Source organism: Balaenoptera musculus, chromosome 17 (assembly GCF_009873245.2).
Source record: "Balaenoptera musculus isolate JJ_BM4_2016_0621 chromosome 17, mBalMus1.pri.v3, whole genome shotgun sequence".
Taxonomy (NCBI): Eukaryota; Metazoa; Chordata; class Mammalia; order Artiodactyla; family Balaenopteridae; genus Balaenoptera; species Balaenoptera musculus.
In genome coordinates this window covers 68,249,553-68,826,268 of record NC_045801.1, presented here as the reverse complement: position 1 = coordinate 68,826,268, position 576,716 = coordinate 68,249,553, and the positions used below count along the sequence as shown (strand labels likewise).

At 39.7% G+C, this 576,716-nt stretch overlaps 9 protein-coding genes, 3 long non-coding RNA genes, 2 other non-coding genes and 1 pseudogene across 38 annotated transcripts; 8 read left to right on the top strand and 7 right to left on the bottom strand.

The window, feature by feature from the left end:
* Positions 1-29,925: 29,925 nt before the first annotated feature.
* LOC118883812 lies at positions 29,926-122,640 on the bottom strand. The gene is made up of 3 exons (XR_005017094.1): positions 122,556-122,640; positions 116,866-116,991; positions 29,926-30,146 (listed from the first exon to the last, which is right to left on the bottom strand). It is a non-coding gene; the product is annotated as an uncharacterized LOC118883812 (long non-coding RNA).
* A 139-nt stretch (positions 122,641-122,779) lies between these two features.
* On the top strand, positions 122,780-124,554 carry RRS1 (ribosome biogenesis regulator 1 homolog). Its single transcript, XM_036830952.1, has one exon. The coding sequence runs from the start codon at positions 122,890-122,892 to the stop codon at positions 124,018-124,020; it is 1,131 nt and encodes a 376-aa protein (XP_036686847.1). The 5' UTR covers positions 122,780-122,889; the 3' UTR covers positions 124,021-124,554.
* A 1,466-nt stretch (positions 124,555-126,020) lies between these two features.
* Positions 126,021-159,487, top strand: ADHFE1 (alcohol dehydrogenase iron containing 1). 6 transcript variants are annotated; one of them, XR_005017057.1, is made up of 15 exons: positions 126,021-126,088; positions 132,387-132,424; positions 134,235-134,281; positions 135,589-135,642; positions 136,033-136,187; positions 136,334-136,530; positions 138,254-138,331; positions 139,603-139,708; positions 143,004-143,156; positions 144,967-145,065; positions 147,691-147,769; positions 147,941-148,037; positions 151,033-151,190; positions 158,283-158,382; positions 158,954-159,029. XR_005017057.1 is itself a non-coding variant. In XM_036830637.1 (14 exons), exons 1-14 carry the CDS (start codon positions 126,033-126,035, stop codon positions 159,035-159,037), a joined length of 1,401 nt encoding a protein of 466 aa, XP_036686532.1. In that variant the 5' UTR covers positions 126,021-126,032; the 3' UTR covers positions 159,038-159,487. The 6 variants fall into 6 exon arrangements, 3 of the variants coding, with proteins under 3 accessions (XP_036686532.1, XP_036686535.1, XP_036686534.1); XR_005017059.1 differs by lacking the exon at positions 147,691-147,769; XM_036830637.1 differs by lacking the exon at positions 158,283-158,382 and having other exon boundaries at positions 158,954-159,487.
* A 25,731-nt stretch (positions 159,488-185,218) lies between these two features.
* VXN (vexin) lies at positions 185,219-210,664 on the top strand. Its single transcript, XM_036829792.1, has 6 exons — positions 185,219-185,669; positions 191,491-191,546; positions 199,367-199,517; positions 203,536-203,597; positions 206,314-206,405; positions 208,305-210,664. Exons 1-6 carry the CDS (start codon positions 185,600-185,602, stop codon positions 208,486-208,488), a joined length of 615 nt encoding a protein of 204 aa, XP_036685687.1. The 5' UTR covers positions 185,219-185,599; the 3' UTR covers positions 208,489-210,664.
* A 13,194-nt stretch (positions 210,665-223,858) lies between these two features.
* On the bottom strand, positions 223,859-248,352 carry LOC118883586. 3 transcript variants are annotated; one of them, XR_005017050.1, is made up of 3 exons: positions 248,265-248,352; positions 235,875-235,945; positions 223,859-224,009 (listed from the first exon to the last, which is right to left on the bottom strand). It is a non-coding gene; the product is annotated as an uncharacterized LOC118883586 (long non-coding RNA). The 3 variants fall into 3 exon arrangements; XR_005017051.1 differs by lacking the exon at positions 248,265-248,352 and adding an exon at positions 239,500-239,590; XR_005017049.1 differs by lacking the exon at positions 223,859-224,009 and adding an exon at positions 230,921-230,950.
* Positions 248,353-270,890: 22,538 nt separating this feature from the next.
* MYBL1 (MYB proto-oncogene like 1) lies at positions 270,891-306,958 on the bottom strand. Its single transcript, XM_036830931.1, is given in 21 exon segments — positions 270,891-273,506; positions 274,761-274,940; positions 275,382-275,432; positions 275,434-275,462; positions 275,465-275,486; positions 275,574-275,598; positions 275,600-275,663; positions 275,666-275,687; positions 279,200-279,309; position 279,688; positions 279,737-279,883; positions 284,337-284,705; positions 285,746-285,976; positions 289,143-289,247; positions 289,860-289,934; positions 292,118-292,292; positions 294,317-294,537; positions 295,922-296,014; positions 297,461-297,532; positions 297,850-297,955; positions 306,529-306,958. Coding segments are annotated over 21 exon segments (2,244 nt in total). The 5' UTR covers positions 306,549-306,958; the 3' UTR covers positions 270,891-273,380.
* On the top strand, positions 281,585-283,797 carry LOC118883786 (nucleolar and spindle-associated protein 1-like). The gene is given in 3 exon segments (XM_036830930.1): positions 281,585-282,292; positions 282,294-282,840; positions 282,843-283,797. Coding segments are annotated over 3 exon segments (1,332 nt in total). The 5' UTR covers positions 281,585-281,632; the 3' UTR covers positions 282,968-283,797.
* Positions 306,959-320,992: 14,034 nt separating the features above from the next.
* Positions 320,993-345,795, bottom strand: VCPIP1 (valosin containing protein interacting protein 1). The gene is made up of 3 exons (XM_036830222.1): positions 342,813-345,795; positions 332,864-332,950; positions 320,993-323,182 (listed from the first exon to the last, which is right to left on the bottom strand). The coding sequence occupies exons 1-3, from the start codon at positions 345,523-345,525 to the stop codon at positions 322,314-322,316; spliced, it is 3,669 nt and encodes a 1,222-aa protein (XP_036686117.1). The 5' UTR covers positions 345,526-345,795; the 3' UTR covers positions 320,993-322,313.
* A 460-nt stretch (positions 345,796-346,255) lies between these two features.
* On the top strand, positions 346,256-501,394 carry LOC118883373 (serine/threonine-protein kinase Sgk3). Of its 18 annotated transcripts, none has more exons than XM_036830100.1 (18): positions 385,889-386,665; positions 448,486-448,540; positions 450,003-450,101; positions 454,759-454,842; positions 457,786-457,858; positions 463,330-463,405; positions 470,350-470,437; positions 475,028-475,077; positions 477,430-477,487; positions 481,436-481,519; positions 481,628-481,759; positions 485,537-485,649; positions 485,743-485,779; positions 487,543-487,629; positions 489,509-489,604; positions 491,528-491,683; positions 494,662-494,751; positions 499,549-501,394. In XM_036830100.1, exons 3-18 carry the CDS (start codon positions 450,024-450,026, stop codon positions 499,717-499,719), a joined length of 1,473 nt encoding a protein of 490 aa, XP_036685995.1. In that variant the 5' UTR covers positions 385,889-386,665; positions 448,486-448,540; positions 450,003-450,023; the 3' UTR covers positions 499,720-501,394. The 18 variants fall into 18 exon arrangements, with proteins under 18 accessions (XP_036685993.1, XP_036685995.1, XP_036685994.1 ...); XM_036830099.1 differs by having other exon boundaries at positions 449,999-450,101; XM_036830092.1 differs by having other exon boundaries at positions 449,885-450,101.
* Positions 501,395-506,422: 5,028 nt separating this feature from the next.
* On the top strand, positions 506,423-506,495 carry TRNAG-CCC. Its single transcript has one exon. It is a non-coding gene; the product is annotated as a tRNA-Gly (tRNA).
* Positions 506,496-512,282: 5,787 nt separating this feature from the next.
* On the top strand, positions 512,283-546,062 carry MCMDC2 (minichromosome maintenance domain containing 2). The gene is made up of 14 exons (XM_036830737.1): positions 512,283-512,397; positions 512,485-512,615; positions 512,693-512,752; positions 514,597-514,792; positions 515,404-515,526; positions 515,646-515,750; positions 517,530-517,655; positions 519,414-519,651; positions 525,600-525,805; positions 532,050-532,216; positions 532,711-532,890; positions 536,148-536,290; positions 539,888-539,997; positions 545,717-546,062. The coding sequence occupies exons 1-14, from the start codon at positions 512,304-512,306 to the stop codon at positions 545,881-545,883; spliced, it is 2,046 nt and encodes a 681-aa protein (XP_036686632.1). The 5' UTR covers positions 512,283-512,303; the 3' UTR covers positions 545,884-546,062.
* Positions 546,063-547,188: 1,126 nt separating this feature from the next.
* On the top strand, positions 547,189-547,586 carry LOC118883789 (annotated as a pseudogene).
* A 1,615-nt stretch (positions 547,587-549,201) lies between these two features.
* On the bottom strand, positions 549,202-551,947 carry LOC118883790. The gene is made up of 5 exons (XR_005017093.1): positions 551,932-551,947; positions 551,422-551,645; positions 549,814-549,908; positions 549,510-549,578; positions 549,202-549,333 (listed from the first exon to the last, which is right to left on the bottom strand). It is a non-coding gene; the product is annotated as an uncharacterized LOC118883790 (long non-coding RNA).
* On the bottom strand, positions 549,649-549,731 carry LOC118883908. The gene has a single exon (XR_005017137.1). It is a non-coding gene; the product is annotated as a small nucleolar RNA SNORD87 (small nucleolar RNA).
* A 15,962-nt stretch (positions 551,948-567,909) lies between the features above and the next one.
* TCF24 (transcription factor 24) lies at positions 567,910-576,120 on the bottom strand. Its single transcript, XM_036830845.1, has 3 exons — positions 575,846-576,120; positions 574,830-575,242; positions 567,910-568,128 (listed from the first exon to the last, which is right to left on the bottom strand). Exons 2-3 carry the CDS (start codon positions 575,217-575,219, stop codon positions 568,015-568,017), a joined length of 504 nt encoding a protein of 167 aa, XP_036686740.1. The 5' UTR covers positions 575,220-575,242; positions 575,846-576,120; the 3' UTR covers positions 567,910-568,014.
* Positions 576,121-576,716: the final 596 nt, after the last annotated feature.

The following is a 576,716-nucleotide window of genomic DNA, read 5'->3' as shown; positions in this document are numbered from 1 at the left end:
CATTTGGAAGTGAGGCCACAACTGTCCTTCAGCAACTGGCACACCTGTGTTGACCTTTTCATCCCCTACTTAAAGAACTGTGAAACGGGGCTGTCGTCTCTGTGCAGCTGCTCACCCAAAGGAGCCCAGTCAATGAATGTTGCGGTGGATTCACTCTTTTGTTCCCAGTTGTGCTCTGGTGCGTTTGTGGCAGCATAATCCCAATTTGCCTTATACACTTCCTTCCGATGCGCTAAGATCCTTCATGGTGAAAGCGAAGTACACAATCGGGTTGAGAGGAACAACACAGCACAGATGGAAAGGTGCCCATTGAGGAAGAATCCCACCACTTCCATTCAGCAGAGATTCTTTAACGTTCTTGAGGGTATGATTTCCCCATCCTTATAGCCTTTGCTTTCTACCACTGGTCATTTTGATAATAATGGTTAGCTTTTTATTATGTATCATTTCATTAATAATAATTGTGATCATTTATTGAGCACCTGCTAAATACCATGAAGCCTTCAGAGCAGTCCTAGCTGGAGCACTTAGGCAAGAAAAATAGAAAGAAAAGGCATTTACATAGGAAAAGAACTAAAGTTGTCTATGTCTGAAGATGATATAATTTTATATATAGGAAACCCAAAGATTCCACCAAAAATCTCTTAGAACTAATAAGCAAATTCAGTAACTCTCCAGGATATAATATTAACACACAAAAATCAGTGGCATGTCTATATATTAACACTGAAATATATAAAAGAGAAATAAACAATTCCATTTACAATAGCATCAAAAACAACAAAATACGTAGGAATAAATGTAACCTGGAGAATTAGAAATCTGTTCACTGAAAGCTATGACACTGATGAAAGAAACTGAAGAAGACACAAATAAATAGAAAGCTATCCCATGTTAGTGGGTCGGAAGAATATTGTTAAAATGTCCATACTACCCAAAGCCATCTAGAGATGCAATGCAATCCCTATGATAATGCCAATGGCATCTTTCACAGAAATAGAAAAAATAATCCTAAAATTCATATGGATACACAAAAGACCCAGAATAGCCAAAGCAATGTTGAGTAAGAATAACAAAGCTGGAGGCATTACACTTCCTGATTTCAAACTATATTACAAAGCTATAGTAATCAAAACAGTACATGACTGGCATTAAAAACATGTATGTAGACCAATGGAACAGAATTAAGAGCCCAGAAATAAACCCATGCATATACTGTCAACTGATATTTGAAATGGGAACCAAGAATACTCACTGGGGAAAAGACAATCTTTTCAATGAACAGTGCTGGGAAAACTGGACATTTGCAAAAGAATGAAACTAGACCTCTATCTTATACCACTCACAAAAATTCACTTGAAATGGATTAAAGATTTAAATAAAAGACCTGAAACTATAAAACTCCTAGAAGAAAATACAGGGGAAAAGTTCCTTTACATCAGTAGTGGCAACAATATTTTGGATATGATACCAAAAGCACAAGCAACAAAAGCAAAAATAAACAAGTGGGACTACATGAAACTAAAAAGCTTCTGCACAGCGAAAGAAACAATTGACAAAGTGAAGACACAACCTACAGAATGGGAGAAAATATCTGAAAACCATATATGATATAGGAGTTAATATTCAAAATATATAAGGAACTCACACAACCCAATAGCAAAAAAAAAACCCCAAATAATCTGATTAAGAAATGGGCAAAGAACCTGAATAGACATTTTTCCAAAGAAGACATACAAATGGCCAACAGGTACTTGAAAAGACGCTCAACATCACTAATCATCCGGGAAATAAAAATCAAAACCTCAATGAGATATCAACTCACATGTATTAGAATAGTTATTAGCAAAAAGACAAGTGATAACAAGTGTTGGTGAGGATGTGGAAGAAAGGGAACCCTTGTGCACTGTTGGTGGGAACATAAATTGGTGCAGCCACTATAGAAAATAATATGGAGGTTCCTCAAAAAATTAAAAACAGAGCCACCATATTACTCAGCAATCCCACTTCTGGGTATATATCCTAAGGAAATAAAATCATTATCTGTAAGGGATATCTGCTCCCCCCTTCCCATGTTCACTACAGCATCACTCAAAACGGTATTCAAAATAGCCAAGACATGGAAACAACCTAAGTGTCCACCAACAGGTGAATGGATAAAGAAGATATATATATACACATCTATGCACATACACACATACATACACAATGGAATATTATTCAGCCATGAAAAAGAAGGAAATCCTGCCATTTGTGACAAAATGGATGGACTTTGAAGGCATTATGCTAAGTGAAATAAGTCAGACAAAGAAAGACAAATACTGTACAATATCACTTATATGTGGGATCTAAAAAAAAGCCAAACTCACAGAAACAGAGATTAGAATAGGCATTGCCAGGGGCTAGGATGTGGGGGAATTGAGGAGATGTTGATCCAAGGGTATAAACTTCCAGTTATAAGATGAATAAGCTCTAGATATCTAATATATAGTATGGTGACTATAGTTAATAACACTGTATTACATACTTGAAAGTTGCTAAGAGAAGATCTTAAGTGTTCTCACCTCACATAAGCATATTGTAATTATGTGAGGTGATGGATATGTTAATCAATCTCATTGCGGTAATCATCAAATCATCACATTGTATATCTTTTTTAAAAATTAATTATTTATTTTTGGCTGCACTGTGTCTTCGCTGAGGCGTATGGGCTTTCTCTAGTTGCCACGAGCAGGGGCTACTGTTCATTGTGGTGCGTGGGCTTCTCATTGCAGTGGCTTCTCTTGTTGTGGAGCATGGGCTCTAGATGCGCGGGTTTCAGTAGGTGTGGCACGCAGGCTCAGTAGTTGCGGCACATGGGCCCTAGAGCTCAGGCTCAGTAGTTGTGGCACACGGGCTTAGTTGCTCCACAGCATGTGGGATCTTCCCGGACAAGGGATCAACCTCGTGTCCCCTGCATTGGCAGGCGGATTCTTAACCACTGCACCACCAGGGAAATCCAGAAATAAAACTTTGAATTGAATGGAACTTAACTTTGTCCTCTTGCACTTCCAGCATAGAGCTCATACACTTATGTCATATCTTACTGACATAACTGGAATCTTCCTCAATTGTCTCCCCCACCCCCTGCTGCCCTCCAGTTGACACAAACAGTGGGACGAGGCAAGAAGGCAACCTGAGTGGAAGCACAGAATGAAGCAGCACCAAAGAGATGAAAATAACCTCCCTGAACCCCAGTAAAGCTCCAGCCGACTGGGTCCCAGGGGCATCCTCGCGCAGCCTCACTGTAACAGCTGTGCCTTCGATTCCTGTCCCCACACTTTCTACAGACTGTGCAGAAATGATACAGGTTCCTGCATGCCTCACAGGGCAAGTAACTCAGCTTCCATCAGGCGAGCAGAGACAAACACGTGTCATGGGCTCCTACAGAGGCCATTCACTGTGCCAAGGCCAGAGGCCCTGCTGGACAGGAGTCCAGGGCTTGAGTCACAAGCGTTTGCAGGAACTGAGTAAAGGAAGAGACGAAGCTGAGAAAGGACCTTGGCTGACCCTGGAGACAGGACCAAACACATGAATTTTCTTCCTTTTAATTCACTTCTAATTCCTCCACATGGATAAAATGAGTATTCTTCTGGGAACATTTACAAAGGTGGACTTGTGATATTTAACTAGGGGCTTGAGTCACAAGCGTTTGCAGGAACTGAGTAAAGGAAGAGAGGAAGCTGAGAAAGGACCTTGGCTGACCCTGGAGACAGGACCAAATGTGTGAATTTTCTTCATTTTAATTCACTTCTAATTGAGTATCGTTAAAATGAGTGTTGTTCTGGGAATATTTACAAAGGTGGACTTGTGATATTTAACTAAAGCATTGTTGACCCTGCAGGAGGAGCTGGAGGTGCTAAGGCAGGAGAGGAGCCTTCATCCCCCTCCACTGCTTAAAGCCTTCCAGCAGCTCCCATTCCCCTTGGGAGGAAGTCCAGGCATCTTGGCCAGCACAGCATGGCTCCTGCTCCAGCCCCAGGCCACCCGCACTCCTGTGCTCCTGGCTTCCAGAGATCCTCTTAGACACCCTGCTCTCCCGTCCTCAAAGAAGCTGTGCCCTGTGCCTAGAACAATACCCCGACACCTGCTCATCTTCACATCACTGCTTACTCACCACCTCCTCCTGGAGACGTCTCACCTCCCCAGAGGTGCAGGTCAGTACGTTTCCTAAATTCTCTCCTAATGCCTCTACTCCCCATCGAAGTACTTGTGCCAATGGAAATTGCTCGTTACTCGATGGAAAGCTCCCTGAGGGTAGGGTTCAGTGGATCATTACTGTGCATCAAGAGGATGACATCATGTTGAAAACCTGAACTTATAAATGAATGAGTAAATAAATACAGGGTATTAAGCTTGATTTATTCCCTCTGCCCCTGGGAGCCCTTTTCCATCTTCTCTAAAAATAGACCCCTCTTGTTGACAGGGTCTGTCCAAGCAGGGAGCGTCACGCCAAGGACCCAAGGGTTCTTTGAGTTTTGACTGTATCCCATTAAAAATATAATCCATAAACCTCGGCCCAGGCTCCATTCATCAGACACCAAAGGCCACACCTGCCATCATCAATAACAGGGCTGATCTAGCTGTCAGCACCAGGAAATGAGGAGAGTGATGCAGGCCCAGTAAGTCAGGGACACCAGCAGCTGTACTAGCTCTGACGTTGCCTTTGGAGGACCAAAGAGCGTGTCTAAAGGCAAAGGGGACTCCTTTGCTGTAAGAAGAGAACTGTGCAGCTATGAAGCTTAGTTGCTGGAGGGAAATTAATAAAATGCTACTTTGTCATTTTAGGTGTAAATTTATTTTTCATCTGAATCAAAGATATACTGCATTTTCTTTATGAATACAAACATGCTGCCAATTAGTGTTGACCTGCTCAGGAGGAGGAAAACCAACGTAGATTCCTTTCAATACTAGAGCAGGGGTGTAAAGCTGTTTATTATTAAGGTTAACCCAATTAGGCTGAGGATATTTTGGCACTTTTCTGCCTTTGGAGTTGTCTGAAGGAGACTTCAGGGAGTAGCAGCAACGTACCAGGGAGACCAACGGCAGCATCTGCCCCCATACAAACTCCAGACTGAAGGACTCACACTCAACATCCTCCCCAACCCTCAGACCCCTGAAAAGTGCCCTGGGGAAGACACCCTGTAGGCTGTTCACCCAGTTCTCAACAAGCCCCCGTGCCAAGCTAGGCATGCCAGGCATATCTGTACTGTGACCCACCCTCCCAGCTATGGGTGGCCTAAGTTGGGCCAGAGTTGGAACTTTGGAGTCAGGGCTAAAAGCATCCAGTTTCAGTCTGGGCTGGCCCCTGAAACAGAGGAGATATAAAGACCCAGGGGCCTTGAATACAGCCATTTTCTGCCAAGTGGACCGAGCAATAGAGAAAGCCAGTGTAGAGAAAAGGAGCAGGAAGCAGCTGCAGAAGAAACAGAGACAAGAGAGGGGCTTCCTGGGTCTCTCACTTAGACCCTCTCTGCTCCCTCCCTCCAACCCTCTCCCCTCCAACCCTGGACCCCTGTCCATTGTAAGTGGATGACTGGACACCCTCAAACCCCACAGAGCTCTGCCTTTACCTGACTGACCCTCCTTGACTTGGTTGAAAGCTGGCTCAGAAGGGAGCTGATCTCAGTACAGCATCAGGCCTCTCTCCCCAGATCATGATGGCACCGTATGTGCACAACACGTATGCACTGAGTAAGTTGATATCACCTTCCCTTAAGGCCTCTCAGAGGAGGTTGCTCATTCACTCGTTTCTCACACACCAGGAAGACACATGGGTATTCTTCCTGCTCCCTACTGCTGCTTCTAGACATCACTCCTCCTCCCTTATAAACCCAAAAAGCACAAGTAAAAAACCAACAACAACTACTCCTCTGTGAGATTTGTGACATCACAGTCATCACCCATTTTCACCCCATTCCTCAAGGCAAGTTCTCCCATCCTAACGTGGGCCCTCATCAGCCCATAGTCTGACTCCATCCATCAATAATTTCTCCTTGAGACAGAAGACCTGTATGCAGAAAACTATAAGACACTGATGAAAGAAATCAAAGATGATACAAACAGATGGAGAGATATACCATGTTCTTGGACACAAAGAATCAACATTGTGAAAATGACTATACTACCAAAAGCAATCTACAGGTTCAATGCAATCCCTATCAAACGACCAAGGGCATTTTTCACAGAACTAGAACAAAAAATTTTACAATTTGTATGGAAACACAAAAGACCCTGAATAGCCAAAGCAATCTTGAGAAAGAAAAATGGAGCTGGAGGAATGAGGCTCCCTGACTTCAGAGTCTACTACAAAGCTACAGTAATCAAGACAGTATGGTACTGGCACAAAAACAGAAATATAGATCAATGGAACAGGCTAGAAAGCCCAGAGATAAACCCACGCACATATGGTCACCTTGTCTTTGAAAAAGGAAGCAAGAATATACAGTGGAGAAAAGACAGCCTCTTCAATAAGTGGTGCTGGGAAAACTGGACAGCTACATGTAAATGATGAAATTAGAACACTTCCTAACACCATACACAAAAATAGACTCAAAATGGATTAAAGACCTAAATATAAAGCCAGACACTATAAAACTCTTAGAGGAAAACATAGGCAGAACACTCTATGGCATGAATCACAGCAAGATCCTTTTTGACCCACCTCCTAGAGAAATGGAAATAAAAACAAAAATAAACAAATGGGACCTAATGAAACTTAAAAGCTTTTGCACAGCAAAGGAAACTACAAACGAGACAAAAAGACAGCCCTCAGAATGGGAGAAAATATTTGCAAACGAAGCAACTGACAAAGGATTAATCTCCATAATATACAAGCAGCTCATGCAGTTCAATATCAAAAAACACAAACAACCCAATCCAAAAATGGGCAGAAGACCTAAACAGACATTTCTCCAAAGAAGATATACAGATTGCCAACAAACACATGAAAGGATGCTCAACATCACTAGTCATTAGAGAAAGGCAAATCAAAACCACAATGAGATATCACCTCACACCAGTCAGAATGGCCATCATCAAAAAAATCTACAAACAATAAATGCTGGAGAGGGTGTGGAGAAAAGGGAACCCTCTTGCACTGTTGGTGGGAATGTAAACTGACACAGCCACTATGTAGAACAGTATGGAGGTTCCTTAAAAAACTCAAAATAGAACTACCATATGACCCAGCAATCCCACTACTGGGCATATACCCTGAGAAAACCATAATTCAAAAAGAGTCATGTACCACAATGTTCATTGCAGCACTATTTACAATAGCCAGGACATGGAAGCAACCTAAGTGTCCACTGACAGATGAATGGATAAAGAAGATGTGGCACATATATACAATGGAATATTACTCAGCCATAAAAAGAAACAAAATTGAGTTATTTGTAGTGAGGTGAATGGACCTACAGTCTGTCATACAGAGTGAAGTAAGTCAGAAAGAGAAAAACAAATACCATATCCTAATACATATATATGGAATCTAAAAAAAAAAAATGGTTCTGATGAACCTAAGGGCAGGACAGGAATAAAGACGCAGATGTAGAGAATGGACTTGAGGACATGGTGGGGAGGGGAAGCTGGGACAAGGTGAGAGAGTAGCATGGACCAATATACACTACCAAACGTAAAATAGATAGCTAGTGGGAAGCAGCTGCATAGCACAGGGAGATCAGCTCGGTGCTTTGTGACCACCTAGAGGGGTGGGATAGGAGGGGTGCGAGGGAGACGCAAGAGGGAGGGGATATGGGGATAGATGTGTATGTATAGCTGATTCACTTTTTTATACAGCAGTAACTAACACAACATTGTAAAGCAACTATACTCCAATAAAGATGTAAAAAACCAACCAAACAAACAAAAAATTTCTCCTCAGGGTTTCACAGAATGCATTTCAGGGTAAATTTGGGAATGGCCTGGTGAGAACTAAAATGTCAGGTCGAGCCTAACTATATGGTTTAGATATGCTAAATAAAGAGGGGAATTGAGTCAATCCTGGTGTGTTTGGCTCATGTAAGCAGCTAAACTAGAAAAGTCAGCTTGGAGAAAAGGCTCTTCTCCCTTTGACCTGGTAGAGTGCCTCAGTTCCCCACTAAAATTGAACTGAGTGGACATTACAGCTTTGGGCACTTCTCTAAGACAAGAACTTACTTGGCACCGTGAATAATACCCCAGATTCTTTATATTCCTTCAGCACCAGGCCAGAACAACGTCGTCCATTTACCCCACTGTACAGAGCCAGGATGGGAAGACGCCTCGGGAATGCAGTGGGTGTGCTGCTGGGGGTTATCTAGTCTTCTCTTGTAAGGCTCTCAAGACCTCTCTATGGTTTAATTATCTGTGAGCAATTAAAGCCTTATGGGGAGAAGTACTGCAAAAAAAATTTCAATTATACACACGTGTAGCTGCCTGCACCTCTCTTCAAACCCCTTTTATTTCTTGGTCCCTCTGAGGCATGACAGCTGTGCATGTGGAAAACGATTAGGACTGGGAGAGCTTCCTCCCACAGGATCAGAGAGCAAGTGAGTGGTGTGACCCCCCTGCCTGCAGCAGAGGCTGCCGGGGGGAGCCCAGCCTGGCTGGCACGGTGTAATTCCACATCCCTTCCCAGGGCCCTAGCACCATCCCCAAAAAATCAGAGAGTTGAAATGGGCTGGCATTTGAGAATCAGCTACTCTGGTGCCCAACTGCTGCTCACTGCACACTGCCCACTGCTTCCTGGGTGAGAGGAATCATGCAGATGGCAAGAGAAGACATTTCCCCTAGGAGGCCCTGACTGGTAATATCATGGTTTACAGAGGGCCAAGCAATACTCCCTCACCCTTGACCAAATCCAGATACCTCCAGGGCAGCTCCAGTGACAGGTGTGCACAGGTCTGCAGAGTCACACCCATCGGCATGTTGGGCCCATAGAGCAGTAGCAATGACTCGTTCTAGGAATTTGTCAGGAGGGCCCGCCGCTGGGTGTTCATCCCAGAGTAGCACACGCCACCACACACACACACACACACACACACACGCGCGCACACACTGTTCTTTGCCTCCCCGACCTGGAGCAGCCCCTGCGTGTGGCGCCGCGGTACAAAGCAGCCCTGGATGCTCGCAGGCGGGTGGCATGGCAGCGACGTTTCACGTCCTCTTGCTCAATGGTCTTGGGTGTTGCCTAAACTCTCAAGCTCAAAACTTACAATATCGTAATCAAATGGCAAAATTATCTAAAGCAATCACGTATATCTTACTTTCCATGTCATATATCATATGAAGTATGTGGCATTATAGAGCTCAAAAGCATGTAACTGGCCCGCAAAATTCTTAACGTTCCAACTGTCCATCTTAGGAAATACCAACCAAAATAGAAATAATAACGCTGCATGAGACTGCCTTTCCAATTCACACGCTCATGCAGACATTCGACCAAGCGCAGGGGCGTGTCTAAATCCATCACTGGTGGCCACGCCGCGAGCTGACTTCACATGAGCCGTTCGTTACTGGCCATCCCTCACTGGTCTTCTCCTGGACTCTGTGACCCCGCTTCCAAGCCACATCTCTGGAGCTTCCACGCCCACCCTCCTGACAGTCGGCCCACTCCACTCCTCCATACGTCTGCTAAGGAGAGGGCCTGGCCCCTCCCCCTGAAAAACACACCCAGTTATCGGCAAGGTGCAACATCCCTGACTCCAACCAAACTACATCATTCAGACCTAAATTGTTTCTAGGAAGCTCGAGGCAAATTTATCAGACAGTTGCCAAAGTCTGCGCTTTACTTAGACGCAGCAACGCAAGGGCCGATTGAACCATTTCCAGAAAGACGCTCTAGTCATTCGTAAACCTGACTGATGAAGGTTCCATTCAAGCAAGGCTGGATGGGGGAAGTGACATGATTGACAGGAGAAAGGGGAAACCAACAGGAGCAGCAGGACTCCCCTCCTCACACAGGAGAGTGGGGGACCAGAGAGGGGCTTACCGTGGGTGTCTGGAAAGTTTAGAGTTCTGTTTCAAAGCCCCATGTCTTACGCAAGAGATTCTGATGAGTTAATTTTGATATAAACTGGTATCTTCCCAGTTTTAGATGAGAATAATCTGCACAGCAATTCATCTTAGCATTGTTTGTAACTGTGAAAAACTAGAAGTCTATGTAGGAGACAACATAGTTAAATAAAATAAGATGACTCCACTCTGTGGAATATCAGGACATAATTACACAAGGATTCTGAAGGAATGTTATACTATGGAAAATGCTTAGGATATAATGCTAAGTCAAAAGTCTAAGGGAACAAAGTGTGCATATGTTATGATTTCACATTTTCAAATAGCAGTTATACAAAGAAAAAATACAGCCTGGGAGACAGTTCACCAAAATATAAATGGTGAATATGTTTAGGTGGTGGGATTATAGACTTTTTCTTTCTACGTACCTATGTTTTCCAAATTTAATGAACGTGTACAATTTTTAATGAACCTATTTGATTATAAATACTTATTTGAAAATATAAGTAAACTGTCTCAGACGCCGCACTATAAAAATCACAGGGAATCAGAAGACGTAGGTAAGAGAATTAGTATATGAAACTAACCTGTGCATCTGAAGGAAGATGAGGGGAAACTGAAGCAGGTTAGAAGCTGTTCATCTGATGGAAGATGAGAGAAAGCTGAAGCGACTGAGAAGCTCCTGGAATCCCTCTGGGAAAAAAATCATGGGACTTAGGCTGTGGACATGACCCCGCATTTCTCCTTTCTCCCTTCTGCTTTACCACAGGGAAACAAAGGATCAAACGACACTTTTCTTCTGAGAACTAGAAGCAGTACATTGAAAGCCTGCCTTCACCTGGTGCATTTTTAATTTTGACATTTCCTGCTCTGAAACTCTCAGGAACTAGAGCCAGACACCAGACACCTTCTATATCCTGAAAGAACTGCAATTCCAGGAGAGGTTTTTAATCCATTAGAAGACTGTATTCCTGCAGACTATCATCTCTGTGGAAAGGAATCAACTTTGTCTTATTTATTATTGCAAATCCGATGCCTAGCACAGTACTTGGTATTAAAGGGTGTCTCAAAGCGTGTTTGTTGAATGAACGCTTTTAAAATATTTTCTTAGAATCAGGGTTAGCCTAAGAAGAAATTGAAGTGAGTTCGAGGTTACTTAAAATTACATTTTATCATATTGTGGTATTTGGCTTTTAATTTGCTATGACTCTATGTTATTTAGACAAATAACTTGACTGTTTTAATTAGTTTAGCCAAATTCACATGTGGTGTTACCTTTAACACAGTGGTTCACACACATAAGGGAAAGAAGCTGAAGCCAAACAGCACCATCCACCTAGTGCAACTTACGTGGATCACGGATGGGCTGCAAAGGAGGAAACGGCCTCTGGAACACCACCCTTGTACACCCAAGTCAGCGGAATGAAGGCACTGGGCCCTGACCACTCCCAGGAAGTGTACCTGTGGGTCAGCCATTTGGTGCCAGGGCTGGAAGGAAAACAGGAGCAGCGCCTTGAAACCTCCCAGCCGACGACTAGACAATCACGGCACCCACGAGTCTCCCGTGATGCCTTGCTCTGAGGCCCTTCTGCCAGGCGCCACCTGGAAGCTCAATTCAATCAAAGTTGCTTTACAACATCATTGGCTTCCATCATTAGTTTACAACGTGTCACCAGTTCGTGGGCTACACAGACAGTTCAAAGATTTCAGTGGCTCTCTCCTTTCCTGTCAGCCCGTCAGCTCTCTGCTATCTCCTCAGTGAAGGGCTCTGTAGATTCTTCAGAGTGAATATAAAATAATAATAGTTAAAATGCTTTAAATAAGTGAAGTTCTGGCAGGTTTCGAGGGCTCTCCCATTTAGCAGCAGACCCTCTAACCGTCAGAGAATCAGAATTGGGAAATAAAACTTAGAAAAAGTTTTAAGGAAATAGGATTATTGAGTTTAGCAAAAAGAGCTGTGTAACACTGTCTTTCAAGTGCGGGAATGGCTTTCACACAGTGAAGAGGTACTTTTCATTTCCTCTACAGGAAGAACAAGAAGAGCCCACTTTTAGTTGAAACTTGAGGTTTCTAACTTAGATATGTTACCTTTGGTTCTCTGATATTCCTCCCCCGGAATTTTTTTTTAAAGTAGGGTAGCTTCTCAACTTTCTGAGATGCTTTTAAACAATTCAACCTGAATGCAGAAGACGGAGCAGGTGGTCTCTCAAGCATTCTCCCTCTTCAAGATGCTGGACACTCAAGAGTCTCAGGGGGAAATTGTACCTTGTCATTTGATGGCCAGTTCAATTCTAACAACATTCCTAAAACACCAGACACGTATTTTCATACAGATGATGACCTGATAGCTTTCTCATCCACTTAAACCTACTGGCTGATTTGATCTCCTAGTTATTGGGTACTGTCCACCCTTCCTCCAGCTGTTCTGACCTGTTTCCTCTGACCCTTTCATCCTATCCAAGTCCCTGTGAACTCACACTGTGTCTTCTGCAATGAAGAGGGTTCTTTTCCCCTTAAGTCATATAGTCCTTTAAAAAAGGATTATTAACCACTATGTCTTGGTCAGATTCCAACATGGGAAATTACATTTTGCCTCCCTACAATTTCCCCTGTCATTTTAATTAGAAGTACTGTTTAATATCCCACTCAAAATAAAACCTGTTGCAGAGAGGGCTGCCTCCGAGGGAACTGCCTTTTCTAGCACAGAGGAGATGTTTCAGAGATGTGTGACTAATACTCCTGGGGCAGGAGCTGAGTACATTGGGATCCTTTGGGAGTACAGGTACCTCCAAAGGATCAAATTGATTTTTATTTTATGCCTGCGGCAGACAATCCCATAAGACAGATTTTTCCCTCCAGCATTTTGCAGTATCTTCTGAGGTTCAGAATCAAGGCAAGAGCTGCTTGGTGATCTTGTGTGGATGACGCATTACACGGAGCTGACTATGACATCATGTCATCTTGTTCTCAGTCAGAGCAACCCGATGTGCCCGCCCTGCACACCCCAGCTCTGTGAGTCACTGTGTGATAGATTGTCCAGGAAATGCAAAACGACGCTCTTCTAAAAACTCACCATTGAAAAATTGAGGCTTCCGGCCAGGGAATGTAGAGAGAAAAAAAGTAAGCTCTCGGGAGGGGCAAGTTCTCATTTCTGTTTTTCTTTTCATTATTGTTCAAATATAAAATCCTACAAGGGATTGTGGCATTGCTAGTGATTTTGTCATTGATGTTTTATTGACTCAAAAACGAAGTTTATTTTCCACCAATTTAAACTTTCTGTTATGAACAGCTATGCCAGTCCACATCCTAAGGAGCTTTTATCATCAAAAATGATGGACTGTCTATGTGTGCATTGTGAACGCTGAATACAATTGGCTACATAAGCTCCACTTGTGCCTGAAGAATCCTGTAATACAAAACAGTCTTGATACATACAAACTTATAGCGGATTTGAATAATGATAAAATAAAATATCAAGGATAATCTACTAAAGAAAAAATTAAAATTTAGTCTTATCCAAATACTTCCAATCTGAAGGGGGAAAAAAATCATGTGCTGGACCCCAAACAGTGGGAATTCAAAGTTTAAAATCTTTTCTTCTGTTTCTACCTTCCAAATGTCAGTAAACAAAAGAATTACTGAACCAAAGATCCAGTGAACAAAAATTGCAGAGAAAGAGAAACAGCAGAGATTAAGGAAACCAAGATGTTAACAAGGATAGAACCTCATTCTGGCAAGGCTGACCTTTCCAACCCAGCACATACTACTTCTCACTCCTCTGGCTTAAGACATGAGGACAGTCAGACAAATTAGCAAGAGCCCAGACCGCCACGGCTGAAAAGCAGTCAGGCAGTGAGCACATACTAAATACCTTCCCTTGCCTCAAAACCACTATCCTCCTGCTAGAAATGCACTGTTAATGGGCAGGGCAGCCTCATTTTGGGCTTTGGATGCTATAGGCTTGGTTTGGATCAACATCTGGTTAAATCCCAAGGAAGTTTGCCCCATGAAGGTGACACTATGGGTTCCATGAAGAAGTCACTCCGTAGTCACTTCAATGGACAAAGAAACCCCAGGAACCACTACTGGATTTGGAGTCTGCCGACCAGGCAAAACCTGAAGGACCCTCTGGACCCAGACACTCTAATACACCCAGAGGAACTTTAGTTCTCTCTGTGCCACACTCCACTTGTCTAATCACATGGAGCAAGTTCTCTTCACTGGGTGTGAGGCTGAGAACACAGTGGGGTTTCCAGAAATACTTCACATTACAGGTGCATTCTTGCCCAACAATGCATTCCCTTTGGCTTCACAGCTGGAGCACAGGATGCAGAGGTGAGAAACTGAGAATCAACTCTGGCTTTTTCCCAATATTACTCAGGGAAAGTCATGGGAAACCTCAATAGGAGTCCTAAATGGGTTCAAAGTCAATGTCCTGGAGAAAAACAGTAACAGTGACAGCTATTTTTTAAAGTTGTCAAAATTTCAAAGTTGTAATGATGTTCATCCGAGAACTTAGAAATCATGGGCAATAGCATGGCTTAAAATCAATGCACAAGAGTACAAGATACCCAAATGCATCGGAGACAAGATGGCTCCCAGGCTTGTGGATTTGACCATAGCTTCATTGAAAGTAACTGCTATTTTTAAAAAGAACAAGTCAATCAAAAGAAGGATGAGTCAGCTGTGGAAGCTCTTATAGGCACTAGCTATTGATGTTATAAAAAATAACTTAATAATTGCATAGACAGAAACTGCCAAACTGTTTACCAGAGAGGCTGTGCCATTTTCCATTCTTATCAGCAATGTATCAGTGATCCAGTTTCTTGCATCCTCATCAGCATTTGGTATTATCATATGTATTTTTTCAGCCATTCTTAAAGGTGTGTTATGATATCTCATTCTGCTTTTAATTTGCATTTCCATAATGGGTAATGATGTTGAACATCTTTTCATGTGTTCATTTGCATACGTACATCCTCTTTGGTTTTAAAATATCTCTTTATGTCTTTTGACTAAATAATTGGATTATTTGTTCCTTTACTGTTGAGTTTTGAGAGTTCTTAATATATTCTAGGTACTAGTTCTTTGTCAGATATGTGGTTTGCAAGTATGTTCTCCTAATCTGTAGCTTTTCTTTTATCCTCTTAACAAGGTCTTCCACAAAGCAAAAGTTTAAAATTTTTATCGTCTGATTTATCAAGTTTCCTTTTATGAATTGTGCCTTTGGTGTCCCCCTGAAGAACTCTTTGCCTAGTCCTAGATCCCAAATTGAGTTTTCTCCTATGTTTTTCCTAAGAGGTTTATAATTTTGCATTTTACATTTAAGTCCATGATCAATTTTGAGTTAAATTTTGTATAAGTTATGAGGTTTAGGCAAGATTTATTTTGTTGTTTCTGGATGTCCAATTGCTCCAGGACCATTTTTTATAAAGCCTATCCTTCCTGTATTGAATTGCTTTTGTACTTGAGTCAAAATCAGTTGCAAGTATTTGTATAGATCTCTTATTGAGTTCTCTATTCTATTCCATTGATCTATGTGTCTAACTCTCCATGAATACCAAACAATCTTGATTACTATTGTTTTATAATTAGTCTTGATACTGGGTAATGATTCCTCCCACTTTATTCCTCTCTTTCAAAATAGTTCCCTTGCCTTTCCATATAAATTTTAGGATAATTGTATCTATAAAAATTTTGCTAGAATTTTAATAGGAATGGCATTAAATATTTCATTCAAAGAGAACTGACATCTTTACTATGCTGAGTCTTCCAAACCATGAACATGATATGTATCTTTATTTATTTAGATCTCTGACTTTTTTATTCAGTATTTTGTAGTCTGTGGAATACAAGTCTTATTTATGTTTTGTTAGATTTCTACCTATTTTTTATTTGAGCAATTGTAAATGATATTGTACTTTTAATTTCAGTGTCCACATGTTCATTACTCATATACAGAAAAATAATTCAATTTTATGCTGGATTCACTTAATTGTTCTAGGAGTTGAGATTTGTTCATTTGTTTTGGGGAGGGATTCCTTTTTGTTGATTCCTTGGGGTTTTCTACAGAGACAATTATGTCATCTGCATATAAGGACAGATAAATTTCTTCATTTCCGATCTGTATGCCTTTTATTTCCTTCTCTTGCTTTGTTACACTGACTAGAATTTACAGAACTATACTAAATAAGAGTGGTGAGAGCTGACATCCTTGCCTTGTTACCAGCTTTAGGGGGAAAGCGTACAGTCTTTCACCATTAAGTTTGATGTTAGGTTTAGGATTTTTATAGATTCACTTTATCAAGTTGAGGAAATTCCCCACTAGTCCTGTTTTTCGGAGAGGTTTTTTTTTCATCAAAAATGTAAAAATTTTCGAAAAAGTTTTGCATCTATTGATATGTGATTGCATCTATGATCATATGATTTTTCTTCTTTAGCCTGTTAATATGGTGAATTACATTATATGATTTTCAAATGTTGAACCAGTCTTGCATCTCTGGAGAAAACCCCATTTGGTCGTGGTGTATAATTCTTTTTATAGAATGCCAAATTCTATTTGCCAATATTTTGCAAAAACTTTTGTGTCTATATTCACGTGGATATTGGTCTATAGTTTTCTTGTTCTTTTTTGTACTGTCTTTATCTGGTTTTTAGTATCAAGAAATACTGGCTTCATAAAATGAATTGGAAATGCTTCCTTTTCTTCTATTTTGAAGAAATTGTGTAGAATCGGCATTAGTTCTTCTTTAAACATTTGTTAGTATTCTCCAGTGAAAACTTCTGGGCCTGGAGATTTATTTTGGGAGGGTTTAAATTATTATTTTTTTATTACTTATTTATTATTTATTTTAATTTTTTTGTCTGTGTCGGGTCTTAGTGGTGGCACACGGGATCTTCACTGAGGCGTGCGGTCTTTTCAAAGAATCAATATTCTTTAATAACCTAAATGGGAAGAATTTGAAAAAGAATAGACACTTGTATATGTATAACTGAATCACTTTGCTGTACACCTGAAACTAACACAACATTGTAATCGATGATACTCCAATATAAAATAAAATTTTTAAAACATTTAAAAATTTTAGAAAAACCCAACTTTTTGTTCCACTGATTTCCTCTACTTTTGTTTTTAATTTCATTGATCTCTGTTCTTTTCTTTATTATTTCCTTCCCTATGCTTGCTTTTCACTTATTTTGCTCTTCTTTTTCTAGATTCTTGAAGTAAGAACTTAGATTACTTTTCCTCTTTTCTAATGAAAGCATTTTAATGGTATAAATTTTCTTTTCAGTAGTGCTTTAGCTGAGTCCCACAAATTTTGATATGCTGTATATTCATTTTCATTCAGTTCAATTTATTTTTACTTCAATATAATCAAAACCCATGGATTACCTAGAAATGTATTGTTTAGTTTCCAAGTACATGGAGATTTTGCTGTGATCCTTCTGTTAGTGATTTCTAGATTAATTCTACTGTGTCCAGAAAGTACATACCATGTGACTTCTATTCTCTTAAAGTTTTATGGCCCAAGATATGTCCTATTTTGGTATATGTTCCATGGGCACTTGAAAAGAATACGTACTCTGCTGTGGTTGGGTGAATCTTTCTATAAATGTCAATTAAAGCTTGTTGGCTGATAATGTTGTTGCGTTCTTCTATGTCCTTGCTGATTGTCTGTTTAGTTGTTCTATCAGTGTTATTAGAGGAGTATGGAAATCTCCAACTATAATGAGGAATTTGTCCATTTCTACTTTCAGTTCTATCAGTTTTTGCTTCACATATTTTGCAGTTCTATTGTTTGATGCATGCACATTTAGGATTACTAGCTCTTCTTGGTATACTGACCTTTTGTCATTAAATAATGTCCCTTTCTGACTAATTTTCTTTGCTCTAAAGTTTACTTTATATGATATTAATATAGCCACTTCTGATTTATTTTGATTAATGGTTGCATAATATATCTTTTTCATCTTTTTACTTTCAACCTTTCTACATTGTTATATTTGAAGTGAGTTTCTTATAGATCGCATACAGTTATGTTTTTAAAATAAACTCTGCCAATGACAGTCTTATAGTTGATATATGTAAACCATTCACATTTAATGCAATTATTAATATGTTGTGAATTAAGCCTGCCATTTTATATTTTGTTTTCTGTTTGTTCTCTCAGTTTTTCATTTGCTTCCTTTTTCCTATCTTCCTATGGGTTATAATAAATCTATGTTATTTTTAAATGTATCTCTTTGTACAGTATTTTTAGTGATTTCTCTGGGTATTGCATTATACATAGATAATTTGTACTTCTACTGACACCATGGGGGCCAGGGAGGTGGTCTCATCACCACTGGGCAGTGGTGAAAATCTTAACGCTCCATGCGGTCTCCTCTGACACCACTCCAGGTGAGGGGTTTCCTTCTTCCAGTGTGGAGAGGGTAGGAGTCTTTTCTCGTGTTGGTGGAGGTGGGGCCTTGGTTCTTCTGTGGTGTTTGGCTAGAGTGGAGCAGTTATTGTCTAAACGTTTTCTGTCTTCCTAAGCTGCCCCTTTCATGGTCCTTTGGCTAGAGAGAGCAGGCTTGTGTTGGGGCTTTTTCTGTCTGCACTTGGTGTTTCCAGGTTACAGGTTTATTAAGCTCCAAGTCTGGGATTTATGAGACAAAAAGAAAACCCAGGAAATTTACCATTATGTTGTTCCTTGTGTCCTGAGGTTCCTAGCTGGTCTGCTTTCCTCTTTTCATCTTTCAGAATCTTCTTATGTTTGTTTTATATATATTGTCCAGGGTTTTGGGTTGTACTTAGCACATGAAATGGGGAAAAGTACGTCTACTCCATCTTCCCAGAAGTGAAAGTGCTTCTTCCATAGCTATTTAATGAAGAATATTTAAAACGATAGAAAGACTACCAGCACAGATGTTTTGAGAAGACAAATCATCAACTAGCCATTATATTGTCAGATAAATATATTTATTATCAGATAAATATATTTATTGTCAGATAAATACATGTAGTTATCATAAAATTTAAATTGAACCTGTATTTATTCTGATTCCTTTCATCACAAAATTGGGTTTCAATTTAAGGCAAAGAAGAGTTTTTTTGTAATGTGGAATGGTTCCTTTTAATAATTCAAAAGGTTTTCAATTGTAATCTTGATATTATAAATGTTCTTATATGAAAGTACATTTGTATCAGATTATTAATAAATGCTTGAATTTTGTGGTAGGTTATAGATAAAGCAGTTCTCAGATTAAATTCTGCCACTAATATAAGCACTTATTGGCAGGTAGCACAAAGGCAACCTGTTTTCTTAGCTAGATGAAATCCCAGGCTCTGTCTTTTTTTTTGGCCAGATAATGGGGCATGCAGGATCGTAGTTCCCTGGTCAGGGATTGAACCTATGCCCCCTGCAGTGGAAGCACAGATTCTTAACCACTGGACTGCCAGTCCCTTTTTTCTTCTTCTTTTTTCCCCCCCCAGGCTCATCTTCTTAAATGCTCTAACCACACTTTGCATTAAAAAAATATTCAAGAAAATCATGAATTCTAGAGGCAAATTCAGTTAACCTCTCAGTCAGCCTCAAATGACCAGAATCTTCTAAATTCTGGGAACACAAGAACATATTGTATTCAAGTCTCAGGCACCAACCTCACATGTGAGGGAGGCAGGCTTCCTAGCTTCTTATACCCTATCATGCAAAATGGGAGAGTTTCTCTAAAATATTTTGATCAATCCATATATCTTAAAGACCAATAATTTCAGCAAAAAAATTCTGAAAGCCATTGTACAAAATAGCAAACTATTAATTTCACCAAGGAGAACCCATTAGTAACGTTTAACAAAATGTCTAGTCCCATTTTAATCCAAGATAAAGATGGCTGGAAGGGTTGAGGGGCTGTTTGCAAAGTATGTCATTTGGTTAAATATCAACAAACTATTCCTAGAAACATGCATGCAGCCTAGGTTAACTGACCGCCCAAATGTGAATGAATTCCAAACAATTCACACACATATACTTACATGTCTATACTGAATTATTTAAAACATAAAGTTGTTGACCACATAATGCACACACTGTTTGAAATAACTTACCCTCCTATTCTCAACAACCCACTTAGAAGGAACAGCATATTCATATATATGTCAGTGTAGGATGAGCCCTCCACACCAAAAATTGTGCAGCACATTACTTTTATATTTTTATGCTCTTGTAAAAGCTAAGTAACTATTTATGCCCCATTTCTCATTTTTCCTGAAAACACCCACCAGCGTCATGCTGTACATCATAGAGAATGCCGATTTAATCGCTGAGAAGTCAGGGCAGGAGGAAGGACAGAAGGAAGGCAGAAGTAGTGGACAGAGCATCTTACAGTTTTTCCAGAAGTGAAGCAGCTGGTAACCACCCTTTGTTGCAGAGTCACCTCTTGTAAGCTTCTGAAAGTCATTGCTTTTCTGACACTCATACTAGGGTGGATTAAGCACAGCATTCTTTAGAAAAGCTGTTTTCAGACTTTTTAAAAAAACTTCTATTGTAGTAGAACAGAGGGAAGGGTTGATAAAGCTACCGCTATCCAGCCCCCTCCCAGGAGGGTGGTTCTCAAAATGTGGACCCCATCCCAGACTTGCTGAGTCAGAATCTCCAGAATTAAGGTCCAGAACCAGCATATTTAACAACCTCCCAGGTAACTTGGGAGATCTCTGCCTTCCTGCCTTGTGGAACACAGTTTGAAAATCACTCACTGTTACAACTAGTTTAATAGTCAACATAACACAGAGAGGAAATTAGATCTCTGTGGGCAACACTGTGTGGAAACAGAACGACCAAAAGCTCCAGTCACAGCGAACAATTAAAGGGCAGCCAGCACAGGTGGTCCTGGGGTCCAGAGCAGGAGTGTCCCTGCCCACCCAAGACCAAACCCAGGCCAGACTGACTTCTGGTCGCTTTTGCTTTGTTGTGCTATGAGGTGAATGGTCACATAGGAAAAAATAGGGGCTTTTTACTTTCAAATTCCTTTCTTTATGAAATAAACTTCTTTAAAAATTGTAACTTATTTAAACACTTTAGTTCTTACTGAAACCTCTTACCATGGAAACGTGACATTTAGAGAGAAATATATTAGTCAAAGAATGTAATTAATAAAAGGCGTTCTTTCTGAAGTTGACACCAGGGATTTAATTGATCAGCACCATAGGCTAACATCAGTCACCAAAGGGATGCGGGTAGCATTCCAATCAGAGGACAGAAAGGAGGAGTTTGGAGGAAGTGTGTGGTATAAAGTCAAATATATGTAGAATAAACAAATACCTGTGCTCTCAAAAAACAAAACAAAACAAAATTAGCCCTCATAAGCCAAACCACTGCAAGCAGGCAATATTGTTGTTAAAATTGCTTTTACATGAACTGTTTATGTTTTCAATGTTTTCTGACTTCTTGTATTGCTTTTCCTGTATGTAGGGATTTCACAATTTTGGATATAAAAACAAAGCAATGTTTGACTACACTTTTAATACCCTAAAAAACCTCAGAATGTCCAAGAAAGGAATAAATAGATTTAAAAATATGTATTTCCAAAGAATATATAGTGGCATATGGAAAAGTTCTTTATTAATTTAATTTTTTTAAAGAAAAGCAGAGATATGAAACTATATTTCAGTATAATGAGCTTGATCCCAATTTTGTAAACATATGAACATCTGTGTTTGAGATATATTGAAAAAAAAAAAAAACTGGAGTGAAATATACCTAAAATTTTAACAGTTAACTTTACTCTGGGTATTAAGAGTATATTATTTTCTACTTTATACATTTTTGTTTCAAAATTGTCTACAATAAACGTGTATTCATTTTATAATTAACATATTTTTTAAGTGACCAAGTTTCCATTCTCTCAAAATAATTCTAGGATCTTTTTCTATTTATTCATGCGTGATTCATGTCCCTTTTAGCACTACCACCCCCAACGCATTTGAAAATATCCTTCAAGCACAAAGACATTGACCTCAAACTTCAACAAAGATCACTGAAGCTTTAAAATTCTATGATTCTAGACATCTCTAGGTGCCATATATTGGCGCATTTATTTCATATATAAACAAGTTATAGGGTAATAAGAAATTTTATTATTTTTATCATATCAGGCAGAACCTGATGTGTCTGCCATTTTGCAATTCACATTCTGTTGTACTAATTGTAGGCTTTATAGAGGATATTTCAAATACCAACAACTGAGACTTCACCTGTTGGAGAGTTATAGCTTGCGGATAAAAATCATGCATACATCCTGTTCCTAATTAAGGAGGAAGATTGTCATATGTCATTGGAGACAACATAACAGACAGCTGCTTCTACCATGCCAGCCCTTGCATCTGTCAAAATATTGCCTAGAAATACTTGTGAGGATAAGACAAGGATAAATACACTCATGAGGCTGAGGATGATCACCAAACACACATGCACAAGACAAAAAATTCGCTACATAAAATCTTTATTCTCGGGGCTTCCCTGGTGGCGCAGTGGTTGAGAATCTGCCTGCCAATGCAGGGGACACGGGTTCGAGCCCTGGTCTGGGAAGATCCCACATGCCACGGAGCAACTAGGCCCGTGAGCCACAACTACTGAGCCTGCGCGTCTGGAGCCTGTGCTCCGCAACAAGAGAGGCCGCGATAGTGAGAGGCCCGCACACCGCGATGAAGCGTGGCCCCCACTTGCCACAACTACAGAAAGCCCTCGCACAGAAACAAAGACCCAACACAGCCATAAATAAATAAATAAATAAATAAATAAATAAAGACTAATATTTAAAAAAAAAAATCTTTATTCTCAAGTTATTCCAGTGGCATATATAGCAAAGAGAGGGTTTGGGATTCACAAGGGAAAAGGGAAAGGGAATTCAAGCTCCAGAGTTGTTATATACAGGAGAGAGCTGGGGGCAGTAATCTCACTGATACAGAAGAAAGGTACCTGGTCCTGAAGCTGCGGTCAAACAGTCTTTGGTTCAAGTGCCAATTATCCCACTTATTACCTTTGTGACCACTGATGAATCACACAACTTCTTTGATCTCATTTGCTTCATTTGTGAAAGGAGAATTAAAATATCAAATGGATAGGATGACTATGAGAATTACATGAAGAAATATATGCAAATTATTTACGTCATAAGTCTTTGGGTTCCCCAGTAAATGCCCATTCATTTCTGGTCCATCTCTGAGGAAGAAATTAAAGCATTTGGTTGTTGTCCAGAATTGGGTTCCATTGGCTCAGGTAGGGCAGGCTTGCTCCCAAGGTAGCACAAGGCCCTCACAGCAAAAGAGCAAAAGTCAAGCCTGAATCCTCTAACACTAATTTTTCCAACTATGGGTCATGATACATTAGTGGGATATAAAACAATTTAGTGTGGTGTGATTAACATTTTTTAAGTGAAATGGAATGGACCACATTAGAGCTCATCAAACGTGGTAAGGGTGAATTTCATGGAACTCTTATTTTGGTTTCATATATGTGTGCATGTTCACGTATACATACTTCATTTTTATGTGAAAGTATTTCTTACCGTGGATCAAGGTCAAAAATTTTTGAAAACTACTTCTTTAGAGAAAGCCAGGTTTCAAAGTCCCAGCCCAAAGGCTCATGTCACACTGATTCAGAGTTTGAAAGAAGCGAGATAGGAGCTAATTAGGAAGAGTGTGAGGGCAGGAACCTCAGTGATTGCTGGAACAAGCTTGAAGTATCCACAATTCCTATACTTGTCAATGGTTATGTAGTGAGCCAGGCTTAACATGGGCACAGCAGACCCTAGATACTAGACAGATTTGGTTCCCAGGATGCTGGGGGTTAGCAGCTTCCTTCACATTCCCCAGCAAAACCACTGATCCCCTCTACTGGGGCACCTGGGTTTTGTTCACCTCCTGCTCTGTGGTACGCCTCACCTAGGACCAGTTTTCTTACCTCCCTCCTGCCACGCACAAGTCTTGGGGCTGAGCCCTGTTCTCATCCTTCCCCGCTTCACCTCACTCGGTGCTCTGTAGACTCAAGTGCCCCTCGCTACATTCTACGGCCAGTCCCCACACTCTCCCTCCCCCTCCCATCCCAGCATCTGGCCCCAAGTGGAACTGATGGCCCACAGCTCAACTCAGAAAATCAGAACAGATGAAACCCTTCTCCAACATGAAGACCTTCAAATATTTGTCACCTCTTTAAATGTGATTAAATTACCTTGTACGTCTTCACCTAGTCGCCAGAACAGTCACCAGAGAGATGGAGTATCACCAGGAGCCTCCTCCTAGGGCCCTGGTCCCAGAATGTTGCCACCACCAGCGGGTAGGAGTCCTTCTGTTTGTCGTACCTCCCAGCTTATATTTGCCCACAAGGATCTCATGTATCGTTATCAGGGGTCTTGCTGAGGTCCCAACAGCCTAGGTCTACCACTGTCCTGTGGGGCATTATCTTGATGCCATTGCAGGCTACCAGAATGCCGAAAATACTACCAGGAGGTCATGGGATGTTTTGTTAAAAATCCATTTGGAACACACAGTGAGAAAGAAGGGAAAAGAGACCAGGATGAGTTAACACACTTAAGATAGGGTGCAGCCAGGGTGGAAGGACCTCACTGCTTGAATCCTGGGTTAGCAGTGTTCATTTGTCTTCTCTCTCTCTCTCTCACTCACACACACACACACACACACACACATGTCTTTCCTACTGATGCCATAGTTACAAAGATCAAAATTGAGATTTGAGCAAGGGGGCCCAAGGATGGAAGTTGCCCTGGGCCCATCACACATTGGCTCCATTGGAGAAACAAAGGGACAAGTACCTCTGGCCATAGCTATAGCTCACCAGTTAGCTGATGACCAGCCCTGGGTTTATGTGTGTTTCTTGGGCAGAGGATACATGGGGCTAGAATGGCTACGTGAATTAGGACCTCATTAATATTATGTGCTCATTTAGTAACCTGAATACCATATGCCTTTTTTTATATTTAGTATCTCATATATCCCATATACATTTATATGACTGAATATTTAGTACCCAGGACCTCATGAATATCAGATATCTTTTGGTCACTTTATGCCTTCACATCTATGTTTAACACATATGTCCTACTTACTAACTGCTTGTCTATATCTAACACACCTTAAAATGTTTCACCTATATTTTACAAATTTATTCATCTTCTATAATAGAATTGACTTATTTCAAAAGCAAGCGCACATTACACCACTTTTCTCTGATTGCCAGTTTAGTAGGCAATTCATTTAAGGAAAGTTAAACTTCCTTCCATTTAGAAGGAAATTCATTTAAGCCAACCTAATTGACCTATATCGACATGGGGACTCAGCCTGGCCTCCAGAGCAGGCTGGCTGGGTTTAAACCACTACGAGCCACGTGAGTTTAGTCAAGTCACTTATTCCCTTGTTCTTCAGTTTCCTCAGATGTAAAACAGGGATGATAAAAGTATCTACTGCACACAGCTACTGTGAAGATTAAATGAAACCATCTAAGCAAAGTAATTAGAGCAGTGCCTGGCACATAATAAATGCGATGTAAGTGATACTGTTCTAATTTTCCATAGACTCCTCAGGCAGGCGCCTGGGAACATCTCTTTTTCATCTAAGCCATCATCTAGACTGAATGCCATCTCTAGGTCTGGAATCTACTTCTATCCCCTTTGGGAAAATTAGGATGGTGCTTATCGTATTCCAGATTATGTTGACAAGGCAAAGCAAATGTAAATGTGACATGACTGCAACACAACGAGGTCAGCCCAATGCCTAGAGTACTACAATCTCCAGTTCACTTCCCCAATTGTCTCAAAGTCACAACAATTTCCCACATTTTTATCCTTCTTTTAACTCACAATTCCTATTCTCTGTAGAACCAATTTCAGCGATTTATCTGGCTATGGTTTTCTCTCTTCTCTGGCCCTGCTCAGTGTAAAGCTCTACATCTGTTAGCTACCCTCTGAACAAATGCAATCTGCCCCTCCGTCCATTCTTCACACTTAGCCAGGAATGCATCATCCTGGTGTCTTAAACCACAGCTCGCACATCCAAATTCCATTTGTCAATACCATCTGCATAGCCAGCCACCTCCCTCCAACACCTTCCCCTATCATGCAAAGGCAGAAATGATGAATAATGATCATAGCGACCATTTGCCAAATATCTGCTATGTGCCAGGGAGTGTGTTTAGGGCTTTCCACTGATCTCTAATCCTGGTACCATAGGCACTATTGTTAGCACCCACCGGCTTTCGTGTGAAGTGCCTCCCAGAAACCCAGAGACAGGAGAGACCAATACATAATAGATCAGAAATATGCTGTCACCTCAAATACCCAGAAAGTGAAGAGTCTTGCATTAATTGATCAAAACCAGATGGAATGTGTCAAATTATCTAAAGAAAGACTGTGTCACAAAAACTCTAGAAAAAAGAAGTCAGTCATTAGTTGGTGGACCTAAGAATCATTCTCAACTCCTGCTCCCTTATCACTTTCCACTACACAGGATGGAAAAGCCAAACACTTGCCTTCCCAGCCTGCTTTGCAACTGGAGGGGTGGGGAGCAGGCATGTAAGGGGGCCATGCAGTGGGGTCATACAACACAATTCTGGCCAGTAAGAAATAAGTGGGAGTCTTCTGGGGATGACACAGCAGTTTTTGCTCTCATAATAAAAGCGACAGGTAAGGATGACGCCGCCCCTGCCTTCACCTCTTACTGCCTTGAATGAGAGACGTAATGGTTGCAGCCAGAAAAGACATGACATTTAGATTCAGACAGATCTGCACTCAAATCTGTTTCCCCACTTACTGGAGGTGTGGCATTGGGTAAATTCCTTAATATGCCTCATTTGTAAAATGGGTTTAATAATACCTGTAGATGTTCCAGTGATAAGGGAATGATGCACCACAATGGTCAGATGTTCAGTCCTCAGCTGGTACATACAGTTTCCAAGTGGCAGCTCCATGGGATTGCCAATTATCATCAGAAGGCACTCTCCACTGTTGCTGTTCTCTGGGTGCTTCATCCTTTGCTGATTTCCTTGGCCCTGTCCAAGTCTCTGAAAAAATCCATTCATTAAACTCTCTCTAAGTGACCATTTCAGTGTGCCATCTATTTCCTGCTACAGTCCCAACTGACGCAATCACTGATCGAGTATGCTTGTTGTGGAGACTTCACTCCAACAAAGAGTAGCCAGCCCAACCAGGTCTCAGAGGCCCCTTTGATCTAAAGGCCCCCGAGCCAAGCCTTCCTTCCCTTCAAGTCTGCTGTTGACCCCTAAGTTACCAAGAAAGGATCCTGGCCCTGGCCTCCCTGCTGGAACATCATGTACCTGCCTCAGGGACACACACACACACACACACACACACACACACACACAAACATACACACACAGACATCCCACCCCAACCAAAGAAGAAGAAATAGCATCTAGGCAGGGTCAATAGCTGGATTAAATTTTCAGAGGAATAAAGAAAAAGCAGGAAGGACTAAAACACTTTAAATTCCATCTAGTTTCATGCTATATCCCTAAAGCCTACTACAATGCAGTGGGTGAGCTCAAGAAATGAATGTGCCTCTTCCCACATCCCCACCCCAGGCCCAGGAGAAGGAAAAGCAGGGGTGACAGGGCAAAGCCTCCCTTATAACTCTGCTGGAGAGAGAAGAAGGCCAGCAATTATTAGGTAATCTCAGTAGTCTGGAACTACTTTCCTGTTACATATCATGCACACACCCTCCATTAATTTTGATCACGTTATCAAAATCTTCAGTTCCCTTGTTTCCATTTGGCATTACTTCTCTTATTTTATCCTGGATTCCTTCAAGAATCCTGACACACTGAGGTGTTGAGAAGCAACTTCCCTTAAGCTTGGTGGCCAACTTCCATTCATCATTGAATATAAAAATTAACACAGCAAAGTCCCAGTTCCTGCTGAATCGTGCCCTCTGTCTCCACACTTTCGGTACCCTTGGGCTCCCAAGAGAGCTTTTGCTTCTGGCTCCCCTTGCTAAGTGGCTTGTTGGGCTGCCTGGGCATTCTGGGCTTCTGGGTGTAGGCACCCCAGCACCACCTACACCATTCTATCCCTACTCCTGTTATCTTGGGACAAGCCTTTGCTGCTGCCAGGACAGTCACTTGCTATTGCCAGCAATTCATCAGCAATCAGCAGCAATTAGCAGCAGCCTGAGTTAACACACATTAGAAACCACTCAGCAAACTCAGAAAGGAAAACCTCTGAGAATTTTAGAGAATGGCTGACCTCTTCCCATCCTCCAGCTGCAGTGAGAAGCCTTACACCCATCTCTCCAGAACTCTAAAGAGGCTGCCAATGTACACTAGATCTTGTAAACCTAGGAGAGGCTATACCTTCTTTGGGGTCTGCAACATATCTTTCCGGAGCTCCCACCTTGAAATATGGTTTGGCTAGATGGCAAGCAACTAGCTTCATGCTGTCCTGTGATGAAGGCTCAGAAGTCATTCACCTTGAGCTCCTTCCATCAGCAAAGTGGCACCAAGGGATGAATCTTAACATCTTCATTATTCCATCTAAGCCACCAGTTGGCGGTGCACACCAGCCAATGCCCAGATGTCAAAGTCTTAAAAGACAAGACACAGCCATCAGTATGGAACTGCTGGTCTCTCTTGGAGAAAACCACTCAGCAATCTATCTACATATCATTAAACAAACATTTACTGAGCCTCTCCTATGTTCCAGGCACAGTGCAGGCACTGGTATTCAGAGCTGAGGAGTTCACAGCCTGGAAAGATAGAGAGAGATCTAGGTAGACAGTTACCATACAGTGTGATAAACTGTGGTAGCAAGAGGCATCGGGTGCTGGGGAAGCCTATAAGAGGACACAAGAAAGCCTTCCTGAGAAGTTGGTGCTCGAACAGAGCCTTAAAGAACAAATAGGACTTAGCAGGGCAAAGACAGCAGAGGGCACATCACACACAGATGCTCTGATCCTGGGGCATCTGGGGAGCTGCACTGGTAGGTCAGGGGATGGGATGGGCACAACGTGGCAAGAGATGAGACTGAAGGAGGAGGGTCAGTGGAGGCAAAACTTAAGAGTTTCTTGATGAATTCCAAGGTTCTTTCAACCACTATCTCTATTTTCTAAAAATAGAGCCATGAAGGAATGGAATTTTAGAAACAGAAGAGAACTTGGACATAACTAATGTCACCAAGTAAGCTAAGGCCCAGGAAGGTCAAATTAGGATTGGAGGCAGCACATGGAGATGATGGGATGCCAGTAGATCACATAAGACTTTACAGTCCACCAAGCTCTTTCATCATCACATATCGAGAACAGAGGGAAACGCAAACAAGTCAAAAGACCTAATCTATAAGCATGCCTCAACCACTGCCTGGCCTTGGGTCTTCAGTGAATCCTTTTATGGCTCTGGATCTGACGTTCACATCTACAGGAGGAAGAGGCGGGATCACTAGTGCTCTTTCCAGTTCTGACATTCCTCGTTTCTAGAATCTGATACTATAGAGCCTCTACTGTCAAGTTGGGAAAAGGTAACTTCTCCTATGAAGACCTACGGTTGTAATTTTCTGAAGGTTTTCAGGGTGGCTCTAACTCATATTTCTAATCATAATCCATTTCCCATTTAAATCAACTGGTCATGATTAATCTAGCATCACCCTTATTGAAACTGTCTGCAATTAAACCTCCACACGAGGTGCCTCTGTAATCTCTAGAAAGCCCTCTGACCCCAAAGAAGTCATTGTCTCACTCCAAACTGACACTCTTTCATGATATGCACGAAAGGCCCCAAAGGATAGCTTGCTTTCTTTTTTAGTTTAAATTTGGGCACTGAAAATCTACAGGGACATTTCATAATAAAGAAATGAATGTATCACACCTTCTGCCTTCCTTGTCATTTATTATTAAAGACATTTGCAGGACAGCAGGCTCACATTACTTTGGATCCATCCAGGCCTGCTGGTAATTCTCATTATGAGGTGAGGAGCACAGCCCGAGAGGCCCTTCATTTATCACGAGCGGAACAACGTGGATGTCACCGCAAGGACTGAAGACGCGGGAGGGACCGACTCAGCCCAAGCCAAAGGATTCCTCAGCAGCGGTGACCATGCTTCATGCAAACAACCTGAGAAACAAGAGAAAAGAAAAAACACAAAATGTAAACTTGCTAACTTTTCAACAGTGGAGGTTTTTTTTTGTTTTTTTTTTAAATCAGGGTTATGTGCTTCTAGGCACTGTGCTCTAGTGTAGGATCCGAACATGAAAAAACTCAGCCCTGCCCTCAAGGAGCTTACAATCAAACAGGGGAGATGGAAAAGTGAAAATAGAAGTTGCAAGAGACAGGTACCACGAAACCGGAAGTTGAGTTCAGAGAGGAGAGAAATCCCAGCACCCTGGGTGGGCAGTGACACCTGCAACAAACAGGGCAGGGGCAGGACTTAGGCAGGAAGTGGGTGTGCAGCATCCGCTTCCCAGGTCGCCGGGGGCCACCTCCCTCTCACCCTGCACTCTCCTTCACTCAATTATTTCCCTCATAGTTCTCATACACCCTGAATTTTCTTCCTTCCTTCTTCCCTTCATTCTCTTGTTGACAGTGTGTCTCCCCCACTAGAAGGCAAGCATCATGAGAGCAGGACTTTGCCTTGTTCTCTTCAGTGCCCAGAACAGTGCCTGGCATGGAATTGGTGCTCAGTCAATGTGTGAAGGCAGGAAGGCAAGGCAGGCATGCAGGAAATGAGGGAAGAAGGGAGGGAGAGAGGGGGGCAGGGAGGGAAGAAACCATCCACAGAAATGGATTCATGTCCCTACTCATCTTTGCCTTGCATCCTATTGAGATTTTAAAGACTGCTGTGGATTACTTCCACCGAGAGATCTGCCCTGATGCCCTCAGCTCACCTAATTCTTAACCTGGTCCTAAATTCTTCTACAGTCTGGCTACTCCCCACCACACATCCCACAAAACTGCATGATCACTTGCACATGCTGTTCCCTGCGCCAGGAAGATCATCCCTTTGTTACACCTTCATGTGCCAGATAAACACCCGCTCATTCTTCACAACTAAAGGTGGCAATTTAGTGATATATAACAAAATGTTAAATACGCACCCCTTTTGACCCATCAATCCACTTTTGTAAATGGACCCTTGGGTTTTCTCACACAGGGCAAATGTCACCTCTTCTGCGAACTTCTCTCTGAACTCTGAAGCAGGCCCCTGGCTCCCCTGTGACCCAGTAGCACACAGAGCACCCCTTTCATATACCACGTATCCTGCACTGTATAACTGTCATTTCCAAGTTGTTCTCCTGATACTGAACCTGAGCTCTTTACGAAACTTAACATTCTTGTGAGTAGACAGACAAAAATGTAAGTAAGAGAGCAAATAAATGCATAAACACATACTTTCAGATAAGGGCTGAAAATAAAAAGGATAATTCAATCTCCAAGGAAAGAATGAGAATCTCCTTTTTCTAACTTATTGTGCACTTACTGTGTGTGTATTATGATTGTCATGTTTTAAAATGCAAATTCTCCTCTAAGGGTCTGTACTGTGTATGCATTTTGATATTCTATGGGATGTTGCAGGCATCTGGGTCCTGTCTGCCCAAGTATGCTGTAAGATTATAACAGCAGAAACCATATCCTGTACATCTTTTGCCTGCCCCATGTCACCTAACATAGCAGGATTTCATTACCCCCTGGTTGATTAGTCATAAAAGTAACTTAAAGCACAGGTGCTACTGATGAGTCTGAAGCATCACCTTTGAATTAAATGTTCAAACACATGGAGACAGATGAACCCCAAAGTGGAATGTTCACCTAACAGAGATCTGTGCCTGGCCCCTGACCAGTTCAGATTAAAAAAAACAAAAACAAAAAAACCCTCTAAGCCTATAGATCAGTATAATTCTAACAGGTAACCTGAATTTATTGTCTTTAAAGTGAATTTGTGACTTATGAGAATCTTTATTTTGAAAGAGTATAGAAACTCATAGGAAGCGAATCATGCGCAGCCTCTAATTTCTATACCCTCTACTTTCTGTTTTATAGCAGCCTCATAAGAGAATAATTGCTATCATTAGAAGTATGCTTGTAAAAGAAAACAATAATGCTTATTTAGAAATTCCTTCAGAATGCCAGGGAATGTTGCAGGAAATCGATATTACTAAATGAGTAAGATTTGGGGTATCTTTTGCAGTAACAAATCTAAAATACCTATTTAAGAGAAAAATTACTTTCTCAGTCTTAACCTATAATATTCATACAAAAACATGCAGTAATTGTTCTTATAATTATTTTCCTGTTTGGCTTTTCTCTTTTGGTTTTCTAATGGGCAAACAATGTAGTCAATGAAGAAAAAGGAAATTCTTTTTAGAACAAATAGGAGGGTAAAGAGAGGCTCTATATTGTTTGTACATTTAAGATGGGAACATTTCCTACATGAGGAAGAGAGTAGATGTGAGCTAGTTTTCAATGGAAAAACATCACAGTGACTGAAATGTTTACTTTTTATTGTTGTTACGCACACCAAACTCCACAGGGTTCTTTTGTTGTTTAAAAATGAGGTTATCAAAATTGTTACGATGATAATTTTCTCCAAATTGAACTATAGATTCAACACAATGACAATTATGATCCCATAAGAATTTTTAGTGAAAATTGACAAGCTTATTCTAAAACATATATGAAAATGCCAAGGACTTAGGAGATCCAAGACCTTCTTGAAGAAGGAGGAGGAGTGGGAGGAGAAGGAGGGGAAGGGGGAGGGGGAGGAGGAAGAGAAAGAGAATCATACATGTAGTTAATAAAAATGAATAGGCATTAGGAGTTTGGGATTAACATACACACACTACTGTATAGCACAGGGAACTATACTCAATATTTTGTAATAACCTCTAAGGGAAAATAATCTGAAAAAGAATATATATATATCTCTGAATCACTTTGCTGTACACCTGAAACTAACACAACATTGTAAATCAACTATACTTCAATTTTAAAAAAATGAATAGGCAAGTCACAGATTGGGAAAAATCATCACCATATATATTATTATCATATCACCATATATATATTATTACTACCAGATGGGCAAAATTTTTTAATCTGTTTAAAAAACATTTAAAAATTAATAAATATTTTCAAGAATGTGGCTCATTGGAAACTCTTATACATTGCTGACAGAAGTATAAATTTCCAACGACAGTTGAGTCTCATTTGTTGCTGTAGTTATATTCTATAAACTTGCCACAAACATTGAATTAGCAAATATTGAACCACTGCTCCTAGGAAAAATAAAGGGTTAGTTCCCTGCTAGTAGTCTCTAGTTACAATATTTTTGTCAACCAATCAACACATAACCTGGTTTTATGTGTATTTCTATTCAAAGACACCTTATTTAACATATACTGTTGATTCATTAGTATTGAACTCACAGCCAACAGTACTGTAACTCATACCTAAAGGAAACATCCAACACACATCTCTGTAAGGCACATCCTGCAGACAGTTCCTACTATGTGACTCTGCCCTTTTGGTCATAGCTGATTGGATCATTTGTGGACACCTGACTGAAGCTGGGCCAATCAGAATCTACCCTTCAAGAATTTAAACTGAGAGCCATAGTGCAGAAGCATTGGCAGCTGTAATATTAATGGACAATTCTCAAGTGAAGGTTGAGCTGTAGAGGTTCCCAGAACTGCCCTGCTTAGCCCCCCTTCCTGAATACTAGTTTTTCAGGTTTTCCTAGAATTCCATGAGGTTTCTTCTCCAGAATCTATGTTCCACAAGTTGTAACTAAGACACAGTCATTTATTCATTCAACAAAATTTTCAAGCATTTACTACACACCAGGCACATAGTTGGAAACTTAGAGGGTGGACCCAGATGTCAAAACAACTAACTACACAAATAAGTATATAGTTACTGGCTGTGAAAAGTGCCACAGCTTAAAAGCATGGGTGCTCTTAGGGAATTACTTTTGTCACAAATGAGATAATGTATGTAAAGCACTTAGCACAAGGCTTGGCTCCTAATAGGCTCTCGGTATACTATATTCTTTGGCCAAATTCTCTCTAAATAATTGTTCTGGCATAATGTCTTCCTGGGTGAGGCTGGCCCATATCCTGCCAAACTGTTCTAATTGGCTGCTAGTTTACTCCTTGCCTTTACTTTCTGATGCCAAAGTATAAGTCCCAAAATATCACTTTGATTATACTGCCTGGTTGTATCCCATGCCAAAGAGTTTGGACTCTTTCCTGTAAGCCAGCTGTGAGGTCTCAGATGGGAGAAATGTAGGTAAGCAGGATTCTTGGTCACCTGTCTCCCTACTCCAAAGAAAATAAAAATGCTGCTACTACAGAGGGAAAAAGGGAAGGACTGGGTGTCAAGCAGGCCACTGCTGTGCTCGTTATTTCTACTGAGTTGATTAAGTTATCCAGTTGTCCAAATAAGTATTGACCAAGAGGGAGGTGAGGAGGGAAGGAGAGAGCAGCTCTGAGGTAGGCCCTTCCTCCTTCGGCACTGGAGAGAGGGCTTTGACTGCTCAGAACAAACTGCTACAGGGATGGTCAGTTCAATAGAAAAAGTTCAGCCACCTGCTCTGCCTTCCGCCCCAGAGCCCCAGTGGATATCTGGGTGCCAGAGACATTCTCTTTGAGGGGTCCCACCAGGTGCTACTCTGCCATCTCTTCTCTCCTCCTCCTTCTCCTTCTTTGCTTTATTCTCCCATTCTAAAGCATTTTGTGGCATTTAATATGGCTACACAAGATAACAGTCAAATGTAGGAGGACATAGCTTGTTTACAATAGGACTTACAGCTTCAGGAAATAGGGTTTATTCCTGGAAAGGATAATTAAGACATAAGAGCTTTATTTTATGAATCATACCATCCTGTGTGGAAACAAAGTGTACCTTATGAAAAAATCATTACTGTTCATAAAACCAAAGCCAAATCTGCTCCTAAAGGAGTAGTGAGTTTGATGGAATGCACTCCTCTCTCCAGGGAAATGCTATGATACCCATTAAATGGCAACTTTGAAATGACCTGAGACTTAGAAAAATTGCTTATAAACTAGCACTTAAATGTAAACTCCTTGACTGTCAGGTTTTCTTCTCCCTTCAATTCTTAAATATAAGTTAAAAGAGATCCTCAGAGAAAGTTCAGCAGATAGGGCAGAATGAAAGCAACGTTTTCTACCTCCACAGTGGCTTCTGTCAACGCAATCACTTCAATAGGAGTTGGGCTCCTCTCGCCCTGAGTCCAGGAATTTCTGCTTTCCTCCTTACCACGAAGCGGGATTCTGGCAGGGACAGAGGCCACCTGTCCATGGGATTAGTGGGTTTGGATCCCAGCTACCTGGCCTGCCTCCCTCCCATCATTGACCCTTAAATTCTAGCATCGCTTTCTCAGGAGGACAAATGGAAAGGAACTAATTTAGAGATTCTCAAAGATGTTTTCTGGGGATGATAGTTTCAAAAGCCATTGTACAAAAGCTCTGGGGGCCTGAGAGAATAAAGTAGAAGCACTTTAGAAAGGATGAATGCTATTCAGAACAGGCTTTAGAATAAACCCATATCTTTAAAACTGAGGGCAAGAACCACTCACTTAACAAACACTTACTGAGCCAGGAACTTCACTTGGAGCTAAGTATTCAAAGATTAATATCAGGTAGTATTTGCCCTTAAGGAACTCAGAGTCTAATAGAAAGACAACCACTTTAAATACTTTCAGGAACAATACACATTTATGCAATATTGAAAAGTATATTTGCTGTTTTGATGCCCAGCATCCATTCCCCCTTCTGATATCAGCACCCAATTTTGCCTCCCTCATTGGATGCAATCTGGGTGGAATAACTCAGTCATCGTATTCTGCCCAAGACCCAAACTAAGTCAACTGGACACCAACCACTGAGAATTATATAAAGGTGCCATAGAAATACAGGGAAGGATTCATAACTCTGCCAGGAAAGATCAGGGAGGACCTCTTGAAGTAAGTGATGGTAGGTTTGAGTCATGATAGCCAATTAAGAGTTAGAGGAACAGGGTCAAAAATAAAGACATTCTAGGAGCATTATATGTAAAAGAAAAGAGACATAGCAAACAAAAAACACACAAAAAAGAACAGCACATTTGGAGACCAGACAGGAGCCAGGTATGACTGGAGTAGAGGTGGAACAGGCATGTAAATATTATTCTGATAAAAAGTTTGAAAACAATATTGGTGTTCAGGCCTCACCCCACACCTACTGAGTCAGAATCTTTGGGACTGGGACCAGGCATTGGCCTTATATAAAAGTTCCCCAGATAATTCTCATTGTAGTTGGAAAACCAACACTCCAGGAAATAGAAGGCAAACACCTTGCCTGCATAGCAAACCCTTCACGGTCAGGTCCCAGACTTCACTTTCTATTTATTTTTCCATTTCTTGTCCCTCTGACTTTTTTGTGCCAAAAATACTAAACTTCTTGCAGATCTTCAAACATACCATGCCTCCTTGACCATTTTACATGGGCTCATCCTTCCAGCAGGGTTACCTTCTTCCTGGCTGGACATCTGAAAAGTTGTCATTCTTCATGGCCCAGCTGGAGGTCTACCTTCCCCAGAGAGCATCCTCTGACTCCATGGCAGGTAGAGGACTTTGTTGCCCCACATTTCCCAGCACCTTCTCCCTCTGGTCCAGTGGAGTGACCATCTTACTGTTTTACAACAGTTTTCTTTTTTTTTTCTAACATCTTTATTGGAGTATAATTGCTTTACAATGGTGTGTTAGTTTCTGCTTTATAACAAAGTGAATCAGCTATACATATACATATATCCCCATATCTCCTCCCTGTTGCATCTCTCTCCCACCCTCCCTATCCCATCCCTCTAGGTGGACACAAAGCACTGAGCTGATCTCCCTGTGCTATGCAGCTGCTTCCCACTAGCTATCTATTTTACATTTGGTAGTGTATATATGTCCATGCTACTCTCTCAGTTCGTCCCAGCTTACCCTTCCCCTTCCCCATGTCCTCAAGTCCATTCTCTACGTCTGCGTCTTTATTCCTGTCCTGCCCCTAGGTTCTTCAGAACCATTTTTTTGTTTTGTTTTTTTTAATATTCCATATGTATGTGTTAGCATACGGTATTTGTTTTTCTCTTTCTGACTTACTTCACCCTATATGACAGACTCTAGGTCCATCCACCTCACTACAAATAACTCAATTTCATTTCTTCTTACAGCTGAGTAATATTCCATTGTATATATATGGCACATCTTCTTTATCCATTCATCTGTCAATGGACATTTAGGTTGCTTCCATGTCCGGGCTATTGTAAACAGAGCTGCAATGAACATTGTGGTACATGACTATTTTTGAATTATGGTTTTCTCAGGGTATATGCCCAGTAGTGGGATTGCTGGGTCATATGGTAGTTCTATTTTTCATTTTTTAAGGAACCTCCATACTGTTCTCCATAGTGGCTGTATCAATTTACATTGTCACCAGCAGTGCAAGAGAGTTCCCTTTTCTCCACACCCTCTCCAGCATTTATTGTTTCTAGATTTTCTGATGATGGCCATTCTGACAGGTGTGAGGTGATACCTCATTGTAGTTTTGATTTGGATTTCTCTAATGATTACTGACGTTGAGCATCCTTTCATGAGTTTGTTGGCAATCTGTATATCTTCTTTGGAGAAATGTCTATTTAGGTCCTCTGCCCATTTTTGGATTGGGTTGGTTGTTTTTTGATATTGAGCTGCATGAGCTGCTTGTAAATTTTGGAGATTAATCCTTTGTCAGTTGCTTCATTTGCAAATATTTTCTCCCATTCTGAGGGTTGGCTTTTCGTCTTATTTATGGTTTCCTTTTCTGTGCAAAAGATTTTAAATTTTATTAGGTCCCGTTTGTTTATTTTTGTTTTTATTTCCATTTCTCTAGGAGGTGGGTCAAAAAGGATCTTGCTGTGATGTATGTCATAGAGTGTATTGCCTAAGTTTTCCTCTAAGAGTTTTATAGTGTCTGGCCTTACATTTAGGTCTTTCATCCATTTTAAGTTCCTTTTTGTGTATGGTGTTAGGGAGTGTTCTAATTTCATCTTTTACATGTAGCTGTCCAGTTTTCCAAGCACCACTTATTGAAGAGGCTGTCTTTTCTCCACTGTATATGCTTGCCTCCTTTATCAAAGATAAGGTGACCATATGTGTGTGGGGTTATCTCTGGGCTTTCCATCCTGTTCCATTGATTCCATTGATCTCTATTTCTGTTTTTGTGCCAGTACCATACTGTCTTGATTACTGTAGCTTTGTAGTATAGTCTGAAGTCAGGGAGCATGATTCCTCCAGCTCCATTTTTCTTTCTCAAGATTGCTTTGGCTATTCAGGGTCTTTTGTGTTTCCATACAAATTAGGAAATTTTTTGTACTAGTTCTGTGAAAAAATGCCAGTGGTAGTTTGATAGGGATTGCACTGAATCTGTAGATTGCTTTGGGTAGTATAGTCATTTTCACAATGTTGATTCTTCCAATTCAAGAACATGGTACATCTCTCCATCTGTGTGTATCATCTTTAATTTCTTCATCAGTGTCTTAGCATTTTCTGCATACAGGTCTTTTGTCTCCTTAGATAGGTTTATTCCTAGGTATTTTATTCTTTTTGTTGCAGTGGTAAATGGGAGTGTTTCCTTAATTTCTCTTTCAGATTTTTCATCATTAGTGTATAGGAATGCAAGAGATTTCTGTGCATTAATTTTATATCCTGCTACTTTACCAGATTCACTGATTAGCTCTAGTAGTTTTCTGGTAGCATCTTTGGGATTCTCTATGTATAGTATCATGTCGTCTGCAAACAGTGATGGTTTTAAGTCTTCTTTTCCAATTTGGATTCCTTTTATTTCTTTTTCTTCTCTGATTGCTGTGGCTAAAACTTCCAAAACTATGTTGGATAATAGTGGTGAGAGTGGGCAACCTTGTCTTGTTCCTGATCTTAGAGGAAATTATTTCAGTTTTTCACCATTGAGAACAATGTTGGCTGTGGGTTTGTCATATATGGCCTTTATTATGTTGAGGTAAGTTCCCTCTATGCCTACTTTCTGGAGAGTTTTTATCATAAATGGGTGTTGAATTTTGTCAAAAGCTTTTTCTGCATCTATTGAGATGATCATATGGTTTTTATCCTTCAATTTATTAATATGGTCTATCACATTGATTAATTTGTGTATATTGAAGAATCCTTGCATTCCTGGGAAACCTCACTTGATCATGGTGTATGATGCTTTTAATGTGCTGTTGGATTCTGTTTGCTAGTATTTTGCTGAGGATTTTTGCATCTGTGTTCATCAGTGATATTGGTCTGTAGTTTTCTTTTTTTGTAACATCTTTGTCTGGTTTTGGTATCAGGGTGATGGTGGCCTTGTAGAATGAGTTTGGGAGTGTTCCTATTTTGGAAGAGTTTGAGAAGGATAGGTGTTAGCTCTTCTCTAAGTGTTTGATAGAATTCGCCTGGGAATCCATCTGGTCCTGGGCTTTTGTTTGTTGGAAGATTTTTAATCACAGTCTCAATTTCAGTGCTTGTGATTCATCTGTTTATATTTTCTATTTCTTCCTGGTTCAGTCTCAGGAGGTTGTGTTTTTCTAAGAATTTGTCCATTTCTTCCAGGTTGTCCATTTTATTAGCATATAGTTGCTTGTAGTAATCTCTTATGATCCTTTGTATTTCTGCAGTGTCAGTTGCTACTTCTCCTTTTTCATTTCTAATTCTATTGATTTGAGTCTTCTCCCTTTTTTTCTTCATGAGTCTGGCTAGTGGTTTATCAATTTTGTTTATCTTCTCAAAGAAACAGCTTTTAGTTTTATTGATCTTAGCTATTGTTTCCTTCATTTCTTTTTCATTTATTTCTGATCTGATCTTTATGAGTTCTTTCCTCTGCTCACTTTGGGGGTTTTCTGTTCTTCTTTCTCTAATTGCTTTACATGTAAGGTTAGGTTGTTTATTTGAGATGTTTCTTGTTTCTTGAGGTAGGATTGTATTGCTGTAAACTTCCCTCTTAGAACTGCTTTTGCTGCATCCCATAGGTTTTGGGTCATCGTGTTTTCATTGTCATTTGTTTCTAGGTATTTTTTGATTTCCTCTTTGATTTCTTCAGGGATCTCTTGGTTATTAAGTAGTGTATAGTTTAGCCTCCATGTGTTTGTATTTTTTACAGATCTTTTCCTGTAATTGATATCTAGTCTCAAAGCATTGTAGTCGGAAAAGATACTTGATACAATTTGAATTTTCTTAAATTTACCAAGGCTTGATTTGTGACCCAAGATATGATCTATCCTGGAGAATGTTCCATGAGCACTTGAGAAGAAAGTGTATTCTGTTGTTTTGGGATGGAATGTCCTATAAATATCAATTAAGTCCATCTTGTTTAATGTATCATTTAAAGCTTATGTTTCCTCATTTATTTTCATTTTGGATGATCTGTCCATTGGTGAAAGTGAGGTGTTAAAGTCCCCTACTATGATTGTCTTACTGTTGATTTCCCCTTTTATGGCTGTTAGCATTTGCCTTATGTATTGAGGTGCTCCTATGTTGGGTGCATAAATATTTACAATTGTTATATCTTCTTCTTGGATTGATCCCCTGATCATTATGTAGTGTCCTTCTTTGTCTCTCGTAATACTCTTTATTTTAAAGTTTATTTTGTCTGATATGATACTTGCTACTCCAGCTTTCTTTTGATTTCCATTTGCATGGAATATCTTTTTCCATCCCCTCACTTTCAGTCTGTATGTGTCCCTAGGTCTGAAGTGGGTCTCTTGTAGACAGCATATATACGGGTCTTGTTTTTGTATCCATTCAGCCAGTCTATGTCTTTTCGTTGGAGCATTTAATCCATTTACATTTAAGGTAATTATCAATATGTATGTTCCTATTACCATTTTCTTAATTGTTTTGGGTTTGTTATTGCAGGTCTTTTCCTTCTCTTGTGTTTCCTGCCTAGAGAAGTTCCTTTAGCATTTGTTGTAAAGCTGGTTTCGTGGTGCTGAATTCTCTTAACTTTTGCTTGTCTGTAAAGGTTTTAGTTTCTCTGTCGAATCTGAATGAGATCCTTGCTGGGTAGAGTAATATTGGTTGTAGGTTTTTCCCTTTCATCACTTTAAATATGTCCTGCCACTCCCTTCTGGCTTGAAGAGTTTCTGCTGAAAGATCAGCTGTTAACCTTATGGGGATTCCCTTGTATGTTATTTGTTTCTTTTCCCTTGCTGCTTTTAATATTTTTTCTTTGTATTTAATTGTTGATAGTTTGATTAATATGTGTCTTGGCGATTAATATGTGTCTTGGCATGTTTCTCCTTGGATTTTCCTGTATGGGACTCTCTGTGCTTCCTGGATTTGATTGACTATTTCCTTTCCCATATTAGGGAAGTTTTCAACTATAATCTCTTCAAATATTTTCTCAGTCCCTTTCTTTTTCTCTTCTTCTTCTAGGACCCCTATAATTCAAATGTTGGTGCATTTAATGTTGTCCCAGAGGTCTCTGAGACTGTCCTGAATTCTTTTCATTCTTTTTTCTTTATTCTGCTCTGTGGTAGTTATTTCCATTATTTTATCTTCCAGGTCACTTATCCGTTCTTCTGCCTCAGTTATTCTGCTATTGATTCCTTCTTGAGAATTTTTAATTTCATTTATTGTGTTGTTCATCATTGCTTGTTTGCTCTTTGGTTCTTCTAGGTCCTTGTTAAACGTTTCTTGTATTTTCTCCATTCTGTTTCCAAGATTTTGGATCATCTTTACTTTAATTACTCTGAATTCTTTTTCAGGTAGACTGCCTATTTCCTCTTCATTTGTTTGGTCTGGTGGGTTTTTACCTTGCTCCTTCATCTGTTGTGTGTTTCTCTGTCTTCTCATTTTGCTTAACTTACTGTGTTTGGGTTCTCCTTTTCTCATGCTGCAGGTTCATAGTTCCCGTTGTTTTTGGTGTCTGCCCCCACTGGCTAAGGTTGGTTCAGTGGGTTGTGTAGGCTTCCTGGTGGAGGGGACTGGTGCCTGTGTTCTGGTGGATTATGCTGGATCTTGTCTTTCTGGTGGGCAGGGCCGTGTCCGGTGGTGTGTTTTGGGGTGTCTGTGACCTTATTATGATTTTAGGCAGCCTCTCTGCTAATGGGTGGGGTTGTGTTCCTGTCTTGCTAGTTGTTTGGCATGGGGTGTCCAGCACTGGAAGTTGCTGGTCGTCGAGTGGAGCTGGGTCTTCGTGTTGAGACAGAGATCTCTGGGAGAGCTCTCGCCAATTGATATTACGTGGGGCCAGGAGGTCTCTGGTGGTCCAGTGTCCTGAACTCAGCTCTCCCACCTCAGAGGCTCAGGCCTGACACCCAGCCAAGCACCAAGACCCTGTCAGCCACATGCCTCAGAAGGAAAGGGAGAAAAGAAAGAAATAAATAAAATAAAGTAAAATAAAATAAAATAAAGTTATTAACGTAAAAAAATTTAAAAATATTATTAAAATTAAAAAATATAAAAAGTAATTTAAAAAAAGAAGAGAGCAACCAAACCAATAAACAAATCCACCAATGATAACAAGCACTAAAAACTAAACTAAGATAAATATATAAATCAGAAACTAGTCAGTCGCATACAGCAAACCCCAAGTCTACAGTTGCTCCCAAAGTCCACCTCCTCAATTTTGGGATGATTCGTTGTCTATTCAGGTATTCCACAGATGCAGGGTACATCAAGTTGATTGTGGGGATTTAATCTGCTGCTCCTGAGGCTGCTGGGAGAGATTTCCCTTTCTCTTCTTTGTTCACACAGCTCCTGGAGTTCAGCTTTGGATTTGGCCCTGCCTCTGCATGTCGGTCGCCTTCTGGCATCTGCTCTTCTTGCAGACAGGATGGGGTTAAAGGAGTGGCTGATTAGGGGTCTCTGGCTCACTCAGGCCGGTGGGAGGGAGGGTACAGAATGCGGGGTGAGCCTGTGGCAGCAGAGGCCAGCGTGATGTTGCAACAGCCTGAGGTGCGCCGTGTGTTCTCCCAGGGAAGTTGTCTCTGGATCACAGGACCCTGGCAGTGTTGGGCTGCACAACCTCCTGCAAGGGGAGCTGTGGATAGTGACCTGTGCTTGCACACAGGATTCTTAGTGGCTGCAGTAGCTGCGTTAGCGTTTCATGCCCGTCTCCTGTGCCCACGCTGATAGCCGCAGCTCGCGCCTGTCTCTGAAGCTCATTTAGGCAGTGCTCTGAATCCCCTCTCCTTGCGCACCCCAAAACAGTGGTCTCTTGCCTCTTAGGCAGGTCCAGACTTTTTCCCGGATTCCCTCCGGGTTAGCTGTGGCTCACTAGCCCCCTTCAGGCTGTGTTCATGCAGCCAACCCCAGTTCTCTCCCTGGGGTCTGACCTCCGACGTCCAAGCCTCAGCTCCCAGCCCCTACCCGCCCCGGCGGGTGAGCAGACAAGGCTCTCGGGCTGGTGAGTGCTGGTTGGCACCGATCCTCTGTGCGGGAATCCCTCCGCTTTGCCCTCCGCACCCCTGTTGCTGCTCTCTCCTCTGTGGCTCCGAAGCTTTCCCCCCACCTACCCCACCCCACCCCCCATCTCCGCCAGTGAAGGGGCTTCCTAGTGTGTGAAAAGTTTTCCTCCTTCACAGCTCCCTCCCAGAGGTGCAGGTCCCGTCCCTATTCTTTTGTCTCTGTTGTTTCTTTTTTCTTTTGCCCTACACAGGTACGTGGGGAGTTTCTTGCCTTTTGGGAAGTCTGAGGTCTTCTGCCAGCGTTCAGTGGGTGTGCTGTAGGAGTTGTTCCACATGTAGATGTATTTTTGATGTGTTTGTGGGGAGGAAGGTGATCTCCACATCTTACTCCTCCGCCATCTTGAAGGTCCTCTAGACAATATATTTTAAGAATTCAGTCTGCTCTCATGTCCTCCTTACAGCTGTCATTATCTCTTCTATCCCTGGAGATTTCTTCTTTCCTTCAACAAATATTTATTAAGAACCTACTTTGTCTAGGTGCTGGGATACAGCAGTAAATTTTAAAACAAAAACAAAAAACCCCAATTATCTCTGCCCTCACAAAGTTATATTCAGTGTGAGAGACAGATAACAGAAAAGCAAAACAATAAATAACTATAATTCTAGACAACAAGTGTTATGAAGGAAATAATCAGGGTGTTAGGTTATAGAACTTTTCGATTAAGCAAGCTCAGTAGAACCAGAAAGAAGAAACTCTCTGGAGCCCTGCTGACATTAAGTGGCCAGGAGAAGGGCTTTCCTTCCCTCCCCTGGGGCTGACAACCCTCTCTAAAAGATACCAAACTGTTGGGAAGCAAGGGATTCTGATAGAAGTGCTCAATCCAGGATGTACCCAGCAGACCTCTATGCAGGCCTAGGGAAACTCCTTCTACTCTCTCAGACAGCACTGGCAGGATTCTGTGAAAGCTACAGGCACCAGATAAACCAAGCAGATCAAAATAGTACCACAAAGGCTCTGAAATTAAAATGACATTGAAACCACAGTTTCCAAAGTAGGCCAGGACTTACATACTAAACCTAAACAGGGTGACTGTCTTTTAAAATTAAATATTAAATAAGATCCAGAGTCTTCTGACATTCATGATATTCAGGATACAACCAAACTCACCTATCATATTAAGAAATAAGAAAATCAAAATTTGACTGAGAAAGAAAATCAACAGATACCAACACCTAGATGAATCAGATGTTGGAATTATCTGGCAAGGATTTTGAAGCAGCCATCATAAGAATGCTTCAACAAGCAATTAAAAATGCTCTTGAAATAAATAAAAAATATAAAATCTCAGCAAAGAAACAGAAGGTTATAAGAAAGAATCAAATGTCAATTATAGAACTGACAAATACAATAACCAAAATGAAAAAGCTCACTGGATGGATTCAATAGTAGAGCGGAGATTTCAGGATAGAATCAGTTTGCATGAGGACAGATCAGTAGAGTTAACCTAATATGAACAACAGAGAGAAAATAGGCTGAAAAAAAATGAAGAGACTCAGGGACTCGTGGGACAGCAACAAAAGATCCAACATTAGTATCACTGGAGTCCTATAAGAGAAGAAATAGAGTGGCTAAAAGAGTATTCCAAGAAATAATGGCTAAAACCTTCCCAAATTTGGTAAAAAGTAAAAATAAAAAATAAACCCACAGATACAAGAAACTGAGTGAATTTTAAATAGGCTAAACCAAAGAAACCTATACCAAACACATCATAATTAAACTTCTGAAAACTGAAAACAAAGAAAAAATCTTGAAAGCAGCCAGAGAGAAATGACATTACCTATAGTATGAACACCAATTTGAATGATAGCAAATTTCTCAGATTTCTCACCTGAAACTATGGTGGCAAGAAGCAAGTAGAACATTTTTCAAGAGCTGGGGGGGAAAAAACACTGTCAACCATGAAATTATATCTGGCAAAACTACCCTTCAGGAATGAGGGGCAAATAAACACATTCCCAGATGAAAGAAAACTAAAATGATTTGTTGCTGGCAGATCTACCCTTAAAAACAGCTACAGAAAATTTTTCAAAAGAAAGAAAATGGTAAAAAGAAGGAAACTTGTAGCATCAGGAAGGAAGAAAGAACAACAGAAAGAGTAGAAATAATGAGCAAATACAATAGGCCACCCTTCTCCTTGTGAGTTTTCTGAATTATATCTGATGTTTGAAACAAAAATGATAACACTATCTGATACTCAAGACAATGATATTTAAAACTTGAAAAAGTAAAGAGACCTAAATGAAAGTACGTTTTCCTCACTTCACTCAAAGTGGTAAAATGCTGATGCCATTAGACTGTGATAAGTCATATGTGTATATTGAAATACCCATAGCAACTACTGTGAAAATGATATAAAATGATACGCACAAAAACACTATTAGCTGACAAGTTAGTCATTTGTACAAATTCACTGAGCCTGGTTCTAAAAAACACAATGTTTTATGTTTAATACTTGACAATTTAAGAAAAATGGGTGTTTGACTCAACCAGAAATTGTTATTATAGCCTATCAACAATATATAAATTACTAGATGGCCTGCTTGATATTTTTCTCCTGAGATGGGTTTAAGAGGATTTTCTTTATCTCATACTGAACTTTATGATACTCATTTTCTTGGTAACATGGATGAAATTACCATATATTCAACAGACAAGATAAGATTAGCAGGAAAGTATATTTTTAAAAATCCCCCCAAAAAAGTTGGTCCCTTTATTAGGACAAAATTAACCACTGAGGTTAAAAAAAAAAATTTCTGGCTCAGAGAGGATTATTTTAGAGAGAGACGTCAGGAAAGGTCTCTCCTTAAAGACAATGTTTGAGAAGATCCTAGGATAATGAATTCCAGGTAGAATGAGTACCTTCCTTACGCAAGGATTCTCAAGCAGAAAATAGCTTGGGTTTGTTCAAGTATTCTACTAAGTCTAGCTCATTCATGTGTGCACCTTCTCTTATAGTTTTTATTCCCTATAACACATGGGTTCTTTTTTCCATAAAAGTTTTATTAACACTTGTTAGATGCAGAAATAACCAAGCAATAACAAAATCAGCAAAAATGGGGAAGTTACTAAGATCCCAGTAAAGTCAGAGTAAATGAGGCCTGAAGTTGTCTTGCACCCATCCTCTGCATCTCTTTGCAAGTGACTCCACGGAGGTATCTATCCTTCTACCTTACCCCTCCCTAAGACACACACACACACACACACACACACACACACACACACACAGTTTAATCTTCTGGATCACTTTTCTAGCTTGGTACTTTTAATATGGAAAATGAGTGTCAACTTGTGAACATTTAAAGTGACCTTAGATTACTGGTTCTCAACCAGGAGCAATTTTGCTCCCCAAGAAACATTTGGCAGTGCCTGGACACATTTACACATTTAGATTATCACGAGTGGTAGTTATGTGCTACTTAAGTGGGCAGAGGTCAGGGATGCTGCCAAATAGCCTACAATGCACAGGACAGCCCCAGATAGAATGATCTGGTCTAAAATGTTACCTGACTTAGATTATGATTATAATTTCCATCCCAAGGGAATTTCAAGACCTCTGTCTCCCAATCCAGTGTCTAATCCAGACTTCTCCTTGAAAAGTTACCTTTTCAAGTCATTTCCAGAAGATCAAAACACGTGGGCAGTAATTCCCAAAGGATGTTCCATGTTCCAACAATTATATGACAAAATTGTTTTATGGTTAAATAAATTTTATAAATGTTTGGTCATCATAGGTTCCTTTTGTATAGGACTTCTTTGACCCAGCTAGGTCAATAGCATGGCTAAGGCCACAGGTCAGAATGGAAGTGAACACCAAGCATTATAGCAAGAGCTCTTCAATGACTACCAAAAAGGTAGACAAAGAGACTAGAGTCTAGCAATTCTGCTGATGGAGACTAGAACCAAATAGCACTGTTGTTACGCACACGCATTGATTATCTTCACCCAGACACCCAGCTGGGGAAAGCTAGGGAGATACATGTAACACCAGGAACAATAAATATCTAGGTAGGAATTTAGATCCAGTATTAGTTTCCTAGGGCTGTCATAATGAAGTACCACAAACTGGGTAACTTGCACAACAGAAATACTTTGTCTCAGAGATCTGGAAGCTAAAAGTTCAAGATCAAGGTTTTTGCAGGTTTGGTTCCTTCTGAGGACCACGAGGAAGGAGCTGATCCAGGCCTCTCCACCTGACTTATGTACAGTCTCCTTACATGGTATTCCCTCTATGTATGTCTATCTCTGCGTCCAAATTTCCCTTTTATAAGGACTTCAGTCATTCTGGATGAGAGCCTACTCTAATAACCTCATTTTAATTTGATTACCTCTATAATGATCCTATCTCCAAATAAAATCACATTCTGAAGTACTGAGGGTTAGGACTCCAAAACATCTTTTTGGGGGAAACACAGTTCAATCCATAACACAAGCTAGTTCAATCTCTTTGTTTGGGCCAGTGATTGTAGTCAAAAGCCGGAGTAGGGAGGAGAACAGAAGAGAAGCCACATGTTGAATAATCGGGACTAATTATGGACATTTGTGCTTTCCAAGGTAAATAAACTGAGCTATCATAAATGCGTCAGCATTTACTTTCAGACTTAGTGTGACAAGAGTTTAGGCAAAGGGCAGTTGTTCTTCTCACTGTCAGAAGCAATCCCAAAGTCTGTCAGACACTGGACACAAAGCTCACATCTGCAGAGGGTCCCCCTGTGGTGGCCCCTTCAAACCTATCCTGTCTTCTGCACCTGCTGCCATTTATTCATGTTAAATGGCATTGCAAACTGCAGCAATTACGTGGATGCTGACCCAAAAGTCACCAGTGCTCATGAACCCCTTCCCAGACATTGTCCTCCCCTAGAGCACATGCTGCTTTCCATTAGGAAGTCTGGGTCTCTTGGAAACTAGTCTGTGGCTAGTGTGGACAGCAATAAGTGAACTGCTGAAGCTGGCGTGCTTTGAAGTTTGACTGGGAGCCATAACCCAGGGAGATGTCCTTCCATATCAACTGTCACTGGTAATCACATGGCGCCAAATGTCTGCACGCTCTCACCCCTCCTCTCTATATTTTTAATTTTATTTACAATGTCATTTACAATGTCCTTACTATGTGGCAAGGGCACAAGAAGCCTGTGAGGTAGATACAACTTCTATTCCCATTTTATACATAGATGGGTAAACCAGAAGGCATTAAACAGTTAAATAACTGGCGCAAGGCACACAGCCAGTGAGTGGAAGAACTCACATTTGAATCAGGCAACCTGGCTCCAGAATCCAAGTTTTAATCACTGGGCTCTGACTTTCTATTGGCTTTGAGGGCCAAAGTGGGAGGTTTCCAAAGTGACATGACAGTATTTGTTTAGACATGATTATTGAGGCAACCTCTGAATGTTCCACTGTAGGTTCTAAATATATGGACACTGCTCAGAGTAACCCCATGAGACAGGTACTATTTCAATTCCCATTTGACAGTCTGGTAAACAGAAAGACACAAGGAGGTTAAATAACTTGCCCAAGGTCACTTAGAATATATCTCCAAAATAGTGCTAGATGCTGGAGATAGATCCGTGAACGAGGTAACCACGGTTTCTGTCCTAACTGAGCTTACACCACACACAGAGGCTCCGACAAGTAAACAAGTAATTGGAACACTGTGGTAAACGCCACGGTGAAGTTCCACGTGCTATCGGAGCACATGGAAGCAGTATTTAGCCCTCCCTGGTGATGTTAAAAAGACTTCTTGAGGACTGATATTTTGGCTTAAACCTCACAATTGAGTTAGATAGGCACAGAGGTAGAGAAAAGGAGAAAATTGTCCCAAGAGAGGAAACTGTACTTGTAAAATCAGGAAGCAAGACAAAGAGCATGGTTTGTTCTAGGAGACAAAAGAAATGTAGTATGGCTTAGTGTGTAGAATGCAAGCAAAGGGAGCGACAAGAGGTGAAATGGGAAAATAACACTATGCTCGAAGAGCAATGAGGACTGGCTGAGCTTTAGGAGGTAAAGTAGCATCATCAGGTCTACGTTTCAGAAAGACAAGGATGGGTTGGTGGGGGGAGACTAGAGGCAGAGTGACACATCCCTCCATCCTGGGAGTCACTGCAATAAGCCCAGCTTAATATTATAGTGGCCAGACCTAAACTTGGTGATTGATTGTCTATGAGGGGTGTGTGGTATAAAGATATATGTTTGGTCTTGCCCCCAGTTCCTGGCACAGAGCTCCTAAAACCCTTGGAATTTCCTGAGTGATAGGAGTGTCTTTTGTTATTCATAGGGAGCCCTTTTAGAGCACACCTGACTTATGTTATGTGACTTAGAGTCACAGAAAAACCAAGAGATTAGAGGGTTGGAACTTTCAGCCCCACCCACTGACCTCTGGGAAGGGGGAGGGAGTTGCTGGAGATCAAGTTCTATAAAATCTCTCAAACAGAATTTGATGAGCTTCTGGGAGAGAAAACATATGGAGATGCTGGGAGGGTGGCACAGCCAGAGAGAGCACGGAACCTACATGTTGCCTCCCCCATACCTGCCCATGCATCTCTTCCAGCTGCCTGTTCCTGAGTTGTATCCTTTTATAAATAAACCAATAAATCTAGTAAGCAAATTTTTTTCTCAGTTCTGTGAGCCATTCTAGCAAATTATCAGACCTGAAAAGGGGCTCATGGAAGTCCCGATTTACAGGTCAGAAGTACAGGTGAGAACCTGGACTTGAGACTGGGGTCTAAAGTGGGGGCAGTCTTGTGGGACTGAGCTCTTACCCTGTGGGATCTGACTCTATCTGCAAATAGTGTCAGAACTGAGTTAAACGTGTGGGACACCCAGTCATTACCCACTGAGAGTTGGAGAATTGCTTGGTAACTGAGAGTTGGAGAATTGCTTGGTAACTGAGAGTTGGAGAATTGCTTGGTATGGGAAAAACCCCACATATCTAGGATCAGAAGTACTGAGAGTAGAGGAGAAAAACAGAGTTTTCCTTTGCAGGGTAAAAGAGAGAGATGTCCAGTGTAACTCCTAAGTCTCTGATTTATACAATTAGATAAGCAGCGTTGCCATTTGCTGGGTGGAGAACACAGAGGAGAAATAAGTTGGAGCACAGCAGTAAAAATGCGTTCCATCTTGGACATTTTGAATGAGTTCCATTTTGAAACCAAATGGTTTCAAAAGCTGTAGGACTTCCAAAAGCAAATGGATAGATGGATCCAAAGCTAGAGAGAAATCTGGACCTGAGACAGAGCTTTTAGAGTCATCAGCAAATAGGTGGATATAGAAGCCAAGAGAGTGGGTGCATTGACTCAGGAGAGTGAAAAAAGAGAAGAGGGTCTCATGTGACATCATCATTTAAGGGTCAGCCAGGAAGAGGAGCCTACAGAACAGACTGAGAAGGATCCTTCAGAGAGGTAGGAAGGAGTGCAAGCAAGTTGGTATCATGGAACCCACAGGAAGCTAAAGGAAGACTTTTCACACAATTTCGTGCTCTAGACAGGTCACTTAGGACAGTGACCGGGGTGTGTCCATCTGATTATGCCATATTAGGAAAGCAAAATGCTTGTTTCTGAAGGTTGTTTAGGAAGACAACAGCGAGCCCTATGAAAAGAGATGAAAAACTAACAAGCAATCATTTCTTGTCCTTTACCATTCTGGGCTTGGCTGGTAATTAGATGGATAAATCACTCATGATCTTTGGATGTCACTTGCAGCAAAAGGATAGCATCTTCAACTCTGTTTAACAGGCAGTCACATAATAGTATCTAATGTTGAACTAATTTTCCATCTTTGGGTTCTTTTTCTGTCAGAGATTTCTGAAGAAATCCGATTATAGTCAGAGATGGAGTTGGATAAAATTGTGAAGGAGAGAAAATTTGACTTAAGGATCCTTAACTTCTACCCCCTGCCAACGATCTAGTGTCCTACATTTTCCCATTCCATCTCCCCAGACACTATTATCCCTCAAGGCAATACTTCCTACAGCTGTGTGGGCGGCAGACATGGTTTAAACTTTTCCCTATATTCTTTCCGCTTTCCACCCTCAAATCAGAAACATCTTTCCTAATTCCCTCTTCTTTACAGCCCCATGGGCATGAGATAAACCACCCAGAGACATTGCAATGTAAGGAAAAAACCTATTGAATTTAGAATCAGAAAACCTGGTCCGGATTCCCAGTTTTACCTCTTATCAGAACTGTGTGACATTTGGTAAGACATTTTTCCCACTAATCTCTCTCAGCCTCAGAATTCCTACCTCTCAAAAGTATACAGGTTAGATTTAAACAAATGTATGTAAAAATTTTTTTAATGTAGTACAGAGTCATACACAGTTTTCCTAACTGTATCTTACAGAATTCTTAAAACCACAGTTTTTCTGGCATGGAGTGAGATTTCTTTGGTATCTGGTGAAATAACAGACTTTTTTCATGTAAGTTTCTGGGAGACTGTTATTTCTGAAACTCTGTATGAAGGAACAAACACCTCATTTCTGGGTGGGCTGAGTTCTGGTGTGTTTAAGTCAAAGAGGTGTGATGCGCCTCAGAGGAGGAATTTCCTGTTACTTCCTGTTTTAGCATCTCTGTATAGAAACAGCTAACTCCTAGCATTTTTATGGTGCTTTGTCATTTCTAAAGCATTATTGCACATATGATTTGAAATTACCCCAGAGTAGCCCTTCCAAAGTGTGATATCACAACAGATTGAAGGCAGAAGCAGATATGAAAAACTCAACTGTCTTCTATTAAGCCAAACATAAAAGCAATCAGCAAAAATGTAAAACAAGGTAACTTATCACAAATATTTTTTTGATTTGTAAAGTATACTAGGTTTTCACAAAAATGTGTTACTTATATTAAAATGTAATGAGTTTTAAAAAATGAATTAATGCATAATTGTTTTAATTTCTAATATGGAAAATATCAATAGATACAACCCATGTCAACCAAGCTGGGAGACTTAATAATTTTTAAGAGTTTAGCAGGGTCCCAAGACAAAAAGAGCTTGAAGATTGTTGCCCTAGTGTGATGCCCAGCAAAATGGAACTTTATTTTTTGTTAAAAGAACTGCCATTTGGAAATTGCTAATTGTTGTTTGGTTTCTAATGGTAGCAACATGCAGCTGCCTTAAAGTCTTCGCTTTTCCCAGACAAGTCAACCAATTGCCCTTGAATCACTCAACAGTCATTGTGCCGGCATCAGGGCCCAACTCCCTCACCCCGACCCATACCCCACTGACACAAGCTTAAAGATGGGCCAACAGGGTTGCTTAAGAGGCCCAGGGGCTTCTGGTGGGGACCAAGAGGAAGGAACTGAGAACCCCACCTCCTTTTCTGCCTGCTTCAAAGTTACTTTAACTGTCACCTGACCTGTGTTGAGGGGCAGGTAAACTCAACAGTACTCCTCAGGGTCACCCTGAGGTCAGGGGTCAGGCAGTCAAAAGGGATCTCACCAGGCCATGGAGGCAGAGAGGCCCAGAGAAGTGCCTGCTGTTCCAAGAACAGACTGGAAACGCCATTTCAGCACAGAAAGTTATCACTGAGAACCTGGGGCTCTGTGCGTGGGGCACCCCCAGGTGAGAGAAGAATTCCCCCTCCCCATCCTGCCCCAAGTCAGTTGCGCCAGAGCAGCAGTGGCAGCGGCAGCGAGCCTTGTATTTGTCAGTCTTTGTACCACCGCACTTTCTGCAGCCCAGCCCTTGAGTGGGCCTGAAGGATGCCCAGGTTGGGGCAGGGCGACAGCAGCATCGGGCTGGAACCGTGCTCTTACAGCCCTGACCACTTTCCTCCCTGAAAGGCAATACTGACCAAGGCTGACCCCTGGGATTAAGTCCCTGGGGCTCATGGACTCATCATAAGAGGGCCCCTTCCCACCCTCACCTCAGATATAGGACATCCTGCTAGAAAGGCAGGTGGGTGCTTGGGTGTAGCATTTTGAAAAAACACCATGGGGTGGCATTGTTTGCACTCTAAACTGATGGGACTAGACACCCAGTTTCAGTTTCATTCCTGTGGTAGGCAGAATAATGTCCTCCCAAAGATGTCCACGTCCTAATCCCTGGAACCCATGAATATGGTACCTTACGTGGCAGAGGGGCTTTGCAGATGTCATTAAAGTGAAGAACCTTAAGCTCAGGAAATTCTCCTAGATTGTCCAGGCAGGCCCAGTCTAATCACAAGAATCCTTAAAGCAGAAAACCTTTCCCGTTATGGTCAGAGACAGACGAGCACAGAAGAAGGTGCACAGAGAGGCCATCTGAGGAAGGCTCTCCAGGCCCTTGCTGGCTTTGAAGACAGAGAAAGGGGGCCATGGGCCAAGGATGCTGGAAAAGGTAAGGAAGCAGACTCCCTCCTAGAGCCTTCAGAACTGAACTCCACTCTACCGACAACTTGACTGTTGTGCAGGGGAGACCCATGCTGGAACTTCTAAGCTCCAGAATTATAAGGTAATAAATTTGTGTTGGTTAAGTTTGTGGTAATCTGTCACAGCAGCACTAACAAACGAATGCCATTACTAATCAGTGCCTTGCTCAGAGGGGATTCGTAAACTCTCTCAAAGACACTAGCTTGAGAATCATGTGTGGAAAGAGCTGGAAGGGCCAGCTGAGCACAGAGTGAAAGAACACCTCTGGAGAAGCTGAAGCGGGGGATCCCAAGTAGCAGGGACATTGCAGGAGACTCGAGGAGTCCTGTGGTCACCCACCCCCAGGCCCAGGAGCCCGTGACCTTGAGGACTACCTGAAGAGCTGGGATTATTGCTCTGTTGCCGATCACCTCAGGTCTTCATGAACTTTTGAAATTACCTTAGGACCCATCTAGTCCTTGCATCTGCCCAATATATGATTCTCCTCCATCAAATGGCAAAAGTTCTTTCTGTGACATTGTGAGCATTTTGTTTGCAAGTAGGGACCTTGCTGTTGGCTTCCCAGAGGGCCAAGGGGAGGCCATTCTCTCATACTTCTGGGCAAGGGCTTGTGTCAGAAGAGGTCGAGGCAGTACAGCACCATGGTTAAGAGCACAGGCTCCGGAGTCAGACTCACCACTAACCAGCTGTTTGACCTTTGGCACTTTCTCCGTTAACCTCGCTGTGCCCCAGCTGCCTCAGCTGTAAAGTGGGGAATAATCACAGAACTTCCTCATGGAAGATTTAATGAAATGGGGCATATAAAGTACCTGACACATAATAAGTGTTTTTATTAACATGTAGCCAAGGGTTACATTACTTTATTACAAACCAAACAAATGGTCCTTAAGGAAAGATTCATCCATGTGTTCACGCCTCTCCCATCAGTGCAGCTGACAGAAGCAAGTCACAGCTGCCAGCCAAATTAAAGTTGGATCATGTCTGTTCCCAAGAGCAGTACAATTATTCTAAAAAACTCAAATAATAATATTTAACCCTTATTGGGGATTGGCCATGTGCCAGGTACTATTCTAAGCCCTCATTTAATCTTTGTTTGATCTCCTATACCATAGTACTATGACTACCCCCATCTTACAGATGAGTAAAGCAAGGAACAGAGAGGTTAAGTAATTTTCCCAAGATCACACAGCTGGGAAATAGTGGAGCCAGACTTGCACCCAGTCTGCTCTGAGGTCCATGCTCTTAATCACTACAACATAGTGTCTTGGGCTTCCCTGGTGGCGCAGTGGTTCAGAATCCGCCTGCCAATGCAGGGGACACGGGTTCGAGCCCTGGTCTGGGAAGATCCCACATGCTGCGGAGCAACTGGGCCCATGAGCCACAATTACTGAGCCTGCGCGTCTGGAGCCTGTGCTCCGCAACCGGAGTGGCCGCGATAATGAGAGGCCCGCGCACCGCGATGAAGAGTGGCCCCGGCTCGCCGCCACTAGAGAAAGCCCTCGCACAGAAACAAAGACCCAACACAGCCATAAATAAATAAATTAATTAAATAAAGAAACACAAAGTTTAAAAAAAAAAAGAGCACTTCTAGCTCTTTAATTCTGTGATCACAAAATTAAAAAAAAAACATACTGTCTTTAAATCAAGCCATAATATGAAACATAAGCCATGAATAAACCCGCATCTCAAGTACTGGCCCCTCACCAAGAAAGAGGCAAGTATTGATTGGTTGTTAATGATTTAAAGGAGCTAATCTTCCTAAAGGGTCAAAGGTTTCTTGGTAAGTTTTCAATAGCACAGTGTGGAACAGGCTTAACTGATCTTACTTAAACACTTTGGTTGGGTGCTGTGAGGTGTTTGAAAATTTTCAACAAAACTAATATAGCTTATAATATTACTTTAGGAGGAACATGAGAAGTACTTTCAGGTGATTTATTCTGCCTGGCCCTATGCAATCAGGGCATTGTGCAAAGAAGGAAGTGGTTTGGGACACTATGGAAACGAAATACTAACCCAGGCACAGGCCTAAGATGTGACAATATCCATTTATCCCTTTGCCCCTCGAGTTTCTCCCTATAGGCATTCTTCTAGCACTTTTCCTTGCTGGGTTATTCTGGTTTTCAGTGGCTGCCCAGTGACCCCAACTGAGTTGCTGGTTGATCTCATCTCTAAACCATTACATTCTACTTCGCGCTTTCCCTAGGTAGATCTCAAGAGGCTATTTAAAAACTAATTACTTCTCCTCTGAAGGAGGCCCCCTCTGAGACCAGAGAAGAGTCGTTCTGGGTGTAAATGAAAGAAAATGTCATGGGAAAGGGGAAATTTGAGCCTCCTCTTCCCTGCCTGACGCTGTCCTTGCCATTCCAGTGAACGTTTCGTTTGATCCTGCCTGGGTCTCCCTTCTTGTCCTTGCGTTTCCTCCTGCCCAGCTGCTTTCAGGGTATTTGGGTTGAGGCTGTAAAGTTAAAGTTCTTTATACTTAGTTTTCTTCCTTGCTCTCCACGCCCCATTCCACCATCTCAGCCAAAGCAATTCCCCAAAACAATGTAAAAAGACCCTAATTAAAATGTTCTCACGTGGCTAAACTTGCTGCTAAAGCTCCTACCCGGGGCGCAGCAGCCTATCTGTCTCTTCGGGAAGTTACTGAATTATCTCAAATGATACAAAAATCAGGTTCTAAATCGAAGTCACATTCACTGTCCATCATCACCTCTCGCCTCCCCGGCGCTTCGCCGCTTGGCTAGATTCCATCACAGGCCCTGCGGCGTCGGGACACCATCCCTATCCTCTTAGCTCCTACTGAACACTTGCCATTGATTCACTGCTCAGGAAAAAGCCATGGCTCTCCGTGACCGAAAGGAGGCATTTTGAGTCCCTGAGCCCTTGCATCAACTAATTAGCAGCAAAGGTTGTGAGCAAGGAAACCCTGTTCATTGCCTCATTAACTCGCATACCCTATACCTGTGTGGCAGAGGCGGAAGCCTCGAGCAAAGCCTGGGGCTCTAGGAAGGCTTCCCTGTCAGTCAGGAAGGAGCTAGAACAGCGATCACAACGTTACCCGCGATGGCTCAGTGCGCCTGCGCAGAGCCGCTTTCCTTAACAAGGGAGAGGCTCCGAAGCCTCCCACGCCGTAGGAAGGAAGCAGAGCCCTACAGCGCTACATCCCGCTTCCTTTCTGTCCTTAAAACTCGGTTCAGCGTTTCTTTGTGATGTACATCACTTCTCCTACCAGCTGCGAGGGCAGCAGGAAAAGCAATTAAGGGCATTATTAATCACCAAGTTCCCGCTGAGAAGGGTCGAACTGCAGCAGGATTTGACAAAGCAACAATTCTATCACCAGTGGAGGTATAAAAGTAGATAGCTCAACATCTTAGAGCTATATTTGGGCTTATTCTTTCTTGGCCCTAAAAATCCTTATTGAAGGTGAACATCCCAGAGGTGATTAAAAACTTGTCTTCCTTTGAGTTTTGGAATTGTTTGAGTTCTAACAATATTTGAGTTTGGCAAGCTTTGAGTCTCCACTGGGAAGTTGCAGCAAAAATGAATTGGAAAATGTATCTGTGCTTTTACAGAAAAGCAGAGAGAGGGTCTAATTGCCTTTTATTATGTCTATACTAGAATTTCTTCACTAAAATCCATGGAAAATCAGGAAAACATTTTACAGAATTAGCTATGTAAATGCATTAAAAATATCTATTGAAACTCTGTTCATTTTATAGGATTAGTTCTATTCAAAAATTCTGAAGTGGGCAGTGTTTCTTTCGGTGACTACAAACTTTTACCCCAACCAACACTCATGTAGGGGCCCACTGGTTACTGCCCCTGAGTGATTTGACTGCTCTTCATGCTGCACTTTTATCTGTGTGGTTCCTACATATTAATTTACTCAATCAGTCAAGAAATATTATTGAGCATCTATTATGGGTCAGGGATACAGTAGAGAATAAAACAGGCGTTCTCCTCCCTTGTGAAGCTTATAATCTAGCAGGGAAGACAAATAGTGATTAACCAGAATTATTAAACATAAATTATAGATATCACACTGTAGATCCAAACTAAAATGAAGTCACATGCCAGGGACACAACGGAGAAGGTTAACGCAGGTGCATAAAGGAAACTTAACCTAACCTTACAGGAATTTACAACTCTTCTCAGAAATCAGCAGAGGACATCAGCCAATACCCAAATGCCAATTCTGTTCATGCCATCTCTGGACTTCCTTGTTCCCCTGATTCAGGTACCCTTAGCAAATAAGAAAGAAGACCACTAGGCAACCAATCAGTGGAAAAAGGCAAATAACTTCCATATTTGTTCACATAAAAATCCCTCGGCCTATGAGCAACTAAGACCTCATTGCTCCCACAGTCTTTAGTTTCCTGGCTTGCAGGTCGAAAGCCTTGCAGTAGACTCATCCTTCTGTTTTGTTTCATTCAGTGTGCAGAGTTTAGTTTTATACAACATCATTTTACCTTTAAATCCATGAGTATGTACATCTAAAAGATAATCTCAGGTTTTCTTACCTATGCTGCTAACTATATTAAGGGAGTAGTTTCTCTCCAGCCCTCAGGGTCTCTGTTGCCTTTAGTTCAAAATAATCCATATGCCAAAGTGACACATCTTGGGGAGGCCTGTTCTGTTGGGAGGGTAGACAGCCTCAAGCAGCAGATCATCTTGAACTTAAAAAAGGCAAGGATCTAAAACCTCAAGGAACTCTAGCCAAGAGAACATCTGCAAGCTACACAGAGACTGATTGTAAAATGTATTGAAGGGGATCACCCCAAAATATGCCACTTTGGCATAAGGATTATTTTGAGCTGAAGGCAACTTAGAAATAGCAGACACAGGAGAAGCTTTATGCCCTCCTCTATCTGACTAAAAGCAGGACATAAACTTCCCTTTCATAAAGGAAATTTCCATTTATAAAGGTACCCCCCCTGTCCTATACCAGGAAGAGAACACCAAGATGAATCTGCATAAACAACCCTTATCTACTATTAGTTTCCCCCATACATTTCTTAGTGACCTTCCCACAATCTAACCCCTAAAAACTCCCTTTTCCTTTGTCTAATTACTTCTCTGTAATTTTTATCACCCTTTGTTAGAATGATATATAAGTCCCCAGGTCTAACCACCTCTTTGGGTTTTTCCATTCTTTTCTGTGAAGCCCCTGTGCACGTAAAAATATTAATATCAATCAAGTTTGTATGCCTTTTCTCCTGTTAATCTGTCTTTTGTCAGTTTAATTCACAGGCCCTCAGTCACTGAACCTAAGAAAGCAGAGGAAAAGTTTTTCCTCCCCTACAGTTTCAATGATGAAATAAATGTCACTAGTCCTCTTTGGCTCTTATGTTCTCTTCAGTGTAGATTTTACTTAAGATTTCATAGGAGAAACTGACAAAGGAGGTTACATTATATACCTTATGGGATTCAATGTAAAAATACTCCATTTGATATTTCAGTTCTCCCAAAGTTCCTCTTTAAAGCCAACTATCTCTGAGGCATCTTATTTCCTCTGATCCTAGGGTCTTCCTCCACAATTACAAAAACATTTCAGCAGAACTCCAGCTTCTACCACTGAATCTGCATACCTCAATCCATTTTAGGTTCTGCTGAACAAAGAGTACCCTAGTTCATAGACTCCCCATCCTTGGAAAGTAATTGCTCACCATTTTTACTACTTGCACAAGTCCTTCAGGTTAAAATAAGAGAAGCCATCTGGATGCAGCCAAGTTTCTGCTATGTGTGGCTGGTGAGGAGAGGTGAGAAGCAAATGTAGAGATGGGAAGGAGGTCCTTCCCAAAAGACGGGTCCAATAATCTAAATCTTGTACTTATTTCTGAGTTCTCTCAGGATGTTCAGTTTTAAACTTTCCAAAACCCATCTCTAGGAAAATTGAGGAAATAAAATACACTATTTCTATAACAACAGAGAAATGTCTAAATCTATATGTTGACTTCACTGAGAATATCTTTCTGTAATGGTCCAAAATCTCATTTTACTAATTGAATAGTAATCTGAATGTATAAAAATGAAAGTAACCTTTTCAAGATGTTGAATTTCCATGGGCTACTGGCTCCCTACCCCAAAATCAACCCTGAAAAAAACACATAGATTTATAGAAAAGTGACTAGTCTTTTCTTGCATTCTTAGAATATTAACAAAAATTGAATATGTGAGAGGCCATAAAAAGAACAATAAACTTCAAATAATCAGTATCATACAAACTCAGCTCTCTAACCATAGTCCAAAAAAATTTTAATCAATAACAAAAAGATAACCTTTTCAAAAAAAATCTCATATGCTTAGAGACTAAAATATTACTAAATAACTCTTTAGTTAAGACAGAAATAAAGAACTATTTAAAACTGAATGATAATGAAGACATTGCAAGTCAAAACTTTGTGGAAGGCAGCTAAACCATACTTGAGGAAAATGTATAGCTTTAAATATATTTACCAGGAAACAAATATCAAAAATAGATGACTTAAGGATTCAGCTGAAAATGATGAGCATTACAGAGCAAAACCAAAGAGACAATAAGGAAACAAATAATAAAGATAACAGAAAAAAAGAATCATTTTCGAAAAAATAGAAGATTAACAAACCAAGAATTAATTTTCCTAAGATTAATAAATAATAAATAGAGTTTTGGTAACACTGATCAAAGAGAAAAACAGATAAAATGGAATAAATAAAATACAGAAAAAAAGAAAATACCTAAAGATACAACAGGCACATTGACAAAGTTTAAACTGACAGTAAGTATTAAAGAAACTAAATCTAAAATATCACAGCCTCGGATGGTTTTACAGGTAAGTTATTCCAAACTGTCTTATAAAATCTAACTTATACAAGTTGATCCAAAATAGGAAAAGAGTAAAAGATTCCCAGCTCATTTTACACCACTAGTATAATCTTTTACTCAAAACCAGGTAAGAATATAAAAGAGGGAAATTTAAGCCTGTTTCAGTTTTACACATAGTTGCTAATAAACTAAATAAAATATTAAATAATTGAATCCAACAGTGTATTTTTTTAGGTATAAAACTGTATTCTATAAGAATTAGAGAAATCCTAGCCTTTATGAGAACATAACTTTTAACAATGAAATTTAACAGAATATAATAGGTTTATAAGAGAAAAGTCACCTTATCATAGCCATATAAAATGAACACACAGGATAAGAAAAATACCTTTACATATTTAAAAAGAAGCAGAAAAGGGCTTCCCTGGTGGCGCAGTGGTTGAGAATCTGCCTGCCAATGCAGGGGACACGGGTTCGAGCCCTGGTCTGGGAAGATCCCACATGCCGCGGAGCAACTAAGCCCGTGAGCCACAACTACTGAGCCTGCGCGTCTGGAGCCTGTGCTCCGCAACAACAGAGGCCACGATGGTGAGAGGCCCACGCACCGCGATGAAGAGTGGCCCCCGCTCGCCGCAACTAGAGAAAGCCCTCGCACAGAAGCGAAGACCCAACACAGCCAAAAAATAAATAAATAAATTTATAAGTGATGTTTAAAAAAAAAAAAAAAGCAGAAAAAAATAGTAATTATGCAACCACAGTATATATTTTTTAACATCTTTATTGGAGTATAATTGCTTTACAATGGTGTGTTAGTTTCTTAATTTTTTTTTTTAATTAATCAATCAATTTATTTTTGGCTGTGTTGGGTCTTCGTTTCTGTGCGAGGGCTTTCTCTAGTTGCGGCGAGCGGGGGCCACTCTTCAACGCGGTGCGTGGGCCTCTCACTGTCGCGGCCTCTCTTGTTGCGGAGCACAGGCTCCAGACGCGCAGGCTCAGTAGTTGTGGCTCACGGGCCCAGTTGCTCCGCGGCATGTGGTATCTTCCCAGACCAGGGCTCGAACCCTTGTCCCCTGCATCGGCAGGCAGAATCTCAACCACTGCGCCACCAGGGAAGCCCTTAAGTGTATTTTTTAATACATCATAATCAAGTAAGTTGTATCCCAGGAATGCAAAGAAATCTAACCACGTAATTCATCATATTACAGATTAAGGAGGAAAAAAGCATATGATTAAATCATTTTTAAAAAAATTCATTTGAGGATATATATCTAAAAGAATTGAAAACAGAGTCTTGAAAAGATATTTGTACACCCATGTTCATAGCAGCATTATTCACAATAGCCAAGAGGTGGAAGTAATCCAAGTGTCTATCATGGGTGAATAGATATTGGGTGTGCCAAAGGGTTCATTTGTTTTTTTCCGTAAGATGGCTCTAGTAGCACTTAGGTGTCTTTAACTTCATTCGAAACAACTTTTTTAGATTGTATGTGACAGCTGGCATATCAGTGTGCATTTTAAAAAAGACATCAAAATTGGTGAATTTTTGTGTAGCCATTTTAATATTGAAGATGGAAGAAATAAAGCAACTTTTTGGCATATTATGCTTTATTATTTCAAGAAAGGTAAAAACACAACTGAAACTCAAAAAAAGATTTGTGCAATGTACGGAAAAGGTACTGTGACTGATCGAATGTGTCAAAAGTGGTTTGCAAAGTTTCGTGCTGGAGAATGCTCCACGGTCGGGTAGACCAGTTGAAGTTGATAGTGATCAAATCGAAACAATAACTGAGAACAATCAACGTTATACCATGCGGGAGATAGCCAACATACTCAAAATATCCAAATCAAGCTGTGAAAATCATCTGCACCAGTTTGGTTATGTCAATCGTTTTGATGTTTGGGTTCCACATAATTTAAGCGAGAAAAACCTTCTTGACCATATTTTCGCATGCAATTCTCTACTGAAACGTAACAAAAATGTTCCGTTTTTAAAAAAAATTGTGGTGGGCGATGAAAAGTGGATACTGTACAACAATGTGGAATGGAAGAGATCGTGGGACAAGCGAAATAAACCACCAACAACCACACCAAAGGCCGGTCTTCATCCAAAGAAGGTGATGTTGTGTATATGGTGGGATTGGAAGGGAGTCCTCTATTATGAGCTCCTTCCAGAAAATGAAACGATTAATTCCAACAAGTACTGCTCCCAATTAGACCAACTGAAAGCGGCACTCAATGAAAAGCGTCCAGAATTAACAGAAAACGCGTAATCTTCCATCAGGATAACGCAAGACCGCACGTTTCTTTGATGACCAGACAAAAACTGTTACAGTTGGGCTGGGAAGTTCTGATTCATCTGCCGTATTCATCAGACATTGCAACTTTGGATTTCCATTTATTTTGGTCTTTGTTTCCATTCTCGTAATGGAAAAAATTTCAATTCCCTGGAAGACTGTAAAAGGCACCTGGAACAGTTCTTTGCTCAAAAAGATGAAAAGTTTGGGGAAGATGGAATTATGAAGCTGCCTGAAAAATGGCAGAAGGTAGTGGAACAAAAGGGTGAATACATTTTTCAATATAGTTCTTGGTGAAAATGAAAAATGTGTCTTTTATTTTTACTTAAAAAACTGAAGGCACTTTTTGGCGCACCCAATAAAATGTGGTGTATACACACAATGGAATATTATTTGGCCTTTAAAAAAAGGAAGGAAATTTTGATACATGCTACATGGATGAACCTTGAACATATTATGCTAAGTGAAATAAGCCAGTCACAAAAAGACAAGCACTGAATCACTTTGCTGTACACCTGAATCATTGTAAATCAACTATACTTCTATTTTTAAAAAGTGGATTTACAATGATTCAGGTGTTCAGCCAAGTGATTCAGTTATACATATATGTATTCTTTTTCAGCTTCTTTCCATTATAGGTTACTACAAAATATTGAATATAGTTCCCTGTGCTATACAGTAGGTCCTTATTATCTATTTTATATTTAGTACTGTGTATCTGTTAACCCCTAACTCCTAATTTATTCTCCCCCCCTTCCCCCTTTGGTAACCATAAGTTTGTTTTCTATGTCTGTGAGTCTATTTCTGTTCTGTAAATAAGTTTATTTGTATCATTTTTTCAGATTCCACATATAAGTGATATCATATGATATTTGTCTTTCTCTGTCTGATTTACTTCACTTAGTGTGATAATCTCTAGGTCCATCCATGTTGTTGCAAATGGCAATATTTCATTCTTTTTATGGCTGAGTAATATTCCATTGTATATATGTATCACATCTTCTTTATCCATTCCTTGGTCGATGGACATTTAGGTTGCTTCCATGTTTTCGCTGTTGTAAATGGTGCTCCTATGAACACTGGGGTGCATGTATCTTTTTAAATTAAGTTTTCATTTTTTCCAGATATATGCCCAAGAGTGGGATTGCTGGATCATATGATAACTCTATTTTCAGTTTTTTAAGGAGCCTTGTATAATTCCACTTAGAATCCACTAGAGTAGTCAAATGCATAGAAACAGAAAGAAGAATAGTAAGAATTAGCATTATAAGAGTCACAACGTTACCATGTTTAACCTTATCCTGGAGTGGGGAAGAAAATTCATACAACATAACATACGAAAGAAAGAGAGAAAGAGGAAGGAAGGAAGGAAGGAAGGAAGGAAGGGGAAAGAAAGAGGGAGAGAGGGAGGGGAGGGAGAGCAAGAGGGAGATTGAAAAGGAGAGAAGGAGGGAGAAAGCAGGGAAAGGAGGGAGGGAGGTAGAGGAAAGGAAGAAAGAAAAGAAGAAAGGAAGAAGGAAGGAAGGGGGGAGAGAGAGAGAGAAAAGAAAGAGGGAAAGTATCAATAGAATGTGGTTGCCAGGCGATGAGGGGAAGGGGGAAAGGACAGCTGTTGTTTAATGGGTAGAGATTTTCAGATTTGCCAGATGAAAAAGTTCTGAAGATTGGCTGCACAACCAACATACTTAATGCTACTGAACTGTACACTTAAAAATGGTTAAGACAGCTTCCCTGGTGGTGAGGGGATAAGAATCCACCTGCCAGTGCAGGGGACATAGGTTCGATCCCTGATCCTGGAAGATCCCAAGTGCTTCGGAGCAACTAACCCCATGTGCCACAACTACTGAGCCCACGTGCCACAACTACTGAAGCCTGCACACCTAGAGACCGTGCTCCGCAACAAGAGAAGCCACCACAGGAGAAATGTGTGCACTGCAACCAAGAGTAGTCCCCGCTCGCTACATCTAGAGAAAGCCCACACGCAGCAATGAAGACCCAACACAGCCAGAAATAAATAAAATTAAATCTTTAAAAATGGTTAAGACAATAAATTTTGTGTTATGTGCATTTTACCACAATTAAATATCCCTCTCCTACCCTTCCAAAAAATTACATACGACAGAAATGACATTGCAGGTTCTTGTGGGGAAAAGACAGATTTTTAAATGAATAATGATAGAATGATTGATTATAAGGAAATAATAAAATTGGATCCCTATCTTACACAAAACCAAAAACATCAATTCAATATAAATTCATGTGTAAAAGACAAAACTCAAAACATTTTCAAAGAAAACATAGGGTAACATACCTATGACCTCAGAGTAGAAAAGATTTACTGTTGGGATGGATGATCATTATGGTTGCCCAACAATGTGACTGTTAGTTAATGCCACTGAACTGTACACTAAAAACTGGTTACATGGTAAATTTTATGTTATGTGTACTTTATCACAATTTTTTTTAGAAATTAAGATGAACAAGTTTATCACTTTTGATTATTTAAAATTCTTAGTAACACTAGAAATCAAATAGAAATTTCTTAACTTGGTAGAGGTTATACCAAAACTCCAGAGCAAGCATATACATTTTTTAAAATTTATTTATTTATTTATTTATTTATTTATTTATTTATTTTGGCTGCGCCGGGTCTTAGTTGCAGCACGTGGGATCTTCATTGCAGCATGTTTAGCTGTGGCATGTGGACTTCTTAGTTGCAGCATGAGAACTCTTAGTTGCAGCATGCATGTGGGATCTAGTTCCCTGACCAGGGCCCCTGCATTGGGAGCGTGCAGTCTTACCCACTGTATCACCAGGGAAGTTCCCCAAGTATATACTTAATGGGACAAAAGTACACACATTCCTCTGAAGATAAGGAATAAAAGCAAAGTTCCAATATGATTTTAGAGGTTATGGTTAACTCTAAAACAAAAGAAAAAGAAATAATAGGTATAAGGATAGGATGGGAAGAAATAAAAATATTATTTGCAGATGATAAGATCATCAATCTAGAAAATATAAATGTATTAACAGACAGTGAGCATTTGAGAACTAAAAGAGTAGAGCAAAATTAACAAACACAAAATCATCAGTAAAAATCAACAGTAATTGGGACTTGCCTGGTGGTGCAGTGGTTAAGAATCTGCCTGCCAATGCAAGGGACATGGGTTTGAGCCCTGGTCCAGGAAGATCCCACATGCCATGGAGCAACTAATCCCATGTGCCACAACTACTGAGCTTCCGCTCTAGAGCCCACGAGCCACAACTAGTGAGCCCATGCACTGCCAACTACTGAGCCTGCGCTCTAGAGCCCACGAGCCACAACTACTGAGCCCGCACACCTAGAGCCCATGCTCCGCAACAAGAGAAGCCACTGCAATGAGAAGCCCGTGCACCACAACGAAGAGTAGCCCCCGCTCACCGCAACTAGAGAAAGTCCGTGTGCAGCAACGGAGACCCAACGCAGTCAAAAATAAATTAATTAATTAATTAATTTAAAAAAAATCAACAGTATTTCTCACACCAGCAATAGCCAACTAGAAAAAATAATAAAAAATAAGATACCATTGAGCAGAGCAACAAAACTCTAAAATATCTGGCATTTCATTTAACAAGGATACACAAGAACACTGTGGAGAAAACCTTAAAACTCTAATTTGAAAAAATAGAAGATTCACTGTATAAATGGAAAGTCACTTCACTATACTTGAAAATGACAACTTAATATTATAAAGATATCATTAATAGCCAAGTGAATATACAAATTTAATGCAATCCCAATGAATATTCCACTTGGATTTTTTTTGAGGAACTTGTTAAACTTATTCCAAGTTTATATGTATATTTAAAAGTCCAAAATTGCTAAGTCAGCCTAAAATTGGAGGGATAAATAAGGGAGCTTACCAAATAGTAACACATACAACAAAGCCACAGTAATAAAAACATTCTTGTTCTGGTACAAGAAAAACATATAAAATCAATGGAATGAAATAGGAAGCTCAGAGTCAGGAACCTAATATACAATAAAAGTAGTACTACAAATCATTGAGAAAGGACGTATTACTTAGTTCCTCATTTAAGAAAATAGCAGACTCCCCTGGTAGCTCAGTGGCTGACAATCCACCTGCCAACGCAGGGGACACCAGTTCGAGCCCTGGTCCGGGAAGATCCCACGTGCCACTGAGCAACTAAGCCCGTGTGCCACAACTACTGAGCCTGTGCTCTAGAGCCCACGAGCCACAACTACTGAGCCTGCGTGCCACAACTACTGAAGCCTGCATGCCTAGAGCCTGTACTCCGCAACAAAGAGAAGCCACCGCAGTGAGAAGCCCACGCACTGCAAAGAAGAGTAGCCCCCGCTCACCGCAACTAGAGAAAGCCCGCATGCAGCAACAAAGACCCAACACGGCCAAAAATAAATAAATAAATAATAAATTTATTTATTTAAAAAAAAAAGAAAATAGCTAATCATGTGGAGAAAAATCAAAGTGGATTTCTACCTAATACCCTAATCAAAGATAGACTCCAAATGGATTACAGACCTAAATATGAAAGATAAAATATAAAGTTAATAGAATGAAACACAAGAAAATATCTTTTTGATCTAACAAAACAAGTGATAGCTTTTTTTTTTTTTTTTTTGGCTGTGTTGGGTCTTCGTTTCTGTGCGAGGGCTTTCTCTGGTTGCGGCGAGCGAGGGCCACTCTTCATCGCGGTGCGCGGGCCTCTAACTATCGCGGCCTCTCTTGCTGCGGAGCACAGGCTCCAGACGCGCAGGCTCAGTAGTTGTGGCTCACGGGCCCAGTTGCTCCGCGGCATGTGGGATCTTCCCAGACCAGGGCTCGAACCCGTGTCCCCTGCATTGGCAGGCGGATTCTCAACCGCTGCGCCACCAGGAAAGCCCAAGTGATAGCTTTTATTACCTCAAAATTAACTATCATTTTTCAACAGAGGACAACATGGATAAAGTTGAAAAATTAAAAATAAGATATTTTCAGTTTCTTAAGCTGACAAGTGATTAATATACAAAATATATGATAACTCCTGCAAATCAATAAGATAAAGGAAATCAGCTCAATAGGCAAAATGGGCAGACAATATGAATAAGCAATTTATAAAAGAGAAAACTGAAAAGGCTAACATGCATAGAAGAGATTTCCAACTCACTGGAAATCAGAGAAATGAAAAATAAAACATGGATTCTTACTCTACCCTTGTAGATTGGTAACAAGTTGAAAACTGAATAATGCAAAATGTTTATAGGAACATGCACTCCTCATAGGAGTATAGACTACTGCCATTCTAGAGAGCAATCTGTAATTACTTAGTCAAATACACATACCTAGAATCTAGAATTCTCAGAGAATAATAAAAATGCTGGGAGAAAACAGTTACTATACATATAATATATAAATATATTTATATTAATAAATATTTTAATATTAATATTAAATATTATAGAAATATAAATATATTTATCCAACAAAGAACTAATATATAAAAACTCATAAATTCATAACAAAAAGACAAAAAATTATAAAAAAGCAAAGAACTTAAATGGACACTTCACAAAGAAATATACACAAATGGCCAATAAGCAATGAAAATGTTCTCAATCTCTTTAGTCATTAGGGAAATGCAAATTAAAACTACAGTGGGTTACCATTTCATATCCACTAGAATGGCTAAAATTTCAGTGACAGTGGAAAATGTTGACAAGAACATGAACATTGAAATATCATGTATTACTGGTAGAATTATAAAATGATACAAACACTTTGGAAACTTATTTGTCAGTTTCTTATAGAGTTAAACATACACCTACCCTATGACTCAGTAATTTCACCCCTAGGTATTCACTCAAAAGAACTGAAACATACATCTACAAAAAGACTAGTACAAGAATGTTTATAGCAATGTTATTCATATTAGGCAATAAACTGGAAATAATACAAATGCCTATCCACAGAAAAGTGGATACTACTCAGAAGATAGAATACTACTTAGCAATATAAAAGAATGAACTATTGAAACTGAGTCCTCCTAAAATCAAGCTCCCCTGTCAAGTTTATGATTAACCTCTCTATCTAAAACTTTAATTCCCTTTCTTGTGCCTCCCCTATTCCCCTCAGGATTGAGGAGTATCAAAGAAGAGAGGGGACTGAAATCAAGGGACACTGCAGGACCCTCCAGGGTACAAAAGCCCCTCTGCATCCCCTGTTTCTTATTTGTAGGAAAAGGCTTTGGTCTCCTAGACCTTCCATGAGTTCCAAAGAGCAGACTCAAGCAGTTACTAATTAGGGAAGTGAGGGAGTGCAGAAACAAAGGAAAACCAGTCAAGAAACAATAGTTCAGCAATAAAATAGAGTCCTAGTTCCTCCTCAAGGAATATACATAACAATCTGATGCATATCTTTGAGTTTTATGTAGAAACTAAGACTCCTGCCCAGGTAGAGGATGGTGATTACATGCTGACCACAAGCATGCAGACCCCAGATTGGTAAGAACTGGAAGGTTGATGATTAAGATTCCTGAAATATCACCCTGTTACCTCAGCACCAACCAATCCGAAGAAAATTATACACCTTACAGCCCTCACCCCAAATGTTGCCTTGAAAAACCCTTCCCTGAAAGCCATTGGGGAGTTTGGGTCTCTTGAGCCCAAGCTGCCCACTCTCCATGCTTGGTATCTGGCAATAAACGCTGTACCTTCCACCACAACCTGGTGTCAGCAGATGGGCTTTGCTGCAAGGCTGGCAAGCAGACCCAGGTTCAGTTCGATAACACAATTGATACACACAGCAACTAAATGAATCTCAAAAACATGTTGAGCAAAAGAAGCCAGATACTGTGAACTAAGTACTGAATGATTCCATGTATACGATGTTCAAACACAGGCAGAATAATCAATGGTGGTGGAAATCATAACACTGTACATGTAAAACTGTACCCTGTAACTTACAAGGTCCATAATGTAGAAACAAAATGATACACCAAGAACATCAAGCCAGTTTTGCAGAACACCAGGGAAACCGCAGATATGGAAACAACTTGCTGACAGCACCCTGACTAAACATTACACAGGTGCTTTAAGGGACTAGGATGACTCATAGTGAACTTGAGACCTCACGGGCCAAAAATCCACTGTGTGTTGCATACGGAACACACCCCCTCTCCATTTGCACACGCGGCCCATGAAGAGGCATGATGAACAGACCCGCCTGCCCTGAGCAGAGGACTCTTGAAACTTACATTGAAGCCTACACTGACTTTCCACCAATCATTCCCAAGCCCCTCCCCATCTTGCTCTCTACTTCCAAGATAAATACCCTACTCAATAGCCAATCAATGGGGGAGACAGATCTGAGCATCGCCTCCTGTCTCCATGCCTGGTCACCCAGCAATAAAGACTTTTCTCTCTGCAAAAGACTATTGCCTCAGCATTTGGCCTTTCTATTGTGAGGCAGGCAACCAGACCACTCGCTTGGTTACACATGTGGGTTGAGAGTTGACTTGCTGGGTGAATAAAGGAACTTTCTGAGGTGATGGAACTGTTCTTTATCTTGATTGGGATGGCAATTATACAAGTATGCATTTGTCAAAACTCAGTGAATTGTGCACTTAAGATCTGTACATTTGACTTTTTTTTTTTTTTTAAGGTAGAGGAATGGGGACATTTTAAATTTATTTATTTATTTATTTATTTATTTTTGGCTGTGTTGGGTCTTCGTTTCTGTGCAAGGGCTTTCTCTAGTTGTGGCGCGTGGGGGCCACTCTTCATCGCGGTGCGCGGGCCTCTCACTGTCGTGGCCTCTCTTGTTGCGGAGCACAGGCTCCAGACGCGCAGGCTCAGTAGTTGTGGTTCACGGGCCCAGCTGCTCTGCAGCATGTGGGATCTTCCCAGACCAGGGCTCGAACCCATGTCCCCTGCATTGGCAGGTAGATTCTCAACCACTGCGCCACCAGGGAAGCCCTGTACATTTGATTTTTGTCCAAAAAAAAAAAAATCACCTAATAAAAAATATTGGGGTGATATCACCAAGAGAAGGAAGAAGAGATATGGACAAGTAAAAGCTGTGAAAGTTAACTTTGGGGGAAAAAATGCAATGGTGAAAAGAATGAAAGTAGACACAAAAATCACAAATCTCACTGATTAAAGCAATGTTCCTTGAGATTAACCGAAATCAAACTTTTCTATCTCATTTGGCTCCAGAAAATATTTTCTGAATCCTATAGGATAAATCTTGACCACAGTTAATTTTTTTTTTGAAACAAGCAAGTTTTCAGTGATTTTTCTTTTTTTGTGTATGTGACTCAAAATTTTCTTAAATATTCAGAACGAAAAATGAAACTTGCAAATCGCTTTATGTTATTCTGGTTGTTGTTTGTGAAGAATTAACATGATACTTTTAAATAAATTTTGAATTAAAATTCATCCAGCAGGCTTGTTACAACCTCCTACACGTACCCTGATATAGCTGCAACATTGCCTTGGGAAAGCTACAAAGTCCTGTTCGTTTTATTTTATGATCATCCTTCATTCAGGTAATTGCAAGAAAAATTCAGCAAGCATGAGGCAAAGTACTGTAATAAGGCTGTGAATTCCAGAGTCCCTTTTAAGCTAGCCTGTTTTGTTTTTATTTTGCATTCTGATATTTTGTCTTTTTTTTTCTATTCTCTCTTTATTAAATTCTGCATTGACCTTTTAAAAACTCATCACATATATTATGTTGAGATTTGCCAATGCAATAAGACAAACGCTGTAAGGCTTTTTATCAAAGTCTCTCCCAACCCTGTCTTCAGTCACTGGTAAATCTAACAAATACTTTAGCTGAAATGGTTCATATTTAGTCTTGGACAAAGGAGTAAAACATTATTTTCCAGCACAAGGAAAACTCCTAACTCGTATCTCCTTTAAAAAAGTTTTCTAATTTTACTTGCTAGTATTAAAAAATGAATAGCATAAATTCCCCACATTTTATAAAATTAGTGGCAAGTTTTTAAAATAAAAAATCTCTATAGAGAATATAACATATCAAAAATCTCAAAGTTGAAGATTCTCTGAATATAACAACAGAAAAGAAAAGACTTACAGATATAAAGAACAAACTAGTGGTTACCAGTGGGAGAGAGAAGGGGGAGGGGCAAGATAGGGGTAGGGAATTAAGAGATACAAACTACTATGCATAAAATAAATAAGCTACAAGGAAATATTGTACAGCACAGGGAATATAGCCAATATTTTATAATAACTTTAAATGGAGTATAATCCATAAAAATCTTGAATCACTATGCTATACACTTAGAACTAATAAAATATTGTAAATCAACTATAGTTCAAAAAAATTAATTCTTTTTAAAAGTTGAAGATTCTCTTCAAATCACTATTGTGTTGGGTAGGAAAAAAACCATTACTTCCCAGTTTGGGTCAATGGAATATGAGTTGCAGAAGGACAGGGGTGGTATCTTTTCAGTTCAGCATTGGTACTCCTGCCTGGCATCATGCCTAGCACATAGTAGGTGCCTATTAATATGTATTGAATGAACAAAAGGAACAGTTGTTCTCAACCAAACAAGGTATCGTGAGATGTTGGAGTGCCATCATCTATTACAAGATATGTTCAAAGCAATTAGTCCTGATAATAAACCTTTCTTCTGATAACCAAATTGTTTTAAAACTTTTTATTCTTGACATACTTTTAGATTTACAGAAGAGTTACAAAGATAGTACAAGGGGCTTCCCTGGTGGCGCAGTGGTTGAGAGTCTGCCTGCCAATGCAGGGGACACGGGTTCGAGCCCTGGTCTGGGAAGATCCCACATGCCGCGGAGCGACTGGGCCCGTGAGCCACAATTGCTGAGCCTGCGCGTCTGGAGCCTGTGCTCCGCAACGGGAGAGGCCCGCGCAACGCGATGAAGAGTGGCCCCCACTTGCCGCAACTAGAGAAAGCCCTCACACAGAAACGAAGACCCAACACAGCCATAAATAAATAAATAAATAAATAAATAAAATTTAAAAAAAAAAAAAAAAGATAGTACAAGGAGTTCCTGCATACCATCACTCAGTTTCCCCTAATGTTAATATCCTGCATAATCAAGTTACATTTACAAAACTAAGACATTAACATTGGTACAGTCCTATTAACTGAACTATAGACTTTATTTGGATTTCACTGATTTTTCCATTAATGTTCTTTTGTAGGTTGTTTTTTTTTTTTTTTTCAGGATCGAATCCAGGATACCATCTTGCCTAACCTTGATTATTTGGGAAAGATAGTAACTTTCAGGTTTCTTCACTGTAATGTTACTATTTTTCCCTTTCCATACCCTATTCCTTAAAAGCAAGCTGCTACAGGGAGATCAGCTCCGTGCTTTGTGACCACCTAGAGGGGTGGGATAGGGAGGGTGGGAGGGAGGCTCAAGAGGGAGGGGATATGGGGATATATGTATACATATAGCTGATTCACTTTGTTATACAGCAGAAACTAACACAACATTGTAAAGCAATTATACTCCAATAAAGATGTAAAATAAATAAATAAAAATAAAACAATTTAAAAAAAAAGCAAGCTACTAAGTCAAACTCACAATCAAAAGGAGAATTAAGCTCCACTTCCTGACAGAATTTGTGAATATATGTCAAAAACACCACAGTAATTAATACATGTAATTAAATATCTTTGGGAAAATACTTTCAAGCTATGCAAATATCCTGTTTTTCTTTAAAGTTTCACTCACTAATTTTAGCACTAAGTGCTAACAGAACACTTTTCTCATATGGTTATATAAATGTTATAGCCAATTGAAAATTACTCCTATAATGTCATTTTCACTTTAATAGACACTGTTGGTTGCCTGTCCCTTCCTGACTGCTAACAGAACTCTAGTTTCAGAGAAGGTGAGCCTCTCTGCCATTTCCCTTGCAAGAAATGTTTGGTTCAGAAATTGACCCATGGGGACTTCCCTGGTGGCACAGTGGTTAAGAATCTGCCTGCCAATGCAGGAGACACGGGTTTGAGCTCTGGTCCGGGAAGATCTCCCATGCCGCGGAGCAACTAAGCCCTGCGCGCCACAACTATTGAGCCGGCGCTCTAGAGCCCGTGAGCCACAACTACTGAACCCACGTGCCACAACTACTGAAGTCCATGCACCTAAAGCCCATGCTCTGCAACAAGAGAAGCCACCACAATGAGAAGCCCACGCACCGCAATGAAGAGTGGCCTCTGTTCACTGCAACTAGAGAAAGCTCGCGTGCAGCAACGAAGACCCAACACAGCCAAAAATAAATAAATAAAATAAATAAACCTAAAAAAAAAAGAGATTGACCCATGACAGAATTTAGGCCAAGGAGACATGAGAAGAAGTCTTGTCAGGGAGGTTCCAGTAGAGTCTTCTTCACTCTCAAAAAGAGACACAAGAAAGGGATGTCCTGTTTTCTATCCTTTAGGCATAGCTATGGGAAAATATAAAGCTTGGAGCTGCCATAGCTATCTTGTGGCCATGAAAGGATAAACCTGAAGACAAAAGCAAACACACTGAAGACGGTGGAGTGGAAAGATGGAAAGAGCCTGGTCTTGATGTTGTTGACTTGCTGAACTAACCAATTCTGGATCCTCTCTAACTCTGGATTTAGTTTTGTGAAAGAATAAATCCCCCTATTATATGAACGATGTTGAGTGTTACTTGCAGCTGAAAGCACCCTGATGCACTTCATTTCGAGAGGCTTTCTTGAGAAGTGGAGAAAAGGGTAGATTTACAGCTCCCAGTTAGAAATTGTACACAACCCTGGATATGCACATGCATATAAACTTCAGTGGGGGAGTGTGTCACAACAGAGGAAGAAAAGGGATTGAGAAAAGTGGCTGTGTGAAAACATACCTGGTTACAGTGTTAACTTCTAAGAGTCAGCCTCAGCACTAAAGATAGGTTCAAAATCATTCTAGGGAATTTTAGCAAGTAGAAACTTTTATTATCCTCTGTTTCTCATTCTTTTTGGTTCTCATTATTTTTTCTTTCAAAATATTCAGAATCCAAAAAACTAGTATATAAGGTTCAAAGTAGAACTAGAATTATTTTAACAGGAGGTCAGTAATTAAAAACACAAGATGTAATATTGACCATCATTTTCTTACCTATTCATGTATTTAACAACTTTTGTGAATCTGTTATAGTACACGTAAACTAAGTCCCTCATGTTATCTTAACTCACTGAGTGATCCCATCTACCCCTTGATTAAATAATTATAAGCACTACCTAATTCCTTTTTGAAAGTCAACAATTGCTACTTTGATTTCACTTCAAAAGGACTACTTTTTTTTTTTAACATCTTTATTGGAGTATAATTGCTTTACAATGGTGTGTTAGTTTCTGCTTTATAACAAAGTGAATCAGATATACATATACATATATCCCCATATCTCTTCCCTCTTGCATCTCCCTCCCTCTCACCCTCCCTGTCCTACCCCTCTAGGTGGTCACAAAGCACCGAGCTGATCTCCCTGTGCTATGCAGCTGCTTCCCACTAGCTATCTATTTTACATTTGGTAGTGTATATATGTCCATGCCACTCTCTCACTTTGTGCCAGCTTACCCTTCCCCTTTCCCGTATTCTCAAGTCCATTCTCTAGTAGGTCTGCATCTTTATTCCTGTCTTGCCCCTATGTTCTTCATGACCGTTTTTTTGTTTGTTTTAGATTCCATATATATGTGTTAGCATACGGTACTTGTTTTTCTCTTTCTGACTTACTTCACTCTGCATGACAGACTTTAGGTCCAACCACCTCACTACAAGTAACTCAATTTCGTTTCTTTTTATGGCTGAGTAATATTCCATTGTATATATGTGCCACATCTTCTTTATCCATTCATCTGTTAATGGACACTTAGGTTGCTTCCATGTCCTGGCTATTGTAAATAGAGCTACAATGAACATTGTGGTACATGACTCTTTTTGAATTAGGGTTTTCTCAGGGTATATGCCCAGTAGTGGGATTGCTGGGTCGTATGGTAGTTCTATTTTAGTTTTTTAAGGAACCTCCATACTGTTCTCCATAGTGGCTGTATCAATTTACATTCCCACCAACAGTGCAAGAGGGTTCCCTTTTCTCCACACCTTCTCCAGTATTTATTGTTTCTAGATTTTTTGATGATGGCCATTCTGACCGGTGTGAGATGATATCTCATAGTTTTGATTTGCATTTCTCTAATGATTAGTGATGTTGAGCATCCTTTCATGTGTTTGTTTGCAATCTGTATATCTTCTTTGGAGAAATGTCTATTTAGGTCTTCTGCCCATTTTTGGATTGGGTTGTTTGTTTGATATTGAGCTGCATGAGCTGCTTGTAAACTTTGGAGATTAATCCTTTGTCAGTTGCTTCATTTGAAAATATTTTCTCCCATTCTGAGGGTTACCTTTTTGTCTTGTTTATGGTTTCCTTCACTGTGCAAAAGCTTTTACGTTTCATTAGGTCCCATTTGTTTATTTTTGTTTTTATTTCCATTTCTCTAGGAGGCGGGTCAAAAAGGATCTTGCTGTGATTTATGTCATAAAGCCTATGTTTTCCTCTAAGAGTTTAATAGTGTCTGGCCTTACATTTAGGCCTTTAATCCATTTTGAGTTTATTTTATTTTATTTATTTATTTTTTAAATTTATTTATTTATTTATTTATTTATTTATTCATTTTTAGCTGTTGGGTCTTCGTTTCTGTGCGAGGGCTTTCTCTAGTTGTGGCAAGCGGGGGCCACTCTTCATCGCGGTGCGCGGGCCTCTATCGCGGCCTCTCTTGTTGCGGAGCACAGGCTCCAGACGCGCAGGCTCAGTAATTGCGGCTCACGGGCCCAGCCGCTCCGCGGCATGTGGGATCCTCCCAGACCAGGGCTCGAACCCGTGTCCCCTGCATTGGCAGGCAGATTCTCAACCACTGCGCCACCAGGGAAGCCCCTATTTTGAGTTTATTTTTGTGTATGGTGTTAGGGAGTGTTCTAATTTCATTCTTTTACATGTAGCTGTCCAGTTTTCCAAGCACCACTTATTGAAGAGGCTGTCTTTTCTCCACTGTATATTCTTGCCTCCTTGATCAAAGATAAGGTGACCATATGTGCGTGGGTTTATCTCTGGGCTTTCTATCCTGTTCCATTGATCTATATTTCTGTTTTTGTGCCAGTACCATGCTGTCTTGATTACTGTAGCTTTGTAGTATAGTCTGAAGTCAGGGAGCCTGATTCCTCCAGCTCCATTTTTCTTTCTCAAGATTGCTTTGGCTATTCGGGGTCTTTTGTGTTTCCATGCAAATTGTGAAATTTTTTGTTCTAGTTCTGTGAAAAATGCCAGTGGTAGTTTGATAGAGATTGCACTGAATCTGTAGATTGCTTTGGGTAGTATAGTCATTTTCACAATGTTGATTCTTCGTGTCCAAGAACATGGTATATCTCTCCATCTGTTTGTATCATCTTTAATTTCTTTCATCAGTGTCTTATAATTTTCTGCATACAAAAGGACTACTTTTTAAAGCCTTAGTAGGTTATTTAAATACATTAAATGCTTACCACTAGTCAGTACATACCATGGCTTTCCTGTTCCTAATTCTTTATAATTGTGATGTATCATTTAGTTGTCCATATTTCATCATCAAAATTTTTTTCCAAGCAGAGCTCATTAATACCCTGAGACTATGCATATTGGAAATGTCTTTCTGTTATACTTATTTGTAAAATAACTTGGCTAGGTATAAAATTGGAACTCTTCGTAGAAATTACTGCACTTTTTTCTGGCATTTAATATTGTCATGGACAAGTCTGAAGCCAGCCTCATATTTTCTCCCTGTAGGTGATGTTTTCCTTTGCTTGGTTGGCAAACCAAAATAGGGTCAATGCACTTTAGTCTGAATTTCCTGATTTCTACTTTTTGCATTCATTGCAATAAGGAAACTAGTTAGTTCTTTAGGAAATTATTAGTTCTTTAGGAACCTGTCAGTGAAAGAGAATGCCAGAACAAGTATTGCTCAACATACATATGGATTCTTTAAAGCATGGTTACCATCATTCTCATCCTTTAAATTCACACTACTTGGTTCCAAGCTTTAAAGTTGAATAGTTTTTAATTCCTCTTTGAAGCAGTCACAGAAGAGGTTAAGGTTGAACTGCTCTCCTGGCCTCTTCCCCTTAATGGTTGAGAGAGTGATTAATACCTCTTTGGCACAGGGATGATTTCATCCTGGGATACAGCAGAAGTTCCATTTGCTTCCTCATCCTTAATCTCCAGTTCTCTCTCACTGCTATGCCAAACTTTTTCAGTGTAGTTAATGGGAAATGAGTCATGGAGCCACTGAATTAATTGTTCTTGTTCCAAGCACACTGGGAAGTCTAGCAGCGGACAGAATCACATGACTCCAGAAGAGATAATTCAGACATCAGACCATTGTGGTATCTGTCCAAAGTGAAAATGTCTAGGAAAGGCCACAATCTCAATTTATTCCTGGTCTTTCTTGCCTTATAACACACTTGACAATACACTTTTGTTCTCTTTGTGCCAAATAACATAACTACATAGCCCAGAGTGCTAATTATTTCAATTCACATGAGCTAAGTGATTGGAAGTTTTTTCCTAAGACCTTCAGACAATCGTACAGATTGCATCTCAGTTCTAAACCCATCCATTCACTACTTCTACACCTTCCTTTTACCTGCAAAAAGTAAAGCAAACCTTGCCCTCTTTTTTTCATCTGGCTATCCGCCTCCACAACACCCAGGTGACCTCAGTCCTGCCCTGAATTGGAGAGGCAAGTAGGTTATCTAACTGGTAAGGATCAGGGGACCTGAAGACTCATTCGCTCACTCACTCATTCATTCAATATATATTAAATGACTACAAAGCATTGTGCTAAGTATTGTGAAAAAATAAAGATGATTCAGATCCAGGGCTTATCCTGAAGGAGTTTACTGTCTACCAGTAGAGATAAAATATGCATATAAATAAATAACTATTATAATGCCGGGAGAGAGTATGATGTAATCCAAGGAGAAAGGGAGCCATAAGGAAAAGCTATTGGGTACTAACTGATAGAATCTGAGAAAGGTTCATAAAGAAGGTGGCATGTAAGGATAAGTAGGGTTTGAACCTTGGAAAGGTAAAGAAGGACATTTAACCTCAGCTGCAAGCCTGAGCAAAGGCATAATGGTGGGACACAGCACCAGAGCATACAGCATCTCCCAACAGTTAAGTACAGTGCAAAGAATCCTAGACTTGAATCAAAAACATGGGGCAAGCCCCAGTTTTCTAGCTTTTAGTCCTGTAACCTTAGTCATTTAACTTTTCTGAGCTTCAGTTTCCTTATATAAAGTGGGAAAGATAACTATTGCTCAAACTTGCATAATATTGTGCAAATAAAATAGGGTAATGAAGAAGTGAAAGTGCATGATTATAATTAAACTCACATCCCCTTTTCTTAAGACTCTTCTCCCCATTTGCCCTGAATTTCTACCACCTGATTTCTTCCCACATTTTCCCTCACCTTGCCTTCATAACCCCATCCTCTCCCATCAGAAAAATAATACAAATCTCATAAAACAGTCATCCCTGCTTCTTCCGAGGCTGAGTGTAGGTGGTATCGTTTCCCTTCTGAGGATGGCTCCAGATTGACACCCTTATTAAACCTGTCCACAGAATTTACACCCTTTGATGAGCCCCACTGAGAAACAGAAGGCTTCCAAATTCCAGCACATTGGAGTTGGTATTTTTGGCTCCTCTTTCATTGCCATTTCACTGCATTAGAGATATAGATGAGATTATCTAATCATGGGTCAAAGTCAAACACACATACAGATCCTCAAACTATTTCTTCTGATAATCACGTCAGGATTTCCTTGAACCTTAGGTTATAGATTATAAGCAATTATGTTTGTATGATGAAACTCCTTCTAATTCAAACCTATAATCATAGCAGAACTAAAGAATATAAATATTAATTCCCATTATAAGTTATATTGTTGATCTTGATCATTTAAATCTATATATCAATCGAGGAAAGTCTTCCTCTTGGTCCTGGGTCAAAAAGCTGGATATAGCAAAAGGAAACTCATGGGGACAGAGTTTATGCTTTTCATCTTTGTATTCCCAGTGACTGATACAGTGCCCGGCATATACTAGATGCTTAATAAATATTCACTGGACAAATTAATGAATGAGTGAAAACTACATCTCAAATCCTGCCTCTAGCCCCAAATTCCAACACAAAGCATGTTCCATTGGCACCTTAAACTCAACAGGTTACAAACCAAATTCATCATCTTCCTCCTCAAAAAAAAAAATCCTCTTTTCATGATTTTCTATTTCTATTAATGGTACAACAATTCTCTGAGTCACCCAAGCTCAAATCTGCATTGCTTCCTCATCTATACTCAGCCCCTTCCTAACAGTTATCAATTCCTATTGATGATTTTTTAAGGATAATCTTGACAGCTGTTCCTTCTTTTTTCATTCATCTCCACTGTGGACCACCTAAGATCATGGACCAATTTATCTTTCTATGGCTATGATCATTTTGATCCCCAGAGGGTAGGGGGATGTTTCCTTTGTCAGATGAACTGTCTAAGCACTTCAACCTGGCACTATGGATCCCCCATGATCACATCCAGAATTACCTTTCCAGCCTTCACTTGTACAAGTCCATTACATACACCTTATGTCCCGATTCAACAGGATTACTATTTGCCATTCTCTTCAGACCCTACACCTTTTCTCTAGCCCGAAGGGTCTTATGTATCCTTGATGTCCAGCTCAAACATTTCTTCATCCGTAAGTCCTCACTGACCTCCTCAGCCAGAATAAGTATCCCATCTATGACCTCCCAGACAACTTAGTTCAAATCTCTCTTATGAAACTTACCACATTTGGCTTTACATTTTAGAAGTTGGTGCCCTTGTTTTTATCATCCTCACTAGTTCATAAATTCATCTACTTGTTCAAAAATTTGTATGGAGTTCCTGCCATGCTCAAGGAGCTGGAATGGACACTTAGGAGTCAGTAATAAAGAAGACAGTCATGGTCTCTGCCCTGGTGAATCTTCCTTTGCAGCGAAAGAAATAGGAGTGCTCAAGGAACAGGAAAAAGCCAGAGTGGCTAAAGGGGGAACACAGATGGAGCAAGCTCAGGGATGTGGACAGGGTCAGCCTAGAAGGGGCCTTTTGGGTCATGATAAGGAATGGAGTAATCTTCTAAATGTGAAGAAGCCCTTGGTGGGCTTTATAAAAAGGAAAGAGATATTGGATTTGGATTTGTCAGAGGTCTCACTGGCTGCTCAGAATGGGTTGTAGGAAGACCAGTTTAGGAGGCTATTCCCATTTCTAGGCCAATAATCACAATGCTTTGCTCTAGAGTGGTAACAGTGAAGATGGAGAAAAGTAGATGAACCAGGGGTACATTTTGGAGATAAAGTCCACAGGACTTGTTGATGGATTGAATGTAGAAGGAGAAAGAAAGAGGAAGTAAGGATAACTTCTAGCTCTTTGACATGAGCAACTGTGTGGACATCATTTACTGAAATGGAAAATGTAGGCACAGCAGGTTTAGGAAGGTGGTGGGTAGATGAAAGAACCTTGAACATGTCTGAATGCTGATGGAAATAATCCAGTGGAAAGGAAATGACTGAAGATACATGACAAAGAAGGAATAAGTCCGAAGGGGCCCCAGGGTCACAAGGTCTGGTGACAGTCTAGGTGTTGGAGGGCTCAGTGTCACTAAGTAAATGAGATCTCAAACAATGGACCCCGGTTAGTTAGGATGGAGGAACACTGGGTTACACATGTATGCGTGAATGAATGAATGAATGAATGAGTCCGTTCAATGACCACAACTCTCTACCCTGATCTTTATATCTTTCAGAAGCAACATTAAAAAAAGAAATATTAGAACATTTTTATAATTGGATTACGAATAATTTTTTCCATTGTCTGCATTTTATACGTTTTCTACAATGAACATGTACTACTTTGTATTAAAAAAGAAAATGAATAAATTTTTTAGATAAATATCTTGGGCTTACAGAGATAACCAATTTCTGTGCGATTTTTCAGGGAGAAGGAGGAGAATAGCACGGTCAGCATCATAGTGTTACTCAAGGCACTTGCTCTGTTTGCCTGGTCTCTTCACCTCATCCACACTGAGCACGTACATCCTCCCTAAGTCAGCTGCTCAGGTCCCAGGCACCATCTTCCACCTGCAGGAGCCACCACTCATCTGAGAAATCTCCTTTACCCACATCGAGAGTCTAGTCAAGGTGCCCACCACCATTTCTCAAGCCACCATTTATAGTTTTTTAATTTTTATTATTTTTTTCAATAGGTATTATATTCATATATTTTAAAATTCAAAAGTCCAAAACACCATACAATATCACTTATATGTGGAATCTAAAATATGGCACAAATGAACCTATGTACAAAACAGAAATAGACTCACAGACATAGAGATCAGATTTGTGGTTGCCAAGGGGGAGGTGGGGGAAGGAGAGGGATGGACTGGGAGTTTGGGGTTGGTAGATGCAAACTATTACATTAGAATGGATTAACAACAAGGTCCTACTGTACAGCACAGGGAACTATATCCAATCTCCTGGGATAAACCATAATGGAAAATAATATTAATAAAAAGAATGTCTTTATGTGCATAACTGAATCAGTTTGCTGCACAGAGAGATTGGCACAGCATCGTAAATTGTCTATACTTCAATAAAAATTAAAAATTAAAAATAAATAAATAAAATTCAAAAGTCCAGACAGTATATAGTGAAAACTTATACTATACCCCTGTTCCCCAGATATCCAGCTCTCCTCCCTAGGGGAAACAAATGTTAGCAGTTTCTTGTGTAACCTTCTAGAGATAAATTTTGAAACAATAATTTTTTTAAAAACATCTTTATTGGAGTATAACTGCTTTACAATGGTGTGTTAGTTTCTGCTGTATAACAAAGTGAATCAGCTATACGTATACATATATCCCCATATCCCCTCCCTCTTGTGTCTCCCTGCCACCCCCCCATCCCACCCCTCTAGGTGGTCACAAAGCACCAAGCTGATCTCCCTGTGCTATGCAGCTGCTTCCCACTAGCTACCTATTTTACATTTGGTAGTGTATATATGTCCATGCCACTCTTTCACTTCGTCCCAGCTTACCCTTCCCCCTCCCTGTGTCCTCAAGTCCATTCTCTACGTGTGCATCTTTATTCCTGTCCTGCCCCTAGGTTCTTTAGAACTTTTTTTTTTTTAGATTCCATATATATGTGTTAGCATACAGTATTTGTTTTTCTCTTTCTGACTTACTTCACTCTGTATGACAGTCTCTAGGTCCATCCACCTCACTACAAATAACTCAATTTCGTTTCTTTTTATGGCTGAGTAATATTCCATTGTATATATGTGTCACATCTTCTTTATCCATTCATCTGTCGATGGACACTTAGTTTGCTTCCATGTCCTGGCTATTGAAACAATAATTTTTAAAATGTATTACATAATGGAAAAAAATTTAGTTTAGAAAAATTAGAAAATACAAATAACCACTAAGAAGACAATAAAACCATCCCTCTGATGCTGTTATATATTTGGGTGTATATCACTCCAGATTTCTAGGTGCTTAAATTACTTATGTATATCTAAAAAATTAGAATAGAACAAAATAATTAAAATAATTTTTAAAAATTATTTTATATCTCTTTGTACCAATTATTTCTCAATATCCTCTTTCAAAATTTAGATTATACTGTAAACTTTTTCTAATATATTGTGAATATATTTCCATGTCAACAAAGATACTGGTACATAATAGCTTTTTTTTTCTTTGAATTTTTGAATTTTATGTTATTTATTTTTTTATACAGCAGGTTCTTTTTAGTTAATCCATTTTATATATATTAGTGTATATATGTCAATCCCAATCTCCCAGTTCATCCCACCACCACCCTCCCCGCCACTTTCCCCCCTTGGTGTCCATACGTTTGTTCTGTACATCTGTGTCTCTATTTCTGCCCTGCAAACTGGTTTGGTACATAATATATTTAATGGCCAAACAGAATTCCACCATTTGAACATATTATTTAAACAACCCTTTCTTCCAGGACATTTAGATTGGTTTACATTTTTTAATGTTGTGATGAATATTCATGAGTATGTGTGTGTGTATCTTTCTATGTATCACTGATGATACCTAGAGCATATATTCCTATGAGAAAACTGCTAGGTCACTTTAAGCCTTCCAGAAGGGGCATCTCCAACAGCTGCCCATGAAAACTGGCACTTCAGTTTTGAAAGGCTGCTGGTTCCTGATTGGCCGTGAGAGGAAGCCATTCTCATCTTCCTTTCTAGTTACTTCCACGCCCAACACAATGTTAAGAACATAATTAAGAATTCACTAAATACTTTTTGGAAGCAGGAGCTGAATTCATTTAAAAATGGCTACCGTTTCCTAACACCCAATGCCTCTTCAAGCCTCTCCCTGTACCTCTTTTCCTCACCCCTCACCCAAGGATGAAGTCAAATTTTTAAAAATCGATGAGCTCAAACACAGAGTTGGAGAGAACATAAGTATTATAAGTGCTTTCTTCACAAAATACTTTAGCTAAAATGACTGACAATCACTCACACATAATCCAGTTATCATTTTTTGAGGGCCTACTGTGTGCTGTGCCAGGTACACCATTCATATGATCTTTTATTCTATTCTATGGGGTAGGTGTTTTATTATCCTCAATTTATAGATAGTAGCTAATGATTTTTCAAAGGGACTCACATTTATGGGGTGCTTACCATGTTTTGGGCACTGTTCTATGCATTCCATATTCATTCATTCAACAAAATATGCCTTTAATATCTGCTATGTGCTAGGCAATAGAACAGTGAGCAAAACAGACAAAATTTCTGGCTTCACAGAGCTTATATTGGGGAAGGTGAACACTTATGAAGCTAAACAAGGAAACTAAAGTGAGATTGTGAAAGGTACCTAAATGGAAAAATGGTGATATGAAGTTCTCATTCATCCTTGCAGCAACTATATGCAGTAGAGACTGTTAACTTCTTTTTACAAGTAAAATAATTTGAGAGAGAGGTTAAGTAACTTGCCCAAGCTTTATGGTGCTTAAGTAGATGAGCAATGGATGCACCAAGGGGGGCTGTGGCGGGTACACAGGCCCCACCCCAAGCTTTGAAATGAGTAACTTGTGTTTCCTCTGTCTTCGCTATAGAGCCCTGGAAAGCAGCCTCGAAGCCCCAAGGCCTACCAAACTTGCACAACACTACCATATGATCACCACAGCCACTGCTCTGTGGAAATTCTGCAGCTGCTGCAACAGATAAAGGACAGAGCTGGTGCGTGATTTACCAATGACAGACAGAGCGAATTAGCACTCATCCTGAAGACAATCGTGGGAGACAGGCATTATTATCTCAGTAGGGACACCAAGGCTTTTCAGATGAGCAAAAATGAGAAAAGTTAAGTCTCTTGCCCAGTGTCATACAGGTAACAAAGGCTGAGGCAGGATTCCAACCCACATCACTCCAGTTCCTAAAGCTAAGGGAGACGATGGCCCCAGTGTGGACATGGCTCCAGACTTCGAGATGCCTTCCCAGAGTCACCTCTTCTGAGGGCAGGCACATCAGATGACCTAGAGCACAGCTGTCTGACTCCACCAAGGTCTTTGAGAGAAAGCGATAGGTGTATGGTGAAAGAAAGTACTTATGAAATCATTTCTGAGGAAAGAAACAGAAAGACTCTTCACAAGAAACCAGCCTCAAAGCAGCAGTGTGAAGAGGTTGGCTGAAAGGAGAGGTGGTCTTGAGTCTTAAGTACTTTTCCACCCCCTGAACAATTTATTGGGCTCCCCACCTCTCCCACCCTTATGATTAATAGAGCTTCAAGAGTTGTTCAGTCTCCAGGCAATTTTGCTTTAGGAAGCTTTGATTTGAAAAATGAGACAAGTAGTTTCAGTGCTGTCATCAATAGGAAATTAGGGGATAAAAAGAAATCTATTTAAATGGCTTTTAAATATTCACAGGGAGAGCCGTAGGGTCTCAGCCACATTCCTCTCCTCTGTCCCTCTTGCCCAGACAACCTGTCACATCAGAATAATGAACACAATCTGTGCCACTGTCAGCGGATGCTGAAGACAGTGCGGCCAACATGGCCTGAGCACTTGCCCCTCAGGAACTTGTGTCTTCAGGGATGTGCTTCCATAAAGGGTCTTTGACATGGTTTCTCTCAAGCAGGATGCAAGACAAGATGGCCGGAGAGTTACAGGCACAGGAAAATGACAATCTGATTCAAAAGAAGCCTTTAAGATTAGTTCTATACAACTATTTCCCTTTCTTTCAAGCATCCAAGAGGATCAGAACCAAATCTGAGGATCAAGCACAACACTTGAGGCCCCTGCAGTCGACAAATTTGTGGTCTTCTGTTCCTCGGAGAGGCAGGACAGGACAGTGCTTAAGGGTACAAATTCCAGTATCAAACTGGTTTCAAATACTGGCTCTACAGCTTACTACCTATGTGACTTTGAGTATCATATTTAATCTCTCTGAGCCTCAGTTCCCTATCCCTCAACATGAAGATGATAATAGCACTTGCCTCAGAGGACTCTTTTAAGGATTAAATGAAATAATGTACACAAATTCCTTTGCATGCAGGAAGAACTCAATAAACATCAGCTGCAATTATTGAAAAAAAAAAAAAGCCTTTAAGGGGGTAAAAATTGGTGCAACCTCTTTGAATGCAACTTGTCAAATGTATCAAAGTTTAAAATGCGGATTCCCTTTGACCTAGTGGTGCCACTTCTAGGACACTTATTAGAACAAGTGTATAGATACATGGAAGGATGTTTGCGTGCACACTTTGTAACCTGAAAAACAGCAAAGTAAACATGCATCCATGGAGGAATGGTTAAGTGAACTACAATTCATCTATGCAAAGCTGTGTATTATTCAGTGAGTAAAAAGGATAAGATGCTTCAACAAAGAGAAAGGTTCACAAGATGTTATTCTGTGCACAGAAGTAGGATGCAAGGCACTGTATTTGGTATGAACTCATTTATATAAAATACCCACATACATATTTATATTTGCATTTAAAAGACCAGAACGATCCACACCAAACACTAGCAGGTCATCAGCTCTCGGGAGCAGGATAGGCTGGGGCTTCGGGGGAGCAGGCTTTCACTCTTTACTGCATGTGGTTCTCTCTTAGTTGAGTTTTGACAAGCAAGAGATATTTTATAATTTTTAAAAAATATTTTTAAAGATATACATTTTAAGAGACCTCATACTTTTCTGAGCTTAGCCGCTCATAGAAAGAGAAAAATTAAGCAAATCAGGTACACTAGCAAATGAAGCTTTAAGCATAAGATTATGTGGTTCGTTTTAGCCCTTCCAGTTCGATAAAATTCAAGGCAAAAAATAATACAATTATGAAAGTTTTACTTTGGGACACACAGTGCACATTTGATCTCAAACTGTTTAACTGAATATATACTTTGTTTTCATCTTTATCATTGCAACCTTAGTTTTATTTTCTTTTCTGATCTATGAATTCCCTTACAGACCTGCATACCTGCCTGACAGGTGCTTCCATGTGGATGTTTCAATGTACTTCAAACAAACACGTCTGAAAACAAATCTATCATCATCCCAAAATATCCTATTTTTTCTAAGGATAGTCCCATTCTCCCCACCACCCAGGCTCAAAACTCTAACTCTAGTCGACGAGCGCTCTGTCTTACTCCCTCAGCAGACTGATGGGCAAGTACTTCTTGTTCTTCAACTGCAGTATCTCTGACATCACTTCCTTCTTTGCCATTCCCAAGGCTAACCCCTAACTGCAGGCCTCCCACCTCAGGGTCACCTTGTGTCTTTAAGACAGTACCTGTAATATTGTGTCGATCAACCCACCACGCCTACACCCCAAACACAACCCCTAACAGACCATAAACTTCTCAAAAGAAGGTTCATGTTCTGTTCATCCCAGCGCCCAGCATCCTGCTTAGGGCCCAGTGGGTGCTAGATTAATACTTTTTCAGTGAACAAATAGATGGAAAGAAGTAATTGGTCTTTATTTCTAGCAGGTTCTCCTCTTCCCGTCTCCTCATCCCCCAGCCATTTTCTTCAACAGTTCCCCCCAGCTGATAACTCAATAGCAGCAGCAGCGGTAATTTGCCACTTCTCAGATGAGAGCACAATCCTTTCAAGTTCAGCCATGGATAGGATTTAAAGGGCTTTATTTGATATATTCAGTGGTTTTCAAAGAAAACTTGAAAGATTCAAAGCTACAGAAACTGAAAAACTCCAATTGGCCTTAAACTTCCATTGAGACTCTTACAAAACAGTAGAAATGAGCATTTATGAATCATCAGAGGGTTAAAGACCAAGTTCCTTAATTATCAATCTTTAAATATTATTTTATGATGGGAATGCACATGCATTAGGAACAAATCACGCAATTTAGAAATCACTTCTAAATAGCTCTCTGACTATGATGTCCAGCTTATTAGGAGTTGTTAATATTCTATTACTCGGAGGTAATTAGCACACTCTAGCTAGCAGTGTAGATCATATAATGTCAAGTGACAAGGGGAGAACATGAAGTATCCCAATTACGATCTCTTTTTAAAAGGTCTGTCGTGACCTTCTCCCCAGAGTGTGAACTATATCTTGCAAAGTCTGAAAATACTACAACTTTTCTCCATTCAGTGGGCTACTGGGCGGGGAGGGGAAGATTGCCTAAAGAGAAAAATAGCTGACATTTCTTACCTGCTTTCTACATGCCAGGCACAGTTCTAAACGTTCACAAAGACTTTATGAGGTAGGTACTGTTATTATCCCCGTTTACAAATAAAGAGACAGAGTCCCCAGTTGACGTTAAGTAACATGTCCAAGGTTACATAGCTTCTAAAAGGGAGCCAGGTGTGGTAGACACAGAGATGTACTACCCAGACCCACCTTCAAGGAAGGACTTGTCTCAGCTTCTGGGAGTGTTACCAGCGACAGCCTCAAGCTGTCAGCTCCTTCAGGGTCCTCCTCAGCTGTGTACAGAGCACCTCGCCAAGAGCACACCCTCCCCAGGGCAGCCCAAACCCAATGGCTGATCACTGCCAGGGTAGAAAGGTCTGACCAATGGGGCTCTCTGAGGGACAGCTGAAATGGGTCATGCACACTCCAGGGCCCCCCATCGAGTGGGCTGATGCTTTGCTGGACCTGCAGTCAGGTTCCACTCCTCCCCCTGCCCACACCTTCCTCCCTCTCCTGTCCACAGGGGTCCATCCCTCTAACTACCACGCATACCAAACTCTGTCCAAAGACCCCAGCCCAGGACACCAGGATTGGAGCCAAGTAGCCTGCCTCCACAGCCCTCACTCTGAACTCTCCACTGTCTTCTCAGGTAGAAAGGCAGACAGAAAGAAACCTGCAAAGCATTCTATAGCCTCATCTTAGCTATTTATTTCTGCCCCTGCTTATACCAAACATTTCTTAGAACTGTTAAGCATAAGCAATACTATGCCATGCTTTGGCTCAAATTCTAGAAGGAGAAAAAAAAAAACTGAGGTCTTGATACCAATATCAGGCCCCAAATTACAGTTTTCTATTCTTTGAATATCCTGAGATATACATATGCATTATGTTTAATTCTGTAATCACCTCACCAATCCATAGGCTTTCTCTCCTTCTGTTCGTCTTACACTACTCACTGCTTAAACTGTGAACTACATGTAGGCATGCTGACAAATTTGAAGGTTTCCGTTAACTCCAAGTAGCTGATTGCACACTCAGTGTCCTGACTCAAGTAACTTTAAACTTTATATTTTCTGCAGGGAAATGCTAGCACACAAAGGAAAGAACAGTTAATTTTTCTCTCTCTCTCACTCTCTCATTCCTTCCCTCCCTCTCTCCCTCTCTCTTCTCTCTTGCAAGATATCAACAGGCCAACTTAGAAACGAAAGCTAAAAGGACAAGTGCAGACCCAGAGGTTCCCAGAAAGTTTTCCCAATATCACAAACTCCTAGGTGGAACACCAACCAAATGCTAATGGAACTGTCAGCTGGGCACTGATTCATGCTTAAGGTGCAGCGAATTTATGAGAGCCTCAGAAATACTTATCCTTTAATACCAGATTACCTTTAAAGTACCTTCCAACCAGAAGAATCTGTACTTCCAAGTACATAATGCTGTGGTAATTTCAAATAGAATCAAGAAAGAAAAATCGGGGCTTCCCTGGTGGCGCAGTGGTTGAGAGTCTGCCTGCCAATGCAGGGGACACGGGTTCGGGCCCTGGTCTGGGAGGATCCCACATGCCGCGGAGCGACTGGGCCCGTGAGCCACAATTGCTGGGCCTGCGCGTCTGGAGCCTGTGCTCCGCAGCGGGAGAGGCCGCGATAGTGAGAGGCCCGCGCACTGCGATGAAGAGTGGCCCCCGCTTGCCGCAACTGGAGAGAGCCCTCGCACAGTAAACGAAAACCCAACACAGCCATAAATAAATAAATAAATAATTCCCATTAAAAAAAAAAGAAAGAAAAATCACCTGGGTGTATAAATGAATGAATCCAGGTTGAAATAACACACACCTGCACTTGCTATAAACACTTTAATTTTAAAAATAAAACAAAAACTTCCATTTCATATAGCTTTGTTGCTCTTTTCTTCACCAAATGTTAGTGTGTTTTAGCGATAAATGCTTGTAGTACATTACAAAGAAACAAAGAGTTTTCTAAGAAGACACTCATAAATGATAAACAGAAAACCTAGTCTATAAAACTTGAAGTGAAATCCCACAGTGGCAATTACATAACATCCTCTGAAAATGTGTAACAAGGCTTGACCTTGGTTCCTGCTAGTACTTTTAGATCATAAAAAAAAATCACCCAGGAGGGTATGAAATTCAGTGCATAGAACATAGGTGAACACAAAAATGCATGTAGAAAAGAAGCCACCACCAGATCATCTCAAAGCTGTTCCTATAGTTAAAACGCTGCCTTTCTGACTTGCTTGCAAGGAGCAATGGTGTCCCATTGAAAAATTTCATCCTCTTAATGTCATCAGGCACTTATATGAAGATGAACGTGCAGGCTTTTAACACACTTCCTTCATGTTGCTAAGAGTACACACCTCCTCTGGAGAATGTTCATTCTCTTCCTTAACAAAGAGCATGATCGTCTCAACCCCTGGCATTTCTTCTTTAATAAACAGGGAACTTGTACATAGGCTGAAAAACGTCATTAGACACACTTCCTTTAGTCATGCAGTAATTTAGTTGTCATGGTAATCTTTGGTAAACTTGAAAAGTACTTTGGAGGGGTCATTTCTAATGCTTGTTTTTAAAATTCTAGAACTTTTAAGTCATAGAGGTTAAAGAGGCTGAAAATGCTTTTTTCTTCAATGCCTCACCATGGACTCACCGAATTGAGCATAGCTCTTCACAATATGACATCCATTACATCTCTGACAATACTCACTTCATCATTTCCCACCTCAAGATCATTGTTATAGACTGCCCATATCTTCCCAACTGAGTGAAAGCATTAACCCAGGTCTCTGTGTCAGTGAAGGGAATTAATTCATGAAATAAGCACTTTCCCTAATAGTCCCCAAAGCTCACAATTGAGCACTGTCACTTTGGCCTTCCATCAATAATAGGGTGACAAAGTACACTCCGAAGCAGTTTAACAAAGGAACATCAGATAACTCGGGACTTGAACATATCCAGGCTGCTACCCTAGGAGAGATGGTCAGACAGGAGGCTCTGATGATTCACGGCTCTAACCCACTTTGTTCGTCAACCATGTCCAGGCTCAAAAGGCTTCAGGAGGGGCTTCCCTGGTGGCGCAGTGGTTGAGAGTCTGCCTGCCAATGCAGGGGACACAGGTTCGAGCCCTGGTCTGGGAGGATCCCACATGCTGCGGAGCAGCTGGGCCCGTGAGCCACAATTACTGAGCCTGCGCGTCTGGAGCCTGTGCTCCGCAACAAGAGAGGCCGCGATAGTGAGAGGCCCCCGCACCGCGATGAAGAGTGGCCCCCCGCTTGCCACAACTAGAGAAAGCCCTCGCACAGAAACGAAGACCCAACACAGCCATAAACAAATAAATAAAAATTAAAAAAAAAGGCTTCAGGAAACACTATCTGAAAGACTTTTTGACTAATAGCCACATTTAACAACTGACCTTTAATCTTTATTTCACATTATCCGTCTATCATTAGCCAAAGATAATACACGAGCATTTTTCAAATGTAATTTCATGGACTGAAGATGTTCTAAAGACTTTTTAACCAAAGAAAGACACTATTATTAGCTTTACCAGATTTTTTTGAAAGAACTTAATAAAATTAATGGTTTCACTAGAGTTGAATAAGCAGTCACACACTGTTTCCTTCTTTTCTGCAGGGCTCTCTTGGTCACATTACAATAGGATAACACACATGAACTAAAGTGGTTCAGGCTGCATGGTAGAAGGAGCGCTGACCTGGAAGACAAGAGTCTGCTTTGACCTTAAGCAAACCATTTAATATCCCTTAGTCTGTTGCCTCATCTGTATATATGAGGATTGAACAAAATAGGAGAGCATGTGACTCCAGTCAGTGTAGCTGAAACACAGAGGAAGAAGTAAAACAAGGCAGGATGAGGTTTGGACAGGTAGGCAGGGGTCAGGCCATGTCTTGTAGGTCTCCTCAAAGATTCTGATATTTACTTTAAGAGCAGTAGGATAAAATTCACTGAAGTATTTAAGCAAGGGGGTAATGTTGTTACCAGCCAGGGTTCTTGGCCTTCCCCAATCCATAGAAATTGACTACAGACCAGACAAGAAGTTCAGGTGAGGCTTTATTGGGGCCCCTGCTGCAGCAGTGAGGCGTGAGAACAAACAACAGGTTCCCCTGCTTGCTCACTCCTGGAGGTGGGGCAAGCTTGTTCCTTACCTGGGGTGAGGGTAAGGGTGTGTCCAGGGCTCAGGCCAGAGGGGTGGCTTAGGTGTTTTGCCCACCCCTCCGGTGGTGGTGTGTGCCGGGGGCAGGCTCACTACCTGTGCTTTTGCTCCCGACACCCTCTTTTTGCTCCAGGCTCTTCAAAAGTGGCAGTTGGGTTTTTTGGTCTCTTTGTATCTTTTGGGTCCAGAATTTGCCCCAACTGTGCATACACGCAGTTATTTTTAGTCCCATACAGTTTCTTTGTATTTTGTTGCTCGAGGAGAGGTGTGTCCAGGTGCAAGCACTGCAGCACTGCAGCAAAGGGTCCCAGGTCCCAACCTGTCTCAGTGTGATCAGAGATGTATTTTGGAAAGCTCCTTGTGGAGTTTAGACTGGAGATCGCAGCACAGACATGGAAACCAGTCAGTAAACAGCTTTAGCAGCCCAGGTGATAGATGCTAAGTATTTAGACTAGAAAGATGGCAATGAAGATGGAAGTAGGGTAATGGATTTAAGAGATACTCAGGAGGTAAAATCAACAGGATTTTGTGGTGGAGGATAGAGAGAAGCACTTGTCAAGAATGGCTCCAAAGTTGACAACTCATGCAGCAAGCTAATTGGTGAGGCCATGGACTGGAATAGAAAACACTGGACAAGAACCAGTCTAAGAGAAACTGTTCAATGTTTACAAGTTCAATTTGAACAACTTGAGTTAGAGGTGCTTTGAAATATCCAAATGGGGGGTCAAGGCAGTAGAGGGGTCTGGAGTTTAGAGAAGGGATCTGAGCTGGAGATATAAATTGGAAAGTCATGGGTGTACAGAAGGCAATTGAAACCATGGTAGGGAGCAAGTATAGAGTTAGGAAAGAAGTCCTAGAGCCAAGATCTCAGAATCTCCAACAATTTAACCTCAGAGTGTGGAAGCAGGAGCTGTGAAAGAGACTGGGAAGGGAGAAGCCACATAACTGAGGGGGAAACCAGAATGCAGTGTTAGAGAAGCCAAGGAGGAAAGTATTTTCTTGGAGGGAGAGCTCAACATTGAATTTAGTGACTGGAGGTCACTGATGATCTTGTGAAAGTGTGTGAGCTCAGAAGCAAGATTAGAATGAGGGGGTTAAGTCTTTAAAACTTTATTTACATGTAACAATTTATCCCAAAAGAATGTTAGATAAAGGGGAGTCACAAAAAGAATACTTCAATGAATCACGTTTAAAAAGAAAAAAAAAAAAGATTGTCTTCTGAGCAGAGTTCTGTTAAAGACCCAGGCTACTCTGTAAATATAGCTACAGTGCATGTCTGCTCTCTCCCTCCCCAGCACAGTGCCCTTAGGTGGAGAATTTATACTGCATTCGAGTACAGGGCAAGCCTTCATGATTCACAATCCCAACAATCCCCAGAGCCCTATTAGTTCTCAGGGTCTGGTCAAGGAAAACACTAACTACATGAAACTGCCTTACTGCAAGCACTTTTGGCACTTAGTCACCATCACAGACACTTGCAGAGCATATTCTATGTCCAAGGGACCATGCTACGTGCTGGAGGACAAAGAAAAAGTCTGTAGGTCAGTTTAAACCTACGGAGGGACTACCCTGGGGGTCTTTCCTACATATGACTGCATGATTCTCCCTCCCAATATGAGCCAAATGGGAAACCATTACATTTTTCGGAGGCATCGAAGTTTGGTTCAATCAGCTCTTTGAATACGATGAAATGATCCTGGGGATAACACCACCTTCCTCTCCCCAGTCTTCTTCGGCAACTGTGCTCATTCAGTCAGTCAGTCGTCATCACTCTCCAGTCATTCAACTATGTACCAGGCTCTGGGAGCGGCACTGGGAATTCAGTGGTGAGCAAGATGGGCATGGTCCTTGCCCTTGTGAAACTTACTGGGTAGGGGAGGCTTCTGTTAAGGACGTAATGGCCTGCACAAAGCTGAGAGGTCAGTGGCCATGACTGATGGGGTGGGGCTATCAGCCTTTTACAGACGGCTGTGTTTAGGATCAGGGTCCATCTGCAGCCATTATGGGAACAGTTTGGGGGAAGAGTGAGAGAGCCTCCCAGGAACCATGGAGTGGCTGGCGGTGGGGAGAGGTTTGGGAAGGCACCTGTAGGCGCCCAATAAACACACTGATAAAGAAAGACCTTACCAGCAGCACTTTATTTATAAAATGATAGGTGCTACAATTTGGAAGGGACCTTCAATGTCATGTAACCTCCTGCTATTCTCCAACACAGGGTTCTCCTCTACTGCAGAACCAGCATCCAGCCTGTTTTACAAGGCGGCTGATTTCATTGCTGGATGTGGTGGTATGGCATTTAGCCCCTACCTCTGCCCCCTTCCTTGGTCCTAGGATGATCTGCTTATGTCCCTGCCCCTGTGGCTGAGGCCACTTCACTACTATCCGTAGTAGATCCAGCCCTGCCCCAATGTTGAACCAATCCTTTTAAATGAAGATATATCCCACCTTCAATGGATTGTTACAAAGTGCCCAGCACAGTGCTTTATCAAGCTGACTGCTGTCTTACTCCCCGTTCTCCCTGCCTCGGCCCCAAGATCTTCTGGTTATGGGATCTTGGGATGCTTACAGCTACCAGGGCTCCTTCTAGAGACTCAAGACCTATCACCAAATCCTAGTTCCATAGCTGGGCCTCTGCTTCCTGCTGCAAGAGCCTCTCCCTCCCCCGAAAGCAGGACAATGTTCTGCGCACCCATTAGAGTGTCCACCTGTTTGGTCCTGGACTCAGGATTTCTGAGTCTCAGTCCCTATTTTGATACTTCCTGGCTATGTGAGCTCAGGCAGGTTGCTTACTGTTTGCAGCCTTGGGGTCCTCCTCTGCAAAAAGTAGGGTAACAACACCTATCTCATGGTGGGATCAAGATGATCAAATGAGGTCACCTACATCAGTCATACTGCAGGCCCTGGACCTTCAAGCCGTTCCACTGAGGATCGTCCCCTTCCTCAAATACATGAAACCATCATATCATCACATCAGGTGATGGCCCCACCCGAAGGTCCTCCTTTGTCCTCAGTACTATGTGGTAACACCCCCTCTGGGATACTCCTTTTTTCCCATAATGTCACTTTCTCTCACTATCATCCTCAGTTTTCATCATACTGCTCCCTCCCATCCTCCTCTATAATTTTCCAGTTAATGACGCCAGTCTAGACTCTTCTTCTAAGAGAAGTGAGGGTAGGAAGGCGAGAGGAGGCTGGGAGTCCCACGAAAGTTCCCGAAACATGTGTGCATGAGGAGGGTGGCTACTGCTTTTGAACAAACCTCATTAGTTTTCCACCTGCCTCCATGCGTGGATCTCTCTATTGACTGTGATTAGGCAAACTTGGTATTTGTTTTAATGAGCATGTCAGGTGTGCTGTGCTGTAACATTATATATGATTGACTGTGGTATTAAAGTAACAACTTGATGACAAGCATAAGAATACATGGAGCCGGGAAAACACAGGTCTGGCAAACTTCTCTCCTCTAACAGTGGCATAACGTCTGCTGGACAGTAGGAACCTCAATATTCTCTAAAGCAATTCCCACAATGTGAAGAAAATTCAGATAGTGAGGATCCATACCTAGTCATTATTTCTGCCAAACTCCTTTGGAGGCACAAGAGTGGCCTGGGGCCCCAGCCGCCCAGTTGACTACTACTCGTGAGCTGGTCTTCAGACCACATGTGGACTTTTTGTGGAGCTGTTTGGACTTGGGGGAGGGGCATACTTTATTTTGGGGATGCAGAATGCCAGAGTGGTTTTAGAGTCACATCACACCTGAGTTTGAAATCTGATTTCCGTTGCATAATCTTAGAAAACTTACTTTCTCTGTGGATCTTGGTTTTCTTATCTGTAAAGTGGAGATAAAGGATAATGCCTACTTCGTGGGGTGTTGTAGGAATTTAATAATGTTCTAGCTGCCAAGCACGTAGCATAGTACATGGGCCCTCAATACGCTGTTTATTAGTGGCTAGAACTGCCAAGGCATTAACTTTCTGTTCACTGTCACAGGTGTTGGGGAGAATATTCAACCCTAGATCTGTCCTCCCTTATTTTCCTCCTCCCTCCAGCCTCGGTTCTCCCTATGCTGACTGCCTTTCTCCACCTGTATTGCAAAATGTCAAACTCTCTTCTGAAGGATGCACGTAAGTGACCGAAAGGATGGGAACTGCTGACCTCTCCTCTCTCTGGCTCAGACAGTCGTCTGGCAGGATCAGGAGAGGAGCTCATTGACAGGGAGGCGCTCCCCCTTCAGCGCCTGCTCTTGCGTTACATGTGTTGGGTAGGGAGAGAGGGCGACCTGCTGGAGGAAGAGCCCCAGCATTCTCTGGGGTGCGCACACGGCAGCACCAAGGAAACCAGCACATCACAACTGAGTCAGTCGCCGAGACAACCACTTTGGACAAAAATCCATTTTCATTTCTTCGATTTCACCATATGGCCTCTAGTTATGGCTCTGACCCTTCCTTTCACAACACACACTTGTACATATTTCACCCAAATCACATAAAGTTGGTAGTGAAGGACCAAACATCATGGGCCACCACTTGGCCATTTTATCTTCCTTTCCTGACTCAAGAAAAGTGTGCTATGGGAAATGCACAAATGACGAAGAGGACGACAAAATTGATGGAATAGCTGCATTCTTATGACAATTATGGTAAGCCTGAAGCCTTCTGAGCATTTCCTGTTGTCACAAAGGCAAAAAACATATTTCATGATCTAGAAAGTCTGAGCATCAACAGGGCAATAACGCTGACCTTTAGGCTTATTCTTTTTCCAACAGTATACACGTCCTCCTTAACTTGGGGCCAGCACCGTAGCATTCTGTTCTCTTCAAGTTGTTCAATTCACTGTTCTTAAAATGTCAAACTCTCTATATGTGCACACACAAAATGGTTTGCCTTGTGGGTTAAGGCCATCTACTCCTTGTGCCATCAGTGGACCAATGATAGTTTCAGGGTGTCATCAGCTGAGGCTGGGTGTGAATATAATCTATGCTCTCCTTGGGTTTCCAATCTATGCTCTTCTTAGGTTTTATTGGAAAATGAATTTACACATTTCAAATATTGGAGGCGTTTTTGAAACTGAAATATCTAAAATTTTTTAAATAGCTTGGCTTTAAGATCCACAAATAATCCAAAAACTTCTTAATAATTAAAGGCCTCAAACTTCTCCCTCATGAAAAATTTAGCCAGAATTCCTAATGAAATAAAGTGATTTGAACTTTAACTCATATAACATAGGATGAAATGTTTCCAAACCAGTTTGCTCAAAAAGATCCGAAAAGCCTAAATAATTCATTGACAGTCAAGAATTGGATATCGTTTCTAAACCCCAAGACTGGAGTTGAGCTGAATGAGCGGACAAGTAACACATAAAGCTAGACACAGCTTGGTGAGGCCTTCCCAAGCGGGCAGCACAACACCTCAGCCCTCACAGCAGAAATAGCAATTCATCACCATATGCTACTATCTTTTTTATTTAAGAATAGCATTTAACAAGCTCATTTTAGAATCTGATTCATTATCATTTTTAGGAAATTTATAGACCTTAAACCTTCTCCATACTGTGTGTGATTACACTTAATTAAAGTTCACATCTTTCGCAGAAAGGTGGAACATCAGTTCTAATTTTATACACTAGTGTGATCGAGAGCATAACTCATGAGACCCAGGTTCTATTTCTGACTTGGTCACTACTTTTCTGGCTTTTCTTAAATGCCTCAGTTTTTCCATCTATAATACATGGGCACAGTTCATTACAACTTGTCAGAGTTCATGACAACAAATTATCTCATCAGCATTCATGAAACTATCAAGCCCATACTGTGTGGTAGACACCATCCTGTTTGCTAAAAATACAATAGTGAACAAGAAAGGCATGTTCCTAATCTCACAGAGCTTACATTTGTTCCAAATATTTTTACTGCCATCCAATCACTGATATGACACTCTCAGGAACCACTAAGGACACACAAAGTCACTAAGGCAACCAAGTCAACAAATATTAGTTGACTACAGACAATGTGCAAGGTATTGCTCTAGATGCAATGAGAGAAAAAAACGTCCCTCACTAGACCTATGCTGCGAGAGGATAGAGGTCATGTCATTGCGTTCTGTGTTCTCAAAGTCTAGCAGAGTACCCGGTACTCAGCAGGTGCTCAATATATAATTGTTGAATGACCAAGTGAGTGAGTTTGTGAGTGAAAAAAGAACCATGAGTCCTGCTCTCAAGAATCTAATGGGGACTTTAAAGCATCTGTGCATCTATGCATCAACTACAATAAATCACAGTATGTTATAAAACGATGTGAAGGATACAAAAGAATTAAAAGCATGTACTCAAACAGATAGTTGTACACCAATGTTCATAGCAGCATTATTCACAATGGCCAAAAGGCAGAAACAATCCAAATGTTCATCAACAGATGAATGGATAAACAAAATGTGGTATATTCATACAATGGAATTTTATTCAGCCTTAAAAAGGAAGGAAGTTCTGACACATGATGCAACATAGACGAATCTTGAAGACATTATGGTAAGTGAAATAAGCCAGAAACAAAAGGACAAATATTGTATGATTCCACTGACATGAGGTACCTAGAATAGGCAAATTCATAGAGACAGAAAGTAGAGTGATGGTTACCAGGGACTGGGAAGAGAAGGAATGGAGTTAGTGTTTAGTGGGTACAGAGTTTCTGTTTGGGATGAAGAGAAAGTTCTGGAAATGGATAGTGCTGATGGCTTTACAACAATGTGAATGTACTTAATGCCACTGAGCTATACACTTAAAAATATTTAAAATGGCAAATTTTATGTTATGTTATATTTTGCCTTGTGGGTTAAGGCCATCTACTCCTTGTGCCATCAGTGGACCAATGATAGTTTCAGGGTGTCATCAGCTGAGGCTGGTAATGATAGTTACCAGTGGGACTGGTAACTAAACCAGCAAGTTACAGAATAGACAAGGTTAAGAAGCCAGTTCCTCAGGGATGATTACAGGATGCTCCATCAGGGCGAGAGTAATTCCTGTTATCTCCTCACTTGGGGGTGGAGGGTGGGAATATGTGAAATTTAGGTGCAGGGTGGTCAGGTAGGGCCTGACCTACTGGGATGGGCTGGCTGTACAACAGGCCTTGAATAGGCTTTTGGGAGGCAGTGACAACATCTGCCTGGCTTAATCAAGAAGAGGGTTCCTAGACGCAGTATCATTTGAGCTTGCTCTTCCTTTTAATGCCTACAAATCAAAGTTTTCATTGATAACAATAAGACGCAAGCATTTGTTTTCATATGGATCACCAGCTTTCTTATGGCTCCTTCTTATACAAGAAACTGGTAAGAGCGGTTGCTCCCAGGGAGAGGCACTCGAAGTCTGGAGGGTAAGGGATCTAATAGCCTGGGGTAGGAAATGACTTACTTTTCACTGTACATTTATTCTTTTTTTATCTTGTACATTTATTCCTTTGTTGTTTAAAATACTAATATTAAAATTTTAAAACAAATGACTCCTGATCCACTTTACAAAGATTTCCTAAACGTGGTCTGAAAGATACACCAGTTGTCTTAATTTCCTATACTTCTTTTATTCAAAGGACATTAAAACAGTTAATGTTCCATGTCAGAAGCATTAATCAGATAACTACCGAAGCACCTTTTCAATTTGAAACTCTAACCATCTGAGGACGTAAGTTCTGTGATTTTGAAATCTCCCTCCCTGTTAGTCACCCCTCAACACACAAACATAAAGAACTAATGATATCAAATTATGCAGACAGTACAGTTTTAACTACCAACACTTCCTTCCAGCCATGATTAAATCAAGGTCTTGGTCTGGCTCTTTTATGCTCTGTGTTTTAATTTTGGATCCTTTTCTAATAAACTGTAGTTTATCCATTTATTCCTGTGGCATAGATGTTTGTGATGGCAATGCCCAGGTTAAAACACCAGTTTCGTTAGACTCTTTTATAGCTAGCTAGATATGGCTAGGTAACTAAGCTCTAGCCTGTGAGAAGTATTGTGTCATTTTCTAGAAGATTCCTCAGCCAGGAGATGCACGCTTTTGCCCTTTCCTTTGCCTCCTTCCAGGAAGCGATTTTGAGGATAGAAGGCATGCGCTCAGGATGGAGACCAGATGCTGGGTCACTGATGGGATCCTGAAGCTTCCACACAAACCTGGCTCCCTCCTATGGATTTCTTTTATGTGGTGGAATAAACCACTGTGAGGTAAGCCATTGTTATTTGGAGATTCTGTTAGGTGCTGTTTACATAAGCTTTCTGTCTCTTCCCCGCCCCCCTTGCCCTGCATATTCTTTCTTCTTCACGCCTACTTTTCTTTTCTGTAATTCCTGTACTTTTGCACACTGCGATACACTCTCTATTTTCTGGAAGCTTTAGCTCTCCTGCACACCACACCTTTTGGATCCCCTCTGTCTTTTGCTTAGGGCTGTTACTAGGTGCTCTCCACCACCTCTGACTGCTGTAGCCGCTTTATCAGCCCCATCACGCTGTCCTCCACACAAAATGCTGCACACTCTGCAGTTCTGCTTTTTTGCTCCTAGTTTCCTAAGGAACGTCAGCTCCAAGAAGGCAGAGCTGTCCTATGTATTCACAGCCATATTCCTAGAACTTAGAACAGTGCCTGACTTTGAGTAACTACTCCATAAATATTCCATTGAGTTCACTAAGCAAATATTTATTGAGCACCTAGTATGTGGCAAGCACCTTTCTAAGCACCTGGGACACCTCAGTGAACAAAACAGATAAAAATCACTTCCCTGGGGCACTTACATTCTAGTGTGGGAGAAAGAAAAGTAAACAACTAACATTAAATCAATCAATCAATCAATATAAAAAATGAAAACTAATCCAGTTTGTTACCAGGGTAGAGGTGCTATGGAAAACCAGAGCAGAGCAAAGGGGGTTGGGGTCTCATGGTGAGAAGATGGGCAGGAGGGAAAGTGGGTCAAAGTTTTAAATAAATAAAGGGGTAAGAGTTGGCCCTCAGAGAAGGCAACATTTGAGCAAAGACTTAAAGGTGGTGAGGAAGAAAGCCATTCAGATATGCTGGAGAAGAGCATTCCAGGCAACTAGTACAATGAGGGAACAACTAGTGCGAAGGCCAAGTGGCTTCAAGGAACAGCATGCAGGATGAGCCCAGAAGAGAGTGAGCAGGTGGAAGGGAGGTGTAAGAAAAGGTCAGGGAGATCTCGAGCCCTGCAGGTCAAACTCAGTTTTCTGGCTCTTATTCTGAGTGACATGGGGCTCAGGAAAGAAGAAGGACAGGACATGGTTTTTATTTTAGAAGAGCACTCTGAGTGCTGTGTTGAGAACAGATTATAAGGGAACAAGAATGAAAGCAAGGAGACCAGTAAGGAGATCTGCAGTAATTCAGGGAAGAAATGGTTAAACCCTTGGACCAGGATCTAGCAAGGGGTAGGGAAAATGACCAGATTCTTCATATACTTTGAAGGTAGGGGGCGGGATTTGTGAGCCAATTGGATATGGGATATGGAAAAAAGAAAATGACTTCTTGGATGACTCCAAGTTTTTGGCCTGGGTAACTGGAAGAATGGTGTTGCCATTAACTGAAATAGGAAAAGCTGTAGGTGAACGAGGCTCAGAGGGAGGATTTTAGTTGCTGTGTGAGGTGGGAGAAGTATACTATACATTCAAGTACAGGTGTCCAGCAGACAGCTGGATATACACACTTGGAGTTCAAAAAAGTTCTGGGTTAGGAGGATAAACTTGGGAGTCATCATAAATATATGAAAAAACGGCTCTGGACAATGATAAAACATGTTTTCTTTTCTTCAAGGAGTTCTAACATTTTGTAGCTGAAGGAATGGCTTCCAAAGAGTGTGAACAAGACCAGTTATCAAGAAAACAAGTCAAAACCTCTGTAATGCTTTTCATTCCTTCCTTTTTAAACCATCGTGTCTCAAAATATGGTCTGCAGATCCCCTGAATCAGAATAAAGCTGATGTTTGTAATTAGCACACTTAGTGATTCACATGCACACTCAAATCTGAAAACCACTCACTCTGTGTGTAACTCTGTAGCATGGAGTGTCATTTGGAAATTTCCGCTTTCATATGTGGGTTATACATGATGGGCATAGCCTAAGGACAGTCACTAGGAATCCCTGATATCCAATTCATTGTATAATAGCCTGACACATGTCGCATGGGATTTATCAATATTCAATAAAATAAATTTCTGGGCAATATTCTGAATCATTTCCTGCATCTTCTCCATAGCAACCTTCATCATCCACCTTTGCCATGTATCTCTCTTGCTATGAGTTATAACAACTTTGGTCCAAATAAGCATGATGCTTCAGGACAGATGTTGCTGTTTCTCAGCCATGCCTGATTCTCTGGTGTCAACATTTAGAATCCTGTATTCCCATCATAGTTTTTCAGTTGTCTGTAATCTCAATTTTTTTCCTTTACTATTTTTCGCTTGCTGTTGAAGTTTAAGAGCATATGTGACTATGCTATAGTCTGATAAACTGGAAAGTCCTTACAAAGTAATGGTTACTCAGAGAAACAAACACAGCAGACACTTGAAAGGATTAGCCAGGTACCTTTCAGGTTAATGCAAGTTCCAGGAGATTGTGCAAACACACTTAACAGGTTTCTTGAGTAATTATTTTAGGCCCAGATTAACCTATAGTAATTAAGTAAGATATTAGAAATGTCTGGACCAGGGAAGCCATAAATCCAAAGATCTCTTCAGATAGTTTGTCAGAATGTGTGGCAGCTATGGGCTTCACTCATGTACATTTCCTGCCTGACCCTTTTGGGTACTGGAGTTACCATTCCTACCTAGATCAATTGTTCTTATAGGTTCGAGATCCTGGAGCTACACTTTCAATCTCCTATATCAAAAAAGAAAAAGAAAAAGCCACTTGACTCATTATGCTACGGTGAATCTGATATTAGAGAATCTTTAGAAAGTACTTAGGTCATTTTTAAATCATAAAACCCAAATTTGTGGTTTCTCTAGGTTTTATTTTCCAAAATTCTATGCATTTCTGACTTCGGCTCTGCTTGACAAAAGGTTTGCTTTAAATTATAGTTGTCACTTTCATTTGTCTCAATTCTAAAATGGTATCATATTATATTTTTATAATTTTTTGGTACAAAACACCATTAAGTTGGATTGACAGGTGCACCTGAATTCAGCAGTAGTGCACAGAGACTGAGAATCCAGAACAGGAATTAGAGATCATAAGGAACCACAGTTATGTGCTTATGAGAGAGCCTGAGACTGAGGTCGCTGGCCTATAACATCTCTGAAACAGGCTCAGACCTGACAGTTGTAACCCAAAGAGGACAGGACCCAGCAGTGGGAAAGGCAAATGATGCAGAGTCAGAAAGTGCCAACTCTGATGACTCATTGGCACCGTCCTAAGCACCCGCTCTGGCCTGGACTCTGGTGCTGGTGGGAGGAGAGCACAGGGGAGGGCCCAGTCAAAGACAGCAGTTGGAGGACAGGTTCCCTGGGGAAGTCACTCCTCTTCTCTGAATGTAAACAGGAAGGAGCGGTAGCATCAAATAAGGAAACATTCACTTTTCCTAATTAAACTCATGAGCTGACGACTCTTGGCAGGCAGCAAGTTTGTAAGTTATATCATTTTTTTATTTTCCACTGGTTACTACTAAACCAGTCAACAAGGACTACATAAATATGAAGCTACCCTTTCAAACTTTTATCTTCCACTTTATTTAGATGGTACTTCATTCAGATCTTGTTTCCTCCTGGGAGGCATTGGATCTTATTCCCAAAATTGTGAGGTAGATGATTTCCATTCTTTTTCTACACGTAAGTAGGAAGCAGGTGGTCATGAAAAATATTGGGACCAGTATGGAGTATGATGGGAAGGGAGCAAATACATGTGCCAGGGGTACATTACAGTGTCTGGGAAACCCTGCCACACTTTTTATATGCCTTCCCATGGTGGCATTTTGTCCTTTCAATTAGAGTAACAGTCCCTATAATGCAGGCAACCTGTTGTCTTTTTGTTCTGTTGCATTAGGCAGTCACCAAGTGTCTGTTGATTCATAATCGATGCAAACCAGAAAAGGAGAAAAATAAAGTATCCTATCATATGTCCATTTCCAAGCCTGCTGCGCACACGAGAAGCTGTCCTGGAGGCTTGGTAGAAGAGCTGCAGTGTGCAGTTTATGTATATGGCTAACCTGGGAGTCGTAAACAGGGAGAAAAATATAATGTAACAAAATGTTCTCAACACTTATTTGCTTAGAAGAAATTACGATTTGCAAGGTATCGATAGTGTCTGCTAAATCGTGTTATTAAATATGTTGCCAAGGGAATAAATCCTTTTGTTGCATATTATGAGAAAACAGATTTCAACAAGATGCCAAGAGGAGGGAAAGAAAAGGGAAAGGATATTTGGTAAAACATCCTTTGTTAAAATGGCAATTGCCATGTCCCCTTTATTTTATAGCTATTAAAAGATGATGAAGACAACAAAAACTAATAGTCCCTAAATATTTCAAACTATATATATTTATACATAGAATTATACAATATTTCCTCATTTAGCAATTCTTTTTATAACAATTATATAAGATAATTCACAATTGCTAAATTGCCTCATTTAGCAATTCTTTTTATAACAGTTATATAAGATAAGTCACATATCTGTAAGATAATTCACAGAATTTCCTCAAAGGGATCTCCAACTGCTCTAGTAAAAACTAAGAAAATAACTGAATTCCTCCACAGGAGCATTTCCAGTAAGTCAATTATGATGAACTAGTGGACTGTGAACTCGAACCTGGCTAACAACATCCTGTGTTTACTGGAAATACAGACGCAATGCTTCAAGCCATGGGGAGCAAGATGGGCGGTTAGACTCTCTCTCGCCAAGAACCCATAAGAGGCAGAAATAAGAGCCGAGACGTAGAAACATCATCAGCATTTTTAGACCAGACAAGGATGGATGCAGCTAGAGGCTATTGGCATTCTTCCCTCTCCAGGTCCTGCCTCCTTGACCTTTTCCCTGGCCCGTGCATGCCTCTCTATTACCTCTGCTCTACCAGCTGCCATCACTCTCCAAAGTCCAGGCTTGCATCATTTCTCCCTTGAACTAAGGCAGTTTCCTACTTATCCGGAATCCTTGTTTCCAGTCCCTTTGCCCTTGACTGCCACTAGACTGAACTTTCCATCAATCTACAGGCTTAAATCACTCCATTCCATCAGCTCCTTAATGCCTGTAGCTCCTGGAGAGCAGGAACACTGTCTCTCTCACTCATCTATCCCCAGTGCTGGCACGGCTCCTGGCACATAGGAGGTCTTCAGTAAATGTTGGTTGAATACAGAACAAAGTGTGATATGCAAACCCCTCCACAATCTGGCCCACCTGATCGCCACAGCCTCATTTCCTGCTAGCCCTCCAAATGTCTCAGCAACTCTGAACTGTTCTGTTTTCCCAAACACATCATGCACTTTCACATTTCTGATCTTTGATGAAGCTGCTCTCTATTTAAAATGTTCCTCACCCATTTCTATTTTGTTACCTCCTAATTCATCTGGTGAAGTTCAGACTGAGATGCGCTAAATGAACAAATGAACACACAACTCTCAGAAGAACCTGGCCTCTCCTCCTGTATGTCGCTGGCAGGGCTTCCCTGTCAACACTCTTCTCTCCGTCTCACTGCTTCCTGTCAAGCGTCATACCCCACCATATCCTAATATTGACTAAAACAAGCTATATGACCCTGAACCAGATTCAGTTTCCTTATTCATTTTAAAAATGCGGTGTTGGCAGACAGATTCTGGAGTGATGTCAGCCTGGGTCTATGTTTCTAATACACTGATTCTTATTTCTCCCACTTTCTGCTAGAAGATCTGGAAATGAGAAAGTATATCATGTGTTCAGGAAACAGAAGAATAATTCAGCACTTACGAAGCACTTTGTGTGTGGAGAAGCAGCAGGCAAGGGGACCAGGAAGGTAGATTTGGGCTGGATTATGAATATGTCCATGAGTCATACTTCATTCCATATCATTTAATAAGCAAAATAAACAGCTAATGGAGAAAGAGGTGTGTGGATGTGTGTGTGTGTGTGTGTGTGTGTGTGTGTGTGTGTGTGTCTGTGTGTGTGTGTGTATGGTGGGTGGCCCACTGTTACAGACAGAGGCAATCCCACACCCATCTGAGACATCTGGTTCCCAAGAAAATTGAGCCAAGCAGCCAGTGGAGGATGCATACCTCTGGAATGTTGTTTACAACTCCAGGCGGACTCAGCCACTGCAGAGAAAACTGGCTTCTCCAGCCAAGCCTGGTACAGTGCTAAGATTGCCTGAAGGGGAACCAGAGCTAGAGACCCTGAACCTCCCCAGAATTGAGAATCATGCTGCTCAAAGAGACCCCAAATCCTGCTCCATATGGGATCCAACCCCACCAACTGACATGAGCAGGCAAAGCGTTTACAGACCATATCTGAACGGGTGGCTCCTATTGAGGCAGATTTAACGGGGGAGAAAACCTAAGGAGAACTTTAATTAAAATGTAACGACAGGGGCTTCCCTGGTGGCGCAGTGGTTGAGAATCTGCCTGCTAATGCAGGGGACACGGGTTCGAGCCCTGGTCTGGGAAGATCCCACATGCCGCGGAGCAACTAGGCCTGTGAGCCACAATTGCTGAGCCTGCGCGTCTGGAGCCTGTGCTCCGCAACAAGAGAGGCCGCGACAGTGAGAGGCCCGCGCACCACGATGAAGAGTGACCCCTGCTTGCCACAGCTAGAGGAAGCCCTCGCACAGAAACGAAGACCCAGCACAGCCCAAAAAATAAATAATTAAATAAGTAAAAATTAAAAAAAAAAAAAAAGGGCTGTTATAAAAAAAAAATGTAATGACAACTCTTGGGTAGATTTATTTAAAGGGAAGAAATATGTTTCATCATGAGTTACTATTTAGTGATTTTGAAAGAAAAGAATTGTGCTCCAAGAATTCTATGCCTGTCCAGAACATCATCTATATGGAAGCTGTAGAGTCCTCTCATTGGTGAGTCCCCTCCCTCTGAGACTTCCCTCACTTTGCCTACACCTGAGTGAGTAACAAACCTGTGAATTACTTGCTATCATGGCTCTGGCGTAGTATGTCTTGACATGAATATTTTTAAAGGAGCGGAGAGTGGGCCCAGCAGTGAACAAACCACAAAAGAGGTCAAAGAAGAGCATTTTCAAACATAAAAGAACTCGGAAGTTATAGGGTTGGCCAAAAGTTCATTCCGACTACCAGTATACCACCATACCATATGGAATACCATAGGTGGTATTCCAGTATACCACCTATGCACTTTTTCTGAGGAAATTATGATAAAATATAAGAAACAGTAGTGTTCCATAAATCTAGTAAAATATATAGTTATATCAAAATATATGGAGGTATTATGTTTATGTAATACGAAAGACAGCCCACTTCTACAAGAGCAGGAATGGAAACCAAAAGGGTGAATAATATCTTCAAAGTACTGAGAGTAGGTGACTATCAATCTAGACCTGCATATTCAACTAAACTATCTTTCATTAATTAGGACATTTTCAGATAAACAAAAACTGTAAGAGTTTGCTATCAGGAAAACTTAATGAACGAATCTTACAAGAATATACTGCAGGAAGACAGAAAATGACCCTAAAAGAATTTTAAGAGACAAGAAGGAAAAATGAGCAGAGATATTTATAAACATCTAAACAAATTGGTAAATTTAAACATATTATCTATAACTAAAATAATGTCTAATTTAGGAGTTTTAAAAAGATGCAACCAAAATACTGGCCAAGAATAGTAAATAATTTGATGGAGGATGATCAAAGTTCACAACCTTCTATTATTTGGCAGGGAGTGTTAAGATACTGATTAACCTCAGACTTCATGAAGTTAAATATAAATGGAAAAAATCCAGATTCAACCTTGAAAAGAAAAAAAATAGTGTCTAACTTCTAAACAATTAGAAAAAAAAGAATTAAAGAATAAAAACAAACTATTCAGAGAAAGAGAGAGGAAAAAAAAAAGGACCAGAAAACCCCAAAAACCTGAAGACAGTTAAAACAAACCCAAATATGTTCTAAATTCCATTGAATGTTAATGAATTAAGCATGCCAGATAAAAGAGACTTTTTTTAAAGTCCAGCTATAGGGCTTCCCTGGTGGCGCAGTGGTTAAGAATCTGCCTGCCAATGCAGGGGACATGGGTTCTAGCCCTGGTCTGGGAAGATCCCACATGCTGCAGAGCAACTAAGCCCGCGAGCCACAACTACTGAGCCTGTGAGCCACAACTACTGAGACTGCGAGCCACAACTACCAAAGCCTGCACGCCTAGAGCCCATGCTCCGCAACAAGAAAAGCCACTGCAATGAGAAGCCTGCGCACCGCAATGAAGAGTAGCCCCCGCTCGCCGCAACTAGAGAAAGCTCGTGCACAGCAACGAAGACCCAACACAGCCAAAAATAAATAAAATAAAATAATTTAATTTTTTAAAAAAAGCTTTAAAAAATATTTATTCCAGGAAAATACAGAGAACTGAGTGAAAATCAAAGTACCATAAGTTTTGTGAGAAGTGGTGAAAGTATTACTTGAAGGGAAAGGTACAGCTTTAAATACTTACATATAAAAAACAAAGTCTGAAAATTAGGAACTTAAGTTGAACTACAGAAGTTTTTTTTAAAGAATAACAATATCTAAGTTGAAGGAAGATGAATAAAAAAGCAGAAATTAATAAGATGGAAAATAAAGATACAATGGAGAGTATCAAGTTAAAAACTAGATCTCTGCAAAAACTAATTAAATAGAAAATCCTCTGGTAAGATTGATCAAGAAAAAAAAGAGAATAGACAAAATAATATTAGGAGTGAAGTGATAGGCATAACTTCAGATAAAGAGGAGAATTTTCTGAGAGACTATTATGAAAATTTTACGCCAATAAATCTGAAAAATTAGAAGAAATAGACAAATTTCTAGAAATATGTATCTTACCAAAACTGTTTTGAGAAGTCAAATGACTCCATCTCATAAAATGAAATCAGAACTTTAAAATCTACTCACAAAGAAAATACTAAACCTACATGATTTTATAGGTGAATTCTACAAAACTTTCAAGTAATCAGGTGTTCCAATCTTATACAAACACTACCAGAGATGAGCAAAAGAGGAATACTCCCCAATTTAGCCAGTAATGTTACTGTAGCATTGATATCTAAACCAGACAAGGATAGTACAAAGAGGAAAAGTAACAGGCCCACCTCACCCGTGAACAGAGGCAAAAATGTAAACAAAATGTTAGCAAACCAAATCTAGCAGTACAGAAAAAGATAACACATCGTGATCAAGCAGGTTTATCCCAGAATGTGAAATTTGTGAAATATATAAACATAATTTACCATATTAACATATTAAAAGGAAAAAAACCTTTATGATAATTTTAATTGATACAGAAAAGTTTTGATAATATTCAACACTAACTCATTAGAAAAGATATCTGCAAATTAGGAGTTGAGTATAGAGTTAATTACTCTATACAAGGCATCATTCTTATTATAAAATGTTATAGAAGGATTCCTCTGAAAACTAGGAATAAGATATCTACAGTCCTCAGGGAAATGCAAATCACAACCACAATGAGATATCACTTCACACCTGCTAGAATATCTATTATCAAAAAGACAAAAAATAACAAGTGTCAGTGAGGATGTGGAGAAAAGGGAACACTTGTGCACTATTCGTGGGAATGTAAATTGTCACGGCCACTATGGAAGACAGTATGAAGTTTCCTCAAAAAACTAAAAATAGAACTACCGTATGACCCAGCAATTCCACTTCCGGGTATTTATCCAAAGGAAACGAAACCCTAACTTGAAAAGATTATTTGTACCCTCATGTTCACTGCAGCATTATTTACATTAGCCACGATAAGAAAACAACCTAGTGTCCATCAATGGATAAATTGATTTTTAAAATGTGGTGTATATATATATACAATGGAATATTATTCAGCCACAAAAAGAATGAAATTTTGCCATATCGAACAACATGGATGGAGCTTGAGGGCACTGCTAAGTAAAATAAGTCAGACATAGGAAGACAAATACCATATGACCTCACTTATATGTGGAATCTTAAAAAAAAAAAAAAATTAACAAAAAACCCCAAAACTCACAGACACAGAGAACAGACTGGTAGCTGCCACAGGTGGGGAGTGGGGAGGGTGGGTAAAATGGGTGAGGGTGGTCAAAAGTATAAACTGCTAGTTATAAAATAAACAAGTCCAACAGGTGTAATGTACAGCATGGTGACTATAGTTAATACCGTATTGTATATTTGAAAGTTGCTAAGAGAGGGTATCTTGAAAGTTCTTATCAGAAGGAAAAAAACTGTATGTGTGGTGACAAATGTTAACTAGATTTATTGTGGTGATCATTTCATGATATATACAACTACTGGATCATTATGTTATACACCTAAAACTAATATAACATGTTAACTATGTCTTAATTATTAAAAAAAGGAAAGAAAACTAAATCAAGCTAATCAATCAATACAGGAGCAGAGAAAAATAGGTATAGAAAATACCATGTAAATAGAAAGCATAAAATAAGATAATAAATACAATATAGCAGTACTCACAATATATTAATTAGTCTAAATGTACTGATGAAAAGTCACAGACTGTCAGATTTGATGTAAAAAAACAAACCACCAACAAAATCCAGCTATATACTGTTTACAAGGAACATATCTAAGGCAAAAGGACATATGGAGTTTGGAAATAAAAAATGGAAAAAGATAAATCAGACAAATACTAACCAAAAATGGTAATAGAGCTATAGTACTGTTGAAAGCATTATTCAGGATAACGATGGTCACTATGTTGTGATAAAAGGATAAAAAAAATTCATCAGGAGAATTTAGTAATGCTAAATGTCCATGCTCTTTTATAACATAACATCAAAACATAGAATGGAAATTTGGTAGAATTACACATTGATAAATCTATAATCAAGATAGAAGATTTCAACACACATCTCACTAACTGATAGGTCAAGAAGACAGAATATCAGTAAGAACATGGAAGATTTAAAAATATAATTAAGAAATTCTATTTTGGTTATGTCTTCACTGGTCTAAAATCCTCCATGGCTCCGTATTACCTCTGGCATCAAATCCAAATTCTTCCTATAATCAAAAAAGTATGGTACTGGCACAAAAACAGACACAAAGATCAATGGAACAGAAGAGAGAGCCCCAAAATAAACCCACACACTTATGGTCAATTAATCTATGACAAAGGAGGCAAGAATATACAATGGAGAAAAGGCAGTCTCTTCAATAAGTGGTGCTGGGAAAACTGGACAGTTACATGCAAAAGAATGAAATTAGAACAGTTTCTTACACCACATACAAAAATAAACTCAAAATGGATTAAAGACCTAAATGTAAGACTGGAAACCATGAAACTCACAGAAGAAAACATAGGCAGAACACTCTTTGACATAAATTGTAGCAATATTTTTTTGGATCTGTCTCCTAAAGCAAAGGAAATGAAATGAAAAATAAACAAATGGAACCTAATTAGACTTAAAAGCTTTTGCACTGAAAAGGAAATCATTGACAAAACAAATAGACAACCCACTGAATGGGAGAAAATATTTGCTAATGATATGACTGAATAAGGGGTTAATATCCAAAAATATATAAACATGGGAGAAAATATTTGCAAACGAAGCAACTGACAAAGGATTAATCTCCAAAATTTACAAGCAGCTCATGCAGCTCAATACTAAAAAAACAAACAGCCCAGTCCAAAAATGGGCAGAAGACCTAAATGGACATTTCTCCAAAGAGGATATACAGATTGCCAACAAACACATGAAAGGATGCTCAACATCACTAATCATTAGAGAAATGCAAATCAAAACTACAATGAGGTATCACTTCACACCTGTCAGAATGGCCATCATCAAAAAATCTACAGACAATAAATGCTGGAGAGGGTGTGGAGAAAAGGGAACTCTCTTGCACTGTTGATTGGAATGTAAACTGACACAGCCACTATGGAGAACAGTATGGAGGTTTCTTAAAAAACTAAAAATAGAACTACCATATGACCCAGCAATCCCACTACTGGGCATATACCCTGAGAAAACCATAATTCAAAAAGAGTCATATACCACAATGTTCATTGCAGCTCTATTTTCAATAGCCAGGACATGGAAGCAACCTAAGTGTCCACTGACAGATGAATGGATAAAGAAGATGTGGCGCATATATACTATGGAATATTACTCAGCCATAAAAAGAAATGGAATTGAGTTATTTGTAGTGAGGTGGATAGACCTAGAGTCTGTCATACAGAGTAAAGTAAGTCAGAAAGAGAAAAACAAATACCGTATGCTAACACATATATATGGAATCTAAAAAAAAAAAAAAAAAATGGGTCTGAAGAACCTAGGGGCAGGACAGGAATAAAGACGCACACGTAGAGAATGGACTTGAGGACACGGGGAGGGGGAAAGGAGGTAAGCTGGGACGAAGTGAGAGAGTGGCATGGACATATATACACTACCAAATGTAAAATAGATAGCTACTGGGAAGCAGCCGCATAGCACAGGGAGATCAGCTCGGTGCATTGTGACCACCTAGAGGGGTGGGATAGGGAGGGTGGGAGGGAGACGCAAGAGGGAGGAGATATGGGGATATATGTATACATACAGCTGATTCACTTTGTTATAAAGCAGAAACTAACACACCATTGTAAAGCAATTATACTCCAATAAAGATGTTAAAACAATTATATATATACATATATATATATATATATATATATATAAACAGCTCATACAACCCAACATCAGAGAAAAGAAAAAAAAAAACCCAACCCAATTAAAAAATGGGCAGAAGACCTGAATAGACATTTTTCCAAGGAAAACATACAGATGGCCAACAGGCACATGAAAAGATACTCAACACTGTTAATCATCAAAGAAATGCAAATTAAAACCTCAGTGAGATGTCACATCACACCTGTCAGAATGGCTATCATCAAAAAGACCACAAATAACAATGTTGGTGAGGATGTGGAGAAAAGGGAACTCTTGTACACTGTTCGTGGGAATGTAAATTGATGCAGTCACTGTGGAAAACAATATGGTGGTTTCTCAAAAAACTAAAATAGAACTACCATATGACCCAGCAATTCCACTCCTGATAAAATCTCCGAAAAAAATGAAAACACTAATTTGAAAAAATACATGCACTCCAATGTTCAGAGCAGCATTATTTACCATTGTCAAGATATGGAAGCAAGCTAAGTGTCCATCAACAGATGAATGTACAAAGAAGATGTAATATATACACACACACACAATGGAATATTACTTAGCCACAAAAAGAATGAAATGTTGCTATTTGCAACAACATGGATAGACTTGGAGGGTATTATGCTTAGTGAAAAAAGTCAGACAAAGACAAATAATGTGTGATATCACTCACACGTGGAATCTAAAAAATAAAACAAACTAGTGGATATAACAAAAAGGAAACAGACTCACACACATAGAGAACAAACTAGTAGGGAGAGGGACCAGAGGAGGGACAAGATAGGGGTATGGAATTTAGAGGTGCAAACTATTATGTATAAAATAAATAAGCTACAAGGATATATGGTACAACACAGGGAAGATGGCCAATATTTTAGAATAACCATAACTGGAGTATAACCTTTACAAATTGTGAATCACTATGCTGTATACTTGTAACTTATATAATATTGTACATTAACTATATCTCAATTTTTAAAAAACTGAAAAATAATCCAAATTCTTCCTCTTGATCCTAAAAGTGCTCCACATTTGGTACTGCTCTACTTATCTACCCAAGCTTATTAGCTTACTTCTTACCTAGCTTATTTCTTACAACACAAATCATCTATCCTAGACAAGCAAACTGCTAATGGACCAGAGAGAGGAAGCTCTATGGGGTAGTGCTTACGTAGCTGGGTTGGAATTAGACTGCAAAGATGCAGATCCTGGTTCTACCATGTACTAACTGCATGACTTTGGGCAATTCACTTAACCCTTATGATCTTCAGTCTTCTCATCTGTAAAATGAGGATACTGGTAATGTCTACCTCCTAGGCCCACTGTGAAGATTTATAAAAATAATCATTTCCTGATACATTGTACTTGCTCCATAAATACTGGCTACATGTCTTTATTCATATCGCTACCATCTACTGGAATGACCCTCTTCCTCCTCCCATCTATTCAAATTCTATGCAGGCTCAAAGGCCAAGTTATTCTTCCATAAAATCTTCACCAGTTACTCCCTTCATTATCTCCCTCTTCTACAGTACACTAGTTCTCAACCTGGTAGGGGAGAGGTAGAGTCACAGAGGTCTTAGAGAATCTGATGGGGAAAAAAGAAGATCTTCTTAAGAGTTCTTTACAAACGCGTGTTTGAATAACTTATCTCCCACTCATAGAACTCTAAAACTGAGAAATAATGTTAGCCCATTTTTCAGATGAGATGATGATCCCTTGGGGAATCTGTCCCCAGGTAATCAGGCCAGAAATCACCAAGACTCATTCTCAGAATGATAATTACTAAACATGCCAGCAATGTTATTATATTTTATTCTATAGGAATACCTTGTTTTATTGTGCTTTGCTCTATCGTGCTTTGCAGATTCTGTTTTTTACCAATTGAAAAGTTTGTGGCAAACCTGAGTTATCAGATGATGGCTAGCATTTTTTAGCAAGAAAGTGTTTTTAATTAAGGTATGCACACTGTTTTCTTAGACATAATGCTATTGCACACTTAATAGACTAAAGTATTGTCTAAACATAACTTTTATATGCATTGGGAAGCCAAAAAATTCATGTGACTTGATTTATTGCAGTATTCACTTTATTGCAGTGGTCTAGAACCAAACCCACAGTCTCTCCGAGGTATGCCTGTACTTTACCTTCCTTGTACTGAAATTCTCTGACTAGCTTTCTCTGAAGCAACACCAAACTATGAAACACAAAATTGCCCCAATTTTATTATTTGAGGGAGTTAACTTTGAAGCTTTCTTTAAAACTTTTCTATAATTATAATAATCAAAGAACATCATCAGTTCTAGGTCTCAGGCCAGAAAAGATACAAATAAAGCCAATCCACCATCATCTTTCATTCCCAGACATGACTTTATAAATATAAATATTTTATAAACATTTTAAAATATAGCTTCTGTCTTCTTACCTACAAGAAATTTTTCCAGAACAACTAACAAATAGTAAAATAATCTACACTCTGCTCATTCTCTACCCTTTCTTCCAATTCTCAAAGAAGTTTAACGGTAAGCAAGAAAAAAAGAAAAAGGAAAAGCATCATGAATAACCTACAAAGCACAATAATCAACCTCCACGTTATTAAAAACTGATTAGCACATCTGTAGTCACAGTCTCCTTGTGCACACAGGAAGCTGTTTCACTATGTGGAGTCATACAACCAGCCTAGGAAATGAGATAAATGACTCAGGAAGAGGGGGAGGTTTGTAAATGGATACATCAGTCAAAAACTTTAATCAAAAACCAGGAGAGAAAGCACTTTATAAGAAAGTAGTATTGGAGTATCTGAAGAGCATAATTTTTTAACAAAAGAAAAGGATCATAGAGATGAATCGTAAAGGCCACCTAGTCAAAATCCTTCATTTTCCAGATGAATAAACTGAAGGCTGAGACCTAAACCATGGATTCCTTTGAAATCCACTGGCTTTCCAGAGAAGGGAATCTAGGAACCACCATAAGAAAGCAGCTTCCTCCCCAGCTGAAATTCACACTATCTTGTATAATGAGGCAACTGAAATAAATACTGGAAAATGCCAGGAACATTATTTATACATTCTAAATAATAACTCCTACTTAGGCCTCAGGGGAGAGTACACACACCACAAGCAACTGGGTCTTCTGGATTACCAAATGCCCAGCGAGCTGGCTTAGACTGCAGTGCACTCCTGGGGTGCTGACAAGGATGCAGTCACACACCTACTTGCCACTCAGAGATCGTTTCCTTCGTCGTCTTCCTTTGGCAAGTAAAAAGACCTAGAAAAAAGAAAAGTGTACGCTACAGAATTTACCACATATAGGGTCATACTTTTTAGGTTTTCCACCTGTTGTTTTCATTTTTCACAGACATGTTCTAAAAAATAATGGGTTAATAATGTTTAGAAACAATTTTTGGTTAAGAGGGCCAAGAATTAATGTTTATTTGGCATAGGGATAACTTCCCTGCGCATTCTTTTTTAAAAAAATAAATTTATTTATTTATTTATTTATTTATTTATTTATTTATTTATGGCTGTGTTGGGTCTTCGTTTATGTGCGCGGCTTTCTCTTGTTGGGGCGAGCGGGGGCTACCATACATTACGGTGCACGGGCTTCTCGTTGGCATGGCTTCTCTTGTTACAGAGTACGGACTCTAGGCGTGCGGGCTTCAGTAGCGCGCAGGCTCAGTAGTTGTGGCGCACAGGCTTAACTGCTCCGCGGCATGTGGGATCTTCCTGGACCACGGCTCAAACCTGTGTCCCCTGCCTTGGCAGGCAGATTCTCAACCACTGCACCACAAGGGAAGCCCCCTACTCATTCCTGATATTGCTCATGTGGGAAATTTAGAAGAACATTTTGATTGGCGGATCGGTGTATGTTCACACATGGTCTATAACTGCGAAGACAAATCGAAGGCCGTGTGGTGATGCAGCTGCTTTCTTTAGGGGAAAGGCATTCAGGACTCGGTTGCCTAATTGGGAGTAAATCTGCTTTCAAGTCATTTAGAAAAACTGTTCAGATTTTATCGACTTAAGAAAAACACAGAAAAGATTTCTTACTCATTGCCATTTTACTTTTGTAAGTTAAAACAGAATAGAAAATGATCGTTTAATAAATGGATCTAAATTTTTCTGTTACTGGACTCTAAGTACAAATATCCGTAAAATTCTGGACCTTCGGCTTTCCTTTGTATATCACTCTTTCATTTTTATATTGAACTCTAAATCTAAAGCCAATTTCATTCCCTTGGGATTTGGTGATGAAGTCTTATGAATGAAAACCATCAGCCAGCGGCGCTTGCTCAACTCACAGGTGATCAAGATTTTGGCAAACGCCGATTTCTGAAGTGCAACCGTTGTGTATTTTACAGAGAACAAAACAACGTCAGTTCTAAAATGCTACCATCATTTTTTTTGCCCTAAAGTCCAAAGTTCCTTCTAGGCAAATGTACAATGTTCAAACTGCTTCTCCACTAACGGCACAAAACCTTAACACTGTATCTTTTTCCTTTTTAAAACGAAATAATAGATTTTGTGTATGGGTTTCTGACTAAAACTGAAGTACATGAATACACAGATTTTTATCTACGATTAAGAAATTTTCAAAATTAAATTTTCACTTCAAGTACTTCCAAGTTAAATTATAAATCAGTTAAAAATGAACCATGTGGAAATAATATAAGTGTTTTAAGGGTCCTTTTCTGTTATTTTATCAAATTACTGGAACATTGGATTTCCTAGACAAAAATACTCAAATTAACTATGTTCACAGCAGGATTAAAGAATGGTTGAATCATCCCTAATGATTTCCTTTACCAAAAGGGGCAACTGAGAAATGTTTAGAAAGTAAATCTAAGTTAATCAAAAGAATGAAGAAAGAAATTGCTTACAAAAATGTTTTACTGACTAAACTAGTTGTGTTTTGAGGGAACCTGAAAGGTAGTACTTTCACGTGTTTAACCTTCTTGCCCACGGTTGGGGGGAGGGGAATCTCCCTATAGGTTACATTGCTACAAAAACATAATTGTTGCTTTTTCTGTCCTGTCCCTCATTTTTGCCTTTCTTGAGAAAAGTTCTTAAGGCTCTAGAAAATAGCTAAGATGGAAAATAGGAGTGGGTAAGAAATATCTGGAAAACAAGCTAAGGAGCAGTATCATCCCATGTGAGTAAAAAGAGTAGTTTGGGGCCAGATCACAGACATCCAAGACCAAGAACAAGGTACAGAAGGGAGTTTTTGAGAAGAGTGATTTGGCCAGATCTGTGGAAGATAAATCCTCTAGACTAGCTCAAAGAGAGAACGAAGTAAGGAAACTCTTAGGATGCTCCAGGGATAGGTCCCCAGGTATCAGTCAAGGTCCTGGCAGGAAACAGGTAGCAGTCAAGCTGGGTAATTTAAGATCAACAAGGGCAATACTACAAGAATGTAGACATGGCTTAAGGAAATTCACAAAGGATAGGACTACAATGGCAAAAGCCATAACCACTCCGAGGCCTGCAGGAACCAGGGGAATAATTAGAGTAGCTGGGAGAGGGTGCCTGCATGGAGAGAGCTGCCTGACTGGAGCTATGGCCTTTTAGAGGAACCAGCCAACCCACAGTAATAACCACAGAGGGCTAGGGACAAACATGCCCTCACCTCTCCCTCGTCACATCCTCTGATCTTCTGTCACTGTCTCCTCTGGCTGCATGCAGCTGAAAGCCAGGGGCAGGAGCACAGTGGAGAGAGTACCGGGAGAAGTAGATAGAAGAGTCCCAGTCTAGGGGTTAGGTCACGGTAGTGGGAATGAGAAAGCAGCAATACAGAGACAAATTTAATAGGACTTTTAGACCGATTGAATTTAGAGATGGGAAGAGAAAAGCCAAGGATGACATCACAGGTTCAAGCCTTGCTAGACTAGAATGGATGATTACATCAACTGAGCCTGTTTTTACTAACCGTTGTGTTCCCAACGCCCAGCACAATGCCTTGGTCATGAAAAACCTTCTATAAACATTTGTTGGAGGGGAAAAAAGGTGGATGGATGATGGAAGAAGCAAATTTTCAGGAAGATGATGTGTTATGTAGTCTTAGACACACTGAGTTTAGAGTATGGTAGAAGAGCCCAGCAGGTGGTTCGAGATTTGAGTCCAGAGCTCTGAAAAGGAAAGGGAGAAAGATGTACCTCTAAGAATCATCTGCACGGAAGTGGCAGCTGACACAATGAGAGTGGATGAAATGGCATAGAGAGCAGGTATAAAGAGAAAAGAAGTGGGGTCTGATGACCAAACTGGGGATCTATCTGCAATATGGGACAAAGGAAGAAAGACATGGAAAAACCAACAAAAGGAAAAGACAGTATTTACAACCTCTTGCCGTACTGTTATATTATATTCACATATATCTGCACATCCCTGGTAAGCTCTCTTTTTCTTAACACTGCACAATCTTGCCCAACATAAAGATGATACAAATGCAAGCTGGAGACCAGCACATACCTATCTGCCTCAATAAGATATGTTTTAAAGCCCCAAATCCCGGTCTTACTAGTTTTGCTCACCTTGAATCTAACAGCCAACATTAATCCCTTTTTAATTTAGAAATTAGGCTTATTCTTTCAAGCAACCATGTACTGAATACCTATTATGTATCCAGCACTATGCTCAGCAAAGTGGAAGTAAAAATCAGTCTCCAGTCATCAGGGAAATTAAAATCGACTTGGATTATAAAGAAACACTTGAGCACAAAACAATTAAAGTTCGGTTAAGAGCTGACCTATATGATTCGAACCAAATAGCATTTCATCCAGTGAGAATACCATCCAACGCCTATCGACATCTGCTCTTTTTTTCCCCTAACTCAGAAGATTGACAAAGGAGCTAAATTCTACACAGCTGTACTTCCTATTTAAGGCCCAACCATGCCATATTGTAAATTTCTCTTAACCTTTCTTTCTTCCCCACTGTTCCATAAGGTCTCGATAATCTTTGTATCTAGTGTCTCAAACATGGTAGTCATTCAAATGTTTGTTAAATGAATGAATGAATCAGAAGCTAAGCCAAGCCCAGAACAGCCGTATCAGTGTCCTTAACACTCTCCTATGGCAAATCCCAAAAGCTTTAAGGGTCAAGGAAGTTACCTAATATGACCTTTGACCTGGCCTTGGCCCCATGGGATGACTGGTATTAAAGACTTGGTGTTGAGTGTTAAGACAAAGGCTCAGAAAAACCCAAGCAAATCTTAAAATGCTTTTAGAAAAGAGGAAGAAAGAATATTAGAGCCCAATTCCTGAGGTATAAAATGTGCTCACTAAATGTTTGATGAGTGAATGAACAAAGGAGAGCTGAGGAAGGCCAATGAGCTCAAGAAGAGACCAAACTCAGGGGGGCAGGTGTGATAGGTGGGGCTGTATCTAAAGCCCTCTCTAGCTGACACTCAGCTGAATCTATTTCCTAACTAACGGCTATTATGTCCATTTCTATGGATTAATTCTCCAGCTAACCCCTTCTTCACTAATCCCAACTTCCCATTAAAGGAAAACAAGTCCTGTAAACCACACAATCATCAGTGCCTCCTACACTGGACTGCACATATTCATCACCTAGATATTTTGTTAAAATGAAGGTTTTGAATCATTACATCTGGGGTGAGGCCAGAGATTCTGCATCTCTAACGAGTTCCCAGGTGATGCTATACTGCTGGTCGACAGACCACACTTTTCCAGCATCAAGAGCCTATAAGAAATTGCAGAGAATATGTATGTAATCTTAAAGTCACAGTTAAGATACCTCCTGCTCCCACACTTCCTAGTTGTAAAATCTTAGACAAGTCATTTTACTGAGCCTGCCTTTGGAATATGGTGCTTACTATGTACCAGGAACTAATGCCCCAAATTTATCAACTTATGAATAGGACTTAAGTTAAACAACCTGTCCAATGTGGATACAATAAACTCAGATGTTATTCTAGGAGTTTGATTCAAGAACCTCGTGCTCAGGGCTTCCCTGGTGGCGCAGTGGTTAACAATCTGCCTGCCAATGCAGGGGATTGCCAGTGGGTTCGAGCCCTGGTCTGGGAAGATCCCACATGCCGCGGAGTGACTAGGCACGTGAGCCACAATTGCTAAGCCTGTGCATCTGGAGCCTGTGCTCCGCAACAACAGAGTCCGCGACATCGCGCACTGCGATGAAGAGTGGCCCCCGCTCGCCACAGCTGGAGAAAGCCCTCGCACAGAAACGAAGACCCAACACAGCCAAAAATAAATATAAATAAATAAATTTAAAAAAAAAAGAACCTGGTGCTTAATCACTGTATAAGATTGCCTTTTCAGCATAGCTCCCAGAGCCATTATGAAGATTAAATAATAATTGGTACTTAGCTCACATTTATTGAGCACTCATAGGCTCCAGACCTCTGTGTAAGCTCCCTTGGGAGCATATTAACTCATTTATCTTCATGGCAGCCCTAAGAGGCAGGTACTATTAGTATCCCCATCGTACAGGTTTTAAAATAGGCCCAAAGAAGTTAAACAGCTGAAGGTCAAACACTAGTGCAGTCAAGGTCGGAATCCAGGCAGTCTCATGGCAGAGCCCGGCGCTCTTCTGCCACAAGCCAGCAGAGGATGCGGCCCAGGGCTCCGGGGACCAGATGTCAGCTCGCCCACTCAGGGCGGTCTAACTGCCAGGTCCGCTCACTCCCAGAGCAAACCAAGCCCTCGTCTACACGTAGCTTTACGTACACCTGTGGGAAGTGTCTTTCTCGGCCCACACGCCGGACCCCCATGAACAGGTCAGGGTTCTGGCGAAAAATAATTTGTCAAGTCCTAAGAAGAGCTGATTGGCTAAACACCTTGAGAACTGACTTACACTTAAACTGTAACACAGTCGCTCCGGGACCCCCTTAATCTGCGGTCCCCAAAACGTGCACCGCAGTCTGGGCTCCGCGCGCCTACTCCGCCTACATCCGGGCTCGAGCCCAAGGGCCGCCTCTAATCCCATTTGCTCTCCAACACCGCCCTCTGCCGGCCTTTCCTTGGGTTGCCGGCATTGTGAGTCCCTTCCGGGTGTCCCGGAAGCGGAGCTTTCTCTTCCGGGACGAGCGTCTGGGCGACCGCACGTGGTTGTAGTGCCGGGGCTTGAACCTAGCTGGCAGAGAAGTGATTGCAACTGTCTCCCAGAGAGAGGGAGCCGAGCCGGAGCCATGGAGGGCCAGAGCGTGGAGGAGCTGCTGGCAAAGGCGGAGCGGGACGAGGCAGAGAAGCTGCAGCGCATCACGGTGCACAAGGAACTGGAGCTGGAGTTCGACCTGGGTAACCTGCTGGCCTCGGACCGGAACCCTCCGACCGGGCTGCGGCACGCGGGACCCACGCAGGAGGCCGAGCTGCGGGCCCTGGCGCGGGACAACACGCAGCTGCTCATCAACCAGCTGTGGCAGCTGCCCACCGATCGTGTGGAGGAGGCGCTGGTGGCGCGGCTACCGGAGCCCACCACTCGTCTGCCGCGCGAGAAGCCGGTGCCCCGGCCGCGGCCGCTTACACGCTGGCAGCAGTTTGCGCGCCTCAAGGGCATCCGTCCCAAGAAGAAGACCAACCTGGTGTGGGACGAGGGGAGCGGCCAGTGGCGCCGCCGCTGGGGCTACCAGCGCGCCCGCGACGACACCAAGGAATGGTTGATCGAGGTGCCCGGGAATGCCGACCCCATGGAGGACCAGTTCGCCAAGCGCATTCAGGCTAAGAAGGAACGGGTGGCCAAGAACGAGCTGAACCGGCTGCGTAACCTGGCCCGCGCGCACAAGAGGCAGCTGCCCAGCGCGGCCGGCCTGCACCCTACCGGACACCAGAGTAAGGAGGAGCTGGGCCGCGCCGTGCAGGTGGCCAAGGTCTCCACCGCCTCTGTGGGGCGCTTCCAGGAGCGCCTGCCCAAGGAGAAGGCGCCCCGGGTCTCTGGAAAGAAGAGGAAGTTTCAGCCTCTTTTCGGGGACTTTGCAGCCGAGAAAAAGAGCCAGTTGGAGATGCTGCGAATAATGAACAGCAAGAAGCCTCAGTTGGACGTTACGAGGGCCACCAATAAGCAGATGAGGGAGGAGGACCAGGAAGAGGCGGCTAAGAGGAGGAAAATGAGTCAGAAGGGCAAGAGAAAGGGGGGCCGACAGGGTCCTGGGGGTAAGAGGAAAGGGGGCCCGCCCAGCCAAGGAGGGACGAGGAAAGGGGGCCCACCCAGCCAAGGAGGGAAGAGGAAAGGGGGCTTGGGAGGCAAGATGAATTCCGGGCGGCCTGGCTTGAGTGGCAAGAGAAAAGGAGGGCAACACCAAGGAGGAAAGAGGAGGAAGTAAATTTCACCCTCGGACCTGCTTGTAAACCAAGAACTGTACTTGATGTTAAGTTCTAGGTACAGTAGAGGGATGCAGAAGATGGGGCCGCTGCCTGCATCGAGCTTCAGGTTAAAGGGCTAGGCTTGCCTTCCTCTGAAGATGGTTGTAAATGTTTGATTCGACAAATTAATGCATTTCCCACAACTAAAACTTTTGCTGGAGATTAAAGGATGTATTTAAGGACATACGAATTAGGGAAAGAATGTGGAAACTAGGAGTGAGTTCTGTTTTTAAACAGCCATTTTTTTTTTTTTTCTCTTTAAACTTTGGATGGGGTGTAAGGGAGAGAGCTGGTCATATTTCAGAGACTTTTAATAGATTGGTTTCTGTATTATTTTGATAACAAGCTTGTGTATTTATCAAAGGAGGGAGACAGGTTACATTTTCAGAACTGTTGTAAAGGTTATTTAATAGAACTGTCTGTGTGTAATGTTGCCTTTAACTTTTTGGCTACTGGTACAAATCTTAAGTAAAGCTTATGACCTGGATACCTGGCACAGATTATTTTCATTTACTTTCTAGAAAGCATAGCAGCTAAATTATGATTTCAGCGAGACCACTTTTATTAGAAAAGCTCATACTTCTTTTGGTATCAGATATAATATTGAAAGTGTAGGACAACTGGTGCCTCTTTCAACACTGAAAACATTAATTTGCTGTAAATGATAAACTGGGGCTTCACTAAATAATAGTAATAATCCTCATTAATCCTAATTTTATACTTAAATCTTTATCAACATCTACGTCCCCAGTTTTTTTAAAGCTTCAGGTAGGTCTGTTTGGGGAAGAGAGAAAGAAACAAAGTCCTTACTTGGAACATTACCTTTTGATTCATTTGTCAAATTGACCTGAGCTGGTTTGATTAGGAGGTGAAATGTTTACAGCTATTCTGGGTCTCTTTCCCTAATTGATATCAGTAACTCATCTTCGTAAAAATAAATATCTCCTGAAAAGGATTCATAGTACATCTAGAATGGGGGGCGGTAGTGCTTTTTTGCTGCTGTTATAGGTCTGGGGAGCCACTCTACTCTTGCTTTTTGGTCTGACAATTGATAGGAAATTAAAATTGAGAGATCGTTTGTCTCATTTTTTCAGTGTTGTCTCTTTATAAGTTACTTTTAGAAATTGCTAGGAAAGAAAAGATTAATTCAGATTTCATAATAGGTTACTAAAACACAGATGTTCAATTGTTACTGTCTTAAAATACTTTGTGATAAAGTTAACTTTGCCATCATTGATCATTGTTTCCACTGGGACCTGGAAACTTGGAGCTGCTAATCCCTGGCTCTCCCCACATAACCGTGGAAACTTTTTAACTACTGATAAAACCATTTAATGGGTATCCTGAACAACTTCATCAAAAGCCAAACCATTCATAGACCATTTAACACCTTTTAAATTCTTCTCAACTGTCCGGGATTTTTTGTTGTTGTTACTGTTTTGTTTGGGAATTTTTCTGGCTTTCGTTTTGTGACTTGATCTAGCAGTTGGACGCAATACTGGCCTTGTAAAAAAAAAAAAAAAAAAGACCCTCGGGCTTTTTGCAAAGTTCTTGTTTACCGTTAAAACAAATTTAAATGCAATGTCTTAATTTATTCCGAAAATACTCTGAGAAGCCAAAATAGCATTTTAAAGGAGTCAGAGTGGAAAAAGAATGCCCTTGTTTCTCCCTTTCCCCACGTCCCCGACTTGTGAAATGGAGCGTTTTATATAGAGACTTAGGAAAGTACCCCAAATCCCTACGGAGCAGTTACCTGTGTGGCAATTTCAAAGGTGGATGGTGAGACTTTGCAGCTGGGGCACTCGTAGTTCCGACTGGTGGGAAAACGGTCCTCCGCCAAGGGCTGTCGCTGGCGCCGGAGACCGCGGCGCGGGTGGGCGGGCGCGGCGGGGGTGGGCGGAGGAGAGGCGGCGGCCGGGATTGGCCGGCGGCGGAGGGGGCGGGGCCGCGGAGAGGAGCACTCCGCGCAGCCATGGCCGCTCCTCGCGACAGAGTAGCGCACTTGCTGAGGCAACTGCAACGCGCAGCGTGAGTGCGGGCGGCGCGGGCTGGCGGGCAGGGGATCGGAGGGTGCGGCCGAGCCCACGCAGCCCCCGGGGAGCAACCCGCCCGGGCCGGCACGTTCTTCCTCGTGTCACTTTTGAGAATTTGGGGACCGCGTACCGCAGTGCGCGGCGGCCTGGACGGCGCTGTGTGCCAAGCAGCCAAGCAGCCAAACCGCCAAGCGCGGCGCGGTGAGGCTGCTATTCCTCTGCCTGATCTGCGGTTTAGGAAAGTAAGGCCCAGAGAGGAGAGCGCCTGGTCCCAGATCTACGCAGGCAGCGGAGAGCTTGGAACAGTGACCCAGAGAAATGCATGTATCCAATCAACACATATGTATCGGGGGTATGTAATGTGCCCAAAACTATTCTAGGTGCCGGGGATACAAAGACGAAAGACTCTGCAGCAAAGTCTAGCAGGGAATTGCATGAGGGGACAGGAGTGAAACGGGCCTCTGCAGAATGCAGCGGACAGAGGGTGTAGGAGAAAGAGAGGGATGAGAGAAATCACCAGGAGCTTGACTCCCTGCCATGTACAGGGCAGTCAGGGTATTAAACGTTATGACACGTCTGACTCGCCCTCCAGAAATGCCGGGTACATAGTAGCTGCCTGATAAATACTAGTTGAATGTGCAGGTGTACAAGTCCGCCTGGGAACACATGGGGTAAAACATGAGCTAACAGGTGGAGATAAATAGGGGGAAAGGAGGGGACTAGAGAGGAATTTCAGGCAAAGGGAAGAGCAACACCAGAGGCAAAAGCCGTAGTTCCAGGATCTAAAAGTAGCTAAAGATTGGACCTACCTTTATAGGAGGACGTGAGGAAAGAAAAAACAGATGGCAAAAGACCACGAATTAGAAAATAGCCAAATTTACTGGGCACTTACCAAGCACAGGGCGCTGTCCTACACACTTTACATGTACTACTACTAATAACTGTGATCCTTATGACAACGCTATGCCAAGCTGTATTATTATCCTATTACAGATAAAGAAATAAAGGCATGGAGAAAAATAATTTGCCCAGTGTCATACACTAAGCAAGTGGCACACCCATAATCTGGACCCAAGTGTTCTGGCTTCACTGTCCTTGTTCTCAGTCCTATGCTAAGGAATTTTAATTGTGTCCTGTAGATAATAGAAAGCTGTTGAAGCAATAGTCCTCACTGTGAAACATACTCTTTGAGATGCCCCATGAAAAAAAGAATCCCATGGCCAAATAAGTTTGGGAAACTAACCAACTGCTGCATCACCCTATGGAGAGTCAGGATATACGTCAGCACACGAAGGGCCCTGAGAACTCCTGCAGGGAAGAAAAAAAAAAAAGTTTAGCTGTATTTAAACTCTTTGTTCCAAACCTGTGTCATCACAGAACTCTTTATCAAGCAACCCCATTCATATCCCTTGGAACCAATGTCACGTAGAACATGTTTTTGGAATAGCTGCATGCAAAGGAGTGTGGCATGATTAGAATTAAGTTGAAGCTTTCTGGTGGCAGTGGAGAGGAAAGACGAGGTAATTGTCAGGCTCCAGCTAAAAGGCACCAAGGAGCGGCAGTGGGTACAAGAAGGTAGATGTAAGAGATACTGAGATGCAAGAAAAATCGGTTAGAATCAGCAGGATTTTGTATCTGATTAGTGAGACAGGAGAAGTGGAGGTTTCTGGCTGGGGCATCGGTAAACAGTGGGGCCATTTACCAATGTAGGGACTGTAAACTTTAGGAGGAAGATGATAATCATTTTGAGTTGGACATGCCTCAGGTACATCCAGGTGAAGACCCCGAGCAGGTAACTGAATACATTGTTCTGGAGCTCAGGAGCGAGTTGGAAGCACACCCATATATAGAGGGCAGTTGACACCACGGATGTAGAAGCAAAGGCCTTGACAAACTGTATTCCTAGAAGAAAAGGGCTGAGGATGAAGTCCTGGGGAGCATTACTGTATGGTGCTTTGTTCTGTGCATTTTTTTTTTTTTTAATCCCATGTAGAAAGAGAGAGATTGCAGGTAAAAATCTTGGAAAATTGGGAAATGGTACCACTGGGCCCACGTTTTGCCTGGGGAAAGTCTGCCGGAGCTGAGGTGAAGCTGTGCCCACCTGCTTTGGACGGGGCAGCACTCCAGCTTCCTGAGAGACAACTCCCTCCACCCCAGGGCAGCCCACCACTCAGTCCACACACACGGCAGCTGTGCTGACAGCCAGCTGCTCTGGCCTCATTTCCATTACCTGCTGGCCTCTTTAGGCACTTGGATTTGCACTCTGACTGCCGGAAAAGGAACCAGCATTAAAGGATAGGAGGTGTGACCAAAGAGGTGAGAGGAAGGAAGGGAAGGAGGGAAGGACAGTTTGCAGTGCTCTCATCCCCGGGGTACCACAGGGAACCAAACAGCCTAACATCCATGGGGCTTAAGTGTGTGCGTGTGTTGTTGGGGAGGGGGGGGGCGGGGGGGTCAGGCAGGGCAGATAATAAACAATAAACTAGTAAGTAAAACTTAGAGTATATTTGATGCAGATAGGTACTAAAGAGAAAGCGAAAGCAAGGGGGGATGGGGTGTTGGGGGAGAGGATGCAATTGTAAAGAAGACAGAGAAAACCTCAACTACTAGTTTCCTGAGGCTGCTGTAACCAATTACCACTAACTCAGTGGCTTAAAACAACACACATTTATTATCTTACAGTTCTGGAGTTCAGAAGTCCAAAATCAGTTTTCCTGGGCCCAAATCAAGGTGTCGGCAGGGCCACATTCCCTTCAGAGGCTCTAGGGCAGAGTCCATTATCTTGCTTTTAACAACTTCTAGAGCTGCAGCGCCTGCATTCCTTTGCTGGTGGCCCCTTCCTCCATCTTCACAGCCAGCAACGTAGCACCTCACTTCAGCGGTCACATTGCCTTCTTCTGTGTCAAATCTCCCTCTGCCTCTTTCTTAGAAGGACACTGTGATTACCTTCAGGGCCCACTCAGATAATCTAGGGTAATCTCTCCATCTCAAGATCCTTAACACATCTGCAGAGTCCCTCTTGCCACACAAAGTAATGTTGACAGGGTCCAGGGATTAGGACCAGAACAGCTTTTGGGCTCAGCTCAGCACACTCACTGGAGAAGTAACTGTTGCAGAAGGACCAGTGAAAGGAGGGCGCAAACCACGTGGCTCTCTGGGGAGGCATCTGGAGGTGCAGCATGCCTGGCATGGTTTCAGAACAAGGTGTCTGGATCAGACTGAGCGAGAAGGAGACGAGGCCAGAGACACGGTGGGCATGTCGGGGTGGCCAAGGATGACCCTAAGGTTTTTTGGCCTAAACAACCAAAGTTGAAGTTGTCATTAAGCTGGGATAAGGAAGAGGCTTTGAGGGGAAGACCAGGAGCTGAGTCTCAGGGAAAATGTGAGATGCTTAATAGACATTCAAGTGATGATGTCGAGTAGGAAGTTGATTCTGGAGTTCAGGAGAGAGGTCTAAACAGAAAGATTAAAGTGGGAGTCATCAACATAGAAGGTGATCAAGGCCATGGGACCAGGTGAGGTCACTCAGGGAGTGAGTGTGGAAAGAGAAGAGAAGGATCTACGGGCTGAACGCTGGGACCCTCCAGCATTTAGAGTCAAGAGCGTGAAAAGAAACTAGGCCAGGAGCAGCCAGTGCAGTAAGAAGAAAACCAGGGAACTGTGTCCTGGAAACCAAGGGAAGAAAGTATTTCCAGGGAGGAGGGAGGGAACGGGAGGATGCAAATGACAGGTCTGAACTGAGAACTGAGTGGTGTATTAGCACCGAGGGGCGGGCCTTCGTGACCTGGTAAGTTTGTCAGTGGAGTCATGGGGCAAAGGCTCATTGGAAGATGTTCCAGAGAGAATGGGAGAAGAGAAATTGGAGACAGCAGGTGTAGTCGGCTGAAGGGAAGGGGGGAGGCGGGGGCAACAGTGGGAAAGGGAAGGGGGACAAGAGGAAGTTGTTGGATGATGGTTGATGTAATATGCGGAAGTCAACATTTTCCTACTGATGGATAAGATTTGGGGGGAGGGGGATTTTGATGACGCAGGAGAGGAAAGGAAGAACCGTTGGTAGTGATGTGTTCAGTCGCTGAGCAGGGCTGACGTTTAGTGCACAGGGAGAGGTTGGCCTTTGCTAAGAGCATGGCCAGTTTATTAATGATACCAGGAGGGAAGCCAGAATAATCGTGCCAGAGCCAGATGGTGGGTAGATAAGAGCCTTGCTCTAACCCTGCGGATTTCAGGGGGCCAAGGATGCGTGGGAGAAGAGAAAATGGAGTCAGTGGTTGTAGGCAAGGAGGAGAGAACCAGAGGTGAGCAAGCATCTGACATACAGAACAGATGGAGGTCCCAAGAAGGCAAGAGGGGTTGGGATTCAGACCACAACTAAGGAGTAGGAATGACGAATTGAGGTAGCCTGAAAACTTGAAAAATATATAATAAAAAGAAGGGATGGGTGGAAGGAAGCCTGTGCTCCCACGGTCCTTCGTGTTGGATAGCTTCAAGTTTGGATTTTTCCTTCCCTTTGAGTCTCTTTTCTTGTCCTGGAGGGGCGTAAAGCAGGGAAAGACCTCGAAAGTAGTGCCCTGTGAAGGACAACGCCAGGGCCTTGCCTAATGCCGGTTCCCCTGCGGGAGCCGGCCGATGGCTCAGACCCGCCTGGATGCTCTTGGGAAACAATTCCACGTGGCGTTCTCAGCCGTGCCCACCAGATGGCAGCCTCGGCTCATGGTGGCGCTCACACCCGCCCACGCCCGTTTTCACTTAATTCACAGTTTTTGAGATCTTGACCGTCATTGAGTTTAACCCTTTTCCTTCCTTCCCCCTTTCCCCTCTCAGATGTGTTCATTCTAAGTTTGCAGGCGGGGGGCAGGGGGGGTGGTATGTACGCACGTACCTACTGGACCCACCGGGACAGGGTCCCCTGGGCAATAGAGAGAAACATAAACCCTTTTGAGAGGCTCAATCGGACGGCGAACAGCAGGAAGAGAAGCCGGAGAAGGGACCGTCCAAGAAATCGGAGGCGACCAGGACAGGAAGGGATACGGAGGTCAAGGGAGGGAAAGTCTCGAAAGAGGAGGACGTGGGAAATCCGTAGAGGAGCGGACTGAGAGCTGAGCCGGGGTGAGGGATTCGGTGAGAAGAAGGTGACAGGTGTGACAGTAGGTGACAGTAATTTATGCGGACCCGGAGGGTGGAGCTGAGAAGGGACGGAGGCGCGAGGTGGTGGGTGACCAGGGTGGCCTGCAGGCCCACCGAGGGCTACGGAGGAAACGGCCCAAAGCCTGTTGGAAGAAAAACGAAACACCCTGAAGACAATGCTACAAAATAACACGGAAAGCTCCGGGGGCGAAGGATGGGGGGGATGAGGTGCGAGTAGTTAACACTGTGTCAATTTGGCCAAAGCTCCTAACCTAGGAAGAGCTGAGACCCCATCTTTTTGGGGGGGCTTAAACAACAGAAATTTATTTTTCCACAAATCAGGAAGCTAGAAGTCTGAGATCAAAGGTGTCAGCGGGGTTGGTTTCTTCTGAGGTCTCTCTCCTTGGCTTGTAGATGGCCGTCTTCTCTCTGTGCCTTCACACGATCTTCCTCTGTGTATGCCTTGCGTTATATGAGATTCCATCTTGCTAGCAGGTTCGCTCTGGAGACTCTCCTTGCTGACCTGATGAAGTAAGTGGCCTTGCTGGCCCATGAATCCCAGGTGCCATCTAGGAACGGAGGGCAGTCTCCAGTGGACAGCCAGCAAAAAGCCAAGGTCTCAGTCCTATCGCTCTCCGCGCCGGTTCCTCGGGTCCCCCGGAGTCGCCAGAATGGGTTTGCGAGTTGCTGCGTACATGTAGGTCCCGAGGCGGCAGCGGCCGCCGGGAATAAACCCGATGAAGCCGGGAAGCGGACACAAGTCTTTTGGGAGAGCGCGCAGCGAGGCCTCGGGTGCCCGGCCGGAGAGGCCCTCGGGCGATGCCGGGGGGAGTCCAGCGCCCGCCCCGGGGCCTCGCCTGGCCTGCCGGTGGGGACGGGGGCGGGGGATCCTTCCTTAATCCTTCTTGTAGCCCCAGAGCGCTCATCCCAGCTCCCCGCAGTCATTTAACTATAGCTTCAATAATTCGTGGAAGAACGATCCTACAATGCTGGAGACTCCGAGTCAACTTTTTTGTCCATGGTGATGTCTGGCTTTTTCTATCGTGGGGTGTTTGCTGTAGCTACTACTCTGATAGCCTCTTAAGACCAGAATGCAATGTGTGTTACTTTAAGGCTTCTTATATTCTGGTTTTCTGGTTTCACGCTACTCTTTCTTTTCGTTTCCCTAGATGCCAGTGCCCAAGTCATTCTCATACTTACTCCCAAGGTAATAGTACATTTTGTGTTTAGCCACAATTTCAGTTTCCACTGTTGGCAAGACGTTTGGGCAAAGTGTAAAGTAAGAGAATCAAGGCATGTGATAGGAAGACTGGTGAAAATTTTCACTTGAAATTGGTAGTATGTAGTTCTAATTATACTATCTCAGCTGAATGTATGCTACTGATTATGTTTTTGGCTCAAATATATATTTAATGCTATTTACAATGTCTTTCTCTTTTAAACAGAATTATTTGCCAAAGCTAAAAGTGGTGACACAAATAGGATTTTAGGGTTGTCTGAGTTCATCAAACAGAATTAATCAAGATGAAATCTTTGAAAGGTTCTAATACATCCCCAAAAAAGAGTCTGAAGAACAATGTGGTTCCCAGATGGAAAAAATTTGTGTGGATCAATTTTTTAAATAACACTCTATTTCTTAATAATTAAAAATGACAAAAGTTTTCAGTTCCTACAAACATCTTAATTCTTACCAGCTCCATTGTCCACAGAGCAGTGGGCAGCTCACTGTAGCTTCAACGTGTCCTCAGAATGTCACATGAATTATACTGACACAAAAACAGATTTCACCTCTTAGGAGAAAAGGTCAAATCTAAACAGTGGTACGGGATGGAAGGGAGGGGCCTGCCCACACAGGATCCTAAGCAGAAACTCACAAAGAAGCCTGTTGGGATTAGAACAGATAGAGTAACTAACTGAGGGCTTTTTCCTGCCTAGAGAGTGACTCATCCTTCAGGACCAGCCAAGGGACCCCACCCCACCCCAGTCATTAACAGCCATCCACTAAGCAGAAGCATGCCGTGCCTTCCAGGCCGTCATGGACACATGCAGAATTTTGTCTTCAGCTGATTTTCTGCAATTCTTAATTGGTTTCAACAAAGAATCAGTAATTTTCCTATTTGGGGCTATAAAATTAGTAATTTACAGAAAGATAATCTCAGTGTTTTCTAGGATCCAATTTATGTCTTTTCCTAAATTTTAGTAACAGGAGTAATAGATTATTTCTTTAAAGCCTGTTGAGATCAAAGAAATTTGGATTATGATTAAGGATACCCTTGCCAAAGGTAGATTTTGGTCCCGTTGTGGTCTCTTTGTCTTGTAAAAAAAAAAAAAAATGGTAGTAAAAATTGTTCTGTACACATTTTTCAATCTTACGACTGGTCAAGACTGATAAAAATAAGTAGATGAAAACAAAGATAAAACCCACTAAGTAGAGCCCTCTTATTGTTCCAATATAACAGAAAATCATTTTTGCCATAACCTGATATTTTGTAAAGAAATATCAGTTTATAAAAATTTTTAAATTTCCCGAAGAAAACTAAATAGTTTACATGTATAAGCTTGAGAAATATAAATATCTCACTGTGATAAGTACCCCCCATAGAGAAAATCTTAACTTAAATAAATTATCACAGTTGCTATAAGAAGTGTAAGCAGGACTCTAATTAATGAATTTACTAATAGTTGTTCTCTAATAATAATTGAATTGAGTCTAGAGGATTTTTTTCTAGTGGATTTTTACACATTATGTTTTCAAAAGTATATTTTAATTTCAACGGAGAAAAGATTTTAAGTAACTTTATTTTCACACGATCTGCATCAAGCTAGCATTACATTCTCTTAAAATGCAGGTTTTAATTTTAATCTAATAGGCAACAATGAAACCTGAAAAATGTATTTTAGGTAAGGCTTCAAGGGAAGTGTTTATATTCACTGCTGAAAACCCAATTCACTATCAAATGACAATATTTTTGCTCTGTTTTTGAGGCCTACTCTGATGCTAATTTTTACATTTCTAGCTCCTGGACTTTCACCTTCTGGGAAAACAACAGATTATGCCTTTGAGGTAGATTTAATCATTCATTCTTTCTTTTATGAATGACTTGAAAAAAGTACAATCAGAGTATTTTGCTAATGCATTATTATCTCATTTGAATTCTGTTATTAATAGATGTTCCCTAACCTTATTATTTGATCAGCACCTATTCAGCAAAGTACTTTGTCAGGATAATGGAATATAAATCTTCTGATAACACAAGTAATGTGTAGAATACTGTTTTCTGTACAGCCATTAAAATAGAGCAAATTCCCAGTTCTATGAACTCTCCAACTTATATGTTGTATGATAAATCTTCTTTAGTTTTGTAATTATAACAACCCCAAAAGAGGTTCAAATAATCGGTTGAAGCAAGAATAACGGAACAGTTAATTCCGATGAATTTTTATCATACTGTAATTACATAATTATTTGTATAAATCCCTGTCTCCTCCTAGTTCAGGGGTCATAAATTAAAATGTGACCAGAGGTCTGACAGTTAGTCATTCCAGCAGCAGGCTGGGGGAGGATGGTGCTGAGTTTGCTGAGAGCACAGGCCCATCTCAAGGGTGCAGCCTGCCCTCAGCCCCCTGTGATTGCAACCACACTGGAATGCAGCCCAGTGCTGCCCGATTATTCAAGAGAGATAGAAATCCAGATGGTCACATTGCTTTTTATTTCTAATTAGATAATAAGAGTTATTATCGAAACCAAGAAAAAAAAAAAAAAGAGAAGAAGAAATTTAAACATAACATCAATCAAACAAAACATGTCTTCAGGCCAAAAGCGACCCATCATGCATTGGTATAAAAGCTCTTCTCTCAGCTGTAAACGTTATGAGGCCATGTTTCTCTTGTTCATAGTTGTGTTACCAGAGCCTAGCACATGCCTGGGACATAGCAGATACTCAGTAGTGTTGGTTGGATGGGAGGATGGATGGATGGATGGATACACGCATGCAAGGGTGGTTGGATAGATGAATGGTTGGGGGAGTGAATGAAGGCACTAAAAATACACAAAGATAACAATATTTACATTGGAAAATAAGATATTTGTTCATTTACGTGTGGAGGCAAGAAGAGGCAAGCATTTCAAGCTGAGGGAAAAATTGAGAGATTATGATATATTTGGGGAAAAATACATAATTCCAGTGTGACTGGAGCCAACGTTTGCTTAAAGAAGTATGATGAGTGTGAGGCCAGATGCGATGACCTAGAAGGCCATGCTGGGGAATATATACTTTATTCTCTAGACAATGGGGAACCATTTCAGGGTTTTAGAAATGAAATGACCAACTCTCTAAACACCCATCACCTAAATCTTTTCTTTATTTTCAGATGGCTGTTTCAAATATTAGATATGGAGCAGGAGTTACAAAGGAAGTGGGCATGGCAAGTATTTAAGATTTCTACAGTCTTCTACTATAAATGTTACTTTTATTTTATTTTATTTAGGCTTTTTAAAAAACATATTTATTTATTTGGTTATGCCGGGTCTTAGTTGCAGCACACAGGCTCCTTAGTTGTGGCATGCAAACTCTTAGTTGCAGCATGCATGTGGGATCTAGTTCCCTAACCAGGGATCGAACCCAGGCCCCCTGCATTGGGAGTGCGGAGTCTTATCCACTGCGCCACCAGGTAAGTCCCTGTATATTTTAAAACAAGTACAAATTGACAGCAGTTGAGTCTTTTGTTTTGGACTCAATGTTAAGTTTGCCAGAAGTATCTATTACATTTCTAGTGTAATCAAACCTAACTTATACATTATTTTTGTTATTGTAGGACCTACAAAACATGGGTGCTAAAAATGTTTGTTTGATGACAGACAAGAACCTCTCCCAACTCCCTCCTGTACAGACAGTGATGGATTCCTTCGTGAAGAATGGCATAAACTTTAAGGTTTATGATAATGTGAGGGTGGAACCAACCGATAGAAGGTATTCTTTGATTGTCGTTAAATTTACTTTAAGCAGAAGCCAACACATACCAGTGTTGATTGAAACTTGCCCCAGGCCTTATTTAATGGCACGGCAATTTATTTCTGAAAAACCCGACATATGGCCTTTATTTTCCCTTCTCCAAGCTTCATGGAAGCTATTGAATTTGCCAGAAGGGGAGCTTTTGATGCCTACGTGGCCGTAGGTGGCGGCTCCACCATAGACACCTGCAAAGCCGCTAATCTGTATGCATCCAGCCCTGACTCTGATTTCCTGGACTACGTCAACGCCCCCATTGGGAAGGGAAAGCCTGTGACTGCGCCTCTTAAGCCTCTGATTGCAGGTAAAGACTGTTTGTCTCTTTTATTTTGCAACTGGCAAAAGGCCTCAGGAAAGACACAAGGCAGTAATTTTTGGGTGTATGTTTTTCCAAAGTTTCCTGATTTCTTCATTTCCATATAGTACCTTGTTTGGAGATCGAAACAGAGAGCAATTCATTCATGTTTAAAATTCTGATTTTCATTATTGCACAGACAGAGAAAATTTGGGTCAGTAGTAGGAAAGTTTGCAGAGTTAAGCTATGAAGTCACTATGTGGAAGAGAAGGGAAGGTCATCGTCTATAGATTATTAGATCCTCCTGTGGGCAGGTTTGTCTTCTGAGCCCCTCTCGGTTTTGTCCCACTTTGCCAGCCACTGTGGAGTTTAAGGGGAACGTTCCCTTTTATTTTTCTGATGTTGACTCAACCCTTTCTTCCACCTAATGGCTCCTCAGCTGACCTGGGGCTTTGTTTCTGCCCTGGGACATGTGGCCAGCGTGGCCTCGTCACTCTGGGCGACACCCGCTCTGTGGCTGCCCAGGGCACAGACACGCACATCCAAATTAGGATCGCTTGTCTGTTCCACACAGACCTTGGGATCTTTCTGTCTTGTCTTCCCTCCCAATTTATGGCTGTCAGCATACACTGTCTAAAGTCTTACAGCTAAAATGCACTAGCTGGAAAATATCAGTTTTTTAAAAAAATTTAATTAATTTATTTTTATACCGCAGGTTCTTATTAGTTATCTATTTTATACACATTAGTGTATACATGTCAATCCCAACCTCCCATTTCATCCCACCACCCCCAACCCCAGGAAAATACCAGTTTAAAGTCTTGTCCTCTCTCCTCCCGCTCTCCTACTCCCACTGTGAACAGGCCCTGTGATGGGGCAGGAGTGAGTCGACAGCAGATGAACTGCTTTGACGTGAATGAGTGATCAGCAGGGAGCAGCATAATTGATGTCTGGCAAATGGAACCCTCTGGTGAAACTGTGTCGGCATCACACAGAGGGGTGATTAGTAAAGTTTAGAAACTTGACAGAACTACAAAACCGCAGAGTCCGGCAAAGGCAGAGTGTTACTGTTCTTGCTGCCAAGAGGGAATAAAGATGTCTTTTAGAGACGGCAAATACGAGTTTTCTTCCCAGAGATGCCGAGAGGCCTGCTTTTGAATTCCCAACTGCAGCTGCTTAAGCTCTGACGCTAGAGGAGCCCGAGGCTCCCAGATCTCCTCCCTGTTAATACAGAAACAGACATCACACATACACATTCAGCACACGTGTGTGTAATACAGGCATGGACATCATGCATACATATTAGGCATACATACATGTTAGTGCCAATATGGACATCAAACATACATGCTAACACACATACAGGCATCATGCATACATATCAAGTGCACATACATGTTAGGTTTACATGCATGTTAATGCAGACAGACATCATACGTGCTAAACATGCATGCGTATTGATGCAGACACTGCCATCACACACATATGTTAAACACGGATGCCGGCATGTTAATGCCAACACAGGCATCAGACCTGTTACTCACATGTTAATGTAGACACAGTCATACACGTGAAGCATACATGTATGTTAATACAAATACAGACATCAGGTGAGCAAACAAGGGCAGCAAAGCTTTCTCCTCTAACCTTGCTCCTTATTTCCTAAGACTTAATTATCTCCACTGACCTTTATTTAGATGCTTTATTAAAATTGACATTTTTTTTGTTCAAGTCCCAACTACCTCAGGAACTGGGAGTGAAACTACTGGAGTTGCCATTTTTGACTACGAATACTTGAAAGTAAAAACTGGTAAGAACTTTGCCCATAAAAAATTTTTTTTAATTCTCTCTCTTACCCTTCAACTAACTCCACCCCCTTTTCTTTAACCCTAATATTTAAAATTCAAGGAGTTACAGAATTAAGGAAAGGGTATGTACATAGACACACTTTCTTTCTTTTCCCACATACATATAAAAAATATGAAGCAGTCTAATAAACTTGTTTTTGAGAATTACCTACAAAAGCTTATTGAAATGCCATGAATCTTGATTGGCCATTTTTCTGCCCAAGTTAGTGACTATATATCAGTGATAAATGGTTATTCCCTTTCTTAGACATCTTTTTTACATTCTAACTCAATTTCATTGAGGTGTAATTTTTATATAATAAAATGTATACATTTTAAGAGTCTAGTTTGATGAGTTTTGACAAATATATACCACATGTACCCACCACCCCAATCAAGATACAAAACATTCCCACTTCTCCAGAGAGTTCCCTCATGCTCCTTCCCAGTCAATCCCTCCAGCCCCATTCCCAAGTAACCACTATTCTGCTTTCTACCTTCTTTGTCATCTTTATCCTGTCTTCTTCTCTGACTCTCAGCTAATGTGGGGGAAATGTCCCTCTCCTTGAGTCTGGTTCAATATCCTTCTTCCAGGCCTTTGTAGTGGAATAAATTGGCATTGAACTGCACATTTATGGTAACTTCTCTTTTTAAACTACATTATCCTTTGACATTGTTAAAGATAATAATAATAGTAACCAACACTTAAATTCTACCTTAAATCTTTTTAAAGACTTTCCCGTCATATTATCTAATGTGATCCTTACAACAGCTCTGGGAGGGACGGAGGCCCTGTGTTATTAGAGTCTAATCTTACAGAGAACTCAGAAAGGCCCAGACACATACCAAAGACATGCAGCAAATCACAGAGCAAGGACCCAAACCAGTGGTTTGCTAGTAAACCAGCTCTCTAGAATTTAATGAGTAAATAAGCCCCGATTTGGAGTGTCTGCGTGGTGTAACTACTCTGCCATAGCAAATGACGTCACTCAATCTGGAGTTGGGAAGAGATGCATATAGTGGCTCTTATAAACTGCAAGGAGCTTCAGCTGCCCCAAAAAACCTGGTTTCTGACTCCAGATCTCTTTCTACTGCTCCTTGCTGCCTCCCTATATGAGAATGAAATCTTAGCTCATATTTTAATTTTTTTAGGATAATTTGTTACCCTAAAGTTATTTAATTTTTAAAAAATTGTGTCCGTACCTATAGCCTCTGTTGAAAATCCCTGCCTTAGGTATTGCTTCGCGAGCCATCAAACCCACACTGGGCCTGATTGATCCTCTGCACACCCTGCACATGCCTGAGCGGGTGATCGCCAACAGTGGCTTCGATGTGCTTTGGTAGGTACCCGTGCCACCTGCAGGGGCTCTTTCGGGACTCGGTTGACGGACAGTATTTTACTGCTGAAAGCACTTGTTAAGCACTCATTCACTGTGCTCCACAACAGCGCTGGCTTTGGCTGTCATTATCCCCCTTCCTGAGCGACAAAGCTAAAGCTGTAAAGATGAGGTGAGGTCCTAGGTGAGCCACAAACCTGCTGTTTGGGATGGACCGGCCCAGCCACAGCTGCAGCCACGGGGACACAGGGAGAGGAGCAGCGGCAGCTGGCAGGCAGCATCTCAGACCCACAGCACTGCCTCTGCTGCGCTAGCCAGGGGATGCCAGGGCTGCAGCCTCAGGCACACAGCAGGGGCGAGAGGGCCCACTGCCGGAGCTGGAAGGGCTCGCTTGTCGGCACTTCACACGCATCATCGCTTCACCACAGCTCTGTGCCACACAGAAAAGAAAACTGGGCTGGAGATGTTGAGCAGCTCGCCCAGAGTCACACCACGTGCTCCCCTGGCTTCATCTGCCATGTGCTGATGACTCCCTCATCAGTGTTTCTGCCACAGGCCTCGCTCCCGAGCTCTGGGCCCTGCATTCCAGCGGCATCACGGGGACCCACGGGTGCTTCACATTCACCTGGTCCAAAAGACCCTATTCCACCCCTTTGCACATGCACATTTCTTCTCATTTTAACATCTCTGAAATCAAGGCATATCTGTATATCTGTGGCATGGCAGTATGGTTTTCTTCCTCAGTGGTACATTTTTTTTTTAATGGTGCATCTTATAAAGCATGGCATCTTGAAGTTGATGAAATCTGACAGTTCTCTCAATCCCCCCACCCCTCACAGCTTCTCCTCCTGGGTCCCTCACCTTAGTGCGCAGCAGGACTCAGCATGGACTTCTCCCTCACCTTGTGCCCACACCCAGCCACAGGGCCCCTCTCTTGTCTGACCGAACCTCTCCCATCTGCTCCCGCCTCAGCTCAGGCCTGCCCCAGCTCTTGCCTGGACGGTAATCCAATCTCCCTATCAGTCTCCCTGCTTCCATCCCACAGTCCTTCTGTCTGTCCTCCATGCTGACCTCAACAAGCTTCCAGAAGGCAATATGACCACCGCGCAAACACACGGGCATTTATACACACACACACACACACACACACACACACACACACACACCTCTACCTTACAAGTCTGTCATTGCCTTTCCACACCTACTGTCTGAAAGCCAAAGCCCCTGGAATGTCCCCAGTGCTGAGCGCTTTATCTGCTTGGAGAACTCTTCTTTCACTTTCCACTGGAGCATTCTGTCATTGATGGAGCCTTTGCTGACCCTCCCCTCCCCTCCCCTCTCCTTAAGAACCACTCTGTCCTTTGCTCTTACCCACTGGGGGCCTGTGCATTGCTTCGGAGACACCGCTCTTCACACGCCAGTCTCCCTCACTGCACTGCGGGCTTGGCAAGGACAGGACCATCTTATGCGCTTCTCCATCCCTGCCCCTTGGCACAGGGACTGTCACATCATCGGTACTCAATTAACAACTGTCGAGTGAAGTTCACACAAGCAGGAGGCAGCAGAGTTAGGATTCATACCCAGGTCTACCCAAGTCCATGGTCTGCTTTTCTTACTGCATTACACTGCCCGCCAAGAGACTGGAGAAAACAGTGTCCAACTCCATCCTGGGCAATGTTGTCAGTACTCTGAAGAGTTGTCCTCGAATAACTTGGAAATAAGATTACCCTCCCTAGCTGTGAACTGCATAATAAACATATAACAGACTAAAGCAGTCATGTGTAAATGAATGACTCACAGACCCAAAGACTCTGCTGTCAATAAAAGCGGGGAGTGGGCTCAGAAGAAAGGAGAGTGATGGCAGTGGCCCTTCCAAGGACTGACCACGGGAGAGCGCACGTGGCCCGAGGACTCTGCCCCTGAGGCCCAGTAGCCTGTTCTGAAGGTGGACACACCCATGTATTCAACCTTAGAGGCAGTTCCCCTCGTTAGGGCTCCATGGGCTTTCTGACCATAATTGGGCATCCGTAGACTTGCCGACAGGGAGAATAGATGCCTAGAGGACTCAGGTGTCTGTCCCCCTCAGCAGTTATATTTCTTGTTAGAAATCGATAATCAGACTTCCAGGTTTTACACATAGTTTCTGTGAGCTCAGCTCAGTGAATCTGCCCCTTAAAGACAGATCTGATCTTGCACCCAGAATCAAGATGCACAGCAGGGCAGAGGTTTAACACTGCACCTTGGTGGACTCATCACCACCCCGTCCACCCCACATGGACACCTCCTTCTTGCCTTGCCCAGATTGCCTGTTTAGCACCACAAACCCATAGCTTTTGTCCACCAACTAATTCTTTTTGAAGTTCTAATACTTTGTTCAAAAGATGTTATCTGCTTCACACATGCAGAAGAGAGTAAATTCTCCATTCTAAGACTGAAAACTATACCTCATGCACAAAGCAGTTCATGTTATACTGTGTTCCCAACAAATCGTTGATCTAGATGATTGTGTTTATTCTCATCTTCTGCAGTCGATTAGCTAGAATTCGTGGCAGGCCAGTAGGTAAAGGAAGCTCTGATGCTTTATTCTTAAAACAGCCAACCCTGAATTTAGGCCATGTAAGAAGAAAGAATTAGATTTTTTGTTCAGGCCAAGAATTAATAATAATGGTGAATGGTAAGTTTTACAAAGTGCTGGTACTTTACATATGTGAACTTAATTTTCACAGCAGCACCATGAAGAAAGATTTATGATTTGTCCCCATCTTAGAATCACAGGGAGGATGGTGACTCCCCCCAGGCCCACAGTGGGAAAGCCTGGTGCCAGAATTTACATCTGGGGGGCCGACCCACTGCACTGTACTCTTATAGAAGGCTAGTGTAACTATGACCCTTCTTGGATGGGTAATATGGTGTTTGATCAATGCAAGGTATAAATGGTAAATATACTTTAGAAGGAAGTCAGTTTTCAGATTCAGTGCTTTTCTTCATGACTTAAATGTTTAAAATTTCAGCATCATAAAGATGTACTGGCACTAGAAAGGAACCATATGTAATCTTATACATACTGGTCAAAAACACTGTAGTGCTGTTAATGTCAACTTCACTGTGTTAATTTCTATAATAAGCAAAGACTGTCGTGGACAAGATGCTGATTATTGAGATGAGTTGTGATTATCAGCACTACGAAGCATATCCACAGGGGAGTGAGTACCGAGCGTTCTGAGACAGTTTGTGATCTGAATGGAGCAAAGGAGGAAAAGGATGCTTTCAACTGTGTATTTTAAATATTCCTTGTTAGTCATGCCCTGGAGTCCTACACTGCCCTCCCGTACCACATGCGGAGCCCCTGCCCTGCAAATCCCATCACTCGGCCAGCCTACCAGGGCAGCAACCCCATCAGTGACATTTGGGCAGTCCACGCACTGAGGATCGTTGCTAAGTATCTGAAGAGGTATGTCGCCCAGAGGGGACGGAAACAGAACAGAAAAAGCACTTTCCGCCTTCACGTGAAATGTGGCGCACCAGGTCCTGAAATATCCTGAGCAAGCCTGCTCACCACAAAAATCAGTCACTGTACATACAGAAGCACCAGCGACCAGCAGCCTCTGGAGGGAGCCCCGTGAGGACAGATGAAAACTGGGTCCTTTGATCTGAAAAGGCAAAGACCATGAGGGGACAACATAGGAGCCCCTGATTTATGAAGGATGCAGGTAGAAGGTTTATTCGTCAAAGCCTCAAAACCAAACCTGGGGGAGGGGAGATGTCCCTTGAGATCTGGCTACCAAGGGCAGAAATGAGAACCACGAGACAGATGTTGGCCCTGCCCCATCAGGCCCTGTCCAGAGGCACACGGGGTCGACCCACGAGCAAACGCACATGAACTCAATTTAAGAAATAGATGTGTAGAGATGTCTGTCCTGGGAGATATGAAAGCCTTCCTAAAAAGATTCCTAAAAGGTTTGGAAAGATCTATGCATGAAATAGCCATAATAGACTCTTGAGAGAGAGCAAAGATATACTTAGAGATGAAAACTGATCCCTGAGACGTTAAGACTTGTGCAAAGTCGAACTGCCCTTTGTATTTAGACACAACAGAGGGCAAGAACAGGGCAGGTTAGGACGAGATGTGAGCGCAGTGCCTCCTCCGGCCTGGAGGGAGAGGGGCCTAGGACAGCATTTTGTAGTAGAGGTATGGGAGGGACACAGACCTCTCTCCAGCTCGGAGCCCAGCAGGGAGGATTTGTCTGGGTAGAAGCAGATGCAGATGATGGCCAGCCAGCTGTCTGACGGGGACACAAGGCTTGGCATGGCAGCTGTGGGAGGTGAGGGGGCGAAATGGACAGAAGAGAGGCTGAAGCTCCATCACCTGCTGTCTCACCTTGTTACTTGGGAATAAGGAACGAACACTGGGTTTTGGAAAGAGACACAAGTGCCTAACTATTCCAGATGAAAGGAGGAAAAAGGCTGTGGCACTTTTATTTCATAGCAAGAACCCTTACTCCAGGCAGGATCACAAAAAACCACGTGGGAAGGGGTGCCCTTGGCTGTCTCAGGGTTCCTCCCTGGGACAGGGTTTCCAAGCCCAGGAGCAGGAAGGCTGAGCTGCATCTGAAAGGGGCCTTTGAGAATTTGCTTTTTCAAAGTGGCACTGAGGAGGGATGGAGCAAGTAAAGGCTTGTCCTACAATAACATCCCACTTCTTCCACAGTAATAAGTATTAAAATAACATGTGCAATTTCCACAGATACCAAAGGAGGTCTCCAGTGGGTCCGATTTTGGGTGGTATCACAGAGAGAAAGATGTCTGGGCGGCTCATTTGGCCAGTAAGTAGCCCCAGGCGACAGGAACTCACTTCAGCAAACCAGCCTGGGCCCTGTGCCTTCTGAGTATGTGTTTACTCTGAGTCCACTCACAGCCGCAGTCAAGGTCATTGACAAGTGAAGAAGAAGAATGAGTCTCAGGGCACTTTTCCTGAGCAGCTTTCATAGTCCAAGGGTCAGTGCTTTCTTCCCCTGGCACTTTTATCACATGAGCAGCCTGACAGCATATTTATTATGCCTTTGCTCAAACTGTTGACGAGAAAATATGTTTCCCTTTGGTTTTCATCTAGAAGACAAGGTGTCAATTGAATAACTTGCCTAATTTTTCTTCCTATCGAGTAGCATTTCTTTTTTTTCCAGATCTTTCCCTAAGGCGGCTCTTTATTCACTAGGAAATGCCAATGTAGATGTGTTATTGTTAGGTATTTATATCATCCACAGGGCTGTCAGAAATCCTGATGATCTTGAAGCAAGGTCTAATATGCACTTGGCAAGTGCTTTTGCTGGCATTGGCTTTGGAAATGCTGGTGTTCATCTGTGGTGAGCAAATTTGAGATTTTATTTCTTCACCTAAGCTATTGCCCTTAACTTTTTTAAATGTTTATAATTTAGGACATGTGGTAAGATTTTAAATATGCTATAGAAAGAAGATATTTAACTTAGTGTCCCATAATATTTTCTTAATTCAAATGCAGTTTATCGGGTCATAGATTTTTTTCTTTTTGGTAACAGCTTTTTTGAGCTATTATTCACATACTATATAATTCACCCATTTAAAACTTTCAGTGGTTTGTAGTATATTCACAAAGTTGTGCTACCATTACCACAATCAATTTAGAACATTTTATCACCTTGAAAAGAAATCCTGTCCCCCTTAGCTGTCGCCCACCAATCCTCCTATACCCCAGGTCTTAAACAACTACTAATCTACTTTCTGTCTCTATGGATTTGCAAATTCCAGACATTTCATATAAATGGAATCATATCATATGTGATCTTTTGTGTCTGGCTTCTTTCACTTAGCATCATGTTTCCATGGTTCATCCCATGCACATATTAGTACTTCTTTCCTTTTTATTGCCAAGCAATTTTCCATTGCACCGATATACCACATTTTATTTATTCATTCATCAGATGATGGACATTTGTGTTGTTTCCACTTTTTTGGCTACTATGAATATTGCTGCTTGAATAATCATGTACAAGTTTACCTGGTGGACATATGTTTTTATTTCTCTTGAGTATATACCTAGGAGTGGAATTGCTGGGTCATATGGTAACTCTGTTTAAATTCTGAGGCACTGCCAGGCTGTTTTCCACAGCGGCTGCACCATTTTACATTCCCACCAACAGTGGATGAGGGTTCTGATTTCTCCACATCTTCATCATGTGTCATGGGTTTTTAAAACGTCAAACGCAGGATTTTTTTTTCTCCTAATCTCTCTCAAAAAGAAGGGGATTAGAATATTTGTCAATAGCCAGAATTAGTCTTTTGATCAGAAGTTTATTGGTATGTTGCCTTAAACTTGAAAACCAGTGAACACGGAGAATTAAGAATTGGCCTTTGCTAGGGGAGCGCAATGAAATGTTCACCCTCAAATTCTGCTGCTGAGAGGAGCATAGATGGGTACCACCTTTCTAAGAAGCAACTGAACAAAATCTGCCCAGAGCTTGGAAAATGTTTATACCCTTTGCCCCACTGATGTTACTTCTAGAAATGTAGCCTAAAGAAATGATCATGATATGATCAAAGAATATCCTTATAAGAATATTCACCTAAAAGTTATTTATAACTGAAACATTTAGGAACAACCTAAATTCCCAACAGTTTGGGAATGGTTAACTGAAGTTTAGTACTCAAAGAATAAAATATCTATTAAAATAATATTTTGGAAGAATAGAAAATGATATGGGGAAATGTTTATAAAGAATATTAAGTAACAAAAGCAATGCCAAAAACAGTGCACAATACGATCATAAATTAAACATATGCGTAAGAAGACTAGAAGGAAATATTCTATAATGGTTATCTTGAGGAAATAGGATTATGGATCATTTTTCTTTTTTACAAAGAATATATATAACTGTTAAAAGAAATCAAACTAAAATATTGACTATTGTTAGAAAGGTACTTTGAAAGTTACATAAACCCTTTCACATCACGGAAGCATGCTAAGCAATATTTTTCTGAATACTATGAAGCCCGAAAACAGTAAAGCACGTCCCTAAGTATCCAACAACTCAGAGAACCGATAGCTTCTGATCTGCCTCGTGAGAGATGACAGGCATGGGGCACCTTTTTTTGGATAATCATACAGTTCACCAAAATACTTCATCTGTCTATGAAATGTAAATCTTTTAGCAAATAAAAACAAAGTCATCCAATAACCCACATTAATAGACTTACAGACCATTTTACTATTGTAAAACATTTCTTTTTCAATATATTAACTGTAAATATATTAACTTGTCACAATGTGTATCTTCTGGGTCATCTAGTAAATTATCCTATTGTCCTATTTGTTCACTAAGAATTCGAGAGGATAAAGAGTTTTCCCATTAAAACCAACCAAAAAATCCCCACAAATAAAAACGAAAATGCCTTTTCTGGATAGCCTTTCAGGCTGAAACAATCATGTATGATTCAACTCCCATTAGTACGTAGCATTTAAAAGAAGGCATCAATCATTGGCAAGACAGATCACTGGCGGAACAAGCTTGCATGTCTCGTGCAGTACATCTTGGCTCATAAAATTCCCACCGACATCTTCAGTTTGTGAAGGAACACACTGCCAAGGCAGTGCAGAGTAAGATAGAAAATGCATACCCTGAAGATTATTAAAGAAACTTCAAAGTGAATTCTTGATTTCTTCAAGATCATAAGCTTAACCAATGTGCTTGGCCAGCAACTTAAGCATCAATACTTTCTAATGGCATACAATTCTATGAGCATTTGAATTTTAACATTTCAGAAGTCTTGTGAATGAAAACACCAAATATCAACTGCATAATAATATATCCTCATAGGAATCAAAGAAAACAGAATGTCTAACTTTGTGGGTTAATAATATTGTCAAGAGACTGTGAGGGTCTCTCCCATAGAGTATTGTTAACTTGAATTTCTGATATCTGTATGTCAACATAAGGACTTTCTTTCTTTTCTAGCCATGGAATGTCTTACCCAATTTCAGGCTTAGTGAAGACATATAAAGCAAAGGATTATAATGTGGATCACCCACTGGTGGTAAAATCATAATAAATTCTTTAATTTAGTCTTAGATTCCTCTCAATTGCCATAAATGTATCTGTCAATTCTTGATTGCTTGGAGTACAAGGTAAAGTAATTTAATATCTAGAATACGCATGTTGAAGACTGACTTTGCCACGTTGGTCACCATGTTTCCTTTCTCCCCAGCCTCACGGCCTTTCTGTGGTACTCACCTCCCCAGCAGTGTTCACTTTCACGGCACAGATGTCTCCTGAGCACCACCTGGAGATGGCAGAAATATTGGGTATGAACCATTAATCATCAATCTGTGACCCACATATGTGGAGCATTTCCTAGGATGCTTCTGAAGATAAACCATAAAGAATAATACCAAAAAATATTGCTTGGGATAATTTAATAACAAAATGTCAGTGACCTGCCCAAATTCCTATCTAGCACTAAAATTCTGTAATTTTGTGTTTCTAAGAGTCTATTAGGAATGAAATGGAACCAAGTACTGCTTACATTAAGTTTACAGTAATAATATTTCCACTGTTTTCGTCCCCAAGGAAAGTGAAACTGTTTATATACTATTCATGTTATATATGGTTTTTGTTTTGTTTAATAGGAACTAAAAAGGAATCTAAATCAGGAAGTAACAGTAAATTCCCAGTTATAGAGAACCTAAACAACTAGAAACTTTATAAAAAGTTCCCCAAAGAAGAATTTGTTTGCTGTTCTGTAGGATAAATAATGTCTATAATAATATACCCACAGTGCCTTTTAAATCCTACAAGAAATACAGTTACATTTAGGATCGCTTTAGTGTTAAGTAAAATATTGGTATTTTTCTAATACAAGAATTCTTTTAGGTAAACTTAAGTATTCAATTAACTTTTAAAACATCTATTCCCCTACGTGTTTTAGAAAGGGAAAAGCTAAAAAGAAAACCGCATTATGCTCCTCTAGCTCGAGCCGCTGGAGAGATTAGTTGCAAGAAGGTAGGAACGACCCAGATATCCTTCCGAATGTGCTGCTTCACCTCCACCTCCCACTGCTAGACTTCCCGGCATGTGCTGCCAGAAGCATGGGGCCTACTTTTCCAAGGATCTTGTATCCCTTTTCCCTTTTGGACTGGGGATACTGTTCAGCTCTATGTTGGGACTCAGGTCCTTCGTAAATATGCAAACAGTGTAAACAGGCAGGAGCCCAAATAGTACGCTAGATGTATGGTAAACGGGAAAATTTTAGACAGCCTAAACCTAACATTCCAGGCCACCAACAAAACTACTGAGAAAGCAAGGCCTCTATTAGACAAAACCCAGGCCAGAGGAACTACCGATACCTTCCTCTTGCAAAGGAATTTTTGGTTAATATTATTCCATATTTAGCCATTAAATATTTTTGTTTTAATTTTTACTGGAGTATAGTTGATTTACAATGTTGTGTTAGTTTCAGGTGTACAGCAAAGTGAATCAGTTATACATACACATATATCCACTCTTTTTTAGATTCTTTTCTCATTTAGGTCATTACAGAGTACTGAGTAGAGTTCCCTGTGCTATACAGTAAGTAGGTCCTTATTAGTTATCCATTTTATATACAGTAGTGTGTATATGTCAGTCCCAATCTCCCAATTTATCCCTCCCCCACCTTATCCCCTGAAAACCGTAAGTTTGTTTTCTACATCTGTAACTCTATTTCTGTTTTGTAGATTAGTTCATTTGTACCCTTTTTTTATATTCCACATATAAGCGATATCATATGGTATCTGTCTTTCTCTGACTTACTTCACTCAGTATGACAATCTCTAGGTCCATCCAAGTTGCTGCAAATGGCATTAAATATTTTGATTCCCTATGTAATCTTAGATTGTCTTAGCTTTATACCAATGTATTCTCTTTCCTACCTTCTCTTTTTTTCTAAAACACTTCATAGGAAAACCTGGAGCTTTGGATGGCAGCAATCCCGGGAACATAAGAACCTCATAAACCCCGTATCATATGTTACCCTCCACTTAATCCATATTTGAGCTGCCGCTGTGTAATACAGACTGGTCTTGTTGGGCAAGTTTTACCTTCCATCCAGCTGCTCTCCCAACTAGCTCTGTATCTGGTTCTATTTATACCTTTTCCTGGATAACATAAACAGGTCTCTGTCGGAGAACAGAAAGGCTAAAACTGATTTAATAAAATACTTCAGTATGGAGTGAACCATACCTTCTAGTCTCTTTTTGACCTATACAGAGAAAGTGGACTTGGACCACAGCATGAGGCATTTTGGATAATAAATAAATAATGCTACCTTCTGTTTACAGATTGCAGCACGTCCCGGCGATGAATGTGTTCAACCAGAACAGATGGGGGCGTGGGGCATGGGTGCTGAGGGTTTGGGATTGATTCCCTTCATCTGGGAACTTTCACTGCCACCCTGCCTGAGGGCAGAACCCCCTGGCTCTTCCAGATTGACTTCTCTATGCTTTTGTGTATTAATTAGTAATTATGTCCAAATTCTGCCCTTACAAATCTCCAATCCCTGGCAAACTTCTTCCTCATTCATCGATATCATTATTATCTACATGTTAAATACTGCTTTCTAAGAGTCTCCTTATTCTTAATTCTGCCTGACAGGTTGTATAATATATATTTAGAGGGACCTGCCCTTTGGCAACAGAGTCCAAAAAAGTTTTCTAGCTAGAGAGAGGAAATATACTCCTTCCCCGGCCACACCTAATCCATTTTTGTCATTTTCCTCCTTTTTGGCAGTTAATGTTGGAGTTTTTTGAACTTCTGTAGATCCTTGTCTCACAAAGTGTTTGCAAAGGGGCTGTCTTCTTCTCCTAAGCTGTCGCCTTGAGAAAGGACACTGAATGTGTAGACCTCTAGATGTCAGCAAATTCCAAGCCTTGAAAGTTACATAAGCTGTGTTTTCTCCTACAGATGCTCATTCCTCCTCATCCAAATACCAGCCTTCTTTCTTGGTCTCCTTCCTGTGCCTCTTTTCTGGGCCGTTTCTCTTCTTCCCACCACACAGAGGGCGAGCAGCCCACTGGAAATGTGAGAGCCAAGAGAGCCCCCCTCCCCGCTCTCCGACTTCTCTATGGAGGCTCTGGGGGCTCCCAGGCTGGCCTGTCTTCTGCGGGGCTGACAGCTGAGCCGGCCTCCCGGCTGGGGGCACAGCGGTGCCCTTGTCCTCAGTGTGAGGGGCCGGCAGTAGGTTATGTATTCAGCTATCTTGTGACTGAATCACACCCAGGGCCAGCTTCCTCCTCTCTACAGTCAGTGCTTTGTGTCTTCCAGGAGCCGACACCCGCACTGCCAGGGTCCCAGATGCTGGGCCTATTTTGGCAGACACGCTGCGGAAATTCTTATTCGATCTGGATGTGGATGATGGCCTAGCTGCCATTGGCTACTCCAAGGCTGATATCCCCGCATTAGTGAAAGGAACACTGCCCCAGGTAAGAGACGCAGCCCATCCTCGCTGCCTTCTAAGAAGCACCAGGCTCCAGGAGAGACACGGTCCATTTGGGGCATCTTAGGGAAGGAGGTGACAACCCAGGTCTCCCCCCACCAGGCAGCAGCTCTCCCCTTCCCCAGGGGGAAGGGGCCAAGTCTCCCTCGCCTTTATATTCTTCCATTAAACTGTGGCTTACGTGAAGCTTTGATGATGTAATGAAAGGATCCTTTATAAAAATTTAAGGCAAAAACAACCAAGTTTATCTTGAGTATAGCAGAATTTCCCTTTTCTCCATTTCTGCTCTTTTAAGAGTCCCCTATAAAACTATGTGAAGCTCTTCCAAAAGGGCCACTAATATTATTTTCCATTATAAAGAGTTACAAATTCTACTATTTTGTGAAGAATAGACATGGCTTTTAAATTAAGATGATTACAAAATCACTTTTTAAACATATTTGGGAGATTATATATTTTATACATATATACTTATTTGTGTCACTTTGAGTCTTATTTCATTTATTTATATGCTCCTAAAGAATTTAAACTGAAAAAAAAAAAAGAATTTAAACTGAGCAGCTATCATTTATATGGTAGAATTATAGTAGATGTAAAGTTTCCCCTCTCAAGGTTCTCATGAAAAGAGTTTATGCCCCATTGGACCTCTCTTCCATTTAGGATGAGATACCCTTGTGTTATAGCACCAGAGCCTAATAGGCCAAGACCCTGTTTGTTGTAATTCACCATAAAACAGAGAGCTCAGAGCCAGGAGATGACACCATGCTCACCAGGCCCAGAGCGCTCACTAACTCCTCCTGTCCAAAATGCGAAAGGCAAGGGTCACTTAAACACTATGAGGATATATGGAAAAGACAAAAACTCTAATTTGAAAAGATACGTGCAATGCTCATAGCAGCGCTATTCACAATAGCCAAGACGTGGAAGCAAACCAAGTGCCCATCAACAGGTGACTGGCTTCAGAAGATGTGGTATATATACAATGGAATATTACTCAGCCATAAAAAAGAATGAAATATTGTCATTTGCAGCAATGTGGATGGACCTAGAGAATATCATACTAAGTGAAATAAGACAGAGGAAGACAGATATATGATATCACTTATATGTGGAATCTAGAAAACATTACAAATGAGTCTATATACAAAACAGAAATAGACTCACAGACATAGAAAACAAACTTATGGTTACCAAAGGGGAAAGGCAAGGGGGGAGGGATAAACTAGGAGTATGGGATTAACAGATACTAACTACTCTATATAAAACAGATAAGCAATAAGGATTTACTGTATAGCACAGGAAACTATATTCAATATCTTGTAATAACCTATAATGGAAAATTATCTGAAAAAAAAGTACATATATATAACTGAATCACTTTGCTATACACCTGAAACTAACACAATATTGTAAATCAACTATACTTTTCTTAAATTTTATTTATTTATTTATTTAGTTATTTATTTGGCTGTGTTGGGTCTTCGTTGCTGTGCGCGGGCTTTCTCTAGTTGTGGCGAGCAGGGGCTACTCTTCATTGCGGTGCGCGGGCTTCTCATTGTGGTGGCCTCTCTTGTTGCAGAGCACGGGCTCTAGAGCGCAGGCTCAGTAGTTGTGGCGCATGGGCTTAATTGCTCCACGGCATGTGGGATCTTCCCGGACCAGGGCTCGAACCCGTGTCCCCTGCACTGGCAGGCAGATTCTTCACCACTGTGCCACCAGGGAAGCCCTATACTTCTATTTAAAAAAAAAACCAACAAACAAACACTATGAGGATAAGGCAGTTCTCCCCAAAATTAAGGCATTCATGTATCTATCCCTGACATTGGAACAGAGTTAACAGCTAGAATATCCACTCACACAGCATCCTGCTTACCACAAGTGGCAGTGCTTTTCCCTCAGCCCACTTCAGTTAAGCAAAGGCCTCACACTGGCTTCTTCCCCACTCAGCAAGTACTTAGAATGTTGAAGACCTCACCACTCACATAAGATAATATTTGTGTGGATTGGGTTCACAGACTTATCTGTCCATAGGAGCAAGGTAAATAATAGCAATGAACAAAGCAATTTAAGGCACTAGGGACTGGTGGGGACTTTGGTGAACTGGAAAGCACGTGACCCATCTCACTGGGTGAGCAGCTTTTCAGCTACCATTTATTATCACCAAGCATAAATTCAGCTCCCAGTGTTGGTAGAACTTGCATTTTTAAGAAAAATCAGCAATTGGGATGTTTGTGTTGAATTCCCTGCTTTCCCAATGTACAAACAAAACATGGCCCATGGGCCACAAGTTTCCCTGATTTAGGGTCAGGCCCAGTGGGCTCAGTTGCATCCAAAAATATAAATGAATGAGAAAAAGAGGAGTCTCAAAGTACAGCAGAGACACTAGTTCTAACCCACAGTCCTAACCTGTAAGTCGAAGGGACTAAATAAAAAGTATGACCATCACAATCATTTTTTCCAAACCTATTAAAGTTCCATGAGGGTAGAAGCCTGCCTGGTTTGCTCATCTATCTTCTATAGCACCTAACCCAGGCTAGTGAACATTTAAAGGAGCACATTCCTGCAACCCTCTCCTCTTAAATCTTCTGTCCTTGTCTTTGAGCAATTTCCTTAGACTTAATAGGACTCAGCCAATGAAAAGGAGCCATGAAAGCCTGTCCAGGAATACCAGAGACCAAGTGGTCACCACGATTTTGATGTAGCCTCTGGCTCTTATAGCATGGTCCCAGCAAGAGTGTCCACTCTTCAGGGGGTCCTCTGAAAAGTTCTGCTTGTTTATCCCAGGAAAATGTTCAGGCATATGTATTTATCAACCTCCAAGAATGGTATTCATGAGTTTCAGATAAGACTGGATGATATTCTTGGCCATTTAATTGCTGTGGCAATGCATCTTCCAGCCATCAGCACACACAGGCAGGTGTGGACGGTTTTAATTCTACTGTACTCAGGCTTCCACTTTCAAAAGCTGTTCCAAACAGCAACAGATCCAGAGTAACACTTGAGACCATCCTCTAAAATAGCAAGTTAATTAGGTATCATTCTGAATGCCTCAGTGCACATGTCATACTGGGAAATCACAGATAGCAGAACCTTAATTAGACAAAACTAATTTCTTAGTTTCACAAAGGATGCAAGGTAAATTGAATCTTTCTAAACAAGTCATGTCTATAAAGTAGGAAACCAGGATTTCCTCAAGCTATGTTCATAAAGCAGCCCCAAGGTGGATGCTGCCTTTTTTTCCTTTGATCATGTTTTCACGATTAGGAGAAACACAGTTAATTTTAATTCACTGGCACTAGTTCAGTTTTGAAGTCAATATGACAGATTTATATGCATATATGGGGAAGGGGGGAATATTCATAGGACTTTAGAAGGAATATTGGAAATAAGCTTGCCTGTTTTGCAGTTGAACTACTGTTGGGTTTTTGTTTAGTTTTTTGTTGTTTTTTTTTTTAGTGAACATTTTACAGGAATGCTATGGCAACTTCAGAATTTTACACATGCAGCAGACAAATCTTCACTTATTAGTATTACAGGATTTAAGGTAGTGAGAGGGATATATTCTTCCTGCAAAGAACATCACCAGAAAGGATATTTCATGCAGTCAACATTTGATAAAGCTTCTTTTATGTTCAGCAAAGAGGGATCGGTTTTCTCTGGAACAACCAGGCCAGTATTCTTAACCAAACACCACAGCCCATACTGGTGGCAGCAAATAGCAGCCCTGTGTACAGAGGTTTCCAACTGCCATAGCCGCGCTGCTCGGGGAGCAGGCAAGAATAAATTAATCTTCCAAGCTGGATTTCTGAAATCTCTGGCAAGAAACATTTACATTTCCCATCAAAACATTTCATTACCGAGGAGAGCTGTCTACCAAAATGAGCACTTCCACTCCCTGGCAGACAGGCCCGCTGAAATGTTATTTTATGAATGTGCTAAAAGTAGTAGTCTGAATTTATTTCAGTGCCCATGTTAATCAGTTGTCCTTCGGTCTTACGTGTCTATAAATAATAGCACAGTGCGGAACACATCTGAATCCTGAGAGGTTGGCTTTTATATGGCACAAGTGATACGTGCAAGGATATGTCACAAACTTTACATCCTTGCCCCTGTTGAACCAATCGTTGTGGGTTAGAAATGTGAAAGAGAAACTCACCTCAGCTTGGCCTGAGCTGAGAGTCCTGAACTACTTCACGCAAGATGAACAGGGTTGTTTTAAGTGCGCTTGAGCTCATCAGATAAGACTCTCTGCCATTATAAACAGGATAATGTGGCAACTTCGGCCATAGCAAATACCAAACTTCCGTTCTGGACCCTGCCACAAATGTGTGCGTAAGTCACCGTGAACAAGTCTCTGCCTTGCTATGGATTTTCACAATTCTTTAGGGTCTCTACAAGATGTGCTGGGATATGAAGCTTTACCTTGGCTTCACCCATACTCTTCAGCATTGTCCCCCATCGTTCTCCCATCTGTCCATCCATTCTTTTTCTTTTAAGTTGTGGTAAAACATACCTGACATAAAATTTACTATTTTAATCATTTTTAAGTGTACAACTCAGTGCCATTAAGTACATTTTACAGGGTTGTGCAACCATCATCACTATTCATTTTCAGAACTTTTAAATCATCCCAAAAAGAAGCCCTGCTCTATTGCTAAATGATAAACAGTAACTCCCCACTCTCCTCTTCCCCCAGCCTCTGGTAACCTCTATTCTACTTTCTATCACTGTGAATTTGCCTATTCTAGGTACTTCATGTAAGTGGAATCATACGATATTTGTCCTTTTGTGTCTTCACTTAGCATAATGTCCTAAATGTGTCAGAATTTCATTCCTTATTATGGCTGAATAACATTTCATTGTATGGATAGGCCACATTTTGTTCATTCATTCATCTGCAGATGGACACCTGGATTGTTTCCACCCTTTGGCTATTGTGAATAGTGCTGCTGTGAACATCAATGTACAAGTATCTGTTTTAGTCCTTGCTTTCATTTCATTGGGGTATATACCTAAGGAATAGAATTGCTGGATCACAGGGTAGTTCTGTGATCACAGAACTTTAACATTAACTTTTTGACAAAACTGTCAAACTATTCTCCATAGTGGCTGCACCATTTTACATTCCCACCAACAATGCACGAGGGTTCCAATTTCTCCACATCTTCACCAACACTTGTTATTTTCCATTTTTTGGATAGCCATTCTAATAGGTGTGAAGTGGTAACTCGTGGTTTTAACTTGCACTTTCCTAATGACTAATGACATTGAGCATCTTTTCACATGCTTATTAGCTATTTATATATCTTTTTTGAAGAAATATCTATTCAAGACCTTTGCCTATTTCTGAGTTGAGTTGCTTGGGGTTTTTTGTTATTTAGTTGTAGCAATTATTTGTATATTTTGGATATTAATCCCTTATCAGATATATGATTTGCAAATATTTTCTCCCATTCTATGAGTTGGCTTTTCACTCTCTTAGTAGTGTTCCTTGATGCATAAAAGTTTTTAATTTTGATGTAGTCCAGTTTATCTATTTTTTCTTTTGTTGCCTGTGTTCTGGTGTCATATCCAAGAAATCACTGCCAAACCCAAAGTCATGAATATTTTCCCATTTTCTTCTAAGAGTTTTAAGGTTTTAGCTCTTACATTTAGGTCTTTACATTTAGGTGCGTTTAAAGTTAATTTTTGTATACATCCTTCCTTCTTTTTATTCTTCCTTTTACCTGACGAATACTTATTGATGTCTTACAATATACCATGAATTGTATGTGACACAGTTTAGAAAATAAAGTCCCTTCCCTCCCTCGTGCAGCTTAGGTTCTAGTAAGGAAGACAGACAATGGTCATCTAATCAAATCTACAAATAAGATACAAATAAAATCGTTTCAGGGGCTTCCCTGGTGGCGCAGTGGTTGAGAATCTGCCTGCTAATGCAGGGGACACGGGATTGAGCCCTGGTCTGGGAAGATCCCACATGCCGCGGAGCAACTAGGCCCGTGAGCCACAACTACTGAGCCTGCGCGTCTGGAGCCTGTGCTCCGCAACAACAGAGGCCGCGATAGTGAGAGGCCCGCACACCGCGATGAAGAGTGGCCCCCGCTTGCCACAACTAGAGAAAGCCCTCGCACAGAAACGAAGACCCAAAACACAGCCAAAAAAAAAAAAAAAAAACTCGTTTCAGATAATGATTAGTGGTCTGAAGGAAACCTGGGTGATGAGATAGTGATTTCACACGGGACAGTGTGGCGGGAACTCCAGCGAGTGTGGTCAGAGAAGGCCTCTGATTGGAGGTGGAGGCAGCCAGGTGAAGATCTGGGAGAAGCATTCCAGGCAGAGGGGAAAGGCCCTGAGATAGGGTGAAGATTCGCATTTTCATGGGACTGAAGGGGGACCATGGGTCTAAGTGAGATGAGCGGGTGGGAGAAGAGTCAGAGCTGGGGTTAGAGGACATGGTTTTGTTCTAATTGCAGTGGGACGTCATCAGAGGGTGTTAAGCAAGGGAATGGTGTGATCAAGCTTGCAATGCGGAAAAATCACTCTGGCTGCTGTGGGGAGAATGACCTCTAGGGGGTGAGAGTGGAGCGAAAGTGGAAACAACTCTAAGAGGCCTCTCAAGTAGGACAGGAGCATGAAGTCACTACAACAGGTTGTGATGGATCGGGAGGTGAGAAGTGGTCAGATTTGGGATTTAATTTGCAGGTGGATCCGACAGACTTGCGGATGGACTGAACTTGTAGGGAAGGGAAAGAGGAATCCAGGATGACTCCTAGGTTTTTCCCTGAGTGACTGGGTGACATTTCTGAGAGAAGGAAAAATGGAAGGTGGGGGAGTCGGAGTCCTATCTCGTATGTGTGAATCTTGAGATGCCAATATCCCCCCTCCCATCATCTTTATTAATCCAACCAGTAACTGCTGCGCACCTGTTTGCCATGTGGGGCGCTGGGCACAGCCCTGCCCCATGGAGCTTCGCTCTCCTACCAAGTGTTGTCCCACACAGGAGCTCATCACAGAAAACGGACCCAGAGACCCACAAACATGCAACCAAACCACGGGCACGTTTCTTAATTTCATTTAGGCCTGGAAATTTGGGGATTAAGGAGCCACTGACGGGAGTGTCAATAGCAGTAGGAGGTGCTGGTGTCTTTGCTGACTTGACTCAATAATCACTGGAGAAAGTAAGGAAATCACTGAATTCATTTGGGAAGGTAGAGATAAAACCTTAGTTAATTTTTTTTTTTTAAAAAAAGAGTCACTTGCTGCCCATAGCCTGAAAGTTAATGTCCTAGTGAAGTCCTTTGTAATATACATGAAGTCCAAGTTGCAAAATCTACGGTCTTTGAAGCCAAGGGTGACCCCGTTCTGTTTTCCCTGGCCGCACACGTTGTGCCTGGGACAGTGCCCTCCACACAGGGAGAGCCTGGCAGGGGCACCTGACTGGCGTGGTTTGGTCATTGTAGGAGGTGTTCTTCCTGAGGCTGGTTGGGTTCTGTACATTTGAGTAGAAGGCTATTCTCAGGACCTCAGGCAAGAGTAATGGCTTCTGAAAACTTCGCAGGAAAGAGGCATCACTTGATAAACTTCTGAGCTGGGAATCAGCTAGTAAGAAGCAAACAAGAAATATGATTTTTAACGCTATGACTATTATCAAGTCACTGTTTCTCATGACTGAGTTAATTCACATACCTAGTAGCTTTTACAAACTGTCTTTGCAAAGCCCTGAGTAATTCTTTTTGTTTACTGTTTCAGGAAAGGGTCACCAAGCTTGCACCACGCCCTCAGTCAGAAGAGGATCTGTCTGTTCTATTTGAAGCGTCAATGAAACTGTATTGATTTTCATTTTCACTGAAAGGATTACCATTGGCCATCGTAATTATGAAAGCAGAAGTTGATCTAGCAAGGGCTTTGTCTTTTCACCTCCACACATAACTTCCCTGTTACCAGCTTGAATGTGATATAATTTTATCCTGTAGAAGATTCCCTGATGCTCCAAGTCCAGCTACTTCCATAGAACACACTGAACAAATGCCCACCATGCTGGACCCTCAGCCGGACTTCAGAGGTCCCTGTTCCTGCCCCAAACCCTGCAGACTACCCCTGCTCCATGTATCAAAAGGGCAAACACTCAGTATCTACCAAAAATATTAATGTGTATATCCTATGCCCAGTAATCAACCCCACATCTAGAAATTTATCCTATAAAATACTAGCACAAGTGTGTAAAGAAATATGACAAGGATGTTTCTGGCAGCGCATGTTCTAATAATAAAAAATTTGAAAGAACTTAAGCATTCATTAATATATAGATAAATAAATCATAGTATATTAAATAATGGAATGCTTTTGTGCTACTAATAAGAATGAGAATAACTCTACTAGAAATACGTCCATGATAAACTGCTAAGTGGAAAAGAGAAAGTTGCAGGACAGTTATATATTAATATGGTCTGATATTTACTTTTAAAATTATATATAAATATATGTCTCTCTCTGTATATATATCTAGAAAGAACGTTACACATCAAACTTAAAAGGGATCACTGAAGAAATGGAATTTGGAGGACAGAGAATTAAGAGAAAATGTTTACTTTATGTTTTATACTTTCACTTCTTATTTTACAAACATCTGTATTGTTTGCATTTGTTACAATAAGCACACGTTTTCTAATTTTAAAAGAGGAAGAGAAAAGAAAGAAAAATATCACTTTGCTGTTTTAGGTCAGACTCATAAAAATACTAGTAACTATATTTAAAAGGTAAAAACAAATCCAAAGGGGTAAAATATTAGAGATGGATCCTCTGGTGGAGCAGTTGTTCTTTTGAGAAAAACACAAACAACCTACATGGTAATTCCCTCTTTGGAAAATGGTTCTGGTGCTCAGAATAAATTAATTCAAAAGCAAGCCGTTTTGCCGTTTACAGACTTCAGGATGCAAGTCGAATCCTGGTAGCTGGGTCATCTGCCTCCTGTTATTCCCAGCCTGCGGAAACGTCTATGGCTAGTTTTTCCTCACAGTGGTGAGTGCACTGCTCGAGCTTCGGCAGCCTGGATCTCAGTGTACTTGCAGATTTATCCATATTTTAAACTGGATTAAAGTTTTAATCAGAAAGTATATCAACTAGAGTATATAATTACATATATAATTATATGTAATTACTGGGCATAGGATATATGCATATATAGTATATAATTACATATTACAGTATATAATTATATAAAGTATATAATTACATCAGGATTTTAAAAAACATGAGAAGGGCATTACTGTGCCATTCAACCTGCCTGGCCCTACTTTATCTCTGTAAACATCTTTGTGTACTTGGGATTTTAAAAATAACATTAAAATATTGTTTATTGGGAGTCTTTCTAATTACACACATAAGATATGTTCAGTACCAAACACCGGTAGTACAAAGAGACACACAGAAGAAAATATTTGTTCACATTGCACCATCCAAAAGAGAGCCACTGTTAAAAAATAACAAAATTTAAAAATATATGTTCTCCCCATAATTTTATACACATATATAGATACATTATAGATAACTATGTGTGTATGTGTGTGTGTGTATATATATATATATATATATTTTTTTTTTTTTTTTTTTTACTTAGGAACGGTATCATTAAGGTATAGTTTTAGTTCCTACAGAGCATTCAAATTCTTTATGCCAAGTGCCCAAAAGGCGCTTAAGCACAAGAGAGTCCCGACAGAATTTCATCTCTGCCATCAGACTATATCTAGCTAAAATTCCCTCCAGCTTTTCAGGAGAATTATGGATTCTGAGAGCAGAAGCTTTGTGAATAAGGCAGAGAACAGTGAAGCTGCCAATCTGAAATCCTTCAGGAAACTTTAGTAAAAGTTGTTAATCAATGTCTCAAAATACATTTGGCGTAGCAAAAATATATATGTGCCCCACCCCCCCAAAGAAAGTCCAGGTAAATTCGAGACCTCTTGTAATATATTTTGCAAGGTGATGTGGCATCATTAGAACAGCATAAGACTAGGGAGTCCAGGGGTCCAGGGCCCTGGATTCCACTCCAGCCCCTGTCTGAGTCTTACTTTATTCAACCAATTCCTCTCCAAGCCTGAAAATACCATAACTAGATTTTATGTACTACCTTGTCCTTAATGTGAGATTTTGAATTTGGGAAATTTAATGTAAAATCATTTTAGATATGAAAATGCATTCTTTATCTCTCTGAAATGTTCGATGCCATTTCCACCAGTAACCAGATGTCTCACTGTGACTCACCAGGAGGAGTGTTTGGCATTCATACTGATGATGACTTTGTAGAGGAAGGATTTAAAGGTCAAGCATGAAGAAACAGATTTAGGAAGCCTTCGTGTTTTTTATCCTAATACCCGTCATTTTGGCCCTTACAATTTGAGAATATAGAAAAGATGTGTTTCTTGACTTTACCAGCTATTAAAAGAGCGTGAGAGATTATATCCATTTCTGTAAACCAAACAATTTCATGTTTCTGAGAAAACAATTAAGTACATTTTTCTAAGTCAAATCCTATTTATCTATTGATTTCCTTAGAAGCTCAAACAGTCCTTAGGGGTCACAGCTCCATTTATATGGATTAATGTACTTGCTAAGGAAAGGAAAATTAAAGGAATAGTATTCAGAAGTTTATATAATATTACTTTCATAAAATTATCATATATGGTGGCATTTTCACTTAAAATACATCATCCCTAATTTATTTCTTGACACAAAATTACTAATTTGTTTCAAGCAGGTCATGTTTCTCTGATTTTTGCCAAGTGCCATAATAAACAGCTGGCGTGTTGCACTCCTGTCCCTCCCCTGTGCATAGGGAGGGTTGTGCTGGGTTTGGCATTGTTAGTGTAGCTGTGGACACAGCTGTAGGGTATTTTCCAGTGGTCAGTGAGGTAAGTCTGCTCTTGTAAAATAGAGACAAAGTACAGTATCAAAATAGAGAGCAAAAATTGCTTTTCTGGCCTTTTAACCCTGAGAAAGATTAATGGTTGTTTGCATTAGAAACTACCCTAATCAGGGACTGTTGCCTCCGGGGAGTGGGTATGAGAAAGGGGGCTATTCACCTCCGGGTCAACATTGCACAGGTTGCTGGGTCTCTGATGACCAGCAACCCCGAGCCGAGACAGCTGCCCGGGCTCCTCCATTAAATGCCTCGTCCTCTGGGAGCTGTTGAGGAGGCCAGGCCACATCCCGCCATCACCATCACAACGGCCTGCGGGAGGCAGTCTCCAGGGACAAGTCACGCTTTGAATGGGCAGAAATTGGCTCTTGAAGCCCTAGGTTGAATTACTGGCAGCTGGGGGTGGGAGGGTCTAGTTTCTCATGCTATTATGCTTTCCAACCACCCCAACTCTCAGAATAAATGCATACCCTCCACAAATTGCAATAACTGTTTGCAATTTTGGCCCATGTGAAATCCCTCATGAAATTATGTGCAGGAGAGCTAACTTTGTGTGTGTGTGTGTGTGTGTGTGTTTCCCAGATCCCCACTCTTCTTCTTTTTTGAATTTTATTTTATTTTTTTATACCGCAGGTTCTTATTAGTCATCTATTTTATACATATCAGTGTATACATGTCAATCCCAATCTCCCAATTCATCACACCACCGCCGCCACCACCCCGGTTTCCCCCCTTGGTGCCCATACGTTTGTTCTCTACATCTAGGACAGCTAACTTTAAAGTAGCTCCATTTCATTCTTTCTGGCTTTAAAATTGGCTTTTTTATTTGAGTGCTTTTAATTGGTTTTCTAACTTTTAAAATTGGAAACTGATTAAAATAATCATGAGCAAAAAGGAAAAAAAAAAAACTACCATCATGCCATTACCCAAACACAGCTGTTATCATTTGCTATATTTCTACCTTTTTCATTTGGGTGGTGTCATCCCCTAAGGAATGACATTTTAAGTATTTTCTATGTTGCCACATAATCTTCATAACCATTACTTTAAAAGGCAGACAACAGTTCATTGAATAGGAATTTAATAATTTATTTATTCTTATTATAGGGCACCAAAATTGCTTTCAAATTTTTACTCCTACCAATGCCACAGCAATGAATAAATGAAAAGTTGTATGTGGCTTTTCTCATATTCTAAATTAACTTCTTAGGTTAATTAATCCCCGAATGGAATTTTTAAAGTATGGACATTTTTATGGCTCTTGACTCATATGATCAGATTATAAATACCTCACTATTGTTTTATGATGGTGTATCTTAACAGTGCACATGAGCAAATTCAAATTCTCAAAATTATGAAACTTACTTTAGTGTTATATTTTTGCATCTTAAGTGAAACTGTAAACCACCAAGTCTACTTTTTTGTGTCACTTATAATTTTTTCCCCTTCCAAGCCTATGGGCCTGTGTTATTACATTCACGGTCCTCAGTTTTGCTGGCCAAGGAAAAAAAACCAAGAGAGCAACATATAAATGTCCTTTTCTATACTGGTGTTCTAGAATCGTCTGGGGCTCTGAGTGAAAAGACTGCTACACGGGGAAGGAGGTAAGCAACGCCAAGGAATCACCCACCAATACCCCTTCCAAGGCTCTAAGTTGCTCCTCTAATCAGAAACCTCCCAGACCTCTGCAGGTGTGCGCATTGGTCCCACCTTGGCTTTGGCAACATTACTGGGGACCACGGTGAGCTTTATCACAAACAGGGCATAAGAGAAAAGAATGTGTGTAAAGCAACATATACATTAATGAGATGTCAAAATAGTACCAACAAGCTGAGTGGCCACCTGAGTAAGGACAGGCTAATTTTCTTTCATTTTTTTACATCTCGTTTAACCACTACATACTCAGCACATAACTCAGTACCTTGACGAAGCAAGTTCCCAAAGGAGAAGGAAGGGGAACATGGATTTGGGGGGAAGGAGGAGGCAGGGATGGGGTTTGTTTGGGGAGTGGGGGTGAGCTGGGGAATGATTACAAAAACATGACATTTAATTGTATTTTTTAACCAAACTATTGATAATTTATAAATAAAAATATCAACTCTTATGAAACACAGTGGCCTATTTGCTAGGGCATCTTCCACAGCTGGCAACAATAATAAACTAAAGACAATAATAAGTTTATTTATTGGGGATTTATTGAGCCCTTAGCCTGTGCCAGGCTCTTTGTCAAGGAGTTGCCTACTACGAGAAGCATTGCTATTATCATTTTTGTACAAATGAGGAAATTAAGACTCAGGTTAATAAAAACAAACTGCCCAACTTCACACAGCTGATAAGTGGCAGAGCCAGCTCTCAATCCCAAGGTTCTCCTGACCCTACATTCCCGCCACCAAGTTCACTGCCTGTCGAATGCCTTCTGTTGTCAGAGACTTCCCTGAATCCCATTTACACACTGCAGATGCTTGTGTACGACACAGTACCTTGAACACAGTAGGGACGCCATAAGTATCTGTGGAACAGAGGACTGTATTTCATTAAAAGAGGGAGAAGGAGAAGAGAAAAGGAGATTCTGCAAGCCTTTGACATGTCAGAGGGGAGTCAAGCTGGCCGAGCTGGTGGCCACACGGATGGGTGTTAGAGGTAACAGAGCCGCCTCGGGGTGAAGCCAGCCCTGATCGCCACTAACTGAGTAACTTGGGTGATTCACTCAGATTCTCTGAGCACAATCTTCACCTTACAGGGTTGTTGTAAATGTCTACAGGAAGTCACGTGTGGTAAATGCGTAGAACAGTGCTTGGCCTAGAGTCTTTGCCCAGCACTTGTGAGTTCTCTTCCCTTCCAGAACACTAAGCTGGCATCAGATCTCTACACGATGTCAGCTGGGCACCAAGGGCTTCTAAACTTCCCTCAGTACAAGAATGACCTGGGATGCTAGTTAAAGATAGAGATCACCAGGCTCTTCCCCCATCCCCCAGAAATTCAGATCCTGTCAACCCAGGTTGGAACCCAGGGATCTATTATTGGTTGGGTAAGTTTCACTTAGGAAAATTAAACTGCACTTGGACCAGTTTGGCAGCCTCTCAGCATAGGTGGTGACAGAAACAGAGCATCAGTCCCAACCTTCAGTGTGCACAGAAACTTCTGGAGGGCTTGTTAAAACATGGGTTGCTGGGCCTGGTCCCCAGAGTTTCTGATTCAATAGGTCTGGCTGGGGAGCAAGAATTTGCATTTTGAACTAGTTCCCAGGTGACGCTGCCACTCTGAGATCACACTTTAAGAACCACTGAACCCATGGATTGCAATTTTCTCATATTTCAAATTCAGGAAATTCCAGCTGGAATTTGTTCTACCCAGCATGTAGCAGGACCATGGGTCCATGGTGAGGGTCAGGACAGGACCGGGGCTCTGACCACAGGACACACCTCTCCACTAGACCAGGGCCCCCAGCCCCAGGCGCTGGGCCCCCTCTTCCCCGCCATGACTGCCTTGCCAAGAAGCCCCTGTCTCCCTTGTTTCCACTTTCTTTTCAGGCTGAGGCCTTTCCGGGGTGTGAGGAGGTTCTGCCTGTCAAAGCCCAAGCAGAAAGGAAACACTCACGAGTGACTGCAGCGTTGAGGAAGGCCACGGTATTGGCTGCAACCACAATGAGACTATTAAAAAATACACTAAGTACCAGAGCTCTGGGTTTCATTTCAGTATAATTGGTATAAAGAATATAAAACTCTCAGCTACGATGTTAACAGACTGCTAAGACCACTCTGTCTTATCTCTGTTGAAAAAAGAAAACAAAAACTCTCCTCGTTACGCTCCTGTTTAAAAAGTTATGCTGGGAAAAGTTTCCATTTTACCTGGAAAGTGGATATAGAAAGAGTAAATACATATAGAGTTGTGCATGTAATTATTGGTAAAGAATCGTAGGATACGAATTAGAATAAAATGAGCTGTGCTTCAAGGGACAAAGAGAAGGACGGCTACTCACATCCAGTTAGGAAAAGACAACCCAGGCGTCCTGAGCTCACTCAGAGGCACCCCAGGCTTCTCTGCTCTGGCTCTTCCTCCTGACCGCCTTGAACTATCACGTGCCCGCGAGCAAGGGTGTCGGATGCTCTCCCCGGAAATGAGCAGAGGCCAGGAGGGCTGGTCCCCTGTCATGCTACCGAACCACCAAAGTCTATGGATTTAAGAATTTCGACTTGAAAGTTGAAATTGAGTACAAAGAAAAGGATATTCCCTAAGTGTGTGGAGGGGTAGAGATGGAACAGCTCTCAGACTTTGCCTGAACGCCCACTATGCCCCTGCACTGGGATGGGAGCTGCTGCATAAACGAGACCCAGCCTCCCCACTCAAGGGACTGGAACACAGAAAGTTCCGTGGGGGCAGAAATACCGTGAGTGGGTGAGCACTCATACCCTCTACCCATTCTGGCCCCTACAAGGAATTTTGGCTTTGCTAGCTTAGGCCCCCAGCCTTCTCTGGGGCAAACTGGGATACCCAGCATGATGGACTGAATTGTTTTTCCCCCAAATCATGTGCTGAAGCCCCAACCCCAGTACTTCACATGTGACTGTATTGGAGACAGGGCCTGTAAAGAGGTGTGTGGTTAACGCAGTCCAGTGGGTGGACCCTAATCCAATCTGACTGGTGTGCTTTTACGAAGAGGAAATTTGGACACAAAAGGAGCACCAGATATGCACACAGAGGAAAGGCCATGTGAGGACACAGCAAGAAGGCACCATCTGCAGGTCAAGGAGAGAGGCCTCAGGAGAAACCAAAGCTGCCAACGCCTTGATCTTGGACTTCCAGCCTCCAGAGCTGTGAGAAAATAAATTCCTGTTGTTTAAACCCTGTGGTGTTTTGTTTGGGTAACCCTAACAACTAGGGTTTGCTAGCAAAAGAGGGGCAGCCTTGAAGATTTTACATCAGAAAGGGCTAAGAGCCACTGGCAGAAAAAAGATACTTGTAAATCAGAAGGCAAGAAAGAAAGGACTGGAGGCCCCAAGTTGTTTAGAGAGAGTCTTGGGGGAGTTTAGGAGAGAGGAAGAGATTAGGGGCAGCTGCAAGCCAGGCATTAGAAGATAAATAGGGAAGAGAGGTTTGGTTTGGTTTTAAAGGTTGTTCTGTGTTATGAATAGAACTCCCTTTGGAGCTTCTTAGGAGATGGTGATGATGATACAGATTGTTTTAAAATTATCTCTGCATGTCAGACTTTTGCGGTGATGGTTTTGCTAAATTGCAACACCAAACCAAGACCAGGTCCAAGTTAAGGGGTGTTACGTTATAATTTTAAAACAATGTAGTAAGCATAGTGATAAAAAAAAAAAAAAAAACACCAAGTCAGGGAAGGTTTCATGAAAGAGAGGACTCCTGGGTTGAACTCTGAAGGAAAGCAGAGTTAGATGGGAGATAGGAAGTTGGAAAGATGGTCCAGGTAGAACGAACAGCATAAACTATAGCACCGAGTAAAAACACGGGGTTGTGCAAAGAGTGTAACAGTTTGGTATTGCCGAGTGTCATGTGCAAGTCAAGAGGTGGTAAGTTGAGGCTGGAGAAGTCAACATGGTGCCCAGTGGAACTTGGAACGAATCCCGTAAGGTGCTAAAAAAACAAAAATCATTAGGGACCAACTGGAGTGCCAGAGACAGATGTGTGTTGGAGATCAGGCACTCAGACAAGAAGCTAGATTAAGAAGTGACTGATAATAATTACAGAATAACGAAAAAATCATGATAAATAAGCTAACATTTCTTTCATCTTTCTCTAGATCTTCTTTTAAATTTTCATTTTGAAATAACTGTAGATTCACATTCAGTTGAAAGCAATAACACATAGAGATCCCACATACCCTTTACCCAATTTCCCCCAATATAACATCTTGCACAACTGTAGTATAAGAGCACAACCAGGAAACTGACGGTGATACAATCCATCCACCTTATTCAGACTTCACCATTTTTACATGCACTCACTATGAAATGTTATCACATATGCAGATTATGTGACCACCATCACAGCCCGGATACAGAGCATTTCCATCACAAGGATGCCCTGAGCTACCCTTTTAGAGCCATAGCCACTTCCTTCCCTCCCCCATCCCTGACAACTGCTAATCTATTCCCTTTATCTATAATTTTGTATAATTTAAGCTAGGAATCTTTGAGATGGACTTCTTTCCCACTCAGCATAATTCTTTGGTGATTCATCCAGGTTGCTGTGTATACCAGTAGTTCCTTCCTTTTTATTACTGAGTAGTATCTCATTGTGTGGCTGGGCCACGGTTTGTTTAACCACTCCCGAAGGACATTTTGGTTGATTCCAGATTTTGGCTATTATGAATCAAGCTGTTCTGAACAATTGTGTACAGGTTTCTGCATGAACATAAGTCTTCATTTCTCTGGAATAAATGGCCAAGAGTGCCATGTGGTATGACTTGGTTAGTTATGTAAAAAAACTGACAAACTGTTTCAGGGAGCTACATCATTTTACATTCCCACCAGAAATGTTGGAGTTTCTCCACATTCTCATCATCATTTGGTGTTACCACTATTTTTTTATTTTAGCTGTCCTGGTGGGTATGTAGTGAGCTTTCATTGTGATTTTAATTTCCATTCCTCTAATGGCTAATGATGTTGAACATCTTTTCATGCACTGATTTGCCATCTGTATATCCTCTTTGGTGAAATGTCTGTTCATGTATTTTGCCTGTTTTCTAATTGGATTGTTCACTTTCTTACTGTTGAGTTTTGAAAATTCTTTATATATTCTAGATATAAGTCCTTTGTCAGATAGGTGGTTTGCAAATATTTTTTCCCAGTCGATTGCTTGTCTTTTCATCTTCTTACAGGGTCTTTCACAGAGCAAAAGTTTCAATATTTTTTCTTTTGTTATTGAAGTATAGTTGATGTACAATATTATATAAGTTATAGGTGTACAATACAGTGATCCACAATTTTTAAAGGTTATACTCCATTTGTAGTTATTATAAAATATTGCAGAAGTTCTTAATTTAATGAGATCCAATTTATCACATTTTCCTTCTATGCATCATGCTTTTTGTGTAAAGTCTAAGAACACTGACTAGCCATAGACCTCTAAGATTTTATCCTAAGATTTTTCCTAGAAGTTTTAGTTTTATATCTAAGTCTGTAATCCATTTTGAGTTAATTTTTGTATAAAGTATGAGACTTAGGTTGAGGTTCTTTTTTTCCCTATGCCTGTCCACGTGCTCCAGCACCATTTATTGAAAAATCAATCTCTCCTCCATTGAATTTTTTCACCTTTGTCAAAAATCAGTTGGGCGTATTCATGTGGGTCTACTTTTGGTTTCTCTGTTCCATTGATCTATACATCTATCTCTCCATCAATACCACACTGTTTTCATTACTGTAGCTATCTAGTAGGCCTTAACATTGGATAAAATGATTCCTCCTATTTTATCCTTCTTTTTCAAATGTGTTGTAGCTATTCTAGATTCTGCACCTTTCAGTATAAATTTTATAATAAACTTGCCTATGTCAACAAAAATATACTTCTGAGATTTGATAGGAATTGCATTAAACCTATTGATAATTTGGGGAGAATTGGCATCTTTAGTATGTTGAGTTTCCAATCCACAAACACAATTATGTCTCTCCATTTATCTAAATCTTTGAATTCTTTCATGAGCATTTGTAATTTTCAGGACACAGATCCTGAACATGTTTTGTCATATTTATACCTATATACTTCATTTTCTTTGAAGCAACTATAAATGGTATTGTGTTTTTAATTTCCATTTCCACGTGTTTATTGGTACTATGCAGAAATGTGATTGATTTTTGCATGTTTACCTTGTATCCTACAACCTTGCTGAGCTCACTTATTAATTCTATAAGTTTTTTTGTAGATTCCTTGAGATTTTCTATGTAGACAATTATGGCATCTGCAAATAGGGACAGTTTTATTTCTTCATTTCCAATGTGTATGCCTTTTATTTCATTTTCTTGCCTTATTGCATTGCTAGAACTTCCAGTACTATGTTAAATGAGGGTGGTGAGAGCAGACATCCTTCCCTTGTGCCTGATCCTAGGGAGAAAGCATTGAGTCTTTCATATTAACTATGATGTTGGCTGTAGAGCTTCTGTAGATACTTTTTATCAAGTTAAAGAATCTGTGTCATCTTTTTAAAATATTATAACATAGTAGCTTTTCTTACTTCCTGGTGTTTATGCTTAATTTATTGGAGTTAGGTTATTTTTGTAATCAAAGGACAAAGCGATCTTCTCCATTTCCATTATAATCCTGTTAAGGTACCCATGCAGGTATTATAATTTCCATTTATCACATAAACTTTTTAAAAATAGAGACTCCAAGAGGTAAACTGATTTGCCCAATTTACATGTAAATTAGTAGAGTCAGACTGGGTCCTAGGGCATTAGTTCAATAACATTTACTGTAAGCCTAATATTGATAATATGGTTGAACTCTTATGTGCCAGGCGCTATAAGTGCTTTACATGCATTATGCCATTTAATGCTCAAAACAGCCCGATGAGGCAGATATTACTATCATCCCCATTTTACAGATGATAATACAAAGCCTTAGAGAGGGTGGATAATTGAACAAGGTCACACCGCTAGCAAGGAGCAGCAAGTGATCTGGACGTAGACACAGCCCTTGGTCTTGAAAACCACCCAGTGCCAACTCCTGTGCCAGGTTTTAGGGATACAAAGCTGGATGAGAGACAGTCCCTCCCCTGAAGGAGCTCACAGTTGAGCAGGGGAAACAGATCAGCATATTTGCAGCTTGGCTCCTGAAGAAGCCATAGCCCCAGTTAGTGAGATATCTTTCCAATATTAGAGGAGCTCAATAATATTTGTTGATTGAATGGCCAAGCAGAAGGGAGGAAGGGAGGAAGGGAGGGAGGGAGGGAGGGAGGGAAGAAGGAAGGTATTATTCTGGTTTCTTGGACAGATCTAATGTTGGTCATATTTTATGTAGAAGGTAGTTCTTTCCAGTAGAAAGTACTTTATACTTTCTAGAAGTAGAAAGAATTCCTTAAACCTAAATATCTACCTGCCTCTAGCCAGCCTGGTCAGTTTGCATAATTGTGCTGGGTAACAATCACTGAAAACTATCAAATATAAAGAAAAGGACTGAAGCATCATGGAATATCAGAACCAAAAAGTAGCAGGATCTGGTCATCCAGAAAGAAGAGCAAATCCTTCACACACAGCTCCGTGGAATACCCAGGTTAAGCCACAACTGCTGCCCGGGACAGGCTTTACTTTCCAAGTAACTTTGACCTCAGTGTTCCCAAAACTCCCACCATCCCACAAGACCACCAAGACCAAGCTCACCTCTCCTTCTTCAGTCTCATCAGCAGGTAAGGTTTCCTACACGGCAGAGACTCGAGGAGACATGGTGGAGGATGCTCTCCCCTCCCCACTGTGTCCTTTCTCCCCTCCCATCCCCTAATTATCCCCCTCCTTTTACTCCTCTTCCTGTTTTTCCTCTGCGCTATTCTATGACCACTGGGAATTACTCATTCCCAAAGAGGAAAAAGAGAAACACCAGTTAACACTGATTGAGTGTAGATTGTGTAACAACTTCTAAGCACTTTACTTATTTTACAATGTTGACATTTCAACAACCTTATGAGTTATTACACCTTCCTCTTCACCCCAAACGCAGACACAGACACACACACACACACCTCGTTCAAGCCCACCATCTCTCACCTGGGTCACTCTAGTCGCCTTTTTTTTTTTTTTTAATTAATTTATTTATTTATTTATTTTTGGCTGCTTGGGTCTTCGCTGCTGCACACGGGCTTTCTCTAGTTGCGGTGAGCGGGGGCTACTCTTCATTTCGGTGCGCGGGCTTCTCATTGCGGTAGCTTCTCTTGTTGTGGAGCACAGGCTCTAGGCGTGCGGGCTTCAGTAGTTGTGGCTCACGGGCTCTAGAGTGCAGGCTCAGTAGTTGTGGTGAACGGGCTTAGTTGCTCCGTGGCATGTGGGATCTTCCAGGACCAGGGCTCGAACCCATGTCCCCTGCATTGGCAAGCAGATTCTCAACCACTGCGCCACGTGGGAAGCCCTCTAGTCGCCTTCTTAATGGTTTCCCAGCCTCCACTTCTTAACCCCCTGAAATCCATTCTCCATCTTGCCCTCACGATGGTTTTGATAAAACACAGATTGTCTGAAAGCCAATGGCTTTCCCTTAAAGTCTTTCAGTGGCTTCCCGTGGCCTTTACGAGGAGGCACACACCCCGCAGCAGACAGGCAGGACTGTCATGATCTTGCCGCTGCCTCCCCGCCCAGGCTCCTGTCTCCCCATGGACCCTTCACTGTGGTCACACCCTTCTCCCTGGGGGAGTCAAAGAACCCTCCTCTGAAGTCTCCTCTGAACTCCCATAACATCCTCTGCATCTTGTACTATGCTGCAAAAACGTCTTACTCTGTGCGCATTTATTTTCTTGTCCATCTCCCCCTCTAATCTGGTAACAGAGGATAAAATCATGTCTTAATTATCTCTAGAGCCTTACTGCCTAGCAGAATAGTGTACATGTACAGCAGTAAGTTTCCAGTAAGTATTTGCACAATAGAATGGAAAGGAGAGAACAAAATTCTCATTAGCCAAATTCTCCAACTTGTTTTTTTTTTTACTTTTCTTTTTTACTTTTTTTTTATTGGAGTATAATTGCTTTACAATGGTGTGTTAGTTTCTGCTGTACAATGAAGTGAATCAGCTATATGTATACATATTTCCCCTCCTTCTTGGACCTCCCTCCCACCACCCCCATCCCACCCATCTAGGTCATCACAGAGCACCGAGCTGAGCTTCCCGTGCTTTATAGCAGCTTCCCACTAGCTATCTATTTTACACATGGTAGTGTATGTATGTCAATCCTGATCTCCCTCCAACTTTTCAAGTGAATTAATACAAAGCCTGTGAGCCCCAGATCCTCAGCAATAACCAGTGAGTGCTGGAACTAACATCTTTTGCCCAATATATCCTGATATAAAAAAACCTGACAAAAAGCAAAAAGTGTTCTAGGACCCACTTTTTAAAGTCCTGGTCCATTGAGAATGTTGGGAGGGTGGCTTGGGGGCTCCACAGAACTTAGGAGCCTCCTCTTACAGATCAATGCAGAGAACCCCCCAGCTGAGCCAATAAGGAACAACTTTATAAAGAACAGTTATTTAGCCATACAAAAGAAAATCTTCCTACCGGTAGTAACGCCATTAACATCTTAGCAGCTTTTGCATTATGAATCTGACACTGCTTTCTTCTTCAAAGCCCAATCTGAGTGCTTTTGATTTTTTTTAATGAAGTAATAAAGCCATCAACACACAATAAAAGCTATGCAATATTTATAATCAGGTGTCTCTAGAGTATATTTTCTGTTGAAGAAGAGATTGAGTTACTAGGCCTTCCCTTTCAAATCCCTTAAAACCTCAGCTTTAGAATGAGAGACTCAAACTCTTCTCTCGGGTCTTAATTTTTATATGGCTTATTACTAATTTATCCCCTCTAAAACTCTAAATCTCCTCAACATAGCTTCAGCTCCTTCCACCGGCTGAACTGGCAGCCGGCTGATCTTTTTATTGGTGGGTAATGGATTTAGTTTGCTGACACGGGAACAATGAGAGGATAAACAATTCCATTTGCGGCCATGAAATTCCCCATCTGTTGGGTGCGTTCAGGCCTGGAGAGGGCTGGGCAGAGACAGAGGAGCAAGCCGCCACGCCTGATGTTAATGGCATCCGTCACACAGGTTGAACCTGTGGCTTCATAAATCAAGAGCTAACAGCATCTCTGGTTGCTCTTGTCATTAACTCGCCAGCCGTTGAAATACCCAAGAATTTACCGTAACGTTGAGCCTAAAGACCTGATTTGCGATTCTGATCTCACCTAGAGACCAGAGGTAGCAAGGGAAGCCAGAAATCATTTTCCTAAGTCAAAGAAAAAAAAAAGAAAAAACTTCCAGATGCACATTCAAATATTTGTGAATGAAATATATAATACTTGGAATGGGTTTCAAGATACAACACATTCGTTGGGGGAGTGGGAAGATGTATAGGTGCAAAAAGATTGGCCATGAGCTGATCATTGGTAAAGCTGAGTGATGGGAGCCCCGGGGGTTCATTATACTATATTCTTTACTTTTATGTTTGTTTAAAATTATTCATAATATTAAATGTTAAATTATTCAGAAGTTAAAGTTAAAAGAAATACTTGAAGATAACTGGAAAATGGAAGCTTCCATTGTTTAGCATAAGCACATTTGCCTAATTCTTCTTTTCTTAAAGAGAAAGAAAAGAATTGTGCTCACACAATAGCTGGAGCATTTAACAAGGCAAATCAGCCATGGCCACCAAGCAGGAAAGCGACACACCTCGGAGGGAGAAGATGGCCAAGCACCTACTGTGATTTTTAAGGAAGCCACACCTCCCACAGCCCAAGCGCTAAGGCCGGGAGCCCACGGTGCTTGGGAAGCCTTAGCAGTCCCCCCATCCCTCCCTCTCTCTTTTCATTTTCCTCTGCGGCGAGTCACCTACTATCACCATCACTTCTGCGTTTGGCAGCCTCTTTCCACGGATGTTCAGTCTTAGGTGCTTTAATTCAGCGGCAACTTTTTGTCAAAGAAATAGAAAATGAAAGAACAATGGGAAGGGAAACAACCAAAGGAAAGTGACGGCGCCTTGTGCAAAGGACCCATTCAGTTCATTTCTGTTAAGCAAGTCCCTCTTAATGCCACCCAGGGCACACTACCTCAAGTTCAGCTGGATTCCCCAGAGGAACCTCTAGGTGTGTCCCCATTAATCCGGAAATTGCTGGAAGGCTGGAAGGGGAGAAAGAGAAAAATGCACGTACCTATCAGCCTCCCCACCTCTAAATCCTATGCAAATAGAACGTTGCTCTAACTTACTCAAGCAAGATATAATCACTGAATACCTACTCTGTGCCCAGTACTACGCTGGGCACTGGGGTTACCATACTGAACATGGCACATGGCCTTCTAGGGGCAGGCAGACAAATTAACAAGCAACCACTACTCAGTACAGTGCTGCAGTGGAGTTCAGGCCCCTGACCTGCCTTGGGAATCTTCCAGTAGAAGTGATGCTGAAACTGAGCATGTCAAGGGCAGAGTCCAAGAGTCAGCAGAGGGATTTGGCTGGTGGAGAACCTCTAGAACCATGGCTACAGAGCCTTTGAAATGTGACTAGTCCAAATTGAAATGTGCTGTAATATAACTGTATAATACACATAGATTTGGAAGACTTAGCATTTTAAAAAGTCAATATGATTAGAATATAATATTTTTAGATCTATTAGGTAAATAAAATAATATTATTAAAGTTAATTTCCCTTATTTCTCTGAACTTTTTAAGTGTGACTACTACAACATTTTTAGTTAGATATGTGGCTAGCATTTTATTTCTATGGCACGGTGCTGCTGTAGTGGTTCAGCGTGAGCTGGGGAACAGTATGGGTGAGGGGCACCTTGAAGGAACTGAGAGAATGTACAGGCCCCTGGTGTCAGCAGAAAAGGGACAAGAGTCATTTAACGTGTCCCCTTGAATATTAAACTTCACAGGGCCAAAACTTAGCTCCCGATCCACAGTGAACGCTAGAGTCGCCGCCCTGATTCTCCAGGACCGAGACGCTCCTCTCCCCTTCTGAGTGTTGGTGACTGACAGCTCACCGCTGAGTCCCCCCAGAGATTGCCCTCCACCGGGGAGGACCGCCTTGCCCAAGGTCACACCCCTTCCCGAGGCGGCCTCCATCCAGGGCTAGTCGAGGAGGAGGTCACTTAGGAGGCCTGACCAACCACCATGCCCCAGTCTGGATAACTCTGGAGGTTCCTTCATGTGGCTGGCTGAGTCCCTTGTTGGGACCACAGAGCAGCTCAGCAACTCTCTCTGCTCCATCTCACTTCCTTCACTTCCACCCCAGGGGCTGATCCTGCGACCACTGGCTAGCAAACTTCCTGCACACACATCTCAGCTGAGTTGGCTTCCTGGGAACTTAACCTGCGATGTGACCCCCTCACCCCCCAAATCTCTTCCTCTTTCACTCTTCCCCTGGTGCCATCATTAACTCCTCTCTTTCTCTCGCACCCACAGCCTACTGGTCAGAAATCCTATCGGTTTTATCTTAAATTATATCCAGAATTTGACCAGTTCTCACCACCCCTTCCACCACTGCCTCGTCCAAGCCCCCATCATCTCTCACCACCCCTCCCACCACCGCCCTGGTCCAAGCCCCCATCATCTCTCACCAACCCTCCCAGCACTGCCCTCGTCCAAGACCCCATCAACTCTGGCCTCCCCTTCCACCACTGCCCTGGTCCAAGACCCCATCATCTCTCACCGCCCCTTCCACCACTGCCCTCGTCCAAGCCCCCATCAACTCTGGCCTCCCCTTCCACCACTGCCCTGGTCCAAGCCCCCATCATCTCTCACCACCCCTCCCACCACTGCCCTCATCCAAGCCCCCATCAACTCTGGCCTCCCCTTCCACCACTGCCCTGGTCCAAGCCCCCATCATCTCTCACCACCCCTTCCACCACCGCCTCGTCCAAGCCCCCATCATCTCTCACCACCCCTTCCACCACTGCCCTCGTCCAAGCCCCCATCAACTCTGGCCTCCCCTTCCACCACTGCCCTCGTCCAAGCCCCCATCAACTCTGGCCTCCCCTTCCACCACTGCCTTGGTCCAAGCCCCCATCATCTCTGACCGCCCCTTCCACCACTGCCCTGGTCCAAGCCCCCATCATCTCTCACCTGTGGTACTGCAGTGACCTCCCAACTCCTCTCCTGCTCCTGCCCTTGCCACCCTTCAGCACCTCTCAACAGAATGAAGCTCTCAAGTCAGGTTACGGAGCAGCTCTGCTCAAAGCCCACCGGTGACTTCCCACCCCACTCAGAGTAAAGGCTAAATCCTTGCTATGACCCAGCGTGGCTAGGACAATCTCAGTTTATACCTAATGTCCCAGCATAATTTTAATAGCAATTGCTCTCACTTTCAAAATTAGCCTAGTTTGGATCATCAATTATATGGTACCTACTATAAGGCCCTTCATGAAGTAGCCTCCTGCTACCTCTTGGACCTTATCTCCTACTATCCTCCCCTTGTTCACTCTATTCCAGTGACTCTAGAATATTCTGCAAACAAGCAGACAAACTCCTGCCTCAGGGTATTTGCACTTGCTGTTCCCTTGCCTGAGACGTTCTTCCCCCAGTTACTTGTAGCCTAACTTCCTCGTGTCCCTCGGGCTTTGCTCAACATCACCTTTCTGATGAGGTCTTCTCTGGCCACCCCATTTAAAATTTCAAATCTCTATGTCAATCCTTCCTATCTTTCTTCCTTACTATATTTTTTTTCCTCCTTTTTCACCTTATCACTGTTTAATACGTTGTATATTTTACTTATTCATCCTGGTGTCTTAGTCCATTCAGGTTGCTATATACCACAAACTGGGTAACTTGTAAACAATAGAAATTTATTTCTTACAGTTCTGGAGACTGGGAAGGCCAAGATCAAGGCACCAGCATAGCCATGTTCTGGTGAAAGCCCTCTTCCTGCTTCATAGCTGGTGCCTTCTTGCTGTGTCCTCGTTGGTGGAAGGCGCTAAGGAGCTCTTTGGAGTCTCTTTTACAAAGGCACTAATCCCACTCATGGGAGCTCCACCCTCATGACCTAAGAACCTCCCAAAGGCCCCACCTCCTCATACCATCATACTGGGTATTAAGATTTCTACATATGCATTTTGGCGAGGCAGAAACGTTCAGACTATAGCATCTGATTATCATCTGTCTCCCTCAATAGGAGATAAGCTCCATGAATTTACACTTAATCATCCCCAGTGCTTGACGCATAGTAAGTGTTCAATAAATATCTGTTGAAAAAAATGAATGAATGAAACATGGATGAACTTCAAAAAGAGTATGCTAAACAAAAGAAACCAGACACAAAATGTCATATATTGTATGATTCCATTTATATGAAATAACCAGAATAGGTAAATCCATAGAGACAGAATGCAGATTAGTGGTTGCTAGAGTCTGAGGGAAGGGAGAATGGGGAGTGATGACTTAACGGATACAGGGTTTCCTTTTGTTTTTGCTTTTTTAAAAATTGAGGTAAAATTCACATTACATAAGATTAACCATTTTAAAGTGTACATTTCAGTGGTATTTAGCACATTCACAATGTTGTGCTACCATCACCACTGTCACCACTACCTAGTTGCCAAACGGCGGAAATCAAGCTGCAATAATAGGTCAAGCAAAAGTTCTGTCATTTTCGGGACTTCTCTGGTGGTCCAGTGGTTAAGAATCCGCCTTCCAATGCAGAGGACGCGGGTTCGATCCCTGGTCGAGGAACTAAGATCCCACATGCCGCAGGGCAACTAAGCCCGTGTGCTGCAACTACTGAGCCCGCGCGCGCCCTGGAGCCTGCGCACCACAATGAAGAGCCCGTGCAAAGCACCGAAAGATCCCGCGTGCCGCTGCAAAAGATCCTGCGTGCCGCAACTAAGACCCAACGCAGCCAAATAAATAAATATTAAAAAAAAAAAAAAGTTCTGTCATTTTCAAATGATTTTCTTCCAAATAAATGTGATATGATAGATTCCTCTTCCTTCCTGAACTTCTCCCTGGATAAAACCATTGCAGCGTCTAAGAGCGTACGCTTTGGGGCAGTCTGCCTGGCTCTGATCCTGACTCAGCATCTAATAGCTATGAAACCTCACATCAGTGGTTCTCAACCAGGGGCAAATTCGCACCTCAGGTGACACTTGGTAATGTCTGGAGACAAGTTTGGTTACAACGGATGGAATGCTACCAGCAGCTGATCTGTAAAGGCCAGGGAGGCCACTAAACATCCTACAATGTACAGGGCAGTCCCCACAACAAAGAATTATCGGGCCCCAGGTGCTGAGAACACTGCAGTTGAGAAACTCTGCTTTCAACCAATCTCTGAGCTGTTTTCTCAATCAACTGTTTTTTCAACCAATCTCTGAGCCTCAGTTTTCTCATCTGTAAAATGGGGATATTAGTTCTGAGCCGATTTACAGGGTTGTGAGGATTAAATAAAATAGTGAGCAAAGGTCTCATAGCATAGTGCTTGACACATAAGTGCTATTTTTAAAGTATTATTAGATGAAGCCTGTACCTGATTATCTCGATTATTGCAGAACCAGGAATTAGGTGAATCTTATTCACCTAGTAAGACCAGGTGAAATTTGCCTTCTTCCCCAACTCAAGCCCTAGATGCAAGCTTCTAACATGGAAGCATCACAAGGAGATGGAGCACTCCGATAGGCTTGCCTGATTTAGCAAATAAAAATACAGGACACACAGTTAGATTTGGATTTCAGTAATTCAAATAAATTTTTAATTTCAGTAAAAACAAATGTTTTAGTATAAGTATGCCCCATGCAATATTTGGCACATACTTATACTAGAAAAACTATTTGTTATTTCTCTTAAATTAAAACTTAACAGGGTAACCTGTATTTTATCTGACCACCTACACCCCAAAGCACATGCCCTCTGACAAGGAGAGTCTTCTTCACGCACAAAGAGCCTCACTTTGCATAAGTTAGAGATCGAAACCACCTCTCTCTCTCTCTGAGGAACTGAAAGGAGAATGTGCTATACCTGCTATAATTACAAATGTATCCCCAGTTTCACAAAACAAGCCACTGAAGATGAAACACAGAGGTTTCTCAGAGGCCCACAGCCTGGCGCCCCCCAGTCTGCAAAGACTGGTGCTGGGTGTGGTGGTGGGGAGTCCAGGTTTTAGAGCCATGACTGACCCGGGTTAGGGACTTTCTTCTGTAAAATGGCAGTAGGCCCACCTCCCAGGGGTATAGTAGGCTAACGTATAAAATGCCTGGTACACAACAGGTGATCGACAGTGATATCACTTGCATGGTGTCTGGCTCATGATGGGGTTGGTAAATACGAAGTGAGTGAATGACTGCTGTATGGGGCCAGCCAGGAGGCCACAGGCCACCATTCCTGTTGGAGGTCCGCCCCACCTCTGCTCAGCCACTAAATCTGCATCTCTCAAGTGCTTTTAAAGCCACATACTCCTGGGCACCATTCTGGACCTTTGGGATCAGAAAGAATGGGCATGGGGCCCAGAAATGAGGATGTTTATCAAGCTGCTTAGCAGGTCTGGGTTAAGAACAACCAGGATGAAGAACGATGGATCCAAATCTTGGAGGAGGGCTCTGACGAGAACCCTCTTCTTTCTTCTGTTCATCAGAGGTTCTTAGACTTTAGCGAGATGATAAGCCCTGGAAGAGCTTGTAAAACACAGATCGCTGGGTTGTACCGCCGAGTTTCTGATTTAGTAGGCAGGGTGGGCCTGAGAATTTGCATGTCTAACGAGGGTGGTGCTGATGCTGCGGTCTGGGGTCAACTTGAGAACTACGTCGCTCCATCCAAACCCAGCTGCGTGTCGTCATCACCGGGGGTATTTATAAGTACCGATGTCTGGGCCCTAGGGAATCATATGTAAGTAGTCTGGTGGGGGACCTGAGCTCCTCATAATTCTAATGCATCCGGGTCAAGAATATCTGCCCTCCTTAAATGAGCTCCATGATTGAACCCCAAAGTGTACCCTGGAGCCAGCGAGGAGGGCCTCTCAGGAGCTCCTCGAAACTCAGTCTCTTAGGCCTCACCCCCAGTATGTGGAACCAGAGTCTGCATGTTAACAAGACCCCCTGGCAAACCCATCACAGTAAAGTCTCAGTAGCAGCGCTTAGGCTCCAGCCTAAATGGAATGTCTTCAGAGAGGGCTTCTTCTAGCACCTCTGCCAGGGTAGGTCTCCAGAGCCCTCAGGTTGGAGAGAGAAACACAGAGGTAATACCACTCAGCCCCTCCCATCAGCCAGTCAAGCAGGTAGCCAAGCATGCAAGAAAGTCTTCCACTAACATTGATTGACAGCCTGCTGAGTAAGTGTAGAAGCAAAATTTTAAAACAGAAGTAAGTGTGCATCCACACACGAACAGTGTAGAACTCTCCGCAGTGACTTCCCCCAACCTGGGAGAAGAGGACCCCTAGGGCAGGACAGACTCTGTTAACCTAGGCTTAGCCTGGTCCTGGACAGGGGTGGCGACCAGTACTCAGAGGTGTGGTGTATACTTACTACTGCGCACAGATTATAGAGTTTGTATTCCAACATGAGGGCTCAGCCATCCACCCCTCCACGGATTGTAAAGTACCTGAGCTAGGAGGACCATAACTGTCAATCACAATCAATATTCTGGACTCAGAATACAAAAACCAAACAGGATCATTCTGGCAAAAAATTAATAATGTCAAATTTCGCCAAGGGTGTAGGGAATAAGTCCCTCATATCCTATTGGTGAAAGTGTCAAATGATGAGAATTTTTGGAAGGCAATTTGGAAAAATCCCTCAAAATTTTAAATATGCATATGCTGTGACCCATACTCCCACAACTAGAAATGTAACCTACAAAAACATTAGAAGAAGACATATATAAAGATACATATATAAGGATGCTCTTTGCAGCATTGTTTCTAATTTTAAAAAATTGAAATAAGCTATGGGTCTATCAAGAAAGGAGTGGATAAATTCTTACAATGCAGTAGTCTCCTGCACATTTAAAGAATGGGAGCTATATATGTCCCCACATGAATTAGTGTGTGCATGTATGTGCGTATGTGTAGTATAGTTCCATTTCTATTTTTTAAAAATTATACATACATATACATGAAAAAGTCTGCAAATACACCCACCAATCTGTAAACAATGATTGCTTTTAGGAAGTGAGGCTTGAATGGGGGAAGTGGATTTCACTTTTTCCGTATACCTATCTACAATTTTTGAATTTGTTATAATAAGCAGGTATTATTTTTATTATTTAAAATATATTTCAAACACGTAAAAATGATTTCTTAAGAATTGTTTATCTCTGGATGTGTTTCCTAACATAAGCTCATTTAGTTACATGTTTCAGTCTTATTCATTAGACATAGTACAATATACTCTAATTAAGATTAGGCTTTCTTAGAAAAAACCTAATCCAGCATGGACCCCTTGAGATTAATTCCAGGTAATCCTGACTGGATTCTGGGTGCCCCAGAGGGTTCTTAATTTCAATTTAGTATCAGGTCCTTGAAACTACATTTGTATCTTTTAGGCCCTGTCCTTTAATATTGCCTCTTATTAAGCATGTGTTAACCAAAAGCCAGGATTTTTTTTTAATAAATTGCTGTTAAACCAGGTCACCCCAATTCTGTACTTAATTTTTTTTAATGTAAAGGGAGATGTTTTCATTTAGTGTTGTTAAGTTTCATCTTGTAGTTTTTACTACCTAGGGTCTGTTACATAATTTCTGTCTTCAACATAATTTTGGATCTTACTTTCTATTGTACTAGGTACTCCTCTAAACTTTATATTATCTAAAAATGTAATCGCTGTGGAGGTTACAAAACCTATAGACATATCTTTTAGACACGACTCTGTTTAGCTGAAAATGACCAAAACCTACTTAAACTTAAGCACAAAGGAAATCTGTCAGATGGAGACAGAGGTATCTTATTGACCACGAGACAGGAAGACCACGGGGCCTGAGAGAGACAAGGTAGAAAATGGGAAACTATCAAGCCAGGGCAATACTCCCTCCCTCCCTCCCTCCCTCCCCTCTGTCTTTTTCAATCTCTCCACATCCACCCCTCGCTCTCCCAACACCCCCCTCACCCCCCACCCCTCCCACTGGCCCTTACCTGAGTGCAAACAGAACCACAGACCCACCTGGTGTAGGCCAGGGTGAAAGGATGTGCTCCCCTCCCCCCAGCTAAAACTCTTTACCCTGAGTTTGCATCTGGGCCTCGGGCCCCTTCCAGAGCAACAGTTCCATCTCTGTCCACTGGCTTGCCCTTAACTCTGCCCCCACTGGCCCTGAAAGCCACCTCAGATGTTAAAAGTCAGTACCTTCCCTCTGGCCTCAGGCCAAGGCCCAAATTTTGTTTCCAGGAAGCAGCAGTTTGGGCTATATGTTCACTCTGGTTCAATCAAATGTGGCCAAGGGGACAAATTCAGGTGGAACAAACATGGCTCCCCAGAGCCATCCTCTGTGGCTGGGTGCAATTCTCAGAGACATAGGTGTAATGTTGACAACCACCCAATGAGTAAATGCCCCAGATTTGTCTACAGTAGAAATATCAGTGGTCACCAAATCCACGTCTAAGAGAGTATGGCTCAGGTTCCCCCTGGTTCAAAGTAGGGGGGATGGCTTTGGAGGTAAAGAATGGACTACAATTTAGTGGTTAATTACATTGCCTTGGGAGTCAAGTTACAGTTTAAATTCTAATTCTGCCATGAACTACGTATTTTAATCTTGGGCAAATTACTCAATCTCTTTATACCTCAGTTTCCTCACCTATAAAATGGCAAAAGTAATAGCTAGTCTCATTGAGTGGTTGTAGACATTAAATGAGATTATAAATCAGGCTTCCTGGCTCTTAGCAAGCATTTAATACATGCCAACTATCATTATTAGTATTACATCACCATCTGGCCGACAGACACATGAAAAGATGCTCAATATCACTAATTATTAGAGAAATGCAAATCAAAACTACAGTAAGGTATCACCTTACACCAGTTACAATAACCATCATTAAAAATTCTACAAATAAATGCTGGAGAGGGTGTGGAGAAACCCTCTTACACTATTGGTGGGAATATAAATTGGTGCAGCCATATGGAAAACAGTATGGAGTTTCCTCAAAAAACTAAAAATAGAGTTGCCATATGATCCAGCAATTCCACTCCTGGGCATATATCTGCAGAAAACTATAATTCAAAAAGATACATGCACTCCTATGTTCACAGCAGCACTATTCACAGTAGCCAAGACATGGAAACAACCTGAATGTCCATTGACAGATGAATGGATAAAGATGTGGATGGAATACAATGGAATACTACTCAGTCATAAAAAAGAATGAAATAATGCAATTTGCAGCAACATGGATGGACGTAGAGGTTATCATATAAAGTGAAGTAAGAAAGAGAAAGACAAATACCATATCAACTTATACGTGGAATCTAAAATATGACACAAATGAACTTACCTACAAAACAGAAACAGACCTGCAGACATAGAGGACAGACTTGTGGTTGCCAAGGGGGAGAGAAAGTGGGGACGGAATGGATTGGGAATTTGGGATTAGCAGATGCAAACTATTATATATAGAATGGATAAACAACAAGGTCCTACTGTAAAGCACAGGGAACTATATTCAATATCCTGTGATAAACCATAATGGAAAAGAATCTGAAAAAGAACGTATATATGTATAACTGAATCACTTTTCTGTACAGCAGAAAATTAACACATTGCAAAATCATCTATACCCTCAATAAAATAAATTTTAAAAATATTACATCATCATTATCAACATGAAGAAATAATCTGTAATGTGTAATGAAAGGCCATGGGTTTGACATAATACACCTATGCTTCAACCATACCTTATTTTTGTGTATGTATATTTTTGTGTATGTATGCATACCTTATTTTTGTGTATGTATACCTTATTTTTGTGTATGCATATTTTTGTGTATGTATTTTTGTGTATGTATGCATACCTTATTTTTGTGTATGTATACCTTATTTTTGTGTATGTATATTTTTGTGTATGTATATAGAATATATAGGATAAAATATAGGAGATATATATAGGACAGTAGGATATTTAGGACAGTATACAATATATTAGGACATTTAGGATAATAAAAATACAACCTCCCTGTAGTTGGGCACCTCAAGCGTCAGGCACTGCTTGTTACCCCCATTCCTGCAAGCACCTGCAGGCTTGTACAGGAGATGCTAAACACACAGCTCTCTAGAAATGTCAGCCTTGTCATGTACTGGCATGAGGCGAGAACGCTCTGGAAGAACAGTCCTTTTGTTTAAAATAGAAACTTTCAAGGAAGCCAAATTGACACATGACAAATTACTGAATAGCCAGTTCTGGAGGGAGGGGGAAAAAAAAGCGCCTCTTCATCTCTGAAATGAAAAGGGAAATTGCTGGTACCAAAATTCACGTTTCCTTTTCGGTAAAATCCTCCAGCCACGCTTGGCGCTACGCTACCCGAGTAGGCGATTTCACTTCATCACCACTTCACAAAAGACTTCCAAATTCACTGCGGCAGACACGGCAAAATAAAAATGTTAAATACATCCTGGCCGCGAGGGGACTGAAGCCTCCAGGCTCCATCAAAGGTTCGCAATAATAGGACTCATAAAAAAAAAAAAAAAAAAAGACAGATGGGATTAGAAAATGTTGCAGTGAAGACTCTGGAATGAGATGAGATCACAGCACCAGCCTGTCTTTTGTGGACCGGCACAATGATCCCCGAGCCAGACTGGATTAGGAAACCTCGCGACTAGGGGTTCAGAGAGAGGCCTCCGGTTCCCAGGCACTTTTGGGGAGAGAAGGCTGAAACGATGCATCAGATTTACAGCTGCAGTGATGAAAATATAGAAGTTTTCACCACCGTGATTCCTTCAAGGGTGAGTAAATTGCCCTTGACTGTTTCCTTAACGTGGCAGGTTAAGCAGGAGGGTAAAAGACAGTCATATGCTGTCTTACTACGGTTTACCCCCAGGTTTCTGAGGTCGGATGGTCTCTCTGTTTTGACGGTGTTTGTGGTTGTTTCTGAAAAGAAGGCATATGGATGAACATCAATCATTGAGAAACAATCCATCAAAGGGGAAATGAGGGCAGCTAACTACTCCTCGTTTTACTTAATTCGATACTGGCAACCCAGTATGCCAAACGAAAGTGACAGCAAGCCATTGTTTTAGGAAACAGATATGAAAACAAAATTCCCAGGGCAGACAGATTCTTTCCTCTTCTCCAGTGAGCAAGTGGGTTCTGAAATGAGAAGCAGCTGGCTCAAAAGTACGATTTCTAACTGCGCCGTGAAATATGAGGAGGGATCCTGCTGGCAGTGGCCTGAAGTCCAATGAAGTGGTCCAAGAATGCCCTGACCCAGGCTGGCCTCTGCACAGACCCCAGGGCCGCGCTCCCAAACTTAACCTGGCACTGGCACCGCCAAAGAGTGTGACTTTGTAAAAGCCCTGCTGCTCTGAGGTGAATGGTGTCAAGGCCCGGGAAGGGCTCTGTGTCCCTGGATAGTTCCCTTGCCCCCTGCAGAGCTGGGCCCTGTCTCCTACCACCCCTGTGCTCTCCCTGCAGCCTCTGTATTGCTGGGAGAGCCCGGGAGCCCGGCTTAGCCCCTGGTCTCATTGTCAGACTGAATGAAGAGGGCCGGATGTCTGCTGGTGCTGTGACCCCCTGTTCAAACAACCCCTTCCTTCTTCCCATGTCAGCCATTGACATGGCCACTCCTGGGGGGAAGGGAGAGACTCAGTCTGGCCACAAAGAGAAAGCCAGCAGAACATAAATTAAGCTTTAGACATCTATTGCCAGACAGAGGGAGAGAAAAAAAAGCTGGGAGTCTGCCCACGTGCTGAAGTTGGGATACCCTCTGGAGACTCGGGAATGTACCTGAAAAGTCACAGCCGACCCTCTGACCCAACAGTTCCACTCCTGTAAATGCTCTTATACGTGGATGCTTACAGGGCCACTGGGTCTCCAAGGGCAAAACTGAAAACAACTTAAATGTCCTTGAAGAGGGGAAGGGGTAAAAATGTGGTGTCATCAGACTCTGGAATACTCCACAGTAGTCAACAGGGAAAAGAACTGGATCTATGTGTGTGGACACAGCTCTCAAGAGCATCATGTTGAGAGAAAAAAAAAGCAGGCTAAAAATTATTAAATTTGTACAGTACTATATATTGTTTATGGATACATATCTAGAGAAAAGCATAAAAAACATAGGCTGGAAAGACACAGATAAAGTTAGTGATATTAGTAGCCCTGGAGAGGGAGGAAAGTAGAACTGGGGAAGAGTAGAAAGGGACCAAAACTTGTCCTCTCATTTGTTTATTTCTTTTGTATGCGAAGAAAACAAATTGAAAGCAAATATGAAATGTAAAATGTCTATGTTCTATAATTTTTTTCCATTTAAAAAATTTAAGGGAGAAACACATCAAAGCTGAATGGCCCTATTAAATTTAAACTTATTATACAATTCAGGAGCAATGTCATACTTCACCTGAAGAAATCATTCAAAACAGGGCCTTTGAATCCATTTGCTTAGCAGAGTAGTCAGAGACCCACCACCACTTGTACGCTGTGTGACCTTGGGCAGGCACTTAACCTCTCTGGGCCTGAGTTTCCACTCTTATAAAAAAGGAAGAACTAGAACTTACCTAACTCCCAAGGTTATTATGGGGGGAAAAAATGAGATATAGACAAAATACGTAAAGCATCTAGAACAGTACCTGGCATGGTAGTAAGCACCATTAAATACATCACTTACAAAGTGATTTCTATTTTTATTCCATATTTGAGCAATGAATACGTTTAGTCAAGATAAATATTCCATCCTGTATTTCTTTCTTGCCATTTTTATTCATGGCCACCTCCTGGTATTAAACCAGTCATCAGTATTCATGGACATGTCACTGCTCAGGAAGCTGTTCTCTAGAAAAGGAATATTCGCAGTTTTATATTAGACTGTAAGTGGAAGAAGTCCGCCTCTTCCTACGCCTTGTTTTGCCTCATCTCGCCTCCTCCAGAGCATCAAGCATAAGGCTCTCAGTGGGCGAAGATGGGGCCAGGTCTTCCTAAGTCACTGCTTATGAGAGAGATTGGTAACTCTTCATTCCATCCCCACGTTCCCTGCCTGCAGAAATAGAGGTTGGTTTGATTTTCTCTAACAAGGGTTATAGTCTTCCCTGGTATGCCCTTTCCCACACGCTCCTGTTTAGCCGTGTGTATTCAACGTGCAATGAACAAAACATTTACCGAGCACAAGTTCAGCAACCTAGTGTTTAAGAGCGCAGGCCTTGTTCCACCACCAACTGTGTGACCCTAACCCTCAGTATCTACCTAAGAAATAGAGTTAATGAAGACACCCGACCCCAAAGAGTTGCTGTGAGGAGTGAATGAGAGAAGGAAATAAGTCGTCACCTAGTAAAGCTCAATGCGAGCCATTATCACATCTATCGTCGTTGTATTATATCCCTGTTTCCAACATACACACACATACAGATATAATGGGTTCAACCTAAATCTATGTATTTTTTTTAGCTGAGCCATCTTAAAGCTCACAAAAATATGGCGACAGCAAGTGTTATGGTGTTTCTTAAGTATTTTAAGGCACAAGACATAGATCAAGTCTGTAACTGAGGACAAGTGTGTATTTTTACTTCCGGAAGAGAGAAGGAGAGCCCTTTAAGGGAAAGATTTCATAGGCACAGTTCACAGTAAATATAAAAGATAAAATCTGTGGTTTTACCAAGAAGTTATACCAGAAGTTATTTCCTGAAGCTCACCAGTGGGTTTTAATTCTAAGGGTGAACAGCATTCAAAATAATTCTCTTGGGGATAAACAACAATGCGGCAGGGTTGGCAAGGGGAGTCGGGGAACAGCAGGGGGAAATGGAGAAAACTCCAGAAAGAGAACTCCTGACGGGGGCTACAGTCTCTAGAAGTTATCACCTATTCCTTCCACCTGCCCTCACCTTGCAGAGAAAGAGGAGAATTGTATCAATAATAACCACCAGTAATTCCTGGGAACTCACTCTTTGCCAGGCGCCGGGCCAAGGGCTTGATAAAGATTAGACCATTTAATTCTCACCGCAGCCCTCTGAGGTAGGTGCGAGTTTTACCAGATGAGGAAAGTGAAGCTTAGCAAGGATGAGTCATTCGCCCAAGTCACACAGCTGGCAAGTGGTCAAGCTGGGATTTACACCCAAGTGAAAGGAGTCCGGAGCCCTGGCTCTTAACCAGCCTCTGCTCGCCTGGCTTCGTGGCAGCAGGCGCCCTGCAGAAAATAACACAGCTCTCACCGGAGCACTAATCTGAGATGTGACAAGAAGTCATTTCCATTCTAGGCAGGGCAGTGGCAGGGTGGGATTTCACTTCCAAGTAAACCAAGTAAATCACTTTAGCGTCAATGTGCAAAAGAGATGTCCGGGTGCCTCCACTTTCAACCAAATGCACACCTTTTTCCAACCAGGTAACTTTTTTACGGCTAACTGATGCTTCAAGTTTTTTTTTTATTTACTGTGGTAAATAAAATTTACCATTTAACTATTTAAGTGTTCAGTTCTGTGGCATTAAGTACATTCATATGGTTGTGCAATCATCACCACTATCCATTTCCTGAATTTCTTCATCTTCCCAAACTGACACTCTGTACCCATTAAATAACAACTCCCCATTCCCTCCTTCTTCCAGCCCCTGGTAACCTCTGTTCTACTTTGTGTCTCTATGAATTTGACTAGTTGAGGTACCTCATATAAGCAGACTCATACAATATTTGTCCCTTTGTATCTGGTTTATTTCACTTAGCTTAACGTTTTCAAGGTTCATCCATGTTAGAGCATGTTTCAGAATTTCATTCTTTTTTAAGGCTGAATGATATTCCATTGTATGTCTATACCACATTCAGTTTGTCCATTAATTTGTTAAGGGACTTTTGGGTTGTTTCCACCTTTCAGCTATTATGAATAGTGCTGCTATGAGCTTTGGTGCACTGGACCAAGTAACATCTAAAATTGCAATTGCCCACCTCCTAGAGTAATGGAAACAAAAACAAACAAATGGGACTTAATTAAACTTAAAAGCTTTTGCACAGCAAAGGAAACCATAAACAAGACAAAAAGACAACCCTCAGAATGGGAGAAAATATTTGCAAACGAAACAACAGACAAAGGATTAATCTCCAAAATATACAAACAGCTCATGGAGCTCAATATCAAAAAAAAAAAAAACCAAACCAGTTAAAAAATGGGCAGAAGACTTAAACAGACATTTCACCAAGGAAGACATATAGATGGCCAAGAGGCACATGAAAAGATGCTCAACATCACTAATTATTAGAGAAATGCAAATCAAAACTACAATGAGGTATCACCTCATGCCAGTCAAAATGGCCATTATCAAAAAATCTAGAAACAATAAATGCTGTAAAGGGTGCGGTGAAAAGGGAACCCTCCTGCACTGTTGGTGGGAATATAAATTGATACAGCCACTATGGAAACCTCCAGTATGGAGGTTCCTTAAAAAACTGAAAATAGAACTACCATATGACCCAGCAATCCCACTACTGGCATATACCCTGAGAAAACCCTAATTCAAAAAGTGTCATGTACCACAATGTTCGTTGCAGCACTGTTTACAGTAGCCAGGACATGGAACCAACCTAAGTGTCCATCGACAGATGAATGGATAAAGAAGATGTGGCACATATATACAATGGAATATTACTCAGCATAAAAAGAAACGAAACTGAGTTATTTGTAGTGAGGTGGATGGACCTAGATTCTGTCATATAAAGTCAGTCAGAAAGAGAAAAACAAATACCATATGCTAACACATATATATGGAATCTAAAAAAAAAAAAGGTACTGATGAACCTAGTTGCAGGGCAGGAATAAAGAGGTAGACATAAAAAATGGACTTGAGGACATGGGTGGGAGGGCAAAGCTGGGGCGAAGTGAGAGTAGCATCGACATGTATACACTACCAAATGTAAAAGAGTTGGCTGGGGCTTCCCTGGTGGCGCAGTGGTTGAGAATCTGCCTGCCAATGCAGGGGACACGGGTTTGAGCCCTGGTCTGGGAGGATCCCACATGCCGTGGAGCAAGTGGACCCGTGAGTCACAATTACTGAGCCTGCGCGTCTGGAGCCTGTGCTCCGCAACAAGAGAGGTCGCGATAGTGAGAGGCCCGCGCACCGCGATGAAGAGTGGTCCCCGCTTGCCACAACTAGAGAAAGCCCTCGCACAGAAATGAAGACCCAACACAGCCATAAATAAATAAATAAACAAATACTTTAAAAAAAAAAATGTGTCAAACGTTTAAAAAAAAAAAAAAAAGAGTTGGCTGGTGGGAAGCAGCAGCATAGCACAGGGAGATCAGCTGGGTGCTTTGCGATGACCTAGAGGGGTGGGATAGGGAGGGGGGGAGGGAGACTCAAGAGGGAGGGGATATGGGGACCTGCGTATGCATATGGCTGATCTGCTCTGTTGTGCAACATCAACTAACACAACTAACACAGTATTGTGAAGCAATTATACTCCAATAAAGATTAAAAAAATAAAATAAAAATAAAATTGCAATTGCACCCGCCTCTTCTTCCCAACCCCCCTCCTCTGGGCCCTGTCCCACTCCAGGTGCAAACCCTCTCCGTATTGCTACTGTAGCTACATCAGTCTCACAGGTGTTCTCTAAAACCATTCCTTTCTCTCTCTTTGCAGTGTCCAGTCCAGCCAGAAGAAGAGTCAAGAGCTCTCAACATCTCTTAACCAAGAATGTAAGAAAACTTCAGTTTTGATCCCTTTTGTTGACTTTCATTAAAAAAGCAGTGTCTAGCTTCTTCACTCCCCACCTCCCCCCTCCATCCACGCTCTCCATGGCCTGGAAAGTTTTCCATAGCCCATGTTGCTGTTGCATTCTCCATCCTCCACGTAACCAAAACAACTGACAAATGTCCACCAGACAACAAACAGTCCTGAACTGGACCCCCTTCTGTCATTTTCCCCACAGAGAGTAATTTTCATTTTATATACACATTTTTTTCTTAAACAGAGTCCACAGTGTAGGTAGAGCGTCCCTGACTTGGGTGTTCTATTGTTGGCATTTGCAATGTTCCACTTTTTCACTATTATAAATAGCAGTACAATGAATTTAATTGTACAAAATACTATTTTTTGGATTAATCCTGTGGTGCATAGGCCTCAAAGTAGAATTAACAAGTAAAAGGATAAGAACAGTTTCATCCATCCATCCATCCATCCATCCATCATTTGCATTCCTACTCCTGTGCTAGAGCGGAGAATAGAACAGTGATTTTTAAAAGATGGTTTCTGCTTCTAGTTTCGTCACATACTACAGGGAATTCTGGACAGCTGCCAGGCTTCCAACAATGCTTTTCCATTTCCCTCCAGCCTCACCAGCACTGGCTTTCATTTCTTTGTATTATTTTTTGCTTCTTTAATAAGCACATGCATTACCTTAAAATTAGTTTACACGTCTTTAGAGCCTGTGAATTTCTCATTTTACTTACAGATTTCTTTATATATAAGCTGTCAATACATCTTTGCACTTTAAAAGTTTTATTTTAATTGCTAATTGTTCCCTCTTGGTTATACTGGAGTTTCTATCACAATTGTTTTTGTAGAACACTATTTTGATTTTCCAAGTATCTCAATTTTTAAAATTCTATTCTCCATTTAAAAAAGATTTTTTTAAGTGTCCTGGGAATGAGATTGGTCTTAGTCGTTGTTGTTTTATATACATTTATTACTTTTTTAATTCCCAAAGCAGGATGGGCCCATTACAAAATTTCAAATACTGAAAAGATGTAAACTATGATATCAGAAAATCCTGAGAAGCTATAGAACATAGTGGTTAGGTATGCAGACTAGAGTCAAACTGCCTGGTTTCTTCCATTTCCCAGTTTTAAATCCCAGTTCTATCCATTTCTAGCTATATGACCTTGGGCACGTTGCCTAACCATTCCAGGACTTGACTTGCTTAGCATTAAAATGGGGAGAGTGAGAGCGCACATCCCAAGAACCATTGGAAGGAGCAAATGATTTAATACATGTAAACTGCTTAGTCCAGAGCCTGATACATACTGAACATTCAATAAGCACTGGAGTTTTTTTAAATGAAAATTTCTCATGTAACAATGTATAATTATCACACTTTATTGCTCAATAACATGCTGTTTTGCAACTTGCTTTTTTCACCAAACAAATTTTGAGCATCTTTACATGCCAATTAATACATACAGATCTTCCCCATTCTTTTTAGAGGCTGCATAGTATGCCACTGTATGAATGAATGTACTATAATTTTTTACCCAAACCAAATCTGATGTTTTCTAGATTATTTAACCAAATCATCAATAAATGGGGTTTCCCCATTTTTTCCACTAAAACAATGCCACAAGAAATATTCTTGAACATATTTTTTATGTTCTTATGCAAATGTTTTTGAAGATAAATTCATAGATATGAAAATGCTGGGTCATCAAATCAACACCTTAAACTTACACAATGTTATATGTCAATTTTAAAAAAGAAAGAAAATGCTCAAAGCATATGAGCATTGAAAAAATTTTACAGCTATTGCCAAATTCTTAGCAACTGTTTTAAACTACCTTTACCAGAACACCTGAGCCAACACTATGGTATCAAATGTTGTTAACCTTTGACAATCTGATAGGTGAAAACATCTCATTGTTTTAATTTGCATTTCTTTAGTAATTAATATCATTCTTCATCTTTTCATAGATTTTGATATTTTCTCCCTATGGGTTAAAAGACATGTCTTTTGCTCATTTTTCTGTCAGTGGTTTATCCTTTTTTTAAAATGACTTTGAGAATATTTATATACTAAGAAAGAAAGGGCTTTTAATGGGTTCTTTGTTGTAGTGCAAGAAATTCTTGTATTTCTCATGATCCCTAAAAACTTAAGCACACAGTCTAGAAGGAAAATGCTCCTGACTTTCAAGGAGCAGTGGGTGTCACCAAAAATGGAAAGGGGAGGGGTTGTTTGTAGGTAATTTAGAGTTTGAGCACAGACTTGAGTTTGGCATTACAGTTGGTCCCTGACTTATGACAGTCTGACTTTCATGATTTTTGTCTTTACGATGGTGCCAAAGCGAAATGCATTCAGAGACCATACTTGGAATTTTGAATTTTGATCTCTCCCAGGCTCGCGATATGGGGTACAACATACTCTCTTGTAATGCTGGGCAGCACAGCAAGCCGCAGCCTCCCACCAGCCACACGATCACCAGGGTAAACGAGGATACACTCAGAACCATCCTGGGCCCAGACAAGCATTCTGTTTCTCACTTTCAGTACAGTATTCAGTCAATTACATGAGATATTCAACACTTTATTATAAAATAGGCTTTGTGTGAGATGATTTTGCCCAACCACAGATTGATGTAAGTGTTCTGAGCACGTTTAAGGTAGGCTCAGCTAAGCTATGATGTTCGGTAGGTTAGCTGTATAAAATGCATTTTCAACTTATGATATTTTAGGGGTATTTATCAGGACGTAACCCCACTGTAAGTCAAGGAAGATCTGTACTCTGGATTTGAAGGAGCCACAAGTCATTCATGACTCAGGGAAGATCCTTTGGGAATTAGGAATATTTAGTTTTCAACCAAGTTCTTGCCTTGAATTTCTAACCTTAAACAGTGTTTCTGTCTGAATCACTGCTTATACCAATACCTACTGGCTTTATAAGGACAAAACTGTGATTACAAAAGCTTAAAAATAGAAACTAAATCATACTGTCTAGGATATAAATAGGGTGCTAGGGAAGAAATTTCTCAAGGGATTTAGAACCCAAATAAAGGAGACAACTCTCTATGGTGGAACTGAAGCTACAGGAGCATGAGATTCACGAAGCCCCCAAAACATGGGGCACTGCCTCCTGGAGCATCCATTGACTTCAGCCAGGCTCTGTAGAACCAAGCTCCCAGCTTTCCTGGGAATGGCTTATGACTGTCCCTCCCTAAAACATTTTTACTCCAAGGGGAAAAAAAATGACTCAAGTATATGAATACAAATAAAAATTGCTTTGGAAGTAAAAAAGAGAAAAAACAGAAGCTAGGGTCTTGTCTTCAAATATGCATTCTTCCTCCAGGTAAGACAGCTTAATAATGCTCTCTGGCCTTTGAGCTCTCCTCTGAATTTTTAATTTCCCCTAACAGCATGACTCATCCTTTGCTCATAAAACTCAGACCCAGCTGTACAGAACAATCAAATTAGAAAAGACAGGAAAGGTCTTAATCCACCTAAGACGGGGGAACTGAGTCCCAAAGAAGAAAAAACTGTCTCTGATCTTTTTTCATCCAACTGGCTCTTGGCTTCCCTTTGAGTTCCCGAGAAAATCGTTCATATTTTGCAGCTGCTCTAATGTACCAATATTTATGACTTTGTCCTGAAATTCTTATTTGTCTCTATTCTCACCCCTTGGGCTACCATATGGATGTCAGGTTCCTGCCTTTACAAGTATCTCTCTCCTCTCTGAATCATCCTTAGTGCAGCAGTTTCCTCTCTCTCTGGACCCCTCGTAAGTTACATTTTCTTCTTCTACAGCCACCCACTGTTCCTTCTCTAGATCGTTTCACTAGTCTTTTTCTCCCCATCCCCTCCGATTCTTAGGCAATTTTACTGACATCCTCATCATCCTGATGCCGCAGACATCATAAGAGTAGCTTAAAGGAATAAATTTACACCAAAACGTGGGTTAGTTAGGCCTTCCAGTGCAATGGAGCCATTACCACCGAGATTCGCAGCCCCTTCATAATAAGCAGCCATCGTCAGGAAAGATGGAGGAATGGAAGTACAAATGTCACATTCTTCCCAGATTTCAACCTTGTGGAGGAGCGGTGATCTGATTTTTCTGTCTGGTGATCTGATGTTTCAAAATGCACTGAGCAATCAACTGCACTTGAAAATTCTTACCTGGATGTCAGCACTTCCATGGGTCTTACAAAGAGCACTTCCTTAGAAGCTATGAAACCATGATCCTTGTTCAGGCTCTGCCCCTTATAGCTCCGTGACCTTGAAGACACACGGCTTCCTTTGGCCTCAGTTTCCCTGTGTGTATAATTAGGGAGTTGGGCTAGAATTTTACTCTGGATGCCGTCAACCAAAACCACGATGATCCTCCACCACCTAGGTCTCACCTGTCTTTCTAACTCCCTACCAGCCCCCTAGGTCTCTGATCTGAACCCAGCAGGGAAGCATCAATTTATCACAGTGAATCTGATACACAAGGACATTCCCTACTTTCAGCAGGCAATTTGCTGAACTTGGAAAGGAAAATCCAACATTAAACACGTCTCCCCTTCACCCCTTCCCCATTCCCCAATCTCACCCTTGTACTCAGGGTGCTAAAGAGCCTGTGCTCAGACCAGTTTGTTCTAAGACCAGCTGCAGTATCCAGCCCGGACCGTATCCTACAGACCAGAAAATAACCAGGCTGTCGGGAGGCTTTCAGGAGGCCACAGCCACGCATCCAGCTGTCCGTTCCCTGGCGTGGGCCTGATGCACTGCCCCTGAGCCCTCTCAGAGCCTCCGCAATTGTGGGGCATGAGAAGCAAGCACGAGGCCAGCTAAGAAAGGGAAATCTTCCGAGCTGAGCCCTCTCCTCTTTCCTTTACTGCTTTGGCAACCTTCAGGGCCGAGAAGATACCCTGCTGAGGCACTGGGCCCTAAGTCAGGACCTGGGAAGTAACCAGCCTCACTCCCACCCCGGGAAACCTACATCCAACCCGGGGCGGAGCAGCTAATGCCTCTCCACTCTCTCCCTCCCCATTCCCTTCTCCCACCCACAATGCAGAGGAGGGATGGCTGAGGTTTCTTGTTCCTAAAAGGAAACATTTGCTTCCTTTTCAGGGGAGGAAATGCTGGGCCTCCCCCCTGGACTCCTCAGGCTTTCACATCCGGCCTTACTTCCTCCTTCTACAAAATGGGTCGGAAAACACACCAGTCCTCACTCCTCATTAGAGGGATGCTGAAAAAATGAAAACAAAATTCAAAATACCTGTGATGAGAGGTAGACAGCCAAAGGCTTGAATGTCAGTAATGAGGCTCAGGTCTCTCCCGTTTGACCTGGAGGTCCACATTCCAGGGGGAACCCTGAGGCCAAATGGTACATGTGTCCAAAATGCCATTAATCTAGGAAATTCCAGTATGCTGGGCGACACCACGGCAGAGTGCAGTGCTAAGAGGAGGGAAGGAAAGGGAAAAGCTGAGAGGACTGTCTGTGCAGGGTGGTGAGTCCAGACCACCCTCTACTGCACCTCAGAGCCCCCAGTGCGCTGGCGCAGGGCGACGGGTGCTGCCCCCAGCCTGCACTGAAGGCTTTGCTGGAAAACCAGCAGGAACACCACCTTCTAATCATTTTGCAATTTACCAACGTATCAAATCAATACATTGTACTCCTTAAACGTATACAATCGTATGTGTCAATTTATATCTCAGTAAAGCTGGAGGAAAAATATTTTTAAATTATTGGGGGAAAAATCCCACATGCTGCAGTGCCCAGAAGAGAAAGGGCACTAATCCTAAATGATCCTCAATTACCATCATCTTTCTCCAAAGGCAAAGAATGAATGAGTCTGGGTCCTAATACGGGCCTGAGAAGAGTTAATTTCCTAAGCCAGATAAGACCAAATTTGGGATATATTACTTTTTTAAGCAAAGGACTATTTGTGATAAACTGAAGCAAAGAGTGACAGCTCCCCTTCCTCTGCTGGGGACATGACCGCTTCCTGATGCTGTAGGTAAACAGGTGGCACGGGGAAAGAGAACCTGCTGTGTTCCTGAAATCTCTGCGAATGACCAGCAGTGACTCTGCCCCAGTACAGCAAGGGTGGTCAAGAGGATGACCCCTTTCCACGTAGCCTCGAAGTACCAAAACTGGGGTTTGAACTCAGGTTCGCATGACCCCAAATGGAAATTTATCTTCATCATCATTGACAATCTGATAGGAGAAAAACCAACTTTGTTTTAATTTGCATTTAATTATTATTGTTCAGCACCTTTCATGTTAACCGGCCATTTGCATGTCTATTGTCAATTGTCAGCTGGTTTTTGGCCCCATTTTTCTATTTTTTTCCTCTTTATTGATTTGTAAGAGTTTTATGTACATAGCGATAATTCCCTATTATATGTAACAAATGTTATATTGAGCCATATTCTATTCTAGTGTTTGCTGTTTGTTTGTTTGTTTTTTAACATGCATCTTTGGTCTGTCTGGTATTCATTTTCGTATGAGAAGTGTGGACATGGATCCATTTCCCCCAGTGGCCTGACATTTACTTCAACAATATTTATTAAAGGTCCAATTTTTCTCCACTAAACTGAAATATAACCCTATTATAATACTTAAAGATTCAGTCTTATTTGCTTCAGCTTCCTCCACAATTGTTACATGTGGACAATGGAGGGGAATTCATCAAAGGCTAGACTGTAAAGGCTGAAATGGGTCCACCTCACTCACAGATAGACTCAGTGCCAGGATCTGGCACAGAGGTGCCCTCGCAGGATGTCTGTGGAAGGAAGGAACGAGTGAGCAAGAGAATGGGTAAATACAAACCTCAGAGAAGCTGCAGTGTAATGTTGGAAGTTCTAACCTGCTTCAAAGGAGTGAAGACATTCAGAATGAACAACCCCAGTGTCATGGCTACGCATTCAAACATGCACGATACGAGTCCCAAATTGCTAAGATTCCCTTTGTCACCCCCGATATTAAGATAAAATACGGTACTATTTGTCTCAAATTTGTACATTTAAATTATTTCAATGATCTAAGTATTTTTATTATAATTTTAAAGGCCCATTTCAGTGGGCCCTGACAAAAGGGGTATTCCTCTTCATGTACTTTCCCAAAACCACTATTCAGCAGGGGATCATTATTGAAAACACCTTAGTGTGTAGCGCTCCGTTCTGGCTTGCCAGAATTTCCACTTACCGAGCCACAGGTCGTGGAAACTCACCTCTCAGCTCCAGCTGACACAGGCACTCTGCAAAGTAGAGGAAACCTGAGCATCTGGGAGCTGTGCCTGCTTCTTCTGGCCAGCAGGTCCTTCCTTTTTACAACCTGGGAATCAGCTGGGCCCCGAGTCCTCTGCCTAGGTCTCCCCTCAGCTGGAGCATCCAGAAAGCTGTCCTCTACATGAACAAGGGCACCCACTGAGCTGCAAAGGCAGTAAGAGCCCGATTTCCAGGGCCTGTCCTCATTTCAAATAGCCTGTTCTATTGTCAAACTATGTCCAGCCCTGGGGCAGTTAACTGGCCCCAGTCTGGGGCCTGAGGGCCCAGGCTTCTGACTCTGTGAAGGGACGGCTGGTAAGGAGCCCCCAGAAACCTAATTTTCCTGCACCATGGTGCCGCCGGACATGCTGAAGTTAAACACAACAGTTCACCGTTTCAGGCCAGTCTCCCCAGGTTTCCTCGCTGCTCCCAGCAGTGGCTGGAGTCAGGAAGGCTCCGTGTCAGCACGAGGTCCGTCCGCAAGGCTGCAGTCCTGGCCTCGGCTGTGGAGGCTGAGATTCTAGGGGAGGAACAAGCTGACGGTCCTTCCTCCCCGCCGCAGGTGGTGATCGAGTCCGACCTCTACGCGTCCCGGCCCCTGGAGCTGCTGCAGCACCGCAGCGACCACCGCGACGGCGAGGGCCGCAGGTCGGGCCGCTTCCAGAACGCGCGGCCGCAGGGCGCCCACCCCGCCAAGACCCCCGCCAGGCCTGGTACGTGCGTCACGGCCCGGGTCCCCGGAACCTCCCTGGGGGGGCAGTGGCCCACTTAGAGCAGCTGCCACGGTGTCCGCGAACTGGCTTGCGTTGGCTCCAGCCACGTCGTGGTCCTCGCGGGCGTCCTCCATCACGCCCGGTGGGCGGAGCACCTGCGCGTGGGGCCGCGCCTTCCCCAGTGCATGCTGGTCCTGCTCTGAATGCACCTGCTCGGGGCCCCGCCACTGCAGCACCACAAAGCACCTTCTACCTTAGAACACTCGCTGCTGGGTCTGCGTGGTGAGCAAAGATGCTCTCATCTACCACCTAGCTCCACAGGCAGTCCTGCGGGACTCAGGAGGAGGTAAACATCATTAGACGCTGGGGGGAGAGGAAACCAGGGTACACATGACTCATGAAGCGAAGGAAGCTTACGTTATTTTACAGGGTGTGTGTGTGTGTGTAATTATACAGGCTCCTTCATCAGCTGCCATCTTAAAATCCCACCATTTTAAATTTGAACGACTTAAACTATTTCAACAATTTTTTTTTTCAGGGTTTATTTCTTTATTTATTTATTTTTAATCAGTCATCAATTTTATACACATCAGTGTATACATGTCAATCCCAATCACCCAGTTCAGCACACCAAAACTATTTAAACAATTTATAAAAAGAATTTAGAGACAAATTTGTTTTGAAAGCTGGAAACATTAGAGTCTTACCTTACACATCTTACCTTACACACTATTTTGAAAAATGGCTCCCACCCCGAGCAGTTAAACAGGAATCTGTGTCTAGCCTGCTGAAGTCTGTGATCGTATTTAGCCTTTAATTCCTGGTTTAGGTTATTTCTGTTATGCCCACAGCCTCAAGTTATTCCTATTTTTAACTCCAGAAATACACAAAAAGTCTTGGACATCCTTTTCAAAGCTGTTGGGTGTCAACAGTTTTGTATGTTAGAAGAACTGAAATTAGATTCCATTGAGTGTCTCTCTTTATCCATCCATCTCCTCTCTTTCCTCCCTCATAGATGTTAGATTGGATCTCTAAGGTTTCTTTGGTCACTAACACCCTGATCCTGTTTTTAAGATCCTATGTGTAAGAACCCATAAGTCAAGCTGTATTCTCTAGTTAAGGGATTACATATATACATTTTTATGGAGAGTGAAAGCCTTAGGGAAACCACAATGTGCCTTGCAAATTGAGAAGATAATTTTTTTTCCTCTGTCTATATATAAGTGGGTGGGTGGTTGGGTGGGTGCCTGTGCGTAGAAAGAAAAAGAATATCTTCTCTACAAAATCACAAAATGAATTTAGAGCCATGTTTCTCAAATTTGAATGTGCAGAAGAATACCTGGGAATCTTGTTTTTATGCAGAGTCTAATTCAGTAGGACCAAGTAGGGCCCCAGGTTTTGTTTCTAATAATCTTCCAGATGATGCTGATGATGTTGGTCCAAGGACAACATACTGATTAGCAAGGATTTAGGGACGATCTAATGGGTGGTTCTCCAAGTGGCATCCCTGGAGCCACAGAACCACCTGGGAACTTGCTGGAAATGCAAATTTTTGGGCCCCACCCAAGACCTATTTAATCAAATTCCGGGGTAGGGCCCAGCAATCTGTTTTAACAAGCCTGCTCCCAGGGTGACTTTCCCCCTCCCTGAAGGTGGAGGCCCACTGATCTCTGCAAGCACCCCCTGCGGATCTACAGAAGAGAAAACCGAAACCATGGAAACTGTTTGACTTACCCAAGGTGCACTGCTCATCAGCAGCAGAACTGAGATTAAATCTCATGTCTCCTGATTTGCTAGCTAATTGCGTCTTTCCCCCAGAAAATAATGTCTTTCCAGCTGTCTGGTTTTAGGGGCTACTTTCCTCCCTAAGTAGCTTGTGGAAGCTTGGACTGAAGGGGGGAACAGCAAGTTATGAAATGGAGAGACTCTGCCTGATATATGACAGTCAGCTCATGCAGGGAATGTGCTAGTCAGGTTTTAAAAAAAAAGAAAAAAAAGATGGAGCTGGGCATTGATTCAATTCCTTCAGCTCCCACAATCTGACAGATTCCAGAGGGGATGAGAGGGAGGGAGGGTTTCTGAGTCAAAGCCAGACCCACAGGAAAGGCTGGGCACCGGCCTTGGGCACGAGTTTTCCATCCTCCCATCAGAAGGATGTGTGTCTCCAGGGATCTCAAATCTGGAGACGTGTTTCTTTTCTGAGCTAAAGGAGAAGGCTCCTGGGTGCTGTAGGCTTCTCACGTGGGAGAAATATGCTCAGAGGAACCTTGGAAAGAGTGGGAACTCTGAAGCCTTGAGCAGGTGAACCTCAAGTGCCCAGAAAAGGGGACACCCACCTCCTGGGCCGGTGGAATGTCTCCACCAAGATGTCCTTGGGACATCTCAGAATCAACTTGTTCAAATGGAATTCGTCTTCCACCTTCAAACCTCTCTTCCTTTCTCAGCTGGGGCCACTATACATCTTTCCAGCAAGCCGCTGGGATGTTTATCCCAGTACCCCCTTGTCCTCCCCACCCCCGCTCCACACACTAACCACTGACAGTGTCAGTTCCTCCGTATGTCTCATCTCTCCTTGGTACCAATCTCAGGCTACCGGCTCAGACTCCCTTCATCCCTTGTGTGTAGCAGTCAAGCCTGGTCCTCAACTACCAGTCGCTCTTGCTCCACAAGGCTACCAGAGGGTAGCCTAACGCAGAATCTGCCTCTGCCGACGCTCTGCTTTAAACACTGTGTCCTCTCCACCGCCAGCTGCCCTCCAGACCATGCCCAAGGCTCTCCAGGACCCAGTCCTCTGCTCACCTCTCCAGGGCCACCTCCTGTGACACTCCTGTCCCTGCCAATCCATGCACAGAACAGCCCTGAGCTGTGGTGTAATTGTGACCACTCATTATATTCTGTTATATTCTGGACCTTCCCCGACACTGTTCTCTCTGCGGATTGCCCTTCCTGGGTCTCTCCACCTGGCAAACTCCTCCCAGAATGGGTTAGGGGGTCCCTCGGTCAAGTTTTACCAGCCTTGCAAGACCACCAAAGAGGTCAGCTTACCATTCCCTAGATCTTCCTCACCCAGCTTCATCGTAATTGCTGTGCATCTCTAAAGCCTCTGTTTCCTCATCTATTATGACATCTACCTGTGAGGGTTGTGGTGAGGATTAAATGAGACAATGTTTATGAGTCTTACACTCAGCACAGCGACTGACACAGTAAATGCTCAAAAATATGAGCTACTATTGTCACTTACGCCAGAGCACGGCACACCGTGGTCTGACCTTGGTAGCCTGTAACTTCATTTTATTGGCCTTGAGATGTTTTCCTCGGGGTCGGGGGGTGGTATTTCTCTACGCTGTAGTCTGATAGCATGGGGCTCCTCCAGGAACATCTGCCCCGGGAGGGACTCGATTGAAGGCCAGCCTCCCCACTCCACCCCACCCCCGCCCATCACCAGCTACCTCAGCTCAACATCTGGATTCCCAGCAGTGGGTCGAGCCTCAAATAAAGGCATAGAAAGAAGGTTCTCACATACATCTCATGCCAGTGCCTCAGGACTCTGATAACCTCCAATCCTCCCACATTATGAGGCTTACTTCCCACAGCAGGCAGGACTTTGGGCTCATTTTCACAGAGGCGTGTCCAGGAGCGGCAGGTTAAAGGACTGATCCCAGCTATAAAGACTTAACTGCTGATAACCTCCTGTGATCTGGCGCCTTAGGAAGAAAGGAGGAGCTAAGGGCACATTCTCTGAGCCCCTACTGCAGGCAGACCCCGTACTGAACACCTCCACACACGTGATCTTATTAGACCTTAGTTCTAACCTCCCCAAGAGCGCCAGGGGTGCAGGTGACCCACTCGACAGTTGTCCCATTGCCTGACCCTAGTGCGTGATTTTGCTGCTCAGTACAAAGGCCGTTAGAATATTCCTGGCTTGTGATTGATTAGCTATGGGATAATTGATGCAGAACCCAGGGGAGCTGGAACCCAGAGTACCACTGAGTAACGTCCCCTCCGTTCAACTTTGCAGTGGGGATTTCTGAACCCAAATCAGCAAATCTGTGTGGGAATCGAGCATATAGCAAAGCTTTGGTAAGTAAAATCAACCTGGTTGGCTGTATCTGCTGTGCTTTAAACTTCTTGTCCTGTCTGTGCCATGAAGACAAAGTGTCCTTTGTTCCAGGCCTGAGGATTACTAGAAAAGTGTAGCTGAGGGTTCTTTGCTCCTAAAGCCTATCAGCTGGTGGCACACCACTGGCTGCCCCTCTCTTTCTTGCCAGAAATTCAGCTCTTAGGTAAACAGAAGGTATTACCTAGCGGACACCTCAAACGGGGGGGAAAGAAGCAGTTTGTGTGGCAGGCCCCTGCCAGGTGGAGGTGTCTGACCAATTCGCAGGGGCAGCTACGGGGGTAAAAAGATGCAAGGGTCTCGAGCACTGTGAAAACACAAAACACCATCAACTCAGAGGGAACTGCTGAAGCACCTCCCACCGGGAGCTCTGGGGCAGGGATTGTCCATCTGGGTTGCCCGAGTTGGACCCAGTTGACCAATCCTTTATATTTTCTTCCTGCTCTTTCAGGGCATGCAGGCTGCCCAGGAGGGCATAACCTTGGGCGAGGTGGCCCTCTGTAGCCAAGGACACCTGAAGGAGCTGAAAGCCACCTGCTCCCCGCCCTCCCCCAGCTGGGCGGCTTGTCTTTCCCTGAAGGGGGAGCGGGTAGTGCATGTCTGGGTCTAGCTCAGCGTCACCCTGAAAAAAATACATCTCCTTCACCATCTTCTGGGCATGAATGTGGGTGTCCCCTGGGTTAGCACAGAAGGGGTGGAGTGGTGGCTGAAGGTGAGGTCAGCTTGGGCGTCCTGGGCTCTGCGGGCATCAGCTCCCGAGATTCATAGATCCTGAGAACTAGAACAGACGGGAGAGAGTGTCTGAGTCACCCACTCGTCCTTATGGAACAAACTGGACAGAGACGTGAGCGCTTTGCTCCTGGTCTGGGCAGGAAATCTAATCCAATTATTTCATTTAGGTCATCCCTGTACTAGGAAAACCACACAAAGGGCGGGGATGGGACAATCAGGATTCCCCTGTCCCGACCTGGGACCCAGGGGAGACTGAGGATGGCTGGGCCGTTGCCACAGAGTGAAGGTGGTCAGGCTGTGACAGCTCGAACTGCTGCCCTCAGCTGAGCCCAAGGCTAAGGGGAGAGGGCAGCTCACTGCCTTGGATTACTTGCCCCCAGCCCCTGGGCTGGACTCAGTGCCCTTGGCAGAGAGGTAGCAGCAGCTGGGAGGCCAGAGCGAGGTGGGATGGGTCAGGGTGGTGATGGGGAGGTGGCCACAAAGGAGGGGGCGACAGTAGTGCAGAGGACAGAGCGGCAGCATGACTCACTCTTTCCTCTGGGTCTGAGACGGTAGGGCTGAGGTCCTGCAGCTCATTGGAGGCCGCCATCCCAGGGCAGAGAGCAATTCAGAGCTTGAACAGCTAAATCTGATTTGACGCTAACATGCACTGGGGCAAACAGGATGGTGGACAGCCCGGGAAGAAGCATGTTTCTGGGCTGCGGGCACGATGGGGAGGGACAGCTCCCGAGAGGCCACAAGGTGGCACAGTGACTCTGCCCACAACCTTTGGCCCGGGCGGGAGAGAAGGGGCAGTGACTCCTGGTGTCCTCAACCTGGAATTTTCCAGCAATTTCAGGAATGTGGTGATCTTAAGCCTTCCCTGGGGCGTGGGGTGGAGGAGCAAAGCAGAGGTCCACTGACTGAACGAACTCGGGACCTAGCCCTGCTTAGGCTACCAGTGACTTTTCAATTCGGTACATGTTTCTTGAGCACTCACCACCTCCTTTAAGGAGAGCTGAGGAGGGCCGCCAAAGGGTAAGTCCCAGACCCTGTCGTACGCATGCCATTCCTGGGGAGACTGCACCAGCATAAGAAACAAGTAGACAACCGTAAAGAGACAGAATTGGTGGGATGCCAAAACATGTCACATAAGGACTCAGTGCTGTGGGGATGCAGGAGACAGAGAGAAATCAGCTGGGTCACCAGCCTGAGGGGAGGCTTCCTGGAGGAAGTGGTCTTTGAAGGGCAGGCAGAGATGAGGCTTGATCCAGAGAATGAAGGAAAAGCTGGGTGAGGGTGCAGCATTGCTTGTGGGCATCAGGAAAGGCAGGACCAGCCCTGCTGGGACAGAAAGCAGAGCTGCACAGATAAGGTGGAGTCCTGTTGTGAGGGGACTTAAAGAGCAGGGTGCAGAGCTGGCCTCGGTCCACCCTGCAGTGGCGAGACCCTGTGAATCCAGGAGGGGCCCAGGGTGCGGGGCGGGTCTTGTGGGAAAAAAGGAGGTCCTGTCCCAAGGAGGACTGGTCCTGAGGCTGCAGCAGAGAAAAGGGAGAGGGTGACACTGACCTTGCAGAACCTGCAGGATTTGACAGCAAAGTGGACACAGACCATAGGGGTGCAAGGGGGACAGAGCCCTCGCAAGATTGAGTTGCTTGCTTTCAAGTTTCTCTAGGTAGGTGGTTCTCAAAGTGGGGTCCTGGGACTAGAGCACTTGGGAACTTGTTAGAAATGCAGATTCTCGGGCCTGCGCGAGACCTACTGACTCAGAAGCTAGGGTGGGCCCAGCATTGCGTTAACAAGCCCTCCCGGAGTGGTGGGGGGGGGGGCCTGGTGCCCGCGGCCGTATGAGGACCATTGCCCTGGGTTGATGGTAGTTCAGTTTAGCTGATGCCCTTTCCAATGGCTCCAGCCACTGCCGGAGTTGGGGACATGGCACCATCCTCACACTCCCTTCTCACAACCTAGATGCCTCCGGTGGCCCGGATCTCGGTGAAAGCTCCCGCCGTCCTGGAGGTGGCAGCTCCGGGCTCGGAGAACGGAGCTGTTCTGACCAGAGGGTAAGTGCTGTGCCTCCAATCTGGCTGCCTCGGGGCTCCCCACCCGCTCCTGTCCTGCTCCTGCGGCCAGAGAGTAACAGGTGGCCCGGCCGTCAGACCCTCAAGAAGCTAAAACAGAATCCCTGCCAGCTGTAAATTACCTTTTAATGAGGGCAATAATCCTGGGTTTCTGTCAGGCCACATCAGCTTTTCCCCTAGGATTAAGCTGAAGTGTTTTTGATGGTTTCCACTTCATTAACCCCACTCTTTAGACTAGGAGAAGTCTAAAGAGGGAGGGGTTTTGGTTAATTAGATAAATGTAATCACAGGCCATATGCAGAGCCTCCTGAAGGCATGCTGGTGTCAGAAACGCCTCAGGAATTAGATTAAGGGCCCCTGCCCGGGTAAAAAGTACGTGAGCTACAAATGTTTCAAGCCAAATTTATAACCAGCGCGTTACTATTAACTCTGACCCAGAACCAGCAGCTAGAGTAGCAGGAGTGATAAGCCCCCCCAGGAACGCCCTCACTGCCTTCAACATGGCACAAAGAAGATGGCAAGCAAGAGCCTTAAACTCAACTCAGCGCGTACATTTACGCCCCCATCATGATCTTCCAGACTGGAGAGAGCAGAAAAGTGGCTTCGGGGATGATGAAGGGTGTGGGTTCTTGACTCAGATCTGCCTGCGTGCCCGGCACTGCTGCTGACTTGCTATGACTTCAGGCAAGTTATTCAGACCTCCGTGTCCTCGCTTCTTTAAAAACAAAACCAAACCAAAAAAATGGGGACGATCATAACCTCTTGAGAGATTATTGTGAGAATAGGATGAGATAATGTGCGAAGAGCTTAGCCCCAACGGTTGCATCATTTTTTAAGAAGCTTACAATCTGGGAATCGGAAAGACACGTGCTTGGGAAGGTGATAGATGCTCACATATGAGGGACCATGCACCACAATATCAACCCAAGGTATGCACACCTTGAAAGCTGAGGGAGTTAGAGGAGGAGCAGACCAGTGTGAAGCCCTTTTAGGTGAAAGAAAGCCATCTGGAATGAATGATAAAAGCCAAGTCACTCAACGTATTGGGACCTAGTTAGAGAAAAGTATCTTTTCGATTGTATTGAGTTTATAGTAGCAAATTGTTCTGAGCAGCAATGGCTGTTGCTGACTGCTGCAGTAACCAGCAAACACGAACCGCGTGCCTCAAGAGAGGCGCCCTTTCCATCCGCGCAGCTGCATTGCAAAGGGTTCTTCTAAATGGCCCGTTTCTCTCTAAGCTTAGACGTTCTCATTTCCATTTGTTCCTGGACCCTGGCTATTGAAAGGAAAACAAAGGCCATTCTTTCACTGAAGGAGAGCAAGTGAGAAAAATGAACATTTATTGAGATGGATGATGTGCCGGATGCTTTATTACCTTATTTTCCTCCTCACAAAAGCCCCTTGAGTTAGATGAAATTATCCCCATTTTGCACATGAGAAGACTGAGGCTGGCTGAGGTCAAATCACTTGCCTGAGGTCACACAGTAAGTGGGGAGCAGGATTCAGCCCCAGGGCTCATGGGCTTTCAATAGCTGACGCTTTGTGACATCTGCTCTTTCCAGCAAGATCGTTTGTGCAGAGGTGGAGGGATGGGGGGTTGGGGTGAGGAGGGGCAGAGTTTGGAACAAGGGCAGAACTTGGGATCCATGAGCCAGTGTGCTCAGGGCCACCTCCTTCCCTCTCCCCATGCAAGGACCTCCCTGGGGCAGGGGGATGGGGTGTCATTCCTGCGTGGGCCCCAGCAGTGACCCTCCACCGTGGTCACAGGATGTATGAGCAGAGGACGAGCCAGGGCTCTGGCGCCTCTTCTCGAGGGCAGCAATTAAAAGACGGGCTCAGCACAGTGACCGCCCTCCTCACCCACCTGCGGATTTTCTGCAGATCCAGGCACCTCAAGAAGATGACTGAAGAGTATCCTACCCTCCCTCAGGGAGCAGAAGCCTCCCTGCCGCTGACAGGAAGTGCCTCCTGCGGCGTCCCCAGCATCCTCCGGAAAATGTGGACCAGGCACAAGAAGAAGTCTGAATACATGGGAGCTACCAACAGCGCCTTTGAGGCTGACTAAAGGTGACCCTCCCCAGGTGCCCTGCGCTGGCCCGAGTTCACTGCACAAGGGGAGGAAACTTCCAGATCGGAACTGAGCGACGTTCACCTCTGCTACTAGCTGGTCCACGCACATCACCCTCCAGTACTAACTAATCGCCCTGGCTCAGGAAACGGGAAAGGAACCTCCCTCGAAGGCAAAAGAAAACTGCTCCTTCTTAGAATCGATAAAGCCATTGGTCTGAAAGTGACTTCGGGAGGTCATCAAGTTTATATCCCTATGTTCAAGCAAAATGGCACCAAAATCAAACTTTCCCAACCCATTTTAAAGACCTCCAAGGAAGGAAGCAGGCAATTCCTCAGTCTTCCTTGTGAGTCGTTCTAATTTCCAGTATAAATGTAAGAATTTGATGTTTCAGGCACTTGTAAGCACAATGGTTCTCACTGTTCCTGTCACCATATTTATTTCATCTTGATGAGGTAGGATTTTTAGTGACAAAGCGCTATATATATTTACTTAGTAGTTCTAATATTCATTTGAGGGTATCGTCAAGATCAGTTCTGATGATCATTTGGCATGACTGCATGAATTCTCTATTCTTTTACATGTGATTTTTCTATAGGAAAACATGATTTAAATTTTTGAATGCTAATATTTTCTGAAATGACACAGTCTAGTGGAATTAATAATACCTTGCTTGGGTATAATTATTTTAACTTTTGAAAATGCTCCCCCATCCATTACCTCTTATATTCACAAAATTCCTGTTAAAGAAAGCACAATTATTCCCAATCTACAGATGGGGAAGCTAAGGGCCTTAAGAGGTTATGTGACTAGATACCAGATCGTGGAACTAGATAGATACCAGGTCCTCAGCTTCTGTACCAGACTCCTTGCTTTGCCTACTCTAGTAACTGATTTGAGGATGGTTTTGAGGGGTAGGAATATGTCTCTGGGGGCAATATTTGAAGGAAACGATTTGACAAAGTTAGAACAAGTACATGATATAAATGATATAAACCATTCATATGGTTTCATAATATATCACATTATGCTTTCCTTCTTTTAATGGAAATGTCATCATCAATTCTATCATCAACATCAGTAGCCTCAAAATGATAACATGATAATGATAGTTACCATTTATTAAATGCTTACTATGTGCCAGGTGTGATAGTGAGCACTTTACATACATTATCCCGATCTTTCTGCCAACTCTGAGTTAGGTGGCCTTCCCCATTTAATAGACATGGCTTTAAAGTAGTTAAATGATTAGTCTGAAGGCACCTAACCCATATGGGTGTCAGGCTCCAATGCCTGTGTTATATCTACTCCTTCACACAAGAATATTCAGAACATAGAGAAGAACCAAGGCTAGTAAATAATTTTCATATCAAATGCTAAACATAATTGATTGGCACAGGCTGCCTAGAGTGCTGTGTGGAGCTAGAATCTGAGATAAAGGAGTGCAGTGATCAATTGGTAATGCCTGCCTGTGGAGCGGATTAGTGGGATGTGCCTCGTATATTTGTCATCTGTGGCCTCAACTCTGCCCCCAGAAGGCTTGTTTTCTAATTCAGAAGCTTAAATTAATCCAACCCACTTAACAAAACCAGCGACTCCATGGTGAATTTCAGTCTAAGACCAGGTTGGAAATTGCCATTTTTTGGTTACAAGGAAGACCTGGGCCACATCACTGGTCTCAGACTCAACTGTTATTCACATGCTGCTGCTCCGTGACCACATGTTGCTTTTTGATCTCTAAATTACCTGCTTCCACATCTCCAGGTGAAATGTAAGAAGGCATGGGGGATAAGAGGCCTGGGCTTCTGGGCTTTCACCTTGCTGACCTCTGCTCTTCAACCATTGTTTTAGACTCTGAACACCCAGTCTTCCCATCAGAACATGACTTGGAGATTTGGGCATCAAGTGCTCTTTCAATGAAGTTCCCAATGGACTGTGTAATAGTCTTACAGTGTATGGGTGAAGGGACCCGGAACAAAGGTAGGGAGAAAACAGGTAGTTTACACTGGACCTATCAGAGTATCCTATGACTATTTATTTTAACTTATTTACTTTATAACTGATGTCCTCTATTTGTATGTGGCAGCTGGAGATCTACGTAGGCTGGAACTTATTTATTTTTCATTTAAAAATTTCATGATGAAGTGTTTGCCTTGTATAGAACATTTTCATTGGCCAGTTCAAATAAAAATAAAGTCTGCTTTGTGACATTAATAAATCAGCACAAGAGTATGCCTGGGGCTCCTTCATTGAATGAGAGAAGGCTTTCACAAAGGGAAAGAATTATGCATCTGTACCTCATTGCTCCTTTACCTAAATGAAAAGGATTGTGAGAAAGAACCCAGCATGTTCTTTCCATCCTAAGGCAATGTCTGGTTTTGATATTACAGGCCCCGCCCAGCAGTCAGCACCGGGGCCACTTCTGTTGCGGTCTGGCCTGGCCTGACCTGTGCTCTCAGCATTCACCCTCCTCCCTGGGATGCTGCCCTCTGTCCCCACCACAAACCCCAGGGGGCTCAGTGACCATCCCTCTGTGCCCACCTCACAGTCAGCCTGTCTGGAGACTGCCCCCGTGACTCACATCACAGCCACTGGCCGAAGGACGCCAAGGCTGGCTGCAGACGGCTGTCCGGGAATGAAGGAGCCTGGAGTCCTCTTGAGCCAGAGGCAACAGGAGTTCCAAGACATTTCGGGTAATAAAGTCACCTCTGTTAGGACCAAGTCCCAGTCACATATTTCAGCTCTTACTGGATGCTCTCTGTGGCAGCCTCCACCCCGCCCCTAGATCTGGCAGATGGGCAGTGGGTAGGGAAAGCAGCGACAGCCAGAGCCCGCTTTGAAAAGGCATCATGTGACACGTTGTCTCTAAGTTGGCAGAGACCTAGGGACACGCAAGGAGAAGCACAGACAAAAAGACAACTCTCCTAAGGATTACAATTCCATTTAGTTTTCAATTTCTTATAAGAATGTCAGCCTCTGTTGAGAGGTTTGTGGTGAAGGCACTGCCACGGTGCAGAGGGACAGAGATCTCAGGGGGCAGTCACTTTGGCTATGGGACAAGACTCATACCTATGAATGTCCTCTGTTGGGAGAGGCATGTGCTGCCCAGGGAGTGGAACTGACCTAAAGAAAGACCTGATGTGTGACTCCATCATTGACAGGGCAGCTGGTTCTGTGCCCCTTGTTGGGTCTGTGGAGAAACAAGTACGGAGGCTCATACCACCTCACCCATAGGCCCTCCTTCCACCCCGCGTGCTCCTGGAAACCTCGTTAAGTCCCAAGCCCGCGGCTGGCCCCTAGGAACACAGGTTGCCATGAGGCTAAACTCCCTTCCCCTGGAGCCAAACATCCAGGGCTTTGCCTGTTGGCCTAAGAGGTGCCTGTGCTTTTCCAGGAAGGACAGGGGGATCTGGATCCAGCCCCCAGTGGGGAGGGCTACTGGAATTCCGGGCAAGTGCTGACCCACGTTTTGGACTCCATCCGTAGAAGAACAAGTTGAATTTCCTACTCTTTGACCACCTGGGTCCCAGAATTCTTCAGGGAGAAGCTCCACTTAACACCAGCCAGCTTTTGCTCACAGACTCCACGGAGCTCAGGGTTATGGGGGGAAGAGGAGGTGGGGAGGACATCAGGAGTTCATCAGCAGCCCCTGATGAACCAGACACAGCTATTTCTAAAATCAAATGCCACAGCCAGTCCTCCAAGGGATCACATTCTCTGGGCGACCACGTTCAGATACAGGGCAAGAAGCAAAGCAAACAATGGAAATGGTTTCTTTGTTTCACTCAGGACTGGCTCTGGCCACACTAAAACTGCGGTGACAGCGGCTTGTTCTCAGTTTCTCAGTGTCCGCCCACCCCACCCCTGCCATCTTCCCAGTCTGCATAAGCACACACATCATCTTTCTGTCCCTTTCCCCACTTTCCCTCCCCCTGCCCCTTGACCTCTGGTGGGGCCTGAGCCCTCCCGGTGTCCTCTGCCCACCCAGGGCTCCGACCTCCTTTATCCCACAAAGGGCCTCCCATCTTGGGTACCCCATGCTCTGAACTTCTCCAACTGCCAGAAACACTCACTGGCTATGAAAGCTTGAGAAGCTGTTGAACCTCATGGACACTCAGTTTCCACAGCTGTTAAAAAGAAAGTGTGGTATCTTCCTCCGAATGTCCTGGAAAAGATGCAACGAAACGTGGGCGTGAATATGCAGCCAGTACGCAGCAGTATAGTGGTGCGCGTGGGAAAGTGTGGCCGTGCTCCCACGCTAGCTGGTAAAGGTCAAAGCCCAGAGCTCCCTGAAGCACCACCCACCCAGCCCCGGTTACCCAGGCCCTCGCCGGGACCCTTGCAGACCGCCGCCCCCTGGACCAGCTGCTGGGGGTAACGCCCAGCTCTAGGGTGCAGGGGCTCCAGGGCCCACTCAGCGCCAGGACCAGCGTTGGTTCTCATGGGTCGTTTGCCCAGGCAGCGCCAGTTGTTTAAAAATCTGTGCTTCCCTCCTGGAGACAATGTGTTTGAATGTGCCTGTCTTGTAAGTTGAGGCATAGACCACGTGATCGTTAAGGGGGGCTAAGGTATGGAGGGGGAACCCTTTGAACCGTATCAGTCATTTGTGCCTTAGAGTAGGTGAACGAAGGAAAGGAGAAGAGGGTTTCTTAGGGACCAGGAGGTAAGGTGAAAGGAGGAGGTGAACTGCTGAGGCAGGAAGGGAAGAAAGGGCCTGGAAAGGGGAAGCAAATTCAGGCGACTTTCTCCACTTTGTCTAGAGACCTGCTTCTCACCACCAGTGTTTTAAATTCCTTGGAGCCGAAGTACGATATGCCCGGAAAACTCACGTCCTCCAGGAAGAAGAAAGGAAGTGGCCAGCACAGGCGGTACTGCAGGGGCCCGCTTGCCAGCCTGTGCCCCACGATCACCCAGGGGCTGGGGATGAGCACCAGCCTCGTGGCAGGAAGCCTGACCGTAGGCCCAGCCGCACACTGACTTGCAGTGTGTGTGTGTGTGTGTGTGCGCGTGTGCATGTTGTGCGTTGTGTGTGTTTGTACATGTGTTGTGTGTGTCCTGATGGTCAAGCTGCTTACGTTTCTCTGAGCCTCCACTGCCCTTCCTCTGAGACGCATGGATTCAGTCACCTGCCCAGTGGCCCTCACAGACTGATGAAAGCTCGAAGAGAGCCGGTGCATAGAAGGGCTTTATGAATTATGAATTGCTTTTCCACCATATGGTGTTGTGATAATCTGCTCCATTCAGAAAGAAGCAGAGCTGGGAGTGGGGAGGAGTGACTCAGGAAGCTCAAGGCGGGAGTGAGGGCTGAGGAGCTAGTCAGCGGCCCAGAATAGAACCATTCTCAGAGCCTGGAGCCCGACTCCTGGGCCAGGCCCGTCGGCAGCTGGTGGGCTCCAGGCCGACGGGGCCCCAGGCTACCTGCTCCCCCCACCAACCCACCCTCACCCCCCTCCCCAGGTGGCCGCCCGCCCGGCCAGGCCAGGGCAAGCCGGCGGCCCTCGGCTCCCAGGCAGGAAGTGGAAGCAGCGACCCCTCCTTCGACTTCGCCGAGAATCCAAGCGGCCCTCCCGCTCCAGGAGCTGAGCGCTCACTGCCAAATGCCGCCCCGGCCCCTTGCCAACGATCCCCACCATCAAAACTCCCCCGCAGACGAGACCTACAACGCACATGGGCTCAGGAGCTCCCAGGCCCCGACGAGGCACGCTGGCCCCCGTCCCACCTGCCCCAGCCGGGCTCCAGCCCTTCCGTTCCAAGGCAGCCAGCAGACACCGGTCCCCGCAGGGCTCAAGACCCAAGAAGTACGAGGGCTCGGGGTCTGGAAGCAAGCTGGCCCGCCTGGGCGTAACTAGGCGGGGATTTGATGTTTCACAAACAAACAGGGCTCCAAGGCATTCCTGCCGCTTGCTCAGGCCAAGGAAAGCAAGGTAATTACTCAAGGAATAGTGACCTCATCAGGAAAGTAGGCTCCCCAGTCTCTCACACAAACCCCGTATCCCCAAACAACCCAGGAGACTCCATTTGTCATGAAAAACCCCAGAGAGGCACTGCCGTGTAGACCAAGCAGGTGGCCAGTTTAGAAGCTGGCTGGAAAGCGGGATGGAGACTTTTCCCTGCTGTCTGGAGAAACCACCCTCCCAGGGGAACGGGTTCCAGCCTCAGGGTCCTGCCCTCTTGCCACACATAAAGAAACCAGAACAAAGCCAAGGCTTTTGTCATCTGGGCTCCCTAGGACCCTGGCGGGGCTCTGGGTGTCAGCGTGCTGCCTCTGCAGCCCCTGGGAGCTGGTGCTCCTGTGAAGCCGCTCAGCCTGGTCCTGTTTCACTTTCCCATCTTCTGCTTTGTTCTTCCTCAGGATGCGGTGAGAGGCGGAGATTGGGGAAGGAAGCAGGAAGTAGGAGAAGGGATGCCTGGCTATTCTGTCTGTCTACTCCCTGCTCCTTCAGCCAGAGGGGAGGAAGGACAGAAAGCCAAGCCTGGCCTTTGAAACTGGATAAACACACTGCTAGGCACCTAGGGCTGTGTGCCAGGGGCTACCCAAAACCACAGGCTAAACCCACACATCTTCCTGGGCCCTCCAGCTGGGGTGCAGTGAACTCCCTTACATTTAGATAAATGCAGCTATATCAACAAAAGCGAACATTACTGGGTGTTTACCATGTGCCAGACACTGTGCTAAGTGCTTAAAGTGCCTTGGCTCACGTAGACCTCCAAACAACGCTGTGAGGCAGTTCTTTCTTTTACCCACTCCATTTACCCCTACGTAGAGAGAGAGAGGCTTGTCTGAAGTCACAAAGCCATCGGTGACAGGCCTGGAGATCTGACTCTGGAGACCACTGAATGTAGATGTCTGATTTGTGCACTGCCCTCAGGATCCCTACTAGAGGCAAGTGTCATTGCTTTCTCCACACAAAGACACTGCTGGCTGGCCCTGAAGGGGCACCTACCCGGAGGGGGCAAACTTGACTCAAATATTTCAGTTACACTTTGAGGCTCTCTTTGGAGGTGTTGTACCAAAAGAGCAATAAATTTTACATATAGATAGACAGATGGATAAATAGATAGATAGATAGAGAGAGAGATCTTCCTCTTTCCTTCCCTTCCTTTTCTTTCTTAACCAACTTAGTCCTAAAGTTGTCTGTCCTGGCAAAGCAAGGCAGGCATCCATGCAGGGTAAGAGAGCAGGGCCATAGTGACCCAGAGGGGAGGAGGGCTGGATCCTTTTGAGATAAAGGACACTACTGGAACAATTGGAGAGACGGGAGCAGAGTGTGCAGATAGATGGCAGTCGTGTGTCCATGTTAGTTTCCTCATTGGCTGGTTCTGTTGGGGTTATACAGGGGAAGGTCTTTACGTGGAGGCTATCATGCCAGCAACTTACTCTTAAAATTTTATTACTTTTACCTTTTCATTTACTTTTAAAACAAACCAGCAATGCATGCATATACTCTCATGGTAAAAAACAAAAACATCAAGCAATACAGAAACTGCAATAAGGAAGAACCTTTGTATTCTATTACAAGTTAATCACTAAAGGGATGTTGCCTATACTCTTAAATTACACATAATGGCCCATCTCTGGGAACCCTGCCTAAACCCCCCCAGCTAATAAACATTAAGCTAAAATACCTTTGTTTAGCTCACAGGAAACATCCTGACCAGGCCTACCTGTGAATGACTGCAGGAAGGAAGAAATTAACACACCCCCTCTGGAGGCTGACCAGAACCAGGAAATGTTTGACTTTACTCCCTCTCTTTTTAGTATAAAAGAAGCCTGAATTCTAACTTAGGCAAGATGGTTCTTTGGGACACGAGTCCACCATTTTCTCGGTCTGCTGGCTTTCTGAATAAAGTTTCTAGCTATTCCTTGCCCCAACAACTCGTTTCTCAATTTACTGGCTTCTCGCATGGCAAACAGTACGAGCTTAGACTCAGTAACAAATCTATTCCTTTAAAAACATAATTCTCCACCCCACCCCTTCAACCTCAGTATATTTTTCAGAAGTCAACACTATTATTAAGGTGGCATTTTCATAGAATACAAGTATATAGGTAAGAGAATAGATCTTCAAAGTTCTCATCACAAGGAAAAAAACTCGTTCATGTGAGATGATAGATGATAACTAAATTTGTGATGATCGTTTCACAATATATACATACATCAAATCATTGTGTTGTACAAATTAAACTAATACAATGTTCTATGTCAATTATATCTCAATAAAACTGGGGGAAAATAGAGAGATTGGTTCAAGCTGGCAGAGTAGAAGGACATGCGCTCACTCACTCTTGCAAGAGCGCCAGAATCACAACTAACCGCTGAATAATCATCGACAGGAAAACACTGAAACTCACCAAAAAAATACCCCACATCCAAAGACAAAGGAGAAGCCTCAATGAGACGGTAGGAGGGGCACAATCACAATAAAATCAAATCCCATAACTGCTGGGTGGGGGACTCACAAACTGGAGAACACTTATACCACAGAAGTCTACCCACTGGAGTGAAGGTTCTGAGCCCCACGTCAGGCTTCCCAACCTGGGGGTCCGGCAACGGGAGGAGGAATTCCTAGAGAATCAGACTTTGAAGGCTAGTGGGATTTGATTGCAGGACTTCTACAGGACTGGGGGAAACAGAGACTCCACTCCTGGAGGACACACACAAAGTAGTGTGAGCATCAGGACCCAGGGGAAGAAGCAGTGACCCCATAGGTGACTGAATCAGACCTACCTGCTAGTGTTGGAGGTTCTCCTGCAGAGGCACAGGGTGCCTGTGGCTCACGGTGGGGACAAGGACACTGACAGCAGAAGTTCTGGGAAGTACTCCTTGAAGTGAGCCCTCCCAGAGTCTGCCATTAGCCCCACCAAAGAGCTGGGTAGGCTGCAGTGCTGGGTCGCCTCAGGCCAAACAACCAACAGGGAGGGAACCCAGCCCCACCCATCAGCAGACAAGTGGATTAAAGTTTTACTGAGCTCTGCCCACCAGAGCAACACCCAGCTCTACCACCACCAGTCCCTCCCATCAGGAAGCTTGCCCAAGCCTCTTAGATACCCTCATCCACCAGAGGGCAGACAGCAGAAACAAGAACTACAATTCAGCAGCCTGTGGAAGGAAAACCACATTCACAGGAAGACAGACAAGATGAAAAGGCAGAGGACTATGTACCAGATGAAAGAACAAGATAAAGCCCCAGAAAAACAAATAAATGGAGATAGGCAACCTACCAGAAGAAGAATTCAGAATAATGATAGTGAGGATGATCCAGGACCTCGGAAAAAGAATGGAGGCAAAGATCGAGAAGATGCAAGAAATGTTTAACAAAGACCTAGAAGAATCAAAGAACAAACAAACAGAGATGAACAATACAATAACTGAAATGAAAAATACACTAGAAGGAATCAATAGCAGAATAACTGAAGCAGAAGAATGGATAAGTGATCTGGAAGACAGAATGGTGGAATTCACTGCCGTGGAACAGAAGAAAGGAAAAAGAATGAAAAGAAATGAAGGCAGCCTAAGAGACTTCTCGGACAACATTAAACGAAACAATATTCGCATTATAGGGGTCCCAGAAGGAGAAAAGAGAGAGAAAGAACCCAAGAAAATATTTGAAGAGATTATAGTCAAAAACTTCCCTAACATGGGAAGGGAAATAGCCACCCAAGTCCAGGAAGCACAGAGAGTCCCATGCAGGATAAACCCAAGGAGAAACACAACAAGACACACAGTAATCAAATTGGCAAAAATTAAAGACAAAGAAAAATTATTGAAAGCAACAAGGGGAAAATGACAAATAACATACAAGGGAACTACCATACGGTTAACAGCTGATTTCTCAGCAGAAACTCTACAAGCCAGAAGGAAGTGGCACGTATATTTAAAGCGATGAAAGGGAAGACCCTACAACCAAGATTACTCTACCTGGCAAGGATCTCATTCACATTCAACAGAGAAATCAAAAGCTTTACAGACAAGCAAGAGCTAAGAGAATTCAGCACCACCAAACCAGCTCTACAACAAATGCTAAAGGAACTTCTCTAAGTGGGAAACACAAGAGAAGAAAAGGACCTACAAAAACAAACCCATAACAGTTAAGAAAATGGTAATAGGAACATACATACCAATAATTACCTTAAACATGAATGGATTCAATGCTCCAACCAAAAGACACAGGTGTGCTTAATGGGTACAAAAACAAGACCCATATATATGCTGTCTACAAGAGACCCACTTCAGACCTAGGGACACATACAGACTGAAAGTGAGGGAATGGAAAAAGATATTTCATGCAAATGGAAAACAAAAGAAAGCTGGAGTAGCAATACTCATATCAGATAAAATAGACATTAAAATAAAGAATGTTACAAGAGACAAGGAAGGACACTACATAATGATCAAGGGATCAATCCAAGAAGAAGATATAACAATTATAAATATATATGCACCCAACATAGGAGCACTTCAATACATAAGGCAACTGCTAACAGCTATAAAAGAGGAAATCGACAGTAACACAGTAACAGAGGAGGAGTTTAACACCTCACTTACACCAATGGACAGATCATCCAGAAAGAAAATTAGTAAGGAAACACAAGCTTTAAATGACACAATAGACCAGACAGATTTAATTGATATTTATAGGACATTCCATCCAAAAACAGCAGATTACGCTTTCTTCTCAAGTGCACAAGGAACATTCTCCAGGATAGATCACATCTTGGGTCACAAATCAAGCCTTGGTAAATTTAAGAAAACGGAAATCATATCAAACATCTTTTCCAAGCACAATGCTATGAGATTAGAGACCAATTACAGGGAAAAAAACGTAAAAAACACAAACACATGGAGGCTAAACAATACGTTACTAAATAACCAAGAGATCACTGAAGAAATCAAAGAGGAAATCAAAAAATACCTAGAGACAAATTACAACAAAAACAAGATGATCCAAAACCTATGGGATGCAGCAAAAGCAGTTCTAAGAGGGAAGTTTATAGCAATACAAGCCTACCTCAAGAAACAAGAAAACTCTCAAATAAACCATCTAACCTTACACCTCAAGGAACTACAGAAAGAAGAACAAACAAAACCCAAAGTTAGCAGAAGGAAAGAAATCATCAAGATCAGAGCAGAAATAAATGAAATAGAAACAAAGAAAACAATAGCAAAGATTAATAAAACTAAAAGCTGGTTCTTTGAGAAGATAAACAAAATTGATAAACCTTTAGCCAGACTCATCAAGAAAAAGAGGGAGAGGACTCAAATCAATAAAATTAGAAATGAAAAAGGAGAAGTTACAACGGACACGGCAGAAATACAGAGCATCGTAAGAGACTACTACAAGGAACTCTATGCCTATAAAATGGACAACCTGGAAGAAATGGACAAATTCTTGGAAAGGTATAACCTTCCAAGACTGAACCAGGAAGAAATAGAAAATATGAACAGACCAACCACAGGTAATGAAATTGAAACTGTGATTTAAAACCTTCCAACAAACAAAAGTCCAGGACCAGATGGCTTCACAGGTGAATTCTATCAAACATTTAGAGAAGAGCTAACATCCATCCTTCTCAAACTCTTCCAAAAAATTGCAGAGGAAGGAATACTCCCAAACCCATTCTATGAGGCCACCATCACCCTGATACCAAAACCAGACACAGATACTACAAAAAAAGAAAATTACAGACCAATATCACTGATGAATATAGATGCAAAAATCCTCAACAAAATACTAGCAAACAGAATCCAACAACACATTAAAAGGATCACACACCATGATCAAGTGGGATTTATCCCAGGGAGGCAAGGATTCTTCAAATACACAAACCAATCAATGTGATACACCATATTAACAAATTGAAGAATAAAAACCATATGATCATCTCAATAGATGCAGAAAAAGCTTTTGACAAAATTCAACACGCATTTATGATAAAAATTCTCCAGAAAGTAGGCTTAGAGGGAACCTACCTCAACATAATGAAGGCCATATATGACAAACCCACAGCAAACATCATTCTCAATGGTGAAAAACTGAAAGCATTTCCTCTAAGATTGGGAACAAGACAAGGATATCCACTCTCACCACTATTATTCAACATAGTTTTGGAAATCCTAGCCCCGGCAATCAGAGAAGAAAAAGAAGTAAAAGGAATACAAATTGGAAAAGAAGAAGTAAAACTGTCACTGTTTGCAGATGACATGATACTATACATAAAGAATCCTAAAGATGCCACCAGAAAACTACTAGAGCTAATCAATGAATTTGGTAAAGTTGCAAGATACAAAATTAATGCACAGATATCTCTTGCATTCCTATACACTAACAAAGAAATATCGGAAAGAGTAATTAAAGAAACAATCCCATTCACCATTGCAACAAAAAGAATAAAATACCTAGGAATAAACCTACCTAAGGAGGTAAAAGACCCATACTCAGAAAACTATAAGACACTGATGAAAGAAATCAAAGATGACACAAACAGATGGAGAGATATACCATGTTCCTGGATTGAAAGAATCAACATTGTGAAAATGACTATATTACCCAAAGGAATCTACAGGTTCAATGCAATCCCTACCAAATTACCAGTGGCATTTTTTACAGAACTAGAACAAAAAATCTTAAAATTTGTATGGAGACACAAAAGACCCCGAATAGCCAAAGCAGTCTTCAGGGGAAAAAATGGAGCTGGAGGAATCAGACTCCCTGACTTCAGACTATACTACAAAGCTACAGTAATCAAGAGAATATGGTACTGGCACAAAAACAGAAATATAGATCAATAGAACAGGATAGAAAGCCCAGAGATAAACCCACACACCTATGGTCAACTAATCTATGACAAAGGAGGCAAGGATATACAATGGAGAAAAGACAGTCTCTGTAATAAGTGGTGCTGGGAAAACTGGACAGCTACATGTAAAAGAATGAAATTAGAACACTCCCTAATACCATACACAGAAATAAACTCAAAATGGATTAGAGACCTAAATGTAAACCGGACACTATAAAACTCTTAGAGGAAAACATAGGAAGAACACTCTTTGACATAAATCACAGCAAAACCTTTTTTGATCCACCTCCTAGAGTAATGGAAATAAAAACAAAAATAAACAAATGGGACCTAATTGGGAGAAAATATTTGCAAACGAATCAATGGATAAAGGATTAATCTCCAAAATATATAAACAGCTCAAGCAGCTCAATACTAAAAAAACAAACAACCCAATCAAAAAATGGGCAGAAGACCTAAATAGACATTTCTCTGAAGAAGACATACAGATGGCCAAGAAGCACATGAAAAGCTGCTCAACATCACTAATTATTAGAGAAAAGCAAATCAAAACTACAATGAGGTATCACCTCACACCAGTTAGAATGGGCATCATCAGAAAATCTACGAACAATAAATGCTGGAGAGGGTGTGGAGAAAAGGGAACCCTCTTGCACTGTTGGTGGGAATGTAAATTGATACAGCCACTATGGAGAACAGTATGGAGGTTCCCTAAAAAACTAAAAATAGAATTATCAGATGACCCAGCAATCCCACTACTGGGCATATACCCAGAGAAAACCATAATTCAAAAAGACACATGCACCCCAATGTTCATTGCAGCACTATTTACAATAGGCAGGTCATGGAAGCAACCTAAATGCCCATTGACAGACGAATAGATAAAGAAGATGTGGTACATATATACAATGCAATATTACTCGGCCATAAAAAGGAACGAAATTGGGTCATTTGTAGAGACGTGGATGGATCTAGAGACTGTCATACAGAGTGAAGTAAGTCAGAAAGTGGAAAACAAATATCGTATATTAACGCATATATGTGGAACCTAGAAAAATGGTACAGATGAACCGGTTTGCAGGGCAGAAATTGAGACACAGATGTAGAGAACAAACGTATGGACACCAAGGGGGAAAGTGGTGGTGGTGGTGTGATGAATTGGGAGATTGGGACTGACATATATACACTAATATGTATAAAATAGATAACTAATAAGAAGTTGCTGTATAAAAAATAAATAAAATAAAATTCAAAAAAAAAGAAACTAGGAAAAAATAGAGAAAGAAAAAATGCCAAGAAACAATAATATAAAAAATTCCTGTTAATACTCACTATAGAAAAAAGAAATACTGTTGTTAAACTTTCATTACATTGGTTGTTAAAGTCAAAAAAGATTAGTAAGATATGTGCTGCTTTTGGGGAAAAAAAATATATAAACAGACTTTTAAATCGTTCAGGAGAAAATAATGTTCTTTGCACTGTGCTTTTTAATTTCTAAATTCGAGATTGCTTCAAATAAATTTTAACTAAAAAGAAAACACACACACACAAAGCATGAGCCTTGAAAGAAACTTGGTTCTTAGGTTGAGACCCCCAGGGCACATCTTCATGGTCTTCTGCTATTAGAGGCACTAAAATAAAAATGTCTGGGGAGTCTGGCCCCAGACAAGCCAAGCTGTCTGGAAATTCCAGGTGCTCTGAGCTCCCCTGGGAGTGGAGGGTTCCCTCCTGGGGATCCATGCTGCCGTGTCTGCTCACACCCTCCAGCCTCTACTTGGGAGTTCCAGCCGTGAAGGTGGTATAAGAATCATGCCTTGGCCTGCAGGTTCTCCACCGCCTAGGAGACCCAGCTCCCACCCACCACCGGGAGCAAAGATGCCTGCCAGGTATCATCTTACTGATCACTCTACCAAGAAATGGTGTTTGTACTCCGGGTTCCCTCTCCACAAGGCATTGGTTACCACTGATGGAGAAACTGTGGGAGGGAGGGTGGCGTGAAAAAGTGCCAGCCTCACTGATGGTGGCGTCCCCAGCCTGGGGTTGTCCCTGCACAACTTCTGCACCATGAAGACTGCTCCTACCTGCTCCTCTGGGCTCAGAGCAAAGGGCACGGATATCTCCCCCGTTTCCAATGACCTGACTGTGCTGTTGGATAGTCTTTCATTCTAAGGACCCAGAGAAGGCTGGAAACTCCTTCAGTGAGCCTGACCAGCACCACAGCTGACTTGCAGAGGGACAGAAAGCTGCCTGGGGCTCTGGGAGCCTGGAGGAGGGGGTCAGGCCCTCAGCCGGCCCATTACTCAGCAGGTGAGCCGGTTGCAAAAGAAGTGGTTGTGGTCCAGTGTCCAGTGTAACAGCACAAACAGTGTGGAGGTGCACAGTCAGTGCCCTGGGCTCCTTCACATAAAATTGCTGCATCACATGCGCTTGGAGACGGGTTGGTGGGGGGCGGGCACAGAAAAAAACAGGTTGGCTTCTTGATGTGAGAACATTTCTCCAGCCTCAGAACATTTCTAAACTCCTTACTCTGATCACAAATGCAGGTGAGAACCATGGGCCTGATTCCTCAGTAACTCCCAAGTAAATTCACGGAGCTCTGGAGATCTCCAGAATGAAAGACCCTCCCCCCACCAAGAAACCTGGATTTGTGGCAGAGATTTCAGAAGCACGTCCTCCTCCACAGTTTAATATTGTGTCTTGAAATGCAATCCCTGCCTTCCCTGTAAGACAACAAAAAGCAAAAGTTCTCCTAAGGAAATACCAAATTTAACAGTGACGAAACTGGAATTACGGGGCAAGCAAGAGGAGGAGGTTAGGAAATATAAGCCAGCAGAAGTGAGCTGGGAATCAGGTGTGAGAGTTTGCAACAGGAGTCAGAAAGAAAAAGAGAGAAGAAAAGGAGCTTAAAGAAGCTTAGAATCAGAAAGCTGGATGATTTCAGACAGGATAAACTAATCATTCAGCAAACTGTGCCAGACACTGAGAATGCACAAATGAAAAGACAGTCCTTTCTCTTGAAAAATGCAATCGTCTAGTGGAAGACACAGACATAAACCAATTAGAAAACCACATGATCCTTGGTACAGTTGAGGCCTTTACAGGCTCCTCAAGGATAATAAAGGAGTGAGCCTCTGACTGGGGGAGTTGGGGACATCTGAGCTGGGTATTGAAAGACAAGCACACGTTTTGCCAAGAAAAGGGAAAGGGCCTGAGGACATTCCAATGATAAGTCAGTTAGAAAGGACTCCAAGGAAAGGTACAAAGAAACCAGTCCAGGGAGACTTCTCTTCCTGTGAGAGAGCAGCATTCCTGGGCAAGATGTCTGGACTCTTTGGCAAGAGGTTTGGGGAATGCAATGCAGGTTGGCCTGAACTCAAGGGGACGGTGGGCAGGGAGAGGGAATGGTCTGGATTATACTTTACATGTAGGCTTTCACCTCCGATTACTTACGCATAAAATAGGGATAATAATTAGTACTCTGCAAAGTGATGGTAAAAATATCACTAGAGATTATCATACTAAGTGAAGTAAGTCAGAAAGAGAAAGACAAATACCATATGATATCACTTGCATGTGGAATCTAAAGTATGACACAAATGAACCTATCTATGAAATAGAAACAGATTCACAGACACAGAGAACAGACTTGTCATTGCCAAGGGGGAGGGAGGTGGGAGAGGGATGGATTGGGAGTTTGGGATTAGTAGATGCAAACTATTACATAGAGAATGGATAAACAACAAGGTCCTACTGTATAGCCCGGAGAACTATATGCAATACCCTGTGATAAACCATAATGGAATTTTTAAAAAAGAATGTATATATATATATATATATATATATATATATATATATATATATATATATATATACATATACACATACATACATATATATGTACAACTGAATCACTTTGTTGTTCAGCAGAAATTAACACATCATTGTAAATCAACTATACTTCAATTTAAAAAATATTATATAATATACATCCTAAAAAAAAAAAGTTAACCACCCTCAGTTTACCCAGAGGAATTCAAGATGATCCATCTCTTTCCTGGGAACTAGAATGCCTGAGAAAGCAAGGTTGGTACCGTGCCCTCTAAAGGAGAGAAGAGCCCTTTCAACACTCCCATCTCTCCGACGAGTGGAGGGAGCTGCAGGAGAGGCCCTGATGGTGGCCCTGCAGGCAGCTATCACCCCAGCCCCACCCCTGTGAAGCCAAACCTGAGGCAGGTCACCCATCCCCCCCAATAGCTGAGGTCATTCCTGAGTAGAGGAGCCTATGGCTATGAGGCATGGAGCTCGCAGCAGCGATGGAGGCTCTTGCCCAGGGCACAGAGCTCCGTGGCACCTGTGGCCCAGGAACAAATACGACCCCATGGCTGGTTGTGCCTCTCGGAAGAAGAAACTCTGGGCAAGGAACTTGGAGCCAACCTTCAGGGGAATGATGCCGGTACGGGCCGAATTGTGTGCCCCCAAAGGTTCACGTATCGAAGTTTCAACACCCAGTACCTTGGAACGTGACCTTATTTGGAGAAAGGGTCTTGACAGAGCTAATCAAGTTAAAACGAGGCCATTAGTGTGGGCCCTAGTCCATTATGACAGGTGTCCTTGTAAGAAGAGGAGATTTGGACACAAGAGACACACTTGGAGGGAAGAGGATGTGATGAGACACAGGGAGAAGACAGCCAACTACAAGCCAAGGAGAGGGACCTGAGACAGATCCCTCCTTCACAGCCTCAGAAGGAACCAACCCTGATGACACCTTGATTTCAGACTTCCAGCCTCCAGGGCTGTGAGACAATCAATTTCGGTTGTTTAAGCCTCCTTCCACCCAAGTCGGTGGTGCTTTGTTACAGCAGCCCAAGCAAACTAATCCAGATGCCCAGGCAACTCCATTCTCCACTGTGGCCCCCTTCAGGCAGGGTTTCTCAAACCTGAATCATGTGTAGACCCCTTTTAAAGGAGGGGAAAAATTCTCTAGCTCCACACCCCACCCCTATGACAATTTAACTGATTTTTTTAATGTTACTTAAATAGTTATAAGAATCAAGCATAAATTTTTATTTTTGCTCTTGTAAAACGATAAAATCAAAACCGTATGTTCTCTGTATTGATTCTTTAAGATTATCAATTGAAATAAAATCCGAGAATTTAAAAATTCTTGTAGAGAGGTCATAAACCCTATGGTTGATATGAACTCTGGAATAGGATTGAGCTGTTATCCCCAGGATAAGTTGCTCCGTTGATCAATATTTTGGATCAACACGTGATAAAATATTTTGACTAGCTGGTCTAGATGTTAATCACTCGGAGGATATTTTATTCTCCAAGGTCATCCCAACCAAAATTTTCGGCCCATTTAAAGTTTCGTTATCCCTTGATTTGGTTGATTTTTGTTGTATTTGGACTAATTAATTAAAATTCCATGGAGTCAAAAGAAAATTCTTGTAGAGATCTTGGGGGTTTCACTTTGAGGAAAACTGACCTAAAAACTTTGTTTGGGGAAGCTTCTATGTTCCCCTAAAGCAACACAATGAGTGGACATCGGTGAACAGCCCCAGGAATCATAGAATCACATGGACACCAGGATGGTGCAGTAACACTGGTGTGTCTCTGAGAAAACAACTTCTCTGTTCCCCTGCAGAGAATCTTCTTGAAATTAAGAAACTGATAGCTTCCCAGGGCTCGGGGCCTGTAGTCAGATGTTGAGCAGGAAGAAGGTTATGGAAGAGATAGTCACATGGAGATGGGTAGCTCCCCAAATGTGACTGTCCCTCCACAGTCACTGTGTCTATCTCATGGCAGATTTGCAGGCTTGGTTTAGCAAAATAAATAAATGAATAAACAAATAGACAGATAAATCATTTTTAAAGTATCCCATGTGTTATGGGCTGAACTGTGTTTCCCCCAAATTCATACATTGAAATCCCAACACTTAGTACCTCAGAATGTAACCATATTTAGAGATAGGGTTTTTAACAAGGTGATCAAAATTAAATGAAGTCATAAGCCTGGGGTCCTAATCCCATAGGATCGGCATCCTTATAAGAAGAAGAGACACCAGGGGTGCACAAGCACAGGGGAAAGGCCAGGTGAGAACACAATGAGAAGGTGCCGTCTGCAAGCCAAGGAGAGAGGCCTCAGGAAAAACTGAACCTGGTAACACCTTGATCTCAGACTTCTAGCCTCCAGAACTGTGAGACAATACATTTCTGTTGTTTAAGCCCTTGTCTGTGGTATTTTGTTATAGCAGCCCTAGCAAACTAATATCCCCCCACATAGATGATCTTTCTCCAGGTCAACATTCCCCAGCGCATTATTTTGTTCATGATCTGAGTGGGCATCTTACAACACTGTGGAGGGCATCATGCTGGCTTCTGTGGGAGCTGTTGAGATCAAGGTTGGATATCTGTGGAAATGTCTCATCTCCCCCTACCAAACTGTCATTCTTTAGAGGCCAGAACTGCATCTTGTTTCTCTGTGAACAAGAGCACGTAGGGGTCCCCCAGTAAGTATTTGCTGGCTGTGTGAATGAAAAATAGAAACAGGACATGATCTAATTTTATATTTAGAAATATATAAAGAATATATACTAAAACATTCATAAGAGATTATCTTTGCATGTAGGATTATGGATGATTTAACTTTTAATATTTTCATATCAGTGTTTTCTTTATTTCCCACAATAAATGTGTATTATTATTATTATAATAAGATAAAATAGGGGGTATTTATTTTGCCTTGCTTGTTGATTTGTGTACCCAGAGCTGTCACTCACTGAGATGATGAGAATGGAATTTAAATTCATTCCCCTGCTGATCAAACCTAGAGAAAAACCTGGGCCCTGATGAAGACCAGGGCCACAGTGACTTGTCCCGCTGTCCCCCCGAGTCCAGAGCACAGGTTCTTACACAGAATAAAGTCCCCAGATCATCGGCCAGCCCTAAGTCCTGTGATGTCCTAGGAGACAAGGCCTGGTATCCAGGAAGGGGTGTCCAGCAGGCTAGGAGGAAGCAGGGAATTCAACACAAGGACCAGCATGTTGCCTGCACTGGGGGCCACTGACAAGCCATCTAGATATTCATGTTGCTGGTCCAGGGAAATGAGGTCTGTGTCCATTCATGGAGCTTCTCAATGCCACGGTCACCCTGTCTCCTATGAAGATTTGTCATAGGATTTGTCAATGACATTTGTCAAATGTCAAAGATTTGCACAGGCTGCAGCTCACTCTTGGGCAAATTCAGCATCCACTATGTAACATAAATGGTCCTGAGACCCTCCAACCAAAATGATCTCTTATTTTATCCAACAAGAAGGTCTAAAATCCCCACCACCAGAAGCCACACTTAAGGTCAGGCATTATCTACTGGAGGATCCGAGGGTAACTGCTCGTTAATCCATCAGCATGTTAGCCTTCAGAAGTAGAGTCCCAAGGGATTGAGATGCAGGCCATGCACCTTCTGACACATGAAGAAGTTGAGTATCTACAACAGCTCTTCTCGAACATGAGCAATGCACAGACCCCTCTCAAAGGAAAGAAATCACTTGTATCCCCAATATTGACTCAATTTATTGTTATTCTAAAGCAACTTAAATACTTGCAGACACATAATTAGGTTGAAAAACATGCTTACAATATGGAAATGTATGTTGAATATGGAAAACTTAAATACCAATAAAATCCAAACTACTCTATTACTGTAATGTGACAAATTGAACTGTTTTGCTGAAGCTAATTCACTGTGTACAACTGGAGTGCAGTACTGACCACAGCTGCAAAGTTCTCATTCTGGAGACATTCAGGCCTGCAGCTGTGCTACCGAGTTCCCTCCGTTTGAACTACCGTGAAACCTGCTCTGTATCAGCCACGGTCCAGTCTGGCTTTCTCTTGGCTCCAACACATCACTTACATATTCCATCCTCCTCCGTTCTTTTTCTACTAGATGATTAAAGATATTCTTATCTACTTGACACTTATGCCATTGTAAGCAGCAACAGTGAAATCCTGGCACCAAAAAGGAATCACTGCAACTTCAGTAACAAGACAATTACCCAGATCACCAAGACGATGCTAGATTATCACAAATGAGAGCACATCTTCAAAAATTCTCATTGATAACTCTGTGGATCTCCAGTTTGAGAAATGTTTAATCATAAGGTGGGCTACTGTCCGGAGAAAATAAACTCAGGTAGAGAACAAAGTTGGAGGAACCTTAAAGGAGGAAGCAGAAATTGTAATTGGTTGCTGTTAGGAAAATTCAAGAAAGAGGAGAAGGAGTTTGAAAGAAGTTAAGGAATGTAACCAGACAGAAAAGCAAACAAACAAAAAATACCTACTTTTATTATTGAAGATGACGATGATGTTTGGTTTGGTTTTGGCTAGGGCTGCCTCTGGATTTAACCTAACCATCTTATCATATAACCATCTTATTATATAGTAGTATTTAGCATGTGGTTGAATCAGACAACCCTGAGGAAAGATTTCAGTGCCACAGTTTCTCACATAAGTTCAAGAAGTTGCTTGAGCTCTCTAAATCTCAGCTTCCTTCTTTGCAAATAGGGATAATAATTGCACCTTCCTCAAATGGTTGTTTTGAGGATTAAATGACATAATCCATGTTTTTTAAAAATCACCAATGCAGTGAATGGCACATAGTAAGTGCTCAATTAATAACTATTTCCAACACAAAATTTGTTTTAGCCACATTGACCATAAAAATAAACAAGGGACTTAAGAATAACTAAATTAACTAGTGTACAAACTTGCATTTGGTCTTATATTTTAAACTATTTTTCCTAATACATATTTATGAAATAAAATTTTATAAAATACATTGAAATGATTTATTAAAATTCATGTCAACAAAGAACTAATAACAAACATTATCCAAAAGATCAATCTAAACTTGCATTGTTTCCCAATGATTGGCTTCCTGTATACCAATTCACTAGTCAGTTCTCCATAAGGCCACATATAAGAATTGTGTGAAATTTTATCTTAAAATAACTCCACTTTGTTAAATATGTTTAAAATATTCAACAGGAGAGGAAAGATAAAACTACTTTTACATGTTTTAAAGGCTGGTAATTGCCGGGCTACTTAAGAAATTTGATGCAAAACAACTTTCACAGGAAACAGAGATGCCAAAATTAGTAGAAATTTGATTTCCAAGGAAATCATTCCTGGTTAGGGAAAAAAATCACTGGAGTCAAGTTGAGATAGGTTCTTTTCTCGTGTGTGTGTTTGCGTGTGTGTGCGTGCGCATGTGTGTGTATCCTCCAAAAGAGGAAATGTGAAGTAGGACTCATCCAGGAAAAAGGAATTTGAGGGCTTCCTTCTTTTTAATATAAATTTATTTATTTATTTATTATTTATTTTTGGCTGTGTTGGGTCTTCGTCGCTGCACACGGGCTTTCTCTAGTTGTGGTGAGCGGGGAATACTCTTCATTGCGGTGCTCAGGATACCTTCGTTGCGGTGCTCAGGCTTCTCACTGCGGTGGCAGCTTGTCTTCTTGCGGAGCACGGGCTCTACGTGAGCAGGCTTCAGTAGTTGTGGGTCACGGGCTCTAGAGCGCAGGCTCAGCAGTTGTGGTGCACCAGCTTAGTCGCTCCGTGGCATGTGGGATCCTCCCGGACCAGGGCTGGAACCCATGTCCCCTGCGTTGACAGGCAGATTCTTAACCACTGCACCACCAGGGAAGTCCCTAAGGGCTTCCTTGAGATTAACAAAGTAGTTTTAGCAAGAGTAATATTAGCTGGTTGGAAGAAGTTAAACCCAGAGTACAATCATGAAGCAGGCAGGTCATCAGTGATTCTCAAATAAATCAGCAAAGACAAAAATCCATGTGACTAACAGAGAGGTCAACAGGCAGCCAGTGCCCCAGGACTTATAGATAAATGAGAAAACCCATAAGCAGGCTAACTATTTATCTCTCAAACCTATACACTTTTGAAAGTGAAAACAAACGCAAAAATAAATTAAAATTATATAAACTTTGAAATATGTATTTTTAATGGGCAAATTGAATTTATTGTATTGGTGAACTCATAAAATAGTTATATTCCAAAGTTATTTTAAAAAGTAAAATTCTTTCTTTAAAAGTAGCCAAGATCAGGAAACTTGCACAAGCCTCTTAGATAGCCTCATCCACCAGAGGGCAGACAGCAGAAGCAAGAAGAACTACAATCCTGCAGCCTGTGGAACAAAAACCACATTCATAGAAAGATAGACAAGATGAAAAGGCAGAAGGCTATGTACCAGATGAAGGAACAAGATAAAACCCCAGAAGAACAACTAAATGAAGTGTAGATAGGCAACCTTCCAGAAAAAGAATTCAGAGTAATAATAGTGACGATGATCCAGGACCTCGGAAAAAGAATGGAGGCAAAGATCGAGAAGATGCAAGAAATGTTTAACAAAGACCTAGAAGAATTAAAGAACAAACAAACAGAGATGAACAATACAATAATTGAAATGAAAAATACACTAGAAGGAATCAATAGCAGAATAACTGAGGCAGAAGAATGGATAAGTGACCTGGAAGACAGAATGGTGGAATTCACTGCTGCAGAAGAGAATAAAGAAAAAAGAATGAAAAGAAGTGAAGACAGCCTAAGAGACCTCTGGGACAACATTAAACACAACAACATTCACATTATAGGGGTCCCAGAAGGAGAAGAGAGAGAGAAAGGACCCGAGAAAATATTTGAAGAGCTTATAGTCGAAAACTTCCCTAACATGGGAAAGGAAATAGCCACCCAAGTCCAGGAAGCACAGAGAGTCCCATACAGGAAAAACCCAAGGAGAAACACACCGAGACACACAGTAATCAAAGTGGCAAAAATTAAAGACAAAGAAAAATTATTGAAAGCAGCAAGGGAAAAATGACAAATAACATACAGATTTTTTAAATTAAATCTTGTAACATCTGAGCCCTCAATGTTTAATTGTTCAATTTCTCCTTTGCCTTTTTAGGGATAATTTTCAGTATACCCCTATTTGCAACTTGGTTTTTGATGGCTTCAGTTTGTTAAAAGCTTCCAACATTAAAGTTTTTTGGCCCTTCCTTCATTGACTACTTCGATTAAACATTTAAAATTGATTTTAATCTAAAAGCAATCAGAAGACTTATTTATAAAAAAAAAAAAAAGTTTCTTCTGCTACCAATGAAGCCACATTAATATCAATTGCTTCCCTTTTTAGTATATATATAGGAAAACTTGGAATTGAAAATGAGTGAAATTAATCTAGAAGAAATGGTATTTGATCTAAATAAAAAGTCATGCTTCACTGAGCAATATGTAAATACATCTTCTGCAGCTGAGCAAAACTTTTAAGTAGATGCTGATGCAGCCTCAACAGATGTGTGTCTTCCGCTTTTTCTGCAGCCAGTGATATCATTATGGTTCCCCCACTGTGGACCATAAATGTTGACAAATGCTTTGTTCATGTTATAGTTTCATTATTGACTATCATTGAGACACAGACATCTGAGCATCTAATTTTTCATTAAGTACAAACTTTTCATTTTTTTAGCTGATTGTTGGCAGAAAGATTTATTGCAAAATAAAAAGGCATTCTAAATGGGCTAGTTTCCCATTGCTGCTATAACAAATTACCACAAACTTAGTGACTTAAAATAATACGAATGTATTGTCTTACAGTTCTGGAGGTCAGAAGTCCACAATCAGTCTCACTGGGCTAAAGTCAAAATGTCAGTTAAGCTGGTTCCTTCTGGAGGCTCAGAGGGGAGAGTCCATTTCCTTGCCTTTTTCAATTTCTTGAGTCCACTTGTATTCCTTAGCTCATGACCCCTTCCTCACATCACTCCAAACTCTTGGTTTGGTGGTAACACCTACTACTGACTCTGAGCTCCTGTGTCCCTCATATAAGGACCCTTGAGTACATCAGGCCCACCTAGATCATCCAGAATAATCTCTCCATTTCAAGACCCATAACTGACCTACATTTTCCAAATGGCTTTTGACATGTGAGATGTAATATATTCACAGGTTCCAGGGATTGGGGCAGGAACATCTTCAGGGGGAGGAGGACATTTTCCAGCCTACCACACTAAGCAATATAAACACTAGATGCAGATTTACACAATACGGTAAACGACACAACCAATGTAGCAGCAGCCTTCAGATACTCCCTATAAGCTCTGAGGTAGAACTTCTTAGCCTCTTCCCTAAACATATCTCAAGTACACCTATATTAGTCTGTATTTTCTCATATTTCACATTGGCCCCATTGACTGCAGACCGGCACTTTGAGGATACAGCGTCGCACAGACCAAAGGATGGGTCACAGCACAACTGGCTGGTTTACCAAGTCAGCAGCAGCAACCAGCACCTGGTCCAGCAGCATCAACTGCCAGCACCTGGGAAGAAAGGGTGTTCGTTATCCCTCGCTGCCCCTGTCCAGAGCACTTCATTTCATCAGCAAACATGCTGCATACTGTCTTTGAAAAGGAGTTAGGCTACATCTGGAAAGCTACTAGAAAAGAGGCCTGATGCTTAGCTGTGTTTCAGACTTAACCATGTGTTGAAGGGAGAACTCTGGCTGCTGCACTGTGTCTCACATACTATTGGTCAAGGAGTAAAAGCTACCAAACCCACCCCTGCTTATCTCTGTACTAGTAGAAACAGTACCTCCCTTAAAAAGGAACATCTGGGGACTTCCCTGGTGGCGCAGTCGTTAAGAATCCATCTGCCAATGCAGGAGACATGGGTTCGAGCCCTGGTCCGGGAAGATCCCACATGCCGCAGAGCAGTTAAGCCTGTGCACCCCAACTACTGAGCCCGCGTGCCACAACTACTGAAGCCCGCATGCCTAGAGCCCGTGCTCCACAACAAGAGAAGCCACCGCAACGAGAAGCCACCACAACGAGAAGCCCACACATCGCAACGAAGAGTAGCCCCCGCTTGCCGCAACTAGAGAAAGCCCACGTGCAGCAATGAAGACCCAACACAGCCAAAAATTTAAAAATTAATTTATTAAAAAAAAAAAAAAAGGAACATCTGGGACAAAGGCAAATCCAGACGGGATGCCAGAATAAGAGGCGAAATCAGGGACTGTCTCAAGCAAACCTAGACCTATAGTTTTACTCTAATAAGTATGATTCCTTTAAATTAGAAAAATTCCTTTAAATTAGCAGAAAACAAAAAAGCCAAGACTTAGCTAAGGAAAGACTAATAATATAATTGAGTTTAATGTCAATGGAATTTAACCTATATTTAGTTACTCTAAATTATGTAGCACTTTCTTTATAAGCGGAAATCAATAATAGCTTATTTTTACAAAGGAGATACATATTTTAGAGGAGATTTCTATTTTAGAGGAAAATGCTAAGAGACCGAATGGTAGGGCGATCCATCTATGGTCTCCCGGTTATTCATGAACCAATCAAACTTAAGCAGGGCAGCACCTACTGGCAACTATCCAAACTGCAATAACTATACCTGGCAGTTCAAACTCTAGCAAGTGACAGCAAAATCTAGTAACTCCCGGGCTTCCCTGGTGGCGCAGTGGTTGAGAATCTGCCTGCCAATGCAGGGGACACGGGTTCAAGCGCTGGTCTGGGAAGATCCCACATGCCGCGGAGCAACTGGGTCCGTGAGCCACAATTACTGAGCCTGCGCGTCTGGAGCCTGTGCTCCGCAACAAGAGAGGCTGCGACAGTGAGAGGCCCTTGCACCGCGATGAGGAGTGGCCCCCGCTCTCCACAACTAGAGAAAGCCCTCGCACAGAAACGAAGACCCAACACAGCCATAAATAAATAAATAAATAAATAAAAATTAAAAAAAAAAAAAATCTAGTAACTCCCCTTAGGTCAAAAGCTACCTTCACTGTGCGTATTTATATTCCGTACTGGCTCCTGATTGCATTCCCTTTCTTCAGATTTGCTTCCTAGGCTTCTGGCCACAGAGCACTCCCAGGTTCCCTTATCCCCTTGACTTTCTCTTTCCTCATTCCTTGGCTGGTTTCTCTTCCTGCTCCCACGCCCTAACTGTAGGTGTCCCCCTAAAACCAAGGTCTCAGTCCTTTGCTCCTCCTCTTCACAAGCACCCTCTTGGAGCTTCACTTACCATCTGTCTCACTGAGTAACATCTCCTTTCTTGACTCTCACACAGACTCCAGGTCCCGTGCTCACGTTTCAGCTCAAGCCTGCCTCCAGACCTCACTATTTCCTTTCTGTGAATTCTAACAGCAGTTATAACCCATGCCACACACTCTGTATGTACACGTGCATGCATATATATGTATGTGTGTATGCATCTCCTGTGTTCTTCTCGACATGTTTCCTGTGTGTACCTTTGCTCCCTTCCCAACCAGAGAGAAAGGTTTTCAGGCATGAAGGTGAGATCTTTCATTCATTCATTCAACAAACATTTACTGAGAACCTACTGTGTGCAAATACTTAGATACATAAGTAGATAAATCGAAGATCCCTGGCTTACAGAGCTTATACTTTAGTGGGGTGGGGTGAGGTGAGGGCAAGGAGAGACAATGAACAATAAGCTAATAAATAAGCAAATTGTGTTTAGTACATTACTGAGTGGCAAGTACTCAACTCACGTGGCTTGTAGCTATTGTATTGGACAGCGCAGGTCTAAGGTCTTCGTTCCTTGGATGTCATTTAATTTAACCTGGAAAAATGTCAGAAACAAATCAAGCTGCCATATTAGCATTCATTTTTCTCAGATGCAAAGCAGCCCCCTGCATCCATGTTTATCCTACCACAATGCAGGTGGTGGGAGCAGGCTGGGGGTGTTGGTTTGTTCGCTTTTTCTGTTACACAAAAAGCAAACAACAGCACGACCACATTAACAAATTCAGGTGCACAGACAGCTCCACATTTTTGTCCCCGGGGATCACACCCCCCCCCCCGGGCTCAGAGTCATCAGATGATCCCCTTTCTCAGTTTTAAAAAATGCAACAAAACAAACTGTCTGGCAGACTCTGAAGGCCAATTACAGAGGAGAGGTTCCAAAAACATTTGAGAGATGATGTCACCGGAATGAATGGACTGCTTGCCAAGGTCTTGAAGAGAACAACCCTTAGATTATACAGCTTTCACAGTACTGTCTAATCAGAGACAGAAGCAGGCTGTTTTGATACAGCTTTGGGGGGCAGCGATTTTGCCAGAACTGCCTGAGAACCACCCTGTCAAACACCTCTCTCGGGTATCACCAAACCCCATTTGAACCCCTGACCTTGCTCCATCCCTGCCTCCACCATTTATGGGGGATTTTTGCCTACTCTATTGTTTTCTGTTCTGTATTAGTCTTATATTTTATTTCCTTTTAATGAAAATTATATATAACATGCAATATTTGTATTTAAAAAGATAGGAGATCATATTTACATGTGCGTGTGCTCGGAGAGAATATCTCTGGAAGGATGTTTTTTAAACTGACAAACATCACTGCCTCTGGGGTGGGATGCAGAGGACTGAGAATCAGAAATGGGGACAACTCCCTCCCCACAAACTCTGTATTTTTTTAAAAATAGTTTTTATTGGAGCATAGTTGCTTTACAATGTTGTGTTAGTTTCTGCTATACAGCAAAGTGAATCAGTTATACGTATACATATATCCCCTCGTTTTTAGATTTCCTTCCCATTTAGATCACCACAGAGCACTGAGTAGAGTTCCCTGTGCTATACAGTAGGTTCTCATTAGTCATCTATTTTATACATCGTACATTTTTTACCATATGCATCTTTTACTTATTTTCTAAAGTCTCTTTTTTTAATTTATTTTTGAGCAGTTTCAGGTTTACAGAAGAAATGGGCAGGAAATACAGGATGTACTCCCTCAGCTACCACACCCCATCACTAACGTTGTGGACTGGTGTGGGCTTCCCGTCTTACAATTGATGAGCCAATACTGATAAGTGATTGTGAAAGCCCCCAGTGCACATTAGGGTTCACTTGATGTTGAACATTCTGTGGGTTTTGACAAATGTATATGACGTGTGTTTGCGCTTATCGTATCACACAGAACAGTTTCACTGCCCTCAACATCCCCTCTGCCCACCCATTCCTCCCTCCTTCCCTCTAAGCCCCAGCAAAGACTGATCATTCTACCGTCGCCATAGTCGTGCGTTTGATTTTTCTTTTGCCGTGTGTATCTTTTACTCATTTTTCAAAAACCACTTTTAAGGCAGCAAAAATATTTTTGAAAAGTCTATTCAAACTGAGTCTCACAGGAGGGCCCCCTCCAAACTGTCATCATAAGGGAATTTAACAATATTGAACAAACCTCTATAAAATGTGTATTGATAAAATTATTAAAAACATAAATGAACATTTTCCGGACCGCCTAAGGAAAAAGGACTACATTGTGTCCCAAATAACTTCCTTTCCCTCCACCCCCTCTAGTGTCTGAAGAATAATTAAGTTGACATAATCAAGAAACTTACACAAAGCAGAGGTATTTGCCAATCTATTATTAATCGAAAGTAATAATTATGGGTGTTGCAACTCAGAGAGCAAAATTAGAGGACACGAGACAGAGAACTCCCAGATTCTCAGACAAGAAACGACACTCACTCAGGATGACAATGCCCTTCCTGAGGGCACATCACTGCTGTGTCATTACTAGCGATTTTCCACCAGCTACCGCCCACCCTGATGACCTGACACACCCCTGGTGCCCAGCTTCTTCCCAGTTCCTACATCAGAGGAGTTCCGGAGGATTAGCACGGAGGTGACGTTCTGGGACTGGATGGGCAGGGATGGGTGAAGCTCTTTGTCTTACTTCATTTGGTAATGAAACAAGTGAAAACTAAGAGATTTTTACAGGCTTTTTTTAGGCTTCACTTTTAAGGCTGTATCAAATGTACTTGTATCAAAACAACGGTGTCAAAATGCCATGTGCCCTCCCCGACTTAAGGGGAAGCTAGTACACCTGTTGCTCCAAGGACAGCAAGTGGAAGCAGACACAGGTGGAAGGACCATTCGGCCCCCAAAGTGCACGTCGTGACTTACACAAACCGATTTCCCTGGATTAAATGCGCTCCACCCAAACAGAGTTGATTCATTCATTTTGCATTCCCTGTAGAGACTCTCAGAATTTCTGAATTTTCTAAATCAATGCCAAATAGCAATATCAGAATGAATCTTCTTGCTTGCTTCTAATCACAGGCTGTGATTTAAAACCCCGGCGCTGCAATTCTACCATCTCCATGGTCTTCTTTCCAAAACACATGTCAGTTTACCACCTTCAGGCTTAAAACGTTTGTATACAGAAAACCAACAAGGGGTGTGACAAATGCCAAACATGGGTCTGAGGTCTCCTGAAGGAAGAACCGTGCCCACAGCAGGGAGACTGGTTCTCCATAGCACCTTTTGTTAGTTTGACTGAATTAAGAAAAGCAGCTGAGTCATCCTAAACTCTTAATCCTTATAAGAATCACCTGATGAGTTTGTTTCTCACTAAAGTTACATCTCCTTTCTTGATACTCACCCACACTCTAGGACTCCTCAGCTAGAGATTATCCTAGGTTAGGGTGGGGCATTAAAGGGGATTCTGATGCTAATGGTCCAATTGGCTCTCAATCCTCAGTGAGTGAATGAGTTTCATTCATTTTTATTTTACCTTCACTTCACTGTGGCCCACATTCTTCTGGAGAAGAAACAGAATCCCAAAGGACACCCTTATTTAAATATTCAGATATATCATTGACTATTTGCTTGTAACTTATATCCAAACTGTTTCTAGAATTGCTTAAGCACTTCAGTGCCTGAGCAGGATTTTGATGAGAAAGAAGCGTTGGGGAAAACTAGGTGCTGGGACCTCAGGTTCGGCAAATATTTGTGAGCGGCTACTGTAGGCTCAGCACCTGTTTTCACGAATGCGTGCTCTCAGGTAGTGCCCCCAGCAACCTCATTTTCTAAATGAGGAAGTGAAGGCTCAGAGAGGTTCGATAATTTGTCCAAGATCACACAGATACTAGGTGTGTTTGTGTTGCATCAATCCTAGAGTGGTCAATTACCCACAGGTGCAATCTATCTAAAGAAGGAAACAAGCAAGCATGAAATCACCTGTCTTTAAATTAATGGCAAAAGAAAAAAACCTCTTGAAAATAGTTTGAAATGATGGCTCCATGAGCATGACCAACAACCCCTCTGGAAAGGGGAAATAATCTGGCTACTTGTGGTTCGAAAATGCTGCCCCACCCTCAAAGTCATACCTACCAAGTCAGCGAGCTCCCTACATACCGTGCCCTCCTCTTGAGTCATATAAATGAACCAGGGGCAGGAAAGAGGGGGAATTCCATTCGACACTGAGGTCTTGCTTCAGGAATGAGTGACTCAGATGCCGCTGACAGACTTCCTACCCAACCAACAGCCTTATTAAGGAGGCACTAGCTTCCAGCACATACTTTATGGGACTTAGGCTTCCAGAGCCCCAGTTTTTAGCATATGGCTAAATATGGGTCCCACGTCTGCAGAAAAAATCTTCAGAAAGCTCTGGGGCAAGTGCTTTAGCTTCCCTGAACCACAGCATTCCCGTGAACACAATAAGGTTAATAATACCTACCATGCGGAGAAGCTGTGAAGAAGAAATAAGACAGGAGGTAATGAAGCTGGCACAAAGCAGGCCCTGGATTGATGGGAATTCCTTCTGGACGGCCAGGAGAAAGGAAGAGGGATTATCGTGAATAGCGGTGGTTAAAGTGCTTTCCCGTGGACTCCATTTCTTCAACGAGCATGAGTTGGGTGCCCACGATGGGGCTGGAGACAAAAGGAGAAGGTAGGTGGGCCAGATAATGCAATGGGATGAATGAAGAAACAGAGGAGCAGCAAAGAGGCCCGGAAGACTGACTTGTTCTTTCTGGAGTTTCAGGAGGACCCCAGGGGAAGGTGGGATTGGGCGATTGGACAGGGCGGGGAAAGGGAGGTTGCCAGGTGGAGAGAAGGCATTTTAGGCAAAGCGAACAGGAAAAGCAAACACACGGAGCCTAAGCATGTGCTCAGGGATTGGAAAAGAGTCTGTCTGGAGGGAGTGGAGAGTATGGTGGCAAAGGCTGAAAGATAAAGCGGAGAAAGGGCACAGGGCGGGCACCTAAGGGCCTAGGAGGCCCTGCTCAGCAGGGGTCTTGACTCTGGTTGGCAGTGGGCGGGCATTTGAAGCCCAGGAAGACAAGGGCTCTGAAGAGATCTCTGTTACAGTAAGCTCGCACTAGCAGCTCTGCATATGACATGATGAATAGTGCCAACATGTTGAAAAGTGACCAAAAAGAAACAAGGAGGGAGAAATAAGCAAAAAAGGCTAAGAGCCTGGATACTCCATGGGCTCTATAATTAGCATTTGCATAATTACACAGGATTGTAGTGAGGAGTTGCCAGAGGTTCATAACACTAAAGCCCAGTGTATGGTGACTGCCGTATGTCATGTGGTGTGTCCTTCCTAGTGGCACATTCCGAAGTATAACTGGGAGCCTATGGTATCCAAAAGGGCATATGGTCCAGTCGGTTCAAAAAGGTCCCTTTCCCTAAGCAATGAGGTCAGCTCCTGACAGAGGTCAGTTTCCATAGAACACCTTGATTTGTTTTCTTGGACTCAGCTTTCTCTGAGGGGCACAACTGTGCCCTGGAATACAGTTTTATAGTTTTGCTTTGCCCATTCATTCACTCGCTTATTCATATAACAAACATTTGTGAAGACTTACTGTGTGCTGCTAGTATGAGGGTTATAAAAGAAAATGTGAAGATAACAGGAAGAGATGGCTTCTACCTTCAAAGCAATTGCTCCTAACGTATACATAGCTATAACAAAATGAAGTCTGCTAAATGGGCCTTAAGAACAGCGACAAAAAATTTACCATAGCCAAGACATTGAAGCAACCTAAATGTCCACTGAGAGAGGAATGGATAAAGAAGATGTGGTATATATATACAATGGAATATTACTCAGCCATAAAAAAGAATGAAATAATGCCATTTGCAGCAACATGGATGGACCTAGAGATTATCATACTAAATGAAGTAAATCAGACAGAGAAAGCCAAACATCATATGGTAGCATTTATATGTGGAATCTAAAAAAAATGATACAAATGAACTTATTTATAAAACAGAAACAGACTCACAGACATCAAAAACAAATTTACGGTTATCAAAGGGAAAACGTGGGAGGGGGCGGGATAAATTAGGAGTTCGGGATTAACAAATACACACTACTATATATAAAATAGGTAATGAAGGGCTTCCCTGGTGGCGCAGTGGTTGAGAATCTGCCTGACAATGCAGGGGACTCAGGTTCGAGCCCTGGTCTGGGAAGATCCCACATGCCGCGGAGCAACTAGGCCCGTGAGCCACAATTACTGAGCCTGCGCGTCTGGAGCCTGTGCCCCGCAACGGGAGGGGCCGCGATAGTGAGAGGCCCGCGCACCGCGATGAAGAGTGGCCTCCACCTGCCACAACTAGAGAGAGCCCTTGCACAGAAACGAAGACCCAACACAGCCAAAAATAAATAAATAAATAAATAAATAAAATTAAAAAAATAAAGGAATTCCTTTAAAAAAAAATAGGTAATCAACAAGGACCTACTGTATATCACAGGGAACTCTACTCAATCTTCTCTAATAAACTATATGGAAAAAGAATCTGAAAAAGAATGGATATATGTATAACTGAATCACTTTGCTGTACACCTGAAAGTAACACAACATTGTAAGTCAACTATAATATAAAATTAAATTAAAAAAAAAAAAAGAACAGCACCATTATGTGGGCTCAAAGTGAGAAAGGTGATTTGAGAAACTTAGTTACTGCACATAATTTGAAAATCATGTATTTCTCAAGGTGTGGTCCACAGACCAAAGCACAGGCATCACCTGGGAGCTTGTTAGAAATGTGAAATGATAGACTCTACCCAGACCTACCAAGTCCGAGTCTGCATTTTAGTGAGATCCTCCAGAGGTGTGTATGCTCATCCAAGTGTGGAAGGCACTGGCTTAGAACCTCCAAGGTCCCAAAGTTTGTTTTAAATATGATGATTGTCTTTTTCAAGTAAATGATAAGCAGAAAGTGACCAAAACTAAGCTCCTCATATTGTGAGATTATCCTAACCACAACATAATCTTCAAAATTAGTACTTCTTTTCTTTAAGTGCATCTTGTATTTCCAATTCTTCCTTTATTCGATATGAGAAGGATGCAGGTGTGTGGGGCTCAAAGAAGAAAAGAGAAGGGGAAAAAAATAGGTGCCCTCTGGGAGGCAGACAGGGCTGGCAAGCTACCAGCAGATTCTGTTCTGGAAAATAAAGCCTCTGTGCTTTGAGGTGGTCTGAGGCCATTTGCTCATAGATCTTTGTTTCACCTGGCCTGGCACCTGTCCTGCACTGCTACATCAGCACCAATGCATGGGCTTTTTTGCCACTTTTATTTCATATGTGGATCTAGAAACATTTGTTGAGCACCTACTAAGGGCACAGCATGGGCTAAATGCTCTAAGGTCCACATAGGCATAGTCAAAGGTGTGTAGAAATAATTATAAGAATAGATAGAAAGCAAGTTGTACCAAAAGAGAGATACAAACCAAAGGCTATGAATGCTCAGATAAGGGAGGGAAAATTCCTGGCTCAGGAAATCCAGGAAGGCTTCATGAAGGAGGCAGCAAAACCAGCTGGGCCTTGAATGATGATGAGGATTTCAAGAGGTAGATCTGGGATTAGAGTTTTTGAGAAAGAGTATCTAGTCCAGAAAAAGTAAGGAGGTGGGAAGATGAAGGATTTCTCTGAGGAGGAGTGTGAGAGAGAAAGATGGAAAGAAGATTTGGGGGTAGTTATAGATGGCCCCAAATGCCCAAATATGGGCAGCAGGAAGCCACCAAGGATTTTTGAGTAGAGCAATGACATCACCGTATCTGTGCTTTGGAGTTCTTATACACCAGGCACTCTTTTCTGGGGAAGGAGGGAGGCAGAATTTATGAGACTCTCTTATTGCTTCCTAGATTCCCAGTTGAAGACATAGTTATTATACTCTTCTTTCGTGTCCTTCCATCTCCCCACACCAGTACCACCCTCGCCTTCCTGCCAACCATGCAGTTAACAGATGCTCAGCATCTCAAAGTTAACTGGGGCTGGATGAGACTCCAGCCCCCATGGAGGCCTGCCCTGAGGCTTGGGAAGTGGTACCAGCCCTGTGTCCAGCAAGACAGCCATGGAGCAGGGGTGTGCTCTGATGGCAAGTATGAAAGCAACCGATTTATCAAAGTCAAGGGCTGTGATGACTGTCATTGGGCATGTTTATCATCAGAAAGGAGGGCTGATCAGATAAGAAGCCCCATTTGACAGTAATCTCCTTTCACCTATGCTTGTTTCTGGGTACATGCTGTTCTAAGAAGAAACGTTCAGTCCTTTTTCCTGTGAACCTGGTTCCCCTGAGCCAGCTGTTTCTTCTTTCTCCTAATAGCATCACAAAACTTGGGGACTGGATGGAACTGGTGAGTCCATCTTGCCAATTCCCTTCTTTAATGGGGAGGCTGAATGGCTTGTCCAGTTGCAGTTGGCCGAGCCAGAGGAGAGCCTTTTAAAAATATATAAATTATAAAAGCTAGAGGGGGCCCTCACATCCTCCCACCCTTGGAAGCGAGGGCTTCTCTGTCAACCATGTTCACAAGGCTGTCTTGTGTCCAGGAAGGGCCAGCTCCAGCCTTACTCTGGGCCGCAGGCCAGCGGGAGGGTCCTCCCACCAGGTGCCAGGGCGGCAGTACCTCTGACAGCAGAAGCAGGCACCCCACCCGCGGGACCCAACCTGGACATCCCAACCCCTGGACTGACTCCCATCCAATGTTCTGAGACCCTGCTTTCACTCTGAAAAACAGAAATGTAATGGAATTTTAAACTGTCTGACGAAAATTTTAAGCTAAGAAAACGGAACTTATTCTGCCTGGCCTAGACCAAAGTACAAAGAGGTTGGTGTGAAATCACTTCCTTGGTGAGAACTAAGTGAGACATCCTTGGTTGCTTCCCAGAGGGGGTGAGAAGGAGTTGTTCTCCCTAGGCATTCTTGTAGAGAATCACTGTACGTGCGGGGGACAGTCACTCCTGACGAAGTGCTCAGAGAGGGAAAGAAAGACACCTTCTCCAACATGTGGCCACGCGTCTCACTACATCAAAACATTCCCTTGGGCCCTAACCATCTTCTGCTTTGATTTAAACTTATAAAGGAGAAAAGCAATGGCCAGTTAAATAAGGCATGAAATACAGGAAGGTCTTGGCAGATTTTCCTTTTGTCCTGGGCTTTCTCTAATCACCTGTGCTAAAACATAAGGTGCAGGAGCCAGAGTCCCATTTCTGAAACAGCATGGGTCAACCTGAGGGCAGAGCTTTGCTTTGGTCTTGATTTATAGAAACAAGGCAAGATTCACAGCCTCAAAACAACCTCACGTCAGAAAACACCGAAGCCAGAAAAAAAATATAAAACAAAACAAAACAAACAAAAAAAGAAAAAGAGAAGAAAACACTGAGGCCAGAAAGACTGAGTTTCCTAAAGAGTAAGATAAAGGCAGATCAGAGACTTCTGTCACCCAACCAGCCAGGCTCATGAGGGAGGACAGGGCTGGACAGTAAGAAAGGTAAGCTGTCCTCAGTGTCCACTGGAGGCTGGTGCCAGAACCCTCCATGAATACCAGAATCAGCTGATGCTCAAGACCCTTATATAAAATGGCATAAATTTACATATATTCTCTACACACATCCTCTTGTATACTTTAAATCATCTCTAGATTACTTACAATACCTAATACAATGTAAATGCTATGTAAACAGTTGTAAATACACTGTAAATGCTGTGTAAATAGTTGGAAATACAATGTAAACACCATATGACTAGTTGCTGGAGTGAGGCAAATTCAAGTTTTTCTTTCTGGAACTTTCTGGAATTTTTTTTCTTAATATTTTCAATCCATAGTTGGTTGAATCTATAGATGCGGAACCTGCAGATACAGAGGGCCAACTGTAGTCTTCCTGATATTTATGTTAGCAGTGTCTAATTTAATATAATGCATTCCATATATATAATTTTAATTTTTCTAGAAGCCACACATAAAAAAGCAAAAATAAACAGAAAATTAATTTTCATATTTTTATTTAGCCCAATGTATCCAAAATACTATCATTTCATCATGTAGTCAACATAAAAATTATTAATGAAATCTTTCACATTCTCTTTTGTACTAAGTCTTTGAAATCTGACATGTATTTTATACTTAGAGCACGTACCATATGATCCAGCAATCCCACTCCAGAAAAGATGAAATCTCTAATTCAAAAAGCTGTATGTACCCCAATGTTTATAGCAGCACTACTTATAATAGCCAAGACATGGAAGCAACCTAAATGTCCATCAACAGATGAATGAGGAACATGTGGTACATATATACAATGGAATAGTACTCAGCCATTAAAAAGAATGAAATAATGCCATTTGCAGCAACATGGATGCAACTAGAGATTATCATACTACGTGAGATAAATATCATATATCACTTACATGTGGAATCTAAAAAAATGATACAAATGAACTTATTTATGAAAGAGAAATAGACTCACAGACATAGAAAACAAATTTATGGTTACCAAAGGGGAAAGGGGGGGGCAGGGATAAATTAGAAGTTTGGGATTAACAGATATAAACTGCTATATATATTAAAATATATACATATATATAGATATAGATAAAATAGATAAACATCAAGGACTTACTATTAGCACAGGGAACTATTTTCAGTATCTTATAATAACCTATAATGGAAAAGAATCTGAAAAAGAATATGTACATATGACAAATACATATAACTGAATAATATAAGAATATATAACATATATAACTGTATCGCTTTGCTGTAACCTGAAACTAACACAACATTGTAAATCAACTATACTTCAATAACAAAACAAAAATAAAAAATAAAAAATAAAGAGTGCATCTCAATTCAAACCAGCCACATTTCAAGTAATGAACAGACACATGCAGTTAATGGCTATTGTACTGAACCTCTCAGAGTCAGGGAATTAAAAATAAAGGGGAAAAGGGGCTTCCCTGGTGGCTCAGTGGTTAAGAATCTGCCTGCCAACGCAGAGCGCACGGGTTCGAGCCCTAGTCTGGGAAGATCCCACATGCCACGGAGCAATGAAGCCCGTGTGCCACAACTACTGAGCCTGCGCTCTAGAGCCCGTGAGCCACAACTACTGAAGCCCGCGCGCCTAGAGCCCGTGCTCCGCAACAAGAGAAGCCACCGCAGTGAGAAGCCTGCGCACAGCAACGAAGAGTAGCCCCCGCTCGCTGCAACTAGAGAAAACCCGAGTGCAGCAACAAAGACCCAATGCAGCCAAAAATAAATAAAATAAATTTAAAAACAATAAAGGGAAAAAATGATCTAAGGACACCAGTATTCATCCTGCCTGCCTATTGCAGTAGGAGAAGAGGCCATCACAAGTATCGACGGAAATATCACTGTCATCTTCATGGTCTTCAGAGAGCTTGTTCCACCTTCACCCTGACCCTGTGAACTGGGGGTTATTCGCTCCTGATTAACGATAAGGAAACAGGGTCAGCAGTCTGAGGGTTGGTCCAAAGTCACACCATGAACAAGTGGATGTGGGATGTGGGATGTGGGATTCAAACCCAGGACTCCTGACTCCTCGTGCTGGTCATACAGTGCTCTGGAAGAGCCTGCTTCCAGGCGACAATTCTTGAAACTCCAAGGGACTCTCGTGGCTTTGTTCTGTCCTGTCCCACACAGAATTCACTCTCTTTTTAGATGACCCATGACACACCACCCCAATGCAGATGGACACCTATGCATATTGTCCAGGGTTACTTCTTAGAAATGCAGGGTTAGGTGGGAAGGTGGGACCCAAGCAGGCTCTCCCTGGGCAAACGTGTGGGCAGGGGCTTTGGGAGTCCCCTGGTGCGCGCTCTCTCTTTGCCCCACCCCCCCAGTAGGGACCTGCTGGGCCCTCACCTGCTCTGCCTGTCCTCTCTCACGCTCACCCCAGGCCTCTCCCAGCCCCTCGGGTCCCCATAGTGCATTTGCTCTGGGAGCGCAGCTCTCCGCTTAAGTGATGGGACGTGCTAACGTGATAGACTTGGGGACACCACTGCCAGCACAACAGGGCCTCCGGAGGGAACACCGAGACCTGCAGAGGACAAGGCAGCGGGGCAGATATTCAGAAGAGAGAGAGGGGTTTTCACACAGCCTCCCTCATGGCTACTGGTCCAGGAGAGTGATGTTCTAGAACTCAACGCTCCATTCAGATCGAAACAACAGGGCCTTCACCACGTCATCTAAACGATGCCCAAGCCGCAGGCCTGGATAAGTCAGGTTTACTATAGTTAGAAAGGGTCACCCCAGATGGTGGAGACCCTGGGGCATATGGCAACAGATAGAGGAAGGCTCTGCTTTCCTCTGCATCTCCCACCACCCTCCCCTCATCACACACACACACACACACACACTCTCTGCAAATCAACAGTTGGTCAAGGAGCTGCCACATCTCCTACCTGCCAGGTCTTGCTCTGCCCATGAACACTGGGCTAAGATGTAAATTGGGGGATTCTCTCTGGGGGGTCCCTCCTCACCACCATCCTTTCTCTCTGCACGTGCAGGCCCCCTGGACCCGGCACAGATCCACCCCTCGCTGACATCCTTTGCATTCAGAGTCCTCCTAACAAGGCCAGCCGTGCTCACCGGAGTGCAAACATCGCTCCGCGCTCCGCTCCCTGAAATGCCAGATGGACAGCCCCCCACCCCTCATTTGTGGGTCCACATCTGACAGAGCAAAAAGGCTTTTATCTCAGAAGGAAAGAGACCGGTTCTGAGCGGCAACCCCGCCCCCAAGCACACACGGAGTCAAAAAGACATTTGTCCAAAGGGCCTGTCACAGGGAAAACTTTTGTTTTTTGTTTTTTGTTTTAAGCATTTTCTCTTCCCGCCAAAATATCTCGTACCCGATGCAGCAGCAGCAGCAGGTCCGTGGAAAGCCTGCCATCTGACCTGCTCGTACGTCCCTCTTCGCGTCCCATCTGGTGTCTGGCGCACACAAAGGCCCCCGGCCGCCCCGCCCCACCCTTTCTGCAGCCCGGGGTGCTCTGGGGCGGCCGCACCCCGCCAGCGGCCACCGGTCGTCCCGTCCCTCAGGCCCTCCCCATGCGAGGTGCTGGTCCCCGCGCGCCCCGCAGCCCGAGGACCGACAGGTGATGTCAGCAGGTGTCCGAGCCCGGGGACCCATCAGGCGCTGGCACGAAGGATTAACACGCGCGCGCCTCTGACTCGGCAGTTCCCAACTCCGGGGACGAAAGCGGCCTGGACTGCAACTGACGAGGGCGCAAGGACCCAGCTGCCACGGAGCCGAAGAACTAACCTTTCTGCTCAACAGCAAAAATCTGGGAACAACTCTGACAGTTAAGAATGGGTTGGGTTTCATCGATCGTGGAAATAGCGATTACAGATGATGCTGGAGACCTGTGTGTCTGTTGGCATCAAAGGACATCCACAAAAACACTCTTAAATATCAATAGCAAGTTTCAAAGTAATATGTATAATGTGATTCTGTTTTGTTATATAAAAAATATATATGTATATACACATATATGTATGTATGTAGAAAAAGTATCTATGCCAAGAGGTTAAATGGTTATTTCTGGATATTGAGTTTATGATTGATTTTATCTTCCTATATTTGATCATATTTGCTGATTTTTACACATGTCCTTAATTGTATAATAAAAAAAGAAATTTAAAAAATGAATGCTGGAGACAGCTTTCTCATTTACTTACAGATATTATTTAAAGCCATGGACCAGATGAGAGGAAATATAGAAAAGAGAAGGAGGTCCAGGACAGAGGCCTGGGGACTCCAGGGTTTCGAAATTGGACAGAGGAGGAGAAGACAGGAAAGGAATCCAAGAAGGGGCAGCCAGTAAGAAGAGAGAAAAACCAGAAGGTTCCCAGAGGCCGAGAGAAAGAAGTGGCTCAGGCACTGTCACTTGTCCCTGAGAGGTCAGAGAATAAGATTAGGACAGCAAATTGGGCATGGGTTGGCAAGATGGAATTTATCAGATAAGAGGGAAGGCAAGGAAGTGGAGTTCTGCAGAGAAATGCGATATGTGGAGGGCGGTGTCCACCAAGGCAGGGTTGTTTTCTCAGAGTGGGAAACATTTCAACATTGCTGTAGGATGATGAGAACGATTAGGTAAAGAGGGAGTCAGTGATCCAGTAGCTAGGGATGCTGGGCAGAGAAGGAGGATTTGCAAGGGTCAACCAGCTAGGGTGGGTGAGAGGCCAGCGGTCCAGCTCCTGGGACAGCTCACCCTCCACAAGGAGAAAGAAAGCACAGCTTAGGTGGGCTCGAGTGCAGGCAGTTTGGTAGGTGTGGCCGGGGTGAGATGAGGTATTTCTAGGATGTGTGGCAGCTGCTTGAGCTTGGACATGGACGTACATTTTACAAAAGATCAGCTGGTACTGTTGTGTGTTTGCCTCTAGCTGCTCTGCAAAGTGCTTCAGCCATTACTGGAAGGAGCTCTCCCACCCCTGCCTAAAGCCTATTCTGACTTAAGACTTAAGGGCTGCACCCTCCAGAAAGGTGAGGGAGGTGCTGTCACTAAGCCTGTTCTAAAATTAAACTAGGAGGTCCTTATCTCCTGAATTCTTAGTACAGAACTTAAAAAAAAAAAAATAGCAGGAGCTCAATAAATAGGTGTTGAAGGAAGGAAGGGAGGAAGGGAAGAAGAGGTGGGGGAGGGAAGGAGGAGGAAGCATCTGTGTTTTAGAATTGAGGAAATCAAAGCTCAGAAAGGTAAACCTAGGTCTTCTGATTCCAAACCCTGCATATAAAATCAACCAAGAGTTGCATAGAAATATGTATTGTATTATCAGACACGATTAGCGCTACAGGGACCTTGCATATGATTAGCTTATGCTTATTGGTCGCCACGTAATGATTAATAGCACCACATTTCAAGCTCCAAACTGTCCCTGGGTTAGGTGATCAATTATTTGGTCACCCAGTTATACTATATAGAGCTACTATAGCAAGTCAACAAAGGCCCCCTGAGTCACCCTCCCTTGAAAACACTCCCGTTGGCACCTTGCCAACCGAATGGAGTCATCAGTGGGCACTGAGTTCCGACTGGGGGTGGGTACTTGAGTCAAAGCATTCAGAACCACCTGCAAACTGAAAATTCAACCTTTATCATACTTTCATGTGGTTCAGTAGCAGATTCTCCCTTTTGACCATCCCTGCATAGCCCTCAGTATTAAATATGAGTGTGAACTGGGCTACATTATTTTTATTTTATTATTATCATCATTTTTTTTTTTTGGCCAAGCCTCAGGGCATGTGGGATCTTAGATCCCCGACCAGGGATGGAAGCCGCACCACCTGCGGTAGAAGCGCCGAGTCTTAACCAGTGGACGGCCAGGGAAGTCCTGCTGTATTGTTTTTTAAATGTTTTGCTCCTATTCTCTTATTTTGTTACTGTTTTACTGATTATACATTCCAAACAAAACTAGATGAATTTTTAACACCTTTTTTGAGGTATAATTAATATACCATAAAATTCGCTCATTTTAAGTGTTCAGTTCAACAATTTTTAGTAAATTCACAGAACTGTGTAACCAACACTACAATAATTGGATTAATTTTATTTATATAATGGAAATCATTCACATCTTGAGTTTCCTATTAACATGAATCACTTCATGCACACAACTCCATCCCCAAATATATACTCCATATACCTCTCTCTCTCTCTCTCCCCTTCAATTTTGCACTAATTTATATCTGTCTCAGGAAATGACTTCATCTCAGCACTTAATAAATGGGAATTATAAAATAATGATCATATTCTCGAGCATAATAGTCTGTTAGTATTTTTTCCAGGACCCACTCCATCTTATGTTTTCATGCAAAGGGGGGAAAATATCATAACTGAGAAGACAGCTCTCTCCTTACAATGTAGGAGACAGGCAATGGCTGGCAACTGATAAGTTAATTACGTGACTCAGAGAAGTTCTGCCTCCCAGGTCCCTCTCATCCCTCTCCTCAAGCGCTGTACCTCCTCAGCCAGCCACTCACCCTTTATGGTTATTAGCAACAGACACTACTGCCTTGTCACTCAGACCATTTTCTCTGCATTATAAGAGAGGAAAATGCATGCAGCCGTGGGGAATGTAATGCGCCTTATTTCCCGTGAGCCTCTTTGCTATTTGTCACAGTCAACATTCTATATGAGGATTCAGGTTGAAATTTGCCGATTACTTCTCTTTCAATCACAGAACCTAAAAAGACATCATCATAGCTGCACTGATTTCTACCACCACCATGTTCTTCTACATTAACATTAATGAAATCAGCTACTCTGCTGAGTGCTGTGTCTGATATCCATGTGCCAAGAAAACTTAATGGCAACAAGGGTTAAATCCTAACCTCTCACCAAGCTTGATGTCCTAGTTCACTGGCCACCAAACACATTCAAGAATATCAACAGTACAAGGAAGGACTTCCCTGGTGGCGCAGTGGTTAAGAATCCGCCTGCCATGCAGGGGACATAGGTTCAAGCCCTGGTGCAGGAAGATCCACATGCTGTGGAGCAACTAAGCCCGTGAGCCACAACCACTGAGCCCACATGCCACCACTACTGAAGCCCGCGGGCCTAGAGCCCATGCTCTGCAGCAAGAGAAGCCACCGCAATGAGAAGCCCGCGCACGGCAACGAAGACCCAACACAGCCAAAAATAAATGTTAATTAATTTAAAAAAAAATACAAAGGAATTGCCTAGAAGAGGGTAAAAGTCTTTCTAGAACCCTACAGCAAAAGCTATGGAGATGATATTTCTTACCCAAGAGCCCCAGGAGTGGTTCTCAAACTTTCAAATTTCATGGACCTGTAAGATTTCAAAAATATTGAGGATTTGGGGGAGTGACATAGATTTGGAGTCTGGCATATCTTGTCAAATAAAAAAATCCTCATCCTCATTTTAAAACAATCCTCATTGTTTTAAAATTTAAACACCCCCAAAATGAGAAGAACATGTTCTCAGAATAAATGACTATTTGACAAGTTAATTAAATTTTGTTTTATAAATGAGAATATATATATGTATAAATGAATCACTTTGCTGTACAGCAGAAATTAACACAACACTGTAAGTCAACTGTACTTCAATTAAAAAAAACTTTTTTGTTTTACTTAAAAACTTATGCCCACCCACTTTCCTCAAATAAGAGCATATCCTCACCCCAAATAGACCAATATTGTCTTTCATGTAGACAGTGGAATTAGAAAAACATTTGTTTCTAATTCTCTACCTAGATCAAAAATTGATAAAAACGATCCCAAACTGAAATGCTAGAATTCAGGCAATAAAATATGGTGCTGTAAATTCTAGTGAATGCCAGAGATCCTATGTTCTTATCCTATCCGTCCCCACCGTCCTTAATTTGTAATGATGGCCTAGGGAAATAATTCCCTTTGCCACTCTTTCTCCATCAGCAAACCTGAGAAACGTTCATCTTTATCATCACAATCGTGAAAAGTTACAGCAAAAGAAACTGACTAAAAGACTCAAAACCACACAATAAGTTCCCACTAGACCTACAGAGCTCAGCCATTGCAGGAAGTATAGATTTTATCATCACATCTATCCCCCAAGATTCATTTATGACACCCTGGTGACATCATACACTTTCTCCTTTAGAAAGTGAACAGTAAAACCAAAATGAAAGTATAAATCACATTTACTCCTTTACATTGGTTACCTGATGTTTATCAACCACCTGCTGGTGGCGCTGGCCCTTCCTGCGTCCTGTGAGGGAACAGACGTGAATTCGATACCGTCTCTGAGAAGGAAGATGAGCTGTGGACACAGAGCACAGCGCTTCGGAGCCAAAGGGTGGGGGCTCCGCTGGGGACACAAGTTTACATTATTACAATTATAGTTCTCATATCCAGCTTTTTTTCACCTGATGTTCTGTTTATACTTTTCTGTGTTTGTATCTACATAGTCTGAAAATAGAACAGGCCTTGGAATCAAAGACCCAAGTTCAAATGCAGCTCTATACCACTTACCACCTACCTGCAAAGGCAGATGTAGGTCTTATGAGGCCCAAGGCTTGGGGGCCACTCTTTAAGAATACAAAACTGAGAGCAGAATTGAATATTTCTTTGGAATGAAAAAGGAAATCACAACACATTTCTGGAGATTTCATTCTGTTCTTCTGAGATCTCTTTAAGACAATTTAACCAGAAATGCTTATACAGAAATGTTCTCTGATTACAATCTGTTCTTCCCCCGCCCCCGTCCCAGCCACAACGTCCCACCTCCCCATGCACTTCCCCGCTCACAGGGGCCCATGCAAGTGGGGGCCCTGAAGTTAAGCTTCATTTGCTTATAGTAAAGTCCACCCCGTCCATGTGGATCTTGGGCAGGTCACAGAACTTCTTTGGTCCTTCAGTTTGGCTCATCTACAAAATGGAATCATAATAGCTACCTGCGAAGGTTGCTGTGAGGACCAAAGAAAATAATGCAGAATCAGTGCTGGAACCCGTGGGGACCCACAGTCTGGTTATTATTCCTCTAACGCCAATGACTGGGAGGTGGAGGCTGTGTATGGGACACCCTACACTGTTCCTCATAGAGACCAGTTTCCTTCCAGTTAGATAGATTATTGCCATTTTTCAACAATCTATGCCTGCCTTCCTTATGTCACTTTTAATGGATTTTTTAGACCAATAGATTTATGAGCTTTTATAAAGTCTTCTCTAGCAATTGCAGTTAAAGGAGGAGTAGGTAAAGCAACAATTTATCTGGTCATCCCCTTAATTATTTCTTCTGAAAACAATGTCTGAAAAAAATCTTTTCCTTGGGGGGGCGGGGATGCATTGAAGCAATTAGAGAAAATGTTAAAGGACTCAAGAGATTCAACGGCTCTGGCCTGTGAGCAGACGGGCCATTCATAACTTTGTAGTTTCTAATTCAGAGCAGTCTCAGATGAATTTCCTACCCAAGCTGGTCTGCTTATGGAACAAAGCCTGGATATGTGTTTGTTTCACGCCCCACTGGAGGTTGCACACTGCCAGGGCTGGCCTCTCTGGTGGCCTGTATTCAACAGAGGGACTCGCTGCCCTCAGCAATTTGGCTTTTATAAATCACTGCAGGGAAATCCAGTTTAGACAACACATAAACGCTTTCCTTCATACCACTGGGACTTCGCCACAGTCCTTTTTATCTTACAAGTAACCCACAAAGGTTCAATGAACTATTTCCTGTTACTCTGCAAGCCTCACCAGAAAGGCAACCCTCTTCTGGGGCAACTTTTCCAAAATGCTAAAATCTGAAGGTGACCCCTGAAAGTTGTCCCTAAGTGATTTCTTCCAAGTTTTAACAACATAGAGCCCTCCAACGATCATTTTCATGCGGGTTGCATTTTACCTGATAGCCTACTGGCTCTGACAAACAGGGATTAATTAGGTACCTGTAAAATAATACACATCTGGGAATGGTGTTAATACCTCAACAGGCAGAGAGATGCCAAGTGTCTCATTTTAAACAATTTACCTCGGTTTTAGTCCTGCCTTTATGAAAAAAAAAAAAAAAAAAAAAAGCTTCTGCAATTACAACTACTCCAGCCTCAGCTCAGTTACCTTACCTACACAACAAAGGAGGAAGGAATGGAGCCCAAGGACCACATGGTGGGCAGGAGAGATGAACGGATGAACGTAACAGGGAGGCTGGGCGCCACCTTCCAAGCAGATCAGACTAAGGGGCAGGAGGACGGGCCAGATACCACCGTCTGTGTGCTGGAGAGAGGAGACAAGAAACCAATTAACTAATTTTAAAGAGTGGGTGGTGAGGCATAACTATCACTTCCTGGATTTTCCTGAGACTAACAGTTTTCACTTTCATAATTTAAAAAAGTATATTTTTTTAATATTTGGAGATAATTGAACACTTATAAATGAATTTCCTTAAATACTGAAAGTAAATATCTAATAACGGTGCCTTCTGTTAGAGAGAGAATTGACCTCAAATTTTAAAATTAAATTTTCTGAAAGCTTCAACCAGGTTTCTTCTCCACATCTTGAATTTTGGCTTTCATATTCTTCAAACGTAGGCTGACCTGATTTTCTTTCCGGTTACAATCAATGTAACTTGATGAATTCCTAATAAGGAGAGTGTATCCACCTTGTTAAAAAAAAAAAAAAAAAGTTAAGAATGAAACTAAAATACTGTAATAGAAAAAAGAGCATTTAAGATAAGTCCAAACAAATTTTTAAAATTCTTTAAAGATAAAATTCATCTTACAAGGGGCTATCTGGATAGCTTCTTTTCATTGACTACAATTTCTGAGGCATTATGTCATTTATGTTATATTTACTCCATTATTAAAAATTTGCCCATGACTACATATTTACCACAATGCAACAATTCACACTGTTATAGTAAGCCTAATATGAGAGGCTGAATAATGACCCCCCCAAGACGTCGATGTGCAAATCCCCAAAACCTGTAAATATGTTACCTACATGGGAAAAAAGGACTTGGCAGATGTAATTAAGTTTAAGGAGTCTTGACATGGGGAAGAGTAACCTAGATTACCCAGGTGGACCCAGTGTAATCACAAAGGAGACAGAGGGAGGTTTGACTAGAAAGAGGAATGTCAGAGGGATGTAGCATGAGGAAGGTTCCACCAACCACTCCTAACTTTGAAGATGGAGGAAGGGGCTAAGTGCCAAGGAATGCAGGCAGCCTCTTGGAGCTAGAAAATGCAAGGAAATAGATTTTCCCCTAGAGCCTCCAGAAGGAATGCAGGCTTTCTGACACCTTGACTTTAGCCCGTTGAAACTGACTTCAAATTTCTGACTTCCAAACTGTAAGATAATAAATTTGCATTGTTTTAAGCCACTGAATTTGTGGTAATTTGTTACAGCAGCAATTGGAAATTAATACAGCAGAGTATAGTGTATTAATTCCCATTTTACAGAGAGAGACCTAAGATCTTTCTATTTCAAACTTCTATGAGCCAAAATAGTTGAGCACAGTGACTTGAATGAGTTGATATTGTTACCAAAGCAGGTCTGTTGGCCAACTCACAGCAAGCCAAATGCTGAGATGCCAAGGTTCACAACCAAGAAAGAATTTACTCACAAGGCGGCCAAGTACAGGGATGGGAGAACAAGTCTCATATCCACCTCCCTGAAGTCTAGGGGTATGGGATATTTAAGGGATAAGCAGGGAGGTCTTAGGTGTGGGGAAAGGGTGACTGGGGGCAGGGGAAAAGGCAAGATAATGTGTTCTGCACAGGCATATCTGGGTTACATGCTTCTCATATTCAAAAATGGAGGCACTTGGGACTCCTCTGGTGGTCCAGTGGGTTAGACTCCGTTCTCCCAATGCAGGGGACCCGGGTTTGATCCCTGGTTGGGGAACTAGATCCCACATGCATGCCACAACATAGAGTCTGCATGCCGCAGCTAAGATTCTGCATGCCACAACTAAGAGTCTGCATGCTACAAATAAGTCCACATGCCGCAATTGAAAGATCCTACATGCCGGCAACTAAGACTGGTGCAGCCAAAATAAATAAATAAATAAAACTATATAATAAATAGCAATATATTATATAATGTTATAAACATGAATATACTGTGTATTAATTGATTGATAAATAAAATTTTTTTTTTTTAAATGGAGGCACTCAAGTTCATCCTGAGGGCAAAAAACTTGGGTGATGTTTTTAGAGGGATGGTATATTCTTTTAATACAATGAGGTAATAGGAAGCTGTACTACCATTTCGAGACCCATAGGAGGAGAGAAATTGCATTAGAAAGCACCCTGGAGTGGATGGAAATGCCTTTGAACTCTACAGCTCAGCAGGTAGTCACAAAAAAAAAAAAAATGGAGGCACTTAACATGATCTTAGGGTAGAGTTTTCCAGTCCTCTGATGTCAAAAGACCATCCACTAGACACCTGCACAAGCCCAGTTTTAGGGTCAGTGGTCCCAACCAGCCTTAGCCGGCTGACACTGGACAAGAGCTGCCTCCAATTTCCTGTAAAACAATGGGGCTACGTGAAGCTGGGAAGGCATGCAATTAAAGAGAAAAAAATAAGGAAAGAAAAAGAGAAGAGAGAGAGAGAGAAGAGAGAGAGAAGAAAAAAAAGAAGAAAGAGAAAAGAAAGAAGAAAAAAAGAAAAAGAAAGAAAAAAAAAAAGAAAGAAAGAAAGAAAAAGAAGAAAGAAAGAAGAAAGAAAGAAAGAAAAAAAAAGAAAGAAAGAAAGAAAGAAAGCTTAATCAGTGAAGGCAGTCTAAGGGCAGAACTGTTTTAACAAGCTGTTTCCCTATCTGTTGCTCTGCAAGACAAGATCAAGAATTCCTGTTAGCCACCGGCTTCTGTTCACTCTGTGGGGCCCGGTTTCAATATTCCTTGAGCAGGCATGACAAGATTATGGGCAAGAGCCAGGTGGGTGATAAAAACCAACCAATAAAAGCCAACCAACCTAGAAGTTAAAATTGTCTAAGGAAAATCCATTAACATAATCCAATGAGACTCTTTATTTATTATTACATTGTTTTTAAAGAAAGAATTCACCCAAAAACTGCTTTTATATACCTCTCAAGCCATTCCAAGTTTTTTAAAAAATACTATTTCAATAAACTCTAGAGTCCTATGGGACTTAATGATAATAGTAAACACAATATTCTGACAATTACAATAACTGATAAGGCCCCAATAGTATATGTTGAGCTTGATTTTTCTAGATTCAATATAGTTATAGTAATAGACTGCACATGTTTGGAGAGGAAGTTTCGGCCAGAAGTAGCTAGAGTTGGTAATTGAGAACCAGAGCTTTCCTGAGAGCTGGCATTCCTTCTTCCAACACTCCCCAACTAGGTGCCCTCCTGAAACTTTGAAAGATGCTGAGGTCATGTTCAGGCTCGCACCCTACACATCCTGCAGCTGTGGCCTCTGAGCTTAGAATGTGGTGTTTCAGTGGATGCAGTAGAAGCCGAGAGAGCCTGCCCTGCTGAGGGGGTGTGCAGACTGGAGGTGTGTTCAACATAGAGCCTGGAGAGCAAATGCCAGCCAATAAATAAGTTTAGCTTCGTTCTGTTCATATTGTTATATTTTATATCTCTCTCTCGGGAGAGATTCTGCTCAAGCATCATTTCCCTGGGGAAACCTTCTCTGCCTGACCACCCATCTAGTTGGCATTATAGACATCCATAAAACATGGCATTCCTTTCCTTCAGAACGTTCATCATGGTTTTGTGGTTATATACTCGTTAGGGTCATTGTTTGTTTAGTGTGTCTTTCTCCCCACTAAACATTAAATCGGGTAAGATTGGAACCAGGTCTTATCTGTCCCTACTAGTTTATGGTTATGGTCAACATTTGTTGAGAGAATGAATGAATAAGAACATGGGATGTAATCCTATAAAGCAGCCCCGCTGCTGGCCTGTCAGGGAGAATGGTATACTCTAGAGCTGGAGCTCGAAACTCTCCATTCTTGGATCCTAGAATTATGCTTTCCTTTGCTTCTGAACCAAACTTGGTCTCATTATATTGGTGAGCAAGACATTGGTCAGGAGGACCCTTGTTGGGCCTGACTCCAAAGGGTCAGTAGCAATGGCATGAGATTGAAATGAAGACTTCCTTTCTAGATACCCAGATTTCTCATCCAAATATATGTATAATTTTACTTAGTTTGTAATCATAATTGTTGGTTCCCAAAATGGCCCCTGTACACAGAGGGAAAGGACAGACTGAAGAAAGAGGCAGACCACCTCCCACTGTTCCAAGTGACCCAGCTTACATAGTGCCAAAGCACTGGGTTCAGGGGGCTGATCTACAGTCATCATCTGTCTAGACTGTCACCTCGCTGGCACAGTCTACAGGGAATGAAAAATTCTTTAGGGGAGACCCTCAAGATGGTGGAGGAGTAAAACGTGGAGATCACCTTCCTCCCCACAAATACATCAGAAATACATCTGCATGTGGAACAACTCCTACAGAACACCTACTGAACGCTGGCAGAAGACCTCAGACTTCCCAAAAGGCAAGAAACTCTCCACTTACCTGGGTAGGGCAAAAGAAAACAGAAAAAAACAGAGACTAAAGAATGGGGACGGGACCTGCACTTCGGGGAGGGAGCTGTGAAGGAGGAAAGGTGTCCACACACTAGGAAGCCCCTTCGCGGGCGGAGACTGCGGGTGGCGGAGGGAGAAGCTTCGGAGCCACGGAGGAGAGCGCAGCCACAGGGGTGCGGAGGGCAAAGCAGAGAGATTCCCGCACAGAGGCTCGGCGCCGAGCAGCACTCACCAGCCCGAGAGGCTTGTCTGCTCACCCGCCAGGGCGGGCGGGGCTGGGAGCTGAGGCTCAGGCTTCGGTTGGATCCCAGGGAGAGGACTGGGGTTGGCGGCGTGAACACAGCCTGAAGGGGTTAGTGCACCACAGCTGGCCGGTAGGGAGTCCGGGAAAAGGTCTGGAGCTGCCGAAGAGACAAGAGACTTTTTCTTCCCTCTTTGTTTCCTGGTGCGCGAGGAGAGGGGATTCAGAGCGCCGCCTAAACGAGCTCCAGAGACGGGTGTGAGCCGCAGCTATCAGCGCGGACCCCAGAGACGGGCATGAGACGCTAAGGCTGCTGCTGCCGCCACCAAGAAGCCTGTGTGCGAGCACAGGTCACTCTCCACACCGCCCCTCCCGGGAGCCTGTGCAGCCCGCCACGGCCAGGCTCCCGAGATCCGGGGACAACTTCCCCGGGAGAACGCACGGCGCGCCTCAGGCTCGTGCAACGTCACGACGCCTCTGACGCCGCAGGCTCGCCCCGCCTCCTCCGTACCGCTCCCTCCCCCGCCTGAGTGAGCCAGAGCCCCCGAAGCAGCGGCTCCTTTAACCCCATTCTGTCTGGGCGGGGAACAGACGCCCTCAGGCGACCTACACGCAGAGGCGGGTCCAAATCCAAAGCTGAACCCCGGGAGCTGTGCGAACAAAGAAGAGAAAGGGAAATCTCTCCCAGCAGCCTCAGGAGCAGCGGATTAAATCTCCACAATCAACGTGATGTACCTGCATCTGTGGAATACCTGAGTAGACAACGAATCATCCCACACTGAGGAGGTGGACTTTGGGAGCAACTGTAGGCTTGGTGTTTGCTTCCTGCATCTAATTTGTTTCTGGTTTTAGGTTTATCTTATCTTAGTATTACTTATCTTAGTATTTAGAGTTTATTATCACTGGTAGATTTGATAATTGATTTGGTTGCTCTACCGTTTTTTTTGTGTGTGTATATATATATAGATATATTTTTTTTTTCCTTTTTCTCTTTTTGTGAGTGGCTATGTGTATGCTTCTTTGTGTGATTTTGTCTGTATAGCTTTGCTTTTACCATATGTCCTAGGGTTCTGTCTCTCTTTTTTTTTTTTTTTATTACTTAAAAAATTTTTTTATTCCTAATAATTTTTAAATTTTTTATTTTAATAACTTTATTTTATTTTATTTTATTCTTTCTTTTTTTCTCCCTTTTCTTCTGAGCTGTGTGGCTGACAGGGTCTTGGTGCTCCAGCTGGATGTCAGGCCTGTGCCTCTGAGGTGGGAGAGCTGAGATCAGGACATTGGTCCACCAGAGAGTTCCCGGCTCTAAGTAATATCAAATGGCAAAAGCTCTCCCAGAGATCTCCATCTCAACGCTAAGACCCAGCTCCACACAACGACCAGCAAGCTACAGTGCTGGGCACCCTATGCCAAACAACTAGCAAGACAGGAACATAAACCCACCCATTAGCAGAGAGGCTGCCTAAAATCATAATAAGGTCACAGACACCCCAAAACACACGACTGGACGCAGCCCTGCCCCCCAGAAAGACAGGATCCAGCCTCATCCACCAGAACACAGGCACCAGTCCCCTCCACCAGGAAGCCTACACAACCCACTGAACCAACCTTAGCCACTGGAGGCAGACACCAAAAACAACGGGAACTACGAACCTGCAGCCTGCAAAAAGGAGACCCCAAACACAGTAAGTTAAGGAAAGTGAGAAGACAGAGAAACACACAGCAGATGAAGGAGCAAGGTAAAAACCCACCAGACCAAACAAATGAAGAGGAAATAGGTAGTCTACCTCGAAAAGAATTCCGAGTAATGATAGTAAACATGATCCAAAATCTTGGAAATAGAATGGAGAAAATACAAGAAACGTTTAACAAGCACCTAGAAGAACTAAAGAGCAAACAAACAATGTGAACAACACAATAAATGAAATTTAAAATTCTCTAGAAGGAATCCACAGCAGAATAACTGAGGCAGAAGAACAGATAAGTGACCTGGAAGATAAAAGAGTGGAAATAACTACCACAGAGCAGAATAAAGAAAACAGAATGAAAAGAATTGAGGACAGTCTCAGAGACCTCTGGGACAACATTAAACCCACCAACTTTCGAACTATAGGGGGTCCCAGAAGAAGAAGAGAAAAAGAAAGGGAATGAGAAAATATTTGAAGAGATTATAGTTGAAAACTTCCCTAATATGGGAAAGGAAATAGTCAATCAAGTCCAGGAAGCACAGAGAGTCCCATACAGGGTAAATCCAAGGAGAAACATGCCAAGACACATATTATTCAAACTATCAAAAATTAAATACAAAGAAAAAAATATTAAAAGCAGCAAGGGAAAAAACAACAAATAACATAAAAGGGAGTCCCCATAGGTTAACAGCTGATCTTTCAGCAGAAACTCTGCAAGCCAGAAGGGAGTGGCAGGACATATTTTAAAGTGATGAAGGAGAAAAACCTACAACCAAGATTACTCTACCCAGCAAGTATCTCATTCAGATTTGACCAAGAAATTAAAACCTTTACAGACAAGCAAAAGCTAAGAGAATTTAGGACCACCAAACCAGCTTTACAACAAATGCTAAAGGAACTTCTCTAGGCAAGAACACAAGAGAAGGAAAAGACCTACAATAGCCAAACCTAAAACAATTAAGAAAATGGTAACAGGAACATACATATTGATAACTACCTTAAATGTAAATGGATTCAATGCTCCAACCAAAAGACAAAGACCGGCTGAATGGATACAAAAACAAGACCCATATATATGCTGTCTCCAAGAGACCCACTTGAGACCTAGGGACACATACAGACTGAAAGTGAGGGGATGGAAAAGAACAGTCCATGCAAATGGAAATCAAAAAACGCTAGAGTAGCAATTCTCATATCAGACAAATAGATTTTAAATAAAGACTATTACAAGAGACAAAGAAGGACACTACACAATGATCAAGGGATCAATCCAAGAAGAAGATATAACAATTGTAACTATTTATGCACCCAACATAGGAGCACCTCAATACATAAGGCAAATGCTAACAGCCATAAAACGGGAAAACAACAGTAACACAATCACAGTAGGGGACTTTAACACCCCACTTTCACCAATGGACAGATCATCCAAAATGAAAATAAATAAGGAAACCCAAGCTTTAAATGATACATTAAACAAGATGGACTTAATTGATATTTATAGGACATTCCATCCAAAAACAACAGAATACACTTTCTTCTCAAGTGCTCATGGAACATTCTCCAGGATAGATCATATCTTGGGTCACAAATCAAGTCTTGGTAAATTTAAGAAAATTGAAATCGTATCAAGTATCCTTTCCGACCACAATGCTATGAGACTAGATATCAATTACAGGAAAAAATCTGTAAAAAATACAAACACACGGAGTCTAAACAATACACTACTTAATAACCAAGAGATCACTGAAGAAATCAAAGAGGAAATCAAACAATACCTAGAAACAAATGACAATGAAAACACGACGACCCAAAACCTATGGGATGCAACAAAAGCAGTTCTAAGACGCAAGTTTATAGCGATACAATCCTACCTCAAGAAACAAGAAACATCTCAAATAAACAACCTAACCTTACACCTAAAGCAATTAGAGAAAGAAGAACAAAAAACCCCCAAAGTTAGTAGAAGGAAAGAAATCATAAAGATCAGATCGGAAATAAATGAAAAAGAAATGACGGAAACAATAGCAAAGATCAATAAAACTAAAAGCTGGTTCTTTGAGAAGATAAACAAAATTGATAAATCATTAGCCAGACTCATCAAGAAAAAAAAGGGAGAAGACTCAAATCAATAGAATTAGAAATGAAAAAGGAGAAGTAACAACTGACACTGCAGAAATACAAAGGATCATGAGAGGTTACTACAAGCAACTATATACCAATAAAATGGACAACCTGGAAGAAATGGACAAATTCTTAGAAAAGCCCAACCTTCCGAGACTGAACCAGGAAAAAATAGAAAATATAAACAGACCATTCACAAGCACTGAAATTGAGACTGTGATTAAAAATCTTCCAGCAGACAAAAGCCCAGGATCAGACAGCTTCACAGGCGAATTCTATCAAACATTTAAAGAAGAGCTAACACATATCCTTCTCAAACTCTTCCAAAATATACCAGAGGTAGGAACACTCCCAAACTCATTCTACGAGGCCGCTATCACCCTGATACCAAAACCAGACAAAGATGTCACAGAGAAAGAAAACTACAGGCCAATATCACTGATGAACATAGATGCAAAAATCCTCAACAAAATACTAGCATACAGAATCCAGCAGCACATTCAAAGGATTATACACCATGATCAAGTGGGATTTATCCCAGGAATGCAAGGATTCTTCAATATACTCAAATCAATCAGTGTGATAAACCATATTAACAAACTGAAGGAGAAAAACCATATGATCATCTCAATAGATGCAGAAAAAGCTTTCGACAAAATTCAACACCCATTTATGATAAAAACTCTCCAGAAAGTAGGCATAGAGGGAACTTACCTCAACATACTAAAGGCCATATATGACAAACCCACAGCCAACATGGTTCTCAATGGTGAAAAACTGAAACCAGTTCCTCTAAAATCAGGAATAAGACAAGGTTGCCCACTCTCACTACTATTATTCAACACAGTTTTGGAAGTTTTAGCCACAGCAGTCAGAGAAGAAAAAGAAATAAAAGGAATCCAAATCGGTAAAGAAGAGGTAAAGCTGTCACTGTTTGCAGATGACATGATACTATACATAGAGAATCCTAAAGATGCTACCAGAAAACTACTAGAGCTAATCAATGAATTTGGTAAAGTAGCAGGATACAAAATTAATGCACAGAAATCTCTTGCATTCCTATGCACTAATGATGAAAAATCTGAAAGAGAAATTAAGGAAACACTCCCATTTACCACTGCAACAAAAAGAATAAAATACCTAGGAATAAACCTACCTAAGAAGACAAAAGACCTGTATGCAGAAACTATAAGACACTGATGAAAGAACTTAAAGATGATAAAAACAGATGGAGAGATATACCACGTTCTTGGATTGGAAGAATCAACATTGTGAAAATGACTCTACTACCCAAAGCAATCTACAGATTCAATGCAATCCTTATCAAACTACCACTGGCATTTTCACAGAACTAGAACAAAAAATTTCACATTTTGTATGGAAACACAAAAGACCCCGAAGAGCCAAAGCAATCTTGAGAAAGAAAAACGGAGCTGGAGGAATCAGGCTCCCAGACTTCAGACTATACTACTAAGCTACAGTAATCAAGATAGTATGGTACTGGCACAAATACAGAAATACAAATCAATGGAACAGGACAGAAAGCCCAGAGATAAACCCACGCACATATGGTCACCTTATTTTTGATAAAGGAGGCAAGCATATACAATGGAGAAAAGACAGCCTCTTCAATAAGTGGTGCTGGGAAAACTGGACAGCTACATGTAAAAGAAATGAAATTAGAACACTCCCTACCACCATACACAAAAATAAACTCAAAATGGATTAAAGACCTAAATGTAAGGACAGACACTATCAAACTCTTAGAGGAAAACATAGGCAGAACACTCTATGACATAAATCACAGCAAGATCCTTTGTGACCCACCTCCTAGAGAAATGGAAATAGAAACAAAAATAAACAAATGGGACCTAATGAAACTTAAAAGCTTTTGCACAGCAAAGGAAAACATAAACAAGATGAAAAGACAACCCTCAGAATGGGAGAAAATATTTGCAAATAAGCAACTGACAAAGGATTAATCTCCATAATTTACAAGCCGGTCAGGCAGCTCAATATTAAAAAAAACAAACAACCCAATCCAAAAATGGGCAGAAGACCTAAATAGACATTTCTCCAAGAAGATATACAGATTGCCACAAACACATGAAAAGATGCTCAACATCACTAATCATTAGAGAAATGCAAATCAAAACTACAATGAGGTATCACCTCACACCTGTCAGAATGGCCATCATCAAAAAAATCTACAAACAATAAATGCTGGAGAGAGTGTGGAGAAAAGGGCACTCTCTTGCACTGTTGGTTGGAATGTAAATTGATAAAGTCACTATGGAGAACAGTATGGAGGTTCCTTAAAAAACTAAAAATAGAACTACCATACGACCCAGCAATCCCACTACTGGGCATATACCCTGAGAAACCATAATTCATAAAGAGTCATGTGCCACAATGTTCTTTGCAGCTCTATTTACAATAGCCAGGACATGGAAGCAACGTAAGTGTCCATCAACAGGTGAATGGATAAAGAAGATGTGGCACATATATACAATGGAATATTACTCAGCCATAAAAAAAGAAACGAAATTGAGTTATTTGCAGTGAGATGGATGGACCTAGAGTCTGTCATACAGAGTGAAGTAAGTCAGAAAGAGAAAAACAAATACCCTATGCTAACACATATATATAGAATCTAAAAAACAAACAAAAAAAATGGTCATGAAGAACCTAGGGGCAAGATGGGAATAAAGACGCAGACCTACTAGAGAATGGACTTGAGGATACGGGAAGGGGGAAGGGTAAGATGGGACAAAGTGAGAGAGTGGCATGGACATATATACACTACCAAATGTAAAATAGATAGCTAGTGGGAAGCAACCACATAGCACAGGGAGATCAGCTCGGTCCTTTGTGACCACCTGGAGGGGTGGGATAGGGAGGGTGGGAGGGAGACGCAAAAGGGAGGAGATATGGGGATATATGTATACATATAGCTGATTCACTTTGTTATAAAGCAGAAACTAACACACCATTGTAAAGAAATTATACTCCAATAAAGATGTTAAAAAAAAAAAAGTAAATGAACCAGAAAAAAAGATCCAGGCTCCCCTCCTCCTCCCCTAACAAATACTTGGTTAAGTTATAAATGAAGTCAGTGTAGGTGAGTCAAAACAAAACCAGAAGACAACATTCTGGAACATTTAGAGAATGTATGTTGAGGGCCCAGTGGGAGCTGGAACTCTTTAGAGAGCTACAAGTCTGCAAGAGGAGCTAAGGCATACATTAAAAAACTACAACAAAAAACAGAAGTAATGACAACCAGCAGTGAGGGACAGATAAGGTGCAGTGGGAACTCAGAAGAGGCAAAGTGAGTTCCAGTGGAGGTTACCCTGCCTACTCCATGAATTACTTCTCTTGACAACATTCCACAGTCCCCTGCCCCTCAGTCTTTTTGTCACATACATTTGGCAGATGGATACACTGTCTGCTTCCTCTGCTGCTGCATGTGATCAGCGGGCCCCTGTGGTGGGCACCAAGGGCAGAGCAGACGCACATCACTGTGTCTCGGTGCAGGGCCCTGCCTGTGGTCGTGCACCCAGCCAAGGGGACAAGTGGGGCTGGATGAACACAACAGCGTCATTACACATCAGATTTGGATTACACATTGGATTTGGATTACACATCGGCACGTTGGATTTCAAAGACTTGGCATGGGAAAAAAAAGAATGTAAATTACCTCATTAATAATGTATATTAATCACATGTTAAATGATAATATTTTGGATATATTGGGTTAAATAAAATATATTACTGAACTTTTAAAAATGTAGACGCCCTCTTATCTGACATTATTTGCACTCATTGTTAATTGAGCAAAAGTGTTCAATAACCTGGAGAAGGCCTGTTAGCTTACTAACCGTCAATCAGATGAGTAAGTTAAGTGAATGTTGGTTAAGAGAACGTCAATACTAGGGAATTCCCTGGCGGTCCAGTGGTTAGGACTCGGTGCTTTCACTGCTGAGGGCCTGGGTTCAATCCCTGGTTGGGGAGCTAAGATCCCACAAGTCTCGCAGCCAGAAAAAAAAAAAAAAAAAAAAAAAAAACCAGCAAGAGAGAGAGAGAGAGAACATCAACACTAAATAAACAAGGTAATAACACATTGTGCTATAAAGCAATGTAGCTGACAAAGTACAAAGTAACTAGTGGACCACATTAGAGAGACGTGTAATTGGAGAATATGGAAATTTCAGTGGGGCAGGAGTGAAAGCTTGAACTTTAATGTGGCTGGCAAGGTTCAGAGATGTAACTGTGGACCATTATGGAGGACTCTGACAAGAGTTCATTTGGTGGAGTGGAGGAAGCTCTCACAGGTCAACTTTTGGTATATTTGGTATATACAGCCCAAGGAAATAGTCACTTATTCCATGCAGCACTTTTAACATAAATTTAGCAGAAGAAATGGGCCCAACATATACTAGAGAATAATGGTGAGACATCCATAACAGTGCTATCATTGTAGACTCTTACATGTAAGCATATGAACGGAATAGTGCAAGGAATAATTCGTTTGTATTTTCCTCTACTATCCAACTTAGGCTTAATTTTTAAAAACGTGTTATTGAAGTGTAATGTACATAAACACAGAAAAGTGCACATATAATAGTAGAACTTGAATTTGTATAAACATAAAACTATCCATAAAATCAGCACCCAGGGAATTCCCTGGCGGTCCAGTGGTTAGGACTCTGCACTTTCACTGCCGGGGCCCGGGTTCCATCCCTCTTTGGGGAAGTAAGATCCCGAAAGCTGTGCGGTGTGCCACACCCCCACCCCCAAAATCAGCACCCAGAGCAAGAAATAGAGCACTGCAGCACTCCAGACACCCCCCTCAAGGTTCCCTTCAACAATCCTCCCACCCAGGGTACCACTACCTGACTTCTAATAGTATACATTAGTTTTGCCTGTTTTTATACTTTTAGAGAAATAGAATCATATATGTATTCTTTCGTGCCCTATGCTTAATTTTTAAAGAATCAATCCAAATCTCAGATGACTGAATGAATCCCGGCTCAGCATTTTACTGAGTTTGGACAAGCCTCTTAACCTAAGCCTGTTTCCATATCCATAGAAGTGGATTATAAAATGTTTATCTAATAGAGTTGTTGGGAGGATTAAATGAGATCAGGTATGTGACTGGCACATGGTTGCAGCTGTTACTTGCACTCAAACTTTCAGTCTGTGAACTTCCTGGGAGGTGGAAGACCCCTGGGCACAATTCTCCATAGTGTAAGGGGGGAAATCCACACTATCTGGGCGGAACTTGGCTACTTGATCTCACTTTTGGCCAGAGGAGAGATGCCATTTCTGTTACATACTTATGCATCTCTTCTAGAATATCAGCTTCCTCAAGGGAAGCCATCCTGTTTACCACAGCATCCCCAGTACCTAGTGCCAGGTACTGTAAACACACAGTTAAGTATTGGTCGCTAGTTGAACAAATAAATAAGTGCTAACTGTACTGGGGCTTAGGAAATTATGTCAGAAACTGATCCAGTCTTTTGAGCTATGGTTGGCAAAATTACAGTAGTAAAACCAGAGTAAAGTCAATCTCCCTCCTTCTTTCCCTGTGCTGGCAAGAAAAATCCACTCGAATCTAGCACATTCTGTACTTGGAACTTGAATAAGTATACCGGATCTGAGACCTTCAAAAATAAGGGCAGGATAGTACACTGCTTTTAATATGGAGTTTGCTCAAACTCAACAGCTTTTAATGTACTGATGCCAAGATACTAAAAAGTTTTTGAAAACACTCTCTTCCCAACACGTCAGCCATGAATAATTTTTTTCCTGGTGTACTTTATCTTGGTTTTCCACCAATATTTTTAAACATCTTCTTGACATTATCTATTTATTAAAACAAACAAACAAAAACGGCCAGGGAAGGGGAAAGTGTAATGTTCTGATGGAATTGCACTTGGTTCGTTTTACCCTCCACTACTTAATTAAAAATAACTTTTCACTTCTCACAGAGTCACAGAGTGGGAAGTACCTCTTCAAAACCTCCCATCTGTTTTATATTACAATTAAAAGTCTGATTGGCTGGCAAGCCTACCACTCTATAACTGGATAAATCAGGCAGGAAATCACATGGTTATAAAATGAACTAAAAGATTTTAACAAAATAATAGCTTACTGACTATAAAGCAACACTGGTTTTATGCAGATAACTAAGAGACCAAAGCTATTCACAACTGTTGTGCAAAATAAGTATAGTTAATATTCCCTAAGCGTCATGACTACTTTTTTAACATTCTTTCAATTTAACACTTACTGAGATTTTCTAAGCACCATGCTAGACGCAGGAGCTGTAAATAGCAATCCCTACGCTTCAAAACATGAAGTCTAGTGGGAAAGTTTTATGGAGGCACCAGGATAATCAGGAAATGATTCACAGACCTGTGCCTTGAAGGCTGAGTAGGATTCTAACAGGTAGGGAGACAAAGATAAGCAGCCATGAGGAGAGGCACGGAGATAGAAGCATGTACATATATGTTCCTGAAAGATCCAAGTCACCAGGTCCAGATTAGGAAGTGAAGAAGGAGAAGTCTTATTATTTAGGCAACAGACAACTATGGAAGGTCTTTGAACAGGAGAGATGTGATCAAATCTGTGTGTTTTTTATAAGTTTCTTTACACTCACATATAAGCAGTTGTATTTCCTCTCAGCAGTTATATTTCACACTGTAAATTAATAAATTAGCATTCTGGTTTCATGCGTCAGTCTCACACACTTGATATAGGCATTCTAGTGAGAGGTAAACTCATTTTTGGTGGGTTAATCCATCAGATTTCTAAGGCTAAAGGTAAAATCTAGATGGTGACAAATTCACCGAGGTGATATAATACTGCACAAACCTGACTGGGTGACCAGTTGGCTTTGCCCAGGTGACACCCTGATGTCACAGAACAATTTCTTCATATTTCTGTAGAATGGAGATCAGAGTGATTAGTGCAATCATCTAAATAAAAGATGAAGGAATGGAATTAGAGCTGTGCCTTTATGTGGGCTGAGATTTTACAACAGATTTCAATGTGCAGGGTGAGGGGAGAGGCACGAGATTTCACAGTGGGTGACCAAAGGGAAAATAACACCACTAAGAGATAGAACAAAGAAGGGGCAGGTCCAAGTTGGGAAAAAGAGAACATACTACATTTAAGGTACTGACAGAAGAGTCATATGGAAAGAGTCATATCTAAAGGCAGTTGAAAATATGGCTCTAAATGAGGCTCAAGTATTTCCATTTCTTGAGTAAAGACGTCAAGCTGTGTTAAGATAAAATCACCTGTAAAGGGAGCTCTAAAGGAGAAAAATGGTCTACGAACAGAATGTTGGGTTAAGTCCTTAAAGGTTCAATCAATGCCACAAAATACAAAACCAAAGTGAAATGAGCAATGCCATGTCAGCTTGTACACAGATGTTTTATTTTGGATGTTAACAGTCAACATTGTATGCAAGATTCTCTTACAATGGAAAGCTTTCCCATACATCAAAAAACTCAATTTAGTCAGGGTAATTGCTGTATTAATGCGAAAACCTTACAACAAAATGTGGTATTATATATGTGTAGTCAGTTTCCATGCAAGTATGGCTGCTACATGTGTGTCTGGCATTTTTATAACATACTGAAAGAAATTCAAAGGAACACAACAGTATAAAAGGTGAGTTAAGATGCCTGACATGTTTAAGATTAAGAAATCTTCTCGCAAAAAGCAACAAAGCAGTTAACTAGAGGATTCAACCAATACCAACCCAAATATGTACTCTGTCCAAAAAGCCCAAGCTGATTTGCAATATATTACATGTGGGATAATTTAATGCTCAAGAAAAATTATGCTTTAAAAAAATATAGCTCTTCCAAGATATTATACTTTGGTAATTGGAGACTATGTTCATCCAAACCAGCTAAGGGCTACATTTAAAAAAAAAAAAAGGAACCATTATGTGCTATTCAAGATAACTGAAATTGAAATGATCCAGTATGATTTTGCTACAATCATTGGTTTTACAAAGTGAAATTTCTGTGAGAAGTTCACTAATTAGGAAGCAATCAACATACTTAACAAACATGCTAAGAAGATTCAAATTGGTTCATCTGTTTGTGTCAACAAGGCATAATCTTAGTACCACACATTTTCTTCACTTCTCACTACATATAATATGCAAAAATGAGCAAGTAGATTTAAATAGCTTAAAACCCTTTTAGGTCTACTGTTCAAAAGCTAGGCATTAAAATAGTATTTCCATTTCTATCAACATAAAAACATCAGAGAATCTTAAGCTGTTTTTGTTTTAAGGCATAGCATTTTAGTATTTGCAAGAATTTGCCTGGTAATGGTTGATTCCATTAAGTTAACTTGAGAACTTGCCATCATTTGCTTTTTATCTTTTCACACAGTGCAAGTGGTGGTCGCTCTTTCCTTCTCTCATAGCAGCAAGCCGATTCTGCTATCTTCTATAGCAGCATACTTCAGGAGTGGAGAGGGAGAGAGTGTGTCAATTACAAATAATTAAAACTACAGTGTACAATTCTATTTACCTGTCAGTGTTTAAGTTGACAGCACACCATTATATGTCTCAAAAAAAATTACATAAAATCTCTACACAAAAGCAAATAAAGACATTCTTTCAAGAAGAAATAAAATAAGTGCAAACACCTAAAACAGGCAACTGAAGCAACTGTTGTAACCTGTAGAGAAACACAAAACATTTATAAAAGGACATATATTTTTATAAATAAAAGATAATGTTCTCTACTTCTGAAACATTGAGTAAATATAATAAACGTCTAAGTGCAGACTGTTTTTAGGGACCAAAGTACCATATTATTTTTTAAGCAAAATGCAAAAATTTCAAACACATATACAAATCACCAGATTAATTTATATGACCCCCCCATATAATTTAAAAAGAAAATATTAAATTATTATTTAGTACATTTTTAGAACTACTTTATATAACCAACATGATTTAAAGGACATAGTGCAATATTTAGGTAGACGTGACATACAGTATAGATATTGTATTCTTTGCAGCTATAACTTACTATTGTTTCATACTTAAAAGTCAAAATTGTTCTTTACTATGTTAGCTTGTAATAACAGGAAACAACATTGGCTTCTAGACACCCTGTATAGGTATAAATATCTACATTTAAGCTTTAAAAATGAAAATAAATTATAAAAACAGACTTCTTTCCAATTTACAAAGTTTTCCTGCTCCTACATACTGTACAATACATTCAACAAAACTCTCAGCTCTTCTGAGATTTATGAAGAAAATACTGACTCTTCACTAATAAGGAAAAAACCATTTTGCAATGCCTTTTGTTTTTAGTACTATGCTCAAATAAATACATTTAACACTGTAGTTAATTTTACTGTTTTTTGAAAAATACCAAAAATTAGTAGTGCAACTTTCTTTCTTTTAAATTCCTTTCCACCGTGTTTCTTTGTAAATGGTAGCCTAAGTAAATCAGCAGATAGGCAAAAGTACTTCATAAAACCATGAGTGCTTTCTATACAGAGACTAGTTTCAGAAACCATACATACTCATAAAACCTATCTATAACAAAACTGCAGCATCAGGAGAGTAGCAACATATATCTTCTGAAGAAAATATGTGAGAATTTACTTTTAGAATATCCAGGAATATTCTAATATGATTTCCCCATCTTGTTCTTTAAAAACAATTTTTAAAAATCTTACGTCTTAAAAAATAAACTATGAAATTGTCTACCCCTTACCTAGCTTTCTGCTTGCCCAATATGAAAAAGGATGCAAACCGTTTTAGGGCTGTATTAAAACTTTAAAAACAGTTAATCAACAAAAAAATTTCATTGCAACCTAATTTGGTATAGAATCTAATAAGGGAGTGGGGCATTTCATCAGTTTTAATAACAATCACAGTATGAGAGCTCTTGAGGTACTGCCTGTAGTTGTATAAGTACTCAAATATCTTCTTGCTTGTTCCGTCATGATAAGTTGGTCTTCTGTCTTCCCATAAACCACTGTTTCCCACTCACAAGACTAGGAAGGAAATATTAATAGTGATGTGAAAATTACTAAGATAACTATCCATTCTACTTCACAATTACACTTTTAAAAAATCAATTAATTGGATATCTGATAAGTAATTATTGTAAAAAACGTTTTTGATAACAGCATTGTGATTCTTTTTAAATAATGATGTGTCAAAATACATACTAAAGTATTTATGATCAATTTTTTAAGTCAATTTTTAGCTATCTATAGGACTGTGGAGGCAGTTTAAAATTTCTGTTCCCACAACTGCCCCTCAAATCAAATCAGTCTAAACATGGAAAGAAATGTCAGTCTTTACTGCTTCAAAGTTTTGCAAAAGATTTAAAGAGAGAATGCAATGTCAAAAAATGAACCAAGAATGCTTTATGTCTTGCAAATTAGGAAATATATCATAACACAAAGTCAAGTTTACGTTTGTTTCATTTGTTTTCTTCCCTTATTATAGAGTAAAGGTTACTACTCTATAGGTATGACCTGCTTTGTAATAAATTTTCCTGAAAAGTTCTGTGTTTGACACTGGTAAATGGGATCATTTTAAATGGATTCAGAGAATGTGTTACATGGCTCTATGAAGAGCAGTGGCTCAAGAAAGAGAGGAGGTGGCCACATCTGATTGCCAAAGATGTTTTCAAGGAATGCTTGAATGTCAGGAAGGCTAGCTCTGCAGTCATTGCAGCGTATAGAAGAAAACTTCCTCCTCAATGACCTCTCAAATTCTCTGGGTTGAATTCTTAAGATAACAAAGTAAAAATTTCTCCAGCCTTCATCTGCAGTTACATAATGGCTGCATAGCATCAGAAAAAAGGATTCTGTTTTACAACTTTGAGCCAGAAAGTTCACTGGAAACCATTATATCGATACCAACAAAATCAAGTTTGAAACTGCTTCCAACCACTTACCCTTTAAAAGTAGCAATTAGGACTACAATTATTTATTACAGAAGAAGAGGTGCCAGAAGTAGATTTAGATATTTTTAGTTTAAAAATGAAACAGTGCTTAAGAAATCACCAGAAGAGTCTCTGGCTACCATTCCAATTGTTTCGTTTGTATGTGCCCTGATGAGTGAGTCTCTCAAAAACCCAAATCTAGTTTGAGTGACAAAACAATGGTGAATGTCTAGTTACTATTATAGTCAATTTTGAATTTAAAAGAAAAAGTATAATTTGTGATCAGTAGGTCCAAAGTGATAATTGAATGAACAACAACAAAAGTCACTGAAAGAAATTTATAAATTCATACCTGAAGATTCTTTTCCAATGTGACAACTTTGGAAGTGTTAGGGTTTGGTTTCTTTTTATTAAGTGTATATGTTTTGTTGGTTGAATTTATATCTTGTTTTTCAGGAGTCAAGTTGCACCTATTGTCATGTATTTCCAATAATGGTATCATTAATAAAGATGTTGTAAATATATTTTCTGACTAAGAGAAAAAAGAAAGAGGAAAATAAAATAACTAACTCAAAAATGGAGACAAATAGAGGGACTACTGAGTAAGTGGTAGTGGAAGCCCTGTTCATTTCCCTCCAAGAGAGCTTCTGGCTCTGATGAAATTTCTAGTAATGCAGTAAAATTAAATACTTAAGAAATGAACCAAAGATACTGAAATTTAAAGCTTTGAGAACTACCATTTTTTGACATCATACATAAGAGAGCTAACTCCTCTCAAAACCAAACAAATATAAAAAGCAAGGAAGTAAATGAGATATTCTCTACAGTTAATTGTTTCTCTCTGAATTAGGCAGAATACTACTAAAGGAAACCCTCTAAGAAGCTCTAATGAATTAGCCACACAATGAGTAAAACACAAGAAACCACTAGGACTTAAAGCAACCATCTTAATATAAGAAAATTCTTTACAAACCTGCATGTCTGAAAGGTCTTCAGTTACTAGTTGAGTGGCTGGTTCTTCTTTTTTCCCAATTATCTAAGACTAGTGATTTCTGACCTTCTTTACAGAAGCAGTATGCTAGAATGGATAATTCACAACAGGAACATTATGGTCAAGTCACTTGAACATGGTAAGACTTTATTAACAACAATACTAAAAGATCACCTCTTGTTTGCAGCTTTTGTAGCTGGTTATCTTCCTCTTTGAGGAATATGTCTGTTCCCGTTTCTTCTTTTAAAACTTCCCGAATATCTCTTCCAAGAAGGCAAGTGGCTGTGACTAAATTATTTTTAAAAGGGTTTTTTAAAAAGCCTTTTATAGCAATTCCTTTTTCTCCCATATATAGAAACCCATCTTTTATACTTTTTCATTATTGGCATAATTTTCTCCCAGTCCCTATAGATACATACACAGATGAAAAAGATGTGATCACTGCTCTCAATAGCTATGGCAAAATAATATTGCAAAATATTATTGGCAAAAATAATATTGCACATTGCAAGCACTGAATGAAGTGTGCCACTTTCTTCACGCTAGAGCACTAAACAAAAGTCTTCCTTTTGGGAACATATTACAGCTCCTGCTTCAATCAGGATCCTCAAAATTAAACAGAAAAGTGATTATTTCCCCAAGTATTTTATATAAAAATAGGAAACATAGAATGAATTGGGACTACAGTAGCTCTCCTTCTTCTATTTTTTATTGTACTTATTGTATAGTGTGTAATTACTAGTTTACATGTTTCTCTTACTACTAAATATGTGAGCTATTTGAGAGCAGTGATCACATCTTTTTCATCTGTGTATACATCTCTGCACACCTAGCCTTAAACTTAGAGCTGAGACACAGTGTTCAAGAAGTGTGTGCATGTGCATGTGTGTCTGTGTGTGTCTATGTGTGTACTGGAGTGTGGGAAGGCAGGATACAAAAAAAAAGTGAATGTGGGCTGAATGATGAAATAGTCTCAAAATATTATTCATCTATGTTTAAAAAAAAAAAGGTAATCAAAGCGCCACTAAACAAAAGAACAAACTGGCAGCATGTAATGACCAGCAGCTTGTGTTCCCAGTCAACAAAGTTAGGGAGAATAGCATTCATATATAAATGAGATTTCACAGCACTTACAAAAACTTTAAAAATGGAAAAAGAATTTTTTTAAAGTGCTCTCATCTACAGCCTGAGACATGCAGGAATTATGTCAGTATTTCTGTGTGTTGCTCCAAGTGGTCTTGTTTTAAGGATTACATTTCACAAAGAATATAGATAAGGTGTTCTTAAAAAGAAACCTAGAATCTATTTTTCCTCTGTAAGAATACAAGTGTCCTAAGATGTGGTGCATATGTACAATGGAATAATACTCAAGCCATAAAAAGGAAGGAAATAATACCATTTGCAGCAACATGGATGGACTTAGAGATTATCACACTAAGTAAAGTGGAGATTATCATACTAAGTAAAGTAAGTCAGACAAAGACAAATACCACATGATATCACTTATATGTGGAATCTAAAATAGACACAAATGCACTGATCTATGAATCAGAGGCAGACTCACAGACATAGATAACAGATTTGTGGTTGCCAAGGGGGAAGAGGGGTGGGGGAGGGAAGGATTAGGAGTTTGGGGTTAGCAGATGCAAACTATTATATATAGAATGGATAAATAACAAGGTCCTACGGTATAGCACACGGAACTGTATTCAGTATCCTGTGATAAACCATAATGGAAAAGAATATGAAAAAGAAAGTATATATATATATATATATATATATGTGTGTGTGTGTGTAACTGAATCACTTAGCCATATAGCAGAAATTAACACAACACTGTAAATCAACTATACTTCAGTTTAAAAATAAAAAAGGAAAGAATACAAGTGTCCTAGAAAGCCAACCTCTAAGAAGTGCCTTTGACCCACTGTAAGATACACAAGAAAGCTGAGTGGTTAGCACATAGTAGGTGCTCAGTAAATAACTGGAGGAGGAGGAGCAGAAGGAATGAAAAGTCAGCTCGCTACAAATGAGCCTACAGATACTTTAGAAATTTTAATTACAAAATCAATACTTTCTTTTTATCTTAAATTGCTGATGAAAATGACCTGTTTTGGCAATGGATAAATTCTTCCGAAACATGAACAAACTGACAGGGACTTAGATACCTGAAACTTAATTCTTATGCACTATTATTAAAATGATAATTTTTTATTCAACGTATATGTTGACCAAATGACCCTGAGGCACTGTCAGAATTTTTCAACTGTCTTCAAATTATTGCTTATTTGTCAAATTCCCAATTAGGCTACACACCCTTCTGAAGGCAGGAAGCATACCTGACATGTTTAACATTACATCCCCAAAAGCCTAGCCCAGCGCCTGGCACGTATTAGGCACTCAATCAATATTTATCAAATTAATGATAAGTTTTTTAAATGAATAACAAAATGCTGAAACAGATTAGTTAAATCAATTAGGTAATTCCATACAATGGACTAATACAAAACATTAAAAATTATGGGATAAATATATACAATTTATTAAATTTAAAAAGGTTACAAAAGAGTACATAGTGTGATCCCACTTTTATTATGTGTATATGCATAAAAACTAAAAAGTTTAGAGAACTCTAAAGAGAATATAATTGTTCATAGTAGCATATGGAACTAAGTGACAAAAAGACTTGATCAATCCTACTATGTACCCTCTAAAACAGTATTTCAAAAAAAAAGGAAAGGACTAGGAGATTTGAGTGTGAGACATGCTCTTTGGTAGAAAATTGATTAAATCAAGGAAACTAGAATTTATTAATTGATTACTCAAAATATGACTAAAAATAGAAGATAACCTAAAGTACCCTAGAAGTGACCAATATTTAAAAATCATATTTTATTTCTAATGTGCCTAATTTGTCAGAAATCTTTTTGTCAGAAATCTTTATCTGCCTAGAATCAGAATGCCCATGGTTCACCTAAGGTACTTCAAAATTATCTGTGTGCTAACACAGGTAACACTTCCCACCTCCATTCATGTACTACTATTGTTACCACTATTATTAAAATAATAATAGCAGCAACTAAGCACATACTACTTGAAACTTAGTACCAGCCCCTTTATTTCTATTATCTATCTTCACAAATAACCTGCTGGGGTGTTTTATGATATCCACTGAATAGAAGAGGAACTGAGCCTTAAAGAGGTATCATAATCAATCAGTTTCATAAATATTATTAGGAAAGTGCTTATGTATATCAAAATATTAAAATTATTTTATTCTACTGTAGGTAACTGCTATTGAAACTACTAAAAGGTGGGTTTTAGTATTAAGAAATGAGTTCTACTGAAACTTGACTTGCCTTCTCAAGATGATATAAAGAAAGTCTGAATTCAAAAGAAGCCAAGCACCCGTGAGCCATAATTACTGAGCCTGCGCGTCTGGAGCCTGTGCCCCGCAATGAGAGGCCGCGATAGTGAGAGGCCCGCGCACTGCGATGAAGAGTGGCCCCCGCTTGCCACAACTAGAGAAAGCCCTCGCACAGAAACGAAACCCAACACAGCCATAAATAAATAAATAAATAAATAAAAAATAAAAAAAAAAAAAAAAAAAAGAAGCCAAGCAAAGGTTTACTTACAAGGAAGAAGATTAACACAAATTCAAACTTACAAATCGAGATAACATTTTTTTAATCCAGTTCACTGAACATCTTTTTTAAAATGTTAAAAATCAAGGATTAAAAATCAAAAATTTTGTCTTATTAAAATTAGGAAAATTCTTAAAAATAAAGGAGTCTACATACCACAATTTTAAGAGGTCCATATTTTTTCTCCTGAGCAGCAAGCGCATTCTTAAAAGGAGTAGGAGTTCTTGGTGTGGTACCCAATATAGATCTTCTAATAGTAGGTGTTCCTAAACCTATCCATCATTTAGATATTTGTATTACAGTCAAAAATTTGATTTCATATGAGTTAAGGAAGGCAAAGCCACAATAAAAGCACACACTAAGTTTTCTTGTATATACACGTGCTTTATTTAAAACATTCCAAGACTTTTAAAGTGTGCCTGCCCTAAACTATTCTTATTCCAATCAATCATCTTAAAATAGAAAAAAGACTAATGCAGAAATAAGTACTAAAAATGTTGTTTGCTCAAGATCAAAGTTTTATACTACATTTAGCTGTTTCAGTCTCCTAGGGATAAAACATAAGGTTATGATTTTTTTTAATTCTAAATCCCATATGCACAGGGATTATGATATATGTATAAATGGACAAAAAGCTAATCTGCTCTTGAAATTGTGCTTCCATTTTCTCTAACATAATTATTTAATATGTACTTACCCTACATTTTCCTTTTGATCTTTGGGGGTTGTTTCCTTATGAAGAGGAGTTTGTAATGAGAACTTCTGCCCACCAATAGGGGTTGATGTGAATGAAGGGTTTTCTATATTAATTTGTCATTTCCAGGACACGTGTTTGAAAAACTAAAAAAGGAAGAGAGTTTAAAGAAATTTCTAAAATGTCAAAATCCTACACAAATATCAAACTGATAAGATTTTCAAATTATTTCTCCATTCCTTTTAGGAAAGGATTATCAATAATACATTTACATTCCACTCCATAAAATAAGCTCCAAGGGGGCAGGCATTTTTGTTTTGTTCATCACTGCCTCCCCAGAACAGTGTTTAAGACGTAAACAGGTATTCAAAAAACAGCCGCTTAACAAATACTCAAAAGTAACAAAACGCAATAAAAAAATTTCCAAACAGTGCATCTTATCAAATAGGAATCTATAGAAACCATAAATAGCTGCTGTGTTAAATGGAAGCTTTGTACAACAGTGTAACTGAAAAAAATGTTTTATGATTTTATTAAGAATGATCTTAAGTGTTCCTTTCTATAAGAATATTTAGAACTCAGAATATAATAACAGTGCTTTGCTAAGAAGAAGTACAGCTGTCTGGCAAATTTGCCTATTTAGAACACAGCTCAGACCTTTGAGCAGCCAAAATCGGTATCATAGAGCCTGTTTTCCAAATGACACAATTTACTCATTGGATCTTAACTTACATACAATTGTAAAATACTACTTTATTTCTGTAGTCAACAGAGTAGAAGCAATGGTAAGAAAAAGTGGAAATTGCCAGGGACTTTCCTGGTGGTCCCAGTGGTAAAGAATCTGCCTTCCATGCAGGGGACACGGGTTCGATCGCTGGTCGGGGAAATGCCGCGGGGCAGCTAAGCCCGTGCACCAAAACTACTGAGCTCTTGTGCCTCAACTAGAGAGCCCGCGTGCCGCAATTACAGAGCCCAAGTGCTCTGGAGCCCGCGCATCACAACTAGAGAGAGAAAACCTGCACGCCACAACTAAAGAGAAGCCCGCACGCTGCAAGGAAAGAAGATCCCGCATGCTGCAACTAGACCTGACGCAGCCAAAATAATAATAATAATAAAAAATAAATTTAAAAAAAGTGGAAAATCGCTTAAGGCTGCTTATAACTGGAATGAATTCTATAATAGCTCTATCACTTCTGATGCCCATAAATCATAGGATAAAATCCAAGTTCTTTGCTATGGGATATACGATCTTTATAGTCATGCCTCACCTTCTCAGCCATTTTCTACCTTAGAATTTACTGTTCAATGAAAATTGCAGGTACGCAAAACTCCAAAAATAGAAAATTGCTAGTCTGCTCAACCCTGGTTCACCTTCCTCAGGATACTCTGTAACTCTTGGGGTGGGGTGGGGGGATACACTACCTGCATTGTAGCCTATGTAAATAGCATCCCCTGAAGCAGAGGGGGTGCCATTTTCAGAGAAAACAGTGGCTGTGTGCTTACTACCAGATCCTCATCTTCCCAGCATCAAAAACATACCTCCAGTAATATCCCAACATCCTCCAAGTTTATTTGGCCATTAAACTTCCTTCTTCTCCTATAAGACTTTTTAACCTCTGTCAAGACACTTCAAGCAAACACCAGCTTCATCTCTTTCTTAATAACTGACCTTGGACAAATTGCCTAACTTCTGAATTTCATTCTACCTACCTCCAAGGTTTTCTTAAAGAGCATTAACTAAGATACTGTAAGAAAAATGTTTAGCACACAGCCTGGAACATGGTGTTCATTAAGAAAGATAGTATTGAATGCTTAGAGTGGCGCCAGAGTTTCGAACGGCGCTTTTGGGAGTGGAGGGCCGATCCTCTGCGTGGTCGCCTGGATTGCAGTTCGCCATGACCGTCCCCTCCCTTGAGGAGCTGGACTCCTTCAAGTACAGTGACCTGCAGAACTTGGCCAAGAGTCTGGGCCTCCGGGCTAACCTGAGGGCAGACAAGTTGTTAAGAGCCTTAAAAGCCCACCTTAAAAATGAAGCAAGAAAAGAAAATGAGAATCAGGATGAAATTCAAACCTCTGCATCTTCTTGTGATGAGATTGAGGTACAGCTCAGCAGCCAGGAACAAGCTGAGAGGGAGCCAGTTGGCCATGTCACCAAAACAAGGAGAAGGCGCAAGACTGTCCGCAGGAGCCCTGACTCCCAGCAGGATTATTCAGAGATAAAAGTATGTGATCCTACTGAATTCCAGAATCAAGAAAAGCATGAAAACCAGGCTCTCAGAACTGCTGTAGAAGCTCCTTCTCTACCAAATAAGAGTCAAGATGAGAATGCAGTGCCCTCAGGAAAAAGTGGAATAAATGGTAATGAAGGTCCAAAGATACCTTCAGAAAGAAAGAAGTCTCTCTACACAGATGGGTTTTCCAAACGTGGAAAAAATAAAAGAACTGCAAGCACTACTCCAAATTTTAAGAAGCTTCATGAGGCTCGTTTTAAGGAAATGGAGTCCATTGATCAATATGTTGAGAGAAAAAAGAAACATTTTGAAGAACACAATTCATTTAAATGAACTGAAGAAGCAGCCCGGCACTAAGGGAGTGGCGGCAACTCCAGTTCCTCCCCGAGAAAGACTCTCTGTGGCTGTACCCGCCAGCCAACGGGGCTCACAAGGCCGGCCCCACGCAGGCCGTAGCACCTTGTGTGTGAAGAGGCTGGCCAAGCGCTCCGCGCTCTCAGCAACTAAGATGAATGTCAGGTTTTCAGCTGCTACTAAAGATAATGAGCATAAGCGTTCACTGACCAAGCCTCCAGCCAGAAAGTCTCCACATGTGACCACATCTGGGAGTACCCCAAAAGGCCAGGCTGTGCTCAGGACACACAAGTTAAAGATCACAAGGGCTGAATCTGCTGCTGTTATTACCCCGTTCAATTTGACAACTGAGGCAGCGCAGACTCCGATCTCACATAGAAAACCAGTGTTTGATCTCAAAGCAAGTTTGTCTCGTCCCCTCAACTACGAGCCACACAAAGGAAAACTGAAACCATGGGGACAATCTAAAGAAAACAGTTCTCTGAATGAACATATCAACAGAGTTAGCTTACACAGAAAAGTTATAAACAACCTCATCTCCAGACCAGGGAGGAGCAACGGAAGAAACATGAGCAAGAACGAAAGGAGAAGAAAGCAAAGGTTCTGGGAGTGCGAAGGGGCCTCATTATGGCTGAACATTCATAATTTAATATCCTGTAAATATTCCTTTTCTCTGAACCCTCTTTTGTAAATATTTTTGTACTGTCCTCTGACTTTAGCCAAAAGATCTTTTTCTGCTCTTAACTTTGTTCATATATATGTAGTGTCTGTGGCTTCTTCACATGTTTTACCCCTGAGAAGACATTACTACCTTTAAAGCTCTCAAATTCTTTTGAAATAGTTTTTACCTAAGCCCCTGTACAACTAACTCAGTTTTCTAAAAAGACCCATCCTATAGATTCTTGACCTAGATTTTTAAGGTCAAGTTCCCTCTGCTGGCTCTAATAACAGAACTTCAGTCCTCTTCTAGGCAAAAGCACTTACCTGATGGTAGCTAATTATACTACAGACTTTAGTAGAAATTGAACAATAACAAGTTATGAATAGGGTAAGCTGTGAAAGGCCACCTCTTCATCCTCTAGAGAACCTAGTAGTCTTACCGAAACTGTGGGCCATATGAGTTTGTAAGGCATCAATATTTTATCTATGCGAAATGTTTCATTTAAGCTTCTGTGTACCTTTTTCAGATCACTTCATGTAATTGTCAATTACATATCTTTTTTTCTTTTTTTTCCTCAATGTATTAAAAATAAAACTCTACAGCTCATTCTAGCCTGGCTTATTTAGAAATATACAGGGTCATAGTGAAATTTGAGGATTGCTGCTTTAAGGATTACTATGCTCTGTCAAACTTATACATCTTACTCAATTTATGGAAAAGACTAGAGTTGCTTAGTATCATATCCATGTCTGTTGCACCCGAATGGAGCTTCTGAGTTTTGTACTGCTTAAAATTTTCATAAATAAAATTTTTTCTCATGAAAAAAAAAAAAAAGAAAGATAGTATTATAAAATAAAAGGTACAGTTTGCCTTGATATAAATATCTGCTCCCCAGGGATATAACTACAGGAGAAAGCAGATAGTTCCTGACATCCCTAAACAACCTACTGACACATGAAATTCTTATAGGGAGCAGTTGTCTATGAATATATACCTGATACTGTTGAACAGTCAGTCAGGAAACTGGCTCCCAGTCTCAGCTCTGCCATTAGATAACTTTGGGCAAATCATTTTGTCTTTCTGGGCCTATTTCCTGATGAGTTCTATAAAGATGTAGAACTACATCTCTAAAACATCCCTTTCAGCTCTAAAATTATAAGATAAAATGCAACTACTACTACACTTCGTGAGATACTTTTCTGATTTATCATAGCTCAGCACTCTCCTGTATACATTAAATACATTATCCATTTTTATGTGTTATTAAAGCAAGGAACTGTTAGTATGGATGTTAAGATCTAATTTAATCCAGCTCATCAACATTGGAAACATAAATAAAAACGACACTACTACCTGTGAAGGAGAAAATGGTAGTGTTTTCACCGGTGTGTGTTTTAGTGCCGTATGACCACCATCATTGAATGAGCCATCGCCAGGTTCGTTGCCTGGGGACTGACCCACTCGCACTCTTCTCTTCTTTCTGAGGATGGTTGGTGGAGTGCTGAACTTAGCCACACTTGGGGATGTTAAAGGAACAGCCTCACTGTCTGCACCGTTACAACTGTTTTTTTTCCCTTCAAGTACAAGACTGACGTTAAATTGACATTCCATGGCTCCTTCGTTGTGTTGAATTCGCATTAGTTTAACTGGGGTGGACTTGACAGGAGAAGCAGCAGCATCAGAAAGATCAAAGCTAGTAACATCACTCCATGCTACGGGATCCTGCAACAAATTAAATTCTTAACTAAAGTTATTAATATTATAACCTGGTTAAATCTAGTCTTGAACATAGGATGATGATTTCCAGAGTTAATTAACTACTCATTTTTATCAGTAGAAACAGGCTTTCCTTGATTCATCTTTTTTTAAGCAAGCCATTTGAGAGGAACAGATTATGCTTTTACGACAACTCCAGTTGGAACATTCCAAAGTAGTATTTCATCTAATTCAGTAGCTGAAGCTTACTGCCAAAGTACTTTAAATGAAAAGAACAAATTATTTTAAGTTATTTTTATAAAAGAGTACAGTTTGTCATAAAACTTCACTCTATTCCACATCAGAAAACTTTACACTCTATTCCACATCTACATAATCATTTGGTAATATGTATGGAATATCTTCAAAGTGGTCATTCACCGTGATCCAAAAATTCAGTTTAACCTAAGGACATAATCATGATTTTGCACAAAGCTTTATGTACGTACTTTAATTTGTAATACTGAAAAACTGGGATACCACATAAATGTCCAGTAATAAATAGTATGTTGGATAAATAAATTTTGCTACATCCATATGACAGAATACCATGAGCCGTTAAAACTCAAGTTTAAAAATGAGTTAGAAAACAGAGACAGGCTCATGATATAATGTGGGAAAAAATTCACAAACATAATACATTAGTATATATTTGGGTTTAAAAATGTATACATATATATGTGTTTTATATGTCTATAACACAGCCTGCAAGGAAATACCTCAAATTATTAACTCTGGGTTTATGGGGGATTTTAATTTTCTTCCTACAGTTTTCTCTACTTTCCAACTATCTCTAATATACAACTTGTATAATAAATACATAAATATATATATATACTTTTTTTTTTTTTGCCAGAAACCACTGCAAAACATCAGAACAAAATTAAGCATGACATACAAGGTAATGTGTAACATAAAACCGGTCAGTGTCCATTAAACTGAGTTTCTGAACATGTAACCACATAACTAAAACTGAGCTTTTGATAATCTCACAATTTCAAACTTACAGATTCAATAAGTTCTAGAGTCTCTGCAAATTCTGGGATGGTCTGTAGAGAGGACAGCACAGCGTTTGCCTCCACGGCCAGGAACTTTGTGGGTGAGTTCTGCTGAGCAGACACAGCCTGATTTTCATCCAGACTATAAAACTCACTAGTGTGTTCCTCGAGGCTTAGAGTATTAGACATGCTATCATCCACGAGGAAACCACCAGGCCAGCTAGAAAAGCTTCCAGGTTGCTAAAAGTACAAAAGAAATTTGAACATTATTTGTCATTCCCAATCTAAGCAAAAATTTGGATTTTAAGTAAAAATTTTTTCTAGACCAACATACTTTACAACATTTCAGCTAAAAATATAGTAGCAAATATACTATCTTTCCTCAAAATTGATATAAAAACTTTTTTCATTAAACCTCATCTTGACTATATTTCTTTTTTCTAACTAAATTTTTAAAAAATCTAAAAAGTCATGGTGAGATAAAACTAGTATGTACCATATATACTACTACATAAGGTCCAAACTCCTAGAATCTGGCTTTTCTCTACCTTTCTAACTTCGTCTCCCAACACACGCCCCCCCTCCCAGGGAATACTGAATACCCAACTATAGTACAGTACTTGCAATTCCCTGATAAGTTTTGGTCTTTCACTCCGGATAAAGGGAGCAGCCTTTGCACACACTGCTGCTCCCTTCATCTGGAATGCTCAACCTACTGACCAGGGAAAATTCCTATTCCTCATTTAAGATACAGTTCAAATATTGGAAAGCACTCCATCTGATTATACACTTCTACCTGTTTCCGTTTATAATAATGTCCTAGTTCATCTTTTTGCTAATATATAATCACCGCCTGTCTTTCAAGAATGAGCTCAAATAGGATTTCTTCCAGGAACCCTTCTGACTACCTAAATCTCAATCTTCTATGAGCTCCCATAAAACTGTGTTACTTATTATATCACACTGGATGCTGTTTCTTATCTGTGTCCCCACTGCCCTTTGAATTCAGGGACTGTGTCATTTTTCTTTATCTCTCTAGAGATGTACACTGGCCAATTTACTTATCTTTTGAGCCTAGTTTCCTAGTGTCTCAAAATGAAAAACAAGAAGAGAGACCTTGAAGAGCCATGGTCAAGAAACATTATGTAATTTGAGAACTGTTAAGAGTAGTACATCCTAAGAGTTCTCATTACAAGGAAAAAAACTTTTTTTCCCTTTTTCTTTTTCTTTTTTTTTTTGGTACCTATATGAGACAATGGATGTTCACTAAACTTATTGTGGTAATCATTTCACAATATGTAAGTAAAATCATTATGCTGCACACTTTAAACTTATACAGTGCTATATGTTACTTATATTTCCAAAAAACTAGGAAAAAAACAGAAAGAAACAGGATGTAAAGTGTATAGCACTGTCCAACAGAACCTGTGAGGTGATGAAAATGTTCTGCACCTCAAACTGCTCAATATGGGCGCCAGCCACATGAGCAACAACAATGTGGCTAGTGCAACTGAGGAGCTGAATTTTTAAATTTCGAATTAAATGTGTCTAACAGTTACCATATTTTAGAGAGCACACTGCTCAGTCCATAGGAAGCACTCCATAAACAGTACCTATGACTATTAAAATAAAAAATTACTAGAATATGCTAGATATTCACAATAGCAAAATGTTAAGTTTCGAGTTAAGTAAGGTGAAAAACCAAATTTTCAACATTGTTGCAAAACAGGTTCCACCTGTTTTAAAGATTCCTATAAATAAAAGAAATTAAAGCAATCTTATTTCACTAGTACAGCCACCTTCCGAGTTTACAACCACTTTCTGGAGATAACTTCCAAACCATATACATTTCAACTAAGTTTGCGGGCAGGAAAAAGATTCAAAGAGGGAGGTTACTAGGCCCACTGGCCCGATTCTGAATCCCTAGCAACCAACCACCTAATTTGCAGAGTTAATATAAGGATCACCAGGAATACATATAACACATCTACAACAGTGGAACATAATGAATACTCAGTAAAGTGGCAATCATTATTATCACATAATTGTCTAGAATAAATACTTTATATGCATATGGAGTCTATTATACTGGGTGCAGCAATTTCCCTCTAGAACCTCCAATCTCCCTATTCAACCAGATCTTTATGAGAGTGGATTTTAGACAGAAACTATGAAAAAAAATTAATAACTTTCTCCCTTTTTAATGCAAATGGCAATTCTTTTAGCTAATTATATTTTCCTGTTATAGTAAAAATGACAGACTATTATCAAAAAATTAAAAATGTGCTTAAACATGATAACCTACAAATGTGAACTCTGTAACCATGATTATTTATTTGCAGCTTCTTAATAAAATTGAAATTAACTTTAAAATAAGTACACTTCAGGTCTCTGTATTTGCCCACGGTTTTTGCAGTTTCAAAACAAAAATTACTTTTCTCATGGTGTATATCTCATCTACTACAATTAACAAATGTCATTTTTATTAATACTCTCTGAAATGGTATAAAGACATCACCAGTTGCCTCATAATACTATTTCAAGTCCTCAGGTTACTCTGTTTAGTAATTTTGTATTAGTTACTCTAAATATATTGTCCCCTCATTCAGCCCCAAACCAAGAAAAACACTTTCCTAAATGTAAAAAGTCCCAGGGTATTAAACTTTTTAAATTGTCAGTGAAATAGAAACTTTTTTTTCCTTTTAATCCATCTAGCATAGCCTGTTTAACTTAGCTAGAATCATTACCATTTATTCTGATTTAATACTCCTAGTTGTTCTCATCAACCAAATCTCAGACAATACTTTTCATACCTGATAACCAAAACCCAACATCCACAGAAAAATTTCTTTAGAGAGCATAAAATCTAAATGTTTCCTTTTCCCATATTTTTAACGTTATAACTTTTTCCAATTTACTGAATTTGTGTTCTAAATATAGTAAACAGGAAAACATTTTCAAAGAGAGAATAAAAATAATTCTGAAGCACATAAATCTCTACACATCTATTAAATTCCTTGTTTTTTAAGCTTTTTTTTTTCTATTAAGGCCATTATCACATGGAATGTCCAAAGTAAAACCAAAGCCTAATCTAAACCACACGACATTTTCACAGATATACATATTGAAGGTTATACCTTAAGTTTGTTTGATATTTATGACTCAAGAAGCATCTTAATACAGAACACTATAAAATATGTTCAAAGAGATGCATATCAAAAACAGGCAACTTCAAAGTTGCAAATTAGAAAAACTATTTTTAGTCCATATTAAAATCTGAAGTCACACTGAATATGCTTTCCACTTGCTGGCATATGAAAGTCAGTCCTGATTAAAACTATAAGAGCATATAAAGCATATAAAAGATTCTAACAATAAAATCTAAACACTTAAGCTTATTTCTTACTGATGGAACTCGCTTTCTTCTAACTTCATTCTCAGCTGACATAAGAAGCAACTCAAGTTCCTTTATTTTTTTTTCCTTATCAGGGTCTTCATCAACAAAGGGTTGCTAAAATAAGTTAAATAAAAGAAAAGAAACAGGCTACTTACAAAATTGCTTTATTATTATTATCAATGTTCTAATTTTTATTTTCTTCTATGCAACATAAAATCTATTTTCTCTAATGAAGCTTAATACTACTAAATCCCAAATACTCAGTATCACAATCCTTCTGGTATCTAAAGAGGTGCTGGTAAATATTTTCAATTTAACAGAAAGGATTTGGGAAATTTAAATGCATGAAAAACCTTACATTGTATCATCTGTATCAACTTAAAAGCTTATGTGTGGAGTCTGTTTTAATTTATTGAATGTTAATAGATATATTCTATCCAATTTAGCAAAAATATGTCCATTCATAACCTGAATGCTCTAAGTTGGAAGAATGAAAGAACCACCTTACTGGTGTTGTGAACTACTTATCATTTGTACAGTTTATATTTCTCAAACACACAAACTTTCTCCTTTAATGTTATAATACTCAAAGTAAATAGACCAGATAGTACTATTTTTGCCCTAATTTTATAGATGAGGAAACAGGCACTATTAGATCTGAAAATGTTTGAAAGTGTTTCCTTTGGGTTTGTTTTGGTTTTCTGCTTTTTATAAATAAAAAGTTACCTGAATAAAGGCAGAAGAAGGCTGAACATGTTCTACACAATTGCCTCCAGGTGACACAAACTGATAGCCCGGGATCTAAAAAGTAATTAAAACATTAATATCATATATATAACACTCTAGAAATTTTTAAAAATCTGAGGCAAAGCACAAAAACTGAAAATCAACATGAAACACTCAGTATCTCTGTTAACTTTGAATATTTATACATATAATAGTTCCTTAATAACTACATCTTTAATCTTAGGACCTACTGATTAAAAGTCATAACTCTTAGCAAAGACCTATTTTCTCCTGAATGAAATATGAGAATTACCTGGGCTAGATTTATCACCCAGTCAGTCTATCTATTATCTACAATATCCACCAAGTATTTTTAAAAATCTGCTATTAAAGGATTGCTCTGCCTCCTGGAGAAGACAAAGTAATTGTGTTCCTATCCTTCAGAGGAAGGGGCTGGTCCATATGAAGCACTCTCGAAGTTGGAGCCTAAAGCAAGTCTTCAATATTCTTATCTCCTACTTCTACCACCACCCCATGCCAATCTCTGTACAGAAAGATATGAAAACAGAGGCTGCTTCTATTACTTGTCTCAGAAAAACAATCAGAATCACTCATGTACTTTTTAAGACTCTGAAAATAGACTAAGAATTATTCTGTTTCTTTTCTGAAGCATCTGTAATAAAAATTTTGAAGTTGCATGCAAACTTAGTGAGCAGTGGTAGGGAGAAATATGAGAAGTGTTTTTTAAAACCTTAAAATCTAATAAATATAAATATGAAATTGTCTATTTTCCATAATGGCCTACCTAAATCACTATATAATGCAGAAACATTATATATAACTTCTAACATGGAACTTAATTTTCACAACACTTCATTAGTATCAGTTATTGCTCAGCTTCCAACGAATTAGAAACTTATCTTTCTCAAACTTTTCATTTTAATCTGTGACAGGATTTCAAACCAATCCATTTTTTTCTTTCAAGTCAAAATTAGTATTATCTTCTTAGCAGTTTAAATGAATTGAACTATGAATACACAAACCTGTCAAAAATTATTAAAAGTAAGGTAAATAATTCTTAAAGTACAAGAAATATCCTTACTTTCCAATATATTTTGATTGAGAGTGTTAAACACTCCATTGGCCCCAAATAATTTAAAAAATTATCTTCCTATGAGTTAAAAAAATAAATTTAAATGATAACCTTTCTAAGATAGAAGCAGAATGTTTCAGTTTATGCTGCTGAAATCTAGGACTCTAAAGAAAAATGTAAAGAAACAGACCATAAAAACCTTAAGGTACTGAGTATCAGCAGATAACTATACTGTCTTTACGCGTTTTCCTATTTGTAAATTAAGATGTCACTACCTTTTTTAAGTGGTTCTTTTAAAATTATGTCTAAAAAAATAATGTCCACTTTAGTGGAATAAAATCAAATCTGTGGCATACTTAGCACAGACTGTTAACAACTAGCCAAATTTTATCTTTTGGTAGATACTTTATCTTTACATTTTATGTGACAAGAACCAAGAACTGTTCAACATGAAAAATGGCATGACAGACAAATAGACAGGAAAACGTAAAACAAATCTTATGAAAACTCCTAATTTCTTGCAGGTAGGAAAATGCATTGTAAGGAAAACAGAGCTTGCCCTATGATGAACGTGGGTCATCTCCAATGAACCTGTGTAAACAAAGGCTGAAGTCACTCAGTCAGTTGAGTGATGAGGGAAAAGCAAAGTTGAATGCCATCAAAGAACCAATTATTTACCACACACTCCAAAATGATGGCTTGAATGATTTTTGACTATCTTCTCCTCTAAACCATTTTATATACACTTACCTCTTAGAGGTAAGCAATACTACAATTACACAAAATTTTTTTAAAAAGTAAACTACAATCACTATTAAAGCACAAATGATCATTAGCTTTGAATCATGAAGATTCAAAGAATGATAGTATTAGGAAATGTACATACTAAGTTTCTTAACTAGATAACGTAAAAATTATATATAAAAGGAAATATTTTAATGAGTTTGTTCTCAAAATATTTATCAATCAAAACAAGTAGAGATAAACTTCCACTAATGGTTTAACAGCTAGCCATGGCATATTTCTTCAGTTTGGAAATTTAAATGTCCATTCCTCTTAATATATGTTGTTTTTGTCCTATTAAGAAACTAAAACACCTTCCCTAAAGAAACTAAAGAAAAAATAAAGATATTTTTTAAATAATAAAGGTATTAAAAATATGTGCCTGAACAGGTATGTAAAACTGATTCTGGGTTTGCAAATGGTCCATAGTCGCACAAGGTTTGTGTTGAAGTTTAGATGAAGATCGTTCTGATTTTATTCCTTCTTGTAAGTAGCCTTCCTGCTCCACTTTTCTTCGCATAGTAGAATTCCAGTGATTTTTGATAGAGTTATCAGTCCTAAGAAAGTATATATTTAAAAAGAAAAAGAGGATTCCATAAATGTTAACACTGTATAAAGTATACAAAGTACTTAAAACAAATTTTTACAACTGGTGTAATTAGACACTTTTTTTAATTCAAAAAATACACTGTATGTCTCTATGTCAGATAAAATTCTAAAGACTGGAGATACAGCAGTGAATAAGATAAAGGAAGTCCCAGCTCTCATGGGGCTTTAAATTCTCACTGGAAGCATGGGGGCAGGGAAGGAGGAAGGAAGAGAAAAACAAAAAAATAAATAATAAGAAAAATAGTGCAATGCAGATCATTTAAAGTAGGATAAGAAAAGTGAGTAACTATAGTAATTTTGATTAGGTGGTCCAGGAAGTCCTCTGTGAGGTTACAGTGAAGCTAAGATCTGAATGACAAGAATGAACCAGCCATACAAGAACAGAAAAAAAAAAAAAAAAAAAGAGCATTCCAGGTAAAGGGCATAGTGCGGGCAAAAGCCCTACAGCCAAGATCAAACACGGTCATAAAATGCAAACCACAAAATACAGAATCCCAGTATTCTTTTTCACTTCTTACAACAAAATACCTATGAAAGAAAGAGTTCATTGGCTCCCCTTTTACCTAAGTTCCCCTTGTAAAAATGGAAGTCTTCAACCTACAGCTACTTGTAGTATAAATTTTTTAAAATACATAAACACTTACTGAGAATCTACTTTATGCTAAGCACTAAGCTAGGTTCTATGGACAGTAAAAAGATGTATCAAAGATTGAAAACATCAGAAGTTCCTAGACCAGGTTCAGTAACTTGGATAAAAAACCTTAACACTATGCTTTAATTTCCTTATCTACAAAACAAAGACAGCAATGTTTGCTCTGCATATTTCACAAGTATATGAAGATTAATTAAGAATATAGCACCCTATCTCCAAGTTTCAGCAGGAGGGTAGGAGCCCAACTTTAGCTGACCTGGATCCAAGTTGTAAAACTACTTTCTAAAAAAGATATGAGAAGTTTGTTTTTCCTTTATATAAAGCCAAGTAACTAACACAGATGGGCACTCCAATTGCTAGGTAAGTGTACAATAGGATGAACTATGTGAAATAAAATTGTGCTGTCAAGTCTTCTGACTTAAGGACTAGTTATTGTTTATCTTGAGAACCTGTATGTAATGGGTCGTATCTGCTTGGCTATGTGGGTGAAAGGTGGGATTTCTCTCCGTTTTTTGCAATCTCTTATCAGATTGCCTATGATGGGCATCACATTCTGATTTAATGTTTATTCAACAGTAAAAGTGTTTTCTTTCTCTAAAAAAAAAAGAAAAAAAAGAATATATGTAAAAGCATTTTATAAACTATTAAGTACTATACAGAGATTACAGCAATAAAAAACAAGTGCGTATCTTCCGAGTGAGGTATGGATTTTCCCAAGATTGTTGGTCTACTGTACTACAGACAGCTAGGAAACATTTGAACCAGTGCCGTGTATAGTGTACTTAGCACATCACTGCCCCTGAGGAAAGTGCTATATTTTAGCCACATCGATATATACACACTACTCATGATCTGAATGATACCATAATTAATTAAGAATTGAATTTTCTCTAATGCACTTTCATAGCAATTTTTTTCAGCCAGTGTATTTGTTATTCTCTGGTCTTATACATAGAATCCAATACGAAAGAAATCTCTTCAACTCAGATTCCATTCCAACTTAGTTTGTACAAAGAAGGTTGCTTAAATGGCACTGATGTGTAAACACAATTTTGGGAGTGCATTAAACATTCACATAATCTAAAGGTCCATCATTTTGTTGCACAAATTACTGCTATAAAATATTTCATTAAAAAAGTAATTATATCCCTTACCACAAAATGTACTGATATTACAAATATCGCAAAGCGTTGCTTATATTCTGCAGTCTAAATTTTAATTATAAATAAAAGTCATGGGGTACTTATAAATATATTTAATAGTAACATAATAAAGATCAAGTTTAAGTACAGAAAAATGCATATACATTTATATAAGTACCTTCCAGGAAGTAGTTTGGCAATTTCTGCCCAACGATTTCCCAACCGCTTATGTGCTTCATAGATAATCCTGTCCTCCTCTTCTGTCCAGGAAGATTTCTTTACCTCAGGATTCAGATGATTATGCCATCTTTCTCTACACTGCTTGCCTATTCTTCCTTTTAAATGTTTTGCAATTAAAGACCATCTTTTTGGCCCATATTTCTGAACTAATTCAATAACCTAAGAAACAGAAAACAAAGTTTGAAAAAGCATTACCTTTTTTAAAATAAATAAGTCATGGGGGTATAATGTAGAGTACAGTGGCTACAGCTAGTAATACAGTATTGCATATTTGACAGTTGCTGAGAGAGTAGATCTTAAAAGTTCTCATCACAAGAAAAAAATGTTTACTACGTATGGGGATAGATATTAACTAGACTTGTGATCATTTTGCAATATATACATTATGTTGTACATCTGAAACTAATACATAATTATATCTCAATTTTTAAAAAGCACTACCTTGACAGAATTTTAAAACATAACTCAAGAATGCCATTTTTAATGCATTAAATCCAAACCACAACTGCAACTTAAAAAAACAATTTTACTAGTAACTATTCCTTCAGCATTTGCCAAGTTCAAAAACTGATCCCAAACTTATCTAAAATACAAGGTGTTAATTAAAGTGACTTGTAAGTTAAATTGTTTCATACAAAATTAATACGACATAACAGTAAAAATGTTGAGACTTAAGCATTTTCTACTCTTACTTTTTTTTTTTTTTTTTAAAGCTTCAGCTGAAAGCCAAATAAATCATTATGGAAGCAGGAAGGATCTACAGTTACTGTCTTTTCATTTCTTCCTTTCTCAAACTGAAAGGATACAAATCATACATTTTAAAACTTACCATTGGCCATCAAGTAAATCAGATCAGTTCTGAGCCTGGTGAAGTTTGGGGTTTTTTTGTTTGTTTTGTTTTGTTTTTTGTTTTTTTTTAACTTTGAGTGGCAGTAAGAATACTCTAATTTCCCAACTACATTAACAACATTTATGCCGTAAAGAGCATGAACTAAAGAGCAACTCTCAGTAGAGGACAGCAACTCTCCCATTCTTCTCACACTTTCATAACACAAAGAATTACCTTGGTTTTTAAATCATCCAACTCTTTGGGAACATGAGGCTCTGATATCTGTCTTATTTGGGGGTTCATTATAGGTCAAGAGGGAAAGTTAAGAATGACTTCCTTACACCTCACATTTTCAGATAAAATAAGAATAAAATTAAATTCTGTTTTTAAAATGCTAACTCAATTTTCAACAAGAAATTATATCCTAAATGTTGCTAACCTAAGCTCTAAAGAAGGTGACTAAGCTGATAGTATTTTTCCTTCTGCAAACCAAACTTTCAGACAGCAAAGGCTGTACATATTATATTTGGTTTGACTCAGTTCTGAAAAAACTACATTTCAAGATACTCAAGTTTCAATTCTTATGCAAGCAGTAACTCAGAGAACAAATCAAAGTGATTTAAACATGTATTTATGTGATAAAAAACCAATGTATTAGGAAGAAAAAAAGCAAGTCCACCTACACAGTGAAAATAAAGAATATGAACATGTTACCCTCTGATCTTCTTCTTTAGTCCAGGGACCCTTTATCAATTCTGGATTTAAAACTTTCTGCCACCGATGCTGACACTGAAAATCAGAACGATTCTGAAAGAATTCAGATGATTTTGTTATTGAACAATTGTCTTCCAGAAAGCAAGTCAGCCCAAACTTATATCTCACAACCTTAAGAAGAAAGTTTTCGGGAATAATGTATTCAATAGCATCCTTTAAAAATGTAGTATTCATTTTACATGCCTGTGTCCCAATTCATTTTTAATTAAAGTTGTCGGCATTGCTTAGACTATAAATAAAGACAACATATATTTGAAGTTAAATTATGTATCTCTATACTCTGCCTTATAACACAGCAAAAAGCAAAGCTACAACACAGATACTGCCATAAAGAAATGTATTGATGAATAAAAGGGAGTAAACAGACAACTATACAAAGCAGACATACGAACTCAAACAGCATAGCAGTCTGGATTCATATAGTATAGCAGTACATAACTCTAGACAATTAAAAAATCCTGAAAGGCATTATTAGACCACTCATGGTATTTAAAGGATGTTTATAAATGACAACCTCCAAGTTATCAAGTAAAAACTAAATATACCTAGATAGAAGATGTGCATTATATACCAGTTAAATTATTTAAGTGTTGAAGTTCAAAAGGAAAATGAATTTACCAGGATAAAACCTTATGTAGAAACATCCCAAACTCCAAAAATGATTAATAAGTGTAGCCTTATTTTAGTCAAGTCACAACCTAGTAACTCCTATGTATTACAAGGATAATAATAGTAACACTTAACTTTTCATTAGTGATTCAGTTTCCAAAGATATTAGTTCATATACAGGATTACAGATAATTTAGAAGCATATAAATACAAATACTTTATTTACCAATAGCTCTGTCCTGGTGCCTAGTGCACTTATTTTTATTCAAACTGAGCTTCTTCATTTACAGCTTCTGTACATCAATGCTGATCCATTTTAAGGTTATCAATTTTTCAAAATCATCAGGCTGTTCCTGTATAGCCTTGTAGCATTTCTCTGTTCACTTCATTTGCTGTTATACCATTGAAATTAAACTGATAAAGCTAATGTAAATAGCTTTTCTAACTTAGCTTCCATTTATTGAACACATGCTAAATGTCAGGAACTGTGCCAAACATCCTATATGTTACTTCTAATTCTCACAGCAACGTAGCTTTTTCTGGTTTTATTAATTAGCTACCAAAATATTTCAATATATTTAACTTCTCTCAAAATGTTTTAACATTTATCAGCAAATATTTATAAAGCCCTACCCAAACTTCATATCATTTTTGTTTTAGATTAGTAATCTTTTTAGATCCCTGGATAAACTAATTACTAGAAAATCAGACTTTATAAGCTTCCAACTGTAGGAAAATCAGAACAAAAGAGATGTTTTTAGGAAGGAAACCTAAATCTAAAATAATGTAGACACATTTCTGAAAAATAGCAAATGTAACCCCATGGCCTAAATCATTCATGTCAGCAATATAAGATAATGTTTCACTTACTTGAAGATGACTAGCAATTAGAGTCCAATCATCAGTTCCATGTTGTTCAACCAACTTCTTTAACTTATCATCCTATTAAAACAGGTATGAAAAATTAGAAAGTTCTCCCTCACCTTATTCCTGAATATAGATACTCTCCAATTCTTCCATGTCATATCTGGTGGCCATTTTTAGAAGGACTGAAGCCATTATAACACAAGTTCTCCCATTTACTAAACTGATTCTGTCAGTCTCAACATCAACCCGCTATTCATGTATGGTTGAAGAAAACTAATGTGCAAGTTAGTTGATGGATAACTTTTCTCATGTTTTGTTTTTAAATATCTTTAATATATATTATTAATCATTAAATACGAGCATGGAATTAGTAAGCCTTATCACATAATCACCTCATCTCTTGTCCATTTTACTCTATTCCAGAGTTTCTTCAACCCTTTTTGTTGTGGGACTTCATAATCATGATCAGCATACTGAAGGTCATCGTCCTCATCCTCACTGAAAAGAACACAATTGTGAAATCAAGAATTTTATTTAAATATGTGAATTCAACCACTGAATCTGAATACACAGTTACGACTAAAGAAGCCACTCAGACTAGCAGACATATGTCCGACGAGATTATTCAAAGTATAAAAAAAAATTAAGAGTCATACAATGGAGAGGAGCTGTAGTTCTTACTGACACAGAGGAATGAAGCTAGATATGTCAGCAGAGGCCAAGTGATAACCTTTATGTCATGCTAAGGAGTTTGGCCTTTATTCTTTATTTGACCTTTAACCTAAAGAGTTAAAGGAATTTAAGTAAGGGAGTAAAAGACCAATATCTTGTGTTTCAGCAAAAATCACTGGCAGGAATGTGGAGAGATGGAGGAAGGAAGACCAGTTGGTAATCTTTCACAATACCCCAAGTAAGAAATTATTAGGGCCTGGCAACGATAATGGTAAAATACAAAACACAGTCAGTTAAAAGACACAATGGAAGAAATGAGCCATTTACAACACCAACAACAAAAAAAGTTAAAATATGTAGAAATAATTTGAGTATACAGATCACGTTATAGTAAACAATGAAACACTATTATGAGACACAGAAGAACAAATGAAAAAACATTCAGAGCACATTCTTGGAAAGGAAAACAATATTATAGATGTCCATTCTCTGTAAATTAATTCATAAATTTAGATTAAATGAATAAAAATACCAATAGATTTTCAGAGGAACTCAGACAGGCTGATTCTACAGTTCATATGGAAAAATAAACAGGCAGTAATAGCCAAAAAAGTTCTAAAAAAGGAGAGAGAGAATTAGCACTACCCAATATCAGAATATACCGTAGAGAAACAATAAATAAAACAGAATGGTACTGACACATGCGCAGATACTCAAATCAATGGAACAGAATAGAACATTAAGGAAAAAAACAAAACCCATATGGGAATTTGGTAAATTATAATAGTAACATATCAATCAGTGGGGTAAAGATGGACTTTTCAATAAAGGGTAAGACACTGGGTAGCTATCTTAAAAAATAAAGCTAAAGTCTTACTTTAAAATAAAAAATTCAGATGAAGCAAATATTTTACACTTAAAAAAATGAAAACATAATAGTACTACAATAGGGTAGAATTCTATTTTTACATCCTTGAGTAGAAGAAATCTAAATGTGACAAAAATCAAGAAACCATAAAAGAATAAACCAACTAAGGTCGTGATAGTAGCTATAGAAAGAAGCACATAAAACTGAGATATGAAAAAGGTAGAAACAAAAGGATTTTTCAACTGATGAATCTGAGAGACATGGGAGGAAGATTCAAGGACGACTCCAAAATTTCTGGCTTTGGGAGCATAAATAGAGCTATCCAATGAGATAAGGAATAGAAGGAGAAACAGAACTTTGGGAGGTAGAAGGGAATGAGGAGAGTAAGCAGTTTGGACTGATTTCAAGGCACTTGAGAAATATACAGGTGGATACTGGGTATATCCAGAACAGCACTGTCCAACAGAAATGTAATGCAAGCCACATATGTAATTTCTTAGTAGCCACATTTAAAAAAAATAGAAACAGGTGAAATTAATTTTAATAATAAATAATATTTAACCCAATATATTTTTAAATTGTCAATTCAGCATGTAATCAACATAATCACAAAATTTTTTACATTCTTTTCTTCTTACTTAAGTCTTCAAAATCTGATGTGGCATTGTCCAGGAGGGAAGAGAGTGCCAAAGGCAAAAGAGAAAGAGAAAAAAACCAAGAAGATGAAGCTGATAGAAAGAGCCCAGGAGCAACAAAGTGAATTCCTAGCTACAGACAGAGCTAATCAGAAAAATAAAAATTAAATTAAATTTAAAAAAATTTTTTAATAAAATAAAATTAAAAGTACATAGCAATTCAGACTAGCCACATATCAAGAGCTCAACAGCCACATGTGACTAGTGGCTCTCCTACGAGGCAGAGCCGATCTAGAAGACAACTGGGCACATGGATCTTCTGCTCAGGTAACAGGTCTAGGGTAGACATACAGTTTTGGCAATCACCAGCACACAGAGAACAGTTAAAGCCATGAGAGCACAAAACCCCAGAAAAGAGGGCAGGTCTTTATGATAAACTGAATTAGAGGATTTTGAGTAGTCAATGGACTGAATAAAGTTATGAGCATCTGAAAATAACATGAGCTAATATTTACTTAACGTTTCTAAGTACCAGACATTGTGGAAAATGAAGGCCTAGATTTAATATATACGGTTTACAGATCCTTTGCAGGAACTTCTAATTTCCCTTGATTTGTCAATTCCATTAGGACCAAAATTATTCTTATCCGACCAAACAAGACACCAAATCCCCCACCCACCTACCTATGACATCTAACTGCTTCTTTGGTTTAATGCACTTCATTATTCCAATACTTTCTCCCCTAAAGCTAATGTCTATTTTAATAATCTGCCAGTCCTATTTCCATATATGATTGTTTTGTTAAACTATGCTGAAAATAAAAGCACAGGTTTAATTAAATACCTGTTATTTGCAGCCATCTTCAGCTATCAGAAATATCACTTGATTAGCCACGATTAAATTGTTAAATTGGAGATGGTTCAGGATCCAATGACTTCATAAATTTCTAAGAAGGCTAGTAAACCAGATGAAACACCATACTGAAGCTTGCTGTCCACTGTACACACTCATGGAACCTACCCGTCCTTCTCAATGCTATCACACTTGCCAACCTTCCCAACCAGATTGTAAACTCAGGAGTTCAAAGACCATGTCTAATACGTTCACCTCTCTTCATCAAGCACAGTACCTGCCATTCAAACACCTGTAAAATTACTGAATGATCTTGCTTACTCTTTCACCTCCTCCAAGTATTCTGTATTCCAAAATTACCTCACTCCTTCCCAACCCAATCAAAACTTTTACCTCCCTTAATACAGCTGATCTCAAGTTGACATGAGAAAGAAAACTTTTTTTTAACAAATGCAAATACCTCTAAGAGGAGGTAAAAAGCATTCCCATTTATTAATAAGAACTTTCAAAATCCAAATGCACCTCCAAGTGGTAGAATTTTAAGAAGCATAAACTCCTGAAACAAACATAAAAAATATATTCAGTACAGAAGGGGTTCTTTGGGGTGTCTACTAATATTGCCTAACCTTTCCTAGAACTGTCCCCTGCAACATTATCACTTCCTGTCATCCCAAACAGCCCTCAGTCATGCTTTTTACAGGTTCCCCTCTTTTCTTCCCTCCCCTCAGACCCCAACACCTTCCATAACAGCATACTTGAGATTGCTTTAAAAATTAGGTTATTTGAAAACAATTTTTAATTTGGGGACTCACCCATATAAATTTTGAGTATTCACAAAAATATCAACATCACATCTAATCTGTACAAAATTCACCTTATCAGTATTCTTATAAAAATATGTTAAGTTAAAGATATGAGTCCAGATATGTTATTTTGGTCAAAAGACTAGTTTCCAAGGAGTAATATTCCTGAAAACGTATTCATTTTAACTTCAAAAACCTGCCTTATTTTTTAACCACATACTTGATTTGTGAGAAATTTCTATTTCTACAAGAGGTTTCATTCTCTGTCTTGCATCAGCATGGCCATCATGTTCAGGAAGCTGGGTTTTTTGAGTGGTTGAGTGTGAGGGAGGATTAAAGTAGAATTCTTAGAATCCATCTCTCTACCACTGGGACTTCCCTAGAATCTATCTACCTAAATACTTCTTAGTTTTAGCATTAAGTTATTTCTATATTATTTAAGTAATCGTTGAAAGGATGATAAAACTTTCAAGTAAGCGTGACAGAAGATCCTAGAAACTCATCACTAGCTACAACATAAAGTTGCCTGAGAATGCCTACAATTTGCGAAGAAAAACGGGAAGAGATAAAACCCCACAAATAACTTCACCAATATTCTACTTTCACCATTTAACAATGAAAAGGTCCCATTGCTTAATAATGGTTAGACACCATCAAAACAAATCATTATTTTATTTGCTTTATTTGTGGTTTTATTTGCTTTATTTTTCTGCTTTCTACTTCATTTTTTAGTATTTCTGTATTGTAGCTATCAATGCTGGTAATATCTAATAGTTAAATAAAATCAACTTCCTACTATCTATCTGTAAATAGGTAAACCATTTTTAGCCTAGGGTGACTAATCTAGAAGACAGTAAAAATAGGTGAAATTATTTCTCCAGTCACAAAGCAAAAACTGAAGAGGAATTTGGTCTTTGAATCTCCATTCAGGACTTGGTTTCCAGAATCATTCTGCCAGTTTTATTTTTTAAGTCAAAGAAAGTATTTATTCTGTAACTGTCTAATACATAAACTAAGTACCATATTCAAAAACTTTTGTAGATTATGAATGAACAAAGTGATTAGGGTGATTATGAAACTGCAAAACGAAGAGCATATGCACACACACAAAAATACTATGACTCATTAGGCTAGGAAAATGGTTACGAGTAATTCTACACTGGGGTGTAAGCTAATAGGATGTGATAGTCATAACTTTCCCTGTGAAATAATACACAAACTATTCACACTTGGCAATATTAAGATAAAACATTCAAGAGAAGTTCAATTTTAAAGAACAACAATTATTCCACCTAAAAAAGAGTAAAACATGGTGTGCCAAAGGAAGAATTTGAGATTTTTTAAATTTATTTTTATTTGAATAGAAACTGATTTGAATTAGAGAAATATCAGTAGTTTTATAAAATTTGCTCCAGTAAAATCATTTCAACTTGATAATATTTTAAATCAAACTGCATCAAGTCTGAATATTTTTATCATAATCAAAAAATACATCTTTAGGGCTTCCCTGGTGGCGCAGTGGTTGAGAATCTGCCTGCCAATGCAGGGAACACGGGTTCGAGCCCTGGTCCAGGAAGATCCCACATGCTGCGGAGCAACTAAGCCCGTGAGCCACAATTACTGAGCCTGCGCATCTGGAGCCTGTGCTCCGCAACAAGAGAGGCTGCGATAGTGAGAGGCCCGCGCACCGCGATGAAGAGTGGTCCCCACTTGCCGCAACTAGAGAAAGCCCTCGCACAGAAACGAAGACCCAACACAGCCATAAATAAATAAATAAATAAATAAATTAAAAAAAAAATACATCTTTATTATACTGTCTTGACAGGATAACTGTGAATTTTTTTAAGTTCAGTCGAATTCAAGGTATGAAAATTTACCAGTTTGATTTAATAAAGTGAAATCAGGCCACCCAGTGGTTAATACGATGTACTGCATACATGAATATTTTATTTCCAAATCTGGACTGCAAACTAGCATCATTATAGTAAGACAAATTTGACTTTATTTGACCATCAATAGCAATAATGAAATAAATACTGAAGGGATTTCTACCTAGCTATCCATAAACAAAAACAATGCAAGAACATTTCTATTTTATTCCATTAGTGTGTGTATATTTTTAAATGAGGAAAGATGATTACAAAAAGAGTTCAAAATAGGAACTATATTAAAGCTAGATGGTACCTTATAGACCACAAAATCCAAACCCCTTATATTAACAGACAAAAAACAGGGCTATAGAGTTTACTTGCTTTCCCCAAACAATATTGCTAATTACAAAGTTGATTTAAAAATCAGTTCTCATATTTCAGTATTCTTCACCCACAACACCCATCTCACTAGAAACAACACAGTAAAATTGCTTCCTACACACACACATACCGCACTGAAAAACATCTTCCAATTCAAGAGCTGGCTTTTGTCTTTCCAGTTTAGTATAGTCACCAGTCACCTCAACTGTAAATACCTGAATCTGTTCCTACTTAAACAGGCCTTCTAGCTTCTAAATGACACTTTCTAAAGCTTATTTTTAAGAGTGGAACTGGCTTTTAAAACCTAAAATTAATTACTTAATACATAAATATGGTTAAAAATCAAATACATGTTAATAACAGATATACCAATTTTAGTATTGCCTGTAAATTATGTCATTAAAACCCCCAGTGGGATCTAAAAACTATTTAAAGTCACAACACCAAATAAATCTTTTCCTTTATGTAAATCCAGATCAGAGATATACAGCTATCTTAAAGATCAAAAGAGCTAACATCCTTCAGTTGTTTAAACCTGAGGTAACATTTTTTTACTCCTTTTTTTTTTTCAGATCATACAGGAGAGGTTATTACAGGATTTATGCCTGTAGTTTTATGCAAAACTTTTATACAGCGAAGTATAGTTTTCAATCAAATACTTAAATGGTTGTATAGTGGAGATTTTAAAGTGACTGAATTATGTCCTTTTTCATTCAACTATAAATTAGGTTCATATTTATTATTAAGATACTTAAAGGCATGAGACTAGACTTTGCCCAATAGATTTATCCTTTAAAACATTTCATATTCTATTATTTTTTAAGATAAATAAGTCATATTTACATATACAAGAAATATAATTTAGAGCACAAAACACATTCAAGTATGAAGACCCTAAGAAATATACCATTCAGAGATGATAATTCCTCATCACATCTTCTACCTGTATACTCCCATAGGGAGTGTAGCTTCACCCCACCACATTTAATTGCTCCAGACTTATGACTCTTTCAATCATTCTGTAATACATTTCAATTAATTTATACAGCTGACAGGAATAAAAGTCAACAGTGCAATTAATGTTTAGATCTCAAAGCTCACAGTATTGTCAATAAAACAACTTATACAGGCAAATTAATCATTAAATCACTTCTTTCTTAGCCTATTATTATGAAGCATATGCAAGTTATGGACAGAAAAACTAACTGGAGAAGGCAGGGTTATGACATTCAAGCATCCATGTCTAACCATAACTAACTGCTAATGACAGCATTAGCCAAGAAACTGTTTCAAATAAGATTAACATCAATACTGATAAGTAGATAATGCCACACACTGAATATAAACAAACTCCTGTTATTGAGTTGACAATATTCACTTGTCACCTTGCTTAATGAAGGTATATTTAAAAATTCAAAAGAAAAGGCCTAAATCAATACCTCAGTAATTATAGTTACAGGAGATTTTAATATCTATCTTTTCTGAAGACTGAGAAGTCAATCAGGTCCTTGATGTTCTAGAGTAGTAATTCTCACCTGGGTGATTCTGCCCCCAACAGACATTTGGTAATGTCTGGAGACACTTTTGATCGTCACACCCGGGGGAAGCGAGGTGTTACTGGCATCCACCGGGTAGAGCCCAGGGGTGCTGCTAGACATTCTACAAAGCACAGGACAGCACCCCTCCCACCCCACCTTCCCAATACAAAGAATTATCTGATCCAAAATATCAACAGTGCCTAGGTTGAAAACCCTCTTCTAGAGAAGTGTGTGTGTGTGTGTGTGTGTGTGTGTGTGTCTGTGTGTGTACATTTGTTCCACCTCAAGAGTTTGATCTATTCTGTAGTTGCTACAAAGTAATAATCTACAAAGACTAATAATCTAACAAAGACTTAATTACATTCTATGCTGATTTCTGCAAAAGATACCTTACATGCAGCAGATGCTTAATAAATGAAGAGCAACAAATACTATGTGTACTTATTGCCAATTTTTAACAGAAATCTGCAGTGAATGAAGCTAGTACTAAATTTCAACTTGGGAAATACACCTCTAGTTGAGACTTTGAGGCTGTGGATCTAGATAAATAAAACCATTTGGAAATCCTGTCAAACATCTTTTCATGTTTATTTAATAATACTGACAACTAAAAGATACCGTAGTTTTTTGTCATCTAAGTAATTCCTACACACAATTTAGGAGTAGCTACTATAATGACAAATAAAAATGAGAAGCGTGAATTCATCCTAGCAAGTTTTCCAAAAAAACATGCCCTACCTCTGTGCAACACTTAGGCACAGTCAGAGCCCAACAGACACACAAAATATTAAGTGACTCAAACACATTGTTTTATTTTAAGATCAAGCTACTGGTGGTAACAGTGTGGCATCTTCCCAGTAGAAGATATTAAAAATACATACGTAAAGCTGAGAACATGAGTATGGTAATTACAGTAAACATCAAAAAACGTCCTCTCTCCTCAGCTATTCTTCAGAGGACTTCCACACCTTTCAAGGGAGCAAAGATGGCAGAGGGGTCCCCACCCAGGTTTATCACAAAGTTCCTATTTTTAACTGGCCCAGTCATTCAGAGAAAAAGAGGCCCTCTGAACACCATTTTCAGGTCGTCCAGGCAGGACACTTCCACTTTCATCTGCGGAGCGTATTCCCTGAAAGCGCACAGACTTACCTGCCAACTCCCACCAAGAAGTGGCTGTGAGCGTTTGGGGGTCTGGATGTGCGCTGTGGGGAGAGTCACTCAAAAGAGCAACCTGGGCATCTGTTAGTCACTTTCTGAGTCTGAAACACACTGGTCCCCAACTCCACACGTCACGGCTGCGCTGTGGCCAGCGGGCCGAAGCGGCTGTGGAGCAGCGGGAAGAAAACCTCTGCCCCGGCTGGGGAGGGCCTGGTGCGGAAGCAGCGGGAAAGGAAAGGGAATCTGAGCCGACACTGTGCCGACGGGCCTGGGCGAAAGGGATGTCACCCACCTGCGCGACCTCTTCGCCATCCTTCAAGTACCGCATAGGCGCGGGCTGGGCGGGGACGCAGTTCAGCCTCCTCCAGCCTCAGGCTAATGCTCCTTCTTCCCGACCCTCCCTCCGCTTCCCTCTCCGAGGTCCCTCTCCGCGGCGACCGAGTGCGGAACGCACGTCCCCGGCTGGGCAGGACAGAAGGACGGAGGGGCGGACCGCGACCCGCCCCCGGTCCGCAGCGCCGCTCCTAGCCCCGGCCCGGCCCGGTCAGGGATGCCCCCAACATGTCAAGAGGCGCGCTCCCGCCCTCCGCCGGCCCCTCCCGCCACCTCTCAGTCTCTTCGCCGCTGTCCCAGCGCGGCTCCGCCGCGGGCGCCGACCCCCACCCTCTCCCCGCAGCGAGCAGCCCTGCAGGGCTCACAACCTCCCGCAGGGTTTTGTCCGCACCGCCGAATCTCGCGCCCAGCCTCCCTCAAGAGCCGCCGTTTGAATCTGCGCACGCGGCCCCGAATCTTATTGGCTGTGGCGGCCGCACGCGGGGGGACGGGGGCGGGGCGGGGAGAGCGCGCGCGACTCGGGGCGGGGCTGGGGAGCTGGAAGCCGGGACTGGAACCCGCGGGAGTCGGGGAAGGAGCTGGGAGCCAGGGGGTGGGGCCGCAGGCCAGGCTCGCGGGTCCAGCAGTGACAGGACCCGGAGCGCGCAGAGAGCCGCACCCGAGGGGGCGGGACGCCGAGGGCCGCGCGGGGCCTGCTGGGAAAGCGAGTTCCAGGCTCGCGGAGAGGCGTGTCCGGAAGCGGCGGCGGGAGCCCAAACTTCCCGGGGTGCGCGGACGGTGTCCCGGAGGGTTGAGCTGTCCCGCCGGGTTGAGCTGTCCCGCCGGGTTGAGCTGTCCCGCCAGGGCATGTTCCCGCAGCCTTCTCTCGGCCTCAGCTCTTCAGTCCTCGGGTACATCCCTCCTCACTAGTTAGGAGGCGTGGTCTTCGGACTGGAGACAAATCTAACCATAAAATTTGCGCGGCCGTTATTGTTTAAGCAAAAATGCGAGCTATTTTTGCGAAACATCGTAGCTGATGAACTAGCGAAGACTCTGTAGCAGGAAACCGAATATCAAGAATGAGCAGGAGTGTGACAGGTGAAAAAGTTTTTAGCTGGACACGTGCTTGGAACGGAAAAGGGAAATAATCCGGGTCGGAGGCTGGTCTCCAAAGTGCTTAATCTCCTCCCCGGCTCTACGGGAAGTAGCTGCTGTGCGCGGTGAAGGAGCCCTGATCCAGAAGAATGCAGGAAGACCGGAGCGGACCGGGAGTTTCGCCCAGATAAATGAGTACGGTCGTCAACAGTAGAAGGTGACCTTCCTTCGCAGGAGAGACAGGAGGACGGGGCAACTGCACTGGAGGAGCTTCTGGCAGTTAAAACTACTCTAGAGGTTTCAAGTCTAATAACTACAAGCTGCTCAGTTCAAGTAGCATTAAAGTAGATTAACTACAGTAAGTATTAGAAACGGTAAAGGATCCAAATTTGCAAGGTAACATGCTCTACTGCATGGAGCACGAAACCACAGGTTAATATTGTAACAAACTTACATTTTGCTATTTTGAAAGTTTACGCATCAATTTTTGCAAATAAGAGATGCAGGTGCAAATGTTAATTAACAGGAGCTTGCATGCACTACTTTCAAAACTTAAAACACCTGCCTTTTTATAGTTCCTTTTTCTCAGGGTATGGGTTCTGGGAAGGTAAAACAGCTTTTCTTTCAAATCATTCCGTACTGTGTTGCTAGCTGACTTAAAAAAAAAACAAAACCCTAATTTAGAAAGTAATGTCGTTTGAAAACAGTGTTTTCTTTACTCCTGGGTCATACATTACTCCGCTTATTTACATCCTAACAGGAAGCAGAATTTCTACTATATTTTAGGCTGTAGTCAGTTGTATACGGAGTACCTTTTTAGAGCTTGAAGAGAGTTGTTTTAGATTTTGACAGCAAACTAAGTCCCTCTCATTTTAGCGATAGAGAAAAACATAATTCCTCAGAAAGATAACATCGCAAATTCATTTAAATTAGTTACAAAAAAAAGTGTGGAATTAAAGTGGTTCACAGTCATTTGAATACACATACTCAAATATATTATAACCTGTGACTTGCATTGTTTTAATCAAAATATATTTAATAAAGAATTTTAATTCAGAGTATATAAAGAACTCAAAACTCAATAATGAGAAAAAAAAAAGCAATAAAAAGGGCAAAAGATTAGAGCAGACACTTCACCGAAAAAGATAAGTAGCATGAAAAGATGCTCCACATCATTAATCATTAGAGAAATGCAAAGTAAAACCACAATGAGGTACTACTACACAGCTATTAGAATGGGGGGAGGGGGACTGTAAAAAGTGTTGGCGAAGATGAAGATGCTGAGCAAGTATAACTTTTCATACACTGCCGGTAGGAATGCAGATGAAACAGCCACTTTGGAAAACAGATGTTTACAGTGGCTTTATTTGTAATCACCAGAAGCTGAAAACACAAGGAACTTTGTCACACGTTTACTCCTCAGCCCTCAAGAGTTAGTTTTGAATAGTCTGTTAATGCTTCTCAAGTCTTTCCACAGAGGTATGGGGTGGGGGGGGAACCAAGGGGAGACAGGGGTTGGGGACAAGTGCTGGAAATTTCTTTGAAAACTGTCTTATTTTTGAAAACTCATTTTTTATATTTAAAAATGAGTTTATAAGTTATTTACTTTCTTACTCCAAATCTTTAAATAAATCGCCTCATTATTATTAAATAAATGAGCAGAAAGTACACCATGCTCATCCTTCACATGGCTGCACCAGCGTCTTATCCTCCTGCAAAGGCCAAATACTCCAAAGTTTTGCTAACTTAGTCTGAAAAGCTTATGCTGGTTTAATACAGTACCGAATAGACTATAGTTTTCATAGAGCTGTATCAACCATTCCCATAAGTAGATTTTTGTCTGTTCTGTTTATTGTTAGATCCTCAGTCCCTAGAATAGTGATACACCCAGATGCTCAATAAATATAACTGTAGAATGAATGGAAAAATATAAATAAGTGCATTAAGTAAATATTTATGCTTACAGGGATGCAACAAGTACAAATTAAACCAGACTTGAAACACCATTTTATGACTACTAAGGTAGCAAAATTTTTCTAAATCCTGCCAACAAAGTTTGAATAATTCCTTGATGTTAGTATTGAAACTGGTATAATCCTTTTGGAAAGCAATACCAAGCAAAAGCCGTAAATGTGTGCACAGCCTTTGACAAGAATTTAGAATGTAATTCAATACAAGCAAAAAAGATGTGCTTGAGTGCTTATAGTAGTGTATTCCGTTAGTACCCCAGTTTGGAAGCATTCACATTTTGAGGCTAGTTTAAATGGTTCATCAGCAGGAAAAAACAATTATATAGCCAGTAAAAATAGTGTAATATTAAGACAATGCCATTAAATGGCTATTACACTACTAGGCCCTTCTAGGTGCTTTGCATGCATTAGTCTTTGGTAATATCCCAACTTCTATAATTGTAACAACCCTATGAGATAGGTACCGTTACTTTCCTCCACATTATAAATGAGGAAAATTGGGCACAAGGAAATAGCACAAATATGGTGTATAAAACTTGTCCCAATATTGATAATGCTAAATAAATATGCTTTGGCAGAATAGTGAAACCATATATTATGTATTTGATATGAAAACCAAAATCAGGTTTAGAATGCTACTTTGAATACATAAATGTATGGTCCAACTTCTGTCTCCCCACCACCAATATATTTTGCTAATCTGTACATTTAGGGTGCTATTTTAAATTTGATGGAAATTATAAACAGAAACCATACTAACATAAGCAGCTATAGAATTCTTAGTTTGGCTTTTAAAGGCAAAAGTAAGGGTGGTTGAACTGCAAGAAAAAAAAATACTGTAAGAGAAAAATGTTTTAAAGTGTCCCAGTTTCAACCCAATATTCCTTGCTCTACCCTTTTCTGGTAGATAGAATAATGGCCCCCCAAATATGTCCACGTCCTAATCCCCAGAACCTGTGAATATATTACCTTAATGATAAAAGGGACTTTGTAGATGTGATTAAATAAGGATCTTGACAAGGGGAGTTTGGAATATCTAGGGGGACCCGGTGTAATCACAAGTGTCCTTAAGAGTGGGAGATGGAAGCAGAAGAGTCTGAGGAGATTGAAGATGCTATGCTGTTAGCTTTGAAAATGAAGGAAGGGGTCATGAGCCAAGGAATGCAGGCAGCCTTTAGGAACCAGAAAGTCAAGGAAACGGATTCTGCCCTAGAGCCTCCGGAAAGGAACACAGCCCTGCTGACACCTTGACCTTAGTTCAAGGACATCCCGTTTGCACTTCTGACATCCAGAACCGTAGAATAATAACTTTGTATTTTTTTAAATTGTATTTATTTTTGGCTGCATTGGGTCTTCGTTGCTGCGCGGGCTTTCTCTAGTTGCGGCGAGCAGGGGCTACTCTTCCTTGTGGTGCGCAGGCTTCTCATTGCGGTGGCTTCTCTTGTCGCGGAGCACGGGCTCTAGGCGCGCGGGCTTCAGTAGTTATGGCTCACGGGCTCTAGAGCACAGGCTCAGTAGTTGTGGCCCACGGGCTTAGTTGCTCCACGACGTGGGATCTTCCCGGACCAGGGATCGAACCCGTGTCCCCCACATTGGCAGGCGGATTCTTAGCCACTGCGCCACTAGGGAAGTCCCCTTTGTATTGTTTTAAGCCACTAAATTTGTGGTAATTTGTTACAGCAGCAGTAATACAATAATAGGAATAGGAAACTAATATATCTTCTCTGAAATTTTCAACATTTTTGGCCTATCATAATAAAAATAGTGCTTTCTCTTCAAAAAAGAAATCTTTCATAGTGTTCAAAATTTAGCCCTTACTTACAGCAAGTGAGCCTACTAGCTGAAGGCTTTAAACAAAGGATAGGAACTCCAAGTTAAGGGAGAGGGTACTCAGGGCATTGAAAAAGAGAGAGAATTTACCAGCATATCACAAAATCCTTAAGGCAGAGCTATCACTGATCTATGGGAAACATGACATCTGCCAAGATATGAATGTGTGTGCTTGTCCTCTTAAATCCTAAATTTTCTACCTCTACTCTTAATTTTATCACCTCCCACTGTATCAGGGACAATAATCTATCTTGTCTTTATTTCAGCCTCCTCTTCTCCTCTGGTCTAGCACATCCAGGCAGTCCCAAAGGGAACAGTGAATTTGGGAAATTTTAGGGGAATTTCTGGTTATTGAAGGTCCTTACTGTCATTTAGAGTGCCAGGCCTAGGAACATAAGACTCTTGCAGTGTCTGAGACTCCTACACAAGGAAGAATTATGTTGAGTTCCATTCAAAGTTCAACCAGACAGTAAGTGAAAAGCCTGGTGATAATTATTTAAGCCTAGAACCAACTCCTTTTTACTTATAAACAGAAGTACACAAGTATTGGGGGATTTTTCACTGTTTTAAAATACACTGAATTTTTCCAGAAACACAACTACTATGTAAACCAGGGGAAGATTGTATTTTATTTTATTCAGACTTAAGCAAGAGTTGTTTCCCTATTTTAGAAAATCACACCACTGAAGGTATGAAGACACTCAAGATTTTAAGTCGCTAATACAGCCCACTGATATCTGTATTTGTAGCTATTGAGTTCATGGTGAGTCTACGTATGTATCAGTTGGATTAGTTGTGCTTGAGAGGGGTTTTATTATAAATCTCTTCTGCTTCTCCTCATATTATAGGTAGAGCATTAAATTGGTATTTTAAAAATTATAAGTTATCTATGAATTTTATTTTAGTAGAGTATAGGGACTAGAATATATTGTTATAAAAAGGGGATATTGGCTCCAGTAGGGTTGAAAATATTGATCTAAATATTATCTAAAATTATCTAAAATCCATCCATCCTTCCCTTAACCCTGTATCTGCAGTATTCTGTTCTTCCCTTTCAGTCAAACTTTTTTTTTTTTGCTCAAACTTCTTAAAAGTTGTCTTGACTTCACTATCCAATTAGTCTTCAGTCCTTTCACAATCTAACCTTTACCACCACCATGCCATTGAAATTGTGGCTGTAAAACCAATGGACACTTGAAGAAAGAAATCAATTTTGCCTGAACTTTCTACAGCATTTGACATCATTACTCCCTTTTGTTTGAAACTTCCATCCCTTGTTTTCTGTGACATCACCTCCATGATTTCCATCCCTCAGACTCCTTCACTAGTCTCTGTTCTGCCTGCTCCTTAAAAGTTGGCATTCCCCCAAATTGCATCTTTAGCTCTCTTCTCACTTTACACTCTTTTCCCAGGCAATCTCATCCACTCCTGTGATTTCAGTCATATCCTATGATTCACAGATCTTTACTTCCAATACCCACCCCTCTCCTGAACTCCATCTCTCTCCATCTGGAAGCACTAAACACCCAAAATTTAACATTTCCAAAAATGGGATTCACTTCCTACCCACCAACATGTAATTACTCCTGCATCCAATTCCAATTTAGTAGCACCACCATCTAGCCTCTCACATCACAACCTGAGAGTCTGGATTTACTCTTTTACTCTCCATTATCCTCTTCTCTCCATCCCCACTGCCAGTGGATCAGTTCAAGCTCCCATCTTTCATCTCTTATCTGGTTACAGCAAGTCTTTAACTGATCTCTCGTCCCAATCCAGTATATCCTCCACTTGGCCACCTGTGGGATCTTTTAAAACATAAATCTGTTTAAATTACAATAGCTGCCTTGGGAAAGCTCCAACTTCTAGTCGGTGCCTCAGAAAAAAAAAAGCCCTTCTCATTTTGACGTTTGAGATCACCTCAGCTGTTTATTAGCTTAGTCAAACTATACTTTAAAGCAATTATGGCTACAGAACATATTTTGAATATATAAACCTTGATAACATAGAAGTAATAGTATAGCTAATAAAAGGAAGTAGAATGGAAAGATAAGGCACATGATAAAGTATAGAAATGTTAATTTCCTCATTTTATATAATGGAGAGTTAAGAGGTAATGTCTAAAATTGATGGCTCAATAAACAGAGACTTAAGTTATAAAGTTATAAAGAGAACCTAAAGAGAGCAATGGGACTCAGCCTTCATGATGGAGGAATCAAATACTGTCTAAAGTTGATAAATCAAGAGATGAGGGGCTTCCCTGGTGGCGCAGTGGTTAAGAATCCGCCTGCCAATGCAGGGGACACGGGTTCGAGGCCTGGTTCGGAAAGATCCCAACATGCTGTGCAGCAACTAAGCCCGTGCACCACAACTACTGAGCCTGCGTGCCACAACTACTGAAGCCCACGTGCCTAGAGCCCATGCTCCGCAACAAGAAAAGCCACCGCAATGAGAAGCCTGCGCACTGTGACGAAGAGCAGCCCCCGCTCATGGCAACTAGAGAAAGCCTGTGAGCAGCAATGAAGACCCAATGCAGCCAAAAATAAATAAATAAATACATTTATTTTTAAAAAATTTAAAAAAAGAGATGAGACCTGTAAACATCTTACTTAAGTTATAGAGGTAGCCACCAAAAGAGAAATGGTTGATTTAGCAACTGAGATGGGGGAGCTGGGTGTTTTTCTGTAGTTTTTAATTTTTTTTTTTAACCATGTACATGCATTGCCTTGAGAATAACTTTTTAAAAGGAAAACAAGTTAGGCCAATTTCAAGGAGAACGTTTACAGATTACTTCTTTTTCAGATTTTGGTTTAAGTTTTCTAATGACTGTACCAAAAATAAATTTAATAACATTGTTAAGTTTACTATATAAAAGAAAAAGCCAAATCACTTGCTATAAGAAAGATAAAATGATAATCTTAACTTGAAAAGCAATATTGTAAGCACAACTTAAGATATACATTGGTTACTAGCCACTTAGAGAGTACTACTGCTTAATGGAAACCAAGAAGGTGACAGATACTGAGACAGGGCCATGAGAAGCTAGAAGAAGAAATGGAACCATCTTTCTATAATCCTGGTAATGTTAAGTCAGAAAAATTGAGGGCTTCCAGCTTCTAATTTGATTCTTGCTTTACTATTTTGTTTACATTTTTGTTATGCATCTAATTTACACCAATCATATTCAGTAGCAGAGACACCTATAAGCTCATGTTTCTGAAGTGGTTTCATACACTGAATTTAGAATCTCAATCTCTGTTATAATTTGTTTCCCTTTCCTTATCAACCTTATTTGCACAAGCTTTCTCAAACTTTTTCATCCTTATCCATTTAACTGGATGGGGTCTAAAGTATGGCAAACATAAGCATCCAACTTAATTTTGCTTGATGGACTGACTTAAGTAAATAAAACATTTTTGGAAGTGCTGAATCTTGCAATTTGATTTTTAAACATCCTATTAATTCTTTAGGTCTCAGCTAATACATCACCTCTTGGGAAGCTTTCTCTAACCACTAGCAGGTCAGGGTAGTTCCTCCTGTAGTGTCATCCCACACCACTCAGTATTCCCCCTAGATTTGCACTTGCTTATTTAAATGTCTCTCTCCTTCACTAAAAATGTAAGCATAACAAAGGCAGGTGAGAAATGTCTTTCCTATATATATATATATATATATATATATATATATGAATCACTGTGCTGTACACCTAACACAACATTGTAAATCAGCTATGCTTCAATTAAAAAAAAAAAAAGATGTATGTGACCACCAAATTTTACTTCTTTGCTAAATTACGAATGTAGCACTGAGGTTAAGAGCACAGTGTATGGAGTCATAAACATCTAGGTTTAAATCCCAGCTCTGCCATTAACTTCAGGACCTTGGGTAAACTACCTTACCTACCTGAGCCTGTTTCCTGAAAGATGAATAAAATTATGGTACTCAACCACAAAGAGTTGTTTTGAGGATTAAACTAATTATTTCATGTTGTGTTTTGCCTATTGCCTGGATATACGGAAAGGGTCACTAAATGATAGTTATTATGCTTGTGTTTATTGCTTGTCTCCATTATTGCGATGTAAACTCTAAGAGCCACGTGGAAGTTGTCTCGTTTAGAACAGTTTCCCCAGTTCCTAGGACAGAAGCTTGGCATTTGATCAGTGCTTAATAAAAAGTTTTAAATGAATGAAGGATTCAAGTATAATATGTTGATCCCATAAGCCAGATAAGTATGAGGTAGATCTCATACTGCACGTTTCTTTTTTTTTGCTTTTTTTAAATTAGTTATCCATTTTATACATACTAGTGTATACATGTCAATCTCAATCTCCCAATTCATCCCACCACCACCAGCACCCCCCGCTTTCCCTCCTGGGTGTCCATACGTTTGTTCTCTGCATCTGTGTCTCTATTTCTGCCCTGTAGACCGGTTCATCTGTACCATTTTTCTAGATTCCACATACATGTGTTAATATACGATATTTGTTTTTCTCTTTCTGACTTACTTCACTCTGCATGACAGTCTCTAGGTCCATCCATGTCTCTACAAATGATCCAATTTCGTTCCTTTTTATGGCTGAGTAATATTCCATTGTATATATGTACCACATCTTTATCCATTCGTCTGTTGATGGGCATTTAGGTTGCTTCCATGTCCTGGCTATTGTAAATAGTGCTGCAATGAACATTGGGGTGCATGTATCTTTTTGAATTATGGTTTTCTCAGGGTATATGCCCAGTAGTGGGATTTCTGGGTCGTATGGTAGTTCTATTTTTAGTTTTTTAAGGAACCTCCATACTGTTCTCCATAGTGACTGTATCAATTTACATTCCCACCAACATGTACATGTTTCTTTCTATACATATAACTGACAAACAGGAATAATCCCCCCAGATTCTCACACTATCAGTTTTTAGATAAAGAATTATGGGGTATGATAAATGAACCAAAGGCAGGTTTAGTTCCAAAGAAGAAAGAGTACAAATTTGAAGATCACGTAAGTTTTTCACCTCAGTATACCATATACAGTTTAGAAAATCAATTAAAGACTTACTTCAGTTTTTCTATATACATTTTTAATGATTAGAAACAACTACGCAGTCAGAATTGCAGTTACTGTGGTCTGAAAAAGCCAGTCGATAAAAATAAAATCCATACTGAACTGTCATAAGTAGGATGTTTGTCTTAGTCACTGAAGTTTTTGAGGGCTCCAAACTATGTTGTATGTGACCAGTGACATGCATGTACAAGACCTCAAGTCCAAGTTTGGGACAAGTGTAGCCAAATCACAAAGCAAAGCTAATTATGTTTACTTATCTTGGGGCTCATGCCAATGTCGTTTTTCCCATCAGCACCATGCCTTCAGCAAGTGAGACCACAATGACGTGGTCAGCAGAACAAGAGGGTAACAACTGTAAAACAAGTTTATAGTAGAAATGGAGGTCTTGAAAGGCTTGTGACTTGCCTTAGGTCACAGAATAAGTTAGTCACAGAGCAGAGACTGTCAGTTCTCCAGATTTTCAATGTTGCACGTGATCATAGAGCTCTTGCATAAACACTTGGACACATAACCAATCTGTTTTTAGCTCATTAATTATATACCACAAATAAAGCGAGTTTTAACATAAACTATTTAAATAACGTATGCCCTATATATGATTTGTCCTACTTAAATGGCAACTGAGCTCTACTGAGTTATTTTGATGTATAAATAACAATAATAGCAAACATTTTAGTGTTTACTATATGTCAGGCATTGTTCTAACCATCTGATATGTTAACTGGTTTTATCCTCACAAAAACCCCGGTAGATGTCATTATCATCCTCCCAGAGAGGAAACTGAAGCACAGAGGTCACATAGTATGCAGCTCCCAGGACTCATCTGTAAGTCTGATATCTGAAGCTATGCTCTGACCACTAACTTAAACAGTCTGCTCTAACAAAATGGACATTAAAACTTAAAAGTATGTATCAGTTGTGTTGATTGCTAAGCTATACAAATGTAATTTAGTGCCATTTTCTATATTTCCTTTCATTTCCTCATTATCTCTAACTAGTTTTTTTAAAAGAACGGAACAAGTTTTCTCTTTGTTAGAACATATCTTTAAGTATTCAGTAAGCATCACATGACCCTATTATGTAATATGTCTAAGGAAATGTTGCTTACTCTTTTCTAATTGGGTCCATTTCATTTGCATTGAAATCTGCACTAAGGGGAGAAATCACTGTCCCTATATGATATCCCAGTGAAGGAAGTTTTCAAATAAACTTTATTTTCATGAATTATAATAATAAGGTATAATTCCAGGAAACTATGTATTAACTCATAGTTTTATTACTGATATAAAAGAAAACTTCAAATACTGTACAGTGAGGTGTGCTGTAGAACTCTATATAGATGGAATACGCTATTACCAATTATTTATTACTCAAGTGTAATATATACAGCAATCACAAAATCAGAAAATAATGGATAACAGCCAGTGCTTTAGGGATGGTAGAACATCTATACTATTTTATTGAGCAGTTAAAGCACTTGCTATTTAATTTTTTCTAAATATTTACACTATTACACTTATTTTTACATATTCTTAATAACATTTCCCTCTAAAAAGCCGACTCTCCAGCTCTTGGCACTAATTCTTAAAGTCAAATAAACCTGAAAATACTGACAACCTTTTCAGTCCTTTATTGCTCTACCACAGGCATAAAAGCTCAGGAAGGGACTTGTGCATTCTAAAGAATAGTATGCAATACCTTAAAATTTTTAAATACTAAGTAATTGATACTCACAAGCAGATAACGTCAACTAAAACTTTTTTTTTACTAGTTTTCTTTTACAAGAGAATAATCATCGTATTAATATTATACTACAAAAGCATGTAGACTCCATAATTTAAAAAGTTAAATGTCAGATATACAAGTAATGGCATTTTCTCCAATAATTCACAATTTTTACAATTTCTGCTATTTTGGAGCAAACATTAAAATTCCCACAATGTAAGTATCATTAAATATGAATTGAAACACTTAGCATCTCAAAGAATTATTAAGAATGGCAGAACTTACAATTAACTACAAATCTTACATTGGTGATATAGCCCCTTTTGTTATTTCTTAAGTAAACATTCTACTGTGGTATGTTTTCAAGTGAATAGTTCTGGTTTGAAAAATTGAGAAGAGCCTTGAGGTTATGCAATTTTGTTAAATTACATGATAACCTGGAAATGTAGGATATATCTACCCCAACTTACTTTAGAGTATGTATCTCACTACTACTGTTATAAGAGGTGATTTTAAATTCATATTAAGATGAGTGGAATTCAATCTGATTTTGCAAAGGCTTTTATGAAAATCTTAATATGGAAACCTTGTTTTGAGAACCATGAATCTCTCAATATCTGCTCTGCAGTATTTTATGTCTGGGCCAATTAAAATTCCTGTTTGAAAAATGAAGACCAAATGGTACTGATATTCTGAAATAAACATTTTATGATATTGTCACTATATTGACCAAAGCTTAATTAAAGACAGAAGTTGTAAGTTTATTTCATACTTAAAGGTTGGTTAGTAGTGAGGTCTAAATTTTTTAGAGAAATGTTCACTAGCAGCCAGTTATTAGTAGGTAACTACATAAAATAATACTGTTATAAACTTTGCAGTTAGTAGCTAACATGTGATGTCAGTACAATTCTCAGAAACCTGTCATTAGTATGTGAGTTGCTAGCAAGTGATCTTCCCTGAGGTTAGAGACCATATGCAAAAGTCTGCTAATTTCCAATAAAGTTAGATTCTTAAAAATAATGGCAATAAGGACCTGTGTGGCTGGGAATCATAGATGCATTTCAGATTGTTATCTTAATTGCAAGCAGTAGGCTTGACTGCAAAAACGAAACTAAAAATCATTGGAAGATATAAAGCAAATTTCACAGTCAATAGCACTTGCTAAATTTCTCAGGTCTTGAGCTTAACATTTTCCAATAAAATACCTGAAATATAGTGAAAGGAGGGGAAATGGGCCTTAGGCTTGCTCTGTAACTAGTTCCTGAGTAACCATTCCCTTGGAGTTCATTATATTCTAGCTCATAATATTTGACAGTGTCTTGTTTTCTTCAATTTCAACCAGTTTCTCACAACCAGTATTCTAGACACACATCATCTTCAACTCTACCTGGACTTTGGGTCATATAGTCAACCTTGGTATGACTAACTATAAAATGGATTACTGAAGAAAAAAATTTACAATTTTACTTCAGTTTTCAGTTAAACACTGCAAATAGAAGTTAACTATAGGACTGAATTAGAGTTATAACGTTACATGTAGGGCTAAGAAAATATTTCAACTAATTTATGATCCGTAGCTTGGACTCAAAGTTGCGGATGTACTGGTAGTACTAAAATAGTAGTACTAAAAACATAATCATTCCTATAATTATGTATTTGATTATGATAACCATATGGAAGGGCAAACGATAATAGTCAAGAACTTAAAGAAATTCTGCTCTAAAACTTTTTTGTGAAGATGATACCTGGCCCACTTCTCAAAAACCATTAATTACTGCAACCAAATTTCAGCTGATCTAAAATAATTTCAAGAAACCTGACCATTCTCAGAATCAAGCCTTTTATTCTTTATCAAGGGAGAACCCAAACTATTATTATAATGTTCACACCTAACCAGCTTCGAAATAGCACTGCTCTGGCAAGAGAAATTAATAGTGTTGTCAGAGATTAGCCTGCCTTCTAATGTTCACAGGTGCGTTCTAGTTTGACTAAATGCAAGTATTTAATAGGGAGATAAAATGTGCATCTGATATTTTTACTTTATGCTATGAAATTACATTTGTCAGTTATTAACTAAACATACCGAGCCACAGGTGAAGAAAATATTTGTTAAAAGGTGATTATATCATTTACCTGGAAGCAATGCATTCGTTTGTTAACCAGTTTTCCTGTATTTAAACTAAAAAAAGTATGTGGTGGTGGAGGAGCGGGAGGGTGTTCAGTGGCTGTAAAAAGCCAAAAATAATTATAGTGGTTAGTGATATTTGTAATTTTTAATTTAACACACAGAAGTCACCTGTACTAACCAAATGGGAAATATTATTTGGTAGCTGCAGTTCTTTATGCAAAACTAGTACACAATATAAAAGTTCTAAAATTTCCTTATATTTATAGACATAGAGAGAGGTATCTGAAAGTAAATTTAGAAGAAGAATGGAGACAGAATATGGTTTTAAAAATGTGATAAAACTAACCCAAATATGTATCTTGCTCAGATATCACCTGCAAAATGTCTAGAGTCTCCATTCTTTCCCTATTCAAAATAAAGTAGTTAATTTAATAAGTGGATTCAGTCAGAGATACTTTCATAGAAAGAAACCAAAAACTCCCTTATTTGGAAACATAAGTTAAAGTTCTGTCTATATTCCTTATGAATCAACAGGTTGACATTTTTAAACACCTGATAATATAATTTCTGATGTACATTTTCTTGAAATGCAAACGGTTCTGCATCTGTTACACGAGCAAACAGAGACAGCCAGGCTTTGAATGCTCTAGATAAGAGATTGTATTAACATACATTTTGTCTTTCATCCATTCAAATTCAACTTAATTTCAGTGAACAGAGGAAAAAGATGGATTAACGTGTACATTTCAGAATACAGATTTGCAGAATAGGATAAAATAGTGCAATACCAGTCTCAGGATAAACATTTTTTAAGGAGTAAACATGAAAGCTGCTTCTTGAGGAAACTGGCACTAAAGATTTGATGAATACACTATTTAAGCAAATGCCCGGTTGATCAGGGTATGACGCAGTCAAATTTGCATCCAAATCCAAGTGAAGCCAACAAATGAAGAAAATCTTATGGATTCTAAGAAAAAAGGGAAACATTTTTGGTTCAAAGGGGCTCAAATACATTTAGCATATACAAGCTTAAATACCATTGATCAAAATTGTAGAACAATGTAACTCATTCATAAAGATAAATTCTTATTTATAAATGCTCTGTGAATGTGACAAACTCTGAAAATTAGAGATTAACTACTGCTACCATTATTTTTATTATTTTCTACCACACTTTGCAATCAACTTTTCTGCAAGATTAAAGGACAAAAATTTGGTAGTACTTCACCAGGCCAGGATTCAAAATAATGGTAACATATTATCAACAACAGAGCACACAACTGGCTGTGTTGGCTCAGACAGCAACATTACTGAATCACATTGACTTTATCATTCTAGAATAGTTACCTTCCCCTGACCTTGCTCAAGTCAGCAAAATGTTATATCATTACACTACATTCTCAAGATAGTTTCACCAAGAATATATATCTCTATGAATGTGCTCATGTTCACAGAAGTGTCAGGATCCCAGTGTCTAATATATCCTTTTTATGAATTTCAAGATACAATTTAATTCAGATAACCTTCAAATTTACATAAATCCTTTGACACGCTAATAAATATGTGGAATGGTTACCCTGATGACATCAACATTAGCAAAATCTTATTTCCCCCCAGCCCTAGCCTTTTCAGAAATCAAACATACGTAGCTAGAGAATTTTCATGTTTTAAACATTAAGACTTTCATGGAATTAAAATTACAATGAACCACATATATGGAAGAAAGTCATCTCAGCGGATCTAATAACTAATTTATAGGAATTCAGAGCCAGCCTGGGCAGCAGTATATTAAAAGCTATTGCCAATCACACACTTGCTATCATGCACTGAATAACAAGATATAATCTTTGAATTATATACGTACAAGATTTTTAATGACTAATCAAGTTATGTGGCCCAGCCAACAAATATTACATGTTCACAATAAACATTCTGCCTTTATTAGCCTCTAATTAAATCAAGAGTGATCCATTGGCTCAGTTGTGTTTGTCATCTCAGCATCTTGACTATCCATCTCTTCAGGCTCCTCCACGGAGTTTCCCTTTTGTGCTTTTGACCTTGTAGCAAATGCTGCTCCCACTGCCTCTGCCACACAGCCATCAGTTGTTTCCGTGTTCAAATTTTCAGTGCCACCAGTTAGAGAAAAAGATTCAGGTAAGCCAGTCTGAAGAGTCCCAGATTTCACAGAAGAACTCACAACTTCGACTTTCCTCTGAGGAAGATCAGACGGTGACTGCTCTGTGCTTTGATCCCGCAAGTGCTTGTCCATCGACGCCTGAATAGAAGAAACCATTTCCTGCAATTTTTTTCGCTGGGCCTCAACCATATCAGGATCAAGCTGCCTGCTGTCTCTCATTGTAACTACTCCAGGAGCTATTCGAATAAGCTCACTGTTACTAGGAGCAGCTGTGAATACAGAAGGCTCTGTTTTAATGGAACTACTAAAGTGTGTCCCTGTGGTCTGCTTCCTCACAACTGGAGTTTCCCTAGCTCTTGGCTCAAGGTGTGGGGTACTGGATGCAGTTCCTAGAGAATGCCCTTTTCCCTGAAAGGCAGTTACATTATGAAGCTGCTCGGATTTCTTTTTCACTACTCCACCACTACCTAGTTTTAATAACCCATGTGAGGGACTTGACTCCCTACTTCTTGTCGTAGCCTCTGCTCGAACCTGACTTACAGCCTCTTTGACTAAATCTTCAACATCAGGACCGATGGGGAAATGTCCTGCAGCATCCACACACAACTCCAGCCTATCTTCAGAAGCATTATAGACAAAGGTTTTGCCAGGCAGATGTGGAAAAGTGCAATGCTTGCCATCAGCCATACCTGAAGAGAGGAAAAAGAATTTAACATATTAAAATCTTACTTGAAAGGTGTAGTAAAGACAATTATAATTGAAATAGTAAATTTCCAATAATAATTTACAGGTAACAGCTTTCAAAACAAAATTAATAAGCAAATAATTTATTACACTTATTAATAGAATTTAATGCTATTACAAAAAAAGAAATACCACCATAAACCTTAATGCAGTTTCCCAGGGGATTTGAAAAATATATATCATTAACCTATCACAAGGTTAGGAAAGTTAGGCTTGAAACAAACAGCTTGCATAAGAAAAACACTAGCAATTGTGTTAGTAAAGCATTTGCTTATAGTAGAGCAATAAGAAAATATACTTTCATTTAGTAAAATTCAAATTATAAACTTTAAAAATACCTATAAGGGCAAAGTGTTGTATACATATGTTGCGCAGTGTGTTGAATTAAAAATCATAAGTGATTCTATTAAATTACAGAATACCAGAATAAAAGTTTTCTCTGTGTGTATATATGTATTTTTCACAAATATAAAAAGTATGAACTTTCAAAATAAGATACTCCATATTAAAGTAGTAGGTGTGGAGGCACATTTAGGAAAGCTAGGATTAAGGCACTGTGACTTAAGTATAACTGGAAGAACTGACATTTGGTTACAGTAGATTAATAACATCGTATTCAATTCAATTCCTTTGAAATAGTTGTACTTCATGTTACAACTCTTATTCCTCTCTGGCAGATCAGAACCACCAAAACAAGAGTGAGTTATGGATGCTCTTCAAATGGCCCAGTGCGATATACTTTCTCACAGTCAATGCAGCAGTAGAGGGTAAGAACTTTAAAGCAGGCTTCCCTTTATCTTCTAGCTGAAGAGTTTGGTCTCACTACATGGTATTTCAAATTTTTATACTTTTTCCAGCCTGGGCATAAAAGAATTGCATGTGTGTTTTAAGCTATCCAATATCTTTACATTTTAAGTATAGACTCCAAATATGCAAAAATAAGGGTTTTCAAGTTTTGTGAAACCACAGATTTTCTATGTTTAAAAAAAATGAACTTTTAATAATATATGGGTATGTTTATGGCAAAATATAAAGGCAAAAGCAAACTAGTTTAAAATGAATGAGACTGTTAGTACTATAGAAATTCAGAGAGGGGAAGGATGAGTGAACTCTGGAATGCTTTGTGGGCACTTAGGTAGTCTCTCTCCAGTTTTGCAGGTTATTAAGAATAGTCCCTTCCTCTCTGAAAAAGCTACGGAGTGGTTCTAATGTATCTTACTGTGAATATTCCAAATAATCAGAGAAAAAAACAACTTCAAATGAATAAATACCATATAGTAAGTTCAAATAAACATTCATTTCAGTGATAAGTGAAAATCTAACGAGAATTTCCTCTTGGCACATTTTTGGCAGAGAGAACTGACAAAAATAGTCATACAAAAATTAAAATCAGAGATGTCTAAATAGTACCTTTCAGAGTACAACCCTTAAATCAGTTTACCTTCTATCAATCCCCTACCTCAGAGATCTGTAAACCATAGCTCAGGAAACAAAGGTAGCAAAAAAGAGAATTTTGAATGGTAAGGCCAGGGATGCCCCAAGGAAAAGCTTTTAAACAATCATTTCAATAGATAACAACTACTGAGCCTCACTATGTGCCAGGAGCTAAAGTAGACCCTGAAGATTCAAAAATAAAATGTAATTCTTAGGAGATGGAGACGAGTGTCAATAGACAATTACAATGCAATCAGGTAAGTATAACAATGAGTATAGTACTTATTTCACTAATTATTTGAGGATTATATGAGTACACATGCAAAGACATACCACAGTGCCTAATATACATCATGCAGTCAATAGTTTTAATTTCTATATTAGATCACAAGGTTTTGTAATCATTTCCAGGCTGCTACTGTGATGCTTTCCCTTGGCTATCCCTGTAAAGAATCATAGTCCCACACGTTTATCACAGTATTATTTACAATGAAACACTGGAAACAATCTAAGCTTTCAACAAGAAAAGAAGGGTTAAGAAAATTACAGTCTATCTACCTGACAGAAGTAATATGCAGCTATTAATACTGATATAAATAAGTAACCTATGATGCCTCATTTATACAGTAAAATATGCATGATACAGGAAAACAGCAGGAAACAAATCTAAGTATTGTAATTACAATCATGTCAAAAAAATGCATGTATAAGACAAGTATTTAGCAATTATAGGTGATGTTCCCCATTTCTATAGTTTCTAGACTTTTTACATTATTAAAAAACTTTAAAATATATGTTGAAAAATCAATACAAATACTGTGTTGTGATTAAACAATCATTTAGGTTTTATATAACTTATATAGTTCTTTGAATTTTAAGAATCAAGGTGTATTAAAATTTCTATATCATACATCAACAATTCTATTGCACATATACACCAAAAGACATGTATAATATTTATAGCTACATTCTTTCTTACATCAAAAAACTGGAAACTACCTAAAGTGCATCAGAACAATGGATGAATTAATTTAAAAATACCTTTCCAAACATAAAGAATAGGAATATTAAAAGCCTATTTGTTATATTGGGCAATATGTCTGTTCAAATGTAGATATAACCATCTATCTGTTAGGGTGGATTTGAACAAAATAAGAGAATTATGTTCTTTTCCAATTTTTGGAGGGTATGGGTGTATGTCTGGGGGTGAGGAGGGCTTGTTACGCTTTGGTTCTTTGACCACGGGATGATGATAACGATTTGCCACATGAATCTGTCCTAAAAATAAAGGTAACATTTTACCACAAATATTGGACGAAATTATATTTTGAAAGGTAAAATGATTTTCTGGTGGTGACCCATTTCAAATGGCTGTGTTATGGTCAAAAATTTTTTAAATAATTCTGCAAATAACAGCTGGGATTCTAATAATAATAATAATAATAACAAACATTAGCTAAGTATTTATTAGGTACCAGGCCCTTTGCTAACTGCTTTATGTGCACAATCTCATTTGATCCTAATAATAACCCCGAGATTATCATACCCACTTTACAAATAGAGAAACTGAGACTTAGAAGTCACACAGGAATAAGTAGTAGAACCAAAATTTAGTATCAGATGTTCCTACTCCAGAGCTCTAAACTCCCTCCTAATAAGAATAAATACCACAGGTAACATTTAAAAAATATAATGGCTCTACTGACATATAATTCACACACAACTCACCCATTTTTAAGTGTACAGTTGAATGTTTTTTAGGATATTCAGAGTTGTGTAGCCATCACCAAAATCACTTTTAGAACATTTTCCCAGAAAGAAACCCTGAACCCATTAGCAGTCACTCCCATTTCCTCTCCCACCCCATTCCCAGCCCTAGGCAACCACTGATTTACTCTCTCTGTCTCTCTAGGTGTGCCTATTCTGTCATTTATATGACTTTTCATATAAGTAAAATAATACAATATATGGTCTTTTGTTTCTGGCTTGTTTCATGTAGCATAAGATTTTCAAGGTTCATCAGTGTGGTCTGTATCAGTACTGCATTCCTTTCTATTGCCAAGTAATATTTCATTGTATGGATATATCACATCTTACTTATCCAATGTTTAAGTTGATAGACATTTGCATTGTTTCCAGTTTTGACTACTATGAATAATGCTTTTATGAACATCTGTGTACAAGTTTTGTGTGGACATGTTTTCATTTCTCTCGGGTATACACCTAAGAGTGAATTGCTGGGTTATATAGTAGCTCCATCTTAAATCTTCTGAGCAACTGTGACTTTTTTCCCAAGCGGCTGCACTATTTTACATTCCCACCAGGATCTCCTTGCCCACCATTCTTAATATCTGTCTTTTTGATTACAGCCTTGCTAGTGAGTATGAAGTACTATCTCACTGTGGTTCTGATTTGCATTTCCCTATGGTTAATGATGTTGAGCATCAGTTCATGTGCTTATTGGCCATTTATATATTTTCTCTGGATCCTTTGCCCATTTTTAACTGGGTTGTTTGTCTTTTTACTGCTGAGTTCTTTATATCCTAGATGCAAATCTATTATCTGATATATAATATGCCAAATTTTCTCACTCTGTGAGTTGTTATTTCACTTTCTTGTTTGTGTCCTTGCAGCACAAAAATTTGTTTTTATTTAGCTACTTTTTTGTTGCTTGTACTTTTGGTGTCATATCTAAGAAGATTTTGCCTAATGCAAAGTCAAGAAGTTTTATGCCTATGTTTTCTTCTAAGAGCTTTCTAGTTTTAGCTCTCATACTCCAGTTTTTTTACACATTTTGAGTTAATTTTGTATTTGGTGTGAGGAAGAGGTCAAACTTCATTCTTTTGCATGTGGCTATCCAGTTGTCCCAGCCCTGTTCATTGATAAAACTATTCTTTCCCGCATTAAATTGTCTTAGCATCACAGCTAACATTTAAAAAATAATTTCAAACCAAAACCAAAAAACTATTTAGAAAATAATCAAGAGCGTCATCCCCACACCACCCACCACAACCCTCCCACACACAAAAACAACTGAGGGAAGTTATTTTCAGTCCTATGAAAGACAGTGCATACTTACCCCAATTACTGGGAGCCCTACATTCAATCATAATTAAATAATAACTTTTTAAAAACCAGTAGCTAGGGCTTCTCTGGTGGCGCAGTGGTTGAGAATCCGCCTGCCAATGCAGGGGAAACGGGTTCGAGCCCTGGTCCAGGAAGATCCCACATGCCACGGAGCAACTAAGCCTGTGTGCCACAACTACTGAGCCTGCGCCCTAGAGCCTGTGAGCCACAACTACTGAGCCCGCGTGCCGCAACTACTGAAGCCCCCGCGCCTAGAGCCCGTGCTCTGCAATGAGAAGCCACCGCAATGAGAAGCCTGCGCACCGCGACGAAGAGTAGCCGCCGCTCGCCGCAACTAGAGAAAGCCCGCACGCAGCAACAAAGACCCAATGCAGCCAAAACTTAATTAATTAATTAATTTAAAAAACACATTAACTGGTATTGATATATTTCGGAAGGTAGAATGAAGTGAAAGATGGAAAGTTAAAAAGAAAGGGATGCAAAAAAAGGCAGGGGGATGCTCAGAGAGAAATTTATAGCTTTAAATGCTTATATTAGAAAACAAAATTTATAATCAATAATCTAAGCTTCTACTTAAAGAAACTAGGAAGTGCAAATTAAATCCAAAGGAAGCATAAGGAAGGAAAAAGTAAAGATAATAGCAGAAGACAAAAAAAATGAAATGAGGAAAACAATGGAGAAAACCTATGAAACCAAAGCTATTGCTTTGAAAAGATCAATAAAACTGATAAACCATTAGCTGGACTAGTCAGCAAAACAAGAAAGGCACAAATTGCCAATATCAGAAATGACAGAGCTATAGACCTTGAAGACATTAAAAGGACAGTAAGGGAATATTATAAACAACTTTATGCCAATAAAATTGATAACTTAGATGAAATGGACAGATTTCTTAAAAGGCAAAACTAACAAAGCTTATTCAAGAAGAAAGGAATAACCTTAAGAGCAGTCTATTAAAGAAATTAAATTCATAGTTAAAAACCATCCAATAAAGAAAACTCCAAGCACAGATGGCTTCACTGGTGAATTCTACCATTTAAGAAAGAAATAATATCAAAGCTATTACAAAATCTACCAGAAAACAGAAAAGGAGTGAACACTTCCCAACTCTATTTTCTGAAGCCAACATTACCCTGATTAAACAGTCATTACAAGAAAACTACATATCATTATGCCTCATGAATACGGTCACAAAAACATTCAACAAAATATTAGCAAAGGGGCTTCCCTGGTGGCACAGTGGTTAAGAATCTGCCTCTCAAGGCAGGGGATGTGGGTTTGATCCCTGGTCAGGGAACTAGATCCCACATGCATGGCACAACTAAGAGTTCACATGCCACAACTAAGGAGCCCATGAGCCGCAACTAAGGAGCCCACCGGCCACAACTAATGGAGCCCGCAAGCCACAACTAAGGAGCCCGGGAGCCACAACTAAGACCTGGCACAGCCAAAAATAAATAAATAAAATAAACAAAAAATTTTTTTAAATGGATTATAAAAAAGAAAAAAAAAGAATCCAGCATGTGACATTGGTTCAACAGTCAAAAATCGATCAATGTAATTCACACTATCAACAAACTAAAAAGAAAGCCCTTATAAGATCATTTCAATAGATGTGGGAAAAGAGCACCTGATAATATTCAACATCCATTCACAATACTATAAAACCATCAATAAACTAGGAATAGAAGGGAATGTCCTCAAACTGACAAAGGGCATTTCTGAAAAACCTACAGGTTTGAATGCTTTCCCCCTTAGACCAGGAACAAGGCAAGGATATCCACTCTCACCACTCTATTCAACACTGAATTTATAGCCAGTGCAAAAAAGCAAGAGAAAGAAATAAAAGGCATATAAATTGAAAAGGAAGAAATAAAACAGTCTCTTATTTGCAAAAGACATAATGACCTACATAGACAATCCCAAAGAACCTGCTAAAAGCTACTAGACCTAACATGTGAGTTTACCAAGGTCACAGGGTACAAGGTTAATGCATAAAAACCAATCTTATTTCTATACACTAGCAATGAACAACAGGAAACTGGAATTTTTTAAAAAGCATCTTTTACTTATAGCATCCCCAAAACATAAAATATTTAGGTACAAAATCTAACAATGGATGTGCAAGAATTATATGCTAAAAATGACAAAATTTTGATGAGACAAATTAAAGAAGACTTTTTTGTAGGAATTGGCAAACTGATTCTAAAATTTATATGGATAAGCAAAGCACCTAGAATGCTCAAAACAATTTTGAAAAAGGTTAAAGATGGAGGACTCATACTAACTAAATTTCAAGAATTACTATAAAAATATAGTAATCAAGACTGTGGTATTGGTGGAAGTAGAGACATATAGATCAACAAAATAGAAAAGAGATTCTAGAAACAGGCCCACATGAATAGGGTCAACTGGTTGTTTTAAAAGTAACTTTACAGATGTATATTCTGCATATAATTCACCTTTTTCAAGTGTATAATTCATGGTCAACTGATTTTCGATAAAGGTAAAAGTAATTCAATGGATAAAGTATACCTTTTCCAACAAATGGTTCTGGAGCAATTGGCCATCCACACACAAAAAAATGAACCTTGCCTCATAACTTACAACATATTAAAAAAACCTCAAAATGGATCATACACCTAAATATAAAACCTAAAACTATAAAACTCATAGAAGAAAACAAAGAAGAAAATTTTTGTGACCTTGGATTAGGCAAAGATTTCTTGGATAGGACACAAAAAGTATGAATCACTAAAGAAATGATTGTTACATTGGTTATCAAAATTAGAAACCTCTGATTCAAAAGATAATGCTTGGAGAATGAAAAGACAAGTAACAAACTGGGAGAAAATATATGCAAAACACTTATCTGATAAATGATGTGTGCCCAGAATATCTAAAGAACTCTCAAAACTCAGTTAAAAGAAAATTCAAACCAATTTTAAAATGAGCCAAATAATAATAAGATAGCAAATAAGCACATGAAAAGATGCTCAATATCAGTTATTCGAGAAATGCAAATTAAAACCATTATGAGTAGTAATATAAATCTATTAGAATGGTTTAAAAAACAAAAACCAATACTACCAAGTGCTGGAGGAATACAAAATGGTCCAGCCAATCTGGAAAATGGTCTGGAAGTTTCTTATAAAGATGAGCATATACTTACCACATTACTCAGCAATCCCACTCCTAGGTATTTACCAAAGAAAAGTGAAAACATACGTCCACACAAAGACGTGTACACAAATGTTTACAGTGGCTTTATTCATAGTAGCCAAAAACTAAAAACAAACTAAATGTCCTTCAATTGGTTATGGAATTTTTTAAATGTGATACATACATACAATGGAATAATACTCAGCAATAAAAAACAAATAAACTACATGCAACCAGATGGATGAATCTCAAAAGCACTAGGCTAAAGACTGAAATTGACAAAATTTTTCTGTAAAGGGGCAACCTGGTAAATATTTTAGGTTTTGCAGACCATATAGTCTCTGTCACAACTATTCAACTCTGCCATTGCACTGCGAAAGCAGCCACAGACAATATGTAAACATGAGTGTGGCTGTGTTCTGATAAAACTTTATATACAACAGGCAGTGGGACTGGTATGGCTCACATGGAGGAGTTTGCCAACCCCTGTGCTCAATCAAAGAAGCCGGACACAAAAGGTTAAACTATATGGTCCCATTTATATGGTGATATGAAAAAGGAAAACATATAGAGACAGAAATCAAATCAGTGGTTGCCAGGGCCTAGGGGGAGAGGTAAGGGATTAATTAGAAAGGGGCACAAGGTGACTTTTTGGAATGGTGGAAATATTCTATATCTTGATTGTGGTAATGGTTACGTGACTGTATATGTTTGTCAAAATTCACATGCCTGTATTCCTAAAAAGGGTGAATTTTACTGTATGCAAATTATGTTTCAATAATCCTATCTTAGGAAGGAAGGAAGGGAGGGAGGGAGGGAGGGAGAGAGGAAGGAAGGAAGGAAGCAAGGCTACTGGCCAGCTGGCTGTTCTTTGGTCCCCAATTCAATAAATCAAAAGAAAAAACATTTTTTGAGACAATCAAAAATCAAGGAAATTTAAACACTGACTGGATAGTTGGTGATACCTTAAAAATTGCTGTTCATATTTTTTAGATGTGATAATGGTATTATGGTTATTTTTTAAAAAGAAAGAAAACAGTGCTTACTTTTAGAAATACATACTGAAGTTCTTACAGATGAAATTATGTCTGAGATTTATTTTAAAACAGTCCATTTGAGATGGGGTAGGTAGAAATGTACTGATAATTATTGAATCTGGGTGGTAGGTAAATAGGGATTCATTACATTATTCTTGCTACTTTTATGTGTTTGAACATTTCTACAATAGCCAAGTTGGGTTTTGTTTTTTTAAGAAGGAAAAAGAAGTGCATGAGAAAGAAAACAAACAAACAAACATAAAATAGAGATTATGTACTTAATGTCTACAGAGGTCAGGTAGGTAAGAAAGTGAGATAAGCCAGAGTGATAAAGTCTGGGGCCAAAAGTACTCACATCAAATTTTTGATAAAAGATATGGGGTCCAAACATACATACTGGCAACCTCTCTCTTGAAACTGTGAAGATACAGTTATACACATGCACATACCTTTATAAACAATGTATACCCAATGTGAAAAGAGGTTAAATGTAAAGTGAGCTGTTTCCTACAATCCAGAAAATACTGAGGTATATAGTAATCATAGTCAAAACACAACAACAAAAAAACACTGTATTATCTGGTTCTGGGACAGTCACTAGCATTATAAACAAATCGGCCTCTAATTTCACAATTTGTCTTTAGTTGTTAAGGATCATATACATAATTTAAATGAGAAAACAGGAGAAAGAAAGTGATAGGAGATTTTTAGTAATATTATAGCAGAAAACATAGCTGACCATATCAGGATAATAATCCATTTTAACTAGGCAGTCTGATAAAGAAAAATATGTACCTAATATTAACACTGGAAATAGTTTCAGAAGAATATTATCTGAACTTTCTTAATCTTAGAACAGCTTGAGTGGAGATATTATCTAAGAATAAAATCAGAAAGCAACTATACCCATGGTTTTCTTCATAATATTGTAGAATACGCCACCCTGCTGGAACATGTGAGGAAGCCCCTTTGCATAAGACCATACATCTTCTCCTGTAAAATAAAGATACAGTATTAGCAACTAACAAGAGAGTTCAACCCAGGCTTGCTTTAATATGGATTAGCCTTGAACAGAGATTGCAAGGCAGATCTCCTAAGTGAGTGATGCAGTCTGGTGTAATACAACATATAGGAAGCGATATGGAATGAGGGACCATGACTAGAAAATGCATGGCCAATCTAACAATGGAAGCCATTGCCAAGTGCTGTCATGGAAGAGTAAAGGCCCAATGTTTCAATATCAAATGGCATTTCAAGAGAAGCCAGAAATCCAGGTTTTTAATGTTTAATTCTCCCCCCCTTTTTTTTTAATGTCTTCTATTTATGTATTTATTTATTTATTTTTGGCTGTGCTGGGTCTTCACTGCTGCGTGTGGGCTTTCTCTAGTTGCGGCGAGTGGGGGCTACTCTTCATTGCAGTGCGTGGGCTTCTCACTGCAGTGGCTTCTCTTGTTGCGGAGCACGGGCTCTAGGCGCGTGGGCTTCAGTAGTTGTGGCACGTGGGCTCAGTAGTTGTAGCTCACGGACTCTAGAGCGCAGGCTCAGTAGTTGTGGTGCACTGGCTTAGTTGCTCCGCAGCATGTGGGATCTAACCCGTGTGCCCTGCATTGGCGGGAAGATTCTTAACCACTGCACCACCAGGGAAGTCCCCCCATTTTTAAATGTAGGAACTAATTCAAAAATGTCTTTAAAGCTGCATGAGTCAATACTGGGCATATTAAACAAAATACATATGAAGACTCAATCCAATTCAAAGTAAACTAGTATGCAACTGTGGACTAGAACAACAGAAAAAGTTATAGAAAGATACTATGTTTTTAAAGCAGAATATAAAAAATATATTCTATATTTAGATTAAAACTAATAAAAACAGATGGAAAGGGCTAGGGAGAAAAGTAAATAGGTAGACTGAAGATAAGTAATTAATGTATTTTGTTGTTGCAAAGTTGACTTTTTAAAACAGAAATTTAGGGGGGAAATGACCTATTGATGAGATTTAGAATAAACATTAGAAGTCCACAAAATAGCTATAAGCAACCCACTATTTCACAAAAACATATTTTTCAAGAACATCCTTTGACAGTGCCTATTACCAATAAGAAGTTTCAAATAAAAAGTTAAGAATGATAACCACTGTTCAAGAAGTTAATAAAGAATGGAAGTAACATAAAAGTTACTTTTGGTTTGTGGAATATGGTTATTTTTGTTTCCTTATACTTTCATTATTTTCTAATCTGATAATGTATATATACTGCTTTTACAGTCAGGACTTTTTAAAGTGCATTTTAACAAAGAAAGGTTAACTTTTATCTTTCTTACTAGAGGACTACACTATTGGATCTGAGCTTTGAATGGAGGTTATTGATGAAGTGAATTAATCACTACGTACCTACACTCTCTCAGAGCTCTAACCCCTTCCCACACTGATAAACAGAAATGTGAATCTACATGGCAGTTGGCTGAAGTTGCTCAGTATATCAGTTTAAAGTATACAAATTTAAAAAGCCTTGGCACTTAACGTTTCAGTTAACTAGAACATTTACTTACATGAACACTTCATTCACTAATAATACAGCACTACTAGAATTGCCAATATTTAAGGGTGAATACAGAAATTTAAAATTTTGAATATTAATAAGAACTCCTGAACACAGAACGTTAATAACTTCTGACAGAAGTTCTGACTGCTGAATTTATCATTAAACTTTATTTGGATAAATTACTTCTATGGTGGTAATCTTTCATTTATTTATTATTATCTTAAATGTACTTAGTATTTTATAAAACACTCTAGGATATCATTTATCAAATACTCTAGAATATCAAAACATATCAAAAACTTAGATGGTAGCACTTAATTTTTTGGGTCAAAATCTAAACGGGTGCCAAAATGGTAAACTCCTCAGAACTGACCACCTAAATACTAGTAAGAAAAATGACGTTTCTTAATATTGATACTTTACAAACTCGACTATTCCTTACTTTAAGCAGGCAAAACTCTAAAAAGTAAGAACTCTATTGAACTGTTTATCAACCTTGTGTTTTCATTATCTACCTAAAAATTATTTTTAGCCATTATTTTCCTAATCTGCCTCGACCATGGTATTTGCATACTACAGAATACTGTTTATCTGTTTACATACTATATGTATATCTGTACTTTTTTCATTAAATAGAGTAAGATTTATTTTACCGTCCCCCAAGAACCAATTTTCACCCCCTTCAGACCTATATGGCCCCAGTGAGCATGGATACTCTATTGCTTTAAGGGAAGGATAGCTACCACCTAAATCTCTATTGTCTACCCAGCTCTGAGCAGGCACTTCACATAATTTTGTTTTCTCCTCCTAACTGAGCCCTATTTTACAGAAAAGGAAACAAGCTCAGAGAGTTTAAATAGTTCTCGCAAGATCAAATAGCTAGTAAGCGGCAAAGCCTGGATCTGAATCCTGTGTATTGTTCCACAGCTTATACCTTTTCCACTGATACTAAACCTCTACTAAAGGTCAAATCATGTTACAACAAATTTGGCAGAACTATCCGTATGGATATAAGAAGAGATATATCCGTATGGATATATCTCTTCTTATAGAAATCCATGGCATCAACAACTGGTTGAAAGAAAAACTAGGCAAATTATTTCCTTTGGTATATACACACTTCCACTGAAGTCATGTTTGTTGGAAACAGAACCAAGAACAGGGATCAGAGATCAGGAAGCAAGGATTGTGACACTGCACAAGTCCCCCATCAGTCACAGATGGCTCTCTGCTACATTTCTCTCCATTCTTTCTACAACTGACCTGGTTCAGGCCCATCTCCTGCCTGAAGCACTGCCACCGCCTCAAAATTGGTTTTCGGGCTTCCCTGGTGGCACAGTGGTTGAGAGTCTGCCTGCCGGTGCAGGGGATACGGGTTCGAGCCCTGGTCCGGGAAGATCCCACATGCCGCGGAGCAAATGGGCCCGTGAGCCACAATTACTGAGCCTGTGCGTCTGGAGCCTGTGCTCCGCAACAAGAGAGGCCGCGATGGTGAGAGGCCCGTGCACCGCGATGAAGAGTGGCCCCCGCTTGCCGTAACTGGAGAAAGCCCTTGCACAGAAACTAAGACCCAACACAGCCATAAATAAATAAATAAAATAAAAAATTAAAAAAAAAATTGGTTTTCCCTCTAATCTTACTCTCCTCAAATCTCTCCTCCATACAGCCTTCAGAGTTAAACCTTTAATGGTTCCACCAAACCATATGGTAAGTCCAAGCTCCTTTCTCACGGCATAAAAGGAAGCCTAAGATTCCTTACCCTTGCTCCTATCTCACAGCTCTCTCATCATATCCTAACTTGATTTCTACAAAGCAACACCACCAAATTGCTCCGGTTCCCCAAAGACCAGTAATAGCTATGTATTCTTTAAAACTCAATTTAGGTGTCACTTCCTCTAGGATTCTTCTTCAGTGGTGGTTAGGTAGGTACCTTCCTTGATGCTCCCATGCATATGAACACCACAGCCCTGATCACACTGCAGGTTAACTCAGTTTACTTTTCTGTTTCCCCTTCTAGACCAGAAGCTTTTCAGAGTCAGGAAAAGGTCAGTGGCCTATTTCACTTTCTATTCCCGGGCCTGGCACAATGCTGGAGAGATAGTAGCATTCAGAATTCGTGAAATGAATACTAGCATAAATGAGGTTTTTTCTTTTAATAATGCCTGAGAGATGTCCATGAAAAACTTAATTGAAGCAGCACAACGACAACTGCTCTTTAATGTTATATGGATAAAATGTTAACTAATGGTACCGTCTGTACCTCTTCATGAAACTAATAAAACAAAATCATAGCAAAAACAAAGGTAAAGACTTTTAGGTACAAACTTGCAGTTATAAAATAAATAAGTGACAGGGATGTAACGTACAACATGGTGACCATAGTTAATAATACCATATTTGAAAACTGCTTAAAAAAGGGGGAGGGGGAATTACTCTTCTACCATTTCATTGGAAAGCAAATTCTTAGAGAACAGGACTAGTCTGGTAAAGCATCTAACAAATACTATACTAATTCATATTTTTCTGTTAGTCTCCAATTAATTTTGCTTTATAATTCAACTGTTTCTTCATAGTACAACAGTAAAATACTTATATTGAACATACTGTGTATGTGTATAAATGTAGAAAAAAGTCTATACCACCACCATAGATAACCTCTGTTCATACCTCGTCTTCCTCGAATCCTTCCTAATAGTCTTCAGTTCTCTCACCTGAACAGTAGTTATTATATATGGCAGTGATATTACGGATGTTTTTTCTTTTGGTTACCTAACTTTTTTCCTCTTTAATAAGAGGTAATTTTTAAAAAGTTATGTTAAAATTAAACATTTTAAAAATATCATTGTTTCTCTAATTTTTACTACTAATAACAAAATCATGGGTTAAAAGTGAGTTCAAAAGGTCATCATTCCAATTTTCTAACTTTAGATATTTAAAAAAGCAATTTGAAGTTTCAACAAGTGAGTAAATTTTAAAATCTAACATCTATATGAAATATATTATTAAAAAAACAAAACAAATAAAAAATATATGAAATATATTATTAAGTTCCCCCCCAAAATACCTAAGTTAATTCTGAACTCAAGTTCCTATTACCATAAAATAAACTGACCAAAATGTAAATTTAAAGTAGGAACATGGGGCTGTTTCTACTAGAAGAATCCTAAAGGTATTCATTAGCTGAGAAAAATTGTTGCCATCTCTCCACCCTTCCTGCAGATCCTCCCATCTAAAAATGTATCTACCTTATCAATAGTCCAAACCATTTCTAAGAAAGGCATGCTTGTTTCTCTCCTTATACTCAGTCCCTTAAGTGTCTTTTAGTGTCATCATCAGCATTGAAAGATATATTTATCTCACACACACACACACAGTCTGATTCTCTCTGGGGAGTGCAAATGTTAAAGAGAACTACTATATTCTACTTTATACATACTTGAGATCTTTGAATTTTTAAAAATAATATTATCTTATAATTGAAAAAAATGTGAAGGAAAAAAGAAATAGAATCGATGTTTAACTTAATCTTCAAAGTATGATATTATAAAATCACCATTTATGACAGACATATTTACCTTAAGATACATCTATACGCATTCTTTTTATTCAACTTTACGACAGCTCCCCCATTAGAAATATGCTGTCTACAAATCAACTGGAAGGGTTACGAGAGAGTATGTTAAGAATAACAGATGCATTAAGTCCTATCTAGATTTGAAACTGTCCTTCACCCAATATTTGAAGAAAAAATTCAAGATGCAATAGTGATATTCAGACCCCATGTCATCTTAAAAATAAGTGTTTGAATACCACGTGTGATTTTGGAAAAACCCAAGGCAGTTACAACATCAAGAAGTACTATGAAATTATAAAATATTGTGTAATTTAAAAATGTATACTAAAAACTCATACAGTTCTTTGAGGAAGACAGAAGGTATATAAAAATCACACAAGTTTCGCAACCCCTGAAAGGATGCTAACCTTTGTAATTAAAGTGGGGTAAATATCTCACAAATAGCCTAATTCCTTTATAGCAACTCTGACAAAGTATGTATAAAACTGACAAACCGTTTTTCATAAATCTGTCTTTATCTCTTGAAAGAGAAAATTAACTAAAAAGTTAGTGGAATACAATATTAATAAAAAAGAAATTAGCCTAGTATTTATGGTGGATGATGTACTACTATCTATCATATCTACCACAAAACAGAATCCACAAAAAACTGGTCTATAAGAAAATTTAATTATATATTTTGCAATGCTAGAGTTAGAGTCACTCACATACTGTATAAATAATGAAGATAACAGTCTGAAAAAATTGTTTAATAATGTCCAAGTGGTCTGGATAAAGCAGATTAAAATCTGTGGAATATTACAGGTAGAACACTGTTATTTCATTTTAAACTACCATTGTTAGATTCAAAGTGACTAGTTCCATGAACTGAGCAAAAGACTGACGTACTCACTTAGTCTCGTTGATACAAATAATAATAGATATAAATTCTATTTAATAAATATCCCACTTAGAAACAGTAGAAAGGCAACACACACGTCCCTGGCTATCAAGAAGTCAGCCTATTTAATGAAGACACACAATCCTATATCTATATATCTATATCTCCCCCATACTTTTATAGCTTTCATCAACAGTTCTCCAGCTTCCTTTTCTCTATGTATAAAAATTATAGGGCTTCCCTGGTGGCGCAGTGGTTGAGAATCTGCCTGCCAATGCAGGGGACACGGGCTCAAGCCCTGGTCTGGGAAGATCCCACATGCCACGGAGCAACTGGGCCCGTGAGCCACAATTACTGAGCCTGCGCGTCTGGAGCCTGTGCTCCACAACAAGAGAGGCCGCGATGGTGAGAGGCCCGCGCACCGCGATGAAGAGTGGTCCCCACTTGCCGCAACTAGAGAAAGCCCTCGCAGAGAAACGAAGACTCAACACAGTCATAAATAAATAAATAAATAAATAAATAAATAAATGAACGTGAATTTCTAAAAAAAAAAAAAATAGCTTTCTAAAAAAAAAAAAAAATTATAAATGAAAACTATAAAAGTATGGGATGCCCTCAGTTGAGACCCTGCAGGTAAGCTTATGGAGGGCAAGGACCATGTCTCATTCATCTTTGTACCTACAGCACAGTCTCTAGCTCACAGCAGATGTTCATTTTGCTGACATAATCTGCATTCATTCATTCAACAAGCATGTACTTGCCACCTAATAAGTGCCAGGGCCTGTACTAGGTGATAAAGTATTAATCGGTGAATAAAACAGGCTACTGTCTCTGCCTCTGTGGAGTTTATAATGGGGGAGGTAAATGAGTAAGTAAACCAACAAACAAGATAATGAAAACTTGTAACAGGTGCTAAGAGGGAATTGAACAGGGTGCAGTAATAGAGTGGTTTAGCAAAGGTCTCTCAAACCTTTAGATAAGGTGGTCAGGAGACAACCTCTTTAAGAAAGTGGTATTAAAGCCTTAACCTAAGTGAGAAGGAGGCAGCTATCTGAACAGCAGAAAGCTTGATGAGCTATTTTCTAAACCAACATACCAGCAGCTTAGCTCACATTTGGTAATTCACAAAGTTATTTCTGCACTTTGAAATTTGCAATTTTCTAAATAAACTGTCGTTATCCATCTTCCAGCCCTCTTCAATCTAAACATCAAGATTCCTCAGCACTCTTTACATAGCGTTGTGTGTACTTACTTAGCTAACCCCAAATTGACATTTTTACAAACCTATCACTTTTAATTAAGAACATCTTCCAGGGAATTCCCTGTCAGTCCAGTGGTTAGGACTCTGCACTTCCCCTGCAGGGGGCATGGGTTCAATCTCTGGTTGGGGAACTAGGATCCCACAAGCCAGGGGGCCAAAAAAAAAAAAAAAAAAAAACTTCTACATAATTCAAATACAGTTATGAGAGAATTAGAGGTAGAAAAGTAATGTTTATAGAGGGACTAATACAGGCCAGGCACTGTCTTAGTACTTTAAAGCAGAAAGTCTCTCAAGAACCACCACCATAAAATTAGCCAAACACTCTTTTTATGCTTAAATTTTGTGTCAGGAGTAGAAATGGGAGACTTAAAGAAATGTGTGGGTTTGTAGGGGCAGCAACATAAATGCTGGAGGTGAAGAGGGAAGAGATCATAACAAGAAGACGTTATCTTGGTCAACTCATTGCAGTCCACAGTCCAGTACTCAGATATTCAGGTCCAGAAACCTCAATCCAACCTCAGAAAGTGACTAACTGTAAACGAGAATTATATTTTACTAATTTTCATTATGAAACATATTATGCTGGCCAGACTTTTAGACTGCTGATCATAATCTCACCTGTGCCAATTTATTAATCTACATGGAGAACACAGCCTTCCAAGTGAATATAATCCTCACCTGCACTCTCACCTGTATTATCAATACTTACATCAGGAAGCTAAATGAGTGATCAGACTAGATGCTTGGTGACTGTGGAATCAGTAAAGGGATTCAGATCTTTGAGCCAGGCCACGGTGAGGACTGATCAAATATTCCTGCCCCTCAATTGAGATTACCTTTCTAGTTACCAGAACTTTCACGAACCGCAGTTGATGTATCTTTTCCCCTTGTATAGCAGTGTATAAACATTGCCAAATTCTGCTTTTCAACTCTTTTTCAGTGTTCAGTGCTGACCATCCATTCCATTTCTGCTGACACAGCCTTTCTTTGGATATGTTAATGTCATCTATTTAATTCAATCAAAAAAAACATTTCAAAGTGCCCGCTCCCTGCTGGACACCATACCAGGTGCTGAACATCCAAGGTTATATATGAGCCACATCCTCAAGAGTTCCTCTTCTATGGAGAAAGACCTCTTTTCCTGTTTTGACCTGGGAGATTGTTGGTTTTCTTAAAAGTGCCTTCAGCACATATCTAAGTTTATCCATTCTGTTATTAATGATGTTATTAAATTTTCAGAGTTCTGGGATTACTTTGCTGTTGCCCTATGTACCAACTACAAGGGGTATCCTGTGTATAGGAGGCAACTGAAGTACTACTGGGGAGTTAAGCAGCTTGCCTGAAATCACTAAATAAACAAGTAGTGGAGCTGGAATTCAAATTCTAGGTCTTTCTGACTCCAAAATTCACAATCTTTTCCTTTATTCCATGCAGTCTCTAAGGAACTAAAAACTCTTAAGAGATAGAAAAAATGCAAAGTGCCTAGCTAGTACATTTCTTGACATAGCCCCCAATTCAATGACTATGTCTGCCAAAATAAAGTCAGCAATATTAAGTTATAAATTTGTATAGGGCTTTTAGATCCCCTATTAACTACTAGGCCCCCAAACTTAACAAGCCAGAAATAAATAATCTTCGTTTTGGAAGGTCAAGGCCCAATTCACTCTTAGAAAACACAATCAAAACCCAGATCACTTTTCCAGTTGAAAGTGCTCATCTCAGCAAAAATAAGGCCTCTCTAATATGTAATATATTTCAATTTTACTTCTGTTTCAAGCCTTAATAAAGCATATTAACAGTAATTTAAAAACAAAGATCAGCCAATAAAAATAATGTAAAAAGTACACCATTTGATTATTTCCCAAATCATCTAAAGCTTTAAATCGTATATTTGATTGATAATATATTTTCCTTTAATTTGTATTGAATTATTAAAAAGAAATGCTTCTTAAGCAACCCCATTAATATCTACCTCAGTTCCTTATGTTTCTCATCAGTTATAATAGTTCATTACAATTCATGGCAAAGAGTCACCGAGCAAGGAAATTACTTAAACACAAATCCTAATATACAAATAAGAAAAATGTGATGAACTGGGAAAGGGAGAACAGGAAATGGATGCGAGAGACCATTAGGTGGGAGTACAGTGAGCATATAAACCCAGAAACTGCAATTCATCAAACAGGAAGTCCTGAAATCACATGACACGCAGGAAAATGAAATTTAAAAATAAATGAAAAGGGACAAGTTGGGCAGGCTCAATAGAGCCAAGGGGGAAAAAATGAAAAAGCCTTTAAATGGATCCATTACAAGCCTATTTTTAAAAAAACAATTACAAGAATACATTATATTTAAATAATCCGGTGACAATTAAGGGACTACTTTCACTTTCCTAGTTACATTTTCCTAATATTTACTCAATAGAAAATCACACTAACATCTATCCACTAACTGTCAAAAAACGAAAGAAAATAACTTTCTTCTAAAATATATTATCAGATAGTTTTTACGATGACCATTTTTTTCCATGAAGACATCAGAAAAACTCAGCATATTACATTCACAATTAAGAAATACTGTCTGAGTTAAATTGATCTTACCCATTAACGTTGCTAAAAGACACAAGGAGTACATTTCTTTGTCAGCTTGCTCCTGAAGTTCCTTAGATGACAGTTTACCAGTGACAGCACTCTCTTCTTGTTTCACAGTGTGGGCCGAGTGTGCTGCCGCAGACTGACCCCCTTCGGCTTTACTTTTTAGAATCTCTATTGTAATTCTGTCACCATGCTGTAAAGGAACTGGCTCCTTTTCCATTCCTGCCTGGGGTGGCATTAACTCTTTAGGAGGAAAGCCATATCGAATACATTGTAAATATGGAGGAATGTTGAATTCTCTGGCTATGCTTTCCTGAAGTTCAAAAAACGTTGTTGAAGACTTAAGTGTAACCATGGACTGTCGTCCATCATTAGTTGTTATTCGGATCTTCTTCTCCTTAGAAGTGGTTGGTGAATAGGGAGCTTTGGTAGGGGTGGCAGGTGCAGAGGAAGGACCATCACGAACAGTACTGGGAGAAACAGTCCTGGGCTGCCCCTTTTGTTCTTGTTTTAACTTCTCTGTTTTCCGTTTCTGCATTACAGAAGCCTGTTCCGTAATATTCTGTTGAATAGTTCTTTCAGTCTTACTCATGTTTAACTCCTCCTTGTGCAAAGTTTTTGTTTTCTGTCCGGTAAGAATAATTTTAGTTGGGAGCTGAGACTCTGACTCTTGTCCTTGTACGTCTCCAACTCTTTGGGCATGAGCACCATCTATATTTACAGGAGTATAATCATCAGGATTCTTTTTGGCAGTCTGATGCAATATAGTGTGGACAACTTTCTGAACTAGGATTTCACTCCCAAATTCACCTGGAAAGTGCTTGGTAACAAGTTTCATGGCAACATCGTAAACATTACTATTCAAAGACGCATCACTTTCATACTGGAACCAATATACTGTTTCTCTGACCACTCTTCCACCCCATTCCAAAGTAATAGGAAAAGCTTCTGGTAGATTGTCATACTCTTTACCCTCCCAAAAATGTTTGAATCCACAACCACATTTGCCACCAGTGGACCTAGCATTAGTTCTGTCCCCATCCAAATACACAATAGACCCATCTCCTCTGACTCTTCGCACAGATGTGCCATGGCACCAATTACAAGCTGTCAGGTTACTCAATCCGTAGTCTGGTACCAGAACATCTTTCACTGAATCATATGAGCAAACCAAATTGTTCAAGGGAAAGCTATAATTTTTGTCAGGCCTCAGCTGTCCATGAGTACTTTTCGCCAGGTTATACAGTTTCCCTCCTGGAGCCAACCACTCTGGAGGAACATGAAGTTCAGAAAGGGCACCACAGAGCAAACATTTGTGAAGGCGATTATCCATTACTGCTTTTTTAGCAGCTGCTGTGACTTCCTCAGGCTGAACTCCTATCACCCCTGTCCTCCTGTAGAAATACTGATGGACGTCAGCCACCAAACTAGGATGGATACCGTGTATGTCCATAAAGACTTCTTCCATAGCAGCAACAAGCCTAAGTAAGTATTTATCCTGCAAACTTCTGTCTCCTCCAATAACACAACCACCGTCCTCCTCAAGTTTGATGTACTTCTTAATGAGGTCCTGAGGCACACCCCATGCTTTAGGAAGCAAATTCATAGGCAGTTTGGGCAAAGCAGCCCCTTTTATGCCTACCAAGGGGATATAATGGTTTCTACCAGAGCTACTCCAGGCAATACAGATGGGTTTGTTCAAATGACCATCTCTCCCAGTGCACTTCTCTGCAGGGATGAGCCCTGGCAGAAAGGTGGCTGAATAATCACCAGAGCTTCGCATGCCACTGAGTGAATCTAACAGAATAATAGGGCGATGCAGCACGTTGGCAAGGCCAAATATGTGGATGTTCCTCAGGCCCAAGGGAACACCCTCGGGTGGTACAAACAGAGGGTCACACTCGTTGATAATGTCCTCCCACTCAGCGGCATCAATGAAGTCATGGAACAGGGCTTGATATCGGGCCAGGTGCTGCTGAAAGTGCTGTTTAAGATTCTCTCTCAAGGCATGCCAGAAGAGCTCCCGGCCTACTAGAGCCCGGGACACAGCATGCACCAGGCAGTGTCCATCCCCGTCCACATGCACTGGAATGAGGCATTCCTGACTTTTATTGGCCCGCTTGATGTCCTCAAGCGTGTCATGCAAATACAGGAGGCTTCCGGAGCGGTCCTTGCCATAGCCCACCGTGTTCACATGCTCTGGTTCGATGAGGAAGGCGCGGTCCCCCAGTAAAGCGCAATCGAACAGTTCGCCCTGGTTCATGTCCCGGAGAAGCTTAGCCCGGCCTGTCTGCTTGTCCATTCCGTAGCGAGCTAAGATGGGCGACAGCAACTTGCAGTGGTAGTTGGAAAGGCCCATCACCTTTACCAATTCCGTGTTCTTCTTGGGTGCCCCTGTCACCCCGAGCAGCGCGTTCCGAAGCAGGTTGTGCAGCACTACGTCCGGGTCGGTCACCTCCTCCACCCCCAGCAGCTGTTGCTGCTCGTGCCGCTGTCCGCACTCGGTACACTCGATGCTGACAGAACCGGAGGCCGGGAAGAACAGACGCGCCTGGCACTTCGGATCTGGGCAGCTCCCGGAGAGGATTCTCCGGTCTCTCCGCTTCGAGAGCACCCCCGGAGCAGCCGCCGCCGCCGCCGCCAGGGACGGCGGAGTCTGCGGAGCCTCTGGGGGAGGAGGCGGCGGCGGCAGCGGAGGCGGCGGCGGCGGCTGAGACATAGCTCTCGGCTCTCGAGTCTCGCTCCGCGTCCCAAGCGACCCTCAAAGGCTCATAGCCAGACCCGCGCCGGCCCGACTCGGTCTAGTCCAGGCCCAGGGCGAATCACTTTCCTTTCCCTACCAGCTCCTCCTCCTCCTAAGCGAAGGCGGAAGCGCCGGACGTTGTTTCTCTTCTTACTTCTCCACTGCCGTAGCCGTTGCCCCGAACGTAACGGCCACCACCCTAGCCCGCACTCACACTCACTCGCTCTCGCTCTCTCTCTCTCAGACACACAGACATACACGCCCTCACTGAGACTGCGCAGGCGCACCTTTCGTTCTGCCCTCTGGGAATTAGAGTCTTCTAGCATCTCTCCTGGCCATCAAGTGCTAGGATCCTGGGTCCATAAAGAACTACAAATACCGTGAGGCCAAGCGGCTCGGCGCCCCCGGAGAGGAGGAAGAGGAAGGCACTCGAAGTGGGGGCAGAAAGGCGGAGAGTTGCTCACATTGCCTGCCGGGAGTTGTAGTTTTAACTATATGTCTTCTGTCGTCTTCCCCACTCTGGGGCCCAAGCAAAATGAGTATGAGAGACCACATTTCCTAGGATGCCCTGCGGTGCGACTAGACTCACTTCCCCCTTAGGCGGAGGGAAGAATATAGGGAAGCTTGGTTAATAACAGAGTTAAAGGGAATGGGTGTCGGAGGCAGAGGTTCTGAAGTTCACGACTCCTAGAAGGGGAGGGGAATGAAAGGCTCTCAGTGAAGAAGGTACAGTAAATAAATGTCCAGCGACATGGCGGGATGGGAAGTTGAATGAAATGGTCTAATCTAGGCTGGAGGTCATAAGAGAAAAAGGGGGAGAATAGTGAATTGATTCTCAGAGTATTTTTAAAAGTTTTTTCTTTCTATTTTTCTTCTATCACACTTCTCTCTTCTCATTCCTAACGCTATTACAAGCCGCCGAGGCTCCTGAGCCCCCTTTTCTGCCTTTTCCCCCCTCTCTACTGGGAGTCATTGAGGCGCCATTTGTTTCCTCGTTCCATGTGCGTCTTTGCAGTTTACAGTACAAATAACAATACCTTGGATGTGTACAGAATTTAAATACATATTCAAAGCCTTTTAAGTAGATATAATATTGTTTGATCCTTACAATCCTACTCTCAGAGAGTAATAACAGCTATCATTTATTGCGTTCTTGATATATGCCTGTCACAGCATTTACATACAGGATATCATTTGATCTTCATAATGTAATAATAACCTTGCTAGGAAACACACGTCCAGAAAGAAAATGACTTGCTCAAGTTCACAGGCTTTTGGACCTAGATCTGTACCCATTTTACAGACAGGGACATAGGCAGGAAATGTTAGGACAGTATTACATAAAATAGTAACTAATTTCTGGTTACTCTTGCTTTATAGTTTACAAAACATGATCACATATATCATCTCATCCTCACATGTAATATCTTTACCAGGTATTGTTGGCTCCATTTACAGTTATGGAAACAGACTAGAAGTAATTAAGTTATTTGTACAAGGTCAAATCACCAGGATTTCTCAGACAGAGTGCTTTTTATATTACTTCCTACAAGAGGAAAAAGGAGCTGTTAAGCACAGACCTTTTGTTAGGCCTCAGGATCTCCCCGTAGTGACTCAAGGGGCTGTAAGGATGTTTACCCTTAAGGAGGCCACAGAACTTTATTTTATTTCTTGTGTGGTAGGCAACTGCCTCTTCACACAAAACACATTCATATGTTAATTGAAAGCTAGTATTATTTTAATATTGTACAGTCAGCTCCTTTCACTTATCATTCTGGAAACTCTTGCTTTCTGAAACCTTAGATAAGTGAACTGCCTCAAAATTTCTGAAACATTTGGCACAAAATAGATACATCAGTGCAGTGCATGAGGCCATTGGAGTTTTCTGTAGCTGCCAAACCTACTGTTTACTTTGTTAAGTTTTTTGAGTAAATAGAATTTGATGCTTTGAAATGAATCGTCTGTAAAATAGACATTCCTAAAAGGTATTAGTACTGCCTTTCACCTAATTATTATCTACAATTTTCTTTTAAAGAAATATGTGTCAAAGAGAAATCCTTAATTTGTTTTTAAAGGTTTATTTTTCTTTCCCTGCAAGCACCACACCTGCTATTCGCACACCAGTCATCACATGAATAATAAGAACAACAACATTTACATAATGTGAACCAGCAAGTTAAGTTTTTTGGCCGCGCAGTGGGGCATGCGGGATCCTAGTTCCCCGACCGGGGATCGAACCCACACCCTCTGCAGTGGAAGAGCGCAGTCCCAACCACTGGACCGCCACGGAAGTCCCAAGAAATCCTTTAAATGTTAATTATTTTCTTGCCCAATTCTACCTGGCCCCTGCAAAAATGTTACCTCCATACAAGATAGGTAATGTTATTTATCTTGAAGGGAATAATTTTCAATAAAGTTTTTCTTAAAGAATTAATTCATGCAGAAAATTTTGTTTATTTCTATTCTGACAGTAGTTTGGTGGTAAACTACACAAGTGGTCTTGGAACTGATTTTTAATTCTTTATAAGTTGAGAAATTAGATATGCCCTTTAAGTGGAAATTATTTTCTACTGTGACTGAGAATTTACACCAGCAAGAAATTGTCTTTTTCTCATGATGAATGCCTCAGAGCACAGGAAAGATAACAGCAAGTGTGCAGTTCTAACACTGTCATGTACTTTCATGTCAATACCACCAAGCGAAATTTTCCTTATTGATGATACATGCGAACAGTGAAATAGATTTTTTAAATTGCGTCTGAATATTTCATTCTGAACCGTGCCTTCACAGAATAACTACTTCCTACCCTGCTGAAGAAATGGGTAGCCTTTTCCTGGCTTCTCAAGCACAATCCATTTGACTGGTCCAGTGTTCCTTTACCCATATGGAACCTAGGTTAGTTAGAAACATTCTTCCCAAACTAAATTTGATACCTAAACCCATTTGTTACTATAGTTGTCCTACTTTTAAGGATTATACTTTTGAGGGAAAAATATAGAAATACCCTGGTACAAAGCATAGTTAATGGGGGGAGGTAGAGGAGGTAAGTTTTCAAACAGTTCTGAAATTAGATCATTTAACCTGAAAGTCATTTATTTAATGAGTCTGTAGATACAAAGTTCAGAAAGTAAGAAAGCTAACATAAATAATATGTTAACCATATTACACGTTTAAATGAAATTAACCAGGCCAAATTCAATATGTGAAATTAATTCTTTACAGGCACTTAGGCCTGGGTACCTATAAAGTAAGGAAAAGAAAATTTTGTTAGGACAAAATATGACATACTGTTTCTTATAAAGCCATAGGAGTACAGAAAGCCTCTAACCTGCTTATATGAGATACACATGCTTCCTTCCTCTTCCTCAAATCCCATGATATTAATTGCCTAATAACCTTCTTTGTGGGATAAATAATAGCTCTTGTTCTTGCCTCAGTATTCCAGATGGGAAGAATGAGCTGGGCACCTAATGTTAGCTCTTCTGATACCTACACAGCATCACTTGTATCTGAATTGTCAAAATTAAGTTAAAACAAACCTGTTTTCTTCATAATTTCTAGTATGGCACTTCTGAACATCCTGTATTGCTTTTTTTTTTTTTTTAAAGCAAGGCAATGCTTTTTTTTTTTTTAATTTATTTTTTATTTATTTATTTTTGGCTGTGTTGGGTCTTCGTTTCTGTGCGAGGGCTTTCTCTAGTTGCGGCAAGCGGGGGCCACTCTTCATCGCGGTGCGCGGGCCTCTCACTGTTGCGGCCTCTCTTGTTGCGGAGCACAGGCTCCAGACGCGCAGGCTCAGTAGTTGTGGCACACGGGCCCAGTTGCCCCTCGGCATGTGGGATCTTCCCAGACCAGGGCTCGAACCTGTGTCCCCTGCATTAGCAGGCAGATTCTCAACCACTGCGCCACCAGGGAAGCCCCCTGTATTGCTTTTAAGAAACCTGGTAACTGTGAAAAGCAAAAGGCCTCCACTTAACAGAATAACCATCATCGTTCTTTCTTTTTTATGTTGGAAAAAGAAGGGAAGCATAACTTTGGGGATTGTTAGAAGCAAGCCACATACTTTCTCATATGAAATGTACATCTCTACTGAGAATTGACTCTGTCACTCCAGATCCCTACCCCAGACAATCACAAGCTTTTGTTGAAGCTTGAGGTGGATGTGAGAGGGACTTAATTACTGAAGTAGGGATTGTAGGAGCTTAAAGGGATGCAGAAGGCCATCCCTGTCCCAAAGGAGCCTAGAGTCTAATAGAATAAATAGGCTAAACTAAGTTGTTCATAAGTACAAGTAGAATAAAGCATATAATCAAAACAATACAAGAAACTAAATACCACAAATGCTATGAAAAATTTATTGAGGACTTATTATATGGCAGGTGTTTTTAAGTATATTATCTTAATCTTTAAAACAATCCTGTGAGATAGGTAGTATTGTCCTTATTATACAGGGGAGAAGATTTAACTCTGAGAGGTTAACATTATTATCATTATTACCACCCTGCTAGCAAGTAGCAGAGCTGGGCTTCAAATCAAGGTTTCCTTCTATGTTCAGCACTCACTCTTTCCACTACATCATAGCTGCTTAGTGATTTGAGAGAGAATTAGCCAAGAAGCGAGTGTAAATGGTGGCCAGTAGCCAAACTTGGCTTAGATGTGTTTTTGTTTGGCCAGCAGCAGTTTAACTTTTCAAAAAATTGTGAACATCTTTGGGCAGTGGCCAGCACTTCACTCTTTAAGGTCGTACACCAGGCCCGCTTGAGATAAATTCCCTGCCTGGCTCCAGAAGGCATTTGCATTTTCTATTGCCAGGCAGTAACTGAGGGTAGGGAGGAGCAATAGCTCTCAAAAGGCTCACGAAGAAGGTATGTCCAAGGGTGGAAAGAGGACATTGCGAACAAGAGTTGCAGAGTATTTGAGGAAGAATGATTGGCAGTATTTATCACTGTATAAAGGTGAGAGAGGTCAAGTACAGGGCTACAAGTTATGCCTTAGCACAGTAGTTCTCAAACTTTAGTGAGCATCAGAATGGAATATAAAGCTAAAACAGATTGCTGGGCTCCACTCCAGAATGAGTACATCTGGGGTGGACCTTGAGAATTTGCATTTCTAGCAAGTTGTCTGGTTCTGCTGATGCTGTTGGTCCAAAGATCACACTTTGAAAATCACTGCTTACCAGACAGTAGGGCACTTTTGGGGAAGGGCTTAAAGCCAAGATTTTGTTTCTGTGTTTCTATTGTTTTAAGTACAAAAAGAATTACTTGATGTGGAATGTCTATAAGTAAAAAAGAAGAAAATTAAAATAAGTCTGTTATCAATTAGAGGTTACAGTTGTTAACATTTTTGATGGACTGTTCAAGTTCTTTTTTTCTAAAACAAGAAGGGGGGAGGGGGAGTATCCTTTTTTAAGAAACCAAAATTGTATCATCCTCATCCTCAGCCTTATCATAACAGCTGTTACCACTTACTGAGTATCTGCTGTGCACCAGGATCCTTACATATATTTACTTAATCCTTATAATATCTTTATGAGCCAGGTACTATTCTTATCATTTTTATTTTACAGATAAGGAAACTGAGGCACAGAGAAGTTAAGTAACTTACTCAATGTGTCATTGCTAATAAGTGACATAATTAAGATTAAAACCAAGTAGTCTGGCTCCAGAGTACATGTAACTATTATGCTATACTGACTCTTAGGCTATTCTGACCGTTATGCTATACTACCGTGCATACTGTTTTTAACCTGTATTCTTTTTTTAAAAAAATATTTTATTTATTTATATTTATTTGGTTGCACCGGGTCTTAGTTGCGGCATGTGGGATCTAGTTCCCTGACCAGGGATTGAACCTGGGCCCCCTGCATTGGGAGCGCAGAGTCTTAGCCACTGGACCACAGGGGAAGTCCTTAACCTATATTCTTTCATCACATCATGAACAATCTTGATAACGTTAAATATTCTTGTCCAACATTTAAAATGAAAGCCTACTTTTAAAAAAATATTTCAAGCATTCAAGAGTGTACAGAAAAATAATATAAAAACCACTACTAGTTTTAACAAATGTTTCTATTTCAGCATATTTGCTTTAGAATCCCCCCTTCCAAAACACACACACACACACACACACACACACACACACACACACACACACATAGATTTAGTAAGACTATGATTTTGAGGTTTAATTTTACTTAAAACAAGATTGTGCCTTATGAGTTATAAAGGCATGTCCTTAATAAAAATAGGACATCCTTGAAACTTAGTAATGGAGAAAGAATTTCTATGCAATGAACAACTCCATAGTTACTGTTGCCATCATCATACCATTCTCCTTAAACACCCTGGCCCAAGCATGGTTTTATTAATTACTTGGTGATAAAGGTAATAAACACAGATAGTAATATAAAGCTGGGTGTTGTGACATGTATGGCTTACTCAGTTTTCAGACTGCTTGGCCTACCTCCGTGTGGTGAAGGTCACATTCCACCAGGGTGACATCTCAGCATTGCCCAATAAAACTGTCTGCAGCGATGGAAAAGTCCCATGCCCGTCCTGTCCAATATGGCAACCACTAGCCACATGTGGCTATTAGGCCCTTGAAATATGGCTAGTGCAACTGAGGGACTGAATTGTTCATTTAATTTGATTTAAATTCAGTTAAAGTAGCTACATGTGGCTAGTGGCTACCATTATCGGGCAGCACAGATCTAGGTCCTTAAAGCCCACATTAAAAATAATGAGTCCCCAATTCCAGTGAGTTCCTGGCTCTGGTGGGGGTCAGGGGGTGAGCACTGACTGCAAAAGGGAACAAGGGAAGTTTTGAGGCTGATGGAAATATTCTTTATCTTGATTCTGGTGATGGTGACAGGGATATATACATTTGCCAAAACTCATCTGACCTCTTAAAATGCGCGCATTTGGGGCTTCCCTGGTGGCGCAGTGGTTGAGAATCTGCTTGCTAATGCAGGGGACACGGGTTCGAGCCCTGGTCTGGGAGGATCCCACGTGCCGCGGAGCAACTGGGCCCGTGAGCCACAGTTACTGAGCCTGCGCGTCTGGAGCCTGTGCTCCGCAACAAGAGAGGCCGCGACGGGGAGAGGCCCGCGCACCGCGATGAGGAGTGGCCCCCGCTTGCCACAACTAGAGAAAGCCCTCGCACAGAAACGAAGACCTAACACAGCCATAAATAAATAAATTAAATAAACTAAAAAAAAAATGCGCGCATTTGTTGTATGTAAATTATACCTCAATAAAGTTGATTTTTTTTATTATTTTATTTATTTATTTTTATATTTATTTTTGGCTGTGTTGGGTCTTCGTTTCTGTGCGAGGGCTTTCTCTAGTTGCGGCGAGCGGGGGCCACTCTTCATCGTGGTGCGCGGGCCTCTCACTATCGTGGCCTCTCTTGTTGCGGAGCACAGGCTCCAGACACGCAGGCTCAGTAGTTGTGGCTCACGGGCCTAGTTGCTCCGCGGCATGTGGGATCTTCCCAGACCAGGGCTCGAACCCGTGTCCGCTGCATTGGCAGGCAGATTCTCAACCACTGCGCCACCAGGGAAGCCCTAAAGTTGATTTTAAAAGGAAAAAAAAAAAAAGATTTTCAGAGACAGGAGTTCCACTTCTTTTCTATCTAAAGCATGCCTTCTGCAATCCATCCCATTTTTTTCCCTAACAACCACCAAAGTCATTACTACAAAATTATAGGACCCCATGCGATCTGGCCCCTGGGCCCCGTGTGATCTGGCACCTGGACCCCGTGTGGTCGGCCCCTGGACCCCGTGTTGTCTGGCCCCTGGACCCCGTGGGGTCTGGCCCCTGGACCCCGTGTGGTCTGGCGCCTGGACCCCGCGTGATCTGGCCCCTGGCTACTTCTCTGACATTATTTCCCTGACTTACGTTTCAGCCACACTAGCCACGTTATTGGTACTCAGACCCTCCAAGCACATTCCTGTCTCAAGGCTTTTGCACTTGCTCTTCTTCTACCTGGAGAACCTTCCCGGAAAATATTCATTTAGGTATCCGCTCAGATGTCAGCTCCAACAAGATGCCATTCCTGCCAACCTCTCTAAAACAGCACTTCTGTCCTTTTCACTCTCCATTCCCTTATCCTCCTCACTTTCTTTACAGCACGAATCACTATCTGAAATTATATAATTACTTGTCTATTGTCCTCCTTCCCCATTAGACTGTAAGGCTGTTCATAAGGGCAGGCAGTTTGTTGATTGTTGGATTCCCTGTGCCAGGCACACAGTAGCCTCAATAAATACTGTTGAATGAATGAATGGCTATCGTCCATGGCAGTTTCTCAGCCTGAGATCCAATCGTATGTTCATAGAAAATCCACAAATTCTCTACAAGATTAAAAAAAAAATTATCATTCTGATACTAATCTAAAGCAAGGTAATATTATTTATGATTTTCCAAATGAGCACCTTAAAACATGAACTTTTTAGTTCTGGGTTCACATTGAGTTTAGGATTTTGTTTGGATCAGATGAAAGCCAAAGGACATCATGACACAATGTATGAATAACGATTTCACTTCACACAGTAGCCTAGACATGCCAGACTCTAAAGAACCAGCACTTTAACTGTCAATGCCACATTCCAGTTAGAAGCGGAAATTGCACAAAACACACATACACGTACATATATTCGCAACAACTTAGTAGCTGTAAGTGAACTAGTAAAGCCACAGTGAGGAATTGGTTTTTGGTTCCCATCAATAATTAGATTAGATACTATTTAATTCAGATTTCAAATACTCAAAAATAATAACCCCATCTTACAGTGAATAAGCTGCTTTACAGAGTTACCAATTGATCCTCAATTAAAATTGACACTCCAGGATTTTGTAGCACCAGAATTTTTATGAACATATGAGATCTGATTATCTTGAACTAGAAGCAAAAATCTTGGAAGTTATTAATACTTTGTGCAAACAGGTATCATTTGTACTGACATTATTAAACATACAGAGACACATTTAATGTAGACCAGAAGTTGAATCTTAATACTCACAAACCGAACATCTTACAGTTTAAATTTACGTTAATTTTAAATGGCTGGACGAAATAACCACTGTCCTTGGAGCAAGAGAATGCTTATCACTGCAGTTATATCAGCGTTGCCTTTTCTTTCTTTATCTTTTCCCTCAATTTAGAACCTGAAGGGTAAAAGAAAGTTCAAGAATTTACTAAAAGGAACATTTGTATCTTCCTTGCAGTAGCAATTTTGAGTTTTTGTAGAATAGCCTGACCCGTCTCTGAACCTTCTAGCTTTATGCCCTCAACACAGTCTCATTCATTTCTTTCCATGAATATAACACAAAAAGTCAGAGCAAGAAGTACTTGACACATTTTTCAGACGTATAGTTTCATAAGATATTTTAATAGGCGAGAGTAGAGCAAAAGTATAAGCCAGCATACTTTTTTAGCCCTGTGAATCATGTATGTAAATTCATAGTATTCCAAGATATAAATACATCGTAATGATGACATACAAGAAATTAAATCCAAGGCAGTCTGCAAGGGGGTGCGTTTTACATCAGTGGGCAGCAGTATACTGAAGAAATTGTGTTTGTGTACTAAATTAAAGCATCAGCATTAGATGTCAGCAAATCACAACATGGGAGAGTGATAAATGGACAGTATATCCTCAACAAGGATGCCTCAGCCAGCATTTTCCCATTCGAAGATTAATTTTCATATAGCCTGGCATTTGCTAAGGTGTGCTTCACAAATTCTATGGATATTAATAGGTATCGTTGAGGGAAAGGTTCTACAGTCAAATGAGTTTAGGAAATGTTGAGTAAACTAAGTTTTCTTCTTTTTCTGCCATAGGACTTCTCAGAGCCTTTCTATCCTGATGACAATGTGACTCTTTCCAGAGAGCAGCAGTGATAGCTCTGGAATGTCTAGGGAGAGGAAGGGCTTAGTGACCAGAGTCTGCTGACAGCACAAGATCCTAGGTTACATTCGTTTTCTTTGCACACTGTTTTATTTATTTATTCTTTTTTTTAGGTTTTACTTAGAGTATATATTTTGGGGTTGGTTTGGGCATGCTGATAGAGGTAATGACCTAAGGCACCCCTTGGCCTTACTATTGACAATGTAGCATTTCCACACTTCTTTGGCTACAGAACCATTTTGAATCTGTGTCAGAGGCACACACTTTAGGAAAAACCAACACAGGCAAATAGTGCCCCTCATTATGATCTACTTTTATGAGTGTGCTTGAAAAAGTTTATTGTTTGTCCATATTTTCTGGTAGTATATGGAGGTTTTTTCCATTTAATGCTTTAATCCAGCTAATGTGTATTTTTGTATATGATGTGAGGGAGAGATTCAACTTTTTAATTTATCTCTTTATTTTATATTGCAGAATACCAGTTGTCCCCAAACCTTGCATTAAATGTGCTTTTGGTTTTGTTTTCAGGTCCAGAACCCTTCAGATCAACTTACCAATAAGTTCAATATGTAAAACAGTTAAATTAGGTTCAAATGTGGAAGGATGAGAGTTACTGCAACCTGGCAACACTCCCTACCCCCATTCCCACCCTCCCTACAGGGGAGGCTCCAGGGAGTACTTTGAAAACCATTGGAAAAATTCTCCTCATAAATGACTTGAAATGCCATGTCTGTAGTATGCTATGTTAAATTTTTTTACCCATTCCAATTATTTTTCTATTTTTCTGCCAATCTCATACTTTAAGTTAATTTAGAGGCTAAGAGCTTTGTAATATAACAAAGGAAGAAATTGAAATGTCTAATAAATAAGTAAAATAACAACGTGTTATTTTGGGGGACCTGCATATTAGTGTATTTCTTTAAAATAATGTCTACTATTGGCAAGAGTTGACTAGATCACCTTCAACATAGAGATTCACTTGGTAAAACTATATATTGATCAACAATTTAATAATATGTGTCACAAGTTTACAAGGTTGATGTTCTTTGATCCATCAAATCACTTACAGGATTTAAGACTAAATAAATAACCGGAACTGTATAGGAAATTTTTCTGTTGTTTCTATTATTGATAATATTGAAAATGATCCAAATGTTTAACAATGTGGGACTGGTTAAATGAATCCTGGCACAGCCATAGGATACTCTTCGGCCATTACTGTGATGTTGTAAAAAGGAAAATATTTTGAGTACTCGTGGTGCATCTGGCACTGTACCAAGCACCTTAATTATACTGTCTTACTTAAGCCTAACAGTATCCTGAGATGATAGGTATCATTATTCCCATTTATAGATGAGAAAACACAAAAGTTTGAACAGCTAGTAAAGTAGTGTTGCTGGAATTCAGTCCATGTCTGCTCTTAACCCTCATTCTTAATCACTGTCCTAATGATAGGGGAAAATATTCACTATTTACTGATAAGTTATTGTTTTAATGCAGTTTAACTGACCTTAAAATAAACAACAAACAAAAAACTCCCTCCTATATGCAATCCCTTCTTCCTAACTTTGGAAGTTACTTATCCTTGGTAATTTTTTTCCCCTAAATGAATCTACCTTTATACATGTTCCTTATTGATTTTGGAAGTATTAAATGCCTGCTCTAAGAATTCAAACAATGTTGAAGATTATGAAGTAGCTGCTCCTTTAATCATAAATGGTGTCTCTGTATATGATTGGATACACTCGTAGGCCCTTTTTTTAAAGTTTCCTCATTTCTACCTCTTCTTGCTCTAGTGTCAGCTTATATATATCCCCTGGTTGGGGATGAAGACGGACCAGAAAGGCAAACTGAGTGGAGGGATCCACGTCGGTCTAAATGGCTAACTTTCAGCACAGCAGGGTCCACTGTGTATGTGGTGTAGCGTGGCGATAGAAGCACTGGCTCTGGAGCCCGACTGGCTAGATTGAGCCCCAGCTTTTGAACTTGGGCAACTTGTTTGACCTCTTAGTGCCTCAGTGTCTTCCTAAAATGAAGGTGGTCATTGTACCTATTGTACCTCATAAGACTGTGGTATGGATTAAATTAGTCAATGCATGTCAAGTACTTAGAACAGTGCCAGGAACATAGTAAGTGCTCAACCATTAGCTGTAATTACTGTAAGGATGGTGATGATGATGCAGCATATGTGCAGGGATGGAAGAAAAGAAAAATAACAGAGCTTACTATGTGCCATTATACCTACGTGATCTCCCCATTTGAGCTCTATGAGTTAGATATTTTATTATTCCCACTTTATACAGATGAGGAATCTAAAATTCAGGGAGGTTACATATTTCCATATGTAGAATGAATCATTAGAGGACAAGATAAATACTAAGAGCCAGCTGGCCGGGAGATAATAAAATGCTGAGTAATGAGATGAGAAACAGTCTGCAGTGGTACCTCCCTTTAGGACCAAGGTTCAGTGTTGTCACTTTCAGGACCTGATGGGGGCCCGATCTGGTATCAGAAAACTGTGTGTTGGAAATCCAACTATTTTTATGCTTGTTGTAGTTTCTGTAAATAATTCTTGTTTTGTTTTCCCTTAATATGCACTAAAATTATTTCCAAATTATCGGTTTATCTCATTTGTACTTTGAGGGAGCAAAAAGGCAAAAGTGATCTTTGCTGGAGCTTTCAGGAAGAACCTTGTCAGTTAGACACCAGGTGTGCTGGGCTTCAAATGCCAAAAGCCCAAGAGGGCAAAGAAACACAGGGAGAAAAAGCCTCTTCCCCAGAGGCTTCCGGAGTATTCTCTGCTCTAGCCTTGGAAGGTTTTGAACAATGCTCTTTGTCCTAGAGGATACCCTTTCACTTAGTCGTCTATCCAGCATGAAACTCTGAGAGAGTTTGAGAGAAATCCCCAAGAGAGTTTGAGTAAATGAAATCTTACAGTATTTATGTTTTTGTGACGTTTATAAACTTAGTGATGTAGAAAGAGCATGGACTTTGGAGTCAGACCTGAGGTAAACTCCTGGTTTTGTCACTTAGTAGTTGTGCAATTTGGGGCCAGTTAATAACTCTTCTGGGCTTCTGCATCTATAAAATAGGAATAATGAAATCTACTTCACAGAATTGGTACGAAAATGAAATGAGCCAGCAAAACCGAAAGTGGACCCTGTAACCTCTGGCACACACAGGCACTCGTGCCTTTCCTTCCGCTGTTAGCTTGTGGTTTTGGGGGCGAGCATTTGCCAAGTCTTGTATTTATTTTTATACTTTTCTACTATATAAAGTACAGTGCTTTGTTTACAGCAGCATCGTATAAATACCAGCTGAACAACCTTGGCATACAGACACAGAAACTAAGTCATGGGTAGACGGATTTTAGGTGTGTTTTAATGTTTATTAATTTATTTATCCTGTCACAGAGAAAAACCGCCAACTGTAGATAAGTGGGATGCAGAGTCAGGGCCGAAGAGTCAGCTAGATCGTTCCCTGCACAGGGCCACCAGCTCCAGAGGAGAGTGGGGACCAACCTCTGGGCCCCTCTGCTTACAGAGGCCCGGAGAGCACCGTGCTTCATTGGCTCAGAGGCAGCCTTCTGTGGGTGAATGATGGCCTCCTCTCTTCTGACACGAGGGACTATTCTTTTTTTTTTAATTTTTATTTATTTATTTATTTTATTTTGGCTGTGTTGGGTCTTCATTTCTGTGCGAGGGCTTTCTCTAGTTGCTGCAAGCGGAGGCCACTCTTCATCGCGGTGCGCGGGCCTGTCATTATCGTGGCCTCTCTTGTTGTGGAGCACAGGCTCCAGACGCGCAGGCTCAGTAGTTGTGGCTCATGGGCCTAGTTGCTCCGCGGCATGTGGGATCCTCCCAGACCAGGGCTCGAACCCGTGTCCCCTGCATTGGCAGACAGATTCTCAACCACTATGCCACCAGGGAAGCCCTCGAAGCCATTCTTCTTATAAATGATTTGCTGTGCTTGATTTAAATGTTTTCTTTTTATCTTTTAATTATGAACTTATGTAAGGAAGATAATGTGACACTTGTTTACCCGTAAACTGAGATTGCCATAATTGCTATAACTTTTTAAAATTTTGACTTCCTTTCAGACTTTTAGAAAAACTGGAAGAATGTTACAAAGAATTCCCGTACACCCTTCACAGTTTTCCAGGTGTTAATATTTCACATTTGCTTATCCTCATCTCTCTATATTACATAGGCAGATTTTTTTTTTTTTCTGAGCCATTTAAGATAAATTTCCCTCCCTCCCTCTCTTTCCTTCCTTCCCTGCTTTCTCTCAAATAAAACGTGTAGGTAGAGCTAAACTCCCCCTCCTCAACCATCCCATCCCTTCCCTCCCTGCCTTCCCTTGCCTTTGTCAGGGAACCTGCTGTCTTACATGTTTTTGTCCTTTTACTACATAATGATTAGATCTGTAGATACTGAATTTTGGTTATTTGTTGAGACTTGTTTTGTAATCCAGTACTTGATCACTTTTACAAATGTTCCATATAACCTGGGAAAGAATGTATACTCTTTAATTCTTTAAATGAGCCAATAGCTATAAACGACTTACAACAGTGCCTGGCACATCATAAGCAACAGGAAGTGTTAAATTTTAAAAATAATCATATGGTTGTACAGTTATATATATAGTCCACTAGCTCATATTTTTTTTATTATTGAAGTATAGTTGATTTACAACATTATATTAGTTTCAGGTGTATATCATAGTGATTCAATATTTTTATAGATTATACTCCATTGAAAGTTATTATAAAATATTGGCTATATTCCCTGGGGTGTACACTATTTCCTTGTAGCTTATTTATACATAGTAGTTTGTACCTCTTAATCCCCTACCCCTATCTTGCCCCTCTAGCTCATATTTTTTAACTCTCTTATTCAAATTATATATGTATGAGCTTTCAATTTTTAGAGAAGTGTGTTAAAATCTCCCTGTGATTATAAAGCTGTGTATCTTTGCATGTATTCTACCAACTTGTGCTCCTTGACGTGGAAGTGAGAGATTCTGGTCAGTTGTTTGGATCCCATCCCCTGATCCCTCCCATTAGTGAGGGCTGTGCTTCACTGCACGGCAGAGACCTAGGATGGAAGTTAGGGCACTGGCTGAGTGGAAACGGTATCCCAGGGAAAGGGAAGTTCATGAATTCAAACACCTGGAATCACAGTGGCATCAGCATCTCCCCTGTGTAAGGTATTGCTCTGAAGCCTACTCATCACTTGCTATACTCTGATATTTTTCCTCTTAAATTCCCCCTGGTCCCTCAACCCTAATTCCTCTGAAGTTTAAGTTAACCTTTTTTTATTTTTTAATTTTTTTGGCCACGCCCTGTGGCATGTGGGTTCCCCAACCAGGGATCAAACCCACGCCCCTTGCATTGGACACGTGGAGTCTTAACCACCGGACCGCCGGGGAAGTCCCTAAGTTAACTTTTTGGATAATATTCACCATATTCCCTTTTTCCAATATTCCAAAACTAAATTTCAAGATTGATATGATACTTAACAGGACCGGAAGCTTAGTAAAAATGTTTCTTAGCTAATTCAACAAAAGTTGAATGTTGTTGGCTGCACAGTGGTAAACAGAATACACATGGAGAAGAGTGGGAAAAATAGACACAAAACTAATAAACCCTAATAAATTGTGAAAATTGATAAAAGAGAAAAGAACTGTTTCCATAAGGGAGAAAACAATGGGTGGGGAGGGTGTTCCAAGAGGAATGACGAGCTCTGGGATGGTCACGGGCCAGGACAGACCTTGGCCACTGGAGGGCGACAGAAGCCAGTGAGGTGGGAACATAGTGAGTGCGGATAAGTGGCCAAGAGGAGACAGGAGAGACCCACAGGCACTGGCTCATGCGGGCCTGCGTGAGCCTTGGGAGAGCTTTGGATTTTACTCCAGGAATTGGAATCCATTGAAGGGTTTCAGCAGGGAGTGAGATGACTGTACTTATGGTTTTAAATATAACTCCAGCTAGTAGGTGGAGACCGAGTAGACAAGGTCAGACGTGGAAGCAGGGATACCATTCAGGGCAACTTTGGCAAATGAAGGTTTTTGTGAACTCAGATTATTTTTCCCTCTTGTCAGAGAGTTTAAAAACCACAATGGCAAATAAAACAGACTTAAAGTGACTTCAGTTGTAAAGAATTGTTTATACAGGGACTTACCTGGTGGTCCAGTGGGTAAGACTGCGCTCCCAATGCAGGGGACCCGGGTTTGATCCTTGGTCGGCAAACTAGATCCCACATGCATGCTACAACTAAGAGTCCGCATGCTGCGACTAAAGATGCCACAGCAAAGATCCCACGTGCTGCAACTAAGACCTGGTGCAGCTGAAATAAATAAATTTAAAAAAAAATAAAAGAATTGCTTATACAGTTTGTAAATAACTATCTTCACAGGCCTGGAAGGTCTAGATTTATAACCATAACCCCACCCCCAATTTAAAGTTTGTGGGTATTTTGTAAAATTTTTTTTTTTTTAAAGAAGTGTGTGTGTATGTACACATGTGTATATGGCCTTTTATTTCTGGGGTTTTTTTAAATTAATTTATTTTTGGCTGTGTTGGGTCTTCGTTGCTGCGTGCGGGCTTTCTCGAGTTGCAGCAAGCTGGGGCTACTCTTCGTTGCGGTGCGCAGGCTTCTCATTGTGGTGGCGTCTCTTGTTGCGGAGCACGGGCTCTAGGCGCGTGGGCTCAGTAGTTGTGGCTCGCGGGCTCTAGAGTGCAGGCTCAGTAGTTGCGGCACACGGGCTTAGTTGCTCCGTGGCATGTGGGTTCTTCCTGGGCCAGGGCTCGAACCCATGTCCCCTGCATTGGCAGGTGGATTCTTAACCACTGCACCACCAGGGAAGTCCTGTAAAAAGTTTTTATTTTGAAAATTTGAAACTTCTGTAAAAAGAGAAGAGTATAATAAATTCCCATTACCTTGGGAATTACTCAGTTACTCGATGAATATTAAGTTTGCTGACATTTACTTCATCTGTCACTTGTTTTTCTTCCTTTGCTGAAGTATTTAAAAGCAAATCCCAAGTATGTAATTTTGTCCCTTCATATATTAAGGCTCCAACTCTAAAATATAAACATTTTCTTACATACCACAAAGCCATATTCACAAAACATAAAAATTTATTGCTAACATCTAATACCAATTCTATAACCAAATTTCTTTAATGTCTCAAAAAATGTCTTTTTATAGTTGGTTTGTTCAAATCAGAATCTAAATAAGATCCACTCCATTTTAGACCTTTTAAGTCTCTTTTAATACAAGTCACTGCTTTTTTTTTTTTTTTGGCTGTGTTGGGTCCCCTTTGCTGCGCGTGGGCTCCCTCCGGCTGCGGCGAGCGGGGGCCACTCCTCGTCACGGTGCGCGGGCCCCTCACTGTCGTGGCCTCTCCCATTGCGGAGCACGGGCTCCAGGTGCGCAGGCGTCAGTAGTTGTGGCACGTGGGCTCAGCAGTTGTGGTGCACGGGCTCAGCTGCTCCATAGCATGTGGGATCTTCCCTGGCCAGGGCTCCAACCCCTGTCCTCTGCACTGTCAGGCAGACTCCCAACCACTGCGCCACCAGGGAAGCCCTCCTTTTTTCCTTTTTCTTTTTTTCCTTTTAAAAAATTTATGTCGGGCTTCCCTGGTGGCGCAGTGGTTGAGAATCTGCCTGCTAATGCAGGGGACACGGGTTCGAGCCCTGGTCTGGGAAGATCCCACATGCCGCGGAGCGGCTGGGCCCGTGAGCCCCAACTACTGAGCCTGCGCGTCTGGAGCCTGTGCTCCGCAACAAGAGAGGCCGCGATAATGAGAGGCCCGCGCACCGCGATGAAGAGCGGTCCCCGCACCGCGACGAAGAGTGGCCCCCACTTGCCGCAACTAGAGAAAGCCCTCGCACGAACCGAAGACCCAACACAGTCAAAAATAAATTAAAAAAAAAAAAAAAAAAAAAAATTTATGTCATTGACTTGTTGTAGACACTGGATTAGTTGTCCTGTAAAATGTCTAAATATTTCATAATAAAAACTCTTAAGTTAAAAAAAAAAAAAAAAGGACGAACTGTGGAGTTTGAGCCTTTCAATTTCCAGTAAGTCAGCCCATCTCTCTGGAATGTTCTTTGAAGTGTCTGGCATACAGTCCAGTCCAGTGAACCATAAACACACACCATGCTTGGCAGGCATGCGCAGACTGTTAAACATGAGTGAATGTTTTAATTTTATCATTCAGCCTTCTCAGGTTCTTGACCTGTTTACTCACTGCGATTTGTCTACTGTTATTAAATTAACAGAATCTGAAAATAGCACTGTTTCTGAAACATTTTAAAAAAAAACAAGATAATGCTTGTTTGCTAATCTCAGTCTTCTCTATTTCAGAAATTAGAAAATTAAAAATAGTTAAACTGGAGGTAGCTTCGTAAAAGCCAAATTTGGTTCCACTTTACGGATGCGCAGAAGAAGCAGTGACCAAACAATGCATGTTTTCTTCACCTCAGTGTCTGCCTTCACCTTTGATTTCTTTGCTATAGTTAGCATCTGTTGCTAGTGAAGCTGAGAACTTATTACCTGCAGTAACCAGAATTAGATCACTGGTTCTTTTGGCTTGGTTGTTTCAACAGATTGTAGTGCATGAATATTATTGCAAATCTAAAAAGATTTTTTAATATCCATCTCAGGCTAATCATTTTGAATCTTTACTAGTTTGAAGATTCAAAGCAAAGGTATAATTCCAAATCAAGCATTTGGGTAATTCTGGGTGTATCTTTTGGATCAGGCCCTAAACTAGGAGACATTTGACAGAGATACATATTAGTTATTTTAAGATGAAAGAGAGGGTTGGGAACCAGGATCCTTGAATCCTCAACCAGCCAGCTACTGTGGCTTCAGCTGCCCTCTCTGGATCCCTGTAAGATGTAAGTGTGTAGAAGACCAGGCCAGACAGACACCAGCCATAGGTAAGGGCTGGAGCCTTGACATACTGTCTGGGATGAATTGGGTGGTCAGTGGATGATCTTTCCCATGGTCCACTGATAATTAGTCACTCTTTTCTTTGTGCTCCTATAGCTCTTTGGATTTATCATATCCTGCCTTGTATTATGTCTATTGTGTACAACTATATACCCTCCACTAAAATGTAAGTATCTTAAGAGTAGGGATCATATCTTATTTATCTTTCTAGACTTTGTTAATGTAGTAAGAACTCAAAAAATGTTTATTTAATCGAATTGACACTCGAATGGCCAGAAAATGTTGATGTCTCCTCCTCATACAGTCTTCAGTTAGGAAAGATTTGTAGTCGTTAAGTAGCAAAAGCAACTTAAACCAAAACAAACTACACTAACAATGAGATTAACATTGGCAGATAATATTCTAGGAGGTATAACGGACAAGGAGCTGAACCAAGTGTTGGTTCATCCATTCATTTAGCAAACATTTACTGAGACCTTGATGTACGTCAGGCACTATGCTTGATGACCAGGATGGAAGGTGAAAAGATACTGTCTCTGCACTCAGGGAGTTCACAGTTTCAGTTGTGTTTGATCCTGGAAAAAATTTTAATAATAAAAGAATAATAGGATTTATAGGTCACCAAAAAAAACAGAAAGCAAAAAAAACTTGAGCAGTACTCTTCAAAAGTGTCAATGTCCTGAGAAATTAGGAGAGACTAAGACTCTGTCACATATTGGAAAATAATAAGGAAACATGACAACTCAACACAGCGTGGTATAAGAGATTGGATCCTGGAACAGAAAAAGGACATTTTACTAGTGACATATTTTAGAATTGCTGGAGCATAATTATACGTTTTATTATTTTTAAAAAATTCTCCCCAGAGGCTTCCCTGGTGGTCCAGTGGATAAGAATCCGAGCTTCCACTGCAGAGGGCGCAGGTTCCATCCCTGGTCGGGGAACTAAGATCCTCCATGCCTCGCAGCTCGGCCAAAAAAATTAAAAAATAAATTCTCTCCAGACAGTGCACCCCCATACTGCCTGCCTGCCTCCCTCCTGACTACACCGTCCCATCCCTCCCTGGTATACAGATAGGTTAAGAAGCCATCTTGCTTGATTTGCATTTCTCTGTTGAGTAGTGAAGTTAAACATATGCTTATTTGTTTATTGGCAATTTGTATTTCTCACTGAATTGCCTATTCATATCCTTGGCCTATTTTTCTTTTTCGGTTATTTTCTTTTTCTTATTGTTTAAAAGAACTCTTTATAGATTATGAATAATAACCCTTTGTTGCCCATTTTGCAAATATTCTCTCTCAGTGTGTCATTCATCTTTTAACTTTATGGTCTTTTTTGCTATATGGAAGTTATGTTGGTGTTTGTGGGAGGGTATAAATGAATTTTTATTTCATTTAAATTCATTTAAAATTAAAATACTAGGAGCTAGGAATACATTTTAAAAACCTATCAAAACTCCAGGTGGAAAATCCACTGTGCTTTTCTGAGCAGGGAGCAATGCCCAGGATCAAAGCAAAGCAAAGCATAGCAAAAGACTTCTGGGTGCCCTTCTCGGACTCCCTATACTTCCCTCCCAGCTCTCTTCTGCCACCCGGTGCTATTGCTATCCTAGGAATTCCTAGGGAAGAAGGATGTACATAAAGGCAGGGCTCTGTACAAAAGTGTTTAGTCTTTATATAATTTAATCAACCCATCATGGATGGCTTCTAGGTTTTGTTTCAGGCCAAGGAATTTCTTTCCTACCCAAAGTTTATAAAGATATTATATATATCTTTATTTATATATATATATATATATATATGTATTTACAGTTTTATTGTTTTGTTTTTTACATTTAGATCTTTAAACCATCAGTAATTTATGGATAGCCAGTTATCCTTGTGCTGTTTGTATTGAATAATCCAGTCTTCTCCCATTGACTTGAAATGCCACCTTGAGCATGTATGAAACCCTTTAAGTATAAACCCATTATACTTATTATTTTCTGGACTGTGTTCCACTCCACTGTTCTAGTTATCTTTTCCTGATCAGTACCACACTATCCTGTTTACCATGTTTTATAGTTCTTTTCAGTGTCTTGTGGGCCAAATCTTATTTTCTTACAGTTGTTCTACAAAATTTTCTTGGCTGTTTTCAACATTTACTCTTTTAGATAAGCTAGAGAATCAGCTTTTAAATTTAAAAAATTCCATTGGGAATTTGATAAAAATCATATTTAGTTTACAGATCAATATGGGGAGAATTGGCTTTTAAAAAATATATTGAGGCTTCTTATTCAGATACGACTCTCCACTTACAGAGATCTTTGTATGTCCTTCAATAAAACATTATAGTATTTTTAAACTGTTTTGAACATTTCTTGTTAATTTTATTTCTAGGTATTTTATAGTTGTGGTTATTATGAATGGGATATTTTTCCATTACATTTTCGATCTGGTTCTTGCAGATACATAGTAAAACTATGATTCTATATACTCCTCGTGTATCTAATATCTTTTATTAATATACTTTGTTTATTTAACCTCTCCTTCATTTCTGGGCATTAGGTTGTTCCTAATTTTGATGGTCATAGTTAGCTATAAACATCTTTAATCACGTAATTTTTCCCTTTAAATTTCTTCCCACAAATGGGAAAAACAGATTAAAGGGATATGTGACTTTATAGCTCTTACTGCATAGTGCTCTGAGGAATCTCCTGAAGGGCTCTCCTACCTTTCCAATTCTACCTGTAACAACATCAGCACATCAGTAGCAGTGATGAAGGTAATGGATGATGAGACTCTTTGTTGAGAGCTGGGTATTTTGCTTTGGGCTTTCTGTGTCATTTCTCATTTAATCCTCATGACAAGTCTATAAGATGCTGTTACCATCAGTCTGTACAGATAAGGAAATAGGGTACAAAGAAGGAGGGTGACATATGTGGGCTCACAGCTGGTAGGAGGTGAAGTCAGGTGTGTTGTGTTCCATGGTCAGTGCCTTCTCGCTGTGTCTTCTCCAATACCCATTCTTTCCATTTTCATTTACATTTGAAACTTTAAAAGGTATATGAGACCTGAAAGTTGTTTTATTTTGCATTTATTAACTAATAAATAGGCCATTTAATAACATACTTGTTAAACTGCTTTTTCATCTCCTTGACTACTTATCCAACAGATGTTAATTATATATTTGTAACAACTCTCTATATGTATTGGATAGAAAGTTTTTAAAGATTATATTTTCCCCTGTACCTTTACAAAGGTCCTTGGGTTTTCTTACCCAGTGAGTCTTCCTTTCCTCTATTCTAATTTATGTCTCCTGTAAATTCTTCTTATCTGAAAATTATATTACCCGCATGTAGAATAGTATATTAAGTGGGGTTACATGGGACACATCATCTCATTAATGTACTGAATAGTAGTAGTAGTACTACTAGTAGTAGTAATAGTTAATAATAATAGCAGCTTTCAAATACTGTTTACCAAGTGCTAAGGATGTTATATACATAATCTCAGTTAATCCTCACTATAATGTAATAAGATATTATCCTTTACAGATGAAGAAATAGGCTCAGATTTATCAACTTGCCCAAGGACATACAGCTAACAAAAGGAAGGCCTGTCATATTCCAAAACCATGTTCTTAATGACTATTGTCTGGCCCTTCATTACATATAAAGTTGACTCTCTCTTTGCCAAAAAAACAAAAAAAAAGGAAGAAAGAAAAATGAAAAGCTCTTTATCAAGTCAAGAAAAAAAACCTTCCATACCAATTTCTGTCTCTTAAAAAAATGTTTTTTAGTTATTTAGAATGAATTTTTAAATTGATGTATAATGTTATAATTCACGTATTATAAAATGATCACCACAATAAGTCTAGTTAACATCAGTCACCACACATAGTTATAAAATTTTCATGCCAATTTCTTAAAGGCTTTAGATCAAGGAGATTTGAAATAGTATCACATATTTTCCTAGCATTTTTTCAAGAACTTTGCCGTCTCCCTGGCCTGTCCTAGCTTCTCCTGCCTCTTGGGGTCTCTGAGCATTGCCACTCTGGCCTCCAGGGGGCACTATTTCCCCTTTAATATAGTGGCTCAAGCATTTGACTCTCAATTCGATGGAGTAAGGATTAGACCAGGGAAAATATTTAAACAAAAGTTTACAAAGGGCTTCAGAAGAACAAAAGACAAATGAGTACAGGGAGTAATATACAACTGGATAATTTGGTTCATTGAATGCAGTGCAGGCGTTTCAGTATTTGACACTGTAAAAGGATTCCTCCCTACCTTGCTTCCCACTACATGTACAAACCAGAAGCCAGTTTTCTCTACCCTGCATCATGTCCTCAAGCAAACAAAAAATCTCAAAAATAGCTCCAAGGTTGGTAAGGCTAGTTCCAGCTATGGGCTTCCTTCCAAATTCTACTTTCCAGTCTCAGTATCTGCCTCTTTCCTACACGCCAGACACTAAGCATGCCAGCCCTTTTCTGGGAAGATAGCATTGCTGACCCCTGGGCTGTTGCTTTACCCCGTTGTTGGGAGATGGTTGTCTCTCACGCGCCTGCATGTCTTGCTCAGGATGCCCAGAATGCAAGGCCCTGACTGCTTGTGTTACTTATCTGTTACTCCATAGCAGATTACTCTAAATCATAGAGGCTTGAGACAACAATCACTTATTTTCTGACAGTTTCTGTGGATGCGGAATCTGGGCATGGCTTAGCTGGGTGCCTCTGGCGCAGGGTCTCTGACAAGGCTATAGTCAAGGTGCTGGCCAGGGCTGCAGTCATTTCCAGGCTTGAATGGAGGAGATTCTTCCTCCAAGCTCACTCACCTGGCTGTTGGCCAAAGACATCTTTTCCTTGCCATGCAGTTATCTCTACAAGGCATCTCACAACATGACAGCTGTCTTCCCACAGAGTGAGTCAGTGAGAGAACATAAGATGGTGCCCAAGACAGAAGCCAGTCTTTTTATAACCTCATCTCAAAAGCAACATCCCATCTCTTGTGCTGTATTCAGTTAGTTAGAAGTGAGTCAGTAAGTCCAGCCCACAATCAACTGGAGCAGGGGGGTGTCACACAAAAGAGTGAATATTGGGAGGCAAGTATTGGGAATACTGGGAACCATTATGGGCTATCTTGGAGTCTCTCTACCACACCACTGAACGCAAGCCATTTCTCATGGTTGGGTTTGCAGTGGGCAGTCTTGAGGGATGAAGTAACATCTCCTTCTGGGATAAAGGACAGGCTTAGCTTGCTGCTTGCTAGAAAAGCAGTGGGTTCCCCAAGTTTATTGTTCCCCAGCTGCAACACAAACCCACTGCACATGTGGCATCTCTCTGGGCCCCTCCATTCACCCGTGTGGAACTTGGAGACAAGGGGAATTGATGCAGACGTTCTGATGCTCATTCTTTTTTTGCTGTGCTGTGAATAATAAAGTTCTTTTTCTCTCACTCAGCTGTCTCGTGTCTTCTTCCAGCATCTGTGAGACACTGATAAGCTAACCTGTTGGCTTGTAAGGAGGATAAAATTAAATCACAGACCTGACAGTTTGACTGAACAGGGCAACCTCATCAGAAGTGTGTACCGAATTGTGAAACCAGCATTCACACAAGAGATCCATGTACATATCCTTCATTTTATTTGACAAATACTTATGTACCAGGCAGGTATCCTTCTAAGAGTTTGTGAATATAAACTCATTTAAGCCATGAAGTAGGCACTATTAAAAATCCCTGTTTTGGGACTTCCCTGGTGGTGCAGTGGTTGGGAATCTGCCTGCCAATGCAGGGGACATGGGTTCGAGCCCTGGTCCAGGAAGAGCCCACATGCCGTGGAGCAACTAAGCCTGTGCGCCACAACTACTGAGTCTGCACTCTAGAGCCCGCGAGCCACAACTACTGAGCCCATGTGCCACAGCTGCCGAGGCCCGCGCGCCTAGAGCCTGTGCTCTGCAACAAGAGAAACCACCGCAATGAGAAGCCCGTGTCCTGCAACGAAGAGTAGCCCCTGCTCGCCGCAACTAGGCCCGTGTGCAGCAACAAAGACCCAACACAGCCAAGAAGATAAATAAATAAAATTTAAACAAAACAAAAAAGGAAAACATTTGAAAAAAATAATCCCTGTTTTATAATGGATAACCAACACGGACATACTGTAGAGCACAGGGAACTCTGCTCAATTTTATGTAACAACCTAAATGGGAAAAGAATTTGAAAAAGAATAGATACATGTACATGCATAACTGAAGCACTTTGCTGTACACCTGCAACTAACACAATATTTTTACTCAACTGTACTCCAATATAAAATAAAAAGTTTTTGAAAAATAAAAATAAATAAATTAATTAAAATCCCTGTTTTTTAGATGAGGAAGAAGAAGCACAAAGATGTGAAGTTACTTGTTCCAAGTCATGCAGCTCTTAAGTGTCAGAGCCCCATTATACAAACAGAGACAGACAACCTGGCTACAGCATCCACTGATCCACTGTGTATGCCAAGTATGCTCCGTGTTAGGAAGGAAGGGACAGGGCAGAAAGAAGATGAGGGACATGACAAAATTAAAGAATTCTTCAAAACATTTGGCAAAATCATCAGTTTAGAGTTCTTTATTCCTAACGTAACGTTACAGCTTTTGTGGTTTCATTGTGTACTCGAAGGAAAATCTATCAGTCAAATTGATAAATGGTGTGATTTGGTGTGCTGTATTTGGCTTGTTAGAATTTGACTTGGAAAATTTTCTCTATATTCAGACTATGAATGTAAAACTGCATTGTCCACACAAAAATCTACACATGAAGTTTATACCAGCTTTATTCATATTTGCCAAAACTTGGAAGCAACCAAGACATCCTTCAGTAAGTGAATGGATGAACTGGCATATCCAGGCAATGGAAGATTATTCAACACTAAAAAGAAATGAGCTATTAAGCCATGAAAAGTTGGGGGTGGGTGGGCGGTGTTAAATGCATATTACTAAGTAACAGAAGCCAATCTGAAAATGTTATATACTGTATGATTCCTACTGTATGACAATCTGGAAAAGGCAAAACTATGAAGACAGTGAAAAGATTAGTGGTTGCCAGGGGTGGGGGGAGGGAGGGATGAATAGGCAGAGCACAGAGGATTTTTAGGGCAGTGAAGCTATTCTCTTTGATACTATAATGTTGGATGCACATCATTATACATTTGTCCAAACCCATAGAATGTACAACACCAAGAGTGAACCTTAATGTAAACAATGAACTTCGGTTGGTAACGACGCATCAGTGTAGGTTCATTGATTTTAACAAATGTACTGCTCTGGTGGGAGATGTCAATAGTGGTGGAGGTTGTGTATATGGGGACAGCGGGTACATGGGAGCTCTCTGCTCTCTCTGCTCTGTTTTGCTGTGTATATGGGGACAGCAGGTTCATGGGAGCTCTTGGCTGTCTCTGCTCTGTGTAGCTGTGAACCTAAAACTGCTCTGAAAAATGAAGTCTATGTTTAAAAAAGCCTTGAAAATTACAGTGTACTTTAAAATGTAAAATATTGTTAATAGTTTATGTGTGTACAGCAATCTTCTGTTAACCTTACCCTGTACCTGTTCAGGTCCCCCATGCCCTTTGGCCTCGCCTTTCTTCCTGTCACCTCCTCCTTTCCTTAGCAAGTGTAAGTGGCTTGGCTCCCCACCTGGGCTCTCTTCCTCTGCTCTCTTGACCTGCTCTTGAACCTTTCCAATGCAGGTTCAACCCAGTTGTCTGCCTTCTCATGGCTGCAGAGCTCTGCTGGAGAAAAATCACGATTGTGAAGACGCTGCCTGCCGTACGACTTGCAGTCTCACCCCTCAGTGTTTCCTGCAGCTGTGTTTCTCAAATCAGAGCTTTCTAGTTCAAATGTGTATTAGTAAGTTTTAACTGTAGTTTTCTTTTTTTGATAGTGTATTATTTTGAATACATAAATACTTTCAAAGTCATGCCATTTCTTCCTGTGCTACAGATAATATATGTCCACTTTTTGCACATACATAAAATGGATTCATATCATTAATTAAGCTGTTTTCTGTTAAAATAATTGATCTGATCTGGCTACTAATTATCACATACAGAAATATGGCAGATAAACATACCTATCAATGAAGATTCACCCAAAAGTGCTTCTACATTAGAAAAGAGGAAAGGGGAAAATAATAAGTAGGTTAATATGTTTAGAGTTGCTTTAATTATTGGTTAGACGGGTCTCTTTAAGAAGATTTTGTGGAGAAGTTGAGTCATATTCCCTTATCGGATGTGCCTCAATGCCCTAGAATATGCCTCCCTTGTTCTTGGATTAGGGCACCGTCCTTTCTCAGGAGCTCAATCAAAATCTGGTCCGGTCCTTTCCACATCTCTCTTGTAGCTTGACTATGGACCACTCCTGGGTCAGTACTAATCCCTAGGGTCTAGGCTAGTGGTCTCAAATTGACAATCCTGAGGCAGATTTGCCTGATATGTGGCTTATTTGGCTTGCACAGTGTTTTTTAAAAAAAACCTGAATTTGTTCCTAGCATTTTTTTTTTTTTTTTTTTTTTTGGCCACGCCATGCATCTTGCAGGATCTTACTTCCCCAACTAGGGATTGAACCCAGGCCCCCTGCAGTGGAAGTACAGAGTCCTAACTGCTGGACCACCAGGGAATTCCCTGTTCCTAGCGTTTTGACATTATGCCATTTCAGATGAAAATGTATATTGCTAGTTTTATTGGAAAATGAATCAACCTGGCAATATTGGGCCTGTGCTCTCACATAGCAGCCATCAGCTGGTAGCAGCTGTCAGCCGTCCCCCGTAGAGAGGTCATGCCCTGCTTGCCTCTCACTAAGACTGATTGTCAGTTGCCATTCTGCATCTCACTTTCACCTCCTCTGACATTTAGCACACGTGGTGCCTTCCAGGTGCTGTAGGCGTTTGAGTTTGTAAACTCTTCTACACCTGATCTTTGATGCCTTTCACCCAGCACTATCTGTTGACATTGGAGGCTCTCTGGTGAAAGATCATGGGCTTCGCATGGACTTAGTTCTGCCACTTTCCTACTGGGTGACGCCTTTGAACTTCGGTTTCTTTATCTGTGAAATGGTGATGATGGTGTGGTTATGAAGATTAAAGGCAATGTGTACATAACGTGATTCTGACAGAACCAAGAAGATGCAGGAAGCAGGGAGTGCGGGGTGCCTCCACTGACAACCTCTGTCCTCACCTCTCCGGGAGGTGACAGGACCACTCACATCGTCATCACCTTGTAACTAATTTGTACGATACTCTAGGTGTCGAGACGCAAGAGAGAAAATCATAAGAAACTAGGGAGTGCTTAAGTAAAATTTATTTCCTGTAATTGTCAGCTGCCATCATGAGGGAACCCTAATGGCTTAAGCTGTCAGCAAAGAGTACTTCTCTTACCTGGAGGATAATCTTATGGTATGGTACATCAGACCCTTGCTACTAGTTATATAAAGAAAACAAAAATGAACACGTTTTTGAGTTAGCATGGTTTCCAAAACTGGGGAAAACAAAGATAATTCTCCATATGCCCACACTTACCTGCATCTTTTGTAGAGCTCCTGATATATCTAAGTATCTAATTTGTTTTCTACCTGCTGCTGTAACAAATTACCGCAAACTGAGAGACTTAGAACAACAGAAATGTATTATTTTATAGTTCTGTAGGTTAGGAGTCTGACATGGGTTTAACTGGGCTAAAATCAATGTGTCAGCGGGGCTGCACTCTTTTTTGGAGGCTCCAGATATGAATCCATTTCCTTGCCTTTTCCAGCTTCTTCTGGAGGCCACCCACATTCCCTGGCTCTTGGCCCCTTTCTCCACCTTTAAAGCCAGCAGTGTTGCATCTCTCTGACCATTCTTCCACAGTTGCATCTCTTTCTCTGACTCTTTTCTATTGCCTCCCTCTTCAACTTTTTTTTTTAGAAATATTGATAATTTATTTCTTTTTTTTTAAACACCTTTATTGGAGTATAATTGCTTTACAGTGTTGTGTTAGTTTCTGCTGTATAACAAAATGAATCAGCTATATACATGCGTATATCTCCATATCCCCTCCCTCTTGCGCCTCCCTCCCATCCTCCCTATTCCACCCCTCTAGTTGGTAACAAAGCACCGAGCTGATCTCCCTGTGCTTTGCAACTGCTTCCCATTAGCTATTTTATATTTGGTAGTGTATATATGTCAATGCTTCTCTCACTTCGTCCCAGCTTACCCTTCCCCCTCCCCGTGTCCTCAAGTCTATTCTCTACATCCATGTCTTTATTCCTGTCCTGCCCCTAGGTTCTTCAGACCTTTTTTTTTTTTTAGATTCCATATATATGTGTTAGCATACGGTATTTGTATTTCTCTTTCTGACTTACTTCACTCTCTATGACAGACTCTAGGTCCATCCATCTCACTAAAAATAACTGAATTTCACTTTTTAAGGCTGAGTAATATTCCATTGTATATATGTGCCACATCTTCTTTATCCATTCATCTGTCGATGGACACTTAGGTTGCTTCCATGTCCTGGCTATTGTAAATAGTGCTGCAATGAACATTGTGGTACATGTTTTTCTTTTTTTTTCTTTTTGAATTTTTGAATTTTATTTTATTTATTTTTTTATACAGCAGGTTCTTATTAGTCATCCATTTTATACATGTTAGTGTATACATGTCAATCCCAATCTCCCAGTTCATCCCACCACCCCCACCACCCGCCACTTTCTCCCCTTGGTGTCCATACATTTGTTCTCTACATCTGTGTCTCAATTTCTGCCCTACAAACTGGTTCATCTGTACCATTTTTCTAGGTTCCACATATATGTGTTAATATACGATATTTGTTTTTCTCTTTCTGACTTACTTCACTCTGTATGACAGTCTCTAGATCCAGCCACGTCTCTACAAATGACCCAATTTCGTTCCTTTTTATAGCTGAGTAATATTCCATTGTATATATGTACCACATCTTTATCCATTCGTCTGTTGATGGGCATTTAGGTTGCTTTCATGTCCTGGCTATTGTAAATAATGCTGCAGTGAACATTGGGGTGCATGTGTCTTTTTGAATTATGGTTTTCTCAGGGTATATGCCCAGTAGTGGGATGGCTGGGTCATATTAGTTCTATTTTTAATTTTTTAAGGAACCTCCATACTGTTCTCCATAGTGGCTGTATCAATTTACATTCCCACCAACAGTGCAAGAGGGTTCCCTTTTCTCCACACCCTCTCCAGCATTTATTGTTTGTAGATTGTTTGATAATGGCCATTCTGACCAGTGTGAGGTGATACCTCATTGTAGTTTTGATTTGCATTTCTCTAATGATTAGTGATGTTAAGCATCCTTTCATGTGTTTGTTGGCAATCTGTATGTCTTCTTTGGAGAAATGTCTATTTAGGTCTTCTGCCCATTTTTGGATTGGATTGTTTGTTTTTTTGATATTGAGCTGCATGAGCTGCTTGTATATTTTGGAGATTAATCCACTGTCAGTTGCTTCGTTTGCAAATATTTTCTCCGATTCTAAGGGTTGTCTTTTTGTCTTGTTTATGGTTTCCTTTGCTGTGCAAGAGCTTTTAAATTTCATTAGGTCCCATTTGTTTATTTTTGTTTTTATTTCCATTTCTCTAGGAGGTGGGTCAAAAAAGATCTTGCTGTGATTTATGTCATAGAGTGTTCTGCCTATGTTTTCCTCTAAGAGTTTTATAGTGTCTGGCCTTACATTTAGGTCTTTAATCCATTTTGAGTTTATTTTTGTGTATGGTGTTAAGAAGTGTTCTAATTACATTCTTTTACTTGTAGCTGTCCAGTTTTCCAAGCACCACTTATTGAAGAGGCTGTCTTATCTCCACGGTATATTCTTGCCTCCTTTATCAAAGATAAGGTGACCACGCACCTACGGTCAACTAATCTATGACAAAGGAGGCAAGGATATACAATGGAGAAAAGACAGTCTCCCTCCACTTATATGCACACTTTTTTCAATAAATATGTACTACAGTACTACAGCGTCTGTAGTTGGCTGAATCCATGGATGCAGAACTGTTGATACGAAGGGCTGCCTAAAAGTTAGCCATGTATTTTCAGCTGGGGTTGGGGTAGGGGGTCAGCACCCCTAACCCCCATGTTGTTCAAGGGTCAACTGTATATATATATATAATTTAAAATTTTACCATGTATTGTGTTATTACTGTGTGATTATCTCACTTAATCGTAACAACTTTATGAAGTAGGAACTACTTTTCTGAATGAAAAAAACTGAGGCTAGGGAGTTAGGTGATGTGCTTGGGTCCAGAGCCAGTAAACAGCAGAGTGAGATTCAAACCCAGGACTGTTTTCCTCTAAAGCCATGTCCTTAATCACTACACTGTACTGAAATTTGTTCAAATTGTATTTTTCTTTCTACTTTCTAAGAAAATGTTTATGATAGTGAAAATTGGGTTTTTCTGTTGGAGGGATAGCCCAAGCAGTAAATACCAGTTAAAACTCAAATAAAGATACCGTCTCTTTATTGACTTTATGTGCTGCTTACCATTTTCTAAATGGAATTTTATATTACCACAGACTTTTGTAACTAATTTTGACTTTTTATACCATGCCCAAAGTTTCTGAACTGTTAATACTGCTTGCTTTTTAAAAAGCCAAACGGGTATAAGTTCCTCCAAAGGCTGTGAGCTTTGGGCTTTGCTTATTTGCAGAGTTTAAAAGTAAACAAGACCTCAGGAAATCATGTGATCCAGTTTCTTGCCTTGAATACCTCAAATCACCACATTTTCTTGCTATTTAGGGAAATGTATAGGATTCCATTTTAAGCATATAGGATCATTCTATGATCTAGTTTCCAGAAGTATTTTCCTCTACTGTTTTTCATATGATTGTTCTCCAATGCAAATAAGTAGCAATTAAAAATAATTTACCCCAATCATGGGTTAAAATTACAAGTAACGAGATGAAATTTGAAAGACGTGGTTGAAGTCAAATACCATGCCTGTAAAACTTCCAAACAGATGGTACTAGGCTTGAAGAAACAACACAAGGCAAAAGTGGTAAGATAATTAAAAATGCAGTATACTGGGGGCTTCCCTGGTGGCACAGTGGTTAAGAATCTGCCTGCCAATGCAGGGGACACGGGTTTGAGCCCTGGTCCAGGAAGATCCCACATGCCGTGGAGCAACTAAGCCCGTGTGCCACAACTACTGACCCTACACTCTAGAGCCTGTAAACCACAACTACTGAAGCCTGCGTGCCTAGAGAAAGCCTGCGCACAGCAATGAAGACCCAACGCAGCCAAAAATAGATAAATAAATTTATATTTTAAAAATGCAGTATACTGAGGAATACAGTCAATAGTGAAGGCAATCTACGTTGCATAAAGAAAAAATTAAGGTGTTTTTCTCATTTTTCATGTGTTATATCAAGGATATAAAATCCCCCTTGAAAGTACAGTTCATCTTTGTACCTTGAAACTTCCCTCTGTCTTAACACAGGGCTTTGCAGAGGAAGTGTCTGTTGAATTAGTAATATTTATATTTACATAAGATTGCCTTAAAAGCACCTTGCAGATATCTAGAAGAGAAAATAAGTCATAAATGGTTTACTTAAACTACATAAAAACTAAGTAGGTGTTCAAATGACAAGTTTCAAATTCAAGTCCCCATCCACAGTGGATCATTACCTATGTAAAGGCCAGGTTTGGAGGTGTGGGAAGGAGTTGAGAAGCAGGTGATAGTGTGGAGTTTAGTCGTGGGAATAGGTCCTTTTTTACGTTTCATAAATGATTTAAACTACTGATCTGGGTGGGGATTATATTTTTAATTTCTACCTCCCTGAACCTAGCACAGTACCTGGCACACACTAGGCACTAAACAAATAGTTATTTAATGAAGAAGGAAGAGAACAAAAGGCATTAAATTCTTAGATGACACCAAACCAAGGAGTAGGAATGGTGAAAGGTAAACCAACAACTTGCTTTCTGAATATGCACCCCATCCTTAAGAATGTTTCTGCATGCACACCCCTGTATAAATTATGTAATTGTGACCTATAGCAATAGATTGTACACATCGTACAATATAAACCCCAAATTTAAAAATATGAAATAATCAATATATTTAAATAATTTAATGGTATTTTATTAATAGTATAAGAGCCTTTCGCTTTCACTTGATGTTTTGTTACTTGGTATGTTATTCCTTTTTAAAATTCTTGGCTTAACTCTTCATGATATAGTGATTTGCAGATCTGGTCCTAAGATTAGATTATTCTAATACTACATTTTAATAGCTATCATAACTGGAAAAGATATTTCAAGAAGATATTTAGATTTAAATGGAAGAAATGCATTGTTGTTGACTGTATCTATTAAAGTACTTATTTTCTTTTTCGATCTCATCAACCAGTTCTACAAAGGTTTATATTGAAGTTTGACTAGTAAATTTCCATTTTGCCTGCTATCAATCAGCAATTCTTGCAAACTACAGGCATACCTCATTTTATTGTGCTTCACTTTATAGCACTTTGCAGATACAGCACTTTTTACAGCTTGAAGGTTTGTGGCAACCCTGTGTTGAGCCTGTCTATTGGCACCATTTTTCCAATAGCATTTGCTCACTTCGTGGCTCTGTGTCACATTTTGGTAATTCTTGCAATATTTCAAACTTGTTCTTGTTATGGTGATCTGTGATCAGTGATCTTTGATGTTCCTATTGCAAAAAGATTACGGCTCACTGAAAGTTCAGATGATGGCTAGCATTTTTTAGAAATAAAGTCTTTTTAAAATTAAGGTATGTACTTTTTTTTTAGATATAATACTATTGCACACTTAATATACTAGAGTGTAAACATAACTTTTTTTTTTAATTATTAGCACGTTTTAAATTATTTATTTATTTATTTATTTATTTATTTATTTATTTATGGCTGTGTTGGGTCTTCGTTTCTGTGCGAGGGCTTTCTCTAGTTGCGGCGAGCGGGGGCCACTCTTCACCGCGGTGCGTGGGCCTCTCACTATCGTGGCCTCTCTCGTTGCGGAGCACAGGCTCCAGACGCGCAGGCTCAGTAATTTTGGCTCACGGGCCTAGTTGCTCCGCGGCATGTGCGATCTTCCCAGACCAGGGCTCGAACCCGTGTCCCCTGAATTAGCAGGCGGATTCTCAACCACTGCACCACCAGGGAAGCCCCTAAACATAACTTTTATATGCACTGGGAAACCAAAAAATTTGTGACTCACTTTATTGCAATATTTGCTTCATTGCAGTGGTCTGGAAGTGGACCTGCAATATCTCAGAGGTCTGCCTGTGATTTAAAAGAATTTTATCTTTTCAACAGATGAATTTAAGACTCACTGAAATCCATTATTTGGAAAATATTTAAACAAATAAAAAATTGTTTCCAAAATTTTTAACGGTGCATATATTAGTTTTAATAGGACACACGCACTGTGTTTTGCTACAAAATTACATTTTTCCAAATATCATTTTCAAAATCTTCTCCCCAGAGTATTTCTGTCAAAACACACGTACACTTAAAGGGGAGGCTGGATAAAGTTACTCTCTCACTCATTGCTAAAACTTTACCTTGAAAGGAAAGTACTACTCACAGAAAAGGTAGGGAAATTTGGATCCCTTGTATTTTTGTCAGAGGAAAAATGCATCATTCATCTTGATATTTAACTGCTCTTGTAGGTAATAATAATTAGTGCTTATGTAAAGCTTATTTTGGTGGTAGATTTATATATATATGTAAACTCACTTCACCCTCAGTACAACCCAGTGCAGTGGATACTATGATGATATCCATTTTACAGATGAAGAAATTGAACCCCAGAGATGTGAAGTAACTTGCCCAGAGTTACGTGGCTGGTGATGGCAGACTATGGTCAGAACCAGGCTACGTGTATCCAGGAGCTGTGCTTTTAAGCCCTAGCATCTTGAATACTTTGATGGAAGATAAAGAGTTTCCACAATTACTCCCCATCTCAGTACAAAATATTATATAGATTCTATTGAAAGGATTTGTTTTTACAAAATTAATCACATCAATGACTTCCTATACCACACGAAACTGCATCACACTGATGATGGATGAATGAAGGTTTCCCTTCAAGTGGAAGCGCACCCTTCTCAGGACACCTCGCAGCGCATACGGATGACTGACAAAGGACTGTATGAGCGTGCCAGTGGCAGTGCGTATGTTGAATAATAAAGCTTAATTTCTTCCTTTTTAGGTAAAACAAATACAGACGGTCCATGACTTACAACGGTTCACCTTACGATTTTTCAACTTCACGATGGTGTGAAAGCAATATGAATTCAGTAGAAACCGAACTCCAAATTTTGACTTTTTATCTTTTCCTGGGCTAGGGATATGCTGTTATGATCCTCTCTCGTGATGCTGGATAGCGGCAGCTCCTGGTCAGCCAGGCAATCAGGAGGGTAAACAACCCATATACTTCCAACCATTCTGGACCCAGACAACTATTCCATTTTTCACTTTCGGTACAGTATTCAATGAATTACATGAGATATCCAACACTTTATTATAAAGTAGACTTTGTGTTAGAGGATTTTACCCAACGGTAGGCTAATGTAAGGATTCTGAACAGGTTTAAGCTAGGCTTGGCTAAGCTATGATGTCTAGTAGGTAGGGTGTATTAAATGCATTTTAGAATACTTTCAACTTATCATAGATTTATTGGGGATGTAACCCCATCGTAAGTTGAGGAAGATCTGTTAAACACTGGGATATCTTCTTTCTCAACTGTAGTAAATTGTCTTGAGTACTCCTAGGATTTGTACCCTCCACTTTGGATGTCTTTTGTCTTAACAAATGTGATGAAATTAAAAATCATCCAGGAAAAATAGTTTTGGTAAAACAGGTGCAGAGGAATTCAATAGGATAATCAAAATAACCTCTTAAATATAATTTGAGAAGTGTAAGTATGCTAAACAAGCATTTAGAGTTCCAATTTTAAAGTCTAATGATGAAATATAATTTTAAATGTAAGAATAATTCTAAGTTGCATTATAGGAGTGTGAATTGAAGAGCTGAGAGAATGCTCTCACTATACTAAGGACTTACCCAATCGTTTCAAAGAAGATTCCATGTCTCATAATGGGCATCTCATCTAAAAAAGAATGTGGAGAATTTGGAAAGAAGTTGTACGAGAGATGTAAAACAAAAAAAGAGAGAAAGAAAAAAAGGTGTAGAAAAAGTTAAAAGAACTGAAGCTGTTTATTCTAGAAAACCTAGGGAATTTAAGGGTTTTCTGGTATATGAAGAGTTATAGGCCCTTAAGTTCCATTTAAGCCTTTGACATATCTGTTTGAGCCAGACACAGATACCTTAGGGAACTAGATGAGGAAATAACAGCAATGCACCTCTTTAAGCCAAAGGCTATTAAGACTTTGCCCTCTGAGACGGGTTCAGTCATTAATTGCACATAATTGACAGTAAATAACTGAGTCACCAAATGAATGGTGTTTAAGAAAGCTATTATTCTATACTGATAATTAACTAAAATAATTATTATCTTCAAAGTCTACCCAGTAGGTTTGAGCTCAAAGGCCTAATATGATTCTCTGAGGGACAGAGTAACTGCTGACAGGACTTATGTAAATAAGCTGCTGTCAACTCACAACAGACACAGTTTATGTACGTAACAGACTGTCCAAACAAGAGGCAGAAAAAAACAAAGAGGGAAAATGAGAAAGAAAAAAGGGGCAATTTTCATTTTGTTCTTGATGCTCCTAATAACTAGATCGGAAGATAATGAGATTTCCTTAATAGGGAAGGATAATAGTTTTACTTCAGATAATGGAATGTTCTTAGCAAGATTTAAAGCAATTTCTAGCAGCTTTTTAATCAAAAAGCTGATGCTAGCAGTTTAGGCGGTTTGATCTCCTAACACTTCCCCTTGGTTTTTCTCATGAGTCTAATATAGAAAGTAAGAAAGTTCTGTGATCTGAAAAGCCTTATATTTGACCCTAATAGAGTCTTGCTTTAAAATAGAGTTTTCTCTTTATTACAAAACACACCTGAACTTCAGGCATTTGTTTTGAGTTTGAACATGGCTAACTTGGCCCAAGAAAGATGTTGAGCTTTGAGCCACTCCCACAGGCAACACACAAAATGAGCGTGCTCTGAACCGTTTTCCAGATCAAGGAAACAGGGTAATTCTGCTTTGTGCTAAGGCAGTAGAAACCGGTCTGTTTCAGTTCCCATGAGGATCCGAGTTATTCTAACTATACTTTGCGTTGCTTTATTAAATTGCTTTGCTCAGAAAATTCAATAAATTGGTCACTTTAACTCTCATATTCTCACCTATTTTTACAGCAGGCTTTTCTTGTTAATTATTTTCTGAGCCAATTCGTGGCTAGGACTATGCCTTAAACTACTTTCCCAATAAAAATGGCTTTCTCTTTTCTGAAGTTGTGGGATATTACGGTTGGTATATCAATGGATAAACATAGCTGGAAACTATAGCAACAACTCATGATGTCTGACCCACTTAAGTAGGTGAGTCTGTAGTAGAATGAAAGAAAAGGTGCTATAAAAACTATGCAAATAACATGAATCAAAAACACCTTTCCTTTTGTAATCATGTAGTTGGTAGCATTACTCTTACTTCTCTAGTCTTAGTGATTTTTCTGCTATAAAACAAATATTCTAGTGAATACTGGCCCTCACTTCTATTTCCAGCCAACTTATGAATAGAGTCATTCAGGTCCTGTGACTACCTATTTTATCAAACTTTTTTCCCTAAGGGAAGTGATAATGTTGTACTGTTATACTCCTCAACTCTTCCAAAGTTACAATAAAACAATTACAAATAACAGAGAACTTTACTATGATATAAAAAATCATGATGGTTCCATATCAGGCACCATATTAGAGAAAATTTCTCCATTTTGAAAAGAGGATGAAAACCAGGCACTTGGGACTTGACTGGTGGTGCAGTGGTTAAGAATCCTCCTGCCAATGCAGAGGACACGGGTTCGATCCCTGGTCCAGGAAGATCCCACATGTTGTGGAGCAACTAAGCCCGTGTGCCACAACTATTGAGCCTGCACTCTAGAGCCCACAAACCACAAATACTGAGCCCGCGTGCCACAACTACCAAAGCCTGTGCACCTAGAGCCTGTGCTCTGCAACAAGAGAAGCCACCGCAATGAGAAGCCCGTGCAATGCAACAAAGAGTAGCCCCTGCTCGCCACAACTGGAGAAAGCCTGTGTGCAGCAACGAAGACCCAATGCAGCCAAAAATAAATAAATTTTTAAAAAATGATCATAAACCAGAACTCACTTTAAAAAAGAAAAAAAACAGGCACTCATCTCATCGTAACATATTATTTAAAAAGAAATACTGTATAACCTGGTTAGTTTTTTGTTTTTGTTTGGGGTTTTTTTTTTTTTAATGTTTGGGTCAATAGTTTACAGTATTGACAGTCCAGTTATCTAAACTTCTGAACATAACTATATCTTAGTATTTCTTTTATGATTTTTTCCTGTTACTTTTAGGACTTCTACAAAAATCCCAAAACTCTAAAAACTGACCATTCTTTATAGTAGTGCAAATGAAATATGAAATACTGGCATTTTAATATCTGTGTTAGAGCTAAGAATAACGATGATGACAATAGCAATCAACTGATAATATGTTCCAGCCATTCTACTAGGTTCATTTGATCCTCATAGCAATTTCAAGAGATAAGCACTATTACTATCTGTTTTACTGAGGAGAAAAAAAATACTGTTATCATCCTTACGTTCCTGACAAAACCTTTGCTCGCAGAGGTGAAATAATTTGTCAGAAGTAGAAAGTGGCAGAGCCACAACTTAAATTTGGGTCTGTCCGATTCCAAAGCTTGTGCTCATAATGTCTACATTATAGATATAACAGATGAACACAATATTTGCCCAATCTGCATGAACTGAATCATATTTTCAAACAAGATATTGGAATCCAGAGTCTAACAAAAAACTTTCTCTATTTAAAAAATGTACTTAACATGAATATACATGAAACCTTTTACAAAGGCATAAACATCAACTAGATATTGCTGAACATTCAACAACTTTTACAGTGTAAAAAGAAATTGGAAACATAAAGGAAAAAGGAGATATGATATCTATAGGTGAATATGATTAATCAAAATGATCAGCCTTAAAGTGTGTCCTTTAATTTTAAGTGAAAAAACCCTTCAATAGTTTGTGAATATATTTATGACCTCTAGTGTTCTGAGAAATCAAGCTATTAAATTGCAGCTCTCAGACTATAAAGGCAAAATACCCAACGTTTTATCAGTTGAACGTCACCTGCCAACTTTTCTGTCTTGAAGCATTTGTGGGAGTTGGAGTGTGTGTACGTGTGTGTGTGTACGTGTGTGTGTGTGTGTGTGTGTCTGTGTGTGTGCTTCACGGCAGGAGGACAAATTTATCTTGGAAATATAATGGTTCCCAGATGTTTGTTTTTCAAACAAAAGAAAAAAGAAGTTGAAAAGTGGTGATAGCCAGGTATTTGTCTCTGAAGTGAGAATGATATGATTCCACTTGGAGTTCATTGTCACAAAAGTTCCTTTTGTCTGAGAAATTTTTCAGCACTGTGACTATGGCTTTAATTAAGAGATATCGCTGATCACTTATTGATTTTGTTACAAGAGAGGAACTTCTCTAGCTTCTCTGTGCTTTATTGTGCCGATTGCTTTGTATGCATCACAGTAAAAACATATAAAGGACCACTGGCAATGTGTTGATTAGTATCTACTGGATTTTAGAATCCACTGTATTTTATATCCATTTCTGTATGCCACTGAGTATCACTGTTTAGAAAGTTTTGTAGGATTATTATGTTTTGAAGTATAAAGGTATTTGATTCAAAAACCATTTTCTTTAAGAAGAAGGCCATACAATGTTAATTGACATCAGAAATGAATATTCTTACCTTTTCTGTGAGACTAAATTTTTGAATATTTTAAATATAAGGAAATGTCCCCTGAATTTAGGGAAGCCACACATAAATCAGTTCTTCTAATTACCTTTATTAGTTCGTTTGTTCATAGATTTGTGGCAAGTTCTCTAGAATCATATAAGCTAAAGTATAGGTCATTGACTCAAAATCTGAAATACGATATGCACGTGGGATTCTTTAAATAGTTGTTTGAGTCTGTCTTCGAGTGACATCTGACAAAACCTAACTGGTTGTGGGGCAAAACCAAAAAACAGTCTACTACAAAATCTTGACCACTTCACTCCACACCCATTTAATCATGCACACATTCTGTACCTCTCTTCACCCTATCTGGAAAAAAAAGATAAATATGGCTCTAAAATGCAACTTCTGTATTTAAAGAATAGCCAGAGTAATAAGAAGCTGTACAGTGTGCCCTCAGCTGACTTGGAGATTAATGGGAATGCCAATACACACACACACACACAGACACAGACACACAGAGACACACAAACAGACACACACGCACACAGACACACACACACACACACACACATACACAGAGGATCCAAAAAGAGGTGTGGAAAGGAAGTTTCTCTGTACAAAGGATCTGCCAATCTGTGAAAGCGCTCTCCTGTCTTACAAAGGCCAAAACTCTGCTGATGAAAAAGTAGAACTGTTCAGAGAATGCTAAATGAACCACAGTTGTTCCCCTGAATTATCTGGATACTTATTCACCTCTCTGAGTGTCCAGTTTACACCCCATCACATGCCCACCAGGCCACTCCCGGTGGCTCTTGTCCCTCCGGGCGTCCGGCGGTCCTGCTCCCTGCGCGCCAGGGTCAAGTTCCCCCGCCGAGCCCGGGCGGTAGGGCCCACGCCGCTCTTGGGCCCCCGGGCATTGGTCACTATAAGCTGAGCAGCGGGACACAAACGAAGAGTCTGAGCCTCTAGGCGGGATACCGCGGAGTCCTCTGAACTTTGCGCCCACGGCGAGGCGGGGGCCGAACCTCGCGCTGCGCCGGGGCTCTCGCGCGGGTTCCCGGGGAAGCGCGAGGACAGCGGGTCTCCGCGGTGGGGGCACCGCTCAGCCTGCGGCTCCTTCCCGGCACCAGCCGCCCCGCAGCCGGGAGCGGGCGCCTAACCCGGAGCACGGCCGGCCGCCCAGCTCTCCCCGGCGGCCCCGCGCACCCTGCGGGAGGAGCCGGCCGCCGTGACGCGTCAGGGAGGAAGCGCCAGCGCCCGGCGGCCCTGCCGGGAAGGAGGAAGCGCGAGTGCGCTCGGCTCCGCGCCCGGCGCGCGGGGAGGCAGCACCGCGGAGCCGGGTAGGTGCGGAGCCGCCGGGACCCGAGGCGGGTGGGCGGGCGGCAGGGTCCGCGCGCGTCCGGGCCGCAGTCGGGCCCCTCTGGCAGGTGAGACGGGGCGGGGTGAGGGGTGCCCGGGCCTCGCATGCTGCCTCTTCCCGGAGCAAACGTGACTTTCCCGGGCCCCTTGGCAGCGCCCCCTCCCTCAGCCCGGGAACCTCCGAGTTGGTCGGAGGGGAAGAGCCATACCCCCGGCCCAGCCTTCGGCTCTGAGAGTTTGTGGTCTTTGTTTCCTCGAGGTGAACTCAGATTCTGCCTTCTGATTCCTAAACGCCCGAGTGGTGTCTTGGGGGGCGGATGTTGTTAACCCGTGAGCGGCTTCGGAGCGTAGAGGAGCCGGGAACCGGGGGGTGGGAGATCCCACCCACGCCACAACCTGAGGTCAGGAGTGGATGCGGGTCATCTGTGAGCATCCGGGATGGAGGAGGCCTCGGGAGCGGAGGGCATGGAAATCATTAACCTGTTGTCAGCGGACCTGTAGTCTGCGACTTCCCGTGCGTGGCTGCCCTTTATGTTCTCTGTGATTTGATCCCCTTCTATGCCTTTGAAAGTGCATCTGGCTCTATTGATTCCCACCTTAGCATTGGTATGTGCCATCTAGAAATGCTTTGAGATTTTTAGATTCTGTCCTTTTCAGTGGTGGTTACTTGGAAAGATAGAAAAGAGAATTCATCTCTTGAGACTTAAACTTTTTCATTATTTAATTTTGCGGTGATCTCTGAACCATGATTAGAATTTCAGTTCTGCACAAGACTCTGTAGGGTACACTCGAGGTGCAGGAATAAATACAGAGCACGACAGTTTCTAAAGCTTTATCAAGGTAAAAAAAATAGTAGACCGTTGTGTATTTTGATTCTCTACTTTGTCACTAGGTTGATAATTCACCTGGCCAGTCTGGGAAGTGCTTTATTTATTTATCAAACACTTAGATAGCTCTTACATGTGTTAGGCTCTTTCTAAGTGCTTTATAAATATTAACTCAAATTATTAACTCAAAATGTTAAATTATAGCAGTTCTAACAATGAAGAGGCTATGCATACTTCAGTTCCCTGAATGTCATTGCGAGAGCTAGAACCATTAGAGGAAGTTTCAGGCATATTTTAGGACTGGGTGTGCCTTCTGGCCCTCTCTGCTTCCAGGCCTGTAAGCAAGCCACCACCCCTCCACTCCCTGGGGGAAGGGAGTCTGGAGCCACGGGAGTGAGACCTCTTCCTTGCAGATCTCTGGCCACATCCCTAGCATCTTCCATAACATGGTCTTTCTCATCTGCCATAGTGCCCATCCTTAGCTAACTCTGGAGAGACCAGAACTTCCCCCTTTCTTCAAGTGCCACTGCACTGAGGCTAATTTTGTTTCCTTCCCGATATGTTTGACAATTGATTTGACTGTAGCTTATATTTGAGGGTCAGATTGAACTTGAAATATACCATAAAATAGAACATTTTTGTTTGAACACATCAATGTAACAAATAATGCTTTGTAGTTTTACTGCCATTTGCTGCAGGTAACATTGAGTTGATGGATCAGCCTTCTAGGTAACCATTTTGTGATTTGCAGATCTGTAGAGAGAATATTTTCCAGGATTAAGTGTCCTCTTCAAATGAGTGCCTTGGCCTGATGGCCAGATTGAGACCCAAAATGGTGAATAAAACAAACACGGGGGCTTCCCTGGTGGCGCAGTGGTTGAGAATCTGCCTGCTAATGCAGGGACACGGGTTCGAACACAGCCAAAAATAAATAAATTAATTAAAAATAAAAATAAAATAAAATAACAAATGTTCAAGTACAATTGGTGTCTAAAAAAAAAAAAAAAAAAAGAATTCCCCCACCATTGGTATCTAATCAAGTTCCTTAAAAAAAAAAAAAAAAAAAAAAAAAAACACGGTTCTTGTCATTATGGTGATTATGAATCTAATGTCAAAATCTGCACATCATACTAGCTTTCTCTCTCTGTTTCATATATTTAAATTTCCAGGGAGATGATTAAATGACACTCTAAGCCTTATTTAATAAGATTATGAAGTGTCTCCTGGAAGCAGGAAGGCTCACTTTCCTCTGATATAATTTATGGCACACAGACATTCACGAATTCAATCCAGCCAAATGACAACTAACACTTTCATGGTTTACAGAGTCCTTCCAGGTATACTTATTTGCTCTTCAGAGGGTCCTTGTGAGGTTGGTAGCCATTTTTTATTCCTGTTTTTATAGATGAAGAAACTGAGGCATAGAAATATGAAAATGCTTTAGCCAGGATGGCACAGCTGGTAAGAGGCAGAGCTTGAATGGAGAGCAGGTGTGTGGACAGTGTCTGGCACATGCCAGCCTGTAATAAACATTTGTGGAATAAATGATTCCCAATGACTTCAGATTTCTTGCTATTTCAAAACATTATGCCTCTCAAACCCCATAGTTGATTTGTGCCTAAGAGATTGCCAGGCCTAGTCCAATGTTTCTCTGTTATTTCAAACAGTATCTGCTACAACATATTTTCTACAAAAGGGATGGGATGGAATGCCCTTTGGACTCATTTCTTGGGACTTAGCATCTCTGTTTTTTTTTTTAAATTAATTTATTTGGCTGCGTGGGGCCTTAGTTGCAGTACGCAGGATCTTCCTTGCAGCATGCAGGATCTTCTAGTTGCAGCATGCGGGATCTAGCTCCCTGACCAGGGATCGAACCTGGGCCCCCTGCTTTGGGAGCGTGGAGTCTTAACCGCTGGACCACAAGGGAAGTCCCTCATCTCTGGTTTTTGAAAAAACAAATAGGTTTGTTATTTTTTTCCCTTTCTCAAGCATCCTACTTTTTTCCTCTGAATTGGAGAGAGTTTAGATTGGGCACATAGATTTCGTGTTTGTGTTGACAGCTTTCTTGTCTCTCCCTGCTCATTTAAGGTCATTTTTAAGGACTACAAATCACTGTAGGTTTTCAATGTAAGTGAAATGATTCAGCTACCTAGATTTATGATCAAGTTCACATACAGTGACCATAGGTATTGTAATTTTTTTTTGAAGTGTATGACATCACTACTGTGTTTTTTGAAGTATTGCAATTACTTTAATATAAAGGGTCTTTTAAAAAACAACAACAACAAAAAATCCCTCAACTTTTTATCCTTCAAATATAACTCTCTGTATCCTAAAGTATGTTACCTCCAGATGGATTACCTTCAGTGAGAGAGGTCAATATGGCCGTTACCTAGTGGGAGGAATTGAGAAGGGCTATCGAGAAAAACGAGAGATGGAGTGGCCCTTCCCATGAGGGATACTAGATGGTAGGAAACCCGTAATGAAGCCAGACCGAGTCATCTGCCTGTCAGCCTTCTGCGTGGGGGTGGAATAAAATACTTTTGAAACCTGCCTTGTTTCAGAAACCACTTTACCTTTTCCAATCCTCAGGGTTGGTTTTTTTTTTTCTCTTTTAAAAAAATTCATGTAAATTACTGACTAAACTGCTGATTCATGAAACTCAAATTATGTAACACATTATTCCTGACAGAAACAGCTCCCACATTATTTTAAGGGACGCAGTGTCTCTGTTTTCCTTTACCTATTGCATTCCTTATAGTGGAATCTTTGTTCTCATTTCACTTTTTAAAACATTTCATGGAGAAAGGTGGTGCCGATTCTACATCTTGTAGTTCATGTCAAAGTAATTTTAACTCCATACTAACTTTGAGTTAATTGTCATTGCTGAAGAAGACAACATGGAAATCCGATATCGGAGGCTAACTCAGAGCATCAACCGGTCAAATGTTATTGCCTTTCTGAAGCTGAGCCAGGGAGTTTTCAAAGGGAATTAGGGCAGTGTACAATATTCTTACCCTTGTCCAATTTCTCAGGGCCTTTCCTGTTTCCTATGGGTCCTGAAGACCTGCCTTAGTTCTTCTCGTTGTAGCCACTATTTCTTCTGTTGATATTATTCAACACCAAAATCTGTTTTCCTTGGGTGGGCGCTGGGGGTGAGTGAAAGAAGGGTTATTATGTAAGGGGAATTGTTGTAGGGTAAGAGATTGATACTATGTAAGATGGAAAATGGGAGATGTGTGGGTGAAGTAAGAGATGTTAGTGCGATCTCATGGTGGAGGATTCATGCAGAGGGCTGCTCTGCCTCCTTCCACCGGGCCGTGAATATAGGGAAGACATATATGGGGTCACCTATATGGGATCATAGAAACATCTCTTGGTATATGATATTGGCGGGCAGGGTTCCTTTGTACCACCACGTGTAGAAATGTCATTATAGGCAGCTGTTTCTTCAGGCTGCAAAATGAGTTTGTTTGCAGATAATTAAAATGTAAAGAGTTGGTTTAGTGGCTTTTAACTTGAGAGGAGGGATGATTTGATAGGCTTTCGGTTGAGTAAAGGCTTGGATTCTGTACCTTTTTAAAGGCTTGCTCTTTTTGGAGAATGCCTATAATGTTGAGATAATGATGTCATTCTTTTCACTGTTTTGTGATTTTAAATAAATGACATTATGTTTACAAAGTATCTAGTAATGAATGTGGTTTGGGTTCATTTCTTCCATTCAGAGTCCTGATGTATTTGCTATGCCAGTCTATACCAAACTTTTTTTTCCTGTAGGTAAAATGAACTTCATATATAGTATATTCATATACAAAATTAGGCTCACTGGTGGACTAGCCAATCTACAGACTGCTGGATGAAAAGTCCTCAAGTACAGTGGGGCTTCACTAAGGAACTGATTGATTGCTTGCTTGAGCTGAAAAATGAGAAGGAACTTTATAACTCTAGTTATTTACCGCCCTGTTTTTAAAATAAAAATAGTAAGGCCAGACACTATCAAACTCTTAGAGGAAAACATAGGCAGAACACTCTAAGACATAAATCACAGCAAGATCCTTTTTGACCCATCTCCTAGAGAAATGGAAATAAAAACAAAAATAAACAAATGGGACCTAATGAAACTTAAAAGCTTTTGCACAGCAAAGGAAACCATAAACAAGACGAAAAGACAACCCTCAGAATGGGAGAAAAATATATGCAAATGAAGCAACTGACAAAGGACTAATCTCCAAAATTTACAAGCAGCTCATGCAGCTCAATATCAAAAAAGCAAACAACCCAATCCAAAAATGGGCAGAAGACCTAAATAGACATTTCTCCAAAGAAGATATACAGATTGCCAACAAACACATGAAAGAATGCTCAACATCATTAATCATTAGAGAAATGCAAATCAAAACTACAATGAGATATCATCTCACACTGGTCAGAATGGCCATCATCAAAAAATCTACAAACACTAAATGCTGGAGAGGGTGTGGAGAAAAGGGAACCCTCTTGCACTGTTGGTAGGAATGTAAATTGATACAGCCACTATGGAGAACAGTACGGAGGTTCCTTAAAAAACTAAAAATAGAACTACCATATGACCCAGCAATCCCACTACTGGGCATATACCCTGAGAAAACCATAATTCATAATGAGTCATGTACCACAATGTTCATTGCAGCTCTATTTACAATAGCCAGGACATGGAAGCAACCTAAGTGTCCATCGACAGATGAATGGATAAAGAAGATGTGGTACATATATACAATGGAATATTAGTCAGCCATAAAAAGAAATGAAATTGAGTTATTTGTAGTGAGATGGATGGACCTAGAGTCTGTCATACAGAGTGAAGTAAGTCAGAAAGAGAAAAACAAATGCCGTATGCTAACACATATATATGGAATCTAAAAAACAACAAAAAAAAATGGTCATGAAGAACCTAGGGGCAAGATGGGAATAAAGATGCAGACCTACTAGAGAATGGACTTGAGGATATGGGGAGGGGGAAGGGTAAGATAGGACAAAGTGAGAGAGTGGCATGGACATATATACACTACCAAATGTAAAATAGATAGCTAGTGGGAAGCAGCCACATAGCACAGGGAGATCAGCTCGGTACTTTGTGACCACCTAGAGGGGTGGGATAGGGAGGGTGGGAGGGAGGGAGACGCAAGAGGGAAGAGATATGGGGATATATGTATATGTATAACTGATTCACTTTGTTATAAAGCAGAAACTAACACACCATTGTAAAGCAGTTATACTCCAATAAAGGTGTTAAAAAAAGTAAAATAAAATAAAATAAAAATAGATCAAAGTTAACTTAATCTGTTTTCTAACTCAGCATCCACACATACAAATATATATATATAGGACCAAGATACAGACTATATAATCTAAGGCACATATATATTATATATATGACCAGCTAAAAGGAAATATAGGAATCATATTCTTAGTTTCCTAAGAAAACACGATACGTCATCTTTTTTCTCATTTTAATTTTACTTTTATCTCTTATGTTTTCTAAATATTATTTTTAATTAAAAAGGTATGCCTTAAATTCAAGCAATTGAGAAGTGTATGAACTAAAAAATAAATCCTCTCCACTGTAATCTTACCTATGGAGGTAACCACTGCTGGGCTTTTATATCCTGGACTTCGCTCCATGCTTATCTTATATAAATTTGTGTATCTGCAAATATACATGACGTTTTAAAAAATGGGACTCATTCTACACAATTTGTCCTTATATCTCTTATTTAACACTTTATCATGGACATCTGTAGTGCTACATCATTGGTTTTGACAGCTGCATAGTATTCCACTTTGTAGTTAATAATTTATCCATTTTGTATTTCTATTATCTATATGTTCTTTTGTATCTTTTAAAAAATATTTAAATCACCAAAGTAATATTTTTAAGAAAAATTAAAAGAAGAAAAGAGAAAATAAGAATCATCAGTAAACCTACCACTCAATAATCACTATTAGCATTTTAGAGTATATCCTTCTAAACTTTCATTTGTGTGTGCATATCCATATTTCCAATGACATTAAAATTTTTCTCTTATGTGGGCTTGCTTTGTTGGTTAGAGAATCATGTTTATTTAGTCAACCAACATCATAGATTCCAGGCACTTTTGAACCAGTTATTTTACTATATTTCCTGGCCACCTGCCATTCCCCAAATCTGGATAGCACTACTGGAAATTTGTACTACTGCTCATAAAGGGGATGAGGTGAGGGTGTGTGGATGGACAAATCCATTCAAATCAGCAAAAAGCATATATCCTTTTGATGGAGGTCAGTAAATATTCTATTTTAAGTATATCTAAAATATAAGATATTTAAGAAGAGAAATGATAGAATATTCATATATCATAGATTATGATCACTAAAGGAAAAGCAGAAATAATGGACCTGAACGAAGGAAAAAGTGTTGAATTCAGTTAAAAATTAGAACAGTTGAACTTCAGATGTTTTGAAATAGTCTCCTAATGATAAGTACATAGTTTGGAGTAATTGGTTTAAGAAAGCTCCATCCAATGGTAGGAATAGGTGACCTTGAAGTTTCTTGTGATCCTCTTATAGGCTATCTCAGAGTTAGTAACACTTGATTTAGTAGTATTTCTTGTATACAACTCTCAAGTTACTAACCCCACCAGTTTTTCCAGACAGCATCTGTCTGGGCTAATCTCTCCACGCCCTTTTTCTTCTCCCACAGCACATGTGCACAGGCTGTCGCCCACACTTTTCTCCTATATCCTTTTGTGGCTTTCCTCCACTTTCTGAGAGCTTAGTCCCCCTTTTAACCTTGTTCTTTTTTCCTCTTCTTCCAGCTTTTGCTTTAAGAAAATTTCTCTCTCTCCTTTCTCCATCACACGCTCTTCATTTTGGTCTTGAGCAAAAAAGACACTAATCATGGTGATACAGTTAAGAACAAGCCTTTAATAAGGAAAAGGAAAGCTTTTAGTTTTGGAGTTTGAAAGGTAGATATTATAAAGAACTAGTGGTTGACAGAGGTTTCCAGAGAACTGCTGCCTCCTGTGGGGAAAGGCAGGAGATGCAGAAGGGGAGAGAAAGCCACATGCTCTGTCTCTGGGCTCCAAGACTGGTGTGTGGGGGGCCCTTCTTCCCACTCCAGGCCCCTGGGCCCTTGTGGAAGGAAATGATATGCACTTGTCACCTGGTTGGACCCAAGGGGTCATTTCAGGCTCTGTTAATCTTCATACAGGTCTTGTAATTGTCTGATTTACTTGTTTCAATTTTTTAAAAAATGCTGAAATAAAAAGAACGATATTTCCTTAATATCTTAAAAAAAAAAAAAAAAAAAAAAGAACTAGTGGTTGAGAATACCCAGTAATTCCTTTCAAAATTTCCACAGAAGTCTCCACCCACCTCCTCGCCTCTAAATAAGCTGTTTTTCCTTAAGCATTGGCATGTATGATAAAATTTAAAACCGTTTATGTATATATTTTTTGGTTCATGTCACTGCAGTAGCATTGTTTTATGCTATTTTTTCCCCCCACTGAAGATGTTAGATTGAGTAGAGTGTGTTTTGGTCTTGAAAGCTCACTTCTAGATAAAATCACTGATTCCTTCAGAAAATACATCTGAAGTTCTAGATCTCTGGTTTAAAAACAATCTCTTTGTTTTTAAGTAAGTTGAAGACTAAGGTTATCTTAGACCAGAGGTTAGCAGTCTTTGAGAAATGGTGTATCAAGGTTCCAAACCCTTTTCTTCCAGACTTTCATCAGCAGAGAAATGCATTGGTGAGAAGCACATGTAGATCAGACTTCCATCCTTGGGAATTAGAGAAGAAACAATGCTGGCTGCAGGAGTATTAGGGTGTCCTTGGGGACTCTCTCAAGAGGTACATGTTGGGGATCAAGCCCAGGTAGCTGAGTTCATACCAACTTCAGCTCACCTGTAAAGGTGCTTGGGGCAAACATTATGAGGAGCTCAGTACCAAGGCAATAGATGCTTAGGTTACCCTGAGAGTAAAGGCCTATTTTTTCATAAACATGAATGAAAAAGGTTTTGAAAAGACATTTTTATTCTGCTTCCAAACAACATGGTACTAAAATTGATGATGGCTTAAACATGAAAGCACTGTATTATTTCCTTATTTGAACCCGGACCACTGTTAGTAAACACTCAGAAGTTAAGATTATACTATAATTTTTAAAAAATGGTTCTTGGTTTTGTAGTTCTAAGTGTACATAGTTGTGCATAGTTTACATTTTTTTAGCCCATTTTGACATCAGTACCTTTCTTTTTTCTAATTCATCTCCTTTTACCCCCACTCTGTCTTCTCATGAATATTTGGTTTGATTTATTTTTTTGTCTGTAGGAAATGATTTTTTTTTATTTAATGGAAGTTAAGATTCTCCAATATTTTAGCAGAGAAGAGTTTTTAAGAGATTTATAAGACTATGCCCCTTTTCCCCCTTGATTTTTGTCTCTGCCATAGATTTCCTTTATTTCAAATTCCTACTAACATTAACATCATTTCTTTCTTTTTTTTTTAATTTTATTTATTTTTGGCTGCGTTGCTGCATGCGGGCTTTCTCTAGTTGTGGTGAGTGGGGACTACTCTTCATTGTGGTGTGAGGGCTTCTCATTGCGGTGGCTTCTCTTGTTGCGGAGCACGGGCTCTAGGCGTGTGGGCTTCAGTAGTTGTGGCATGCGGGCTCAGTAGTTGTGGCTTGTGGGCTCTAGAGCACAGGCTCAGTAGTTGTGGCGCGCGGGCTTAGTTGCTCTGCGGCATGTGGGATCTTCCTGGACCAGGGCTTGAACCCATGTCCCCTGCATTGGCAGGCAGATTCTTAACCACTGCGCCACCAGGGAAGTCCCTATTTGTTGTCTTTTTGATGATAGCCATTTTAATAGCGGTAAGGTAGTATCTCATTGCGGTTTTGATTTGCATTTCACTGATGATTAGTGATGTTGAGTATCTTTTCATATGCCTCTTGGCTATGTGTATGTCATCTTTATAAAAGTGTCTGTTTGGGTCCTCTGCCCATTTTTTAATTGGGTTGTTTGTTTTTTGATGTTGAGATGTATGAGTTCTTTGTATATTTTGGATATTAACCCCTTATCAGATATATCGTTTGCAAATATTTCCTCCTATTCAGTAGGCAGCCTTTTCATTTTGTTGATAGTTTCCTGCCCTGTGCAAAAGCTTTTTAGTTTGATGTAGTCCCATTTGTTTATTTTTGCTTCTATTTTAAATGAGGTTTCCTTTATTCATTTTCACACTTTCATTGGAACATTTTAGGATAAAATTTTGCCTTTGAGATGCAGAATGATATATATAAGTTGCTACTTCTGTGTAGAAGAATAAGAAAAAATATATTTTTGCTTTGCCCAAGCATAAATAAGGATACCTAAGAGATTAACAGTGTTTCTGTCTATTTTGGGGATTGGGTAATGAGAACTGGGTGGGTGGGGACAGGAGTGGGAACAGACTTTTCACTGAGTCTCTTTTATATTTTCTTTGTTTTTTTAACCAGGTGAATATATAAACCACTGTAAAAATAGTTTTAAAAATTATGTCTGTGGGTTCCTTTACTTTAAAAAACTTAGATCTATATATTTCTGTTGTCCCTTTTCCATATGTCTTTAGTAAAGTTTTGTTCGTTTGTTTGTTTTTTAAGAATGCATGTGTAGCCTAGTCTCAAAGGATTAGTAGTATTTTGCAGGCATCTTGACCTGGCTTTTTTCCGCTTCATCAGAGCTCTCAAGTGCTGTGACTAAATTCATTATGAAGCCTTCCCTTAGGAAATTCTGATACTGCAAATATGGCCAAACCTTGAGTTATTGTTGGCTTATTCGAAGAACTATTTAACTGAAATTGTCTGCAGTATTCTACCAACTGGCTATTCAGTTTTTCCTAATAAAACTGTTAGATAATACCAGTATAATTAGTGTAAAGTTAGTTGATTCCCCCCCTCCGCCCCCCGCCAAGGTATCTTGTATCTTATCATCATGGTTATAATTCCCCTACTTAAAACTATATGAGTTTGGTGCTTTTAGAAAATAAAGGTTGGTTTACTTGTAGTTTTCAGATAATTCTGCTCTTTTCAGTACATGCTAAACCAAATAGTTTCGTTCAGCACGATTTTTGCAGTTTTTGAAGAGCAAAGAGGTCTAACATTTATTTTGTACCTACCATGTGCCGGGTGCTTTAGAGACTTTATTTTATTAAATACTCATAATAACTCCGTGGTGTAGGTGGTAGTTTCATTTTACAGATGAGCAAATTAGGGTTTAGTGAGGCTTTGAAGGTGGCCATGTGTGGCCAACACGGGGCAGAGCTGATCTGATCAGGTCTACCTGGCTTTACCAGGGGGTCCCCTGTGCCTTTGAGAAGGGGGTAAAGGCTGACTCCCCTCAAAGCCCCTCATCAGAAAGAACAGGCAGAATTGATTTACAGGTAACTCTGATTACCATCTGCTGATGAGGCCATGGTTAAATGAGTTTTGAAAACTGACCTTTCATTTTTACTTTATGGTTCTGAGATGATACTAATGTTTTAATCTAGAAACTGCTGCCAGGCTTCAGGAAGGAAGCTGACTGAAAATGTTTTAAATATCGTATATTTCTTCCCTAATAGAAAAGAGCTTAAAATTCTAAATTTAATTGCTGGATATGTTAAATTTTCTGAACCTGTAGAATTTGAATGTCTTATGTTTTATCTGCAGAGCTGTCAAATTCCTTCTGTTAGCAAGCAGTGTCCAATGAACTTTGCCAACACTGACAAATGCTGTTGTCATATTCTGAAATCCCTTAATGGTGATAACCAGCCCTGTTTATATTAATCCTTGGAAATAGAGCCATCAGCCGGTACAGTCTATCATTTTGCTGATTTTTGTTGGGTATTAGCTAATGCAAGTATATTGTGTCTTGGCAGATAGTGGGATGAGCTCTTGTTAACTAAGTAGGAATGAAAGAACATTTTAGGTCTGAATTCCTATGATTCTGTTATGTAATAAAATATATTTATGTTCTGGGCAAAGATTGTGAGAAAGATACTGAGGAAATTCAAATGACTAGAAAAGTTTAAAATGTCACGGAAAATGAATGGAGAAGACAGAATAAACCCATAGCATACAGTGGAGTCTCTTACACTTAATACAATACATTAAAGAGAAAAGCAGCTTTATTGAGACTTAACTGATATGCCATTAAATTCATCTTTTTAAAGTGTACAAGTCAGTGGTTTAGTCACAGAATTGTGCAGGCATCATCACTATCTAATTCCAGAATGTTTTCATCATCCCCCAAAGAAACCCTGGACTCATCAGCAGTCACTCATCCCTCATTGCCCGTCTACCTGTTCCCATCTCCCCCCAGCCTCTGGCAATGATGAATCTACTTTCTGTATATATAGATTTGCCTATTCTGGATATTTCATAAAAAGTGGAATCTTATGGGAATTCCCTGGCAGTCCAGTGGTTAAGACTCGGCACTTTCACTGTTATGGCCGGAGTTCAGTCCCTGGTCAGGGAACTAAGATCCCTCGAGCCGCGACCAAAAAAAAAAAAACAACAACAACGTGGAATCTTATGATATGTGGTCTTTTGTGACTGGTTTATTTCACTTGGCATAATGTTTTTAAGGTCCATCCACATTGTAGCATGTAGTACTTCATGTCTTTTTATTGCTGAAAAATATTCCATTTTATCAGTGTACCATATTTTGCTTATTCATTCATCTATTAATGGACAGTTGGGTTGTTTCCACTTTTTGGCAGTTATTAATAATGCTGCTGTGAATATTCATGTGCAGGTTTTTGTATGGACATCTGCTTTCATTTCTTTTGGGTGTATAGCTAGCAGCAGAATTGCTGGGTCATGTGTAACTCAGTTTAGCTTTTTGAGGAATTGCCAAACTGTTTTCCAGTGTCTGCACTATTTTACAATCCCACCAGTAAGGTAAGAGGGTTCAAATTTCTCCAGATCCTCACCAACACTTATTGTCTGTCTTTTTGGACTTTAGTCATTTTAGTGGGTGTGAAGTGGTATCTCATTGAGGTTTTGATTTTCATTTTCTTAATGACTAATGATATTGAGCATCTTTCATGTGCTTATTGATCATTTGTAACCTTCTTTGGAGAAATGTCTTTTCAGATATTTTTTAATTGGGTTATTTGTCTTTTTTTGCTGAATTGTAAGAGTTCTCTACATATTCTGGATGCACATTATATGATTTACAAATATTTCTTCTATTTTGTGGATTTTCTCTTTCACTTTCCTTATGGTTTCCCTTGAAGCACTAAAGTTTTTAATTTTGATGAAGTCCAGTTAACTTATTCTTCTGTCACTTGTGCTTTTGGTGTCATGCCGTTCATCTAAGAAATTATTGCCTAACCCAAGGTCACAAAGATTTACTACTATGTTTTCTTCTAAGAGCTTTATAGTTTTATTTCTTACTTTTAGATCGTTGATCTGTTTTGAGTTAATTTTTCGTTATGGTGTGAGGTAGGGGTCCAGCTTCATTCTTTTGCACATGGATATTCAGTTGTTCTATCTTGGCATCCATGTCGAAAATCAATTGGCCATAAATGTAAAACTTTATTTCTGTACTCTCAGTTTTAGTCTATTCTATCTCTCTTAAAAAAATTTTTTTTTCAAGTATAGTTGATTTACATATTAGTTTCAGGTGTACAACATAGTAATTCAATACTTTTATAGATTGTACTTCATTTAAAGTTATTATAAAATATTTGTTATATTACATCCTGTATCTTATTTATTTTATACGTAGTAGTTTGTACCTCTTAATTCCTTTCCCCTATCTTTCCCCTCCCCCCCACTCCTCTCCCACTGGTAACCACTAAGTTTGTTCTCTGTATCTATGAGACTGTTTCTGTTTTTTTGTATTCATTCGTTTATTTTATTTTTTAGATTCTGCATATAAGTGGAAAGCTCTGTCTTAATGCCAGTGCCATGCTGTGTTATCTTAGCTTAGTGTGGCTTTGTAGTAAGTTTTGGAACCAGAAAGTGTGAGTCCTCCAACTTTGTTCTCTTTCAAGATGACTCTCTTATTTTGGGTCAAATGCATTTCCATATGAATTTTAGGATCAGCTTGTCAGTTTATGAAAAAATGGCAAGGAATTTTGATAGGGATTGCATTGAATCTGTAGATCAGTTTGGAGAGTATTGCCATCTTAACAATATTTTAGTTTTCAGATCCATGAACATTGGTTGTTTTTCCATTTATTAAGGCTTTCTATAATTTCTTTTAACAATGTTTTGTAGTTTTCAGTGTACAAGTCTTACACTTCTTTTGTTAAAATTTATTCCTAAGTATCTTATTCTTCTTGATGCTATTGTTAGTGGAATTTTTTTTTAATTCATTTAATGTTTACTCATACTCCTGTATAGAAATACAATTGATTTTTTAATCGAGTATAATTTATATAACATTATATTAGTACAACAATTTTTGAATATTGATCTTGTATTCTTCATTCTTGCTGAACTTATTTATTAGTTTGAATAGTTTTTTGGTGGATTCATTAGGATTTTTTACGCAGTCAGCCCTCCATATTTGGGAGTTTCGCATCCCTAGATACAGAGGGTGGACTGTATTCATGTACTATTCCATTTTATATAAGGGACTTTAGCATCCAATTTCAGTATCTGCAGGGGCTCCTGGAACCAGTCCCTCACGGATACCAAGAGACAGCTGTATATAAGATCATATCATCTGCCCATAGAGATAGTTTTAGTCTTCCTTATCAATCTGAAAGGCTTTTATAATTTTTTTTTTCTTGCCTAGTTGCTCTGGCTAGAACCTTCAGTGTTAAAGAGAAGTGAAGAGAGCTGATATGTTTGTCTTATTTCTGATCTCAGGGGAGGAGCATTCAGTCTTTCACCATTACATGTGATGTTAACTGTGGTTTATTTGTAGATGCCCCTTATTAGTTGGAGGAAATTCTCTTCTGTTTGAAGTTTGTTATGCTTTTATAATTAAAGAGTGTTAGATTTTATCAAATGCCTTTTCTGCATCTATTGAGATGATTGTGTGGTCTTTGTCCTTTATTCTGTTAATACAGTGTATTACATTGATTAGTTTTCAGATGATAAACCAACTTTGCATTCCTGGGATAAATCATATTTGGTTATGGTATATAATCCTTTTTATATGTTGCTCGATTTGATTTGCTGGTATTTTATTGAGGATTTTTGCACCTATATTGACCTATAACTTTCTTTTTTTGTGATATCTTCATTTGGTTTTGGTATCAGGATAATACTGGCCTTGTTAGTTCCTTCCTTTTCTTTTTTTTTTGCGGGGGGTGGGGGTGGAGATTTTGTGAATGATTTATATTAATTCTTCTTCAAATATTTGGTAGAATTCACCAATGAAGCCATTTGGACCTGGGCTTTTCTTTGTGGGACTTTTTAATTTTTTTTCAGATTACTAATTCAGTCTCTTTACTTGTTATGTATATACTCAGATAGGTTCTATTTCTTCTTGACTTAGTTTCAGTAGCTTTTTTCTTCCTACAAATTTGTTCATTTCATCTGGTTATCTAATTTGTTGGCATACAGTTGTTCATAGTATTCTTTTAAAATTCTTTTTACTTCTGTGAGGTTGGTAGTGTTGTTTCCTCTTTCATTCCTTATTTAGTAATGAGTCTTTTCTCTTTTATTCTCGATCAGTCTAGGTAAAGGTTTACCAATTTTGTTAAATTTTTTCCAAAGAAGCAACTTTTGTTTCCAGTGATTTTCTCTATTGTTTTTCTATTCTCTTTCATTGATTTCTGCTCTAATCATTTTGACTTTCTTCCTTCTGTTTGCTTTGGGTTTAGCTCTCTTCCTTTTCTAGTTTCTTAAGGGGGAAGGTTAGGCTGTTATTCTGAAATTTTTTTTTCCTTTGATATAGGCATTCATGGCTATAAAATTACATTAGCTGAATTCTGGAATTTTTGGTGTGTTATGTTTTCATTTTTATTCATTTGAAAGTATTTCCTAACTTCTCTTGTGATTTTTTTTTTCTTTGACTCATTGGTTACTTAAGAGTGTGTTAATTTCCACATATTTGTGAATTTACCAAATTTCCTTTTGTTATTGCTCCCTAATTTTTTAAAAATTTATGTTTTATTGAAGTATAGTTGAATTACAATTTTGTATTAATTACTGCTGTACAACAAAGTGACTCAGTTATACATATAAATACATTCTTTTTCATATTCTTTTCCATTATGATTTATCACGGGATATTGAATATAGTCCCTGTGCTATACAGTAGGACCTTGTTTTTTATCCATTTTATATATACCAGTTTGCATCTGCTAATCCCAAACTCCCAATCCAACACTCTCCCACCCTCCTCCCCCTTGGCAACCACTAGTCTATTCTCTATGTCCCTGATTCTGTTTCCATTTTATAGATAGGTTCATTTGTGTCATATTTTAGATTCCACATGTAAGTGATATCATATGGTATTTGTCTTTCTCCTTCTGACTTCACTTAGTATGATAATCTCTAGTTGCATCCATGTTGCTGCAAATGGCATTATTTTGTTCTTTTTTATGTCTGAGTAGTATTCCATTGTATGTACGTACCACATCTTCTTTGTCCATTCATCTGTCAGTGGACATTTAGGTTGTTTCCATGTCTTCGCTATTGTGAATAGTGCTGCTATGAACATAGGGTTGCAAGTATCTTTTTGAATTAGAGTTTCGACTGGATATACGCCCAGGAGTGGAATTGCAGGATCATACAGTAATTCTATTTTTAGTTTTCTGAGGAACCTCCATACTGTTTTCCACAGTGGCGGCACCAACTTACATTCCCACCAACAGTGTAGGAGGGTTTCCTTTTCTCCACACCCTCTCCAGCATTTGTTATTTGTAGACTTTTTAATGATGGCCATTCTGACCGGTGTGAGGTGGTACCTCACTGTAGTTTTGATTTGCATTTCTCTAATAGTTTATTGCTCTCTAATTTAAATCCATTGTTTTCTGAGAACATACTTTGTATGATTTCTGTCCTTGTAAATTTAATGAGGCCTTCTCATGGCCTAATATATAGACTATCCTAGAGAATGCTTTATGTGCACTTGAGAAGAATGTGTATTTTGCTTTTGTTGGGAGGAATGTTCCAAAGATATCTATTAGGTCCAGTTGATTTATGGTGTTGCTCACATCTTCTCTTTCCTTATTAATCTTCTGCCTGGTTCTTCCTCTTAATATTTTTAAACATTATTTTAATGTTTCATATTGGTATAAATATGAAAACTTGCTATCAAGATAAAAGACTCAAATGCAAACTTATAATGTTGTTTTAGTGGGCTATTTAAACAGAATTAAATTAGAAAATTATTTACTTTCAAATTTTAAATTTAAATGTAACTTTAGTTCAGTGCTGTTTTCTCAGGTCCATGATTCTTTTGTCTATATGTGATAGGATTTGCTAGTAAAGTGCTCTGGAATGTTTCTGAAACTGTATTGACACTCATCTCAAATAAATGAACATTCCTGTTTGATCAACTTATTTGCTAGGAATTAAAAGTTTATTTGCTAATGTGTGGTTGAGATGACGGCTCCAAAAAAAGTAACAAATAGTACTACATCTTCATGGTAACCAGAATTGGTAAATGGTTAAATTTTCTTTCTTGTATTTCATGGTAACATTATTTGATCCGTACCTCCAAGAATTCTATGAAATATACATTTCAAAATTTGCAATAGTAGAGAGGCCATGTGAGATCCAGTTAGCAGAGGCAATTTAAAATGTTTCTACATATGAATACCAGTAAATTATTTTCCTCAACTAAAAATACTTGGGCATTTTAGCACCATGTGTTTGTAAAGACAATATTTGACTTTGCCTTGTAGCACAAATAGAAATTATTCTGTATTTAAAAAATAAACTATTGTTTTGAAATTATAAAAAAACCCACATTTTAGTGTTGTTTTAAAAAAAAAAAACTGTATTTGTAGTAAGAGTGATCCCTCATTTAATGAATCCTGTCTTCTAACAGTGACCATTTTGGAAGGCCATTTGGCCTAGGTAGATAAAAGGAACGGGTCAGAACGTAGAGGAGAAATGCTACATCATTTCTAGGTTATGGTGGCAGGTGGTTACGGGGAACAGCAGTTCAGGAGAAAGCATTAATTGGAGAACAAACAACAACTACAGAAGAATCAAAAAGAATGTGATAGTGGAAAAAGTATAGAAGTAGAAGGAGGAGGAGGTAGCTGCAGAAGTCTTTATTGGTCCTTGGCAGAGAGGCGAGTACCCAGAAATGCATTCCTAGGCTTTCTAAATCTTTAACTACCTCTGGGAGGGAAATTCCTGAGAGTGAAGTGTGTTGTTGGAACACAGCCTATTCAGTAGTATAGTCATTGCAGTAATTGAATTACCTCTTTCCATTTAGTTCATGTGGCATATTCTCTTTTGGCAACACTGAATGTCCAAAGGAGTGGATGTGATTCTTTTATTAAGTCTTTTTAAATCTTTTAGCTGACTTAGGGAAGAGATGATAGATGTGAAAATGCCTGCCGTAGTTAAGGGCACAAAGTAGGAACTTGATAAACTTTGGCTGATATTAACTTGTCCATAACATTCTATAATATGTAGTAGCCTAGACTAGGGAATTTAGAAGGCCTAGGTTATAGTGTTAGATCTACAACTAACTTGTGAAGTGATCCTTAGCAAGTGAGTTTATTTTCTTTGACTGTAAATTATCCAGAGTTCTTCTACCTCTTAAATTCTATGGTTCTATTAAATTCATATAGAAAAAAAAGCTTTAAATAAAGATTATTCTTTTAATAGAGGTGGAAGTTTTTGTTTTTGTTCTCAACTTTTACAATTTTAACTAGGGTACACTAAATGAATAAGATTCTTTAGAGCATTATCTAAAGCCAACCACTGATTTATTTGAAAACAAAGGGTTTCTTTGCAGTGTCATTTAGCCTGGCATTGCCATGAATCCAAGAATTATTCTGCACTAATCAGAGAACAGTAATGCAGTTGTACTTAAATTTAGAGTTCCACACAGCCATTCACAGAGATGAATCGAGGTGAACAAGTACTTCTAACTTAATTTGCAAAAATTCTAAATGTACTGGTGGAATTCACTGCAGGAATCATAGTGAAAAGTAGGTTGGGAGTGTGGCTAAGATCATGAGAGGCTGTTGGAGAAACTATTGCTGCTTTTTGTTATATTTGTCTTCTGGGTCTGTGTGATTTTTAATAAAAAAAATTCATGATAACGTAGGTTTTAGGAGCATTTTTACCATTTTGAAATGACATATGGTGTGACAGAGAATGAATTGTTGTGGTTGGTCACCTTTTCTTTTTTTTTTTGGCTGCGCTGCATGGCATGTGGTATCTTAGTTCCCCAAACAGGGATCGAACCTGCACCGCCTGCATTGGAAGTGCAAAGTCTGGACCATTGGACCCCCGGGGAAGTCCCACCTTTGCTTTTAAATGAAGCCAATGCCTGGCTTTAATAATTCTGTATGGAATCAAAATCAAATCAAAACTTTCTTGTTTTCCTTTACACTCACTGCATGCAATACTCTGACACTTATGTATTCTGGTTCCCAAATGTGTGGTAGTTTTTCCCACACCAGGCAATTCTGAGACACCAGCTGGGTGTCCTACAATTTAACTCAGTGCTGACACTGTCTACTTGGAGATCCCACAGGTTAAGGGCTCAATTCTGTATAACTGCACCCCTACCTTTTAACTGCCAGTCGCAAGTCCAGGTTGTTACCTGGGCTTCTGACCAAGGGCTATAAATCGATTTCACACGACTTCTTCCTTGGTTTCAATTAATCTGCTAGAGTGGCTCTCAGTACTCAGGGAAACAGCTTACTTACTAGATTACCAGTTTATTATAAAAGGATCTAACTCAGGAACAGCCAGATGGCAGAGATGCTTAGGGGAGGGTATGTGGGAAAGTACAAGGGCACTTCCAGGTGTGCCACTCTCTCCACACCTCCAGGTGCACCAACTTGGAAGCTCTCCCAGCCTCTCCTTCTGGGTTTTTATGGAGGCTTCGTTATGTAGGCGTGGTTGATTAACTCATTGACCATTGATAATTGGTTCAACCTCCAGCCCCTCTCCCCTCCCCAGAGGTGGGGGAAACTAAAAGCTCCAACCTTCTAACTAATCAGATTGGTTGCCCTAGCAACCAGTTCCCAGCCTTAAATTACCTACGGGCTTTCTAAGAGTCACTGCGTTAACATAAAGTTAGGTGTGACTGAAAGAGGCTTATTATATGAATAACAAAAATACCTATTTCACCTTTATTTCTCTTATCACTTAGGAAATTCTAAGGGTTTTAGTTCTGTGCCAGAAACAGATGGACGAAATATATCAATATCTGTATCTAATCTTAATATAAATCACAATATCATAGTCGTATACCTTGTTTAAAAATTATTAAAGTTAATGAGAACTAAATATTTTTCCGCCTCTATTAAAAGAATACACTTTAAATATCCATTTGAGGTTTCATGGGAAAACCAGGAGGCAAGTCATCTAAGTGTCCTGTAGGTTTTTCTTTTTTTAAATTTTAAACTCTTACTATTAAAGTTCATTTACCATAATTCTGTGTACATTGCCTTAAGTTCAGTTTTAAAAGGAGGGAAAAGTGGAAAACAAGTTGCGAAACACTGAGGATGTTGGTAATGAGTCATTATGGTTTATTGTGTAAGTATGTACAGAAATGGGAGGATCTGTCAGGTGTACAGCTCTCCTAAAACGACAGATTCCCCAAATCCTTAATGAAAAGGATGGTGTATATGTTCAATGGAAGTCTCTTCTCATGCACTTTCTAATCATTAAAATATAAAGCTTGGGTCACTTGGAAAAGGTTTTGGGTAAGTGATTGTGTCGAAGGCTAGGTATTTGTAGGGTAATTCTGCTCTACCCTGGTCAGCATTTGCTCTTAAGCCTTTCTAGGACCCACCTGATCTAGCCCTATTTTAGTGGATAGTATTGACTTTCAGACTTACTTTTCCTTGTGTAAAAGCAAGGAGCACTTTGTCATTTCATCTGAGGTAGTTAGCTACAGACTTAACATTTTCAGCTTAAAAAGCAATTTTATTTTAATGTCTGTCATTAAAGTTTGCCACTCAGGTTTCAATTTTTATGTTTCCCTTATAATTAAAGCAGAATGAGTCTTTGGACTGTGGCATTTAATAGAACCTTTAGTCAAGCTTTAGTGTAATATGTAAAAATAAAATATTTATTTAAAATATGTATGTTATAAAATGGAATGAATGTCATCGACAGGCATTGTTGTGTATAGAAGTAGCAGGTTGCGTCTGGTGACTCATCTATTTTCAGCTCCTGTGAGAGATTATACTAATAGTGGTTAAGAATGGGGGTCTGGATTCACCCAGACCATAGTTCAAATAGGTGTTCATTCATCACTTATAAATTAGTTTCTTCACCTGTAGAATAGGCATAGTAATAGGACATAACTCATAGGGTTTGAAATAAATAATGCTTGTAAAGCACTTAACACAGTGCTTGTGATATGGTAGGTAACTCAGTAAATGTCAGTAATTGATAACATTCTGAATGGATAACATTTTATGGCCTTAACTTTCTTTTTTTGTTAACTACTTCAAAGGAAGACCACAGCTTCTCCTTCATTAAGTCCTAAGAAGCTGTGGTCTTCCTTTGGACTCACAGTCATTAAGCTCCTCCTAAGGGAGGAGGCCTGGAGAATCTGGAGAAAGGATTCTTTAGAGATGATCAAGGTGATAATGCCATGCCCCCAGTGTGTCTCCAGGTGTCTGACTTCCCCCCATTGCCTTCTTTGAGCTACACTCGCTCTCTATGGGTGATTAAAGTTACTCTTCCTGGTTTACATGCCTCTTGTGCTGACGACTCCCAAGTCCATGATTCCTGTCCTGACCTTTATACCTTGCCCTTCAGACTGATATGTCCGTTGCCTACTACTAGATAAGCAGCTTCCCATAGTGCTACCCTGCAGGTAGTTCAAATTCAACATGTGTAAAACCAAATATATCTACTCTCCTCTTGATGCCCTGCCCCCACTTTTCACCAATTTCGTCTTCCTTTTATCATCCCTGTTCAATTTACGGCATCACCATCCACCCAGAAACTTGAGAGGCATTCTAGACTTTGTCTCCCTTACTGCCTACATCCTGTCATTTGCAAAGTCCTCCTGATTTTATCGCCTGGATATTCTCAAGTCTGTCCCATCTGTTCTAAGTCTGCTATAGCCTCTTGGGGCCCTCATCATCTTCTGCCTTTTTCAGTGGCCCCCTCTTAAGAAATTTTTCTGCCCCCCTCCATTCATTCTCCATATTGCTTTCAAAGTGGCCTAAAGCGAAGATCTGACTGTTGTCATTCCTACATATAAATACCTTCTTCATTTCTTGTAATATCCAGTCAAGGTCTTTAGCATGGCTTGTCAGGCTGACAGCGATCCTCTAACCTCTTCTTATCTACTGGCATTGTCAGACTCATGCTCTCAGCTCCAAAGCTCCAATAATAGTAATTACTTCCACGCACACTATGCTAATGCACCCGTGTGTCCGTCTGTTGTTCACTAAGTTGCCTAATTGTCAGTGGTACTGAGCTCAAGAGCCACCTCCTTTAGGGCATCTTCCTTAACCTTCATTTTCCTCCCTACACTGCCTCCCCAAAATTAAGCACTGACCTCTACCCTGCGCTTCCACTGTAACCTCTGGATACTTCTATCCTAACACTCTGTTGTCTTGGAAATATCTCCTGCGGCCCACAAGGAAGTCTTGGGTGCCCTGGGATACCCTCAACAGGGCTTCTGCTTATTCCAGAGGGGGGAGTCATAGTTGTCATTAACATTATTTATTGACACAGGAGCACCAACAAAGTAAGAAAAGAGTTAGAAAAATGTGATTTGGTTCTATGAAAATAATAAGTTCAGCCATTTTAGGAGGACTCCCCTTACTACACCAGAATGCTGACATTACTGTGACTTGGCGCTCAATAATTTTTATTTATTTCATTAAATGTCAGGTTAGAGTATATAAAGTTATTTGATTGTAATATAGCACAGCTCTTAAAACATAGTAGAACCTCAAAAAATCTTTGTTGCATGAATGAATACTAAACTTCATCTGTGCAAACTGAGCCTTTGTAGTTAATGGCTCATGTCAGTCTGGTCATCTGCTCACATCTTTAAAAACAGGCTAAAAAAAAAATGGAGGAAAAAAATAACCCTCATTCTATTCCGCATACCAGGAGAGACTAATCTTCTTAAAGCCCTTTTTTAATTGCATGCCTACCTTTCTTAACCTACAATAGCTCTTTATTAGCTCAAGTCCAAACTCCTCACCCCATCTTACCTATTCAGCCTAATTTTGGGCAACGCTTCTACAGAATCAGTCCATGCAGTTAGATCAGTTTACTTCACAGGCAGAGTAGGCAGCAAGTTTTGATTGGTTGTTCTTCCTTGGAGCAGATTTTGACTTTTCAAATATAGGCTTTAGCATCAGCGTATAGACTTTAAAGTTATATGTTAGTAAACTAAACGAAAACTTTGTATTCATTAAATATTTATTGAATGCTCACTACGGGCCAGGCACTGTACCGTTGAATGGGGCTTTTGGTGATAATCAAAATCAACATAATCTTTGCCCTCATGGAGATTCTCGTCTAATTGTGAAGATCAATAATTATGATATAGGGTGTAAAGTGCCCCTCTAGGAGCCCACAGCAAGGGCACCTAACCCAGCTGTGAGATCAGGGAGGGCTTCATAGGCTCAGTGACATTCAGCTTGATGGCAGTTGATGGGCTGTGCATTACAGGCTGAAGGAACAGCAGGTGCAGAAGTCTAGTAGGAAGAGAGCCTGGCATGCTCAAGAAAGTGAGAGAACGTTCTTAAGGCAAGAACTCAGGTACAGTACAAGGAGCTATCTTTATTACTATAGTAGATCATGAGTGAAAAGAAAGGATATCTCTTTGTCCTATCAGAGACTTGCTTCTTCTTTGAGGAAAACAAATCAGAATGAGTAGAATAAGCTCCTTTTTGTTTTGCTGACTGCGCTGCTTCTAGTCACATATCATGTTTTTAATTTACGTAATCTTTATGCATGTAAAATTAATGTTGTACTGAGATGGTATAGACATCCCTGCAGTTTGCTAGCACACTTCTCCCCCCACTCTCATCTGCACCTTCCCACCCTGCCACCAGCCTCCCCAGTGCTTGGAGCACTTCCTTGGATCCACCACTTGGATCTCCATTGCAGTTAGAATAACATGACTCCTTAGCATAGTGTTCAAGCCTTTTGTGATTAGTCTCCAACCTACCTCTCTATCTCTATTTTCTACTTCTCTCCTTCATCCATACTTAGCCTTTGCTCTGCCATACCTTTAACACATCCTATGTTTTCCTGATTTTAAGTCTTTATTACTTTCCCTTCACCTGGCATAACCTTCTTCCCTTTCACTGCTCGTCAAACTATGATGCTTTCTAGAAAGCTCGGTTCACACACTTCTGTAAAGTCTCTGATTTCTTATTATCTTTCTTGCCTCCTCCAGTCTCTACTCCTTCTAGAGTGTTTCTTATTTCTTTTTAATAAAACATACCATAGTCTCTTGCAGTGCTTTAAAAATGTGGGTTGCAACCAATTAGAGACTTGTGAAGCCAATTTAGTGGGGTGTGACCATCATTTAAAACCTGGGATAAAATAGACCAGAAATAGAAAATGTCAAAATACGTTGTATATAAGAAGAGGTAATGCTTTTGTTCTGTGGTACTTTTGTTGCAGTAATAGATATATATGAGTGTGCTGGCTCATCATACTAAGAACTATTTCTTGGTCAAAAAAGTTTGAAAAACACTGGTTCACATCGTATCTATGAATTAGCTCTCCAATTAGATTATATATTACTTTAGGACAGGGATTTCTCACTCAGGCTCTAAATATTCTCCACCCTCTCCACTTTATATATAGTATCTAGGGTGTTTTGTTCATCATAAGTGTTGATTTTCTTTGAACTTTTCTCTAATTCTTCCTAAATCCTAGGAAGCAGCCTTGACATAGAATTTCCCATACAGTTCAGTCTAGCAGATTGGAATCTCCATTTTCCCCTCTGGACATTTCCTCTAGGAGTCCTCTGTACTCCAGTTCCCATCTGGACTGCTACCGCACAGCTGTCATTCTGGGAATTCTCTTTGCCTCTCTTACCTGGGCTGGATCCCTTGCTGCCTCTTTTTTGGTTTATTCTGTTATTTTGGTAGAGCACATAGTCCAATAGCTTGCTGAAAAAGAGTACATGAAATCATCTGAAAATGCCTGTATTCTCCCTTCACAATTGAGTGATAGTTTGGCGGGCTATAGAACTCTGGTTGAAAATTGTTTTCCCTCAGACTTTTAAACGCATTGCTCCACTGTCTTCTAGTTTCCACGGTTGGTGTTAAGAAGCCATGCCATTCGTATTCCTGAACTTTTGTATGTGATCTTCTTCTTCCTTTCTGGAAGCTCTTAAGATCTTTTGGTACCTTCTGTAATGAAATTTTACAATGATCTGCCTTAGGAGGTACCTCTCTTCAGCCATTATGCTAGGTACTCAATGTACCTTTTTTTTTTGGCCATGCCCTGTGGCCTGTGGGATCCTAGTTCCCCTACCAGGGATCGACCCTGCACCCCCTGCAATGGAAGCACAGAGTCTTAACCACTGGACTGCCAGGGAAGTCCCCCCTCAATGTACCTTTTATTTATTTATTTTTTATTTTTATTTTTTTCAGTGTACCTTTTAAATCTGGAATTTGTGTTGTTCATGTCTCAGAAGAAAAATTCTTCGCTAATTTCATTATCACTGTTTTCTCTTTGTAGATCTTTGATTGGTTATGATCTTTTGGATTGGTCTCTAAATTTATTACCTGTTTTCCTGTTGTCCATCTCTTGGTATTTTTGTTTTACTTTCCATAAGAATCCCTCAACTTTCTTCCAACCTTTCCATTGAATTTTTTGTTTTTGCTGTCATTATCACTTTCCAAGAGCTCTTTATTATTCTCTAATTGTGCTTTTTAAGATTATTTTATTTAAAAAAATCTTTCATTCATATAATATCTTCTGTCTCTATGAAGTGTTTTTTTTTTTGTTTTTTTTTTTTGGTAGATGAAAACCTTTTGTCTACTCCTAGCATTCTATTTTCTGTTTTTAATGTAGTCTAGTTTTTAATTTTTTTTAATGTTCCTTTATGTTAGAGGTTTCCTTAAGTGCCTGATAATTATTTAAGAGTAAGACACTAAAAGAATATATTAAAAACAGAATAAAAGTTCTGTGTATCTTGGTAGAACTTGTTAAAGGTAGAGACCATCACAGATTTCATCAGCAGCCCCTCTTTTCTCAGGACCATGCAGTTTTCCCAGATAAGAAGCCTCTCATCTCCTGCCTGTTGCCCCAAAGCCTGAGCCTCTTCTCGGGACCTAAAGGTTAGGTCAGCTGGCTCCTACCTAGTGTCCCCTCTCAGGCTCTCAGATTTCACCTTCTGCCACTGCACCCATTTCCCACTCATCCACAGGCTTTCTGCTTCATGTAGGATGGCGTTTTTGTTGTGTTTTCCCTGTTTTGAGGTGACTTCTGAGAGAAAGAGGTGAAACATCTTTATGCCAACATTTTAAAACAAGAAATTCTTTCCTGAACTTTTCAGTTCACAAGTTCCTCTGTATACATCATTAAAAATGGAGGGGATATGCTGATGTTTCTCCAACATGGGGATGTTGAGACCTAATTAATCAATGTTAATGCGTTTATGAAGATGAAATCTTTGTGTAAGTATTCATTGGCATGCTGTTTTCCAGAGAGCATAGAAAGAATGCTATATAGATTTTTAGATTACCTTTTATGGTTTCCTATTTCAAAAAAATAAGAAAATTTAGATTTTAACAGGCCAGTCTTTGTTGGTCTCTCACGGCCAATTCAGATATCCAGAGTATGACATTAGGAGATGATTCATAATACGAAGCATGTGGAATCTTTGTGAAAGTTGTTAGTTTTCATGATATTAATGTGTGAAGTTTACTTTTAAAATAGACTGTTTTATTCCCTAACCTCATTTTAATGTTCCTTTTCTTTTTGAGCATATGACCATGGTTTTTCCATCTCAGTGACTTCAGTAAAATTTCTTACAGGGTAATTGCTTACAAATAAAAGACTATCTTCAAGTAGTTTAAACAGCCATACAGTTTTTTTGAGTAAAGGGTACAGAATGCCTGTTTTAGAAAGTCCAGGTCTAGACTGGAAAGAGAGCTGGGGAAGACTGAGATCCAGTATGGTGCCATGTTATGGAAGAATGGTATTATGTGTTATTTTAAAATTCTTTGACATGTGTGCTGTTTTAGGATAAAGCTAAAAAGCCTCTTATCTTTTGAACTTTTAGCCACTTAGCAATTCAGTTTTTTAAAAATCTATTTGATTTGCTCAGTCTTTATCAAAAATTAATGCAGTGTGTTTTACAGCATAGCATGGCAGGTAGAACACAAGCGTAATTGTTGGACTTGAGTGCCAGCACTGCCAATTGCTACGTGAATTTGAACAAATTACTTAATGTTTCATTTTCCCCATCTGTAAAATGGAGTTCATAAGGTTTCCTTATAGGGATTCCATGAGAGAATGCATGTGTGACGTCCTTAGCACGGGGCTTGCCTCCATCAATGGTAGCTCGTTCTGTTGAGGTATGTAAAGCATCTAGCACAGTGCCTTTTCCTCCTACTTTCATCCTACTTACTCAGGATGTTCTGCTGAGTCAAAACTACCAGTTGGAAGTTATATAATACAGATCCTTTCTTTTACTAATTCTTAGGAGATTTAATTTGGAGATAGCTTTGGTAAATTCAGAAAAACACTGCCACTAAAGTAGTATTTATTTATGCTCAGAGCTTTCTAAAGAGTTGATCCTGTCTGTGCTGAATTAGCAACCTATAAAAACAATGGTGAGCTGCTGGAGGGAACTGCAAATTTTGGGAATAATTTAGTTGCCAAGCTACTCAGGCTTTGGGTATTACCAAGGAAAATTTATAAATATGTCAAGCCTTGATAGATTCTTCCTTTTTATTGTTACTGTACTGTAAATATGCTGGGCTCATCCTGCCTGTGGGGCATGTTTTGTCCAGACTGTTACTGGCATCACGAGAATCACGATCCTCCTGGACCTGACTTAATGCCCACTCACGCTAGGGACCTGTAGGGTCAAGTCCAGCCCTGCCCTGACTTGCATTTTCCTCTAACACCACTGATTTTAAGGTCAATAAACTCTCTACTCTGACAAGTAGAAGGAGCACGCTCATTAATTTTAATTGTGAAAACTGCCTCCATACTATTGTCATCAGTTTGTCTGGGTTACTTTTACAAACATGGTAGACTCATCAATTTGAAACCCATCATGTCAGAGTTGGCCATTAGGGACTTCTGACTTTGCTATTAATTATTTCCAGTGATACTCTCCCTAGTTATTCTAGTTGCATGAACGCTCATATGAGAGAATGGTGAAGAAAATATGGAGTAAGGGATGGATCCATTTTGTATTATTCAGAATATTATTTTTTAATATACTTTCTGAAATTAGTTACCTTTGGTCACCATATAACTAAATTAGCAAAATTTGATTTGTTTCATCTGTTAGAAAAATTATTTTTATTACTGGGCTGTTCCTTGCATTTGGAAGACTTACTCTAAATTTTGAAGGTAAATACTATATAGCTTTATAGATCCATTTTTTATTAAACTAAAAATCTCCATGTACGCTTTTTTTATTAAAAAAAATAAAAGATTTAATATTCTAGGGATATAGTAGACTTAGATTTGCATTGTTTAAAATATTTTTTATAAACTGTTCATTCCTTTTTTTAACATATTTTTAAACACATATAAGAGACAATTCATAGCATATGTACATAGTATAGAGAATAACAACCAAACACTCATGTATCTATCACCCAGTTTAAGAAACAGAATATTAGCAATACATTAGATTCCCCATGTGCCCTTCCCCAATTCAGTTCACCTCCCTCCACCCCACAAGTAACCATGACAAAACTTTGTATTTATTATTCCCTTGACTTTTTATAAAACTAGTTTTTGCAACATTTGTATTTTTCCCTAATCGTTGAATTTTTTTCATTTTTGAAACTTATACAAATGGAATAATTTCTCCTGATACTTACTTTTAACATAGTAAAAGTAACATTGATGACATTCACCCATGTTGATGTATGCAGATGTAGTTCATTAATTTTCACTTCCATATAATATCTCATTATATGACTGTTCCACAATTTAGTTATCTATTCTTCTCTTGATGGACTTTTGGGTCATTGCTAGTTTTTTGGCTAGTACAAACACTGACTTCTTATACATGTTCCTTATTGCACATGAGCAAAAGTGGAATTGCAAGGCAAATTGCTTAATCTCTGAATTTCATGAAAAATCCATTTGCTTTTCTTTGAATTTAAGGAGGATTTGAGATTGAGATAATTTATTTCAAATCAGTGGTTTGATAATTTTGTATCAATTTTAGCATTTTTCTAGGAAAATTGTTTGCTTTTGAAATTATTTATAGATAATTGATTTATTCAGAAAGGTCAGGAAGTGAGGCATTCCAGATTATTTAGATATGCTTATACATAGAAATGGAGATATAGATATATAAATATAAGATAAAAATATAGATAGTCAATTTCAGAAGTCAGAGTATAATATTAATAATAATGGCTAACTTTTATTGAATATGTACAACACAGGATGACTGTACTGGTGTATGTCAACTGAATAACTGAATACCAGCCACTGCCTGGAAGTAGTTTTTGGTGTGTGTGTGTGTGTGTGTGTGTGTGTGTATGTATGTGTAAATGTCTGAATATGGAAAGTGAAAAAATTGCCTTCAGACTTATTGATTTTGGACAAAAATAGGAATTTTCTATTCATTCAGCCTGTTTTGATTCCCAGTACATCTTCTACTGTTTGGAAGTAAGATGGACTATAAAATGCTGAAATAATTTTTCACTGTGATATTGGAAATTATACAAATTCAAGAAAAGATGAATCAGTAATAGCTATCATAATGGTCAACTTTACAATTAGTGTTTATTGCCAGTGCTTTCCTTTGTATACATCTGGGAATGTTTTACAAATGAAATTTTGTGCATTTCTGATGTAATGCCCTCTCTTCTGAAAAGAAAAGTCCTTGTTTTACAACTGTCTAAAATTCACCTTCTTTTAGATTTCTTCCCTTCCTCCCTACCTCCCTACTTAAGACATTTATTTTTGCCCTTGCTTGGGCCAGCCACCTGTTTATTTAAGTGCTAGAGATGCAGTAAGAAACAAGATCCAATCTTGCCGTCATAGAAGTAGGTAGAGTTCAGTGGGAGAGAGGAATATGCACATAGGCAATTCCCAGGCATCTTTCTTTGATAAGGGTTGGTTCACATTTAGTCTTAAGAAGGGGTGAGGGAAAGCTTCCACTATTAAGATATTTAAAAAATCTTACTCTTTGATTAAAAATAAATACTCAATAAATTTAAGTACTTCTTTACTTATTCATTTTTATAGGTCATTTTTATACTTATATTTTCAGAGCTTAAAAGAAAAAGAAAAATCATTAATTATGAGCTTCCTAAAATACCATCCTGTTTTCTTGTTTGGATTTCATGAAAAACGAGAACTGCTTTTCTTATTACTTCAAAAAAATTTTTTTAATTCCATGAGTTATGACTTCTGGAAACTTCTTATTTAGAAAACATTTAACAATCATTGATCTTTTTTGTGTGTGATTATTTTTGTATAATCATAAGTATGGCATGACATTTAGAACTATGTAAACAACATATAAGATGGTGCCTTGACTCCGCGTATACTCAAACAATAAATGTGGATATTTTATTTTTTACTTTATTATTACTATTTTTTTTTTATTATTACTATTTTTTAACTGAAGTATAGTTGATTGACAATGTTGTGTTAGTTTCTTGTGTACAGCAAAGTGATTCAGTTATACCTACATATATATTCTTTTTCATTATAGTTTATTACAAGATACTGAATAGAGTTCCCTGTTCTATTCAATAGGTCCTTGTTGTTTATTTTATATATATTAGTTTGTATCTGATAATCCCAAACTCCTAATTTATCCCTGCCCCCCTTCCCTTTTGGTAACCATAAGTTTGTTTTCTATATCTGTGAGTCTGTTTCTGTTTCGTAGATAAGTTCATTTGTGTCATATTTTAGATTCCACATGTAAGTTATATTATATGGTATTTGTCTTTCTCTTTCTGATTTACTTCACTTAGTATGATAATCTCTAAGTCCATCCATGTTGCTGCAAGTGGCATTATTTCATTATTTTTTATGGCTGAGTAGTATTCCATTGTAAATGTGGATATTTTAATACCGGCTTGCTTTCCTATAAGAAAAAACAGGTATACCATATGAATAATCTCTGGTTATTAAATCTTATTTATTGAGAGGTCAGTCCACGAGGGACTATAAAGTGTCAGTAGATTTGGCCATGAGGAGAGTACTGTGCTACGTATCAAAGCGGTTTGGGGAGGTGGAGGGTGGAAGCTGATGACACTGGGTGGGAGAGTGAACAGTGGAAGAGGAAGAGAAGACAGCAAGTGTGGGCTGTGTTAATTCAGTAAAACTTGGTGAGTGTGAAGTAGGGTGACCACCTGGGACTGCAGGGTTTCCTGGGATGCAGGACTTTCAATGTTAAAACCAGGACAGTCCCAGGCAAACAGGAGCAATTGGTTACTCTGCATGGCTCAGCTCTGTGCTAGTTTCTGAGGTTGTAAAAAAATAGACATGCAAAGAGAGAATTGTAATATAATGTGATCTTTTAGTATGTAAATGTAAAGGGCTATGGGAACACAAAAGGGGACACTCTCCAATTTGCAGAAGATGGTCAGAAAGTTGTCACGGAGATGGTGTAATGAATCCAGAGAAGGAGTAGGAGTTACCCCAACTCCAACTTCCCAGGGGGTGGGGAGGAGAGAGGGGAACATTTTAGGCAGAGAAGGTGTGCAGCATTTGGTTTTTAGAGAAACACAAGTAGCTTTTTCTAGAAAGATAAGGGGACGCTACTGCAGGGCCTGGGGAAGAAACCCCAGGTGCTCCTACTACAGCGGTTCAGGGACATAGAGGTGTTGAAAGAGGTAAAGTCTGGTGTTCTCTCTGTTTTCAGTGAGACTGGGACAGTGCTGAGGGAGGGAGAGAAGAAAGAGGGGTGAGAGGGTTGAGGAGAGTGGGAAATCACAGGTTTCTGAGATGGTCGAATGTGGAAAAGCTCTGAGAATTACAAAGCATTAAAGGAAATAGCTAATGCTTACTCAATGCTTCCTTTGTTCCAAGCACTAAGTATCTTACAAACTTATCACAACAACCACAAGAGATAGCTACTGTTATTATCTCCATTTTACAGATGAGGAAACTGAGGCACAAAGAAATTAATACCCGCCCAAGGTTACATAGTTCCTAAGAGGCAGAAGCCAGAATTCTGTAGGTTCTATGGAGCCCTTCGCTCTTTACCTCTGCACTTAATACATTTCCACATGTGACTTCACGTGACACAACCTCCTCTGTGGTGTTCTTATCCCCACGTGAGTCACATGGGTAGTCAAGATACATGGTTAGGCAATGTGTAGGAGAGGACAGCTAAAGACTATAAATTGCTGAGACTTTTCTTTTCCGCACATTACATACTTTCCTGACTAAAAAATAAAATAAAAGGAAAGAATGTGATCCTACCCCTTGTCCATACTCCAGAAGTATTCTGGCCATTCATTTGTATTCTGGTTTTTTGAATTCAAATGCGTTTTCCCCTAGAAGTCATAGATATCACTTCTAAATTCCTAATCAAGTTGCAAAACTGTTATTAATTGTGGCCCTAGACTTCAAATGCCCTTACAACCCCCTGAACTCCTCCGACTCCTTGGAGGCCCTGAAGCTTTGCAAAGTGGTAGTGACTCTTTAAAGCTTTGTTTGATTAGCGTGAGAGAAAACATCAGAAGCCTGGAGATGGGTCTCCCAGTGCTTCAGTAGAATTGGCTGTTAAAAGTTGGGGTTGATCTTCCCACCAAAGGCAGACAGCGGGCTTCCCTGGTGGCGCAGTGGTTGGGGGTCTGCCTGCCAGTGCGGGGGACGCGGGTTCGGGCCCTGGTCTGGGAGGATCCCGCGTGCCGCGGAGCGGCTGGGCCCGTGGGCCACAATTGCTGGGCCTGCGCGTCTGGAGCCTGTGCTCCGCGGCAGGGGAGGCCGCGATGGTGAGAGGCCCGCGCACCGCGATGAGGAGTGGCCCCCGCTTGCCACGGCTGGAGGGGGCCCTCGCGCGGAGACGAGGACCCAACACAGCCATAAATAAATAAAAATTTAAAAAAAAAAAAAAAAAAGCAGACAGGGCCCCCAGTAGCATGGGGCAGAGTTGGTTTGTATCTTTGGAATATTCAACGATCATGGGTTTTCTGTGTAAATTGTGACAGGTTTTGACTTTAGATCATTTCTGCATTTACAGATGAGGAATGAGAGATAAAGCAAAGTGAAGGAACATTGCCTCATATTTTATATTGCTAGTTAATGACTGAGCCAGAGCTAGAGTTAAGTCTGTAGCCCCTTACCCTAGCGCTCCAGTGGGATTAAACGCCAGCGAGACTTTACCACCAAGATGACTGATTTGCTGGTACATTCTGGATGGCAGCTGCCTCAGTACTCAGAATGCTTCCCAGGCAGCCTTGTAGACGTGGAGCTGTCACTGATGAAATGCTTTATGCTGTGACACACAGCATTCCCTGACTCACTCACTGAGCAACCCTGGGATGTCAGGCACACACAGTCCCTGCCCTGCAGTGCTTAGAGTTTGGCAGGAGAGACAGTAATAAAACAATTATACCGTGTGTTTAATTACATTTGTGTGATAAATGATATGTAGGGTAAGTATTGGATGCTATTTAAGTGTAACAAGGGCCCTAACATAAGTCCAGAGTCAAGGACAGCTTCTCTGAGGAAGTATGATTCAGGCTGATTCCCAAAGGGTGAGTAGGAGTTAGCCAAGTTTTGTGGACGGACATGTATCCCGCCCAATTCATATGTTGAAGTCCGAACCCCCAGGACCTCAGAACGTGAGTGTATTTGAAGATAGGCTATTTTTAAAGAGGTAGTTAAGGCTAAATGAGATCATTAGGGTGGGCCCTAACCCAATATGGCTGGTGTCCTTATAAGAAGAAGAAATTAGGACACAGACACACACAGAGAGAGGACTATGTGAAGACACGGGGAGAAGATATCTGTCTGCAAGCCATGGAGAGAGGCCTCAGAAGCCACCAACCCTGCAGACACCTTGATCTTGGACTTCTAGCCTCCAGAATTGTGAGAAAATAAATCTCTGTTGTTTAAGCCACCCCATCTGTGGTACTTTGTTATGGCAGCCCTAGCTGACTAATACACCAAGCAGAAAGTAGCTGTGTGAGGGTTCAGGTGGAGTGAACGTAGGGAGACTCGGGGAGGACTGCGGTTGGCTAGTTCAGTATTTAAAAGGACTCACTCCATCTACTTGGAGCATAAGGAATAAGGAGACTAGCATGTCACCCACATTTACAAAACCAAACATCTTTTCAAGTTACATATTTCCAAAGGTAAATGAAGAGTTCTTAAACAGAGTCATGCATCTACTGTTTTAAAATGATAATACTCGGGCTGCCCTGGTGGCTCAGTGGTTAAGAATACACCTGCCAATGCAGGGGGCACGGGTTCGAGCCCTGGTCCGGGAAGATCCCACATGCCACGGAGCAACTAAGCCCGTGCGCCACAACTACTGAGCCCACGTGCCACAACTACTGAAGCCCGAGTGCCTAGAGCCTGTGCTCCACAACAAGAGAAGCCACTGCAACGAAGAGTAGCCCCTGCTTGCTGCAACTAGAGAAAGCCTGTGCACAGCAATGAAGACCCAAAAATAAAATAAATTAATTAAAAAAAAAAGATAATACTAATCTGGATATGTAAAATTACATATTTGTTGATGGCCCACTCTCCCCTGGCCTTATCATGCATAGACCTGTTTCTAGGTGCATTACATACTCACAGGGTTCTTTTGACAGAAGGACCTTTCTCAGCCTTCCTCCTGCCCCTGAAAATCCAATATGTAGTTCAAAATAGCCAAAATCTTACACACTTGATACCTCTCTGACTACTCAGGCCCCTAGTTTGTCCTCTTTTGCTGATTGTATAAACCAGTGGTTTTCACAGGAAGGTCTCAGAACCACTTACACTCTTAAAAATTATTGAGGAGCCCAAGGAGTTAGTATTTATGTGGGTTATCAATATCTACTATATAAGAAGTTAAAACTGAGAAATTTAAAAAAAATTTTAAAGATATTCCCATTACATATTAAACACATATTTTTAATGAAAAATAAGTTTTTCCCAAAACTAAAAAAAATTAGATTAGCATCATTTTACACATTTCAAATCTTTTTAGTATCTGACTTGATAGGAGACAGCTGGACCCTTATACCTGCTTCCTCATTCAAACTGTTACAATATGTTGTTTTGATTGAAGTATGTGTAAAAATCAGGCCTCACAAAAATATGTAGTGAGAAAAAGCAGGGATATTTTAGTAGACTTTTCAGAAAAATGTGGAGATTCTTCTTTGATACTATACCAAGAGTTGGCAAGTGGTAGTTTCTTCAAGATTAGCTGTAGTGTGGGCTCTGAATCCATGTCAATAAACTTGTACTCAGTTACATTAAAATCCAATGGTCATTGTATTCATTTCCTAGGGCTGCTGTAACAAATTAACACAAACTGGGTGGCTTAAAACAACAGAAATTTAATATCTCACAGTTTGCAGGCTAGAAGTCTGAAATCAAGGTATCAACAGGGCTATTCTCCCTCCAAGGACTCTAGGGGACAGTCGTTCCTTACCTCTGGTGTTCGTCTGCCTCCGTCTTCACAGGACCTTCTCCTCCGTGTGTCTCAGTGTCTTCTCATCTGTCTCTTTTAAGGACAGTTGCCATTGGATTTAGGGCTCACGTGGATGATCCGGATGATCTCATCTCGTGATCCTTTTGGGGGCCGCCATTCCACCCACTACAGTCCTCTTACATTTTGAATAGATCTTTGATGCATGCGTGCTTTTGTAACTTCATGCATTAGTCATTTGGAAAATATGGTTTACTGATTGATTTATGCAGATCTTCCAAATGTTGACACATTTCATTTTAACAGTAGTTTTTTTTTTTTTTTCTTTAAACATCTTTATTAAAGTATAATTGCCTTACAATAGTGTGTTAGCTTCTGCTTTATAACAAAGTGAATCAGTTATACATATACAATAGGTTCCCATTACTCTTCCCTCTTGCATCTCCCTCCCTCCCACCCTCCCCATCCCACCCCTCTAGGTGGTCACAAAGCACCGAGCTGATCTCCCTGTGCTATGCGGCTGCTTCCCACTAGCTATCTATTTTACATTTGGTAGTGTATATATGTCCATGACACTCTCTTACCCTGTCCCATCTCACCCCACCCCCTCCCCATATCCTCAAGTCCATTCTCTAGTAGGTCTGTGTCTTTGTTCCCGTCTTGCCACTAGGTTCTTCATGGCCTTTTTTTTTTTTTTTTTTCCTTAGATTCCGTATATATGTGTTAGCATACTGTATTTGTTTTTCTCTTTCTGACTTACTTCACTCTGTATGACAGACTCTAACTCCATCCACCTCATTACAAATACCTCCATTTCATTTCTTTTTATGGCTGAGTAATATTCCATTGTATATATGTGCCACATCTTCTTTATCCATTCATCTGTCGATGGACATTTAGGTTGCTTCCAGGTCCTGGCTATTGTAAATAGAGCTGCAATGAACATTGTGGTACATGACACTTTTTGACCTATGGTTTTCTCAGGGTATATACCCAGTAGTGGGATTGCTGGGTCGTATGGTAGTTCTATTTGTAGTTTTTTAAGGAACCTCCATACTTAACAGTAGTTTTTAAATCATATTTGTTAGTATCACCAACCGAGTGCATCAGAAAAGTCTTTCAGAGGAGAGAAGCAGTCAAGCTCATAGTGGCAGAAACAAATTTTCCAAAACTCTAAGTTTTATTTGAGAGCTTGAATTTTTATCATTGCCAACGAATACATTGAGTTGTTTTCCTTGATGTGATAGGCTTACTTTGTTCATTTCCAAGAAAATGTCTGCCAAGTACCCAAGTTTGGCAAATATTATCGTTTGTCAGTTGTCCTTTTGAGTAAAAACGGTGTTCTATGTAAAAGCAGCTAGTTCAGCTTTTTGAACTCCAACAATCATGCAGGGACTGGCTTTCCCTCCAGACCATCATTAGACTTTGGTGTACAGCAGAGTGCTTTATGCATACTTCCCATTTTGTCACAGAGAAATGTACTCAAAGGTTGAGATTTAATAAAATTAATAATTTTTACTGCGCTGTCAAGGACATCCTTAAATGAACTTGGCTTTTTTCTCTTTTTAAACTGCAAATGAATGACAGTAGGGAATGCAGTGCATGCTAGTACAGCAGTGTGACTGCCTTGATTCATGCAGGGGCATCAGCAGTTCTAGCTACTATATTGCTTTTGCACCATCAGTGCAAATGTCAACACAGTGAAAAAGGCAAATAACATCTTAGTGTTATCATGAAAATAGCTTGACCTCACAGACCCCTTGAAAGGATCTTAGCACCTTCCAGGGGTCCATAGACTATACTTTGGACACTCCTGGCGTATACCATTCAGTTTAAAACTAAATCATCATGGACTGGTTAAATTTTTAATGTATGGGTATTTCTTACATCATTAATAGGACTGTTTCCTTAGACATGAAATATATGCATGTATCTAAAAAATTTTTTTTTTTTGCCAATGGTAATGGATATGTAAGGATATTGACAACAACATTGGAATAGCAGAGGAATTGAAAATGCTATTCATTGATCAATGGGAAACTAGCTAAATTAATTAGATTGTATATACACAATAAAATACCATGAAGAAAGCAAACACATATATAGTCTTTGGCCTTTTCTGTGCCAGAGCTAGGTAATATTGATACAAACATATGTATATATTACAGGTAAAATACAAAATATAATGTTACTTCCAACTGAAATTCAGTACTATAGGTTTTTTGGTTTTTTTAAAAAAACCATCTATACCTCTTTTCTCCCACAACAAAATTCTTGGTTCTTAAAGACACAAAGATAATTACTCATTTTATTTATCCCACCAATATGATTACTTGAATAGAGTTTAAGATTTTTGTTTGTTTGTTTCTTTTATCCTCAGGGCTTATCCTACTAGAAATGTGCTTTGTTTTGAAGTCACTTGAAGTAATTCCTCTAATCAGCTTAGTTAGGTCTCTTTGGTTAATTTTGAGAAGGAGCCATTTTTAATCTTCTCTGCTTTTACTTGCTATTATATTTCCCTGCATATCTCTAAATAATGAACGTATACCTTTCTTGATTTTTGTCAACTTTGAACATTATCTTTGAACCACAATTACATATAATACATGAGACTTGAGCTCACTCAGCATGCCCTCCTCCCATCACTGTAGTAAGGTCACCGTTTTTAAGTACTCCATTGGTCACTCTATAACTTATATATTTAATAACATTTCTTGTTCTATCAACAATAGATGGTGGGATTAAAAGTTTTTAAAATTTTATACACTTAATGTACTATACATAGGGCCCAATGGAGAGCAGTGTGCATCTTAGGTAATCAGTACTTACTAAATTAAATTGAATTTTTATTATACTCTTTGCCAAATAAAATGTTAGTCTTCAATTAATGCAGATATTAGCTAAATCAATAATTAGTAATTTATAAATCATGATATCAGACCAAGGAATTAGGATCAGGAATAGTCGTCTTTCTCTTCTTCCCTTTTTTCCTTATTGTCTATAAATGACTTGGGATGTTGCATCACCTTTTTAATGTTTCTGTTACTCTATTATTAAAAGATATGTTATTGTGATGTAAATTTGGTATGAATAGAGAAAAATTACAAAGGAAGAGAGCTTGCAAGTGTTTTAATTAGGTAAAAGGTGCACTTACAATAAAATCTTAGAAGGTAAATTCATATGAATGAAGCTGTTAGTGCTGACCTCTGGGATCCATACTGGAAAAAAACAAAAAAACTTTACCTATTTATGACATAGTCTATTGAATCATGAAAATAAGGTGGAAAATAATTTCCCCCCTTAGCATACAAAGGAATGCATAAAAATGTCCTTGTAATCTCTGTGTCAATTAATGGAATCTGAATTAGGCAGCATTTTAAACGAAATATGTGTAATTAATCGTGGATTAAAAGTTACTGACCATATCATATAAATCATTTCAGACAAATTTAAACCCAAAGGCCTATTCCAAATTCCAGTGTCAAATAAAATTACTCAGTACATCATTAATAAGATGATTTTCTGCATACAAGATTAATAGAAAAGACTTTTGAGGGTTGAGAAAATGATTTAATTGGATGTCAAATTCAAAGATTATATTTCCTCTCTAAGATGAACAACCTCTGACTGTTGTATATCAAATTTTATTTTCTTTGGTCCACTGCTGTATGAGACTTGAATATAATTACATCATAGGCTACTAATTCTCTTTTATAGAGTTAGGTCCCTTCACTATAACATTAATATGTATGTAAACCAACATGCTTTAAGCAAAAAGATACATAAGCACTGTTTTACATAAGAATTATATTGGAATTTGAGATACAGAAATTCACATTTTAAAAATTATATTATCAGAAGACTTTCTTTATGAAATTTTCAGGCTACTTTATATTTCAGGTTACAGTCCCATTGTTGTACTTATACTTCCATTGTGTTCCTTTATTATAGTTCATTCATTATTATATCTTTAATTGTGTTACATTGTGTTCCTGCTTCAACTTTGTTTCTTAGTCAATATACTTTCAGTTCAGTGAAATCAAGTTTATTTCTAAAAGTTATTAGTCATCTCAAAATTTCAAACACAAAGTCTGGGAAAACAGTGAAAGTTTCACATTAATCTGCTCTGGAATATTAGGAAATGTTTTCTTGGACACTCATTGACCTTTCAAAGACATTTTATTATGCACAATAAAACTTATTGTAGAGAGGTGATAGAGCATAGTGGTTAAGAGCATAGACTCTGGAACCAAAGTACCTGGGTTCTAATCCCAAGCCTACCAATTACTAGCTAAGTGACATCTGGACATGTTTTTTGACTTTGTAGGTGTTTCTTCACCTGTAAAATGGGGTGATAATTTTATATAGCTGATAGGCTTATTGTGAGGATCAGTATATATGAAGTGCTTGGAGAGTGTGGCACATACGTGCTATAGAACTGTTAGCTATTTTTATTATGACTTGTACTGTTAACATTAGCAATTATTGTCAAGGATACAAATAATTCTAGTTATATTAGTGTTCAGAAATATTTTTATAACCATTTCATCAGGAAATTGTAATATTACCCCATGTGATTTTGAAAGTGTTTTAGACATTCTAGAGTCAAATATATTCACAGAAAAATATATCTCTAGTCCTATAATGAAAGCCAAGAGGATTCATATGCAGAAATTCATTTTCTATTCATCTTTTTCCTTCAGTAACTTTTTAGGTGTCTGCTTTGTATAAGAGTATCCTAAGGAGCCTGGGAATAAGAGGATGAATCACATGTGGATCTTGCTGGAAATTACTGGCTAATAGAGGATATATAGATATAAATAAATACTCTGAGTTAGAAAACAAGAGGTGCAGATAAAATGCTCATAAAAACTTACAGGAAAGAGAGTATCCCCACAAAAAGAATGAGAAAATCTTAAAGGAGCTTATAGTTGAATAATGCCTTGAAAGATCAGTTGGACTTATATATGCAGAGAAATGAAGTCTGTGTTGCATGTAAAGGAAAGGGCTCATTTTGCTTGGAGCACTGGGTACATGAAGGGGAAATAAGGTCATATGATGGTCAGAATATAGAGGATCTAGGAGTCTAGGCTGATAAGATCTTATTCAGTCATCATTGTTAAGGTGTTTTTTTAAAAATTAAGGTGAAATTCATATAACATAAAGTTAACCATTTTAAAGTGCACAATTCAGTGATATTTAGTATATTTATTGATAACAGTGTTGTGCAACCGCTACTTCTGTCTAGTTTCAAACATAATTGTCATCCTCAGTCCTTAAAAAACTAAAAACAGAACTACCATATGACCCAGCAATCCCACTCCTGGGCATATACTCAGAGAAAACCATAATTTGAAAAGATACATGCACTTCGGTGTTTATTGCAGCACTATTTACAATAGCCAGGACATTGAAGCAAAGTAAATGTCCATCAAGAGAGGAATGGATAAAGAAGATGTGGTACATATATACAATGGAATATTACTCAGCCATAAAAAAGAACGAAAAATGCCATTTGCAGCAACACGGATGGACCTAGAGATTGTCATACTGAGTGAAGTCAGACAGAGAAAGACAAATATCATATGATATCACTTATATGTGGAATCTTAAAAAAAGGGTACAAATAAACTTATTTACAATACAGAAGTAGAGTCATGGATGTAGGAAACAAACTTATGGTTACCAGGGCATAAGGGGAGGGAGGGATAAATAGGGAGATTGGGATTGACATATACACACTACTATATATAAAATAGATAACTAATAAGAACCTGCTGTATAGCACAGGGAAGTCTACTCAATACACTGTAATGGCCCATACGGGAAAAGAATCTTAAAAAAAAAAAAGTGGATATATGCATATGTATAACTGATTCACTTTGCTGTACACCTGAAACTAACACAACATTGTAAATCAACTATACTCCAATAAAAATTAAAAAAAAACCAAACATTATTGTCACCCCCAAATTAAACCCCATATCCATTGAACAGTTATTGCCCATTCTCTCATCCCCTCAGCCCCTAACAACTACCAATCTGCTTTCTGTTTCTTTGAATCTACCTATTCTGAATATTTCATGTAAGTGGATTCATTCAGGATGTAAACTCTCATGTCTAACTTCTTTCACTTAGCACAGTGTTTTTGAGGTTCATCCACATTGTAGCATGCATCAGCACTTCATTCCTTTTTATGACTGAATGGTATTCCATTGAGTATTTGTATCACAACTTGTCTATGTTGATGGGCATTTGGTTGTTTCCATCTTTTGGCTGTTGTGAATAATGCTGCTATTCACATACATGTATAAATATTTATTTGGGTACCTGTTTTCAGTTCTTTGGGGTATATATCTAGGTGTGAAATTGCTGAGTCATATGGTAATTCTATGTTTAACTTTTTGAACAACTGCCAAATTGTTTTCCACAGCAGCTGCACCATTTTACTTTCCTACCAACAATGTATGAGGGTTCTAATTTCTCCACATCCTCACTAATACTTAGTTTCTACTTTTTTGATTATTGCTATCCTAGTGCATGAGAAGTGGTATCTCTTTGTGGTTTTGATTTGCATTTCCCTAATGACTAATGATGTTGAACATCTTTTTATGTCCTTTTTGGCCATTTATATATCTTCTTGGGAGAAATGTCTATTCAGGTCCTTTACCCACTTTTTAATTGTGTTATTTATCTTTCTGTTGTTGAGTTGTACAAGTTCTTTACTCTGGATATTAGACTCTTATCAGATATATGATTTGCAGTTATAGTCTCTCACTCTATAGGTTGTCATTTTAATTTCCTGATAATGACCTTTGATTCACAAAATTTTTTAATTTTGGTGAAGTCCAATTTATCTACTTTTTCTTTTATTGCTCCTGCTTTTGGTGTCATATCTAAGAATCCATTGCCAAATCCAAGGTTGTGAAAATTCATCCCTGTGTTTCCATCTAAGAGTTTTATAGTTTTAACTCTTTTAGGTCATTGATCCATCTTCAGTTAATTTTTGTATATGTTGTGAAGTAGGAGTCCAGTTTCATTCCTTTGCGTGTGAATACCCAGTTGGCCAAGCACCATTTGAAGAGACTATCCTTTTCCCATTGAATGATCTTGGCACCCTTGTTGAAAATTAGTGGGCTATAGATATATTTATTAACTCAATTCTATCCCAGTGGTCTATAGATCTATCCTTATGCTAGAACCACACTGTTTTGATTATTATAGCTTTGTGATAAATTTTGAAATCAGGAAGTGTGAGACCTTGTTCTTATTCAATATTGTTTTGGCTATATAGGGCCCTTTGAAAATCTATATGAATTTGAGGATCGGTTTTTCCATTCCTGCAAAACAAGTCTGTTGGAGTTTTGACAGAGATTACATTAAAATTATTATAGATTTTTGAACAGAGAAAATGACATGACTAGAATTCTCCTTAGACAGCATTTTACAACATGAATAGGAAAAGAACAAGAGAGGACACTAGGAGACCATTAGAAAATTAGCACAACAGAATGGCTTGTCCCTAAATTGTGGGAGTGAAGAGGGACAAATGCCAGAGAGATTGTGGAGTCAGACTTGAAACAAATCTCTTCATTCACTTAATGATTTGTGCCACATTATTATATGCTCTAGGCACTAAGGATGCTATAGTGAACAAATGGATATGTTATTTTGCTTTCATAGACCTTGCACTCTAATGGGGCAGGAACAGGGGAACAGTAAACAGTGAAATAAAGAGCAAACTGTGATCAATGCTGTATGAAGGAAATGAACAAGCTACTATGATAGAGATAACAGAGGAAGGCCTACTTTAGATAGGAGAGGCCTGTCTAAGGGACAGCTGTTTAATTAAGACCTGAATGATGAGGAGTTAGCCTATTCTAGCCTAAGAAAACAAAATTATCGGGAATTCCTTGGTGGTCTGGTGGTTAAGACTCAGTGCTTTCACAGCTGTGGTCCCAGGTTTGATCCCTGGTTGAGGAACTAAGATCCCATGAGCCACATGGTGTGGCCAAAACAAAGAAAAAAAGAAAAAAAAAAAACAACAAAATTATCAAAGGCTCTGAGAACCTAAATGGGAAAGGGAGGGAAGATCTAGGGAGAAGTCCAAGAAGAATCCAAGGTTTTGAACTTGTGTGACTGGGTAAAAGGAGGTACTATTAATAGAATTAGGTACTAATTAGGTGCTAATTAGGAGGTAATATTAATAGAATATGCTTGAAGGGAAAACCATGAATTTATTTATTTTGGCGGGGAGATATTTAGCAGGTAGTTGGAAATTTGGAAGTAGAGTCGGGAAAGAGGTCATGCTTCAGGTAAATGTATTGTGTCCAACTGTATGGAGATGAAAATTGAAGACATGAGCTTGGATGAGAAAGGCAGTGACAGTGAAAAGAGCTCAGGAATTAAAGTTGAAGACCTGGATTTAAGTCTTCTTATTTTTGAGTGGTTGTGATACTTCGGGCAATTTCTCTTTCTAAGGTCACAAGGCTCTATTTCACTGTCTATTCTGTTGTAGTTATCTATTTGTGTGTTCTAATGATCACATTGTCTTGATTACTATAGCTTTATTATGTCTTTATAATATCAGGTAGTTTAAGTCGTTCAGTGTTGTTCTTTTTAAATATTGTTTTGACTTTGTTTTACACCATTTTGGGCTATGAAAGCTTTCATAGGAAGACTCTACTTTTGGATAGCAGGGGAAACCTGTATTCCCAGTGTTCTTCATTCCTAGTGCACATCTATATTTCCAGAAACCTGGAATCATTTTCCTTCTGTCTGATGGACTTGCTTTAACATTTCTTGTAGTGTGGGTCTGCTGGTTATGAATTCTTCAGCTTTTTTTTTTTTAATATGTCTGAAAAAAATCTTTGTATTTCCTTCAGTTTTGAAAGATGTTTTTGCTGGGTATAGAATTCTAGGCTTACAATTTTGTTGTTCAGTATTTCAAAGATGTTGCTCCACTATCTTTTCCTTGAACTGTTCCTTACAAGAAATCTGCTGTCATTTTTACCTTTGTTCCTCTGTACATAGTCTGCCTTTTTTCCTCTGGCTGCTGTTAAGATTTTTGCTTTATCACTGACAAGTTTTTAATAATTTCATTATGAAATGTCTTGGTATAGTTTTCTTCATGTTCCTAGTGTTTGGGTTAATTGAGCTTGTCAAATTTGTGGGTTTATAATTTTCATCAAATTTTGAAAAATACCAGTCATATTTCTTCACACGTCTTTTCTGATCTCCTTCCCCAGCCCTCTCCTTCAGGGACTCTAATTACAAGTATATTTGGCTGCTTGAACTTGTCCCATGGCACATTGATTCTCTTTTCTTTTTTTCTGTATAGTTCATTTTGGAAAGTTTCTGTTGTGTGTCTTCAAGCTCACCAGTCCTTTCCTTTTCAGTGTCTACTCTTCTGTTAATCCCACCCAATGTATTATTCACCTCAGAAATTGTTTTCATCTGTAGAAGTTGGATTTAGAAATTTTTTACCTTCCTTGTCTCTACTTAATTTTTTAAGTATATTACCATTATAATAACTGTTTTAATGTCCTTGTCTGCTAGTTCTAACATCTGTGTCAGTTGTTGGTTAGTTTTAGTGATTGGTTTTTCTGCTCATTATGGGTCATATTTTCCCACCTCTTGCTGTGCCTTGTAATATTTGATTGAATGGCAGATATTGTGAATTTTATCTTGTTGGGTGCTGAATATTTTTGTATTCCTGTAAATATGTTTGAATTTTAACTTCAGATGCAGTTAAATTGCTTTAAAATAGTTTGATCCTTTCAGATCTTTTATTTTTTGGGTGGCATCCAAGCAGCATTTAGTCTAGGGCTAATTACTCTCCAGTACTAAGGCAAGACCTTTCTGAGTACTCTCCTCATTGAATTGGGAGGTTTTCTAGTCAGCCTGATGTGAACAGCCACTATTCCTGTCCCTCTGTGAGTGCCCAGTACTGTTCCTTCTAATGCTTTCAATGGTTTGTTCTTTCCTCAGCCTTGGGTAGTTTCCTCACATGCATGCACTGATCAACTCTGTTGAATTCTCGAGGAGGAGGACCCTTTGCAGATCTCTGGGATTCTCTGTTGTTATGTCTCCCATACTTTGTCCTGTGAACTCCAACCATCTTGTTCTCACAGCTCCGTCTCCTCAGCTCAGGGAATCTGCTGGGCTCTCCTGCGATTCCCCTTTCCTATGTCATGGCCTGTAATGTCTCTGAAGGTAATAAGCTGGGGTAAACCTTCTTCATTTCCCATCCCTGAGGAATCACTCTCCTTTACTGCCTGACATCTAATATCTTAAAAACTGTTGTTTTATTTATTTTGTCTGGCTCTTTTTTGTTGTTGTTGGTTTAGGTGGGAGGGCAAATATGGTTCTTGTTACTCCATCTTGGCTGGATTCAGAAGTTCCCCCAAGGCTCTACTCTTAATAGTCACCTCACACTTCGAGGACAGGAAAAGTTCCAAGAGTCTTTAACCAAAAGCCTCTGGTACAACCACTCTGTAAAATGAAGTGTGACTGTTGTTTAGTCTGCCTATTTAATACTTCTTAAATCTCCAGAATATTAGAAAGGTTTGCTGTGACTAGTGATTTATAGATTGTTTGGGCCAGACCTCAGAGCTCTGGGGCTTCCTTTAAACATGCCAGTGACGTTTTCAAAACACAAGGAGCCATTGATAGATTGCAAATCAGTTTTCACTCTTACTTGGTAGTCATTCTGCAAACTTGGTTCTGCTTCTACTTGTGTCATTGGGCAAGGTTGCAGTTAAGGAAAATTTACTTTCTAAAGATCTTAATAGTATGTAGGGCCCCTTAACACAGGCAGCTTACTGTGAATCGAGGGTTTATTTCTGGAACACTAAAAACCTTTCTAGTCCAACTCCAAGAAGTACTGAGTGATTCTTGTTTATCTTATTCTTGAAAGTTTATTTGGAATTAGAAGGGGAAACTCCAACAATTTTATTTGCATGAAAAAGAAAAGACCAGTATTTTAATTACAGCAAGGGAGAGAGGGGACTTAAGGAAAACGGAAAATAACCATAGTCTGATGAATATATTTTTAAGCACTTACTATGGGTTTATCACCTGTTTGGGCAATGGGGTGACAAAGAATGGGTAGGTTACTTTTTTTTTTTTTTTTTTTTTGGGTAGGTTACTTTTTATTTTTATGTACCTCCATGAATCTCAAAGATTTAGTCTTCAAAACAAGTCTTACTTAATGATAATTTATTTTCCTGTTTTTTGAATCAGTCACATACAACTATCCATCAAAGCTTTGGTTTGCTTGAAGTAATTGGTGTTACTTCAGTGTTGTAAAATTTCAGACAAAAACAGAGAATCTTGCTGTTTTGGGTAACCTGAATAGCCTAATTGCTGATGAATATATAATTTCTTTTAGGGTTTTTGAGATATTGAAAATAGCTTTTTCTTCCTGGATCGGCTGGAACCTGGGCACATCCAATGAGTAGCTTATGGTTTAGTTTTGAAGATAAATATGATAAATAAGAGAGAAAACAAAACAAGGTAGTTCTTGCTAAGTGCCAAGTGGAGCAGTACAGATTCTAAGCATTATAGCAGTTTTATTGCATAGAGAGGTCCCTGAGCTGAGCTATCATAGTCCTGACAGGTAGCTAGGACTGAGGAGAGGTATTCTGAGTGGAGAAGCAGTGGCTGTAAGGTTGCAGCGGCAGCGGCAGGAGTGTTGGCTGTATGTTGTGGATACTGTACAGTGAGGAGACAGTCTGTCAGACAAATGTGTACACAGAGAGTGGTTGGAGATTAGGTAGAAAAAGTAGGTAAGGGTCAGATGCAAGATTCTGAGTTCTTTGAATTTGTACTTTGCACAGAGATGACAGTGAAAATGAGAAGGGTCATTGAAGAGACCCTGTAATGGAGAAAACCAAAGACCTAGTGACTAAATGTGAGGATTGAGTGGGAAGAAGAGCCTGAAGTTTTGAGCTAGGAGTAGAGTGTTATTATTATTACAAATAGAAAAGTCAGAGAGGAGAGCTTGAATGAAATGATACCAGAGATACCTGAGGCTTTTTCTAAAAATTCCCAATTTCTCTGTGTGGCTTCTGACTGGACAGCGCTTTCCCTGTGGTCCTCCTCCTTTAATTGTTGAACCTGGCAGGATGTGGAGTGAGGAAGGGCATTTAGAGATCATGAGGGCACCTGGCCTAATCTCTTCATTTTACAGATAAGGAAATTGAGGACTTCCTTATTGTGACTTTCCTTCAGGCCACACAGCTAGGCTGGCCTCCTGGCATTATTTTCTGACATTCTTCTAGCAAAGGTTACTGTGTATCAATCCTGCTTGCTGGCAAAGTGAGTCTTGTGTTTTCCCCACCGTAATTCAATTAGTTATTGACTTGATTCCTCAAATCGTTTTTCACCTTCCCAAATCAAATAAATTAATAGTTAATTCCTTTCCAGTAGTCTGATTTTCTTCTCTGTCCATACACGCCGTCGCAAACCTTGTAGTCGTACACTATGGGCATTAATGCCAAACTCAGGTCTGCTCTCTTGAAAAGTTGTCTGAGGGGAGCTGTTTGACGGGGGAGGGAATGATTAACGTTTATTTAAGTCTGGAGTGAGGATTCCTACTGGGAGTCCTTTCCACAATTTTTAAAACAAAGAGGCTGTGTGGTGGAGATCAGTAAAGGAATTACTTCCTTTCTTTGCCCCTCTAAACCCCATTCCCTGTGACTTCTCACGCATGGAACCCAGAATTCGTTTGTGACTCCTGCCCTGCCCGAAGATAAAATGAGATTAGTCAATGCCCTGAGTAAGTGAACTCTTGTTATTTTAAGATGTCTCACCCAGTCCTACACCTTAGCTGGAACCCGGGGAGAGTGGCTTCTCTTCCCCTTCCCAAGCCTTTCTTCTACTTACCCCAACGGCTGTCTCTCTCCCTTTACCCCTTCCCTCAGCTTGCATCCCGCCCTTCCTCCCTCGGGGGGTCACCCACCCCCAGCCCGTTCCCGGAGGCACCCTGCCTACAGCTCCTCTCGGAAGCACCGCCCCCGGAGCGAGCCGGGAGCGGAGCTGAGTGAGCTAAAGCCCTGCCCCCACGCTTTGGGCGGGGCCAGCGGCCCAGACGGCGCCGTTGATTGGTGGGGGCGGGCCCTGCCGCGAGGGGCGGGGCCCGGAGGTCGGGCCCGGGCAGGGAACGCGGCGGGCGCCGCTGGGGGCGTGAGGCGCGGCGTGGGACCCGGTGGAGTGTGGCGTAGCTGTGGCGGCGCTTCCCGCTCGCCACACGCCGGGCGTGGGTCCCCGAAGGTAAGTATGGGCAGGGGGCCCTGTGCCGCGTGGGCCAGGTGGAGGGATCCCGCGGGCGCGCGCCTGAGGCAGGTGTGGTTTGGCCGGACGGGCCCCGGTGCCACTTCCGCGCGGAGTAGGAGCGCAGGACGCTGGCCGGCGGCCGCGTGGCGTGAGCCCCCCGAATGAGGGAGACCGGGTCGGGCTCTACTTTCGCAGCACTTGTTCACCTCATTAGTTCCGGGACGAACCCCGCCTCCACGCACCACACAAATCTCGAGAGACCTCAGGTACTCCAGAGACTTTGTATTCTTTAAAATACATTTCTGTTTCGTGGTTCAGGACTGGAGGAGAAACTCGGTAGTGAACTTACGATGCGGCTTTATTTTGACTTCGTGCTATTATTCAGATTGCAGGAAGAGTGCGACTGGTAATGGGACTGTTATTTAAACAAGGACACCAGGGTTTACACAGGCAGTGGATTGTGGAGATTAAGCGAGCAGGCTTTGAATCTACTATTAATTGTGAAAACTTGGGCAATTTGCTTAACTTCTCTATGACTTTGCTTCTGCATATGAAAAATGAGAATAGGAAGAGATGCAGCCTTATAGGATTTTTATGAGGATTAAATGAGTTACTACTTAGTGTCTGCCTCATAGTCCACAATAACTTTGGCTGTTTTCTTTATTAGGCAGTCAGATGGGCATTAATCTTCAAAGCTGCAGAAAGAAAAACCTTCTGCAGAGCTGTTGCTTGGGGATTCCTTTGGAACAGTTTTCAAAGACTGAGTCCCACTGGAAAAGGTCTCATTACTTTTCTGTCGTACTAGAGACATGATCCATCTACCTTGCTCCAAATCAAAGCCACTCTCAAATGATAGAGAAACCTCAGTCTTGAAGGTTGTTCTGAAAGAGGCATGAAGAAAGGCAGCACTTTTCCAGTGAGTGTAGCCTCATTTTAAGCACCAAGCTCTGGTGCTTAAAAAGAAGTTAATATCACTTTATACAGAACTTATAAGTTGTACTATTTTGGGTGGGTGCTTACTTGTAATATTATTGCAAAATGAGGTAAACCAGAGTACCCAAATACATAAACTAAATAAACATCATAAAAATCATAACCTGCCACATGGAAACTCAGAATTGAAAGGAATCTGAAAAATCAGATGGGCTGCACTTTATACATAAGGCTGAGGCCCAAAGACCCCAAACCAATAAATGGCAGGGCTTAGACCAGAATTCAGCTCTGTTGAGCAACAAATTGTAAAAGCGAAGGATGATATTACTTCTTGTGTTGATAATAGTACTATTTTTATTTTTGACAGCTTTATGGTGCTGTGAATAATTTTTCTCTCAGCAACATCCTGCTTGGTAGCTTAACTGCATGATTCATAATCATTCTTCAGCACCTTTGATTTAAATCACAAGTCTGAAAGTTGCTACATCAATGATTGCTTTGAGAACAAGAGGATTGTCTTCTTAAGCTTTGTACAAACATGTTCTAACAGTGCTTTGGTTTTGTTGTTTTATGCAGTCCTTTTCTCTCATGTAGGGAATGTAAACAGCCAGTATAAACGAATTGACCTTCTAGGCAGTTCGTTATCATTGTGAAGTTTTCTTGATTGGGTAAGATAGGCACGGAATGCTAGCCCAAGGAAATAGGATATTGGTCTGTTAGTTGCTGTCTCTTCCCTGGCCCCTTTTAGAGGCCGCTCCCTCACCTGTAGGTGTTTGTTCAGATGTTACTATCTCAGTCTGACCCTCCTATTTAAAATGCCATACAACCCTACCCTTCCTATAATATGTATTTGTCTATTTATCTTTTTGTCTATTATCTCTTGTCTGCCACTAGATGGTAAGTTCCACGGGGGCAGGGTGCTTGCCTGTTGTGTTCACTGCTGTACCCTAAGTGTCTGGAAACTGCCTGGCACCAGAGTGTGTCACATGCAGACATTTCCAACTAGGGCTAGTAAGTACTTAAGCCAATTCACAATTCATTTTGCCCTGCTCCACCCTCTCCCCATTTCTGGTTATTTCTCCTGTTACCCAGGAATAAAACCTTGAGGCAACGTTAAGTCCTCCTTCTACCTGTCACTCCGTGTGCAAATAGCTACTGACTTGTGTCAGTTTTTTGCAAACCTGCCATTCCAGTTGTTTCCAAGTTCCCATTTCTTCAAGCACTCCTCCATTTCATTTCCTCCTCTACACCTACAGCTCTACCAGCTCCCTTTTCGTTTGCCTTCACATTCTCATCTGCAGAATGAAATCCAGAGCGAGAAGGCTGGCATTCAGAGTTCTCTGCAACATGATCGCAAATCCACTTTTCCAGTCTCTATCTCCTGTATATAAGAAAAGTGATTTCCAACTTATGCTTGTAAATGTGAAAGTAAAATAAGGCTTTCATGGTAATACCCTGTAAAATCCCAAGGTTGCTTCATGACAGTTTCTCTTTCTCTTTTTATTAATGAGTCCATCTCTTCCCCCAGGTAGGCAGGAATTCAGACAAATTGGACTAATGACTGTTAACCTGTTTGTACCGAGAACTTTTGCTGCTCTTTCTGTTTTTGAGTGTCCAGGCTTCAAAACCTCCCTTACATGTTACCACTACCCCAAATACCTAGATAGGTTCAGTTGGCTGTGGTATTTCCTTCCTATGAATTCTAGTGACTTTTCATGCCTTTTTAAGAATTTATCACACTCTACTGTGAATTCTTTGGGCATTTGTCTTTTCTTTTTTGCTACATATAAGCTTCTGGAGGACAGAAAACATGCACACACAAATTCCAGTTACTGTTTTGAGGAAAAATAAGATATGCACCCACTTATCTGTTTTTTAAATAAAAGTGAACTTAAACTTCTCCTTAATGGGTCTTTAAGTCGTTAAATATTGAGCCTCAACCATCATTTCTACAATATGGGCACTTCAGGAAGAAGGCAGGTGAAATTCAGTCCTAAAAAGATTCCAATGAAGTTACTGAGGTCTGGATTTTAGAAGGGAGTAAGTATAGGGAGAGCAACAAACCCAACATCCACGAAGGTGGGCAGGCACAAGTTTAAAAAAAATACACAGGGCTTCCCTGGTGGCACAGTGGTTAAGAATCCGCCTGCCAATGCAGGGGACACGGGTTCGAGCTCTGGTTCGGGAAGATCCCACATGCTGCGGAGCAACTAAGCCCGTGGGCCACAACTACTGAGCCTGTGCTCTACAGCCCGCGAGCTACAACTGCTGAAGGCTGCACGCCTAGAGCCCGTGCTCCGCAACAAGAGAAGCCACTGCTATGAGAAGCCTGCGCTCCGCAACAAGAGAAGCCACTGCTATGAGAAGCCTGCGCTCCGCAACAAGAGAAGCCACTGCTATGAGAAGCCTGCGCACCGCAACAAAGAGTAGCCCCCGCTTGCCACAACTAGAGAAAGCCCGGGCGCAGCAACAAAGACCCAACGCAGCCAAAAAATAAATTAATTAATTAATTAAAAAAAATACATAAACTCACTCAGAAAACCATTAGGACAAGACAGACTTCATGGCGCCATCTGCAGCTTTGGGTTTTCTTGTGAGGAATTATTCCTAAGCTTTATTTTCTTTCTGCATCTCTATGCACGAATAATACTGTCTCCCTTTGTTTTCTGAGCTGGTAAGACTGAACATTCTCTTCCTTTTTCTGATCTGTGGAGAATAGTTTACCTTCTTTCCCTTCATTGTTTAATAAAATGTTTGTACTTCTTTTGTCATTTATTTTCTGGATATATGGAGAAGATATATGCCAGAAGCTTTTAACTCTTCAGAGAAAGGTGATAGATATAAGATGCTTGAATTTGTCTCTTGTTGAAGCTTTCAGTTTTATTAAGTCTTCTATCAGCATTTGGTTTAATATATTTTGCTTCATTTCATTATAAACATACCCTTGCACATATTCCAGTTGAGTGAATGCTTTTATTTTACTTGTGATTTTTTTCTAATAGATTAAAACTTGTTTCAGGAACTTGTGTAGACACTTCTGCAATTTAATTCTCTCTTTTCTTCTCTCTTGCCTCCCAAACCTCAACTGGGGTTTTCCCATTCTAGGGCACCCATTAGCCTAATTTATTTTCTTACAAGTATCATCTAAATTTATTTTACCATTCCTGGGATGAATCTGCAGTTTCTGACCGGAAAGAGTTGGTAGGGAAAAAATATATGTATATAAGTCCTAATTTTTGTGGGTTTTAAAAAATAATTTTTATTGGAGTATAGTTAATGTACAATGTTGTGTTAGTTTCAGGTGTACAGCAAAGTGAATCAGTTATACATATATATATATCCACTCTTACAGATTATTTTCCCATATAGGTCATTACAGGGTAATGAGTAGAGTTCCCTGTAGGTACTTATTAGTTATCAATTTTATATATAGTACTGTGTATATATCAACCTCAGTCTCTCAATTTATCCCCCCTCTCTTTCCCCGCTCGTAGCCATAGGCTTGTTTTCTACATCTGTGACTCTATTTCTGTTTTGTATGTAAGTTCATTTGTACCATTTTTAGATTCCACATGTAAGCAATATCATGTATTTGTCTGTGTCTGACTTACTTCACTCAGTATAACAATCTCTGGGTCCATCCGTGTTGCTGCAAATGGCATTATTTCATTCTTTTTTTATGGCTGAGTAATATTCCTTTGTATAAATTTACCACATCTTCTTTATCCACTCCTCTCTTGATGGACATTTAGGTTGCTTCCATGTCTTGGCTATTGTAAATAGTGCTGCAGTGAACATTGGGGTGTGTGTATCTTTTCGAATTACGGTTTTCTCCAGATATATGCCCAGGAGTGGGATTGCTGGATCATATGATAGTTCTGCATTTAGTTTTTTAAGGAACCTCCGTTCTGTTCTCCATAATGGTTGTACCAATTTACATTCCCACCAACGGTGTAGGAGGGTTCCCTTTTCTCCACACCCTCCCCAGCATTTATTGTTTGTAGATTTTTTGATGATGGACATTCTGACCGGTGTAATGTGATACCTCATTGTAGCTTTGATTTACATTTCTCTAATAATTAGTGATGTTGAACATCTTTTCATGTGCTTTTTGGCCATCTGTATGTCTTCTTTGGAGAGATGTCTATTTAGATCTTCCACCCATATTTGATTAAGTCCTAATTTTTGAAATGTTAAAACTTTAAGGTAAAATTCTGCGTATTATCTTTACTGACAACAACTAACGTAAGGTCAGGATTTTAACATACTACAGCTTATATTTAAAGTGTATGATAATTTGAATTTGTAATTGGTTGTAAATTTTGTCCTTTGGGAAATTTCTTCTAATGTGCTAACCAGTGAAGTTTTACTGTCAGAAGAATCTTGAAAGCAAATATTTGCTTTGAAGTAAAGTATCCTTTATCACACTGTTATACATATCACCCTGTTATACACCTGTGTTTACCCTGAGTTTTCCTTGCTTATAAAACGCCTTAGTTAAGGGTGTTATCAGATAGGATCATTCATGTAAATAATGAAAGTTGGGGCATAGACTAATTACATATCTGTAGTACATGGTAAGCACTGTGTAAGTATCTGTTAAATAAATCAATCTGTATTTTTAGGGAGAATTTTATTAAGATATTATAGCATATTAGTATGTATAGTAATGAATTGATCTAGTAAAGGGGGAGAAATTGATGATTCTGGAAAGAGCTTAAGCAAAGGCGTGAAATTATCAGATGTACAGTGATTTAAAAAAATCACTGTGTCTGCTGTGGGAAGAATGGATTGGAAGGGGGTTAGAACAGAGCAGAGATCCCAGGTTGGAGGTGCTCCCAAGAGACTCTGTGCAATGTGATGGTGATTGTTTTTTTGGTGGGGTTTTTTTTGGTTAGGTTTTTGTGTTTTGGATTTTTTAATGCCTCCTCAATCTGAATTCTCCCAGCCTCCCCAGTCAGAAGCAGCTTTACCCTAGGCTTCCTGTGGCCTGCAGCATTTTGCCACTGGTGGTTCCATGTGAATCCCGCCTTCACTTTTCTTTTGCCTCGTGTAGTCAACCATCCACCCATCTCTCTGCCAGTGGTCACAATCCCCCAGGGAATCATCCTTGCAAGTGTTCTGCGTGGTAGTGTGCCTCTCAGTGGAAAAGCTTGGGAAGCCGGAAGTAGGGCAGGCGTTCTGGTGATGGCGAACCCAAGATGGTGACCTTGGGAGGCCAAGGAGGGTAGAGCAGAGCATTGCTGCTGCAGTTACACCCTTGCCCTGTTGTTCTGGAACCAGCAGAGGGGCATGTTAGTTGCGGTAAGTTTAAGACCTTCCTGTTTCTCCTGGCAGTTTTGATTTTAGTATTGGAGAACAAAGGACTGTCAGCAGTTACTTCCACCTCCTCACTCAGTCCCTTCCTCAAATGTCTTTAATAAAATGCAGCCAGTTTCAGAAAACCAACAGACTCATAACTTTTGTCCAGATTCTGGAACAGTCCTATCCAATTGTTTGGGTGCAGACTATTCTGTATTGTGTCTCCCCATTGGATATTTTGCACAGATTTTATTTCTGATTCTTATATCACTTTTCTTTATCGAGAATTAGGATAAATAAAAGATGTCTCAAGTCAGAGATGCAATAAACCTACGAAAAACTGGACTGCTTTGTGATTACAGAATGAGAGAGAAATCAGAGAGGGGGTAGGGTGGGAATTAGAGAAAGGATATAGGAGTAAGGAAGGAAAACAGGAAAAGTTGTAACTGATTCATCATGTGATATGTGTGGGAAGGTTACTATGTATCTTCCATTGGCAGATCCTGTTAGAATAGAATTTTCGGCTCTTCTGCAATGAACTTAATTTACAGATGTGACAAAGATGTGCTTTGTTTCTCTTGAAACATTTCAGATATATTTGGAGCTGGTATTCTGTGAGGGGGAAATAAACAGATACAGATTATATACTGTTACAGTAAACTTTCAATAAAGTAACCAGTTAGCTTGGGGTAAGAGTGTCCTGGGAATGTGCTTTTAATATAGTTTAAAATGAAACCTATGTGCTTGACCTGTACCCTCCCAGGGAATAATTCCTGCCCTCATCCCACCCCCAATTCTTTTTCTTATTCTCTGGGTCAGTCCCCATCTCCCATTTCTCATACCAGTCCCCATGCCATGTCCAAAGTCTGTGCACAGATTTTCTTTTGTCTCTTCCTCAACTGTCTCTGTCGGCTCCCTCTGGATCCTTGTTTCCAAACACACAGCATCCAGTGCTGTCCCCCTGGCTGAAGAAAACCTGTAGCTCTTCCAGGCCTGCTCCTTCCTTTTGGAACAGGATTGTTCTTAATTTCCCTTTGTGCTTTGATGTGAATCACTGACCCTTCTCTGCCATATTAGTTGAGTGGATACTGATAGGTATAAATGTATCTACCTTGTAATTTGGGTAGGGTCCACTAGTCAGTACCAAACAGTCTTCATGATTGTGAAGGAAATGGAGTTAAGAATGTGTCTGCTTATATTTTAGAGGGAAAAGCAGAAGAATCTTTTGACTTTCTTATGAACATTTTTTTTTTTTTGGCTGTCTGAAACAAAGGTGGACAAGATCCAGGACAATAATTGCATACAATGGACAAAAAGATGGGCATGGTGATGAAGGGGAAAATGCTTTAAAAAAAAAAAGAAATCCTTAACTAATATCCATCTATTTTAATCAGTATTTATCAAAAAAATTTTAATATGACATGAATTTGGCCAGTTTTCTATCATGAAATTTCATCTTTTTTTTTCATATTTCTACTTTTTACAGGCCCCAAATTAAAAAAATAAATCTATTAATGCTTTAAAAAATCCTGTGGTAGCATCCCTTTTTGTATTGTCTTTATTTCATAGTTTAGCCCTTGATCGTCCTTGTGATGGGACACCCCCCCACCCCCACCCCAGAGCCTGCTCTGTCCTAAGCTGTTGGTTAGATGTTGATGGGTGATGTCTTCAGCAGCACTCCTGACACTATCTGTGCTGCACTGACCCCTCCTGGTGGCCGAGTTGGAAGCTGCTTTTCCTATGCGTGGCTCTCTTTCTATAACCCAATTGCTGATGGACACTTGATGCTCCCTTCCCTTCATCTCTTGTTTCTCCAGAGGTGATTTAGAAGAAGGGGGTGTGTGCAGCAGTACCATAGGAAACTGAGAGGCAGCATGTTCACACTGGGCTCTTGGGTCAGAGCCGTGTTCACTTCACAGTACTGCCACCCAAAGCTGTGTGAGGATGTGGAGCTGATAGCCTAGGTTTCTTCATCTGTAAAATGGGAATAATGACACTTCTGTGAGGAGTAAGTGATGTGTTAGATGTGAACACATAAAACAGTGCCTGGTGTTAGTACTCAGTAAATGTTGGTTTCTCAGCCTCAGCAGTATTGACGTTTTGAGCCAGGTAAGTTTCTGTTGTAGGGATCGTCCTGTGCATTGTAGGATGCTTAGTTAGCATCGTCCTTGACAGGTAGCCACTAGCAGCCCCCCAAGCTGTGACAACCAAAAATGTCTCTGGGCATTCCCAAATGTTCCCTTGTCGAGAACCACTATAAATACAGTATTTACTAGCCGTTACATTATCTTTGCTAAGCACTCTTCACTCCTAAGATCCAGCTGGCTTCTGAAAGTTCTATTCTCATCTGACCCACTTCTTTTTGTTATGTTGGACTTGTCTGAGTTAATTCATTAGCTGGATGTTAAGGTTAGTTCTTCCTTTCTGGGTTAGTATCTGAACTACGTCTCCTTCGAGCCATGTGATCTACCCCTAGGCAAGCCAGCTGCTCCTGGGAACCAATCTACAAGATTATCTTGTGACTCTCCAGCAGAGTGAAGGCAAATTCTTTTCTGGTTCCTCTTTGAAAAGCCCTGCATACCTATTAACCTACCCAAAAGTCCCAACTTTTATTCCCACGTGAACACAGCTTTTTGTTCTTTCTTAGTGTGGGATTCTTGTATCAGTCCTCTTCTCATTCTGTTTTATGGGGCTGCCTGGCCACTGGATGATTTTGCAGAATTTTAATTGCTTCAGTTTTACTGAATAAATATATCTTAAATTTACAGTAATAGGGTTGCTTTTTCAAAATTTTACTTCTGACCACTTAAAAATACATCTATGAACCTTCTTCATTGCTTTCCAGAGGACTCTTTAGAGCATATATATGTTGGAGAGGCAGTGTGGTATAATGGATAAAGGTCCTAAAGTCGGACCACTGCTGGTTCAAATCCTGACTGCACCACCTGGAGTGGGTTACTTCATCTTTTTATGCTTCATTTTCTCCTACGTTTCCTCTCAGTGGGGCTGTTGTGAGGAGCAATGAGATTAATACAAGTAAAGCACAGTCTGATTTATAATCTTGCTTAGCCACTAAATGTTAAATATTGTTAGGTTGCCGGTTTGATTTAGTTTGAAGGAAAGGAAAATCTTTCTTAAGGAGAGACAGTGTGGTATAGCAAACTAATACATACAGATTTTGGAGTTGAACAGATTTGATTTGAACCCTAGCTCTATCGCCTATTTGCTGGATACTAGCTAGGGCAAGTGATTTAATCTCTCTACGTTTTTCTTCACAGCAGTATATTCATTTCCAACCTATGACTTTAGCTCCTTTTTCCAGAGAAAATTGAGGCAAACAAGTGTGATATCTTTCAAACTTCTGCTCCCATACCTGCTTGGCTTTATTTTTAGCGAGACTGAGGATACATGACAGTCTGCATCTGTGTCCCTTTTCTGTGCTCTCAGAGGGTACCATGCATACATCTAAAATCATACTTAGCCAACTATTGAAAGTTCTATATTGCTTATCATTCAACCCCATTAGGTAAGTTCCTTGCAAGTAGAATTTTATCTTTGTCTTTCTGTTGCTTAATGCATAATGAAAGTTTTAGTAAGTGTTTGTTGAATGAAGGAATAAAAACAAATTTGAAACAAGTTGTTATGTATTTGATTCAGTTTATTGACTGCCTGTGCAGTGCTGGGTTTTTTACACTCATCTCGAATCCTTAAAACAACCATATGAAGTGTTGCTAGCTTCACTTCCTAGATAGGAAACTAAGGCTCAGAGAATTTAAACGTGTCCAAGGACCCGAGGTAGAGAACTGTACATTTGTACAATTTGTAGTCATAGGAGAAAGGATCTCCTGACAGAAGCTTTGGCCTTACAGAGAGGAACGCAGCAACTGCCAAGCAGCAGCCTGCCCAGGAGGGAGCAGGGTGAGGAATTATGTTTCCTGATCCCTTTCTTTCCACCCCATGTCCTGCCAGTGCCTCTCTGGATGAAATCAGCCAGCAGCTAGAGGGCAAGGGAGCCTGTGGGGTGCAGGCTTTGGAGGTTGGTGCCCTGGGGTGTGGAGCAGGGTGGAGATGGATCTGAAAAGAAAAATAGAGAATATCCAGCGCAGTTTTCCTCTTTCTGTCCATTAGTATTCACTCACACTTTGGGCGTAAAGCTCCTGTTCCTAACTCAGGGGAAACGCAAGGTCCTCTAGTCACTGCAGCCAGTTCATTCGTGCTCCCACATGGAGGCACTGCTTTGTGTAACGTAACAGAAAAAAACTAAAACAAAGCTGCTGTAGTCTCTTGCGTCTGTAGCTAATCTTTTGGCTCAAGTTGATAATCATTCCTTTTTTCTTCTAGTACTTATTTTACGTTCCCCTTACCCTCTGCCAGGTCAGTAGCTGCTTACCAGATGTCAGGGGTTATGCTTATTTTCTCCAGCAAAAATATCCCATCTGGAATTGCAGGCGTGATTGGCATCACCATCTGATTAAATTTGTAGTGATCCATAGTCATGCTCTAAGGTCTTTTGGCTTTGGTTTAGGTAAACAGGCATGTCAAACGGGGATGTAATAGGAACCAACACCCCTGCATCCTTCAAATGTTTGATAGTGGTACTGGTTTGTGAGATTCTCCAGGGATGGGGTATAGTTATTGGTTTGCTTTCTTTGTGGGGAAACGGGGGAGAGTTCCAAGGGCTTCTTCACGGCCCTGTCTTCCCTAATGGCTTTTATGACAGAACAGGGAATCAATGCAGGGATTTGGCCAGTTACTAAGTGTATCTATTTCCACTAAAATTCTAGGACTAGGGAAATAACCGCAGGATGGGCCTGTGCTCCCATTGGACCCACCATGAGATACCAGGGTTGACTTTATCTCTCACCTCCTCTCTGGAGTGAGATGGGTGCTCTGACTGGTGGACCACGTTTTCGGTCTGCTGGGGTTAGTGTCAGTTCAGAGCTAGTGTCCGGTAACCCTTGGAAAGACTACGCATTTCTCTTTCCCCAGTGGACAGTCACCCTTGTGAATGGCTGCTGGTACCTCTTAGGTAAGGTCTGGAGAAAGCTTGGTGGGATACATCTGTGGCTGTGTGTAGGGCCACAGTAATCTTATATTTAGTCCTCCTTGGTCTAACATCCTGTGAATGTACTCCTATATGTGCTCCTCAAACTCCTGGTTTAATTGTTGAGATTCTGCAGATTTTTTGGTGTGAAGATAGTCTCTTCTTAGTAGGCTTTGAACTTCTTTCTGGGCTCTTTTGGCATCTTAATTCCCATTAGGAGGCCATGAGGGGTTAGTGGGAGTAGGTGGTGAAGAGAAGTGGCATCCCCTTGTGAAACAACTTGAAAGGGTTTTATGGAAGGTGGGTTAGGAGGCTGGGTCTTCTCAGAGGGCTGTAAATTGCTGCTTTCAGCAGACATGTTCAGCTGAATGTGGAGTTCAACATTCCTAGCCTCATTTGTATCTGCCCGAGTGCCTGCATCCATGATTTAGGATCATTTGACTTTGCAGGGTTGCATGTTTAATTGGTTCTGCAGCCCTTGTCATCAGACTGTGGCTTGATCCTTAGTCCTATCAGATTAGCAGCTATTAGAAAAAAAGGACTCCTTTATAACAGCCATAGATTTTCCACTCATCTGTTTGGGAATTCATAACTTTCAATTTGTTTGCTTTGTGCACATTCTCAAAGACAATCAGAAGCAGCTGCAGCCCATGTCACAATCTTTGAAATCAACATTTTCATCATCTACTTGGACTTACAGCACCTTGCTCACCACCTATACTTCATCCTGTGACAGGGAATTTGAGTGATCTTGGTATCACTATGTGCCAGATTATCAGTTTCCCCTCCCCTCCCTCTATAGGAAGGTTATCAGGATGCGTCAAACATGCATCCCATTCTTGAGGGTCTGTTTCCTGGGGTCATTCTTGGTAGCAGTTACTGCATCAGTCGTGACCCACTTGAGTAATTGAAGGGACTCGAACAAAGGGACTATTTACTAAGCTGTCGTGGGCAGAGGTGACAGAAGCAGCAGCAGCAGGGCGTGGTGAAGCACCCCTTCTAACGGTGTTTGGAAGCCGTACTACTCCCAGGCCTTTAACTGTAGCTGTGGGAGAGGGGTCGCCTGGTGGGGACTGTGGCCTTGGGAGGAGAAAGCGCTGCCTGTTAGAAAGGGAGGAAGAGGACTAAATACCTTCTCCTACCCTTCCATCTCGTGCTAGCGCCTCGCGTTGGATGAACCCAACCAGAAGCCAGAGGGCAAGGGCAGGAGGCAGGCTGCCTCAGTGTGAGGCCCACAGAGGCCCGCCTTCTGGGCCGTGGCGGGTGGAGAAGAGTGGTGTTGGGTCTGGAAGGGCAAATGGGGACCATTTAGCACTCTTGCCAGACTGGTATCTCTGGCCCAGATTTGAGTGTGCCCCTTGAGTGCTGGGCTCTACACTTAACCGCCTGCTGTCCACGTAGGCCGAGATGTCCCCTGGGCACCTTGTGTGGACAACTTATCCTCCCCCCCCCCCCAGGTCTTTCTCCCTCGTCTATTCCTGATGCCACTTAATGTCATATCTTAATGTCCGTTCCATAGGGAAGGCCTGAGGCGTGATGTTCTCCTTTAGTTCTGCTCCTCCGGACCACGCACGGTAAGGCACAGTAGGCTTTCAAGCGCGTACGTAAATAGAGTACCAGCAGGCCCGGCCACCCCCTGGATCCCACATTCTCAAGGGACGGGTGTGGATAGTGTAGCACCATAGCCTTCACCCTCTCATCATGTCTGCTGCGGATGGAGCAGCATGCGCTGATGTGGGTCCTGGGGCTCCTGGGCAGGGCTCATCTGCCTTTGCAGAGCTGTGGGTTCCACGTGCTCTGATTGTTCAGCAGAAGAGCACTGTGCTGGAGGACAAGGCTCTTGTCAAGATGGTGCCCTGGTCTAGTGGAGGGTGGGGGGAAGCTGCTCTTGTGGGGTTTTAGGGTACTCTAACTTATAACAGATGCTGCACCCTAAGCTTAGGAGGGGACCATGTTTTCTAACAACTAATTTAACTGCATATAAATCCTTCCTGACTGCATTTCCAGCGGCAAATCCAACAAAGTAGGCTTTGAATCATCTCAAAGGAACCACCTTTGTAATCAGTTAAATTTCGTTATACCTGATTATTCGATGTCTGCTGATAGATATTTGAAATCATTACTTGAATATAATTTATTTGCAACTATTAGATCAGAGTGACTTCCTGAAATTAATCACCGAGGGAACCTGGCAGACTAACCCTTTAAAAGGTATTATTTGGTGTCAGTGGAGACCGTGGGCTGCTGTGTGTAGCAAAGGTGACATCAGTGTGACATCTTGAGCCCTTTGTCCGTGGGTGGGATGATAATATTAGCATAATTGGATTTGTTTTGTATGAAGATCTACTGTAATATCTCTGACCAGGGGTCCAGTGCATAAGAATTATCCATAGTTGTTAAAATGCAGCCTAGCACAGTGGGTAAGAGTCAGGACCCTGGAGCTAGACAGCCTGGGTTCAAATCATTTAACCTGTCTGTGTGACAGTTTCCTCACTTGTAAAATGGGGGGTAAATAATTAGCTTACCATACAGGTTCCTAATCTGAAGCAAACTTCACCTGTTCATCTTGATGCTAAAAACTTGAAAACCATCCTTTGAAAAACCCTGCTCTTAAATCCATCAAACTAGAGTCCTTTTAGTAGAGAGTTAGCCCTTAGTCCATATGAGCCATGGTATATTAACTCCCGGAGTTTCTTAGTAGAAAAGAAGGCAGATGGGACGTAAATGATTGTGACTTAGCTATTGACAGGGACATAACAGAAACTGTGTATCTCACCTGGGCTGAGACTTATGATCAAAAGCAAATTCCTGCCAGAATAAGCATAAAATGGGTTCTGTGAGCAAGGAATGGCAAATCACGGTATTTTAAAATCGTTTTGCTAATTTTTTTTTTTTTTTTTTTTTTTCTGTTGGTTAAGGTTGCATGATGGAATTTGAACATTACCTCAAGAGGTTTTATGTTTTGGATTAGCTAATTGTGTTTGTCCTCTGCTGACTATTTCTTCGGACTCACTTTTTGGTGTCCTTTTGAGGCAGTAAACTCAAAGGGATTATACCATGGACTACAAGGAAAGCTGTCCAAGTGTAAGCATTCCCAGCTCTGATGAACACAGAGAGAAAAAGAAGAGGTTTACTGTAAGTATGTAATGTAAAGCATATGGAACAAAATGGAACATAGAGAATATTTCCAATTCTGCTGTTCTTCCTTAACCTAGAATGGCCTCCCCAGACTTTGCAGATTTTACTTATCTTTCAAATGATATATCCTCCACAATCTTCTCTGTGTACTATAATGGAATACAATTTCCTTTTTTAGTGCAGAGTTTTGCCTGTTTACCTCTCCCTTTGGAGAAGCTTGTGAAACTGTCTGATAGACCATCTCACCAGAAAATGTGCATACATGTGGTTCTGTGACACATCACATCTCGGGGTCAATGGACTCCAAAAGTCATTGATCCCATGTGAAGAACCACTGTCTTGAAATTTCCACAGTATCTTAAGACATTTGTCATTTCCTATCTCCATTTTAAAAATATTTAATTTTTTAAATGAGTATTCTACCTCCTTTTTTCATCATAAAGGTAAAGTCCATTTCTAATTTTACTTTTTATCACCATGGTATCTACTGTAGGACTTTATAAAGAATAAGCACAATGAATATTTGGCTGAGTCAGTGTACCAGTGACCGCTATTTGGAGAATAGTCACTTTTCTAATTAGTGTAATGAAATGTATTGTATTTAGTTCCAGTAGTCTTGTTAGTATATACAGAGATCTGCTGTCCTCCTCTCCCTGAAAAAAATGTCATTTATCGTGTCTGTAACTGATCTGGCCTTCCTTGTAAGGCCCCACCCACTGAGCAGTGTGAAGAAATTCATTTAACCCAATTCTGTTCAACAGTTTGAGCTAAAATTTAAGCAGTTCTTTTAAGTAAAAATGCCCAGGCTGTCTTCATTGTGCTCTCTTTCTCTTATTTGAACACACACTCCGTCTCCAACTTGGCATCATGGTTTGTGGCAGGAGAGGTGTCCCCTTTCAGTGTTTGTTCAGTTGATGACTGACCTCATGGTAGCCTGGTGAAGGCTTGGCATTCTTGTCATCGTCTAGATCTTTACCATTCCAGGTGTAGAGTGACTGGTCTGGCAAACATCCAGCTGTGGTTGACCTGCCAGCCCTGGGCATTTTGTTGGCAGCCACTGCTGGCATCTGCAGTTGATGAACTGATTTGTGATCTGTCCTTTGTTGGCTTGACAAGGGTCGTGGTGACGGACTGCTGACTTAGCTTCCCCTTGGCTCGTGATGGCTGTAGACCCCACTGAGGCTCTGCGTGCCCTCCACCTTCTCCTGACTCAGGTGGTCTACCCTGGCCTCTGACCAAGGGGTCACCCGGCCCCTGCCAGCTGAGTGCCATGACAAGTGACTTTCAGCTCAGGTCCATGTCACATGGGAGTTGAGGAAAGCTGAGGAGTTAAACTAAACCCTTGGACCACCCCACTCTGCCTTCTTAACTAGGTGGGGTGGGGCCCCCCAATGGTGGTTTTCTCCCAGAGCCTCAGACAAGGAGCTGGAAACAGCCCTTCTGTCTTCTGTTCTCTCTTCCTTAATAAGCATACCTCCACACCCTGCATAGAAGCCCAGAGCAGAGAGATTGCAGTGTGTGTCTGGCCATTTGCCTCTCCTCAGATGTTGCAGCAATATCTTCAGCATTTCTTCCACATTCGTATAAGCCAGTTTTAGAAACATCATATTGATGGTAAACAAGAGGTCGGTATACTTAGCATAAGATAGTGGAGTGTGTGAAGTTTTCCTTCCTTCCCTCTCCTTACTTTTTACCTTTGGACCATTCTCTCCTTCAAGGGCATTAGCTCCTGCCAACTTTGATGGAAGTTCATACATAGCAAATACAGGCGGTGGGGTATCTCAGGTGTCCTTTTGTTTTTCGTGGTAGAGGTATTGCCATGTCTTCTGTGAAAAGGTCGAGGAGGCCTATAGCGTCACTCTTACCAGCTGTCCCCAGAGGTGTCCCCTGAGTTCTCCAAGGCTCTATCCAGATCACCTTGTTCACTTGCTTCCTTCAGATGCTCAGATGTTGCCTTGTTGTTCGAGAGGGTTTTTCTGACCACCCTATATAAAGTAACACCTTCACGCTCTGCCCCTTTCACACTCTGTCCTGCTTACCCTATTTCGTTTTTTAATAGCAGTTATCACCACCTGACATACTTTGGGTTTATTTATGTGTGCTTTCCCTGAATTTGTTCTTTGAAGCAAGAACTTCCCTCACTATTGTTTCACCAATACCTAGAACAGAGATGGACGTTCAGTAAGTATTTGTTGAATTGAAGTTGAATGAAAAGTAGGATTAAGTTCACATGTTAGTTGCTGATCACTGCAGTACAGTCCCCGGTCCTCAGGAAACTTGGTTCTACTCAACACAGATAGACCCTACCCCACCCAGCACAGACTCTGTCCAGCTTCAGCATGTCTGTGTACTATTGGGGAACAAAAATAGACACTGTGTTAACTATTCAATAATATTTTTATACTCTAGTTTTCGTGTGTCTTTTAAACGACTTTACAGAGACATGGACTGTGTTCTAGGATGTCTTGACTTAAACCAAGTCTAAATTATACTTTCATTTATCCACTCAACAAATTGTCCTTGAGTTTCTGTCTTATGCCAGGCTGTTCTAGGCACTGGGAATACAGTGGGTAGCAAGAATGATACAGCCCTTGCTCTCAAAGAACTTACATTCTAGTGGGGCAAGACAGGCAATAAGGAAATATTTTTTTAAAAACTTAATAAGATTTATTGTACTGTTATTATTGTACTGTTTCTGTGAAATCTTGTGCATTTTTTGCAAATGAGAGTTTTTTAAAATTTGAAGAGGTTTTGTTTTTGCCTATTGGTATTTTATTAGAACTTAATAAGCCCTTGTTCATAAATCATCCTGCTAATTAATAACTTCACAGGGCTTTATCTTAGCTCCTGTAAATAGAGTTGCAGCAGAGCTGCTTCGGCCTGGAACTTAGGTTTGGGTTCTCATCTTAGCTGTACTTGAGTATCTGTGGGAAGCCACTTTATCCCACTGGGAAGTCAGCACAAACAGTGCTGTTTGTTCAAGAAGCTCATAATCAAATAAACCTAAGTCTCTGATCCTTTGGTAGCAGGCCTGCTTCCAGGCCTATCTGATCCTGAATGCTGTAGGAGATAAATCTGTAGTCTCCTCCTAAAAACATGGCTCAACTTTTGTCAGCAGCTGGACTAGGTTCTTTTTCCTCTACTTCTGCACTCTCTCCCATGGGAGCAGTGTCATAAACGATTCTGATATCTTACACCCCGTAGCTTCCTTTAGGACAACTTGATGTCCTCTTAGTTAACACCAGAAAATCCTCTTACCCCTGTAGCTCACGTAGGGTGCCTGGATGCTCTTCTTCTCTCTGCTTAAGTGATTCATCACTTATCCAGGGAACTGATACAATGACTTTGCTTCACTTTCCGGGTGAGACCTGATCCCTTTCTCACAGGGGGATATGGCTTTATGTTCTGGGGCCCCTCTTACTAGGGACCTGTTAATGTGACCATATCTTCAACAATACTGCAGAATTTCTACATTATAATCATATGCAGTATCAGGGAGATCTTTTTTCACAGTATTATCTAACTATGAACTGGTGAATGTAGCTTTCCAGTCTTTTGTGGGAAAGGATAGTTTATACATTTTTGTATGCCCGTCTTCTAAAATAAACCTGTTTTACTCTGTTATCTAACAGACTATGGACAGTTGTATTGTAAATATCTCTTTCCCCTCATCTTCACTGTAAAATAGTGAGATTGATAACCCAAGCCATACATCAGTGAACCTTTCCTCATATACCTGGATACTTGTTATTTTTCTCTTTAGAAATGATAAAAGATCTTTGGGGTTCCAGATTGTTTTCTGTACATTGGTATGTTGAATTATATTCTGAGAATATCTGTGGGATGAATTATGAGAGTTGATTCTGTATTATAACTGTTGATTTGATACTTGTTCTAGTGCATGGAGGGTTAGAAGATTTAGATTATAGTCTCACAAGTCTGTGAACTTGGGCAAGTTACTTAACTTTGAAGGGGCCATCATTTCCTCATCTGTAATGGGGGTTGTAATATTTATTATGCTTACTTCATAGGGTTGTTGACTGTGGTTATGTGAAATTATGTATGTGTATATATATATATATATATATGTGTATATATATATATATATATATGAATGAAAATATTAAACACAGGTTAAGATGGTAGTAGGAAATCTGAGGATAAATTCTTAGTTTGAAAAATACTGTGTAAAAGATGCCCTGAAAGGAGAACTAATAATTTAGTGTTTACTGTGTTCCACTCATTCCTTTTGAAAATACTTTATCATTTTGTGGTAATGGTTACTGCTGGGGAAGAAGGGAGCAGAATGGCATCCGTTGAAACTATAATGTTTTATTCTTGGGGAATAAAATCTGAAACAAGAATGGCCAAATGTTAGAATTCAGAGTATCTAAATAATGAGTACATGGGTATTCATTGTGTTATTCTCTGAAAACTATGGAAATATTTCATAACATTTTAAAAATAAAACACTTTTCAACAAGATAAAATAAGTGTTTCATTTGGTATACTTCTGTATCTTGGAGAATCATGTATAAATAGTAATGTCTAATACCAGTTTCATGAGTATGGAAACAGGTTATTTGCATATATAAATAGCTAATGGGGTTTTTTTTGTGATCAAATTTTATTTTGTTGTTTTTTATTTCCACAGGTTTATAAAGTTCTGGTTTCAGTGGGCAGGAGTGAGTGGTTTGTCTTCAGAAGATATGCGGAGTTTGATAAGCTTTACAACACTGTAAGTAACAGTCAGTCTACAAGATTTTTATTTAAAACAAAACACCTGAGAAAACTGGAAAATGAGATTTATTTGATAATTAAATAATACTTATGTATATCAGATAAGCAGAAAAGGGTAAGAGGTTCTTCAAAACATCCTAACTTTGGAATTCTTACCAAAAAGGGTGGAGAGAGGACTGTTGAGAAGTTCCAGATAAACTACTGAAGATATGAAAACTAAATGTACAGCTTAAAATACATTTCAATGTCATAGGAGATTAGAAATAAATCCTTTCTACCTACCTTTCTAATAATTGTTAATCATCATGCTATTTGTGGTTGAATTGCCCAACTATAAGCTTTAGGTCTGAAAGTCTGTCATAAGCCTACCTACCTTCCATGGTTTCATTCTCTGTTAGAAATTAGTCTAAGGTTCCAGATTTTAAGTAGCTAACACAGCTGAAATGAATATTGACTTTCAAAAGCCTGACAGTTACCTGAGAGATCATTAGTTACTTAAATAACTAAAACCTGTTTTATGTATTCATAGTTCAGATATTATTTTTCATCCAGTGTTTTACAGTTACAGTTTCTACCATGGTCATTGTAACACATCAGGCCAGATCTTACACAGGGACCAGTGTTTGTGGAGAGCATTGCCTTTAAGGTTATGCATACGTAGGAGGCCAGAGGACACTGCCTGTGTTGATCATTAGAGACCCCAGGTTATTGAGACAGCTCTGGGTTCCAAGCTTTGCTTCAGTTAAGAAAAAAAAGCAATTGGACGTCAAATCACAAATTTAAATTTCTTCTGCTCTAACAATAAATAGAAGTCTCCTCATGTTGTTATTTTAAAAATGGTAGATTATTAGGCATCCTCCAGAAAAAACTGTTTCATATTTTAAAAGTTAACTTTTTCAGTTTTCTTATCCCTGTCTCTTGATTTTAAAAATAGTGTTAGATGGATATATGTCTATGGGTTATCATTTGTAAAATATTTTAAATATGGGGGAAGGTAAGCATATCTCAATTAAGAGGTAAATTACTTCCTAAATGGGCCAGAATGAATCAAATGTTGTCTAGCTGCACAACTTCCTGTGTTTCCTTAAGTCATGAAAGTTAGGTGTTAACATTTGAGTATCTTTAATTATAAAGGTAAAGTAGGAAAGTTTATTTGGGGCACTCCTCCCACATGATCACTTTAATTCTCTTTCCATCAAGCAACCCATGTTAAGCTTTTTGCGGAAAATTCCCCCTAATGTTAGTTGAGTCTTTACCATCCATCTCCCTCATTTTTCCTGTATTTCTCTTCCTTTTTTCATCTTTTTCTTATTTTCCCATTTTCTGTGTCTTCCTCTCTTTTTATATAACTCCTTCCAATTCTGCCTTTTGTGGTGAGGCGCTAAGAAAAAAACAGGGGAATGGTATCAGTTGTGTTCTTTGAAACTACGGAAGTGAAGTTAAACCTGGACTGGATTTCTCCAAGTCTGAAAACACAAATTCTTTCCCTATGCTCCTTTTAGAATAAAGAAAAGAGAAAAAGTGAAATTTCCAATCTGTAAAATGTTAACTGTCAGTTTAAATGTGTACTTATGACTGTAGTTTACATTTGGAGGCTTTTTATTAAAAGCTTGTTGAACACATACAGAAGTAGAGAGACTGGTATAAATAGAGAAAATAATGTAATGTGCCATCCATCTCCAGCAATTACCCTACACGGCCATACTTGTTTCACCTCTGTCCCTAGCCAGCCCACTGTAGTTATGAAGCAAATTTCAGACATCATGTCTTTCCATTTGTAAATATTTCTGTATACATCTTTAAAAAGATAAAGATTCTTTAAAAAATACACATACAATATCATTATCACATCTAAAAATAGTTAACAATAATGCCTTAATGTCAAATACTTAATGTCCTATAAACTGGTTGATAAGTCTATGAAGTGTCTTTTTTTTTAACAAATTGTTATAAGTTTTTTTGTTTAACTTTTTAAAAAAATTTTTATTGAAATATAGTTGATTTTATGATGTGTCTTTTAATCACTAAGTTTTCCCCTCCACCTCTCTTTCCTTTTTTTTTTTTTTACAATTTTTTGTTGAAAGAAACAGGGTCATTTGTCTACAGATTTTTCAGTCTGAATTTTGCTGATAGCATGCTCATGGTGTAGAGTGATTAATACATTCTCCTATTTGTATTTCCTGTCAGTGGAGGTATATATATAGTGTGTGTGTGTTTGTGTATACATAGTGTATGTTTGGTTGTTGTTTCTAAAACATCTAAATTTACTAGAGGAATGCAAGGATTGGTAAGACTGTGTATGTGTGGTTTTTTGACATCAAGCTTACAGTAAAAATAAGCATTTACCCATTTTTACGGCTTTACTGCCCCAAATTTAATTTCTTCAGGACGAAGTTGTTCTTTCTCTGGGGATAAGCAAATCTGAGAAACAAATATTAATAGGAGGAAGGCTAGAGCAGAGGGTATTGAAAGCAGAATTCATCAGCTTTCTCAGAAAACAATTGTCAGTGTGTTCACTTAGGGAGAACACAAACACATCTCCTGAGGTAACAAAACGGTGAGTAACGTATTCAAAACCTGTACTCCAGGTTCTAGTATAAGCACTTAACATAAATGATTTTCCTTACGCCTCACAACGAATCACTAAGGTAAGTGCGAAGATTATCCCCATTTTCCAACAAGAAAACTGAAGTGCAGAGATGTTAAGTAACTTATTCCAGGTCACAAAGATACTAAGTGTTTTATTGGGACAAAATGGGATTAGTCAGACTAATGATATTTTATTGGTATAATTTAATATTGTACATTTGATCATGATATACTTAAAGGTACGTCTTATGGTGGATGTTTTTGAAAATCTGATTGTATTTTGTTTTGGTACATGTATAACTGGAAGACCTATAAAATTAAGTTCATATAATGTTATGTTTTCAATTTCTAGTTAAGGAAACAATTTCCTGCTATGGCCCTGAAGATTCCTGCCAAGAGAATATTTGGTGATAATTTTGATCCAGGTAAGCAATAACTTCATAGACCAGCCATAAGTGATGGTTGAAGTTTGAAAAAGTAGTTAACATATTCATTGCACTGTATAGTAGTATAACTTTACAAAGCTAATGGATCTCATGCTGTATGAAAATAATGCCTCAGGAAGGTGCTTACTGTGTACCAGCCATTGTTTTTAAACACTTTATATGTTTTAATTCATTCAGTCCTCACAGCAGCCCTTTGAGGTGGGTATTATTATCATCACTATTTTATAGGTAAGGAAACTGAGGCACAGGTTGAACGATTTGCCCAGGGTCGCATATAGCTAGTAAAAGTCAGATTTGGAAGTTAAATTCAAGCAGTCTGGCTTCAGATAAATCTATTGATTATTAAGGATAATGTGCAGTACTTTTCTAACCACGAAACATTTACTAAATGTGTACTCTGTACACGGCACCCTGCAGGCCTCTGAATGGTATACCAAGAAAATGTCCTATTGTTCACCCTTGGGGAGCCTATTGACACATAGGATCTCAGAAATCTGGAGGCTGTATATATGTCTGAAGCCTCAACTTCAAACTTTTCTTTTTAACTAGAGTCTAAAAGAAATTAACCCAGTACACAAATGGCGACCTATAGAGAGATAGAAGTCTCTATCCACCAGAAATTCTATGCGTAAAGTCATCTGTTTATGCCACAGGTGGATCCTGACGTGCTATCGAGTTTCTTCCCTCCCCACCATCTTACCTCCTCAACTAATTTGCTTGTAACCTTGTAACCCATCAGACCTGTGATTCCTTACGTAGGAGCTCTCAAATGGCTTATCTTGCTTCCTCTCTACAACCTAACCTTATACCATTCCTTTTCCTCCCAGACCTTTTCACTGTACCTTGTGCAGTTCTGCCCACGATGAACAAACTCCTTTATCCTCTGTCTTCTTCTTATTTCTTTCACATTCTTGATTTAATTAAAACTGAGTTTTCCCCCCAGGCTGCTGGAATCCCCTGTAACCCTCTCAGCTGGAGACTCTTTATTCTTTTACACTTTCTGAACCTCAGGATTGGAGAGGGTTCTCGTTTCCCCTATTCTTTTTCACTTCCCCTATTTTATGCAGATTTTTTTTCTCTTGGGAGAATTTAGCACACTTTATTACTATTGCCAGTTTGTCTTATCGGGCTGTAGATTCTATGAAGGTAGATACTTTATCTTTTATATTTAATTATAGTGCCTAGTAAATATTAGATTCTCAATAAATGTTACTTGAATACATGAATCCATTAATAAAGAGAAGATTGAGTTGGCACAGCAAAGCCAATTATACATTCCATGGATTGATTCTATAGGCCAGTGCCTTTTGTATTCTTGTTCTCTTGTTTTGTTTTTAGCTGTAGAACACTTTTTTCCTAGTGAAATCTGTTGCAGAAAAATGTAATGTGTAGAACAAATAAAAACGGAGCTGCTTTGTTGGTGTAGCAGTGAAGTATGTCTGTGGAGCATAGGTTGAAAAACATCGTGGAGGGCTACATGGGGGTCTTAGAGATATTTGAGCAAAGTGGCGACATGATGTGAAGCCAGCAGTGTATGATGTATAGTAGGCACAGCAGAGGGAAGACAAGATAGAGACTGGGAGGCTGGTTAAGGGAATATTCCAGTAGTCCTCAAATTAGGTGATGAGAGCTGCGACTCAGGTGGAAATGGGGCTAAAAATTGAGCCACGTGTAGGAAATCTTTTAATGAAAAACCTGTAAGAAATCTTGGTGATTGCTTAGGTAAAGGAGACATATAGAGAAGAGAATCAGAGATAACTGAAGTGTCAGGCCTGGGTGAATGAGAGAATTAATTAATTTGAAGTGACAGAAAGACATTTAAGAGGACTCAAACTACATGTTAGTGATTAACATGAGGCTTGAACTTGGGTTAGAGTTCTGTGGAGCCCTTAGTTAAACCCTAAAGTCAGAATCATTTTATCCAGGGAAGAAGGCAAAGAGATAAAGACCTGCAACATTGCTACTTCACTGTTAAAGGCAAAATACCAGACAGTGCCCTGTGGTATTTATGTTTGGTAGATTAATTATTTGATACTAAAAATTGATTTTTATTGAAGAACATTTTGAAATCAATCCTGAGCATGTTGTATATGACTTGGCAACAGCGAAGTAGACTATATTTCATAGATTTTTGGAAAGCCTTTCATTGGGGAGATCAAATCTAAGTCATACTCAACAAACCAGAGATTGGTAGGATGTTCGTTTTATTAGGCTTTGGCTAAACAGACATTCTCATATTTTGCTGGTGGGAATACAAAGTCGTACAAACCTTATGAAATTTGGTAATATTTAGCAAAACTATATATGCAGTTCCCTTTGACCAAGAAATCACATTTCTAGGGATCTATTCTAAAGATAAACTGCATCGGAAATGATATATGTATGTATGTACAAGACTGTTTATTGTGATGCTGTTTTTCATAGCAAAAACTGGAAACAACTGAAATATCCTTCCAGTATTGGAATACGGTACAGCTGTAAAAAGGAACAAAAAAGCTCATTGTGCATTACTGTGGAGTGATCTCCAGAATACCTGGTTAAGTGGAAAAAACAAGGTGTGGATGTGGACAGTGTATATTTTTTGTGTAGGAAACGATGTGAAGATTCAAAAGGAAATAATGGAAGAATAAACCAAAAACTAAAAACTGATGACTTTAAGGAGGGAGAGGCCAACTGGAGACAACAGAGGTGGATGTTAGACCTCCCTGGATGAATCTTGTGCACAGCTTTGCATATTCTAAACAATTTAAAAACAGAGACAAATGCAACAATATTGAAGTCTCTAACAATTGAAAATAAGGAAAAAATATAACTGTATTCTGATTGGTGGTGAAACACATGGAGAATAATTACTTTAAATGACTTTATAACATGGAAACTCAGCTTTATATTCCTCATGGCAAAAAAAAAAAGTGTACAAAGAAATTTTATCCTGCATTCAATAGTCTCATTGATAATATAGAGTTATTTTGTAATTATGTTAATGTCATGAGAACCAAAATTTTAAGCAGAAGAGGAAAGAGATACAAATATAAAATCAAAGATTTTTATGGACACCAAGGGGGAAAACTGCGGTGAGGGGGGGATGGTGGTGTGCTGAATTGGGCAATTGGGATTGACATGTATACACTGATGTGTATAAAACTGATGCCTAATAAGAACCTGCAGTATAAAAAAACAAACAAAACAACTAAAAAAAAAAAAAAAAAAAAAAAATCAAAGATTTTAAGTAAAAAATCCTGTAATTTTAAACTTGGGAATACAGTATGAAATCATGATTTATTTTTCTCTTACTAAAATAATACATATTTCCCAGCGCTCTCCACTGGAAATGCCTGAAAACAATAACAAATAAGTAGCAGCAAACACCCTTAGCATCCAGGTTGTAATCTCTAAATACCATTTCCCACTGAAAGGAACCAGAGTTCCATGGAAAAGTGGCAATTCCAGGTGCTGGGCAAGAAATATACAAGATGGTCCTAGGACATCTTGCCTGAAAGCAAAGAAGCTATACAAGAATACTGAGGTTTTATCAAAGGGACACAGGAGCCCAATTGATGGGGCTTTCACTGGCCAAAGATGGGACAGTTAGAGCATGAAGAAAGAAATTGTCCTTTTAATTTAACCTCGTGTTTGACAGCTACCATGTAGAGTTTTTCCATACATCTTTCTGAGTTCTTATGCTGCAGCTTCTAAGTCCATGCATGTCATTTTCTTTTTTTTTTTTCCACTTTATGTTGGTGGTTACCAACCTCTGTAAGATAAGTTTTATATACTTGAGGCAGATTTTAAGGGTTATTTCTGCCTATACTTTTATTGATTGATTGATTGATTGATTGATTGATTGCTGTGTTGGGTCTTCGTTTCTGTGCGAGGGCTTTCTCTAGTTGTGGCAAGCGGGGGCCACTCTTCATCGCGGTGTGCGGGCCTCTCACTATCGCGGCCTCTCTTGTCGCGGAGCACAGGCTCCAGACGTGCAGGCTCAGTAATTGTGGCTCACGGGCCCAGCTGCTTCGCGGCATGTGGGATCTTCCCAGACCAGGGCTCGAACCCGTGTCCCCTGCATTGGCAGGCAGATTCTCAACCACTGTGCCACCAGGGAAGCCCCTCTGCCTATACTTTTCAAAGTTAAAATTTCATTTTGAATTTAAGGATCTTTCTGTAGAGTACACACAGAATTAGCTATACTTCTATATTCTAAATAGTTTAATATCAAACCTTTTGCTGATATGATCTTGGAATCAATATATAAATTACGTTTTTTTGGTAGTTTTAAAAACAAAACAAGATTATCTTTACAACTGAAAAATAAAATTACAAAGTAACAAAACAATTGAGTTAAATAAGGGATGGGGCATATGAAATTTGGAGACTGTGAATGCTAGAATGTGTAATCATTTGCTTGGTATTTTTTTTATTCATTCACAAACATCAGTTAAGTACCTTCCAAGACACTGTGTTAAGGGCTAAAGTTACAAAAAAAATTTTAAAGGCATGATGCTAGCCTTCAGTGACTTACATAGAAAATCACTTTTATTTCTCAATTTTAACTTCTGCTATTTGAAGAGAAATCGATTTATACAAAATAAAAACCTATTTTTAGCAGCAGAGTTTTGGTAATACTCAATCAGTTAATCACCATTTCCAGTTGCAAGGATTTCAGTATTTCTTGGTTTCGTTTGTTTTTGTTTTTAAGTTAGCATGATTTTTCAGCCACCAGTGTCATAGTGTTAATTCTTATTCATTACCTGGCAGTACACGAGGAGTTGGACAAAGCAAAGTGTCTCCAAGTTTTGTAGTGAGTCTGTTTAGAACCTAAAATAGGCATTTTTTTGGAGCATTTTCTTTTGGGGAATATGTTACCTGCTTTATTTTATTTTTTTATTTACTTTTAATAAATGTATTTATTTATTTTTGGCTACGTTGGGTCTTCGTTGCTGCGCGCGTAGTTGCGGTGAGCCGGGGCTACTCTGTATTGCGGTTCACAGGCTTCTCATTGCGGTGGCTTCTCTTGTTGCAGAGCATGGGCTCTATGTGCACAGGCTTCAGTAGCTGTGGCACATGGGCTCAGTAGTTGTGGCTCGTGGGCTCTAGAGCGTAGGCTCAGTAGTTGAGAGCCTACTAAGCACAGGCTTAGTTGCCCTGTGGCATGTGGGATCTTCCCGGACCAGGGCTCAAACCCATGTCCCCTGCATTGGCAGGAGGATTCTTAACCACTGCGCCACCAGGGAAGTCCTACCTGCTTTATTTTAATTTTATAATCATTGTATTTATAGATTTAAAAAATATATATTTGTAAGTATTCCTTATTGTATATTAAGAAACATGAATTAAGAAATAACTTCTTAATCAAAATTCACTATCTTGTGCTTGTCTATTCTTGTATAACTGTATTTTTGATAATTACAGTCTGATATAAATAATCATAATAGTATTGTCTCTCTTAACAGATTTTATTAAACAGAGAAGAGCGGGACTGAATGAATTCATTCAGAACTTAGTTAGGCATCCAGAACTTTACAACCAGTAAGTAATTTTCATTGTGCTCTAAGGAGGCACTGAAACCCAACCTAAGACTATTGAATAAGCTACTGATACAGGTTTTATACGTTCTGTGGAATGTTATTGTGCTGTATATTTTTGTGAAATCTTCCTCAAGAATTTTTCCTCTGGTATTCTTAATCTTCTTTTCTCTGCATCAACTCAAGGCCCTAGTTATTTTCTTTCTTCCTATTGTACTTGTATTTGTTTTGTAGATTAAACTTGAAAGGAATTTGCACAGTTAAAACATTTTGCTAATTATTTGATGTTATGTTTATTCGTGCATTGAGAAAGCATTTCGTATGTACCTCTGTGTGCATTGGGAATAAAAAGAGAAATGAGTGTTATCCTTACCTTCCAGAGGCATAGGCTTCCAGGTAAGTGGGAGAAACAGATGTAGAAACAAGCAATTAAAGCAAAGAAAGTTTTATGATAAAAATCTGGAAGACAACAGAGAAAAACGTGGCCAACTCTTCCTGGGGTGGGTGGGTGTCAAGGAAGGCTTCTTGGAACTTAAAGGATGTGCAGACTTTCAAGAAAAAAGCTAGGGAGAGCATTCCAGGCCAAGGGAACAGTGCTTGTAACAGAGTCTACAAAGAGCCTGCCGTCGTTCAGGATGCTCACGTATTAACATTTCATGATGACTGGAACACAGAGTAGGTTTACGGAAAGGAGATGAAGCTGAAGGAGTTGGCGAGGGCCAGGCACACTTGCTACCACTTCTTGTGCGACCTGGGTCAGCGTTCTCTCGTCCCAGACAAGGCCTCCAGGCCTTCTCAGCACAACCTTCCAGGCAACCACTTAACATGAGGGCGCTTTCCCAGCCCTGTGTGTGTCTGGTAGGCCAGCAGCTCCTATGAAGGCAGAAGGGTGGGTCATATGAGAAATACCTAGGAACATATAGGTAGATCCATGGTTTGAGATGTATTTTCATTTTGAGTCTGGTAGTTGGTTCATTGGTGTTCATTATGTTTATTGTGATTTGTTATGTGCATGTATGTCACTTATATTGTTTAGTATGTATAAAGTATTAACATTCTAAGAAGAATAAAGAGGACCAAGGAGAATATCTGGGGAACGTTTCTGCAGCTCACCTGTCTGGGTAGATGTAAAGGCTGCCTGTGGACATTGATGCAGACATGACACCTTTTAACAGTCTTTTCAGAATCACAACACTGAAGGACTGTATTTTTAGCAATTGTCCTCAGAACGATTATTACCATTTTATAGTTCATTATAGTTTATAGAGGGCTTCTGCCTTCTGAGCAGGTGCTCTGACCTTTTTTAACTTAATTTAATTTACTAAATTAGTAAAATACTGGAGTTGGACTTCCTCTGACCAAGGTCTTCTGCCCAGTGCTCTGTGTTTCATTTCCCCTGATGCTCACAGATAGGCCGAGGGTCACGGGGAGGTCCAGCACCTGCTGGAGCTCTGGGATTAGCCCCTGCACGGAGGAGCAGCCGACTTTCCACTCAGAGCCCCCAGCAGGTGGTGGAGGAGCACAGAATTGGGCAGGATCCTTGAACTCAGGGTTCCTATGTCTGGTGTGTTCCGTAGCAAAGAGCCTGTTATTACTTGGCTCTTTGTATAATTATTTTTTAAACATTATGTCTTTTCCCTAGGACAAATTCTATGTTATCTTCAGCTTAGATCTACCCTTCTAATGTTTAACTCTTGTTATATGCACTTGAGATTACTTTGAATTGGCATATTACTGCCTTGTTTGAAATTCGTACATTGAGAGCTTGAATTTGTCTCATTCTTTGACAGAGCCTCACATAGAATAAGTGTGGAATAAATGGCGGTGGTGTTTATTATTTCTCCTGGTATTTTGAACAGTGTTACTCAGAACCTCTGACAGTATATGTTAAATTCTAAGTATTCATTTTGGATCTAGAAGTGTAGTATTATAAAGATGTTATATTTGGTATTGAAATTCAACTAAAACCAATTTGATTATTTTAACATCATACTATAAAATACACAATTTTTAAGTATACTACCCAATAGATTTTTACATACGTATACACCTTGTAACTACCACTATTCCGTTTAAGAGAGAGGACATTTTTCAGCACCCCAAGGTAAATAGCTGAGAGGTTTTTTTTTTTCCAACTTAATGTTTAACTGACATTTTCTTTTTAATAAAAAGTGACGTTTCACATTTTCTGGATCTCATCTGTTAATGGAACTTTGTTAATTTTCACACTCTTCATTTGAACATCAAACTGTTTATAAAATAGTACAGATTTAAGAGAGTAAGAGGAGAAGCCAATCAGCAAGTGTATCTTGAACACCATCTATGTGTCTATTCTTATTATGTGTGGGATATGCACTTCAAAAATAGCTTTACTTCAATAGAGGAAAGGTTATTTTTAAGATAACTTATTAAAGTTGAATTTAAAATCATTTAAAAACTCAAATAAAATATTATTATTTCTCTGACCTTTGGATAGAAAAGGGTTTTCTGAGGATATTGGTAGTGAATGATGTATTACAAAGTAAAATAATGACAAATTTGATTAATAAAAACTTTTGACCTCCAAAAATTACAAGTGAAATTAAAAACCAAAAATATAAAAAGTTTCCCATGATAAAGGACAGTAGATAAATATACTTAATAAAAGAGCTCATGCAGATAATACACACTTAAGGCACCAAAAAAAAAAAAAAAAAGACAAAACACATTAACAGTTTACAAAAGAGAAGATGCAAATGGCTGATTAATTACCAGAGAAGCTGAGCATTTCTTTACTATTTAAGAAATGCAAATGAAGCAAAAACACCTTATTTTAGCTTCCTTGCATTATAACACATACAGAAAAGAACACAAATCATGATTGTACAGCTTAATGAATTATGAGAAAATGAATACATCTGAGTATCCCCCTTCTCCACCCCAGGCCAAGGAATAGAACATTGCCAGCACCCCTGCGGCCCCTCACATGCCTCTTCTCAATGTCCGTTCTTTCCCAAAGGTCATTACTCTCCTGATTTTTAGCAGCATAGATTAATGTGCCCTGTTTCTGAACTTTATATAAATAGAATCATATATTACATGGTCTATATCTGGCTTGTTTTCAACAATTGAGAGTCACCACTGTTATTGCATATAGCTATACAGTAGTTTGTTCGTTTCCATTGCTGTATAAAACCCCATTGCATGAATATACCACAATTCTGCTGATCGACATTTGAGTTATTTCTGTTTTCTGGCTCTAATGAGTAATGTTGACATTAACATATCTTTTGCTGCACATGTGCAAGCATTTCTGATGTATCTTTGAGTAGAATTTTTGGTTGTAGGGTACGTATATGTTTAATCTTAGTGGATAATGCTAAATAGTTTCCCAAAGTGATTGTACCAATTTCCACTTCCACCATCGGTGTATGAGATCACATGGGTCACCTCACCAACACTTAGTATCATTAGTCTTTTCAATTTTAGCCATTCTGGTGAGTGGGTAGTGGTATCTTATTGTTGCTTTAATTTGCATTTCACTAATTACTAATATAATTGAGTTCCGTCTCTTTAAAATACTATTTTTCACTTACCAGACTATGAGAGGTGCTAATATAAACTAACATTTAATCAAGGCTGGAGAAAGTTTTCAGGATGTTCATGTATTGCTAGGAGAGTAGAAATTGGTACAACCTCTCTGGAAATTAGCTTATTAACAAACTACTTAAAGCCTGAAAATGGTTTATAGTTCAGACCAAATACTTTTCTTTTTAAAAATCTGTAGTGAAAATTGTAAATGCAGTTCCAGTGTTGTGCACGATGATTGTCACTTGCAACATTATTTATAGTAGTGAAAGCTGTACAGTCAGAAGTTGGAAGCCATATATATATATATATATATATATATATGTATTATATATCCTAAAGTGAAAGAACCACTGAGTAACTTTCAGTGTGTCCTAATACATTATCATACATCTATCAAAAGTGATTGCTAACAAAGAATTTTTAACAACATGGCAAAGTCCTTTTGATGTATTGAATACATTGTATTTTTAGGTGAAATACAGTAAAATAAAATACTTAAAATATAGCATGATCTTAACTGTGCAGAGAAAAAACAAATATAGTAGGGGTGTTAAGAATGAAGATTCCCACCTTTAAATTTTTTTTTGAAATAAAATGCACATAACATAAAATTCACCATTTTATCTATTTTTGAAGTGTACAATTCAGTGGTTTTTAGTATACTTGCAATGCTGTACAACCACATCACTATCTTATTCTATCACCCAAGTCTAAGCTAACATTAACGTCAACCCAAAAAGAAACTATATTTTCTAATTTCCCCTTTCCCCCAACCCTTGGCAACCACTAATCTACTTTCTATTTTTATGGATTTGCCTGTTATGGGAATTTCATATAAATGGAATCATACAGTTTTAAATCTTCCTTTTTTCATTTAGCATAATGTTTTTGAAGTTCATTCGTATTGTAGCATGTATCAGTACTTCATTTGTTTTCATAGTTGAATAATATTCTGTTATATGGATATGCCACATTTTGTCCATTCATCCACTTTTTGACTATTATAAATAATGCTGCTATGAACGTGTGTGTGTGTGAGCTTTTGTGTGCACATATGTTTTTATTTCTTTTGGGTATATACTGAAGAGTGGAATTGCTGGGTCATACAGTAACTGTGTATAGCTTTTCAGAGAATCACCTGTTTTCTACACTGGCTGTACCATTTTACATTCCCACCAGCCCCTTCCCTTTTTAAAAACTATTTTTCGTCTGCCTGAATTTCTTACAATGAATGTATATTATTTATATTTAATTATTAAGAAAAATTTTGGAAATCTTGCCATTTGTGACAACGTGGGTGGACATTGAAGGCATTGTGCTAAGTGAAATAAGTCAGAGAAAGACAAGTACTGCATGAACTCACTTATATGTGAAATCTTAAACCCAAATTCATAATCATTGATACAAAGAACAGATTGGTGGTTGCCAGAGGTGGGGGGTAGGTGAAATGGGTGAAGGTGGTCAAAAGGTATAAACTTTCAGTTATAAAATAAATAAGTCATCGGATGTAATGTGCAGCATGGGGACTGTGGTAGCATATTTGAATGTAGCTAAGAGAGTAGATTAAAAGTTCTCATCACACAAAAAATGTGTAACTGTGTGGTGATGGATGTTAACTAGACTTATTGTGGTCATCGTTTCTCAATATATACAGGTATAGAAGCATTATGTTGTACACCTGGAACTGATACAGTGTTACATGTCAATTATGTCTCAAGTTTTTTTTAACCATTTTTTAAAATTGAAGTATAGTTAGTTTACACTGTTGTATTAGTTTCAGGTATACAGCAAAGTGGTTCATTTATACATATATATATTCTTTTTCAGATGCTTTCCCATTATAGGTTATTATAGAATATTGACTGTAGTTCCTTGTGCTATACAGTAGGTCCTTGTTGTTTATTTTTTCTATATAGTAGTGTGTATATGTTAATCCCAAACAGTATGGAGGTTCCTTAGAAACAGAGCTACCATATGATCTTGCAGTCCCACTCCTGGGCATATATCTGGAGAAAACTCTAATTCGAAAAGATACATGCACCCCAGTGTTCATAGCGGCACTATTTACAGTAACCAAGACATGGAAGCAACCTAAATGTTCATGGACAGACGAATGGATAAAGAAGATTTGGTGTATATATAATAGAATATTACTCATCCATAAAAAAGAATGAAATAATGCCACTTGCAGCAACATGGATGGACCTAGACATTATCATATTAAGTGAAGTAAGTCAGACTGAGAAAGACAAATATCATATGATATAATTTATATGTGGAATCTAAAAAAAAAATGATACAAATAAAATTATTTGGAAAGCAGAAATAGACTCACAGGCATAGAAAACAAACTTATGGTTACCAAAGGGGATAGCAGCAGGGCAGGGGGCAGGGGAAGGATAAATCAGGATTTGGGGATTAACATATCTCAACTTTTAAAGAAGAAAAAAAAAGAACAATTTGGGAGGAGGTACCGCAGATACAGAGATTTAGTCATTCCTCAGGATTGTCATTAGTCCATGCAAGGCCCCTCTTTTATTTTAGTCCATTTTTTTCCTCTTCATACCCATTTCTTCGTCCCCACTGGTGATGCCCACTTCAACATGTTTGCTGTATGTCTTTGGTTATCTATTTATCGACTGTTGCTTTGTGTCTGTGAGTGTTTAATATATACACGTAAATGGTGCTGTGCTGTGGTTCCTTGTTTCTGATCGCTGACTGCTGTTCTCTGCAGGCAGTTACCATCGCTTGCTTACTCATTTCCCTAGTGGTAGATGGCTGTTTTGCTTCTGATTCAGACCTATAGAGAATATTGCAATGAGTATCCTAGTTACATGTCTTTCACTGAACCTGTACATAATTTTTGTGTGTGTGTGGTTTATTCTTAGAACTGAAATTTCTGGCCTCAGGGAAAATGCATACTCAGTTTAACCAAATATTGCCAAATTGCTTTTCAGAAAAGTTGCCTCATTTTACATTTTCACCAGCAATACATGAGGGTGTTCCTTTCCCTGTATCCCTACCAACTTTTGGTATTATGTGTCTTTCTAAATTTTGCTGGCTAGTGGACTTAAAGTAATTTCTCGTTGTTTTAATTTGTTTTTTTGTGATTATTAGTGAAGTTAGGCATCTTCATAAATTTCCTTACCATTTGGGTTTTCTATTCTGTGAACCGACTGTTGATACCTTTGCCCATTTGTTTATTGGATTCCCTATTTTTAAAATTAATTTGCTTATTCCTTTTATAATAATGATTATTAATGGATTTTGTTTGACTTTCTTACTGTAAATGCTACTATAGTTACTTTTATTTTCATGTTAAAAGAGAGAAAAGCTGTAGAAATGCAAAGTCATAATAAAGTTAATTTTTGTTTTTAGTCCAGATGTCAGAGCATTCCTTCGAATGGACAGTCCAAAACATCAGTCAGATCCATCTGAAGATGAGGATGAAAGAAGTACTCAGAAGGTAGTAAGAGGAATTGTATATTTTAACAGAAAAAAATACCATTCCCCAGAGATGAAATTATTGGCAACTTTAGGACCACATTTACTTAAAACAGAGTAATTTCATCCATTGTAGATTTTCTACTCTGTAGAGAACATAAAAACAAATGTGTATACCTCTTACTTATCACTATTTCTTATAAAATTGATAAAATGAGTACTTTTTATAATAAAAAGTAATACATGTTAATTAAAGAAAAATTTGAAAATAATTTAGAAGTATTACCCATATTATCAGCAACCAGACCTAGTAATTTTTAACGTTTTAGTGATTTTCTTTCTAATCGTCTCTAATTTGTGGAAATTTTTAAAATTACCTAACTTTAATTATACAATATAGGAAGTTTTGTGTTCTGCTTTCTTTGCTTTACATCTTCCTTTTTGATCATCATATATCTTCATCATGATTATCACCATTGCCACTGTTGTTTTGAATTTTGGCCAGCAGGAAAGGCCTGGCCTTTTCAACCAGAATATTAAATACCTCTTCCTCTGCATTGTCAGGTTTTGAGATGTAGAGCAATCAATATACATGTGCTGGTTGGTATCAACTAACTTTTATTGCTGTAGCTATATGTACATAATCAATACGTTTTCCGAAAAGAATAAAGAATAGGATATTCTTGTTTTTTTAATTAATTGTGATAAATATCATAAGCTTGTGCCTTCTTATGAAGATATTTTCAACATTTACTTTAGAAAGTTATGTTAGAAAGGTAAATTACAATAACTTAACTCAGGATTATTATGTAGCAGTTAAAAGTATAATTACAAGTGTTATATAAATATGATAATACCTTTATAATTTAAAATTGATTAATACTATTGTTAAGTATATACATGAAAATCAGAGATGTACGTTTTTGTCTTTATAATGTCTTTTAATTTTGTCATGGTTCTGCTTTTGTGATTTGAAAGGTAATGTCATGAGTTGAAACATTACTGTCCCACAGCTAAAAATCTTCATTTGAAAAATAGATATGACTACTGGAAGGTAGTAATTTTCTTTCTCTGATGCTCTAAGAGGATTCTCAGTTAAGAGAACAGATTTATCTCTTACGTCTGTGACATGGTTGCTCTTAGGACAATGTAAAAGGATATTTTAATCTTATATCTGTGCAGTCGGTCAAAAGAGAAGCCACAAGCTGGGAAAACATGTAACAAAGTATAAGAAGGAATAATGTCTATGTAAAAAAAAGCTCATACATATGGATTTTTGAAAAGAATGATATTTAGGACCCTAGTAGATGAAAGGAAAAGGGACATGAAGAAATACTGTTAGTAAACAGATATATGGGAAAATGTTCAACCTTGATACCAGTAGCAAATGAAAGTTTTAAATGAGAGGTTTTTTAATCTACCAAATTAACAAAAATGTAAAGTAAATAAAATATACCAGGACTAATAAGGGTAAGGTAAATGGGCATCCTTGGGTGTTACTGGTGTTAAAATTTATGCAACTCTTTTGGAAAGCAATTTGGCAATATGTATCAAACATGAAAGTAATTCATGTCACTTAGGAGTTGATGCAAATGAAATAACCCTTCACAGAAAAGAACAAAGATGTTCATTTTAGTATGATTTAAAATGAAAAGTTAGAATAGAATCAGTTTGAATAGTCATCAATCAAATAGTGGTTGTCCCTATATATTGTACATTTAAAAAATATTTCTAAAGATGATAATATTTAAAGTTTTGACATACCATTAAATGAAATCAGGGTTTAAAACTTTTCATGCAAACTTACACAGTGTGATCACAGTTTTTCGAAGTTATGCAAAGACCATATGAAAGTACTATAAATATTTGTAAATCATCTGTTGGTAAGGTTATGGATTTTTAAAAACATCTTAATACTATTCAAAAAATATTTTAAAGAGTAAAATTTATGTAACCGTGATTTTCCATGTTTCTTTTGTTAATCACGTAGAGAGTATGTAGGTTTAGATCATGTAAAGAATGTCTTGCCTTGCTGTAGGAGAATGGTTTTTGAAGAAAGAACCAGACTAAGAGAAATTCCTGGGTTCTGGCTCCTGTTCTCCCACTGTTGACTTTCGATCTAAATTTTGTTTCTCGTTTCATCCATAAAATCTGGAACTTAGACTAGGATCTTTTCCTGTTTTAAAATACTGATTAAAAAAAACCTTTTCAAAAAAAAGAAAGAGCCATACTTCATCTTACAGTTATAACTATTTATTTATTTTTATTATTTTTTTAAATTAAAATTTCTAGGAAATGCATCAGTTTTATTTTTATTTATTTTTTCTTCCAGTTTTAATGAGGTATAATTGACATACATCACTGGCATAAGTTTAGGGTGTACAGCATTATGATCTGACTTACATACATCATGCAATAATCACCATAGTAAGTTTAGTGAATATCTATTGATATCATCTCATATAGATACAGAATTAAAGAAATAGAAAAAAATGTTTTTCCTGTGATGAGAACTCTTAGGATTTATTCTCTTAACAACTTTCATATATAACATACACAGTGTTAATTATATCTATCATGTTGTACATTACATCCCTAGTACTTATTTTCTTATAACTGGAAGTTTGTACCGTTTGACTGCTTTCCTCCAATTCCTTCACTCCCCCCACCCCAGTTGTAACTATTTATTAAGGACTTCTAAGTGGATAATCAAATGAATTTAATAGCTGGAAAATATCTTGGAAGGCATCTGGACCTTATTTATAGAGAAAAAAAGAGAGGCCAAGAGAAGTCAAGAAACTTATTCTCTTGATTAGTGTTCATTCTGTTAAGAAATATACCTCAACTTCAGTTTAGTGATTAGATGTAATCTTTAAAAATAATAGGTAGAGTAAAAAGTTATCTACTTATATACCCCAGAAATTTTCATTATTATTTCAGAAATGTGCTCCATTAGAAAAACCGTTGGCAAGTAATAAAATCTTATTACATATTAATGTAATTCAGGGGACAGGTTATCCTTGTTATTGTTTAATCCACACTTACTTCACTTTCTTCATCTTATAGAAAAGTTCATTGAATGGAAAAATGATACAGTTCTCTGCACATTCATTAAAAGAATAAGTGTATTGAAATTACAACTTAGTTTGATTACATTATCAGATTGTATAGAATACTATAATATTTAAACATAATCATGATATATATAAGTCAAATCATTATGCTATACATCTTAAACTTACACAGTTCTGTATGTCAGTTATATAATATCTCAGAAAAACCGGGGAGCAGGGGGAGATTACTTCATGTTAAAATTATGCTACAACAGGACAAATCTCATCTAATGAACGGGAGTGTTTATATATATTTTTTTGTCTTGAGCTAGACTGTTATGGTTCCTTTTATTTCTGTCTTCTGTGGATTAAAATTTTATTAAATGAAGATTTTTCATGTAAAGCTGTCAGTAAGAAATACATTTGATTTGTCACTAAAAAATTGGTGCCAACGTTGTTACTTCATAAGAAATATACTTTAGATCTTTTGCCCTTTATTTTAAAAAATAACTTGTATTCTGGAGATTGTCTATAAGTTACAAATGAATTTAAGTGGGAATATATATGACATATGTCTCTAATAAGAAATTGCTTAGATAAAATTTGTTAATTCTGATGAACTTAAAGAGATGTTTTTAAAAGCTTACTTCATATCTATAGCTTATATGAAGTATAATTATATAGAGCTCTAGTAAAAGTGTACATATTTGAGACATCTCTGATTTAATTCTCTGAATGTATAAAGAATTTCATAGTAAATTTATGTGCAGAAGAATTCACTTACATTTGGCTTTTGTGAGAAGTGCTCACTGTAGAAGGATCATTAGATTAATCTTTTGGGATTTTGAGTTAAATTTCTAGTTGATTATTAGTGAGCTAGAATTTTAATTAGTTAAATTGCTTTATGGTATACTAGGTGAGTAAAGATTTGCTTCTACGTTAATAACAGGGATTAAATTTACTTTGTTAACTGTTGTAAAGAGGAAAGCCTATCTAAAAATTTGATACTCTCACAGTGGTGGAATTAGGAAGAAAAGCACTCCTGGTTTTATGTATTTGCTTTAGAAATAAGTTTACTTCCTCTCAAATTAAAACTTTATTCCAGCATTTGCAGTCTTAATCATCATCATACTTTCACTTCCTATCTTTAATAATAGCTTTATTAAAAATATTTGAAAATTTAAAAACAAAAGCTATTTTTAACCAATTTTTTTTAATGTAAAAAATGATTCCTCTTCAGTTGTGGTTTCAATGCCCAGCTCTTCCGAAGAGCTTTCCCCAGTTTACTTCATTCATTTGCCAACTTTGATTTCTGCCTTACCTTTTTCCTTACAGCTGCTCTTGAAATTTATCATTAAAATGATTATGTTTATATTGATTGTGTATCTTTCCAAAAGTCTGTACATTTATTAAGCATTAGGGCTGTAGGTTTCTTTAACATGGCAAATATCTGTGGTACGGTTATGTGTATTTTATTTCAAAAATATCCATTAACCGATAACTTCTGACGCTCCAGTAAGAATGCTAAATTCTTCTTTTTTTTTTTTCCATCCCAACAGCTACACTCTACCTCACAGAACATTAACCTGGGACCATCTGGAAATCCTCAGTAGGTTTAATTTGTTTCAAACAATCTCACTGGATTTGAGGAAGATTTTTTGCAAATGTGCAGATGTACATAATTATACCAGTTTAACTGGAAGCCTGTGAAATAGAACTATAGTTACAGTGAATATAGTACTGTCGTATGCTTGCCTAATTTACTGCTCTAGCTTCTCCTTGTTTTAGTAGAGCTCTGAAGAGTTTTTAATCCACAGATTGTTGATTGGGTTGGGCTATTTTGCCACTGTTACTTTCCTGGCGTGTGTGTGTGTAAGATCAGTAGACCGTATTTCCCAGGGGACCATAAGTCCTGGGAGGTACCTGGGAAGTACTCTGGCAGAAGCATCCGTGGAGGCCAAATTGATATTCTCTTGGTGCTCAGTGTCACAACTGCAACCCTAGTTGTTAGCCAGCTTGTTCCAGAGGAGTCTTGATGGAAATTAGCATGTGAAAGGCTATTAAATTTTCTTTATCCAGTTTCTCCCATAGTCCCATATTTACTTGAGCAGAGGGGAAACATTTTGAGGAACACCAGGAGGGACACATGTAGACTTCATCTTAAGTGTCAACTCCAGCAATTCACTGGAATACAAAGAAGGAGTCCAAGGCTACTTCTTGGCTCAGTTTGAGGAGTGCCCTGACAGATGAGTGATAACTGCTGTGGGTTGGAAGAGGAGTGTAGTGTGGCTATCCTTACTTGTAATTATCCTTACAGGCTTATTGGATTAATTCTAAAGTATTCTATCTTTTATCACAGGACACTGTGCTTCCCCTTACCCTTTTGGTCCACTTAGAAAATGAGTATAGACAGGAGAAATGGTAAAGGAGACTAAAGAAAGAATAATTAGTAAGGTAGGAAAACCAGGAATGTGGTGTCACAAAAGCAGGTGAAGAAAGGGAGTAAATAACTCTGTTGATGTTGCTGATGGGGCAGGTAAGATGAAGATTGAGAATGGACCACTGATAAGTCATCGGTGACCTCTGTGAGCAGTTTCAGTGGTGCGGTGGGTAGAAGACTGACAGGAAGGGGTTCAGGAGGGGACAGGAGGTATCGACAGTGAGTTTAGACAACTTAGTTGATGGGTTTGCTGCAAAGGACAGCAAAGAAACGGGATGGTAACTGAAAGAGGAAATTTGGTTTTGAGCATCTTTTCTATCATCATTGCATTGAGCTTGTCAGGCAGCACAAAATGGAAGTTTGCTTTCAATTAGGGTTCATCACCAACAGTTAACAGTGGGGCCTTGGGTATGGCCTCGGTTGGCGTGTTTACTGTTTGAGGGATTTGCATGTTTTTTCACTATATTACGTTCGTTCAAAAAATTATTTCAGTATTTCAGCATATCATTAAAGAACAAAATAACTAGTCCAAAGAGCAGGTTCTTGAAGAAGAGAAACATCTAAGCTTAGTTAAGTATTTATCTCCCTAATCTTGACCTGTTATTATTTAACCCAGGCCTGGTGTTACTCTTATGTTTGAATTGACTATTTCTTTCAATAATGAATTGAAGGACATTTAAAATCTAAATGGAGTCATTTCACTCTCCCTAGTACAACTTAGGAATTCATACCACGTTAAAGAAAACAGCTCTTCTGGCTGCTTAAGTTCATCTTTCTGCAACCACGTGCTTTTGCCTACATACAGCCAATGCTGTTTTTACCTGAGGTGAAAATAAATAACCTTCTGCCTTCTGGACTCCTGGCTTTTCTACATTACCATCTAAGAGAATAAGTAGAGAGTTCTTTTATCTTTAACATACAAGTGATATGTATGTAAAACACTGTGATGACTTTTTTCTCCATCAGAAAATTTTCTTAGTGACTTTACTAGGCATTCCAGCTAGTAACTTCCTTTTCAGAATAATTACCAGACTATTTAGTCCTTGCAATGTATCACTAATTTATATAGTTACTCAGTTTCCTCATTAAGAGCATTGGTGAGGTTTATGGTTAATAAAAGTGGTTTGCTACACTGAGTTCAAAACGATAGAGAGATGATAGATAGATAGATAGATAGATAGATAGATAGATAGATAGATAGATAGATAGATAGAAAGAAAGAAAGAAAGAAAGAAAGATATTTTTCTCTCAAAGAGACTATTATTGAAGTCCTTCTTAAGCCAAACTTAACAAGGCTTAAATAAAATTATAAAAGGTCTTATCAGAAAGTAGATATTATTACTGTTCATTATTACCTATTTTATATTAAAGATGAGATACTACCACTGTGAAAGCTGGAGTTATCATGCTGAAGTGTACCCAAGATTTACCTATTAAAGAGTGAGGTGCTAAAAAATGTTGAAAAGTTAACATCTTTCCATTTCTAGGAGGCTAATTCTTGTCATTGTTCATTTATTTCAGTGCTAAACCAACAGACTTTGATTTCTTAAAAGTTATTGGAAAAGGCAGCTTTGGCAAGGTAAGAGTGTTTTTATTTTTTCATTCAGTAAGTAAGTACTTAAAGAATGTATGCCTTATATATGCAAGACCACGGGGCTTGTTGGTATGCAGGCTATGGAATTAAGATGCTTTCTCTACCTTCAAGTACTGACAGAATAATTCAGGATACTAAGCATCTACTCAAATTCTAACCCAAAATTTATTTGTTGAACAAGTATTTTGTTGAGCTCCTATGTGGCAAGCACTGTTCTGGGGCCTAGTTAGATAGTACTGAACAAAAATAACAAGGTTAATACCTTTGTGATGCTTACAACCTAGTGGGGGAAATAGTCAATTAAAAGTATGCAGTCAAGTAAATAATTACATGTAGCAATGGAGCTATGAAGGAAATGAAGACTAGAGTCAAGAGACAGAGGAAAATAGTCAGTGGGAGGAAAATCCCTATTTAGATGAATTGGTCAAGGGTGGCTTCTTTGAAGAGGTGTTATTTAAGTTGAGGCCAGAAAGACAACAGTGAGCAGCTGTGTAAATAGCAGTTGGAGAAGGAAAGGGAGGTTTGAGGACCCTGTCTCTCTTCATGCAGTGAATGTCAGATGAAGCACGTAGCTTGACAGCGTGGCCATACCAAGCAAGAAGAACCCCTAAGGGCAGAAGCATCATAGATGGAGCTGTCAGAATCATCACATATATATTTAAGTTCTTTTTTGCATTATACTTCAATCTGTAGTAAAAATAAATATGTACGTGTTTAATTATAGTGTGCTGTATTCATAGCTTTCGGTATCTAGATGTAGTTTTTTTTTCTGAGTTCCCTAGAGACCAGAAACTGTGACCATAAAATTACACCCATGTGTGTTCATTAATTCAGCAAATATATATTTGCCACCTGCTACATGCTGGGCATTGTGCTAACATAAGCAATAGAAAGTTCGAAATAGATCTTGCTCTCAGATTGCTCACAGTCTGTTGGAATGTTAGAGATAGTCTGTTGTTAAAAACAAAAAGCATTAATGTTTTGGAAACTTCATGTTTAGATCTAGAGTCTATTAGTAATTGGTTCTTGCTTATAATATGAGGTGTAGGGTCGCAGTTCATTTTTTTCCCTATGGATGTTCAACTGATCCCACGCAGTTTATTGAAAAGGCTGTTCTTTCCCTACTGCTCTGCATGGTAGACTTCATCATATATCCAGTGTCTATATGCGTGGATCTGTTTCTAGATTTTGTTTTATATTTCTGTTTCTAGATTTTATATTTTGTTTCATTAATCTATTTGTGTATCCTTGCACAAGTACCACATTGTCTTGAAAATGTAGCTTGATATCCAACAGAACGAGTCTTCCCCTCCTTGTTCCTCTTCAAGAGACTGTTCTTAGCTCTTTGCATATCAATATTAAATTTTAGAATTATCATGTCAAGTTCCATAAGATTCTGTTGGATTTTGATTGGGATCGCATTGAATCTGTAGATCAATTTGGGGAGAATTGTCATCTTAACAATATCAAGTCTTCCAGTCCGTCACCATGGCATATCCCTTTGTTAATTTAATTCATCTTTAACTTTTCTCAGTAATGTTTTATACCGTTCTGTGTAGAATTTTGACACATCTTTAATTCGATTTGTTCCTGTATGTTCCATTTTTTATGCTGTGAAAACTGGTGTTAAATATTGAAGCTGAATATATGCATTACCTGTGACACATTGGTTCTCCTCCAAGCTATGTAGCCACCAGTAATTTATGCACATATGCGCTAGGAAAGGCGTGTGCCAGAATGTTCATAAGCATCATTGTTCATAATCTAAATGTCAGTGAGAGAGTGGATAAATTGTGTGTGGTATGTCTGTGGAATGCAGTACTCTGCACAGTAATGAAAATATGAAGACTGCTGCATGCCACAACGTGAACGCACATTACATAATTTAGAGTGAAAGAAGTCAGGCAGAGACCACTTTGTCTATGTGACTCTAATTACATAAAATTCAAAAACAGGCAAAACCTAACCTGTGTTATTGCAAATGGAAATAGTGGTTACCTTTGAGGAAGAACAGGGATGGATAGTTTCTGGAATAGGGCAAATGGGAGGCTTCAGGCTACTGACAGTGCTTGTTTGTTTTTTTAACCTGGAAGTGGTTACATAATGTGTCCATTTTGTAATTTATCAAGCTGTAATGTTTATGAGTTTTTCTATATACGTGTTATGTTTAATAAAAATTTTAAATCTTGCAAAATGGTTGGAAACCAACAAAGTACAATAAAACAAAGAAAAGCAGAATACGGAAAAGAAGGAAAAGCAAGCAGAAATACAGATTCACAATGTATTTGAAAAATAGAAAAATATACATGATAAAGTAAAATAAATAATGGAAATCTCATATTTATTCTAAGCTTTTCTGCAAAGGGTGGTCTTGGTTCCACTTTCCATTTGCCCATCTGTTTCTTAACCACCTGTCTATTTTCCAAATCTACCAATCTGCTGAAAAAATGTCTACCCTTCAATGTACCTCCTAATGGCCACATTCTTTGAATTATTTTCTTAGAATATACTTGAAGATGAACCAATCAAAGTAGAGAAGTGAAGTTCAAGGGGGTGGGGAGCTGTTGAGAAAAGAAAAAATGTAGGAAGGAAGGAACATTCAACAGAGTCAAATATTGTAAAGAACAAAAGCCTGAGAAATGAGAAAGATGCCAACAATTGAACTCAGGACATTTTCACCCTGAAGATGTTTTGACTCCTTTTTTATGAATAACAAACATTTTAATTGATAGACTGTATTTTTCAGAACCATTTTAGATTTACAAAAAAAAAAAAAAAAAATCGAGTAAAGAGAAAGTTCAGAGAATTTCCATACCATCAGTTTGCTCTATTTAGTAACATCTTACGTTAGTATGGTACATTTGTTCCAATCAGTGAGCCAATATTGATCCATTATGAACTAAAGCCCATCATTTATGCAGATTTCCTTGGTTTTTACCTAATGTCCTTTTTTTTGTCCCATTCAGGATACCACATTACATTTAGTTGTCATGTCTCCTTAGGCTCCTCTTGGCTATGACAGTTTCTCAGACTTTCCTTGTTTCTGAGGGCCTTGATGGTTTTGAGAAGCACTGGTTAGGTATATTGTGTCCCTTTTTTGGAATTTGCCTGGTGTTTTTCTCATGATTAGAGTGTGGTTACAGGTTTTATCGAGGAAGACCACAGATGTACTCAAAAGTAATGCCCAGCTTTGTCACTAGTGGCAGATCATCTCAAAAAGTTTTAGAATATATCATCTAATAGTTACACAACTTGTAGGGTGTCTTGAATCCCTTAAAATTTGTTTGTGAAACTTTGAGTATGTCTGCCTTTTTTTCTGGGGCAAGATCTTCTAAGTTTCTTCAAATCCATAAAGTGTCTGCATGCACCCCAGCCCATTATAGAATGTCAGCTATACATGGTGCTTCTTGTTCTGAGTGCTTCTAAATTTGAAACCTGTAAGAGAAACCCAAATGTTAAAACAAAAATGCATTTTGATCACCTAGAAACCATTTTCCTCTCCTTTTTTTATGTAGACATGAAATTTATAGCCTCAGTATTTTCTAAAGACACTCTTCAGGACTCAGGGCTGGCACGTGCGCACGCGCGCGCACACACACACACACACACACAGAGTTCTCAAGCAGTATAGATTTTGACACTTAAATTTAGTAAAAACCTCAAACATTAGCACATTAAGTGACAAAGAAATGATGCCTGGCCATTTAAATCATCAACATTTTTTGGTTTTATTAAAATATCTAAGGAAAGGAAAAGTGGAATTGAAGAAATAAATTAAGTAATTTTCAATTTTCAAAATAAAAACACCACATTATCTAGGTCCTTTGTGGACTTTATTTTTATAAAATTTAAGTATTGACTTACTGATAAGTGAACTGTTCCTATCAAAACATTGAAATTTCTAATAGTAGGTACAATCTTTAACTATAACAGGTTCTTCTTGTAAAACGGAAACTGGATGGAAAATTTTATGCTGTCAAAGTGTTACAGAAAAAGATAGTTCTCAACAGAAAAGAGGTAAAATAAAATAGCTTTGTTTCTCCTAAGCCCATTTTCTCAGTTAACAGAATTGTTTTCTGGTGTATAATACAAGCTGATTTTTTACTTTTTTTTTTTTTTTAACAGCAAAAACACATTATGGCTGAACGTAATGTGCTCTTGAAAAATGTGAAACATCCATTTTTGGTTGGATTACATTATTCTTTCCAAACAACTGAAAAGCTTTATTTTGTTCTGGATTTTATTAATGGAGGGGAGGTGAGTTTTATAATTAGTTTTCTAGTATTGATAATGTTTAGAAAAACAGTAGAGTTCAAGTTTCTCTTATCAGTTTTGGAAGCAAAGCCCAGCATAAACAGCTATTTGTTGAGTAGCAGCAGTATTTAAAGCACTGGCTAATCAGCACAATGCAGGATGTGGAGAAGTGAGACATAAAGCTCTTTTCCTAAGCAGCTTATGGTGTAGGTGGGAAGGTTCATAAAAGAACCTTGATACGAAGCTACAGACTTCATGGGTAGTTTTGTCACTGAGCTATATAGCAAGAATATATACTGAAACATTAGAATGAAACTTGATTTGTAATTTTTGGTAATTATCATTTCAATAGTTGCATATAAATATTACTCTAGCCTGTCATTTTCCAAAATGTGCAAACTATTAATCAGATGAGATGATCCTGTAATAAAGGGTTCTGTGGTGAAGCCAGTTTGGAAAATGTTTCCTGTTATATCCCCTTGGTGATTAACAGTGTGCTTCGTGGTATTTACAGTGTTTCAGCATGTTAAAGACTTTGAGAAATTATGCCTGAAAGCCTGGATTTATTTAAAATTTTTTTTTTTTTTTACCACACAGTCCCATTTTTTGTTTGAACCAAGTCTATTAATAATATTCCCCAAAACTCTGAATCAGAGGGATATTGAAATACATTTTGGGAAATGCTGCTGTTAAGATAATAATTCCAGTAGTAGTTAACATGTATTGAGCATCCTTATGTGCCCAGCACTCTGGCTCTTTATATATATTATTTTATCTTCACAACAATTGTGTTACATAAGACAAAGAAACTGAGGTACAGAGAAGCTCAGTAACTTGATCAAGCCATGTGGGTTAGTAAGTATGGAGCCAGGAATTGAGCTCAGTCTGATTCCAGGATCGATGCAGCCGACCACCCCCTGTTCCTCTGCTTCTTAATCCTCATACTTTTCTAATTTGTTTGATCTCTGACCTGTAAATGTCTCTAAAAATTACTTTAACTGGTAAATGTTATCATATCTTTACAAAAGGATCTTCCATCCCTTAATCCCAGAGCAAAGAGAGAAGAGAAGTGTATTTCAACCTTACTATAGTACACTTATCTGTAGAATAAAGGAACTACACAGAAGACCAATTTCTATTCTGCAAACTTGAAAGATCAGACATACCTAGATCATTTTGGGGATGGTCATAAAAAGAATCATTATTCAGCCTCTTACATATATGACAAATATGCCTTAAGACTCCTCAGAAGCGGGATTATGAATCCCCCATGCAACCTGATTCAGGAATGTGGACGACCCCACATTGTTCCCACCTTGAAGGTATTGTTTTATTTGTATGTGGTGAGTGCTAACATATAACGAGAATTTATTGAGGGCCTGGCACTTTGTAATTATTTTACATGTGTTATATCAGTTTATCATCACAACTCTTTGAGATAAACACTCTTATACTCATTTTATAGGTAAGGAAATTAAGGCTCAGAGAGGTTAAGTAACTTTCTCAGTGTCACCATGCTCTAGTACTTGTCAGGCCCCGGATTTAACCTGGACATCCCAACTGCAAAGCCCATTCTTAAGTACCACCTATGTCTTTGAAATGTCATGCAGAAATCTAACTGCAGGTGGGATACTGGCTGCACGTTTCCTGCTTGTCTGTAGTTTGTTAACGCTGTTTTAGGACTTTGCTTCTGAGCCCTTATTACACAGTGACTGCTCATAAACTGGATGGCAAAGGTGGAAAGAAGTAGGCTTGTCTTCTAAAAGATAGAGTTGACTAAGATAATGGGGGAAAAAAGAGAATGTTAAGGTGCAGGGGTTGAATGGGGCAACAGGTAGAAGAGGAATAAAGATGAGAAAGGACAGAGGCAAGAGGAGTGTGATTTCATTATGTGTTTCCTATTATTACTGTTATTTTCCCCCCAATGTTCATATTTGCATTTTAACCTTGACATGTGATATTTATTTTTGTATACTACTTCAGATCTGTTTTGGAGTCAGGTAGAGTATAAACAAATAAGTTTTATGATACTGGGCATGTAAACAAGCCTTCCTGATTCTCAGCTTCCTCATCAATTCTTACTTCAAAATAGGTGGGTGGATTGAATAACACAAGCATATAGTCTTTAGCATAGTACCTTTGATTTAGTAAGCAGTGGTTGTTAGCTGTTATTAGTGAATGATCAGATTTTCATTTGGGGTAATTTTCATCAGTAGTAGTGTATTAGCAGATGTGATCAGAAGATCAATAAATAAAGTATTACAATAGAGTAAGCTGCAGCTAATAAAAGCAGTGGTAATGGTTAAAAGGTGGGAGTACTCCATAAATAAATAAGAGATAAAAACAGAAGAATTTATTCATTGTTTGGATATAGGGACTAAGGGTAAAGGAGCAGTAGAGGTGAATCCCAGGTCAGCCCCATTTATCTACTCTGTCAGGATCTATTGTAACTGATCTTCACCATCACCTTTCAGAAGAGGCTAAGAAAACATTGGGGACAATTTTTGAAAATCAAAGAAGTTAAATGAATTACACACAAAAAGAGGAGAACTAGGATTTGAACCCAAGGCTGATCAGCTAGCTTTTCAGTTTGAAAATCTATTTCCACTTTACCTTGCTGCCTCCCATGGCTTAGAGGGCTGGGTAGAAAGTGATACCATTAAATGAGACAATACAGCAGTGGCAGTAAGTCTGTAAGAGAAGACCAGGGGCTCTGGGTTAGACAAATTGAATTTGTTGGCTTGTTAAATATTCGGGAAAGAGCAGCAGACAGCAGAGTTTTGCAGTAGAAGCTCCAAGCAGAGGGCTGTCCACACGAGAGACGTCAACATAGAGGTGGTGGTTAAGATCATTGGAATGGGTTAAGTTGCCTGGGAAGGTATCCAGAGAAAGAATAACAGTGGAGAAACCTAGGACAGACAACTTGTCAATCCCTGCAGCATAAGGGCCCAGAAAGGAGCGGAGATGGAACTGTCCAAGGTAGAAGAAAGCCCCCAACGAGAGATTGTTGTTTTAGAAGCCCAAAGACTTAGAGTTAGGACCTAGAGCAAACTTTGTCTAGGCAGGTGACCTGATGACTAGAGGACAGGTTGTGAGACATACATTAAGAATTAGGAAGTGTAAGAAATGAACTGGAGAGTCCAGCTGCCAGTGAGCTCCAGCCAGTTGCTACCATATTGAATTTAGGCTTAATGGTGCAGAGCTCCCCCCACCTCTTTTTTTTCCCCCAGAAGAAACAAAACTATAAATCTTAACCAAAAAAAAAAATTTCCCAGTTTTTAAATGTTACCAATTATTTTAGATTTTTCTGAAAACATTCTTTGGTTCAAACAAATTATATCTGTGGGTTAGATTTGATCTTCCAGCCACTAGGTTTCCGATCTCTAAATAGCATTTGGTTTTTTCAAATGAAAGAACAGTCAAAAAAGGTCCAGTAAGATAATTACATGGCAGTATCAAAATCGTTGGTCTCCATTAATAATCTTTTCCAGGGAGGTTGCCTGGAGTGGTGTGAGGATACTGCCACACTGAGGGTTGAGGGGTAAATGGGAGATGAGCGAGCAGTAAGCACGGATAGGGAAAGATTTGTGGTTGAAGAGAGCATGATTGCTGGGTGGAGGGGAGACATAGGCAAGGGGGATTCACGGTTCTGTGCTTTGGTGCATTTTTATCTCACGTTCAAAGTAACAAAAATAAATCCTGTTTTTGTATTAGAATATATTTGTTTCACTTTATGTGTGAATGATCTTAATATTCTTTTTTTTTTTTTCAATTTTACAGCTGTTTTTTCACTTACAAAGAGAACGGTCCTTTCCTGAACACAGAGCTAGGTTTTATGCTGCTGAAATTGCCAGTGCATTGGGTTATTTGCACTCCATCAAAATAGTGTACAGGTAAATTTTAAAAATTTCACTTCTGAAATGTCTTTTTATTATTTTATTTCAGTTCATATTCAGTTTTCCTTTTCTTTCCTTTTAATTCGATAGAGACTTGAAACCAGAAAATATTCTTCTGGATTCAGTAGTAAGTATTGTCCTTTAAAAATCTACTAGTTCATGATTTTTTTTTTTCAACAACTTTATTGGAGTATAATTGCTCTACAGTGGTGCGTTAGCTTCTGCTGTATAACAAAATGAATCAGCTATACATATACACATATCCCCATATCCCCTCCCTCTTGCGTCTCCCTCCCACCCTCCCTATCCCACCCCTCTAGGTGGTCACAAAGCACCGAGCTGATCTCCCTGTGCTATGCAGCTGCTTCCCACCAGCCATCCATTCTACATTTGGTAGTGTGTATATGCCCATGCCACTCTCTCACTTCGTCCCAGCTTACCCTTCCCCCTCCCCGTGTCCTCAAGTCCGGTCTCTACGTCTGCGTCTTTGTTCCTGTCCTGCCCCTAGGTTCTTCAGAACCTTTTTTTCTTTTTTTTAGATTCCATATATATGTGTTAGCATATGGTATTTGTTTTCCTCTTTTGGACTTACTTCACTCTCTATGACAGACTCTAGGTCCATCCACCTCACTACAAATAACTGAATTTCATTTCTTTTTATGGCTGAGTAATATTCCATTGTATATATGTACCACATCTTCTTTATCCATTCACCTGTTGGTGGACACTTAGGTTGCTTCCATGTCCTGGCTATTGTAAATAGTGCTGCAATGAACATTGTGGTACATGACTCTTTGAATTATGGTTTTCTCAGGGTATATGCCCAGTAGTGGGATTGCTGGGTCGTATGGTAGTTCTATTTTTAGTTTTTTAAGGAACTTCCATACTGTTCTCCATAGTGGCTGTATCAATTTACATTCCCACCAACAGTGCAAGAGGGTTCCCTTTTCTCCACACCCTCTCCAGCATTTATTGTTTGTAGACTTTTTGATGATGGCCATTCTGACAGGTGTGAGGTGATACCTCATTGTAGTTTTGATTTGCATTTCTCTAATGATTAGTGATGTTGAGTATCCTTTCACGTGTTTGTTGGCAATCTATATCTTCTTTGGAGAAATGTCTATTTAGGTCTTCTGCCCAGTTTTGGATTGAGTTGTTTATTTTTTTGACATTGAGCTGCGTGAGGTGCTTGTATATTTTGGAGGTTAATCCTTTGTCAGTTGCTTCGTTTGCAAATATTTTCTCCCATTCTGAGGGTTGTCTTTTCGTCTTGTTTATGGTTTCCTTTGCTGTGCAAAAGCTTTTAAGTTTCATTACGTTCCATTTACTAGTTCATGATTTTTGTTGTTGTTATGCTTAGTGGAAAAGAGTCCACCTCAGAGGTTCCACACTGCATGATTCCATTAGATAACATTCTCGAAATGTCAAAACTATAGAGATGGAGAACAGATTAGTGGTTGCAAGGGGACAGGGACTGAGGGAATAGGGGAGTTCAAAGATAAAGGGGTAGCATGAGAGAGTTCCTTTGTTCCTTTGGGATAATGGACGTTCTCTGTCTGATTGTGGTGGTAGTTACACGAATTTATACATCTCTATTGCATAGGGCTACACACACACACACACACAAATGCGTGCATGTAAGATAGCGAAAACTGAATAAAGTTGGCAGTCTAGTTATCAGTATTATACCAATGTCAGTTTCCTGATTTTGACACTACTACAGTTATATAAGATGTCAGCATTGGGGGAAGCTGGGGGAAGGGGACATGGAACTCTGTACTGTTTTTGCAATTTCCTTTTAATCTATGATTATTTCAAAATCCAGTAGTTTTAATAAGTGTCCATTTATGTCCATGCATTCTTTTATCTTACTGCCCCTGTATTTGTCAGGGACATGTTGTCTTAACAGATTTTGGGCTTTGTAAAGAAGGAATTGCTATTTCTGACACCACAACAACATTTTGTGGGACACCAGAGGTAAGAAATATGTCTCATTCATGTACCCATGTATAAAATGCAAAAATGAATCACAAATTGTATATATAAAATTTGAAATCAGAAAAGTAGAGTAAAAATATTTTCAGCTTCCAGCCAGCTGGAAATATCTGATAATCATCCCTTCTGAACATTTAAAGTTTATTGATAGTTGATATTTTTTTAACTGTGATTTTGAGATACCACAGATAACCCAACAAAGATAAATTATGCTTACTTGTTTTTAATGTTAAAAGTTTACCTTAGATTTCTTCAAACATTTGATTACATTTCTAATTCTTAAAAAAAAAAAAAATCATGAATCAGTAATGAAAATGTCCAAAAATTAATTGAGGTCATGTTGGGACAACTCTGTGAATATATTAACAGCCACTGAATTGCATACTTTAAATGGGTGAATGGCATGGTATGCGAATATCGTAATAAAGCTGTTTTTTAAAAGAAATAAGCTAAAGCAAATATGGCAAAATGTTAACATTGCCTTTATTTGGGTGGCAGCACTATTGGTTTCTATTATATTTTTATACTTTTTGTATGGTTAAACTATTTTATAATAAAAATTGTTTAATGGAAGAAAATAAAGCAGTGGATATGGGGGAAAAAATTACAAATCAGAATTTATTAACCAGAACATCCTATTCTCTAATCATTTTAACTAGCAGAAAATGTATCTTTCTATTTGAGACAGTAATAATAGTCCTTAAAATTTATGTGAAAGCCTTGTTATTCTAACTTTACACATACATACGTTTAGTTTAAAGTGTTCTAATTTTAAAATATTAATTGTGATCTTAATTGCAATTAATTAAGAGTAATTAAGATTGTGGAGTAATTGCAAATATCATGTTAAAAATGTGTGATAAAATAGCTCACGTCAGATTTCTAATCAAGATGAGAAACTTGAAGTATCTATAAGTACAACTATTTACTTTGAAATGTATTTTTTCTTCCTTTTTCTCTCTAATCTAACCCTAGCTCTTGTATATATTTGTAATAATTCTATTTTGGTTTATGTATGAAGAAACATTTTTCGTGGATGTATATTCATTTAATAGTTAACAAAATCTTTAAGTCCTATAATTTTTAGAAGGGAAATAGAAGTTTTTTTGGTCATCTAAACCTAAATATGATCAGAAATTATTAAACCCTTTTTATATATGTTGCCATTTCTTTGGATCACATAAAAAAGCTTAAGAATGTATTTCCTTATATATATTTCATGTGGGAAGAGGAAATATATATTTTGGAATCTAAAATTCAAATTTACCATCTTATATGTGTGAAATCATGATGTTTAAATTTTTTACAATTTGAAATGTAAATAGCCATATAATAAGCAACTTTTCTAAATAATATGTTAAAGAATTGCTATTGTAATTCTTAAATAAGAATGCAATTTATTCTTTTTTCTTTCAATAAAAAGAAAAAAATGAATTGTAATTGCCACACTAAAAATTCTTTCTTCAGGAGAATCAATTATGAATAATGGCCAGAAGAATTTCTAAAATTAATTTTGTGCAAGACTCCCCCCGCTCCCCCCCCCCCAAAAAAATACCTACTTTACCTACTTAGTATTACAGTTTGTACATTTGTTGTCCTCTATTTGTCTTAACTACATCACAGTTTCTGGGGAGAAATGCTTGAATATGTGTACTTTGAAAATTACCCCAATTGTTTCTGAAGAGTAGCACCACCCAAGAACCCCTGGTATAGAATGAGAATACCCAGCCAACTGAAAATCTAGATAACATGTTTAATTTAGTGTGATATTACACCTAAAATTTATTAAATTTCTCAATTATTCCTAGATTTTGTCTTCAGCTGTTTATTGAGTTGCTCTAATATTTAATCTTTTCTATAGTACCTAGCACCTGAAGTAATCAGAAAACAGCCCTATGACAATACTGTAGATTGGTGGTGCCTTGGTGCTGTTCTGTATGAAATGCTGTATGGATTGGTATGTATTTCTACTCTGTCATTATGATTCTAATATGTTATAAGTGATTTCAGTTTTCTCTCTTTCTTTCAATAATCTCGTGGACACTTAGATAGCCCTAAGAGAACAGTAGTAACCTGGTTAAATGAATCCAAAACCACATTAGGGATATGCACAAAAAAGAAAAACTTTTCATTTTCTTACTAATTTTTAATAATTATTTCTCTGTCATACTAATCACTACTTCAAATGTTCTCATCCCACTACATTTTTAAGATATAGACACCTAGTTGTAACATTAAAATTACCCACTTTCATTCAGTTTGCTCCAGTCATTCTGCCTAATTTCAAAAAGATGAAAAGAAAAAGATTTTATTTCTCAGAAGATAATAATACCTTTTGGTTTTGCCTCGTATTTTGTTTTTATAGGATTTAATAAGTATACTGGTGCTCTGCTTTTTTTAATTACTGGGAACCCTTTATTTATTCCCTTTATCATAAACATCGTGTCTTAAATATTTCATTGGAAAAAGGTGATGTTTGCTGTGTAATCCGTTTCCCCAGTTTTTATTAATTAGACACAATTAGCCAGAGCTTCTGATTAACGAGTCAAATTGTTTTACTACATTGAGTTAATATCATTCCAACCAAAAGCAGACAATTTAGGCACTTTAATTAGCTTACATATCCTTGCAGGAATAATGCATGTTTTTCTTTAGGCTGTTTTAAACATTCAGAATAGTTTTTAGGTTCCCTTTGTGGGCCCGTGAGTGGCCAGCAGCCTCAGGATGGTGACCAGGCTCTCATCGCCCACACTGCTGCTCCCACTAAGCTAAATCCGCCATCCGCTGAGACTTGAGCTGGTCTTGGCTTTTTTGTTTTGCTCTGTGTGTGTATGTGTGTGTGTGTTTGCCCTGAAAATGGGGGCAATCTCAGTGAAATTCAGTCCCTGAGGTATGTTTTAGAGCATCTTTTGTCTCATGTTGCTAACTTTGAATGATAGATTCCTAATGACAGCCAATGCTGTCTCTTCTTTGCCCTTGACCATGATCTGCTTGTTAAAAGATCTAGTTTTCTGGTTATGCTGGTGACTTAGAAGACCTGATAACCACTTTATACCTTACTTTCTTTAAGTGTTGGGTATTCGTCAGCCTGATATTTCCGAATCCTTTGTATTTCTTTAGAGGACTTTGAAAGTATAGAATATTATCATTGCATATAGAATGTAATTGATTCAAAAGGGAACCTTTGAAACACATACTTCATTAATGAGACTTATATTAACAATTTAAAAATAAAATTAGATTTTAAAAAATGAAGTTTTTCTTTCCTATACAAAAGAAAAAAATAACAAGCCTGTAACTCCCTTAACTTTAAAAATTATTTTTACTTTAAACTTGTAACTCAAAAATTAACTGGTTAATTCTCATGTTGGAGCTATACCTCAGGTCTTTAAGCTGTGAGTAGAATTTTGATTCTGCAGGACACTGTCACTGCCACAAGTTAGGTCTCCATCTCCACTAGAAATCCTTTTAAATTAGTTTATTCCCAAGTCTCAAGAAGTTATTTGTTTGATCTGTGTTGAATCTCTATTTCCAGTAACTCTATCATTATGCCTAATGATGAAGTTGGTAGTGGTTTTCTTTAAAGTAGATCCTATTGCAACTTTTATACAATTTACACCTCTCTGCAGGTGTTATTGAACAAACTGACCCTAATTCATTTAGTGAACATGTATTAAGCTCTATAGCGCGCTGGGTTTTAAAATCTCTTCACATGGAAGGCCACACTGTAGATGTTCATATGCCCAAAGAGGCCTGTGCTTTTCTGTACTTGTGCAGCCAGACTGCTCTTTGTACATCAAGGCCAAATCTAACTATTTTAACCCCATCTGTGCATAATTCAATTAGTACTAACTTTCTCCTCTCCCCCTCTCCCCACCAGCCTCCTTTTTATTGCCGAGATGTTGCTGAAATGTATGACAATATTCTTCACAAGCCCCTAAGTTTGAGGCCAGGAGTGAGCCTTACAGCCTGGTCAATTCTGGAAGAACTCCTAGAAAAAGACAGGCAAAACCGACTCGGTGCCAAAGAAGACTTCGTATGTACATCTTTCCCAGTATCCTCTTTATTAAGCTTATTTATAATTTGAAGATAAATCCTTATTTTATGTGGTATTTAATGGGATGAATGCAGCTCTTAAAGAATAGCACCATGAAAAAGAAGCATGCTTGTTCCAACAATTTTCACCAGTGTTTATATAGAACTGTACAGTGTTTAAAGCTCCTGTACAAGCATTTTTGTCATTTGATCTTCATAACAATTTGATCCTGTCCTTTTCATCCCCCATATCCAGCTTTCATACCCTATTATTTATTAGAATTTCCTCCCCCTTCTAAAAAAAATGTGTGGCATGCATTTTTTGATTGCCTAAACTTTTAGATCATTTTGTTTAACAAGAATTTAAGTGCCTCCTGACTGCATGAAGTAATACCTTTTGCTTGAACTATCATTAAATCACTTTTTTTCCTGAGAATTTAAATGTGACACCTCCTTGAAATAATTATGGGATCTGCAGGTTTGCTTTTTTTTTTTTTTTCCTTCAAATCAGGGTAATTTAATTGCTAGTGCAGTTACCAGTGTTACGTTAGTGAATTCATGAACTACTGAGGAACATGAACTTTTAAATTCAGTAAAATTTCTCAGGAGTTTTTGGGGGCTCTTTACCAGTCTTGAACTTGAGCTGTGAATAATAAACTCGTCTGCTGCTGCTTTTCCCCTCCTGCACTCCCCAGTGCAGCAGGTAGCTCTGTCCAGTTTTCTCTCTAGCTTGGACTCCAGAGTCCATTGTTTCAGGGCAATCTTGCTAATGCTTCATACCTCCTTGTCTCTTGGTCCTTTTGTTGAATTCACTGGCAGAAATTGCAACCCTGGATGAATCCAGCTGTCACCCCTGGGCTGCTGAACAGTGCTGATGACAGTTGCACAGCTGGGAATATTGGAAGTGCTGGGAAGTCTAGTCATTAGTCTCCTCAGTGCTTCTCCAGTTTATGCTCCTACTCTCTGTATTAACTATTTTAGACCTTCTCTCCAAATTTCCAGATTCCTTTTCTTCTTCACTTTTAGCAGATGCTCTTGCCTTCTATTGATATTTTATAGGGAAAATAGAATCAGCAGAGCAGAACTCACTCAGCTTCCTGCTGTCAGATTTGCAGACCTACATGCACCTGCCCCAATTGTTTCCTTCTTCCTAGTATAGTGGAAAAGGTCAGTTTCTGCCTTTACTGGATCCTGACCCCTTGCAAGGAACCCTGTGCATGCTTTTTTCCACACAGATAACTGCTCTCTTTTGTCCTGGATCCTCCAGTACTGTCTCTTTCTCCCTTCATAGCCAAGGGAAAAGTTTGAAAGTTTTCGACTTGAAAACCAAGTTGAAAGTTTCTGTATTCGTTCTCCCTTTTCCAATCTCTTCTCACTTCTCAGTCTACCCTGCAGTAGCTGCTAGAATTGTTGAGTACTTCTGTTCCTCAGATTGCATTCTCAGTAGCATTTAAACCTCCAGCCCTCTCCTAGGCTTCTGCAAGAGCACACACTCATCTCGTGCTTTCCTCGGTATTTCTGGGCCCTCCTGCAGAATCTCTTCTGTAAGCTCCTCCTCTTCACCCTGACTTTTAAGTGTTGCAGTTCCTTATGGTTGGCCCCAGACCCTTGTTTCTTCTGTTGCTCTCTCTTCCTGGACAATCTCAGTTGGCCCTATGGCTTTGGTTGTGTCTTCATCTCACATTTATATCTTCAGTCCAGACCTCTCTAGTGAGCTCTAACTCAAAGAATACCTGCCTGTTCAGCACCACCACGTGGATTCTGGAGAGTTCAGCGTGTTCAAAATAGAACTCCTGCTGTCTTCCTTCTGTGCTCTTCGGGCCAGAAATCTGAGAGTCATTCCTGACTCTTCTCTCTTCCTTTCTTCCGTATTCAGCAAACAGCCAGACCCTAGTATATTTGCCTCCTAGATCTTTCCCGTATCCAGACACCTCTCTCTACTCCCACTGCTACCACTCTTTTCCTAGCATTGTCATCTTCTGTTTGGCCACGATAGTAGCTGTTTACCTTTTTCTGATCATGACTCCCCAGTCCATTCCCCCATTAGTCAGAGTCGTCTTAAAAAGCAAACAAACAAAAAAACCCCACATTTGTGACATTCCCCTTCCTAAAACTCCTTGATGGAGTCCCATGACCCTAGAATAAAATCCAAAATTCCTAGCATAGACCCAGTGTGATGAGCCCATTTACCTCTTAAGATCCTCTTTGTGTGACAATCCCAATCCTTTCCTATACCGCAGCCATATGGGGCTCTCATTTTCTTGACCAAACTAAGCTCTTTGCTGTCTCAGGCCCTTTGTATTCTGCTTGGAATGTTCTCCCCTCATTCTTTTTTGTCTGCCTACTTTTTACTTATCTTCCAGAACTCTGGTCAGATACCACTTTCTCTGAGAAGTCTTTTTAAACCCATCAAACTAGGTTGGATCCTACTTTTTATACACTCTCACGGCTCCTTGTAGGAAGAAAAACTAGAATCAATACCGTGCCGACTTCTGACAGTAGCAACCCAGAGTGGAATCATTTTTGGTAGTAGAGCTTGTCACCTTGATTTTACCCCTGCCCCACTGTGTAAAAAACTCTCATTTAACATCTTTACCTCCCCGTTCAGTAATAATAATAATTCTTTGTACCTATGTAGTGCTTTATTCTTTTCTTACGACTTTTATTTCCATATTTTCCACTGATTCTTGAAACAACCTATGAAATACCTAGGGCAGAAAGGTTAACCCCACTGTACCTGTGAGGAAACAATGACTGTGAAGTGGATGTAACTTAAGTCCGTCATTCTGAGTAACTCTCCCACGTCTGCTCTGGGAGTCTTTTCACTACACCATTTGGCCAAATTGAATAACATAAACATGTACCTAAAAAGAGCTTTTGAGGGACAAAGTAGAAATGGTTCGGTTTCATAAAATTCTTCAGTGAGTACTTAATATATTCTTCAGCATTAGTAAAAAATCTGTTTCTTTACTATTCTAGCTTGAAATTCAGAATCATCCTTTTTTTGAATCACTCAGCTGGACTGATCTTGTACAAAAGAAGATTCCACCACCGTTTAATCCTAATGTGGTATGTTTACATCCAAATCTTTCTTTCTAAAATAGTGAAATATAGAACTGTAGCTCATCGTAATTGTAGGAATAGATCTCAAAATCTAACCTGAATCAAATTGAATCAGTACCTAATACTTATGAAACATGTCACTCAGGATGTCTAGTACAACTGATAACTTCAAGATGACCCATAAGATTATAGTTACATTAGATTGAGCAGAATATCTTCCAGAACAGTAATTGTGAAGTGCTGCTTTTTTTTTTTTTTTTTTTAATTATTTAATTAATTATTTATTTATTTTATTTTTGGCTGTGTTGGGTCTTCGTTTCTGTGCGAGGGTTTTCTCTAGTTGCGGCAAGTGGGGGCCACTCTTCATCGTGGTGCGCGGGCCTCTCACTATCGCGGCCTCTCTTGTTGCGGAGCACAGGCTCCAGACGCGCAGGCTCAGTAGTTGGGGCTCACGGGCCTAGTTGCTCCGCGGCATGTGGGATCTTCCCAGACCAGGGCTCGAACCCGCGTCCCCTGCATTGGCAGGCAGATTCTCAACCACTGCGCCACCAGGGAAGCCCGTGAAGTGCTTCTTAAGAGCATGTGTAAGAAAGCCCAACAGGTTTAAAAAATGCAAATTAAAGTAACTGTGAGGTATCATTTTCATACCTATAAACCAACAGACATTTTAAGTAACAGTAATGCACAGTTTTTGTCTAGATTGATATAAAAAAAGTCAAATAATGTTTGACTTGTTAAATCTACTGATGGAAACGTTTTACTTAAAGGATTAACAATGTTGAAATGTTTGGAAATAAATATATAATGATAGGGAGATTATTTTTTTTTTTTTTTTTTTTTTTAACTTTGTCATGGGACTATATTCCTCAATGTCAATTTGAAAGTCAGAAACTGCAAATTGCTTTTTTTTTTTTTTTTTTTTTTTTAATTTTTATTTATTTATTTATGGCTGTGTTGGGTCTTCGTTTCTGTGCGAGGGCTTCCTCCAATTGTGGCAAGCGAGGACCACTCTTCATCGCGGTGCGCGGGCCTCTCACTATCGCGGCCTCTCTTGTTGCGGAGCACAGGCTCCAGACGCGCAGGCTCAGCAATTGTGGCTCACGGGCCCAGTCGCTCCGCGGCATGTGGGATCCTCCCAGACCAGGGCCCGAACCGGCGTCCCCCGCACCGGCAGGCAGACTCCCAACCACTGCGCCACCAGGGAAGCCCTAGGGAGATTATTAATAAATCATCAGAAGGCCAACAATGATGTTACTAATGATAGCTTCCTATATGTAGGCATATATACTTTTTATGCATTACAACATGTAATTTATGCCTCAAATAAGCTATCAAGTTACTGCTATTACTATTCTTATTATACATGTTTTAAAATGAAGAAATGAAAACTCAGAGATGTCACGTAGCTGGTTAAAAGTAGCAGACCTGAGATTCAGATGTGTCTGATCCCAAGGTCATTATTTTTTCTATGCTTTCTTACTCTCTATTGCCTTTTCTTGTTAAGTAAATGATAATAATGATAATAAATATAAAATGAGTAGATGTTTGGAAAATCCTTATAATGTTAAATGAAAACATGGTAATTATCATTTTTGTGACAATATTACAGCAGTAAAAGTAACAGGTAAGGACGGGAAGAGAATATAAATCAAGACTGATTTGAGATTGCAGGATCATAGCTGAATTTGTTTTTCTTTTATTTAAAGTTTTTTGGTGTTGCTGTGAAGCTCGTGAAACACTTTTTTTTGGAAAATTAGAGCAGGATAAGAAAATCACTTCAGGAAAGTATTATTTAGTGTACTCAGATTTCATTCAAGGTCAGTTTCAGTACATTGCTGATAGCTGCAATCAGCAGCTAATAGATGTGATATTGTACACTATAAATGTAACAATATTTGTAGACTGATTTATTTCATGTAGCTCATCCAGAAGTGACTGTTTCAGAAGTGACTCCATTGGCAATAATTTCTGTCCTAATTTCTAGAATTTGCAGTAGGAACCCAGGACCTTTAAGAATTATTGTATTTTCTCCTTTATGTTGAAAGTCTTACTGTTTAATTATCCTCAGATGAACGTGTCATCAGGTTCATTAAAGCATTAGGGCCCCTTCTAAGCAACACTGAAAATGGAACAGTGTTGACTTCAGAGGAGTCAGGCACCTCCACGTTTGGATCCCTGCTGGTCTATAACTAATTAAACTTTAAAGCAAGACCTGCAACCGAGAAGCTGTAAGAGGAAAAAACTGATAAATTTGACCACATAAAATTTAGAAATGTCTGCAGGAAAAAAACACTGCAAATAAGAAACTGGGAGAAATTTCCCTAACACATAAAGCATTCTTATAAGTCATTGAGAAGAAAGACCAACGACCAGTAGAAACATGGGCAAAAGACGCAAAATATTCAATTACAGAAAAATAAATGCAGTTGGTTTTTTAAATATATGAAAAGATGTTCTAACTCACTGACATTTAAGGAATGCAAGATAAAACCCTAACGTGTTGCCATTTCTCATCTAACAGATAAACAAAGATCAAAAAATTAGCTCCTACACTGCCCTCAGTACTTGTATCCTTCTACTTAAGCCTGGCAGCAATCCTACGAAATAGTACCGTTGTTTTCCACATAATACAGATGAGTTAACTTAGGCACAGAAAAGGTTAAATAACTTGCCAAAAGTTTAAAGTTAAAATTGCAGACCTAGAATTCGAGCTCAGGTGCTTTGAGGAGAGAGTCTTCTCTCACTCTTAACGTAAGCCGTACAGTTTTATCCCCCTCAGTACTGGCCAGGAGCCATCAGGGCGTTCACAGAATGTTTATAAAGTCCAGTGAAGGAACGTTTTTTATCATTTATTAAGCACCTTCTACGTGTCAAATTTTGGGAATTTTATGTATTAACGCATCCAGTCCTCACAGTAAACTTAACAGGTAGATGGCAGTATTCTTATTTTACAGAAGAGGAAACAAGCTCACAGAGATAGGGTAGTTTATATAAAGAACTACAGCTAACAAATTTCACAGCCAGAATTCAAACCTTAGTCTTGTTCCAGTGTCCTTGCTTCTAAGGTTATAAATGAGAATTTGATGACTTTTTTTTTTTTTTTTTTTTTTTGGGCTGCGTTGGGTCTTCGTTGCTGTGCACGGGCTTTCTCTAGTTGCAGCGAGCGGGAGCTACTTCTCATTGCGGTGCACGGGCTTCTCATTGCGGTGGCTTCTCTTGTTGCAGAGCACGGGCTCTAGGCACGCAGGCTTCAGTAGTTGTGACACGTGGGCTCAGTAGTTGTGGCACGTGGGCCCTAGAGTGCACGGGCCTCAGTAGTTGTGGCTTGTCGGCTCAGTAGTTGCGGCACGTGGGCTCTAGGGTGCGCAGCCTTTCAGTAGTTGTGGCGCACGGGCTTAGTTGCTCTGCAGCATGTAGGATCTTCCTGGAGCAGGGATTGAACCTGCGTCCCCTGCATTGGCAGGCGGATTCTTAACCACTGTGCCACCAGGGAAGTCCTCATGACTTTTTTATATATACATGAGTATAATTTCTAGCATTCTTTCTCCTCTGTTGGGGAATTTCTCATATGGAAGAATCTAGCATCCTGAATTTCCCTGGTCTCTGCTCTGCTGTTTGTAGACCACCAGGCTAACTGTGTTCTTGGCTTATATATGTGCTCTGAACCTGTTTACCTCGGTTAGACTTGATGACTTGAACATTTTAAGGATTCCCTTCCTCTTAGAATAGAGATAACCTAGAGCTTCAGAGATGGGCTTTAAGAGTAAATCACCTGAATCTGTATCCCAGTTTTAATCTGTAAATAAATTGGAAGGGGAGAGTCCATTAGCTTGTATCAGATTCGTGAAGGAAGATTGACCGCTACCTTCGAGCCTAAGTAGCCACTATGCTTCGCTTCCCAGGTTCCAGTCCCTTTAGGTCTCTAGAGCTAAGGGTGTCACAGCCGAATGCTCAGTGAATGACCTCTGTAGCACAAGAGTCACCTTTCATAAGTTTACTTACTGTCCCTTCATTTCTTCATCAAAAGGCTTCAACTTCCCCAGAATTGAGAAACTGGATGGGCAGGCATTTTATGGAAGTGGAGATGCAAAATTTTCTCCTGAAAACCTCCCTGAGCCCCTTTTCTAAATTTAGAGGTGGTGATGGGTAGAGAGAAAGTGCGTCAGTTGCCAGACCCAAGATTCAAATTAACATAGGCGGGCTTCCCTGGTGGCGCAGTGGTTGAGAGTCTGCCTGCCAATGCAGAGGATGCGGGTTCGAGCCCTGGTCTGGGAGGATCCCACGTGCCGCGGAGCAACTGGGCCCGTGAGCCACAACTGCTGAGCCTGTGCGTCTGGAGCCTGTGCTCCGCAACAAGAGAGGCCGAGATAGTGAGAGGCCCGCGCACCGCGATGAGGGGTGGCCCCTGCTCGCCACAACTGGAGGAAGCCCTCGCGCAGAAACGAGGACCCAACACAGCCAAAAATAAAAAAAAATAAAAATAAAATAAATAATAAAAAGGCAGCATAGTGTTTAAAAAAAAAAAAAAAAAATTAACATAGGCGAGGACCCTGTCACGCTAGCCTTCCTCACCCTTATCTTTCCTCCCCCAACCCAGAAACGAGAGCCCTAACTGTAAGAAGGAGCTGAATAATGAGAGTCGTGAAGGGAAGAGCAGGAAATGTTTCAAAGACACTGATGGAGTAGGAAGACATCTAAACTTGCCAGGAGAAAATAGACAAATTCATGAAGGGGCTTTAATGAGGGACTGAAGTAAGGGGAAAAAAGGTAAGGTGAGTAATAGTATGCTTTTTGACATTTTAGGCAGGACCAGATGATATCAGGAACTTTGACGCAGCGTTTACAGAAGAAACAGTTCCATATTCCGTGTGTGTGTCTTCTGACTATTCCATAGTGAACGCCAGCGTACTGGAGGCTGACGACGCTTTTGTTGGTTTCTCTTACGCACCTCCTTCAGAAGACTTATTTTTGTGAGCAGTCTGCCATCAAGAACCCATTGAGCAAATATAAGCCTACAGATGAGACGGAAACTCCTGTTTGCGTGAATATGTTCAAATACGTTTAACTAGTGCCTCATTTTTACATGTAATGTTGAAAACTATGAAAAATGTATTTTCTGCTGTATGCGAGAAAATAGGGCATTTCAGAGAACTAAGTTCTGAATTAAAATTTGTATTCTTGTTTATTAAGCTTATTTTTAAACAGAAATTTTAAAAGCTACTGTTCTTAGCATTAACCTATTTTTAAAGAAAACTTTTTTGCTAATGACTGGTCTTTTTTCCCTCTAGGTTTATGCTAACATCTACCCAAGATAGACTGTTTTTTAACAGTCTGTTTCAGTTCAGTTAACATACATTAATGCCTTCATAGCTCTCTACTTTGAGTTCTCAGATCACAACTATGCAATTGGTACATGGTTGTTTAAGAAGAAACCATATCTTTCCATAATGAATCACTGTTTGACATAATCATTTCTTGGTAGGATTAAAATATAAAAGCATAGTTAACTCATTGGCTGCTACCTAACGCTTTGAGTAACTGTTCATTCTGCAGATCAAATTAAGAAGTAACAAAAGGAAATCCTATGCTTTTGAAATACCAGTTCAAATTTGTGAATTATTTTTCCTCTGGAGGAAAAGTAAAAGTTTAATAGTTAGAAATTTTAAGTATTCCCAAAGCTCTGAAGGGAAATAAAGTACTGCTGGATTTTTTTTTGAGGCGGTGCCAAAAATGAATGTCTCTGTGTCATGTATTTATGTTACCAATACATTCTATTTATGTTCTTTTTGGTCTTTTGAATATTTAATATATTGTTAAGTAGGTCTAAATCTTGGTATTTGCTTTTGCAAATACCTTTTCAAAACTATCTTCCTAATTGGTTGATAAGTAAAAAATACTGCACTGTCTAGAGTATTTACCTAATTGGGAATTAAAAAGCAGAATAGCAAATTATGGGTCAGTATAAATGTATACAGTTTTACTACAATGTAACAAAAGTTAAAAGTAATTTAGGCAGATGCATAGTCAGTATCTTAGAAAAAGTACAGGAAGCTGACCTTAAAATCATACTAAAAACCAACTAACTTGTATACTTGTAATTGTAAAAAAGAATATCTACAGAAAAACTAAAACTCATGCTTACCTTGGGATTCTGATTCTTAGTTTAGAGATTTTTCAGGTCTTGTAGGAAACTGTGAAAGAGTTTAGTGACGCAGTTTTGATGCTTCAGGAACAAGCATACTTTCCATGTGTGTTCTCTTGAGAAAGAAAGTACAAAAACTTTTCACACGAATACCCTTTAGCGTAAAATTGTTCAGCAGAAGAGGGGGAGGCAGAGTGTACTTTTGTTAGATTAGTAATATTTGCATCCAATACACTGAATCTTCCTTTAGAGGCAAGACTTTAATAGCGACACTGTAAATATTTGGTTTATTTGGCACTACTGTAAGTTCTGCTTTTATACAAAGCTCTTTGCTTATTATAAAACAAAAACTGTAGTTTCTTGTATGATTTTTTTTTACTCAGCCGTTCCTTAATTAAACTGCCAAAAATTAAAGTGCAATATTGTATATTTTTAAGAATAAATTTTAAATAGAATATTGATGTTTCTCAGATCACAAGAAATACAAATCTTATATAGTATAATAAAAACTAGCAAAAAGATTAATGATCATCTAATGCCTGCCATTATTTTATCTTGTTTATTTTTTATTTTTTAAAATTTATTTATTTATTTATTTATTTTTGGCTGCGTTGGGTCATTGTTGCTGCGCGCGGGCTTTCTCTAATTCCATCGAGTGGAGGCTACTCTTCGTTGCGGTGCACGGGCTTCTCATTGTGGTGGCTTCTCTTGTTGCGGAGCATGGGCTCTAGGCACGTGGGCTTCAGTAGTTGTGGCACGGGCTCAGTAGTTGTGGCTCGTGGGCTCTAGAGCGCAGGCTTAGTTGTGGCGCACAGGCTTAGTTGCTCCACAGCATGTGGGATCTTCCTGGACCACGGCTGGAACCCGTGTCCTCTGCATTGGCAGGTGGATTCTTAACCACTGCGCCACCAGGGAAGCCCCCTGCCATTATTTTAAATTAAAATTGGTGATGCTTACAATAGTCATTACAAACAATAATTATTCGTATATGTAAGGGGGAGAAGTATAAAATTTTAACTAAATATTTGGGCATACATAGAAATTTCTAGATTATCATAGGCCGACATGTTTAATATTCAGGGAACAAAATCTCTTCCAAGTTTCAAGTTTATTTTTTTTCTCAGAGCATGCTAAGTCTTTTAGAAAAAGGTCTGCCCTTTGAATAGTTGAACCATTTCATGGTTATTGCCAAAATAAACTCAAAGGTCTAAATGAAGAAGCCCTGACATTCTTCATGTTACACATACCTCTTATTGCCTATGGTACAGTGTAGGGCTTCCCAACCATTGTCATATCACAGCACACACTGAAAATTACAAAATTTGGCACACCTGGGGAGAGGTGCCAGCTGACGTAGATGCTGGCAGCAGGTACTCTGCTCAAAAGTTTTTTATGCCAAAATAATTTTTGAACTTATGAGCCAACAAACACTGTTGGGATATAATTTCAGCAATGGCAAATGTTTCAAAAGTGATTTAAATATTTGAAATATTTATTACTATAAAATTTTATCACTATAAAAATTTACCATTACCAATATCTTTTGGCATACCTGAAACTTTTATAGTGATTATCCATAGGCATAATATTACAGACCTTTACACAGATATTTTATGACTCATTCTTTTGTACATCACATACTGTATGAAAAGTGGGAGTGGTATGTGGGAACATTTTTAGTAGTGCTGGCATGATTTTCAATAAAGTGTGTTAAAATTGATAACTTATTTCCTCGTGTATGTAGTTTGGAAGTTAGCTCTGTTTTTGAAGTGGAATTTTCTGCCACTTACCTCTAACAGCAGTTTCTACTTTTGTTGGTTTTTACAGATTATTCTGTATCCCAAGGAGATCGTTCACTTATATGAAACCCCAGAGTGTACGTGGATGAGTTTCAAGTAGCATGAGTACCTTGAAAAGATATACCAAGTTCTGTGTGTAAATAAAATCGACTTGGGGCAGGGAGTGCTGCATAGCTTTGTTTAGATGATCAAAAGGATTTACTGCTATAAAAAGACTGGGTTTCTTCTCTGCCACTTTTGTTCGCCTTCACTCACCTAATATTAAGAGCATTTGCTCTCTCATTTCCCTGAAAGCATTCCAATTGGAGATTTATATCACTTATTTAGCATTTTTGGTGCAATTTTATATAACCACCCATTTGTAATTCTTTAAACATATTCCTTAAAGGGACCCCCCTGCAGAAAAGTATTTCTTATTTCACTATTTCTTTGCATTATGCCCATTTTTACAGAGGTACTTAAGTCAGAAAGAAATATAGCTGTCTCAAAAGGGTAACTTTTTGATAATTTACCCAAAATCAAGATAGTAGAGAATAGTTTAAAGCAATATTATACAAAGAAAAAAAGCAAGTATAGAAGTATAAATTCAGAGTGGTATTTATAGCAATGAAGTAGCCAATCAAAGGATCCTACAAATAAGTTATGAAAATGATGTACTGAATAAGTACTGAAAATGATGGATCACCATATGACTCTTATGGGAATAGTGTAAAACAAAGAATTACATTACTCTACATAACCCTGCTTACTGTAAGAACCATGCCCATTTGGTGTTTTTACTAATCTTGTGTTTAAGTGTGACTGAAGTTTTTGCTGTAAATTCTCTTGCAGGAATATATCTCAGATTCATCCTTTTTTTCTAATAAAATTTCAGTATTTCCACCTTATTAGGGAGCAGAGATTTCCACTCAATTTTAGTTAAATCTTTGTGGGCAAGTCAACAATGAGTTGTCAATATTCAAATGTTTTTATGTTTTATTAGTTAACTCTTGGAATCCAGAAGGCTTATATACAGTAAAACAGACCCACTGAAGGTCAAATTTGATCTCAGTGTGTTGTTTTGGTTCTTTCCAGGTAGTAGTTTATATAGCCTTGCTGTGTTGAATTTTTCTCTTATGCCTCAATGACAGCTTACTTTGTTAATGATTCACTGATGCTGCACACTGACACTTCTGTAATTTACTTTAGTAAGATAGCCCCTAGCGATGTGCTTCAATTAGATATCAGAAGCAAAGCTCTGTGTTTGTCAAAACTCTTATGACTTTAACACTTGAGTGCTGTGCACTTTGCTGTATATACAGCAAATTAAACCTCAAAGAAAAATATTAAAAGGGACAATAAAGTCAGTTACATGTAAGACAAAAATAAAAGTTAAATCATATAATCCTGTCATCTTAAGTATTTTAGCCATTGTACCACATGACAGAGAAGAGACTCAGGAATTTGGTCCAAAGGAAAAGTTAAAGTGGTGAAGAGGTAGAAATAGCATAACCCAAGCAATGCAAGTACACAAGAACGCATGACAGGGACTTCTGTTTTCCAGCTTCACATGGAAGGAGCTTAGAAGTTGCCAGGTTAAAAAAAGCTGAACAAACATCAACCACCTTTCTTGGATACAGATGACAGTGGACGACACAGGACAGACCGCTGCCCCCAAGACTGGAGAGACCGACAGGCGAATACAGGGATCTGTGGCTTCACTGGAACAGAGGCAGCCACCACGGGAGCCAGTGCAGGGGTAGGAAGACCTGAGCTGTATTGACAAATTGCTGGGGGTTAAGTGCACAACTCTGAGACTTCAAAAGTCCAGGAGAGCCTAGTCACAGGGATCCCCACAATTTTGTGAGATTTACCTCCCGGGGCTCAACCAACTTCTCACAAATATTAGAGAAAAATTCCTTTGTGCTTCCAGCAGGAGGAGGGAAAATGAACCATTTTCAAATATGCCAGAGCACTGTGTTCTGAACAAGGCCTGCCCTCAGGAGAAACGGGTTAATCAGAACCTGACCGGCAGGGTTTTATCAGAGCCTAATCACTGAGGTGGGGGAAAGGAAATACCCAACTCCAGTTCCTTCTAGCCATCCTAACCCACCTAATACGGGGTGGGCGGGGGGAGAAGAAGAAAACTGAGAAAGACGCTCAGTTTGTGGGACACCTACAAAAGATGTAACATACATGTAATGAGAATACCAGAAGGAGAGAGAGAGAAAAAAGAACAGAAGAAATATTTGAAGCGATAACGACAGAATTTCTCCAAATTAATGTCAGACACCAAACCACAGATCCAGGAAGCTCAGAGAACACCAAGCAGGATAAATGCAAAGACGACAAAACAAAACAAAACTATAGCTAGGCATATATTCTCAAACTACAGAAAATCAGAGACAAAGAAAAAATCCTGGAAGAGGCCAGAGGAAACAAAGATACGAATTACATCTGACGTCTCAGAAACCATGCAAGCAAGAAGAGAGTGGACTGAAATATTTAAAGTGTTGAGAGAGAGAGAAAAAAAAACCCACCAACTTGGTGAAGGAGAAATAAAGACTTCCTCAGACAAACAAAAATTGAGGTAATTTGTTGCCAGTAGACCTGCCTTCCAAGAGAGTTTAAAAGAAGTTCTTTAGAGAGAAGGAAAATAATATAATTCAGAAACTCAGATCTGCATAAAGAAAGGAAGAAGGAATCCAAGAAGAAATAAGTGAAGGTAATATAAAAACGTATTTTTTCTTATTCTTAATTGATCTAAGAGATAACTGAAATAATAACAACAATGTATTTGATTATGTATGCTTACATATATATCATATAAATATGCTTGCTTATGCTTTTACGTAAGTAAAACAAATGACCATGATACAAGGAATGAGGAGGAGGAATAAGATTATTTTGTTATTATAAGGTATTCACACTAAGGTACTTCACTATACTATGAAGCAGTGTCGTTTGAAAGTGGGCCTTGATTAGTTGTAAATGTATATTTACAGTCTAGGACAATCAATTTAAAAAAGGAGAAAAGGGGCTTCCCTCATGGCGCAGTGGTTGAGAATCTGCCTGCCAATGCAGGGGACACGGGTTCGAGCCCTGGTCTGGGACGATCCCACATGCCGCGGAGCAACTAGGCCCGTGAGCCACGATTACTGAGTCTGCGCATCTGGAGCCTGTGCTCCGCAACAAGAGAGGCCGTGATAGTGAGAGGCCCGTGCACCACGATGAAGAGGGGCCCCCACTTGCCACAACTAGAGAAAGCCCTTGCACAGAAATGAAGACCCAACACAGCCATAAATAAATAAATTAATTAATTTAAAAAAAGAAAAGAAAAAAAGTGTAACTGACAGCTAAGAAAGGAGAGAAAATGGAATGAATTAAAATCACAGAAGGCAGAAAAAGAAAAGACAAAAATAGGAAGGAGTAAAAAGGCAACAAATGGAAAGCAGTAACATATGGTAGATATTAATCCAACTATATCAATAATCACTCTGAACATAAGTGGTCTAAATGCACCAATTAAAAGAGAGATTTTTCAGAGTGGATCAAAAAACAAGCCCCAACGACATGTTGTCTATAAGAAATCGACTTTAAGTATAAAGACACATACAGATTAAAAGTAAATGGATGGAGAAAATATATAGCATGCTTATACTAATCAAAAGAAAGGAGGAGTAACTATATTGATTTCAGACAGAGTAGACTTCAGAGAAAGGAAGGTTATCAGGAATAAAGAAGGACATTAGGGACTTCCCTGGTGGTCCAGTGGTTAAGACTCCGCACTCCCAATGCAGGGGGCCCAGGTTCGATCCCTGGTCAGGGAACTAGATCCCACGTGCCACAGCAAAGATCCCGCATGCCACGACGAAGATCCCACATGCTGCAACTAAGACCTGGCGCAGATAGATAGGTTAAACAAACGTGGTGATAAAGGAGTCAATTCTCCAAGACATAACAATCCTTAATATGTATGCACCTAACAACAGGGTATATAAAGCTACATTAGGCATGCTTCAACACCCGTCTCTCAGAAATGGACAGATCCAGCAGGCAGAAAATCAGCGAGGACATAGTTGAACTCAACAACACCATCAATCAACTGGATAGAAGTGACTTCTGTAGACTGCTTCATCCAAAAATAACAGATAACACATTCTTCTCAAGTTCACATGGAACATTCACCAAGATAGATCAAATTCTGGGCCATAAAAAAACACAGTTTACCAAATTTAAAAGTGTAGAAATCATATAATGTCTGCTCTAAAACCACAATGGAATTAAACTAGAAATCAATAACAAAAAATAACTGGAAAGTCCCAGTTATATACATGAAGATTAAACAACATACTTAAAAATAATACATGGATCAAAGAAGAAATATCAAGAGAAATTTTAAAATGCTTTGAACTAAATGAAAATGAAAACAAAATATCAAAATTTGTGGATACAAAGAAAGTAGTGCTTAGAGGGAGATTTATAGCATTGAATGCATAGATTAGAAAGGAAGAAAGATCTAAAATCAATCTAAGTTCCTACCTTAGGAAACTAGAAAAAGAAGGGAAGTCAGAGGGAACTCTCTCTAACTTTTACTCAGTTTTGCTGTGAACCTAAAAACTGCTCTAAAAAATTAAAAGAAAAAAGCATGAGAGCAGGTCCTGTGTAGCTGCTGAAAAAGAAAAAATGGGAGAGGGGATGAGAATGGAAAGGGAAAGGATTTTGATTTGCATAAAACAGTCCTCTTCCACACAACCACCCCCAAGTTAAAAAATTAAAATGAACCTATCACTTATGAAGTATTCATCTTTATGAATCTGCCTAACAAATGCCCTATATGAGTGTACCTAAAAATGTTGCTTCTTGCATAAGTTACTAGTTTTACACATGGGATATCTACTTTGAAATTTCAACCTATTGGGGGGCTTCTAATTCTCAACCTGCCACTGAAAATTTGTGATGTTCAGTGATATTCTATAATAACAAAATGCTGAGTATTTACAGCAATGTATCAATAAGTTTTGGTTAATCAGTTAACCATAACAATTCATTTCCATGCCAAAGTAATCATGGCGTTTTAAATCAACCAAGTCCAGTAGAATCTTCTAATAGGTTTTTATGTTTTTAATAATCCTTTAAAATACGTTGGACATAAGAAAAGCACTTAAAATTTTAAGTATTCAGTCCACTACTGCACATTGCAAACTCTCTGAAAATGATAGTGATGTCTAGAATCAAAATTTTAATGCTTCTTATTTGACTGGTAAGGGAGAAAAGAGAAGACTCCTCAGGGTTTCCGAGGAGGACTGGAGCGGCTGCTTTCCTTATTAAAAACAGATTGGCGGGCTTCCCTGGTGGCGCAGTGGTTAAGAACCCGCCTGCCAATGCAGGGGACACGGGTTCCCCTGCAAAACTTTAAACTATATATGAATACCTTTTTGAAGAATTGATTCTACCATAAAACACAAGATCCATCAGCAGACCATAGCCTAGTTCTTCTCATCTAAAGTGTCAATAGTGTTCATGACCACAGAATTGTAGTACGAGGCAGTTTTAACAGCCCTTTGCTGTTGCAAATTGATTTCTAGTTCAGCAAAATATTTTCCTCACCTCGTCACTCATATAGATTATATTCCCCCCAGAGAAACAAATTCTGTGGTGTTTTGTCAACCCTGTTAAATACTGAAGGGGGTGGCTTCAATTACTTTTCCATGGCATGTGGTCCAACCTTCCACCTCCTGATGCCCCACCCCCATGCATAACTGTACCAAGTAATACTAATGGGGGAGGACTCAGCACAAGTTTTGGCTTTTTGCTAACAGCTTTATTGATATTTAATTCACATACCTTAGAATTCACCCATTTGAAGTGTCAAATCCACTGGCTTTTGGTTTCTTCGGAGTTGTGCAACTATCACCACAATCAATTTTGAACGTTTTCATCACCTCGAAAAGAAACCCTGTATGGGTGGATAAACAAAATGTGGTATATAGATAAAATGGAATGTTATTCAGCCTTTAAGAGGAAGTTCTGATGTGCTATGACATGGATGAAACTTGAAAACATTTTGTCAAGTGAAATAAGCCAGTCACAAAGGACAAGTACTATATGATGCCACTTCCATGAGGTACCTAGAGTAGTCAAATTCATAGAGACAGAAAATAGCATGCTCGTTGTCAGGGGCACGTGGGAGAGTGGGGAGCCGGGAAATGGGTTATTGTTTAACAGGGACCGAGTTTCAATTTGGGAAGATGAAAACGTTCTGGAGGTGGATCGTGGTGAGGTTTCACAATGTGAATGTACTTAACATCACTGAACTGTACACTTAAAAATGGTTAAAGTGGTAAGTTTTATGTATATTACCACAATTTTTAAAAAAACCCATACCCATTAGCAGTCACCCCATAAGCCCCAGGCAACCACTAATCTATTTTCTCTCTCTCAGATTTGTCTATTTGGGACATTGCACATAAGCGGAATCATACAATATTTGGCCTTTCCTATCTAGCTAAATCTTTTGCTTTGCATAATATTTCCAAGGGTCATCCATGTTGTAGCACATATTAGGACCTCATTCCTTTTTATGGCCAAATAACATTACGTTGTATGGATATACCACATTTTATTTACCCATTTATCAGTTGTTTCCACTTTTTGGCTATTATAATACTATCAACATCAATACTATAAAAATTCACATATAAGTTCTTGTGTCAACATATGTTTTATATTCCCTCTCATATTATCTATGTATAATATGTAATATGTGACATGCAATTAATTGTTGGGTCATATAGTAACTGTGGTTCTTTATCAGGGAAAGTTTTCCAAATTGTCTCCACCGTTATGCGTTCCCACCAGGAGAGTTTTTAGTAAGTTTTTGAAACGAACAGGGACACCCTTGGCCTGCGATAACAACGAAAACCGAGGGTCTCTATGTTTCTGTCTCTTTGCCTCGCAGGGAGGAAGCACGAGCGACTCTATTAAAGAGGGTGGAGGGCATGTCAGGGTAGTTGCCTTGGTGACCGGAAGGGGCGGTCCCGGCAGGCTCCGCGCCTCCAACGGCCAGGAGGTGCGCGCATGCGCGCGTGGGCCTGCTGGCTCCCGGGCTCGGGCTTGAGGTGGCGCGCGACGGACGAAGCTCGGTGGGTGCGAGAGTGGGGGGTGGTCACACACTGCTGGGCTGGGGTCCGCAGTGCTGGAGGTTGTCTCTGAGGGTGGGACAGGCCCTGGAGCCCAGGGTGTGAGGCCGGATTCGCTTTGCATCCACTTTGGTTGTGAGGTGGTTTCCTGCTGCCGCGGCCCGCAGAGAAGACACGCCCCGCGTCTGTTTCAGGGGAACCAACACTTGGGTTCTTTAGGCTGTGGGAAGACCTGTAGAATTTTATTCCAGTTCACTTATTGGGTGCTTTTCCAAAGGCGTCCATGTCTTTTCCTCCACTTTCCCATACCTTGGAAATGCATCCCCTCCCAGGACGACGCCCGCTTTACCCAGGTGATGCCCAGAGCAGCGTTCTCTCTAGCCTTTTTTAAGTTCCTGAACGCCAGGCCCTGGTTTATGTCGTCCTAGTGCTTCTGTCTATCTGGAGCCCGTCAGAGTCAGCAAATTTCAAAGGAACTTTACCTTTTTATTTCCCTCTTCTTCTCCCGGCTTCCGTATTTCCATTAAAGCGGCATCATCCACCCACCCTCACAGACCGGAAACCATGCCCAGGGTGAAATCTTTAAAAAAAAGTCTGGAGTCCATCCCCTCCATTCCATTTCACCCCTAATGCCCTAGATTGGGCCATCCATCTCCCAGGACTATTTTCAATACTTAGAAACTGATTATTGACACTTCTTCCTCTATTCCAACCCATTTTCCGCACTTGCGGCAGGTACTGATTTACAAAATAAAAATCTGACCATATTACTCACCTGTTAAAAACTTTGATGGTTTCCCTTTGTCTGTATAATCATCGTGGACTTCAAAATTTTTCAGTCTGGTTGAGCTCCACCCAGCCATTTCCTTTTTAGCAGCCTCCCTTCATTCGGCCCCGGAAACCTTATGTTCTCATGAAGCACAGATGTAACGTTCTGAACACAGCACACACTTTAAGATCCTTGAACTTAGGGCCACAGAGAAATGAACTCCGAAGTTTCTCTTCCCGCTCCCTCCCGCCGTGCGTCCCTCCACCCCCCCCGCCATATAATAGCGAGAAGGACAGTCTCGATTACTTTTCTTTGGAAAGTGACCTGAACTCCAAGTAGCAGGGGTATGGATTCAACAGTGTAGATCTGAAAATTAGGGGAAGGGGGATTACCTCTATCCTTGGACAACTTTCTCTTCCTCTCTTCACCTCTCCTTCAATCAGTGACATCTTACCTATCAAATGTCACCTTTAAAGTAGAATTTATCACTTCAAGTCTATGTCCCCACTGTATTAAATCACAATGTCCTAAAACAATAGAAAATATTATGACCCCTACACGAGGGTGACCCCAAATTTTGTGAGCTATTTCGTGTATGTTGTTCCTTCTGTGCTCTCTAGTACATTAATATTTCTTTAATAGCACATAAGTTGTACAGAATTATAATTTTTTACATATCTATTTTCCCTCACTGTACTCTCTGAACAGTAGGGACCATATTTTACTGATCTTTGTATCCCCAGTGCCTAGGACAGTCTGATATCCAATAAATAGTAAATGCCCAATAAATACTTGATAATGAATAAATGTGATAGTCATTATTTCTGACTTCTCTAAATTGGCAGCCATTGAAGGCAGGATTCAATCTTAATCATTTTATCCCTAGAACCTAATACAATGTTTGGCATATATTGTTTCCAATTGGTGTTTGCTGTCTTTAAATGAATTTTATGTATTCCACTCTCATTACTATGGTTTAATGTTTTATGTTGGTCCCTGATAGAAAATTTAAAACTAGAAGAGACCTTATCATATAATACAACCCCTTAATTTCCTACAGATGAACCAAGAGAGTTTGGGTGATTTACCCACAGCAACTAGCAAATGCTGGATCTAGATCCAGGTTTTCAGACTTCGTAGGCTAGCTGCATTTTGTTACTTATATTGAATTTGTGAAACAGCTTTTACCACTTTCATTTTTTTAAACAATGCCTGCAAGGGGACCTCATTATCCAATATTAGTTTCAACAAGCATTTTTTGGTATACCTACTTTGTAAAGAGACATTTGAGGCTCCTGTTCTTAAATTTGAAATCTTATGGAGAGTCTCATAACCTAGTGTTGATAAAAATATCATTTGGCAAGAGAAACCAGTTTTGTTTCCCTTTGAGTAGGATTTTTTTTTCCTGCACCACACGGGGCTTACCAGATCTCAGTTCCCGGACCAGGGATTGAACCCAGGCCATGGCAGTGAAAGCCCGGAATCGTAACCACTAGGACACCAGGGAACTCCCAGGAATTTTTTAAGTTGGAAATTTTACCTCATTTTATTTCACTGTCAATTTTACATTTAATAGTTTAAACAGTTTTATTATAGATCCTTAAATGTAACTTTTTTTTAATTTCTAGGTGTTCTTGTCTTTTCTATGAATTTCACTCTCTGTAGTCTTCACCAGCAACTGTGGTTTAATCATTCAGTAAAAGAGAAGAATCATTAACTAGGAGAAAATGTCAAATCTAAAAATGAAAGAGGCAGCCCTTATCTATCTTGACAGAAGTGGAGGCCTCCAGAAGTTCATAGACAATTGCAAATCCTACAATGGTATGTTCAGCAAAGTTGACTTTATTTTAGAAACTTTAAAGTCCTACGTATAACTGTCCTCATTTTTATATTTGTGTATTTTTACAGATTCAAAACAAAGTTATGCTGTCTATCGATTCAGTATTTTAATAAATCCCTCTGATATTATTGAGTTGGATGCTGAACTTGGAAATCATATTTTACACCAGCCTTTAAAAGCTGCTCAAGTTTTTCAATCAGTAAGTTAAAGAAAGAAATAATTTTATGCCACATGGAATTTTTGCTAACTTCTTTGGTATTTTGTTTGAAATCACAGGTCTGTTTTATTGCTGTTAAGACTCTCTCATTAATTGGACAATTACAGACTGAAGCTCAAGTAAGTTTTAGTTAAATTTAACAAAGAAAACTAAGGTACAATACTTTCAAGATACCTTGTAAATAAATATTTTTATATTCATATATATTTTTTGTTTAAACATATTTTCAAAGTTTAATAGATTACATATGCATCTTTACTTCCTGTTTTATCACTTATAACATTAAACATTTTTATAATAAAACATTTCAAACATACCCCCAAATAAAGAGAATAATACAGTGAACCTCCATATATCTATCGCGCAGATTTCATAGTTTGCAATATTTTGCCATACTGGCATCGTCACTTTTTTTCTGAAATGTTTTAAAGCAAATCTTTAAAATACATTCTGTGTTTCACCCCTACATACTTTGGTATGTATCAACCTCTAAAAATTGTGGACATTTTTGTTTTATAACCCTAATGCCATTATTACCATTTACAAAAAAAATAATAATACTTCCTTGGTATCATCTAATATCCAGTCCATATTGAAATTTACCCAATCGGGGTCTCAAGACTGTCTCACAGTTGATTTGTTCAAGTCAGGACTAAAACAAGGTACACACGTTATAACTGGTTCTTACATCTCCCTGAGTCTCTTTTAATCTAGAGCCATTTCCTCCCCCTCCCTTTTTATGCCATTGAATTTTTGAAGAAACTAGTTAATTGTCCTGTAAAATGTCTCATAATCTGGACTTGTCTGATTATGTTCTTGTAGTATTTAACTTATACCCCTAGACACCAAATTTCTGGAAAAAAACGTTGGCTCTAAAGACTTGCTTAGATTCAAGTTCAACTCATTTTGATGAGAATATATCATAGTGTCATGTGTTTCATACTGCCCTACATTAGGAGAACTGTCCTATTTGTTATCCCACTTTTAGCAATGCCACAATTGATCAGTGGGTGCAGATGATGTCAGTCTGATCCCTCCAATATACAGTCTCCCATCAACTGTCACCTAATGGTTTTTGCAGCTATTGATAGTCACTGCCTAGATTCCATTATTTCATTAGGAGTTTCAAAATTGTGGTTTTCCTAATTTTAGCAAACTTTCTATATTTATTAGCTGAAACTATCCTGTAAGAGAAGTTTTTCCTCTCATCAACTATTTGGCTACCCTGCAATACACTTTGTACAGGAAAAGCAGAAGAAATGTTTGATTCTTTCCATTTATAAATTTTCAGAGTGATGAGTTGAAATATAGCAGCCTCCAATGATGACCAATATTTTTTGTTTGTTTTTCCTTTTTTAAATTATGAGGAATTACATGAATTTTAAAATATATCTGATAGGTTTCAATGAATCTTTGTCATTCTTTTTGATGCTTATATTATCTAACTTTGGTCATTGGGAGCTCCTTAAAGTTTGTTCTTATGTCCTTTTGACACATTTCATTAGTTTTTAAGCCCCCCTGGTTTCTGTCACAAGGAGATGCACAAGGAGGTCCATCTGGTGTATTTTCTGCCCCAGACCTGGAATCAGCCATTTCCCCTAAGGAGCTCTGGTTCCTTTTCATGAGAAATTATATTTAGAGATCTGGGCACTAGAAGTGTTTGTTGCTATTGAGTTGTCATTGTTTTATAAATAAGTCTTTTCAGTGAATATAGCAAGGAAATGTGTATTTTTAAAGAAAAATGAGTTCATAATGATATTTTCAATTAAAATATCAGATTATAAGATTTTGCATCTTTAATTTTATATTTAAATCACTTTTCTCTTAATGCTCAAAAGATTGTTTCCTAATACTACTAACAAATTATCTGTTTGATGTAACCTACAAATATACTTACTATATTGTAATGCAAGTCCAATTGGCTCTGCAATTTTTATTAATACTATTTTTGTGTTCTTATTAGATTAATATACTGCTGAAGTTAACACATTTACCTCCTCTGCCAAGTTATAGTCTTGATCTTTGTAAGTTTCCACTTGATTATACATCTCAAAGATTTTATATGATGCAAGGAATTGTGATTGCAATGACAACTGTAACCAAGTATACACAAGGTGCAAGATTTCTTTGTTCAGATGAAGCATGCCCTCTTTCAAAAGGTAAATATTAAAATGTAAAATCAAAACAATTTATTGTTTAATCTTAAATCATGTTTACAATTAGTTAAAAAACATTCACAGCATAGAAAGAATGGAGTAAAATTAGGTGTCTCCTAATGTTTACAAGTCTACTTTGCATAATCTTGAAATTCGTTCTTTCTTCCACACCTCTCCCCTATAATTTAACAGATGCTCTTGTGTTGCGAAGTACTTGTTTTTCTCACACGCTGTTTCATGACTGTTCATGCTGTTCCCTCTCCATGTAATGTCCTCTCTCAACCCTTTGGCTTAACTTCCAGGACATCTTTTCCATTCATCCCCACCTCTTATTGGGTTGGATGCCTCTCCTCTCGGCTCTCTGAACACTTTGTATATGAATACTGCATATTGAAATGATCTGTTTCCTATTGCCACCTATTGAAATTGTGTGCTTAAGTATCCATAGCACTAGTGCCTGGCAAGAAATAGCCATGCAATAAATGTTAATTGAACTGCTATGAACCCACATGCAAAACTGATCTAGTTGTATGTTGAATTAGATTCATTTTAAAGGACTGAAAATGGAAAGCTAAATCTGAAGGCAAATTTAGCTTAACTCTATTTTCTTTCAGGATTTCAGTATATAAGAGTGCATGTGCCTGGTGCTACAGAATCTGCAACAGTAAGAAATGACTTTTTGTGTAATCTATGTTCATCTTCGCTTCAAGAAGACAGAAAATTTAGAGTACTTGGTGGTAAAAATGCATTTACGTTTTACAATTACAATTTTTAAAATAATGTCTGATATTTTAATGTGGAAATTAAATTGAATATATATTCTAATAACTGATTCTTTTTTACTCTTTGCCTTAAGATAAACAGATAGTTGAAATAATTACCACAAAGGCACTTCGTGCTTTTCAAGGATATTCTAACAACCAGCCATTTAGGTTTCAATCTCTCACAATCTTCCTCAGAGGTAAGTAAGTTCTGTTTGCACTAAAATATATAAACTATATAATTGACTTGTTTATGCTTATATATTATAAATGGTACTTCAAAAGCTTGAAAATCATAGGTCTTCTCTTTCTTGAGTATTTTAAAGAGTCATATTTAGCTAATATAACAATTATTCATTCAGTCATACAACATTCACTTAAGATATTAGCACCTGCTATGTCTCAAGCACTATGCTAAGTCTCAGGGTCACAATTATTTACAGTAATAATCTCCCATTATTGTATGTGTATGTCTTATATAAATATTGGAATTATTTTTTTAAAATATAAGCTTCAGGAGGGTAGGGACTTGGGTTTTTTACTGCACATAGTAAAAACTCAATAAATATTTGTTAAATAAATGAATGAGCATCGACATATGATTAACTGTTGAGAACTGCATGGGTAAAGACCTGTGGCTATTGTAAACAGTACTGCAGTGAACATTGGAGTGCATGCATCCTTTCGGACCATGTTTCTCTCCAGATATATGCCCAGGAGTGGGATTGCAGGATCATATGATAGTCCTATTATTAGTTTTTTAGGGAACCTCCATACTGTTCTCCATAGTGGTTGTATCAATTTACATTCCCACCAGCAGTGTAGGAGGGTTCCCTTCTCTCCACACCTTCTCCAGCATTTGTTGTTTGTGGATTTTTTTGATGATAGGCATTCAGACTGGTGTGAGGTGGTATCTCATTGTAGTTTTGATTTGCATTTCTCTAATAATTAGCAATGTTGAAATCTTTTCACGTGCTTCTTGGCCATCTGTATGTCTTCTTTGAAGAAATGTCTATTTAGGTCTTCTGCACATGTTTTGATTGGGTTGTTTGTTTTGATGATATTAAGCAGCATGAGCTGTTTGTAAATTTTGGAGACTAATCCCTTGTCGGTCACATCATTTGCAAATATTTTCTCCCATTCTGTGGGTTGTCTTTTCATTTTGTTTATGGTTTCCTTTGCTGTGCAAAAGCTTTTGAGTTTAATTAGGTCCCATTTGTTTATTTTTGTTTTTATTTCCATTACTCTGGGAGATGGATTGAAAAAGATATTGCTGTGATTTATGCCAGAGAGTGTTCTGCCTATGTTCTCCTCTAAGAGTTTTATAGTGTCCAGTCTCACATTTAGGTCTTTAATCCATTCTGAGTTTATTTTTGTGTATGGTGTTAAAGAATGTTCTAATTTCATTTATGTATATGTACCTGTCCAGTTTTCCCAGCATCATTTACTGAAGAGACTGTCTTTCCTCCATTGTATAGTCTTATCTCCTTTGTCATAGATTAATTGACCATAGGTGCATGGGTTTATTTCTGGGCTTTCTATCCTGTTCCATTGATCTATATTTCTATTTTTATGCCAGTACCATACTGTTTTGATGACTAGAGCTTTGTAGTATAGTCTGAAGTCAGGGAGCCTGATTCCCCCAGCTCTGTTTTTCTTTCTCAAGATTGCTTTAGCTATTTGGGGTCTTCTGTGTCTCCATACACATTTTAAGATTTTTTTGTTGTAGTTCTGTGAAAAATGCCATTGATAATTTTATAGGGATTGCATTGAATCTGTAGATTGCCTTGGGTAGTATAGTCACTTTGACAGTATTGATATTAATGCCACTCAATATGCATATTATACTAAACAAAAGTAAATACTTAGCAACTAATTGAACTACTAAATTGTTACTGGTTTTAGATCTTTGAACCATATGATCATGTAAAAGTTTTGTTTAGTAAATAGTTATTTTCTCTTGTGTTTAATAATTTTAGATGAATTAGTGAATGAAATGAATATAGGAAATGAGTATAAGATTATTGGAATTCCAACCTGTATAAAAACATCACAAACTACTCTCTGTATAGAGGCAAATAATATCACTTTTTTCAATCCAAAAGGTAAGAAAAATGTTAGTATCATATATTAACAAATATTTAAATTTAAATCCATTTGTTCAGGAAATAAGTATTGGTTGCCTATGTGCTGGGCACTCTTCAAAGCACTAGGGATACAGTTGTGATGAGGACAGTCAGGGTTCCTACTCTTAAATCATATGGTAGACAGTCAGTAAATCTGTAAACTAATTAATAAGACAATTTCAGATAATAAATGCTGCAAAGGAAATAAAGCAAGATAATGTAAAACCTTGCCCACAGGAAGGACTCCTTTCTTTTGGCTAAACCTTATTTAAATTTTTTTTTTTTAATAATTACCAACAAGAAAAATGTTTTAAGATGCCAAGAGTTAGAGATTAGTTTGAAGGTTTTTCTATCCATCCCTTTGTTTTCTAGCTAAGTAACTGTTGTGGTCTGAGAAAAAGAGGCCAATAAAATGGCATCCTTTTCCTCAGCTGAGTTTTGAATGAATCGAGAAATAAGACAAAAGAGAAAGGCAGTTGGGGGCCAAAATATCACCCTTATTACTGATAATTTCCTTGCAACCTAATTAAGAATTAAGTAAACAAAAGTGGAGAGCAGACCTACGCTTAACTTGGCACGCAAGTATCTAAATATAGGACAGGCTAGTTAAATCTTAAATAATGAAGTTAGATTTTTTTTTTTCTTTTTGTATTCCCTAGATAACCATCTGCAATAACAGAGGCCCAAGTTGAATTTAAATGCAATGGATTCTAGATACCTCTGCTTATTTTGAAGAGAAAGCTTTATTTATTTGTTTATTTTTTGGCTGCGATGTGTGGTTTGTGGGGAACTTAGTTCCCCGACCAGGGATCGGGCCCGTGCCCCCTGCATTGGAAGCACAGAGTCCTAACCACTGGACCACCAGAGAATTCCTGAGAAAAACTTCTTAAAAGAATAAAAATATTGAAGAAAGAAAGTACTAATGAACAATAGGCATTTTAAAGATATTTAAAATATTTTCTTCTGTGAAGTGCTTTAAGATTTACTGATTTGGTGGCAGAACATGACATATATGTAGGTGAAGTGTGCTTTCTCCTGCTGAACTCTAGAATTAGGCAGATTTAACCACCCAAATGTGGCAAGAGCTACACTAATGTAGGCCTCCCTTGGTCCATGGGCATTGATGAGTAGAAGAAATCATTGCCCTGTGATGACAGCCCAAGAGGAAGGAGAAAGGGACTGGGTTACATGTGCGCAGCTGTTTCTCCCAAACTGACCAACTGGATTAAATCACTCATCTCTTTCAGGAGTTGGGCAGAATAAGGTAGTGGAGAAGGTCTAGAATGTTACAGTATATGTTGAAGTCATAGAGTATAAATCTCCCCTTTTAACAGCAATAATCAAGTATTTCCCATTCTGCTTTTTAGACCTCACTAAAGGTGATAATATTTCGAACATAGATACGTGGAAGCAAACACTGCAGTACAAGAGCCCCATGATCTGGCTTTGCTCACATAGGTCTTAAAAGGAAAAAATGAGAGATTTGCTTGCAACCCACAGCCAGTCTATGTGGGCACACAGGTTGACTGCTTCTTCTTACTGCATTCCTTGGGATAGAAATGATAGACCAGAGTGACCTCCAATCATAATTTAATATCATTGTAATAATTTGAATGTGGCATCATTAAAAGAACTGCAATTTGATAATATTTTAGATAAATGGAATTAGATGTCTATATTATCATTTTCTGGTTTTAAAAAACTTTTTTTAACATATATGTTAATATTTACTTTCAGATCCTTCAGGAATTAGCGACAATTTCAGTTGTCTCCTCTCTTTGACTTCCAGCTCGTACTGGAAGTTTACAGCAATACTTGCCAATATCTTTGCATCACAAATTGTTCCTCCTGGGACTTACAATTTGCTCAAGCTCTGTTTGTTGATGAGTCTAGTACAGACAAGTGACCGTAACAAGGAACTGGAAGATTGCCTGGATCTTTTAATTATAACAAGTGATATTCTACTCGTAGACAGGTAAAATATATGACATTATGAATTGGTCACAGATTTGCATACATCTTTTCCATGAGCATTATTACAAGGCAAATATTTGGAATTTATCTGAGCAGTATAAATATTTAAATAAACTTTTATCAGTGAAGTTCAAAACTTTTTAAAACATGAATTCAGAAATGGGATATTTGCTTTCAACATTCTGAGAATCTAACCACTCGAAGTTTCAACTTGTTTCCCCACTCAGACCTTTTAAAACAAATGCCTCCTTTGCAGGCTTCCTTTTCCCCCATTCCCTAGATCAGTGTTCTGCTTTTGTACTTTGTTTTCACTTCAAAATAATCTCCCCGCTAGAGCTAACAAGCTGTTTTTTTCTTTTTCTTCAAGATTCCATTCAATAATATTGATTCACTGCGCCCAAATAAGCCTGTTAAAAGTGCCAAAATTACTGTTTTGGGGGTGTCACTCTAACCTTGGAGTAAGCCTCTACTCAGCATATTGGGGCTCCCCACTAGCAAGTACCCTTTTTAAAAAGTTACTTAAATGTTCAAAAAGCTAGGAATAAGCTTCATATATTAAAATCATGTATGCAAGTATAAAGCAAAAACAAATTTATGGAATGAATTTTAAATTAAAAAAATAAAATTCAGATTAGCTCTAACTTAATTGGACAGATGATGTTTTGCTAAAATTAAAATTAAATCACAATGTAAATATAGTGCTAACTGCTACAGATTGTACCAATTTAATCTTACACTAACGAGCATGAGAATATTTGTTTCCTAACAGCCTCACCAACACTGGGTATTATCAAACTTTAAAATTTTGCCATTTGATGGATGGAAAGTGGTATTTTATTTTAATTTGCATTTCTTTAACTAGAAGTAAGTTTTAGCATCATTTAGAATTTGTTAAACACTTTTTATTATTTTTCTATGAACTCCTTGACCATTGTCCATTTTTTAAATTAAGTTGTTTATTTCTTACTGATTTGTGATACCTCTTGTAAATTAAAGCCTTTGTCTCTCTTTCTGTTTGTCATTAACCTTTTCCTGTGGTTATTTGGGGCTGTATGAGAGATTTGGTGTTTTGTTTTGTTTTTCAGGTAAAATTTACAAAAATAAAGTGAAGTAATCAGATCTTAGGTATAAAATTCGATGAGTCTTGACAGATGCATACATTCCTATAGCCATCACCTCAATAAGATATAGAACATTTCCGTTTTCCTTTACCTTGGAAAGGTCCTTCATTTTCTCTTCCAATTAGTTCCTATCTCCACGGGTGATTTCTGTCACCATAGGTTAATTTTCCTGTTCTTGAACTTCGTATAACTAGGATCATACGGTGCACACTCTTTTGGGTCTAGCCTCTTTCGCTCAACATGTTTTTGAGATTGGCCCTGTTGTGTGTATCAGAAGTTCATTGTTTTTATTGGTGAGTAGTGTTCCATTATATGAATATACCAGAATTTGTTTATCTGTTCTCCTAGTGATGGACATTTGGGTTTTGCATGTTTTTTTTTTTTAATTATTAAAGCAAAGTCCTAGGACAGGGCATGGCACACAGAAGATGATCAATTGATATTTGACAAATGAATCAATGAATGGATTTGTGAGTTTTTTTTTTTTTGGCTGCGTTTTGGGTCTTCATTGTTGCGCGTGGGCTCTCTCTAGTTGCAGTGAGCGGGGGCTACTCTTAGTTGCGGTGCGTGGGCTTCTCATTGCGGTGGCCTCTCTTGTTGCAGAGCATGGGCTCCAGTAGTTGTGCCCGTGGGCTCAGTAGTTGTGGCTCACAGGCTCCAGAGTGCAGGCTCAGTAGTTGTGGCGCACGGGCTTAGTTGCTCCAAGGCATGTGGGATCTTCCTGGACCAGGGCTTGAACCCGTGTCCCCTGCATTGGCAGGCTGATTCTTAACCACTGCACTACCAGGGAAGCCCTGGGTTTTGCATGTTTTGACTATATAAGTAAGGCTGCTATAAATATCTCTTGTTCAAGTCTTTTTGTAGACCTAGGTTTTCATTATCTTGGATAAATACCTAGGAGTGGAATTCTTGTGTCATAAGGTAGGTTTATATAACTTTATAAGAAACTGCCAAACAGTTTTTCAAAGTGGTTGTACAATTTTACCTTCCTAACAATGAGTTAAGGTTCCAGTTGTTTCTAGCCTCACCAACAACCAGTGTGGTCAGTCTTTCTCAATTTAGCCATTCTAGGGCATGTGAAATGGTGTCTCATTACGGTTCTAAGTTGCATTTCCCTGATGACTACTGATTCAAGCTCTTTTTCATGTGCTTATTAGCTACTCATGTATCTTCTTTTCTGAAGTGTCAAGTCCTTTGCTCACTTTTAAATGGGGCTCTTCCATATGCACATCTGTTGTCACATATGTATCATGAAATTTTTCTCCCAGTCTAAAGCTTGAGGTTTTTTGATATCTTTGTTGAGCAGACCTTTTAGTTTAGGTTATTATTTTCTTTTATGTTTAGTGTTTTCTGGGTTCTGTTTAAGAAATCTTTGTCTACCCCAAGGTCATGAAGATATTCTTTTATGTTTTCTTCTAGAAGTATTTGTTTTTACATTAGGTCTGTTTGCTATTACAAGTCAATTTTTGTATATGATACAAGGTAGGAGCCAAGATTAATATTTTTCCTATGCATTTATCTAATTTTTCCATACCATTTGTTTAAAAGACTTTCCTTTCCCCATTGAATTGCTTTGCTACCAATGTTGAAAATTAGTTGAACAGGTTATAAACTAGGTGTAAAATTGAACTGGGTATATATCTATTTAAACATTCTTTTCTGTTATTTTGACCTTTATGTCTATAATTATGCCTCACATTCTTGATTATTGTAGCTCTATATTAAGTTTTGAATCAGGTAGTGCAACTTTATTCTTCATTTTTAAGATTTGTTTGCACTATTTTAGGTCATTTACATTTTCTTATAAAGTTTAGGATCTATATGTTAACATCAACCTCCATCCCCATCACCCCCAAAGAGCCTTTAAGGATTTTGATGGAACTGCATTTAACTTATACATCAATTTGGGAAGAATTTACATCTTAACAATGTTGAGTCTTCCAATCTGTGAATATGGTATATATCTCCATTTATTTAAATCTTAATTTCTTTCAGCAATGTTTTGTAAAGGTCATGCACATAATTTAAGTTGATTTCTAAGTATTTGGTATTTTTGATGCTATTAAAAATGGTAGTGTTTTATTAATTTTATTTTTCAAATATTTGCTGTGAGTATATAGAGATACAATTGATTTTTGTATTTGGATCTTTTACTCTGTGACCTTGTATCAGTAGTTCAAAAAATTCCTCAGCTGATTCCAATGATTAGCCAAGTTTGAGGCCCATTGTTCTATATAACTAGGTTCTCAGCCTGACTGCATGTTAGAATCATCTGGGATAATATTAAAAAAAAAATTTATGACTGTGGCTCACCCCTAGAGATTCTAATTTACATCGTTTGGGGTGGGGCTTGGCATTAGAATTTTTTTAAAAACCCAGGCAATTTTTTTTTGTTAAAGTATAATTGACATGCAATATCATGTTCGTGTACATCATAGTGATTCAATATTTATATACATTTCAAAATGGTCACCACAATAAGTCTAGTTACCATCTGTCACCATACAAAGTTATTACAATATTATTGACCATATTCTCTATGCTGTACCTTACATCCTCGTGACATTTATTTTATAACTAGAAGTTTGTACCTCTTAATCCCTTTTACTTATTTCGCTTTCCCAATCCCCCTCCCCTCTGGCAGCAACAGGTTTGTTTTCTATATCTATTCTGTCTTGTTTTGTTTGTTCATTTGTTGTTTTTTTTTAGATTCCACATATAAGTGAAATCGTATAATAATTATCTTTTTCTATCTGACTTACTTTACTTAGCATAATACCCTCTAGGCCTATCCATGTTGTCACAAATGTCAAGATTTCATACTTTTTATTGCTGAATAATATTCCATTATATATATACCACATCTTCTTTATCAATTCATCTATTGATAGACACTTAGGTTGTTTCCATATCTTGGCTATTGTAAATAATGCTGCAATGAACATAGGGGAGCATATATCTTTTCTAATTAGTGTTTTTGTTTTCTTTGGATTAATACCCAGAAGTGGAATTGCTGGATCATATGGTAACTCTATTTTTAGTTTTTTGAGGAACCTCCTTACTGTTTTCCACAGTGGCTGCAACAATTTACATTCCCACCAACAGTGCATAAGGAGTCCCTTTTCTCCACATTCTTGCCAACGCTTGGGTTGTTTTTTGTTGTTTTTTTGTCTTTTTGATAACAGCCATTCTGACAGGTGTGATGTGATATCTCATCATGGTTTTGATTTGCATTCCCCTGATGAGTAGTGATTTGACCATCTTTTCATGTGCCTGTTGGTTCCCCAGGTGATGTTAATGTGAGCTAGGGTTGAGAACCACTGCTCTATAGGCTTGCAAATTTTCTTTCTAAATCTTACTCACCCATTTTATATATCTTCAAATTAGCATCTAAATTCTTTGGAATGACACATACACTAGACATTTTATAGCATCTGCCTATCCACATTTAAGAGATACTCCTTCACCCTCTTTGTACCGTATCTCTGCTCATCATAGTAGATTGCACCAGCAAGCTATGATTTCTGTGGCAAGGATTTAAAAGCTAAGCTAAGATAATCATATTCCTTTCTTATAATTTAAGTTTGAGAAATGAAGAGGGTGAGGCAATTGGCAAAGAGATTAGAAAGCAAAAGGATGTATCAAGAGTTATCTTGGGCTTCCCTGGTGGCGCAGTGGTTGAGAATCTGCCTGCCAATGCAGGGGACACGGGTTCGAGCCCTGGTCTGGGAAGATCCCACATCCCGCGGAGCAGCTAGGCCCGTGAGCCACAATTACTGAGCCTGCGCGTCTGGAGCCTGTGCTCCGCAACAGGAGAGGCCGCGATAATGAGAGGTCCGTGCACCGCGATGAAGAGTGGCCCCCACTTGCCACAACTAGAGAAAGCCCTCATACAGAAACGAAGACCCAACACAGCCATAAATAAATAAATAAATAAATAAATAAAATTTAAAAAAAAAGAGTTATCTTGATACATAGGTAGCAGGGGTAGTCATGATGAACTATTGGCAAGCCTAAATGCAAAAATTTTGAATAAACAAAAGAAAGCAATTCATAAAAAAAGGAAGTCCCCATTCAAATGTCATTTCTCTATAGCTTTCTCTGACTTCCATCCAGGAGGAAATAATGATCTTTTATGGATGTCCTCATGACATTATTTTAGTACTTATCACATCGTGTTTTAGTTTTTTGTCTACATCTCTCTAGGCTGTGAGCTTTCCAAGTTAAGGACCAAGACTCATATATATATATATTGTTAATAACCTGAGACAATACATAGCAAAGACAAATTCTTTTTTTTTTTTAATTAATTAATTAATTTATTTATTTTTTGCTGCACTGGGTCTTTGTTGCTGCGTGTGGGCTTTCTCTAGTTGCGGTGCACGGGCTTCTTGAGGGCTACTCTTCATTGCAGTGAGCGAGGGCTACTCTTCGTTGCGGTGCACGGGCTTCTCATTGCGGTGGCTTCTCTTGTTGCGGAGCACAGGCTCTAGGCGTGTGGGCTTCAGTAGTTGTGGCATGCGGGCTCAGTAGTTGTGGCTCACAGGCTCTAGAGCACAGGATCAGTAGTTGTGGCGCACAGGCTTAGTTGCTCCGCGGCATGTGGGATCCTCCCAGACCAGGGCTCAAACCCGTGTCCCCTGCATTGGCAGGCAGATTCTTAACCACTGCACCACCAGGAAAGTCCTACATATACGTTTTTATCCGTAGCACTAGTGCTCAACAGACATTGAATCAAATTAAATCTAATTGTATAGCTATTATGCATTATGACTTCTGAAAATCAAATATTAAATAATAGTAATGAATAATTTATTTTTTCCCTTAGGCTTTTGAATTTTAGTATAAACCTTGTGCCCCGTGGTATACGTCATCCAGTCTCTACTGAAATTTTTCCTACTCTATCCAGGAATAAGTATGGAACTGGAGCAGTTAGCATTCAAGCTGGCAGTGCTTTGCTAGCTAAAGGTGGTATCTGCTTTATAGGAGACTTGGCTTCACACAAGAAAGATAAACTTGAACAGCTTCAATCAGGTAAACAGTATTTTTTCAAATTAATTTTCACCTGTTTAACTTATAGTCTCATTAGTGTCAAGGGGTTACTTAACAATTAAGATTGTATTGTACACATTTTAGGAAGAGAGAAATTATATTAAATGACATTTCTCATTTTACCTTTATAAATAAAAACAGAGGAATTTAATGTGCAACATTAAATCAGTTGTGCTAACACATGAGTTTGTATTAGGTCAGATTTATTTCGTTTTCTTATCTTATTGCATTAGCTAGGACTTCCAATATGATGTTGAAAAACAGTGGTGAGAAGGAACATCCTGATCTTGTCTTGCTCCTGATCTTAATAGGAAAGTTTCACGTTTCTCACCATTGAGTATGATGTTAGCTGTAGGTTTTTTGTAGAAGTTCTCTTGCAAGTTGAAGGAATTCCCCTCTATTCTTAATCTACTAAGAGTTTTTTAATAATGAATTGGTGCTGAATTTCATCAAATGCTTTTTCTACACCTATTGATATGATAATGTGATTTTTCTTCTGTAGCCTGTTGATATTATGGATTACATTAATTGATTTTCAGATGTTGAACCAGCTTTGCATACCTAACATAAACCCTACCTGGCTGTGGTGTATAATTCTTCTTATACATTGTTGGACTTGATTTGCTATTATGTTGTTGAGGATTTTTGCCTGTATATTCACAAGAGATATTGGTCTGTAATATTCTTTTTTTTTTTTTTATAAGCTCAGGTGTGTGGGCCTTTTTTTTTTTTTTAATTTTGTTACATAGGTTATTTTTTTTCTTTTATTTATTATTTATTTTTGGCTGTGTTGGGTCTTTGTTTCTGTGCGAGGGCTTTCTCTAGTTGCGACAAGCGGGAGCCACTCTTCATCGCAATGCGCGGGCCTCTCACTATTGCAGCCTCTCTTGTTGCGGAGCACAGGCTCCAGACGCGCAGGCTCAGTAGTTGTGGCTCACAGGCCTAGTTTTTCCACGGCATGTGGGATCTTCCCAGACCAGGGCTCGAACCCATGTCCCCTGCATTGGCAGGCAGATTCTCAACCACTGCGCCACCAGGGAAGCCCCTGTAGTTTTCTTATAATATCTTTTGTCTGGTTTTAGTATTAGGATAATGCTGCTTGGGCCAGATTTATAACTAACAAGGATATGGACAGATAAGTATCGGGCCAAGAGAAGTTAGGGCCTTACACTCTTGGCATACCAGCAAGAATGTGCAGCAATACGCAGGGCACATAGCATATTGCCTCTCCCTACAAGAGAATGCAGAAATAGACCCACGCTAATGTGCTTTCTTGATTTTTGACCACAGCATCAAAGCAAGAAAATGGACAAAGGAAAGTTTTTTCAACAAATGATGGTGGAACATCTGGCTATATATATGGAAAAAATTAATATTGGCTCATACCTCACAATTGTACACAATAATTAATTAAAGATGGATCATAAACCTAAATGTAAAAACTAAAATTATAAAGCTACTAGAAGAAAACATGGGAAATCTTCATGACCTTAGGGTAGGCAAAGATTTTCTAGACAAAACCCAGAAAGCAATAAACAGAAAATAATTGATGAATTGGACTTGATCAAAACTAAAAAGTTATACACATCAAAAAGGCCATTTAAAAAGTGAATAGGCAAGCAAAGAAAAAGAAAATAATTGCAATACATATATTTGACATAGGACATATACCTAGAACATAGAAACAATTCTTACAAGTCAGTAATTTCAAAAACAAAGAACCAGACAGCCTACAGAATGGGAGAAAATATTTGCAAAGGATGTGACTGACAAGGCTTAATCTCCAAAGTATACAAACAGCTCATACAACTCAACAACAAAAAAACAAACAATCCAATCAAAAAATGGGCTGAAGACCTCAATAGACATTTCTCCAAAGAAGACATACAGATGGCCAACAGGCACATGGAAAGATGCTCAACATCACTAATTATTAGAGAAATGCAAATCAAAACTATAATGAGATACCACCTCACACCAGTCATAATGGCCATCATTAAAAAGTCTACAAATAACAAATGCTGGAGAGGGTGTGGAAAAAAGGGAACCCTCCAACAGAGTTGGTGGGAATGTAAGTTGGTGCAGCCACTATGGAAAACAGTATGGAGGTTCCTCAAAAAACTTAAAAATAGAGTTGCCATATGATCCAGCAATCCCACTCCTGGCATATATCCAGACAAAATTATAATTCAAAAAGATATTTGCGCCCCTATGTTCATAGCAGCACTGTTCACAATAGCCAAGACATGGAAACAGCCTAAATGTCAATTGACGGATGAATGGATAAAGAAGATGTACTTTGTCAATACTACTCAGCCATAAAAAAGAATGAAATAATGCCATTTGCAGCAACATGGATGGACCTACAGATTGGCATACTAAGGGAAGTAAGGCAGACAGAGAAAGACAAATATCATATGATATCATTTATATGTGGAATCTAAAGTATGACACAAATGAACTTACCTACACAACAGAAACAGACTCATAGACATAGAGAACAGACTTGTGGTTGCCGAGGGAGGTAGGGAGGGATGGAGTGGGAGTTTGAGGTTAGCAGATGCAAACTAGTATGTATAGAATGGATAAATTATCCTACTGTATAGCACAGGGAGCTATATTCAATATCTGTGATAAACCATAATGGAAAAGAATATAAAAAAGAATGTATATTTATATATATATATATTTCTGTACAGCAGAAATTAACACAACATTGTAAATCAAACATTCTTCAACACATACACACAAAGAACCCAGCAAAAAAATGGTCAAAAGACTTAGATAGTGACTTCACAAAGGAATGTATACAAAATGACAAATAAGTGCATGAAAGAGTGCTTAATATCATTAGTTGGATATTGGGGAAATGAAAATAAAAACCACAATGAGATACCAATACTTACACATACTAGCAGGTGCTGCTTCATGGGCGGGGAACAAGTATAGCTCCCCCTAGAAGAGCCTGGCACTTGGTTAAAACTCTACTGTCACCATCTTCAAATTTTTAATGATTTTAGGGCTTCCCTGGGGGCTCAATGGTTAAGAATCCGCCTGCCAATGCAGGGGACACGGGTTCGAGCCCTGGTCCAGGAAGATCCCACATGCCGCATAGCAACTAAGCCCGTGCGTCACAACTACTGAGCCTGCGCTCTAGAGCCCATGAGCCACAACTGCTGAAGCCCGCACGCCTAGAGCCTGTGCTCTGCAACAAGAGAAACCACCACAATGAGAAGCCTGCGCACCGCACTGAAGAGTAGCCCCCGCTCGCCGCAACTAGAGAAAGCCCGCGCACAGCAGTGAAGACCCAACGCAGTCAAAAATTAACTAAATAAGTAAATTTTAAAAAAATTATAAAAAGAAAATTTTAATGATTTTATCTTTGAAGTTGTTTTGTAAGGAAGACAGTGGAGCTTGAACGTGAGCAGAGGAGATACATCCATGCATGTGTCCACCATGCCTTGCTGCCCTATTTCAAATAGCATTTGCGATCACTATGAGGCTTGTTCACATACTTAATTTGTAATCAGTTTGATTCTCGCTGGACTCTCATGCATTGTGACTACACTGCAATTCAGTGCCTATGTTCCTTTTCAAAACATCTTCTGCTGAGTGAGATGGGGAGCTGATAGCCCCAAGGAGGCCAAGCTTTCCATTTGAATCAGACTTGCTTCTGTAATAGGCAGTGGCGTTCTAAGAAACACAGATGACCAAGGAACCCCATCATATCCTTTCTTACTTGGTTACTTCCCTGTATTTGCCAACCTCTTATATTGAAAATGATAATATAGGAGGGAAGGGAAAGATAGGGCAACCCGTTGTTCCTTTTCCTTTCAGTCCTTCCTTACTCATCAGTAGAGAGTGCTGGTGAAATGTGTGCATATCAAGAAACAAATTAAAAACAGTTTTGTGCAAAATAAAAATATTTCCCCTGTTCTGATAAGAACAAAAATATATAAACATGTATTAATACTTCCTACAAAATACTAATGATGCTGCATATGAGTTAAATGCTCAAATATTTGTATTTAAGACTGGAATTGTACAATATAAAGATAAATGGTAAAATTCATGTCAATAATTTAAAATTTTAGTATTAGACTGACAGCTACTTCTATTACATTTTCTGGTAATAGCTTTATTGAAATATAATTTGCACACCATAAAATTCACCCACCTAAAATGTACAGTTCAGTGGCTTTTTGAATATTCACAGAGTTGTACAACCATCACCACTATCTGTTATACTTTCAGAACATTTTCATTACCCCAAAGGAAACCCCGTACTCATTAGCAGTCACCCCCCATGCCCCCTCTCCCCAGAGTTCCCGGAAACCTAATCTGCTTTCTGTCTCTATGGATTTGCCTATTCTGGACATTTCATATAAATGGAATCATACAATTTGTGGTCTTTTATTACTGGCTTCTTTCACTTAGCATAATGTTTTTGAGGTTCATCCATGTTGTAGCATGTATCACTTCATTCCTTTTTTTTTAAAAATATTGATAAAATACACAACGTAAAATTGACCATTTTAACCATTTTCCAATGTACAGTTCAGTGGCATTAAGTACATTCACAATGTTATGCAATCATCACCACTATCCATTTCTAGAACTTTTTCATAATCCCCAACAGAAAGTCTGTACTCATTAAACAATAACTCTCTATTCCCCCCTATCTCTAGCCCCTGGGAATCTCTATTTGACTTTCTGTCTCTATGAATTTGTCTCTTCACAGAATCTCATTCCTTTTTATGGCTGAATAATATTCCAATATATATAAATATATATATATATATATATATAATCACTTAAAAAATCATTCATCTGTTAATGGACCCTTGGGTTGTTTCTACCTTTTGGCTATTGTGAATAATGCTGCTATGAACATTGGTGTAAAAGTATCTGTTTAAGTCCCTGCTTTCAACTCTTTTGCATATATACCTATAAGTGGAATTGCTGGATCATGTGGTAATTCTATGTTTAACTTTATGAGGATCCACCAAACTGCTTTCCATAGTGGCCACACCATTTTACATTCCCACCAGTAATGCACAAGGGTTCTAATCTCTCCACATCACCCCTATTAACATTTTATAAGTAATAAAATATTTTTAAAAGAAAAAGCTTTATATAAAAAACAGCATTTTCCCCTGCTTTTGGAATAAGAGGCCCATATTTTCATTTTACATTGGACCTTACAAATTATGTGGCTGGCCCTGGCTACTAGAATGACAAAAATTAAAAAGACCAACAACAACGGATGTTATCAAGGATGTAGAGAAGTTGGAATTCTCATATATTGTTGATGAGAGTATAGAATAGTACAACCATTTTGCAAACTGCTCTGGCAGTTTCTATATAGTTAAATATATATTTACCTTATGATCCAAAAGAAAAATAAACATGTATACAAAAAACTCTTATCGTGAATGGAGAGAAGACTAATTTGAGAAATATTTGGGAGATAGCATCCTAGGAATAGAATTGAATCCATAGATTGAATGCTTATAAGGGATGAGGGGAGGATAGCAAGGAGAATGGGATGTTTCCACATTTTTTGTTTGGGTTTTAAGTGGATCAATGGTGATTCTCCTAATTGTGAGTAATGCACAAGAGCCATTTGAGGAGGAGAAATGATGAATTTGGTTTCTCACATGTTGAATTTGAGATATATTTTCTCCTAGTCACTCCTACTTAGATGGCCCACTTTCTATTATTTTTTTTTGGCACATAAAAGAACATTGTTGGGGACTTCCCTGGCAGTCCAGTAGTTAAGACTCCACGCTCCCAATTCAGGGGGCGTGGGTTCGATCCCTGGTCGGGGAACTAAGGTCCCACATGCCGCATGACGCAGCCAAAAGAAAAAAAAAGAGAACATTGTTTAATTTCAGCCTCCCTTGTAAGCCTGCACTACCTGCACTATATGACCAGTCTCCTTACCCTCTGCCTGTTCCTCCCAATTCACGATTCTGGCTACATGCTTTGGACTGATGATACTCATCGTCAGGGGACACATAAACATTCAAATGTTTTCCTTGCCTTCTTCTTTTTTATGGCAGATCCTCTAATTTAGCCATATCTTGCAAAACAATCAAATTTACTTGTGTCTTTACTATCCAAAATTTAGACTGTAAAATTCTGTATAATAATATTTATTAATTTATAGACATATAGACCAAAGTGAACTTAAATAACAAATGGATAATGTCTTTTGACTTAGCTGTGGAAAGTAGAAGCATCACAGTATACATCTCAGGAAAGAAGTTTGGGGATGATATGGACCAACAAATGACTTTTCCAGTTCAGTGCAGTTTTTGGTCTTTTGTTGATATGGATTCATCTTCAAGAAGAAATATACAGAAAACCAATACTCTAATTGGTCAGATGGTAAAGTATATGTGTATTTTATTGTTAGAGTGTTGTTCAGGGAATTTAGTCACAGATTTTAATCTTAATGTTTTTATTGTTCTTAATGTTTTATTATTATTTCTGTGCTTAATTTCTATACTTAATTGGGCTAGAACTAAATAATGACACAGTTGTTTGAAAATTTTCATTTTTTAGTCATGCAAAGCAGGTGTCTGCTCACTAGAAATTATTATTTCAATAGGTAGTGGGAGAGGCTTTAATGAATAGTGTGTAAGAAGATACTCAGTAAAAAGCATTTTAGAAAAATTTGTTATCACAAAGTTCCCATGTTATTTGGGAATCACTTTAAATAATAATAATAACAAATAATAAAATAATTATTACAATTATAGTTTTATAATTTAATATTATAATAATATAATTCTGCTAATAGTTTAAATAATACTTAATTTGAAGTGTTTATGAAAATGCCAGTGTTTAATATTTGCCTTTTACATTTTTGTTTGATGTAGGATTGCAGTTTGATTCCAGCTAATCTCGTAGAGGCATTTGGATTATTGATTAACTGCAATGAATCATCTCCTTGCCACCCACTTCTTCCTACTGTGCAACATACTTTAAAGAAAGCCATTGATCCTGAAGGGCTGCTTTATGTAGCTTCTAAACAGTTCACAACTGAAGATTTTGAAAAGGTAAAAGTATGTGCTAATGTTTCTCAATGTAAATAAAACTCCCTTTGAACATTTAGTTTTCCTTATTTAGAATTCTTTTATTCCGATTTGCTTCCAGCTTTTAAGCATTTTAAGGACATTGTATAGAAAAAATTTAGGTTTATAATTAAACTAGAAACTGTAAGGACATAGGGACTTCCCTGGCCATCCAGTGGGTAAGACTCCATGCTCCCAGTGCAGGGGGCCCGGGTTCGATCCCTGGTCGGGGAATTAGATCCCACATGCATGCTGCAACTAAAACCCGGTGCAGCCTAAATAAATAAATAAATAAATATTTTTTAAAAACTATAAGGACATAGATATTAAAACGTTGAGTTTATTCTTTGAACCACTGACCAAATCACCATAGCTTAAAGCATTTCCATGAAAAGATCCAAAATAGAATATTTCTATAAAACATTATGTTGAGAGGCTTTATAAGTATACAGCTTTCTACATTTTACAGACTATTGAAAGGGAAACTTTACATGAATACCTGCAGAGTTCTGAATATAGGGGATATCTCTCATGACTCACAAACCCATTTATTTTAATGTCCTGACCTGAAAACACGTGTGGTATGTTCAGATAATCTGAGAGTAGATGATGCAAATTTAGTAATGCCTGTCATAGCTATTAAAGGTAGTCAGGTATTTACAAGTGAAGCCCTTTTAATATTAACTATGCAGAAATCTGTCCACAGTAGAGTTAAAGTATCTGTGTAGGATAGCTAAAAGGCATGGAATACTGGGAAATGGGAATCCATGGGTCATTAAATTTTTTGTTCATACCTGCCTTCCTTGTAGCCCAAATTGCATGGATAAAAGGTTGAAAGGTGAGGTGGATTTAAAAATGAAATATAAGCATAATTTATTCACATAAATTAGAACAGAAAAAGAATAATATTTATGATAAAATAAGGTCCTTTTGATTGTTTTAGTATATAAAAAAAGTAGTCTCTAGGAATTGGGATACTAAATAATATATACACGCTAATGACCTGGAGAAATTTTTGCTCAGTTTTTCCCTGAAAGACAAACAAAAAAAATCTATGGATTTATTAGTCAGGCATTTACTGAATACTTTATATAGATGAGCCTCTTTCTGTTCTTTTATATTCTCTAAGAAATGTACATTTTTCTTCCTTAAATAGTTTATTATTTAATTGAGATATGAAACAATTAAGGGACAACTCAAGTGCTAAGCTGGGTGGTGCTGACTATAAGTATTTCATGAATTCAGAAAGGAAGAGATCAAGTAGAATGCAAGAGTTAGGAAGACTTCAGGAGGCGGTGAGATTTTAGTTGGGCCTTAAGAAAAGATACGACTTAGATGATAGGAAGGATGGGCATTCAAAAAATAAAAATAGGAGCAAAGACATAAAAGTAGAGATGAGTACAAATGGAAAACTGTGAGGAAACCTGCCTGACTGGAGCAAAAATTGTATTATGGAGTCATCGAGGTAGGCAGTTCTTGCAGAAGTTGACAACTGGAGGCTAATGCTAACTCCCAGTGCTACACTCTCAGTAGCAGGGACAACGGGTCCTTTACTGAAAGGGGATATAGGTGGCGTATCACTGTGCCCCCATAGCATAAAATCTAGAGAGAGCTACCAATGTTATTAATAGTACTACTATCCAGTTCTGAAGGCCTGGAGGGAATTGTGGAGTATGAGGAGAATAAAGAAGACAGGACATATCCAACCCAGGACATATCCAGATCTTTTTAAAAGGTTATATTTAAAATATAGATATTGGGGGCTTCCCTGGTGGCGCAGTTGTTGAGAATCCGCCTGCCAATGCAGGGGACACGGGTTCGAGCCCTGGTCTGGGAAGATCCCACATGCCGCGGAGCGGCTGGGCCCGTGAGCCACAATTGCTGAGCCTACGCGTCTGGAGCCTGTGCTCCGCAACAAGAGAGGCCGCGATAGCGAGAGGCCCGCGCACCGCGATGAAGAGTGGCCCCCGCTTGCCACAACTGGAGAAAGCCCTCGCACAGAAACGAAGACCCAACACAGCCATAAATAAAATAAATTAAAAAAAAAAAAAAAAAGATGGCTAGCAGGACATGAGAGCCGTTTTTAAAAAAAAAAAAAAAAATATATATATATATATATATAGATAGATAGATATTGGGACTTACCTGGTGGTGCAGTGATTAAGAATCCGCCTGCCAATGCAGGGAACATGGGTTTGAGCCCTGGTCCGGGAAGATCCCACATGCCGCGGAGCAACTAAGCCCGTGCGCTACAACTACTGAGCCTGTGCTCTAGAGCCTGCAAGCCACAACTACTGAGCCTGTGCTCTAGAGCCCATGAGCCACAACTACTGAGCCCGTGTACCACAACTACTGAAGTCCACACGCCTAGAGCCCATGCTCCACAACAAGAGAAGCCACCGCAATGAGAAGCCCGCACACCGCAAGGAAGAGTAGCCCCCACTCGCTGCAACTAGAGAAAGCCCGCGCGCAGCAACAAAGACCCAACGCAGCCAAAACTAAATAAAAATTTATAAAATAGGGATATAATAATTAATAGCAACTTTTTATTACAGGTGATTTTTTCTCTTGGTTCTATGACTTGACAAACCAGAAAACAACAGATGGTGAAAAGTCTGGAAATGATGTCATAGAATAAGGACTTAAGGAACTAGGAATCACTCAGAAAAGAAAAAAGCACAAACCTCAGAGAAAACAGTGATAATCATTAAGTTGAAGACTTATTCTCTACCCAAAATTTTACTGAATCTCTAAGACCTACCTTCATAGTAGTTAACACAGTACATTGTTAGTGTTTGGTTGTGTTCTTTAAACGGAAGGGAAGGAAGGAGGGCATGCAGCTCTAGGGCCAATGAGAGATAGTCTTATGGAAATAAACTGTCAGAGAATTAAGGCTATTCAAAGGGAAATGAGATTCTGAGGGAAGCTGTCTCCCACTAAAAGGCTGTAAGTGAGCCTTTGTTCCACTGGAAGCAAAGATCTGATAGTCATTCAAGTACATTGCACAGAATATTTCTGTACTAAAAGGGAGGAAGAGATTATTCTGGATAAACTGTGATATTCTTTATAAGACTATGATTTAAAGTGCTCAATGACTTTGGGATGGCCGCAGATATTTAATCAATTTTGCTGTAAATAAAATATGCAAACTTTAAAAAAAAATGACAATATACTTTGGATTTTTGTAATATAGGCTCTATAATAAAGTTTGAATCTCTTAAATTTTCACACTTTCAATCTAGCTGCTTGCTTTTGCAAAGAATTTGAATGTCGAATTCAGCTTGGAGGCAGAAAGAATGATTCATGGCTATTACCTAGCAAGTCGCAGAATCAGAACAGATTCTATATGTGGATCAAAGCTGTCAGCATCTGCATTAAAATATTTGTAGGTATTCAGTTTTAAAACCATTATTGACCTTTAAATGATGTGTTTTATTAACTGTCTCACTTGTTTTTTTTATTTGTTTGTTTGATTGCTGGTTGGTTGGCTTATAATATACCTTGTTCCAAAAGAATTTAAGGTGACAATAATTCCTTCTGTTGTAGTATTACATCATTTGAACCTCCAACAGTTTGTTTTCACTAAATTAATTTTTATTGGATACCCTGTGTCAGATATGTCTGAGAAAAATGCACTGAATTCAAATGAAAATGACTATTTTTTAAAATGGGGCTGTTTACATTCTAGATATTTTGTAGTTGAACCTAGAAAAAAAATTAAGTATATTGTTCCTTGTTACAGTGTTAACACCTGTAACACTTTTTAAATTTTTAAATTTATTTTAATTTTATTTATTTGGTTGCACCAGGTTTTAGCTGCGGCAGGCAGGCTCCTTAGTTGCAGCTCGTGGGCTCCTTAGTTGTGGCGTGCATATGGGACCTAGTTCCCTCACCAGGGATCAAACTGGTGTCCCCTGCATTGAGAGCTCGGAGTCTTAACCACTGCACCACCAGGGAAGTCCCCTGTTCTTGTACTTTTAAATACTTTAGTAAACCATGTATTATTGTTCCTTGAAAGGTTTATTTTAAACTAATTTTTATTGTAAAAGTAAAGTACAGACGTACTGAAAGAAAAGTCTAAAATAATGAGTAGAGTGCCCTGCTAACCCTACCTATTACTATTCCACTCCCTAGAGATAATCACTGGTAAGAGTTTTTGTGTATCCTTTCGGATATTATTCATTCAAATACTAGCATATACAAATATGTAATTTAAATATGTGAAGTATATCAAACACATATTTTATTTGACTATGTTATATATTTTAGATGAATATGTTATTTAAATATATTATATAAAAATATTTTTATAATGTATAAATCGGTATATACCTATATGGATAGATATTCTCTTTTTGCCCAAATGGAATCATGCAGGTATACATATCATGATGTCATACTATCAGTGCATAAAGAATTACCTCATTCTGTTTTAATAGCTGCGTTACAGTTTTACTCTGTTGTGATATGGCTGTACCATAATTTAAACAGTCCCCTGTTGATAGACCATTACTTCATTTAATATAGGTTAACGTATAATCTCAACCAAATTATGAAGTAGGACCAGGGGTAAAATAATCCATTAAATAAATAAATAAATACCTCTTTATGACTGCAATACAAAATAAGATAAATGAAGGACTGATAGGATATGACAAGTATAGGACTATAAGCGATAAATATGTTTAGTTAATTTCTTCAACTGTATATTTATCTTCATAGAGCTAAAAAATTGCTAAAGATAGGGCAAAGAAGAAATTAACTGTGATGTTTTAAAATGGTAAACAGAATTGTATAATGCTTTCCATTTTCTGAAGTAATATTTCAAATATTCAATACTCAAACCTTAAAAGGTTTGAAAGTCCTATTTTCTCATAATGCTTTTTCTCTGTAGTAAAAAGATATTTTTTATTTAAACTCACATAGTCTCAGTTTACATTTGACTCTACTGATCCAAGAATAAAGCAGAGTTAATTTTAACATGACAACTCTACTTTTTCCTATTTTAGAAATAAACATTAGAGATGGAGATGGGTTTTATGAAATAGCAAAGTAAATGAAGCAGTACTCAGAAGAGTCATAAACCTTGACTTTTTCTCCTCCTTCTATAGACAGGTACCTAATAACACCAGCCTTGCTTTTCTAGAGAAGTGGAGCTGAACAATGCTCTTTTCTTTCCCTGAAAGGCTATATTCATATTCTCTCCTGGTCAACAATTTTAGAAGAAGCTTAGGTGAGGACATCAGGAACATGATAATCAAATTTGTAAATAAACAACTCTGGAGAGATCTTCACAGGCTCAAATTATGATTTTAGTCTAGCAAGAGGAAAATTAATAGGAAAAAATGTAATGTCTTTTTTTTTTTTTTTAAATTTTGGCTGTGCTGTGTGTTTGTTGCAGCGTGCGGGCTTCTCTAGTTGCGGTTCACAGGCTCTGGAGCATGCAGGCTCAGTAGTTGAGGCATGCAGGCTTAGTTTGGTATGTGGGACCTTAGTTCTCCGACCAGGGATTGAACCCGGACCCCCTGCATTGGGAGCGTGGAGTCTTAACCACTGGACCACCAGGGAAGTCCCTGTAATGTCTTTAATTAGGTCCCAACCTCCCTGGTATAAGTGTGAATACATTGGAAAGGGGTGATCTGGCTTAATATGAAGAAGATTTGAGATTTCATTATTTTACATATAATATGAGTAGGCAATGTAATATGGCTGTAAATAATACTGTGATTTGGGGTTGTAGTAATAGAACATAGTATCAAGAGTGAGAAAATGCTAATTCTGCCCCACCTCTACCCTGCTGATCAAATCACACCTGTAGCGCTGTACTGAAAAGGAATATTAACCAAATCTGGTCACAAGGAGAACAGCCAAGATGACAAGGGGCTTGAAAATTATGTCACATGACATATTAAAAGAACTAGGAGGAACTTCCCTGGCGGTCCAGTGGTTATGACTCTGCGCTTCCAAAGCAGGGGGCATGGGTTCCATCCCTGGTTGGGGGAACCAAGATTCCATATGCCGCGTGGTGCAGCCCCCGCACCAAAAAAAAAAAAAAAAAAAAGAACTAGGAATATTTATTTTGGAGAAAATAAAGCATGGAGCAACTAGAAAAGTTGTCTTTGAATATTTGAAGAGCTGTCACATTTAAGAAGTATTAGACTTGTTTTGTAATCCCAGAAGACAAAACAGGGACCAGTTGGTATACATTGCAGTGAAACCAATTTCAGCTTACATTTATATAATCTTTGTGGGTGAGTCCCAAAATTTTCAAATACCTTATTTGAAATCACAATAACCCTATTAATTATTATTATCCCCACTTTATAGCAGAGCTTCAAAAAATCTCGGAAGTTAAATGATTCATACAAACTCACACAGCTAGTAAGTTCTAGAGACATAACCCAGGTTTTCTGATTCCCACATCCAGCAATCATTCAAGTACATTAAAGCTAGCTTAAAAATAAAAAATAAAGGAATGGATTGCCTCATGATTCCTAGTGAATCCTAGGTGAAGTTCAAAAGGGACTGAATAATAAGTAGCCTGGGATGTTGTAGAGAAAATTCAGTTACATGATGGGATTTGAAATTTGCTCTCTAAAATCTCTTCCAACACTGAAATTTCAAGATTCTATGAGGACTTCAAATGGATTAAGAACTGGGAGAAAACACGAAGGATGTGTCTATAAGAGATATTTAGTTAGGTTAATTTTTCCAATTGTGTATTTAACTGAACAGAACTTGGGGAGGGCGGGGTGTAGAATAATAAAGAAAAGCCAGGATAGAAACCAATTCTTTGATAATAAGTCAGGATACTTCCTTGTTCTGGAACAGTCTATTCAACTTGGTAGGAAAAAATGCTTTGAAAAGAAACTAAACTAAAGGTGTGGCTTATGCTCACACATATCTTGGTTTGTTCCTGCCAAAATATATATTATCTTTATAATATCAACATATTTTGATTGGCATCAGTTTTCTTTTTTAGAGTTTCCCTATCTGAAGCCCATGCTCGACTGAACCTAAGGAATAAAGTGCTTAAAGAAGATGTACTTATTGCAGCCTTATTATTTGAAACATCTCTAACATTGAAATATGGTAATCTATTAAGTTATTAATGATAACTACAAATAATTATATTTAAACTTGAAGATTCTTAATCTGTTAAATTAAGATGTTACATATATTTTAAACAATATTTTAAAGAATAATAAATTTCTACCAGGTAAGTCCTGTTTGAATTTAAACATTTAGTAATTATTTACAGGTAGTATCATTATCTGATATCAAGTTCCTAATTGTGCATGATTGTTTCTATGCTTGAACTTTTGCATTGCTTAGAGAATTCTGAAAAAAAAGTATGACACATGAAATGATTTAAAATTTATCTTCCTTTTAAAATAGCATGCAACATTTAATTGTCAAGCAATCCCCCAGACTGGAGTTAGACACATAACCAAAGAAAATGTGATCATCTTGCATCACCACCTTCTCTGAATTGCTAGTTATAATACTGTGACTATAGCATTTAATTATTTGAAATCAAAGGAGCTTATCATGGTTTTGCTAATAAAAACATAAAGGGGCTCTTAAAGGTAAGAGTAAAGAGAATTATCCTCACAAAGTTCTTTTTGAATTATATGAGACATTAATTTTGATGAGATATACCATCCTTTAAACCAAACTTTGGTTCTGCTAACCTAAAACAATAAAACAGCCAGTTATTTTATCAGCAAAACAGTTTTATTCAGGAACAGGAAAGAATTGCAATTCAGGACATTGCAACTATGGTAAATCACATGCAAGTCTGGTAAAGCAAAGAAGAAACTCTTCTGTAGAGGAGAAGTGGAGTTGGGAGGGTTGTTATAACAGAAAGTACATTGGAGGAAACTGGGAGTTCCAAGTATAGTGGCTTTTCATTGGCTGCGTTGTGACAGTCTCTCTTTAGGGGCGCTATTGCCAGGCAAGGAGAAAATCTTTCTTCCTCCTGCTGGTGGTAGTAAAGTAGTGTCACTTCCTGCTGGAGATGCAGGGTATGTCTCTTCCTCTTGAGATCTGTATTGATGTTGAGAGGTACATGCATGAGAGCTCCCCCTTCTGGCCTCCCGACTCTATTTTAGTGAGATTTTTACTTTATTAATTTTCAGTTCCAGCCCTGGGAGTGAAAGGATGTATTAACACTGACTTTCCTGTGTGTATATGTTTAGTGTTTAAATTTGCTTCAAATTCAATTTATATTGTAATAACTTTTCACAGAGATTCATTAGAACATTAGAACTTTGTTCTATAATTATCTAAATCAAGAATTCTTAACCTAGGATCCATGGATACTGAGAGAGTCCTAGGGGCTTGTGAATCCCTAAATTATATGTAAATTTGTATATGCATGTGCTTTCTACCTTTTTGCTTAGGGAGAGGAATCATAAGTTTGGTTTTTTTAAAATTAAATTTTTTTTTTATACAGCAGGTTCTTATTAGTTATCCATTTTATACATATTAGTGTATACATGTCAATCCCAATCTCCCAGTTCATCCCACCACCACCACCCCTGCCACTTTCCCCCAATCATAAGATTTTTGAAGTATGTCTTAGAGTTTCATAACCCCCAGAAAAGGTTAATTATCATCCTGAATTAGTTTTACCTACCAAAAGAGAAAATCGCTTGTTCCCAACCAATATTAAGTAAGAAGGATATGTATTTTTGTTTTTAACTTGCTTTATCTTTACCTTCTTATTCTATATTTTAAAATATACTTGATAAAATCTAAGACATTATTTTACATACCATGAAGAAAAAATGCTGCCAATTTTACTGTGACATGCTATCACCATCAAAATTGTTAAGATACAACTAGATTTCAGTAAGAAGACAAAAAATGTGTGTCTTTGAATTTAGAAACTGTGGTGTTATAATATTAAGGACTCCTGTGACTGAATATGGCTATTTTCACTTGATAACTATTTTGTCAAGACTTTCTTGAAGCATATAAGAAAGCTTTTGTTGAGGGAAATAAAACTATATGAAGTGTTTTTTCCTTTAGTTACTTTTTGTTTTCATAATAAGTTTCAGTTAGGTATATTCTTTTTCAAGTCTGAAGCAAAGCAATGTTAAGAGCTCCTTAAATTTTACTTTAAACATAGCAGGAAAATAATCCCTACTCAGGGACATTTTTCTTGGATGCAAAAACCAATAGTTGCGTTTATGAACTAGATTTAGGAGTTGGGCAGTGGGGAGAGGGAAGAATTAAGGAAAGCTCCCAGGTTTCTGCCTTGAGCAACTGAGTGGATCATGGTGCCATTTACCAAGACTAGGAAGAAAGAGAAAAAGGTTTGGGCTGGGGCGGGGATCAAATTATATATATAAGTTTGAGACATCCTACAGAGATATCAATAGACAGATACAATAATCTGGAGTTTAGAAGAGAGTTCTAACCTAGAAATATAATTTAGGGATCGTCAGCACAGAGATGGTACTCAAAGCCATGGAATGGATGAAATCATAGAGAGAAAGACTATACAGAGAACCCCAGGACTGCCTTTGAAGAATTCCAATATTTAGAAATAGAGTTGAGGAGGAGAAACTAACAAATGAGACCGAGAAGCAGTTGTATTATAGAAACCAAGAAAGAGAGTGGAGTGGTCAACTGTATCATGTGTTGAGAGTTTGAATAAGATTAGATTTGGCCATCTAGAGGTTGTAGGTGGTCGTGATTAGAGCTATTTCAATGGAGTGGGGATTCGGGTGGGGTAGGAAGTGAAGATATGGAGACAGCACACATAGACAACTTTGAGATGTTTGACTATGAAGATGAGGAAAGAAATAGGGTATTAGCTGGAGAAGGATGTGTGGTCCAGGAAGGGATTTTTTGTTTAAGATAGAAGATAATAGCTCATATGATGTGCAGTAGAAAGTAAACTAATGAAACTACAGAAAGAGGGGAAGATCAAAGGCGTAAAGTCCTTAAAAAGGTGAGAGGGGATGGGATCCAGAACACATGTGAAGGTAAAGGCCTCTTATAGAAGAATCACTTCATTTTATAGGAGGGAAAACAATGGACACAGAATCAGGTAGGTCTGTAGATTTGGTCTTTTACTCTACACAAGGTCAACAGGGTCATCAGCTAAAAATGAAAGGTTTGAGGAGAAAAGAATGGAATGTAATAGTCATTGCGGGTGGGGTTGGGGGGGGTGGAAGAAGAGCAAATGTGTTAGAGAAACTCAACAGGGTTGTCAGGCAGTGCAACTGCCCATCTCAGGTTTCTGTGATTCATTTAAAGTGAAACCAAGCAATGCCAATTATGTGTTTTTCTGCCTAGCAGCATGAATGCAGGCACAAGGTAAATGGTCGGGTTCATGCAGAGTTGAGGTTTTGATAGATGAGTGTGGCAGAGCGTTGCAGGGGGCAAGGGAGTGGGGGGACTGGCAAGGGAAGGACTCAAATTGGTTAAAAGAGGGAAGTGAATTGAAGGAAGCAGATTGGAGGTCTCTGAGATAGAAGACCTGGAAGCATAGGAGGTAGCATAGAGAAGAGGGACATTTGAACTCATGGTTTTGAAGTAAGTTTCTGGAGATATTAGTTTCCTCTGACTCTGGGAATGTGTGGTGGAGGTAGAGGGAAAAGGTCAGGACACTTGAAGATTGGCAGTTAAATGGGTCATTCACATGGAAATCACTGAATGGCAGGTATTAGGGAACAGAGGAAGATTGTGAGCCAAGTACTGAGAGCTGATTGTTGACTTCACTGTGCAAGGGGAAAGGGTGATAAAGCCCAGGTGGCACTGGGCATCAAAGGAAGAAAGATTTTTAACAAGAGGAAAGAATGGTCTGGAAGCCGCAAATGTGCAGCAATTTAGGCACTGACTCTTTCTTGTGACACTAAGGTATGTGGGGTGTTTGAGAGCCGCAAGGAAAGCAGTGTTCTCAAGGGACAGCAAGGTTTCAGGTAAGGTAAAGCAGTGCAGGGAGTGGTCACAGAAGTCTGAGGCTACTTGTGTTTACTAATGACAGACAGCTCTAGGAAGGTAGGCACTGTCTGCTTGGCCAGCAGTTGTACTCCCAGCCAGTTACATTTAGGTACTCATTCAGTGAATCAATGAAATAGAATTTAAGAGCTTAACTTCTGCAATATTAGTCAAAGATTTTGTTTTGTTTTGTTTTTTCAATTGTGGTAAAATATACATAACATAAAATTTACCTTCTTAACCATTTTTAAGTGTACAGTTTAGTGGTGTAAGGGACATTCACACCAACTCCATAACCTTTTCATTTTCCCAAACTGAAACTCCATACCCATTAAACAATAATTCTGTATTCTCCCCGTCCCCCAGCTCCTGGCAAGCACTATTCTACTTTCTATCTGTCTGGACTTGACTTCTCTAGGTACCTCATCTAAGTGGAATCATATGTTTGTCCTATTTTGTCTGGCTGATTTCACATAGTATAATGTCCTTAAGGTTCATCCACGTTGTAGCATGCGTTAGAACTTCCTTTCTAAGATTGAATAATATTCCGTTGTCCATATATATACCACATTTTGTTAATCTCTTCACCCATCAATGGACACTTAGGTTGCTTCTGCCTTTGGCTATTGTGAATAATGCTGCTAATGAACATGAGTGTGCAAATATCTCTTTGAGACCTTGCTTTCAACTCTTTTGGGTATATACCCAGAAGCCAAACTGCAGGATCTGTAATTCTGTTTAATTTTCTGATGAACTGCCATACTGTTTTCCTTAGGGGTTGCACCATTTTACATTTCCACTAACAGCGCACAAGGGTTCCAATTTTTCCACATCCTTGCCAAGACATGTTACTTTCTTCTGTTTTATTTTGGTTTTGATAGTAGCCATTCTTACTGGTGTGAAGTGGTATCTCATTGTGGTTTTCATTTGCATTTTTCTAATGATTACTGATGTTGAGTATCTTTTCATGTACTTATTGGCCATTTGTATATCTTCTTTGGTGAAATGTCTATTCAAGTCTTTTGCCCATTTTTTATTCAGGCTGTTTTCTTGTTCAGTTGTAGACCCCCTATCTGATACATGGCTTGCAAATATTTTCTCCCATTCTGTGAGTTGCCTTTTCACTTGTTGATTGTAACTTTTGATGCACAAAAGTTTTTAATTTTGATGTGGCCTATTTTATCTATTTTCTTTCATTGCCTGTGCTTTTGGTGTTATATCATAGAAAACATTGCCAAATTCAATGTCATAAAGCATTTCCCCAGTGTGTTTTTCTAAGAGTTTTATAGTCTTAGTTCTTACATGTAGGTCTTTGATTCACTGAATTAATTTTTATGATGTAAGGTAAGGAACCAACTTCATTCTTTTGCACATGGATATCACTTTCACAGCACCATTTGTTGGAAAGACCATCTTTTCCCATTGAATGGTCTTGACACCCTTGTCAAAAATCATTTAAATATATACGCAAGGTTATTTCTCTTCTATTCCATAGATTTATCTTTTTATTGTTTCTCTACCTCCCAGTACCTTCTCTCCTTACTTTTTCCACCTCCTCACATCACTATTCAGCTTCAGAACACTAATGGCTATTTCAATGGATGCCAAATTTCTACAGTTTCCAAACTTTAAAATTTAAACATCAATGTTTCTTCCATTGACCCTGGTACCAGTTTGTGCATTTACTGAACCTGTTTCCTGGGTCTCAAAATTTTTTTTTTAATAATAGCTATTGAAATACTCTATTAGATACATCAGAACTTAATTGTAAAACTTTCAGTATTTTGTTGAAAATATGATTTCATATTTAGCACTTTAAGTTTTTCTCATTTATACTTTTTCTTTCTTCACTTAGGGGCCGCTGTACTTTGTGTTGCTCCAAATGCAGTATTTCCATTTGAACTGTATAATGAAGAATATTTAGAGCAAAGGGATATCTATCTGACTCAGTGCCAACAACAGCTCCAGCAGTTTATTGCCACATATGGACCTGGGACAGCTATCTTTGCTAGCGATGAATAGGCAATCTGAGGAAATTCTTTTTCTTCATTCCTTTTTAAGCAGTGGAAAAGAGTGTGAGTGATTTTGAAGTAATGCTTCAGGTAATGTGTGTAGGGGTACATTAGAATGCCACCTTAAAAAATATAAAATATGATTTCTTCAAATTAATTGCTAATGGAATAAACACTAATACAAATCTCAAAGCCAACAGCAGAAATTTATAATTTAGGATAATCTTATTAAAAAAACTTCTGGTTAGCCCAGTGTACCAGTTGTCCACAGATTAAAATATAAAGAATGTTGCAAACTAAGCAGTGGAAAAAAAAAAAAATAGTAACTTTTGTGTAGTTCCCTCTATTTGTCACAAGATGGCAATAACACTTTAAATATTTACTTACAAAGTAAAACCATTTTTTTCTTCATTTGTGAACCTGAAAAATTGATGAGTAAATAACAGCATTTATATAACCAGAAGCCTTCAATGTAAGGACTTTTCATGCTAGATATTGACATGTCTATTATGTTGTTTTAGAAGCCCTACTTATGGGATCAGGAAAAGCCTTGGAAATTTTCCATTTTTAAACCACGTTAAATGAAAAAAAGTAAGTTCCATTGAATCAAGGAGCAGTAGTTGGCTTCTTAAACCTAACTAGTTACAAGAAAGGTACCAAAAGGCAAAGAAACCAATTTGCAAACCCTGTCTTCATTTTTGGAGGGAAGATATCTGCTCTGAAAAGGTAGGAACACCGTGCAAAAATATACTTATCTTGTAAAATCCCCAAATCCTTGTGTTTATTTTCCAAAGTTTTAATAAAAAAGACAATTCTACTCACTAAAAGGAAAATGTCATCACAAAATTGCCACCTTATTAACCAAGACACTGTCATGCATCAATTCTTTAGAAATAGGTACTTCATGGAGTTTAACCGTGAAGGCAGACAGCTCTCTCACTCTCTAGAGGACTTTAACAAGTCATTTATTACTTTATTTCCTAGCCGTTCATTCAACAGTATTTACTGAATATCCACTAGTGCCAGAGACTATACAGTGTTGTTTTCAGAAGGCAAACCTAGTCTAAAAAAAATTCATGTATTACAAATTAAAGACCTTATTTTGTGGCTTCTTATATACTACATTTCAGTTTTTTATTCTCTATGGGATGAAATCAAAACATGTTTTATAAAACTGGGATCCATAAAACGGCCCCCATTTTACACTTGTGAAGTGTTCAGATTCTGTTGATGAAATGAAAGGCCTAGTATCAAACACTGGGGGGAAAATGGTTTTCATATGTTAGGCAAACACCGTAAGCACCCGGGAGGCCGCGGTAATGCTGGTGGCATGCATCACCACAGGATCAATTTCGACAAATATCCCAGGATACTTTGGAAAAGTTGGTATGAGGCATTACCACTTAAAGAAGAACCAGAGCTTCTGCCTAACTGTCAACCTTGATAAATTGTGGACCTTGGTCAGTGAGCAGACACGGGTAAATGCTGCCCAGAACAAGACTGGAGCTGTTCCGATCATTGATGTGGTGCCATCAGTTTCTACAAAGTTCTGGGGAAGGGAAAGCTCCCGAAGCAGCCTGTCATCATGAAGGCCAAATTCTTCAGCAGAAGGGCTGAGGAGAAGATTAAGGGTGTCGGTGGGGCTTGTGTCCTGGTAGCTTGAAGCCACATGGTGGGAGATTCATTAAATAACAAGTGCTTTTCAAAAAAAAACGTTGCCTCTGATGGGAAGTGATGAGATATTGCTGTACAATTTATACTGTTTGACTTACCATATTGAAATTATAACCTTGATAAAAGCAAGGAATTTATGTACTGTGGGACTTAACAGGGGAAAAGCAAGATTTAGCTAAATTTAAATCTTCACCTGGGTAGGATTTCAGTTGTTTTTGAATTCTTGTAAATTTGCATGCCCTGGACAGACTGGACTGTCCAGTCGCTATTTGCCTTAATCTAGAATATTATTACTAATACTAGGAATAGGACAAATCCTAATTTGTCCTAAATTAATTCCCAAATCCTTTTTTCTTCACAAATGTAAAAGCAAACCAAGAATAAAATTAAAATTAAAAAATCTGTAGGTCATAGGTGAAACCTTTACTTATAATGGGTAATTTTTTTTAAAATTTTTTAATTTATTATTTATTATTTTTATTTTTGGCTGTGTTGGGTCTTCGTTTCTGTGCGAGGGCTTTCTCCAGTTGCGGCAAGCGGGGGCCACTCTTCATCGCGGTGCGCGGGCCTCTCGCTATCGCGGCCTCTCTTGTTGCGGAGCAGAGGCTCCAGACGCGCAGGCTCAGCAGTTGTGGCTCACGGGCCCAGTCGCTCCGCGGCATGTGGGATCTTCCCAGACCAGGGCTCGAACCCGTGTCCCCTGCATCGGCAGGCAGATTCTCAACCACTGCGCCACCAGGGAAGCCCAATGGGTAATTTAAGTTGAGAAAATTTCAACTAGTTAACCCTTGAACACAGCTTTGAACTGCATGGGTCCACATAAAGGGTGGATTTTCTTTTTTTCAATAAATACATACTACACTATACAATCCGCAGCTGACTGAATCAGAGGATGTGGAACCTTGGATACAATCGGTGGACTTTTTTGACTTTGAGGAGGGTTGGCGCCCCTAAGGGGCAAGGGTCAACTATGCTTGTTTTTCAGGAACAGCAGGTTCTGAAGGGGAGGCTCTGGGTCATTTAGTACGCAGTGATTAGCACGTCTCCAGAAACCCCGTAAGGCAAGAAAGGGTATGAGAACTGGGTGTACTAAAAGTCTCCTCAGCTGCCCACCACCTGACACTTCAAAGAGAATCACTACCCACAGAGCAGCTAGTTAGTGACAAGAATCTACCGTCCCTAAAGTATGTTAGAAACAAGTCTGACTACTAACTATGACAATGAAGCTGTTTAGGGGCTTCTCTGGTGGCGCAGTGGCTAAGAATCCGCCTGCCAATGCAGGGGACACGGGTTTGAGCCCTGGTCCGGGAAGATCCCACATGCCACGGAGCAACTAAGCCTGTGCGTCGCAACTACTGAGCCTGCACTCCTAGAGCCCGCGAGCCACAACTACTGAGCCCGCGCTCCGCAACAAGAGAAGCCACCACAATGAGAAGGCCGCGCACGGCAACAAAGAGTAGACCCTGCTCGCCGCTACAAGAGAAAGCCCACGCACAGCAACAAAGACCCAATGCAGCCAAAAATAAATAAATAAATAAATTTGTAAAATACACTTATAAAAAAATCTAAAAAAAAAGAAAATGAAGCTGTTTAAAGACCTGATATATTTTAAAGAAAACAGACTTTATTGCCCAGCAATTAAAATCATTTGAACTTATATTTTTCTACATAATTTATTGTGAGATGATCAATGTTAAATAAAATACTACTTTTCGTCATTTGCTTTAATTCATGTCTTCTTGACCAATTCTTCATTTTCCCTTCCAAAATGTTGTATGCCACACCTCTGGAAAAAAATCAGAAACCAACAGTGAAAATCAATCCATAATCAAAACTCGAAGAAAATCAAAACCTGACACACAAAGGCACCTTTAACAGGAAATGGCCTCAGCCCTTTCGAATTTATCAGGTACTTTCAAATTATCTCTAGATGTGGTTGCTTGACAAATCTTAATTACTTACTTGAGGCAATGAAGAATTTTTAAACACCACTGCTAAGGACTTGAACATTCATCTGCAGGTACTTATATGCTGAAAAGAACATTTCACCCATTTTAATAAAAAACTGCATTATATTTGAGTAATTCACATAATATATATTATTGGCATCTCAGTCTTAAATTATTTCTTCAAAGATACCCTCAGCTGGGTAAACGGCAAAAAGTAAGTCATCATTGTGCCAGTTATTAAACATTTTTGGTACTGCGCTTCAGGAACAATACCACAAACACAAAAACACACAATTTAACATTATAACTTTTGGTACCTTGTTGCGTGCACAGCCATCCTCTATGACAAGTTTTTGGGAAACATTTATCACAACGACCTTCATTCATCTTCAACTCATAGGCTCTGTTGTACCTAGAAATTAAACATATTTCATTGTGAATTCTCATTTGTACTTGTATCTGTTTTTCTGCCATCTTATATGTAGTATGGTCCAGTAGGATTTTTTTTTCCCATTCTTATCAGGAGCCATTAAAAAAAAACCAAAAAAACCTGCAATCTTCTTGACTCCCAATCAAATTTATAATAAAAACTACTAACATTAAGGCTATATAGTGGAGTCATTTTCTATCTGTTGTTTAACACATCTCTGAAGGAACAAAAGAATGTGCTTGCTGCTTAATTATACTTATTTTTGGTAGTCAAACTGATAAGCCCCCAATTTTAATTATCTGTAATGACTTGAGGATGTGTTAGTCCTTTTGAGTGGTTAGGCCCTAATAATTCCATAAATGATCTTTCCAAGCTGGAAATGGATTCATTAGCATGGGCAAAAATGATGGATATATTTATGATGTTCTTTTACTGTGGCAGTACAGATTTTAAGACATGATGGTCCTAATGAGTACCCAGCCATTGCTTTTCTGCCTCAGAGCTTGACAAGAATGAGATGAGCCAGGTTAAAGGTTAGATATATAAAAACAAGTGTGCAGACCTCTAACTAAGAGCATTATTATGGCAGATCTAATATAGTTTCAGAGCAGAGATACATTATGTTGACATCATTACTGGACACAGTCCTGTAGAATTAAGTCCCAAGTTGCCTGAAAGCATATTTATGTACTGTAAAGGGCATGGCCAGGGCCACAGATCATGTCCTACAGAACCCCAGGAGGATAAATCATTGAACTGGACAGCTGTTGGAAATGATTTATGAAGACATATCAAATGTTGGGCCTTGCAAGACAATTTATCATTTTCACGTCTTGAAATGCTGAGATATTTCACATAATATTAGGAACACATACTATTGGTTATGAATAATTCCAACTTGGAAAACTTCAGTTTAATATATGATTCATGGCACTTCTGACAACTATTGATACATGCAAGTCCTATTTGTTTAAGGCCTAAAACAAACAAAGAATGTTTAGGGATATGTATGTATAATAAAACTGCTATCCACCCTACTCCCCTCAAAAAACCGAGTCTGGGCACAAAATCCCAGATGATGGGCACCTCAGGGTGGAAGGCATGGGATAGGAAGGAAGGAAGGAAGGAATGGGATAGGGAAGCAAACAGATGCTATGGTATTGATAATATCCCAGTTCTTAAATGGATCAGTGGGCTCTTGTGTATTTATTATGCTTAAGAACTTACATAATCAAAACTTTAATCAAACATTTATTTTGTAAAAATTTTAAAAACACCAACACTTAGCAATGAAAATAGTATTCAAGCCACTCAGGCCTCAAAAACGATGACTGTAATACCAAATATAAACTACTACCAGCCATCACATTTGCCTTGTTGACAGTTAACCGTTGGATTGTTTTAGATGAAACAACTTGTATTTCAAATTGGGGGGAGGAAAAAAACAAACAAACGCATGACGATACCAAGTCCCATGGACAAGGTTCATTTATACCTTTGCTTTTGAAGAGGCAAAAGTTCTTCCAGTCTCCCAGTTCTTGACCGGTTTCTTCTGTATTGTATCCAGAAATCTCTGTGACCCGAAGCATCTAAGGGTATAGCCGGCATTTACAGCCTAAGGGCCTCCTATACTGTACGGATTCTTCTCCAACTTCAATGCCACGTCTCCAGAGCATATTTACAAAGGAAGATCCGGGAACAAATGCCGACAATGCTCCACTGCGTCGAGACCAAAACTCATTGTTAGTAGGTAAACTGTGCTCTGTTAACAAATTTAGAAACCAATCACAAAGTCAGGTAGGTCAAGGTTGTCTTGAGACCTAAGATCCCTTCCCCCACTACAGAACGTTTCCTTAGTAAGGATAAATGAGCGCCCATTTAAGGGACCCTGAAACCATCTAGGCCGCACACAAAGCTTTACTGGGGATATAAAAGGGCTTCGGCCAAGCCACCCACCGCGCCTTCCAGCCGCCTCAGAACCGAGTGAATCGCAGAAGGCCCTTACTTAGTTTGAGCTGAGAACAGTCGAAATCGGCGCTTACTAAGGAGAAGGGTCAGCTCCGACATACTCACAAAATGCGACTGAGCAGACGGCGCGAAGGAAAGCTCGAGGCTGCGTCAATTGGGGAGGGGGAGAGGAAGGGGGGCCTCCTGACATGACCTTGAGGCTGAGGCCGCGCCGACCGCTCCGCTGTGCCCGGCAGTGGACGGACGGCATCGGGATGGAGGCCCCGGGCTCGAGACCCACAGAGCGGAGAGGCCCGAGGCGGACCCATGCGCTCTGGCTCGGAGCCAGGTTCCCGGCAGAAAAAAAAAGAAGAGGATCTAACACTGCAGGGGTTCCCCCCCACCCTCTCAAAGAGCCCGGCGACAGGCCCGTAGGCGCTGCCGCCCCGCCCGCAAGGCCGACAGCGCCCGAAGCGCCTTCCTTCTCCGGCGGCGCGGCAGAAAAGAAAGCACCGCGGCCGGGAGCGGCGCTTGGGCCCTCCAGCCCTGGCCCCGCCCCTTCCGGCCCTGGCCCCGCCCCTACAGCCGGCGCACTCCGGCAGCGCCGCAAGTTTACATGGCCGGCAGAGGAGGCGCTTTGGGAATTTCCACAGAGGTTTTCGAGGCTCCTGAGGACCTCGCTGTGAGCTCTCCCCTTGAGTATGTAAGTGATTAGTCTACCAGTTTGTAATGGATCCAAGCAAGCAGAAAATGCTCTAAAAAGAAAGGGTCTCCCATTCCTAGTTATATTTGCTTGGTCTTCTACCCTCGGGTAGTTCAGTACTTTAAAAAGTGGTGGTATTGGACACCCCAATTTAGAGTAAGGGCATCTGGAATCGACCCCTTAACACACACAGAAGAACTATTTACTAGAAAAAAAAAGGAGCTGTTACATTTCCTCTATATTAGTAGCTATTGTTACTAATTTGATTGATAATAATAGTAGAGCGTTAAGAAAAAGCATTCATAAAGCAATCACTTGCCTTGTTTTTATGAACATGTTATAATTTGCTGTAGGTTTTCGTGCTTTGTGTTTTATTACGCTTGTTTCTCGCAATCGCTGTATCTTGAGTTCTGGTTGCATAGCATTAGGCTTAGTGCTAGAGGAGCCAGGCTGATGATCTTGTTTCCAGAAAGAATACATATGAAAGCATATAATTAAGCAGTTGAATCCGTAAAAGACACATCATCCCTCCTGTGAAAACTGGAAGTTGATGACATATTTTAAGTCATTTAAAAATCAAAATGGAGTAACTATGGTTCCAGGCATTCAAAATTGAGCTGGGTGGACAGTGTTGGGTGTGGTTTCAGACATGTTCCTGCATCACTGAGAACTTCAATTTTCTGCACTGTGTCAAACTCAGGACACCACCAGCTGTTTTCAAAACAGTATGTGCTAGCAGCTGCTAGCTGCAACTTTGTAGTCTCAAAGGTTACCCGCTACCTATGGCAGCTATGTAATCATTTCAACGCCCAAACAATCCATGTTTAGCAAGCACCCTTACTTCTTGCCAGCTCCAATCCTAATTCTTGACAAACCATTTATGTAATCTTATGGTTTTCTGCCTTTACGAGCTTCCGCCACTTTGTAGTGTGGCAGAACACAGTTCAAGTGCTCCCTGGGGCTGTATCCCCGGGGCTGCAGTCCTAACACACCCCAAATAAACGCCTCTTTATTTCAACCAGGTCTCTGTTCTTGGAATTCTTGGTTAACAAAATCCAAGAAATTGATACAAAATCCAGGGCAGAATATATTTGCCTCAAAGAAACATGGTGTGAAAATCTAAACCTAGCAAAACAAATTGTGATTATACTCACTTTATGTGATAGGCTGGGACCTGGGACCCTTTAACCCAGTGCTTGCACCTGAAAGAAACTATAAGGGACTAAAAATAACTGCATACATGTGCAGTTGGGGCAATTATGAGTAATAAGATACAAATTGGCCACAAACCAACTGCCACTTCTGAGGTGCTGGGAGCAAAAAGCATGATCCCTGCACAGGGCACCACCAAGGGGGTGGGCAGACCACCCAAGCCACGCCTCCTGACCAACCCACAGACCCTCCCCGCTTGTTATCGCGTTTAAGCTCCCAAGCAGCTCCTCTCTGGGAGCGAGTAAGGGCACCTGTACTTCTTTCGCTCCCTTGTGCTGTAGCACAAGCCCCAGTGAAGCCTTGCCTGAAATTCTCATCTGGACCCTTATCAATATCTATTGATTAAAGAGTCCAAGAGCCCGGGTTGGTAACATTTATATAAAGTTTTTGTTGACTGCTTTACAGGGGCTTAAAATTCTTTGTTTGAAAAAGACCGCCAATATCATTAGCACTGAACTTTCCTCTGAACCCCTTCGTGGGGCTGGAGTGTGACATAGTGTGCAGGGCCTAATTGTGAAGCATATGATGGGTCATGGTGTAAGTTTTAGCCTTAAAAAATTATTAAAAGCACATGATTAGCGTTTTCATTTTAGAAAAATAATTATGGAAGTTTAGAAAGAAAGAACATATGTGATTAGGTGATCAAGTTGTGAGTGAACCAGACCTCAAAGAAAAGCAGATGGGCCTTACCATCATGCCAGCCAAGCAGGACATGGCCAATGTTTACTTAGTACACAAGGGATGGAGTGAAGGTAGGATGTCATATCCAAGAAGGCCAAGAGTAGGGGGGAAAAAATTCTTTGGGGCCCCAAGGAGGCACTGTTTTTTCTGTTAAGTGGTGGCTTAGGCCTCAGCTGGCCATCACAGACTCCTGGACGGATATTACTTCCACCACCTAATTTTCAACGTGGGCAGCCACCTTCACCAGGCCTTTGCTGGGTGGGCAGGTGTGGGAGCCACTATTACTGATTTGTCAATAATTTCTTGGAAATGACACAAAAGCACAGGCCACAAAAGAAAAAAATAAATTGGACTTCACCAAGATTAAAAATTTTTGTGTATCCAAAGACGCTATCAAGAGATTGTCAAAGACAATCCACAGAATGGAAAAAAATATTTGCAAAGCATATATCTGATAAGGGATTAATATCCAGAATATATGAAGAACTCCTACAACTCAACAGCAACAACAAATTTAACCCAGTTCAAAAATGGACAAAGGACATGAATAGACATTTCTCCAAAGAAGATATACAAATGGCCAATAAGCACATGAAACGGATGCGCCATGTAACTAACCATTAAGAAAATGTAAATCAAAACTAATCTCAAAAAGTGAGATACCACTTCACACCCATTAGGATGACTATTATTTGAAAAACAATAGCAAGATAACAAGTGTTAATGAGGATGTGGAGAAATTGGAACCCATGCACCATTGCTGGTGAGAATGTAAAGTGGTGCAGCCACTGTGGAAAACTTCAGGGTATAGACCTAAAAAATAGAAAGCAGAGACTCAAATACTTGTACAACAGTGTTCATAGCAGCATTATTCACAATTGCCGAAAGGTAGAAACAACCCAAATGCCATCAATGGACGAATGGATAAACAAAATATGGTACATACATATAATGGAGTATTATTCAGCCTTAAAAAGGAAGGAAACTCTGATATATGCTATAAGATGGATGAACCTTGAAGACATTATGCTAAGTGAAATAAGCCAGACAAAAAAAGACAAATATTGTATGGTTACACTTATATGAGGTACTTAGAATAAGCAAATTCAAATATTGTATGGTTACACTTACATGAGGTACTTAGAATAAGCAAATTCAAAGAGATTGAAAGTGAAACAGGAGTTACCAGAGGCTGGGGTGAAGAGTGGATGGGGAGTTGCTGTTTAATGGGTACAGAATTTCTGTTTGGAATGATGAAAAAGTTCTGGAAATGGATAGTGCTGATGGTTTGTGACTGAATTGTGAGTATACTTAATGCCACTGTATTGTACACTTAAAAATTGTTAAAATGATAAATTTATGTTATGTATACTTTACCACAATAAAATTAAATACAAAATATTTTAAAAAGAGAAAAAAGATCCACGCCTTTCACATGGCTTACCACATCTCTTGCTTCCCCTCTCTTGCTACACACCAGTCACCTTGGCCTACGCTTAGTTTTTGGAACATGCCAAACAATTTTCACATCTCAAGGCCTTTGCTCCTGCCTAGAATTCTCTTGTCCCAGTTTTCTGAGTGACTAATATTTTCTTTGATCTCAGCTTCTATGTCAGCTTCTCAGTGAGGCCACACTTGCCCCACCTATCTAAAGTGGGTCTACTATAAAACATCCCCCTTTTTGTTTCCTTCATAATCTGTAATTATACTCTAAAAAAAAACATATACTTTTGCTGCCCTCACTGGAATATACATTCTGTGAGAGGGAAGACCTTATCTGTTTTGCTTACCTTTTTATTCCTAGTACCTAATACTTAATAAATATCCCTTGAATGCATAAATAAATGAGTATGTGCTGATTTGGAAATTTTTTTCAAGGTATATTAAATTTTAAAAGCTAGATGCAGAAGGTATTTAGTAAAATCCCATTTTTGGTTAAATAAAAAGAACATGCATTTATATGACTATACATAAAATATTTTTGAGAGGTAACAGAAGAAACTTTACAGTGCATGCCTCTAGGGAGTGAAACTTGGGGCTTGTGGGGAAAGTGATATTTTAATTTTTTATTGTATACCATTCTCTACTGTTTGGATTTTTACTATGTGTATGCAATTTTATAATTAAATCAAGTTGAAAAATTATTAAAGTAGCACATTTTCTTTTCTGACTTCAAAAATATACCATTTCTAAGATTTGCCCCTTCAGCCATCATTCCCTGACTGGCATCATAACAAGTGTGTGGTATTCTCCAGCAAGGGGCACATCCTTGGGGGTTGCTGGTCTCCAAGTTGCTGAAGTGAGTTAACGCTGCCAGTTGCAAATACAACTAAAACCACTTCAAGGGAAAAGTGTCATGGTTTAAATATGATATAGTGGTTTATCAAAAGTAACTTTTTTTTTTGGCCACGCCATGCAGCATGCAGGATCTTAGTTCCCTGACCAGGGATTGAACCCGTGCCCCCTGCAGTGGAAGCGCGGAATCTTAACCACTGGACTGCCAGGGAAGTCCCTATCAAAAGTAACTTTTAAAAAAATAGCTATTTTTTGATAGTATAACTTGGATTATCTTAGAAAGTTTACATTTCGTAGATAGACATATGTGTGGATTCAGGGCATATAGGATATTATTTCCTTACAAGCTGTCAGAATCTATAGTCTGCACTTACACATGTAAATCTCATTAGTAAATTAATACATTTGGCCTTCAGTCTTTTTCATATTAGTGAATGACTTGGAGAACCTCCTGGTTCCCCTAGATGTTTGCAGCAAAAAATGAGGTTGGAACTGGAAGGAAGTTGGCTATAATAACCATATGCTTGTGCTTTCTCTTGCTCAATGGTAAGCATGTCAAAATAGAGTTAAGCAAGAGAAATGTAAATGACCCTAGTCATAAATGCATGACTTTCATATATATGATCCTTTTACCTCAGGCAAGATTATTTTTAAACATAATATTGACATTAAGATAATCATAGCATTTATACCTCTCGTCAAGGTTAAAGTTCTAAATCTGTGAAAAATACATTAAGTTGTCAGAATATAGGGCACTGATCTGAATGAAAGTTGATTCTTAAACACTTGAAGTACATGAACTTTACCGAGATAATTTCGGTGAAAATTACCTAAATTACTTACGATTTCTGCCCGGATCTAAAATAATGAGTGGCTTTAATTGTCAATGTGAGACTCTAGGGTTTTCCTTTTCTGTTTAAAAATTTAACTTTTATGTTACAAGTAAGCCTTGCAAACAACTACTTAAACCCTATGACAAATTCTGAATGTAATGGAATGTTATTAAAATTATTCAAGCTGACCAAAGGGACCTGAGGGGAAGTCTGCTAGGGAACTTCAGGGAGTTTTCTTCTTTGATGAAAAGGCACCTGTGGGAAGAAACAGCTCTTCTTCCCCTAGATATGATCATCATCGATCAACGGTGAAAGAATTCCTGGCATCGCTGCAGCCCTCTTGTTAAATGAGGGGAGCTTCTGTTGATGGCAAAGTGGGAAGGAAAGGAACCAAGCAACTTAAAGACATCGAATAGTCACCAAGTTAAGCAGCCAGGGAGCCACTCCATCTTCTTGTTATGTGAAATAATACACTTTTATTACTGTTCAAAAAAATTATTTAAGAATGATTACATAGAGAGTTGAGAATGTGGAAGTAATTGAAAAATTCAAACTAAGGTTAAAGTATGATGTTATTTTACCTCAGTGATGATCTAATACAAATTATGTCCTGAAATTAACACCCCGTTAAAATTAAACACAGCGTAGATTCTGAATGTTTTTTCTACGACGTCTCCTTGTATTTATGCATGAATTTCTCTATGTCCGGTGGTATTTTGGTGAACAGGATCTCCAAAAAAAACAACAACAAACAAACCCCCAAACCCCCTAAAACAAAACCCTGATTTGTAGCATTTGCAGATATCCACGCTATTAATACATCTTGGCGATTTCAAGCTACTAACAACTAGTTCACAAGATACCTGAATGCTTGAATAATTAACAATTAGCTTTCCCAGGACACCTTTGTCCCTAGAAGCTGAATTGCTGGGTTGAAGGATACATGCATCTTCATACATAATGTAGTCAATTGCTTTCCAAGTAGTTGCTCTACTTCCTTGTCAAAACTTGCTCTTCTCAGAATTTAAACATTTTTGTCAATATGATAAATATCAAATGGCATTTACTGTTATTTTAATTTGCATTTGCTATAAGGTTGAAAAGATAACTTTATGAATGTTTTGCTTTTCTCTTAAATTTTTTTCATGTTTTTAATCATTTGTGTTTTCTCTTCTGTAAATCATAGCCTTCAGAGCTTTGCCCGATTTTTTATTGAAGTATCTGTAATTAAAAAAATTGATTTATGGGATTTCTTTCTATATTCTGGATACTAATCTTTTGTCGATTAACAGTTACATGCATTGCAAATAACTTTCCTCAGTCTGTTTTATTTTTTAGTTATAGTTATGGTGTTTTATGTTGTTTGGAACTCTGTACTCTTCTCTCTGTTTAGGAATAGCTCCTTGGTACCCAATACCTCTGCATTTCTATGCAAGATTTCTGGCTACCCTTAAATCCAGATCCTTTAATGTACCTTTCAAGGTCCTCCTTGATTTGAAAATTGGGAATAATATAACTTATTCCTAGGATTGTTGTGAGGATTAAATGAGATAATATATGTGAAGTATCCATCCTTCTTCCCCAGGCACTTTCTTTCAAAGCAGCATGTTCTTCTCACCTGGTTTTTCCTATGCCTAGACTGCTCTTCTTGTCCCTCTTTGCCTTCTCAGGAAGGCTTCCTTGATTTCTTAAGACTGTGTCAGGTACCCTTATTGCCATCCCGTAGCCATCGCCAGCCTTCTTCCCTGATAATGGAACCCTGATTTTGTTTGTGTTACGTGCCCAGTCCTTGGTCTCAGCCTATTATTTCAATCTGTTTGCCTGCTTCCCCTGCCTCCTGTGGTAGATGCTGAGAACTGGCTCACTCAGTACTTACTCCAGCCTCCTTTTATCTGCGTTTCTGTACTTCAGAGGATGAAAAGCTAAGTATTATATAGTATTCCAAAACTCTTTTGCAGCTTGGATTATGGATGTGAATTAGGTCCTGCCAATCAAATGCATCTGTGCAAAAATCTGAGTTCTAACTTGAGTTATGAGAGGAGAAAAGCAGGCTGCGAGGCATCCGTTGTGCTGGCATTTATGCAGCAAAGGCCGCATGTTTCTGGAGTCAGTCACTGCAGGGGCAGCTTCCACTGGGATGGCAGAGTCCAGGTCATGGCAGAAGATTAACTGCTTTGGCAGCCCAGTTCCATGGAATGACTTAGGAAATTGTTCCTGTAAATCCAGCCCGAGTTTGTTTCATCCCAATGATTCTGTAAGTCACTAATACCTTGTAAGACACCCCTTTCCTTTTAAACTAGCTAGAGCAGATACCGCCACCAAACCCAAACTGATATTCCTTCCTTATAACTGGGGGTGACCTTGTGACCCACTTCTGGCAAAGGAGAAATAAGTAGAAGCCTTGGCCCCTGATATCTTTTTTTTTTTTTTTTTTAAACATTTTTTTTTTTTAATATTTATTTATTTATTTATGGCTGTGTTGGGTCTTCGTTTCTGTGCGAGGGCTTTCTCTAGTTGTGGCAAGCGGGGGCCACTCTTCATCGCGGTGCGCGGGCCTCTCACCATCGCGGACTCTCTTGTTGCGGAGCACAGGCTCCAGACGCGCAGGCTCAGTAATTGTGGCTCACGGGCCCAGTTGCTCCGTGGCATGTGGGATCTTCCCAGACCAGGGCTCGAACCCGTGTCCCCTGCATTGGCAGGCAGATTCTCAACCACTGCGCCACCAGGGAAGCCCCGGCCCCTGATATCTTTACGAAGCCATCTTACCAGCCCTGGACTGCCTACTTGTGGATTTTTTTTACATGAGAGAATAAAGTCCTAATTTATTTAAGCCAGTATGGTTCGGTCTTCCTTGTTAGCAGCTGAATGCAATTCCTAACTGATATAGTAAGCAATGAACAATGCCTGCCATAGTATTAAGAAAATATTTGTGGACCAACTGATGATTGATGAACAAAAGCACTGAAGCATGAAATAGCTCTGTGTGTGTGTGTGTGTGTGTGTGTGTGTGTGTGTTTACTACAACTTAAAGTATAAATAGGCAGTGGTGGAGAACAGTGGGCAGTGATATAGGTAGGGGTTTCATAAGCCAAGTTAAAGGTTTAGACCTGCTCTTACATGATGGGGAGCCATTGAATGGTTTTGCACAAGTAAATACATTACATCTTCAGGTTTGCATTTTTGATAGGTTACTTGGGTGCAGCCAATACAGAAGGCAGGGAAAACTTCTAAGTTTACAGAGTGTGGGTGAAAGGTGATGAATACCTGCAATAATTATTCTCACAGACTTTTGTGAATGTACATATATTATTAGTGAAATTCTTCAATGTGGAATTGCTAAGTCAGAACGTGTACACATAAAATATTGAGAGATACTGCAAAATTGTATTTAAAAAGCTTGTATACTCCAGCAGTGCTATAATCCTCATTTCCCCACCCTCACCAAAAATGGGTATTTTACCTTTGTGTCATTCTTTTATTTCACATTTCTCCATTTAATATTAAAGGGAAAAAAAGGCAGGAGGATAAAAATTACAAAGATTAATTTTCATTAAAAACATACATGCTCAAGCATTATGGTTAAAACAAGTTAACTCTAGTTTGCCAGAAAAATTATCATCACTTACCCATTTCCCCCAACAGTTTTATTGAGATATAATTGGCATATAACACTGTATAAGTTTAAGGGGTACAACATAATGATTTGATGTATATCAAGATGATCCCCACAGGTTTAGTGAACATCCATCACCTCACATAGTTATATATTGTTTCTTGCGATGAGAACTTTTAAGATCTACTCTCTTAGCGACTTTCAAATACACAATACAGTCTTGTTAACTATATTTACCATGCTCTCTATTACATCCCCAGGACTTATTTATAACTGGACAGTTTGTATCATTCTGATAGGTGAAATATGTTATTTCATTGCTTTTTAAATTTATATTTCTTACCATAGGTGAGTTGTGTGTCTTTTCATAAAGATATTAGCTGTTTGATTTCTTGTTATGAACCGCCTACTCATATCATTTGTGGAATTTTCTACTGAGTTGCTGGTCTTTTTAAATTCTGAGAGCTGCTTTTTTTTTTTTTTTTAATTTTTATTTATTTATTTATTTATTTTTGGCTGTGTTGGGTCTTCGTTGCTGTGCAAGGGCCTTCTCTAGTTGTGGCAAGCGGGGGCCACTCTTCATCGCGGTGCACGGGCCTCTCACCGTCGCGGCCTCTCTTGTTGTGGAGCACAGGCTCCAGACGCGCAGGCTCAGCAGTTGTGGCACACGGGCCTAGTTGCTCCGCGGCATGTGGGATCTTCCCAGACCAGGGCTCGAACCCGTGTCCCCTGCATCGGCAGGCAGACTTTCAACCACTGTGCCACCAGGGAAGCCCTGAGAGCTGCTTTTATATAAAGGAAATTACTACTGTGACTATCATCTGTTGTGACTTTTTTCTCTAGGGTTTTTTATTGTTTGTTTTTTTGTCTTTTCACCTTGTTTATGGTTTTTTCTTTTGTTTTATGAATTTATTTTATTATAGTCAAAATTACCCAGCTTTTCCTTTATGGCTTCTTGTGTTTTTGTGTCACGCTTCACCTTGCCATCTTTAACCTTCTTCTAACATCCACCCAGCCAGAGAAGACAAACCTGTCTTGCTTTGAGCTGCCGACATGTATTTTCTTAGCTATTATTTCACATCAACTTTGTGAGCCTAGGGGAAGAAAGAGATAAGACAAGGGAAGTTTATTGAGGGCAAACACTAAGCCTAGTGCTTATCACAGTGAGCGATTGGTCTTGGCCTGAAGTCAGGTCTCTTTTCCAAGGCAGTCTCTCCTGTATGTCCCAGACCATCACACTTGTAGCCTGATTGGACACGGGTGGAACAGGCCTCCTCCTTCTGAAAGGAGGATATGGAAATAGCTTCCTGCTTCCCACCTTTCTTCCCTCCCTTGACTCTCCTTCTCTGCCATTAACCCCACTTTTTTTCACTTGTTTATTGCCCACATTTCAAGAGGACTCTGGTCTAGGGGCTTACAGTCAGCAAGAGGTGCAGATGTGCTACACACAGTGTAGAGATAATCTTGCATGGGCCTTTAAAAATTATATAACTTAATTTAAAAAATTTGACCCACATGATATACCCATCTATGTAAATTATTACGATGCCTTATAATAGCACACATTTAAAGTTTTTTAATTGAGTGATTTCAGAACGTATTTGAAAATAAGGTTTAAAATCAGTTCTTATTTAGACCTCACATTGTTTTAGATGGCCCCCAGTTTTCAATGGCCATAAAAACAGAGACAAGTGATTTAAGTCCATCCCCAGACCTCCCCATGGACATAGTTCTTGGTCCTGAGAGGGCAGGAATGCGTGTTTCTTCAGTAACATTCATGTGCACAGGAAATGACTATTGACATAATCTTTAAGCCTAATAGTTAAGATTATTCTTCAGTTTATAATTTAAAAGCTTCTGACAGCTAAATGCTATGGTATAATTTATAATGAAAGAGTTTGAGTGATTGAGGTATATTTCACTGAGCTGGTTTCTCTTATGAGTTGAAACTAAGACTTGTGTAAACATAGGAAGGGAAGCCTTTCCCGGGTTTATGTAGTCGGGCAAGAATATTTAATGTCCCTCATTCCCAACTGTGCTGCAGTACCATCTGTGCTGTACTCAAAGTTTATAGGAAGCAAATCTATAGGATTTAAGGGGCATTTATTTTTTTCAGTAAAACAGTCATGTATAAGACCACGAGCTACCAGTATGTAACAAAATAAAAGTACATATTAATCTTCTTTGAGATATACAATTTTATACTATTCCCCTAGTGCTCCTTTCAAACATTTGGAATCTTAGCTTTTGTATATTTTTGGTTACAATAACAAGAAAAACAAAACTAAAAAATCAAAAGTGTGTACCATGGAGAAAGACAGCAATAGTACACTACTAGTGGTAAGTCATCTGGGAAACTGTAGATATCACATCATGCATCAATGATTAAAAAAAAAAAAGAGTTTGTCATCAGATTAAGACAGAATCTGCCAGTGCTGGAAGAGTTGAAGTTCATAGGTTTTCAAATAAATTACATGATTGATAAAATTTGCAATAAGCTATACAGAGTTGGGAAAGAGCATTTAGATTAAACCCCTCTCTCAAAATAAGGTATCTAATACATGAATTTGGATCAGAAGCAATCTGTTTGACTTATCATTTCTTCTCCCTGCCAGCTAAGAATACAACTTTATATAAAGCCAGGAAGCAATTTGTCTTAAAAGATGCCAAATACAATTCATGTGTTGATTTCTAAGGGAATTATGTTGGCCACGGTGGAGATGTTTTGTCTGTATTGGATTATTTCCTCAGAATGGCACTATTGACACACCGAGGACTAAAGAAGAAGATTAAATACTGCTGGAAAATATATATAGAATTAACTCTATACCTCTCCCCCTCCCCCCTAAACAAACAAACAAACAAACCAAACCAAAAAAGAGATCTTACTAGAGCTTGAATAATTTCTCTTTGATAATAACTGGTTAGTTGCTTTTGTGAATATAAAATGAGGTCTTTTGAAAGAAGGATAAATTATGGAATAATTTAGCCTAAAAAGAAATTTCAACTAAAATACTGTGCATTTCAGTGAGGACAATCAGCATTTATTTATTTATTTCGTACAGCTTCTTCTAAGTTTAAATAAAATCTCCATGAATAGATAAGAAAATTACTGTTTAGGATATCTGTAACTCTGCAGATTGAAGTAGTTGGGTCAAAAAACCCTTATCAAAATGTAAAACCAGTATTTTTTTATCACCAAGTAATGTGTGAAACAGATATCCTCACCTTTGCTCTATCCCAAACACCCACCTCCACTGTGGTACTTTTACTTTCCACTTCATTTCTTTTTGTTATTAAGTTTGTTTTTTAAAACAGGTACGTATATACTTTTTTTTTCCATTTTTATTTATTTATTTATTTCACGTCTTTATTGGAGTATAAATGCTTCACGATGTTGTGTTAGTTTCTGCTGTATAACAAAGTGAATCAGCCATACGTACGCATATACCCCCATATCCCCTCCCTCTTGCCTCTCCCTCCCACCCTCCCCATCCCACCCCTCTAGGTGGTCACAAAGCACCGAGCTGATCTCCCTGTGCTATGCAGCAGCTTCCCACTAGCCATCCATTTTACATTTGGTAGTGTGTATATGTCCATGCCACTCTCTCACTTTGTCCCAGCTTCCCCGTCCCCTCCACCCGTGCCCTCAAGTCCGGTCTCTACATCTGTGTCTCTGTTCCTGCCCTGCCACTAGGTTCATCAGTACTGCTTTTTAAAATCCCATATATATGCATTAGCATACGGTATTTTTCTCTTTCTGACTTACTTCACTCTGTATGACAGACTCTAGGTCCACCCACCTCACTACAAATGACTCAATTTTGTTCCTTTGTATGGCTGAGTAATATTCCATTGTATATATGTGCCACATTTTCTTTATCCATTCATCTGTTGATGGACATTTAGGTCGCTTCCATGTCCTGGCTATTGTAAATAGTGCTGCAATGAACATTGTGGTACATGTATCTTTTTGAATTATGGTTTTCTCAGGGTATATGCCCAGTAGTGGGATTGCTGGGTCATATGGTAGTTCTATTTGGAGTTTTTTAATGTAGCTTTACTGATATATAACTGACATACAATAAACTGCACTACAAGTATTTTTACAACCAGGAAAATAAACAATATTTTAAAGTCTGTTGGAACTGGTTCTGCTTCTAAAAAGGTACTTCCTTATCCCCCCAAATTATCACTATAGAGGAATTGTAAATTTTTTTTGTGACTGTTACTGAGAGAGGTGAATGAACTGACAGAAATTTAAGTGAGAACTTCCCTTGCAGATTATGGGATAATACTGTGATCCAGATATACCCCCCTCCCCACCCTATTATATATACTCCACTAAGGACAGCATGGTGAAGAAGCTAATACCAAGTAGGTATCTATCTTCTAGAAAGATTTTCAAGTGTACCTTCATTATTTGTTAAATGACGATAGAGACAGATGTAAATTTAGCAGACTAAATTACTTTTCAAATTAGTGCTTTATTTTATCTTATCCTTTATCTTGACCATGCACCATTAATTAAAACAGCATGCTCCATTGAAACTTTGGGTGAAAATATGCAATTTCACCTCAGATTTCCCAACCTACCAAAAGCTGTTAGCATATTTAGCAATTTAATAAAATGTTATGAAAACCTATGACAGAAATATAGTTCTTTGGCATTAAAACATTTGTAACTGGACAAGAAGAAATAAAAAGTAATATTGTTTAAGACAATGACTCACGATTTAACAGGAGGATTTAGAAAAGTCTGATAATTCAACAATAGTCATAATTTTTCCCCAGTTAAATGCTTTAACAACTAAAACCAAATAGATTATTAGCGATAAAACCATTTTTTTCTGAAATTCTTGCTATCACATTTAGTGTTTACAGTTCAGTTCCAGGTAACTTTAAAGAAGTTCTGATTTCATACCTTAAGGTAAAAGATTATTCTTAGCACTTCTTATTCCAATAATTTATGATAGTGAATGGCTGAATCCATTTCATTTTACTTTTTATTCCTTTCAGTGGTATATGAGTGGGTAAATATACTCACAAATATTTAAATATACAAACATTTTTGCTACATATTAATATGTAGACAGCTTTTATTGTATGCCTTTTCTTTTAAAGACATGCTTTGGTCACATTACAAGGAGTATATTCACATTAAAATAATAAAAATTACAAACTAACTATAAGACATGAGTCAAAACATGATCATCCTTGAATCAACTGAATGATAGTTTTTGCCTTCAAATAGTCTTTTACTTCATTTCACTGCCAAAAGCTGGAGTTAAATGGAGGAGAAAATGAAATGGTGGTTCAGCTGCTATCTTAATTCAACCAAGTCCATTCATACACATTTCTATTTAATAATCTTGGATGAAACCCAGCAACTTTAAAACTGGGGGTTATCAAGAAATGAATGAACTTTACACCTGGACAGTGGACTAGTAAAGAGTGAGGAGGAAAACAAGAAAGGGAGATTAAAAGGGAATCTAAATCAGCAAAGACAGGACAAAAGAGACTGATGATTTTTTTTTTCCAGGTGTCTCTGTTGCACCCTGTTGTTCTGAGATTCAGTTGTGTTCCCTGACAAATGTCTCCACTTCATAGCTAGGACCCCCAAGCTCTTGGTGAAACTGAAAGCACTGGTTCAGTCAGGCAGAACAGCTGCTCCCTGGGCACTTCATGTGCAGGGCAGTGGGAGAGGCCCATAGCAGAGGGCTTTCCTTGCTTGTAGGTCCAAATCAGGGCATCCTGTATCACAGGATGGTCACTCTGTGTCCTCAGACCCCCTCAAGGTGCAGATCAGCGCCAGAATTCCCAAATCAGACAGGATTTCTCCCATTTCATAAGGGCCAAGTAGGTAGATTGTGAACAGCAGCTGACAAGGGGAGAAGGGACCTGGCCAAAGCTGTGACTGTGAAGGTCACGGGGGTTCGCTGGAGGCCCCTGACAGGCCTGAATGTGCCACCCTCTCTACGGGGCTACAGCTGCACCTGTTCACCTAGTGCAGGACCTGAAAGAGAGTGGGGTGGATATGGAGTGACCAGGGGGGAGGGTGACAAACCCTGCTGCCCAGTGACACCCATCTGCTGTTCACACAGGGCTGCAGGGTTTCCCACTGCCTTCCACAATTTGGAAACATAATAAGATATTTAATAATCCTCTAGGAAGGTGGCCAAGCCTGTCCTAGGAAGCAAACCATTTCTAATACTCCAAACAAGTTTTCTAAGAGGGAAAAATAGTTGTAGAAGTTGCTGCATTGTCATATTATCTCAACAGTCTTTTCACACATATTCAGCTAAAACTGAATAAATGATCTCAGACCTTCAAAGTGGAACGGCTTCTTAGACCAATATTAAGCACAGACTGGTTTTCACAAAAATGAAAGACTGGTGTTTTACAAACCCAGCTTTTATTTTTTTTAAACCAGGAAGATATTAGCTTTTCGGTTTGTAATAGATATACTACAGAAAATGTGTGTATTCTTTGGATATATACACAATTCTTTGCTTTCCTATGTCTCTTTCTTTTTTTCCATTAGTTTCTCCTGCACTATATAGTAGTGACTCACACTGAATAGATAAGCTGTGTGTTTTACATTATTGTTATTACATTATTTACCAGACTGATTATTTCATTCCACATTTATTTAGATTAGATAAATCTGAACATCCAACTATGGATTCACATGTAAACTTTCAGAAATGATGTTTGTTAGATCTGATGTAATAAATATAGAGTTATTTCATATCATTTAAAAACAACGACATCACTTTCTACCAGCCCCCCTCAGGGGAGAGCCTAAGGCTGTGAGTCTGTTGGAATATTGTCATGATTTATTTTTTCTCCAGAGACAGAATGCTTCAGAAACTGACCAGTAGCACCAATGTACAGTCTTGATCGCATGGGCCATTTCTGAAAAAGAATATTTAAACAAGAATCCAAAAGTTAGTATCTGTGACAGATATAGTGTGTAATAAATAATATTAAAAATTCCAAATACCTCAATGCAAATGCAATATCATGTAGCTAGTAACAATGGTAATAATGAAGTCTGAGTGATGACACGAAAAAATGTTAATAATAAAAGTAAATAATGCTAATAATAAAATTATTAATGCTAATAATAAAAGTCAAAACATACCCAGACTTTGATTATAATTATATGAAATAATACGTGTGCATGTGGACCAGAACTGCAAAAAATCATGGCCAATGAATATATTTAAATGTAGGAAAATATATCTACCCACAATGTTTTTTTTTTTTTTTTTTAAATTAATTAATTAATTTATTTTTGGCTGTGTTGGGTCTTCGTTTCTGTGCGAGGGCTTTCTCCAGTTGCGGCGAGCAGGGGCCACTCTTCATCGCGGTGCGCGGGCCTCTCACTGTCGCGGCCTCTCTTGTTGCGGAGCACAGGCTCCAGACGCGCAGGCTCAGTAGTTGTGGCTCACGGGCCCAGTTGCTCCGCGGCATGTGGGATCTTCCCAGACCAGGGCTCGAACCCGTGTCCCCCGCATTGGCAGGCAGATTCTCAACCACTGCGCCACCAGGGAAGCCCCTACCCACAATGTTTTAATGTTAAACTAAACCTAAAACAAAATTAAGCCTAAAACAAGATCCCTGACTTTAAAAATATTTTAAAAAGTTATATGTAGGACTTCCCTGGTGGCACAGTGGTTAAGAATCCACCTGCCAATGCAGGGGACACGGGTTCATCCCTGGCCATGAAGATCCAACATGCCACGGAGCAACGAAGCCCGTGCGCCACAACTACTGAGTCTGCGCTCTGGAGCCCGTGAGCCACAGCTACTGAGCCTGTGTGCCACAACTACTGAAGCCTGTGCGCCTAGAGCCCGTGCTCCGCAACAAGAGAAGCCACCACAATGAGAAGCCCGCGCACCGCAACGAAGAGTAGCCCCCGCTTGCCGCAACTAGAGAAAGCCCGCGCGCAGCAACAAAGACCCAACGCAGCCGAAAATAAATAAAAATTTTAAAAAATACTAAAAAAAAAAAGTTATATGTGTTAAGTATTATGCATCTACATTTGTCAAAGGACTACAATGAAAAGTGACTAATTCAACTATCTAAACATTTTATCTAGCTAAAAGCAATATCTTGAAGTTGCACATATTAGAATGTTTGGTGTTATATAGCTAGAACATCCAGATTAAATGTCTGCTTGTACTGGCATCACACAGCTCTAACCTTTCAGTAATCATCGCATTTGTATTCTGATTGTGTCTTTTCTAAATTTACCTTTAAAATGGACAGCCTCTCAAACAATACAATTAATTTCCAAACAGGCATGATGATGAAAAAATATACTACATAGGTAGTACTTTCAGGTTGGACTTTTTTTTTTAAGAGGGGAGGGTCATATAATTTTAGTTCTAAGGTCCTTGGAATACTAATCAGAGAAATAGTGGTTTTTTGTTGTTGTTTTTTTTAAATACAAAGGTAAGTCCTTAGACTAAAAGAGTGCAACTCTTCAAGGTCAGCAGTGGGGTCCCACACTCTCCAGAGAGTAAATGCTGCTGTGAGCAGCAGGCTATTTTCACCAGCAAACATTCATGGGCAGACTGCTGGTTACACAGCACCATGAAATGTTCTTAAATGCCTCGCAGATGATCCACAGTGCTCAAACAGAGGTACAATTATTAACAATCCAAAGTCCGTAAGAGCTCTGGGTTTTCAACACAAGTTGCATATTAGAATCACACGGGAGCTTTAAAAAATACTGATGGCCAAGTCACACTCCAGGCCACTTAAATCAGAATGTACCTCTTTGGAGAAGTATAAGGTAGAGTCAGTTCTTATCTGGAATAATATAAGCCTTCCTTATACTTCCGAATACAGTTACTGTCACCTAAACTGGGATTCCAGATGTAAAATGTAGCCACAGGAATAATAAGTAGGCATGTGATTTTTATTTCTCCAGATGGGATAAGTGAATTTAAGAGTCCTAAATTCAGATTATTCTGCTGGGAATCTACACTTTAACACAGATTAAATATAACATCTTTGTTACTTGGAATTTAATTGGTCCATTCCTATATAATCTTCCTATAAACAAACTTGTATTTTATGTTCGATACAGTAATAAGACTGACACTGTGTTACTTATTTTTGCAAATCCATTTCAGGTCTTGTTTTTTTAAATCATAGATGTGAATTCTTGTACTTTCTGGGTATATCATGTTGGTCCTATTCTTGAGATCCCTGCTACCAGTTGGTAACATGAAGTGTTTTAGAAACTAGCCTGGGATTTTTTGATATGTTTGGATTTGGCATTGTTAGATCAGATTTAAGGCTTGCATTATACTGAAAAATCCAGTGTCATGGTATTATGGATTGAATGTTTGTGTTCCCCCAAATTCATTTGTTGACGCTCTAACGCCCAACGTGATGATATTTGGGGAGGTAATTTTGGTTAGATGAGGTCATGAGGGTGGGTCCCTCATGATAGGGTTAGTGGCCTTTTTAGAAGGGGGAGAGCTCCCCTTTGAGAAAGAGTTAAGTCGGCCAGCTGCAAGACAGGAAGAGAGCTCTCACTAGGAAGTGAATTGGCCAGCACCTTGATCTTGGACTTTCCAGCCTCTAGAACTGTGAGAAAACAAATTTCTGTTGTTTAATCCACCTAGTCTATGGTATTTTATTATTGCAGCCTGAGCTGACTAATATTCATATGTAGCAAATAGTGTAGGGCATATGTCATCAATTTCAAGTGCAGAATTTTAGGCATATTATAAACCAGTGCTTTTCAGTCTTTTACACTCCTGCCACATTTTCATGAGCATAAAAATCTCATGTTCAAACCTCAAATGTAATGTGAGAATTCTACATTTGAAAATGTAGATAATAATAATTTGAGAATGTGAATTAAACACATCTAAGTATAAATAAAATAAAAATACTACTGAACGCTCCCTGTTAGTTCTCTGTGTTACCTGGGTTCCACTGTATTGAGAATCACTCTAAATCATGCAACCAAGAGTGGAGACAAGTGAAGGCATCTGTTCTTTACAGCCTTGCTAGTATGTAAGTAATTTATGAAGCAAACCTAAAAATGTATATGTGGATTTTTGCCTGATTTTTCATGTACTTAATAAAACTTCCCTTTTAAATAAGTTTGTGTCCCTGGATTTTCAAAAAGTCTTCAAATGATTTTATTCAAATGAATTTAATATAGACACATAAATAGTTTTAAGAGTCAGAAATAAAAATATAAATACAATATTGGTTAGGTTGCATGTCAGCATCATGCCAAAAAACCCAGCTGACTGATTTACATTTCACTTCTCAATGGTCTGTTTTAGCATTGTGTAGATTAACACAATCCTGACCTCTACTTTACCTAATAAGTCATACTTAAAATTATGTAGTTTCATTAGCTTAGAACAATCTAGCAGACTCATACAATTAACCAGAACTGATTCTGAAACTGAAGACTAAAAATATATTCCTGGTTTTTGGAGTTAAATGACTCCAAAATAACAAAACTTTGTATTTATTTTTTGAAATTATTGTTTATCTGTGTTATCAACAATGATTCTCTAGGGGTAATGCAATTAATAAAGCCATCTGTGCTTTTCTTCCAATGTAAGGGTCTGAAATATACCCCTGTTCCCTTGGAGAAGCACTGCCCTTTCAGACACTGGTGCTGATCAGAACTGCTCACATCCCAAAGGGATAAAAACTGCTGTTTTAGGCTATGCCCTGGGATTCCAGTCTCTTAAACCTTCCAATTTCATTTGAGGTACTCATAATGTAAATTCCCAATAATGCTAACAAGTGCTAAATCCCCAATACTGATAATAAGAACTGATGATTCAAAATTATGGCCTTGAAATACTTGTTAATGGATCTTTGATCAAAGTAAAGACCCCCTTATGTTGTAAGGCAGAAAAACAAAGTCATTTTGGAACACTCTTTAACTAAGTAAACCAAAAAGTACAAATAATCAGAATATCTTTATTTCTTTGGCATTAGATTAATCAATGATAGACTTAATATTTAAGCATTTTGGTAGTCTCTGTAAAATAATGTGTTACAGGCAGCTTCAATTATGTATGTAAAATCTCTTTCCTCTGCCCCTCCACTGCATATGGTTATAGCCTCTCTTATGGCACATACAACATTCTCTCTTATAATACTGTTATTTATATTTCTGTCTTTGTCTCTATTATATGCTCATTTAGGGCAGGGATTGAGTCTTACCCTTAATTGTAGTCACTCTCCTAACAGTGCTTTGCACAAAGCAGGCACTCAGTAAATGATTTTAAAATAGACTAGTCACTTGTTCAACCATCATCAATTTCATCTTTTTTTTTTTTCACACACACACACTGTATTTTATTTTTACAAGAGATAAATAGACTGACACCAAGCATTGTACATGGATGACCACAACAAAAGCAACAATGATTGCAATTACCAAACATGAAACACACTCATACTATGTCATAATATTGACATTCAGTCCAGTAATCCTCCACTGTAACAGCTCCTTTACTTTGCAGTGAAAATTGATTTGTATATTCTTTGCCTCTGAGTCCTTGTGGGATTTTTTTTTTTAATTCAGACAGAAAGTCACATAAATTATACTCATCCTCATCAGTTCACTCAGTCCCATGTAATTAATTTTTTTTTTCATCTTGATCTTTTGTTAGCACTTTTATGAGTTCATCAGTTTTTCATTAGAGTTCTGAAAATGCTTATTCATTCAGTTCAGCAGTACAGTCAGTTACCAGAAACCTGTACTTGTCAGAGTCTTTTCCATGAATTTCTTGAAGATGAAACCCTTTTATAGGAACATATTTGCAAAATCATCAGAGTACGCCCAGAAATTTTCATCTTTAAGAGGTAATCTTTGGCTTTCTTTCATTATCCCTAAGATTGTCTTTTAAAATAAAAATAATTGATTCAGAGGACAAATGAGATTTAATTTTTCTTTAAAGAGTTATATGACTACAAAAACATTTGGTACGGGAGTCAGGGCAAAAAAAACTCTTGTTAAGCTTATTGTTACATGAAAATTATGGTTTTAACATTACTCATTCAAAAAAGCACTGCAAGAAACTAAGGTGAAAAACAACTGGATTTCTCATCTGATTTCTCTCTCCCACAAAGAGGCATTTAACAGATGTCTTTTGTATTAAAGCCTACTTAATGTTAAAATAAACTTCCTTAGAGTATAATGTCAAGTCAAAAGAAATCTAATATTAATGATATATTTGAATAGCAATCTAATGTACCAAACATCAATCTAATATTAATAGATTAGTAGCGTCTAATATCAATAGTAATACAAAACCCCTTAATTAATAATGAATAACTTTCCAGCTGAGGTTATACAACACATGAATGGAATGGAATAGTCTATCATAATTATGAATAAATGATATTTCAAATTTTTATACTTAATATTTGAACTAGTTTGAGTCTATCATCATGTTGGTTAAATGTGCAAAGTAAATTTTGTTAAACCTTACCACAGAATTTTAAGTTCAGTTAATATTAGAGGATGTACTTTACCCTCAATTCGATAATGATTATTCAATAATTTATTGAACATTGATATACTTAAGGCAAAATCCTAATTTTGTATTTGTTTGTGTGTGTGTGTGTGAGAGAGAGAGAGAGAGAGAGAAAATGCTTCAGAATGGTGGAATCAAAAATTTGAATATTTAGTTTTAGAAAACATAGGGAAGGTGATCCATTTTGAACAGAAAACCTGATCAATGTAAGATTTGAAAACAATCAAATCTAGGAGAAAAGGATGATGAGAGTTTAAATACTGCAATATAGGTAATGAATCATAATCATATATACCGTATTAAACAAAAACCCTGACCACTCTACCTATATGTAATGTAAAAAATACAAGAGGGAGTCTCTTGGATAATTTTGTACATTATGTAATTTGAATATTTAATCAGAACACAACATATATGCCAACTTATTATGAAAATGACATAAACTCATTATAGTTTTTCTAACATTCTTGGTGGTTGTCTAGTCCATGATCGTTAACCTTCATTAAAACGGACTGAAAATTTACTGTGTGGGGACGCAGAATGGTCTCCTTTTGTTCTTACCAGCTTTACAAAAAATTTTCAACATTGGTTTCCTAGGATTAGTTAGGGGCAGATACTTCCGTCACCCCGTTTAATTCCTGAAACTTTTCAAATATTTGATAAACACCACAATGGTAACAATGATGTAAATTAAAAACCCTCAAAGCCTCATAAATGTAACTCGGACACTAAAAATTATCAGGACGTGCAACCAAGCACCCCACCAGGCACCCGCAAGAAACTTCTCATCTAGGAAAGGAATCCTGTAGGTTGCATCCTATAAGGGGCGTGAGACTCCCCTACCCAAGCCAGCCCGGGTTTAAGCCCTTTACCTGCAAACCGTCAAGGAGTAGCCTTGTGCAGTGGGGACCTCGCCACGGGTGCCTTCGCGGGCCGAGGTCGCTCTCCTGATCTGTTCCCCGCCTCACCCTGAAGGAGGGGTGAGAGCTGGGCGGTATCTGCCCAGGCAGGGGCAGACCCCGCGGTCAAGGTGCCGTGCTCCCGGCCCCGGCTCCGCAGTGCGCCCTGCCCGCCTACCTTGACAGGGTGTAGGTAACCATCCCCGCGCAGGGCGCCCAGTCCGGGGTCCACCGGTGCGTCGGCGTCGTCCTGCAGGCTGCGAGTGAGGTGCGCGATGTAGGTGGTGGCCAGTAGCAGCACGTCCAGCTTGGACAGCTTGGTGTCCGGCGGCACCGACGGCAGCGTGCGCTGCAGCTCCAGGAAGGCGTGCCGCAGAGTCTGCACGCGGCTGCGCTCCCGCGCCGCGTTCGCTGCCGCCGGCCTCCCGCCCCCCGAGCGCGCGCCACCGCCTGGGCCCGCCGGCCCCGGTCCGGTCCGTCCCTGGCTCGAGTCTCGGGTGGCGGCTACCGGTGGCGCGGGCTCGTTGCTGGCGATCAGGTGGCTGCCTGCGGGGCCGCCGCTGTCCATAGCGGCTTCCCGCGCCGCGCGCCCTGCAAAGGACGGAAGACGCGGTGAGGCCGGGGCGCCGGTCGAGTTTAACCCGGGGAGGCGCAGCCCTCCCGCTCCCCCTGCGCGCCGGGCCCGGCCGTCCGACATGGCTCCAGGCGATCTCAGAGGTGAGCACCTTTTGACTGGGGCGCTTTTGCCTCCCGGCGTCTGGGGAGAGTGGTGGGGCCCGAGTGTTCCTGGGCTGCTTGGAAGGCTGAGGAGGAGCGCGGTGCCGGCTTTACTTTCCGCCGACAAATTAATCGGAAGGGCTACGCTACCGGGGAAAAAGATTTCGGAACCACAGCTCCGGTTCGGAACTTGTTCGCGCTTCTGGAACGCTATCCCGCTCGTCCAGCAGGAAAGATGAAGCTGGTCAACTCGTGGAGCGCGGCGGGAAGCCCTGCCTCGTCAGGGCCAGCCGTGCCCACGCCGGCCGCCCTCGCACCATTCGCTCCCGAGGCCCGGGGATCTCAGGGGCGACGGCAGGAGCTCAGGGCAGTTTCCGCCGGAGAAGCGGGGGACCGGTGGCCTCTCCCGGGACTAAGGCACCCCCTACCCCTCCAAGCCCGGGAGCAGCGCGGCGGGGGTCGGACAGGGGCCCTCACCTTTCCTGGAGCGGCCGTACGAGGTTCGGCTCCGCTGCGAGAGCAGGCGAGGAGCGTCGAGCTGGGTCTGCGTGGCCAGGACCGCGCCGGTCACTCCATCCTCGTCCAGCCGAAGGCTACGGCTGCTTCCAGCCCGGGCCGGACGCGTCTTTTGTGCGGGCTCCTGCGAGGCGAGGCGTGCGTGCTGGCCAAGCTCGGCGTGGGATGACCGCAGAAGGACCCGCTGACGTCCGCAGGAACCTGAGGTGCCGTGCAGGGGACTCGGTCCTCTCCGAGCAGCCCGTCCGCCTCGGGAGAGTCATTAATCCAACCGTCCGGCGGGGCGGGGCCGGGCCAGAGGGGGCGGGGCGTCTTCCTGGCTCCGCCCCTCCGCGTCCAGGTTCTCCCCGGGGCGGGACTCCGAGAGCCGCACGTCTAGCGCCCGCGGGGTTGGCGGCCGGCTGGGCCAGAGCCGCGGTCTGGGCTGTAGGACCCCAGCGCGGCCTCGCGAGTTAGCTCGCCTCGCCGCCGCCCTTCCGCCTCGGGCCCAGTCTGAGCCCCGGCAGCTTCCAGGCCGGCGCCGAGCCGAGGCGGGAAAGCGGGCGTTTTGTTGAGCGTGACGTAACTTTCTGTGAGGAACTGTGGAGTGTGCCGCCTCGAGGCGCTCACCTTTCACTCTACCACAAGGTAAATGTCTCCCGCTGCCCTAACTGCTTAAAGCGTAGTCCCTCCACCCTCGGGATTCCGTGACCAGTTTACTGAGCCGCCCAGAGATAAACTGCACTTAGCTCGAGCGCGCCCACTGTCTGTGGTACCTTAGGAAGTTCCCCCAGTCGCGGTCGCTTCTCCCCGAGGTGCCGGCGCCCAGGGGCCCCCGCTTTGTTTCGCTATT

What these genes read in the sequence shown, in the direction of transcription:
- MCMDC2 (XM_036830737.1), top strand. Translation starts at nt 512,304, where the DNA reads ATGTCAAATCTAAAAATGAAAGAGGCAGCCCTTATCTATCTTGACAGA. An exon ending in CACTTTTTTCAATCCAAAAG is followed by an intron (nt 517,656 to 519,413) that starts GTAAGAAAAATG and finishes ATTTACTTTCAG; the next exon opens with ATCCTTCAGGAATTAGCGAC. An exon ending in ACTTGAACAGCTTCAATCAG is followed by an intron (nt 525,806 to 532,049) that starts GTAAACAGTATT and finishes CTTTTGACTTAG; the next exon opens with CTGTGGAAAGTAGAAGCATC.
- VCPIP1 (XM_036830222.1), bottom strand. Translation starts at nt 345,525, where the DNA reads ATGTCTCAGCCGCCGCCGCCGCCTCCGCTGCCGCCGCCGCCTCCTCCC. An exon ending in TCTTTTAGCAACGTTAATGG is followed by an intron (nt 332,951 to 342,812) that starts GTAAGATCAATT and finishes TTTATTTTACAG; the next exon opens with GAGAAGATGTATGGTCTTAT. An exon ending in TATTATGAAGAAAACCATGG is followed by an intron (nt 323,183 to 332,863) that starts GTATAGTTGCTT and finishes TCCTCTCTTCAG; the next exon opens with GTATGGCTGATGGCAAGCAT.
- RRS1 (XM_036830952.1), top strand. Translation starts at nt 122,890, where the DNA reads ATGGAGGGCCAGAGCGTGGAGGAGCTGCTGGCAAAGGCGGAGCGGGAC.
- VXN (XM_036829792.1), top strand. Translation starts at nt 185,600, where the DNA reads ATGCATCAGATTTACAGCTGCAGTGATGAAAATATAGAAGTTTTCACC. An exon ending in AACATCTCTTAACCAAGAAT is followed by an intron (nt 191,547 to 199,366) that starts GTAAGAAAACTT and finishes TCCCCGCCGCAG; the next exon opens with GTGGTGATCGAGTCCGACCT. An exon ending in CAAGACCCCCGCCAGGCCTG is followed by an intron (nt 199,518 to 203,535) that starts GTACGTGCGTCA and finishes TCAACTTTGCAG; the next exon opens with TGGGGATTTCTGAACCCAAA.
- LOC118883373 (XM_036830090.1), top strand. Translation starts at nt 435,850, where the DNA reads ATGAGGGAGACCGGGTCGGGCTCTACTTTCGCAGCACTTGTTCACCTC. An exon ending in CATCCAGAACTTTACAACCA is followed by an intron (nt 463,406 to 470,349) that starts GTAAGTAATTTT and finishes TTTTGTTTTTAG; the next exon opens with TCCAGATGTCAGAGCATTCC. An exon ending in TAGTTCTCAACAGAAAAGAG is followed by an intron (nt 481,520 to 481,627) that starts GTAAAATAAAAT and finishes TTTTTTTAACAG; the next exon opens with CAAAAACACATTATGGCTGA.
- TCF24 (XM_036830845.1), bottom strand. Translation starts at nt 575,219, where the DNA reads ATGGACAGCGGCGGCCCCGCAGGCAGCCACCTGATCGCCAGCAACGAG. An exon ending in GTTACCTACACCCTGTCAAG is followed by an intron (nt 568,129 to 574,829) that starts GTAGGCGGGCAG and finishes ATTCTTTTTCAG; the next exon opens with AAATGGCCCATGCGATCAAG.
- ADHFE1 (XM_036830637.1), top strand. Translation starts at nt 126,033, where the DNA reads ATGGCCGCTCCTCGCGACAGAGTAGCGCACTTGCTGAGGCAACTGCAA. An exon ending in TCTTAAGCCTCTGATTGCAG is followed by an intron (nt 136,531 to 138,253) that starts GTAAAGACTGTT and finishes TTTTTGTTCAAG; the next exon opens with TCCCAACTACCTCAGGAACT. An exon ending in ATACTTGAAAGTAAAAACTG is followed by an intron (nt 138,332 to 139,602) that starts GTAAGAACTTTG and finishes TCCCTGCCTTAG; the next exon opens with GTATTGCTTCGCGAGCCATC.